At 42.7% G+C, this 540,013-nt stretch overlaps 9 protein-coding genes, 4 long non-coding RNA genes, 3 other non-coding genes and 5 pseudogenes across 66 annotated transcripts; 9 read left to right on the top strand and 12 right to left on the bottom strand.

Moving 5' to 3' along the window:
- Positions 1–6,861: 6,861 nt before the first annotated feature.
- TAF12 (TATA-box binding protein associated factor 12) lies at positions 6,862–39,969 on the bottom strand. Of its 2 annotated transcripts, XM_077898866.1 has the most exons (7): positions 39,810–39,930; positions 24,699–24,783; positions 23,718–23,969; positions 21,927–22,004; positions 14,683–14,797; positions 8,832–8,920; positions 6,862–7,339 (listed from the first exon to the last, which is right to left on the bottom strand). In XM_077898866.1, exons 2-7 carry the CDS (start codon positions 24,768–24,770, stop codon positions 7,304–7,306), a joined length of 642 nt encoding a protein of 213 aa, XP_077754992.1. In that variant the 5' UTR covers positions 24,771–24,783; positions 39,810–39,930; the 3' UTR covers positions 6,862–7,303. The 2 variants fall into 2 exon arrangements, with proteins under 2 accessions (XP_077754992.1, XP_077754993.1); XM_077898867.1 differs by lacking the exon at positions 24,699–24,783 and having other exon boundaries at positions 39,810–39,969.
- On the bottom strand, positions 31,564–31,670 carry LOC144315046 (U4 spliceosomal RNA; annotated as a pseudogene).
- A 5-nt stretch (positions 39,970–39,974) lies between the features above and the next one.
- On the top strand, positions 39,975–43,833 carry LOC144314569 (uncharacterized). Its single transcript, XR_013380456.1, has 2 exons — positions 39,975–40,525; positions 43,327–43,833. It is a non-coding gene; the product is annotated as an uncharacterized LOC144314569 (long non-coding RNA).
- On the bottom strand, positions 42,950–62,785 carry LOC144314568 (uncharacterized). The gene is made up of 2 exons (XR_013380455.1): positions 62,607–62,785; positions 42,950–43,824 (listed from the first exon to the last, which is right to left on the bottom strand). It is a non-coding gene; the product is annotated as an uncharacterized LOC144314568 (long non-coding RNA).
- On the top strand, positions 43,693–43,826 carry LOC144315026 (U11 spliceosomal RNA). Its single transcript, XR_013380843.1, has one exon. It is a non-coding gene; the product is annotated as a U11 spliceosomal RNA (small nuclear RNA).
- On the top strand, positions 62,667–100,159 carry GMEB1 (glucocorticoid modulatory element binding protein 1). Of its 7 annotated transcripts, none has more exons than XM_077898856.1 (10): positions 62,667–62,814; positions 70,755–70,911; positions 77,462–77,574; positions 78,476–78,600; positions 79,583–79,686; positions 83,970–84,127; positions 87,089–87,220; positions 89,135–89,272; positions 93,930–94,052; positions 96,842–100,159. In XM_077898856.1, exons 2-10 carry the CDS (start codon positions 70,784–70,786, stop codon positions 97,540–97,542), a joined length of 1,722 nt encoding a protein of 573 aa, XP_077754982.1. In that variant the 5' UTR covers positions 62,667–62,814; positions 70,755–70,783; the 3' UTR covers positions 97,543–100,159. The 7 variants fall into 7 exon arrangements, with proteins under 7 accessions (XP_077754982.1, XP_077754983.1, XP_077754986.1 ...); XM_077898857.1 differs by having other exon boundaries at positions 62,700–62,814; positions 70,758–70,911; XM_077898860.1 differs by lacking the exon at positions 62,667–62,814 and adding an exon at positions 63,381–63,551 and having other exon boundaries at positions 70,758–70,911.
- TRNAG-CCC (transfer RNA glycine (anticodon CCC)) lies at positions 68,153–68,225 on the bottom strand. Its single transcript has one exon. It is a non-coding gene; the product is annotated as a tRNA-Gly (tRNA).
- A 10,328-nt stretch (positions 100,160–110,487) lies between the features above and the next one.
- LOC144313517 (small ribosomal subunit protein eS21 pseudogene) lies at positions 110,488–110,985 on the top strand (annotated as a pseudogene).
- Positions 110,986–113,181: 2,196 nt separating this feature from the next.
- Positions 113,182–146,351, top strand: YTHDF2 (YTH N6-methyladenosine RNA binding protein F2). Its single transcript, XM_077898854.1, has 5 exons — positions 113,182–113,483; positions 113,982–114,006; positions 114,590–114,669; positions 118,015–119,601; positions 145,506–146,351. Exons 1-5 carry the CDS (start codon positions 113,457–113,459, stop codon positions 145,527–145,529), a joined length of 1,743 nt encoding a protein of 580 aa, XP_077754980.1. The 5' UTR covers positions 113,182–113,456; the 3' UTR covers positions 145,530–146,351.
- Positions 146,352–164,120: 17,769 nt separating this feature from the next.
- LOC144314557 (uncharacterized) lies at positions 164,121–170,732 on the bottom strand. The gene is made up of 5 exons (XR_013380446.1): positions 170,603–170,732; positions 168,630–168,743; positions 168,363–168,431; positions 164,514–164,564; positions 164,121–164,329 (listed from the first exon to the last, which is right to left on the bottom strand). It is a non-coding gene; the product is annotated as an uncharacterized LOC144314557 (long non-coding RNA).
- A 13,969-nt stretch (positions 170,733–184,701) lies between these two features.
- On the top strand, positions 184,702–217,433 carry OPRD1 (opioid receptor delta 1). The gene is made up of 3 exons (XM_077898853.1): positions 184,702–184,943; positions 214,122–214,471; positions 216,892–217,433. The coding sequence occupies exons 1-3, from the start codon at positions 184,717–184,719 to the stop codon at positions 217,431–217,433; spliced, it is 1,119 nt and encodes a 372-aa protein (XP_077754979.1). The 5' UTR covers positions 184,702–184,716.
- A 15,521-nt stretch (positions 217,434–232,954) lies between these two features.
- Positions 232,955–430,789, top strand: EPB41 (erythrocyte membrane protein band 4.1). 39 transcript variants are annotated; one of them, XM_077898847.1, is made up of 23 exons: positions 232,955–233,171; positions 321,427–321,887; positions 328,213–328,425; positions 330,874–330,978; positions 343,222–343,264; positions 350,902–350,977; positions 353,868–354,086; positions 361,184–361,271; positions 364,170–364,322; positions 368,125–368,222; positions 371,473–371,645; positions 381,017–381,222; positions 384,391–384,447; positions 384,603–384,644; positions 385,611–385,673; positions 390,788–390,964; positions 391,967–392,041; positions 392,821–392,871; positions 416,167–416,295; positions 424,836–424,937; positions 426,092–426,172; positions 429,066–429,170; positions 429,825–430,789. In XM_077898847.1, exons 3-22 carry the CDS (start codon positions 328,372–328,374, stop codon positions 429,162–429,164), a joined length of 2,091 nt encoding a protein of 696 aa, XP_077754973.1. In that variant the 5' UTR covers positions 232,955–233,171; positions 321,427–321,887; positions 328,213–328,371; the 3' UTR covers positions 429,165–429,170; positions 429,825–430,789. The 39 variants fall into 39 exon arrangements, 28 of the variants coding, with proteins under 28 accessions (XP_077754973.1, XP_077754953.1, XP_077754952.1 ...); XM_077898827.1 differs by having other exon boundaries at positions 233,056–233,171; positions 321,410–321,887; XM_077898826.1 differs by lacking the exon at positions 232,955–233,171 and adding an exon at positions 252,785–253,010 and having other exon boundaries at positions 321,410–321,887.
- On the bottom strand, positions 334,467–335,090 carry LOC144313275 (uncharacterized; annotated as a pseudogene).
- Positions 366,208–367,996, top strand: LOC144313516 (chromobox protein homolog 3 pseudogene; annotated as a pseudogene).
- Positions 430,790–432,238: 1,449 nt separating the features above from the next.
- TMEM200B (transmembrane protein 200B) lies at positions 432,239–437,221 on the bottom strand. Of its 3 annotated transcripts, XM_077898851.1 has the most exons (3): positions 436,569–436,632; positions 435,233–435,318; positions 432,239–434,680 (listed from the first exon to the last, which is right to left on the bottom strand). In XM_077898851.1, exon 3 carries the CDS (start codon positions 434,658–434,660, stop codon positions 433,737–433,739), a length of 924 nt encoding a protein of 307 aa, XP_077754977.1. In that variant the 5' UTR covers positions 434,661–434,680; positions 435,233–435,318; positions 436,569–436,632; the 3' UTR covers positions 432,239–433,736. The 3 variants fall into 3 exon arrangements, with proteins under 3 accessions (XP_077754977.1, XP_077754978.1, XP_077754976.1); XM_077898852.1 differs by lacking the exons at positions 435,233–435,318; positions 436,569–436,632 and adding an exon at positions 437,065–437,221; XM_077898850.1 differs by lacking the exon at positions 435,233–435,318 and having other exon boundaries at positions 436,569–436,640.
- Positions 437,222–444,421: 7,200 nt separating this feature from the next.
- LOC144314550 (uncharacterized) lies at positions 444,422–447,115 on the bottom strand. Its single transcript, XR_013380433.1, has 3 exons — positions 446,777–447,115; positions 446,156–446,318; positions 444,422–445,593 (listed from the first exon to the last, which is right to left on the bottom strand). It is a non-coding gene; the product is annotated as an uncharacterized LOC144314550 (long non-coding RNA).
- A 3,999-nt stretch (positions 447,116–451,114) lies between these two features.
- Positions 451,115–452,261, top strand: LOC144313578 (DNA helicase MCM8 pseudogene; annotated as a pseudogene).
- A 5,675-nt stretch (positions 452,262–457,936) lies between these two features.
- LOC144314549 (malignant T-cell-amplified sequence 1-like) lies at positions 457,937–458,725 on the bottom strand. The gene has a single exon (XM_077898820.1). The coding sequence runs from the start codon at positions 458,610–458,612 to the stop codon at positions 458,067–458,069; it is 546 nt and encodes a 181-aa protein (XP_077754946.1). The 5' UTR covers positions 458,613–458,725; the 3' UTR covers positions 457,937–458,066.
- A 14,324-nt stretch (positions 458,726–473,049) lies between these two features.
- Positions 473,050–499,569, bottom strand: SRSF4 (serine and arginine rich splicing factor 4). The gene is made up of 6 exons (XM_077898815.1): positions 499,373–499,569; positions 482,765–482,907; positions 481,750–481,862; positions 478,031–478,245; positions 474,773–474,862; positions 473,050–474,544 (listed from the first exon to the last, which is right to left on the bottom strand). The coding sequence occupies exons 1-6, from the start codon at positions 499,477–499,479 to the stop codon at positions 473,716–473,718; spliced, it is 1,497 nt and encodes a 498-aa protein (XP_077754941.1). The 5' UTR covers positions 499,480–499,569; the 3' UTR covers positions 473,050–473,715.
- Positions 499,570–506,407: 6,838 nt separating this feature from the next.
- On the bottom strand, positions 506,408–537,122 carry MECR (mitochondrial trans-2-enoyl-CoA reductase). 4 transcript variants are annotated; one of them, XM_077898816.1, is made up of 10 exons: positions 536,928–537,121; positions 523,774–523,871; positions 523,186–523,317; positions 515,778–515,921; positions 513,036–513,138; positions 511,880–511,982; positions 510,838–510,911; positions 508,441–508,501; positions 508,214–508,286; positions 506,408–506,765 (listed from the first exon to the last, which is right to left on the bottom strand). In XM_077898816.1, the coding sequence occupies exons 1-10, from the start codon at positions 537,080–537,082 to the stop codon at positions 506,605–506,607; spliced, it is 1,104 nt and encodes a 367-aa protein (XP_077754942.1). In that variant the 5' UTR covers positions 537,083–537,121; the 3' UTR covers positions 506,408–506,604. The 4 variants fall into 4 exon arrangements, with proteins under 4 accessions (XP_077754942.1, XP_077754944.1, XP_077754945.1 ...); XM_077898818.1 differs by lacking the exon at positions 536,928–537,121 and adding an exon at positions 529,438–529,584; XM_077898819.1 differs by lacking the exon at positions 536,928–537,121 and adding an exon at positions 529,262–529,376.
- LOC144314981 (U6 spliceosomal RNA) lies at positions 534,665–534,769 on the bottom strand. The gene has a single exon (XR_013380808.1). It is a non-coding gene; the product is annotated as a U6 spliceosomal RNA (small nuclear RNA).
- Positions 537,123–540,013: the final 2,891 nt, after the last annotated feature.

The following is a 540,013-nucleotide window of genomic DNA, read 5'->3' as shown; positions in this document are numbered from 1 at the left end:
CAGCGAACATGACAGAAAAGCTCTCCTGGGGGATCCCTGGGTGGCTCAGTGGTTTGGCACCTGCCTTCAGCCCAGGGTGTGATCCTGGAGTCCCGGCATCGAGTCCCTCGTCGGGCTTCCTGCATGGAGCCTGCTTCTCCCTCTGCCTGTGTCTCTGCCTCTCTCTCTCTCTCTCTCTCTGAATAAATAAATAAATCTTTAAAAATATATATATATAAGAATAAAGAAAAAAAGAAAAGAAAAGCTCCCCTGGGGTTGACATTCTAGTGGGAGAGAGAAAAAAAATGAGTAAATAAGTGAACTAAATTCCAGTTGTAAAAGTGCCAGAGGCCCACAGATCTTGGAGACAGGTGTGAGAGATGGGACAGGAGGGCCTCCCTGAGCTGAGAGCTGGGGGAGGGAAGAGAGGGGCCAAGCTAAGAGGCAGGTCTGGGCATGAGGAGCAGTGGCCAACATGGAGGACTTATGTCCATGTGAGGTAGGTACTACTATTCCATTTTACTGATGTGCAGACTAAGGCCCAGTGAGGTTAACTGAAGCCAGTAAGCAGAGGGAGAAGTCCCAAGGCAAGGGACAGGTAAAGAGCTGGGCTCTTTCTAGTAATTTACTGGAGATCTGAGCTACTTTAAATGAACAAGCAGGGAGTGACCTTCAGCTTGGTCTGTGGTTTCTCATCTCTGAGCTTCCCTGATAGGAGTACAGTGTAAACCAGAGCTTGTTTGGGAGATGAGCAGCTGGTCCTGAGGATGGAGGTGAGGAGTTTGCTGTCAGGTGTTCAGAACCGACCCAAATCCCTAAAGAGAGGAAGAAAAAACTGACTTTTCCCCTGTCCAAATCCTATCTGGCCACCAGAGGACAAGCCTGAAGCCCAGGCCCACCCAAGACTGGGTCCCTCTCCAAGAAGATGTTGCCCACTGTCCCCAGATGCCTCCCCTGGAAGACTGTTCAGCAGGCTGCAGTCACATCTCTAAGGCTCCTCAGCCTCAGTTTTCCATCTGTTAAATGGGGAGAACAGTAGTTTCGATCTCACAGGGGTGTTGTGAGGATTAAATGAGGCATTATGTGAATTCCTACTACACACACGAGCTCATGCATTGTGGGCTCTTTCTATGGCTTATTAACCCCTGTGAGGTGGGGCTGAGCCGTCCATTTCATAGACATGGACCTTAAAGTCCATGATGGCAAACTGATGTGGCTCAGCTGCTAAAACCAGGCCAACTGAGTGTTCCAACAGCCTTGTCCACTGCCTCGGGCCAGGCCCAGAAGGTCCTACCTTGTGTCTCAGGGCCCTGGTCCCAACCTCACAAACCCCTCTCAGTGTCGCAAAACCTCTGGAGACTGCAAGTGGCTTCGATGGGTAGAATTCTGGTAGCAGAAGGAAGCAGCCCTGCCCAGCCCAGTGGCTAGAGGAAGAGCAGAGAAGAGCAGTGGCGGGGCAGACCCACCTGGCAGCCCTGACTCTCCTCCCAGTGCAGCTCAGAAGCAGCCTCCATGCTGGGTGCCACTGCTGTCACAGGTCAGGCCCTGCAGTCTCTGGTGTAGGCTGGGCCACCTCCCTCGAGGCCTGTAGGGTAGCCCCTGTTGATTCAGCACCCGCAGTGCCCCAGAGGGAAGTTTTTAAAGTACATTTGACATGGGTGCTCCCCTTCCCAGTTTCCTTCCCTGGCTCCGTATCACCGCAGAGTATAACTCAAATCCTCTCCCCATAGTCCTGGCCCTCCCAGAGCTGGTGGGTGCTGCCTCCCCACACCACCTCAACCCTCCACTTTGCCCTGACAAATTCCCAACCACCTGCAGCCCCGGGCTTTGCGCGGTTCCCTTCCACTGGATGGCCCCCAGCCCTCTCCCTTCTACCTGGGGTGACGGGATTGGCCTCAGATAAGTATCACTTCTTAACCACAGCATCCCAGCTGCCTGAACTAGGGTGGGCTTTGCAGTCAAGCCTGGTCTAACTCCCAGCTCCACTATGTGTAACTGTGGGACCCGGGGAACTCACTTCATCTCTGCAAGCCTCAGTGGACTTCTCTGGAAAATGAGTCTGGTAATACCTAACTCACAGGCTTTTAGAAAGGTTTAGGTGAGAAATGAAAGGTAGTGCTGGTCACACAGTAGGAATCCACAAAATGGAAGTCCTCTTCTTCCCCTCAGGGTTTTATTGATCACTGTAAAGGAACAGAGTAAAAACACTGTGGGGAAATAACAAGGGCTCCATGCTCTAACGAAGTTCTTGAAGATCGTGACCCCCCCTCTGGAGATGTGAACTGGGCTCTGCTTCCATACTAAGGATGAAGTTCCAGAATCATTCCCTTTGGGTCTATCCCTAGTAGTCTGAGCAAGCAAAACTCAGTCTCCAAAGCCGCACCCTGACTAAACCCTCCAGCCACAGCGACTTGGACAAGGTCAGGCTCTCAGGCCTGGGTCCATGCCTTTTGCCCTTTTGAAGAGACAGTCGGCCACCCATGGGACCCTTTCCAAAGACCCTACCCATACTGGGAGCCACTGAAACCTAGTGGGTGGAGAGTGAAGACACATTCTACCCTCCACACATAGGCTGGAACTAAAGATGTCTGGGTGGGAACCCAGCCTCTGTCCTCTACCTCTGAGCCTTGGTCTTCATGGTAAAACAAGAACAATTCCAACCTTGAAGCTTTATTGGAGGACTAAATAGGACAACGTATGTGAAGTGCACAATAATGTTAAGTTCCTTCTGCTAATAAACTCCCTTTGGGTCTTTCTCGTGTCAGACCCTGCACTAGAATGTCCTTCCTCCATCTCTGTCAAAACTCTGGTTCATCCTTCAAGGCTTGGCCTAACCAAATGTATCAATACCTTCTCTGAGTCTTCAGGACAACTGGAGATTTCAGGCTCTGTTATCTCTTATTTTGCTCCACTAGACAGTAGCGTTTCAAGGCCAGGGCTCCCATGAGAAGGATGGACAACGGACCAAGAGCATAGGTCTGGGTTGGGGCCTGCTCAGGGACCTCAGACAGGTCATAATGACCTCTCCAGACCTTCATGTTTTTACCTGTAAAATGCGGGGCTGCAGTGGGTGACACCAGGGCCTAATTTCTTTCCTAACTACAGGCAATTGTAAGGCTTCGGTCCAGTTCAGCTGCCTCCTTCCCGCTTCACCTCATGCAGGTACAGGGGACTTTCCAGGATGGCTTTCTGGTCCCAATGGCAACTTCTGTATCCTCAAAACTCACCTGTGTTGTTGCAACCAGCCTCTACCTCTATCTTTTGGTTAATACTTTCTCAGGAAAACCTCGCACGCCATATTCTTTTACTCCTAGCCCAAAATAACTCCAGCAACTTCCTGGCTGGTCCCTCTCCCACCTGCTTCCTACTCCATTCTCTACACTGGCAGCCAGAGCAAGGCTTTTAACATGTCAACACAATGACATTAGTCCTCCACCAAAAACCCCACCGGTCCCTAGCACCTGCATGGTTTTCAACCTGTTTATATGCCTGTTTTTAGCATCAGAATCCTTTTATCAGATGGGAGTCTTTCTATTCGGCCTAAAATGTCCAACAATTATGAAAGGTATTGCTCAGGGTCACCTGGGTGGCTCAGTCAGTTGAGTGTCTGACTCTTGATTTCGGCTCAGGTCATGATCTCAGAGATCAAATCCCGCACTGGGCTCTATACTGAGTTTCCTCTCTCTCCTTCTGCTCCCTGCCCTCACTCTCTCCTCTCTCTCAAATAAAGAAATAAATAAATCTTTAAAAAAAGAAAAAAAAAAAAAAGGGATGCCTGGGTGGCTCACTGGTTGAGCCTTTGGCTCAGGTTGTGACCTGGGTGGCTCACTGACCTGACCTTTGGCTCAGGTCGTGACCTCAGAGTCCTGGGATCGAGTCCCTCGTCAGACTCTCCACAGGGAGCCTGCTTCTCCCTCTGCCTATGTCTGTGTCTCTCATGAATAAATAAATAAAATCTTAAAAAAAAAAATAAAAGGTATTACTCAGGCAGAAGAGGGATGGGAAGCCCAAAGCCAGTCTGCTGGGCTGCCTACACTACACCCACCCCTGCAAGACGGACAGACACACTGCACACACACCACACACACACACACACACACACACACATGCACATGCAAGCCTCTGAAGCCCGGGTGCTGGACCTTGCCACTATACCTGCAAGCTGCTCGCCTCTTGAGCTTACTTCCTGTTCATCTCTGGCCGTCCTCTCCCAGTGTTAGACCTTGTGCTTGAGCCATCTTGATGCACTGACCTTTACGCCTCTGGTTCTTTGCATATGCTGTTCTCGGTCACCCCCATTTTGTCTCCATAGGACTAAGGGGGAGTTAAGGCAGAGTTAAGAGTGCAGGCTCCGGAGTCAGATGGACTTGGCTAAAGCCTTGGCACTGAAGCAAGCTGTGTGACCTGAGTAAGTTCCTTAAACTCCTTAAGTCTTGCCCCCACCCTCCACCCAGAAACCTGGGATTACATGATACTACAATTAAAGTGAGTGACATATACCAAGCACATTCTTATTTCAGACTTGTGGGAAAAACACAATGTGATTATCCATGGAAGGTGTTTAGCAGAGCACATGGCACCTGGAGGCATTCTACAAGGACCCTCTGCAAGGACACTGGAGCACAGGAGTCCATTGGCCCTAATGCCCTATCTTCCACATCATGCTGGGCTCTGGGACTCAGTCAAGTGGGTGTGGTTACTTAGCCTCGTGCCCAGGGTGGGGCTGAGCTGCAGCAGGGATGGTCACACCAAGTCAGAGGAGACCTTACAGATCACATGGTGATGCCCTGTCCTGTATCCCTACACACAGCCACCAAAGATCATGAACCACACAACCATCTTTCAGATTTCCCCTGCCCTCCACTTCACTACCACCACCTCTATCAGGCAGCAGCCTTCTAAAGGATCTGTCGCTTCCACACTTGTCTTCTTCCCCTCCCAGCTATTCGTTCTCCACTGCCTGGCCAGAGTGACCTTTTCTCCACACACAAATCTGATTAAGGGCCTGCAGTTGCTCCCGCTACCTTCTGGGTAAAGCCCACTCTTGCTGGGGCCTGCAAGGCCCTGCATGACCTGATCCACCTCACAGCACTGCTTGAGATGGCTTCCAGGCAGGTCTCTCTCCCTCAGAGATCTCCACGCCTTCACCTGAGTCACTCAACTCAGCTGGTCAGACTCCCTCTCTCACCCTGTCGACCTCTCCTTTGTAGCCCTAGGCACAGAGGTAGGTTCTTTTGTTTTTGCTTTTAAAGATTTTATTTATTTGAGAGCGAGTGAGCAAGAGAGACAGAGAGAGTGCAGGAACGGAGGGAGGCACAGAGGGAGAAGCTGACTCCCCGCTGAGCAGGGAGCCTGATTCAGAGGTTGATCCTGGAACTTCGAGATCATGACCTGAGATGAAGGCAGACACCTAAATGACGAGCCACCCTGGCACACAGAGGCAGGTTTTTTGCTTTGTTTTTGTTTTTAAGATGTATCTATTTATTCCAGAGAGAGAAAGAGAAAGCACACAGGACAGAGGAAAAGAAAAATCTCAAGCAGACTTCATGCTGAGCCCAAGCCCCATGCAGGGTCGATCCCAGGAGCCTGAGATCACAAGCTGAGCCAAAAATCAAATCAGATGCTTAATTGACTGAGCCCCCCAAGCGCCCCAGGCAAGTCCAGTTTTACACTCACCCTATCGCAGGACTGCTCCCTGTGCTTTTATTCATCAGTGTAGCCCATTGCCCAGCACAGGCCCAAGCCCAGGCCCAGCTTATAAATATTTGCTGAATGCATAAGCCTCTCTACATACAAGTAGGACAACTCATGATAGATGAAGCCACTTACCTGTCACACAGCTGATCAAGAATTGAGAACTTTGGGCTCTACCCCAGCTCTCTTCATTAAATTGCCCCAATTCCTTTGTCCCTTTCTGTCCTCAATGGAGGATTCAAAACTAACTCTTGATTCCTTCTTGGCTGTCAAGATCAGTGACTTGCTCCTGATCTGGGAACACAGCAGGAGGCCTTTTGCTGTTTGAGATCACCAACAGAACATCCTTTGAGAGAGTCGCTCAGTGGCACTGGGAGGTTCAGGAAAAAGTGAAACCCTTCAACATCCACTTCCCGGTTGGAGGCCACAAAAGAGACCTGGTGCCTGGGCAACAGGTGATGCTGGAGGAAGGGGAGAAGCTGGCTGCCTCTCTGCATGCTATGTTGAGACCGTGACCAAGAGCAACAGGACCATCAGCACAGCCTCAAGAGATCTACCGGGCTTGAAGAGAGGGGTTCTGGGGTCAAATTCTGAGTGGGAGGGAGTGAAAAGCAGGGCAAGGAGGATGTGCCCGTGCTGGTAACCCCTGGATAAAACAGCCATGCCCTCTGAAGCCCAAGGAACCCTGACAATTCACAAGGGCTATGCTGGGCTCAGGACAGGATGATGCCGGGTGTTACAGAAGGTCAGGAGGCCTTAGGGGCCTGGCTTCCTCTGCAGGATGGTGAAAATACCAAGATCAGGGGTATCAGCAACTAGAACAGACAATGCACCTGCGCAGACTGGCTTGGCTTTTCCCCAGGTCACTGCCGTCCTTTCTTAGGACCAACGATGAATGCCAGGAGATCCAGAAGAGAGGGTCAGAAAAGGCTTTGCCAAAACCAGGATGCCTCTTCAGCTTGGCGTTCACGAGGACAGGTCACTCTGCCCCATTCTTATGGCAGAGAGACCGGACTCAAACTCCTACTGATGGTGTGGCCTTCTTTGGAGTAAAATAGAAAAATTCCTGGGTTTTCGGCCTCACAGAAATGAGTAATGGTGCTGCCACCTGCTGACAGAGCTACATCCAGCCTTGCTTGTCCTCAACTCCCTCTGGCCTTTCAAAGGCTGGAAGCCATGTACCCTGTCTTTCGATTAATAACTTCTTTATTCTGGAAAAGCAAATGAAAGTCATATTCATATAAACACTGACATTACAAAGTACAGGGAAAAGGGGAAGGGAGAAGGAAACACAAACCTCTACAAATCCTGCTAATACTGTCTCACCAAACAAGACCATAATGCTTCGTCCAATATTCAATCACTTATATAATAAACCACAAATAAAATCTTCTCTGGAAGATACATTGCTCTTCTTTGAGACGTCAGGGAAAAGGGACTGGAAGTTGGGGTAGGAGGCTTTATTCTTTTGGCAGATCCTCTCAGTCATTATAGATATTGCTGCACTGTTAATAAAAAATATATGCTTCTCTGTAAAGCATTAAAAAAAAAATCCAAGGATGAGATGGCTGAGGTCTCAGCTCAAGTATCTCCAAATACACTGTTGTCCATCCCCTGACCTTTCCGTGTGTTATTTCTTGGTTGTTTTCCGGATCAATGCCATTCTCTGAAAGGAGAGCAAAATAACCAATTACATAGCTTAGAGTCAGGAACTTGCACCTAGTCACCCATGTAGGGTGCGGTCTATACCACAGACTGGAGCTCTCAGGAACCCACATGCACAGAGAAGCCTGGCAGGCTCCTCTGAGCCTGAGAACAGTCTTCAGGGCCCCAAGGGATGTTTAGACAGGCCAGGAGATCCATTTTGTTGACCAAAAGACCCAAATTGTGCCATAGGTTAGCAGGATAGCAAAAAAGTTAAAAACAGAAGATGACAGTTCTTGCCTTTTGGGGACTTAGGGACAGGCCATCAAAACATGTTTTCTAGGCTCCCCCACCCTAATCTCTCTGAGGATGAAGAAAACAGGGAAGGGGTCTGTTTCAAACCTGCTGCCACACATAAAGAGAGCTGATATTTCACACTTGGTGACCTACAATGAAGGAAATGTACACTGACAATTTCCACCACGACCCATCAGGAAAATATTCAGGTCATGGGTTTCAAATTTTACTAATACCAGCTACTGGCCAAATTACTAATTTGCTCTGCTATACTCTTTTGACTGTTCTGCTTATACTCTTTTGACCAAGAGCTTGTCCTAATATTATGACACTTGCTGAGACAGAGATAGAGAGATAGATAAATAGATACATAGATAGAGCTGCAAAGTGGATAATTGGAAAACAGAGCCATCCGTTGTCTGGAGGGACTCCCTTCTGAAGAATACTGTGGTCCCCTTTGATTCAGGCTATTGGTGGCTTTCCTGTAGGGCTTCCTCTGTGAGGTTTGTAAACATACACACTCCAGAGATCCCAGGCTATGGACAAGCAAGAGACACTCAGCCAGAACCACCCAAATGTGCCCATCACACTTGGAAAAATAGCTCATTTTTCAAATCAGAGCAGCCAGTTAAAATAAGACTTTATCAAAAGGAAGTCATCTTTGCCATCAGACTGACCAATGGCAGGGGCAACCTGTTCCACAGCAGAAGTGGAGTTAGGTTCTCTTACTGACCCGTTAGGTCTGTAGTCAGAGGGACAGAGGCTAAAATGCCTGGCACAGCAGTTTAGCTGCTACCCTCCAGCACAAGGACGGCATAGCTCTCCTTCCTTTAAACTGCCCTATTGTCAGAGGGCCACTTACAACATTCAAATCAGCCATAATGCAGGAAGATTTCATTAGGGACAAGATGTAGAAGGGGCAAGTTCTGGCCATATTAGAAGAACCTACAATCAACAGCTTTAAGTGACATCCATCAGGGTTGAGAAAAAAACCTGAGTGAGACCTCATGTAGGAACAGCAGAGTACCAGAGAAATAACTGACTGCTCTTCCCATGGAGTCCTACTGCCTCTTGCCCTCTCTGATCTTTGGTCCAGGGAGCGGAGCTTACTGTGTGGAGGATATGACAACTGCAGGGACAGGAGCTATGTGCACTCTCTCAGAGACACAGCTCAAGGGATCAGCTGGGGCTGCCCTGCGGTTCTGACAACTCCTCACCTGTTTGTGGGCCTCTGTGGTGCAAGCCTTTTTGTAGGGTCGGATTTCTTCAGAGCCAAATCCTGGGATCCACATGTTCCACTGGCGTTCTGCAAGGAAGAGGCCAGCACAGAGATGAGAGACCAGGGAAGACAGTATCCAGGTGCAGTGTGACCCTCAGACAAGGGTCAGGGAGGACTAATATGAGTGACCAACTACAGTAATTAACAGTAGCCCTGCAGACGGGTTCTGTGGAATACAAATGGGTGAATCACATGTGGTGCCTCCAAGGTTTTAAATGACATCATTCGACCTTCTTGCAAAGTCAAAGGAATAGTCTAGGCTCTAAGCGCTGGGCCCTATGGTTTCCATGCAGCTCCACAAAAGAGGAAAGTCCTTTGTTCCTCTTTTTTTTTTTTTTTTTTTTAAAGTAGGCTCCACGCCCAACGTGGGGCTTGAACTCACGACACCAAGATCGAGTCGCATACTCTACCTGAATCAGCCAGACTCCCCTTCAGTTGCCTTACTCCTATGTTCAAAGTCAATTCTCTCAAACCCAAAGGAAGATGAGGAGCAGAAAGGCATTCCTAGCATTCGGGATTTAAGAGCTGAGTCCCAACTTTGCTGTTTCACTGTGGAGCTGGATGGTGCCAGGTCTCAGTTTCTCAGTTTCTTTATCTTTTACATGGTAGTAACAACTGTAATAACAGCCTCACAGGAGGGTTGAGGGCATTCAAGGGCATAAGGCAATCTCAGAGCCTGGGATATATTCACGGAGATATGGATATAGACATAGGTATGTCCATGCCACAGCCCTGTGTCCTGGTGCCACTGGATATGATCATCCTTGTCAGAGTGCCACCAGAAGTCCCAAGAGGGCAGAGATTTTTATTTACTTGACTATGTCAGTAATTGGCATAGCTACTAAGTGTGCTGCACTTTAAGTATACCCAATATAAAAAATTAGACTTATGCAAGATTATTTAGGGATTAAGTCTACTTTACCATACTCCCCAAAAGCACTGAAAAATTTGCTTTGCAAATCTGTTTTGCCCCAGGCACAGCACTTACTTAAATCGAATTGAATATTAGTGGTTTTACGGTAATACTTTGTGTCTAATGTACAGTAACTATTGGGTGAATGAGTGATTCATGTTTGGTTCTAGAATAATTTTACATACAGCTCTCCTCAAATATTTCTTGAAAATAAAAATGTCTGAAGCTTTCTGCTAATATCATCTGTTGTCAGTACTTGAAAGTGACACTGAAAGGGGTGCCTGGGTGGTTCAGTCAGTTAATCGTCTGCCTTCAACTCAGGTCATGATCACAGGGTTGACCTCCCAATTGGGTTCCCTGCTAGACAGGGAGCACGCTTCTCCCTTTCCCTCTGCCACTTCCCCTGCTTGTGTGTGCACTCTCTCTCTAATAAAGAAAAAAAAAGACAGTGACACTGAGATATTCTTTGAGAATTAAATTACAATCAACACTCAGTGGGTCAGGATATGGATCTGCAAAGTCTCTTTTTTTTTTTTTTTTTAAAGATTTTATTTATTCATGATAGTCACACAGAGAGAGAGAGAGGCAGAGACACAGGCAGAGGGAGAAGCAGGCTCCATGCACCGGGAGCCCGATGTGGGATTCGATCCCGGGTCCCCAGGATCGCGCCCTGGGCCAAAGGCAGGCGCCAAACCGCTGCGCCACCCAGGGATCCCTGCAAAGTCTCTTTAAAGGAAGAGAGTAGAAGGGTGCCTGGCTGGCTAAGTTGGTGGAGCATGTGACTCCATCTCAGGGTTGTGAGTCTGAGCTCCACATTGGGTATAGAGATTCCATAAAAATATAAAATCTTGGGGATCCCTGGGTGGCGCAGTGGTTTGGCGCCTGCCTTTGGCCCAGGGTGCGATCTTGGAGACCCAGGATTGAATCCCACATAGGGCTCCCGGTGCATGGAGCCTGCTTCTCCCTCTGCCTGTGTCTCTGCCTCTCTCTCTCTCTCTGTGTGACTATCATAAAAAAAAATAATAATAATTAAAAAAATATATAAAATCTTAGGGGAACCTGAATGTCACAGTCGGTTGAGTGACTGACTCTTGGCTTTAGCTCAAGTCATGATCTTGAGGTCGTGGGACTGAGCCCCACTTTGGGTTCTACACTCAGTGCTTAAGACTTTTTCTCCCATAAATAAATCCAGGTGCCTGGGTAGCTCAGGTGGTTAGGCATCCAATTCCTGGTTTCAGCTCAGGTCATGATCTCAGGGTTGTGGAATCAAGTCTGCATCCAGCTCCTCACTCAGTGCAAGTCTGCTTGAGATTCTCTTTCCTTCTTCCTCTCCCCATTCATTCTCTCTCCAAAATAAATAAAATATTTTTTAAAAAATTAAAATAAGGGGATCCCTGGGTGGCTCAGCGGTTTAGTGCCTGCCTTTGGCCCAGCGTGTGATCCTGGAGTCCTGGGATTGAGTCCCACATTGGGTTTCCTGCATGGAGCCTGCTCCTCCCTCTGCCTGTGTCTCTGCCTCTCTTTCTCTCTGTCTCTCTCATGAATAAATAAAATCTTTAAAAAAATTTAAATATATATATATAAATCTTTAAAAAAATAAAGATAAATCAAAAACATTTAAATCTTAAAAAAATAAAAAAGTAGCTACCAGGCAAGAATGTACACACATTATGTGTGTGTGGCAAAATATTTAAATATGTATGCATTTATATTTTATGTAATATTAATGTAATAGCAATAACAATCATTTAGTGATTAAAAGGTATAGTAAAATGTGTGGCATATAGCAGCATTATACAAAGCATTCTATGTACATTATGTCATTGAACTTCTAAACTTCTTAAGACTGTACATCAGAAGGGAATATTAGTTACACAAGCATAGGAAATCCGGTTAGAAGCAAACCCGGTTGTACCCATCCCAGTCTGTTACGAGAGAGGTGGTGTCCAGAATTTACAGCCCCACCGGCAAGCCTATCTTTGTTGGGGGGGGGGGGTGTTCAGCAGATCTAGGTGGTTCCCTAATTCCCCACATTACAATCCCATGCCCCACTAAGCAATCTTCTGATTATGATTCAGTCTCTATTAGGCCTGCTACAGAAGCTCCTCTGGCCATGCAGATTTGTGAGTATTCTTGTCACTGTGGTAAGTACTTCTCATCCTTAAAGAACAAACAACATTCCAATTTTATTTTCAATAATTAAAATACAAAAAATTTTAAAAATAGGAATGCTAAACTCTCAAAGTAATATAATCTGTTGTATGTGGGATTTTTATGGCAAAATATACATAAAATTTACCATTTTAACCATTTTCAAGTATACAGTTTAGTGGCATTCTGCATATTCACATTGTTGTGCAACCATTACTACCACTATCCACCTCCAAAGTGCTTTCATCATCTTAAACTGAAACTCTGTACACATTAAATAAGCCCCCATTTCCCCTCCTGCAACCCGTTGTTGCCACCATTCTACTTTCTGTCTCTGTCAATTTGCATTGTGATGGTTTTAAAACATGTCTGCCTGCAAATTCCTTTACGTGCCTCCCATCATGAAGTGGAGCTTGTGTTCCCTCCCCTTGAATCTGGACAAATCTTTTTGATAGCCTCAAAGAACAGAATTCAGGGGTCACCTGATCTCAGGGTTGTGAGATCGAGCCCTGAATCACTGGAGAGTCTGCTTCTCTCCTTCTTCCTCTGCCCCTCCCCCTGGTTCTGTGCCCCCTCCCAATCAACCAATCAATCAATCTATCTATCTTTAGGGGTAAAAAAAGAATGGAATTCAGTAGGAATGATGCTGTGTGACTTCAGATACTGGGTTAGTAAAGGCTGTGTAATTTCTGTCAGGTGGTTATGGGACATTCATCTTGGGAGCCTTTGGCTACTAGGTAAGAAGTCCAGGTCTCCTCAGACTGCACAGTCAAGAGACTACAAAGAGAGGGAGACCTTTGGAGTCCCAAGTTTATTGTTGTTGTTTTATGGGTTTACTTATTTTAGAGAGAGAGAGAGAGCAAGAGAAAAGGAGCGAGAATGAGTGAGAGGGGCAGAAGGAAATGGAGAGTGAGAGAGAATCCCAAGTGGACTCCTCATTGAGCCTGACTTGGGGCTTGATCTCACAACCATGAGATCATAACCTTAGCAGGAACAAAGAATCAGATGCTTAACATACTGCACCACCCAGGTGCCCCCGGTGTCCCAGATTTTTGAGAGTTTCTAGCACCGGTATCAGACTTGGACATGATGAAACTGTTATGGGTTGAACTGTGTCCTTCAAAAAAACATGTTTAAGTCCTAACCCCCAGTACCTTAGAATATACTGGAAATAAGGTTATTGCAGATACAATTAATTAAGACAAAGTTGTACGGGTATAGGGTGGGCCCTTAATCCAGTATGGCTGGCATCCTACAAGAGGAGAAGAGACAGTGAGAGGGACACACACAGGGGAGAAGGCCATAGATGGAGTGATGCAGCTATACACAGAGAATGCCAAGGACTGCTAGCCACCTCCAGCAGCTAGGAAAAGGAAGGATTCTTTGTAGAAGCATTGGACAAATCATGGTTCTGCTGATAACTCGATTTTAGATTTTTGGCCTCTAGAAATGTGAGAGAATACTTTTTTTTAAGATGTTATTTAATTATTCATGAAAGACACACAGAAAGAGAGGAAGAGGCACAGGCAGAGGGAGAAGCAGGCTCCATGCAGGAAGCCTGACGTGGGACTGGATCCCAGGACTACAGAATCACACCCTAAGCCAAAGGCAGATGTCCAACGGCTGAGCCACCCAGACGTCCCTACATTTTGTTGTTTGAAGATACCTAGTTTGTGGCACTTTGTTACAGCAGCCCTAGGAGACTAATACATCTTCTTTCAAGACAATCTCAGCCCCAGCTACCACTTGTCTTTAATTTTATGAGAGACCCTCAGCAAAGCCGCCTAGCTAAGCCAGTCAACCCTCAGACATATGAACAGAATAAACGATTGCTACTGTATTAAGCCACTATTACCGTTTTAAGATTGTTACCTAATAATAGATAATTGGAATGTCTGTCATCTGTTACTAATGCCTGCAGCAATGCTAACCAGAAATGTGTTATTCTACCAAGACTACCAGCTCCTCCCCAAGCCACATCTTCCTGACACTGGGAAGAAAGCCTTTCAGTAATGACTCATGAGCTGATCTATACTGAATCTCTTAATATCTTCTGCCTCATTCAGTTGACCTGATTATCTTTGGTTTTGTTTTGTTTTGTTTTTTGACCTGATTATCTTTGTACTCACAAGATTGTTCACTTTCTTTTGAGCACATTGTAATCAATGCAGAGAGGAGCTTATTCATTTCCCAAGTGGTTATGGTTATCAATGTTAGACAAGCATCTATCAGAAAAACCCAAGCTTGAATTAATTATATGTATATTATGCTTATAATTTGGGGAAGGAGAATGCATAAATAGGCTAAAAACTAGGAAAGAAATACCATTATTTAAATGGTGGAGACATAATAGCTACATTTACAAAACTCTTACTTTGTGCCAGGCCCCAAGCTGGTCACCTAAAACATAACCCATAATTTTCACTATCACTCTATAAGGATATTATGATCTCTGCTTTACAAATGAGGAAAGAGGCTCTAAGAGAAAGTAAGTAGGAAAGACAAGGTGATAACAGACAGAAAGTGGCAAACCCAATGCGTACAGGCTCATTCTCCAGACCATCGATGGATTTCTCTTCTCTGTGTAATGCTACTACTGAATGAATACATCTACCCCAGAGCCCCAAAGTCTAATCCTGACAGGAAAGTTCCTCTCACTACACTTTCCTGGTAGTCCTGAAGGAGGAAGGGTGTGGATGCCTTAGGGAGAAACAAGACCCCATACCTAGATGCAGCTGGACATCTTTCACCTCCAGGGTGCTGGACTTGCGATGCCGAGCAAGCTGGCAGGCTGCTGTCACCACACTCTCAATAAAATCATCAGCAATCTGCAGCAGCATCTGGGGAAGACAAAAGTGGGGGAGAGTAACCATGACATTGGCAGAGTAAGCTCCTGTTGCTGAGACAACTGTCTGCTTGAATCACGTATTTTGTTAGGCTTTCTATTAGAAGGCCTGGAATCAGCATTTGGGCTAAGGTGAGGATGAGGAGGAGTGAGGACAACACTAGAAACACATCAACTCATTAAGCAGGTAGACTGCAACTCACACCATTCTGAGGACTCTCATACTTTCTACCTAGAGGCTTCAACCAGCCCTCACCCTCACTCTCATGTTTTCTTCAGAATTATGTGGGAAAACAAAGTGAATCATTATACTTCCTCACTCTTAGTTTCTAAAGTCCTTATAATAATCCTGTGGAAAAAAATGGGGCATGGATTTTATCTTCCTTCTACAGAAGGGTGCTAACTCATGGACATGCAACTGTTAAAGAGTGAAATCACGATTTGACTTCGAGGTTCCATATCCAAAACTTGGGTTCTTTCTACTTCATTATCAATTATCCTGGACTATGTGAAGAGTAAAGTCAGAATTGCGAAGCTAAAAATCTATGTGAAAAAACTGGAATTTTCATCAGTTAATACAATCCCCATGGCTTCCTCTACTGACCAAAAATAAAATTAAAACCACAGAAGACATTCCTTATTTTGCTAGGCCACTATCACATTGTCATCTTCCTATGAAATCAAATGGATGCCATCTAATGGAGAGATTCCTTCCTTCCTTTCGCTTTTTTTTTTTTTTTTTAAGTTAGCTCTATGCCCAACATGGGGCTTGAATTCACCACCCCAAGACCAAGAGTCACATGCTATACTGACCTAGTCATCCAAGTACCCCCGACGGAGAGATTTATGATTAAACATGGCAGACCAATTTCAAAAATAACCTCCTCTCTTTCCCTAAATGCACTAAAATAACAGTAAAGGAAAAAAAAAGACATATAAATCCACAAAGATAATAAGAACAGGAGAGAAAAACTTAAGAGATCCCAATAAACTTTTTAAAAAAATTTATTCATGAGAGACACAGAGAGAGGCAGAGACATAGGCAGAGGGAGAAGCAGGCTCCCTGCAGGGAGCCCAATGTGGGACTCAATCCTGGGACTCCGGGATCATACCCTGAGCCAAAGGCAGACCTCAACCACTGAGCCATCCAGGCACCTGATCCCAATAAACTTTCAAAGTAAATTTTTGCCAAAGAGGTAACAGGAAAATTGGGATCTGACTTAGCACACAGAAGGTACAACATAAGTGCCCATAGAGGGGACCCCAGTGAGAATTGAACTGATTTGCCCCCTGACATCCCTAAAAGATCCAGGATCTGGAAATGTCATCTATCAAGGAAAATTGGGCTGAGGCATGGAACTAAAAACTGGGAAATTATAGGTCTATATACAGACTGGACCCCATGCCCCCATTCTCCAAAAACAAACAAGTTACTCCTCCCCACACACATCTGACCTAGAACACAGGTTTATTCTCTAGAGAACTGAATAGGCATGGCTCTGGATTAGAACAACCAGACACAGCAGAGGTAGGGGACAGACACAGCCTTTCTCTCTTGTCTTGCTCCCAGAATATCAGAAGCTAGAGATAAACCCTCCAGATAGGAGCCTAGAGGACTTTTCTCTGGAGATGCTAAATGACTCCAGAGAAAAGACTTACAGATACCAACATGTAGAGAATCAGTTTTTTAGTGGCTTAGTCATTAAAAACAGATAGTCAAGAATACCAAACGTGAAGAAAATCTCCAACACTAAAAAGAAAATAAACCAAAGGAGAAAAAAACGGACACAGAGGACACTAAGATAATACAGGGAAAAGAAGAAAATGTCAAAAAATCTAATTCCTCAGAGAGAAGGGTAAGAGAAGATATTACAATCATAAAATAAGAACAAAGTGGCTTGGGGATAAAAAAGATCAATTAGGGGCACCTGGCTGGGTCAGTCAATACAGCGTGCAACTCTTGATCTTGGGGTTGTGAGTTCAAGACCCATTTTGGGTGTAGAGATTACTTATAAAACAGAATCTTAAAAAAAAAAAAAAAAAAAAGACCAATTAGTCAATAAGAAAACCTCATGGGAATTAAAATTTTTATGTCAAAAAACCCCCAGACATCTGGGTGGCTCAACAGTTGAGCATCTGCCTTCGGCTCAGGGCGTGATCCTGGCACGGGGATAGAGTCCTGCACTGAGCTCCCTGAGAGGAGCCTACTTCTCCCTCTGTCTCTGCCTCTCTCTCTGTCTCTCGTGAATAAATAAAATCTTTCCCAAAAACCCCACAAACAAACCCCCCCAAAACAAAAAAACTTAAAAAGGTTTAACAGATAAACTAAGGGAAATCTTCCTATCAAGTAGAACTCAGAATTTTAAAGAAATGAAAAATAAGAGAGCAAAGACAAAAAATCCCTGAGAATTAATGCCGAAGATTCAATATACAACCGTTACTACGGAAGAAAGAGATGGGGCGCCTGGGTGGCTCAGTCAGTTAAGCATCCTACTCTTGGATTCAGCTCAGGTCTTGATTTCATGGCTCAGGAGATCAAGCTCTGCCTCAAGCTCCATGCTCAATGGGAGTCTGCTTAGATATTCTCTCCCTCACTCTCTCTCTCTCAAATAAGTAAATAAATCTTAAAAAAAAAAAAAAAAAAGAATGAAAGAGCAAAAGCAGAGAAGAAATTATCAAAAAACTAATGTAAGAAAATAGAAATCTCACACACTACTGGTGGGAATCTAAAAGGATGCAGCATTTTTGAGAAACAGTTTATAAAAACATAGTTATCACGTGACTCCACGATTCCACTCTGCAGTATATTACCAAGAAAAATGAAAACGTATTTCTACACAAACGCCTATATATTAATATAGAAAAAAAAAAAGAAAAAACAAAAATTTGTTTAAAACCTGCACATGAGGGACACCTGGGTGGCTCAGCGTTTGAGCGTCTGCCTTTGGCTCAGGGTGTGATCCCAGAGTCCCAGGATTGAGTCCCACACTGGGCTCCCTGCATGGAGCCTGCTTCTCCTTCTGCCTGTGTCTCTGCTTCTCTCTATATATGTCTCTCATGAATAAAAAAAAAATTTTTTTTTAAAGATTTTATTTATTTATTCATAGAGACAGAGAGAGAGAGAGGCAGAGACACAGGCAGAAGGAGAAGCAGGCTCCATGCAGGGAGCCTGACGTGGGACTCGATCCAGGGTCTCCAGGATCATGCCCTGGGCTGCAGGTGGTGCTAAACTGCTGTGCCACTGGGGCTGCCCTCTCATGAACAAATAAATAAAATCTTTAAAAAAATAAAAATAAAATCTGCACATGAATGTTTATGCAACATTATTCATAGTAACCAAAAGGTGGGCACAATCTATCAACTGATGACTGGGATAAACAAAATACATATGTCCATACAATGGAAGAGTATTGGGGCAGCCCCGGGTGGCCCAGCAGTTTAACGCCACCTTCAGCCCAGGTCATGATCCTGGAGACCCTGGATCGAGTTACATGTTGGGCTCCCTGCTTGGAGCCTGCTTCTCCCTCTGCCTGTGTCTCTGCCTCTCTCTCTCTCTCTCTCTCTCTCTGTGTCTCTCATGAATAAATAAATAAAATCTTTAAAAAACAAACAAACAAAAAAAACAATGGAAGAGTATTCAGCCATAAAAAGAAATAAGGTACTCATACCTGCTACAACATGAACTTTAAAAACATTATACTAAATAAACGAAGCCAGTCACAAACACCACATATCATATGACTCCATTTATCTGAAATGTCCAGAGTAGGCCAATCTACAGAGACAGAAAGTAGATTAGCAGTTAGTTGCTTAAGGGCTGTAGGGGGGGATCCCTGGGTGGCTCAGCAGTTTAGTGCCTGCCTTTGGCCCAGGGCCCGATCCTGGAGTCCTGGGATCGAGTCCCACATTGGGCTCCCGGCATGGAGCCTGCTTCTCCCTCTGCCTGTGTCTCTGCCTGCCTCTCTCTCTCTCTCTCTCTCTCTCTGCCTATCATAAATAAATAAATAAATCTTAAAAAAAAAGGGGGGGGGCTGTAGGGGTTGGGAAAAAATGGGAGTGACTGCCAACAGGTAGGTATAAGTTTTCTTAAGGAGTGAAGAAAATGTTCTAAAAATGATTGTGTTGAGAGTTGCACAATTCAGTGAAAAGACTTAGAACAACTGAACTGTAATTTCAAATGAGTGAATTTTATGGTATATGAATTATACTTCAATAAAACTGCTACCCCACCCCCACCCTCACCCCACCCCCACACATACACACAAAGAGAGCAAATATTTTCCCTCTGGTAAAAAAATGAAAATAGGGATCCCTGGGTGGCTCAGCAGTATAGCGCCTGCCTTTGGCCCAGGGCATGATCCCGGAGTCCTGGGATCAAGTCCCACATCGGGCTCCCTGCATGGAGCCTGCTTCTCCCTCTGCCTATGTCTCCCATGAATAAATAAATAAAACCTTTTTTAAAAAATGAAAATAAAAATGAAGTCATACTGTTTTTGTAACCTGTATTTCTTTTTTTCTTTTCCCTGTCACTACATATTCCTCAGCAAAGGCAAAAAAAAAAAAAAAAAAAAAAAAAAAAAAAAAAAAAAAACCCACACACAAAAAAAGAAACTCTAAACCCCAAAATAAATAAGATCATCACATGGGTGCCTAGGTGGCTCAATTAAGCCTCTGCCTTCAGCTTGGGTCACAATCTCAGAGTCCTGGCATCAAGCCCCATGTCAGGCTCCCTGCTCAGTGGGGAGTCTACTTCTCTCTCTCCCTCTGCCCCTCGCCCTGCTTGTGCTCTAATAAATAAATAAAATCTGAAAAAAAAAAAAAAATCCTGGAGATAAGGCACTCAAATTCCCAAAGTAAAAGAAGGATTCAGGAGCCCAGCACAATAAATGAAAAAAGATACATACTAAGGCTCGTATGAAATTTCAGAATAAAAAAAAGGAAGACTAAAAAAATCAGAATCAGAATAACATAAGATTTCAGGATGCCTGGATGGCTCAGGGTTGAGCGTCTGCCTGCAGCTCAGGGCGTGATCCCACGGTCCAGCAAGTGAGTACCGCATCAGGCTCCCTGTGAGGGGCCTGCTTCTCCCTCTGCCTGTGTCTCTGCCTCTATCTCTCTGTGTCTTTCATGAATAAATAAATAAATAAATAAAAAAAAAAAGAATAACATAAGATTTCTTTCTTTTGGGGTGCCTGGGTGGCTCAGCAGTTAAGCACCTATCTGCCTTTGGCTCAGAGCGTGATCTGGGTCCCAGAATCGAGTCCCACATCGGGCTCTCTGCGAGAAGCCTACTCTTCTCCCTCTCCGTCTCTACTTCTCTCTCTGTGTCTCTCATGAATAAATAGACAGAATATATTTTTTTTTAAAGTTAAAAAAAGATTTCTTTTTTTAAGCAGGCTCCTTGCTGAACTCATGACCCTAAGGTCAAGAGTTACATGCTCTATGGAGTGAGTCAGCCAGGCGCCCTGCATGATCTCTTAATAGATTTTTGAAAACAATGGAGTTTATGCCTTCATGATTGAAAGGAAAAAAATACTTTCATAATCTAATTCTAAATCCATTCAAGTTAAAAATTAAGTGTGAGGTAAGAATGTAGATATTTTCAAACATTTGCCTCTCATCCATCCTTTTGTAGGCAGTAACAACAACAACAACAAAAAAGTGCTCTAACAAAAAAAGGGAGTAAAGAAGAGGATGTGGGATCTAGGAAATAAGAGAGCCAAAGAGAAAAAAAAAATAGCAAAAGGAAGACGCAGGAGGGGTTTGTTCAAGTGGCCTAAAATTAATCAGACCAGAACATTGGAGGTTTCTGAGAGTGAAATCTAAGGGAGGGGAGGACCCAAATCTGTGATTATTTTTCCATTTGGAAAACAATGTTGATAGGTGTATACTGGTGTATACTGGAGCTGATAGCAAAGGAGAACAAAAATGGCACAAACTAAATAAAAATAAGTCAATCAAGGGGGTGGCCTGACTAGTTCAGTCTGTATAGTGTGCGACTCTTGATCTCAGGGTTGTAAGTTTGAGCCCCATATTGGGTACAGAGATTACTTAAAAAAATAAAATATGGGACTCCTGGGTGGTTCAGTTGGTTAAGAGTCTGCCTTTGGCTCAGGTCACGATCCCAGGGTCCTGGGCTCAAGCCCTGCATCGGGCTTCCTGCTTGGCGAGGAATCTGCTTCTCTCTCTCGATCTCTCCCTCATGCGTTCTCTCACTCTTTTTTTTTTCTCTCTCTCAAATAAATAAAAATCTTTATTTTTTTAAAAGATTTTATTTATTTATTCATGAGACACAGAGAGAGAGAGAGAGAGAAAGGCAGAGACACAGGCAGAGGGAGAAGCATGCAAGGAGCCCGATGTGGGACTCGATCCCAGGTCTCCAGGATCACACCCCAGGCCGCAGGCGGCGCTAAACCACTGCGCCACTGGGGCTGCCCTAAATAAAAATCTTTAATAAAAAATTTAAAAATAAAAAAATAATATCTTTAAATTTTAAAAAGTCAATTATCAACTTTTATATGTAGTACAAAGCAGGACTTGGTTCAGTGGTGAACAATATGTACTTGGTCAGAATAATTTAAATACTGATTTCTGAGTTATCCAAAAGCTGAGATCAAACTATATTGGAAAAATGAGGGAAAGGAAAGCATGGATGGACATGTGCGAGTGGCTTAACAAAATTCTCATCTACCAGAAGTCAGTAGACAGAAATCAAAGAGTATCTGTTTCAGCGTATTACTTAGAAATATGGAGGAATATTATAGAAACAACCAAAATTGTTGAAAGTGAATGCCTATGAGCAGCAAACTAAATCCTTTTTGCCAAGCAAAAGTAGCGGCAGCTGCTAGGTATAAAGTGCTAGGCATTCTCCTAGATGACTGCTTTACAGTGATTCCATGGGACTCTCAGGATAACCCTATCGGTAAATAGTACCATACTCCACCAACACAAAAGTAAATAGAGTCTCAGAAAGCTTAAGTGACTTGTCCACGGCTACAAAGTTGGGAAGCGGCAGATCCAAGATCCAAATTCAGATCTGTCTGCCTGTAAAGTGTGTGCTCTTAATCACTGTCCTGTTTTGGCTCTCAGGGACATGGACTATGGGGTGTCCAACCCCACCTTACCTCCTCCACATCTTCATCCAATTGCTCATTAGGATCCACTTCTCTTACTAAGTCTTGTAATTTCTTCTTGGTCAATACCTACAGTTAATTGGGAGAAGATTGTTCAGCCAAGTATTAAGGAAACAGAACACCGTGTTACCCTCTAACGAAGAAATGCTGTCTATGTATTGGGTTTAGTTTCTACTTTCCAGAAGTTAACAGTGTGGCTGACCCAGTAGAATGCTATAAGACTATACTCTCATGACAGAAGTAGCCCAGGGAAAGGCAGAAAGAGCAGTGTGCAAGAGAGGCCAACATCTGTCAGTTTATTTCTGCCTCTTTTGCTCACTGTGCCTTACCTTCTATTTGCAATTTTCTGACCACAACTTGTACCGTGCCTCTGTTGCCTTTGGACATGCTCTTCCATCCTTCCTCCTATCTGCTCAGTCCATGGTGCCTTCTTTCTGCTTTTCCTAGCCCACCCAGGTAAAAGGAATCACTCCTTGGCCTCCACTGTATCCAGTGCACCCTTCTGTCACTGCCTATATTTATAAGCTTGCCTGTTTCTGACTCAATAGGCTGAAAGCTCCCTGAGGGCAGGGAACATTTGTTCATCTCTGTCTAATATTTGTGTGTGTACAACTATGATCTCTCTTTCATAAAGGAAATGTCATGTCACATACACTTGCCATTAAACAATATACATCAAAATGCTAATCATAGTTATTTTGGCTTGGCAGTAGAATTATGGGCTCTTTATTCTTCTGTATAAGTTTCTGTGATAAGCATGTATTATCTTGAAAATAAAGAACAAAATTTTTAGATGAATATTTGTTAATTATGTGTCAGATTTATCCATTCTAGTATTACCCCTTAGTGCAAGTCTTCATTCTATGTTTTGATTTACTGTGAAAGTTTTAGACTTTGTCTTCTCTCAGTCTGCCATGGTTCCTACGTTTCTTGTCCACATACTGCCAAGTTAGTCCTCCTAAGACATGACTTTTTTTTATTGTTACTCTTATTCCTCTATTAAATATTTGCAAAGACTGTCTAATGATCAAAAGTTTCAGAGGAGACTAACTAGTATCTGCCCAGTATATTCTCCCATGACCCTCCTATACGATTTTACCTCCCTCCTGTTCCAACAGACTCCACATTAAACACACGTTAGCTTCCTATCTGCCCAACCCTCCCTACTTATCTTTGCTAGTCCCTCCCACCATTTTCTTGAAATGTCTCTCCCTCCTATTCTATCCCGCCTACAAGGCCCAAGACAAGAGACTATACTTATTTCTTGCCTCTTGTGGCTCTGGAGGGCAGAATCAGAATCATGGGCAGAAAGGAGTGGGGGTGGGGTGCTGATTTTAGAACCAGTGTAGAAAGTTAATAATGGCAGCAGCTGGACGAACGAGAAGGAGAAAAGACTAGAAGCAATGGTATTTTTATTACAGGGATAATGAATAATGAATCCATTAGTTATTTTACTATTTTATTTAAGAATTATATAGCATATAAGAAGCATATATATATTTTTTCTATATACATATATAAAAACCTGTCATAGGCAATACGTTGTTTGTGTGTAACTGTATGTACATATACATACATACACATAAACACTGCAGAGTAAACACTGATCAATGTTGTACATGATCATTTGATAAAGAACTTTAGAAGTCCAAAGGGAAAAAAAAGGCTTTCTTTTCCAGCTGAGAGGAAGAGGTAGCATCTGAGATCAACAACTCTCAAAGCATTACTGGTTCAAATCACAGATAAGAGATGCCTAGGAGAGCGAAAAGGAAGAGATGATACCTGATTGTTCTCAGGGCTGAGACGCCCTCCTGTCCCAGGAGTGCCTGGTATCTTTACCACTGTAGTGCTATTGGCCATGGAGCCTTGTGGAGGGGTGCTGGCTGGTTCCGGTTTTATGGATGAGAAATTGGAGAGGTTGATTAGGGCTGAGGGGCCAAACTGGTTCATAATCTGCCGAGCTTTGGACTTCAGCTCATAGAGCTTATCAAGATCCTGTTTCTTTTTGGAGCTGTGAGGACCAAGGCCAATCAACTGTAGAAGGAAAACAAGAGAACTAGCTCCAGAAACACCTTTAATAAAGGATAAGGTGTGAAAGTAAAATTATAGAAGGTCTGTCAGACTGGAAGGGTCTCCAGGGTAGCTGGGACAGTCACCATTTGGTACCTGTACATTAAAAATGGAGGGAATGAAGAATGTTCATTGCTCTCACCTCATATTTAGAAACCATCTCTTCTCCAAAAGTGAAATGAAATAGTCCACAAAATTAAATAAGGAAGAAAGTAAATGAAACGAGAAATCTATGTACAAAAATAAACTAGAATGAGTAAGACATTTTTGAAGACTTTGTAAAAATAGAATACTTGGTTAGGTACTACATGCATTATTTTTGAACAGCAAATAATGTTAAATTCAAATAAGTCATGGCACAATAACATACTTAAAACCCAGTCACAAAACTTAAGAAAACAGATTAGTTCATTTTGGCACTTCAAAACATGCTTAAATCTATGTCAGGTCTATGTCTAATAAACACAATTTTTAGCAACCGTTAAAAGTAAGCTGTTCTTTGTCATCAAGAGCAAATTTTCTCTGAGTGTTAGCACTCTTTTAAGTACATGCAGAGTCCCTAGCCTGGAGTAGCCAATACTCCTAAATTTTAAAGCCATGAAGTGGACTCTGTGGACAGCAGCTTTGGTGTCATCAAGATCAGAAGCACATTTACTGAGTTCTGCCAACAGTGGCCTCAACGAGCTTACTTACAGCTATCTGAGTGTCTAGATCTTTAATTACATCAGCAACGGCTGTGAGCCCGGTGAAATGAGAGGCAGCCATTTTCAAAAGCTACCTGTAAATGAACAACTGGCATCAACCACCACCCTTGCCACAGGACTATTTCAGTTGCGTGGCCTGGCACAACTTCACTGACCAGGATCCTAGCAAACTGGATGTGGCAAAACACATCCTTGTTCTTGTCTCCTATTCATACTGGACAGTGAGGAAAACATCTCCATCTCTTTCACACACAACTTTTGAAATTAATGATGATTATAGTGATATAGATTCTCTTCCAATAAAACAATGTTCTATTGTTAGGAGTAAGCTAGCAGCATATGAAAACTTGCCAAAATGGTGAAACGAACCTGCAGGAATCATGGCAGTGGTTTTCAGAACTTGTTGAAGCTTAGCAACCTGAACGAATATATCTATACCCATCAACTCTTGCCCCCTATTGCTGAGTTCCTCCCCAGCAAACTAACTCTCTGAGAAATCACCTTTCCTGGTTTGCCCTTAATAAAAGCAACTAACTATGCACTGGTTAAGTGATCAACAGAAACTTGTCCAAGAGTCAGCTGAGGGGGACAGCAGAACATTGGGTCACCTGTTTGTTTTTTAACCATATGCTTTCTTTTTCCTTACCCATAAATGTTATTAATGGAAGAATCAGGATAGGGAAATATTGTTAACATGGTAATAATTCTGTAATGCTATAAAGCCAAACTATTTCCCCACAGCAAGCTATGAAAGAGCTTTATTAAAGATTATCAGTATGTTTACCATATTGAACATATTATACCTTTCAAATAACAGTCCCACAACCTTCAAGGGGCTTCCCAAATAGAACTGAGTATTGCTCAAAATAAGACTTTTTTTAAACAGGGATTTCCATATAATAGAGTTTCTATACTAAGACCTGTAGACAAAAAATAGCCTATCTTCTCAGCACCAAATATGAATAATCATTTATTAAATTAGGAATTAACCTGAGATGCCTGGGTGCCTCAGTGTATGAGTGTCTACCCTTGGCTCAGGGCCTGATCCTAAGACCCTGGGATCGAGTTCCACATCAGGCTACCTGTGGGAAGCCTGCTTCTCCCTCTGCCTGTGTCTCTGCCTCTCTCTCACTCTCTCATGAATAAATAAAATCTTTTAAAAAATAAAAATAAAAATTTAGGAATTAACCTTAAAGAATCGCTCCAATGGCTGGCTATTAAGGAAATACAACGAATCCGTGCAATGTAAGAAAAATCTGAGTTTCTCCCTCAGAAACTAGCACTTTACTACACTGTTTTGCTGAAGAGCGAACAACAATACTTCTGCATTTTCAGTAATTCTGTATAAGCGAGCTACTTCTTTCATTAAAACAAAACAAAACGTGGGATCCCTGGGTGGCGCAGCGGTTTGGCGCCTGCCTTTGACCCAGGGCGCGATCCTGGAGACCCGGGATCGAATCCCACGTCAGGCTCCCAGTGCATGGAGCCTGCTTCTCCCTCTGCCTGTGTCTCTGCCTCTCCCTCTCTCTCTCTCTCTCTGTGACTATCATAAATAAATAAAAATTAAAAATAAATAAATAAAACAAAACAAAACGAAACAGATAATAACCAGACACTCATTACCAGACTGACACTGCCCTTAGTTTCCTAGACCATTCCTTTATTGGGTTGGATTTAAAATACTACATTCATTTTTTTAAAAAGATTTATTTATTTATTCGTGATAGACATAGAGAGAGAGAGACAGAGAGGCAAAGACACAGGAGGAGGGAGAAGCAGGTTCCATGCCAGGAGCCTGACGTGGGACTCGATCCCAGGACTCCAGGATCGCGCCCTGGGCCAAAGGCAGGCGCTAAACCACTGGGCCACCCAGGGATCTCCTAAAATACTACATTCAGATGGGTGATGATTACATGGGCTTATGTCAAATACATCACACTGAATATTTAAGATCCGTGCATTTTACTGTATATAAATCATACCACAATTAAGGACGATAAATCAAATCTCCCACCCCTCACCGAAATAAGTAAAGGATTATACTCTCAGGTAATTATCCCAGAAAAATGAATACTTGTGCTCCCACGCAAACCTATATACTAATGTTCATTCCATTTAGCAGAGGGAAAATATAGATCATTGAATAAATTATGGTATATGAGTACATCTGGAAAACATCTGGTTCATGTTTAAAATTTAAATATTTGATCCACCTGGAATGAGAGGGGACTATATATTCCTCCCTTCATACTCTCCTCTATATTTGTTGGATCAAATATTTAAACCTTAAATATAAAATAATATGCTAGAATATAGGAGATTTTTTTAAAATTCTGAAATCTAAACCTCTCATTTTGTACAAAAACTAATTCAAAATGGATCATAGACTTTATTATTTTTTTAAAGATTTTATTTTATTTTTTAAAAATTTTTATTTATTTATGATAGTCACAGAGAGAGAGAGAGAGAGAGAGAGGCAGAGACACAGGCAGATGGAGAAACAGGCTCCATGCACCGGGAGCCCGATGTGGGATTCGATCCCAGGTCTCCAGGATCGCGCCCTGGGCCAAAGACAGGCGCCAAACCGCTGCGCCACCCAGGGATCCCATAGACTTTATTATTATTATTATTTTAAGATTCTGTTTATTTGAGAGAGAGGGAGAGAGATAGAGAGAGCACAAGCATGGGGGAGAGGGAGAAGCAAGTTCCCTGCTGAGCCAGGAACCTGATGTGGGGCTCGATTCCAGGACCCTGAGACCACAACCTGAGCCAAAAGCAGACACTTAATCAACTGAGCCATCAAGGCACCCCGGATCATAAACTTTATTTTTTTTAAATTTTTATTTATTTATGATAGTCACAGAGAGAGAGAGAGAGAGAGAGAGAGGCAGAGACATAGGCAGAGGGAGAAGCAGGCTCCATGCACCGGGAGCCCGATGTGGGATTTGATCCCGGGTCTCCAGGATCGCGCCCTGGGCCAAAGGCAGGCGCCAAACCACTGCGCTACCCAGGGATCCCCGGGATCATAAACTTTAAAGTAAAATGTACAACTAATAAAACTTTTAGAAAAAAACAGGAAAAAAATCTTTGGGCTCTAGCTAGGCAAGGTTCTTAGACTTGACACCAAATGCACAATCAATAAAAGGAAATGCTGGAAAATTGGCCCTCATCAAAATAAAAGTTTCTTCTGTGAAAGCCCCATGTGGAAAGGATAAAAAGACAAGATATAGACTATGAGAAAATATTTACAAAGTACATATCAAACAAAAGACTTGTAACCAGAATGCGTAAAGAACTCTCAAAACTCAACGGTTTTTTTTTTAAGTAATTCAGTCACAAAACGGAGAGAAGATACGAACAGACATTTCACCAAAGATACACAGATGGCAAATGAAGTACAGGAAAAGATGTTCAACATCTTCAGTTACTAAGGAAAGGGCAAATTAACCCTGCAATGAGGTGGCTCATCCGCCTAAGTGTCTGCATTAGGCTGGGGTCATGATCCCAGGGTTCTGGGATCAGGCCCAACATGGGGCTCCCTGCCTGCTTCTCCTCCTCCCTCTGCTTGTGCGCTCTCTCTAATAAATGAATAAATAAAATCTTTAAAAAAAAGATCTGCAGTGAGATAAAACCACACATCTATCAGTATGACTAAAATAAAAAATAGTGATAGCACCAATGTTGACAAGGATGAAGAGAAACTGGATCACTGGTACATTGCCAGTGGGAATGGAAACAGTATAGCCACTCTGTAAAAATAGTTTGCAGTTTCTTAAAAAATTTAAGTATGTACTATCACAGAGGAGCCAAAAGAGACATGAAGACAAATGGAAAAACTAAGATCTGAATAAATCATGGACTTCAGTTAATAATACCGAACCGATGATACTGAACCAATAATACTGAACCAATACATCAATATTGGTTCATTACTTGGAACAAATGTGCCCTACTAATGTAAGATGTTATTATGGAGAAACTCGGTGCAGAGTGTACAGAAACTGTATTATCTTTCCAATTTTTCTATAAAGCTAAAACTGTTCTAAGAAATAGTTCATTTTAAAAAGAAAAAGGGAGGGGGGCCCCAGTGGCTCAGCGGTTTAGCGCCGCCTTCAGCCTGGGGTGTGATCCTGGTGACCCGGGATCGAGTCCCATTTCGGGCTCCCTGCATGGAGCCCGCTTCTCCCTCTGCCTGTGTTTCTGCCTCTCTCTCCCTGTGTCTCTCATGAATAAATAAATAAAATATTAAAAATAAATAAATAAATAAATGAAAAAGGGAGGAGCATCTGGCTGGCTTAGTCAATAGGGCATGCAACTCTTTTTTTAAAGATTTATTTTAGAGAGAGGCAGATTAGTGAGGCTGTCAGGGACTGGGTGGCAGGGAACCAGATGTGGTTATAAAAGGGCAATAGGAGGACCTTTGTGATGGAATCATCATCTGTAATGATGGATTAAAGAATCTACAAAAAAAATACTCTGGTTTCTTTTCAGATTGAATAAATCTTTTGCCTTTTGCTAAAAAAAAATAATAATCTACAAAAATGACTAAATTGTATAGACTTAATCCATATACACCCACAAATGAATACAAGTAAAACTAGGTAAATCTGAGTAAGACTGGTGAATTATACCAATGTTGATATCCTGATTGTCACAGTAGACAACAATCTTTCAAAACGTTACCATTGGGGAAAACTGAGCAAAGTTCACAAGGGAATTCTCTGTATTATTTCTTTTTTTTTTTTTTTTAATTTTTTAAGGTATTTATTTATTTATTTATGATAGTCACAGAGAGAGAGAGAGGCAGAGACACAGGCAGAGGGAGAAGCAGGCTCCATGCACCGGGAGCCCGACGTGGGATTCGATCCCGGGTCCCCAGGATCGCGCCCCGGGCCAAAGGCAGGCGCCAAACCGCTGCGCCATCCAGGGATCCCTCTGTATTATTTCTTATTGACTGTGCATAGATCTACAATTGTCTCAACTTTTAAAAACAGGAAAAAATATTCTCAGCAGTAAATGAAAAGCACTTCTCACAGGCGCCTGGGTGTGTCAGTTAAGCTGCCAACTCTTGAGTTTCGCCCAGGTCATGAGCTCGGGATTGTGGGATCATGTCCTGCATCAGGCTCGTGGAGTCCATTTGGGATTCTCTTTCTCCTTCTTGCACGCCCTGACCCCTGCTCGTGTTCCCACTCACTTGGCCTCTTTCTCTCTCTCTAAATAAATCAAATCTTTAAAAAGAGAGAGAGAGAGACAGAGAGAGAGAAGCCCTCCTAAAGATGATGCAAAGCCCAGGAGCCATAAAAGACTGACATGTTCAATCATATAAAAAAAAATGCTTGAAAAATAAATAAATAGGGATGCCTGGGTGGCTCAGTGGTTGTGCATCTGCCTTCGGCATGGGTCATGATCCCGGAGTCCCCAGATTGAGTCCCACATCGGGCTCCCTGCATGGAGCCTGCTTCTCCCTCTGCCTATGTCTTTGCCACCACCCCTCCTTAATAAATAAATAAATCTTTTTAAAAAAGAAAAATGAAAAGAAAGAAAAACAAATTTTATATAAAAATTAAAATGTCTGCATGGCAACAAACATAATAAAGTTAAAGGACAAAAGACAAACTAGCAAAAATATATGGAATGTATCAAAGACAAAGGACTAATTTCTGTTACATATAAAAAATACCTAAACTTCAATAAGCACCCAAACACCCAAAGAAAAATTGCAAAACAAACCAAAAAAACAAACAAAAAACCCCAACAGTACAATAAATTAAAATAGTCCTTAAAGGTACGAAATAATCCTTATTCTCATTCATAATAAAAATACAAATTAGAACCATTCTTCCGGGCAGCCCTGGTGGCTCAGCAGTTTAGCACTGCCTTCAGCCCAGGGCCTGATCCCGGAGACCCAGGATCGAGTCCCGCATCGGGCTCCCTGCATAGAGTCTGCTTCTCCCTCTGCCTGTGTCTCTGCTTCTCTCTCTCTCTCTCTTTCTGTGTCTCTCATGAATAAATAAATAAAATCTTTAAAAAAAAAAAAATCTTCCTTTGGCAATGATGAAAAAGTTGTATACATATTGTTTGAAAGTTTTATAAAGAAATAGTCATTTCACACATTGTTGGACAGGAGGGGGAGGATATTAAATTTGTTGGTCTCTACAAACAGCTACTTGGCAGTACTACCATAATTAGAAAAGATGTATTAGGGTATCTAGGTGGCTCAGTCAGTTGAGTGTCTGATTCTTGATTTGGCTCATGTCATGATTCAAAGTCATGAGATCAAGCCCCAAGTTGGGCTCCATGCTGTGCATGGAGCCTGCTTAAGATTCTCTCCCTCAAAAAAAAAAAAAAAAAAAAAAAAAAATTCTCTCACTCTGGCATTCCCTCACCCTGCTCACACGTGTTCTCTCTTAAAAAAAAAAAAAAAAAAAAAAAAAAGCAAAACATATTGTTTTGATCCCATAGTTCCATCTTTATTTTTAAAGATTTTATTTATTTATTCATGAGAGACAGAAAGAGAGACAGAGAGAGAGGCAGAGACACAAGCAGGCTCCACGCAGGGAGCCTGATGTGGGACTCGATCCTGGGTCTCCAGGATCACGCCCTGGGATGAAGGCAGGCGCTAAACCGCTGAGCCACCCAGGCTGCCCCCATAGTTCCATCTTTAGCAATTTATATTATAGTTGGACTTTTTAAAAAATATTTTATTTATTCATGAGAGAATAACACACACACACAGCGGCAGAGACACAGGCAGAGAGAGGGAGAAGCAGGCTCCACGCAGGGAGCCTGACGTGGGACTTGATCCTGGGTCTCCAAGATCACGACTTGGACTGAAGGCAGCGCTAAACTGCTGAGCCACCCGGGGCTGTCCTATAGTTGGGCTTCTATGTAAAGGTTTCAATTAGCAATAATCGGCCTCCGATAAACGTCATTGGCTATGATACTTCCACTGTGCCAAGCTTGGACTTCTATGTAAACAGAATACTATACATGTGAGGAATATCAACCTAAATGTCCATCAAACGTGATGTAGCTGGGGATCCCTGGGTGGCGCAGCGGTTTGGTGCCTGCCTTTGGCCCAGGGCGCGATCCTGGAGATCTGGGATCGAATCCCACGTCGGGCTCCCGGTGCATGGAGCCTGCTTCTCCCTCTAACTCTCTCTCTCTGTGTGACTATCATAAATTTTTAAAAATTAAAAAAAAAAAGTGATGTAGCTAAATAGGGGTGCCTGCGTGGCTCAGTCACTTAAGCGTCTGCCTCTGGCTTAGGTCATGATCCTGGAGTTCTGGGCTCAGAGGGGACTCTGATTCTACCTCTTCCTCTGCCCCTCTCCCCATTCGTGTTCTCAGGCTCACTCATTCACACTCTCAAATAAATAAATAAAATCTTTAAAAAAAAACTGATCTAGTTAAATAAATTAAGGTATAACCACATAGTGAAATATATTGAAAAGTGTAAGACTCATGGAAATATTAAGCTGAATGAAAGAATCCAGGACTGCCTGGCTGGCTCAGTCAGAAGAGCACACGACTCTTGATCTCGGTCGTGAGTTCAAGCCCCATGTTGGGTGTAGAGTTACTTAAATAAAATTTTAAAAATTAAAAAAAATAATAAATGAAAGAATTCAGTCAAAAAGACCACATGTTAAAAAAAAAAGGACCACATGTATGATTCCATTTATATGAAATGTCCAGAATAGACAAATCTACACACACAGAAAGTAGATTAGTGGTTGCCAGGGCGGAGGGGGGTAGGAGAGGGATAGGGATTGACTGCTGATAATAGAGGATTTTAGGGGGGATAAAAATAATCTGAAATTAGATTATGATGATAACTGCACAACCCTGAATATCCAAAAATGCCACTGAACCGTACATCTGATAATTGTGAATTGTATGATATGTGAATAGCATCTCAATAAAACTGCTTTGGAAAAACAAGGAAGCTCATGAAGTGACCTTTAAGATACACTGTTCATTGAAAATGCAAGGTATAGGGATCCCTGGGTGGCGCAGCGGTTTAGCGCCTGCCTTTGGACCAGGGTGCGATCCTGGAGACCCGGGATCAAATCCCACGTCAAGCTCCCGGCATGGAGCCTGCTTCTCCCTCTGCCTATGTCTCTGACTCTCTCTCTCTCTCTGTGACTATCATAAATAAATAAATAAATAAATAAATAAATAAATAAATAAGAAAATGCAAGGTATGGAAGAGTATAATTTGTTGTCATTTATTAAAAGACAAAAAAAGACATATAATTGTAAATGCATAAATTATTCCTGGAAAGATACATAAACTGATAACAGCAATTATCTTGGTGGGGAGGGGAACGGTAGTATCTGGGTGGCCTATGAGACCAAAGGGGAATATTTACTTTTCATTATACACCTCAAATTCTGCATATGTTATCTATGAAAAAAGAATTAGCATACTATTGGATTTGTTTCCTCTGAAAAAATAGGTAATTCTGACAACTGTTTTTAAAAATATAACAAAAAATCGGGGCGCCTGGATGGCTCAGTTAGTCGAGTGATCGACTCTTCATTTCAGCTCAGGTTATGATTTCAGGGTCAAGGGATCACACTCTGTTGGGCTCCGTGCTCAGCAGGGAGTCTGTTTGAGATTCTCTCTCCCGTCCCTCTGCCTTTCCCCTACATTGCACATGTCTAAGATTAAAAAAAAAAATCTTAAAAATAACAAAAAAATATATCAGTAACAACAAAAATGAACATTGATTTATATCTCACACCTTATACAAAAACAAACTCAAAAGTGATCACAGACTTAAAAATAGAAAACTATAAAACTTTTACAAGAAAGCACAGGGAAGGGATGCCTGGGTGGCTCAGCGGTTTGAGTGTCTGCCTTTGGCTCAGGGTGTGGTCCCAGAGTCTCAGGATCGAGTCCCACCCACATCAGGTTCCTTGCATGGAGCCTGCTTCTCCCTCTGCCTGTCTCTCTCTCTCTCTCTCTCATGAATAAATGAATAAAATATTTTTTTTTGAATAAAATCTTTTAAAAAGACAAAAGACTAAGTCTTTTGACTTAGTCATATGTCAAATGACTTTATGACTTATGACTTTAGTCATAGACTAAAAGAAAATATTTACAAATTACATATCTGACAAACAACTTGTATCCAGGATATGTAAAGAACTCTCAAAATTAAACAATAAGAAAACAAACAGCCCAATTAAAAAATGGGCAAAAATTCTGAACAGATCCCTCACCTAAGAAGATATACAGATGGCAAATAAACACATGAAAAGATACTCAATATCATTAGTCATCTGGGAAATGCAATTAGGCAAATGAGTAACCACTAAATACTATTAGAATAATAAAATTTTTGTTAAATAGACAAGTGCTGGAGAAGTAATTGAATAACTGAAAACGTCATATATTTCTGTGTGAATGTAAAATGGTACAATCTCTTTGGAAAACTTTGGAAGTTTTTTTTTTTTTTTCTCGAGATCTTATATATTTATCTGAGAGACAGGGAGAAAGAGTGACATACCACAAGTGGGGTAGAGGGGCAAAGGGAGAAGCTGACTCCCTGACAAGCAGAGAGCCTGACTCAGGGCTGGATCTTAGGACCTGGGGATCATGACCTGAGTGGAAGGCAGATGCCTGACCAACTGAGCTATCTAAGCACCCCGGTTTGGCAGTTTTTCTTTTTCCTTTTTTTTTTTTTTTTTTTTAAGATTTTATTCATCCATTCATGAGAGACACAGAGAAAGAGAGAGGCAGAGACATAGGCAGAGGGAGAGGGAGAAGCAGGCTCCACGCAGGGAGCCCAATGTGGGACTTGATCCCGGGACTCCAGGACCAAGCCCTGGGCTGAAGGCAGACGCTCAACCACTGAGCCACCCAGGCATCCCGGCAGTTTCTTATAAAGTTAAATATATAGGGTTGCCTGGGTGGCTTAAGCGTCCTGCCTTCAGCTCAGGTCATGATCCCAGGACCTTGGGGATCAAGCCTCACATCGGGCTCCTTGCTCAGTGGGGAGCCTGCTTCTTCCTCCCCTTCTGCCTGCCTCTCCCCCTCCTTGTGCTCTGTCAAATAAATAAAATCTTTAAAAAAATGTTAAATATATACTTATATGATCCAGTAATCCCACTCTTTGGTATTTACCCTAAAGAAATAAAAACTTATATTCAACAAAAATTGGTATGTGAATGTTTATAGCAACATTATTTATAACTGTCAAAAGCTGGAAACAATCCAGTATCCTTCAATGGGTGAACTATGACTATATATCCATACAATGGAATACTACTTAGCAATAGTAAGAACTACTGATATGTGCAACAACATGGATAATCTCAAATGCATATGCTAAGTGGAAGAGGCAAGACTCAAAAGGCTACTAACTGTATGATTCCATTTATATGACACTCTGGAAAAGGCAAAACTATATGGATGGAGAGAACAGATTAGTAGTTGCCAGTGGCTTGGGGTAGGCTAGGATTGGACTACAAAGGAGCAGCATAAAGGAAATTTTGGGGGTGGTGGAACTTTTAGGTAAGAGTGTTATGGTGCTTATGTGACAGTATGCATTTGTCACAACTCATAGAACTGTACCCTCATAAGGGTGGATTTTTGGTACGGAAATTTAAAAATAAAACATCACAACAATTCTGAAATGGTCAGTGCCTCCACTTCCAAATTACCTGTTTACTGACAACTTTCATCAAGTCAAATTATGGATGATGCTGACCAAGCACAATGGAATGAAGTGACTGTAAATAACCTGAATTCTATTATGTAATATACCATGGTTGCCTTTGGGCTACTCAAATTTCTAATGCTCACTTACTTGGAATGCCAAGAAATAGGGAAGTAGTACAGTGTAAAAACAAAGACATTAACTGTGGGACAGTTAACAATTATAATAGTAAATTAGCATTTACTATGTGGAAATCACACGCTATGGGATTTACAAAATAAGTCCAGAAAGTCCATGCCCCAGTTATCAAGAGTAAAAATTATTTAGTAATTTTATCAAAACAAGATTATGTGGCTGGGAGTTCAATTAAATACTGGGTCTAGGGATCCCTGGGTGGCGCAGCGGTTTGGCGCCTGCCTTTGGCCCAGGGAGCGATCCTGGAGACCCGGGATTGAATCCCACATCGGGCTCCTGGTGCATGGAGCCTGCTTCTCCCTCTGCCTGTGTCTCTGCCTCTCTCTCTCTCTCTCTCTGTGACTATCATAAAAAACAAACAAACAAACAAACAAACAAATAAATAAATAAATACTGGGTCTATCCACCCTCCCCTTTACCAGCTGCATTTAAACTATGGTTGACAGGCTCAGGACAACAAGCCCTAACTGCTTTTCCTTCTAACAGCTTGTACCTCAAACAAAAACCGAGTTATAACTCTATTACTGTATAAAGAGGATCTGATTTTTCAGAGGGTAAGAGATGTGGGGATGGCTTGTATTAGTTATAAGACCATACCTTTTAGAGACATCTGTTCCATTAACAGATTTTTTTTTTAAGATTTTATTTCTAAGTTTACACCCAATATTGGGGGCTTGAACTTAAAATCTTGAGATCAAAAATTGCATGCTCCTCCATCTGAGCCAGCCAAGCACCCTACAGATTCCCTCCCTTTAAAATATATATATTTTTTTAAGTGAAGAGAGTAAGGGAGTAGAAGACCAGATTGTCTTTAAAACCCTTTAACTTCTGAAATGTTTAGGAGTTATTTAAACAAATGCTGGGGTGAAGGAGACTACCAGGATGATAGCATAAAAGCCCTATCATTGTGGTGACTGACTTAACTTAATGACTGGGTTTTCTACCTGTTTCTCTCCTCACTGCTTCTAGATGTATCTAAATGAACTCCTATTTCCCAGCCTAAAAAAAAAAAAAAAAATCAACTAATTGCATTCTGTAAGACTTGAGAGCAACAGAAACATGGAATTTTTTTCCCACTAGTTCTTTGACTAGTTTGGTCCCATTTAGGTAGTTTTGATTTAACAGAAAGGCAGTAGAGTGATCAAGGGCATGGACTCTGGTGGCAGTGTCTGGGTTCAAGTACCAACTCTGCCACTTATTAATTAGCTTTATGTCCCTGAGCAAGTTATCTAATCTCTTTATGCCTAAATAATTTCCTCATTTGAAAAATTTAGTCATAAAGTATATCTCATGGGATTATTGTGACAATATATTGAGATTCTGTATATAAAGCACCTTGAAGAGTGCCCGGCACATGGAAAGTACAAATAAATGTTTGCTAATATTATATAATATACATGCTCTTCTTTTCTAGATCTTAGTTCTAAAAAATCAGCATATTAAAACTAAAAGGTTTTCCCATTGTAGTATGTGATGTGGCCTCCTATAACCATTTTTTTGACTATAGACATTAAAAAAAAAAACAACAGTGACTAAAAAATAAAATGGTAGTGGTAAATAGTCAACAAGAGGCTGATGAGGGGTACTATGGCATAGGGAAGACTGAAGTCAAGAGGGTTGGGTATCATCCTACTTCTGCCACTGTGTTATGTAAGCTTCCTTTGACCAGAGTTTCTACATCTATAATTGAGTAGGATCAGACAAATTTTAAAATCCCTTCTGGCTTTAAGAATTAATGTAAGATTTTCAGATTAAGTTCATATGTACCAATTTCAGTTTGTCTTCTGCACCCAGCGCACCTGTACTGCACGTACAGTACAATCTAAACACTGCTGGAATCTTATCTCCAAAGTATCTGGGGGCTTTCCATGAAGACTGCAGGTCAAAAGTAATATGTTCTATATTCATATCTGCTCTAACAATGATTTTCTGATCAGGTCCTTTGAAATACTATTATAATAACTCAATGCTAGAGCCACAAATGAGTGAAATAAGTACATTTTGCAAATGTAAATGAGGATATTAACTCAGGAATAAGTTACCATTAATTAAACCATCAAGTACTTTGAAATGGTGGCATGGGCATGCTTTACTTCATAATTTGGTGTAAGTTTTTATCACTTGCATACAGTAGAGGCATTTGCAAATAGTCTAACCCTTTGGGAGAAAACAATAGTTTCAGCTAAGTTAGCCCAATTTCCCTGATCATCTACTTCATGTTACAATTAATTGTAAAGTTAATCCAACTTAAGTTCTTGTTCTTCAATTTGGTCTTTCTTGGCCTCTTCAATTTAAAATTAAATATATCTTACTCTATTGTGAAAAAAGCTCTATTCAGGTCCCATTTTTCTATCTTGACTGCCTTATGCTTATTTAAAAACACAGTAATTTAGTTCTCCTCAAATACTACACTAGACAAGGACCCTAACAAGTTATAGTACTTGACATTAAGAGACATCTTAAAGAGGAGGAGAGTGCTTTCATTCAATGATATGTTCTGTATAACTCTTATTTCTATTTTGTTGATGGGCAAACTGATATATGGAGAAGAATTCAATTAGAAAAGTTGAAAAAAAGTTAGTCAAACACATAACTGGGTTTGACTGGGGCTGGGTCACTTAGTACCATGTGTTTTCAGGCAGGGTGACTTAATCTCTCGGAATCAATTTCCGTATCTGTATGATGGGACTCCCAACATCTAACCCGTGGGGCTGTGATAATTAAATGATACAACATTTGGAAGTGCTTATGATGGTGCCTAATTGGTCTGAGTAGGTTTCAGTAAAAGATATTATTGAAGGGAAGTGACTGGCCCAAGTATCCCTGACATTTTTACCTAAAAGCAGCCACCTCCAGTAAATGCTTATACTAAAAATACAGGATACAACTTACTTAACTTCAACTTTCCAAACAGCTTACTGTATTTCTTTGGGTGGACGGATGGGTTTAAAGGTTCTCTCAACTGGTTAAGTGAGATTCATGGTATCGAGGTCAATATAGTGACAAGCCTCAAAGTACTCAATTTGTAAAAATTTCCCTCTTGAGTCTGACGTTAAAGCAAAGATTCCAGAAGCATGTTTTCAAGGATATTAGCCAAGGTTCTCCTACTTCCTGGGCACAGCAGGGTACTATTATCAAAATTATGATCTAATCAATCATTGCCTCACCTCCATCCTGTGCCTTCTTTGGACCTTAGCCTCTTTACATATAAAACAGGAGTTTAAAAAAGATTATCTTTCTGGGCCATCCTGTCCTCCCGTCTAACATTCTTTGGTTTGATATGCAGAGATCTGTGCTCCATCAGGGTCGAGTGGAATGGTATTTAAAGCACTTATCGAGCATAGAACTGAGTTCAAACGGCTTCGACTTCACATCAGAGCTTCGTTAAGAATGAAGCAGAAAACGGAGATGCTTGCATGTGGGCTTTCCTAGATAAAGTATCTGACACAAGAAAAGCCTGCCAAACGCCGAGCAGGCAGCGCGAAGGAAGGGTCTTCTTCCCCTGAATACATCCTTTACCACTCAGGATTCAGAGAATGTGATGGGGAAAGAAAAAAAAAAAAAGAAAAGAAAAAAGAAAAAAGAAAAAAACGGATCCCTAGATCTTTTCCAAACTCTCTCCCTTTCCCTTGGAGGCTGATCTCCTCGCAGCCATGACCCCTTACACTCCCCGCTTTGGGGGAGCTCGGGTCCTCACTGCCCGGTTCCCTCAGGTACTTCGGAGTCTCCAAGCCCTGATCCCGTCCCCAGAGAAGCCCATCTTCACTGCCCGCTGCGGTTCCTTCCAAACCCAAGTGTTCTCTGAGTCCTCGCTGCCCTGTTTCTGAATCCTTAGGAGCGTGGATCTTCACTGTCCCGCTTCTGTCTCTTAGGAGCCCAAGTCCTCGCGGCTCCGCTCTTACCCTTCGGAAGCCCGTGTCTTCACGCCCCTTTCCGTTCCGACCCTCTCCTCTCGAGGAGCACGGGTCCTCACAATCCTGTCCCTCGCACCCCGCTTTCCATCAGGTGCCGGGGAACTCACATCCATCCCCGTTCCCTAAGTCCCGTCTCCAGCCCGGGTCCCCACAGCCGCGTCTTCTCCGAGCCCCGAGCCCCTTAGTCCCGTCCCAACAGCCTGATTCCTCGCACAACCCGGTCTCCTCCACAACCTGGTTCTTCAAACACTGACCCACTGTGGGTCTGGGTCCTGACTCCCTCCTCCCGCTCTTCTTCCTCAACTGCCAGGGCCCAAGACTCACAGGCAGCAGCGTCTATCTCCCCATGATATGCGGAGACTGCCCCAGTGAAGCGTTCGTCTCAGCAGCCGGTCCGACTGCTCGGCCCTCCCCGAGTACTTCCGGCACCGCTCCCCGCCTCCAACCCGGAAACGCGCGGCTCTTCCGGCCGGCGGGCGCGCGCCTGGCTTGCGCAGGCGCAGACTGCCCTCTGACACGTGGTCGCGGTCCTGGGCAGTTACTGCGCTCCGGCCGCGGTGCTTTTTCCTGCTGGTGGTTGACTGGCAGCGTGGGCGAGCCCTTCGCCCTCTAGCCAGGTGTTAGGAACCGTGCCCTGGCTGCTTCTTGCCGTCTCTGCCTGTCGTATTATCGCAAGCACTACCGGTAATTGACGCCTTCCGAGGGTCGAGAGGTCGCCATTTTTAGTTGGTGCCTTTATCTTGATTTCGGGACAGAGATACCACCTGGGACCGCATCACCCCGTACGTAATCCTGTTGCACCTTAACAAGGGAATTGGCAACGCAACAACCTGGAGACGAGACACCGTTTGTACCTGTGGATTGGCGGCGACTCATAATATCAATGGAGTGTTTGCTGTCATCCAGGAATTTTGCTCAGCCCTTCCGATGTATCTATCATTTATTTAATCTTTTAAAGAAAACCCGTGAGAGATTAAGGTTCTAGCTGTGCAGTCTCAACCTGAACTCAGAAGTCTCCCTGTAAAGCCCGATTCTGTCGTGTATGTAACCATTGAACTGATGGTTTTGGTTTTTCTAGCAAGCGCTTTGGGATAATTTTATTTTTAACCCTATGTCAGGTGATAGGCACGTAAGACCCAGTCCTAGCCGATGTGGCATTTACCCTAAGATGAAGAAGAACCCACAAACGTAAAAGAATGTACAAAGGGTTGTGACAGCCCAAAGTGAGCCATGGTAACTGTCCACAGTAATCAGAAGAGATGTCTCCCGCCTGTATGTATCAGTGCAGTAACCTGCCCTTCTTGTCTCTCTCTCTCTCTCTTTTTTTTTTTTTTTTTGTAATGTCTATATCCCACATAGGGTTCAAACCCAACCCTGAAAGTCTCACACTCTTCTGAGCCAGCCAGGTGCCCCAGTGCCCTCTTTGTCTTTTTATCTTAAAATCCCACCAAACTCCCATTCCAGTCACCATCTACACTGCCACCAGATCCGAATTCTTAGATTCAAGTCCCCTTCACCATTAAGTTTTAAGCAGTCTTCCTTAGTCTAATTTCCCTGATACTACTCTCTTCACTCCTAAGGATCTGGGCACACACATACACTCCCCACAACTCCCATCTTTCTTTTCCTTTTTTTTTTCTTTTAATTTTTTTTTTCTCCCATCTTTTTAAAACCAGTTTAAATGTACATTCAGGGCAGCCCCGGTGGCTCAGCGGTTTAGCGCCGCCTTCAGCCCAGGGCCTGATCCTGGATACCGGGAATTGAGTCCCACATCAGGCTCCCTGCATGGGGCCTGCTTCTCCCTCTGCCTGTGTCTCTGCCTCTCTCTCTCTCTCCTCTCTGTGTATTCTCATGAATAAATAAATAAAATCTTTTTAAAAATAGTAAATGTACATTCATTCATTCAATAGAGTGTTCATTATGTGCCAAGCTATTTGCTAAATGCTGAGTCTGTTCTAGTAGATACCACAGACAATAAATATCCTTGTCCTTAGTTTACAATCTACAGTAGGAAAATAGACCATCAAAAAGTACACAAAAGTGTAAGAAGGGAGAATACAAGAATAAACCAGATTTATCTAACTGGGTGATGGGCGAGCCCTGAGCTAGGAAAGCATCTTTAAGGACCAAGATGGCCAAGGTGGCTGGACCTTCATAGGTTATGAGAGTGGCAGGTAAAGAGTTTGGAGAAGCAGGCAGGATTCAGCTCAGGCAGGACCTATAGGCTATGGTAGGAACTCGGGGTTTATTTATAAGGGGAAGGCACTGGAGTGGTGAATAGAGGAGTGAAATAATGATTTGTTTTGAAGAGATATGCTTCTCCCTCTGCCTGTGTCTCTGCGTCTCTCTCACTGTGTCTCTCATGAATAAATAAATAAAATCTGTTTTTGAAGAGATGAGTGGTGGATTATAGGAGGAGGCCCCAACAAACAGCTGACTGCCCATATCTAGGCTTTCCACGTTTATAGTACAAGTCAGCTTCCTATTATAGTGTAAGAGCTGTTTATGTGAATCCCTTCTCTTACAGCTTCTTTGTAGAGGCCAGTTACCTCTGTATGATATTAAAGTGCCTGTCTATAAAAATCTACATATATGTACACAGGAAACAGTATGGCAAGAGAAAGACTAAACTTTTAGTAGTAGTTTGGGGAAAACATTCTCACATTTCTGTATTCTTTCAATTTTTTTTTACAATTAGCACATATTGATTTTATATTAAAAATGAAGTCTATGTGAGTAGTTCCATTTTTATGCCATTCTGGAAAAGGCAAAACTACAGGGCCAGAGGAGCACTGATTACCAGGATTGGGCCTAGGGGGTGTGGGGGTTGGCTAGAAAAGGAGACAAAGGACCTTTTGTGGGTGATAGAAATGTTTGATATTTTGATTTGATTGTGGTAAAAGGTACATGTCTATATTAGTTGAACCATATGATTTAAAAAAGGTGAAATTAATATATATAAATTACATATCAACAAGCTGGACTTTAAAAAATGAAATATAGGGAGGCACCTGATTGGCTTAGTCTGGAGAGCATGTGACCCCCCACCTTTTTTTTTAAAAGATTTTATTTATTTATGCATGAGAGACACAGAGAGAGGCAGAGACACAGGCAGAGGGAGAAGCAGGCTCCATGCAGGGAGCCTGACATGGGACTGGATCCCAGGTCTCCACAATCAGGCCTTGGGCTGAAGGCGGCACTAAACCGCTGAGCCACCCGGGCTGCCCCCATTTTGCTTTTTAAAATAATTATAGGGGCGCACCTGGGTGGCTTAGTGGGTTAAATGTCTGCCGTCAGCTCAGGTTATGATTTCAGGGTCCTGGGATCCAGCCCCGCATCCCTGCTGAGCAGGGAGCCGGCTTCTCCCTCTCCTCCCCGTTCTGCTCTCTCTCGCTCTCTGTCTCTCAAATCTTTTTTTTTTTTTAAAGGTTAAAGTATGTGGCATTAGAAAATATACAGCACTGTTTTATGTAATATGCTCTTTATTAATGATATGTGAGCCTATTCAACCACTTTTATATCTGTTGATAAAGATCTACTTTAACCAATCCAAATTTAGCATTGCTTTTGTTCCCCTTCACCTTAATGGTCATCACGCTGTACCTGATTCTGCAACTCAGTACTCAGTGGTGTTTGGTGTCTAATTCACTTCTTGGCAGCGCAGCAGATACCATTCATTCCATTTGAAGAACACACTACGTTCTGCTAATCCATTGGTCTTTCTCTCCCTGTGTCTCCAATGTTTCTATGGTGGGGCCGCTGCAGGGTAGATAGATGGCTAGGGGTGGCCCAAGTTTGTGCATTTTCAATTTTAATAGGATGGGATTCATGTCTTCCCCAGATAGGTACCCACGGCGCCAAGAAGCGGGTATCGTGCGCAGCGTACAACAGGTGCGAGCCGGCGTGCACTGCAGCTGGCGACAGCTTCCCGGCTCGCCGACTCCCTCCGCGCTCGCCAGCTCCTTCCCAGCAAGCACCGCGCACATTTGCATATCAGTTACGTCCTTGCCTTTACTTGCATATAAAAAATCGAAAGGACAAATCACAAAAGTCTCCCTGTGAAGATTGCCCTACGGCTCAGCATGTCTTGCAGTTCCCCACTTCAACCTGAGGAAGAGGAATTAGGAAATTGCTTGCACTTTGTTTTCACCTTTATCGAAAGAGGGTTTCGCCAGCACTGCCACCCTGTTTATGGGCCCGGCAAGGCAAAAAGGGCTTCTGTCGTGAGTGGCACACGTAGGGCAGCTCCATTGCTCTTCGTGCGGAATCGACATCAAGAGATTTCGGAAGCATAATTTTTTGGTACCTGGGCAGCTGGTGATCGTTGGTCCCGGCGCCCCTGTCAGAAGTTAACTAATGTAAGAACTTTTGCGTTGCTCTGATGCTTACGCCTAAGAAGTTATAGGGAGTAGCTGAAGTCTCCAACGCGTAAGAAGCTCGACAACGTGCTGGTTAGATTAGCTAAGTCAACTATTTACGAGAAGCATCAAAGGACTGTGGTTACACACTGTGGTTTTTCACAGTAAAGCGGGTGATGGCTGACGTAGGAAAAGCGGCTGTTTTTCCATTTCACAGGTTAGGGAATGGAGGTTTGAGCAAAGTAAAGTTACATGTTTATTCAAGGGCACTCTGGAGTCCAGAGAGACTATCCAGACTAAGTGTCTGCTTGCAGGGGTGATTGAATCAGCAAACATAACTGATTTTATAAAAATTCTTCCCCTCAACCAGGCGTATACATCCCTTTCTAAAGCTGTGTTAAAAAAATAAATAAATAAAAATAAAATGAAGCTGTGTTAATGTTCTTTCGATAGCTTTTGGCCTTTAAAAACAGAAGCAATAGGGATCCCCGGCTGGCTCAGCGGTTTAGCGCCTGCCTTTGGCCCAAGGCGCGATCCTGGAGTCCCGGGATCGAGTCCCACGTCGGGCTCCCCACGTCGGGCTCCCCACGTCGGGCTCCCCACGTCGGGCTCCCCACGTCGGGCTCCCTGCATGGAGCCTGCTTCTCCCTCTGCCTGTGTCTCCGCCTCTCTCTCTATCATGAATATATAAATAAATCTTCAAACAAACAAAAAAAAAAACAGAAGCAATAGTTTAAAGTATCAGTTTAGCACTTTCTTACTGCTGGCTACCAACAACCTTTCTGGATAACTATTCAACAAAGAGGTAAGAATCTAAAACCTTCAAAAAAAAAAAAAAATCTCTCAGAGCACTTGGGTGGCTCAGCCGCTTGGGTGGGTGACAATCTGCCTTTGGCTCAGGTTGTGATCCTGGGGTCCTTGGATTGAGTCCCGCATCCAGCTCCCTGCAGGGAGCCTGCTTCTCTCTTTGCCTGCCTCTCTGACCCTCTCTCTGTGTCTCTCATGAATAAATAAAATTAAAAAAAAATCATCTCTCAAGAATGTATCCTCATATGTAAAACTATGTTTAAAAGGAGATTTAGGGACACCTGGCTGGCTCAGCCAGAAGAGCATGGGATTCTGGATATCCCTGTGGTGAGCTGGACCTCCACCTTGGGTGTGGAGATTATGGGGGGTGGGGGGAGGGAGCAACTAAAAAACTAAAAAAAAAAAAAAAAAAGATTTAGCAAGGGGTTCATCCATTGTAACAACAAGTGTATACTAGTGATTCAATATACAGTTGACCCTTGAACAACATGGGTTTGAACTGCACAGTCCACTCTCATCGTAATATAAATGTATTTTTTCTCCTTTGTCTTTTTTTTTTTTTTAAAGTAAGCTCTATGCCCAAGGTGGGTCTTGAACTTATACTTCTTCAAGAGTTGCATGCTCCACTGACTGAGCCAGCCAGGTGCCCTTCCCTTAGAATTTTATTAATAGCATTTTCTTTTTTCTAGTTTTTTATTATAAGGCTGCAGCATATAATACACATAATACAAAAACATGTCTTAATCCACTGTTTATGTTATCAGTAAGACTTCTAGTCAACAGAATGCAGCTTTAGGGGAGTCAAAAGTTATACTGGGTGGGGAGTTATACTCGGATTTTTAAAAAAAGACATTTCTTTTAGAAAGAGGGGGTAAATGTGAGCAAGAGCAGGGTGAGGAACAGAGGGGGAGGGAGAGGCATAAGCAGAATCTTCGCTGTGTGTGGAGCTTGGTTGAGGCTTGATGTGGGGCTCTATCCCATGACCCAGAGACCATGTCCTGAGCTGAAATCAGGAGCTGGATGCTCAACTGACTGAGCCACCCAGTTGCCCCTATAGTGGTATATTTTACAGTAGGGAGAGTGGGCAGGGGTTGGCGCACCCCTAACCTATGCATTGTTCAAGGGTCAAGTGTAGTAGTGATCCATCAAGTGTCTAACTTCACAAGGCTTAGTGAGGGGAGAGAGAGCAAACTGAGTACTATGCTGAGTTTGGCTGGGAAGGGGAGTTTCTGGGAAAGCTTTCCTAAAGCAAAGAATTTGAAGCTGAAACCAAAAGAAGAAATAGAAGACCACCAAACAAAGTTGTTGGGAGAAGGGCTGTTTATGTAGAGGCAAACCATTGAGGGTGGATCCAATGTACTACACAGTCCCAGAGCTGAAAGACCAGAATGGCCAGAATGAAACCAGCCAGGTGGCAGGACATAGGGAAGCCTGAAGAGACCAGCCCCTGAGACCTAGTCTCACAGGCCTTGGATGTTCCTTGCAGTATTTTTTATGAAGCATAAGAAATGAAGAATTATCTACACAATGTATCAGCAAACTTTCTGTAAAGAGGCTAGATGGTGTGTATTTTGGGTTTTGTGATCATACGGTCTCTGATAGCCACTCAACTCTGTTGTTGCAAAGCAGTAACAGACAATATATAAACAAGTGGGTGTAACTGTGTTCCAATAAGATTTTATTTATAGACCCTGACATTTGAATTTCATATAATTTTTGTATGTCATGAAATAGTATTATTTTGATTTTTAAAAAAATCCTACCAGCCATTTAAAAATGTGAAAACCAGGAATACTTTGGTGGCTCAGTGGTTGAGTGTCTACTTTTGGCTCAGGTCATGATCCCAGGGTCCTGGGATCCATTCCTGCATCAGGCTGCCTGCGGGGAGCCTGCTTCTCCCTCTGCCTATGTTTCTGCCTTCTCTCTGTGTCTCTCATGAATAAATAAAATCCTTTAAAAAATTAAATTAAAAACTTTTTAAAAATGTGAAAACCATTCTTAGACTCCCAAGCAATAGCCAGGGAGCATAGTTAACTGGCCCCTGGCCTACATATTCAAGAGCAATGGTCAAACCAACTAAGGGATAGCCACAAATGGGATACAACGTACTCATTAAAATGTTGCATAGAAGCTAGTGCAGCCACTCTGGAAAACAATATAGAGTTTCCTCAAAAAATTGAAAATAGAGGTAACCTATGACCCAGCAATTGCACTACTAAGTATTTACCCCCAAAGATACAAATGTAGTGATCCAACGGGGCACCTGCACCTCAATGTTTATAGCAGGAATGTCCACAATAGCTAAACTATGGAAATAACCCAGATGTCCATCGACAGATGAATGGATAGAGAAGATGTGGTATATATACACAATGGAATATTACTCAGCCACCAAAAAGAATGAAATCTTGGGGCACCTGGGTGGCTCAGGGGTTGAGCATCTGCCTTTGGCTCAGGTCATGATCCCGGGGTCCTGAATTGAGTCCTGCATCAGGCTCCTGCAGGGAGCCTGCTTCTCCTTCTGCCTATATCTCTACCTCTCTCTCTGTCTCTCATGAATAAATAAAATAAAATCTTAGAAAAAAAGAATGAAATCTTGCCATTTGCAATGATGTGAATGTAACTAGAGGGTATTAGGCCAAGCAAAATAAGTCAATCAGAGAAAGACAATTATAATATGATCTCACTCATGTGGAATTTCAGAAACAAAACAGAGGATCATAGAGGAAGGGAGGGAAAAATAAAACAAGACAAAATCAGAGAGGGACTCTTAACTATAGGAAACAAACCGAGGGGTGCTGGAGGGGAGGAGGTTGGGGAGATGGGGTAACTGGGTAATGGACATTAAGGAGGGTGTGTGATATAATGAGCACTGGGTATTACGTAAGACTGATGAATCACCGGACTCTACCTCTGAAACTAACAGTAAATACACTATATGTTAATTAATTGAATTTAAATTTAAAAAATAATACAAAATGTTGCATAGAGGAGCACCTGGCTGGCTTAGTCTGTAAAGCATGGGACCCTTCATCTAGGGGCCATGAGTTCAAGCCCCATATTGGACACAGAGCTTACTATAAATAAATAAATTAATTAATTAATTAATTAAAATGTTGCATAGGAAAATTTATGGTAATGGCTCACCTCTGTGGAGCACTTATCAAGTGCCAGGCCCTTTATTGAGCACTTAGTATGCATTAGCTCCTATTACTCATCACATAAATCAATGAGGTAGGTAGTATTATTTTGCTCACTTTACAGAATAGAACACAGAAATTCCAAGAGGCCCAGATCACACAGCTAGAATATAGCAGAGTCAAGAGGTGAGCTCAGGTCTTCTGACAGGAATCAGGTGCTCTGACTGCACAGAATGCTCCAGGAGAATGTCAACTACAGCAGAATCTGTTAGGAAAGATTTGTCGGGTGGACGCCTGGGTGGCTCATCAGTTGAGCATCTGCCTTCTGCTCAGGGCATGATCCCAGAGTGCAGGAATCTAGTCCCACATCGGGCTCCCTGAATGGAGCCTACTTCTCCCTCTGCCTGTGTCTCTGCCTCTCTCTCTCTCTCTCATGAATAAATAAATAAAATCTTTAAAATTAAAAAAAAAGGAAAGATTTATTGGGAAAGTGAAGCTTTTTTTTCTTTTGTTTACCCATATTTTCCTATTTCCTTTTTTAAAAAGCTTTATTTATTTAACTAATCTCTATACCCATCATGGGACTCAAACTCACAACCCTGATATCAAGATTAGTACATTCTTCCAACGGAGCCAATCTGGCGCCACCATATTTTCCTATTTTCTATGAAAGTACAGAGTGCACGAAAAGGTTAGAGAAATAATGGAGACACAGAGTCACTGAAAGGCAACTGATGACAAAACAAAACCACAAAGTAGCCAGTCACAGAAGACCAACTATTATATGATTTCTTTTATACAAAGTGCCCAGAAAGGGCAAATACAGAGAGACAGAAAAAAGATTAGTGGCTGCCTGTGGGGTGAGGCTTAACTACAATGGGCATGGGGGGTTTAGGGGAGGTGAAGGAAATGTCTGAAAACTACATTATGGTCAGAGGTGCCCATCTCTATAAATTTATTAAAAATTTTGAATCATACACTTAAAATGGACGGGTTTTGCTCTTGGAGTAAGATGTGGTGGCAGCTACAGCAGAGCCTTGGATGCCCTGCTCCTGCTCCTGCCTCACTGCCATTCACTCTCCCTGGGGAACAAGTCAGGCAGAAAGCCACACCGGGAGGACACCGGCGGAACCAGAGGTGGCAATTCACTGAAGTAGAATTACTCTCACCAGCTGCAGCATAAAATCTTTGGAAGAAGTATGTGTTGACTTGATCAGAGGCACAAAGAGAATCTCAATGTAAAACAACCAGTTCAGATGCCTACCAAGACTCTGAGAATCACTACAAGAAAAACTCCTGTGGTGAAGGTTCTAAAACTTGGGATAGTTTTCAGATGAGGATCCGAAAGCAACTGATTTGCACAGTTCTTCTGAGATAGTTAAAAGCAGATTACTTCCATCAGTATTGAGAAAGGAGTTGAGGTTGAAGTCCCCATTGCAGATGCTTAAACCGACCTTTTTAACAAATTATCAGTTGTTAAAAAAAAGAGGTTTTGTGGTATGACAATTTTACTTGAATAAAGACATTTAAAAAAAAAGTTCAAGGGCTAGAAGGAGAGTATACTCAGCTAGGAGCCTGAGAATCTGTAATCAGTTTATGGAATAAGTTCTCTAATTTATAAACTTGACCTTAGTGAATTTCCTGCATGCTGAGCTCCTGTGTGTTAGCGGATTATGTCACTGCCCCCCTCTCCCGCCTCCTCCCTCATTTAAGATCCTTCAGTGGCGCCTAACTAGTTTGGGTTAACATCCTGTAAGTCTCCATGACTCACCACCCTCTTTGTTCTCAGGGTTCCAGCCACACTGGTCTCTGTATATCTCTGAAGCCACTACTCTCTCCTCGCCCCAGGGCCTCCAAAAAATTTATCTTCTAGCTGAAAATGTTCTTTTTCAATAGGTCCTCCTCCTCCCCTCCTTTCCCATCATGGCTAACTTCTCCTTATTCTTCATATCTCAACTCATATGATATCACTTCCTCAGAAAGGCCTTCCTTGATTCCCCACCCTTTACTAGGTTAGCTCCCCCACTCTGTTACACTCTTTCATGGCACCATGTACTTCTCACCGGAACATTATCATAATTGTTATTAATGCATTTACAAGTAATGTAAAGTTAGTTGCTCAATATTTATGTTCCCCAGCCAGAATGTCTCTTATGTGAAGGTGTGGAACCTGTGTCTTGTATACTACTTACATCCTTGGTGTTTGTAGTATCTGATTCAATATGTATTTAGTACACAATATGTACTTAGTACTCATTCAATATGTATTTATACAATCTTCATAATCCATAAGGTACTTATGTATATATGAGTACATTCACTGCTATTTATTAAGCACCTACTATGTCATAGGATATAGGTATAAACAAGACAGATTGCTTCTGTCCATTCTCCTAGGTAGGACAAGAACAGTCTTCCCATTTATTTATTTATTTATTTTTTTTTTTATTTATTTATTTATTTATTTATGATAGTCACAGAGAGAGAGAGAGAGAGGCAGAGACACAGGCAGAGGGAGAAGCAGGCTCCATGCACCGGGAGCCCGATGTGGGATTCGATCCTGGGTCTCCAGGATCGCGCCCTGGGCCAAAGGCAGGCGCTAAACCACTGCGCCACCCAGGGATCCCCAGTCTTCCCATTTAACCGGTAGTCTAAGCCTACACCACCTGTAAGGAAGTTGCAGGACCTTCTGTAACTAGAATGGAACTCCTTCTAATCAGGTCATAGATTCCTAATAGGATGGATTTACTCCAGGTGGGTGAGGGCAAGGGATGTGGTTCAGGGAGATGGATTTTTTTTTTCTTTTTTTAGTTTTTCTTTATTTGAGGGAAAAAGAGAGTGCAGGGGCCAGGAAGGGAGGGAAAGAGAATCTCACACTCCTTGCTGAACACAGAGCCCAATGGAGGGCTCCATCCCATGGCCCCAAGATCATGACCTGAGTAGAAAACAAGAGTCAGGGACACCTGGGTAGCTTAGCGGTTGAGCATCTGCTTTCAGCTCAGGTCATCATTCCGCTGTCCTAGGATCAAGTCCCATATCAGGCTCCCTGCATGGATCCTGCTTCTTCCTCTGCCTATATCTCTGCCTCTCTCTGTATGTCTCTCATGAGTAAATTAATAAGATTTTTTTTTTAAAGATTTTATTTATTTATTCATGATAGTCACACAGAGAGAGAGAGACAGAGAGGCAGAGACACAGGCAGAGGGAGAAGCAGGCTCCATGCAGGGAGCCCGACGTGGGATTCGATCCCGGGTCTCCAGGATCGTGCCCTGGGCCAAAGGCAGGCGCCAAACCGCTGCGCCACCCAGGGATCCCAATTAATAAGATCTTTAAAAGAAAAGAAGAGTCAGATGCCCAACCAACTGAGCCACCCAGACACCTCCAGAAAGATGCATTTTGAGAGGCTGTCAAGCTTTGGCATTTTAAGGAGAGAGGAAGAGAGTGTCAATTTGTCAGAGGGGAAGAGGGCATTTCTAACCTTCAGGTAGACAGAGATGCAAGCATGGCTCCTCTTAAAATCAACCAAACCTAGGGGCACCTGGTTGGCTCAGTTGGTAGAGCATGCCACTCTTGATCTCAAGGTCATGAGTTCAAGCCCCATGTTAGGTATAGAGCTTACTTAAGAAAACAAAAACCTGGTCCCTGTGCTCCCCTATTGGTCCATATCTACGATATTGGGATAAGTGACCGCTGATAAGATGGTCACACAAAAATTGTTTCTATACACTAACAATCCAAAAAGGAAATTAAGAAAACAATTCCATTTACAATAACATCAAAAAGAATAAAATACTCAGGAATAAGTTTAACAAGGAGGTAAAACTTAACCGAGGAGGAGTGTAAATTGTACATAAAAACTACAAAATGATGGGGCACCTGGGTGGCTCAGTAGTTGAGCATCTGTCTTTGGCTCAGGTCGTGATCCCGGGATTCAATGCAATTTCTATAAAAATCCCAACTTCTTTTTTCAGAAATAGAAAAACCCACCCTAAAATTCAGATGGAATCTCAAGAGACCCCAAATAGCCAAAATACTCTTATAAAAGAAACAAAGTTGGAAGATTACACTTCCTGATTTCAAAACTTCCTACAAAGCTACAATAAGTAAAACAGTGTGGTTTTGATATAAAGACAGACATATAGATCAATGTAATAGAATAGAAAGTCCTGGTATCAAATGATTTTTTTTCTTTAAAAAATTTATTTATTCATTCATGAGACACACACACACACACACACACACACAGAGGCAGAGACACAGGCAGAGGGAGAAGCAGGCCCCATGCAGGGAACCCGATGTGGGACTCGATCCCTTGTCTCCAGGATCAGGCCCTGAGCCGAAGGTGGCGCCAAACCCCTGAGCCACCCGGGCTGCCCTCAAATGACTTCTGATAAGAGTGCCACAACTATTTTCCACTCCGTAGGGGAGAAACAGTCTTCAAGCAAATGGTTGCAGGGAAAACTGGGTATTCACATGTAACAGAGTGAATTTTTTTTTTCTTTTTAAAGATTCTATTTATTTATTTATTCATGAGAGACATAGAGAGGGAGAGAGAGAGGCACAGAGACACAGGCAGAGGGAGAAGCAGGCTCCATGCAGAGAGCTTGACATGGGACTCAATCCAGGGTCTCCAGGATCACTACCTGGGCTGAAGGCAGCACTAAACCTCTGAGCTACCCGGGCTGCCCAATAGAATGGGCAATAGAATGAATTTGAACTCTTACCTTATATCACATCCAAAAAATATCTCAAAGTGTATAAAAAGTTTCAATGTAAGAGCTAAAACTATAAAACTCTTAGAAGAAAACGGGGAAAGCTTCATGATATGGGATTTGGTAATTTCTTAAATATGATACCAAAAGCACAGGAAACAACAAGAAAAAAATAAGTAAATTGGAATTCATCAAAATTTGAGACTTTTATGCATTGAAGGCCAATAGGAAGATAGTGAAAAAGCAACTCCTAGAATGGAAGAAAATCTTTGTGAATTACATATCTGATAACAGCTGCCATCCAGACTCTATAAGGAACTCCTATAACTCAACAGTAAAAAAGGAAACTCAATTCAACAATGGGCAAAGGACTTAAATAGAGATCTCTCTAAAGATATAGGAATGGCCAATAAGCACATGAAAAGATGCTCAACATTAGTCATTAGGGTAATGCAAATCAAAATCACAATGTGTGGGCATCTGGGTGGCTCAGTCAGTTAAGCGTCTGCCTTTGGCTCAGGTCATGATCTCGGGGTCCTGGGATCGAGCCCCAGGTCAGGCTCCCTGCTCAGCAAGGAATCTATTTCTCCCTCTTCCTCTCCTTCTCTGTCTTCCCCCTGCTCATCCTCTCTCTCTGGCTTGCTCTAAGTAAATAAATAAAATCTTTAAAAGCGAAAAAAAAAAAACAAAAACAAACCCCAAATCACAATGAAATACCACTTCACACCTATCAGGATGGCTTCTATTAAAAATAAACAGGGGAGGGCAGCCCCAGTGGCCCAGTGGTTTGGCGCTGCCTTCAGCCAGGGGGTGTGACCCTGGAGACTGGGGATCAAGTCCCACGTCAGGCTCCCTGCATGGAGCCTGCTTCTCTCTTTCTCCCTCTGCCTGTGTCTCTGCCTCTATCTCCGTGTCTCTCATGAATAAATATATAAAATCTTAAAAAAAAATGAACAAACAAAAAACAAATGTTGGCAGGACACTTGTTTAGCTCAGGAAGAGTGTGCAACTCTTGATCCCAGGGTTGTAAATTCAAGCCCCAAATTGGGTGTAGAGATTACTTAAATAAATAAATAAACTTAAAAAAAAGTGTTGGCAAGGATGTCGAGGAATTGGAACTATTGAGAACTGCTGGTGGGAATGTGAAATGATACAGCAGCTGTGAAAAACAGTATGGCAATCCTCACAAAATTGCAAGTAGAATTGCCAGATGATCTAGCAATTCCATTTCTGGAAATTTCTGGGTATATACCCAAAAGAGCTGAAAGGAGAGTCTCAGAGATATATTTGTACACCCATATTCATGGCAGCATGATTCACAATTGTCAAAAAGTAGAAACAATCCCAATGTCCATCAAAGGGTAAATGGATAGACAAAATAAATAAATATCCACATAACAGAATATTATTTGGTCTTAAAAAAGAATGAAGTACTGGTAACCACTACAACATGGATGAACCCTGAAGACATTATGCTAAGTGAAATAAGCCAGACTCACATGAACAAGTATCATGTGTGATTCCACTTACTTGAGGTACCTTAAACGGTCAAATTCATAAAGGCAGAAAGTAGGACAATGGTTCCTATGGGCTAAAGTGGGGGATATGAGAAGTTATTGTTTAATGGGCACAGAGTTTCAGCTGAGGATGATGAGAAAGTACTGGAGATGGATGGTGCTGAAATGTGAATGTACTTAATGTCATTGAAGTGTACACTTAGAAATGGTTCAATGCTAAGTTTTATGTTATGGATATTTTACCACAATCTTTAAAAATTAAAACTGAATACATCAAAATGAAAAATTTTAAAGGAAAATAAACGATGGTAAAGAACAAGGTTTTGGTTGTGCCTAAGATGTCTCCAGCATCAGGGTGCCTTGGCTGGCTCAGTCGGTAGAGGGTGTGACTCTTGATCTCAGGGTTGTGGGTGCCAGGCCCACATTGGGTGTAGAGATTACTTAAAAATAAAATCTTTTTTTAAAAAAAGTCTCCATCACTGGGGCTGGAAGCTGGCACCAGCTCAGGGAGCAAAAGAGTGTGTAAGCCAAGTGCCTGACATGGAGCATGTACTCATGAAATGTAGCTACTAATGGGCCCCATCATAGATAAGGAGACTGAGGCCCAGAGAGGTCCTGTATCCAATAGAGGCCCCAGCTGACTGGGCTCTGAGTTCTGTAAGGCAGGTGGGTGTTGCCAGTTGGAGTATTAATAGTAATACCAGCTGGTATTTCTTGAGTTCTTAATACATTCCAGACATTATTCTCCGTCTTTTTAACCCCATTTATTCTTCACAACTCCTCTGTAAATGAGGTACCTTTACCATCTTCTTTTTACAGATGAGGAAACGGAGGCTGAGACAGAGACAGATCCAAGTTCAAGGAGTCAGCATGACTTAAATCTTGGCCTCTCCAAAACCAGAAATTAAGCTTTTTGATTTGGTCATGGTGGTGGACAGTGGGTGGTGGGTCTGGGATGGGGGGAGTAGGTGACTCACTTGACAAAATCTAGATTCAACCCAGATTTTTTTTTTTTTTTCACTCACTGGCAGAACTTCCTCCTTTTTTCTCTCCACCTCTTTTTCTGATTCACTCTCCATCTGTTAGTGGGTTCTGGCTTCTGAAGATGTGATGCAGAGGGTAGGGTAAGCTGTGGGAGTGGGTAAGTAGCCACAAAAGCGTAGGCAGTCCTTAATAAATGTTTTTTGGGAACTCCCCTCGTACCAGGCAATGTTCTGGAGGTTGAATAAAACAGACTGTGTCCCTGCCTTCAAGGGGATTCCATTACAGGGTATATAGGCATGTCAGTGGCAGGTTAGGGGAAGAGAAGGGGATGGACTAGAAAGGGAAGTGGGGGAGGGGGAGGGAAGTTGATACAGACAAGGAAGATGTGGCCAGTGTCTATAAGGGCTATAAAGGAGATGTGAGAGAGAGTGACTGGGGAGCAAGGCGACTGGAGACAGTGAGGACAGGGCAGGCCTGGCTCAGGAACTGAGGTGAGACCTGGAGCATGGAAAGGAGCCAGCTGAAGGTGTGGGGGGAAGAACATTCCAGGATTCTTTGGGGAACAGCACAGGGGAAAGTCATGCAATCCATGTGTTGGAGGAACTTGGGAGGTCAGTGAGGCTAGAGCAGGGTGACAAAAAGGAGTCAAGAGAAAAAAAAATTAAAACAAAACAAGAGTCAAGAGGAGATGCCAGAGCCAGCTCATGAAAGGTCTTGTAGACCATGATGAGGAGTTCAAGGTTAATTGTAAGAGGAAGAGAAGACATTGGAGGAAGTAACAGTGAAGCCTGGGAGGCAGCTCACGGTGGGAGCCCAGGTGGCTCAAGCAGTTTAGCACTGATTCTGGAGACCCAGGATCGAGTCCCACGTCAGGCTCCTTGCATGGCGCCTGCTTCTTCCTCTGCCTGTGTCTCTGCTTCTCTCTCTCCTCTCTGTGTATTCTCAGAAATAAATAAATAAAATCTTAAAAAAAAAAAAGGAGGTTCTGGCTCAGAAGCAGGTGATGATGGTCGTGTGGACTAGGTGGGATTCAGAGAGGAGGCAGTTGGGAGGTGACTGAGTGATGGAGGTACCATTCTCTGAGGTACAGGAGACAAGAGGTGGGGGAAGGGGGGTATCTAAGGTGAAGTGGGGATAGAAATCATGAATTCAGTGTGGACATGTTGACTTTGCAGAATTCGTGGCTGGTCAGGCAGCTGGAAGTAGATGCCTGGGAAGAGAAACCAGACCCTGCCACCTGGGACCCATAGGCCACACCTCTTCACAGATGGGCAAGGTAGAGTCCAGAGTCCCTGCTTGAAATTTCGAATTGTTTTCGTTTTTTTGAAATTGGTTATTGACACAAATCCACAGATATCAAATAAAACTCCGGATTTCTACTTCCTCTTCCAAATTGAATGCTCTAGCCACACTGGACCCACATTCTGGTTCCATGGCAGACTGTGGCCCCTCAAAATAGGGCACAAACTCTCCAGCTGGTCTAACCCTAGTAGGTCTGCTCAATGCTTGGTCCTGGTGGTACTGATTTCAACCTCTGGCATGGGCAGGAGGTGATATCATAGAAGCGGAAAAAGTTGTCCTGAGACAGAGCCTAGACTTTGGATGGACCCATGCAAGTGGCAGTTCAGCTGCTTCTCAATCTTGCAACCCAGAGTGTACCACTTAACTTCACTGAGTCTGTCTTGTTTTTTCTGGAAAATGAGGATAACAATCCCTATGTGGAATTTCATCTATGGGAAAGCTCCTAACACAGTAGCAGACACGGAAAAGGGGCTCAAGCAGTGTTTATTTCTTTCCCTTTCAATCTGATGAGCACCTAGTCTCAGGAAATCAGAATGGTTAGGCCATAGCAGAGGCTGAGGTAAAGAGTTCAGATTCTGGCTCTACCACTTGCTAACTATTGCAACCTCAGTTTTCCTATCTGAGGATGGGAACATCTATCATACCAAACTTGTGGGAATTAAATAAGTTAATACGAAGTGTTTAAAATGGCATGGCACTGGGGGATTCCTGGGCAGTGGTTTAGTGCCTGCCTTTGGCCCGGGGCGTGATCCTGGAGTCCTGGGATTGAGTCCCGCGTCGGGCTCCTGGCATGGAGCCTGCTTCTCCATCCTCCTGTGTCTCTGCTTCTCTCTATCATAAATAAATAAATAAATCTTTAAAAAAAATAAATAAAATAAAATTGCATGGCACTGAGTAAGGATTAGATTGGCCCTTGCACGTGGCTGGCCATTAGAGTCTTCTAAGGACATTTTATTTATTTTGTAAAAAGATTTATTTATTTATTTTAGAGAGAGAAAGAGAGCACCAGCTAGAGGGTGGGAGGGAGAGAGAGAAAAGCCAAAAGAGTACACAGTGAGTACTGAGCCTGAGGCAGGGCTTGACACAGGGCTTGATCCCATGACCCTGAGATCAGGACCTGAGCCAAAACCAAGTCTGACTATTAACCAACTGTGCCACTTAGGCATCCTTTCTCTATCCTCAGAGATCTTCTCCAAATTCATCTGGGGTGGAGCCCTGGTATAGGTATTTTATAAAATCTCAAGTAATTCTATGTACAGCCAGGAATAGGAGCTCCACAATAGAGAGATAGAGTATGGGCTCTGGAACACAACTGCCTGTGTCCAAATCCAACTGAGCCAATAAATAGATGTGTGAACGTGGGTAAGTTCTTAACCTTTCCTGTTAAATTGGGTTAATAATAGGACCTAGGAGATTGTGTATTTTTCAGATGCTTACAGCAGTGTGGCAGCTAGCGGGGCCTTGGCAGACCTGGGCATCAGCATCCCTCAGTTCCCCTATTTCTTTTTTTTTTTAAATTAATTAACATATAGTGTATTATTAGTCTCAGAGGTAGTTTAGTGATTCATCAGTTGCAGATAACACCCAATGTTTTCATTACATCAAGTGCTCTCCTTAATGCCCATCATCCAGTTACCCCAACCCTCCACACACTTCCTGATCCCCTGCTATTTCCAAACTGACTGTAACCACTGTAGGCCTGCATCCAGTTCACACTCACGATCTCCCCACAGGGGCCTGGATGCCTTGAACATCCCTCTCCTAACTGCTAGCTGTCCCTTAAAGTTGTTGATCCTTCTATTATTCAGCTTTTTTTTTTTTTTTTTAAAGATTTTATTTATTTACTCATGAGACACACAGAGAGAGAGGCAGAGACACAGGCAGAGAGAGAAGCAGGCTCCATGCAGGGAGCCTGACATGGGACGCGATCCTGGATCACCAGGATCAGGCCCTGGGCTCAAGGCGGCGCTAAACCACTGAGCTGCTGGGGCTGCCCTGCACTCTACAATTTTCTTTCTTTTTTTTTTTTTTTTAAGATTTATTTTATTTTTATTTATGATAGACATAGAGAGAGGCAGAGACACAGGAGGAGGGAGAAGCAGGCTCCATGCCGGGAGCCCGATGCGGGACTCGATCCCGGGACTCCAGGATCGTGCCCTGGGCCAAAGGCAGGCGCCAAATCGCTAAGCCACCCAGGGATCCCTCAATTTTCTATAGTGAGTAAGTAATTCACAGGGAAAACAAGTGAAAAAAAGGAAAGCCTTCACATGACTTTATTTCCTCTTAATCATCTTACTGCTTTGTGCCTTAGTCTCTCGTTTCTATCAAAAACATTTCTTTAAATTTTTACTTATTTTATTTAAAGATTTTATTATTGGGATGCCTGGGTGGCTCAGTGGTTGGGCATCTGCTTTCGGCTCAGGGTATGATCCTGGAGTCCCAGGATCGGGTCCCACGTTGGGCTCTCCATGGGGAGCCTGCTTCTCCCTCTACCTGTGTCTCTGCCTCTCTGTGTCTCTCATGAATGGATAAATAAAACTTTAAAAAATAATATTTTATTATTTTTTAGTTTTTAATTTTTAAGTAATCTCTACACCCAAAACAGGGCTTGAATTTATAACCCTGAGGTCAAGAGTCACATGCTCTTACCAAATGGGCCAGCCAAGTACCCCTCTATAGAAATGATTAATTAATTAATTAATTAGAGAGAGAGAGAGAGGGTCTTAAGCACACTCCACACCGTGTGGAGCCTGACTTGGGGCTTGATCTCACGGCCCTGAGATCATGACCTGAGATAAAACCAAGAGTTGGATACTTAAACCAACTATACCACCCAGACACCCTTATAGAAAAATTTAAAAAACTGTCTCCACTGATTGGTACTGTTACTTCCCCTCCCATTTACTACTTGATCCACTACAATCTGGCCTCCTTCCCAACCTCAGAGGTGACCCCACCCTGGAAGGATCAACAGTGAAGTCTTAGTTGCCAAATTCAGTGTCTTCTCCTTTTTCCTTGTCAGAGCTTTCTGCAGTATCAGACATGGTTGGTGCTTTCCTCTTTCTGTAAGCTTCCTGCCTGTTCTCTGGGCTTCCTTTCTCCCCTTTGTCCAGGGACCTAACTTTTCTGACCATTTCTGGTTGGTCCCTGCAGGTTCCTCTCAGCTTAATGTTCCCTAGCTTTGGGCAGCTAGCCCCTCCCTCTCTGCATACTCTTGAGTGGCCTTACCCACTCTTGGCCTGTATGATCACATCCACATGCCAGCTCCTAGATCCCAGCCCTGGCCTCTTGTATGGGACAAGTCAATCCAACTTCCTTTTGAACACCTTCATTTGGATGTACCTCAAACACTTTACACCCAAAGGTCCAAACTGACTCATCATTTCTACTTTCTCTCAACCCCCACCAACTTTTCCTCCTTTGTTTCTTCCCTGGGAAGTCATCATTGTCTCAATCTTTCTCTCACCCCCCACATGCAAGTGGTCACTAACACCTATTGGTTCCAATTTGAAACTGTCTGGAGCACATCAGCTCCCTGAGGATTTGTTCTGGCCCTGCTCTGCAGGAGCCTCCCCACCTGGACGATCATAGCAGTCTCTCTGACATAGCATCCTCTTCCTGGTCTTTCTCCTCCCCGTCCATACCTTAACATTTTTCTGATTTTTCATTCCTTCAATCAACAAACATTTGCCACGCACAAACTCTGCTCCAAATACTATGAGGAGTGGGACGCCTGGGTGGCTCAGTGGTTGAGTGCCTGCCTTTGCTTCAGGGCATGATCCTGGAGTCTCAGGATCGAGTCCCACATCAGGCTCCCTGTATGGGGCCTGCTTCTCCCTCTGCCTATGTCTCTGCCTCTCTGTGTCTCTCATGAATAAATTAAAAAAAAATACCATGAGGAATAAACAATACAGATTGACCCCAAATAGGTATGTAAATAATCTAGGGGATTTTAAATTGTGGGGATTGCTATCAAAGTAAGCAGGGAGATTGAGAGAAAGTAGGGCATGGGGAGGAGGGGTTTTCTCAGAGGTGGTCTTTGCCCTGGAATAGTCCCCCAGATGAACATAATAGTTGCCCTGATGGAATTGGGGGCAGTGATGATAGTAAAGAATGTGCCTGGGGACCCCACTTTAGGTTGGGAGCCAGGAAAGGCCTGTTAGGAATGAAGGATGAGAATGAGCTCGGAAGACCTGAAGGAGATGCTTTCCAGGTAGAGGGAAGAGTTAGTGATAAGGCCCCACAGGGTTCCTGGCACACAAAGGAGTCCAGGATGTCTGGAGCACAGTGAGTGAGGGGCAGAAAGAGGAGGGCAGGAAGATCATGCCTGGTAGCCCTGATGGTGGTGGTAAGGCTAGGTTTTATTCTGAATGCCATGGGAGGCTACTAACGAGTTTTTAGAGGCACCTGGGTGGCTCAGTTTGTTGGGTATCTGCCTTCAGTTGGGGTTGTGATCCCAGAAGCCTGAGATCAAGCCCTGAGTCAGGCTCCCTGCTCAGTGGGGAGGAGCCTGCTTCTCTCTCTCCCTCTGCTGCTCCCCTGCTTATGCTCTCTCTGTGTCAAATAGATAAATAAAATCTTCTTAAAAATTAAAAAGTAAAGTTTTTAAAGAAGTCACATTTGACTTTATCTCTTCAATAGATTACTCCCTCCAGGTGCATAGGTTGAACATCTGAGGGTGAGGTGGATAGTGTGTCTGAATGCTAGGAAATTATTGCAGTGGTCAGGCAAGTCCTGTGGGTTGGGCTGGGAGTTAGCAGTGTAATTGGAGAGGACCTAACCCTTCCTTGGGTCCCCAAGTCCTGCTTGCTAGCTCCATACTCCTTGGGACGACCATTTGGTTCTAGCTTCCCTCTTCAGCCCATCTCCCATCATTTCTTCTTTGTATTTGCACATGATGTACTTTCTGCAATGCTCTTCCCCACTTTCCCTTTGATTTATCCCTGAGACCAGGCTCAAATACCCCCTCCTTCCTAAAGCTTTTCAGGAATTCTCCAGGGAGGGCCCTTTGAACTTTTTTAGGGCTTAGGTTATATCTCTAGGATAATATCTATCAAAAGATATACATGGTCCCACTATGGAATAATTCATATAGGTCAAGAGTCCAGTCTTGACCAGCCTGTTATATTCAAAATCACCTGATAATGTGTAAGTCCTTGATCATACGAACAGATACTAATGTGGGTAGTACATCTCATTTGATCCTGGAAACAGCCCCTCAGGGAGTAGTCGCAGTAGGAAAATCATCCCTATTTTACAGATGAGTGAATCAAGGCTTAAGTTAGATGAAACTTGGCCAACATCTCATCCCAAATTCAGTTCCATTGTTGACTCCTGGGTCTCCTCACCTGTCCTCAAATCAAGAACTTTTAAGACTTCCTGGTCACCTCTTCATGGTGGAGGAGACATCCAACAGAGAGATGACTCACAGGAGGAGGCAAGGTGGGGAAGCAATTCTCCTTCCCCCTCAAAAAAGTGCCCCCCACCTCATTTGTTCCTACTAAGGAGAGCAACCATCTCAGCGATTAGACCCTTAGACTCTGCAGAAAGAGTGCCTGAAGTGAAAGCCTGCCCATCTCCACTATTTACAGGTTATATGACTTCTAGGAATTAGTTAACTTCCTTGGCCTCCCTAGTTCTTTGTTTTTATTTTGTTTGTTTTTGATCCATAAAACGGCAGTCAAAAGAAGTTACTTAGGTAGGACTGCCGGGAATATTTACTATAGGAGACAAAGCATCTTCCCCAACGCTTACCTTATAGAAAGGTCTTAATACTTGCTAATTAGTATTACTGGCCCCAGGAATCTTCTTCAGCATTTTTCAACTATCACCTCTTTTAACACTCACAACAACCTATGCCTTCGGCGACATACAGGCTTGCAGCTGTTAATAACGCCCCCCCCCCCAGAAGTCAAGACTTGAACCCATAACCTCATGACCAGCCAAGGCTTGGCAAACACGCGTGGCTCAGAGAATGCAAGCAGCTTGCTCAAGGACTCGTGACCGGTTACTGACTCTATACTCAACCAGATCTTTGATTCCGAATTGATAGTTGGGCATAACTTCTGAAGGTCTGCAACACGTAAGCTCCATAAAACTGGATTTGGGGAAAAGGAATGGGCAGTCCTCCAGAGGAGTCGAGAGACCGGCTTCTGCCCCTGATTGTGGATGAGGCGAATCTTTAGCTTAGACCTCTTTTTCCTCACCGTCAATTGGGGGAAGAAGAGTCACTAGGGTCCCCAGAGCCCTTCCCAATACTGACTCTACAGAACAGAAGACCCCGGCTCAGGTAAAGGCTCACTCAAATCCCTCCGGCTGAGGTTCATCCTCCGCGGAGCCCGCAATAGGGACGCGTCCCCTTTAAGGCGCCAGCTCGCCGGCGGCGGCGGCCGGAAGTGTTGAAGCCCGGCCTGGCGGCGGCGGTGGCAGTAGCGGCCGTGGCGGCCTCTGCGCATGCTCCGTCGCCCGCCCGCCCTGGCCGCTCGCCGCCCGCCCGCCCGACGGAGACGGTGAGGAGGGGGAGGGGTGGGCGCGCGGGCGCGGGCGCGGGGTGGGGTGGGGGCGGGGGGGCGGGCGCGGGGGCCGCGCGGCGGCCGGCGAGGGCGGGCGGGCGCGCAGGGGGCGGGGGGCTGCTGCCTCCGCGGGCGCCTCCCCACGCCCTGTGCGTGCCGCCGCCGCCGCCGGGGAGCGAGCGGACGTCGCGGCGCCGCGGGGGGGTGGGGGGACGCTGCCGCTGGGTCCGCCCGAGCAGCCGGGCCGCCCCCAGCGCGGCCGGCCGCGCCGCCCGGGCTCGGCCCCTGGCCGAGGGCGGCGGGCGCGGGCGAGCGGGGCGCCGGGGGGCCCCGCGCCCCCGCACCGGGGGCCCCGGAAGTCCTAGTCTGAGGGGCCCGGAGGGGCCGGAGTGACTCCGGACTGAGAGGCCCGGACGCCCAGGACCCCGGCGAGGGGTCCGGGGATCCCTGGGTATCCCCAGAGGCGGGGCCCGGGAGCAGTAGGCCCTTAGACGCCGAGCTGGGGAGGGGCCTGGGACGCGCTTGGTTGGGGGCGGGGGGGCGGGCGGCGGCTGGAGAGGGAGGGTGGGACGAAAGGTGAGGGAAGCCCGAATGCCCGCCGGGAAGGAGACCCTCAGGAAGCGTGGCGGGAGAGCGGGAGCAGAGAGTGCGTTCTGCTGAGGGAAGGAGGCCCGGGCTTCACCCGAGGGGCGCGTTAGAGGCCTCGGCCGTTCAGTCCGGGGGAAAAGAAGCAGGTGCTGTTCGGAAGGCGTGGCGACAGGGTGGGTGGTGGGAGCAGGGGACGAGGAAGAAGAAGAGCTCCAGAGCCCCTGCCTCCCCAGGGGTGAGGGGGCGGTAGGAAGGCGCCTCAGAGCCTCCTCAAGTAGGACTGGGAAGGGTCCAAACCTGTGAGGGAGCGAGTACTTTCTGATGCATGGGTAGAGAACCAGGCAGCCTGGTGTGTCGGGATGGGAAAGCCCATGTGTTTTAAGTACCAGGGAGAAGATCGTTTGAGTGACCCCTACTTTCTGAAGTGGCAGGGGAATTGGCCAAGTGTACCCTGAGAGGCAGGGACGATGACAGAATCTTTCCTGAGGGTCCTGGAGAGTGACCCACCAGACTAACGCCTGTCAAGCCTTGACCCGGGGATCGGGGGAAGGCTCCACCATCCAAGGAACAGGAGAAGGTCTGAATTCTCTTAAGATGAGAGAAATCTCAGAAGGACTTCCTACCAGACACAGAAGGGGCCTTGTTTGGGGTCTTATCTAGGAGAACCAAGAAATGGGATTCCTCCTTAACCTGGAGGATTGGGGAAACAGAGGGGTCAGATCGTTCTAGACTCACGGAGTGATCCTTTTCTCCTTTGCCTCTGCTAATGGTTACCAAAGTGCTTTGGGGGGACTTTTTCGTTAAATGGCCCCTAATTTATGAGCCTTTAACAATTCAGAATATTTAATATCTACTGACTTGATAACTTTTTCATTAGTCATTAGTCAACCATTTATTCACATTTACTTCAACAAACATATATTAAATAGCTAATTTGTATTCAACTTCATTGGGTTACCTTGAGCCCCAAATTGGTCTTGTCCTAAGCAGAAGTCCTCTAGATTCCAGTGTGATGACCCTTCAAAGAACCCTTTCATCCGGTTACTTCCCCAAACACTTACACAGTAGTCTCCAATATATGACTTTTCCCACACTTCATTTGTTTTGGCTGTGTCCCTCACAGTGGTCCTGTGTAGCTTTCTTGTTGGCTTTATTACATCTTATAGTGGTGCCCTGGATCACTTACTGAATGTATGGGAAGGGATGAAAGAGACAAAAAAAAATCCAGGAGTTTTGGCCTCAAGTAATAATAAAGTTTTAACTTGGAAATTTCTTAAGAATAGATTCTACAGTTGGGGTACCTGGATGGCTCAGTCCATTAAGTGTCTGACTTCAGCTCAGGCTCCCTTTCAATGGGGAGCCTGCTTGTCCCTCTTTCTGCCCCTAGCTTCACTTATGTATGCTCTCTCAAATAAAATCTTTATTTTTTATTTTTATTTTTTTGTAAATGGATGTTTTTATTTTTAAAGATTTTATTTATTTATTTATTTATTTATTTATTTATTTATTTATTTATGAGATGCACAAGCAGAGGGAGAAGCAGGCTCCATGCAAGGAGCCTGACATGGGACCTGATCCCCCGTCTCCAGGATCAGGCCCTGAGCTGAAGGCGGCGCTAAACCGCTGAGCTGCCCAGGCTGCCCTCAAATAAAAATCTTTAAAAAGAAAAAAGAATAGGTAACATAATCTACACATTACAATACAATGTGGAATAAATAAATGCATTTTGGGGTTAGAAATTTTCAGGATATGTGCTATTTCTTTTATTCCTTTTCAACTACCAATTCTGATGTCCCTCCAGTCATGTGACACTCATGTTCCTGCCATGTTTTATTTTTATTTTTATTTTTTAAGATTTTATTTATTTATTCATGACAGACACACAGAGGCAGAGACACAGACCGAGAAGCAGGCTCTCCACAAGGAGCCCAATGTGGGACTTGATCCTGGATCCTGGGATCACGCCCTGGGCCAAAGGCAGACGCTCAACTGCTGAGCCACCCAGGCGTCCCTCCTGCCACGTTTTATTTTTATTTTTATTTTTTTCTGCCACGTTTTAAATATCAGTGTTCAGGGGTGCCTGGCTGCCTTAGTCAATGGAGTGTGGGACTCGACTTGGGGTCATGAGTTTGAGCCTCATGTTGGGCATAGAGATTACTTAAAAAAAAAAAAAAAACAAACAGCAAAAAAGAAACATTAGTTTTCAGAATGTAAGTCATGAATTTAATCCAGAGTAGGTCAGATGTCATTTGTTTTTTAGTAGCTTATGTGAGTCGTCACGTGCCTACTTTCAAGATGTCTTTTTTGGCTTTGAAAATAACTACACAATTTTTAAAAATATTTTATTTATTTATTCATGAGAGACAGAGAGGCAGAGGCAGAGGGAGAAGCAGGCTCCATGCAGGGAGCCGGACGTGGGAATCGATCGCTGATCCCCAGGATCAGGCCCTGAGCTGAAGGCGGTGCTAAACCTCTGAGCCACCCGGGCTGCCCAAAAATAATTATTTTCACATAAATTTGACATCTTTCCCTTATGTGTCTTCCCCTAGAATTACAGGGTGTTGTGTGATTACACAATGAATACTCTAAGGTCCCATCCCTGAAATACCCAAAGGAACAACTCGGTCATCTTGCCTCAGGAGTTTTTGTTGCTATAAACAAGAGCTACTTTTCAGTTTATACTCACCTCAAAAAGATGACCTTGCATTTAGCCAGTGTAGTCTGTAGAGCTGGTTTCGGGTTACTTGTTAGGAATGTGGTATTTAGGGTAATAGATATTCAACCTACACTTGCTTCTCTAAAGAATGTAAGAATTGCCATGTTGGATCAGACTTGTGTCTCTTACTGACACTAAGAGACATATTGTGGATGATTATAATTACCTTCTCAGGTAAACTCAGAAGGTTAGAGAACATTCCTCTTGGGTTCCAAGGTGTGGAAGGGCTAAGGAGTAAAATATGAGTTCCCATTGAGGAAAGTATTAATCAAGTAGTTAGTCAACCACTTATTCAGAGTGTTGTAGAGAGGACTCAACCTTAGAGTAGAAGGTTAAAACTAGAAGCATCCTTCTAATTCTCCTCTTCTAATCCATTAATTTACTTAAGCTATTTTTAAAACTGTAAACCACTGTTTTAAAATAATAAATTCCATAAGTTTGTTACATGCTAAAGTTTGTACCTTTTAAATTCATTAAGTATGTAATAGTAGTGCTTGACTAGTGTCTTACAAATATTAGCTGTGATTATTTTCATTCAAGCTACATTTTTATGGTTCAAACTTTGAAAGATATCCATTGGTTCAGTTATTCTAGGATTTGATAGCATTTGTATGCTTTGTCATATCCTTTTTTGTCTTTTTCTATACTCCAAGATCCTAATTGTTTTGGTTCTGCTGGCATCCAGCTGAACCAGTCCATTTATTCTCTTTTTTATCGCTAGTTTTATTTTTTTATTTTTTAAAGATTTATGTATTTATTTATGATAGACATAGAGAGAGAGAGAGAGAGAGAGGCAGAGACACAGGAGGAGGGAGAAGCAGGCTCCATGCCGGGAGCCTGACGTGGGACTCCATCCCGGGACTCCAGGATCATGCCCTGGGCCAAAGGCAGGTGCTAAACAGCTGAGCCACCCAGGGATCCCCCCTAGTTTTATTTTTTTTAAAGGTTTATTTATTAGAGAGGGGGGAGGGGCAGAGGGAGAGAGTATTCTGAAGCAGACTCCCCCATGAGCTCAGAGTGCTGCAGGGCCTGATCCCAGGGCCCTGATATCATGACCTGAGCCAAAATCCAGAGTCGTCTGCTTAATTGACTGAGCTGCCTAGGTGCTCCCCATCCCCTAGTTTTAAACCTTTAATTTACAGAAGTTCAGATAGTGTACTGTAATATCTTACAGTTAATTTTTTTCTCTAGTATGTAACAATGTCATGCATATCTTTCCCTTCTTTAGTTCTGTAAGAGCAGATCTTGTCCTGTCCCTTTTCATATCCATCAAGCCCAATAACTGTGCCTGACGTGTAATAGAAACTACACGTAGTAAATATTGTGTAGTAGTAAATATTTGTTGAACTGGCCATAATGACAGGCAATAAGTTTAGCCTAACTTAACAAATTTATATCCCTTAATTTAGAAAAGTGGAAAATTCTGGAAGTCTTTGAGGGCAAGACCAGTAATTCACTGCACAAAAATTTATTACATGCTGTTATGTGCATGTAACAGATTTCCTTAGAAAGTTTTAGGTGGAGAGTTTTGTAAATTAAACTCTGATATTTAAAAATTTTATTTACTTCTGTGTCCTGGGTACTGAGCTAGGCATGAAGAAGAAAAGCAATCTTTGCTGTCCCAGGGTGTACTCTGCGTGGGGAGAGGCTGACAAAGTGGGGTAATGGTTATGAGAGGAGTGCTGCAGCAGGTTCCAAGGGAGCAAGAAGAACACAAGGTTAACATCTAGTCAAGGAAGTCACAGGCCTCCCTGTGAATGAACATTGTGTGTGTGTGTGTGTGTGTGTGTGTGTGTGTGTGTGTTTGGTATGTATTTTTAAAGATTTTATTTATTTATTTGACAGAGGGGATAAGCAGGGGGAGTGGCAGAGGGAGAGGGAGAGGGAGAGACAGGCTCCCCACTGATCAGGGAGCTCAATGTGGGGCTCCATCCCAGGATCCCAGGATCATGACCTGAGCTGAAGGCAGATGCTCAATTGAGTCAGCCACCCAGACACCCCGCCACACCACCACTTTTTAAGTAAACTCTATGCCCAACATGGGGCTTGAACTCATGACCCTGAGATTGGGAGTTGCATGTTCTACCAACTGAGCCAGCCAGGCATCCCAGGAAGTGATGTTTTAAATAAGTTATAGAAGTTTAGCAGTGACTAGCCAAAGAGGAAGAGAATTCTAGGTAGAGGAAACAACTGTGAAGGCTCAGGTGAGGAAATATTGAGAAACTGAAAACAATTCAGTGACAGGAGCCCACAGTGTGAGAGGAAGAACTATGAGAAATCAAGCTAGCACGGTGGACGGGGGATAGTTTTGGAGGATTCTGTAAGCACTGTTAAATGCTTACACTTTAATAGCAAAGAGAGTCCACTGAAGGATTCTGAAATGGGGAAATGGCCCATTTTAGTGGCCTTTAGTAAGATGACTTTGTCGATTCTGTAGATAATGGAGTGGAAAACAAGACCAGATATTAGGATATAGATGAGAAGCAGCTGGAAAAATTCAAGTAACAGTGTGTCATCTTAGGATATGGTGGTAGCAGCACAGATGGAAAATGGGGGGTGGTTAAAAGAGAAATATAGATGATAGAATGGATAGGATTAAAAAAAAATGAATGGATAGGATTTGGTAGTGGATTGGATTTAGAAAGAAAAGAATGAAAATGAAAGAATGAAACTCCCAAGTTTCTTGGGGTTTCTCAAGTCTTTAGTTTCTGACTTGAGAAAATGGGTAGAGGATAGTGCCATTTACAGAGGCAGGAAGCAGCAGGTTTATGAGAGAAAATGAGTTTAAGGTGCCTACAAAATAAATGTTAAGAGGCTTTTGGGTGCAGGAGGTATAGCATATAGCAGGAGGTATAACAAAGTTTGAATGTGAGAATCATAAAAGGCAGAAGCATACCTCTGATATGAGGAATTTAGTCAAAAACAAAAGTTGATTGAATCAATGTGTCAGTACCATGATAAACAGTGCTGTGGGAGACAAGCTTTTTAAAGAAGCAGCGCCTGCCCTTATAGAATTAAAAATGCCCCAAAAATTAAAAAACAAAAAAAGAAAAGCACCTCATGGAGAGTATAGTGCAGTTATGGAGATAGAGGTCTGTTCAGTCAACTATAATACAAAGCACAGTGTGATAATCATTAGAGGAGAGCTACAAACCAAATGTTAGGGGACTGAAGACAAGAAAATGGTTTGGCAGGGGCTTTGTGGAGGAGTGAGCTTTGAACTGAGCCTTGAAGGGAGAAGGAGACAAGAAGAGAGTTTGGGCTTAAGGAATAACAAAGGTATAGAAACCTGAATGTACATATTGTATGTGCAGAGTACAGGGGGAGGCTGGTATGGCTGGCAATTAAGATTCTTGGGGAATTACAGTTGTAGATGAAACTGGAAAACTATTTGGGGGCTAGATGAGGGAGTTTTGAGGACTGTGCTTAAGTATGCATATTATAGGAAAACAAATGCTGTGGCAGAGCTGAGATGTGGATTCAGTTGTTTGACTACCAATCACATACTCAAACATGCATCCACCAGGTGCCTACTCTGTTCAACATGTCCTAATCATCTCATGTATCTAAGTAAACACAGTGGCTCCTACCTATACTCTCTTAAGTGACTCCTTTCTTTGCAACCGTGAGGACTAACTGCAGCAGAATGTCCTGGGTCCCTCTGAGTTTTCATTAAAATTAGGATAATGCTTTGAATTACATTAGAGTCAAGGAGCATATGGTGCTGGACACTGGTATCCCCAACAAGTCTGCAAGGGAGATGTCAGGCAAAATCATCCCTCCATTCAGTCTGAGGCAAAGAGGTAGTAAGAAGTTCCTAGAGGTCGTGCAATTGGATTCAGTATTTATTAAACAATCATGTAATGCAAGTCATTCTTCTTCCTACACAGTTTATTTCAGTTAGCAGGTACTTATTAAGTAATTCACAAAGGACAGAGCACTTAATGAGGTGTAATGGCTGGTTGCATAGAAAATAGATGATTCCTACTTTCTTGGGGTTTATTTGGGATGGAACTAGTAGTGTGCTGTAAATCAGTTTTCCAGAAAACAACAACAACAACAATCTTGATTTGTAGTGCTTGCCAATTTCTGTGGTGTATAAACTCCCAGCATCACTGATTTCAAGCTACTAATTCGATGTCCCCAAACTTGGAGTTGGGAAGAGATGTGCACTATTGGTTCTCAAGAGCAGGCTCCAGGGTGCCTGGGTGGCTCTTTCAGTTAAGTAACTGCTTTTGGCTCTAGTCATGATCTCAGGGTCCTGGGATTGAGTCCCACATTGGGCTCTCTGCTCAGTGGGGAGTCTGCTTTTCCCTTTCCCTTTGTGGTCTCCCTCTCTCTTTCAAATAAATAAATGAAATCTTAAAAAAAAAAAAAAAAAAGAGAGAGAGAGAAAGAGAGCAAGCTCCAGTACAGCACTGGGTGAATCATATATACTAAGAAGCCCTAAATCAACAAGTGAGTACTAAGGCATTTCTGGAGAGATCAGAGCCTAGGTCAGCTGCTTCTCACAGTTCCCATCCTTTCAAAGGACCACGATCTTGGAATTGGTAGTCATAATTATCTTGGTGTTGCTTTCCTATGGTAGCCATCTTTTCATACCAAAGTCATTGATGCTTCTTGTTTCTGACAGCAGTCCAGCTATCTGACTTCATGTGAAAAATGGCTAATGCAGAAGTGAGTGTTCCAGTGGGGGATGTGGTTGTGGTACCCACTGAAGGAAATGAAGGAGAGAACCCTGAAGACACTAAAACCCAAGTGATCCTGCAGTTACAGCCTGTGCAGCAAGGGTAAGTTACTAGAGATTTGGAATTTGTGAAAAATTTGGGAGGTTTAAAGAGTGGGGAAATTATAACTGTATGATTGCTTAGCATGAGGGAACATTCAACATCAGTCTCTCAGAGCTGGCTAACATATTTATTAAGTATTATGTGCTATATTTGTCATTGTAATACGACAGTGAATCATGTCCTTGTCTCTCTCCCTCTTGTCTACTGTAAGCTCTTTGAGGATAAGTTACATGGTTCCTTCCTCTTATTTATCTACACTGTCTAGCACAGGGTCTTGGTACATGTTTACCAAAAGACAGTGTAGTTAGTCAGAGGAGGTTAGGCAAGGCAATTACAAAAGTTTTCCTATCAGAAGCAGTCTGGACTCTAAGAGATGGGCAAATTTTTTTTTAAGATTTTATTTATTTATTTATTTATTTATTCATTCATTCATTCATTCATTCATTCATTCGTGAGAGACACACAGAGAGAGAGGTAGAGACACAGGCAGAGGGGAGAAGCAGGCTCCATGCAGGGAGCCTAACGCGGGACTCGATCCTGGGTCCCCAGGATCCCGCCCTGGGCTGAAGGCGGCGCCAAACTGCCAAGCCACCAGGGCTGCCCGAGATGGGCAAATTAATCAAGCTTAGCTTATCAAAAAATATATATTAATGACCCTACTATTATCTAGGGTATTACAAAGCATTGGAAGAAATATAAATATAGCACATGGTTCCCACAATCATGGAGCCTGCAGTCTAGTTGTGCAAACCAAAATACATATATAAATTTTTTTTTAAAAAGATTTTATTTATTTATTCATGATAGTCACAGAGAGAGAGAGAGAGAGAGAGAGGCAGAGACACAGGCAGAGGGAGAAGCAGGCTCCATGCAGGGAGCCCGACGTGGGATTCGATCCTGGGTCTCCAGGATTGCTCCCCGGGCCAAAGGCAGGCGCTAAACCACTGCGCCACCCAGGGATCCCCCAAAATACATATATATAAATAAAGAGGTCACTTACTTGGCAAAAATCTAAAAAGTGCCAAGTATTATGGTTAGCAAGTAGCTTGAATTCAGAGGATCATTATGAATTTGAAAGAAGAGATAGGATCTTTTATTTATTTAGTTATTTTAAGATTTTATTTTTTTTATTTTTATTTTTTTATTTTTATTTTTTTATTTTTATTTATTTATGATAGTCACAGAGAGAGAAAGAGAGAGAGGCAGAGACACAGGCAGAGGGAGAAGCAGGCTCCATGCACCGGAAGCCCGATGTGGGATTCGATCCTGGGTCTCCAGGATCGCGCCCTGGGCCAAAGGCAGGCGCCAAACCGCTGCGCCACCCAGGGATCCCTATTTTAAGATTTTATTTACTTATTCATGAGAGACACAGAGAGAGGCAGAGAGAGAGAGAGAGACAGGAGAAGCAGGCTCAACGCAAGGAGCCCAATATGGGACTCCATCCCAGGACTCCGGGATCACGCCCTGAGCCTAAGGCAGAGGCTCATCCGCTGAGCCTCCCAGGCATCCCGAGATAGGATCTTTTAAATGGTATTGAAGTTTAAATAAGAATTAGATCTACAGGGCAGCCTGGATGGCTCAGCTGTCGTGATCCTGGAGACCCGGGATCGAGTCCCACGGTGGGCTCCCTGTGTAGAGCCTGCTTCTCCCTTTGCCTGTGTCTCTGCCTCTCTCTCTCTGTGTGTCTCTCATGAATAAATAAATAAAATCTTAAAAAAAAAAAAAGAATTAGATCTACAGAGAGGAGGGAGGGATATTTTATCTTCAATGTATGAAAGATTCTTTATACAGTTAGAAATGATCTTGGGGTTCCTGGCTGGCTCAGCCAGTAGAGCATGTGACTCTTGATCCTGGGGTTGTGAGTTTGAGCCCCGTGTTGGGTATAGAGATTACTTAAAGAAAGAAAGAAGAGGGGTGCCTGGGTGACTCAGTTGGCTAAGCATCCGGAGTCTTGATTTCAGCTCAGGTCTTGATCTCAGGGTTATGAGTTCAAGCCCTACATTGGGCTCCATTCCCAGTGTGGAGCTTACTTTAAACAAACAAACAAAAAAAAACAAAAGAGAGAGAGAGAGAGAAAATGTCCTTGGGCAAACACACAATTCAATCTCAATCTACTAAGTAACATACCTTGTTTTTTTGTTTGTTTGTTTGTTTGTTTTTAGTATAGGAAATTTGAAATATACCCTAAAATTTAAAAGATACTATAATGAACCCTTGTGTATACACCCATCACCCAACTTCAACAGTTATCAACACATGGCCAGTCTTATTTCATCTCTACATCTGCCTACCCCTAAGTTTTTTGAAGCAAATCCTAGACATTAGTATGTGTCTTGTAAAAGTAAGGATTTTTTAGTTTTTAAAATATAACCATAGTTTGCTGACATTTCTGAATATAGAAGGAAATATTCTAAGATCTGTAAGGGAAAGTTGACTTAAGTACTGATGGGGTGCCTGGCTGGCTCATTTGGACTGTACAATGCTTGATCTCAGGGTTGTGAATTCAAGCCCTACATTGGGTGGAGAGATGGCTTAAAAAAAATAGAATCTTAAGAAAAAATAATTACTGACATATAGTGGATACAGTGTTTAGAATTTTTATTGGCACCTAAAGATTATGCATGCTTATTTAAATTCACTTGTTTGGGAATTTCATTTGTTACCTACACACATATTCATAGTTGTTACCCTTTGAGAAAGGGTAATGAGGAAGAATTAGCAGAAGATTCTTTTGTGCATGGCAGCTTTATTTTCTCTTGGAGTCATTGTTTCTTCTATTTTTCCTAAAGTGCTCTAATTGTCACTTAATCCTAGTCCTCCTAGAGACAGAAAACACTTAGAGACTTAATTATTTTGAAGATCAGTTCCACTTGTTTTGTGTGTCTTTTTTATTTTCCAAATAATACTGCTTTTTTTTGGAAAAGTCTCATTGCTTGATTAGATTATAGGCATCTTTGTACAATACGTTGACTCCCCAATCTACTGTTTACTCTAAATTTGCCGTATGAGCTAATGAATACATTTTCAGGTCCTGAATTTTGAGATGGCTGCCAATCAATGCTCAGCTGATTTCTCTAGTTATATTTTATTTTGTTTTACTTATTTACTTATTTATTTATCTATTTAATTTATTTTAAGATTTTATTTATTCATGAGGGATACAGAGAGGGAGAGAGTAGAGACACAGGCAGAGGGAGAAACAGGCTCCATGCAGGGAGCCTGATGTGGGACTTGATCCTGGGACTCCAGGATCATGCCCTGGGCCAAAGGCAGGTGCTAAACCGCTGAGCTACCCAGGGATCCCCCATACTTATTTATTTTTTTGAGAGAGAGAACATGTGTGTGTACTTGCCCATGCAGGTGTGTGTTCAAGGCGGGGGGGGGGGGGGGGTGGCACAGAGAGAAAGAGAGAGAGAATCCCAAGCAGGCTGCACACTGAGTGTGGAGCCTGATACGGGGCTCAATCTTGAGACCCTGAGATCATGACCTGAGCTGAAATCATGAGTCAGACACTTAACTAACTGAGCCACCCAGGCACCCCAGGAAATTTTTTCTTGATAAAACCCTGTTTACTTACAAAAATATAGACTGTACCCCACTTCCCACCACAAGTGCAATTTACTGGCTGTTGAAATTATATATAAATAAGAATTTCTTCTTTTAAAGGATTTGCACATATTGGTCAATTTATTTTTTCTATTTTTTAAAGATTTTATTTATTTCTTCATGAGACACACAGAGAGAGGCAGAGACATAGGCAGAGGGAGAAGCGGACTCCTTGTAGGGAACCCACTGTGGGACTCTATCCCAGGACCCCGGGATCACGCCTTGAGCCAAAGGCAGATGCTCAACTGCTGAGCCACCCAGGCGTCCCCATATTGGTCAATTTAGAATGAGTTTACAGAACTTACTTAAAGCAGCGATTTCTCATGTTTATCATAACACTCATTCACTGACTAGCCCTTATTGGGTGCTTTGCTATGTTTTAGTTATATTCGATACACTAAACATACAAAATTGAGTAAATAAATAAGACATAATCTCTGCTCTCAGGGGCCTCTCAGACTATATCCAAGGGGAGGCAGACAGCTAAACAAACATATAATATTAAGTGTTATATGTGTTGTGACAAAGTGTAAAGTACAATTGGATCACAAAGGAGGATGTAGGTGATTATACTGGTGGAATATCAGGAAGGAAAAGTATCATAGAGGCTACTCATTAAAAAATAAATAGAGGGGCACCTGCTTGGCTCAGTCAGTAGAGCATGCAACTCTTTGTGGTTATAAGTTCAAGGCCCACATTAGGTGTAAAGATGACTTAAAAATAAAATCTTAAGAACAAACAAACAGGAAAGGATGTTCTGGGGAAAGCAGGAAGTGAGATCAAAGATAGAAGGTGTAAAAGAGGGATCCCTGGGTGGCGCAGCGGTTTGGCGCCTGCCTTTGGCCCAGGGCGCGATCCTGGAGACCCGGGATCGAATCCCACATCAGGCTCCCGGTGCATGGAGCCTGCTTCTCCCTCTGCCTATGTCTCTGCCTCTCTCTCTCTGTCTCTCTGTGACTATCATAAATAAATAAAAATTAAAAAAAAAATTTAAAAAAAGAAGGTGTAAAAGAAGATAATAATTCTGGGAGCCACAGATAATTTGGTATGACTGGGGCTTGGATTATAAAGTGAGGTTTAGGGAGAGTTGAAACCAGGGGCCAGATCTTGGAGCAACTTAAATATCTTATTAAGGATTTGGGGCTTTATTGTTACAGCAAGTAGAGGGTTCTTGGAAGGTTTTAAGGAGGGATTTATGTGATCACTCTGGTAGGAATACAGAAGATCCGTAGATGCAAGGAGACTAGTTCAGACTAGAGATGATGCAGCCTGAATTAAGGCAGTAGCAGTGGAAAAAGAGACAAGGAGGCTGGCTGGTGTTAAGGAGATACATCTGGTAGGATTTGGTGGCTGAGTATGTGGGAGTTGAGGAGGAGGAAGAGGGAGAAGTCTGATGTAATTCCCAGGCTTCTGTCTTAGGCTGTAAAGTACTGGTGGTGCCACTAACAAGCATAGGAAATAGAAGAATGGTTTAGGAGAGGGAAGAGAACTTGGTCATTTTATTTTAATTTTTAATTTTTTAAAGATTTTAATTATTCATGAGAGACACACAGAGAGAGGCAGACATAGGCAGAAGGAGAAGCAGGCTCCCTGTGGGGAGCCTGAGGTGGGACTCAATCCAGGGACCCTGAGCCAAGAAAGACACTCATCCACTGAGCCACCCAGGCATCCTGAGAACTTGGTCATTTTAGACATAATGAATTCAGCAAAGTCCTTTGGGACATCCAAATGCATTTATTTATTTAGCAGTTAACTGTATCCTGGTGTGAAATTCAGAGAAGAGGTCTGTGCTAGGGATGTCACCATGGGAGTGAGTGATCACTGATATAAGAGATATTTATTCAGGCAGTGCTTTCAAATAACAAGATGCAATGGTTAATACATTAACTTTATTATAGAAATTAAACATAGGTTGTTAGTGTATTAGGTTATCTGAGCCCATTTCTTAGAAGGTAGAAATATTTATTTATTTATTTATTTATTTATTTATTTATTTATTTATTTATAGAGGGATAGATGGGGATGAGGAGAGGGAAAGTAAGAAAATCTTAAGCAGGCTCCATGCCCAGTGCAGAGACTGATGTGGGGCTTATCTCACGACTCTGATATCATGACCTGAGTTAACAGTCAAGAGTCTGACGCTTAACCAACTGAGCCACCCAAGCACCACAGAAGATAGAAACATTTTAGAGAGACTTTCCCTAAGTGATATTTATTTATTTATTTATTTATTTATTTATTTATTTATAAAGATTTTATTTTATTTATTCATGAGAGACAAGAGAGAGACTGGCAGAGACATTGACAGAGGGAAAAGCAGGCTCCATGCATGGAGCCGGACGTGGAACCCGATCCCAGGACTCCAGGATCAGGACCTGGGCCAAAGGCAGGCACTAAACCACTGAGCCACCCAGGGATCTCCACTCTCTCTCTTTTCAACTAGGCTTTGCTCATGTCAATAGTTTGGTTATGATGCTTTGAAAAATACTAAAGTGCTAAAAAAGACTAAAGTGTCTAGATTCCAACAAAGGACATCAGCTTCTATGGCCAGTGGGTTCTTCCTGTCTTGAAGTATCCAACAGTATTACTTTTAAGTCTTGTTTGGTTAATTCTATAATATAACTTAATCTTATACTTGAAGCAACATTTTATGTCACAAGCATTTAAAGTTATGAAGGCAAAAGTCTGTTGTAAACAGTAACAAGTGGTGATGTAAAGACAGTAGCAAGAGGAACTTTCCTTTGAAATTAGGAAAGTTGTTGGATTCATGTCCATGGCATAGCTGCTAAGCAGTCCTGGGCAGTTTGGAGTTTAAATACAATGGGGAATTAGTCAAAGCACTAACATAGTTGTAAAGTATATTTATTTTATTCCTTTTGAGATAGATTATAACAAATTTCTTAACCCCATGCTGTGAATATTAATTTTTTCATGATTTATGTAGTTTGTTTATCGATGGACACTTTTACAACAGGATTTATGAACCTGGGTCCGAGAACAACACGGCAGTTGTAGCAGTAGAAACTCACACAATTCACAAAATTGAGGAAGGGATTGGTAAGTCTTTTTGTTACTCCAGTATCTTTGACCTTAGCTTTCTTACTTGAGATTTCATCCCTTTTGTGCCTTACAGTTTTTCCCCCTAACCCATATGCCCTACCAATAATAATGCAGCCATCAATTTGACGGTAGTGCATCTAGAGACACTACTAAGATGCTAGAGCTGTCAGTTGATTGTTTAACATCAGTTTGCTAGGGTGCTGAAAAGATCTTCATCTACAAAAATTCCACAAAGAAATTGGAACCTCAAGGTTGATCCTGTCATTAGGGAAGTTGTTGATGAGAACTTAGGATGTGTTGATTGGAAAGCAGTCAGTGTAAAGAAACTGAAAAAAAAAAAACAACTTTGAAATTAGACAAACCTGGGTTTATTTATTTATTTTTTTAAAGATGTATTTATTCACAGAGAGAGAGAGGTACAGAGACACAGGCAGAGGGAGAAGCAGGCTTCATGTAGGGAGCCTGATGTGGGACTCCATCCCCAGTCTCCAGGATCACACCCTGGGCTGAAGGTGGCGCTAAACCGCTGAGCCTCTGGGGCTGCCCTACAAACCTGAGTTTAAATCCTACTTTCTCACTTCTTAGTTGTGTGTCCTTGGGAAAGTCACTTCACCTTTCTGAGTCCCACCTATATACGTTGAAAACAGTCATTGCCTCACAGGATTGTTGTAAAAACAAAATAAAATTAAGCATGTAAAAGTACATAGGACTGTGTCTGGCACATAGTGTGAGCTTCGTAAGAGAGTTGTTTTGTCACATTTTTCCATAAGATTCCAAAACATTCTCAGCCAATGTAAACTGTTAGCTCCTCAGAGGAACCAAGAGATAAGACATTTTGAATTAAGCTTTTGAGGAAAAGTGTTCAATAAATAACTAAAAATTTTTTTTCTATTTTCAGATGCAAGCACTATAGAAGCAAATGAGGATATGGAAATTGCTTACCCCATAACTTGTGGGGAGAGCAAAGCCATTCTCCTCTGGAAGAAGTTTGTATGTCCAGGAATAAATGTGAAATGTGTCAAGGTAATTGTCTTTTCTCCTTATTGGGGTATATTTGGGGGCTCCTTATTTTCAAAGAGTATAGTTTCACTGCCTCTTCTCTCTTATATATCATATCAATGTTTTCAGTTTTGTGGCTATAATCCCATGGTGTCACAGAAAAACATAAGGACTTTGGAGTGAAATTGACCTGGGTTCAAGTCCCATGCAGAATACAGGTTTTTTGAGAGCTGAGAACTTGTTTGTCTTGCTCACTGCCATATCCCCAGCACTTAGAATGATGCTTGGCATATTTATCAATAAATGTTTGTTGAATGAATAAATGGAGTCCCATCTGTATGACTGGGTGACCTTGAACAAGATAATATTTCAGAGGCTCATGTTAAAATATGCATAGTCACATACACTGTAAGGTTGCTAGCAGATGAAATGAGATAACATATGTAAAATGCCTAATAGAAGTGTACATTATAGTAGAGTTTATTGAAAATTATTACTAATAAAAACAAATTTTCATGAGAGCACAAAGTAGAAATAATTGCTTATTCTGTCTCTGTTGGTAGCCACTGTACCATCAGTGGCATCATCCTAGAATCTTTAAGAATTATAGAGTTTTGAGGCTCTGCATTGATAGTGGTGTCTATGGTACTTATTCTTTCCACCACATCTTGTCATCAGGGCTGGGTAGATTACTTCAGTTTATTTAAACAGCCTCTGCAATGTTGGACCCAAGTGCCTGATTTAGGGCATAAATGGATTCAGATGCTAATCAGTGTATTAATCTCTGATCTTCCTCCTGTCATATGTAGCTTTGTACCAGGACAGGGCACTGTGCCCAGAGAAGGATCATCTTCTCTGGCACAGCAGGGCAGGAGGCTGGAAGATACAAGGCTATGACTTAAGATGTCATCTGGGTATTTTTTGTACGTAACAAGTAGAGTTACCTTTCTTTCCCTCTTGGCCTAAGTTGACCCTGGGTTAATTTGGACTTTTCTTTTTACCTTAGTTCAATGATCAGTTGATCAGTCCCAAGCATTTTGTTCATCTGGCTGGCAAGTCCACCCTAAAGGACTGGAAGAGAGCCATTCGTCTGGGTGGAATCATGCTCAGGTGAGCTTTAGTAACAAGCACTTACCAGGGTGCCTGCCTGGTTCAGTCGGAAGAGTATGCAACTCTTGATCTCAGAGCCCCACATTGAGTGTAGAGTTTGCCAAAAATAAATAAATTTAAAAAACAACAAGCACATACCTTTTCTGTTTTTCGTTTTTTTAAAAGATTTACTTGTTTTAGAAGGGAGAGCGTGGGGTGGGGAGAGAAAAAGAATCTTTTTTTCTTTATTAAGATTTATTTATTTTATTTTATTTTATTTAAAAGATTTTATATGTTTATTCATGAGAGAGACAGAGAGAGAGGCAGAGACACAGGCAGAGGGAGAAGCAGGCTCTCTGTGGGAAGTCTGATATGGGACTCAATCCCCATACTCGGGGTCACTCCCTGAGCCAAAGGCAGATGCTCAACTACTGAGCCACCAGGCATCCCTTATTTGTTTATTTTAGAGAAAGAGAGCACAGGAGCAGGATGGACAGAGGGAGAAAAAAAATCTCAAGCAGACTCCATGCTGAGTGGAGCTGGTCCCAGGGCTTGATCTCATGATCAACGACCTGAGTTTAAACCAAGAGTCAGATGCTTTTGCCACCCAGGCACTCCTGGAAAGAGTCTTAAGTAGACTCTGCGGGGAGCATGGAGCCAGATGCAGGGTTCGATATCACTACCCTGAGATCTCCACCTGAGCCGAAACCAAGCTGAAACCAAGAGTCAAATGCTTAACCAACTGCACCACCCAGGTGCCCCTCAGCATATACCTTTCAACTAACTTTGGGGGACTTAGTCATGGTAGAATACAAATAATTCCATATTTTTTCTTTAATTTGAAAATTTTATTGCCTCTGAAGAATTGGCTTGGCAATCTGTCTATTGACCTTCATCAACTAGTTCTTAAAATTCTTTTTATTTTTTATTTATTTTTTTTAGTTCTTAAAATTCTTATTAGAAAAGGAAGATTGAATTAAATTAACTCTTCCCAGCACGTAGGGCAAATTTTTCTGATGTCAGGATGTTAGGATCCTTTCTTGGTGGAGAAGTTCAGGAATAGATGACAGTCCTACTTGAGATCACCAAGCATAGGCAGGGCTAAACCTGCTGCTGAGTAAGTGTGCCAACCATGAAGTGTGGGCTGACCGACAAGTTCTGTGATAATCTGGTAAAATAGAGAGTGCTATTGATAAGTAACTCATACTCAGTGAATGCAATCCTTGCCTTCATTGTACCACAGAAATAAACTTCAGAATGTGTAATACCCTCATCCCCATCTCTTTATGCAACAAGCTTATTGTAACTTTACCCCCTCTGGTGAAGATTAACATTAATTAGTATTCTTTGAGCACTCACCTATTGATAGAAATTTTTAAATGTGGCCAGGAATGGAAAGTTGCCCACAGAACATGTATCAACAGCCATAAGAGCATCCTACCCTTTGTCTTTAATTCTTTTTAAGGAATCTCCTAAGAAAAATCTGTAGTGCTTATAGAGATTCAGATACAGAGGTGTTCATGCAGGGGTGCCTGGGTGGCCCAGTTGTTAAGCACTTGGCCTTCAACTCAGGTCATGAACCCAGGGTCCTGGGATTGGGTCCTGGGATGGAGCCCCATATTAGGCTCCCTGCTCAGCTGGTTGTCTACTTCTCCCTCTGCTCCTCACTCCGCTCCTGCTCTCTCTCTCAAATAAATAAATAAAATCTTAAAAAAAAAAAAAAAAAAAAAAAAGATGTTCATTGCAACATTGTTGAAAATTATGGTCTGCTTTAGGGACACCTGAGTGGCTAAATCAGTTAAGCATCTGCCTTTGGCATAGGTTGTGATGCCAGGGTAACCGTAGGGAGCCTGCTTCTACCTCTCCCTCCGTCCCTCCCCCTATTTGTGCTTGATTTTTTTTCTCTCTCTCTCAGATAAATAAAATATTTTAGAAAAAGAAAAGATAGGGGTGCCTGGGTGGCTCAGTCAGTTAAGTGTCTGCCTTTGGCTAAGGTCACGATCCTAAGGCCCTGGGATCAAGCCCCATCAGGCTTCCTGCTTGGTAAAATGCCCACTTCTACCTCTCCATCTGCTGCTCCCCCTGCTTGTGGGTGTGCGCTTTCTCTCTCTTACTCTCTTTGTCAAATAAAATCTTTCAAAAAAATAAATTTATGGCTTATCTAAATATATATGATGTCATTTCTAAAGAGATTTTACATGGAAAAATGCTTATGATGTAAAGAAAGAAAGAAAAAAATATAAAATTGGGGGTGCCTGGTGGCTTCGTAGAGCATGCAACTCTTAATTTGGGGTTTGTGAGTTCAACCCCTCCCCATGCTGGGTGTAGAACTCACTTATATAGTTATATATATATATATATATATATATATATATATAAAATCTTAAAAAAAAAGGGGGGGGGGCAGCCCCTGTGACACAGCAGTTTAGCACCGCCTGCAGCCCAGGGCGTGTTCCTGGAGACCCTGGATCGAGTCCCACGTTGGGCTCTCTATAAGGTGCCTGCTTCTTCCTCTGCCTGTGTCTCTGCTTCTCTCTCTCTCTATGAATAAATAAATAAAAAATCTTAAAATATATATATATATATACACACACACACACATATATGCACACACAGATATCCAAAGGGGCACCTGGATGGCTCCATTGGTTAAGTGTCTGACTCCTACTTTCAGCTTGGGTCTTGATCTCAGGGTCGTGAGTTTACGTGAGTTCAAAATATATAATATTTGTATATATTATATATTACATATATACTGTATATATATATTACAGTATAATTTTATCTTATTTTATTTTATTATTATTATTTTTAAAAGATTTTATTTATTTATTCACAAAGAGACACAGAGAGAGAGAGGCAGAGACACAGGCAGAGGGAGAAGCAGACTCCATGCAGGGAGCCCGACATGGAACTTGATCCCAGGACTCCAGGATCATGCCCTGGGACAAAGGCAGGCTCTAAACTGCTGAGCTACCCAGGGATCCCCTACAGTGTGATTTTAGACTGTAGACACACATATATGTACTTAAAATTTAATGGAAGAAAATACGCCAAAATATTAATGTTATCTCTGTGTTGGATTTTTTTAAAGGGCAGCAGTTTTCTTTATAGTTTTCTGTATTTTTCACAGAAACCATTAATTTTTCTTCACATATTATTTTATTTTATTTTTATTTTATTTTATTTTTTTTTAATTTTTTTTTTTAATTTTTATTTATTTATGATAGTCACAGAGAGAGAGAGAGAGGCAGAGACACAGGCAGAGGGAGAAGCAGGCTCCATGCACCAGGAGCCCGATGTGGGATTCGATCCCGGATCTCCAGGATCGCGCCCTGGGCCAAAGGCAGGCGCCAAACCGCTGCGCCACCCAGGGATCCCTTCACATATTATTTTAATAGACACATTAAAAATTATTTTAGATGACTTGTATGTAGAAATCAGTAGTTGAATAAGATTGGTAAGGAGTACTTTTAACTTTCATTGTTGTTATTCTTGGCCTGTTCTTTTTCCCAGAAAAACAAGCACATGCCAACTTTCCCCAAATGTAAGAAGGAATCAATGCCTGAAAGGTCTTTAGTGAAAGCCAAGTAACATAACATAGAGTTTACTATAATGAAAATACCCCAAGGTTTTGCTCATGGCCTATAATAACAATGTCTTGTGAATCTAGTTATAAGGGCATTTTATAGTGGGGGTATAGTATAATCAACTTGCTATGTATTTATAGAGTTGTTTTATATTTTTTTATTTTTATTATTTTATTTTATTTTATTTTATTTTATTTTATTTTATTTTATTTTATTTTATTTTATTTTTTTAATTAAGGAAAGGAATGTGCTCAAGTTTTATGTCTTCAGTAGCAGCAACAGATATTGCTGGTCTAGGAATACTAATACATCAGAATCCCATCATAAAATTCTTATTCCCGTGTAGCATTTCTCAGTTGTGCTGGGATATATGAATTAGTCTTTTCCCATTTGGGTTTGGTTTCAGTGAGATTCTACAGGGACACTCAGATATTGTCAGGAGTGTGTCCCTAACTAAAGCTTGGTGATAATGGGAAATGAGAGAATACTCATTATGAACACACTAGGGAGGATAGAGGAATACATGTAAATGTGGGCAGGATCAAAATTTTATAATCCCGATTAGAATTTTTGCGACCTAATGACTTTTAATGACATTAGGTTTCACTCATCTATGGAGTAGATGCAGTAACTTTGTTTCTATTTGTCCTAGAGGCCTAGTTCCATCTAGATGTAGTGCAGGCTGAACTAGTACTTTTTGTCTCCTTTACACAGGAAAATGATGGACTCTGGACAGATTGACTTTTACCAACATGACAAGGTTTGCTCCAATACCTGCAGAAGCACCAAATTTGACCTTCTGATCAGCAGTGCAAGAGCTCCAGTGCCAGGACAGCAGACAAGTGTGGTGCAGACACCCACTTCGGCCGATGGTAGGGGGTAGGAAACCACCTGAAACCCGAGTGTTTTTTAGTAACACATTTCCCCTTCTCCTTTGTGTTTCTTAATTTTAATTCTCATGAGCACTGATGTCCCTGTAAGGTATGCTAATCTTGGGTGCAATTCCGTACTTTAGAAACAGATCTCTTTGTTTTCTCCCAGATGATTCCTATTGGCCATACTTCCTTACTTGTTTCTTTCTAACTATGCATGATAAACATAAGAAAGATGGTTCAGAGATGCTTGGGTGGCTCAGTCAGTTAAGCGTCCGACTCTTGATTTTAGCTCAGGTCATAATCTCAGGGTTGTGAGATCAACCTCCATGTCAGGCCCTGTGCTGGGTGTGGAGGCTGCTTAAGATTCTCTCTCTCTCTCTCTCTCTCTTTCTTTCTCTTTCTTTCTCTTTCTCCTGCCCCTTCCCTGTGTGTGTGTGTGTGTGTGTGTGTACATGCATTCTCTCTGTCTCTCAAAAGAAAGAAAGATGGTTCTGTGGTTATTTTTTTTTATTATTATTATTTTTATTTATTTATGATAGTCACACAGAGAGAGAGAGAGAGAGAGAGGCAGAGACATAGGTAGAGGGAGAAGCAGGCTCCATGCACCGGGAGCCTGACGTGGAATTCGATCCTGGGTCTCCAGGATCACGCCCTGGGCCAAAGGCAGGCGCTAAACCGCTGCGCCACCCAGGGATCCCTGGTTCTGTGGTTATTATGTTTATTCAGTGATCTCATTTTGGTGCTACTTGGCATACCTTTGAAATTAGATTGTTTTGAAAATCCTTTGTTCTGGGATCCCTGGGTGGCTCAGCGGTTTAGTGCCTGCCTTTGGCCCAGGGCGTGATCCTGGACTCCCCAGGATCGAGTCCCACATCGGGCTCTCTGCATGGAGCTTGCTTCTCCCTCTGTTTGTATCTCTCTCTCTCTCTCTCTCTCATAAATAAATAAATAAAATCTTAAAAAAAAAAAGAAAATCCTTTGTTCTGCTGGTGGTCAAGGCAGGAGGGTAGATTAGAATGGTGAATGGTTTTCAACTGTTGAGCTGAGATGTATCAAAGATAATGTATGGCTGGCTGGACTAGCTTCTGGAGACTGCGGTAAGGCTCAAAGAGCTCTGCTTGGAAGGGATCCATATATCCAAGTTGAGGCTTCCTCACAAATGAGGCAGGATGGGCATACGCTTAATTTCAGTATTGTTGACCTTGGGACTAAGCTCTCTGCCCTGCTCTAGGAAAGATGGAGCTACATGGGATAATTATTAAGGATTCAGTTAGTCCAGGGGCACCAGTTGGCTCAATTGGAAGAATGTGCAACTCTTGATCTCAAGGTCATGAGTTCAAGTCCCATATTGGGTGTAGAGGTTACATAAATAAGTAAATAAACTTTAAATAAAGATTCAGTTAAAAAAAAAAAAAAAAGATTCAGTTAGTCCAGCTGAAGACTTAACACAGTTAAGATTCTTATCTCAACTACTTCCAGAAGGCTTATAACTATGCCTGATGGTCACAAGGATACTAACAGATGTATGGGAAATAACATGTTTTAAAAATGACGTCTCGGGATCCCTGGGTGGCGCAGCGGTTTGGCGCCTGCCTTTGGCCCAGGGCGCGATCCTGGAGACCCGGGATCGAATCCCACGTCGGGCTCCCGGTGCATGGAGCCTGCTTCTCCCTCTGCCTCTCTCTCTCTCTCTCTGTGACTATCATAAATAAATAAAAATTAAAAAAAATAATAAAATAAAAATAAAAATAAAAATGACGTCTCAAGGTTTCTTTTGGTCAGCCCTAATATTCTATAAGTAACCACTGGGTGAGCAGAAGCCTAATCTCCTGGAACCTAAGTTCCCTTCAGGAGAGTATTAAATATCTAGCAGATTGAATTTTTGTGAGTCTTTCACTTAAAAAGTAAGAAATGCTATGAAATTTTTTACTTCTTTTATTTGCTGAAACTCCTTTAGTTGATTATCAGTATTATTTTTTTGCTTGATTATTAATATCCTCCAGAATGTGGAGTCCACACTCATCTATATATCTATCTGGATCAGTTTGATATGTCTCAATTCTCTTTGTTTAAAATCTTAATGTATGAGGGGTGCCTGGCTGGCTCAGTCAAAAGAGCACATGACTTCTGATCTCAGGGTCATGAGTTTGAGCCTCATGTTGAGTGGAAAGATTACTTAAGAAAATAATAAACTAAAATCTTAATACACTTTTTAAAAAAGATTTTATTTATTCGTGAGAGACACAGAGAGAGGCAGAGACATAGACAGAGGGAGAAGCAGGCTCCCTGTGGGGAGCCTGATGTGGGACTTGATCTGGGGACCCCAGGATGGCGCCCTGAGCCAAAGGCAGACAGACACTCAACCACTGAACTACCCAGGCATCCCAATACACAATATTAATAGGAAAAGTTCTTTTCTTCTGTGAATCTATTATTCTTGGGTCTCTTATATGATTTTTTTAGGTCTCATTTCTCTTGCTTTCTCTTACATAGCCTGATAAATAAGCTATATAGCAACTTCTGATAGTCTAGATGGTTAGTATCAAATATGCTTGTAGTAGGGCTGTTGGCTAAGCTCCATACTTTTCTCTTAAATTATTTCAGGCCCTCTTCATCCTCACTAAGTCTGGGCAGATAGCCTGGCAATCATGCTCACCTTCAGTTTTTTTTAAAAAAAACGCTTGCTCAGGAAGCAGATTGCTCTTTTGTGATTTTATAAGTTATCTTTCACTTTCTTTTAAGAGTAAGAAGAAAGCATTTTCTTTTGAAAGAAGGTTTTCTTTAGAAAATCTGATATTCGTCCTGGCTTACCAAAGATTCTAGTTTTTACTATATGGACCTCAAGGCAAGAAGGCCAGAATGTTAAAATAATAGGGTCTCTTTAGCTGTATGAGAAAAAGGATCGCTATGACTTTTTCATGAAATTCACTGGCTTTACCTCTGATGGACTGCTTTTAGGTAGTATCACACAGATTGCCATCTCGGAAGAGAGCATGGAAGAGGCAGGGCTGGAATGGAACTCCGCTCTCACTGCTGCTGTCACCATGGCTACAGAGGAGGGTGTGAAGAAAGACTCAGAGGAAATTTCAGGTACTTTTCTATGTGGCTCAGATATCTTGCAGGGTTTTGTTACTCTTCTCACCATTATGATTAGGGACACAATAGGTCTCTTAATTACTTTTGCTGATTTTTCTCATGCATATTGATTTAATTGTAGCTACAAACATTTTATTATAATCCATGCCACAACAGCCATGCACAGTCACATTTTACATAGGAAAAAAATTGAGATTCGAAACGGTTCAGCAGCTTGCCTAAGACCAGTCACCCAACCAATAGTATCAGAGCCAAATTCAGCTGTTTGACTCTGTAGTCAGTGCTTTTCATCCTGTTTAACTGCCTCCAACTTTGGAACATTTCTTAGATAAACCAAGCTGCAAGATGTTAAAAGAAAAAAATTAGGTAGCAGGTGGTGTAGAGGATGGTGATTCATGATGATTCACTTAGAGGGGACCAGGAAAGGTTTCACATTATCCTCCATTCATTAATTCACTTGAAAAATATTTATTGTTGCCTATTTTTAGTTGGCACTGTTGTCAACATAGATGAAAAGACAGCCTCTGCCCTTAGGGAGCTTATAATCCCACCTATTCAACTGTTTTACTTTATCTTGTAAGTATAAGACTAGAGAGAGTATGGTTGATCCTTGAACAATGTGATGGTTTGGGGCACCAACCTCCTGTACAGTTGAAAATCCGAGTGTGGGACGCTAGGGTGGTTCAGCAATTGAGCATCTGCCTTTGGCTCAGGTTGTGATCCCGTGGTCCTAGGATTGAGTCCCACCAAATCGGGTTCCCTGCATGGAGCCTGCTTCCCCCTCTGCCTATGTCTCTGTCTCTGTCTCTCTCTCTCTCTCTCTGTGTCTCTCATGAATAAATAAATAAAATCTTAAAAAAAAAAAAGGAAAAAAGAAAATCCGAGTGTAACTTGACCCCCCTGCCCCCCCCAAAACTTAAGTACAAGCCTTATCGATAACATAGTCGATTAACATACTTTGTATGTTATATGTATTATATACTGTAGTCTTACAATAAATTAAACTAGAGAAAAGAAAATGTTAATAAGAAAGTCGTAAGATATGGGCAGCCCAGGTGGCTCAGCGGTTTAGTGCCGCCTTCAGCCCGGCGTGATCCTGGAGACCTGGGATCGAGTCCCACGTCGGGTTCCCTGCATGGAGCCTGCTTCTCCCTCTGCCTGTGTCTCTGGCTTCTCTCTTTGTGTTTCTCATGAATAAATAAGTAAAATCTTTAAAAAAAAAAAAAAAGAAAAAAGAAAGTCATAAGATAAATTTACATCACTAGACTGTATTTATTGAAAAAAATCTGTATATAAGTGGACCTTCACAGTTCACACTATGTTGTACAAGGCTTACCTGTATATCTCTAACTTAATGTATTTATTATTTAACTTTTAAGATATTAAATACTATTAAATTTTAAATTAAATGATTTAAATAAATAATACTTAGTATTTATTTAATATATTTTTTAAAGATTTTATTTATTTATTCATGAGAGACACACATAGAGAGAGAGGCAGAGACACAGGCAGAGGGAGAAGCAGGCTCCATGCAGGGAACCCGACATGAGACTTGATCCCAGGTCTTCAGGATCAGGCCCTAGGCCAAAGGCAGCACTAAACCGCTGAACCACGCAGGCTGCCCTTATTTAATATCTTTATTGGAGGAAGATAACCCACTCCCTGTAGCCAAAGCCATGACAAATTTAGGCAATTACCTCAAGTCCCTATGATGCTGAAGAGGCCAAATAATTGGGTACCAACTTAGAGGGGCAGCTAGTATTCCAAAAGCTTCTTCCTTTTTCCCAGAAATGGCTCAACAAGAAATCATTTCAGATTAAAATAATTTCAAGTTTAACTTGTAGAGATGTGCCTAAGTACCGTAGCATCTCTTATTTACCTTCTGTCTTATCTCTCTTGTGTCAGAGGACACTTTGATGTTCTGGAAAGGAATAGCTGATGTAGGGCTGATGGAAGAGGTTGTCTGCAATATACAGAAGGAAATAGAGGAGCTACTCAGGGGAGTTCAGCAGCGGCTCATTCAGGCTCCCTTCCAGGTAACAGGTAAGTGCCCTAATTCTAACAACAGTGGTCATTATTGAACACTAACAACTGTAAGCAGATCCTGTTAGCCTCATGAAAACACTGGGGTATTATTATCCCCATTTTAGAGATTAGGAAACGAAGGTTCGTACAAGTTGTTTTTTTTTTTAGTGTTATGTGCTGCCGAAGCGAGCACAGGTTCGTACAAGTTAAGTTACTTGTTCAGAGTTCATAAGAAGGTTTTGAACTCAAGTCTGGTCATACTTTTTCCACAGGTAATTTTTACTTTTATAAATGGTGCCAGAAAGGAGGCTTTCTCTCTCTGTTACATATATATAGATAGAGTCTGAAAATTGGAGAAAGCTACCTGGTTTTAGACAAGCCTCATATTCTGTCAGTTTAGGGTTTCCAGAACTATTATTTGCACTTACAGCTGTGTCTGAATACCCTTTGGGTACTTCCTGCTATGCATAATGTAAAAGGATATTCTAATCATCTGATACAAAAGGGTCATGATAATGGGGCGCCTGGTTGGCTCAGTTGGTGGAGCATGTGACTCTTAATCTTGGGGTCATGAGTTTGAGCCCCACATTGGGGGTAGAGTGTATTTAAAAAAAAAAGTCATAATAATATCTCATAAGGGGGATCCCTGGGTGGCGCAGTGGTTTAGCGCCTGCCTTTGGCCCAGGGCGCGATCCTGGAGACCCGGGATCGAATCCCACGTCGGGCTCCCGGTGCATGGAGCCTGCTTCTCCCTCTGCCTGTGTCTCTGCCTCTCTCTCTCTCTCTCTCTCTGTGACTATCATAAATAAATAAAAATTAAAAAAAAAAAAATAATAATATCTCATAAGCTTGTGTGTCAGTGAGTTCCTAGATTTGTTACTTGTGTCTTATTACCTCTTTATAATTCCTACATTATATAAATACACTTAAACTTTACAGTAAAGTCTTTTTTTTTTATGTGCTTGGTGGAATAAAAAAAGCAAGTAACATAGAAAGCAGGGATGACTCTTTTAGATAGGGTGGTCAAGGAAGGCCTCTCTAAAGGTGGCATTTGAACTGAAGAAGCTAGCCATATGATGAACTGGGAGAAGGAACATTTCAGGGAGAAGGAACAAAGACCTTGAAGTTGCAATGGGCCTGATGGGTTCAAAGAATTAGAGAAGCATGGAGGCAGCCACAGTATAATAGGGTATGGGAGAGTGATAGGTGATGAGGTTGAAGGGCAATAAAGAGGATATTTTAGATAAGCTTTGGTTAGAATTTTTTTTTAAGATTTTATTTCTAGGGATCCCTGGGTGGCGCAGCGGTTTGGCGCCTGCCTTTGGCCCAGGGCGCGATCCTGGAGACCCGGGATCGAATCCCACATCGGGCTCCCGGTGCATGGAGCCTGCTTCTCCCTCTGACTGTGTCTCTGCCTCTCTCTCTCTCTCTCTGTGACTATCATAAATAAATAAAAATTAAAAAAAAAAAAAAGATTTTATTTCTATTCATGAGAGGCACACAGAGAGAGGGCAGAGATACAGGTAGAGGGAGAAGCAGGCTCCATGCAAGGAGCCCATGTGGGACTTGATCCCAAGACTCCGGGATCATGCCCTGTGCCAAAGGCAGATGCTCAATCGCTGAGCCACCCAGGTGTCCCTAAACTTTGGTTTTATTTTAAGGTGATGGTAAGCTATCATAGTGCTTTTGAGCAGGGGAGTAAAGTGATAACATTTATTTATATTTTTATATTTTCTATATAATTATATATTTTTTATATTTTTAAAAGATCACTTTGGTTGCTCTATGGAGAATATACTGTATGGGGCAAGAAATCAGTTGGGAGGGGTGCCTGGCTAGCTCATTTGGTGGAGAGTGCAACTCTTGCTCTCAGGGTTGTGAGTTTGAGCCCGACATTGGGCCTGGAGCCTACTTAAAAAAAAAGACACGGGATCCCTGGGTGGCGCAGCGGTTTGGCGCTTGCCTTTGGCTCAGGGCGCGATCCTGGAGACCCGGGATCGAGTCCCACGTCGGGCTCCCGGTGCATGGAGTCTGCTTCTCTCTCTGCCTGTGTCTCTGCCTCTCTCTCTCTCTCTCTCTGTGTGACTATCATAAATAAATAAAAAAAAAACTTAAAAAAAAAAAAAAAAAAGTCAGGAGGGCAGCCCTGGTGGCTCAGTGGTTTAGCACTGCCTTCAGCCCAGGGTGTGATCCTGGAGACCCAGGATCCAGTCCCATGTCGGGCTCCCTGCGTGGAGCCAGCCTGCTTCTCCCTCTGCCTGTGTCTCTGCCTCTCTCTCTCTCTCTCTCTTTCTATGTGTGTGTGTGTGTGTCTCTCATGAATAAATAAATAAAATCTTAAAAGAAAAAAAAAAAAAGAAATGAGAAGAAATCAGGAGACTCTTGAAAGAATTACTCCAGACAAGAGTTGATGGTGTCATGGCTTAGAGGTGATAGAGGTAAAACCTGGGAAGAAGTTATCATATTGGGGATATAACTTGAATGTGAAACTGATAAGTCCTACTGATGGATTGGATGTAGAGTAAAAGAGAAAGACAGAAATCCAGGGTAACTCCTACATTTTTGGTCTGAGCCATGAATAGTGACACCGTTTCCTGAGATGAAGATCACTGGGAGAGGACATCAAAGTTAGTAGTTGGATTTTTATTTTTTTGTTTAAAATATTTTATTTATTTATTCATGAGAGACACACAAAGAGAGGCAGAGACATAGGCAGAGGGAGAAGCAGGCTCCATGCAGGGATCCTGATACGGACTCAATCCCAGGACCAGAATCACACCCTGAGCCGAAGGCAGACACTCAACCACTGAGCCACCCAGGCATCCCAGTAGTTAGATTTTTGTTGTTTTTAAAGTAGGCTCCAGGGCAGCCCCGGTGGCACAGCAGTTTATCGCTGCCTTCAGCCCGGGGTGTGATCCTGGAGACCCAGGACCAAGTCTCACGTCAGGCTCCCTGCATGGAGCCTGCGCCTCCCTCTGCCTGTGTCTCTGCCTGTCTCTCTCTCTGTCATGAATAAATAAATAACTAAATAAATCTTTAAAAAAAATAAAAATAAAAAAAATAATAAAGTAGGCTCTGTAGCCAGTATATAGGGCTTAAACTCATGACCCTGAGATCAAGAGACACACACTCTTCTGACTGAGCCCACCAGGCACCCCTCAAAGTTAGTTTGGACTTGGGGCACCTGGCCGGCTCAGTGGGTGGAGCATGTGATTTGTGATCTCAGGGTTGTGAGTTCAAGCCCCACGTTAGGTGTAGAGCTTACTTTAAAAAAAAAAAAAAAAGGAAAGAAAAAAAAGAAAATAATTCGTTTTGACTTGCTAAATGCTTATGCGGCTTTCAAATGGAGGTGTCACTCAGCTAGATGGAAGTATGAGTCTGGCACACAGGAAAGAGGTTAGGGTTGGAGATCTGCATGTGGGAGTTCTCAGCATGAACATGTTATTTAAAAGCATGAGACTGGGATCCCTGGGTGGCTCAGTGGTTTGGCACCTGCCTTCGGCCCAGGGCTTGATCCTGGAGTCCCACTCATTGAGTCCCACATCAGGCTCTCTGCATGGAGCCTGCTTCTCCCTCTGCCTTGTCTCTGCCTCTTCCTCTCTCTCTCTCTCTCTCTGTGTCTCTCATAATAAATAAATAACATCTTTAAAAAAAAATGGGCAGCCCCGGTGGCACAGCGGTTTGGCACCGCCTGCAGCCTGGGGTGTGATCCTGGAGACCTGGGATCGAGTCCCATGTCAGGCTCCCTGCATGGAGCCTGCTTCTCCCTCTGCCTGTGTCTCTGCCTCTCAGTCTCTCTCTGTCTCTGAATAAAATAAATAAATCTTTAAAAAAAATTAAAAATAAAAGCATGGAACTAGATGAGATGACTAGGGAAGAGAGTTATGGGTGGAGAAGTGGTCTGAGTTAAGGAAGTAATGACCACAACTACTGACAATGCTTTCAAAAAGTTTTGTATAAAGAGGAACAGAGATAATGCTATGAATAACATTGCATACCAGTTCTCATGTCTGACACTTAAAATATGATACTTTCTTAAAAAAATATTATATTTATTTATTTGAGAGAGAGAGAGTGAGCAGGGGGAAGAATAGAGAAAGAGGGACAAGCAGACTTTTTGCTGAGTGCAGAGCCCAATGTGGAGCTTGATCTCACAACCCTGAGAGCATGACCTGAGCCAAAATTAAGGGTTGGACACTTAACCAACTGAGCCACTCAGGTGCCTCTAAAATATGTTACTTCTAATCTTCATATCTGTCTTGCCAAGTAAGTATTATTAGGCCCTTTTTTTCAGATGAGAGAACTGAGGAGTGAAATGACTTAACTAAGTTTACAAAGATAGGAAACCATAAAACCGAGATTCAAACTTAGCTCTATCTGGCACAATGACCATGTTTTCTAAATCAGAAGTCAGAACTTATAATCAGATGCAAGATTTTTTTATTTTTGTATTTATTTATATCGAAAGATGTATAAAGTTGTAACGATTAAAAAAAAGTTATAACAATTAAATCAAAGTTAATTATACATGTGGTACATCTTTGCCAAAATTTCTAAAAATGCAATTGAATAATACTGTCATTTCTGAGTTGTTTCATATTTAATAAGCAGCACAACACAGGGCTGGGGGAACACTTCTGTTTTAACTTGACAGGCATATCTTTGTTTTAAATAGACGCTGCTGTTCTCAACAATGTAGCACATACATTTGGCCTAATGGACACGGTGAAGAAGGTTTTGGACAACAGAAGGAACCAAGTAGAACAGGGAGAAGAGCAGTTTCTCTATACTCTGACAGGTGTGTATAACTTCTGTTTCTTCCTGGGTGATATTATAGTAATATCCTTGAGTCTTGCCATTTCTTTGTGGACTTGATTCTTCCCTCTCTAACTTCCTTCCTTCCTCATTATGGTTCTCCTTCTGTATCTTTTAGAAGGTTAAGATGTCTACTCAGTTGCTCCATTAATACAGTAATATCAGTGGCAGAAGAAACAAATTGGCCCTTGTCTTTGTTACATTACATTGTTATCTTTTGATAAATTTAGCACCTTCTCCATTATTTGTGATAATCAGAAATTATGAGCATATGAACAATTTAACTCCTTTTATCAAGTACTTAATTTGCACTGTCTCCAAACTAGGTTGTAGAAATATAATGTTGACTAAGATAGCCTCACTCTCTACATGGTCTTTAAGGAGCTCAAGAGAAAGCAGACATAGAAATAAGTGCAAAAAGTAGTCAGTTTTGTAACTGGGGCATATAGTGGGTATGGATAGTGGAAGAACAAAAGAAGTTGTCACTTACATCCAAAGAGAATCAAGAAAAGGTTTTGGGTAAAGCAGGTCAAAGAAAACAACTCAGATTATCATCTTTGAATAATGTAGAATATATTATAGTTAGTCATGAAGGCAAAAGACAAGATTATTTGGTTAAGGGAAAAATAAGTTATGTTGTCTTAAACTCATTTTTATACTCAATATATATTTTAAAGTCGTTTTACAGAGTACTCTGAGACCCTTTTTATTTAATCCTCCTAAGAATGTTATAGGCTATTATCCCTCTTTTATAGATGACCCAGTAGAGGGACAAGGAGGATAAATGATTTGCCTTGGGGCCACATCAGTACTTGGCAATGAAGCCTAGAATAGAATTTGGCTTTCTTACTCCTAATCCAGTGCTTTCACCTTGAAACTTCACACCATCCAAAAAATGGTTTTTCTTAAGAATCTGGGCTTCTGGTTCTTTGTATTTTTTTTTAAAGATAGGTTTAATCATAGTATACGTAAAGATTTGTTTTCTGCTTTTTTCACTGTGACATATTAATACTTTCCCAAGTTGCTACACAGTACTTTACCTAGACATTCTTCTAGGGATGATATTTAAATTTTCAGACTTTTCTTCAGTAGTTTATTTTGTTGCAGTGAACTTGTATAACTTTTTCTTTTTATATCCTTTTAAACTACTTCCCAGAACTAAGTTTCAGGTTAAATGGTACTAAATAATTGTTTTATGGATTTTTATGACATGTTGCCAAATTTCCAAGATTATGTCACCATTTTGAACACACCAGCATTAAATGTTGTTATTTATAATATTCTCTGGTTTAAATTTTTTAAAAATTAGAGATGTAATTGTTAATCCTCTTGAGGTTCACATTTCTTTGGTTACTACTGAAAATGGAAAAAAATGTAGTATTTTATAACTTATGAGGCAGTATTTAAAATTTTTTAATGAAAAAAATATTTTTTAATTTTTTATATTTTTAAAAGATTTTATTTATTCATGAGAGAGAGAGAGAGAGGCAGAGACACAGGCAGAGGGAGAAGCAGGCCCCATGCAGGGAGCCTGATGTGGGACTCTATCCCAGGTCTCCAGGATCACGCCCTGGGCCAAAGGTGGTGCTAAACCACTGAGCCACCGGGGCTGCCCACCAAAAATATTTTTTAAAATATGTTCTTGATCCCTACCTACTCCTTTTATTCCAGGCAAGGAATTGACTCACTCATGGTATTCCATAGGAGCAAAGAGCTCCACAGATGTAACGGATTATTTATTGACTGTTCCTCAGGTATTAAGCAATAAAGGAGTTAAAGTGTAGAACCAGACTCATCAGTGGTCACCAGGGTTGGATTATACACTGGGAGAGGGATACTGATAGATGTAATACGGTGGAAAAGCCACGAAGTTGGCCATCAGAATTTTGTCCAAGCTCTGAGACTTTAAGTTACTTTACCTCTCTGGATCCCAGTTAAAATGAATGTATTAGAACTCTAAGACCTCTTTTAGTTCTCTAATTATTCTTAGGGACTTCCTGTATAACTTTCTGTAGACTTCTCTGGGTGGTAATGGTAGACTAAGGCCATTTGGTAGACTAAGGTCACCAGCAAGGTGATCATGCCTTAAAGGACAGTTTGGGAATCACTGTTTTTTGGAGCAGCCATTGTAGGTCTTCTGTAGGTCCATATTAGTTCCAAAGGGATTGTGCTTATATACCTTATTTTCATCTGTAGATCCAGGCAAGGCATCTGTAAGCTTCAAGATCAACTGCAGGCTTTGTTGGTTTGCATTTTGGTGACAGGTGACAAAATGCCACAGGAGCTTCTAGGGTTGTGCTATAGTAGGATCACGGCCTGAAAAAGATCCTTAATTTTTGCCCTGCCTATAATCACATAATGGAATGTAATTGCTGGAGGGATTTTTTTTTTTTTTTTTTTTTCTGGAGGGATTTTTAAGATCATCCAGTTTGGTTTCTTGTTTTGAAAACAATGAAGCGGGCAGCCCAGGTGGCTCAGCGGTTTAGCGCTGCCTTTAGCCCAGGGCGTGATCCTGGAGACCTGGAATCGAGTCCCATGTCAGCCTCCCTGCATGGAGCCTGCTTCTCCTTCTGCTTGTGTTTCTGCCTCTCTCTGTGTCTCTCATGAATAAATAAATAAAATCTTAAAAAAAAAAAAAAAAAAAAGAAAAGAAAAGAAAACAATGAAGCTATATAATAGCAAAATCAGGACAAGATCTCAGGTTTCCTGACTCCGTTTACTGTTGGCAAGAATATGCTTCTCTCCACACAAAGTCTGTCTTTTTTTCCACAGAGTTGGAACGCCAGTTGGAAGAGCAGAAGAAGCAAGCTCAGGATCACAGGCTGAAATCCCAGACGGTTCAAAATGTGGTACTGATGCCTGTGAGCACTCCTAAGCCTCCAAAAAGGCCCCGGCTCCAGCGGCCAGCTTCTACCACAGTCCTGAGCCCTTCTCCTCCCGTCCAGCAGCCTCAATTCACAGTCATCTCACCCATCACCATCACCCCAGTGGGCCAGTCATTTTCCATGGGCAATATTCCGGTGGCCACCCTCAGCCAGGGCTCCAGTCCTGTGACTGTTCATACACTGCCTTCTGGCCCTCAGCTCTTCCGCTATGCCACAGTGGTCTCCTCTGCCAAGAGCAGCTCACCAGACACAGTGACCATCCACCCTTCATCTAGCTTGGCACTGCTAAGCTCTACTGCCATGCAGGATGGGAGTACCCTGGGCAACATGACCACCATGGTAAGCCCCGTGGAGCTGGTGGCCATGGAGTCTGGCCTGACCTCGGCTATCCAAGCTGTTGAAAGCACCTCGGAGGATGGGCAAACCATCATTGAGATTGACCCAGCCCCAGACCCAGAGGCTGAGGATACTGAGGGCAAAGCAGTCATTTTGGAGACAGAACTGAGGACTGAGGAGAAAGTTGTGGCTGAGATGGAAGACCACCAGCATCAAGTCCACAATGTGGAGATTGTGGTCTTAGAGGATTAACTGGGAATCTTGGGGCCAGGAGATATGTTTTGGTTTGGAATTTTAATTATTTGTTTATTTTTATCATTGTCCCACTCATTTCCACATAGGATCCTTTTTTTAAACAAAATTTCATTGTTGTAACTGAAAATGTTGGGTTCCTCCCACCCCCTCACTGAAAAATGGACAAAAACAAGTTGTCCTTCCAGAAGTTGAGAGTAGGTCACTCAATGTCCTAATCCTTTTGCACCAAGAAAGTTATTTCCTTTAGAGGAGGCATCAAAGATAATCAGAAACCCTGTTCAGAAAGCCCTTTCCAGGCTAGTCTGTCTATGTATGCATGTGGTTTTATTTTTGTAAAGATGCATTGACCAAACTTTGGAATATAGATCTGACACTGGAAGGCAACCCACCCACACATGGATGCAGAAGGATACTTTATTTTGTATCCTGGAAAGGGCCCTCAGAGGCAGGTGCAAAACTCTGAAATGAGAGAAGGTTGAACTATGCTTGGAGGGAAGGTGGCATACCAGCAGCAGCTTAAAAAGGGAAATGCTTTGGCCAGGATGGGGCAAGGAAATTATCTTTGTTCCAGAAGTGCAACTGATGCCTCTTGACATCTCTAAGGGTTATTACCATGGGTGCCATTTTGAGAAGAGGCCAGTAATAAGTGGAAGGGTACATCTCCATGGACCAAGTGGCATCAGGAGCCTAGGGGCCTGTGGCTTGGCAAAAATAGAAATCCTGGTTGTCACAGCTGTGCTTTGTGATTCAAGCTCACCTTCCCTCCCTTCCCCAACTTTGTCAAAGCACTTAACCCTCTTAAACTAGGAACAGTCTATTCATTTGCAAACTCTGTGATGTGGTGTGAATTTTTCTGGTTCTTGGACTGTGGCTGTCATGGGGGTGGGGCTCCAAGGCCATCATTTTTATTGCATGACTCCAGGTGCAGGGGAGTTCCTCATCCAGACCAGCTGCCCTTTTTGGTGGGGCCCTTTTTTGGCTTTGGAACCAAAAGCAGCCACTCATTTGGTGCTTCCTCTTGTTCTGCCCTCCATCCCTCAACTGTTAATAGCATCTGTCTCCTGGATCCCACGCTCTTCAGCTTTTTGGCTGATTTGGAGAACAGTGACAGGTGCCTGCCTGCCATCATCCTCTTTTAGATTCATTTATACCATTTATACCACAGATGTTTCTGTGAGATATTAAGCTCATAAAAAAAAAAACAAAAAAAACAAAAACAAAAAAAAACAAAAAAAAAAAAACCTTATGCTTGGCAGGGAAGACTCAACAGCCCCAGCCTATCCTGAGGCACCGAGTAGATGTCTCCTCCTGAGCGAGCTGGACTCCCTGGGAAAGAAGCATTGTCTGCAACATTATATTATATAGGAAATGTACCAGGAATGTCAATAATAATATCTTGGGGGGAGGGTTGGGTTTTTTTTGTTGTTGTTTTGTTTTGTTTTTTTTATGTTGTATGTATATTTAGAGCTGGGCTATTTTCTGTGCTGTGATTCCTGCTCTTTGAACATCTTCAGTGTTTGGGGCAAGAATGGGCCCTGGTTTTTATTTCTTTGATTACATTGTTTACTGCACTAGGACAAATATAGGGAAATTGCAGACAATTTAAAGGAAAAAGAGGTCAAAAAAGAAAGCACACAACCTTAGGAGTGGGAGGTTTTTGGTTTTGGTTTTTTTGTTTTTTGTTTTTTTTTTTTTAATTAAAAGCAAAACTTTGACCTGTAGTTTCCTTTTTTTTTTTTTTTTTTTTAAAGAAGGCACCCACCTGAAGCCATGTTTCTTCCAACAGATGTTGGAAACCCTGTTGTCAAGGAAGTGAAAACTACGTTCTGCCATCCCTCAGATGGCTTTAATAGCTAGAGAAGCCCTCAACTTGGGAGGGTCAATCTTAAAAGCCTTAAGGGTGAGATTTCTGAACCCCATATAGTGGCTTTGAGCTTTAAAATTGTCTGGGGTTTTACTTTTCTCTTCAAAATGTTTAATAGATGTAGCAATCAGCTTAGAACAAACCTTTGGCCCTTTAGTGAGGGAATTGGCTTTCATTATTGCTTCTTTAGGTTTTCTGATGGTACATAAGCAAAACAAAATTTCTATCTCAGCCTGAAACTGAAACTCGAACCTAAAATGGCACATGTTATGTGCCTATGGTGGTTTTTAGGGACACTATTCTCTTTCCCAGAGATGGGAGGTCCAATTCAGGACAGAGGAGGAGCTCTGGAGAACACCCACACACTAGCTCAGGTTCCTTTCTTTCCTCCTCCAGCTGTCTGTAGTGTTTTAAGGCAGTGTGACCATCATGCTTCCAAAGTCAAGAGGTCTCCTCCTGAAGACAGAACCTGTTTACTTTCACTCTCTGAATAGTCTGGCTGGTGGAAATACATGAGCTTTGTTGTTTTTCTGGTCTTCCAATAGCCTGTTGTTATTGCTAGCTGCTGTGGTACCCGTTGTTGAGTGGGGGTTTCCTCAGAGCCCTGGTCTAAATGATCTCAGACAGCGTGAGAAATATGCAAGCCGTCGGTATGTGCACAAGCAGTTGCAATGAATCATTCCTCAGGCTGACTTGGCAGTAGCCATCTATATTTGTGTTCATTCATTAAATAAACATTTATAAGTACCATCTTTGTGCCAGGCTTTGTGCTAGGCACCGCCAGTACAGAGATGAAGACAGAGTTCTGCACTCAAGGACTTCATACTTCAGAGGTTGTCTAGAGTGAAGAACTATATTTCAATATAATTGGTTTCTTTTGTTATCCTATGTATTTTATTTTGTGCATTGAAAAACATTCTGAAAATTGGTCTATAGGTTTCAGCAGACTACAAAAGTCATAAAAAAAAAAGTTAAGCCTTTTCTAGTGAAATATTGAAATATCGTCATACTGGGGCAAGTGCAGTGATGGAGCTGCTGCCTGGGAGCAGAGGAACAAGGCATCAGGCACCTAACTTGGCTTGGGGAGGGGGTGTGTGTGTCAGCAAATAGAGGAGTACTTCCTGGAGAAGGTGTATACTTGAGCTAATTTAGGAGAGATCACTTTTGGCTAGTTTTTTGTACTCCATTTTCAAGTAGTGGGGCTCATTTATGTAAGAGCAGGGAAAATCCTTAGTCTTTCTGCTTCTGACTGGAGCAAGGCAAAGTCAGCAGCATGGGCAGTCTCTGGAGAGTACCCTCCTGGAAAAAGCCGAGTTATGCGTCAGCTTCTCTGAGTTTCCATTAGAGAACTCCAGTGCCTGATGAGAGTTTAGCTGGTAGAAGGTAAATGCCCCAACCATCCTGTCATGTGGTTTCCACAAAAGCCTTGGAGTCAACTGTACAACCGTCTCACCTTGATTATGTCCCTGCCTTGTTCTTTTCCTCCTTTCAATTTCCAGGCTCCTTCTGTGATCCCACCCCCAAAACAAAACAACTCACAGTTATTCTAAAGTAAAAAATGAACAATATACATGAATATTCAAGATTCAAAGCCACTTCACGTGAAGTTTCTCTCATGCCTCTCCACAGTAGGGAAGGAAGACCAATGTTAATACGAATGCCTTAGAAATTGATATTCAGCTCAGATGGTCTGACACTCTTTAGAGGTGGTGTTTTACCCCATTTCATGAAAGGTACTAAGGTAAGTCTATGTGGTGGAAAATACTGAAATACTGGTATTGGTAATACCTGAGTATAAAGATCATATAATCAAGCATGAAATACGTAATTACTAGTTCACTGAATTATAACTGGTCCAGGTTTTAGTACTATTAGGCGGAAGAGATAAACAAAAGGTTGAATTCTGAAAATAGGCAAAAGGTTTTGATTCACTTTGGACAATGCTCCTGAGGAGTCATCTCTGAGAAGAAAGTCACAAACTAGTCCAGGCCTTGCATTTTCAGACAATTTAACTAGCACCGTTGCTCACAGATTCCCTCACCCCTAGGATACCTCTCGGGGAAATTCTTACATGGTCTAAGGTATTATAATAATACCAAGGTTGTTGCACTAGACAAGCTGTCACTTCTGTTAGATTTAGACTCTTTGCCCTGGAATTTCTCTTAAGCAGCCCTAATTGAGTCCTTTTGAGGATTCCTTCCCAATCCAGGAACAACTTTCTTTGTCCTGATGTATATATACAGTTTGACTTTCTCTAGAAAGTTATACTTTCCTCTAACTTCCTTATCCATATTCCTACTTCCTTAGCCCTTGTTCTTAGGAGGCAAAGTTGATTTGGTTCCTAAAGTCTGCCGTGTCAGTGATTCTACGTCAGTAACTCTTGAGACCATCATTTTTCTCAGGTACCCCAAGACCCAAACCTCAGCATACATGCATAGTCTGCAGTGTTCACTACTTAAAAAGTTTGCCCAACTCTATCAATCACCTGAATTGAAGGACCTTGGGGATGTGCTTGTGCAATGACTATCTAAAACCTGTCAGGGCTGTGGGGAGGGGGCGCCTGGGTGGTTCAGCTGGTTAAGCAGCTGCCTTCAGCTCAGGTCATGTTCCTAGGGTCCTGGGATTGAGTCCCACATCAGGCCCCCCCTACTCAGTGGGGAGCCTGCTTCTCCCTCTCCCTCTCCCTCTGCCTGCTGCTCCCCCTGCTCATTCTCTTTCTCTCTCAAATACATAAAATATTTTTTAATAAGATTTTTATTTTTAAGTAATCTCTATATCCATCTTGGTCCTGAACCCACAACCCCGAGATCAAGAGTTGCATGCTCCACTGACTAAGCCAACCAACCAGGTGCCCCTAAAATCTATCTTTTATATCCAATTGATTCTCTACCCATGGCCCATGGCCCATGGTCCAGGCTAAGAGATGCCTGTTTCCTGGGTAGATTATTTCAGCCCGGTGTGATTCCTACCGCCTCTTCACAATTACCTGAAATTTCTGTTGTTTTTTGAGCCTCTCAGCCTATAGTACACTACAACCTACTTGAAATTGCCTCTGGGTTCTCCTCTTGCATCTATGCTTTCTAATTATGTGCTTTTACTGATAGTTATGGCAAGTACTATGGTATATAGGGATTTATTTTTCTAGTTTGAGAACACGAATGAAAAATAGTATTGGATCACATGTAAGGGTAAATGGAGGCTCATAATGACCCAGAAGGAAAGACAAGTTCCTCAATAGACTTTGTAGAGGCTTCTAAAGAAAGCATACACAGAGAGGGCTTATTTGCATTCTGAAGTATAAATTTATTTTTTAAAAATTCTGTTTTCAAAAAAAAAAAATTCTGTTTTCTCTAAAGATGTCTATCTATGCATGTTAGAGCAAACTAGAAGCCCAGAGCCTTGATCCTCCTGAGACTTTGGTCCACATTTTTGTCTTAACTTTTTACGAAATATAAATGCATACAGGCGAGTGCACAAATGACTGTACAGTTTGGTAAAGTTAAACTGAACACACTCATTAAATCAGCTACCAGATCAAGAAAAAAAAAATTAGCACTTTACCCAACCAGGATAACCACTATCTAGCTAACACCATACAGCTCAGTTATACCTGTTTTTCTTTTTTTTTTTTAAGATTTTATTTATTAGAACACAAGCAGGGGGAGCAATAGAGGGAGAAGGAGATGCAAACTCTGCTGAGCAGCGAGCATGATACAGGGCTTCATCTCAGGACCTTGAGATCATGACCCAAACCAAAATCAAGGGTCCAACACTTAACTGACTGAGCCACCTAGGCGCCCCTAGCATTATCTCATTCAACATTATGATGTGAGATTCACCCATGATGTTGTGTGAAGTTGTAGTTGGCTTCTTCTCACTGCAGTGCAGAAACTAACTGTGCCATAGCCGATCCATCCTAATGATGGTGCTTAGGTAATTTCCAGTTTGGGGCTATTAGAAATTGTGTGTCTGCACATTCTTGTACAGGCTTCTGATGTGCGTATATATGCATTTATGCCCACACAGACTTTCAAACTTAGGACAGTTCACATTAAAAATTCAAGGTACAGTTTTTCTTAAGAAACAAAAACAGTCTAGAAGATCTGACAACACTGGGTGCACATTCCCTCATAGCAACCCTTGAATGGAACTGAGGCCTATCTCTGGTGGGGAGCATGGTTTCTATATCACGTGACCCTGTCACTCCCTGTTACAGACCTAGACTTTCTTATTTGGTAGCCTGTTTTTTTGACTCCGTGATCTCTTAGGACACTCTTCCCCCAGATAACTGCAAAGCTTATTTCCTCACTTCCTTCAAGTCTCTGGTCACATGTTGCCTTATCAGAGTTATCAGAGAAGACTTCCCTGACCACCAACACTATAAAAAATGGCAACTTCCTCTGCACAATGCTTTCTAGTTGTCTTTACCCTGTTTGGTTTTCCTCCATTTTATGCAGGTGACATATTTTTTTTTTCTTCCCCAAACTAGAATGGAAGCTCCATGAGAACAGAGCATATTTGTCTCTCTGTCACTGCTGTTTCTAGGCCCAGGTGGCTTGTAGTAGAAACTGAACAGGTATTTGATATATGAATACTAAATAGCCAATACTCTTTGAAGGGGAACTATGTATCAAACACTGTTCTAAGCACTTTACATATGTTAACCCATTTGATCCTCACAACAATCCTATGTGGTGGATAACATTACTTGCTTCATTTTACAATGAAGAAAAATTTATATTCTACCATAAACAATAGATACATTTGAATCATTTAACTCATCAAATTTATTAAAGAGAGTCTTTAAACTACCAGAGAAGCCTAATACCTTTTAAAAGGAGCCCTTCAATGGATCATCATACAATAATGGTGTTTTATTTGACAATGTGTTTAGTTACCACTTAAGTTAAAATTTTCAGTTGTGGGATTGGGCCTTGATCAGCTGCAGCTTAGATAGGATTGTGAAGATCTGGAGCAGTGGTATAGTAGCTGATAAAATTTTGTGATCTATGCTGGGCAGCAAGTCCAGTTCCCCATCTCTCCAGAGTTCCGGAGGAGTACTGGATGAGGGAAAAGTTCACTTACTGGATGAAGGATTTTATTTTATTTTATTTTAAAGATTTATTTATTTGAGGTAGAGTGCCCAGAAGAGTGAGAACAAGGGGCAGGGTGCCAGGAGGAGGAAAAAGCAGGCTCTCTGCTAAGCAGAGAGCCCGATGTGGGTCTCCATCCCAGGACCTTGGGATCATGACCTGAGCCCAAGGCAGATGCTTAACCAACTGAGCCACACAGGCACCCCTGGATTAAGGATTTATTTATTTATTTTTAAAAATTTTATTTAGTAATTCATGAAAGACACAGAGTCAGAGACACAGACAGAGGGAGAAGCAGGCTCCCTGCAGGGGTCCCATGTGGGACTCAGTCCCAGGACCCCAGATCACACCCTGAGCTGAAGGCAGATGCTCAACCACTGAGCCACCCAGGCGCCCCTGGATGAAGGATTTTAGAACCTAGATCATCTATCATAGGAAGTACCTATTTATTTATTTATTTTTTTTACTTTTAATTTTTTGTGAGTAATCTCTATACTCAATATGGGGCTCAAACTCACGATCCCAAGATCAAATTGTACACTCTACTGACTGAGCCAACCAAGTGCTCCCGACTTATTGCTTTGTTAATAGCCCTGTTTGAAATGATGCTGGTGTCAGGGTCTTTGCTTAGAACTCCTTCATTTCTATGTTAAGAACCTACTGTGCAGAACCCAACTCCATGTGCTAGTTGCTACATGGAGACCCTACTCCATAGAACATTAATAGAACTATAAAACCTTTACTAACTGAAAAAGCCAATATTCCCTTGCTCCAGGAACTACTGGAACTACTCTGGTACAGAAATGCTAGGTTCACACTGCTATTGACTGAAACACTCTAGTTAGCCTTTCTGAGCTGATTGGACCCAATTTTTTTTGGTAAATATTTTATTTATTTATTCATGAGAGACACAGAGAGATGTAGAGACATGGGCAGAGGGGGAAGCAGGCTCCCTGCAGGGAGCCTGATGTGGGACTCAATCCCAGGACCCTGGGACCATGACCTGAGCCAAAGGCAGACGCTCAACCACTGAGCAACCCAGGTGTCCCTGGACCCAACTTCTTACATACTTGTCTTGTTTGAGTTCTCTGTAGTTTCTAGCCAAGGACCAGGGAAGGATTTATTTGTAAAACATTGTCACAAATCGTTCAGACACACATTTATTGGTTTCATTATTCTTTCTTAGCACACTTTTAAAATTGAACCAGCCCTTCTAGGAGATCCATGGCTTCATTTCCCTTTGGCCTTATCTCCAGAAATCTTGTTTGCCCTCCATTTTTCTCTGTCTGTCTTAGATTGAGACTATAAGTTGATCCCTAGCACACTGCTACTTGGACTTCTAGCTTCTATGTATCAATAAAAGATAAAAAAAAAAAAAAAAAGAGTCTTTGGAGCCAACATGGGGTTCCAGACATATTTTACCAAATAAGGATGTTTTAAAAATGGCCACTCTTACTGTCATCATTTGAAAAGAAAGGGCATTTTACATAAAAAAGATAGGAGATAAATAATCTCATATTGATTAATTAATTATGTTATTTTATTTTTAAAAAAGATTTTATTTATTTATTCATGAGACACACACACACACAGAGGCAGAGACACAGACAGAGAGAGAAGCAGGCTCTATGCAGGGAGCCTGATGTGGGACTCCATTCTGGGACTCAAGGATTACGCCCCGGGCCCAAGGCAGGTGCTAAACTGCTGAGCCGCCCAAGGATCCCCTCATATTATTAATTTAATAATAATAATAAAAAAGCCCTGTACATTAAATACATTTAGCTTTATGAAAACTCATTACATTATCATTATCGTTCTTACTTCCTGGAGGACTAGTGAAAATTTCTACTCTTAACCTCTAGACTCTAAGTTGAATCTTCAAGACTCTTTTACTGCTGGTCCTTTCTTGGTGCTGTTCTTCTCTGCCCTCAATATCTCTAACAGCTGCCTTTGGATTTGCACAGCTGTGAATTACTAGAGTCTAAAGGTCACCTGGCTCAGCTGCAGGTCTTTTCTTCCTTTAGCCTCGTTCTCATATTGCTCTTTTTATGCTTCCATTCAACCCATCATGAAATACACCTGCACATTACAAAGCCAATCACCCACTTACCTTGAGATTTCTACAGAGCCTTTCTTTTTAACATTCAATTAAACTAGTTAAGTCTCTGCACATTTAACTTTTTTTAAAGTTTATATTTTTAGTAATCTCTACACCCAATGTGGGGCTTGAACTCATGATATAGAGATCAAGAATCACATGTTCTTCTGATTGAGCCAGCCAGGTGCTCTGCACATTTAGCTTTTTTTTTTTTTTAAAGATCTTATTTATTTTATAGGGCACAAGCAGGTGGAGCAACAGAGGGAGAGGGAGAAACAGGCTCCCGGCTGAGCAGGGAGCCTGATGCGGGGCTGGATCCCAAGACCCTGGGATCATGATCTAAGCTGAAGGCAGATGTTTAACTGACTGAGCCACCCAGCCACCCCTTACATTTAACTTTTTAACATATATGTTGGCCCCACCAGATTTTCATTACTAAAATGAGAATTGACATTACTAGGGAGAATTTTGAAATGAATGAGATAAATTAATTCAACAAATATTTACTTAGCTTTGGAATATAAAGATCAATAATAAAAATGTTCCTTATTCTTTTTCTTAAAATTTTTTAAGTTTATTCATGAGAGACATACAGAGAGAGGCAGAGACACAGGCAGAGGGAGAAGCAGGCTCCATGCAGGGAGCCCGATGTGGGACTTGATCCTGGGTCTCCAGGATCACGCGCTGGGCTGAAGGCAGATACTTTAACTGCTGAGCCACCCAGGCGTCCCTCCTTATTCTTTTTAAAGATTTTTATTTATTTATTCATGAGAGAGAGACACACACACACAGAGGCAGAGACACAGGCAGAGAAAGAAGCAGGCTCCATGCAGGGAGGGCAATGCGGTACTTGATCCTGGGACTCCAGGGTCACGCCCTGGGTTGAAGGCAGGCACTCAACTGCTGAGCCACCTGGGTGTCCCGATAAATGTACCTTGTTCTATTGGCAGTCCTAGACTTACTGGAGAAGCAATATGTAAGCCCAAGGCTTGGTTCTTTTAACCTGGGGTCCATGGGATAGATGGGCTTGGGAAGGGACTGCTCAATGCGATTGCTGGCAAAAATTTTGATGCATGTACCTTTTTCTAAGGAGAAAATTAATTTCTCCCATTAGATTATCAACAAAATGCAAAACTTCCAAAAGAAAAATGAACACTGATGTAAACAGAGAATTTTAATACAGTTAATGTTACAATAAGGAAATATGACTAACATTATGAATGAACAAAGAATAAAGCACGTTTCTGCTTGGGGGAAGAAATAAGGCATCATTTGATGAGGGTCTCAAAGACAGATAGGAGCTGGGCAGGTGAAATGACCAGGCATTTGACGCAGAAGGAATTGCATGTGCATTACTTCAGGTTCCAGAAAAAATGTGTGTGGAGGGAAAAGTTCAGTGTGACTGGGGCATAAGTACATGGTGAGAAATACACAGGACCAGAGAGAGTGGCAAGCTTTTGTACATTGTGTAGACTACAGAGAACCAGCAGAAATCTTTAAAAATAGGGTTTTACACTGTCAGTTGTGTGAAGGATATAAATATTTCTCTATTCCTACCTTACTAAGGGAATGACTTGGGCCATGAGGTCTATTACTTCTGAAGGCTGGAAAACTTTGAGAACTAGAGCTTGAGGACCCACCCCTGGCCTATGACATTCTCTCTCCCTATCTTTTTTTTATTGGTGTTCAATTTGCCAACATATAGAATAACACCCAGTGCTCATCCCATCAAGTGCCCCTCTCAGTGCCCGTCACCCAGTCACCCCCACCCCCCGCCCACCTCCCCTTCTACCACCCCGGCCTATGACATTCTAAAGAGTATATGAAATCTGTCCTCTTTGCTACTTCTTCTCTCTCTCAGCCCTACTCCTCACTTCATGTATCTCTAAGGACTGCTTTGGTTTCTACCTTCCAGAGGTCTAAAACGATGGAACCAGAATGGACTTTAGAATTTATTTTGGTCCAACTTCCTAATTTTACAGCTTTGGGAATAGATTCTGAGGGAATGATTTACTCTTCTTGTCTCCCCTTCTGTCTCTCTGGTTTGCTGTGGGGTCTTTTGCTCTTCTCCCTCTCTTCTGAGTGAATTGTAAGGATGCCTTTCACTTCCACCAATTTCTTTATACCAAAGGCTCCAAGATTTGTAGTCCCAGCTATGTTTTTCTCTCTCTGTCCCCCGCCCTTTGTTTATAGAACATTTCTATCTGATGCTTTATGTTTTCCTGAGACCCAGCATGTCCAAAGATAAATGTATGGCCTTTTTCCATTATCTCCCCACATTAAAACATGCCACCTCACCAACTCAATTGCTCAAATCAAATCAGGTATCATCTTTGATAACTCTTCCTTTAGAACCCTTCTCCCAGTCTAATCCATCACCAAGACCTCTTATCTTACCTCCCAAAATGTTCGTTTTGTCCATTTCTAACTGTCTTCACTGCCACTACGTTAGACCATTATCTTTTGCCTAGATTTATTACATGTCTCTTCTAACTCCTAATCAACTCTCTTCTTCCTAGGTAGGTCTACTTCCCACACTGCAACCAAAAGGAACTTCTTAAAACATAAACCTGAGAATGCTATACTCCCATTAACTCCCTACTAGTTGATCATCATTTGCAGCTAATGACTAACGTCCCTGTTTTTCTTCTTTCTCCAGTCTCGTCTGGTGCCACCCTCTCTCTCATTATGCGCCCGTCATGCTGGCCTTCTTTCCATTCCTTATCAGTCAGTGCCAAGCTCCTTCCCCACATAGGGCCTTTGCACATATTGTTTCCGTACTTCCCTTCTCTCCTTGTCTGGTTAATTTCTGGTCATCCTTCAGGTTTTATTTTTTATTTTAATTTATTTTATTTTAATTTTTTTTTTATCCTTCAGGTTTTAGCTGAAGCTTATGACCTCAGGGAAAGCTTCCTTGCCCCCCTGATTAGGTTAGATCCATCTGTGCTTTTTCATTGCACTTTGCACAACTGTAATTGAATAACTATTTACTTACTGTCATTTTCCCTGACTAGTCTATAAGCTTCATGAGTAAGTGAACTCTTAAAATTTTCTCTCTAGCACATTGCCTGACCCTCAATAAATCCCTGTTAGAAGGGGTATTGAGTGCTTTATCCACCCAGAAGCAGAGCTGAAACTAGAACCCAAGCCTATTTCTAGTACATTATTCCTTTCTTAAATCGTGAGGGGTCTATCCTGGTAATATGATACTCCACACTCCAGACTTCCTCTCCCTTTTCCCAGTGGTAAGTGATCTGTCTTGTGTATTCTATTCAGGGGTCTGTTACAGCTGATCTGGAGAATTAATAGGGGTTTAGAGATTACCCTTACTTCAAGGATATTTGCATTTTAACTCCTGGGAACTCCTGGAGGGCAGAAAGGAACCCCAAAGAAACTACAGTAGTCCCATTTTATCTACAAGGCATATGTTTCAAGATCTCCCAGTGGACACTTGAAACTGCAGATAGTACTGAACCTTATATATACTGTTTTTTTTTCTATATGTACCTACCTAAAATAAAGTTTAATTTATAAATTAGGTACAAAAAAAGGTTAACAACAATAATAAAACAATTATAATGATATACTGGAATAAAGGTTATATGAATGGGGTCTATCAAAAATATCTTTAAAAAAAATTTTTTTTTTTAAAGATTTTATTTATTTATTCACAAGAGACACAGAGAGAGGCAGAGACACAGGCAGAGGGAGAAGCAGGCTCCAAGCAGGGAGCCCAATGTGGGACTTGATCCCAGGACTCCAGGATCACGCCCTGGGCCAGAGGCAGGTGCTAAACGGCTGAGCCACCCAGGGATCCCTATCAAAAATATCTTATTGTAGCTTTCTGTACTCGTCCTTGTGGTGGTGGCAGCAGGCACACCCTGGACATGCAATAGGATGCCAGCAAGTTTGTGGACCTGTACCTGTTGCAGAAATGCTCTGCCAGCTACTGCAACATGGGTGCTAAGGACCACACACGCCCATCCAGATGAATATGGCCAAGGTTGACAAGGTGACAGGTGGTTTCAAATGGCCAGTTTAAAATCTATGCTATCTGTGGGGGCCATTCATAGGTTAGGTGAGTCAGAGGATAGAATCCTCTGACTGACCAAGGCTGACAGCATCATTTCAAAGAACTTCTGACAGGAGAGGATTGCGGATGTGGGATATTTGTCATAAATAAATAGCAACCCCCCAAAATATTGTAATATACTCACTCTTCTTGTGATGATGTGAGATGATAAAATGCCTACATGATGCAATGATGTGAAATGAACGGCATAGGCATTATAACCAAGCACAAAGCTACCGTTGATTTTTCTGACCACACGTCGGAAGAATCATCTGGTCTGGACCACAGTTGACCATGGGTAACTGAAACCATGGAAAATAAAAACTCAGGGATCCCTGGGTGGTGCAGCGGTTTAGCGCCTGCCTTTGGCTCAGGGCGTGATCCTGGAGATCTGGGATTGAATCCCACGTAGGGCTCCCGGTGCATGGAGCCTGCTTCTCCCTCTCCCTCTGCCTATGTCTCTGCCTCTTCTCTCTCTCTCTGTGTGACTATTGTAAATAAATAAAATTAAAAAAAAAAAAAGGAAAATAAAACCTCAGATAAGGGAGAACTATTGTAAGAAAACTTTCAGGCCCTGCAAATGTCATTGGAAGGAGGGAATTTTCACTATTATCCCTTAATGGGATTATAGGAAAGGAATCTGCAATGTACCAGACTGCTTCTGTGTTGTTTTTTTAACCTTTATCTTCACAACAAACCTGTTAGGTAAATATTATTATTCCGTTTTTCAAATGAGTGAATCTCTGAAAGGTCTAGTAAATTACCTGTTACAAATCTGGTGATGAGGCCAATATTTAGTCCCTCCCCTCCGCAGGACATGACTCTTGGTCAATCCTTTTCTTATCAAATTATGTTGCTTTCAAGGGTAAGTGTAAGCAACTGTTTATACAAAAATCAGGGTTATGGAGTTAACTGGCTAAGTATCTTTAAAAAAAAAAAAAAGGCTTACTAGGTTTCTTTCATTCCCTTGTTGGGATCTACGCTCTGAGACTTGACATTTTACTGTCTCTACAGAAGTCCATCACACATTGGTGTCTGACCTTATTCATTCCAAACATAAATGTGATTATGGGCAGATAAAAATGCCTTGAGCACTCTGAGCAAAATTATAATGCAAAATCCAAGATGCTATGTTGTCACTTATTTTACCACTGAGTCCACCAAACCTGTTTCCAGAGAGTGGATGGTATCAGGTTGACAACTTAACAGTGCATTATTTATCTGTTTACTACTATTTGCAATAACAGAAGCTAATAGGAGATAGGCTGTCCTTGGGTTTGCTGCTGATTAAAAATGGTTTTGCACATATTATGGATCTCATCTAGATTTTGATTCCTGAATACAGGATATTTTTTGGGGGGTGGAGGGTCACTATTATATTTCTCCTAGAAATATGTTAGCTATACACATGACTATTTAATAGACTTGTGACTTTGGGGACATCGCTTAGTCTGTTTCCCCAGTTGTAAAACAGAGACTGAAGATTATTTGGAAGATGCTGCTAGCTTTTAAATGTTTGAAAGCACCTATCAACAAAACCTAACCCACAGCAGGTGTTCAAATAGAGTTAATTTCTCTCCTTTCACAGGTAAGGATATTCTCTCTTGAGGTCCATAGATTTATAGATTCTCGGGACTTGTCAAAAGTACATGGGATATTTTGTGTAGATGTGTAAGGTGTGTTTTTCTTGGAAATAAAGGCCACAGTTTAACAGATTATCATAGTGGCCAACAACTTCTCTCAGTGGTTGAGCATCTGCCTTTGGCTCAGGGCATGATCCCAGGATCCAAGATCGAGTCCCACATCCGGCTCCTTGCATGGAGACTGCTTCGCCCTCTGCCTGTGTCTCTGCCTCTGTCTCTATGTCTCTCATGAATAAATCAATAAATAATCTTATAAAAAAATTTCCCCCCTAAAACAGAGCTGTCGATTGTCCTCCCTGCAGTGCCAAATCCCTCTTGCAGGGGACCTGCAAGATTTTTTTGTGGATGATTCTGTTCTCTGGGCGGTCTTTTTGCAGCCCAACAGAGGACTATAACCAGGTCCCCGGTGGTAGTGATGATGCTGTGTATGTCTCCGGGCAGTGCCCCCATGAACTTTCCCTGGGGGCTGTGACCCCTCTCAGGGTGCCCTCCCGGATGGGGGTGGGGTGGGGTGCCATTTGCAGCTGGGAGGCAGGTTTATTTTGCGGTCTCTCGCGCTCCGGCGGGGGAGGGGGGGGTCAATTCTTCCTTGAGAAACTCTGGCTTTTGTGGGTTTTCTTAAGCCAAAGCTACTCTCGTGAGGTGTTCGTCAAAACCTCGTGGCGCGACCCTGACCGCCCCCACCTTCCTACAGGCCCCAATCCCGAGGCGGTGGGGGCGGGGAGGCCGCGCTCGCCGCTTCCGCTCCTCCAGCCCACCAGAGGGCCCTGCGGCCTCGCCTCTTCCTTCCCGGAGTGCTTCGCGCCGGGCCCCTTCCGCGTGGGTGAGTGAATGTGAGAGTCAGCGTCGCGCCGCGCGCGCCGTCCGCCTCCGCCGCTCGGCGCCCTTATTTCGGCTGCGAGGGGCGGGCGCGCGCGTAAAGGCATAGAGACGGGCGTTGAGCTCTCGGGCTAGAGCGTCGCCGAGTCGGAGCCGGAGCCCGAGCCGCGCGCTGTGTCTCTGCTGCGTCCGCCGAGGCCCCCGAGTGTCAGGGACAAAAGCCGCCGCCGCGCCGCCTGCTCCCGCCGCCAGGGCTCATCCGCCGCCGCCGCCGCCCTGACGAGAGTCCGCCGCCGTCGCCACCCGTGAGGATCCGAGAGCCATGTCGGCCAGCAGCCTCTTGGAGCAGGTACAGGCCCGGCCCGCATGCCTCGGCCATTGTGTGAGGCGAGAGGGAGCCCGACTAGGCCCGGGCCCGCCGCCCCCGGTCGGGCCGGGCCGAGGCGGCGCCTCTCGCGGGCCGGGTTTCGGGCCTCTCAGGCCGGCCGCGCCCAGCGCCTCGCCCTCAGCCCGCTCTCCCGCTTCGCCCCGGGCCTCGGAGCCCACGGGCCGCGCTGCGCGCCCTCCTCTCAGCCGGCCTCGTTTTCTTCCTTGTTTCCTTCCCCTTCCTTGAAGCCCTGGTCGGCTGGCGGGGTTGCTGGCGCGTCCCCCGCTTTTTCTCCGCGGGCCCCGCCGGCCTGCGCCTTTCCCCGCCTCCCATTTTCAGCCTCCCCCTCACCACCATTCCTGACGCCTCCCGTCAGGCCTGCTCCTTTATTCCCTGCTCGGGCCCGGCTTTAATTCGTCTTTCCTTTTCCTTTCTCCCTCGGACGGCTTGCTGCTCGGCGACGTTTTTCTTCGCCCGCAGAGACCAAAAGGTCAAGGAAACAAAGGTGAGCCCAGCTCCGCCGGTGGCCCCGGGCCGGGAGGGGGACGCCGAGTGGTGGGGGCGGGGTCTCCGGGAAGCGCCCCGGGGAGAGGACCTTTCGGAAGCCGCTTAGTTCGCAGGTGCCTCACACTTAAGTGTTTGACCCTTTCGGTGTGTTCCTGCAGCTGGCGAGCAGCTTTCCAGTGAACAAGGAGTAATTCATCAGGGGTGGGGGTGGATTCGGTTTTGAAATGTCCCAGGTCCTTAGTTTCCTGTAGGTCTTAGGAGGCCTTTGTTTTTCATCCTCGTGGATCACACTCTGGAAGTACTCACATGTGATGGGGGGTGGGGGGAGGGGAAGCGGGAGGGAATTGAAATCTAGAGGAGCCAATAAAATGACCTTTTTTAGATCAACTTGCTCCGGGTAGAGGGAGACATTTTCATTGACGAACGTTGCTCAGCGTTCACTTGCCTCTTAATCCGTTTGAAATTCAAACTTATTTGCTTTGTTGAGTAAGGTCCCCGTGGCTAGAATGTATTTTGCTTACTTTGGGAGGTAGATGGTACAATTAAGGCGCTGCTAATTTATTTGAATTTTTTCCCTTCAGTACAAAATGGATCTGTACATCAAAAGGATGGATTAAATGATGATGATTTTGAACCTTACTTGAGTCCACAGGCAAGGCCCGTGAGTAGTTAACCATTTACATGCCTGATCAAAGGGTGTAGGATACCGTATTTTTTTTCTCTGTCCTATCAATAAATCTCATTATCAGGGGGTGACTTAATACCCGTCCATGTGTTGTAACAGGAGTTACTACAAATGGTACAGGCTGTTAAGACTCCCATCTCTGTTGACAGCAAACATATTCTGAGATGAGAGGTGATAGCATTTTATAGTATACTAACCGCATGTGTTAGTAATTCTCCTTACCAAGAATGTAGCAGTGCAAAACTGAAGAATACTTTTTAGCTTCAGTATTGTTTTTACTCCACAACCCTTTTTCTTTTAGGAAAACTGGATGCAAATGTGATGGGTAGAAAAGTAATAAAAAAAATCACCTGAACTTTATTCAGTGCTGCAGAACTGGAATCTTCCTTTTCATCTGGTCACTAGTTAGTGGTTTCTTAGGTTACCCTAAATTTTGGACTTAGGTATTCCTTTTTCAAGCTGAGCTGTATCTGTAGGCACCAACTTTGTACACTTTGGGCTCCTCACTTACGGGAGCTATAGGATTCATAAAATGGAGTTAAAGGAAGATAAAATACTGTTTAGCACAAACGAAGCTCAAGAATGATTGAGGTTTTTGCCATGTAACCTATTCTAATTTCTTCTAGCTCTGCAGCCTCATATGTTAACATGATCTGTGCATGTAGAAACTACTTTGATTTGTCAGTTCTTTTGCATTAATATCTTGGGTCCCAAACACATAACACTCAGGGTCGTAGCTAATAAAAATCCACAGGTTAATAAACAAAAAGAAAAACTTACAGTAACTCAAGATATCCTAAAAAATGAAAAAGCAGGGCAGCCCAGGTAGCTCAGCAGTTTAGCGCCACCTTTGGCCCAGGGCGTGATCCTGGAGACCCCAGATGGAGTCCCACGTCAGGCTCCCTGCATGGAGCCTGCTTCTCCCTCTGCCTGTGTCTCTGCCCCCCCCCCCCCCCCCCCCCCCGTCTCTTGTGGATAAATAAATAAATAAAATCTTAAAAAAAAAAAAAGAAAAAGCTTATGAAACATTTAAACGTGAACAGATGCCATGCGATAGATAATATAGTTTTAAAACTTGACATATTGGTGCATGCTCATATTTGGACCTAATTCTTGCATAAAATTTTTAGATCCCTCATGAAATTTTCTCCATTGAGAGTGTAGAAACCACTTAAGCAAGTGATTGGGAAAAGTTTTCAGAGAAGTCAACCAGTTAATCAGGAAAAGTAGGAAGGAAGTAGAGGAATGAACTATTAATAGGTTCCTGCTATTGAAGTAGTTTGCTTACATAATCATTATAACAGGGAGAGTGGGAGCTTTTAGAAACATAATTCTAGGTAGTTCTTGTGAAACATTGTGTAATTCAGATTTTTGAGCTCAGGGGCATGTGGGAACCTGCCAGTTCAGGTGTAGGCATTCAGCTATATAATGGCATAACCTCTGATATTAAGTCCATGTTTTTTACTTCTCAAATGAGCTAAAGCTTAAATACCTTAAAAATTTGGAAGTTTGGGGAGTAGAAATCTTGGTTGAATAGATGGGTAACTTGAGAATCTTTGTTCTTTGTAGTTTGTCAAGGGTAATTCACCTACTTTTTAACCATTATTCATCGCCCTATGTTGGTATAATCCTTCAGGGTTAATCCATTGATTCTAGACTAAATTTCTTATTCATAATGGATTTGAATCTGTTAAAGTTTTAACACTATCTTCAAGAAATAGACTTCTTTTAAACTTGAGGGTATGTGTGAAAGGACTTAGCTTTTTTTTTTTTTTTGGTAAGGAAATTTTGGCAGGGAAAAGCACCATTTTATCAAACCACATTAGTTGAAACATTTAATTTTCAAGAGCTGTGTTTGGCAAGGGAGAAGTACTGTTCGCTTTGGTAAAACAAACTTCTGGCCTGACATTCTTATGCACATCCAAGTTTCTTAAAATTCTTTATTCACTAGTTAATGGATTTTTACGTACCAGAGCTATTATTTTAATTCCAGTGTACTTAATACACAGTTATATTAGTTTCAGGGGTACAGTGTAGTAGTGATTCAACAATTTCATGTGTCCCTCTATGCCCATCAAGAAAATTTACTCTTGTACCAGAGCTATTTTGAAGATAGGGTAAAGTACTCTATTTTGACTTGAGCCATATCTGTACTTATACAGACCAACTTTTTATATCTCCAGCTTCTTATTGAAGGGACTATTCTGTGAGTTAGTTACAGCATTTATAAAAAAGTTCAAATACAAAAAAAAAAGTTCAAATACTGTTCACAAACTAAGGTCAAGAATGATTGAGGTTTTTGCAATGGAATCTGTTTCCTAATGTGTAGACTAGTTGAGTGTAAGTATATATTTTTGGTTATTCTTTAGGATAATTCTTTTTTTTTTTTTTTTTTAATTTTTTTATTTACTTATGATAGAGAGAGAGAGAGAGAGGCAGAGACACAGGCAGAGGGAGAAGCAGGCTCCATGCACCGGGAGCCCGACGTGGGACTCGATCCCGGGTCTCCAGGATCGCGCCCTGGGCCAAAGGCAGGCGCCAAACCGCTGCGCCACCCAGGGATCCCTCTTTAGGATAATTCTTAAAGATACAGAGTTTACAGTGTTTTTGGAATTCTTTTTTTTTTTTGAATTCTTTTAATGGAAAAATCAGGTGTGCATTTGAACCTACAGCCATTAATTTTGTAATTAAAATTATAGGTAAAGTAGAACAGGTAGCAACGTTTTTCTAGTTTTAAACTCTGGGAGCTATTGTGCCATTTCCTTCCAGGTTATAATTAAATAGTGGCATCTATTGATGTTCCCAGGTGGTTGGCCAAGAGGCTAATGATGTAAACGAGGTGTAGTGATTTATGGTTGAGGAACGGCTGCACAGATTTTGGGGCTAGAACTTGAAATACTCAGTTTTTTAGTTTTGTTTTATCTATCATAGTATGGTTTTGATAGGAAGCTTTTAGGAACACTCCTCCAATCTGCCAAAATTTGCACTCCTTAAATCCAGGGAGAACTGGTTTTAATAAAAGCATCATCTCAACACTTCTATAGAGATGCTGGGTTTTCCCTTTTCTGAATTATAGTGCTAAGGTTAAGGCATATATCATTATATGTCAGTTTAATTAGAAATGTTTAAATATTGCAATTATGAAACCAAAATCTCTTGTAAGAATTGTAGCAGGTTTATGGAAAGAGACCACTTGAAATGGTCACTTGCTTTTTTAATTGGATTTGAATTGAGTGAATAGTTGGGGGAGGAAATGTCCTGATTGTTATTTTATTAATTTTTGTGTTTAGTTTTGATTTGTCTTTTTTTTCTTTTCCACAGAATAATGCATATACTGCCATGTCAGATTCCTACTTACCCAGTTACTACAGTCCCTCCATTGGCTTCTCCTATTCTTTGGGTGAAGCTGCTTGGTCTACTGGGGGTGATACAGCCATGCCCTATCTAACTTCTTATGGACAGCTGAGCAACGGAGAGCCTCATTTCCTACCAGATGCAATGTTTGGACAACCAGGAGCCCTAGGTAGCACTCCATTTCTTGGTCAGCATGGTTTTAATTTCTTTCCCAGTGGGATTGACTTCTCAGCTTGGGGAAATAACAGTTCTCAGGGACAGTCTACTCAGAGCTCTGGATATAGTAGCAATTATGCTTATGCACCTAGCTCCTTAGGTGGAGCCATGATCGATGGACAGTCAGCTTTTGCCAGTGAGACCCTCAATAAGGCTCCTGGCATGAATACAATAGACCAAGGGATGGCAGCACTGAAGTTGGGTAGCACAGAAGTTGCAAGCAATGTTCCAAAAGTTGTAGGTTCTGCAGTTGGTAGTGGGTCCATTACTGGTAACATCGTGGCTTCCAATAGTTTGCCTCCAGCTACTATTGCTCCTCCAAAACCAGCATCTTGGGCTGATATTGCTAGCAAGCCTGCGAAACAGCAACCTAAGTTGAAGACCAAGAATGGCATTGCAGGGTCAAGTCTTCCACCACCCCCAATAAAGCATAATATGGATATTGGAACTTGGGATAACAAGGGTCCTGTTGCAAAAGCCCCCTCACAGGCTTTGGTTCAGAATATAGGTCAGCAGCCAACCCAGGGGTCTCCCCAGCCTGTAGGTCAGCAGGCCAACAATAGCCCACCAGTGGCTCAGGCATCAGTGGGGCAACAGACACAGCCATTGCCCCCACCTCCACCACAGCCTGCGCAGCTCTCAGTCCAGCAACAGGCAACTCAGCCAACCCGCTGGGTAGCACCTCGGAACCGTGGCAGTGGGTTCGGTCATAATGGGGTGGATGGTAATGGAGTAGGACAGTCTCAGGCTGGATCTGGATCTACTCCTTCAGAACCTCACCCAGTGTTGGAGAAGCTGCGGTCCATTAATAACTATAACCCCAAGGATTTTGACTGGAATCTGAAACATGGCCGGGTTTTCATCATTAAGAGCTACTCTGAGGACGATATCCACCGTTCCATTAAGTATAATATCTGGTGCAGCACAGAGCATGGTAACAAGAGACTGGATGCTGCTTATCGCTCCATGAACGGGAAAGGCCCCGTTTACTTACTTTTCAGTGTCAACGGCAGTGGACACTTCTGTGGCGTTGCAGAAATGAAATCTGCTGTGGACTACAACACATGTGCAGGTGTGTGGTCCCAGGACAAATGGAAGGGTCGTTTTGATGTCAGGTGGATTTTTGTGAAGGACGTTCCCAATAGCCAACTGCGACACATTCGCCTAGAGAACAACGAGAATAAACCAGTGACCAACTCCAGGGACACTCAGGAAGTGCCTCTGGAAAAGGCTAAGCAGGTGTTGAAAATCATAGCCAGCTACAAGCACACCACTTCGATTTTTGATGACTTCTCACACTATGAGAAACGCCAAGAGGAAGAAGAAAGTGTTAAAAAGGTAATCAGTTTACCATTCTTAAAGACTTTTAGGGAAGGAGAAGGAATTAGAACAGGAGAGGTATTCTGAATGGTTAGTAAAAGCTCTGTAAATAACATATCACTTAACAGTTCAAGCCTTTATGGAAGTATAATTGGTGTTACTGTTTGACTTCGTGTGTAGAAATGTGGGCTTAAATTAACGGAAAGCAGAAACTGTAGAGAAACTGAATTTAAGTGATGCAACAGAGGTGAAGAACAAGGCCAGAAGAAATGCAAAGGGAGTAATTGAAGTGATAGAACCATAGAAATTCAAGTAAGAAAAAGTTGAGACTGTAATATGGCAGAGAAAAGGTAAAAGTTCTCTTATAATGAACTTTTGGCCTAAGTCGGGTATGGTGGTTGAGTCAGGAGTTGGTGTGTCACCAAGGCCTGACATCGCTTTCTGCCTGCCTTTGACAATTGGCAGTATTTGGTATTTTTCAGAACTTTTTTCTTCCTATTCTTAGTTACTTTTTCTAAAACTCTTTTGTCATTTGAAAAGGTAACATTTATTACATAAAACTTGCAAAACAGATAATCAGAAAAAGCTTAATCTCTTGCTCTTAGAATGTTGTTGTATTCCTGAAGAGTAACTGTATCTTGTTTCCTCTTTGTCACAAGTGACGATGGAGAATTAGGTCCAAATGAAAGAATTGGAATTTATTGGAAAGTGTTGGGAATGCTTGGTCTGTGTGTGTTGAGTGAATGTAAACTTTTATGGCCATAGAGAATGGTAAAATACTGATTGGGGGGCAGAGCATGTATTATCTAGGACTTAGACATTTAAATGTAGGAAGTAGGTGAAGAGATTATTATGGGCAAGGAGACCTTTTTTTTTTTTTTTAAAGATTACATATTAGTGATAGAATCGTAAGTGGTTAGCTTCAAATGTAAAATAGCCTATTAAGTTCATATAAATATTTGTCATGAATTCATAGATTTTATATATTTGATCTAGGAGTGCCTCTAAGAGGCACTTGTTAAAAGAAGCCTCTGTAAAAGCTTATTTTTTGAGCAGTGGAAGGAGGGCTCTTTGGTTAGACTCTCCATCTCCATAACATAGAATTAGAGGTGCATAGTTGTCCAACTAAATTAGGATGGTTGCCATCTTACCTTCTAGTGTGTGCAGATGAATAAAAATGGAGATCTGCTTGTCAGTGATGCTAAAAGTACAGAGCCACATTACTGAAAAAGTTCAGTCAAAAAATCCTTTTTTAAAAAAAAAATCCTCCTTTTCTTGTCCTTTAAATTCCCTTTAATTTCCTTTAAGTTTAATTTAAAATCTGCCATAATCTTGAAGAAATAGTTTATTGATTATTTGAAAGGCTCTAAAGATGTTTTAACAGGCTCCTATATTTAGAGAAACTCAAGGAAAGGACTTTTTAAGCATCATGTATGAAATCAGTTTCATAGCAGATTATTAATGTGTGAGGGGCATCCAGGTGCTTAGTTTAACCACTTGAAACATTCATAAAATCAATCCCATGTTGTGAATTTGCTTGTTTTCATCTGCAAAGTTGTCTTAACACTTTGTGATTAAAAATAGGAAGGCGAAAAAAATAAAAATAGGAAGGCAAAGACAGAATTACATTTTTAGGAATGTACAGCATAAATGATAAGATCAATTTGTATTTGTTAGAACTAGTGGGGAAACCTGGATTTAAAAAGGCAGTAGTAGCAAATTTGAGGGCTGTTAATTTATATAGACTTGTAATCAGATTTGCTTTTCACTTGAGTGGTTCAGTGAATAATAATTCAATTTCATAAAGGAGGTGTAAGATTCACATTTTGGAATTGACCAGCTTTGTGGTGTTTTAATACTGAGTAATAATAATCAAAGTTTAGGGTCTTTATTAAGAGAGCTAACGGATCTTTCTTAAAACCATTCCATAAAGACTTTTGATGAATGAGTATACCGATTGTTCTCAGGCTGGTGAACAAACCACCAAAAATAAAAAAAATAAAAGCTTTGATTATACTTGTGTCAGATTACTTTTCAGTTTATCTTTTGTGAGAAGAGATAGCTGCGGTTTTTCAGGAAGGTCCCTATGATTGCTTCTAAACCCAGTTACCTTTTCAGTTAGTATTGCCTTACTTGCCCACTGTTATCCTTAACATCCTTACATAACTGTAAAGCCAGTCCTTTTTTTTTTTTTTTTTAATTTTATTTATTCATTGGAGAGACCTAGAGAGAAAGAGGGGCAGAGACATCGGCAGAGGGAGAAGTAGGCTCCCCTTAAGGATATGTGGGACTTGATCCCAGACCCTAGGACTTGATCAGACTCCCAAAGAAAACAAGTTTCATGAGAGTTGAGCTGATAATTCATTGAGGCAGCATACCCTTTTAGGTCGGGTGTTCATTTACAAGATTATAAAATCGTGCCAAATGGGCATGGTAACTCAGTAAGTAGGGAAATACTTAAGCTTCATCCTGGAAATGATGTCACAGCTATTCTAAAATTCCATGATTGGGCACGTATCTTGGCAGAACACAGTAAGCAGAACTATAGCCATTTTTGCCTACTATTACTGACTTGCTCTTTTCCATGATGTAATTCAGTATCATAGAACTTCAAGCATTGGATCTATGTGGCTTGAAACTTCAACGAACTTTAGGGTCGTTTTCCATATGTGGTTTTCTCTGTTGTATACTTCAGATACTATTTTGTAACCTGCTTTCTGCATTTATTTAGAACCTTTCCCTAATTGTTAAATATTCTTCTATGACATCACTTTTGATTGCTTCATAGTATTCTATCATAGATTAATTATAATTTACCAATCTTAGATTTGTCAGCTTTTTAAATTTTTTTATTTTTATTTATTTTTGTCAGCTTCTTTATATTTTTTTACAGCTAAAATGACACTCCAGTGAACATCCGTTGATAAAAATACTGATTCACACCTGTCCTTCAATGTTATTGCTGCCTGAAAGGGTATAGGCTTTTTGAAGGTTTTGGCTGTGCTGTATATTGCCATATGGGACTTTTTCTTTCTGAAAGATTTTTTTGAAAGAATTATTGTCAAAAGAAGTGAGTTAACCTCTTTTGTTTAAACTTTAGAGTAGTATGGCGTAAAGGGAGAGTTATTCCCTGCATAAATGATGTGCTATGTTTTTCATAAACTTCGTTAATAGTTGGTTTAATTTTTGTCTTACGTTTCCAGCCTTTTAACTATAGGTAAAAGTAAAAATAGTAGAGGGGACCAGGGACTGCATAATTTTCTTAAAGCCTATCCCAGTGTTAGATTCAGTCAGGGACTTGGGTCACTGATTTTTCTGAATAACTGGAAAGCTAATGGGAAAGAGACAGCTAGAGAAGATGTGACTATTGTGACAATGGCTTGAGGTGTATATTTTTAAAAATTTAATTGCTATTAAGGGAAAATATCAGGATTTCTTAAATACCTCTAAAAGTACTCTTCAAGCAGAAGACCTAAAAATAGTGATGACTTGGAGTGTGCTTGGATATACATAAGATTTATTATGCTGCTTGAGAATTGTAATGAAGCTATATATCTGTTCTTTGCTGTGTGCTAGGTACTACAGAGAAAGCTGGAGTGTATTGTCAGGTATTGTCACTTACACTAGCGACAGGTAGGCATACAAAAGAGAAAGTATTTTCTCAAGATAAGCACAGGGTACCAATTTGGAAGTGAGAACTTCCATGCTTGGAGTGTGGGTGGATTGGTCACAGAAGAAATCCTGGAGGAGGACATGAACTTTGTGATGAGCCTTTAAAGATGTATAGAAGGTAGCCAGAGGTGTTTGGGGAAGACTGAACCTAGGTTCAGGACAGCCCACGTCTGTGACACCATATAGATGATAATTTGGAACTAGAAGTCCTGTACAGTTTAAGAGCAAGTCTAATTGGTATTTGTAGAATGGATTTCTCCACAATGGAAGCTTGTTGGAGATTAGAATAGGAGAATTGAAAGAAACGTTTATGCGGTTAGTTTGAGATACAAGGAAACTGAGAAAGGCACAGTTGGTTTAAAAAAATTCTAGAGTTTAAAAGAAAGCATTAAGGTCTAATTTGAATCAGGATAGAGGAGCTACTTGATGTTAACTTTTTCTTAATAAGTTTTTATTTTAATTGTAGTTAACATACACTGTTATATTTGCTTATGTATATAACATACTAGTTTAATTCCACTTAACATATAGTGTTTTTTTTTAATTTTTTTTTTAAGTTTTATTTATTTATGATAGTCACAGAGAGAGAGAGAGAGGGGCAGAGACACAGGCAGAGGGAGAAGCAGACTCCATGCACCGGGAGCCCCATGTGGGATTCGATCCCGGGTCTCCAAGATCGCGCCCTGGGCCAAAGGCAGGCGCCAAACCGCTGCACCACCCAGGGATCCCAACATATAGTGTTATATTAGTTTTAGTACATACATTGTACATTATAGTAGTGATTCAACAATTCCATAAATCAGGTGGTGTTCTCTTTGTTGTTACCTTTGCATGGAAGGCAATGGGAAGCTTGTAGAAGTAAAAGTGAACCCCATTATATGGTAATAATAGATACCATTACTGAATACCTGTCAGCTCACTTCTTCCAGTGATGTGTGTGTGTTTAAAGATTTTATGTATATATTCATGAGAGAGACACAGAGAAACGGGCAGAGGCAGAGACATAGGCAGAGGAAGAAGCAAGCTCCCCCTGGGGAGCCCAATGCGGGACTCAATCCCAGGACCCCGTGATCGTGACCTGAGCCAAAGGCAGATGCTCAACCACTGAGCCATCCAGGTGCCCACCAGTGTTGTGTTTGATACCCATTACTTGTTTTTCCTCTTACGCCTTAGTGTATATCAGAGTGTTTAGAAGAGATGATTTAGAAGAGGCATAGGATAGCTGTTATCAAATGCCTTTAAGAGTGGTAGGTTTAGGGGCACCTGACTAGCTCAGTCAGTAGAGCATGTGATTCTAGATCTCAGGGTCTGAGTTCAAGTTTCATGTTGGGTGTAGAGTTCACTTAAAAAAAAAAAAAAAAAAAAAAAGACTGGTGGGTTTATTCTCCATGCCAAAAGACAGCACCAGAACCAAAGGATAGAGGTTATAGGGAGGAAGATTTTAAAAGGGAGAACTTTTTAAAGTTCTTAGTCACAGGAGGGTTTCAAGAAGAGACCAAAACAACTTTTATTAGATACGTTGTAGGGAAGATTTATAGGTGGAATAGTCTAGTAGATCAGAGAGACAAAGGATAAAAGAGTTATCCAGTGCAAGATAACATTTGAAATTCTTGGAGAGGAATTGATGTTACTTAACAGAGCTTTATAAGAAGGTTATTTCTGTTTTATATTTTTTGACCTAATTATTTACATATAAAGGACTTGAGGCTAGAAGGATATGGATAACAGAAAGGATTGGTAGATTCCCAGCAAATCTTAGTACAGATAAGGTATATGGATAGTTATTTTTAAAACATTTACTACATTAGTATTAATGAAAAATTTGTTATCTGAAACATACCTGGGTGGCTCAGGTATTAATTTTTCATTAATTCTAATGTAGTAGGCAGGTGCCTTTGGCTCAGGTCATGATTGAGGTATCCTGGGATCCAGCCCCACATTGGGCTCCCTGCTCAGCACGGTGGGGTGTGGGTGGTGGTGTCTATTTCTCTTCTCTTTGCTCCTTCCCCAGCTTGCATGTGTGTGCTTTCTCAAACACAATTTTAAAAAATTTAAAAACTTATTAAAGGATCATAGAAATCATTATTTAAGAAAAATATTTCCTTTTTCTTTAAATCCAGTTTGCCTATGGTGTTGGTGCAAGTAATATTTCAGTCTCTTTCTCTCTCTCTCTTTTTTTTAAAGAAAGCAGGGGAGGGAGAGGCAGAGGGAAAGATCATGGCGCCTGATCTCACGACCCTGAAATCCTGACCTGAGCAGAAATCAAGAGTTAGACAATTGACTGAGTCACCCAGGCGCCCTAGTGTTTCTCTTTATAAGGAAGTTTGGGGGTTTTTTTTGTTTGTTTGTTTAAAAAAAAATTTTTTTTTTGGTCCATCTTCCTCCTAACCCTTTGATTTGTGCATTTAATCTTTTGTTGGGAAATACTTGAAGCAATCAACACTGGCTCCATTTTCTTTTCTTTCTTCCTTTCTTTTTAAGTACTGTGCCAGTGTGGGGCTTTTGCTCATGAGCCCAAGATCAAGAGTCACATGCTCCACTGACTGAGCCAGCCAGGTGCCCTCATTCTATTTTCAACTTTAGAAAAAAATTAAAAATATCCAAGTAAAGTTTGTGATACAAAAGTTAGAAAGCATCACTTTAAAAGCCAAATAATGTTTTCTTATTAAGTCCTTAGGGAATAAATAACTATGGGATATTGTTCCTTTCCATTTGGTATTTCTCCTTCCGCCGGTTTAAATTGCCTCTTCAGAACTAATGGAATGCTGGTACTCTGTTTTAAGATTTTATTTATTCATGAGAGACACAGGCAGAGACATAGGCTGAGGGAGAAGCAGGATCCCCACATGGAGCCTGATGTGGGACTCAATCCCCAGACCCAGGGATCAAGCCCTGAGCCAAAGGCAGGCAGACGCTCAACTGCTGAGGCACCAGGTGTCCTTGGCTATCCTGTTTTTTTTTTTTGTTGTTGTTGTTATTGTTTATTTATTCAGAGAGACACACAGAGAGAGGCAGACACACAAGGAGAGGGAGAAGCAGGCTCCTCACAGGGAGCCTGAAGTGGGAGTTCATCCCCAGACTGAGATCACACCCTGAGCCAAAGGCAGACACCCAACCACTGAGCCACCTAGGTGTCCCCCTGGGTATCCTGTTTTAATTGGGATGGCAAATCTGGACTTTTTTTTTTTAAATTCTAAGGCTGTTTATGTCTACTTCTGTCTTGAAGATAAGATTACTTGTCTCTCTGCCAAAAGGGTTGAGGAAATTCTACTTGTGTTACTCATCATTTTCCTTCATGGATAGATAAAATGCCTTTCTGCAGCCTCCTTAGAAGAGGACTAGAAGAGAATAGATGAAACTCAATTTGCATCTCTTTTAGCCATGCCTTTTGTATCCATCTTTGAACAAGTGTTTGTTAATTGATAAGGTACAAAATGATAAAATACAGGATAAGAACTGTAATAGAGGAATGAAGAAATGGTTTTCTTTTCTTTTTTTTTTTTTTTTTTTAAAGATTTTATTTATTCATGAGAGAGAGAGAGAGAGAGAGGCAGAGACAGATGGAGAAGCAGGCTCCATGCAAGGAGCCTGATGTGGGACTCGATCCTGGGTCTCCAGGATCATGCCCTGGGCGGAAGGCAGGCGCTAAACCGCTGAGCCACCCCGGGATCCCTTTTTTTTTTTTTTTTTTTTTTAAGATTTTATTTATTCACGAGAGACACAGTGAGGCAGAGACCCAGGGAGAGGGAGAAGCAGGTTCCATGTGGGACTTGATCCCTGGACTCCGGGATTACACCCTGAGCCAAAGGTTCAACCGCTGAGCCACCCAGGTGTCCCAAGAAATGGTTTTCTGAAGAAGAGTGATAAATTTGGGGAAATTAAGGAAGGCTTTGTGGAAGAAATAACATTTGAACCATGTCAAATAGAATTAGTAGTAAGCACTCAGATAGTAGCATAGTGCCTGGCACATAGTGTACACAAAAGTTCAGTATATTCTCATTTTAGATGAGGAAGCAGGCCCAAAGAGGTTATTTGTATAAGGACTCATTGCTTAATAAGTGGTAGAATTGGTATTTCAGTTAAGTCAATGATGTGAAGCTGGCTAATTGTTAGCTGTTGAGCTTTTAAGAATTTTAGCAAGCTGGCTGTTAAACATTATTTTAAAAAGTCATTATTAAGTGACAAAATTAGGGCAGCCCTGGTGGCGCAGTAGTTTAGCGCCGCCTGCAGCCGGGTGTGATCCTGGAGACCCAGGATAGAGTCCCATGTCAGGCTTCCTGTATGGAGCCTGCTTCTCCCTCTGCCTGTGTCTCTGCCCCTCTCTCCCTCTGTCTCTATGAATAAATAAAATCTTAAAAAAAAAAAAAAGACAAAATTAAATACATTGTATTAAGAGCTGTTTTAAATGCTTTTGTATTTACATTAAATTCATTATAAACTAGTTTATAATAAAAATTACAGTTAAACAACATAAACTTAGAATACCACTATTACTTTTCAACCATAATATTTTAGTGTATGTGCTGCCGAAGCGAGCACTCAACCATAATAAATACTCAAATTTATCACTCTTGAAGTTATTTATTTACATCTGTTGTATCAATATATACCGTGCCATTGCACATCTCTCCTCAATCCCACTTTCAGTGGTGTCACATTGGTAGTTTGAAATATGCCATGTTATTTACACCATGAAAATAGGCAAATGCTATGTATACATGTCAGGACTTGGTTTTTGTTCATTGTCTAGCCTTAAAGTGATAGAGAAAATATTACTGTAAAGTGTGTCATGTCTGTAGCTCTACATATTTTGAATAGCACAAAATTTGAGGAAATAGTCTTCCAGAATTTTAAAATTACTATCCAGTTTAGCAAAGAAGTTGTTCAAATCATTGATAAACTAGTGAAGTTCTGACAGTGGATTCGTTTCACTTTTGTCTTGATAAACGAAAAGATGTTGGAACTACATCTGAATTAAACACAGAAATCTGGCGCCAAAGCCCATGGACCATTATATGATATATGGAATTTGTAAGATAGAAAAGTAGGGAGAAGGGCATTCTAGGAGGAGAGAGCATGTGCATAAACATGATCTCATGAATGCTTAGGTTTTGTTTTCAGAGTAATGAGAAGTTTAAGGTGGAAAAGAATGGTAAGGGATAAAGCTGCAGAGGTTGGGTAGGCCCAGCAGTATGTATGAAGGGCTCCCCCCGCCCCCCTTTTTAAAGTAGGCTCCACACCCCTTCCCAACCCTGAGATCATGACCTGAGTGGAAATCAAGAGTCAGATACTTAACTGACTGAGCCAACCAGGTGCTCTGGGGCTTTGCTTTTTTTTTTTTTTTTTTTAAGATTTTATTTGAGAGAGCTCGAGCATCAGCAGGGAGAGGGGCAACAGGAGAGGGAGAAAAGCAGGCTCTCTGCTGAACAGGGTTCTCCGCTGTGCCTGTTCTCTCCCAGAACGCTGGGATCATTCCCTGAGCAAACACAGATGCTTAACCGACTGAGCCACCCAGCACCCTGGGCTTTGCATTTATATTCTATACTAATGTTTTTAGTTGGATTGTAAGGGATGGTAGTTAATGTGGAATGACAGTTTTGGAGGATGGGAAGGGTAAAATACTGAAGCACTGGCTTTGTTAACCACTTCCATAATCTTCCTTTAATCTCCATATTAACCCTGGGAGGCAGATAGGAAAATGGAAACTGAGGTTAGCAGTTTACCTAAACTCATCTATTAAATGATGGATACAGGTGGCTCAAAGACCAAATCAGAAGCTTTAATGAGTTTGGAAAAAAAGACAGACCTGAACCAAAACATTGATGGGAAAGGTAGATTTGAAGAAGGTAGATAAATTTCCTAACCAGTTACTATTAAAAAACAAACAAACAAACAAGAACATGGGACGAACAGCAGATTAAGGTTAGGGGGTTTGGAGGTGTGTTGGCTTTTGGAAATAGTGTACCTGTAGGGGACAGTAAGGTGATAGGGTCTGGAGCTCAGGAAAGAGATCTGTTGATAGAAATAAGAGTGTCTTTTAGACTTCAGTATAGGCAAAGGCATGAAAGAGTATAAGATTAGTCAAGAATATTGGTAATAAAAATAATGGCTGAAGTTATTAAACACTGTATATAGTGTCTAGCACACATCTGTCCTGAATATTTTACATATTTATAAATTTTCATCTAATTCTTACATTATTATGATGTAGATTGAACTAATTCTATATATAAAGACCCTGAAGCACAAAAAAAATAGTATTGTAAAGTCACATAAGCTGAGAAAGCGGAGCTGGTGTACCTCTTTTCTATGGTAGGGTTCTAGAGTTAACCCACAGTAAGAGAAGAGGGCCAAAAAAAAAGAACCCCCATAACACAATTTAAAGAATGGGTTAGGGATGCCTGGGTGGCTCTGTGGTTGAGCGTCTGCCTTCGGCTCAGGGCATGATCCTAGGGTCCAGGATCAAGTCCCACAGTGGGCTACTTATGGGAGCCTGCTTCTCCCTCTGCCTGTGTCTCTGCCTCTCTCTCTGTCTCTGTCTCTCATGAGTAAATAAATCTTAAAAAAAGGCGGGGGGGAATGGGTTAAAGAGGGGGCGGTGAAGTTATAATCAACTTGTACAGAGAGGTAGCTGATAATGGGAAATGGCAATGGCTATCTGTTGAGTAAAAGTAACATGAGGGGGCTTTGTTGTTAGGTATTTGAAGGTTTTGGTGTCCATACATTATTCAACAGACTTTGCATTTGTTTGTTTGTTTGTTTGTTTTTTTTATTTTGTTCCAGTACCTCCTCACCCACAAGGTGTTCCAAGCCTTAAAGAGATTTAGTGAAGTTTGAACTGCTGGAAGTAAGACCAGTTATTATCTAGTTAGTATGGGTTGTTTTGGTAATGTAGACCATATAAAAAATGTCTGAAATACGAGTATTAAGAAATGGCAGTATTGTGTGTGTGTATATATATGTATATGTGTGTGGATACACACATACACGGCTAAAGATTGATAGAGAGGGGACTGCTATGTTTCCAAAAAATCCCCATTTTGGGATAAGGATAGTTAGTAACTCTAGAACCATTTACTATTAGTATCTATTCTGAATAGTTGAAACTGAGAATTACTCAGATGGGAGCCTTTGTGCTTACCAGAAGTAAAGATTAGTCCCATAACCATTTTCAAACTTTTTAGCAGTGAATTCTTTTTCTCTCAAACAAAACCTTACTCAGAACCCCGTGAATTGCTAACCTTAGGTACTCAGCACCCTCCAACCCCCACTCGGAGGTCTCCAAAGCATCTCCCCTGTGAAAGGATAATTTGGACCCCATTGGATGATACAAATTTTTTTAAATGAAAGAATGGTACAGGGAAGTTCTATTGTGGTGGATCTATGTTGTAACTAAAGAAATGTAAGGTTCTGCAGCTTCATTTCATCTAAGTGTGTTAGTTTATTTAGTCTGTGGGGAAGAGGGGTTGTGAGGAAGACCACACCTATCATAAGAGGTGGGGAGGGAGGCTACAGCATTGGTTTTGACTGTCCTCAAATGACAAAGGACTGTTAGCTATAGCTGTTCAGGAGTTTCATGTAGTGGAGGAAATAGCTTTATTCCCTGAATTAGGGCAAACAAAAGTGATCTCCTTCTTCCTCATTGAATCCTGCAAGTCTACAAATGAGCAAGGAGAAAAGCTCAGAACATGGTAACTTATATCATCCCTTCTGCCTTTCTCCTCCACAGAAGCAAATAATTCAGTTTAAATTTGCATGCTGTCACCTTCTCTGGACCAAATTCTTCTAGATACAACAACTAGCTCATTAAATAGTGCCCTAATAGTTTTCATCTCCTGCCGAATAACAATTCCTGATTGAACTGATTTAACTCCAATTAATCATAGGGAGAAGGTATCATAAATGAAAGTACAGGACAGTGTATTTTAAAATGCTAATTTTATAGTATGAGACCAAGTGTAAAAGAAAAGAATAGTAAGACCAGTTAGGGTTAGAGTCAAGACAATGGAAGACTGTATTTGAGTTGACTCTGGAAGGATGGATAGGAAAAATAGTGGAAAGATGAAGAAAATGACTAAACTGGCCAAGTTTGAGCTGTTGGGTATAGAGGAGGAGGGGAAGGAAGAAGCAGGCAGTTAATCTTTCCAACTCTTTTGCGCTATTAAAAGATCTGGTAGTTCTTATGAGATACTTAGTACTTTCCTATATTTGTCAACATTAAAAATTTGGCCATATCACTTATGTAATATACAAAGCCATTTAGAAAGGTAGATTTATATAAGCTTTTGACTTTATGTGAACTTTTTTTGGTAATCAGGGTGTGGGTAGTGTATAGAATTTTAAAGTGTTTGTGAAAAATTTCCAGTGTGCAAATTTTATAGTAGTATTTTGCAAATTTTGCCTTTGATTTTATCTTTTATTGTGAAATCAAATTATAAAAAGTATAGAAAATGAAAAATCACACCTGATTTCTTTGACAAACCACTCATCATTTTGGCATGTTTGCTTGTCTTTACTTAACACAAGTGGTTTATATGGTAATAATCATATTTTTTAAAAAGATTTATTTATTCACAAGAGAGAGAGGGGGGCAGAGAGAGAAGCAGGCTCCCCACATACAGAGGATCCTGATCCTGGATCCTGAGATCCAGGATCACGCCCTGGGCTGAAGACAGACGCTCAACCACTGAGCCACCCAGGGGTCCCTAATCATATTCTACATAGTATTTTGATCTTTTTTTTTCTCTTAGTACTTTAGGTGTATATCCATATTTAGCCATTTTGGGGGGCATCTATGTATTAGATACTTTTCATGCCTTGTTTCTGATCCCTTTTAATATTCTTTATAAGATTATCTTCAGTTTACAGTTAGGGAACTGTGATTTGGAAGGTATAACTTCCTCAAGATCACTAGCTAAATTGTAGATGAGCTGGAATTTTGTTTTGCCCCAAAGCTTTTTTTTTTTGTTCTTAATGCTTTGCTGCATCTTCACATTTATCTTTTTTTTTTTTTTTTTAAGATTTTATCTTTAAGTAATCTCTATACCCAATGTGGGCTCCAGCTCATAACTCTGAGATTGAGTCACATGCTTTACTGACTGAGCCAGCCAGGCGCCCCCACATTTATCATTCAAAACAGTTTTAACAACAGTGTTCGGTTATCTGCAGATGCCATTCACCTCTTTGAGGGTATATGAGGAGAGCGTAATTAATTGAAATTTAAACCTTTAACTACTCAGGTTATATACTCCCCTCATCACCAGCATCAAAATGGAGCTAATTGGATCTACTTTACCTAACCTTGTGAAAGTTGCTGCCTAATGACAGGCAGCAGGAATAAGGGGGAACACAAATGGCTCTAGATATAATGTACTCTGAAAAGGATATAAAATTGAATGGAAAGGTTTTAGTGTATCCCACTCTCATTTGTACACAAAGTTGCAAGTTTACTTTTGTTTAGTGGCAGAGCCAGAACTAGAACCCAGACAAGTTCTTGGGTAACTGATATTATTTATGGCAAATGTTACTTTACTTGGAATCCATAAGCCTGCAGACGGATGGGGAGGGGAACAGGGTGGACCTAGGTGAGTGTTTTAGAATATAAACAGAAAGATGGTAACAATGATATAAAATAAACTTTGAGTCATCTGAAAAGTATTTACAGAAATACTGGTAACTAGGTTCTATACTCAGACTTATTAAAGAAGAAAGTTAATTTAGGAAACTCCCCAGGTATTTTTATGGGATTAGAAATTGATGAGAAGTTTCTCAGTTTACATAAATTACCATCTCTGAGTATTTAAACTGCAGATTCTATTCTCTCACCTACTGAAGGAGCATCTTTGGAGACAGTCTTGGAATCTGCATTTTATCAGCTCTTTATCTATAGGTGACTCTTGTATTTTTCAAGTTTGAGAATTCTTGGATTATGTAGATCATTAGTGTTTTGTATGCCTTTTACCTCAAATTCTTCATGCTTATTTTTCCTGCAAATTTGGTTTCTAAAGTTTCTTTCTTTGTAATATAGTCCTACCCTCCCCCCACAAAAAAAGTCTCTATTACCTGTTCGTCTCAAGACTTCACCTTTAAAAGCAGTGTTAGAATTCACATATATCTGATAAACCTGGCTGTACTTTTTAGTACTGTGGTATTTTAAGCAGTTAGTCCGTTTTTAATCAGCTACTAATATTATGAGTCTCTAGTGTGTTGCCAATAATTTTTGTCTATTAAAAGCTGACAGTCTCTTTGGCTTAATATCCTACAATTGTAACTTGATGTTACTTGTTTTATTTTTTATTTTTATTTTTTTTAGTGAGGGGGAGAGAGAGAGAATCTTTTTTTTAAAAAATATTTTATTTATTCATTCATGAGAGATAGAGAGGGGCAGAGACACAGGCAGAGGGAGAAGCAGGCCCCCTGCGGGGAGCCAGACGTGGGACTCTCCCAGGACCCCAGAATCATGACCTGAGCCGAAGGCAGATGCTCAACCACTAAGTCACCTAGGTGTCCGGAGAGAGAGAATCTTAAGCAGGCTCCATGCCCAGTGTCGAACCCAACATGGGGCCGGATCTCACAACCCTGAGATCATGACCTCAGCCAAAATCAAGAGTTGGACGCTTAATTGACCAAGCCACCCAGGCACCCCTGTAACTTGATGTTATAATATACTTTTTAGAGGCATTATGGCTGTTTCTAAGAGACATTAATGGTTTTCAGTTTTACATTATTTGAAGATTTATTTATCTTAGAGCACACGAATGGAAGAGGGAGAGGAAGAGAGCTCAAGCAGGCTCCTTGCTCAACAGAGCCCTACTCAGTGCTCGATCCCAGAACCTTGAGATCATGACTTGAGCTGAAACTGAGAGTCAGATGCTTAAGCACCTGCACCACCCAGGCACCCCTAAGTTTTGCATTATTTAGTGTTCCTTTTATTGTATCTCTCCTTTTGTGAGCAGGTTAATTTTGTTTAGAAAGTTGTTAATCTTAAACTATAATATTTAGTGCTCACTAGCCATTTTGAAGTTGCCCAAACTAAGATATTTAAACGCTGATCTTTAAAGGTAACCCGTTTTTTTGGATGGAGAGGATTCAATAAAATATGTTAATTAAATGGGCCTTAATTTATTTAGGTATGTATAATGGTTGATATTATTTATAGAGAGCATTAATTTTAGATTCTGTGGTCTTGTTAACATATATTTATAGTAGCAGAAAGGCTAAAGGCTCTAGAAGACCTGATACCATATCTACCACTATGACTGATTGGAGCAAGTAAACTTCTCTGAGCTTTAGTATATTTTTAAAAATCAGAAAAATACCTTATTGTGCTGTTAGGATTAAATTTTATAGAAGTTCTTTGCATACAGGTCTTTTATGAATGATTGTTATCTATAATATTAGGCATACACAAATACACACTTGTTTATTTTGTTTTTTGTTTTTTTTTTTTTTTAATTTTTTATTTATTTATGATAGTCACACAGAGAGAGACAGAGAGGCAGAGACACAGGCAGAGGGAGAAGCAGGCAGGCTCCATGCACCGGGAGCCCGACGTGGGATTCGATCCTGGAGTGCCCTGGGCCAAAGGCAGGCGCTAAACCGCTGCGCCACCCAGGGATCCCCGCTTGTTTATTTTGAATCATTCATTAAATTCTTCGGTAACCTTTGGCATGGTAATTAATAGTGTTGCTGAGTTTCCATTTTGAGGTCCAACCCTTGGAATACACTGAAGAGGGCATAAGAATAAAAGATCATTTAAGAGTCTGGCAAATTCCAGATGAGAGATAGTAGTAGCTTGGACTAGAGAGGTATTAATGATTCTACTGGAAAGTTTTGGAGGTAGAGCTGGAGAGTATCATCAGATAATTGGAAAGCATATTCTAATGATTTCTTCATTCTGAATTTATCTGTCAAAAGCAAAATAATGCTTATACTGGGAATGGGGGGGATTTGAGAAGCTGTTAAAACCTTATTTGTTGGGACGCCCGGCTGGCTCAGCTGTTGAGTGTCTGCCTTCAGCTCAGGCCATGAATCCCGGTTCTGGGGATCGAGTACCGCATTGGGCTCCCTGTGAGGAACCTGCTTCTCCCTCTGCCTGTGTCTCTGCCTCTCTCTCTCTCTCTCTCTCTCTCATGAATAAATAAAAACAAACCCAAAAACAAACCTTATTTGCTAAATTGTATTCTGAAGTGTTTTGAGAAATTGATTTTATTGTGAAGTCAGGTTTGGTTCAAATGCAGTTTTTATTGGAAAGCCAGGGAATGATTTAGTCAATAGTTAAGCCTGTCAGACCATTTCATTTGATTTAGAGCTAGTGTTTCCTCATTTTACTTTTAGTTAAGCTAAAAAATGTTAATGTATAAATTATCTTACCCTTTGTTAATATATAAATTATCTTACCCTTTGTTCTGTCGCTAGTCAGATTTCTTATTCAGGTACTGAAAATAGTGGCTTATTCAGGCTTTTTACTTCTAACCCGTTTGGCAAAATGTGTATAGGAGTTCAGCTTCTAATTAGTAATTTTGGAAAATAACTGGTAGTATGAAATGTTACTAGTTAATGCATTAGCTTCATTTTGTTGTTCCTACTTTAATTCCCAGAAATTCATTCTAACTAAATGTCCATTTCTGCACCTGGAAAAGCTTAAAAGGGGATGAGAAGGTAGAAGATTTTTTTTAAAGATTTGAGAGAGAGCTAGCATGAGTGGGGGGAGGGGCAGAGGGATAGAGACAAGCAGACTCCCTGCTGAGTGAAGGTCCTGTGACAGGGCTCAGTCTCAGGACCCTGAGATCATGATGTGAGCCTAAGTCAGACGCTTAACCAGTCAAGCCACCCAGGTGCCCCCCGCAGAATAGATATGTTTTAAGATATATTTACTTTAGAAAGGAAGTGGGAAAGAGAGGGAGAGAGGGTCTTAAGCAGATTCTGTGCTTAGCAGGAAGTCCCACACAGGGCTCATTCCCATGACCCTGAGACCATGACTAGAGTCAAAATCAAGAGTCAGACATCCAGCCGACTGAGCCAACCAGGTGCCTAAGTACAACATAGTGATTTGACAGGACAAGTCTATATGTTATACTCTGCTCACCACAAATGTAGCTACCATCTGCTACCATACAAGGCTATGTCACCATATGATACCATTGACTATATTCCCTTTGCTTTTATGTTTTTTTAAAATTTTTATTTATTTATGATAGTCACACAGAGAGAGAGCGAGAGAGGCAGAGACATAGGCAGAGGGAGAAGCAGGCTCCATGCACCAGGAGCCCGACGTGGGATTCGATCCCGGGTCTCCAGGATCGTGCCCTGGGCCAAAGGCAGGCGCTAAACCACTGCGCCATCCAGGGATCCCTGCTTTTATGTTTTATCTTCTTACTCATTCCATACCTGGAAGACTATCTCCCACCCTCCTTCACTGATTTCAACTCCCCTCTTCCCTCTCCTCCCTAGTTTGTTCTCTGTATTTATGGGTCTGTTACTGCTTTTTGTTTGTTCATCTGGGTTTTTTTTTTTTAATTTCACGTATAAATGAAATCATATGGTATTTGTCTCTGAAAGTGATTTTAGTATGATCATGTTTTTTTTTTTTTTTTTTTTTTTTTTCATGCTTAGCCCATCTTAGCATTCTCTTTCAGCCAGGGACAGCGAAATTTCTGTTCTTTCTCTCAAGGCCCATGGGGACATAGGAAAAATTAGTTGAGGGCTATGTAAATAAATTTAATTTGGGGGTGAATATCTGTTTTTATGGTTAAGTTATAGCCGGCAAATAAATATATGCCTCACTTGTGTTTTATGGCTTCTTAAAAGTGGAGGGAGTGGTATGCTAGTAGAAACAAGAGGATGTTAAGCTAAATAGAGGAAAAATAAATCCGTACGTAGAGAGTTCTATATGTATTACAGGAAGAGGTTTCAGATGTCCACATTTTTTTTTTTTTAAAGATTTTATTTATTCATGAGAGACACAGAGGCAGAGACATAGGCAGAGAGAGAAGCAGGCTCCATGCAGGGAGCCTGATGTGGGACTGGATCCCAGGACTCCAGGATCACGCCCTAAGCCAAAGGCAGACACTCAACCACTGAGCCACTCAGGCGTCCCTAGATGTGCACATTTTAAGTAACATTGCCACCTTGTGGTTTTTAGGATATTTTCTAGAGATGAAGTTTTGTATTTTATAATCATAGATGTAAAGTGGGGAGGGGCTCAGGGTGGGATGCATGATTAGTATGGGTATTACCTCTAGTTATTTAAGTGGCAGAACAGATGCTGAGGGCTAGAAATTTTTTCCCTTTTTACGCTTTCTTACTGTCTTTAAATTATCTTTATTTCTTTTTTTTTTAAATTTTATTTATTCATGAGAGATGCAGAGAGAAAGAGACAGGCAGAGGGAGAAGCAGGCTCCATGTAGGGAGGCTGACGTGTGGGACTCGATCCCAGGTCTCCAGGATCACACCCTGGGCTGAAGGCTGCGCTAAATCGCTGAGCCACTGGGGTTGCCCTATCTTTATTTCTAAGATTGTTTCTTTAGTCTTGCTGTTTTTGTTGAGATTGTGAATTGATTGAAGATAGGATGAATGTGTCCTAATTAGAATTTTGAGGAAGGGGTGTGAATTCAGTAAGATCTTGGCTCTGTGATCTTCTATCTTCTATCAGTACAATATTCTTAAGCTCTAGAAATGCATGCATCTTCTCTAACTTCTAGTGTTGGGTTGTTTTCTGGTTAACTGGGACTTTATGATTAATTTTGTGTTTGTGCTTGAGGATCTTACGTTTACCTTTCTGCAGACAGTAAATCATGGCAAAAGCTTAACCTTGACTGACCATTTCAGCCTATTCTTACCACAGATCTCATTGTAACTGTCCAGACTGTGGCTCTAGAAGTACTAAGTTAAAAAAAAAAGGGGGGGGGGGTTGGTAGATCAGTTCCACATGACAGTACCATGGGGAGAAACAACTTGACATACCACTTGCACTGCTATGATGAGTCAGTAGTGTCTTCATGTATAATAAAAGCTGGAGTGTCCAGTGGCTCAGTGGTTGAGCCTTTGGCTCAGGTTGTGATCCTGGGATCAAGTCCCGCATTGGGCTCCCTGCAGGGAGTCTGCTTCACTGTGTCTCTGCCTCTCTGTGTCTCATGAATAAATAAATCTTAAAAAAAAGCTGGCATGTCCAACGAAACATAGATGTATGTTTTGCTCATGGCAATTCTGATTGGGACTTGGACCCATTGGAAATCCAAATTTGCTTTTATATGCTCTTCTCTCCTCCCTTTATTATATATCCATCATCATTCTTCTGGTTCCCCCATCTCCTTTTTATTTATTAAATATTACTAGGGTAGGACTGGTTGATTAGGAATGTCAGCAGATACAGCCAACCTACAAGCAAAACCCTTTGGCCATAAGTTGTCAAAGCATTTAGTGAAATTGTTCTCAGTGGTAATAGGAGATAGTCACAAAAGTGAAAGAAAGCTGCTGTAAGAGAAGTCATCTATAGAAACCTAAAAGGTTGGGCAGCCCCGGTGGCGCAGCGGTTTAGCGCCGCCTGCAGCCCAGGGTGTGATCCTGGAGACCCTGGATCAAGTCCCACGTTGGGCTCTCAGCATGGAGCCTGCTTCTCCCTCTGCCTGTGTCTCTGCCTCTCTCTCTCTCTCTGTGTCTCTATGAATAAGTAAATAAAATCTTTAAAAAAAGAAAAAAAAAAAAAGAAACCTAAAAGGTAAAAAAAAAAAAAGAAAAAAGATACCTAAAAAGTTTAGGGACGCCTGGGTGGCTCAGCATGTGATCCCTGGGCCCCAGGATGGAGTCCCACATTGAGTCTCTGCCTCTCTCTATTTCTCATGAATAAATACATAAAATCTTTAAAAAAAATTAAAAGGTTTTAATGTCCATAAGTGTCTAAAAATAATGGTCCTTGTCTTAGAACATTCTCTGTCCTCTTTTCTCATTCTAAAAGACTTGTAAAAAGCTGCTAAGTAGACTTTTTCTTTTTTTTTCTTTTTTTACACTTAATCAGAATTTAAAAAAATTTATTGAAGTAATGTACATCCAGTGTGGGGTTGGAACTTACAACCCAGAGATCAAGAGTTGCATACTCCGCCAACTCAGCTAGCCAGGGGCTCCTGTTTTCTTTTTTTACTAAAATACTGTGTTTAGGGACTTTTAGTGTAGGTCTGAGGAAATAAACTCATTTCATTATTTTATTTATTTATTTTTCTTAGGGCGGAGGGGTAGAGGGAGGGAGAGAATCTCCAGCAGACTCCCTGCTGAGCATGAGGCTCAACTCTGAGATCAAGACCTGAGCCAAAATCGAGTCAGATACTTAAACTGAGCCACCCAGGTGCTCCAGAAATAAACTTAATTCAGAGTTTTATGAATTGTTGTACATGACTTTTAGTGTAACCAGTATTTGCAGAAGAGTTAAATGAACATTCACTTTCTCCCCATTTATTTATTTTGAAATAATTTCAAACTTCAAGAAATTTCAAGAATAGTACATGAATGCCTATATACTTCTCACCCAGATTTGTCAGTGTACCGTTCTGGCTCATTTACTTTATTCTTTTTGATATGTGTGTGTAATTTTCTGACCATTTAAAAGTAAGTTTCAGATAGGTCCTTTCTCCTCAATATTTTGCTGTTAATTCCTGAAAATAAGAACATTGGCTTATAACCACAGTGTATTTACCAACATCAGGAAATTTAACTTTGACATACAACACTATTATCTATAGATCTTATTTATATTTTACAGTAAGTCTTAATGTCCTTGATAGCCATTTTTTAATAATCCAGGTTCTAGTCCAGGATCTTTTAGTTTTCATGTCTTTTTTTTTTTCTCTTAATCTGCAGCGATTACATATGAATACCATACCCCACCCACTCAGCTGTTTTATGACCTTGCCTTTCTGAAGAGTATATGGTGTTTGTTTTTGTAGAATGCCCCTCAGTTTGTCTAAGGTTTCCTCATCATGTACATTGTGATTATGTTTCTCTAGCAGGAATACCACATAAGTGACTGTGTCTTCAGTGCTTCACATTAGGAGGCTGTTTTATGTCATTATTGGGAATGTTATTTTGATCACTTAAAGTGTTCACCAAATTCTCCATTGTAAAGCTATTTTCCTTTCAATAAGTGGGAAAATAGTTTGAGACTGTAAAAATACCTTGTTCCTTACCAAATTTTCACCTTTTAGTTTTTGCATGCATTGTTTTCTTGCCTTAATTCAGATAACACTATATAATAATTCTTTTTTTTTTAAATTATTTATTTGACAGCCAGAGAGCATAAACATGGGGAACAACAGAGGGAGAGGGAGACACAGGCTTCCCACTCAGCAGGCAGCCTAATGTGGGGCCCATCCCAGGACCCTGAGATCATGACCTGAGCCAAAAGGCAGATGCTTAACTGAGCTACCCAGACACCCCGTGATAATGGTTTACTTACTGCGGTTATGTAATGCTTAAGTTGTCACAGATTTGAGCAGTGGGAGGACCTTCAAGCAAGATCCTACTGATTCCTGTTTCCAACCTATAATTTTTTTTTTAAGATTTTTTTACTTATTTATTTATTCATAGAGACAAAGAAGAGGCAGAGAGACACAGGCAGAGGGAGAAGCAGGCTCCATGCAGGGAGCCCGACGTGGGACTCAATCCCAGGTCTCCAGGATCACACCCCGGGCTGCAGGCGGCGCTAAACCTTTGTGCCACCGGGACTGTCCTATATTTTTTTTTAATGAAAATTAGATGTTACTTATTCATGAGAGAGGCAGAGACAATAGGCAGAGGAAGAAGCAGGCTCTCTGTGGAAAGCCTGATGCAGGACTCGATCCCAGGAGCCTGGGATCATGACCTGAGCCAGCTAGGTGCCCCTTAATTTTTATTTTTTTTTTTTTTTTTTTTTTTTTTTTATTAAACATTTATTTTTATTTATTTATGATAGTCACAGAGAGAGAGAGAGAGAGAGAGAGAGAGAGGCAGAGACATAGGCAGAGGGAGAAGCAGGCTCCATGCACCGAGAGCCCGATGTGGGATTCGATCCCGGGTCTCCAGGATCGCGCCCTGGGCCAAAGGCAGGCGCTAAACCGCTGCGCCACCCAGGGATCCCATATTTTTTAAAATAAATTTTAAGTAATCTTTACATCCACTGTGTGGCTCAAAACTCACAACTCCAAGATCAAGAGTTGCATGCTCTATGGACTGAGCCAGCCAGGCACCCTGATGAAAATATTTTAAAAATTCAATCTAGTATGTAAAATCTTGCTTGGGGGCACCTGGGGGTGGCTCAGTCAGTTAAGTCCATCTGAATTTTTATCTCAGCTTGGGTTCTGATCTTGGGGTTGTGAGTTCAGGCCTTTGTTGGTCTCCATGCTGGGCAGAGCCCACTTTAAAAAAAAAACAAAAAAAAACAACAAGGGGATCCCTGGGTGCCTCAGCAGTTTGGCCCCTGCCTTTGGCCCAGGGCATGATCTTGGAGTCCTGGGATCGAGTCCCGCATTAGCCTCCTTGCATGCAGCCTGCTTCTCCCTCTGCCTCTGCCTCTCATGAATGAATAAATAAAATCTTTTAAAAACAAAACAAGGGACGCCTGGGTGACTCAGCGGTTGAGCATCTGCCTTTGGCTCAGAGCGTGATCCTGGGGTCCTGGAATCGAGTCCCACATCCGGCTCCCTGCATGGAGCCTGCTTCTTCCTCTGCCTGTGTCTCTGCCTCTTTCTATGTGTCTCTCATGAATAAATATATAAAATCTTTTAAAAGAACAGCCTTGTGAATATTTTCTATAATCTCTGAGAAGATGGAGGTTCTCCTTATTTATAATTTTATAAATTTATTTTTGTATACACATCAAAACTATTTGGAAATAGGACAGCAGTTAATTGAGCTTGCTGAATTGTGTATGATGTTTTCTTGATGTAGATCAGGAGATTAAGATTGTGAATGCCGGGCAGCCCCGGTGGTGCAGCGGTTTGGCGCCGCCTGCAGCCCAGGGCGTGATCCTGGAGACCCTGGATCGAGTCCCACGTCAGGCTCTCTGTATGCCTGCGTCTCCCTCTGCCTGTGTCTCTGCCTCTGTCTCTATGAATAAATAAATAAATCTTAAAAAAAGATTTAAGATTGTGAATGCTATTTATTTGTATGTAATTTGCATAATTTAAGATAAACCTGTGGGGTGCCTGGCTGGTTCAGCTGGAAGAGCATTTGACTGAATTTCGGGGTGGTGAGTTTGAGACCCACCATAGGTGTAGAAATTACTTAAAAATAAAATCTTAGGGATGCCTGGGTAGCTCAACGGTTGAGTGTCTGCCTTCGGCTCAGGACATGATCCTGGAGTCCTGGATCGAGTCCCACATCCGGCTCCCTGATGGGGAGCCTGCTTCTCCCTCTGCCTGTATTTCTCTCTGCCACTGTCTCTGTGTCTCCCATGAGAAAATAAAATCTTTTTTGTTGTTGTTGTTTTGAAAAAATAAAATCTTAAATAAAAATCTTAAACCTTCTGGCATATAGGTTTAAGTTAGGACACAGGTTGTATACTTGCCTTCTTGGCATCATTGTGTAGTGAAGATTCAAGAATAGCTTTATGTTTGGGGCAAAATTTGAACAGGTATTTGTGGAACTTAGCACATTATAAAGAGGAATTTGGTGTTTTAAAAGTCAGATGATGCAGTACAATTGCAAAATGCTGGTTAGTTTCTTTTTTTTTATTATTTTTTTAATAATAAATTTATTTTTTATTGGTGTTCAATTTACCAACATAAAGAATAACACCCAGTGCTCATCCCATCAAGTGCCCCCCTCAGTGGGTTAGTTTCTTTTGAATTAAAAATGCTGTTATTGGGACGCCTGGGTGGCACAGTGGTTGAGTGTTTGCTTTCAGCCCAGGGCGTGGTCCTGGGATCCCGGGATCGAGTCCCACGTCGGGCTCCCTGCATGGAGCCTCCTTCTCCCTCTGCCTGTGTCTCTGCCTCTCTCCCACTCTCTGTGTCTTTCTTGAATAAATAAATAAAATTTTAGAAAAAGATAACTGCTCAGGGTGCCTGGATGGCTCTGTTGGTTGAGTGTCCCAACTCTTCATTTTGGCTCAGGTTGTGATCGCAGGGTCATGGGATTGAGCTGTGGGATTGAGCCCTGTGTGGGGCTCTGTGCTTATCAGAGTATGCTGGTCCCTCTCTGTCTCTTCCCCCTGCCCCTTCCCCCACTCGTGAGGGCCTTCACACTCTCAAATGAATAAAATCTTTTAAAAAGAAAAAAGATGACTTCTTTCTTTTTTTTTTTTTTTTTTTTTTAAGGGAAAGCATTTATTTTATTTTATTATTTTATGATAGAGCGAGAGAGGCAGAGACATAGGCAGAGGGAGAAGCAGGCTCCATGCACCGGGAGCCCGACGTGGGATTCGATCCTGGGTCTCCAGGATCGCGCCCTGGGCCAAAGACAGGCACCAAACCGCTGCGCCACCCAAGGATCCCAACTTCTTTCTGAATACTGTTTTTATACCTATGGATTAATTTAGTAGTAAGGGTAGTTCATCACAAAGCTTCAGTTTGTTGACTTTCACATAAGTATTTGTAATAACTGGTGTTCAGAAAGAGCGTATATAGTATGTGACCTTACGTTTGAATCTTGGTTATTAGGTAATGCTAGTCAAGTAGCTTTTTTGAGCTTTAGTTTTCCTATCTCAGAAGTAATACAGTCCCTGTAGCATAGTTATGAAGATCATTATTATATATGGTGTCTGGAACACGGAAACCCGTAAGTAGTAGTTGCTATTCCTTTTAGTAGGAGTCCTATTTTACTTCAGAATCATAGTTACCATGGGGTAAATGGTAGCAGATGACTCTACTCAAGCAGATTGATGAATCAAGTATAAGTTCAGGCCTGTGTGCTCCTAACTACTTAATGTTTTTGCTTTTAAAAGGAACGTGGGGGGATCCCTGGGTGGCTCAGCGGTTTAGCGCCTGCCTTTGGCCCAGGGTATGATCCTGGAGTCCCGGGATCGAGTCCCACATCAGGCTCCCGGCATGGAGTCTGCTTCTCCCTCCTCCTGTGTCTCTGCCTCTCTCTCTCTCTCTCATATAAATAAATAAATCTTAAAAATAAATAATAAATAAATGAATGAATGAATGAATGAATGAAACGTGGATTTGAGGGGTGCCTGGGTAGCTCAGTTGGTTAAACAGCTGACTCTTGATTTTAGTCCGGGTCATGATCTCAGGGTCATCAGACAGAGCCCTGCATGGGGTCTGTGCTGGGCTTGGAGCCTGCTAAAGACGCTCTCCTTCTCCCTCTGCCCCTCCTTCTCTTAAAAAAAAAAAAAAAAAAAAAAGAGAGAGAGAGAGAAAGAAAAAGAAAGAAAGAGAAAGAGAGAGAGACAGAGAGAGAGAGAAAGAGAAAGAGAGAGAGACAGAGAAAGAGAAAGAAAGAAAGAAAGAAAGAAAGAAAGAAAGAAAGAAAGAAAGAGAACATGGATTGAGTCATAGTTTAAAAGATTCCAGTACATGAGGTAGTGTGTGAAATGGAAGGCTGTTTAGGATAAACTTCTAAAAGGCACACGAAGAATGAGTTTTACTAAGAAATGAGCATTTAGATTTATTTCAGGGAAAACTTAAGTATTGAGGTCAGTTTTCAAAATCCATCTCTAAGTGGATTTTAAACTGTCCCTAGGGAAAAGGGTAATTTTCTTTTTGGCTATGGATAAAGAGCTTTCTATATGTCAGCCCATTAATTCTCACACAACCCTGTGAGATATATATCCTCACTTTAAAAAAAAAAAAAAAAAAAAGGAAATTGAGGCCTGTGAATATGCCTAAGGCCTTAGGACTAGTATGGGATGACTCTAGTAGTGTTAGGTTTTTGTTTTTGTTTAGTATACTTTATGCTGCTTCCCTTCTTTAGGCTTTTGATGTATGTTTGAGTTACTTCCATTATTTGGGGGGACTGATAAGTATTAGCCTAAACCAACTGTAATTGGAAAACAGATCTGTTTAAGTCATGTAAGAAATTTTATTATTTTTTATTTTTTTATTTTTTTTCATGTAAGAAATTTTAAAGTCAAAGGAAAATAATTTTGTATTAATTGGGATGATTGAGTGTTTATTACTACTTTGGTTTAAATATAGGAAGTAAATATTTGTGAGGAATATTCTACTTAGCACAAATAACGAAGTTTCTGTTGAGTTGTAAAATTTTAATTCTTATGCATGTTCAGATAAGTTTTAACTAACCATTTCAAATTTTTTTTTTTTTAACTTCTATAGGAACGTCAAGGTCGTGGCAAATAAAAGGCAGTTCTGCACAGACTGCAGCAACGGTTGCATCTGCATATCCTAAGGAAAAAAATGACCTTCAAGAGAATTAGGACTTTTTTCTTAATTTCATTGACTTCAGAGACGATTGCAGACTTGCAGTTTAAGTATTGGAATTTCACAAAAGACATAGGACTTAACTGGAAAATGAAAAAAAAAAGAAAAAGAAAAAACTAAACAAAAAATCCCTCTAGGTAGTTTAGGTGAAAAATGTCCCTTTTATTTTGGCTTTGGTTGTGATTTCAGAGCATAATGCTTTGTTTTTTTGTCTTTTTACTATGTTTTTCGGATTTTAAAGTCCGTAAGTGCATACAGTTTTCTCTAATTTTTAAACCCTTTCCTCTCCCCATTTTGACATTTGCACTTGGAGAACACTTGAGTTTCGAAGATTTTGGGCCTCCACCCCAGAAAGTGGGAATTTGGTTTTTCCCTTCCGAACTGGAAGAACATTTTTATGAAGAATTTTTGTCTTGGAGAATTTAACAGTGTTACCCAAGGTTGTGTCTTTAAGGGTGGTTCATTTTCTCTGACCCTTTGTTACTCAAAGTAAAGTACTAGGAGTCCTAAGAAATTTTCTGTTCTTGTACATTATACTGATTAAGTCAGGATTAATTTGATTTCAAAGCTAAGAACAGTGGTAAAAACTTGTTTACAGAAATGCATTTTGGAAGAGAAAAATATTGTAAAACGTGTAGTGAATGTTTCTTCAGTTTATTGTTCAGCCAATGAGGAGAGGGCATTGCCTTTCTTTTTACCATTAATCACTTCTCAATAAACGTGAGATCCTGTTGAGCATCACTTCTAGTACCATTTATTAGTATGATTTGTGTCTTCTGTGTTTTATTAAAGATTTGGAGTGTAAGGAGTTGTATGAGGTGAGATGGCAACTGTTTTTAGAAAGCTTGCTGAAATGAAATAGTTCAGGTTTGCTTTTGTATCCAGGGCCAGATAACCATGACCTCCATAAAGAAAAAGGTGGGTCAGAATTCATAAAGTCAAGCCATTGCTAAATCATTTCAGCAAATATTTTATTATGACTGCTTACTAGGTGCCAGGCACTGTGCTGACCCTTTAGAAACTGGCGAGATAGTGCATAATTTTATTTGCAAAGTAGGAAGAGCCCAATATCAACGATGTTAAGTGTTTAATTTGAAATACCACTTATCTAGAGAGTATTCCCTATGGGTGCAGGTCAAACAATAAATTCCAGTGGGGCTTGGGTTTTTGTTAACCATATAACCATAATGGTATTTGATTTACCTTTGCTTTTCAGGGTTTGGGGCTTCTCTGCCTTAATGATTTTTTGTCTTTGGGGTGCCTGGCTGGCTTAGTTGGTAGAGCATGGACTCTTTTTTTTTTTTTTTTTTAATGTGGGGTTGGGGGAGGGGAGAGGGAGAGGGACTCTTAAGCAGGCTCCACACCCAGTAAGGAGCCCAAGGTGAGACTCAGTCAAAACCCTGAGATCATGACCTGAGCTACCCAGGTATCCCAAGTATGGGACTCTTGATCTCAAGGTGGTGTTTGAGCCCCATGTTGGGTATAGGGATTACTTTAAAAAAAAATAAGGTGATGGGACACCTGGGTGGCTCAGTGGTTGAGTGTCTGCCTTAGGCTCTGGAACTCCAGGGTCGAATCCCACATCAGACTCCTGCATGGAGCCTGCTTCTCCTGTCTGCCTTTCTCTGTGTCTCTCATGAATAAATAAATAAAATCTTTTTTAAAAATAAGGTGAATAAGTTTAAAAAGATTGTTATTCTTTTTTCCTTAAGATTCTATTATTTTATTTGAGAGAGAGAATGAGCAGGGCGGGGAGAAAGAGAGAGGAACAGACTCCCCACTGAGCAGGAAGCCCAAAGGTGGGGCTCGATCCCACGACCCTGGGATCATGATCTGAGCCACCCAGGTGCCCCAGGAGATATTTAGTTCTGAAGATGTCACAATTTTATAGAGTTAAATCTGTGAAAACTTTTTAAAGAAAGGGTTCTGAAAATGGATTTTAATGATATTTTGTCCTCAATTGACTTTATTTGGCTATTTGACATAGCCCAGGCTACTGAATCAAATAATTCTGATTTGTAGTTGAGTGGAGAACTTTTCTCTGCCTGAGGCACGGTACAATATACCTAGATATTCCTATTTCCCAAGCTCATTTTGAATTACATCCCTCCCCACCCCCAATTGGGATTCCTTTGCACTTTAATCAGTTTGAAGATGCTCATCTACATTCACTGTTTTCAGTTTTAGTCAAACTTCTCTGACTTGTAGAGAACTCCCGTGAACTTAATTTGTCCAGTATTTCACCTTCAAAAGGGAAAATATCCTGAGCAAAGCAAATTCAAAAGCAATTTTTCCTAGATTTTTCTACCTTGTATTCAAGTTGGATAGAAGATTATTCAAGATGCTTGTTTTGCAATTTGGAATGTTAGTTTAAAGCCAGTGCTTGCCAGTTTTTCTTTTCACGTCACAGAAAATACTGGTATAGCTTTGGGAGCAAACAGAATTTAGAACCCCTAACAAGGCTGTTCACTTAGCTCTCCCTTGAGGGGGAGATTGAGGGTGTCAGGATGTTGAATTTCTTTGTTAAAAATACACGCACAGAGAGGTATTTTTGTAGTATTAAAAATTAGGCTATGTTCTCCCTAAGTTTTTGGTTCGAAAGTTGGTTTGGTGATCTCCCAGAGCAGCTAAAACTAGTTCTCTTGGGGACGCCTGGGTGGCTCAGTGGTTGAGCGCCTGCCTTTGGCCCATGACGTCATCCTGGAGTCTTGGGGTTGGGTCCCGCATGGGCTTCCTGCATGGAGCCTGCTTCTCTCTCTGCCTATGTCTCTGCTTCTCTCTCTCTCTCTCTCTCTCTCTCTCTCTCTCCCTCTCTCTCTCTGGCTCTCATGAATGAATGAATAAAAAAACTAGTTCTCTTATTTGCCAGTGACTGCTTTGCCAGTGGAAACTGCTGACTTGATTATTTGTCCTCTGTACTTTTGTTTTGTTCTTTACTTTGTGAATGTAAGACTTTGGATAGCCATGTTTGTTTACTTTTCTCTTCTGTTGAGGGGAAACTGAACAACAATATTACCACATATCATCATTGTCAATTCAAAGCATTCTAAACCTTTAAGATTTGAACAAAATGTGTAAGTCACTCAATTTAATCTTAGTCGCATTTGATGGGCTATTTTCCCCTAACGTTTTTATTTTTACATGTTCTGTTTTTTAAAAATTTACTTTAGAATAATTTACTTTTGTGAAAATAGTATAGAGTTCTCTCATACACTGTTCACTTCCCTTTCCCCAAATGTCAACATTTATGTAACCATAGTACAATTATCAAAAACACTAAATACTAATTCAGTACTACTAACTAATCTATGAATTGTGCCAATTGTTCAAGGAATATCCTTTTGTTTCTCTGTCTCTGCATCCAATCTAGGATCCCATATTGCATTTTGGTTTTTTTAGGCTTCTAGCCTATGAGTTCTTCAGTCTTCACTTTTTATGATTGACACTTTTGGAGAAGTATTGGCCAAGTATTTTATAGAATGTTCCTTGAATTGGATTTGTCTCAAATTTTTCACTGTTAGATTGAGGTTATTTTTTGGCAAGACTACCACAAGAGTCCTGTACACTTCTCACTGCATTACATCATGATACATGGTGTCCATATGTCTTAACTGGTGGTGATGTTGACTTTGGTCACTTGGTGTTTAGGTAGTGTCTGCCAGATTTCTCCACTGTATAGTTACTGATTTTCCCTTTATAGTAAGTAACTCGTGGAGGGGTATACTTAAAAACTTCAATCTTTGGTTCACTAATTTTGACATCTGGATTGTTATTGCCTACAACAAGTATTACTGTGGTGTTTGCCAAATGTTTATTTGTAGGTCTATTCTATATTTACACAAATTAGAATCCTGTAAGGAGGAACTGTGCCTTCTCCCGTTTTTAAAAAAATTGTACCAGTGTGGACTCAGGGATATATAATTCCATGGGTCAGTGCATCATTTATTTTCTTGCTCAGATTGTCCCAGACTTGGCAATTGGGAGCTGCTTCTTTAAGTTGGCTTTTGTGTCTTTTTGGCATGTCCTCAATGGTTTTTGGAGCCCTTCCTTACTTTCTGGTACAATATACTTAGATCCCAGTTAATCTTGTATTTTCTCTGCCCCAGCCCCATTTCCCCAAGGAATAAAGATTCCTTTTATTGGAGAGTATTTAGAAACCATCCCTTGATTTTTTTTTAAAGCAATTCTTTAAATTGCACAAGATTATTAGAGTTTTTATTACTGATGTAGGTCGAGAATTAGCCCATCCAACACCTAACCACTTCATTTCTTTTACTCTTCACTTCTAGCCCTGTCATATGAATCTTGTGGAGTTGTGGAGAGGACTTCCACTTGGCATAATGCTTCACCTAGAGTGAGGCCCAGTGAATGTGGGTTGGTTTGTGCCCTTCCAGAATTTCTACTTTTAGTTTTATAAATAAGACCCAAAATGTTGGAAGACCTGGCTTTCACCCCATCTGAACTTTTAGGGATTGAGAGGTTTTTCAACCTGCAAGAAAACAAATGGTCATATGCTAAAGTTTTCAGTTTTTCATTAGAATTAATGTGATATTTGGGTATTGCTGATTATTTTTGACTTTTATTTGAAAAATGATTTCACAGTCCCTGATTTATGATGTTTTGATCTAAGATTTTTCAACTTCATGCTGGTGTGCAAGTGATATGCATTCAGTAGAAACTGAACTTTGTATTTTGATCATTTTCCCAGGCTAGCTGTATGCCCAAAGATATTTTCTCATGACATAGCAAGACTACTGCAACTGCAATCATTTAGTGCTACACAACCATTTCGTTTTTCACTTTCAGTGAAAATTTTGTTTTTCTTATTTTTCAGTGAGTATTTTATTATAAAATAGGCTTGATGTTAGATAATATTGCCCAACTGTAGTTTAATGTAAATGTTCTGAGCACTTTTAAGGTAGGCAAGTCAAAACTATGATGTTTGGTAGATTATGTGTGATACATCTTTAAAGATTTTTTTTTTTTTGTAATCTGTCTTAACCCAATGTAGGGCTTGAACTCACAACCCTGAAATCAAGAGTTGCATATTCTACAGCCTGAGCCAGCCAGATGTCCCCCCGTTATGTGTATTGAATGCATTTTCAACTTAAGGATATTTTTAACTTCATGGGTTTATCAGGACCCAACCCCATCAGGTTTTTAAAATTTTACTTATTCACGAGAGACCGGCAGAGACGTAGGCAGAGAGAGAAGCAGGCTCCGCATGGAGACCCTGATGTGGGACTTGATCCCAGGATCACTACCTGAGTCAAAAGCAGATGATCAACTGCTGAGCCACCCAGGCGTCCTAGGACCCAAACCCATCTTTTTTTTTTTTTTTTTTTTTTTAAGATTTTATTAATTTATTTGACACAGAGAGCATGTGCACAAGCAGGGGCAGTGGGAGAGGGAGAAGCAGGCTTCCTGACAAGCAGGGAGTCCGATGTGGGGCTCAATTCCAGAACCTGGTGATCGTGACCTGAGCCAAAGGCAGACACTCAACCAACTGAGGCACCCAGGCACCCCTGACAATTTTTTTTTTTTTTTTTTTTTTTTTTTATGATAGAGAGGCAGAGACACAGGCAGAGGGAGAAGCAGGCTTCATGCACTGGGAGCCCGACGTGGGATTCGATCCCGGGTCTCCAGGATCGTGCCCTGGGCCAAAGGCAGGCGCCAAACCGCTGCGCCACCCAGGGATCCCCCAAACCCATCTTAAGTTGAAGGATATGTGCATTTGAAATGCGGCTTGTGTCATGAATGAAGGACCCTTCTGATAAAGAGTAATCATGTATGTAGGATTCAGCTCTGATAGTTTGCAATTGATTCCCTTTTGCCCCCGCCTCCCTGGAAGTCATGCCACAGATGACTGTGTGTCACTTCTCGCTAGTGGCTTCTGGGCAGCTGGTGAGGCTCCTTACTTTCGAGAAGTCTTTCTTTAGAATGGTAATATTTATTATAGGTAGGCTTGCATGTGGAAACCTGACATGATTGTGGGGTAAAACATCCACAGCAAGATTAAGTGGGTTGGAGAAGTTCTCACAAAGCCTTCATGGCTCTGCATCAAGGATTCTGAGAATGGCTCTGCAATCTGGCCTGCCTGGGGAGCTTAGGGCAGGTCCTCCCACTCTGCCCCATCCGGCCGCTGGGTTAGGACACTGAATGGTGCGTGCTCAGCGCTGGCCCCCAGCTTCATGGCCTGCGGGAGGGACAACTTCTGTTATAACCTGAATCCATATTCCTGTGACCTTGCTGGCTCTAGCTCACTGCAACAACATGAGGGGCCGCTCTGCATACCCTCGTTTTTGTAGACGCTTCTTCCTGACCGAAGAGCTTCAGGAACTGGGTTTGAAATGAGTTCTGTTTCCCTGAGCTAAACCCCTTACCTTCAAAGGTGAGCAAGGTAGCCTGGGGGTTGAGGGAAAAGGGATTTCACTCAACAGTGCAAACGGTGCAGATGACTTTAGTGTCATGCATGGTTTTATTGTTTTCTTTTACCTTTTAAAATAATGCTCAGAAGCAGCCCCGGTGGCGCAGCTGTTTAGCGCCGCCTGCAGCCCAGGGCGTGATCCTGGAGACCCTGGAGTCCCACGTCAGGCTCTCTGTATGATGCCTGCTTCTCCCTCTGCCTGTGTCTCTGCCTCTCTCTCTGTCTCTATGAATAAGTAAGTAAGTAAATAAATAAATATCTTTAAAAAAAATAAAATAATGCTCAAATGTGTGGCTGCCAACTGACGGTTGGAAACTATTACTTCAGACCCACCTACTGGCCATAGGCTCTGTTCCCCTGTTTGAAAAAGAAAAAAGTTACTTAATTGCCCTCCACCCCCCAAAAAAGAATTGCCCTTTAAGGGGAAGTTCCTTGAAGACACTCAATTTAGCTGCTTTGTCCAGTTTTTCATGTGAGTGTACTCCTCTCTTTTTTTCCATGTCTTCAGCCTATATTTTCTGAGCGCCTCTGGGGTGCTATTGTTGGGCAAGGGGGAAAGGGAAAGAACAAGATTCTTGTCCTCTCAGAATTCAGTTTAAGATTACATTATAATACTGTTTGGAGTTGTGAGAGATATAGGTTGCTTGGAGAAGAGAAGAGGGGAGACTGCCCTTTCTTTTCTTTTCTTTTCTTTTTAAAGATTTATTTATTTATGATAGAGAGAGAGAGAGAAAGAGAGAGAGGCAGAGACACAGGAGGAGGGAGAAGCAGGCTCCATGCTGGGAGCCTGATGCGGGACTCCAGGATCGCGCGCTGGGCCAAAGGCAGGCGCCAAACTGCTGAGCTACCCAGGGATCCCCAAGACTGCCCTTTCTGTACTGGATTTTCCTTCCTTTTTCTTAGTGGAAACCACATGAGCCCCTGCCTTTTCATCTTGTTTCACAGCAGCAGCTCTCACTCAGTGGGCACTCTGCTCCAGTATCAGTGAGCTGTGTGATGTCAAGCAAATCAGTGAATTGCTCAGCGCACATTTTCTCGTTGAAAAGAGGAAATGTCAGGGATCCCTGGGTGGCGCAGCGGTTTAGCGCCTGCCTTTGGCCCAGGGGCGATCCTGGAGACCCGGGATCAAATCCCATGTCAGGCTCCCGGTGCATGGAGCCTGCTTCTCCCTCTGCCTGTGTGTGTCTCTGCCTCTCTCTCTCTGTGACTATCATAAATAAATAAAAATTAAAAAAAAAAAAGAGGAAATGTCTTCTGAAGCTAATAGATGTATGATTTTTGCAGGGATTTAAATTCATTTTAACTAGTAGTGCTTTTCTGATGAAAGAAGTGAAATAACCAGTTCAGTTACATATATAAAATAAAAAGATGTAGATCTTGATATAGCAGTTTGCTATTTACCCTTCTAAACTTTAAAAAAATTTTGCTTTATGACATAAAAATGTGTGTCTGTGTGTGGCATATATATGGCATGTATGTATTCCTAAATATATATATTCCTAAATATATATATATGTATACATATATATATATATACACACACACATATATGACATGTATGTATTCCTAAATATATATATATTCCCCATAATTTTAAGTTGTTTTATAAAAATAGAATAATACCAAACCATATGCAGGATTCTCCTTTGCTCTCCCTCCCCCAGTCACAATTCCATGAATTTTTTATTTTGGTCTGCTAAAGGACACAGGTCTTCTATGACAATCTAATAAAGATGGCCTTCTAGCATCCTGGGGTGACTAGCACTCCAAGGGCCTACGTCTCTGTCACCAAAAGCAACTTGGCAGAAGCCTGTCCTCCTAAACTTGCTCCTCTGAAGCATTGGAATTCAAACTTTTCCAGATTTCTTCTTCCCCAAAGCCTTTCAACTTGAAGAGTTAGGCATTCCATTTTTAAATGAATGACATTCCAAATCAAAGGAAGAATAGGACATACTCTGGTCAGGTGGGTGAAGAGTAAACTGGCCAGGGTTGGATAGGGAGGGTAGTATGGGGAGGACTATTCTATGTCAGGCAGAGTGCTACGCACTTGGGGCAACAGCAGAAAACGAAAAGCTCCTGCCTTCAACGGGACTTTAAATTCTGCTGGAGAGAGAAATTTGTCAGGTGATGAATGCTTCAGAGAAAATAACACAAACATCTGATGCTGGAAGAGACATGTCAGCAGAAGTCCAATGAAGTGAGAGGGAAAAACAAGTTGGGTAAGACTTTGAGAAGAAAGTACCCACTTTTGACAAAAGTATATCCACTTTGCATTTTACCTCACCATGCCTCACATCTTTCCTTTCCCAGCTTACATTCCATGGTTGACCATAATCCCCCTCCCACCTTGTATTCACCATCAACTTCCTTGCCCCTTTCTTTCACTTCATTGACTTTAACTGACAAACCATAATCTGGGTTACATACAACGTTGCACCTGTGCCATTCAGAGTGGTTGGAGAGAAATGTGTAACTAGAGTCCTATTTTAAATTCATGATCTTCAGTCTTAGGAGGGGAATCACCAACATTTCCCCTTCTATTCATTTGCCTACTCAGAAGATGAACCATTTCATGCCTTCGCCCTTTCTTCAAATCTCCAGCACCTCAGATGCCACTTTTTTTTTTTAGATGCCACATTTACATCAGTTAAGATTTCCTACTTAACTGAGGAAGCCGAAGCAATCAGAATGAAACATCACAGCCTCCCTCCACTTCATGTACTCATACATCATCATACATCAGTGTTTCTTGAAGCCTGATCTCAGGCCAGCAGCATCAGGACCTATGGAAGCTTGTCAGAAAGGCAAATTATTGGGTCCCACCTCAGACCTACTGAATTACAAATTCGGGAGATGGGGCCCAGTAAGCTGTGCTTTAATATGTGCTCCAGGTGATTCTGATGAACCTTCTAGTCTGAGAACCAATGCTCTTGGACTATGCATGTTTCTACCCAGAAAATCCCTCCAGCTATGCACCAGACCTTTGTCTCTCACCAACTCAAGAACATGGGTCCATCAAATCACTCCCTTTTCACATCCCAATTTGAATTCTATTGAATCATTCCTGTCAGCATACAAACATGCTGTTGTTTCTCCTGTTTCTTCTGTCGGTTACCATCCATTTCTCTATTCTTTACAGCAAAACCCCCAAGAGGAAGCTGTTACTCCCTGGCTTCACTTCTCCTTCCATTCTCTCTAATCCACTCCAATCAGGCTTTCATCCTCTTCATCCCAGTAGACTAGTCTTGTCAAGGTCATGACCTATAAATAGCATGTGATGTTGTTTCCTCCTTGATACACTTCCTTCACTTGCAGTTTAGCACAGCATACCTCCTCTGATTTTCCTCCTGTTTCAATGGGTGTTCCTACATAGTCTTCTTGGCTGGTTCCTCCTCTGCTTTTTTGTCCTCTCCACACCAAAGTAACCCAGGACTCCGTCCTTGAGCCTCTATACTCACTAGATTTCATGTAGTCCTGTCTCTGAACACCATCCATGTGCCAACAACTCCCAACTAGAACCAGTTCAAATGTATCTCCTTGAACTCTGGTGTATTAGACTGCCAGCTCAGCCTCTCCACGGGATGCCTCAGCAGCAGTTCAAACTCAACACTTTCAAACCCAAACCCCTTCCTTCCTCATCTGCCCCATCACATTTAATAACAAATTCATCTCTTTTGTTTCTCAGGCCAAATCCTGGGAGTAATGTTTGACTCCCTTTCTCACATTCTGTATCATATTTGTCAGCACATCTTATTGGTTGATCACTTCTTGCCACATCTATGGGCCAAGTCACTATCCTCTCACCTTAATTGCCACAATCTTGTCGCAGGTCTCGCTTCCACTTCTGCTTCCTATAGTCTGTCCTCCACATGGCAGCACAGAGCTCCTGTGAACATGCACATCAGATCATGCCATTTCTCAGCTTACACCCTCTCCTGGCTCCCATGTCATTCAGAGTAAAGGCCAAAGCCTTCTGAGGCTCACGAAGCCTATGCCATCTGACCTCCATTCCCACATTCATCTCACAGTTCTCTGGGCTTACATCTGCTCTGTTCTCATTTGTTCTACTTACCTTGGCTTCCCTGAGACCCTTCAAACATGCCAGGCTCCTGTCAGAGGAGCTTCGCCCAACTGTGTCTTCCACCTGGAATACCTTTCTTCATATATTTGCTAGACCCATTCCTTCACCTCCTTTGGGTTTTTCAGCAGGGTTATCTTATCAGTGAGGTCTCTCCTGACTACCCTGTTTATATTCGGTATCCCCATCTCCTACACTGCCTGTCTCAGAAAGAAAGAAAGAAAGAAAGAAAGAAAGAAAAGAAAGAAAGAAAGAAAGAAAGAAAGAAAGAAAGAAAGAAAGAAAGAAAGAAATCAAGCAAGCAAGCTAATAAAAAGTTGTCAAAGCAGTTTTAAAAATTGAATGTATCAGTAGTTGCTGGTTAACAGAATTTTAAAAATGTAATTTCTATGCTTAAATTCCAGCTCCTGCTTTCCTAGAGCGCTGACCAGGGAGCCAGAAATCTTGAAATCTAGGCCTGGACTTGTCACTCTGAGACAGGAGCTCTGTGACCTGTGGCAAGGCAGGCAGTAGGCTAAGTCTGTTTGGGAAGGGAAGACACTGGCCCCAGTGACTTAGAAGGCTCCCCCCACCCATCTCCAATCCCAAGAACTCTCCTGCCAGCACTGTCAGCATTTCCCATCCTCTGCAGCCACCTCCCTGTCTCCATGCTGTTGCTTTGCTCTTCCCCGGATGGTGCCTCAGCCTCCTTACTGATCTTCCCTGTTCACTCTTGCCCTCTAATCCACCTTTCACGTAGCTGCCTAAGTGAAATGTTCTTCCAAATATAAATTCCCATTTCTCTCTTGAGCCCTCCATTGGCTTCCTGTTGCACTTGGAATCCCACCCGCCCCTGCTCCTTGCTCTGGCTTACAAGGCTCTCCCCGCCTCTGGTTCTGTGCTTCCTCTAGCCAGTTGCAGCCACAGTGGTTTGCAGCCACGTCAATAAGCCCAGCTCACTCCTGCCTTGACAGTCCTCTGTTTTGTGTGCCTGTTCTTGCTCCTCCCTTGTATTTCCCTGGTGGATCCCCTCTTATGTTTTAGGACTCTGCTTCCATGTCTTTTCCTCAGTGAGAATTTCCTTTCCTGACTATCTTATCTAATGCCAGATCTCCCTTGTTACTTTAAAATTCAGCTCACTGCTTATTTTCTGTTTGCATCTTAACGTTTATCACAATGTAACATTATTTTCACTCATGCAATACTCACACGGTGGGATACCATACCACTGTAAAAAAGATGGAAATCTATGTATTGATATTGAATGATGTCTTAAGATAAATTGCTAAATGAAAAAAAAGCCCAAGGTGCAGTACAGAGAGTCTATAGAATACCATCATTTGTATAATAAGGGTGAGGGGAGAATATATTTGCTTGTCCACACATATGTTATCTCTGGATGGGTGCAGAAAAAATTTAACGTTGCTTACCTCAGTGGAGGGAACTAGGAGGCTAGGGGAGGAGTGGGAGGCTTTTCACTGTGCATCTTTTTGTATTTTGAATCACATACATTACTACCTATTAAAAATAAGTGAATATTTAGGGCAGCCCGGTGGCTCAGCGGTTTAGCACCTCCTTTGGCCCAGGGTGTGATCCTGGGGTCCCCGGATTGAGCTCCACGTTGGGCTCCCTGCAGGGACCCTGCTTCTCCCTCTGCCTGTGTCTCTGCCTCTCTCTCTCTCTCTCTCTCTCTGTGTGTCTCTCATGAATAAATAAATAAATAAATCTTGAAAAAAAAATAAGTGAATATTTAAAAGTTGTGTACTTGCTCTGTTTCCTATCTCCCTAAGGAGAATATAAACGTCATGAGAGTGTATACCATGATCTTTCACGTTCACTATTATGTCCACAGCACTAAAACGATACCTGGCACTTACTTGTACTCAGTATTTACAGAATGAACGAACGAATGAATGAATGAATGAAGATCTCTTCCAGCTCTAACATTGTGGTTCCAATCTTAGGGCTTCAAGAATATAAGACATGGATTCCAGGACCCAGCCATTCAGAGGCACTGAGAGAGACACTGGTTTGTGGTGCGGTGTACTGTTTTTCTTCATTTTGATCAATAAGGTTAATAATAATAATAATAATAATAATAATAATAATAATAATAAAGTAACCGAGAGAATATGGAGGGTGGGATGTGGAGGACCTGCCTGGCACAGATGTGCTTTCCAGGTGAGAGCCCAGGTAGCCATGAGAGGGCAATATCCTGCTCAGATCATGCCCCAGTCATGGCCTCTGGGATTGGCAGCTGCGGTTGTGAGACTGTCTTCTGCACTGGATTCTAAACTCCATGAGCTCAGGAACTGACTTTGTCTTGCTTGCCAGTATACTATACTCAGAGCCTGGCACAGAATGGACAAAAGATGAATGAATGACAGAATAGAAGTTGAGAGGATTCCCAAGAACTAGGAGAGAAAGCCTGGAATCAGGAGCTATCATACCTCATGTAGCCAGCAGGTGGCACTAAAGGAGTGTTTTTTTTTAAACAGCCTGAGTTTCTTTTCTTTTCTTCCTTTTTTAAAAAAGATTTTATTTATTTATTCATGAGAAACAGAGAGAGAGACAGAGAGACAGAGACACAGAGAGACAGAGACACAGAGAGATAGAGAGAGAGGCAGAGACACAGGCAGAGGGAGAAGCCGGCTCCATGCAGAGAGCCCAACGTGGAATTCAATTCTGGGTCTCCAGGATCAGGCCCTGGGGCTGAAGGCGGTGCTAAACCGCTGAGCCACCCAGGCTGCCCTCTTCTTTTTCTTTCTTTCTTTCCTTTTTTTTTTAAGATTTTATTTATTTATTCATAGAGACAAGAGGCAGAGATACAGGCAGAGGGAGAAGCAGGCTCCACGCAGAGAGCCTGACATGGGACTCATCCAGGGTCTCCAGGATCACGCCCTGGGCTGCAGGCGGCGCTAAACTGCTGCGCCGCTGGGGCTGCCTTTCTTTCTTTCTTTCTTTCTTTCTTTCTTTCTTTCTTTCTTTCTTTCTTTCTTTCTTTCTTTCTTTCTTTCTCTTTCTTTTCTTTCTTTCTTTCTTTCTTTCTTTCTTTCTTTCTTTCTTTCTTTCTTTCTTTCTTTCTTTCTTTCTTCTTTCTCTTTCTTTTCTTTCTTTCTTTCTTTCTTTCTTTCTTTCTTTCTTTCTTTCTTTTCTTTTTTTCTTCTCTCTTTTTCTTTCTTTTCCTTTCCTTTCCTTTCCTCTTTCCTTTCTTTTTCTTCTCTTTCTTTCATTTTTAAATTGGGGTGGGGGGGAGACGAAAGAGGGAGCACCTAGCGAGGGAGCGGGGAGGGACAGAGGAAGGAGAGCGAGAATCCCAAGGAGGCTCCACCCTTAGCACAGAGCCCGATGCGGGGCTCTATGTACAACCCAGAAGTCACCACCCTAGCTGAAACCAAGAGTTGGACACTTAACTGAGCCACCCAGGTGCCCCAGCCTGAGCCTTTCAGTGTGGAACACGCAACCTTGTTTTGACCAAGGGAGGGGGTAGCTGATTTTTGACAAATTTCCGAAGTGCTCCAGTAGGAACCAGGGATTGTAAAAAGAGGTACAGCTGGAACAGAGAGATAGAGGCTCCACACAGAAATCAATGCTACATAGGAAGACAAGTACTATTCTGACCCTTATGAGCCCTGAGAAGGACATTTAAAATTTTTTTGAGTCATTTGGGGAAGGTTCACAGAGGAAGTGACATCTAAACTGAGTCTTGAAAGTGAGGAGTATTGGGGCACCTGGGGGGTTCAGTAGGTTACATGTCCAACTCTTGGTTTCAGCTCAGGTCATGATCTCAGGGTTGTGAAACTGAGCCCTGCGATGGGCTCTGCACAGAGTCTGCTTGAGATTCTCTGCCTCTGCCCCTCACCCCTCACCACACTCACATGCTCTCTCAAATAAATACATAAAAAATATATATTTTTTTAAAGAAAGGATTTATGCAGTTGGAGGACATTCTAGGTATAGACTCATGGGGAATAGACTCATGGGGAATTGGGAGAATGGCAAATTGACAAGGATGGCTGGGTTTTCCCAGTTTGCTGGGACATAAAAGGGTAAAGAAAAAAATTCTGGGGCAGCCCCAGTGGCTCAGCAGTTTAGTACTGCCTTCAGCCCAGGGCCTGATCCTGGAGACCCCGGATCGAGTCCCACATTGGGCTCCCTGCATGGAGCCTGCTTCTCCCTCTGCCTGTGTCTCTGCCTCTCTCTCTCTCTCTCTCTCTGTGTGTCTCTCATGAATAAATAAAATCTTTTAAAAAATGACATGAGATTAACTAAAACAACACATACAATAAAGGCTCAATAAATAGTCAATGGATTGAGGTTTATGTGTCTGGTAAATAGTAGAGGCTCAATAAACATGTTGAGTGAATGAATCATGGAACTTTGGGTGGTTTCTTTGCTAAATCACATCTTCTTACTGATCCTTTAAAGGATCAGCTTGTTTTCCAAGATTGTCTCCCTCTGTGTCCAATGCTCTTCATGGCAGCTTTTCTTTCTTCCAAAGATAAGAAATCCTGACCCCAAGGGAATCAGTAAAAGGGCTGCAATGAGCTCTCAATGCCTGTGAGCTCTCTGGCATCCATAGCCTTATAAAAGATTCCCAAGACCTGTCCCTAGATCATAGTCTCCTTCCTTCAGACTAGATGACAGTAATCACCAGTTATATTTTTATAGCTGATGTATCCATCACTTCCATGTTGCTAAGTCAACTAGAAACATTTCCACCCTCATTTTTACTTAATTCAGAGGACTGCTTCTTTCTCCAGACATTCTCCTTCCTACCTGTGTGACCCTGTGCTCTTCAGTCTGCCACTTGCCTCCCTCCTCGTCTTGGTTTCATCTGCCAGCTTCTCTGGCTCCTCTCTCTAGCATTAAAAGTTGAGTTCTGGGCCCTAGCCTTCTCTGCTTTATCCTCTCCCTGGATGAGCTCATTCTTCCCAAGGTTTCAATTACCATCTAGATGTCAACAGTCCTCAGAGCTCCTTCCCGAGCCCTCTCTCTGAACAACAGCCCACACATCCAACAGTCGACTTGACTTTTTCACTTGGGTGTTTCTTAGACATCTTAATCTCAACTGTATAAAAACCCCTCATCTTCCCACCTGCTCCCTCTCTGGGGTCCCTCTCATGGTGCACGGCCGCATCATGCAGCCCATCCCTGCAGCCAGGAGCCTGTGTGAGTCACCCTTGACTCAAATCCTGATCATCCTACCCCCGCAATATCTCCCATCCTTCCACCCTGTTCCATCCCTACCACTGCCATTATCTGGAGCTGCCCCTTCTGGGGGCCATTCTCTCCTCAGTAGCCAAGGCGACTTTTTAGAAATGCAAATAAGATCATGTTATATATCAAAGTTCTTCAAATACCCTCCAATTTCCTTTATATTAAATCCAAGACCTTTAACCATGACCTTCCAGATCCTGCATAATCTGGGTGACACCCACCTCTCAGGCTCCATCTCATGTTGCTGTTTTCTCCACTCTACTTCAACCAGTTTGAATTTCATTTAAGCATTCATTCATTCATTCATTCAGGCAACCAGGTTTTATAGAGTGCCTCATTTGTGCCAGGTATGGTTCTTGGATGTGGACAAGGTGAATACCTTTGTCCTCATGAAGCATCTGTGTTTTCTTTTCCTGTTTTAGGCTCTTCTCCCATGTGGCTCCCTCTGCCCAAACTTCCTTCTCTAACATACACACTTTACTCCCCTTAACAACTTCTAGCTCCAGTTCATCATTCAGGCCAAAATTGAATGTCGTTTCTTCTCTGAAGCTTACCCTGACCTCTCTGGCTCAGTTAGGAATCCCTGTTGTAGATTCCCATGGTCCTGAACTTGTTCTTCATTACTCATGTCTGTTTTCCCTGCAGGACCAGAGGCTCCAGGAGACAGAAAGCCAGGCCACATTCACCGGTGCCTGGCAGTATGCTGGGCTCATACCATAAACTTGGTACATACTCCTTGAATGAAAGCACATGTCCGGGTGCCCATGCCTGGGTGGCCCAGTGGTTGAGAATCTGCCTTTGGCTCAGGTTGTGATCCTAGGGTCCTAGGATTGAGTCCCACATTGGGCTCCCGGCATGGAGCCTGCTTCTCCCTCTGCCTGTGTCTCTGTCTCTCTCTCTGTGTCTCTCATGAATAAATACATAAAAGCTTTTAAAAAAAAAAAAAAGCACATGTCCTTTTCATTTGGATCTGCTTTTTCCAAATTTTTGAGGATGACATCTTATTTTTTTTAAAGATTTATTTATTTATTTATGAGAGAGAGAGAGAGAGAGAGAGAGGCAGAGACACAGGAGGAGGGAGAAGCAGGCTCCATGCTGGGAGCCCGACGCGGGACTCGATCCTGGGACTCGATCCTGGGACTCGATCCTGGGACTCCAGGATCATGCCCTAGGCCAAAGGCAGGCACCAAACCACTGAACCACCCAGGGATCCTGAGGATGACATCTTAAATATTGCCACAGACACAGCCCCCCTACTCAGCCTTGTATAGTCAAGTGTGCCATGTTCCAAATGCTGTGCTTTGAAGTAGATGACTGATCCCAGCGTCCCCCTGGGTCACGAAAGCGAACTCCCAGACCACACAGAGATTTACTGCTAAAGCCCTTTCACTCTGTCAGCTTGTCCCGCAGAAAGGCGGCTCATGGAGGTCAAAGGACACAGGCCTCCCCTTGAGAGGGATTCTTGTATCCAGCCTTGGCCACTTGCTAGTTATAGGAACAGGTCATTCAATGTTTCTTGTTTTTTGTTTTTTAAGATTTTATTTATTTATTCATGAGAGACACACAGAGAGAGGCAGAGACACAGGCAGAGGGAGAAGCAGGCTCCCTGCAGGGAGCCCAGCAGGAACCCGATCCCAGGACCCCAAGATCATGCCCCAGCCAAAGGCAGGCGCCAATCCGCTGAGCCACCAAGGGATCCCCTCATTCAGCGTTTCTGTTCCTCAGCCTTCCTCCTTGTGAAGACCGGCATCATGATCCGTGCATTGCAAGGCTGATGGGAGGGGTTTGTGAGGTGTCACGAATTGCATGTGGACCATTCTTGTTAGCTTTTCTCCTACCCATGAGTGCAAGTTTGTGGTTAGCAGTCTGGGTACTGGTCAGATTCACCAGGGTCTGGGTTTTGGCTCTGTCACTTCTTAGTAAGCTGGCCATGGGGGAAATAATGTTACATCCGAGCCTCAGTTTCCTAATGTAGAACATGGGGATAGTCATACCTGCAGATAGGGTTGTGGTGGGCACTAATATGAAGTTAGTGTGTATAAAGGACTCAGCCCAGAGCCTGGCACATGGTAAATACCCAATATATGTGCATGTTATCATGGCAGAGATGGTAGGGGACACAGAGAAATGAGGCCCATGGTTCTGGTCTTCATTGGTAAATTCATTTGGGAACTATTTATCATCTAATTTGTGGAGGCTGCTGAGAGAGGTGTCATCTGACACTAGACACTCCCAAGTCTGGTAGAGGAGAGAAAACACGTCTATAAGCAAGGAAGATTTCATGTGCAAAGTGATAAATTTTAATAAAAAAAAAAAAGCCAGAAGACTCAAAAACTTATTGAATGAAAGGAGCTAGAAGTAAGAGAGTATATATAACATGATTCCATTTTTATGAAGTTTTGGAACTGGCAAAACAATCTATGGTGGTAAAGGTCAGAAGAAGGGTTCCTACTAGGGTACTGGCTGGGAGGAAGCATGAAGGAACTTTCTGGAAATGTTCTGTGTCTTCAACTGGGTAGTGGAACCCTGGGCATACACAAAATATGTAAAAATTCAACCACAGGTACACTTAAGATTTGTGCACTTTACTGTATGTAAATGATATTTGAAAAAAATTGTGCCAGAGGAGTTTAGAAAAGGGAGTGATTTTTCTTTCTTTCTTTCTTTCTTTCTTTCTTTCTTTCTTTCTTTCTTTCTTTCTTCTTTCTTTCTTTCTTTCTTTCTTTCTTTCTTCTTTCTTTCTGTCTTCTTTCTTTCTTCTTTCTTTCTTTCTTTCTTTCTTTCTTTCTTTCTTTCTTTCCTTTCTTTCTTTCTTTCTTTCTTTCTCTCTCTCTCTTTCTCTCTCTCTCTCTTTCTTTCTTTCTTTCTTTTTTTTTTAGATGTATTTATTTATTTTAGAGAGAGCACGAGCAATCAGGGGGAGAGGCAGAGGGAGAGGAAGAATCCTGGAGCAAACTCTTGAACAGGGAGTCCAATGTGGGGCTTGATCCCAGGACCCGGAGATCATGACCTGAGCTGAAATCAAGAGTCGGCTGCTCAACTGCCTGAGCCGCCCAGGCACCCCGGGAGTGATGTCTTCCAGCTTAAGTGGACAGTGAAGGCCTCGTGGCCCGGAGAAGGAACTGCAGGGGGGAAATGGTCCCTTTGTCTCTCTTGGTGGCTCAGTAACACAGGATCTAAACAAAGCACTTAAACTTACCTTAATGGAGTCAGGAATCATCATTAAGTGGTTTTGGAGATTATTTGCTATCTGTTTACAATGCAAAAAAAAAAAAAGTTTAGGATTATATAATTGCAAAAGTCATATTCAGGGAGGTAATTATCAAGTGTAACATGAGTGTTCTATTTTCGGGCTTCATTGCTAGCTCTTCTGGCCCTTCATTCCCTTTCGGTAATGTGATTGCGAGTTGTTTTTCTGGTTCTCTTCTGTCGGAGGCAGCTGGATGATGGGAGGCTATGGATGGGGAATACAGAGTGGAATGATAAATCACATTTCTTTCTGTTGGGCTTTGCTTTTCACAAAGCACCTGTGTACACAGCATCTCACTCGATAGCAATCCAGGAGGGAGACAGGGTTATCAGTCATGATTATTGATTGCAAGCAACAGAAACCAATACTGAATAGCTTAAGCAGAGAAGGAATGTATTAGGAGGTTATCAAATGGCTCAGAGAATTAAAAACAACAACAACAACTGGAGAACGAGGGTGAGAAAACAGACAGGAATCAGGCAGAGCTTACTCAAGCCCCTGTTATTTTAGGGAGCTTTTGTTTCAGCAGCTTAGCTGTTTCAGTTAAATTTGGGAATGATCAAGACAGATTTTCCAGAAAGCAGTAGCATGGACAGGGATGACAGAAAGTGATTTGACCTGTAGAGAAAGGAGATTCCAGGAGGGAATCACGGCATGTCAAAGACAGGGAGGTAGGAAAGGATGGTGAGGGTGGGCTTGGGGTTTTGCAATTTGGGTGAGGCAATGGGAAGAGGTAAAGCTGGGAGAGTAGGTTGAGGGCTGGTGGAGAGCTTTGCATGCCTGGGTGATGAGTTTGTACTTAGACCAGTGGGTCCTTTTGCCTTTTGTTTTTGAGCAAAGGGATGAGATTTTTCTATTTGTCCTTTAGGAATAATAAGCTGGTACCCGAGAGAGGACTGTGTGGAGCAGGAAACCTGGACCACAGCCAGCTGACATAGTGAGCACCAGTGTCAACTGCTCCTGACAGACTGAGAAGGAGGGCCAAGAAAGGGCTTTGGGCCTGCGTCACTTGACAGCCATGAAGAAAGCAGTTTCCAGAGCATGCTGAGGCCGGGCGGGTTTTCAGAGAGCTAGGGGCTCAGTAGGCGCCGAGGACATGGAGTTTCAGGTAGATGAGAACAAGGGACTCCAGTCCAAGCTCTCCACCTCCTGCCCTGGCCTGTCATTGCCCTCAGCTGCTTCCAGGTTCCCCATCCCCTTCCTCAGCTACACCTGCCTCAGAGCTGAGCTTTCTCTCTGGAACGCTCTCCTCCCTTCTGTTCCCTCAGCAGGACATAGAATCTTAGTATCTGAGGAGACCTTAGATGGAAAAGTGGAGGCTTGGGGAGGGGCAGGGGCTTGCCAAGGACACAGCCAGGGGGAGGCAGAGCCAGTAGCCAAAGTCCATCTCATCTCGGTCCAGGGCTCTTCTCCCACCCTGTCTCTTCTGAGAAGCTGTCCCTGACTGAGCCCTTTCACTGGTTTATTCTGTGGTTTGCATGCATCCAGTTTGTAGGGCATATTCCATGGGGCATTTAAAATTCCTCATTTGGTGCTGTCTTCCAATGAGACCTATTGCCTTGTCCTTGGTGTGTCTTCCAGAACCTAGTCCAGAGCTCGGCATGAGGCTGCACCATGTAGGTCAGGAGCCCAGGGCTCTCCACCTGGCTCTGCCTCTTGACCTGCAGAGAGTGCCAAGTGCAGTCCATCCCCCAAGGCAGTGCAGGCAGGAAAGCACGAAAATAAGGAGGACCCAGACAGAAGGCAATGAGCCAGTTTTTACTCCTTGCAAGTCCCCCTCGGGATCCCTTCACCTCTGAGGAGATTTCAAGCACTGCCCCCAGGCTACACAGGCCTGGCTTGAACTCGGAGTTTCTCTGGACCAGGCTTGTGGTCCAGGTCACATGTTATGTTAACTCTTTAGTTGGATTCATTCCATGTGAGTAGTGTAAAATCCAACTCCAAATCTGATCTTGGATTATAAATTCCCCGGGACATATCCACCCTCCCACTCCAACTCAGGCTGAGACATGCAAGTTTCCTTGTTTCCCTGTGTGGGAGGAGAGAGTTTACTCATCGGCTCTTTTACTGAGGGTATAGTCCTTTGAGGGTCCCGGTTTATATGAAGGTTTCAGTTCTATCTCCTTACCCTATCTGCTAGAACCTGGACTGACCACCCCTTTGCCATCTCCCCTCCCTGAGAATCTTCCCCTGCTATTCTTTTCTCTTCTTTTCTTTTCTTTTTTTTTTTTTAATTTTTATTTATTTATGATAGTCACAGAGAGAGAGAGAGAGGCAGAGACATAGGCAGAGGGAAAAGCAGGCTCCATGCACCGGGAGCCTGATGTGGGATTCGATCCCGGATCTCCAGGATCGCGCCCTGGGCCAAAGGCAGGCGCCAAACCGCTGCGCCACCCAGGGATCCCTCTTCTTTTCTTTTTAAGAGTAAGCTCTATGCCCAATGTAGGGCTTGAGCTCAGGACCCTGAGATCAAGAGTCACATGCTCTACTGACTGAGCCAGCCAGGCTCCCCTCTGGTCCCTCACACCCTCTGCTATTCTTCACCCTTACACTGGATGAATCTTAGTAAAGTGTGGCTCTGATCATGCTCAAGAACTTTCAGTGGCTCCCTATGATTAAAAATGTAGCATTTCAGGCCTTGACAGCAGGGCTTCAACCCAACTTTGCAGTCTCCTTACTGGTCACTCTGAGTAGTGAGGCCACTGGGCAGGCAGGCAGTGACTCAGGGGAGCCCAGGGGGAAGTGTATGTCACCTACTGGGCACTTGGGGCCACTTGCCTGGCCAAAGGATAACCCTTCCCCACCTAGTCGTTCATGTTCTCAGATTTCATTTGCCCATTTTATTCATAACATTGTAGGGAAGAAGAAAAATGCTATTTTTAAAATTAATTAATTAATTAATTTTGAAGTAGGCTCCATGCCCAGCATGGAGCCCAATTGGGGAACTGAACCCACCACAGTGAAACCAAGACCTGAGCAGAAATCAAGAGTCGGCTGTCCAACCCACTGAGCCACTCAAGCTCCCTGAAAAATGCTATTTTAAAAAGCTGCCTGGAATGGTAAATTTTATGTTATGTATATTTAACTACAAAAAAAACCCCCCCACACATACACAAAACTGCTTGGCAGCATTTTCTAGAGTAAGCCAGGCATCTTGGTGGAAGATTGCCTGTTTTGGGACAACATACCTACTTGGCCTTTCAGTTATGCAAAGCAGGGTTTGGAATGAATGTGGTGGGAGAAGCTGAGCTCTGTGCACCCTTGGGTGGGGTGGTTAGGTTTTGCTTCTGTTTGGTCATAAATGCTGTTTTTGTTTCCATCCTCCAAGGACCCAGGAAATGGGTTTGGAACCAAGATGAAAGGGCAGGGACAGACGACTTTAATCTGAGCTGGGATGGGCCCCGCTAATGTGGCAAGGAGTTGGGGTAAGAGGAGGGGACTTAAGATGTCTTTTTTTTTTTTTTCTTTGAGTAAGCTGTATGCCCAACCTAGGGCTTGAACTCATGAACCCAACATGAAGAGTTGCATGCTCAGGCGCCTGGATGGCTCAGTTGGTTAAGTGTCAGACTTTGGCTCGGTGTCCTGGGGTTGAGCCCCAAGTCAGGCTCCCTGCTCAGTGGGGAGTCTGCTCCTCTCCCTCTCTCTCTGCCCTTCCCCCTGCTCATGCCTCTCTCAAATAAATAAGTAAAATCTTGAGAGAGAGAGAGAGAGAGAGAGAGAGAGAGAGAGAGAGATGCATGCTCTATCGACTGAGCCAGCCAGGGGTTCCCCCAAATGCCCTTTGTAACCAAATTTTACCTGGACCATAATTTGAGAAGGAGGCTGGTCCTGTGGAAGCAGGTGAGGAGAAATCTTATGTAACCTGGGCTGTGGAAGAAAAGGAGTCCCCGTGAGGGAGGCAGAAGGTCCTAGGCCTGGCTGCTTCTGAGGCCTCTGGCCCCCTCTGACATCAGAAGCTATCAGCAGCAAAGTTCTGGGAGGTTTCAGGAAGGTGCTGGAGGTTTTCCCTGGAACCCAGGTCTGGCTATGGAGCTGGGAGAAAAAAGAGTAGAAATGAACTCCTACCTTGTTACCTTGCCTGGCCTTGAGGGCTAAGGGGAAGGCTTGGCCTGGCAGCCAAATACCAGGGGTTAGCTGTCTGGAGATAAGAGCAGGCCAGTTGGGTTCCTTTCATCCTCACTGAGGAAAGAGAAGAGAGAGAGAGAGAGAAGCAATTTGCAAGTCTCCCTCGAAGCTCTTTTCACTTTCATAGAACCCTCAAGAGTGGGATGAGCCATGTTTCCAAATGCAGTGGAGGAAGGAGACCCAGCCTCCCTCCAGGTCCCCTCCTGGTGAGGAGAGACCCCCTGTCTTGTCCACTTGGGCAGGATTGGCAGCAGGAGGAGATTTATTAATTTGTAAAAAAAAAAAATAAGTGAAGATAGCTTTGGATATTTTCTACTTATTATAAAAGGTTTAGACAGTTGCACATATATAACAAAGTCATGTCATTCCATCATCCAGAGGTAGACCCTGTTGGCATCTGGCGTCAAGCTTCCCATGCTTTGTTTTCTTTCTTTTTTTCTTTTTTAAAGATTTTATTCATTTATTCATGAGAAACACAGAAAGAGGCAGAGACATAGGCAGAGGGAGAAGCAAGCTCTCCGCTGGGAAGCCTGATGTGGGACTCACTCCCGGGACCCCAGGATCACTCCTTGAGCCGAAGGCAGACATTCAACCACTGAGTCACCCAGGTGCCCTATGTTTTGTTTTCTTATGTATCCTTATGAATCCATGACCCAGAAGTCAGCTGGGCTCTTAAGATTAAGTTAAGATGGGTTTGAACTCTTTATTCTGTACCCAGTGGAAATTCCACTCTCTCCTCAAAAATGAGCTTCTCCGAGGGCGTAAGTAGGTACAGTCCCCTTTGGCTCCTATTTGCCAACCACTGAATTCTTAGTTTCTGCATCCTTTTGGCTGTCTGGTGCCTAAGTCCTGGGGCAATATGGCCTGGGAGTAGCTAAGACCAGAATCTTAGCTCTTTTCTTCCATTTCCAGAAAAATCCCATTCACAAGAAGCCATGTGTGAATTTAAACATTCTTAAGGTCAAAAGGACAAAGAGTGAGGTTATGTCACAGGAATAAAAACTTTTTAAAATTGAGGTTGAAGGGCTTCTCTTCATCAGAGAAGAGTTGGTTAAGTGGCTCAGTTGGCTAAGTGTCTGCCTTTGGCTCAAGTCATGAGCCCATCAAGCCCTGAGTCGGGCTCTGTGTTCAGTGGTGAGTCTACTTCTCCCTCTCCCTATCGCTCCTCTCCCTCTACTTTCTCTCACTCTCTCTTTCAAAAGATAAAAATTTTTTAAAAAGATTTTATTTATTTATTCATGAGAGACAGAGAGAGACAGAGACACAGGCAGAGGGAGAAGCAGGCTCCACGTAGGGAGCCTGACACGGGACTCGATCCTGGGACCCCAGGATCAGGCCCTGGGCTGAAGGTGGCGCTAAACTGCCAAGCGACCTGGGCTGCCCAAATAAATAAATTCTTAAAAAAAGAAACAGATAAAATTGAGATTGACTTGGGATGCCTGGCTGGCTCAGTCAATGGAGCCTGTGACTCTTGGGTTTGTGAGTTTGAGCTCCACGTTGGGTGTAGAGATTACTTAAATAAATAAAACTACATTAAAAAAAATGAACCTGCTATTGGGAAAAGGCCTTGGGTCCTCTGTCAGGGCCCGTGCCACCATCCTCCTTCCTTGTAGCTCCCACCCGAGTGCAAGTGTACCTGTCTTCTAGGCTGGTCTGAGAGCCATGCCCTTGGGTACATAGCACTATCCCCTCGAGTGGTTTATCAAAGCATAATCCTATAGAGAGACAACTCTTTCTCTAAGGAGCCTGCTGCCATCTGCTAAGGCGACAATTCTTTCTATCCTGCTAGACATGTAGTTTTTTTTTTTTTTAAACAAAAATGAGCTCATTCTAAACATTCTCTATGACAACAGAGCTGATCTTCTTTCCTCCATTTTACAAAAGAGGATCTGAAATGAAGCCTTGGCTCTTGCCTGAAAGCAGCTCTGCCCAGATCTTTATCCAGCTATGCCTTCCGGCCAGTCAGATCTGTGCCCTGGGGTTCCACACACTCGCAAACACCTCTCAATGGCATGTTTAATGTTGTGTGTGTTACTTATTTATTGTTTACTCTTCCCACTAGAATGTAAATTCAGTGAGGTCATAGACAGGGTCCGTTCTGTTCACTGTTCTGTCTTCAGAATTAATCACTTAGTAGACTGTAATATTCAGGGTTCTCCAAAGAAACAGAGTCATTGGGATGTGTATATATATAGAGAAAGACTCATTTTAAGGAATTAACTCATGTGATTATGGAGGTTGGCAGTTCAGAGTCTACAGGGTGGGCTGGCAGGCTAGACACTCAGGGAAGAGGTGACGTTGTGGTTCAAGTCTGAAGGTTGTCAAGCTGGAGAATCCCCTCTTGCTTGTGGGAGGTCAAGTCTTTTGTTCTATGTGAGCCTTTAACTGATTAGATGGGGGCCACCCACATTTTGGAGTGCAATCTGCTTTACCCTAAGTCTAACAATGAATTAATTAATTGAAAGATTTTATTTATTTATTTGAGAGAGAGAGAGGGAGTGAGAGCACAAGCAGGCAGAGGGGCAGAGGAATAGGGAGAAACAGACTCCTTGCTAAGCAGGGAGTCTGACGCAGGGCTCAATCCCAGGACCCTGGGATCATGACCTGAGCCGAAGACAGCTGCTTACCTGACTGAGCCACCCAGACGCCCCCAAAGTCCAGCAGTTTAAGTATTAATTCATCTAAAACACCCGCAAGGAAATGTCTGGAATAATGTTTGACCAAATATCTTGGCAGTGTGGCCCAGCCAAGTTGACACATAAAATCAACCATCACAATAGGAACGTGATAACTATTCATTGAATGAGTGGCGGAGTGAATAAATAAATGAACGAATGAACTTAAGGAGGGTGAGAGTCCTGCCCCAGTCACACAGCTGGCAAAATGAAGGTGCAGGTTTTCTATACTTGAGGCAGGCCGCTGTTCTCGCCACCCCTCCACAAGGCTTCTCTGAACAGTGACCAGAGCCAGCCTTGTGTGGTGCCCGGGGCTGTTGCCAGAGCACAGACTTTCTCCTGCAAGCTCTTGACATCCCACAAAGGTTTATGCTCATGTCTGGCATCATTACAAAACACTCCTGTCTAGAATTCTCACCAAGGAGGCCTTTCGATAGAAGTGTTCACCTGTGTTACCTGAAGCAACTAAAAAATTATTATCTTACAAAAAGGAGAGCCTCACCTAAAATCTCCAGCAGGAGTGAATAAGCAAAGAGCTAGGCACTGTGGTGTGGAGATCTGGCCCTAACCTACTAACCCATTCAGCAAATTTTTGCCCACTTCCCTTGGTGCTCCTTGCCTTCTGGCCAAATTAAGCTACTTCCGGTTTCCTGGGCAGACCCTGCAATTAATTCTCCCCGTTTCCCCTGGTGCTGCTACCATACCTGGAATGCACCTCCCCCTACATTTCATCCATTTATTTATTTATTCAATAAATATTTCTCACGCATCTAAAGGGGGCAGGTGCTCTCCTTGCATTGGGCACAGAGTGATGAGCAAGGCAGGTAAGGTGCCTGCCCCTCTGGAGCTCACATTCTAGTATTGGGAAAACAGACACAATTCAAGCCAGTAAATGAACAAGATGATTCCAGGTGGCGATTAGCGCTGGGAAGAAAGCCAGGAAGTAATAGCAGGTTGCGACAAGCTGATGTGGAAGATAGTGCCAGGGTGGGGGAGAGATGTCTTGTAAATTGGAGCTCAGGGTTGATGTTAAAGGAGAGCCCCCAGCCACCTGGGGCCTGGGGGAAGAACGTTTTAGGTAGAGGCAAGTGCCAAGGCATAGGGTTGAGCAAGCTTGATGGGTTAGAAGAACAGAGAAAGCAAATACACAAATTTGTGTTAGGAATGTATGTGCCTGTAAGGATCAATAGGACATTGTCTTTTCTCCGCAGAGTTCATTATTTAGGTGGCAAGGCAGAAATTATAGCTGGCATCTTTTGGGGGATGTACCTGGACCATAAGTCAATGACTCCACCTGCTCCTTTCCCCATCGAGGGCTGCTGGTCCCTGGCAGTCATGTTTGTGGCATGCAAGCCAATCCTGCGGCCAACTGGACCAGGAACCACCTGATTTCAACAGGCCCAATCAGGTTTCCTTCTCCCAGGACCCCCGAATGGGGCTTCAGGTGCTACCTCTGCTTGTGGTTGGCGCTAGAACATTTATTAACTCAATAAAACTGCCTCTGGCAGCTGTGGTCAGGGTGACAAACCATGCCGATTTTCCAGGACTGAGAGGCTTCTGCGGTAAAACTAGGAGAGTCCCAGGCAAACCAGGATGGTTGGTCATGCTGTCTGCTGTGTGCCAGGCTGAGTGTTAAAACTGAGAATTTAGGAACTGCGGGGTGGTCACAACCTGTCCCTGTGGCTGGAGCAGCAGAGGAAGCCAGTGTGCAGAGAGAGAAGAATGGAGGAGAAACACAGAGTGAGTCCCGGATTCCTATTTTTTTTAAATTTAAATTTAATTTTTAAAAAAGATTGGTTGATTGATTGATTGATTGATTGATTCATGAGAGAGGGAGAGACAGAGGCAGAGGGAGAAGCAGGCTCCCTGCAGAGAGCCTGATGTGGGACTCGATCTGGGGATCCGAGATCATGCTGTGACCTGAAGACAGACGCTCAACCACTGAGCCACCCAGGCGTCCCAATTTAAATTTAATGTTTAAAAAATATTTTACTTATTTATTCATGAGAGACACACAGAGAGAGGTAGAGACATAGGCAGAGGGAGACACAGGCTCCCCACAGGGAGACCGAGTCAGGACTCGATCCCAGGACCCCAAGATCATGATCTGAGGCAAAGGCAGACACTCAACCACTGAGCCACCCAGATGCTCCCGGATTCTATTCTTGGTCCCATGGTCTTCCCAGAGGCAGTCAACATCCCTGACCATGAATTCCCAGACACCCCTGTTCCCTTAAAATGAATCTCCTTTGTTGGCTCAGCTGCGGGGGTCTACTGATGGTCTCTCTCAACTTTATTTGACCCTCTTTCATACACTTACCCCCACCCCCTTCCTTACATGTTACCTTCTAGATTGTAAAAATTCCCGTATGATTCATCTTTGCATTTCTCCCCAAACATAGTGTCAACCCTGTCTTTTGTATAAGAAAGTGCTTGGTTCAATTCTTATGTGCAAATCAGGGGTTCTAATACGGCCAGGGGAGTGTGAATATTCTTACTGAGGGACCATCTCTTGCACTTGTGTGGTGCTGCAATCTATAAAGCATTTTCAAGTTCATTATCTGATGGGCATCCAACTCTTCAAAATTTGGATATTAGTAATAACAATAGCAGCTGCGATTTATCTTGAGTACATTGTGTGTGCTAAGTGACGAAAAAATACCTTGAAGCTCAGAGAGAGGAAGTGATTGGCCCAGGATCCTTGAATTTATATGTCACAGTTTGCACCACAGAACCTTGTTTTCAGGCTGCAGACCCATTTTCTCTCTGCTCAGCCAGGATCTCAGGCTGCTCAGCCCCTCCCTTTGGGGCTCTGCCCTGACCCCCTTGGGTACTATAGGCCTCAGGTCACTCAGTTTGCTAGTCTGGCCAAATCTGGTGAATTCGGTTCTCAGGAGCCTCTGTGGTTGCCATGGCACCTTCCCCAGGCTCCTCTCAGCGTAAACCTGGGGGCGAGCTGCTTTGAAGCAAATGGGGAAAACAGAGAAATTTTCCCACTAATGCGGGCAACTAGCAAACAGTCTGCCTCTCCTCAAAATTTCTTTCAGTGCCTCACAGGTGGGTCCGGGGGCCATGGAGCCCAATTGCTCCATTTCACAGGTGAGGAAACTGAGGCCCAGAGTGTTCAGAGTTTCACTGAGAAATTTTGTGCCTTGGCCATGAGGGTCTATGGACTCAGAGAGGCCTGGGTTCCAGTCCAGCCCCTATACGACATTGAGCAAGCAAGCTCCTGAACTGTTCTGAGCCCTGAATTCCTCATCTGTAAACTAGATATCGTGACCCCCCACCCCTGGAGAGAGTTATGTGAAGGGTTAAATCAAATAATATACATAAAAGTGCTTCACAAAGGGCCTGGCCTATGAATGATGCAGTTGCCCAAGGTTCCCCCTCCCAAGGTGGGCGAAAGTAGATTGTTACTGGATGTAGGAGATGTGGATTCTGATCTTGACTCTGCTACTCACTTGCTGTCAGTCCCTTTACACCGCTTTGGATCTCAGCATCTTTCTCTATAAACCCAAGGAGGGTTGGACTAGATGATGCCTAAGCTTTATTTTTTTTTCCCAGTTCTACAATTCTGTACATCTGGTCCCAGGGCCCCTAAAGCTGTCTGTTTCAGCACACCACCCTGCCTGGCTACCAGAATGGCTCTGGGGCCTGGCCAGGAGGCAGCACCCCATGCCGGAGGGCCCTTTAAGGAGACAGAGATGCCTCTGAGGGTAGGACTTTCGATGAGGGCTGGGGCTGTGGGCACTCATCTGGTTCCCCTGCACCCCTCACTGGTTCAGGGTTTTGTTCAGGCTTTGTGGGGAGAGGCCAGAGAGGCCAGGGAGGTCAGGGATGGATGGGAGAAGGGGGGGAAGGATATTGTGGAAGAAGGAGACTAGGACTTGCCAGTAGGGAGTAGTGATCTGCAAGGTCACCCGGAAGCAGTTATTAATACTCTCAGCATCGGAGCGTGCAGATGAGACATGGGCAGCCTCCACGCTCCCGAGGGTGATGCTGCGGGTGGCGGAGGAGGACGGAAGGCAGAGGTGGCATTAGGGATTCCAGTAGCAGGGAATGGGAACTCCAGATGGAGGTAGGAGGAGGCTTGGGATGGGGCAGGAAGCTGAAGGGAATGAGCAGAGGAAAAAAAAAAAGTAGAGAAAGGCAAGGCAAGGGTTGATTTGTTGTCTAAGGAAATGACAGCTTGGTAGAAAAAACAGGAGACAGGCAACCTGTCTGTTCTGCTGTCCTGTGCTTCCCTCACTGTCCCCCAGGAGGCAGGCCACGGAGGCACCGTGCATGTTCAACAAGTAGAAGTCTCCAAAAGAGCAGCCTGGGTGGCTCAGTGCTTTAGCACCTGCCTTTGGTCCAGGGCATGATCCTGGGGACCTGGGATCGGGTCCCATGTTGGGTGCCCTGCATGGGGCCTGCTTCTCCTTCTGCCTGTGTCTCTGCCCCACCTTTGTCTCTCATGAATAAATAAATAAAATTAAAAAATAGTTTAAAAATTTTTTATTTATTTATTCACAAGAATACACAGAGGGGAGAGAGAGAGAGGCAGAGACACAGGCAGAGGGAGAAGTAGGCTCCATGCAGGGAGCCCGACGTGGGACCCGATCCCCAGTCCCCAGGCTCACTCCCTGGGCTGAAAGCAGCTCCAAACCGCTGAGCCACCCGGGCTGCCCAAAAAAATAAATATAAAGAGGTCTCCAGAAGGCCTTTCTCCCCACCAGATCACACTTGACCGCCTGGGTTGCCGGAGCCCCACACCTCAGAGGCCCGTCGTCCTCCGCCTGCAACACCCCAGCCTCGATTCACGCAGCTCTTGTTGGCTCTGGGCTGGGAACTCAGCCTGTCTCACTGTCCTCCCAGCCACTGTCCCTTCCCTGCTGCTCTCACACAAGGTCCCTTCTACCTCACTCCCCAGCAAATCCTGCAGTGTGACGCTTGCGAATCAACTCCAGGCAGGACCCAGCCCACTCTTCAGTACGTGTACCTGACGTTGGCCAAATCCCAGGGATGGCTCTGTCTCAGTCTGGGGTCCCTCCGCTTCACACTGAGAAGGGAAGGTTGATGTGAACACGGTTATTGTGATAACAGTACTCCCTAGGATGGGAGCTTAGCAAACGTTTCCAATGTGTCAGGCACTGCAACAAGCTCCGTATTTGCCTTGCCCCACTTATCTTCTTCATAATCCTGTAAAATATGATATTATCAATTCCTCTTAATAGACGAGGAATGGAGGCTTGGTGAAGTTGGTAAACTTATCCAGAGTCCCATAACTCACACGTAGCAGACTCAGTGTTCAAATGCAAAGTCCCTGCTCTCAATCACAGATTTCTACCTCCCAGACTCAAAACAAATATGTATTCATGCCAGTAGGCCATGTTCATTTATTTCTGTGTCTCTCTTCTTGGGGTGTTCCCCACACATGGGTGCATCCTCTAGGAATGCTTTAATCTCTAAGTAACAAAAAGACATGGCTGGGAGTCTTGATGCAGGCAGGCCAGAGCTGGTGTACTTAGAGTTCAACAACATCACCAAAGATGCAGGCTCGTTCTGTCTTTCCACTGACAATCTCACCCATACTGGCTTTTCATGGTCATGTTTACTGCTTCATGATTGCAGGATGGCTGCTACAGCTCCAGGCATCATATCGACATTCCAAAGGGCTTTGGGCAAACAGTTTTCTCCTGATGGGCTTTTGATTTTTAATTCTGGAAAAAGAAAGTCTATCGGCAGATTTGTTTTTACATCTCATTGGTTACACATCCACCCCTAGGATGCAGGATGATGTAGGGAAGTATGTATTATGATGGCTCCTGCTTAACAAATCAGCCCCAAACCTAGTGGCTTGAAACCGCAATCATTTATTATCCATCAGCCGTCTGTGGGTAGCTGAGGAGTTCTGTGATCTGAGTCAGCCCCCCAACCTGATCTTGGCTGGTCTTGTTATTGTGCCTGTGGTCCACTGAAGGGTCAGTTGGGGGATCCCTGGGTGGCGCAGTGGTTTGGCGCCTGCCTTTGGCCCAGGGCGCGATCCTGGGGACCCGGGATCGAGTCCCATGTCGGGCTCCCAGTGCATGGAGCCTGCTTCTCCCTCTGCCTATGTCTCTGCCTCTCTCTCTCACTGTGTGCCTATCATAAATTAAAAAAAAATTTTTTAAAGGGTCAGTTGGGGGTTGCCTGGTCTAGGATGGTCTCACTCACATGCCTAGTGTTGGCTGGTTGTCAAAGGGGGTGATGGGGTGATGAGTCCCTCATCCAGCAAGCTAGCCCAAGCTTGTTTCCATGGCAGCGGTAGAGTTCCAAGAGATCAGATGGAAGAATGCAAGGCCTCTTGAGATCCCAGACTCTGAGCTGGCATGTTGTCATTTCCATCCCATTTTTTGGGCAGAGCAAGTCACAAGCCGGCCCAAGTACAGGAGTAGGAAACGGATCCACTGCTTGATGGGAAGAGCTGTAAAGTCACATGGCCAAGGGTATAGACACAAAAAGGGCTGAAGTATCATGACCGTTTTTGCAGCCTACCACAGATTACAATTTATTTAGGTCAGTTCACCCCCTGAGGTGGGGCAGGCATTCCCTTTCCCCCAGATCAAGGGAACACACCTACCCTGATCAGAGCTCAGCTGCACAATAAGCAGAAGACACGGATGCCGGGCAGGTGGCCCGCAGTGTCTGCACAGGGGTCTGATCCCTGGTGCAAGGAGGGGCGGGAGATTCTGCAGCTTTACTCTCTCTGTCACCTTCCTTCTTCCGAAGACTGTGATTTTCATCTGACCTTTGTCGTGATGTTTCCTCCAACAGGTATACGCTTTTCATCCTTGACATTCAGTGCTTCAAAAATGCTTTTAAAAATAGATAAGAGGCTCCTGGGTGGCTCAGTCAGATAAGCGTCTGACCACCGCTCAGGTCATGGTCTTGGGAGTCCTGGGATCAGGACCCGCATCTGGCTTTGTGCTCAGAGGGGAGGCTGCTTCTCCCTCTCCTTCTGCCCCTCCCTCCGCTCGTGCTCCCTCTATTTCTCTCAAATAAATAAAATCATTAAAATAAATAAATACATACATACATAAATAAAAGAAACTCCACCCCCACCCCTGCCACCACCCACCAGGGTTGTGGGAAAATCCGGTGTCGGACAGGAGCGGTCCTGTAGGTGGATAGTTTAGGCCTTGAGGTTTGCAGGATCCAGGAAACAGGAGGCAAAGCCCTTTGGCATTCTGTCCATCTGGATCACCTCTGAGGTGGGCTTTGTCCAAGATCCAGGCATCCATGTGAAAGCAGGAGCCTTTAGCTCTGCTGCCTTGACTCTGAACTTATGGCAGAAATTTTCCAGGCTTTTACTTACCACCCATCAAAGCCCTTACTCAGGGAACCTACAACCTCCTCCGTCCTCTCCTTCTCAGGGGGTCCAGCCCTCTCCTGCTGTGGCCACCCTCCCTCTTCCACTCCTTTCCCTCTTCCTCTGGACACACCCAGGACTCTCCAGCAACGTCTGGGTGGGGTAGTCGTCTAGGAACCCAGGACCTGACTGTGCTTCCAGGAGGGAGATGTGCCTCTGGGGAACAGACAACGTGTGATATAAACTGATCTGGGGGAGCCAGGAAGGGAACGACATCTCGGCTGAGACATGATGGGGGTGTAGGAGTGGGTTAGGTGACAAAGGGGCTGGGGAGCCTGCTGTAGAGTGTTCCAGGCAGAGGAACCGTCATCACAGCAGTAGCTAACACATATTGAGCACTGCCTACATGCTGGGTGCTGTAAAGCAGGTGCTTCTGTTGTCCCCATTTTATGAAGCGTATGGAAGAAGTTAAATGACTTACCCAAGGTCGTACAACTAGTAAGTGGCTGAGCTGGGATTTCAACCAGTCTGACCCCAAATGGCAGCCCTCGTCCCCCTTCACTACTTAGATGAACCTGGAGGTGGGAGAAGCAGGTTATTTGAAGAACCACCAGTAGCTTCTGTTGGCTGAAGGATGGCATGTGAAGGGGAAGGTGGTACAAGGGTCTGGTGAGATAGAGGTGAAAGCATGGGGTGCCTACAGCCATGGTACTGCTCAGAGGTGGCAAGCCTGGATACAGGGAGGCCGTTTCAGGAGCCATTTCAGTAGTTTCGGTGACATGTCCGGCTGGGAAGATGCTAGTAAGAATGAAGAACAAAGGCAGGCTCCATGGGTTATCTAGAAGAATGGACTTGGTGATTGCTTAGAGGTGGGGTTTATAGGGAAAGAGAGAGAGGAATCAGGATTCACAGCTTTCTGGCTTGGGCAACTGGATGGATGGTGCCAATTCTGTTTCCTTCACTGGTCTGCTGCGTATCCTTGGGTATCTAACCCAGGTTCTCTAGATGTCTGTCTTCCTAGCAGAAATGGAAGATAATGAAACCTGACCTCCCCCTTGTAATTGGATGGTGTCAAGATTAAGATGAAGTCATCAATCTGGAAGTGCTTTGGAAAGTCAGAAGTGCTTTGCAAATGCAAGTGGTTATTATTTTATGGTTATGGTTAAGGTCATCGCCCTCCTGGGGCTTGCAGATGAAGCCGAGCTGAAAGGCAGCCCAGGGGAGCTGCCCGCTTATTCGCTCACTCGCTCACTCGCTCACTCACAGTATTTTCCATCAGGCAGATCTGTCTCTTTGGCAGGTGGGAGCCACATTCCCACATACTAAATTGTTAATAGCTTCCCCAGGGAGTTCCTTTCTGCTCTGACTCCTTCAATGGTTTCTGTTTCTCCACTGCTGACGCCTGCTGATGCCCTAGATTGGCTCAGGATTTCCCATCCATTTTTTTTTTTTTTCCCCATAAGGTCAAGGATGGGAACAAGCCCCAAGCAGAGCCAAACCCTTGGGTAACCCAAGCATGGAAGGCTGTGTCTACTCTGCTCCGAGAGCAGGGTCGGATTCAAGAGTTTACTGAGCTCCGAGTGACTCATCACCCTCCACGGTGGGGAAATTCTGCTGAGAAGAGACAGGAGTGATGGGTTCTTGCGGGATTTTTTTTTTGGGGGGGGCGGTTTCTAGTTTTCACTCTGAGAGGTAGTGTGGTGTGGTGGTCAGGGGTCTGGCTTTTGAAGTCACACGGATCTGGCTGAAGTCACATGGATGGCATCCCAGCTCTGACCTGGGTGGCTAACCTAGTCTCTGGCAAATGGAACACTAATAGTAGAACCTCACACCTAGAGGGTTGTTGAAGATTAAATGAGATACTCCTCAAAGCACTTGGCCCACTGCCCGGCACATAGTAAGCTCTCTATAAATGGTAGCCGATAGGAGTATTTATGAATTGAGGCCACAGAAATGAGACTGCCTTTTAAAGATAGACTATAATGCTCACATCCAATTAAGAGTGATCTCTTCAAAGTATTCACCTTGGGAAGCCATTGGGGACACCCTTTTAGCTGTTTTTCAAGTTTCCGTGCATTCTTTCAATGTCCTCAATGGGGGCAATTCATGTGCACCTGGCATGTATCTTAGATTGAGCTGTTCAGACAGAGTGGCTTATAAACAACAGGAATTTATTTCTCAGAGTTCTGGAGGCTGGAAGTCGGAGATCAGGATGTCACCATGGTTGGGTTCTGGTGAGAACCCTCTCCTGGGTTTCAGACTGCTGACTTGTATTCTCACATGAGAGAGCAGAGACAGCAAGCAAACTCTTAAAAGGGGCAGTCTGTAACAGCACACGTTTTCCTAGCAATTATTTTGCTCATGTACTTGGTCATTTACATATCTTTCCAGCTTCTTGGTTGTGAGCTCCTTTAAGAGAGCAATGGTCTTACTCATCTCCTTATGGCAACTCATGCTCACGTAGCCTTTCTCAATTGGCAGAGCATCTGCTGTTTCACCAAACCCTCACCCCAATCCTATATCTCTATAGATGAGAGAACTAAGGCTCAGAGAGGTTAAAAGGACTCTTTTTTTCCCCTAAGATCTATGTTTTTGAGAAAGAGAGAGAGCATGAACAGGAGCAGGGGAGGGGCAGAGGGAGAGAGAGAGAGAGAGAGAGAGAGAAAACCCCAACCAGACTCCCCACTGAGTGGAAAGCCTGACACAGGGCTCAATCCCAGGACCCTGAGATCACGACCTGAGCCAAAACCGAGTCGGACATTCAACCGACCATGCCATCCAGGAGCCCCAGGGGACTCTCTCTGTTTCTCTGTCTTTTGCCTCCACCATAGCATTTCTGTACCGGGGAGGAACTCAAAAAACATTGTGGAATGCAGATTTTAAAAATTCCCTTCAGCCCAGTATGGGCTAGGGTGGGGATAGGGATGAAGTCAGAATAGGGCAGCAGTAAATCCTGGTTGAGACCAGACTTGGTTGGGGGCGGGGGGGGGGGGGCAAGTGTAATGCCAAGGAGTTAGGTAGAGTTGCTTGGTGATAGCCAAAAGCCAAGGGGAGGTGGGGTGGAGGAGCTGGCAACTAGTATTTCAGTTCCAAATCGGATGTGGTTACAGAATGTATGCAAAGGGTTTCATTGCTTAAAAGGATCCTAGGTCCTATGTTCAGCAATATCTATTTGCCTCATCAAAATGGGAGTTCATCAAAGTTGAGACTTGGACTTCTATTCAATTACTCATCGAATAGTGATAATGATAATAATGATAATAATCATCGAGTAACGATGATCACCAGGGACTGTACTAAGGTGGGGTACAAAAGCACACAAGACCTGTTGTAAAGGTGTAACACAAAAATCCAATGATCACACAAATAAGTATGTGGATATTCTATAAAGAAGAGGTACATGATGCCACAAGAACAAATAACAGGGGCACCGACTCTAGTCGATGGGGGCTAGTCAGTGAAGGTTTCACGAGGGAAGTAATATTTAAGCTGAAACTTGAGGGTTGGATAGCATTTAGCCTGGAGAATTGGCTGAGCCTTCCAAGTGAAAGAAATAGAGTGTGCAAAAGTCCTGAGGTAGGAAAAAATTTGGCTTGTTGGCGAGGTAGAAAGGGGGACACTAATAAAGTGGCCCTCTTCCTTCTCGTCCCAATTTCTGCCTGTTGGCACCAGAGTTCCATGCCCTTTGGGACAAGGGAGAGTTTTGGCAACCCTTGTGAACAAAACACAGAACAAAAATTGCCTATCTGGGGGCACCTGCCTGGCTTAGTCTGTAGAGCATGAGACTCTTAATCTTGAGGTCAAGGCTTCAAGCCCCATGTTGGTGTAGAGTTTACTTAAAAAAAAAAAAAAGTAACCTTAAAAAAATGGCCTATCTGATGAGTCCTTAGATGGCTGAGTGGGAAAGCCTTGGGGATGGGAGTCTGCTGTAGCTGGTAGAAGGGCTTGGACAGCAGCTGGGAGAGGCAAAGAGAACAAAGAGGAGGGTGAACTTAGGAATCCTGGCTTTGTTCTTTCTCAGAAAGGGAAAGAGCCCCCTGCACATAGTTGAGTGACTCAAGCTGGAGAGTGATATGAGTGAAAGGCCACTCACAGGGCCAAGAGCATCTCCCCAGAGTCTAGAGCTTGGGAACCCCAATACTGTCCCATTCTATTCCCCCTTGGGACTTTTATTCATTTAGTCAGTATTTCCTGAACATCCATTGTGATCCCAGCCCTCTACTGGTGTAGGGATCGATCAGGCCTGGTTTTCCCAAGGAGGAAACAGCTCAGATAGAAATAATTACCATAGGGGCACCAGGTGGCTCAGTTGGTTGGGCATCTATCTCCAGCTTAGGTCATGATCCCAGGGTCCTAGGACAGAGTCTTGTATTGGGCTCCCTGGTCAGCAGGGTGCCTGCTTCTCCCCCTCCCTCTATGGTCTCTCTCTCTTATTTTTTTTTTAAAGATTTTATTTATTTATTTATTTATTCATGAGAGACACACAGAGAGGCAGAGACACAAGTGAAGGGAGAAGCAGGCTCTATGCAGGGAGCCGGATGGATCACACCCTCAGCTGAAGGTAGAAGCTCAACTGCTGAGCCACCCAGGCATCTGTCTTTCTTTCTCTCACTCTCTTACTCTCATAAGTAAGTAAGTAAGTAAGTAAATAAATAAATAAATAAATAAATATTATTTTTAAAAAATAAATAATTACCATAGGGGATAAAATAGTACCCAGCGTAGTCTTCTCATCTGTAAAATGGGCATACTAATAATAGAATCTACTCCAAAGGGTTGATGCATGAATAAAGTGCTTATCACAGTGCCTGGAACAGAATAATAGTTGGTGAAGAGAATATTCTAGGAGGGGCAGAAGCCCCAGAAAGGAGGATGGCTCTGGGTCTGGGCTGGTCAGGAAGTGCACCCCCCCCCCCCCCCCCCCCCGTGCTCCTGTAGCAGCCAGAGTGATCCTTAAGGTAGTCCTTGAGACCCTGCCTGCTACATCATCCCACTCTCTTCACGCTTGCTCCCTGCTTTCTCTTCTTCCTGGCCTCCTTTTAGTTCCTCCGACCACAGGGTCTTTGCACACGTGGTGTCCTTTAGTTGTTTTTTTTCCCTAAGTTAGTTCCTCCCCAAACTTCCCATGGTGACCTCTGGCTTTTGCGGCCCTGCCACAGGAACGCCTTGCTTTCCTTTACTTTGTCTTCAGCAGTGTGATCTTAAGATTGATTCCCTCCTGGGCTGTAAACCCCAGATACATCTGGGCTGTCTGCCCCAGATACATCTGGTCTCGTGCACTAACGAATGGATCCCCAGTAGTACCGGCTCTTATTTTATTTGCCCCCTCCCAAATAGCTGTTGAGCGAATGAATGTGGCACCAGAAAATCATGGCTAATAATGCCATTTATGGAGCACGTACTGTGTGCCTGGCACTGAGCTGAGTTCTTTACGCGGGTCATCTTAATGTCCACGACACCCCTCTGAGCGAGGTGGTGCAATGATGCCCCTTTTACAGTCGAGGAAAATGAGGCTGAGAGAGCTTAAGTGACTCGCCCAAGGTCACTTTCTTCCGCGTTAGGATGGGTGGCGAGACTCGAATTCACATCCAGGTCCTTCTGACTCCAAAGGGTGCGGAGGGGGAGCCCGCCGGGGTCCGGGGTCCGGGGGCGCCCGAGCCCGGGGAGCGGCCCCGGGAGCAGTGGGGAGCCTCCCCGGCCCGGCTGGGCCCGGCTCCCAGCCGGTGGTGCAGCGCCCGCCCCGGTCGCGGGCGCAGACTGGCGGCCGCCTCCGGGCCACGTGGTGCGCGCGGCGGGCGCGTCCGAGGAGCCGGCAGCGGCTCGGGCTCAGAGCGCTCGGGGCGCGAGGGCGGGAGGGCGGGAGGGCGGCCGGGCGCGGGGGGCGGGCGGAGGGCGCGGGGCCGGCGGGGCGGCCGGGGCGCTGCAGCCCGCGGCGTCGGGGCCGCCGCCTCGGGCCTCGCGCGCCTCGCACGGGGGTCTGCGCCCAGGGCGCACGGCGGGAGGGACGCGGCGCCCGGCCGCCATGGAGCCCGCCCCCTCCGCCCGCGCCGAGCTGCAGCCCCCGCTCCTCGCCAACGCCTCGGACGCGCTCCCCGGCGCCTTCCCCAGCGCCGGCGCCAATGCGTCGGGGCCGCCGGGCGCCCGGAGCGCCTCGTCCCTCGCCCTGGCCGTGGCCATCACCGCGCTCTACTCGGCCGTGTGCGCCGTGGGGCTGCTGGGCAACGTGCTCGTCATGTTCGGCATCGTCCGGTGAGTCGGCGGCGGCCGGGCCCTCGGGGTGAGGCGCGCCCCGCCGCCCCGGGCGCCCCGCGCCTCCGCCTCCCGCAGGGGAGCCCGCCCCGAGCGGACCGCGAGAAGGACGCTGCACCTGCGTGTGGAGCGAGTGTGTGTGAGTGTGTGTGTGGCACCGAATAACATTTGATCGTTTGTTCGCGTCCCCTGGCTTCTGCACTAGGCGATGTGGGATACTTTGGCGACAGTTAGGGTGTCTGCCACAGTTTGCCAGCGGGGGATTCTGTGTTTGTGACAGTACAGATGTATTGAAGGTTTGGACCCCCAAAACCCTCCTGGGAGTGGGCGCCGGGGGACACAGCCGTCTGGGCAGGTGTGGGGGCAGGGGAGTGCTTGGGTGTCTGCACGCTGCTGTGGGGGCGCTTGCCAAGTCCCATTTGATGGCCACCCCTTGGGGTTCCTGTGCTGTGCTTGTCCCGCACCATCAGTGGGCGATTCTCTCTGGATGAGACTGTGACTATGTGAGCGTGTTGTTTCTTGTCAAATCCCTGAAATCCAGGGGGAGCAGAGCACACTGGGGGCGTGGGGGGCGGTGGCTTTGGAGCCTTGGGCTTGGGCGCCTGCGTGTGTGTCCATTGATGGAGAGCCCGTGGTTCCTGGGTCCGCTGGGCAACGGCTGTGGGCCGCCGGTCAGTTCTCTGCTTCCCTCCTCAGTGGCCATCTGGTCTCCAGCCCTGGATGTGATTCAGCGAAGCCTCAGCGCCTCACAAGTGCCCCGTGTCACTCTCTCCTCTTCTCTCACAGGCTTTTCTTTCTGCTCCAGGCAGCACTGGTTGGTTGGGGCGGGAGTGGAGTTTGTGCCTCCAGCTCAGGAAGCGAAATTCTCTTCTCGGTATCTATGTAGACTGCTGGGACTTTCTCAGATCCCAAAACATCATCGGCTTGCCTGGAAGCAGCCTCCTGACCCAGTTCTGCTAGCTCAGACGTGGGCAAAAGGGATCGAAAGGAAACTCCTATCCTTCTAACAACAAAGATGCCCTTGTATTTACTGATAGTTGGAGATGGGTCATCCGTGCTGGTTGACCAAGGGCACAGCCCTAAACCTCTCTGGGCTGTAGTGCCACCCAGCAGGAGAGATGTGGACTCAGAGGCTGGCGATAGGAACTGTGGTCTCAGCCCAGTCACCAATGCCCATCTCAGTGGGCACCCAAGTCGTCCTGTCCCACCTTCTGCCCCATGTGTCTCAGTTTCCTTGTCTGAAGGATAGAGACCCCATCTCCTCAGTTGGCAGTCTGAATTCCAGAGTCTAGGCTCTCTGCAGGACAGAGTGTTGGGCGTTGGATTGGATGGGTGTGTGGGTGTTGAGGGAGCTTTGGCATCTTTGCTCCCCCAGGAAGAGTGGAGGGCACAAGAATTTCCTGTGCTCTCAGTGACTCATTACCAGCTACAGTGGGAGAATTTCTCCAGGCACAGGCAGAATTGATCTTTGCTGTGCGTTTTGCCAGTGATTCTTCCCACTTCGTTGTTGGAGGTGGTAAAGGCTTTAGAGTGGGGCCGACCTGAGTATGAATCCCAGCTCTGCCATGAACTGGCTCTGTGGCTTGGGTATGTCACGTGGCCTCTTTGAGCCTCACTTTCTTCATCTATAAAATGGGGTAATAATAGAACCTTCTTCAACACAGTTTTTGTAAAGTATCAGTGAACAAACATATAGAATGTAGCTGGCCTAGTGCCTGGACCCAGGAAATGGAAGCTGTCTGTGTCATGAAGAGGAGAAAATTTCCAGATCCCTTAGCATCTAGTGCCTTTTAAAGAAGGGAGGGTGAAAGAGGCACTTGTCCTGAGGTGAGCCTGAGGGTAGATTAGATTCTGAGTTCCAGGTTCCATGCACATACCCTCTCGGGGGAGCTCTAGGTGCTGAAGTAATCCCATTCCCAGTCTCTTCTCCAGAGACTCTGGCTGTTGGGCTGATGAGCACAGCCCCCCACTCCCAGTGAGCCAGGAGAAGGCCCCTCACTTCTGAGGGTCTGCTCAGGGAATGCTCTAGGCTTAGTTTGCTAAGGCTTCTCCCCACCAACCTTCCCCAGATCCCATTGTCAGATGCATCTTGCAAGCAGCATAGCTGTCCCCCATAGGTCCCTATGTTGCTAAGACATTTCTTGGGCCAATCATCTATGTGATAACTGTCTCTCTGGGTCTGAGTGATTTAATTCTCACCTACAAACCTGTGGGATAGGCATTAGAATCCTCAATATGATCCCCTCCATCTTGCAGATGTGCAGTCTGTGGTTTAGAGAGAGGTGGGGTGATTTGTTCTCCGAAGGTCCCACAGCCAGCTGCAGACGTGGAGCTAAAACCCTGGTCTTGTGACTCCAAGTCTCGAACTTTTTCCAGAGCTGCCGGGGGTAGGGGATAGTCAAAGAATTGCATGGAAGGAAAAAGGGGCAAAATTCTGTCCCTCTTTGTGTCCCAGATCATCAGAGAACAATGGAGACAAAAGGATTGTGAACCTACACATTTTCTGGCCCAGGTATTTTAGGCTGCTGTCCAGGGGGGCGGGAGGGGTAATGATGGGGCTGGTGCTTAATTCTTCCCCACTGACAGGGAGGCTGAGGAGAGGGCCGCTGCCTGGTGCTCTACTTCTGCTGCCAGAGCCCCAAGAGCAGTGGACAGAGGGGAGCCCAGGATGGAGAGAAGCCCCCGATCTGTCTGGTTTCCTGGTACCTCATGCAGGCCTTGGCACAACCAATAAATGAGTCAGTTGATTGGGTGAATGAATGAATGGTTGAAGGAACAAATTCTGCTTGTCAGTCCTGAGCTCGGGCACTTGGAGGTGGGTGCAGGTTTCCAAAGGAAGATCCTGAGAAATCCTTGGGGTGGGAAGGGGGTTGGGAAGCAAGGGCAGAGGTGGGGCTCTGAAGCCAACCATGTCTAAGTTCAAACCCTGAGTTCAAAGCCACTTCCTTGCTGTGTATTTGGGTTAGCAGCTTTACCTCCCTGAAGCTCATTTCTTCCCCTGTAAGGAGGGAATAGCAGCGATGTGTCAGGGGCTGCTGTGAGTGTTGTAGCTGAGCCATCTACCCGCTTTGAGAAAAGGGATTGTCTCTATGTGAAGGAATGAAAAGAATTAACTCATTCAGGAAAATTCTATGGATACACTGTGCTAGATGCTGAGATACAATGGTGAGGAAAAAAACCACACCGTCTCTGCCCTCATGGTGGGAGGAATGACGATCATCAGCTAGTCATCTAACAATCGAATTTGTAGCAGTGCTGAGGGCGATGGGAGAGCAGGTGGGGACTTTGGGAGCCCATGGTGGGTGTGTGGGGGTCTCACCTGGTCAGAAAGTTCAGAGAAGACCTCTGAGGAGCTGAAGGATGAGGAGTGGGTAACGAGGTAAGAAGCTGAGGGAAGAACCTCTGACCAGAAGCCTGACAGGGATGAGGAGCTAAGAACAAAGAACCTCAGAATCATGAAGCAGCCTCCATTCCCGCCTCCCCCACACTCTGGCCCTCTCCCTACTTCAGGGACCCGCTTGAGAAGCCCACTCTTCCTTCTGGATGCACGAGAGGGGCCTCTGGGAATTGTGCTCTTAGCAAACAAAAAATTGTGTTCTGTGGTTCCTGATGCTTCTGTGAAGTATGAGCAGGATTTGGGGGGGGACATTGGGTCCCCAGGCAGCGCATCATCTAGTCCCTCAGTGTGAGTTCAGCCACCGTGGTAACCCTGTGGGTGCTCAGAGCAGATGCCCGACAACCCCTCTTGCTGGCGGTCAGGTCAGTGCCCTGAGCGGGGCTGGCATCTCAGAGTTCCCACTGGTGGCCCGCTGGGTAGGACAGGGTGTGAAGGGCTTAGCACACCCCCATCTCTGACAGGTGACCCCCTATATCTTCCCTCTGCATGGCCCAGGACTTCCTAGTTTGCCTGCCCCAGAATCCAGGCAGGAGAGTGGAGTCGATGCTTTTCCACGTGGCCACCTGTCTGTTCCCTAGCCTGCCCCGTCTCCCTGCCTGCCGTCTCCCACTCGTGCCCTGCTGTGTCTCTTACCACCCCTCTCTCCACCCCCCTCCACCCCCCTCCACCCCTGCATATAACCAGCCTCAGCCTGCCTCGTCATGACTGTTTCCGGCGGTGCTTCTCTGCCCCTTGGTCTCTCCCTTGGTCCCTAAATCTTCTGACTTTTCCTCCTATCTGGTGCAGGCTCTGCCGTTTACTAAGCTGTTTAATGAGTTGGATTGTGACCCTGCACCCGAGTTTCTTCATTTATAGAGTGTGGATCATAGTACCTGACTCATGAAAACCTTTGCCCTAAAGATGACAAAACAACATTGGTCAAGCAGGATGTTTTCCCTCCCATCCCGAGCGCCTGCAGTGCAGAGCAGAGCTGGGAAGGGAGCTTGGCCCCGGGCCGCATGGATGGGGACAGGGTCATGACAGATGAATGAGGAGTTCTGGCTGCCGGTCTTTCTACTGCCAAGGTGCCAGAGGCTGCTGGGACTTTGCAGGATTGGGAGCTCTGAGTCCCCACCTTGGTTTTTGGAGGCCCAGAATGAGCCCCTTGCCTTCTTGTCTCCCTCCCGTCTCTAACCTGGGTTGGGGTCTGTGGACCCAGGGTGAGATCCAGTGAGGTGACACAGTGCAGTGAGTGGTAGAGGTCATGGCTGGGGATCAGGAAGTGCCAGGTCTTAATCTCAGCTGGACCATGTCCTGGTGGTGTGGCTTTGGGCAAACAGCTCCCTGAACCTCATTTCTACATCTGCAAAATTGGTGTGATCAGGGGAGCTTTGGGGGAGGATCCAACGAGCTCATGGATATAAAGGCTGCAGCACAGCACCTGGCACACAGTAGGCCCTCAGCGTGTGCTGGGTGCTGTGATTAACTAGCACACCCCGGCTGCTGCTCCAGGTGGGCCGAGCGCGGCTGGGGGACCTGTTTACACTTTCCATCTTTGGCCCTTCCCTGCTTCCTGAATAATCCACACATCTACTTATTCAACAAGCATTTGCTGATGCCGACCCCTGCCAGGCCTGCCCAGCCTCAACCCCCATGGCTCAGACTCTCAGCTGAAGCTCCAGCAAGGCCTCTGGCCTCCAGAGCTGTGGGAGGCCAGCACAAGCACCTGACCCAGCCAGAGGAGGTACCGCCTGTGCTGAGTCGTGAAGGGGCAGGAGCAGTTGGCTACTTGGAGAGGGGCGGAACATTCCCAGCAGAGGGAACAGCATGAACAAAGAGAGGTTCCCAGGATCACTGAGAGCTGCAGAGGGCGGGGAATTTTACCGTGGTGGAGCTGAGTAAGTGCCAGGGGCTGGGTGGCTTTGAAGGTGGAAAGGCTGCAGGGACAAAAGCCCGATCTGCCTCGCAAGTAGGTGTCCTCCTCAGCCTGGCAGGGTTGTCAGGAGCATCCGCTGTGCACTGAGCTTTGGCTGGACTGCGCTGGTGGGGAGGAGGAATGGTGGAGAGATGGAGGAGAGACCTGGAGACAGGCCGGCATGGTTATGTCAGGGGCCAAAGGCTACACTGAGGCAGGAGTTGCGGGTCTAGGCAGTGGAAGCTGAGGCTGGACTGGCTCTCGGGTCCCACGGTAAGGTGGGAAATGAGGGAGCTGGGAGCCACAGGCCTTGGGGAAGAGGACTTTAGAGCAATGTGGGTGGAATGGTGTTCAAGAGGATGAATTGGGTATGGGTGGGCATGGGGTGGGAAGGAGGAGGAGGGCCGCAGTGCAGGGAAAACAGGCTGGCTCAAGGGCGATGGAAGAGAGCTGTGCCACTTTGGATGGGTCACCAAAACCCTGGTGTCAGTTGTCCCCTTTCTAAAATGGAGTGCTGGGGCACCTTGGAGGCTCAGTGGTTAAGCGTCCGACTCTTGATTTTGGCTCAGGTCATGATCTCAGGGTCATGAGATTGAGCCCCGCGTTGGGCTCCACTCTGGGCATGAAGCCTGCTTCGGATTCTCTGTCTCCCTCTCCCTTTACAAAAATGCTTAGGATTCTCTGTCTCCCTCATCCTCCCTCTCTAAAAACAAACAAACCAAAAATGTCCTCTTAAAAAAAATAAGAGTGTGTCAGACCTTCAAGAAGGCAGGAGGCTGAGCCATTTGACCCCCGGTGAGGCTCAGCAGGGAGAGCAAGCAGTAGCCCTGATTGGTGTCTCCGTGGCACCTCCTGGCCTTGGCCCCTGGCCTGCCACTTCCCAGTTCTCCGGGCCGTTCCCTGGGGAGTGTGTGTGACTCACAGACCCACTGGGGTGAGCCCCGAGTCACCAAGGGCACCAAGAAGCCTCTCCTGAGCCTCCGCCACATGCCAGAGGCTTTTCCGGCTGCATGACAGCCCTGCAATGGGGGCTGTAGATTCTTATTTATAGATGAGGATGGGAAGGCTCAGAGGAGCGGCCGCCTCTCACAGTCCAAAAGGTGCAAACTCAGGTCTTTCTGACTCCAGACCCACTCCATGTCCGCTCTGGCACTGTTGTCCACAGGATAGCTGGGGCGAGAGCTAGTGACACATAGTTAGAGGAAGGGAGGAGCGGGCTCTGCTGTCTGCAAACCTCCAAGGCCTCTGCGTGGGCTGACATGCGATCGGGACCCAGCTGTGCTGTTACTAAGAGAGCGAGCCTCGGCAATACACAGCCTCAGTTTTCTCATCTGTGAAATGGGAGTAGCGTTAGAGCTTCACAGGGTGGTTTTGAGAAGTTCATGGGGCCTGATGTGAAGGACTTCAGCACCCAAGCAGGCATTTGGCAAGTTTACAGTAAACATTTTCTATCATGTCTCTCTCTCTTTCTTTCTTTCTTTCTTTCTTTCTTTCATTCTTTTTTTTCTTAATTTTTATTTATTTATGATAGTCACAGAGAGAGAGAGAGAGAGAGAGAGAGAGAGAGAGGCAGAGACACAGGCAGAGGGAGAAGCAGGCTCCACGCAGGGAGTCTGACGTGGGACTCGATCCCGGGTCTCCAGGATCGCGCCCTGGGCCAAAGGCAGGCGCCAAACCGCTGCGCCACCCAGGGATCCCATCTTTCTTTCCTTTTTAAGATTTTATTTGTTTATTAATGAGAGAAACAGAGAGAGAGGCAATGATATAGGCAGAGGGAGAAGCAGGTTCCATGCAGGGAGCCCGATGTGGGACTCAATCCTGGGGACTCCAGGATCACGCCCTGAGCCAAAGGCAGACGCTCAACCGCTGAGCCACCCAGGGATCCCTTTCGTGTCTGTTTCAAAGGCTTGCTTTTCATTCATTCAACTGGCATTTATTTTTTTTAAGATATTTTATTTATTTAAGAGAGAGAGCACCAGCTGGGGGCGAGGTGGGGGGAGAGCAGAGGGAGAGGGAGAAGCAGACTCCCTGTTGATCAGGGAACCTGACAGGACATGGGCTTGATCCCAGGAACCTGAGATCATGACCTGAGCCGAAGGCAGACGCTTAATCAACTGAGCCACCCAGGTGCCCCATTGATCAGTATTTATTGAGCCCCAGAGGAACTGGAATTATTGGGTAGATTGTATAGGGAAGTTTTATTAGCTCAATATTAGAAATTTTCTTTTGCTGTAAAGGTAACACAGTTATTTCAGAAAATATGGAGAAGTTTAAGTAGAGACATATATATTACCCATAATCTCACTACAAAGAAAAAAGCTTCATCATTTTGGTGTATTTCCTTTCCATCTCTCTCTCTCTCTCTCTCTGCCTGTGTGTGTGTGTGTGTGTGTGTGTACTTTAATGATAGCAGGATCACAGTATTGGAACAGTGATCATGTTATATATAATACCTTGTAAGTAGACTTTTCACTTGATATTATATCATGAGTGTGTTGTCATGTTATCAAACATTCTTTGAAAACATGATTGTTTGATGGCTGCATTGTATGAATGTGTTCTATTTGTTGGGGGGGCTTATGTTATTTCCAGTATTATGGCAATCTAAACAGTGCATCTGTGAACATTCTTGGACCCTTATATTTGTCACACCTATTTTTACTTCTACAAGAAATTTTCCAACAGTTAAAGCTCTCCAGGGGCGCCTGGGTGGTACAGTTGGTTGGGCATCTATCTCTCTTGGTTTCAGTTCAGGTTGTGATCTCAGGGTTGTAAGATCAGGCCCCACATTGGGCTCCATGCTCAGCATGGAGTCTGCTTAAGTTTTCCTCTCTCTCTCCCTCTGTACTCCTCCCACTGTACTCTCACACATGCACGTTCTCCCTCTAACATAAACACATAAATCTTTAAAAAAAAGAAACTCCAAGAAGGTATGAGCTGCTGTGTAATGTAGGGAGCTTCCCATCTCTGAAGGTATGCAAGAGGACACTGGAAAACCACTGGGTGGAGGCACAGCATTGGAGATTTGGGTGCAGAAAAAGAGAAACATAACTGTAGGCTCCTCTCCCCAACACTGAGATTCAGAGATGCTGTGATCTCAGATCCCCCTTCTACCCTTCCTGGCAGATGATGCCTGTCTGGAGGCTGCGCAAAGGGCAAGGCATGATTTCATTAACCTCAGAGTCCTGGGACCTCTAAATCCAATTGGCTACCCAGAACATCATAACATGCACAGGAAGAGGGATAATCGTGGGCTTGAGCAGAAAGCCCGGCTTAAATTAGCAATTTACCATCATTGGCTGCAGCGGTCCTATTACCAGCTGGGGGATATGGGGTGGGATGGGGTGTCTGGATTGGATTCTATTGATTTATAGCTCCCTGTGCAGCTGCAGAAATCAACAGCTTTGTCTCTGGCCAGGGTGGGTGTGTACGGAAAAGAATCTCGTCTTCTGTAGCTTTCTGAGTCTTGATGAATCGAAAGAACTCAAACTTCAAAGTCCTGTGAGGTCAAAGAGCCCCTTTCAACGCACACAGCATAGGGAGAGGCGGAAATGGCCTCCGTCTTCCCCCCGCTGCCGAGGTGACCTTTTCACCGAGGTGGAGAGCTTTGAATCATGGACGATGATTCTCTTTACTGAACACTTATTTTGTGCCAGGCAGTCGGCCTAGAGAGATATGGATACTACCCCTTTAATTCTCACAGACCCACATGAGGTGAGTTTTTGCTTCCATTTATAAGTGAAGAAGCTTGAGGCACAGAGTTCTGTTACACGAGCAAAGTCCTGGAGTCAGACTGAAATCAGGTCACTCTGATCTCAGGGCCCACACTCTTAACCACTGGCCTGTCCTCTGCCACTCATATGCCAGGTTCAGTCCCTCTAATTTAAAAATGGAACTGAAGCTTGGAGAGGTTGTGTCTCTTGAGTTAGTGGCCATGGCAGCACTGGAACTTGCCTTTCCTAACCCCTTGTTGCCTCTTGCATCTCTTTCTACTCTTGGGATTACCTGGGCTAAGGGAGAGCCAAAGGGTAGCTAAAAATAGTCATACCCAGGAGCATGCAGAGTGGGTACCTGTACAGGGCAGCCTGGCCTGGGAGCCACTGACATCCCAAAGGCCCAAAGAAGTCCAAGCGTCCTGGGGCAGAGCCAGCAGCTGGCAAGGCAGCCACATCCTTCAGATGCAGAGAGATCGGGGTTCAAACACAGATCTGCTTCTTGCTGGCCTTCATCCTTGGGCTCACCTCACCAAGCCTGTTTTCTCATTTGTAAGATGGGGATGATAGAAAATCACCTGCATTGCAGGGTTGTGGCAAACACATTCAGCAGCTCCTCCTAATACCAGGCATGGTTCTGGGGGCTATGCACGTAACAGTGATCAAGACACAGTCCCTGGGTGCCTGGGTGGCTCTGTCAGTTAAGCGTCTGCCTTTGGCTCAGGTCATGATCCTGGGGTTCTGGGATTGATCTCTTACTGGGCTCCCTGCTCAGTCGGGAGTCTGCTTCCCTCTCTACCCTTCCTCCCTGCTTACGACCTCTCTGTCTTTCAAACAAATAAAATCTTAAAAAAAAAAAGAAAAAAAAGGCATAGTCCCTGCCCTCATGAAGCTAACATTCCAGTGGGGGAAAAGATAGACAATAAATAAGTAGATGTAAGGCCAAGGCTATAGGCCAAGAGGTCAACTAAAAGAGGCCTGGAGAGAGAGAGAATGGTGGGGTTGCAGTTGTACATGGTGAGGTTGGGGAGAGGGAACAGTGAAGGTGAATGGAGATGATGTATGGTCCCAGCTCAGGGCCTGGCCTGGAACAGGAAGTTGTTGGTGATAATGATGCCTTCTGGCTGGTTTCCCGGCACTGGGGAACCAGGGACAGGATTAAGCCAAGGGAGGAAAACTGCTTCTTCCGGCCAGCCCAGATGCCTCTGCAGGACGGATAGAGATAATCTGTTTCCCTTGGTTACGAAAACTCATCCTCCTGAAGTGCTGGGAAATGCCCCCCTTCTAGTGATTTTCCGTTCCTCCCTGGGAGAGTTGGGGCAGGGAAGTGGAGCCCAGCCTGTGGCCAGAGGGCTGCCCGCCAGGAGGGGCAGGTAGCCCCTGAGACACTCCCTTCACCTGCGCAAGCCTTGTCATCCCAGCAAAGCGTGACATATTGACTCCACAGGACTTGATGCTGAAAATAGTGCTGCTGACCTTTCTTGAGTGCTGACAAGGTGGCCAGCTCTGTGCTGAGCACCTCTCGAGTATTATCTCACTCAATTCCCCTGACTCTCTGAGGCTGGGACCATATTTCTCTCCATTTGACAGATGAGGACAACTGAGGCTCAGAAAAGCGAAATCACTTGCCCAGGGCCACAGTTGGTAAGTAGCAGTCAGCCAGTGAACTGAGGCCCCCCTGACTCCCAGAGCCTGTGTGTGCAAAGAGACTGTGACAGCCTTTGATTCCAACGTGAAAAATGACCTTTTTTTTTTTTTTTAATAGCACCCGGGATTAGGAGATGCCGTGGAACAGGGTGGATTGAGTTATAAAGTTATTAAAATAATAAATTGTTAATAAATAAAACAAAAGTGAAACTCTTGTGTGTCTGGCAGACAGATATATGATAAGTAAGGCACAGCATGCCCAAAGGCCTAGAGGTGAGAAACCTGGGTTTTTTGGAACATCTGACTTTGCATCCTGGTTCTGTTCACACCGTACTCCTAGACAAGTGCCTCTGCCCTGTGGGTCGGGTTCCTTCTGTGAACAAAATGGGAATACATAGCTCTCCACTTCCCACGGTGGGTGTGAGTCGAAGGAGAGGATGGATGTGATGTGCCCTGCACAGGGCCTGCCTTGCCCCTTGTCCTCAAAGAGTGTCCCTTGGGGGCTGAAGACAGGTTGTTTCATCCCTGTATCACCCACACTGTGGTCGCTAAGAATGACAAATTTGCACGCAGTATTTTTACATGGAATTGTGGGACATTTACGTGGTGATGGTAAGGAATCAGAATAATCAAGAACTCATCAAATCCGACTTGGCAAAAATGAGCCCGTGCTTTGGTAATATCACAAGGCTTCAAACAGGGGACCTTGCTTGTAAAAATCTCAGGCTCTACAGCACTTCCATGGGGGCTGGTGTTATTTCTGGTGAGGAGAGTGTGTGGCTCCCTGGGATCCACCTCAGCCTAGAGCATGGGCCCTCAGGTCTGTATCAGATAGGGTCCTAGCAGAAAAACAAAAACAAAAAAACAGAAGGAGTTGGCTTATGCAGTTGTGGGGTCTGGCCAGGCTTGCTGCGGCCGGAAACTCTCGGGCAACAGCTGATGCCACAGTCAACAGAAGAGTTTCTTCTTCCCCTGGGAAGCCTCAGTTTTGCCCTTAAGGTTGACCCTCATTACCAAGGGTAACTTCCTTAAAGTCAACTGATTGCAGATAGCAACCACATCTACAAAATCCCTTCATGGCAACACCGAGATTGGTGTTTGATTATATAACTGGGTACTGGAGCCCGGCCAGGTTGATGCAGAAAACTAATCATCACAGGATCGGCCAGACTCGGACTTGGGTTCCAGTACTAGAGCTTATAGGCTATGTGACCTTGGGCAAGTATCTCTGCCTCTCTGAGCCTCAGTCCCCTCATCTGCCAAATGCAATGATCGTTCTTACCACAGTCATTTATTGGGAGGATGAAGTGCAATGATGTAAATCAAGTGCCTTTGCCCGCACCTCTCATAGAACGAGGGGAGCCATACACAAGTAGATGGTCATGAATCAGTGTTTTCTAGTTGTAATGCCATTGCTCATTTGAGTGTTTGCCTTCCCTTTTACACTGGTTGCTCCTGCAGGGTGGTATCTGTGTCCCCTTCATCTTCTCTACTATTTCCTAGCTCCATCCCTGACCCTACGGAGACATCACTAAGTATTTCCTAAATATCTAGCTGACACTTTGTCAATGAGATTCTCTCTATGGAGTACTTGGGATCTATAATCAAAATCCCCTAACCACAAGACAAGAGGGAAGATGTGCGGGAACCTCAGGCCTCTCTTCTCTCTAGAGTAACCCTTTGCTTCTCTGCTTAGTAAATCTCTCCTCTGGGGAGCCTTCTCTGATGCCCCCAGGCCAACAGACACCCCCACCGCCCCCCTCCCCCACGTTCCTACCCTGTCCTATGTGTCCCTCCCCCACCATTCCATACATACTTTTCCAAGCACTTGATTGCTCATCTCCCTCTCTCTTCAGGGGAGCAGGTGTGGGCTGAGAGGAGTGGCCTTTGTTCACAGCTAGAGCCACAGCCGAGGGTCTGACACTCAGGCAGCAGGTCAGTAGGTGTGTGTCAGAGGGACTTGTCCTATTTCCAGAGACCCATGGCTGGCTGACTATGCTACACTGGAGGAACTCTGCTTTCGGGGGGCCTCTGCTGTGTCTGGCTGCTCCGTTGCCTGGTCCAGCCACCCTTAAGCCAGAAGCAGAGCCAGCTTCTCATCGAGAAGCTTGTCTCCATCCCCCTGGCTTCCACGGGCATGTTGTCATTCTTGAACTGAACTGCATAGGCCTCTGCCCTGTTCATTGCTGAGCATGGCCTGGCCACCCCAGCCCCCTCTCATGTCCAACTCAGGTCCCTTTAGTTCTGTGTTCCAGGCTTTAATCTTCTCCTGTGACATGCCTTGTTATAATTAACCACTTTCCTTCCTTGGGCTTTGCCAAAACTGAGACAGCTAATTAATTTCTGGCGACTTGCCACCCCTGTTAAATGGAGGGCAGGGACAGAGCCTGCAGCCCAGGCTTGTTTTGCCAGTGGGAAGAGCAACCACCCTTTGTCTACAAATAGAGGGAGCCCCGATTAGACCCTGTTGGCTGGCATGCAGATGCTTTGTTTAAGCTGTTTATTCCCCCACCATGGGCAGGACCTTTGTGATCACTGCTGTAGCTGTGCCTCGGCATCCTCCTTTTGTAAAACAAAGTGATTGAACTTGATATATAGGGAGAAGATGATGGGGTAGAGGTTAGGCTAGTGAGTTCTGGAGTCTGAAGGACCCAAGGCCCAACCCCGCCACTCCTCGCTGTGGGACTTTCAATGAGTTACTTCACCCCTCTGAGCCTCAACATTCCTCACCCGTAGAATGGGGCTAATACTCCCCTCCTGTGCAGATTCCTTGGGATACAAATACACCTGTGGCACTCATTTAGCAGTACAACTGGCACAGAGTAAGTGTTCAGCAAATATGCTCACCTGCCACCTCTCCTTTCAGTGCTAGCATTTTATATTCCTGATGCAAAAAAAAAAAAAAAAAAAAAAGTCCTTTTGTTGGGAGAACTGGGGAGTGGAGCACTTTGAACCGACAGGGATTCTTCTGTGTTTGAGGCCATGGCTGGCAAGATGCTTAACTCCTCTGTATCCACGTCTTAGGGCTGCCGTTACAAATGACCATAAGCTGGGTGGCTTATAACAACAAGAATGTATTCTTCCCCGTTGGGGTGGCCATAAATGTGACATCAAGCATGGCGTGCTCCCTGCGAAGGTTCTTGGGAAGACTCCTTCCCCGTCTGGCCTCTGGTGCTGGCTGGCAGTGCCTGGCATCCCTCGGGTGTGCGATTGCATCCTTTCCGATTGTCGTCCGTTTTCCCATGGGTTCCCTCCATGTGTGTCTCTGTGTTTCTTCTTATAGGGACACCGTCATAGGGGAGTTAGGGCCCACCCTCATCTAGTGCGATCTTAATTATATCATCTTAATTATATCTGTAAAGACCCTATTTTCAGGTAAGATCGCATTGGAGATTCTACGTTGACATGAATTTGGGGGGCACCTATTTAACCCAGAACACTCCCCAAGTCTCACTGCCCTCCTCTGTATAAGGATGATAATAATAGGGGCACCTGGGTGGCTCAGTTGGTTAGGTGTCTGCCTTCAGCTCAGGTTGTGATCCCAGGCTGCTGGGATCCAGCTCCACATTGGGCTCCTTGCTGGGTAGGGAGCCTGCTTCTCCCTCTCCCTCTGCCCTCCCTCCCCCGCTTATGCACTTGCTCTCTCTTTCACTCTCTCTCAAATAAATAAAATCTTTTTTTAAAAACAAGATGATAATAATAGTAGCAACTTCATAGGGTTGCTGGAGTAATTAAATGAGCTAATCTATGTAAATGCCACAGTAGAATTCAATAGAAGACGTCAGGCCCGTGTAAGCACTGAGTCAGTGGAGCTGCTGTGATGGAGACCATGAAGATGATGAAGGTGAGGGGGACAGATCCATCTGTAACATTGGCTACTCCCTGGACACAGGGACCTAGAATGTAGCCATCTCCTAAGAGCCCAGGCCCTCATCAGGAGTTCTGAAACTTTATTTTTTTATTTATTTATTTTTTTAATTTTTTTAATTTTTTTTTTTAATTTTTATTTATGATAGTCATAGAGAGAGAGAGAGAATGAGACAGAGACACAGGCAGAGGGAGAAGCAGGCTCCATGCACCGGGAGCCCGATGTGGGATTCGATCCCGGGTCTCCAGGATCGCGCCCTGGGCCAAAGGCAGGCGCCAAACCGCTGCGCCACCCAGGGATCCCGAGTTCTGAAACTTTAGATAGGAGCTCCCCCCCTTTCCCTTTGGCCTCAGCCCCCTTGAGCCCTCCTCTCAGAGGAGCTCCTAGGAGGACAGCTTGGAAGAGAAAAAAGAACATGGCCTCTCAGGAGTCAGGGAACTGACACCCTGTGTAACCTCCTGAAACTGTCCTTCCTTCTCTGGGCCTCAGCTTTCCAATCTGTAAAGTGGGAGAGGAGGTTGGAACTCCGTGTTACAGGTCAGAGCCTCTTCCGGCACACAGTTCCAGCACAGGGCTCTGGGTCTCACCCCAATGGTGGCAGGTTACCAAAGGCCATCACAGGGTCAGGCCAGGACTCCCAGGACGGCTCAGCAGGTGTCATGCTGGGGCCTTTTTCCTCATTTAGACAAGAGAAGCCCCTACAATATAAGCAGCATGCTAGGGACATCGTAGGTATGAACTCATGTGGTACTTGCTCCACCTTCATGTAATAAGATCATCATACCCAGTTCTCAGAGGAGCAGACTGAGGCTCGGGGAAGTTAGAGCTTGCCTACGTTTGTACAGATAGAGACAGAGCTGGGGCTTAAATCTAGGTGTATCTGGTGCTCAAGGTTGCGTTTCCATCTGTCTTTCCATCTTGTACCAGTTTCCTAGGGCTGCCCTAACAGATTCACATGAGCTTAAAATAACAGAAATGTATTCTGTTACAGTTCTGGAGGCCAGGAGTGCACAGAGTGTCTGGAGGGCCTCACTCCCTCTGAAGGTGCCTGGGAAGAGTCCTTCCCTGACTCCTCCTACTTCTGGTGGCTCCACACCTGTCACCTGTCGTGCCGTGGGGCTGCACCACTCAAGTCTGTGTCTCTGTCTTCACCTGGCGTCTCCTCTTCTGCCCGGGTGGCTTTTCAGAGTCAGAACCCCACCCAGGCAGTCCAGGATGGTCTCATCTCAAGATCCTTAACTTAAATAAGCCTGCTAAGACTCTTTTTCCAAGTAAAGTCAGTACATTCACAGGTACCAGGGCTTAGGACGTGGACTCTGCCTTTCTCAGGGCCACTTTTTTTTTTTTTTTTAAGATTTTACTTATTTATTCATGAGAGACACAGAGAGAGAGAGAGAGAGGCAGAGACACAGGCAGAGGGAGAAGCAGGCTCCATGCAGGGAGCCTGACATGGGACTCGATCCCGGGTCTCCAGGATCACGCCCTGGACTGAAGGTGGCGCTAAACTGCTGAGCCACCTGGGCTGCCCCATGGGGCCACCCTTTAACCTGCTAAGGTTATCAAAGGCTCGGTGGTGACTGCATCTGCTGAATCCCTGGCCCGCAGTGTCTGGGGCGGGGTGGGGGCGGGGCATTTCTGGAGCAGTTTACAAGGAGAAGGAGATGAACACCGCTGGGAGCTGAGGAGGCCAGCCTGGGGGCATGTGTGATGGGGGTGTGGGGGCTTTGGGAGGGTGCAGCTATGATTTGCACCAGCAGTGAGGGGGAAGTCAGAAACACAGAACCACATCTGGATCCAGGCAGATATGGTCAGCCATGGGGCACAAACCTGGACACCTGTCCACAGAGGCCAGCCCTGCTGGCTGGGGCACAGGTCCTCATGAATGGATTTGAGATTCTTGATCCCACAGAAGATAGATTTGGCATCACTTACTTGCCCAGAGAGGTAGGAGAAGGCCAGGCTTGAGCACTGTCTGTATGCCTGCCATGTGGTTTACCTGCATCATCTTTGTCCCTCCATTGGCCCAAGAGGGTGGTATCCTCTTTCCTTGGACAATCACACTCAGGAGTGTGCCAGAACAAACCAAGATGAGGGTGCCAAGGAATGGCCATGGGGTGCTGCGAAGACAGCTAACCAAGCAGCCCTACCAGCCAGCATGCACCGAGCACTTCTTCCTTGTCTTCACTCTGGTCTCACCACAGCCAGATGAGGCGTGGACTGTTAACACCTTTTCCAACACGTGGAAGGGAGAAGGGTTAGTTTTAGACTCTATGATTTCATGAGCAGAACCAGGAAAAACTGTGCTAGGTAGAAAAAGGCAGCCCTTGGCTCGAAAGCAGAGAGAACTTGCTTACTCTGTGAGCAGTCCCCACAATGGGATGGATTGTGCCCGCAGGTGGTGAGTTCTCTGTCTCCAGACATACTCAAGCAGAAACTGCACAGCCGTTTGCCTGGAGTGCTTTAGGGGGAATGCCCTCACTGTGAAGTCGCTTTCTAGCTCTGAGATTCCAGGAATTTTTCCCAAGGACACCAACAGATGGCTGCGTGCGCAAAGGTGTTTATCAATAGTGTTATTTATGATAACGGAAAGATGGAAACAACCTGCATGTCCTGCAGTAGGGGGTTTGTTAAGTAATTTCATGCAGGAACTTCAGTGTGCATGAGTGAGACTAGATCTGGCCTGCAGTCTGTTGTCGTGTGGTCCTTGAGCTAAAAATAGTTTTTTATACTTTGAAAGGGTTGTAAAAGAGAAAACAAGAATATGCAACAGAGATCCTCGGTGGCCTGAGGCCTAAGATGTTTATCTCTGGCACTTTGCAGAAAAAGTCCGTTGACTTCTGGATTAGGATCACAGGTAGGGACCAAAAATTGTCTTAATTTGTATCTATGGATAGAGAGAGATGGTCACAGCATATTTTTTGAGAGAGAGAGAGAAAACAGGTTATATAACAGTATTGGAGCAAGGTCACATTTGTATAAAACAGGGTCCAAGTGTTTGCGTGTTATCTGCAGCAGTGGTCTGTAATATTAATAGTGGTTTTACATTTTCTTTACTAAATGATTTTATGTTCTTTGAACATATCATAGGGAATAGCTATTATTTTTGAGATCTCAAAAAGCATTTGGAACAGAGCTAATTCTCAGTATGCCAGCAATCCATGCTATTTGGAACCAAATGAGTTTTGATCTTGGCTGAAGCCATTTTGTTCAATTTGTCCCTGAGGTGGCACAAGGTCAGTGACCGAGGGCTGGTGCTCTTACCTTGTTGCTGTTATTGGATTTGTTTTCAGGTCTCTTGCCCCTGCTTAGATCCCCCATAGGCTGTGGTGTCTTAAGTGGAAAAAATACCGCTCAGTTTAGTTAGAAACAAATTAGCTACTTTGGAGAAATGATCTGACATTTCCTTTCGCCACGGCTGAACTGAGTCACTTCGGAGGCAGGGCAAACAGGGTCCGGCTCAGGTGTCCTTCAGGGGACCTGTGTCGTTCTGGGTTGAGGAAAGAAGGGAGGAAGGGAGTGGGGAGAAGAATTGTTCCAGCCAGAGCTCTTCAGTCAAGGATCAGGCACTTGGGGACGCCTGGGTGGCTTAGCGGTAGAGTGTCTGCCTTTAGCTCAGGTCATGATCCCGGGGTCCTGAGATCGAGTCCCTCACTGGGCTCCCTGTGGGGAGCCTGCTTCTCCCTCTGCCTGTGTCTCTACTTCTCTCTGTGTCTCTCATGAATAAATAAATAAAATCTTTAAGAAAAAGAATCAGGCACCTGGACACCTCTGTCCTACTGGGCATCCTCCAGTAAACCCTGTGTCCTCTCTGTGCTGATCCTGGGATACAGGATGGAGGGGACACGGTTCCTGCCTGAAGGATGTCACTCTAGTGTGGAAGACACACACCAGCACTTACTCCTCGGGCAAATGTGTTTTGAGCACAGTGTTATCTGTGCTGTGGGTTCTTGGTGCCTAGTAGGGAGCGAGACAAATGCCATGCCTTTGGGGAGCTTATATTTTAACTCTCAAAGAGAGTGTGTGAAGGGTGCACGGAGTATTTTGGGACCACAGGGGGAGAAGCTTCTCCCCCTGTGGACCCAAAGTCAGGATGGAAGGTCCTGGGGTTCCGGGGGGAAAATTACTCAGTTTCAATCTCCACTCAGCCTCTTTCTGACTTGGCAACCTTGGGCAAGTGCCTCTACTGCTCTCTGTTGATTAGGAACAATGAATACTCTCTATACCCTGTGCGGGTGCTGGGAGGAGTAAAAGAAGGACAATGCTTTCCCTCTGCTGGGCACATCTTCAGTGCCCAAAAAATTTTATTTTACTTTATTTATTTTTAAGATTTATTTTATTTATTTGAGAGAGACAGAGAGAGAGTGTACGTGCACACACAAGCAGGAGGAAGGGCAGAGGGAGAGGCAGGCTCCCCGCTGAGCAGGGAGCCCAACACCAGGACTCCATCCCAGGACCCTGAGGTCATGAACTGAGCCAAAGGCGGACTCTTAACCGACTGAGTCACCCAGGCACCCCCAAGTACTTATTATTTATTTAAATAAACAAAACGTAGGTGCAAGAAGTACATGAAACCATGCCTGAGAAAGACCTGGCCATGGTTATTGTCCATAAGTACTGGTTGCCACCCCCTTGTGACCAGAGGTGTACGTTTTGTTCTGAATCCACCTCTTTCCCTCATGCCTTATCATTGTGTCTGTGGCAGTTTTCTGATGTTTGTAGGTCGGCCTCTCCCCAGCCCCACCTGGGCCCGATTGTCTCCAAACCCCCAGACCATATCCAGGCAGAGGAATGTGTGAAAAACAAGGCTGTGGAGTCGGCACACGTCCAGACATTTACTGCACTTGGTCTTGGCCTCCAGACTGGGCCCCTTCCCGTGGCCACTGTCTGAGGAGCCAGTGCAGGTGGCAGGGAGGCTGGGGGCCAGGAAGCAGCGAGGCACAGCGTGGGCTCTGCACACCAGATCTAAGTTTGTGTCCCGTCACTGGCATTTCCTAGCTGCACGTCTTTGGGTGAGGCATCTATCTTAGCTCCTCCGTGGGATGAGGACGGTATTAGCGCTCAGGGTTGCAGTGGGGAGGAAATGAAATCGTGCATTCACTGTTTTTGGCAAAGTGCCTGGCCCATGGAAGAAAAGGCAGAGAATGTTGCTTAAAGAAAACAAACAACGCACCGAAAGCTGTCGGACTGGTCTCAGGCAGGCCTTGCACGGAAGGAGGGAATATTTTAGCCTCCTGAGCACCTGCCACTCATCAACCACTCTAACCAAGTGCCCTGGGGAGAAACTTCTTACAAGGGGCTCACCTGTCAGCTGAAAAGCGCAGCTCTCCGGGAGCCCGGAACTTGTGTGGACATACCGTGCTTTGGGCCCAGAGCATACCCTGTCTCCATCAGATCGAGGTGGGGATGAACTTCTCTGCCAGTGGGGCTTGTCTGACAGATGATGGGATGGGTTTAAAGCTGTAAATGAACATGGCTCGCCACTCGGTGCTTCATATAAAGGAGGCCTTGCTGAGGACTGAGACGTGTGGCTGCGAGCACGTTCCCTGGCAGTCCGCATAATTCAAGATGACCCCTAATGGAAGATTTTAACTTAGGAAAAAAGCAAAGGATTTGCCAAGGCATCTATTGCCAAGGTCAATAGAGATGCACCAGTCTTACTATCCTCACCCCAAGGGTTGGACCCAATGGTAAGGTTGGACCTTATGAAAAAAAAAAAAGCAGGACAATAGGGGCACCTGGGTGGCTTTGGCACAAGTCATGACTCTAGGGTCCTGGGATCAAGTCCCACATTGCGCTCCCATGGGGAGCCTGCCTCTCCCTCTGCCTATGTCTCTGCCTCTTTTTCTGTGTCTCTCATGAATAAATAAATCTTTTTTAAAAAAGAATTTCTTTCCTCTTTTTTTTTATTTCTTTCCTCTTTAAGGCTGAATAATGTTCTGTTGTATATATAGACTGCATCATGTTTATTCATTCATTTGTCAGTAGACACTTGGGTTGCTACTACCTTTTGGCCATTATGAAAAGTGCTAGTTTGGGACGCCTGGGTGGCTCAGCGGTTGAGGGTGTGGTCCCGGGGTTCTGGGGTTGAGTCCCTCATCGGGATTCCTGCATGGAGCCTGCTTCTCCCTCTGCCTATGTCTCTGCCTTCTCTCTGTGTCTCTCATGAATAAATAAGTAAAATCTTTTTTTAAAAAATGCTAGTTTGAATGTATACAGATACCTCTTTGAGACCTTCCTCTTCATGCTTTTGGGTATGTATCTGGAAGTGGAATTGCTGGATGATATGGCATTCTGTTTTCATTTTTTTGAGGAATTTCCATGCTGTTTTCCACAGTGACTATACCATTTCATATTCCCATCAACAGTGCGCCAATTTCTCCACATCCTTGTCAACACTTGTTATTTTCTTTTTTTAAAGATAGATAGATTGATTGATTTATGATAGAGAACATGCTTGTGCTAGCATGAGAGCATGGAGGGAGGGGCAGAGAGAGAGAGAGGGAGAATCCCAAGCAGACTCCCCACTGAGCATGGAGCCCAGTGCAGGACTTGATCCTAGGGTCCTAAGATCATGACCTCAGCTGAAATTCAGAGTCAGACATTTAATTGACTGAGCCACCCAGGTGCCCCTCTGTTATTTGGGTAGTAGTCATCCTAATAGAGATGTCAGTGGTGTCTCATTGTGGTTTTGATTTTCCTGATGATAATGATGTTGGGCATCTTTTCATGTGCCTACTGGCCATTTTTATATCTTCAGAGAGAGTGATCAAGTCCTTTGTCCATTTTTAATCCAGTTGTTTGCTTTTTTTAATGTTGCGTTGTAGAAGTTCTTTGTATATGCTGCATATTAACCTCTTATTGGGTATGTGATTTGCAGATATTTTCTCCCATTCTGTGTGTGTCCTTTCACTCTGTCAATAGTGTCCTTTGATGCACTAAATTTTTAAAACTTTTTAAAAGATTTATTTATTTATTTGAAGGAGGGCAAGAGGAGCAGAGGGAGATAATTCTGAAGCAGGCTCCACTGAGTGTAGAGCCTGACACGGGGCTTGATCCCAGGATCCCAAAATCATGACCTGAGATGAAATCAAGAGTTGGCCATTCAACCAACTGAGCCACCTAGGTGCCACAACAAATTGTTTAATTTTGATATAGTCCAGCTTATCTGTTTTTCTTTTTATGCCTGGGTTTTTGGTGTCATATCCAAGAAATCATTGCCAAATGATTGTATCATGTAACTTTTCCTCCTCTGTTTTCTTCTATGAGCTATAAGTTATACCTTTTACTTTTTGGTCTTTTATCCATTTTGAGTTAATTTTTTATATGTTATAAGGCAAAGATCTAATGTCATATCTACAACTTTTGGAAATAGAAAAAAAAATTAGAGAACAACCGTAGGGGTGGGGCAGTACATGAAATATCCTTCTAGAAAGTTCAGTCTCTTACCCAATCTTTTCTTTCCTTTAGCTTCCACACAGCAGTCAAAGTGATCTTCTAAGAAACACATATAAATCAAACTGCATCACTCCCTTGCTTGAAATCTCCAGTGACTTCCTGCTGCACTCAGAATAAAATCCAGACTTCTTGCTGTGCATGATTTGACCCCTGCTGACTTCTCCCTGGTGCATCTTGCTTCTTCTCAGGCTTATTGCCATTTAATCACACTTAATTTCTGACCATTCCTGCAGTTCATTGAGCTCTTTTCTGTCACAGGGTCTTTGCACATTCTGTTCTTTCTGCCTGAAACAACCTACCTCCTTATCGTCACATGGCTAGCTCCTTCTCATTCCTTCTAACTTGGTAGAGATATCACCTTGTCTTAGCTCAAACTACCATAACAAAATACCATACATTGGGTGGTTTAAACAACAGAAATTTATTTTCTCACAGTTTTGGAGGCTAGAAATAGAAGATCGAGGTCCCAGCATGGTCAGTTTCTGATGAGGGAGCTCTCTTTCTGGCTTCTAGATGGCCACTTTCTTGCTGTGTCCTCACTTGGCAAGAAGGGAGGGGAGAGGGAGAAGGTGAGAGAAGCAAGCTCTTAGATGTCTCTTCTTCTAATTCAGTTCATAGCACACATCCTCAGAGAAGCCATTGATGACCTTCCAATCTAAGCCAGATTCCTTCCATAAACCACCGCCGCACTCTGGCTTGGTAGTGTCCATCACTATACCCTATTCGTATCCTTCATGGTAGAGCAGTAATGGTGAATAACTGTACATTAATTAGTGTAGCAATTTGTTCAATGTCTGATCCCTCCCTAAGAGCATAAATTTCAAGAAACTGGGCTATCATCTTCACTCCCATATTCCTTATTCAGTGCCTGGCATATACCAGATGCTGATTAATGCCTGTTAGAAGGGTGAACAAATATCAGCCTATAGTAAATTTACATTCCTTGACTTTTTCACTAACTGTGGGGCAGGAAGGGTGGGGACAGGAAGGAAGGTAACATGCACTGAGGGGCAGTATAGCAAAGTCATTACCACATGTCAGCACTAGATAGCCTGAATTAAATACCCTCTCTGCTACTTACTGGTCATGTGACCTTGGACAGTTTACTTCTTCTGTTGTGCCTCAGTTTATGTTCCTTAAGAGATGTCAACATAGTTTTGGATGATGAAAAGCAATTTGAAGGGGAGTAACAAGCTGAGCAGGAGTGAGGTGTGGGGCTGGAAACAGGGGCAGGGAATGGCCTATCTATAGAGGGAGCATTGAGACCCTTAGCCCTCCTCCCCCCTTGTACACTGCACAGTCAGGTGACTACCCTCCACTCTGCATGAGGTTAAGGGTTTTTCCCTTGAGAAGTTAACCTGGGAGAATTCTGAATTTGGGACCAGCAGACACAGAAAGGGTCAGAGTGAGATACCAAAAGAAAAGTGGGGGAGGGGGGGAGTCCACTGACTCCTCCTCCAGGTCTGCTTTTATAATCCTGAAAGCCAGATGTATGCTCCCCAAGCAGGAGACTGGAGGATTCTTTTCTTAAAGCCCCCAGAGAAATGACATACTGACACTGATATTTAGATATTCCCCACTATAAAAGCTTGATTTTTCCCAGTTCCCCTATAAGGCAGTTGGCAGGACCCCCACACTGATGCGTGCATGCACACACGCACACACACACACACACACAGGGCTGCTAATTAGTTATTTAGTGCCGTACTCAAAAATCAACCTTTAGTCATATATCACTAGATATTTGAAGGAAGCCTCCAGGATAAAAGGGGAAGCTCAAGGAGACAAATAAACAGAAATGTTTGAAGTAAATAGACAATGCGGTGACTGGAAGAAAATACAAAGCAAAAATTATTAGTATCCTCAGAGAAATAAGAGAAGATATTGTATCCATGAAATAAGATGCTATAAATTCTATATAAAAAAGAAATAATAAAAGAAAAAGAAATGACACTGGGAAAATAAGACATGAGAGCCAAAATAAAATAAAAAAGTCAATAGAAAGGTTGAGAGGTAATGAAATGGAAATTTCCCAGAGGATGTACCAAAAAGACAAAGAGATGGAAAATAGAAAAGATAGAAAATTAAAGGATCAATCAAGAGGCCCAATATCTGACTGACAATTTTCTAGGGATTCCAGAGGAAGCAGAGGGGAGTTAACTACCAAATAAATGAAGTGAGGATATTTCACACTGAAGAACATGAATCTTCAGAATGAGAGAGCCCAATACAAATGAAAAAGAACCACACTAAGGTATATCATCACAAAATGTCAGAATACCAGGGATAAAGAGAAGATCCTAAAAGTTTTGGTTGTGGGGGAGGGAGAACAGATTGTATATACATCATCAGGTATCAGAATGGTTCCAGCTTCTATTGGAAGCTAGAAGATGAGAGACCCATGCCTTCAAAATTCTGGTGGAAAATTATTTCCAACCAACTATTCCATATACAGTTAAAGAAATTAGAAGGGAGGATAGAATAAAGACATTCTCAGATATGCAAGGATATAAAAATTTTACTTCCTATGTACCCTTTCTTAGGAAGTGACTAGAGGATGTGTTTCACCAAAATGAGGGCATAGACCAAGATAGAAAAGACTTGCAAACCAGAAAGCAGGTTCATCAACATAGGAGGACAGGTATGTAGCTGGTCTAGAAAGCAGCCAGTCCCAAATTAAAGGGAAAAGGAAGGCTCCAGGAGGTGGATCACTAGGAAAACAAAAGGATCTGATAGCCTAGGTGACTGTATGGAAAAAGCATTTTACATATCTGCTGGAATGCTCAAGGAGATTTAGCAATATGTACATAGAACTAAGCAAATGAGGAAAAAAAGAGGCAATTATTAACTCCAGAAAAAAAATATGTACAGAAAATACATGTAATTATAGGATGCCATTTGGTTCAGCAATGGACAATATGTATAAAGTCATAAGAATGTAAACCCTAGGGACGCCCGGGTGGCTCAGCGGTTGAGCGTCTGCCTTCGGCTCAGGGCGTGATCCCGGAGTCCCAGGATTGAGTCTCACATTGCGCTCTCTGCATGGAGCCTGCTTCTCCCTCTGCCTGTGTCTCTGCCTCTTTCTCTGTGTCTCTCATGAATAAATAAATAAAATCTTAAAAAAAAAGAATGTAAACCCTAAACAAAGAATGTAAACCCCAAATACTAATTAAAAGATTTAGAAGTTGTGATAAAACTATATTGAAAGGGTGGAGAAAAGAAGTGGAGCTAGGTAGTGTAAGAGTTAATACTTGTCTAGTGTATTAGGGGTTGTGGAGGACATTGCTAGTGTTCACTAAAATCAGGTGCTCCTTGCTTCTGGGCACATGGAAGACTATACTTCTTGTATAGTCTGCACCCTTGTAGTTGGGTGGGGCCACATGACCAGTCTGGTCACTCAGCTCCAGGTGGAAATGCTATGTTGCCACTAGAATGAAGCTTAGATGACCCTGTAGCTGTCTCTTCTCCCTCAGCAGTGATCAAGGAAGCTGTGGGTTAAGATGGCAGAGCCACAAGATTGAAACAGGCTGGAATTGCCTCATGGAATATAATTGTCCTACAGATACTCTATAGGCTGCAAGGATGAGAAATAAACCTTTATTTTGTGAAGCCACTGAGATTTTGGGATTATTTACTTCTGTGTAGCGTGGCTTAACTGATACAAACTTCAGCATGTACTGTGTAAAACTGATAAATGAGGATATAGCCATTTAAGCATGTTATTTAGAATTATGGAGATAATCGCTAGAAGAATAACTAAAAATATTAAAAGTGGTTGCCTCTGGGGAGCAGGAAAGAGGAGTGAGGAACCTGTTTTCATTATAGTACTATATGGCTTTTTTACACAGTGTAATTGTATTACATTGGCAGAAATAAAATTTTATAAAAAGCCGTGTGTGTGTGTGTGTGTGTGTGTATGTGTTTGTGTGTGTGGTGCGTAAAGGATTCCCCCCCAACCATTACAATGGCTGTCCTTAGCAGGGCAGGCATGCTAGATTGGACATCTGAGGAACTACAGATGTGGCTGGACATGGAAGGCACTGTGGGAAAGGAGGCTACCCCGATGGAATGTCAGTCTGAGGAGTTTAATTTTCATCCAGATGACAATGGGGAGCCATGGAAGAATTGTCAGCAGTAAGAGTATCCTGAGCAAATCTACTTTTGTAGTGAGCACCCTTACTTACCTGGATGGTGAACTGTGGGGGAGAGTGGGGGCTCTGTGGTCTCCATGAGGCCTGGACTAGGACCTGCATACAAGTGTCTCTCAAGGGCCTGCTATTTGCTGGGTCCAATTGGTATGCCCAGCCATAGAGCAAGGAATAGGATGGACAAAGTCCTCTACCTTCGGGGAGCATACATGGGTGAAAGAGGCAAATAGAGAGAAAAAAAGTGTAAGTTATGTGCTGGTTCATGCTATAAAGAAAATTGAAGCAAACGTAAGGAGATAGATTGTGGGGAGAGAGGTAGTTTAGATAGGGTGGCCAGGTGTGGCCTCTCTACAGAGGTAACATTTGAATAGAGTCCTGAATTAAGGGAAGGAACAAACCATGCAAAATGTGGGGTTCCAGGCAGAAGGAACAGCAGTCCGGAGGACCTGAGGTGGGAATGGGCTCAATACGTCCAAGGAACAGCAAAGAAACCATGGGGGGAGGGTTTGAGGGCACATCCGTCAAGGGGAAAGTTTGAGGACCAGTTCATGGAATCTGGAGAGAACCTCAGGGAGCCACTAGTGGGTTGAGAACAGGAGAGCAGCATGATTTGTCTGAGGAGGCCAGTAGGGCCAGGCTTGGCAGCCTCAATAGCTGGGGAGGAGGTGGGCGGGCTGGTTAGGATGGGAGCCTCTCGGGCTCTGCCCAGCAGTCAGTGTGGTGCCTCTCAGCCCGCCTGGACCAGCTACAGCAGCTTCATCACCCACTTCCCAGCATCCCAGCCCCCTCTGGGAATTGAAGGATCCTCACAAATCAAAATAGCAAGAAAAGAACAGCCTCTAATTGTTCTGCGTAAAAGAAGCGAAATTAGACGAGTCAGCTGTGGGGTTGAGACCGCCTCCTACACAGCTGTGATCCCGCACCCTGCTGAAGACAGACTTCCCGAGACTTGAAATTCTGCTGTCTCCGAGCAAAACTTTTGCTTCTCCAGCCCCAGGGCAAATGACAGCTATTTGGGGAAGGAATGGGACTGATGCTGACCCTGGAGGACAATGAGTGACTCAAATCAAAACAGTCCTTTCATGAAGAGAGAGCCTTAGCTGGTATGAGTTCACTCGGTCATTCAAAACACATTGAGGGCACTCAGAGCGCATTCGTCAGCTCTCACGGCACCACCGTAGCATCCTGGTCGCCAGGGTTGGGTGTGGTAGCGGGGGGTTTCTAGAGGGGTAGAGGCATGCAGTGTGGTTCAACCCTTGGGGCAGAGTGGAGAGAGAGCACTGGTCTGGGAGTCAGGAAGGAGGTCTAAGTTCTTGCCTTGGCTCTGCCGCTGTCACTGTGTAACCTTGGGTGAGTCATGCCACCTCCCTGGGCTTCAGTTTCCCTGTCTTCTCATCTGGGCTTTAGGCCACATCATGTTTCTCAAACTTTAGAGCCCATAAGAATCACTTGGGGGTAGTGCTTGTTAAAGATGAAGATTTCTGGGGCACCTGGCTGGCTCACTTGGTAGAACATATGACTCTTGATATTAGGGTGGTGAGTTCAAGCTCCACGTTGGGCCTAGAGCCTACTTAAAAAAAAAAAAAAAGGTGAAAATTTCCAGGCCTGGTTGCCAAAGATTAAGATTTAATAGATCTGGCGTGGGGTCAATGAATCTGCTCTTCCAGGAATTCTGAAGGGAGTCCCTGGACCACACTTCCATCTAATCACTTTCCCTCTCTCAGAGCTCTTCCTGTTTTGAAATTTGGGGAGTTGCTCATGCCACCCTTCTCTGGATTTCTCAGATCATTGTAGGGGCATGAAAGGAGTCCTTATCCCTGCTTCGGTGTACCTGTGTGTTTCTGTGATGATCTCACTGCACTAGGACAGTGTATCTCAGTGTATGTAGCCTGGTAGGGTGTCCTTGGCCCAGCACAGGTCCTGGTACAGAGGGGGCCAGGGCAGAAATGTTGGCCAAAGAAGGGGCCAGCTGTGACACAGGCTGTTGCACAGTGGTGTAGAGCATGGAGGAATGTTTCAGGTGCAGGGGGGCTTAGTTGGCTCATCCCTGGCTTGGATACCTGGGCTCATCCCTGGATTGGATGTATGGGAGAGTGCAGTTGAGTGGGATAAGGAGGTCTAGATGAGACTACAGGAAGGACTGAGAACCCTGGTCCACCACAGAGGGCACCCCAGGAGGTCTAAGGCCCCAGCCAGTCTGCTAGGCAGAGGCAGGGTCCCTTCCTCAGAGCTGGCCAATCATATTTCCAAAAGGTCAGTGGCAGAAGCTAGAGAGTCAGGTCACTCTGGTCTAGTCTCCAGCCTTCCTAGATGAAGAATAATACCCTCATATACTGAGCATTTGCAATGCTTTGGGCTCAGGACTAAGTGCAGTATCATCCCATTACATTTCACAACGACCCTATGAGGTTGGTAAAAGCATCATCTCCCCTGCTCCACCCCGCATTTTTTTTTTTTTTTTTTTTTACAGCTAACAGACACTGAGGCTTAGAGACTTCAACTTACTAGCCCAGAGTCCCTCAGTTAATAAATAGAAGCAGGGTTAGAACCTAGACCTGTTTTTGTCTGAGCTCAGTTTTATTATTTTTTAAAAAATTTTATTTATTTATTTATTTATTTATTTATTTATTTATTTATTTAGAGAGGCAGAGACATAGGCAGAGGCAGAAACAGGCTCCTTCTAGGGAGCCCGATGTGGGACTTGATCCCCAGAACCTGGGATCATGCCCTGAGCTGAAGGCAGATGCTCAACTGCTGAGCCACCCAGGTGTCCCCGGAGCCCAGTTTTATTTTTAACTGTGTTGCTTAGTACCCCTCAGAAGATGAAGGGTTTTTCCTAAAATGCCTTCTGCCAAAGTCAGCCACAGCCAGAGAAATCCTTTTGCATCCAGTAAAGTGAAAAGATGTGATGCTGAGTTAGGTGGGTCAGGATTCCAGTCCCACCTCTGCCCCCAGACTTTTTGCGTGACCTCAGGCAAATCATTTCCCCTCTCTGAGTCTCATGTGAAACTGAAATCGGTGGAATGGGAACAATAACCTACACACTTCTTTTTAAGGTACACTAAGATGAAGACAGCCACCAACATCTACATCTTCAACCTGGCCTTGGCAGATGCACTGGCCACCAGCACACTACCCTTCCAGAGTGCCAAGTACCTGATGGAGACGTGGCCCTTTGGGGAACTGCTCTGCAAGGCTGTGCTCTCCATTGACTACTACAATATGTTCACCAGCATCTTCACCCTCACCATGATGAGCGTCGACCGCTATATTGCTGTCTGCCACCCTGTCAAGGCTCTGGATTTCCGCACACCGGCCAAGGCCAAGCTGATCAACATCTGCATCTGGGTCCTGGCCTCGGGTGTGGGTGTACCCATCATGGTCATGGCTGTGACCCGCCCCCGGGGTGAGCGAGTGGCTGAGCTGTGGTACAGGCCACTGACCACAGGAGGCAGCATGTGGGCCCTTGTGGGTTTGCAGGACATTTATTAGAGTGGGCGGAGGTGGCTCTATACCGGTAGAGGTGTGGATTACTGATCAATGAAAGTGTGGATGGCTGACCAGTGAGAGTGTAGGGAGTCAACCAATGGAATGTGAATGGTTGACTGTTGTGAGGATGAATGACTGGTCAGTGGTCAGATGGGTTGCTGGTCAAAGGAAACTTATGAATGGGATTGTGGAGGGGGCAGGGTGTGGAGCAGCTGGCCAGGAGTGTGTGGATGACTGACTAAAGGGAGATGGATGGATGGCCAATGGGGTGAGGGTGTCACTGACAAGTGAGCAGTGGAGGCCATAAAATCTGCAATCTCATCCCAAATCCCCTTCCACCTCAGTGGGAAAACCACTGGCCCAGATGACCAAGGCAAGGCCTAGAGAATAGCCTTCAGAAAATTATAGGTGCATTTCCTCAGAATAAGAATGGTAATTAATATAGTAGCTACCTGTATCCAGGTAGCAGCTGTAACAGGCAATCTCCAAAGTTCAATGCTGAACAGTATAGAGGTTTATTTATCACTCATGTCACAGTCTAACGTGAGTCAGGGGAGGGCGAGCTCTATTCCACAGTTCTTCAGGGACCCAGGCTCCAGATGATGGTTTTGGAATCCTCCACTGCTGGCAAGCGGATAAATATGGAGAAGGAGTGATGAGAGAGCATGACCAGCTTTTAAATGTTCTGGCCTGTCTCTTCCTAGGGATAGCTGGTTACATGGCTCCCACCTTGACATAAGGAAATGGGACAAGTAGTTTAGCAGGGGACCAACCACACCGGTCACTAACCTATCTGAGCCACACTGTATCGTGGAGTGTTGAGAAGTTTAAAGGAGGCTAGATGTGTAAAATACTTAGGACAAGGCAGGGACTCTGACCTCTATTTGACCGAAAGAACATCTAGAATCAGAGATGTCAGTGGTTTACTTATGGTCACACGGCAGGCATTTGGTGGAATTTGACCTAGAACCTGAGGCTTCTGCCCTTATATCTGTTACTGGTATTGCCCCCTGGCGTGGAGGTTTGCAGAGGGTTGGTGCTGTGGGTGGAAAGGGAATAGGCTTGGTGGGAGGACTTTTGACTTCCCCTTTCCCCCAACGACGAGGCCCTGGTGCCCTCATACAGCTTCTGTGCAGTTGGTCTTGACTCAGCAGCTGGGCCCCATTCCTCACTGTCAGCCTTCAGTTTATGGGCCATTAACTGCATCCCAGCTGGGTGCCAGACCAGATGGGCCTCCTCACTCCACACTCTATCCCCTACACACACTCCCCCACTCAGTGCTTGTTGCTTCTGTATGTAACTTGCTGTGTGAGCTTGGATGAGTGCTGTTCCTCTCTGAGCCTTGTTCTGCCATCTGCACAGTGGAATCCCTGGCCTCAGTCATCCTGGCGGTTCTGCCTTCCTGCTGTGGGGTGGACCCACTCTGTAGATCCCCAGCACCCTTCCTACCCGTCTCAGGCTCCAAGTCCACTGCCTGGCTCCTCAAAACCCAGAGTTCCAAGAGCTCTTGGGCGGACGGACAGTGGGCCAGTGTTAGGCCTGTATCCCAAACATCCCTAAGGTGCTCCTCCAGCCCACGCCCACACTCCGGGAATAGGGAGCTCATTCCACTATGGGGACACCTCTGGACAAATCTGGCAGTCCGAAAGTTCTTGTTATTAAGCTGAGATCTGTCTCCCTGCCCCTATCCCTGACTTCTGGACTTCTATATGTACCTGCCCCTCTGCCCTGTGAGTGCATGAAGAGCTTGAACCCCCCTGTGCTAAATGTTCCACATGCTTTAGCTCATAGAATGCTCACGTTAGTCTCACTTTATGGAGGCTTAGCCCATTGATTCCTCATATTAGTCCCACCTTATGGAAGCTCTCCTGGAGGCTGAATAATTTGCCCAGAGTCACACCACACATTAGTAGGGGCCGAGTTCTGCTCTTAACTCATCAGTGCTCTTTAGATCAGTCTGAGCAGGGTTGTCCTCATTGGAGCTAGTCTGGAAATGGGTAGAGTGTTTTGAGTTCTCACAGTGACTGGCATTCGGTGGGTCTGGGCTAAATTAGATCATTACTGCCGTCCATTCATGTAGAGGCTTCTAAAGGGACCAGGAGAAAATACAGAAAAGGAGACCTCCCAGATTAGGGCCAATCCCACTGGGGTCTTTAAGGGTGAGCAGGAGTTCACCAGCTTTGGAAGTGTTGGGGGACATTCCAGGCGGAAGAATCCCTGTGAACAGGGGCCGCGGGGAGGTGTGGGCCCCCACCGAGCCAAGAAGGGTGGCGCGCAGGCGGGGCCGCCGGGGCCCACTCGCCCCTCACCTGCTGTCTTTCCCTGTTTCCCCCGCAGACGGGGCAGTGGTGTGCATGCTCCAGTTCCCCAGCCCCAGCTGGTACTGGGACACGGTGACCAAGATCTGCGTGTTCCTCTTCGCCTTCGTCGTGCCCATCCTCATCATCACCGTGTGCTACGGCCTGATGCTGCTGCGCCTGCGCAGCGTGCGCCTGCTGTCGGGCTCCAAGGAGAAGGACCGCAGCCTGCGGCGCATCACGCGCATGGTGCTGGTGGTGGTGGGCGCCTTCGTGGTGTGCTGGGCGCCCATCCACATCTTCGTCATCGTCTGGACGCTGGTGGACATCGACCGCCGCGACCCGCTCGTGGTGGCCGCGCTGCACCTGTGCATCGCGCTCGGCTACGCCAACAGCAGCCTCAACCCCGTGCTCTACGCCTTCCTCGACGAGAACTTCAAGCGCTGCTTCCGCCAGCTCTGCCGCTCGCCCTGCGGCCGCCCCGAGCCCGGCGGCTTCAGCCGCGCCCGCGAGACCACGGCCCGCGAGCGGGTCACCGCCTGCACCCCGTCCGACGGGCCCGGCGGGGGCGCCGCCGCCTAAGCCGCGCCAGCCCCGCCGGCCCCGCCCGCCGCGCCCCTGCGGGCCCACCCGGCCGCCACCCCGGGCCCGGGCCCCGGAGGAAGGGGGTCGCGCTGGAGCCGAGGGGCGGGGGGCGGGGGCGGGGCTCCGGGCGGAGGGCGCGGTCCACGGCTTTGGGTTGGAGGCTGGGGGCGGGGAGCGCGACTGGGGGAGTGGGGGCTGTGGCTCTGGGACCGGGCTGCTGAATGGGACCTCCGCGGTGGCCGGCCTCAACCTTGGGACAACCTCGGGTTCTAGCCAGAGGCGGCCTTGTTGGCCTGGGACCTGAAGATCCGGACCCAGGACCCAGGGGGCAGGGGGGGACCCTGAGAACAGGGCTGCGAGCCTGGGTGTCTGTTGTGTGGTGGGGAGGGACCCCTTCGGGGGGCCAGAGGGTAGGACAGGTCAGTGAGTCGGCCCGCAGCTCACATTAGGCCACAAGATAGGGTAGGGCCTGTGGCCTCAGCCTTGGGGTAGAGTCCCAGCCCCGAGTTCTAGCAAGAGATGGGGCTTGCGGAGGTCCAGGGAATAGGCTTGGTGTCGTTATAAATAAACAGAAAATAGGGAGAGAGAAACAATATACCTTTTCTATCCTTGACAGTCATTTTCTTGGATGGAATGGCCTCAAGCATCGACGTAGTGTCCCCAGCACTTTGTGCCAGTGGGGCTTGGGACATACCAGTGATACAGGGCCATCGGCTTCAGGCTAGGGGTAGGTCCCCGGCCCTTCTGTGGGGCTCAGGAGAAGCGAGGTCCTGGAGCTCCAAAACCAGAGCTGCAAGTCGGCCTCTGTGTCCAGGGTGGTGGGAGGGCAGAGGCAGAGGCAAGCCTGGGGAACTTCTGCTATGACATCAGGTCCTCAAGCTGGAAGACAGACACTTTTGGGGTCCCCAGGGGTCTGACTTCTCTGCCCAGCTATTGGAGGACAGAGGACCGTGCTAGTCAGAGCTCCAAGGATGGTAAGTGGCCACCGGGACTGGGTGGGGGCCTCTGAAGCACCAGTGTAGACTTTTCCTCCTGCCCATCTTGTGCCTCTGATAAGAAGAACCCCTGGGAAATCCTCTTCCGTCTCCCAATACCTGGCTGCACCAGTGTGTCCAGTGTTTCCAGGGAACTGGAACTGCCCACACAGGGGCCTGTCTCTGAAGTAAGTGGGAGGAAGATGGCTTTTATGGCTACAGTGTGAGCATCTGTGTGCCCCTCCATTGCCCCCGCCCCCACCCGGCCCCAGCTGCCCCCTTCAGGCTGCTGAGGGCAGGTCCACCCAGAGCGAGGCATAGAAGTTTTTCTCTTCATGTGTTTGGCATTTTATTCAGGCATTCCTAGGTCTTTGCTTTCCTATCAGGGACTGTCCTTGTTCCCTATGCCTCCCCCGTGCTTCACCTCCTCGCCCCGCCCCCTCCCCTCACAGACACTGCTTCAGTCCCGCACCCCTGCCTCCCTATTGAAGCAGTGAGCTGACATCCTTGTAGAAACAAATTAATTTTTTCTTCCCTTTTTGGGACAGATGGAAAGAAACTGACGTCTTTGTCTCAAACCAAAAAAAAAAAAAAAAAAAAAAAAAAAAAGGAAAGAAGATACCTCTTCTCCCTTTTGACAGTCATTTCCTTGGAACAAAAGCCTCTCCCTTGTCTGGGAGACTGTCACTCCAGCAGGGGAAGAACTACCATTCAGGAGGTTGGGGGTTTAGGCACCAGGATGGGCTTTGGGTACATTAGGGGTAGGGATGCCCTTTAGTAGACAAAGCACAGCCCCATCTCAGGGTGCAGACCCCAAGAAGCTCCAGATCTGAGAATTTTCTTCCTCCAGGAAATGGCTTCAGTAGCACTTTGGAAGATGTAAGGCAGTGCTCAGTGCCCATAGAGACTTCTGTGTTTGAATGCTTGAGGGGGTGGGGTATCAGCAAGGCGGGGGTCCCTCCTGGACACTCTTCATTGTGTGGGACCCTTCCTGCTAATGCCTTGGAGAGATGTCAGAGACAGGGGACAATTTAGGGATGGGGGAAGACTTCTGAAGAAGGTGACCTTGGATCCAGGGCTGTTGATTCTCCCTGCAAGGGCTGTGTCCCCTTCAACCCTCTCTTAAGCTTGCCCTGGACCTGCTCACTGCCATTTCCAAAGGCTGTAACAGACCTGGCTGCTTTTTACTACTTTTCATACATAAATCTGTCCTGGAGTCAGCAGAGGCTGGGTCCAGACCATGCACATTTAAGGTAAAGCCAGCTTGTACTGAAATCTGCTTGGTACCAGGCTGTGTACCCCAGGCATTGGAACTCAGAAATAAGTCAGAGATAGCCCTGCCCTCAGGAAATTCAAGCCCAGCCTGGGACACGAGGCATCAACAGATCATTGCATCTCAGTGCGAGGCATGCAGTGACAGGAAGCCCTGGGGAGGATGGCACGGGAAAGTATCTTTTCTAGCTTTTTACTAAAACCCATTTGTAGCAATTCTAGAAGACATGGGAAATAGAGGGCTTTAAAGGATGTGTAGGAGTTGGCCACCAAGAAGAGGGGACAGCATGTGCAAAAGCATGGAAATGTTAAGGTGCTTGGCGAACCTGAGAAAAGCCATGTGCATCTCAAGTATGGAGCTTAACTGAGCACTTTCGAGTGCCAGGCTCTGTGCCAAGTGCTTTATGCACATTTTCCCATCCAAGCCTCATGACAGCCAAGTGGAAGTACTATTACCCTCATTGTAGACAACAGGTTCAGAGGTCAAGCCACTCACCCCTAGTCACAGAGCCTCAGGTCAGTAGAACTCCAGCATCCGAGTTTCTGGTGAATTCCAGGCATCATCAATATAGAAGAACCTTAGTTGCTGAAACCCCGGAATGCGGATTTTTGAAGACTTAAAACCAAATGGAAAAATCTGAAGGAAAAGGGCAATTTTCCCTGAACTTTTGTTCCTCCTGAAGCTCTCCAAATCTTCACATTTCAGAATGTACTGTGCATGATGCACTTTAAAGCTCCAAATTGACAGTGTAATTCTAGATCATCACAGGGCTCTCAAAACCATGAAGTAGGTCTGATCCCCCCCACCAGGTTTCCACTCCCCTCTCTTCAGGAGGTGGAGGCAAGTTTTTGCCTCTGGTTTCAAAACGTCCTACGATTTCCTATCTTTTCTTGTGGTAATAGAAGTAGTGGTTAAAGCTAGAGTCAGATTTTGGCTTTCCCTCTCTGCCTCAGTTTCCTCATCTGTAGAACGGACTTTCTTCATGGGGACGTTGTGAGGATTTAATAAGCTAATGTGCAAACACAGGGTCCCAAATACAGGTAAGCTCTTAGCACAGGGCAAGTGGCTGTTGTTACTTAGAAGCGGTCCTGCAGCTCAAGGTCAGAGCTGGAGGCCTAGAGGGAAGACTAGATGAGCTTTCAGGGGCAGCAATGCAGAGAGAAGACACCGGGGACCTGGCCTGGGGATCCCACCACCTTCTAGGCTCAGGAACCACAGCGGAGAGTGAGAAGCTGCCGGAGAAGCAGGAGGAGGATGGGGATAATATGCTGCCATAGAAACTGGAGGAGGAAGGCGTTCCCAGGGGGAGGAAGTGATGGATAATGTCAAGTGTCATATAAGAGAGGTTGGGGGTGGGGAGGGCAGGAGAGGAATAAACCAGAGCCTTCAAGTTCAGTTTCCTACATGGCTTGGGAAACCCTAAATCTGAATTCCAGTCTCCGCTGTGAAGCTAACTGGCTGTGTGACCGACGCAAGGGAGGAGTTGCCCTCTCGGAGCATCTGTTGTCTCTTAGACCTAAAACAAGGGAATGGGTCAGTCTCTGATGTTTCATCTCTAAAAAGAGTCCCAATTTTGCTGGGTTCTTGGCCGGTTGCTAGCAGTGTAATCTTAGGCAGGTCACTTCACCTCCTAGAGTCCCGTTGGAAGGCTAGAGATCCGGCAAGTGAGGCGCCTACCTAAGTGCCTGGCACACAGTAGGTCCCTGACACAGAATCATTCTGCGACAATAGTGGGGAGCCAGAGGCAGCTAAGGAGGCTTGCCTAGCTCGGAATTTGAAACGCTCCTCAAGGTGGAGGAAGCCACCAGCGTCTGGGGAGGACTTAGAGGAGCCACAGTCCAGGCTAGGCTCCCCCACTAGGCCTCTGCCCAAAGACCAGCCCCTCCGTTTTCAGCAGCAGATCCTTAACCCCTGGCCTCTGGCTGCCTTCTCCGCCTGGACCTAAGGCAGATCCAGGCTGGGAACCAGCTCAGAGGCTCCAGAGCCCCTAGGAAGTAACCCCTGCACCTACCCCCCCCCCCCCCCACTTCCAGGTCCTGGTCCTGGTCCCATTGCACCCATACAAAACACTACACACAGCTCTCCCTTATTTATTTACTCGTTATTATGCATTCCTTTATTTCATCCCTGGGCACCCTGGGGAGTGGCCCCCAGCTCTGAGCCTACCCAGGCTGGAGCCCGGAGGAGGCCGCAGACGGCACGGCCCACCCTGCGGTTCTGGTGGCAGGTGGCCTGTGGCTTGGGACTTCAGACCCGGGCCAGGGGCTGCGGAGAGAGCCTTTGCCGATCCCGACAGACTAGAGCCCCGGGCCGGGTGTGGCCCATGTTCCAGCCCCATCACTAGCCTGGCCGGGAGCCCACCTGGCTCGGGGTGCTCTCCTGCACCCCCCCCCCCGGGAGAGGCCATGTAGTAATGCCAGCAGGTGATGCTCGGCCCCGCCTCGGTCCTCAGCTGCTTTCCACGGGTAGTTCACTTCATCTTCAGCCTGACTGCGAGGCAGGCGCTATTAGGATTCCTGCCCCGACCTCCCAGATGAGGAAGCTGAGGCCCCGAGAGGGACGGGCCTGCCCCTGGCCACCCGGCTCGTCCGTGGCTGTGCCGGTGGGGACCCCGCCTTAGCTCTGTCAGGTCCACTTCTAATGCCTTCCTCCTCCTGCTTCCCCCGAGGAAACCAATTACACGGAGGGTACCGGGGAGACCCCTGTGCCCCCCATAGACCCGGACGGAACCTTCCTGGGGCTCGGGTCTGTGCCTCCTCACCTTGGCTGCAGAAGCGCGGGGCCAGCCTCCCAAGAAGCTGCCGTGACCTTGGCCGGGCCCTCTCCCCATCCCCTCCCTCCCTGCCTTGGAAGACTTGCTTGTTCCAAGAATTTTTCAGCTCCCCGCTATGACTTTGCTGTGTGACCCTGGGTAAGTCACTTCACCCTCGGAGCCCCCCTTTCCCGGTCGCCGGTGACCACACACACAAGGAGTTGTGAAGATTTACAAAAAGGTTTGTCTGTTTTGGTCACACAAGTGTTCCCAGCAAATGGCACTGCAGCCGGCACGCGGTAGTGATCCCACCGAGTGGATGGATGAGTGGAGGGCCTTGTGCAGAGGAAGTGTGCAAAAAGTGGAGCTTTTAACGTGACCTAACGTTTTCGGTTGTACCTGCCCTGACCCACATCTCTTAACACTGTAGGTGGGTCAGGGGCAAAGGACTTTGCCTTGTAACTATCTTGACTTTCAGAAGATGGGACAGTGTGCACTGGAAACACTGGAGGAGTTTTCAAGAGGACGTCTTCTCTCCAAGTACTTTATGCATAGCCGTCCCCTTTTGTCCTCACCAAGCCTGCCCTCCCTGGTATCCAAGAGAGGGAAAGAACGATCCCTGGGTGGCACTGGCCTGGGCCTTCTGGCCAGAACATTTGAGTCAAGGGGACGGAGTCCCTTGGCAGGTGTCGATGCAGGTGACACCCACCTGATGGCGCTCATCTCCCAGAGTTTCCCGTTGGACTAAGTCCAAAGCTAGGAGATGGAATATGGGTTTGACTCTGTCTCTACTTCCTTGCTGTGTGACTTTGGGCAGGTCTCTGCCCCTCTCTGGGCCTCTGCACAATGCAGGGACAGAGGTAAGAGTTGATGGGTTCTGAGGGCTTTGCCATCCTGGGAGAGAACAGAGAACTTTCCCTCATGTTCTTTGATCCCAAAAACAGACATCAACTGGTAAGATCCACTGGGCATTTGCCTTGAGGCAGAGGAAAGGGTACCTGGGGGGGTCTGGTATTTGTATTTGTAGCTGCCCTACTTTGGGGGGTGAGGGGGACAAGCATGTCAAAATGAAGCTTGACTCAAACACCTGGCTTTTTGCCTACCCTACGTCCTAACTTGGTACCAAGGACCAACCTTCCATTTTCCCAATAAAGAAAAGCACTATTCCTGGTGTCCACATTGCTGGCTGTTTCTTTTGCTTACCTTCCACGGTCTCCTCAGGAGGGAGGGCCCTAGTCTGGGGGGGTGACACAGAGCTGACTGCTCACGCTGGGCGGATAGTGTAGCCCTACCCTTGGGACCGGCTCAGAGGGAGATGCAACACCGTCCAAAGAACCCTACCTGGGGCACCTGCCTGGCTCAGTCGGTAGAGCGTGCGACTCTGGATCGCAGGGTGTAGAGGTTACTTACAAATAAAATCCTAAAAAGGAAAAACGAACCCATTTGATGGGAGACATACACAAGGCAGCTGCAGCCACTTCTTAAAGCATGCCCCAAAGCAAAGCTGGCTTCCAGAAGCCCCCTCTCTCCCCAACCCTTCTGAATTGGCTCCCCCTTCTCTGCAGCCTACCTCCAATCTCAGTCCCTCATCCTCCAGAGCCTTGCCCACCCCACGTGCCTCCTGGGCCTCCCACTAACTCCGCCTGCTTTTTTCCCCTCCACCCAACCCCACTTCCGTCCCATGCTCCTGCCCTACAGTGGCCCTTCTTTTGGCCATAGAAGCCCCAAAGTTCCTCTGGGTGCACTCAGGGAAGCCCTGGGTGTGGGGTTTGATGCCCCAAGAGACCTCCCCCCCTTTCTGGTGGCTGCTTCTCATGGTTAATAAGTAATTCTCTGGAAGGGAAATTCCTGACTCAGGAGCTACCTCCCCCCAGGTTTTTAAGAGGGCATCAGGGCATGGAGCCTCTCTTCCTTTGTGAGGTAACCTCCCTTCTGAGACCCTTAGCCTCGGCTGGGGCTGCCCTGCCCACCCCAGGCAGGCCTGCTGTGTCAAGGTAACTAGCGCCAGCGCAGGTGGGCTGCCCTGACCCAACCGGGATCTCAGCCCCCCTCAGCTGCAGACGGTTTGGGCGGGGTGGGGGGCATGGGCGGGGCTGCAGACCGCCTGGCCTCACCTTACTCACACGGAGGGACTCAGGTGAGGACGACTTCACAGAGGTCTGGCTGTGCCCAGAGCTTAACTCCCATGGGGCTGGGAAGAACGGCTCTGAAGGGCGTGTGTGTGTGTGTGTGTGTGTGTGTGTGTGTGTGTGATCGCACAGCACATGTGAGAGCACCTCGGTGTTTCTGTGACTGCGCACAGTGCAGAACTTTTATTCGGCTTTGTGTATGCCCTGAAAAGCATATCCTCATGGCCACTCTGGGCATCACTTTCTCTTTTGTAAAGCGTGGTATTTTTATTTTTTATTTTTATTTTTTATTTTTTTTTTAAACGTGGTATTTTTATAGCTAACTTACCAGGACTCCCCTAGAGGACCCGATGAGGCAACATCTGTATGTGGTAAGCAGGGCACAGTGTCATTGATGGGGAAACGCAGTCTGCCCCTAAGCCCCTTTCCATAGCTCCCAGTTGCTTGAAAACTCCAGATGACCTCTCCTGCCCTTTCCCAATGGGGGATTCCAGGAGTCGAAGTCCCATCTTGCCTGCGTGTGACCTCCAACTCCCTCAGAGGCAGGCAAGGATGCACTTCAGGAAGAGGACTGCCGAGGCCCAGCCCAAGGGCAGGCAGTGCTCCGAGCGGTGCAGCAGCAGGGCCGACCACAGTCATGAGCCAACTTCGCCGCCCTTCCGGGTCAGCTCCACTCCCTCTGCCTCCAGGAAGCCTTCTCTGATTGCTCTGGACTGACCCTTCGCCCTGTTTAGACCCCCGACAGCTGCTATCTGGGCACCCACAGCATTGTCATATGTGAACCCTGCCCCTCCCTAAGGGGAAAGGAGAAGCCCATGAAAAGGGACACAGGTGTTTTCCCAATAATGTTTATGGTTATTACAGAATGCTCATCATAAAAACCAGATAAGTTTGGAAAGAACAGGCAAAAACATCAGTCATGGTTCCCCATTCTGTTAACATGTGAGTGTTCTTCTCTACCCCGGGGGGAGGGGGGTACAGGTGATTCCAGAGCTCTCTGAGATGGGGTATGTGCTGTGTGTCACTGTGTGCCTGGCTGCAGGACTCACTGCATGTTCCAGGGGGCCAGGACCAAAAAAGTCAAGAGATGCTTCACTGAGTGTGTGTGTGTGTGTGTCCATACATGTGACACAGTCACATGCATATAGACCCACAGACTGGGAGGCCACATGTACACACCTGACCGCACAAACATCCTCCCCGTGCACACACACCTTCTCTTACACAGACTCCTTCCTGGCACTTGTATACGTATTGCTCACAATCACGTGCACACGTGCGTTCATACCACAGGCACGCACACACTCCTCTCCTACCGGGGCACCCACTTTTATACACCTAGGTTTGTACACTGGAAGACAGCCCACCATCTGGTCCCGGGAGAAAGGCGGCAGGGCGGGCTCATTTCGCAGACGCTGCTGCCGCCTACCGGCCACACGTGGCATCGGCACCCTTATTAGTTCACCCGTTTTCCGGGACTGCGGGGTGGGGCTCGTCCGCCTCCCGGGCCCCACCGCATCCCTGCAAGCTGGGGGCTGAGCTGGTTCCTGAAGGGGGCCCTGGAGCGAGGGAAGCATTCTGTTGGAAGACACTGGGTGAGTGTGGGCTGGCCGGGAACGATCACTGGCCACCCAAAGTCATAATAACGATTTCAAGTAAATAATTCTAAACACGAAAGTATTTTTATTAGGGGAGGCTGTTTATAATTTTTAAATTATTTATTTATTTATTCTTGAGAGACAGAGAGATAGAGAGGCAGAGACACGGGCAGTGGGAGAAGCAGGCTCCTGGGACCCCAGGACCACGCCCTGGGCTGAAGGCAGGCGCCAAACTGCTGAGCCACCCAGGGATTCCCTAAAAGATTTTTGTTTATTTATTAATGAGAGACACACAGAGAGAGGCAGAGACATAGGCAGAGGGAGAAGCAGGGTCCCTTCTGGGACTCCATCCCAGAACCCCAGGATCACGACCTGAGCCAAAGGCACTCAACCACTGAGCCACCCAGGTGCCCCAGGGAAGGCTGTATAATGCAAGGTGGGTATTTTTAACAAATGAGATGGAGGCTCAGGGCAAATAACTTGCCCAAAGTCACACAAGAGCTTCCTCTGTTGCTCTGAAGAGAAAGTGAAGATACAGCAAAGCTGAAAATCTTTATAAGCTGGAGAGACCCAGTGCAGATCTCACCCCCAGGGGGACCAGGAGAAATGCCCAGAGGTGGAGGAGGTTGACCTGGAGGGATGGTTTCTCTACCTCAGAAGGTTCCCCTACCCTGAACCATTGCCTCAAATTCATTCAATTCAACTAATATTTATTTACAGTGTGGCAGGCTCTGGGCTCAGACTGAAGGTGAGCAGTGCACGAGCAGAGGAAAGTCTAGTCTCTGCCCTCATCCCGGTGTGGCAGCTCCAAAAGGGCCCCTTCCTTGCTCTCCCACCCCCAGGGGAGGGGCTGGGACCCCTCTGAACTTCTCTTTGCTGGCTGTGCTAAGTGGATGGGGGACCTGGAGTGACAGAAGGGAGATGGGGTGGGGGGGTAGTTCGCCCAGCCGTCCAGTGTTGAGATTGAGCCAAGAGCCTCCGACCTGCAGTCAGGCAGACCTACGTCTGCATCAAGCCTCAGCTGTGAACTAGAACTAGTCCAATCTCTTAGTCTCAGGTCAGCTAAAGCAAAGGTCTTGACCTTCCAACAGTGGTTCCGACTCATGGTTCCTCAGAAGGGAGCCCAAGCAGAGGGCGCCCCACACATCCCCTCCCGCCCAGCCCCCCTTCTCTGTTTCCCACTTTAGGATTATGAGATGAAGCAAGTTCGATAGCCCCTTGGAGCACTTGACCTCTAAATTATCCTCAGGCCTCAAAGTTGTAAGACTCAGTCCGTGTCTTACCAGATTCTCAGACGATGAGGTAGAGGAGGGCTGGGACCAGGTCTGAGTCCTCTCACCAGGCCCCCAATCCCGCAGGCCCGGCTGTAAGAGGAGGGGCTCAGGATGTGTCCATCCGAGATCACACATGTGGGTGACACCAGGCTCACAGCACTGCAGGGACTCAGCCAACAGCTCTGAACTCAGCCAACAGCTCTTTAGAACTGACTAAAGACCGCTGTGCACACCTAGTGCCCGCACTGCCCGAGGAGGTAAGGGCACCTGGGAAGGCTGCCCGGGGGCTTATGGGGTTGGACCTCCGTGCCTAGAAAGCAAAGAAGGGTTCAGCTGGGTGGAACAGAGGCCCCCTGAGCAGTCCTGGCTGGAGCAACCCAACTGTTAGGATGTGGCCACAGAGAAAGTGGAGTGAGTATGGACTCACTTTCAGATAGAAGTTCTGGAAGATCTGGGTGAAAGTCCTGCCTGGGATGGTATGGGATGGTATGGCGTGGGAGGGAGACAACCCAGATCCTTCCCTGGCTTCAGAATCTCCAAATCTCCCGTGGGGGGACCCCATACCTGACTCACTGTGAGTCCTAGGCAGTGATCAAGACTTCACACTAGCATGGGCCCTAGAGGAATCCTGACTTTGTGTTCACAAGGTCATGTATTTCTGTAAAATTTGCAAAAATAAAATATATTAAGTTGCATTGGCTAAGATCTTTCCACTCTGACTTCCTTTCCTTCCCATATGTGTCCTACAGCCCATGGCTGTAGCCATGCCATATGGCTACAGGCATTTTGTATCCTTAACCTTTCGTTCTTTTCTTCCTTTTTTTTTTTTTTTTTTAATAGGCTCCATGCCCCATGTGGGGCTTGAACTCACAACCCCGAGATTGAGAGTTGCATGCTCTACGGGCTGAGCCAGCCAGGGGTCCCTTCATTTTTTTTTCTTAAAGAGGCTCCCAGATAAGCTTTAGGCCCCTACAATCCCGGATCCACTGGGTCCTCCCTTTTCCCAGTCGCAAAGACAGGGCAAGGCTGTGAAAGGTCTCCACAGGAGTCCAGATGATCTCCTTGAGTCCTCTTGAAGGCACTGAGAATTGAGGAGCAAGAAGAGACTTGCCTGGGGTCTCACAATCCAGGTCAGACCCACCTGGGCGCCCTCCCTTTCACTGACTCCTGCAGACCCCTTGCACCGAGAGGGGGCTACCCGCTCAGGAAGCCGGGAGAGCTGGGCTCTGTGGCTCCAGGACCACGAGGTGGCAGCAGACACCGTGTTTCCTTCTCCCCGGAGCCGGTTCCTCCACCGTTCTGGGGCCTCACGGAGCCTGAATCTCGGCCGCCTTTGCCAAACAGTTCCTTCAACTCTTTCCTGCCATCTCAGGAAACAGGGAGTCCCCGCCTCCGGCTTACTGGCTGAATGATGGTGAGCAGAACACTTTGCTTCTCGAAACTTCGTTTTACTCATCCATAGAATAGGGATATCTTAGCGAAGCACTGGCAGATATATGATAAGCTCACCATTAGCAACCACTGCTCATTCAATGGGGGCTTCTGGAGATGGTGCCTTCCCTGAGGAGTTCTCCCAATGGGATTGGCCCCTTCCCTACACTGGAGCAAACCCAGAGGAACTCCTAGGCGGCCAGGCCTTCCAGAGCCTTTCAATGTTCATTGGTGGGCAGGCACCCTCTGCACCCATGCCTGGGTCCCTCCCCGGACTAGGGCATCTGACTTGGCTTTTCCTCCATCCTTCTCTTAGAGGGAGCTCTGTAGCCTCGTGCCCACCTCAATGTCATCCTGGGGATCCGCCCCAGGCTTCAGATGGATTGTCCTGGGGTGGGTGTGGGGGTCCTTGAACCAACGCCTGCCAATTCTCCCTCTCCTCCAGACCCTCCTGGAAAGACTGCCACACCCCTGCCAGGACACGGCTGTCTTTACCTCAAAGACCTCTTGGTTATCCCCAAGTCTTCTACCCTCACCCCACCTGGCCCTGTCTAAACCCGACATTCACTCTGTGCCAGACATACCAAAGTGGTTTTTGTTCCCAGCACACAACCTCACCATCCAGGCCTTTATCCAGGCTGTTCCTCCACCTGGAGCACCCTCTTCCATTTCCATAAAGTAAATCCATCCCTTAAAAATCTAGCTGGTAGGCCACCTCCTCCAGGCAGCCTTCCCTAATCCCTCAGTTGGGACCCTTTTTCCTCTCTGGGCTCTGGGTATGTTTCTTTAAGGCCCTTCTCATAGGAGGCCATGAATCACAACGGGACTGTCCATTATGTTTGGAGAGCAACCTTGTTTACCAATGGCTTTCCCTTTTAGTGTCTTGGACTCAGGAAAGGCAGGCAGGGTAGTGCCATTACCTCATTTGACTGACACAGAGACAGGCTAGGAGAGAAATATGACTGGCCAGGTCCCACACTCTCCCTTAAATGGTGGTCAGGACTGTGAGCACAACAGATCCCAGACACTCCCCCTGCTTCAAGCCTGAGCTTGCCGGTCTCCACCATTCCTTGTGGCTTGGTCTTGTGACTCTCTTCCCCTCTTTGACAGAGCAGGGTGCCAGCCTGTTTTGAATGACGTGCTCAGTAAAGTTTTGTTGAAGCAACAGATGCTCCCACATTGGCCCTGGCCCCTCTGCTTAGCCCCCAGCCCGTCCCCTGGCCTCTTTATCACCCAACTCAAGACCCAATCACCCAATCCAAGCTGGTAGCAGTGCTCAGGCTCTGGCAGGATAAGGAGCTGGCTGGAGGCCCAGGAAACTCAGCAGAGGAGGGGGGACACAAACAGGTGCCTTCCCCTGCCCCAGAAGCTTATCAGCGTCCCACAGGCTCCAGGCAGACTAGGTGCTCGGTTTAGGGAGATGTGCCCTCTGCTTGTCACCTTCACGCCCTCCACTGGTCTTGAGCTGCATGACCTTGGGTTGTCACCTCCACTCTCAAGTCTCAGTCTTTAGAACTTAAGGCCATAAACATTCGGTGAGATCCAATGAGAGTGCATGTTAAAATAACAGCAGCCTCTAAACGGGAGTTGTCTCCTCTGGAGGTCTTCCCGACAGGGAGCAGCTCAGGTAAGGAACTACAGTCTGGGAAGGGAGGTAGAGGCTTCATAGGCACAGGTACTGGGGGCAGGGGGGCCTGAAGTCCAGGCAGCGACAGCACCACAACCCCCTCCTCCCTCCGCAGTGGCCAACAGGGTCAGGTTCACCCACCCAAGTGCAGACGTCACCTCAACAAGAAACGCACAGAGGCTGCCTAGGCAGAGAGGCCGTGGGGCCCAGCAGAGCTGTCTCGGTCTCCAGGGCCTGGGGGAGGTGGGAGGGGGAGGGGGAGGACCTGTTTATAAGACACAGAGAGTCACACCGAGTCACACCCTTTATGCAAACTCACCAACAGGGACACGCCGTGACACACATGCCCCCCCCCCCCGCCCCTCCACACACACACACAAGTACAGAGAGAAGAGAGCCACACACACGATCAAGATCACAAACACAACCCCGCTTGCACGCCCCACGCACAGACTCGGAAACCCGGAGCCCTCCCCGGCCACCCCAGCACACGTTCACCGGCACACACTTATCAGGCCGGGGCAGGCGCTGGCGCTGCTGAGTCACCCGCGCGGCAGCTCGGCCCGGGAGCCGGAGCCGCGAGCCCGCCCCGGCCGGGGAGGGGCGGAGCCTCGGAAGGGCCTCCCGCGGCTCTGCGGGATTCTCCTCGCCCCGCCCCCCCGCCCCCCGGCCCGGGCGGAGCCTCGGGGCGCCGGCCGGGAGAGGAAACCCCTCTGCAGAGACCGAATCTGGGCGTTCACAGCCTGCTCCCTCCTGGGTTGCCTGAATACATGTGGGAGCAATTAAAAAATAATACTGGATGCATTACTCGGTATTTGCATATGTATTTTTATCCTCTCATTTAATATTTGCAACAGCTCTATATAAAGTTTGGGCGATTATTAATCCCATTTCACCCCCGAGGGAAAGTAACTTGCCCAAAGGCCACACAGCGGTAAAAAACGCAGGGCCCTGACTCAACTGCTTCCAAAGCCCAAGCTCTTAACCACTGGGCATTACTACCTGTGGGCAGGGGAAACTGTAAGCACGTGAAAGGTGTGTCAATATCCTTAGGAGCCTGTATGTGTGTGTTAGCTTTCCCCGTGCGGTCGACAGGGCTAGGGACCCCTGAAAGGGTTCTCAAGTGTCCAGATTTCTGGCTAAAGGAACTAAAGCTTCTCTGGTGCTTTGGAGGCCGCCCACCTACATCAGAAAGTATCCGCTAGGCTAGATGGAGGGGCTCAGTCAGACCCTCTGCTAGACTGTGAGCTTCTTGAAGGCAGGGACCAGGGCCCTGAAGCCTAAAACAAGACCTGGCTTGGACCCCGCAGTGAATTTGGTGGGGGCAATACCTTAACTTATGACCTTGATATAAAATTAACATCAATAATCATAATAAGTGCTAACACTTTTTGGATGCTCGTGAAACTGGCACTGTTCTTAATACTTTATATGGATCATTTCATTTAATTCTCACAACAACCCTTGAGGAAAATACTTTTTAAAAAAATATTTTATTTATTTATTTATTTGAGAGAAAGAGAGAGAGAAAGAGCATGCGCCCACCCTGGGGGTGGAGACAGGTGGAAGGCGAGCGAGAGAATCTTAAATGGACTATCTTTGAGCTCAAAGCCCCACACAGAGATCCTCAATCCCAGGACTCTGAGACCACAACCTAAGCGGAAACCTGGGGCCAGATACTCAACCCACTGAGCCATCGAGGGGCCTTGGGGAAAATAACCTTTGCTAACCCCATTTTACCGCGGAGGAAGCTGGCTTGGAGAGGGTTGTCCAAGTCCAGGGCAGCGCTGGGGATGGAGACTCAGGCAGTTTGATTGCAGGGCCCATCTAATAGGAAGACCACTGAACTCCCAGGAAGTCACTTGCCCCCAATGGGCCTGAGTTTTCCCCATCTGCCAAAAATGAGGTAGTGAGGGGAGTGACTTGGACCAGTGGTTATGTAAGCCCATCCAGTGCTGATGGGATGGACCATAAGGAGGCGGAAAGTCTCCGACAAGAGTGGCAAGATGGGGATGAAAGGAACAAGAGACCATATTTACTGGACGCTATTGATTGTGTGCCAAACCTGTGCTTCGCACTTAACACATTATCATTAATTCTCAGAAAAGTACTGTAAGATTTATAGTTTCAGAGAAGTGACTTGCTCAAGGTCACACAGGACTAAATGGGGGGACAGGTGATCCAGGTGAGTCTCACCAGGGTCACTTCCTCAGGTTCCCTACAGCCGATTCCCTTCCTACCACCCTTCCAGCCCTTAGGTTAGAGGGCAGCACCACGTGGCAAATTGCATCATACTTTTGCCGTGTGACGTCAGACACCACACCACCCAATCCAGGAGCTGCTTACCCAATCCTCCCCTGACCCTCGGGTCAACCCGGGGCCGTTCGGAGCTCGGCGTCCGCGTCAGACCGCACCTGCAGCCCCAGCCCTTTCCCGGTTGCGACGCTCGCACTTCTCGGCCCGGTCCTCCTCGCCGCCCCGCCGATTGGCAGTTGCCTGCGCCAATCAGGAGGCCTCCCGGGCCGGGGGCGGGGCCTCACTCCGGAGTTGCCCTGTCAGTGCAGGTGGAGGCCCCCGGCGGGGCAAAGTGGCAGGAACCTCTTAAAGGGCGAGAGCGGCGGAGAGCGAGAACGCGGCCCGGCCCGGCCCGGCCAGGTCCCCGCCCCGTCCGGCCCAGGTGAGCCTGGACCGTCTGGGGACGATCCCGGGTCCCCGGGAGGGACGGGGTGAGGGACAGACGGACCCACTCCCGAGGGCCCGCGCCGTCCCGGTAGGGGCGGGACCTGGGTCTAAGGGTCAGGGGAAGGGGCTCTCGGGGTCCCGGCTTCCAGGGTCCGAACTGGGGTCCGCAGGGGAGACGTCTCGAAGTTCAGGGTGCAGGGAGGGGCGCGGGCGAGAAGAGAGGGGTCCGGGAGCTCGGGGTCCGGGGCTGGCGCTTGCCGCTGGAGGTCCCAGGAGGTCGCGGCCCGTCTGGGGCGGGGGTCCCGGGCCAGGTGCCCGCGGGCGGCTCCCTGCGGAGTGCTGCGGCCCCAGGTGCCCCCCCAGCCCCGCCCTGCCCGGCCCGCCTGCCCCCGCCGGGCCCGCCGCAGCGCTGGCCGGAGTGGGAGGGCGGGCGGCGCGCGGCGGGAGGGGGGCCCCGGGGCCTGGAACCCCGCACCCGGCCCGGCCCGGCCCTTACGTAACTGACTTTGAGTTTCCGGACTGAGGGACCCGTGAGCCGGGGTGCCAGCTGCGCCCGCCAGGGTGGCCCTCCTGTCGCCGCCCCGGCCCCGCACGCTCCCTGCCAGGCTGGGTCTCGGTCTCGGCGACTTTCCTGTGGGTCTCAGTCTCCGGCTTGCTCTCACCCCCCCATCCCCGGTGTCCCTCATCTGTCCTCTCGCTCTCTCTGCGGTCCTGTCCTTATCCTTAGTCTTTCTCATCCTAGCCCACACTTTCCCGCAGACCCCCACCTCTTTGGGGTAGAACAAAAGTTCTCCCCCTTGGCAGATTGGAGGCAGGATTTGTACAGACAGACCCCAGCCCAAGATTGCCCCCGAAGGGGGGAGGGTAGAACTATTCCTGAAGGGTTGGGGGAGGTTATTTCAAGGCCCACGGCTTCCCCCCGGGTGTGAGAGCTGCTGAATGTGACCCCTCAAGTCCCCAGACTAGGGCAGAAGGCGGTTCCTTCTCTGCTTCTGGAGCCCTTTTCTCCAGAAGGAGGAGGCTTGGGGAATGCCTGGTCAGGCCTGGTGCTCAGGGCAGCTGGGAGTCCCTGAGAGCGCTGCCTGGTGTCAGGTCTGGGGCAGATCCTCAGCTACTGAAGGGGAGAGGGAGGGGCCAGAGCACTGGCACGGAGCCCCTGAGGTTTCGGCAAGCTCCCTACCTTCACCCCAGTTACAGGCCTGGGCAGGAGGCTGGGCGTGGGGAGGGGATCAACAAGAGGAGGTCAGAGGACTTTTGCATGGGGATAGGGGGAGGGTGGAGATAGAGGTGACAGACTGGCAGGTCTGAGGAGCATGTGCTGGGGTCACCCCCTGCCTTCAAGGCCCTTCTGAGTGCCAATGAGACAGACACCTCAGAAATAACTCCTGTACTCTACCGCTTTTGGGTGTGTGTAGACAAGCTGTTATAGCAGCCACGAGGTGGGAATGATTAATTCTGACTGGGACTGTGGAAGGAGACAGGTGGAAGGTTTGGGAAGAGGGGGATCCAGAAGCTTTAGGGAGCAGAGAGGCGGGGGAAAGGAGACATCTGGTTCCCTGCAGGCTTCACATGCAACAGAACTGGGTTTAAATCTTGGCCCTGCCACTTTGCTGTGTGACCTTGCACGAGTCACTTCACCTCTCTGAGTCCCAGAGTTCTTCCTCAGTCAATAATCCAGACCTCACAGGCATTAGCAGAATCAAATGAGATAATAGTGTGCAGTGACCAGAATGAGAGCTGGTCTGGGAGGAGGCCAGTGGAGGGTGTTTTAAGAAGGAAAATGGAGTGAGGAGGCTCTGGGGTTTCTCTGCGTATTAGGAGTCAGGCAGGGCCTGCCAGGTCCCAGCAATGTGTGGTGTAGCTGGAGCACTTGCATGTGGGGGCGATCCTTAGGGAGGTGAAGAGGTGCCACACCCGTCGGTCTCCTGATCAGCCCATCCCTTCACTGCTTAGACTAGGCTGACCTCCCTCCGGGAGGTGCAGGTGCCAGTAGAAGCTCCCAGGGCTCCCAGGCTGCCGCACCCGCTAGGCCAGTGGGGGTGGGGCCCCTGGTAGGGCAGGGCCGGCACCCCCTCTGCAGAGTGGACCCTGGCCAGGATGGGCAGGCTGTGCTGGCTGTGCTGGGCAGGAATATCCCAGCCTGGCTGGGAAGATGCTGACGCTGTATAGGCCTCTGGAGGCCCAGAGCTCAGCTGCCTGGGGTTGTGCCCAGGGGATGGGACCCAGACTGCAGGGTGAGACAGAGGCCAGGGTGGAAGTGAGGAAGGGAGATGCAGGGAGACACCTCTGGAGGGGGAGGCTGAGCAGAGCTTCTCTGCAGAGCCAGAGAGCAACTGCAAGGGTTGGTCCCTAAGCCCTTCCTGAGCACCACATATGGGTCTGCTAGCCGCAGAGCTAAATAGGGTACCCACAAAGGGCTCACCATAAAGGTCATGGTGGCCTTTGTTGGGGCTTGCAGAATAGATCTTTGTGATAGTTCCCCAGTGGGGGTGGGGCATTCAGATTTTTCTTGGGGCCTGGGATTCTGATGTTTAGTAAAGAGGGCAGGATTCTACTCCCATATAGTCTATGGGCCCATTGCTTTTCTCCCTGGGTCTTAATTTCTCTTTCTGTGAAATGAGAAGGGAAGATGAGCCTACAGCCTCACAGGGTCTTTCAGCACCCATTATTATAGCTTCCAGGACATGGTTTGGGGCTTTGTACACCTCTTACAGTCCACCACCCCCATGAAGGGTGTGGGGGGAGGAAGGATGGGGCCAGGGTAAGGTAGCATGTGTGCTGGGCCCTCATGTCCTATTCTTGGCCTGTATTCTCTAATCATAATTAGAGCCACACTTACTGTACACTGTGCTCTGTGCTAAGCCTTTAAAATGCTGCATTAACTAATACCTAACAACCCCACGAGGGAGTAGATATTATTCCTATTTCTCAGGAGTTTAGGGTGGTGAATCTACTTGACCAGAGTCACACAGCTGGGGAGTGGCTGGGCTGGGATTTGAACCAAGTTCTGTCTGACCCCAAACCCCAGACTCAACTAGAGGGGAAAGTAACCACCTGGTATGTACCGGCTCCCATAATGCATAGCCTTTACTTCCGGAACCTGCCTGACCCTTACTGGGTGAGCTCAGAGCTCTGGGTTATTTATTCTGGGGAGCTGAGGGATAGGATGCGCAGGTGCTCACCAGGCCCATTGTGGGGGGAGAACAGCAGAGGGAGAAACCTTTGGATCAAGGTCCTACTGGGGGTTTCCTCAGAGGGCAGCCCCACCTGATTACTGCCCAGGTAAAAGAGTTGGGCACTGAAAACCTACCTTGGATGATGGACCTACCTGTGGATCTCACTTTTTCCATTTATAAAGCTTGGATTTTAGTAGTTGAGTGTACACATTCCTTGGTCTATGGGTTGGTGGCTGAAGTTGGTAATGGGGTAAAAGTTTAGAGAGAGGGGTAAGGTAGCAGTGGCTGAGCCTGTGGAAGAAGAGTTTGGTTCAGGAACAGCTCGGATCCTGAGCTGACCATTTGATAAGTATTTCAGATGAAGGGGTGATGCTGGAGAGATTCAGAGTCTTGTCTGGGGCTGTGCAGCTAGAATTACAGACACAAGGGAAGACCTAGAGAACAAAATCCAGGCAGATGCCTTTTGGGATCCTGGCTTGAGCATTTCACTAGGCTTGAAGAGATGAAGTAACACACCTAAGAGCCCACAGAGCGGAGTCCTTGCACTTCATTGTCCTCATCTGTAAAATGGGAATAGTCATCACTTTGCCTTGTCTACTTCCTGGGTCATTGTGAAGGTCAAAGGAGATGAGATATTTGTAACATCAAGTGAGAATGCTGGTTATTTTTCAGTCCAAAGTTGCAATTCTGGGTGTTTGTGGGGAAAGGGCACTTCTGACAGCCCATCTGCTGAGGGACTGTACCCTAGGGATGCACTAACAGAGAACAGCCCTAAGAATGCCACCACCATGTATTGACTGGTTACCAACGTGCCAGGCACTGGGCCCAGAGCTTCACCTCCTTTGTCTCTCTTAATCCCTACCTTGTCAGGCAGGTGATGGCCTGATCCACACTTTCAAAATCTATGCCTACAGCTCCCTGTAATGATAGTAGCTACCAGTTATGAACAGTTTACAGGGTGCCAAGCATTGTGCAGAATGTTTTATACATATTAACTCATTTAATGCCCACAGCAACCCTGGAGGTGGGTCCTAATGCTATCCCCATTTTACAGATGACTAATTGAGGCACAGAGAAGTTAAGAAGACAGGCCCCACGTCACAAAGCTAGTGAGTGCTAGCCAGGGTTTGAACCAGGGTTCATAAGTTTCCTTCTTGAGACAGCTCATCACAGTTGTAATTCATTTCTAAGTTACATGGTTGCCTCCTCACTGCCCTGGATGCCCCATAAGGGCAGGGGCCATGGCTGTCTTCTTCATACCGTATCCCCAACACCCAGCACACCGCAGGTGCTCAGTTAATATTTGTCTACAGGGATCCTGCTGCCTGCAAGGGGCTGGGTCTGGGAGGAGCTCTGGGTGTCATATCAGGTGATCAGATTGCCCACTATAGGGACCCTAGCAGGGCCCCAGAGGCAGAGCATTGATCTATGGGTTTGATTTAGGATTTTCCCCCTGCCCAGGAAGGATTTTTCCCCTTGCCCAAGAACAAGCAGGGCCCCAAAGAGCCTCTCTGTTGGTTGTGCTTATGTCTCACTGCTGTTCTTTGCTTCCATGTGTCCCTGTGATGGCTCCACGGCTTCTTCCTGATGGGCTGTGTGACCCCAACGGCTGCTGCTGGGTGAGTACTGGTTTGGCTAAATGACTGCCTCTTGGGCTTGATTCTAATACCTGTCCTGTAGCTCGGAGGCCACTGGGAGGTGTCAAGGGAGCCTAGTGGTAGGGGTGGAAGAACTGAAGGAGGGAGTTCTGTGACGTTTAGATCCTACCACAACCAGCTGACTTCTCTCCAATGCTTAACACACTGGGTGGTGATTTTTGAGACATGTGACACAATGCAAAGGTCTTTGGGGCCAGACTGGTCAGGAATCCTTATTCTGCCCCTTGGAGCTGGGCAACTCTTTGCATATCTGTTTCGAATCTCAACATTTACCTGACTCGGATGTTTGTTCTTTTCTTCACATAAGCCCCACTAGGGCAGAGATTCTTGTGTATCTGTTCACTGCTGTATCCCCAGCATCTAGGACACAGTGGCACATAGTAGGTACTCAGTGAATATTTCTGAATGAATGAACTTATTTATTCATTCCCTGTCACTATGCCTCATCAATGTGCTTTGTGTTGGGTTAAAGGGCTGATTGCTGTAAAGAGACCAGCATCACAGGGGCTCAGTGAACATGAGTTCTCTCTTTGCTTACTAGACTGGGAGGTCCTTAGGTGAGGTCTCTGCTAAGTGAGCTCTGGGTCCTCTGAACTAAGGGTGGGGCCGAGGACCACACCCATCAATCAGCAGAGAGAGGACCTAAGCAACCAGACTCAAGGCTCTGCTTAGAACTGGGGAGGGAGCCTCTAGGTTTCACCAGGGCAGCTGGGGAGGTCTGGGGCTGAAGGTGGGAGGGGTGGAGAGGGACTCTGCCTCCCAGTACTGCCACTTTCCTCACTGTGTGACCTTGGACAAGTCATTGACTTCTTTGTCTTGGAGACTTCATCTGCAACATGCATATCACAATGCCTCCCCCACATGGGTGTGGGAAGGAGCCAGTGAGAAGTGCTCAGTACTGGGACCTGCTTGGTAATTGTTGGTTTCTTCCCAGTCCTGAGCTCATTCTGGCAGGGGGCCAAGTAAAGGTGTCCCTCTTTTTGGCTGCCTTCTCCTGTTTTAACTTCCTACCCAGCTGGACTAGAATCCAGGAGCCCCAGACTCTCTAGCAGTCTGGCCAGGGCTCTGGGCTGAGGGCTGGGCTCTACCCAGTGTAGAAGTAGTTCAGTGGAGGTCCCAGTCTTTTGGTGGGGGACTTGATTCAGTAACCTACCTTCTCTGGGCCTCAGATGCCTCACCGACAAAATAGAGTTACTAAAGGACGCTTCCCTTGAAGAATTATTTAATGAGCAAATGGGTGGGTCAGGCATTATTATCACTATTACTTTTGGGTCTGGCTAAGGAGGCTCCAAGGGAGGGCCCTGGAGAATCACATCCTTTCTTGGCCTCGGGATCCTGGGAGTCTAGTCATCGTATGTATTATTGCCATCGGATGTTTCTTATATGCTGGGTGGGTTGTTATATGCTATTTTGGATGCATTATCTCATCTAGCCTTCCTGGAAATACAGGCATTATGGTCCCTGCTTTACAGGTGTGGGAACCGGTACCAAGTAAATCAAATGAGTTACCCAGAGTCACATAGTTACTTAGGGGTAGACCTGGAGCTCAGACTCAAGTCTGCTTATCCCAAGGCCCTAATTCTTAGTATAAAACTTTCTTACCTCCCCCAAGGGGCCAGAGACTGTGCCTGAGTCTGTGCTACCTCTACTGCTCAGCACGGGGCCTGGTGAGGGCTACAGGACTGCTTCCTGAACACACACACACACACACACACACACACACACACACTGTACCCCCACTCAGGCCGGTGCTCTAAGAGTTTTGAAGACAGGGGACAACAGAAAGCAGGAGAAGGCCTGGCTCTGAATTCCCCATCTCTTGTTTACTAGATGTGTGACCTTCAGCAAGACATTTAACCTCTTAGAATCCTAGCTTCCTTATCTATAAAATAGGGATAATAAAAGAACCTATGTACCTCCTAGAGTTCTTATGAGGATTAAGCAATGCAATGAGGTACATGGTGAGTGCCCGATGACAGTAATTATTGTTGTTATTATATCGTTATGAGTGTTATTTTAGGATTACAAAGATAGCCCTCTTGGGACAGTAGAGACCAGGTCTGGGAGGGGCCTGCTGGGGACAGGCAGGTAGCAAGCTAGTCTGACAGGTTCCAAAAGGCACCAGTAGGGTGAAAGGATGGAGGAAGCCTCTCAGAAATAAGAACACAGCACCCTTTCCTAGCCATCTGCTTTCCCTCACATCTACTCTGTGCCAGGCCCTGTGCTGGGCATGGGGCACCGAGATGAATCTGTGTGGTGTCTGCCTCCTTACTGCGACCAGCTCAGAGTCAAGCTGGGGGGAAGGACACAGAACTACCACCTCCACCTTTGATCGATGCACTGAAGTGTAAACTGAATATCTTCTCAGGCAAAGACCCGGAAAAAGGGCATTCCTAGTGGAGGGAACTGTTTTGCCAAGGTACAGAGTCATGACCTGCACTTGGGGGAATGCAGCTAGAGAAACAGGCTCAGGAGAGTTAGGAGGACTTGTCCCGGTGGTGATGGGGAGCCATCAGACATGAAACAGGGGAAGGACATGGTCAGGTTTATATTTTGGGAGGATCGCCTGGTGTGGAGGACAAATGGGAGGGGGAGGCAGGGGCAGTTCTGCTGGTGAGGGATGCTGAGATGCAGCTTGGGACTGAGCCATGGGATGGGGAACAGTGGGTGGATGTGAGGTTTACTTAGGACCCGAGCCAGCAGGATGTGATCAGGCGCTGCAGTGGGTGGACAAGAGAGGAAAGGGGTTAGAGTATGGGGTGATGGGGCCTGCTGGGGTCTCTGGCTGAGGGACATGTCCAAGAAGAGGAACCAGAGCTGGATTGGGGGGATGGTAAAAGCCAAACCTCAGGCCACCAGGGCCCATGCCCTCCACTCCTGCCTTGAGGGTCGCTTGTGGTGACCCTGGATGGCCTTACAGGGATAAGAGAGCTCTTTGGGGTGGGGGCCAGGCAGGGGTGTGTGTGGTGCAGAGAAGGCTTGGCTTCTAGCTCTACCAGTGTCACTGAATGTTTGCCTGACCTCTAGAAGTCGCTCCCGCTCTCTTGCCCGCCTTTTCTGCGCCTTGATAGAGAGGACAAGAAAACCTGTTTTGCCTGCCTCACAGATTGGGTGATAAAATGCAATGTCTAGAGACAACAAATATTTATTGAGCACTGACTGTGCTGGATTCTGAGGGGCACAAAGATGACTCAGATGGGGTTCCTGTTGCACAGGAAGCAAGGAGTGCTTCTGAGCTAGCCCTAGCTGAGTGGGTGGTTAACTCTTTCTAGGCATTGGGTATTTTTTTTTTAATATTTAATTTATTCATTCAAGAGAGACACAGAGAGAGAGAGAGAGACAGAGACAGAGACATAGGCAGAGGGAGAAGCAGGCTCCATGCAGGGAGCCCGATGTGGGACTCGATCCCGGGTCTCCAGGATCATGCCCTGGGCTGAAGGCAGGGCCCAAACCGCTGAGCCACCTGGGGATCCCTGGCATTGGGTATTTGAACTGGGATTTGAAGGATGAATGAGAGCTCTCTAGGCAGGCGGTAGAGGGAACAACCTTGGTTTTTTTTGTTTGTTTGTTTGTTTGTTTTAAATTATTTATTTATTTATTTATTTATGATAGTCACAGAGAGAGAGAGAGGCAGAGACATAGGCAGAGGGAGAAGCAGGCTCCATGCACCAGGAGCCTGATGTGGGATTCGATCCCGGGTCTCCAGGATCGCGCCCTGGGCCAAAGGCAGGCACCAAACTGCTGCGCCACCCAGGCAGGCGATAGAGGGAACAACTTTGTAAGCACAGGGAACAGGATGTGTGAAGGCTTGAATCAGCATAATGTGCTCAGGGCTCTTATGTACATATGTGCGTACATACCTACATACACCAGAACAGAGAGGGAGAGGTGATGTGGTGATGGGAGGGGAGGCTGGATCCAGATCATGCAGGGCTTTGGGGACAGTCACTTTGGAGGTGGTCACCCTTATAACTGCCTGCTCTCTTGAGACTGCTGGGGCCCTTTCCACCTTGTTCCCCTCTATCTCCCCATCCCTCACCCCCACCCCAGTCAGTCCCAGTGGCTGCCTCTCTGGGGAGTCAACAACCTGGCTAGCTAGCTAGCTATGCTGCTTATGAGCTGTGTGGTCGGCCTTCATCACCTGCCCTCTCTGCACCACTGTTCACCTTAGTAAAATGGGGACAGCAGGTCCTCCTCATGGGGAGGGGCGGCAGCTATGGCCAGATAATCCCCACCCATGGCCTTGCACAGTGTCTCCATGTCATGGGCACCCCTAAGGGGCTCCAGTTCAGTCATCAGTATTTGGATTTTCAATCTCTTTGCTCCCCCCTGCTTGCTTCCCCCGCCCGCCTCTCCTGGCAGCTGGCTCTGGCCAACAAAAGGAGGAAAGGATTAAGAAACAAGCCCAAATCTCCAGAGGGGTCCTGGCCCACTGCCCAGCTCGCCCCCATCTGCCCCTTGCCCCCCTTGGCCTCAGGCCCAAGGACTCTCAGTCTTGAGGCCTGGGCTCCCCCCAACTCCCCACCCCAGGGGCCCCTTCCTGGCTGGAGGCCAAAGCCAGCAGCCTTGAAACAGGGACAAATATTTTGAAAATCTGTGGCTTTATTTTTTTCCCCTGGAAGCTGATAACCAGGCCCTTTTTTTTCTGGGTGATGGGGAGAAGAGTTAAGTGTGATGCCCTGTATCTGCGGGAGGCCCCACAGTCTGGGCAGAGCTGGGTCCTGGAGCCCCCTGGATTTTACAGTAGGGGCTCCTGACCACGTCCCTTATAGTACAGATGCAGGAACCTCATATCAGAGCAGGGGGCTGATGGTGCAAGGGTCATGCAGCAGGGACCCAGGTCTCCAGACCCTGTTTGCACTACACTATGAATGGGTGTGATACAGTGACCTTGGCTGTCACTTCACTTTTTTGAGCCTCAGTTTCCTCTGCTGTAAAATGGGGCTGATTTTACTGCGAAGATTGGCAATGATGCAGATAAAGCACTTAGTCCAGTGTTGAGCATTCTGAGGCTTCAGTGGTTGGGACCCTGGGATCATGACCTGAGCTGAAGGTAGACACTCAGCCGACTGAGCCACCCAGGCACCCTGATACAGTTTCTTGTTGAACAAATGACACTCAATGAACCAGTGTCAAAGCCAGAGGCTCAGCATCTTTTACCCTCCTCCCCTTCTCCCCCACTTCTGGTTGGCTGGAACACTCTAGCCTCACCCTCGGCCTGGCTTTGGCTCCTGCCCCCGGTCCATCCTGCCCTCCTGGCACCTAGCCTGCACTGTTTCTCTTCCAGGAGCCACATGAGGACGGTTTCCCTTTTGCCGTTGCCTCTGGTTAATGCCACTGCAAGCACTTTGGGAAGGCAGTCAGAAGGGTCTTGAATTACCCAGGCCTAGGCTGAGGAGGCAGGGGTGGAGCGTGAGCTTCCTGGAACTGTCCTCTGGGAGCTGGGACAACACGAAGCCTTCTGGAGGTGGGGGAAATGGGCAGGCATAGAAGAGAAAACCTAGTCCACAGCCCCCATGTGGTGGAGTAGAAGGGATGCCAGACTGGGGGCTGGTGGGCCTCATCCCTCCCTTAGCTCTTCACCTGCCCTTGCTGAGCCTGTTCTCTGGTTTATAAAGGGAAGGGGATGGATTGATGTCAGAGGTTTCTACTAATATTATAGGATTAAAAAAAAGGATTTCGGAGTCGACAGACCTAGGTTTAAATCCCAGCTTCACCACTTACCAACTGTGGGACCTCTAGTGAGTTCTACCTCAATGAGCTTTAGTTTTCTCACAAGTAAAATGGGGAAAATATTAGCACCTTCTCTTAAGATTACCTGAGGTGGGGGGGGAGGCGCTAAATTCAGGTTAAAATATTCAGTTCGGAGCTGACACATTGGAATTATTGTTGTTGTTATTCCATGATTAGTAGAGACAAGAAGACCGGTCTGCAAACAGTTCATTGGGAGAGCAGGGCTTGAGAAATTTATTTGTTCATTCATTAATTCACTCGACGGATACTTGGGATTTGCATGGGCAGGACATAGAGAAGAGAAGCAGGGAGGCACTAGCAGCCTGGGTCAAATAGACCTGCTCATTCTAGCTGTGTGCTGTGGATCAATTACTTCTCTTCTTTGGATCTCACTCCCTCATCTGGGAAATGGTGAGATGGTGAGCATAATCTTTACCTCCAGAGTTGCCCTAGGCTTAAGAGAGTTCAAGTACAAGTGGGTGATCAGTCTGTATGTGATTCCTTTCCTCTCTCCGCTCTGTCAATGACTAAATCTATGATCACAGGCAAGTCTTTGAATATACTCAGCACACTTCCACCCCAGGGCCCTTTCACTTGCTGTGCACTAGCCCTGGAACTCTCTGCCCCCAAATACTTTCATGACTTGCTCTCTCATGTCCTTAATTTTTTTGTTTAAATGTCACCTTCTCAGTAAGGCCCTTCCATCTTATTTAAAATGGTAACACTCTTTGCTGCCACAACAGGAACATTCCCTATCTTCCCTTTAGGCCTATTTTTTTTTTCCTCTCCATAGCATTTTATCATTCTTTGACTTACTGTATTTTATTGAACACTTGTTTATTGTTTGTCCCCCCCCCCCCCATTGGAATGGTCAGCTCAGTGACGATGGTGATTTTTGTCTGTCTTGTTCAGTGTTATATTCTCTGTACTTAGAAGAGTGTTTGGCTCATGGTAGGTGCTAAATAAATAATTGTGGAGTGAATTTTTTTTAAGATTTTATTTATTCATTTGACAGACAGAAAGAGCACAAGCAAGGGGAGCAGTAGGCAGAGGGAGAGGGAGAAGCAGGCCCCTTGCGGAGCAGGGAGCCCGATGTAGGGCTCAGTACCAGGACCCTGGGATCATGACCTGAGCCAAAGGCAGATGCTTAACCAACTGAGCCACCCAGGCGCCTCTTGTGGAGCTATTTAATGAAAAAAAATGAAGCCTCTTCTCTCTGGGTCTGGCACTATTCTGTGCAGATAAATAATTCTCAATAAGTAATTGTACGAGTGGCCGACATGCTCTTCATTTGTCAGATAACACTTTTGGCTGGGTCAACCCTAAAGCCCTTTTGCTTCTGACATTTTCTGCTAGAGCATCAGTTTCGGTTGGAGTGCTCAAATCTTTTGTTCCTGAGACTGAGCTATGCAGAATTTCTAGTTGGGGCTGTTTGGCTGTTGGGCCCACAATGGTTATTATGTCATTATTGGTAATTAGCACGTAGGCCCAGAGGATTGAGCTTTTTGTTTTTCAGCAGAAATCACAGCAGAGAGCTGTGCCAGCCAGGGAAGCCCAGGCCTCATGCAGCTTCCTCTGTAACGACCCCCCCTTCCCAGCTATGGGTACATGGCATAGGCAGGCCAAGACACAGGTGTTTAAAGCTCTGGGCACCTGGAGAACCCAGGCAGTATCCTGGAAAGTTTCTCTTCCACACCCCCAGCTCTCTATGCTACAAGGGGGGGGGGGGTTTCTCCAATTCCCCTGGGAGACCTAGGTATAAGGTTTCCAGATACTCAGGAGGCAGGGCATTTTCTGATGCTTAGGATTCAGTAATAATATTGAAGGAACCCTAGGGAAGGAACCCTGGATTCAAGTCCCTGCTTAGCTGCTTTGTTGTTGGGTCACCATAGAGATATCACTACCTCTTGCTAGGCCTCAGGTTTCTCATCTGTCAGAGAGAGAGAGACACCTACTTGGCCTCACTGGAAAGAGAGGCAGGATAGTGTAGTGGGCTCATAGCGAGTGCACTATATATCTTTGCTGGTATCAGTACAATGACCATTGTGAAAATGCAGGCAATCTGTAAACTATAAGAAGAGTAATAGCAATAAAGCCAGGAAGATGTAGATTTGTATCCAGACTTGGACACTTATTAGCTGGGTGATCTTGGATAAGTGTTTTACTTCCTCACCTGTAAAATCGGAATTACAGTCATGTCTTTCTCAAGGGACTATAGTGAAGGTTCATTAACATACTGTATATAAGAAGTACTTGGGGGCAGCCCCGGTGGTGCAAGTCCCACGTTGGCTCCCTGCATGGAGCCTGCTTCTCCCTCTGCCTGTGTCTCTGCCTCTCTCTCTCTGTGTCTCTATGAATAAATACATAAATAAAATCTTTAAAAAAAAAAGAAGTACTTGGTATACAGCTTTTCTGCATAGATGAGGAAGAGAGGAGAATTGATTTGCTTAGACTCACATATCATCTCAGTGGTGGAATTGTGATTTGAACCCGGGTCTGCCTGCCTCAAAAGTCCACATTTCTTTTACCTCTTTTTGCCATTACCCATTTATGGGATGATAATAATGGCAATTTTTAAAAAAGATTTTATTTACTTATTTGACAGAGAGAGAGAGAGAGAGAGAATGAGAGAGAGAGAACACCCAACCAGGGGGAATGGCAGGCAGGGGGAATGGCAGGCAGAGGGAGAGGGAGAAGCAGGCTCCCTGCTGAGCAAGGAGTCCAATGCATGGCTGGATCCCAGGACCCTGGGATCATGACATGAGCTGAAGGCAGACGCCTAACCAACTGAACCACCTAACCAACTGAGCCACCCAGGCACCCAGTGTTGGTTGCTCTTAATGTATGGGACTCGTTCATTCCGTGATCCTCAGTGCCTATAGGAAGGAGATGCTCAGTCCTGCCTGCTTCCCAGTGGCCCCTCCTCTGCCATCTCCTAGGTGAGGGTTGGGCCAGGCTGATTTTAGCAGTTTTAGAAGGGGCTCAGCTAGTTGGTGGCACCGAGTCTCTCCCCTTCTTTCTTGGGTAACCCTCTAGAGGATACCTGGGGCCCTGGGGAGAGAGAATTAATGGTTTAAGCTTGAGTGAGCTGGAGGCTTTGCTGGATCAGGGTCATTAGGCTCACTCCAGCTGTCGAGAGAAGGGGGTTAGGGAGGGTCACAGGAGGCCAGATCCTTGAGTCCCTCCTTGAATGTCCCAGGGCTATAGTCAGAAGCAGCCACAACAGCCTTTCCCTGGGGGTGTTGGGACAGATGCTGGTATTGCTCATTCATATCATTTCCAAACTGCTTTTCTGAGAGTGATATGAAAGCAGTGTGGAACAGTGGACAGTAGTATCAGACAGAGCTAGTTTAAGCTGTGTGATGTTGGGTAAATCACCTCATGTCTCTGGGCTGTAGTTTTTCTTTCTTTTAAAGATTTTATTGGGACGCCTGGGTGGCTCAGAGGTTGAGCCTCTGCCTTTGGCCCAGGGCATGATCCTGGAGTCCTGGGATCAGGTCCTACATTGGGCTCCCTGCATGGAGCCTGCTTCTCTCTCTGCCTATGTCTCTGACTCTCTTTGTGTGTCTCTCATGAATAAATAAATAAAATCTTTATTTTTTTTAAAGATTTTATTTATTTATTTGAGAGGGAGAGAGAGAGAGAGAGAAGGTGGGGGAGAGAGAGAGAGAGAATGAACAGAGGGGAGAGGCAGAGGGAGAGGGAGAAGCAGGATCCTTGCTAAGCAAGAAGCGCAATGCAGGACTTGATCCCAGGACCCTGGGATCATGACCTGAGCCAAAGGTAGCCACTTAAGTGACTGAGCCACGCAGGTGCCCTGGGCTGTAGTTTTTCGACTGCAATTGAAAGTAATATTACTTTGTAGGATTGCTATGAGGTGTAATGCAATAAATGCATATAAAATACTTAGTATGTACCCTGTACTTAGTAAATACCTAATAAATGCAGTTGTCATTATTCTTATTAATAAGTTATATCTAAGGGCCCTTCCAGCTCAGACATTCCTAGGTTTTTATAGCTGTAGAATTCAGCTTGGCCTGTAGCTTTTTTTTTTTTTTTTTTTTTTAAGATTTTATTTATTTATTCATGAGAGACACACACAGAGAGAGAGAGAGGCAGAGACACAGGCAGAGGGAGAAGCAGGCTCCATGCAAGGGGCCCGATGCAGGACCTGATCCTGAACTCCAGGATCATGCCCTGGGCCAAAGGCAGGCGCTAAACCGCTGAGCCACCCAGTGATCCCTGGCATGTAGCTTTGGAAGGGAAATTTAGGTGGACTCAGAAGGCAGAGAACAGAATCCTGCAGTAGGGATCAGAAGGCTTGTGTTCAAGTTTGGGCTCTGCCACTCTCTGCTGTGTGACCTTGGACAAGTCCCTTCCAGTTTCTGTACCCATTTCCCCATCTGTTTAAAAGCTAGCAGCTGGAGCTTGAGGACCTCTAGGGGCATATCCAGTTCTAACATTTTGGGAATCTAGAGGCCTAGAGGAAGTGTCTTAGCTACCATCTTTTACATTTTCAACTCCCTTCCCTTCTGCCCCTGTTTCTTCTTGGCAGAAAGGACATAACTTGCTAACTCCAATGGATGTATTTCAATCACATTAAAATTTTTTAAATTTAGGGGATCCCTGGGTGGCTCAGCGGTTTAGCTCCTGCCTTCGGCTCAGGGCATGATCCTGGAGTCCTGGGATTGAGTCCCACATCGGGCTCCTTGCATGGAGCCTGCTTCTCACTCTGCCTATGTCTCTGCCTTTCTCTCTCTCTCTCTCTCTGTGTGTGTGTGTGTGTCTCATGAATAAATAAATACAATCTTTAAAAAAAATAAAAAATTTTAAATTTAATTATTCATGAGAGACACACAGAGAGAAGCGGGCTCTATGCAAGAAGCCCGATATGTGACTGGATCCTGGGACTCCAGTATCATGCCCTGAGCTGAAGGCAGATGCTCAACCACTGAACCACCCAGGCATCCCTAAATCACACTTTTTGTTCTTACTGTGCTTTAGAACCAAGCTTAATGCATTTTTTTTCCAAGCAAAGTGCATTGTGTCAAAGAGGTCAAAGCATGCTCTGTGTTTTCAAATGCAAAAGACAAGATATTGTATAAAATTCCTACATATGCCAATTACCTTTACCTTTATCTCAAAAATGACCAGAACGGGCAGGCTTATGTGTAATACTTCAGAAAAAAAAAAAAAAAGTGCTGCAGTCAATGCATCCTAAAAAAATAATCATAGGTATGATTAGATAAAAGGATGTTTGTTGAATAAAAGAAATAAAAATGGGAAATAACCTAGCTGTTCAGTGTTTAGTATTAACTAAATTATGGTATATCTATTTGAGGGCAGTATTAAAAATGGTGATGCAAATGTCAAATTATTAGGTTCCAATTAGTTCCAAACTCAGTTCCAAACAGTATGATTTAAGTTTGAAAAAAGCATTAAGTTGAACTATTCCTTCCTTTCTAAGATTTTATTTTTAAGCAATCTCTACACCCAACCTGGGGCTCGAACTCGCAACCGTGAGACCAAGGGTTGCACACTCCACTGCCTGAGCCAGCCAGGTGCCCTGTATTAACTATATTTTTTATGAACAATTCAAGTACTACTACTAAAAATAATTGCCCAGGAAAGGCATACTACTGTATGAACAGTAATTTTTCTGCCTGATCATAGCCTGTTTATCATTTGTATTTAAAAGGTCTAAAATGACTGCAATTTTATGACCATGGGCAAGATGGAAAGATAACTCTACTCTTTTGTACTTTTTTTTTTTTTTTTTTTTTACCAGGATTGGTTTTTATTCAGTAGTGACTGTTTAGAACACTTTGCTGGTGGGCCCAGCTTTTCAAAGCCCTCTTCATCTCTTGCCACTCTCCGACAACAGACAAATGTTTTCCACGAGCCCTATCACAGGGCCGTAAGGCCAGCTGTGTCCCTAATCCGCCCATGTCCCAGATTTGGGAATGGCTCAGACTCCAACTGTTTCCCCCACTCTACCCCCACTGTCTCCCAACCTCATCTCTTCCAGGTCATCGGAGGCCCCAGCTACCCTCCCTGTCCTTCCCCACTGATCACCACCTAATTTCGACACCTAATTTCACCCTCTTCTGTGCAGCTGGTGTTTGAGCTCAGTTTGCAATGGGAAAGGATTAGGACCCTTTCATGCTGTCTTTTTTCTTTTTGTTTTGTTTTTTCCTCAGTGCCCTTGACCGTTCTAGGGGCTGACAGGCAGCTAGCAGGGCCTGTATTCCCTAGGAAGGAACAGGAGGGGTGGTGGAGGAGGCAGTGGTGGGCTCAGCTGGCAGGCGGGATAGAAATGGCCCCTAGAGACCCCAACCTGGGTCTTGGAGCATGGCACAACCGCCACCCAGATGTGAGCATGAAGCAGGCAGGCAGGTTGCTGAATTTCTGCTTAGAAAATTAGCCTCAGGGATGGTGCTTGGGACTTTTACCCTTGGGACCCAGTGGCTGCCTCTGCGGGGTGAACTGGAACTGGATGTCTGAATTGCAGAGACACATGGGCACATGACTGTGGGTAGTGTGGGTAGCTTCTCTTCCTTCAGACTGGGCATTACTTATCCCCTCACTCTCTACTATGTGGTGGGCCTAGCTAACTCAGGGATTGAGGACTTTGCCTAATAGGTGATGGTGTATAACCTAATTAATAACAAAATCAGTCATGCATGCATAGTACTTTCTAGTTTACAAAGCCCTTTCATCTCCAGGCTAAGAATTGAAAGTGAAAACTGGAATTCAGGTCTTTGTGATTCTAAAGCCAGTGCCAGCAGTTTTTGGTGTGGTGTTGCAGAGCACTCTCAATATGAGAGTGATTTATACTAAAGTGCCTTAGTCCAGCTATTTTTTCCTAGCCTGAGACTCCTACTTTTTTTCAGGGTGGTGATTGCTAAGTACTACACACTCCATCCAAACAGGCCTTTTGAAATATGTTATGTTATTGGCTAGCACTTCATGGGATAGAGACTATTGGTTTTTATGAATCTGAATTTGCTGGATTAGTGGTCATGGTGGTCATGGTAAGCCACCTGGTGATTGATCTTCAGGATTTATCCTCCATGGTACCAGATTTTCAGGTCTGATAAGGAGGAAGCCTCTGAGGCACAAACATGGTAGGGTGAGAGTTCCCTGAATCAAAAGTATGGCTTAACCTGAGAACCCGAGATAGGGGACCAGAATATTCAAGAATAGGTGCTTTACCTCTGGTACACAGAATGACCCTGGCCAAGTCACCTGACCTTACTAAGCTTCAGCTTCCTTATATATAAAATGGGGATAATTTGTTCACTTGTTCACTTATTGAATCTGCACTATTCCGGGAGATGAATAAGAGGGGGCAAAATCCCTGTCCTCTTGAAGCTTGCCATTTAGTGGATCTAAACTGCCACAATTTATGGAGAGGTGCAACAAATAATTAAATATAAAGAAAGTCAGGTAGAAGTAAGGGCTATGAAGCAAATTAAAGTGAGACAAGGTAAAAATAAAATCTTTAAAAAGGGGAGTGTAGAGCATGCAACTCTTGGTCTTGTGGTTGTGAGTTCGAGCCCCATGTTGGCTGTAGAGATTACTTAAAAATAAAATCTTAAAAAAAAAAGCAGGGCAAGGGTACTGTGGAGTATATTTTAGATAGGGTAGTCAGGTAGTGCTCAAGTGATTCACTTAGGATGTTTCAAACAGGTAATTCATGCCATGTGCTCAGCTCAGTGCTGACAATTGAGAGCTTAACAAACATTATGTCAGGCTGCGCTACATCTCTCCATATTTCAGTCTCTGAATAGCAGTAACAGTGAACACTTAGGTAGATCTTACTATGAGCTAGGCACTATTCTAAGCCCTTTACATATTTTAACTGACTTAATTCTTACAGTAGCTCTTACGAGGTTGAACTATCATTATTTCCCTTTATGGGGTTAGAGACAGACAGAAGTCCAAAGCATGAGGGAGGACTGAACCCAGGTGTCTGTGTCTAGGGCTGAGCTGCAGATGGGAGGGGCTGTGATCAGATACCAGGAGAGCCAGAAGCTGGCATAAGGCAGGTTCTGGTTAGATGGCCTGGCTTCTTATCCTGACAGGTCTAAGCCTCTCTGCCTCAGTGTCTTCATCTCTAAAATGGGAATACCAGAACCTATCTTACGTTAGAGGGACTGTGCTTTCATAGAAAATATAGTTAATACAGGGCACCTGGCTGGCTCGGGCAGTGGAGTATGCAACTCTTGGTCTCAGCCTTTTCAGAGACCAGCCTGGCAGGGAGTGTGACGAGTCAAGGGGCCTCCGAAACTCCTTTTCAGGAGTCCATAAAGGCACATCAGGCAACTTGTCAGAGCAAGCCTAAGTTCAGCTGGCGTGCAGACCTCGGAAGCTAGGTCTTTATGATTTTGAGGGTGCCCGGAGTGGAATCAGGAGACCCTTCCATGCAAAAAAGACAGGTGAAATCTTGGCTTGGCCACAGCATTCAGCTTCCGCGTCGGGCCTGGCACGGCCGCCAGGAGCGGTAAAGCCTCCACGAATGTCAGGGTGGGAATGGCGCCTAGACACCACCGAGTTGGTAGGTGGGGAAACTGAGGCCCGGAAAAGCTAAGTGATTTAGAGAAGAAGGTCACGAGGTGCACGGGTGGGCGGTCGGCTGGCAGCAGCCTCGGCTTTGCTTGAGGCTTCCAAATCCCGGCGGGAAGGGCCTCCCCTCGGTCCGGGGAGGTCCGGGGAGCGAGCGGCCTCGTTCCCCACGTGGGTGCTGCGGGGGCCGGGAACACCCGGCCTGCGGAGCGAGTTGGACGTGCGCTTGCGCACTCGCGCCCAGCCCCTCGCCTTCTCGCCTCTTTCCCTCCCCTCCGCGGCGCTGACCGGCCTCGCGGAGGGGGACACTAGAGGAGCGCCCAACTCGGCCTCAGCCAATGGGCAGGCGGGCCGCGGGCCCGGCCCCCTCCCTCCCTCGGGCGCCGCCCAATAGAAATCTACTACAATGTTGTGGCGCACGGAGGGGGAGGGGCGCGCGCGGGCTGGCTGGCTGCGGGCCGGCGGCCTCGCCTCGCGGAGGGAAGGCGGGAGGGCGCGCGCGGGGCCGCCTGCTCGCTCGCTCGCTCGCTCCCTCCCTCCGCCGGTGGGTTAGTCAGTCAGTCAGTCAGTCAGTCCGCCAGCAGCCGGCGGGCCGGCGAGCCGCAGAGGGCCCGAGTGTCGGCGCCGGCGCCTTCTCCTGCCATTGTTCCTCGGGCGGCTGCAGCGGCGGGCTCGGGAGCCCGGGCCCCGGGGCCACCGGTGAGGCGAGGCGGCGGCGGCGGCGGCGGCGCGGGGCGGGGCGGGGTGGGGGCGCGGAGCTGTCCCCGAGGGGACGGTCCTGGCGGCCGCGGCGGCGCCGCCGCAGCCCCTTTGTCTGCAGCCCGCCCCCCCCTCAGGCCCCGGGCCGGGGGCGCGGAGGCTGCGGGGCTGCAGGCGGGACGCGGCCGGCCTGAGCCGAGGGAGGCGGGCGGGCGGCGGGGGGGCGGCCGCGCCGAGGGAGAGCCCCGCAAAGTTGGGCTCGGGGTCTTCGACGAGGTCCGCCCATCACGGCCCGCGGGCAGGAGCCTTGGAAGGAGACCAAATGGGGGAGGATTGCGGGTTCCGGGTGGCGAAGGTGTTGCGTGCAGCCGCAGAGCAGTTTCTTCGTGACGAGGTGGCCGGGCTGCCGGGAGACGTCTGGCGCGGTCGGAGGGCTGGAGGGAGCCTGCCCGCCGGAGACCCCCGCCCGGCGGGAGGACCCCCCCGCGACCCTCCCGCGACCCCCCCGCGACCCCGAGCCCTGCCGCGCGCCCCCCGGGCTTCGCGGTGCCCAGGGACCAAAGGGTTAAATCTATTCTCTCAGCATCGTGACCTCCTTTTTCAGTTCCTGCATCTGTCGGCTTGGAAAGATTTCCTCCTGCTCGCGGGGCTGCTTCTACCTGTGGGGAGGCTGGCTTAGGCTCGGCCTCCCGGAGCCTCCCCTCCCCCCGCGATGGTTCCGGGGGCGCGCGGGGGGGGCCGCCGGGGCCCGGTGCATCCGCCTCAGGATCGCGGGTTCTCTGGAGAGACGCTGATCTCACGTGCGACGAATTGCTGACAGACCGGTTTCTGGCCACATGATAGCCACTGTCATCCTGTTGTTCCTCTCCCCCGTGCCCTACCATAAATGCCTAGTCTGGGGGGACTTCTGTTTTTTGTGGTTTTTTTTTTTTTTTTTTTTGGCATGAACTGATGATTAGGAGATGGGTGTTCTGTTTTTTGTTTTTAAGTAGTCTGGGTGATTTCACAGTTGCTATTTTGTTCTTTCTGTTTTTAAGGAAAATCACAAGAAATGGTTGTGTCTTGGATATTATAGTGGATTTATGCTCCGTTGAGGACATCCTGTATACGCTGTTGCTCACTACTGTTTTCTGTCTTCTCACTCCTGGCAGAAATTTTAGTTGGTTTTATGCTTTTAATCGAGCAGGTGATCTATATATTATATTTCCACCTTACTCTTTGTGGAAACTTGATGTACTCTTTTATTTCCTTTTTTCCTGTGAGTTGGAAACATCCTGAGTTCTTTGCCAGTTGTATAGTTTTTGGTTTTGTGGATAGTTTCTTGGGGGTTTTCTTGATATAATCCGTGTAGAGTATGTGGCAGGGTGTCTGGCACACAGTCAGCACTCAATAAATGACATAAAAAGTGGCTATAACTGAATGTCAGATTGCCTTGGAATCATGGTGCTAATTCAGAGTGCTTTCTACAAGAGGTTATAATTAAGATAAAGACAAGAGTTATTCATATCTCTGGGTATATCTGAAGTAGGGTATATCTTTGCCACTATTAAAAGTGAACTCAAAAAAAAATGAAAATAAATAAAAGTGAACTCACTGGGAGTGTGCTAATAACCTTCTGATATCTTTTTCTGGTAGTAACCCGACAACACTTTTCTCCCTTATTTATATAGCTGAATTCAGGCTTGGAAATAAATGTTTTAAATTTTTAGGCCTCGCCAAAATTCTCCCAGCATTTATACCAGTGTTTTAATGCCAAATGTCTTATACATAAGTCCCCAAACTACCTTTCCACCGCTATTCTCATTACTTGTGTTTTTCAACCAAGAAGAGCTTGGCTATCGGTCTCTTTGGCTGTGCTGTTCTGGATATGTTCTTCCTGACTGTTTTTGGATCTTTCACCTTAAAAATGCTCCACATATTAGGAATTTGAAGTATGGGGAAAATTTCCATGTGTGGAAGGAACGTGATGGAGTTTTTTTGTTTTGTTTTGAATTTTCTTAGAGATTCATTTGTATGGCTAGCTAGTTCAGTTTTCTTTAACGGGTGTTTGTTAAAAGGGTTTAGGTCCTAAGTGTCTCATGGATATGGGTAGCCCTTAGTAATAGATGATGGCTGATGGTGGATTAAGAAAACTACTTAGGCTTCCATTCTACACAGAGCTAAGAACTCTACCAGTTGGCAAGTTTAAGTTTAATGCTTGGAAATTCTGACTGTCAGCAAATAGACTAAGCTAATAGAAATAGACTAAGCTAATCCAAGCTAGGAGACTCATCTTTTAGGTGTCTCTGCTTGCTTTATGCATCTTTTCTCTTTCTTGGTGGTCTAAGGGTCAACATTTCCTTAATGTTTGTTAAACTCTCAAATGATATTTGTTGTGTTCAAATAGTAGATATGTTGAACAAACCTGTTTTAAACTAGGCTTATCCTCAATATAAAATAACAAGATAGAATAATATTAGCAAAGTAATATAACAACATTAGCAAAGGAATACACAGTTTTGCATATTTAAACATGCTCTCATTTTATCCCTTCTCCTTTTCCTCTGAAACACTTCTAAGCTAATATCAAAATTAACAAATGATTTTATTATTTTGTTTTTTGAAGATATTTATTTATTTGGGAGTGCACGAGTAGGGGCAGAGGGAGAAAGAGAGGGAGAATTTTAAGCAGACTCTGTGTGCTGAGTGCAGAGCCCCACATGGGGCTCAGCTCTCAGACCCTGACATCATGACCTGAGCTGAAATCAAGAGTTGGACACTTAACTGAGTCACCCAGGCACCTCTAAACTGACAAATGATTTTAAATGATTCCTGTCTCCTCTGGAAAAAAAAAAAAAAAAGAAAAAAGGTTGTGGCATTTGTTGAGGTATGACCTATATATTTTTTCCTGTTCTTCTTTCTTGTCAGGTTTGTGCCCTACATTTAAAGTTCACCAGTGTGATGTTTTCTTGTCTGCAGCTTAAGTTTAACATTTTTGGAAATTACAGAGCTAGACTTCCATCTCGTTTTTCAGTTTTTATGGTCTTAATTTTAAACAAATTCATATTATGGGAGATAGTGTGCTTACAGTATTATTTGGTTTCCTTCCTACTTTTGCTAAGAATGCTTCAGAGTTCAGTCTGTCAGCAGTGTTGCCTAAACATCACAGGGTTATTGAATTCTCTGCAGGTGCTTCGATACGCATATCCATAGATTGTGATTTAAAATATATGGTCTTAGGGCACCTGGGTGGTTCAGCGGTTAAGCATCTGCCTTTGGCTCAGGTCATGATGCCGAGTGAGGGATTGAGCCTGCATGGGGCTCCCTCTTCAGCGGGGGAGTCTGCTTCTACTTCTGCTCCTCACCCTGCTCATGCTCTCTCTCTCTCTCTCAAATAAATAATGTCTTTAAAAAATAAATAAATGCTTTTTAGTATTGCCTCTTTTTGAGATCTATTTCTGAAGAGTAAAGTCAGCCTTAATAGGAGGCAAAAACCAAAAAAAATATATGATCTATAATTTGTGATATGAGTGATAGAGCTTGCATATAGTGTCTTCTGAATGTTCAAATCCAGTTTATTTATTTTTTTTAATTTTTATTTATTTATGATAGTCACACAGAGAGAGAGAGAGAGAGAGAGAGGCAGAGACACAGGCAGAGGGAGAAGCAGGCTCCATGCACCGGGAGCCCGACGTGGGATTCGATCCCGAGTCTCCAGGATCGCGCCCTGGGCCAAAGGCAGGCGCTAAACCGCTGAGCCACCCAGGGATCCCTCAAATCCAGTTTAATATTAGTGATCTGATTTTATGACTTTAACATATCAGTGTCTCCGGCGGGGGGCGGGGGGGGGGACTGAATTTGGTTCTGAAATCAAGAGGAGCACATGTTTAGACTACAGTCTGTTTTCTTGTTATCTGAGGAGCTGGCCAGAACCAAGTGCTGCCGGTGTATTTTTCCAAGAGTCTTATCAAATCCGTGATTGGTTACATGGCATGTTCAGATGCAGATTCATCCCTACCTTTGAAGAACTTGTTTTTTCCTCTATTTCTTGAGAATGGAATAATTTTATTTTATTTGTGAGCTAAGCAATGATAATTTTAAGAACTTTTTTTTTTTTTTTATGAATGGCTTTTTTCTCTAATACTCCCAATGTTGAAACTTAAAAACTTTTAAAAAAGGCCTCTGAATTTATCAGTTGTGGGCCTTATTTATGTAGAGGATGTAGACTTTTTGGAAGGTAATTGAGTTATTGCATTTATAATAGCTTTAAGTTAGAGAAGAGCCAGATTCTAAATATATATGTTAATTTTTACTTTTTATTTAAGTTTGTTGGAATGTCATTGGTGGCTTACTGTGTGTCCTTTTTATGAGTAGCTTCATAGTATGTTCAGTAAAATGCAGTGTAACAAATACTCTGGTATACACACTGGGTTAAATGAGTATTTCAGTCTACTCTGCTGCTATTTAATGAATACACAGAGAGAAGGATTAAAGAAGCTATAAGCAACAAACAGTATTCAGAAACTGAAGGTGTTAGGAAAACTTTGATATTTTATTTTGAGTGCAGATCTTATTTAGAATTAACTGCCTCACTGACACCACTTCACATGTTGGTTTTAGGAAAGTTTAGCGAGAGAATCTGATTATGATGAAAGTCTGTTTGCACTTATTTTTCTTAATTATTTTTATTTAAATGAGATTGTATCAGCCTTGAAGTATTTGAAAATAAATTGGCTAGCCCTTTGGACTTTAAAGAAAAACAAAATACCAACACTGGATGTGGTCAATACAATTCAAGGAATAACTTGAAGAGACTTGGAGAGTAATATGCTCTACTCCCTAATCTTTATCAGCTTCCTCCAAAGTCACCCTAAATAAATATGCTACCCCTAAAAGTCCTTTGTATATAGAAATTCTGGCATCATGTTTATTTTATTATCTATTATTTTGTTATCGCACTTATTAAGACCAGTTCTCATACTGCAGTTATCTCTTGATTATCTCCAAGATAAATCCATATGGATTAAACTGTGATTCTCTATTGCTGTCTCCCTGTCATGGCTGAGGGTTCTTTGGGTCACTACCACAAAACTGAGTTAGGCCCTCTCAACTTTCAAGGGAATCTCTATTTGGAGAAATTAAAATTGTTTCTGAGCTATGTGGAGTGGAGCCTTGAGGAGGGTTAGAGTAATCTTGGCAGAGTGGGTAGGAAGAGGCAAGATTGATGGAATAGATAGGAAGTATGACTAAATGTTTATATTGATATGTAAGATTGGAAGAAGCAGTAGATGCTCTATTAATCTTATCTAATTATTTTTCTATCTGTATTTAATGTATATGTGTAATTCTGTTATATATTAATATTAATAGGGATGGGAACACCTCAATTTCTTTTTGGAAATAGGTGCAAATAATAAGATAAAATAAAATAGGGTATAATATATACTCCTGAAGTTAATTTTGATTTATAAATGCAGCCTGCTTGCTTCTCTACAAAAGAAGGCTTCTCTGCAGCCTTCTGTTCTCTACAAAAATTGTCCTAATCCAAACCAACTTTTGGTAGGCACTCTATATGTCTGAATTGTAGCACTGCATACAACATAGACTGAGGCTTAAATATTTTCTATATTAATATATATATTTTAAAGTTTTTATTTACTTATTCATGAGACACACACACACACACACAGAGAGAGAGAGAGAGAGAGAGAGAGAGAGGCAGGCAGAGACACAGGCAGAGGGAGAAGCAGGCTCCATGCAGGGAGCCCAATACGGGACTCGATTCTGGGACTCCAGGATCATGCCCCGGGCTGAAGGTAGGCGCTGAACCGCTGAGCCATCCAGGGATCCCCTCTATATTAATTTTCATTCAGAAAACTTTTGATAATATCTTCATTAAGTCATAAAAAGTTATGTTATAAAAGTTTTGAAATATTCTCAGTGATTTAGGAACATTAAACCACGGAGTTATTTTGAATTGGTTAAATTAAACCTGTGACCCACAAGTGAAATAGAAATGTATACTTTTGGTAATTTATGAATGTATAATACTATGTCCAGATTGGGTTGTGATTGCTATTCAGTTATTACTTAATGCTTTTACAAATAACCCTATTAGAATTGTTTTAACACAATGAGATCTTAACAGTGTATCTTTGAATACATCATTTTATAAAGAATTGATGTTTTCATTTATATGTCAAGTATTTTGACTTACCAATTTGAAGTTCTACATATATTCAAGTGAGAAGTGTTTCACTTTGATAATATACTTGGCACAGGTTATTGAAATTCATGTTTCTCTCTAGTTTTGACCAAATAGATATAGGTAGAACTGTCAAGAGCTCCAAGGATTTAAGCCTTCAAATTTTATTCATATATTTATTTTAGATTTTTGTTCATTTATTTTTAAGAGATTTTATTTTTAAGTAATCTTTGCACCAACATGGGGCTCAGACCCACAACCCTTGAGATCAAGAGTTGCATTCTGCACTGACTGAGCCAGCCGAATTTTATCTGTCAATCATTTCAAGGGGATAGTGACTCAAGGTAGGGATCTTAAAGTGATTTTTTTTTTTTTTTTGCTACCACCCACTTGCTATTTCTTGCCCTTTTATCTTTTTTAATGATTCAGAGAATTGGCATTGTTGCTAACTTACTACCTGTGAGTCCTTCTAATCTTGATGGTATTATGTAATTATATAAACCTTTTGCATGGTGTCATATGATGTTGTATATATGTCCTCCCACACATGTGTCTTTAGAGTAATTTCTTTCCATCTGGTGTTGGAAATGAGCTCTTTGTGAAGTTATTTTTAAATCTTCAAGCTTTCTGGCATCCTCAACTCTTGAAATAACATAGCTGCTTTTGAAGGCAAAAAAATCCACATAGTATATTTAGTGTTTTTTTCCAGTGAAAATGTAAATAGTATTTTATTTTAAAAATCATATCCTGTGTTCTAAACAGGCAAAACATGTATTTTATTTTTAGATAGTCTCTAGATAATTTTGTTAAAAGGTAGGAAATAATCAGTCGGTTGTTGCCAAGTAGATAAAGTAAAGGAGAAGTACTTAAGGGAAAGGATGCCAAGAATAAGAAACCTGTTAGAGGAAAGAGCTTTCAAAGATATTTATTCTCTGAAGGTTTATTGGTATCCTTTTCTGAACTCTTGCAGCATTTATTTGTTATATATCAGATTCGTTGTTTATTGTTTTATATTGTATATAAAACTGCTGTTCCCCAATGAGATTGCCAGCTTCTGGAGGGCAGAGGGTCAATATCATGTCTTTCATTTCATCCTCATCCCCTAAACACAGATATTGTATAGTACAATAACTAGATACATAACATAGGGGACACACTAGACATGTAGGGGTATAGTGAGAATATGATTTCCCAGGATAATTAAGATTTGGGATCTGAGTTGTAATTCTGACTGCTTCTGATTGCCTCTCTGTATATGTGTGTATCATAATTTCTTGGAAAGTAAGTCACAGATGTTATGACACTTTATACCTAAAACACTTTGGTATGCATGTCCTACAAACAAAGACGTTATCCTACATAATTATAGTACCACCATTATACTTAAGAAAATTAACTATTTCCATAATATAAACCAATATCCAATCCATCTATATATAGACACACACACATATATGGATTATGCATATATATATATATGGATTAGATATTGGTTGATATTGTATGTACTGATATGTAATTACATAACATAGTGTGTGTGTGTGTGTATATATATAGTATATACTGGTTGATTGTGTGTGTGTGTGTATGTGTATATACATATATATATGGCATGGAGCCCTGTATATGTGTATGTGTATATATGTGTGTGTGTGTGTGTATAGCATGGAGTCTAATGTGGGGCTTGAACTCATGAGCCTGAAATCCAGACCTGAGCTGAGATCAAGTGTTGGTTGCTTAACCAACAAAGCCACCCAGGTGCCCCAATATCCAACCCATATTTTAAGAGATTATTGTCATCTACTTAGCAAGATTCATCCAATAATTCCTTTTTTCCAGATGCTATTTTTGCTGACTTATTCTTGCTAGTTGTTTGTCTCTAATATGACTGTTAATGAACGCTGATATATTGTAGGACTGAAAAGATTAGGATTAGGGTGAATGATTGCATAATGATCATAGCATCATCTATAAATAAATATTCTAAAGAATATATCAGGTGGCCAAAGGGCAAAGTGTTTCTGTTTTGTTTGGTTTTTAGACTTTTATAATGCCTACAATGGTAGGCAACCTTTAAGATGGTCCCCAGTGATTCTTGCCTCTTAATATTCATGCTCTGTGTAATCTCTTCCCCTTGAGTGTGGCCTGGACCTAGTAACTAACTTCTAATGAATAGAATACAGCACAAGTGGTGGGATGTCATTTCCAAGATTAGGTTACAAAAGGCTGTGGCTTTTGTCTTGGTCCCTCTCATCTTGGGCACTTTCTAGCTCTCTTCCTACCATTCGGATCACCAGCTGCCATAGCCTAAGAATGTACAGGCAGCCTATAAAGAGGCCCACATGTTGAGAAACCAAGTCTGTCAGCAGCAATGTAAGTGAGCTTGGAAACAGATCTTTTGAGGCCTGATAACAGCCATGTGAGTGAGCTTGGAAGTAGATCCTTCAGGCAGAGTTGAGCCTTGAGATGAATGCAAATGTGGTTGACACTTGACTGCAACATCATGAGACACCCTGAGCCAAAGGCACCCAGCTAAGTCGTGCTTGAATTCTAGATCCACAGAAATTGAAATAATGAATATTTGTTGTTTTAAGGCACCAAGTTTTGGGGGTAGTTTTTTTGAGATTTTATTTTTAAGTAACTACTACACCTAGTGTTGGGCTTGAACTTACAACCTGAAGATCTACAGCCTCATGTTCCACTGACTGAATCAGCTAAGTGCCCCGTTTTGGGGGTAATTTTGTTGTATGACAATAGATAGATAACTAACATATCTACCATTTATTAATTTAATAAATATTGGTCATCTGCTATTTTTAAAAAAGATTCATTTATTTTAGAGAGAGAGAGTAGGGGGAGGTGGAAAGAGAGAAGAGAGAAAGCATCTTCAAGCAGACTCCCACTGAGTGCAGAACCTGACGTGAGGCTTAATCCCAGGACCCTGAGATCATGACCTGAGGCAAAATCAAGAGTTAGCCACCTAACTGAGCCACCCAGGTGCCCTGATCATCTGCTATTTACCAAGCATTGGGACATACAGTGAATAAAGTAGAATAGAAAAAATGTCTGTTCTTCTGAAGCTTATATTTTAGTGATAGAGAACAGATAATAAACAAGTACACAAATCAGGGGTAAAGTAAAAGATTTCTGTAGGATCAGGGAAAGCAGGAAAAGGGGACAAAGAGTGAGGGAAGTGGGGTGGATACTTTAGATAGTAGATAGAGTGGTCAGAGATGACCTCTTGTACAAGGTGACTGTTGAGCAGAGTCCTGAGTGCTATCTAGAGTAGAGCACTCCAGGCAGAAAAACAATTGGCATAAAGGTTAAGCGTATTTGGTGTATTTGAGAAACATTAAGTAAGCCAATGTGGTGGGATCAAAATGATCTAGGGGAAAATGGTACGAGTGGAGTTCAGAAAAGTTGAGGTAGGAGAATGAGTGGTTCAAGTAGTGCCTCTTTGGCTATGCTATAGACTGTGTTTTTTTCTGACACAGGAATTCTTGGGAGGATTTTGAGCAGAGGAATGGCATATTCATTCATTTCATGCATATTAATTGATTATGCAGAATGAGCAGGACCTTGTGGGTGTATGTGATCACAAGAATACAGAAGACACCCTCTGACCTAAGGAAGTTTAATCATCTAGTATTAGAAGAAATGTCTGGGCATGCACAAAAAATTTAAGAATAGAGGCACTGTGTCATGGAAGCACATGTAGTTATGGGGAAAAGCACGAGTAAAACCGGGATTAAAATTCTGGCTCTTGTACTTGGTTTAATACATTTCGGTGACTGTTTACTGGGTGGTATAATATGCAAGATAAAATAATAATGCTAGTATTTATTGCTGACTTATTACGAGCTGAGCTCTGTGGTGTGTGCTTTATAGATATGACACAGGTGTTGAAGAGCATGAGCTCCAGGGCTAGAATGCCAAAGTAGAACATTGGCACCAGACAGATGTTAGCCATTATTTTTTGCATTTAAACCCCACCACAACCCTTACACAGCAGATGTGATTAATCCTATTTTACATTTCAAGTAGTAGGTTAAAAAGTTAAGTAACGTGTACAAAGTTGTACAACTAGCAAGTGAAAATTGTCTTCAAAGCCACCTTCTTTACTGTTGTACCTTTGCTTTCTCAGTATGTCTATGAGCAGGTGGGGAAGGAGGGATCTGGATACAGGCCTTTTGTTAAAGCTAATTATTTCTTAATAATTGTGCTCTTATGAAAGTACTTTCCATGCCTTAGTTTTCCTCATTTGTAAAATGAAGATCATACCTACATTACACAGAATACATAGTGATGACAAAGAAAAACAAACCTGATAGTGTGCCTGTTACCTGCAGATACTCAATTAAGTGTTAGGTCCATTTCCCTCTTGGTAAAATATGGCCTCATGGAGATGGGAAATAATTTATGGTTAAGAAGGATAATTTTTACATCTTGACCCATATATTTTTTCTTCTTAAATTGTGCATCTACGTGTCTGATTGTTATATGTAAATAAATGTAATATAGCTATACAGAAATATATGTGGTTTTGTCTAGTGGTATTCTTTGGATTTGATTCAGACTTACACTGTAACATTTCTAAGCCTGTGTGTGAGTTTTCTAAAGACCCATTTCACAGCAACTCTGGTTTTGTAGCTTCCTTTCTGGGTTGGTAGGACACGATCATGTGGTTGATGTCCTCATTGTTGCTTTTATCTTTTGCAGCAGATGTGAAAGTAAACATACGAGGTTGAAAAACAGGAAGGGGTTTGGCTGATGTTCGTTGGAAGGGTATTTTTGCACGGGAGCTTGTACATAAGCCACCTGAAATCTGAAGTGCCTTAAATCTTTGTGATTTTTAGCAGATACGGAAAGAAATACCTTATTGTCATAAAGTAATAAAAAAAAAGCAAATGAAAAAAAAGCAAATGATTGTACAGTTTAATGAATTCATGAATTTGCATATATTTTATTTCTGCTTTTAAACATATTGAGAAGTGAGAGAGTGTGTTCCTGTTTTTGTTTGCACAGCAAACTGATGTATAACTTTATAATCACCCCAATTCTGGGTTCTTTTTACTTATGGAATGATTTTACAGTAAAGAAACAGAGAGTTTTTTTGTTTTTGTTGGATATATGTTCTAATATCATTACACTTGAACTTCTTCAAAAGCCAAAACTTAAGACAGCATTTTTCTAGTTGGCTCTTGTCTTTGTTCCTAAGGGAGGGAATTAACACATATCAAATGCTAGCTATATATCAGGTACTATTCTTCATATATACTAAATATGTGCATATACTAAATGTAAATATTTCCATCTTTGACATTCAATTCACAATGAGTTTTTATTGCTTTGGTGAAATCTCTTCCTCTTTTTATTTCTCCTTCTCTCTCCTACCCTCCCTTTCTTCCTTCCTCCTCCTTAAATGATTCTCTCCCCTACTCTTGCTGAACAGTTTTCTATTAATAGTATTTCGGAGGCAGTATAATGTAGCAGCCAATAAAGAGGAATTTTGGAACCAGATAGACCTGGGTTTACAGTAAGGTTGTTTTTGATAGGGAAAAAACTTCTTTCTATTTTAATAAATAAAAGCTAGGAACCTCCAAAGTTGACTTTAGGAGATTCTGCACAGGTGTTGGAATGATCCGAGCTCACGGCAAGGACTTTTGTTCTTAAAGATTCACCTCCTGAGGAATGCCTTGGCTGAGCTCAGGGGGTATTGCTTTCTCTTCAATTTTCTGTCCTGAAGAGGAGTCTTCTCTTAATACTCCTGAAGTACATAGCTGAGACCAGACTGGAACATTTAGTACTTTACTAAAGGATGGGAGATACAAAAGGGAAATAAACACAAGTTACTTAGGTGCTTTATTATAATCTCACTAGTAAGATAAAACTCCTTTTCAATTTGTGCCCTTTTATTGAGGTACCTCCCTTTTTGACTTTTTTTTTTTTTTTAAGATTTTATCTATTTATTCATGAGAGGCACACACAAAGAGAGAGACAGAGACACAGGCAGAGGGAGAAGCAGGCTCCCTGCAGGGAGCCCGATTGGGACTCCATCTTGGGGCTCGATCTTGGGGCTCCAGGATCACGCCCTGGGCAGAAGGCGGCGCTAAACTGCTGAGCCACCCAGGGATCCCCAGTTTGCTGTAATTTTATTTCACAGTTTTGCTTGAGAAGATTCTAGTACTTAATGAGGTCCAAAGTTTGGCTGAGAACAATGGTGACAAACAGCTTAGTGTGATGAGGATGGAATACCTGGTGCCCTGAGCAGGCTGAGTTTAAATGTTTGTATCACAGACTGTTAATTCTGAAAGGGGATATGGAACAAGGTTCCTGGGTTTATTTCTAAGATAATCAAAGAGTATTAGGGTCAAAGACCTTTGGAATCACAGACCTGGTTTAGAATCGTGGCTCTGGGAATGCCTATGTGGCTCAGTTGGGTGTCTGCCTTTGGCTCAGGTCATGATCCTGGGATTGAGTCCTGCATCAGGCTCCCTGCTCTGTTTCCCCCTCTGCCTCTCTCTCTGTTTCTCATGAATAAATATATAAAATCTTAGAAAAGAAAAGAAAAGAATAGAATAGAATTCTGGCTCTGATACTGGTTAGCTGTGTGTAATTAGGCAAGTTATCATTTCTGTTTCTCAGTTTCTTCATCTGTTAAATGTATACAACGTTTAACATTATAAACCTATTTTTTAGAACTACTGAAAAGATTAGAAATAGTTGACCCTTGAGCAACTTGTGGGTGAGGGACACTGACCCCATATACAGTCAAAAGTCCATGTATAACTTTTGACTTCCCAAAACTTAACTACTAATGGCTTACTATTGACCAAAAGCCTTAGTGATACATAGATTTTGTATGTTATATGTATTATAAATGAATTCTTAAAGTAAGCTAGAGAAAAGAAAATGTTATTAAGAAAATCCTAAGAAAAGGGATGCCTGGGTGGCTCAGCGGTTTGGCATCTGCCTTTGGCCCAGGGCATGATCCTGGAGTCCTGGGATCGAGTTCTGCATCAGGCACCCTGCAGGGAGCCTGCTTTTCCCTCTGCCTATGTCTCTGCCTCTCTCTCTGTCTCTCTCATGAATAAATAAAATAAAATCTTAAAAATAAAAAAGATTTTATCACCACCTTTAAGAAAAAAAATCATAAGGAAAAATAAACATCATCAAAAAAATTAAGAAAATCCACGTATAAGTGGATTTATCAAAAAAATTCACATATAAGTAGACCTGTATAGTTCAAACCCATGTTGTTCAAGAGTCAACATAAAATATAATAGGCTTAACATAGTACCTAGCACATAGTGGGCACTTTACAAGTAGAAACTAATTATTATTATTTTAAATGACATTCCTTTAAAATCTAGCTTATACTTTAACTTACATATGTTCTGGTTTTGGCTTTTATTTATTTATTTTGACAGGTTTATTGAGGTATAATTAACATACTGTACAATTTACCCATTTACAGTATATGATTCAGTGTTTTCTAGTATGTTCAAGGGTTTTGTAGCCATCATCTCGATCTAATTTTAGAACAGAGTGTTTCCCCAAAACCCATTAGCAGTTAATCTCCATTCCCTACTCTGCAACCCTAGCACTAGGCAACCACTAACTACTTTATATGTCTATTGATTGGCCTATTCTGGACATTTTATATAAATAGAATCATACAATATGTGGCTTTTTCTGACTGGCTTCTTTGACTTAGTATAGAATTTTCAGGATTTATCCACATGGTAGCATGTTATCAATAGCTCATTCTTTTTTTTTTTTGCTGAATAATATTATATTGTATGGATATACCACATTTTATTTTTATTTATTCAGTTTAAAAAATTGAAATTCTATATAATTAACATACAATGTTATATTAGTTTTGGGTATGCAACATATTAATTCAACAAGTCTATGTAATATTCAGTGCTCACCATGATAAGTGTAATTGCCATTTGTCATCATACAATGTTATTGTAATATTATTGATTCTGTATGCTGTACCTTTCATTTCCATGGCTTACTTATTTTAAAACTGGAAGTTTGTGCTTCCAGTCATAATCTATCTATTTCATTCCCTCTCCCCCCATTTTACTTATTTATTCATTCATCAGCTGATAGACATTTGTGTGGCTTTCACTTTTTGACTATTATGAATAATGCTGCGTGAACATATGTCATTTTTCCTGAGTATATGCCTAGGAGTGAAATTGCTGGTCATATTGTAGTTCTATGTTAACATTTTGAAGCACTGCCCTAGGCTGTTTTTTTAACCACTCTTTTCTCTTTGATTTCATGGTCTCCTGTTTTCTGTCAGCCTTCTTCACTGTTAGTTACCAGTAGCTTGCTGAACTATTTTTTTTTATCACATTCTTACTGTTTAGCTGTATCCCATCTTGCTTAAAGAAATAATGTCATTGCAAATGAATCTTTTTTTCTGTTCATATATCACCTATCCATGAGATGTTCTTTTCTATTTCATCACCTTTTTTTTACCTCTTATTTCTCACTGGCTGAAAATGGTTTTAAGAAATAAAAGTTCTAAATAAAATTCCATTGAAATTTGATCCAGGGCTTGGTATATTACACCTGGTGATAAAAACCCCAAATCTTTGAAAGGTGAGATGTCTTCAAACAGGTCTTTCAATAAACAGGTCTTTTATTACATACCAAAAATATGAGGCAGGCTAAATTATTTTAAGAAAAAGAATACAAAATTAGAGATGAAAAATACTTAGAATGAGAAAATAAGTCACAACAAATTACATATTTTTAAAAGTTGAAAAATAACACAAATGTCACAAAATTCAGAAGAGTAGCATAACATTTTAAATTAATTTTCTCCTATTTTTTTTGCTTCATGTTCCTCTAGAGATTTTCTTTTTAAAGATTTTTATTTATTTATGATAGTCACAGAGAGAGAGAGAGAGAGAGGCAGAGACATAGGCAGAGGGAGAAGCAGGCTCCATGCACCGGGAGCCTGATGCGGGACTCGATCCCGGGTCTCCAGGATCGCGCCCTGGGCTAAAGGCAGGCGCCAAACCGCTGCGCCACCCAGGGATCCCTCTAGAGATTTTCATATTATGGCTTTGTAATATCACTTGGCCTTGGCAGGGACCAGTTTAAATGAGGGCTCTGAAGCTTAAGCTTCTTTAGCTCTGCATAGTAAGTAATCTTAAGATACTAACCAAGAGGTTGAAATATGCCTTTTCTGTGTTCTAATAATTGGTTGCAGTTGTTTATTATAAATTACTTCTGTGAATCATTACTTTTTTGGATTTAATATTCAATTATACATTTATTTTGTACATTTCTATATCTTTCTATCAGGAGTGTTCAGTACTAATTAGTCATCTTTGATTGCAAAAAAGCTTTTTCTTTTTTAAACACCAACCCCCTATCCCAAATGCAGGTATCTTTCTTTCCCAAATAGTTAGATAATATTAGTGTGGGGATAAAAAACAAGCCATGCCCGAGTTTGATACAGCCATGTGTTTTCAGCTTAAGATGTCTCTTCTGTTCAGTTTCAGACTAAACAGGCTATTTTTTCAAGCCCTCGGTACATTTACCTCTTTCACATCAACTTTAATCCTGTTTATCTCTTCTTTTGGTATTAGTGCAGATCAAGTATAGTATTAAAGACTCTATGCTCTACAAGTCACTTAGAACTAAACTTGCTCCGTGGCAGTATAACCTTATTATCATTAATATTATTGGTCATTTAGGTTTTTGGAGTGGCTTTCGGGAGGGAGGTCAGTGATTTACACAAATAGCACAGAAAAATATGAGAAGTTAGTACAGTAGAACTAATGCTTTTTTCCCAAGGCATACACTCTTGTTTTATACATAAAAATTGAAACATTTTATTAGATTTTTAAAAGCTCAATTGACAGTTTAAATATGAAGAGCAGGTAGAGTATATGGCCAATAATATTGTAATAACTTTGTATGGTGATAGATAGTAACTAGACTTATTATGATGATTTTATAGTGTATACAAATATCGAATCCAGGGATCCCTGGGTGGCTCAGCGGTTTGGCTCCTGCCTTTGGCCCAGGGCATGGTCCTGGAGTCCCGGGATCGAGTCCCACGTCAGGCTCCTGGCGTGGAGCCTGCTTCTCCCTCTGCCTATGTCTCTGCCTCTCTCTCTCTCTCTCTGTGTGACTATCATAAATAAATAAAAATAAAAAAAAAACTAAAAAAAAAAACTAAAAAAAATCGAATCCTTGTGTTGCGCACCTGAAACTAATAGAATATTGTATATCAATTATAATTCAATAAAAATATTGAGAGCATAATAGACTTCTAAAAGGTTTTTTTTTTTTTAAGATTTTATTTATTTATTCATGAGAGACACACAGAGAGAGGCAGAGACATAGAAGGAGAAGCAGTCTCCCTGCAAGGAGCTCAATGTGGGACTCAGTCCTGGACCCTGGGATCATGGCCTGAGCCAAAGGCAGATGCCTAACCACTGAGCCACTGAGGCGTCCCATAAAGTATAATAGTGATTTCAGGAGTAGAATTTAGTGATTTATCACTTACGTGTAAAACCCAATGATCATTACAAGTATACTCCTTAATACCGATCACCCATTTAGCCCATTTGCCACCCACCTCCCCTCCAGCAACCCTCATTTTGTTCTCTATAGTTGAGTCTCATAAGATTTGCTTCTCTCTTTTCTCCCCTTCCCCTATGTTCATCTGTTTTGTTTCTTAAATTCACATATGAGTGAAATCATATGGCATTTGTCATTCTCTGAATGACTTATTTCACTTAGCATACAGTTAGATTTTGAGCTGAGAATATTTTGTATAGTTTGTATATGTTGTGTATTTATTTAAGTTTTGAAGCACCACTACATCTTTTAATCCAAATTTAATTATAGGTCTGGTAATTTTCTTCTTAGTGCGTTATTTTGTATGTAATATACTATATTTTAAAAATTCATTTTAATATTTCAAAAAATAAAATGATTTCCAAAGCCCATTGAAAATGTCTGATAATGTGTCCCAGGGAATATTTGAACTTTGTTTTGTCTTTCATATATATTTTTTTACATTTGAGCTTGAATCAATAAAAAGCAACATTAGGAAAGCATTTGGGATCAAAACATTTGCTCTATTCATTGTGTTTTGATGTTGAATAGGTGGCAACATTTGTCTTTGAGTCTATCTTGTTCTGTTCAAAAAGCAGAAAGGAGACGGAAAGAAATAACGTTTATTGGGTAAAGGAGAGGGAAAGAAATAGCATTTATTGGGTATTCTTGTGCTAAGTACTTCACTTAGTATTCTTACAGCTGTCCCATGAATCAGGTGATGGTATTTTCCTTTTATAAATGAGTAAACTGAGGTGAGGGGAGGTGAAGAAACTTGTCTAAAGTTCATACAATTAATAACTGGTGCCAAGACTTAAATCCAGGTTTAGCTGATTCAAAACTGGTGTATAAAATTTTGATTAGGTATGGTAGTCCCTTCTGTTATGGGTGGGCAGTGGCAGACTTTCATTTGATTCTACTCAGAATTTCACAAATCCTAATTTATTGTAATCTAAATTATTGAACTTATACTGTGATGTTCTTATGCAACATTTTTGGAGTGAAATCATACTAAATTAATTATTCTCTATTTCAGTATTTCTTAAATCTTAATGTGACATAAATCATCTGAGGAGCTTGTTAAAATGTAGATTCTGATGCAGTAGCTATGTGGGATCAGTCTTGGGATTTTTGCCATCTAACATGTGCTAGAAGACACCTGTTCGGCTGGTCTGGGTTACACTTTGAGCATTAAGGCCTGGTTAAATGAGAGAACAGTTGTCTCCATTTCAAGGTGATATAAAGCAAGGGTGAGAGTCTAGGTAGACAATAGATAAGACATCTTGTGTTTTCCTAATTTTGTTAAGGATGACACTGAAAGTCTATTGATAGCTTTGCTCTGGTCTAGCTAGGTATTGATACTTTATGTTATTATGTATGCTTGAGAAGTAGGTGCAATCTTACTGTAGTTAAAGAAGAATCAAGAGCCAAGGTAATTGCTTTGAATAGTTTTCTTTGAGTTTCCATTAATTATTTACTTTTGAGGATAAATAAAAATTTCATAGTCAGTTTTATCCTAGTTATGAAATACTTAATATAGAACTTGACTCCTACATGAATTAGTATCTCTTCTTGGTAAAATATTTGACTCACTTAAGTGTCTATGTGCATTCTTTTACCTGTTTTTGAAGAAATCGTTTCAATTACGTAGTAATTTAGTTATCAAAACTGTGTGTATTGTGGGTAGGGGGAAGGGAAACACTTATGATCGGATTTTTACAGTTATCTAATTTTGAGGTATAAATTACATACAGTGAAATGCACAAATCTCAAAGTGAACAATGAGTTTTGACAAGTGCATATATTTGTGTAGCCCACATCCTTATCAAGATATAGGACATGGGGATGTCTGACTGGCTTAGTGGGTAGAGCATGCAACTCTTGATCTTGGTGTGGTGAGTTTGAACCCCACTTTGGGTGTAGAGATTACTTAAAAAAAAGACACAGGACATGGTATAGAACAGTGGTTGTCAGATTTGAGTTTGCATTAGAATCACTGGTACTTACAAAGGTAGTATAGAGTTCTCATACTTATTACCCAGCTTCCTATAATGTTAACATCTTTCATAACCTTGGTACCTTTATCAAAAGTAAGAAATTAATATTGGTATAATACTATTGACAACTATAGACTTTACTTCAGTTTTTCACCAGTTTTTCCACTGTTGACTTTTCTTCTGTTCCAGGAGCCAATCTACGATACTGCACTACATTTAATGGTCATGGCTTCCTTATGTGATAGTCTTTCCGTCTCTGCCTTTCATGCCTTGATACCTTTTTTTTTTTTTTTAATATTTTATTTATTTTTTTAGTAAACTCTACATTCAACACAGGGCTTGAACTTATGACCCCAAAATCAAGAGTTGCATGCTCTACTGACTGAGTCCTTGGCCTAGATACTTTTAAAGAGTACTAGCCAGGTATCTTATAGAATGCCTCACAATTTGAATTTGTCTGATTTTTTTCTTCCCTTCTTTCTTCCTCCCTTTCTTCCTTTTTCTTTCTTTTGTTTGTTCATTCATTTGTTCTTTCATTCTTTCGTTTGTTCTTTTGTCCTTTTTTTTGCCTTGACATAAGAGCAGTTTATTTAAAAGGGTACATATATTAAAATCAAAATCAAAATAATACATAAACAAAATGCCATATTAGTAAAATAAACAATTTGTCACTTTTGAGGAAGAGAACTCACTTTATTTTAACAAATCTTTTATTAGCTTTGACTCAAGATGAGTTGCCAGTAGAGTATAATTCAAAATTTACTACCATAAAAAATGGTCCAGATTAGAGGACATTCAGGGTCCAATTCTATTACTCTTGAAAATGAATAACTATCTTCTAAATACCTTAAAAATGGGTGAAAAATGGAAGGAAATTCTAACATTAGTCTGTTATTGAGATAAAATAGGTTATTTCTAAAGAAATGCTGGGGGAAAATTAATAAGTTGGTTTTAAGGTTGTTTCTAATATTCATTTTTCCTGTGATACCAGTATGTTGCTCTTTGCTTAGTTTAAAAACTATAGGCTTTTATCTTTAGGTGGAAACTATAGGCGTTTATCTTTAGGTGGACACAAGTGCTATATTTTGTCACTTTATATGTGCTAAAGTACAGTCTGTAACTTGGGAATACACTTTAAATTCATAATGTGTGCACATTGATCAAAGTATGAGAAATCTTTCAAACTTTGATATTATTGTTAATATCTGTTGCTTTGAGAGCATCATAAATTCTTCAAAGTTTGCAAACGTTGCCATTTGGCATTTATAAGGTAAGGGTGGGGCAAACTTGTCTAAGACAAATGCACAGCAGATGGGAAATAACGGGTTATAAAAACTGGAAAGCTTCCTATATGTAGTAGGCACTTAATAAAGTTTGGCTGAATCACCATCTCTTAAAAAATGGCTGACTTATTCTCAAACCTTAATCTCAACTCTAGTTGAGTGATTAGGTCATGCTATTAGTACAAAGGAAAAATGAGGTATAAGAAATGAGCTAAAGAAAAAGAAGTTGGGCTGTTTTGGGGTCAAGGCAGAAAAACAGAAGCCACAAGTGTGGTGATGGGAGGTTAGCAAGATGCTGATCCAGGTGGGCCAGGGTGGGACTCCCAAAGAGAGTAGAACAAGAGCAGGAGGTTGGACATGGGGGCCTCATGACCATCTACCAGGCCCAGGCATGTTTCCAGTGACAGCAGGCTCACCTTGTCTGATTTTTTTCACAATTAGGTAGGCTGTGCATTTTTGGGAAGAATAACACAGAGGTGGTGTGCCCTCATCATATGTCGGGATGTATGATATCAACAATTATTATTATTGGTTATGTCAATTGTTACTGGTTAAGGTGGTATCTGCCAGTATTCTCTACTATAAAGTTTCTTTCTTTTTTCTTTTTTTGCTTTCCATATTCTAAGAAGCAGGTCACTAAGTTCAGCCTACAATTAAGGGAATCAAACCCTCTCCCTGGAGGGGAGAGTATGTAAGAATTTATGGATATATATTAAAACCACTAGTAATTAATTAATATTTGGGGGGAAATACTTGGAAGCTATACAGATTTCATGTTTCTCCTTAAAGTTTCTACATATTGATTTTTCTCTTTGGTGTTTTTTTCCCCCAGTAGATTGATTTTTATCTTTGTCAGGGATCTTGCCTGCAGTAGTTATACTGTGGTGTTCTAATAATGATTCTCAATTTTTGGAGGGCTTTTTAAAACCAATTACTGGGGAGCCCCTGGGTGTCTGAGTCAGTTAAGCATCCGGCTCTTGATTTTGGCTCAGGTCTTCATCTCAGGTCCTGGGATTGAGCGCCATGTGGGGCTCTGCACTCAGTGTGGAGTAGGCTTGGGATTCTTTCTCTCTCCCTCAGGTCTTTCCCCTGCTCCCAGAAGCACACAGGCGCTCTCTCTCAAATAAATACATAAATCTTAAAAAAAAAAAAATAAAATAAACCAAACCAATTACTAGGTCTTATCCCTAGAGTTTCTAATTTAGTGGATTGTAAGTGGGGCCTGAGAATTTGCATTTCTAACAAGTCCTGGGTGATGCTAATGATACTGGTCTGGGGATTTGGGAACCACTGATTAGAACATTATCTTAATCTCAGGGAGTTTCCTCACATCCTTTCCCAGTTAATTCCTGCCTACTCAACCTTTACAAGCAACCACTATTCTGATTTTTATGTAATTACATTTTAAACATACTGAATCTATTTAGGAAAGTTCAATTTATGAAAATACAAAATTTAAAAAAGATAAATATAGGGAGAATTGATTCTTGGCAAAAAAGTATTCCTTTTTGGAAAACAAGGAGGGGAGGGCTAAGGGAAGATATTCAGTAGGCCTTTTTAAGGCCAACCTCACTTTTCTAGTTTTTCCTGTTTCACTGGTTTTTATAATGGTGATGGTAGTCTTCTGTTTCCCAGACTTAATATTTTACTTTTTTAAATATCTTCATCCATCATACTCTCTTGGTCATCAAGTTGTTATGTCTTTCATTTTAATATGTCTTAGGTTTGTCCTTTCATTTTCATTCTTACTGATAGAGCATTAACCCAGATCAGGGCTAAATTGTGCATTAATTTCTTTTTATATATAAGCTTTTATTTTAGAATTTTAGATTTACAGGATTATTGTGAAGATTGTACAGTGTTCCTGTCTACCCCATACCCAGTTTCCTTATTATTAATAGCATGGCACATTTGTTAAAATTATTAAACCAATATTGATTGATACATTAATGTTTTTTAAGATTTTATTTATTTTAGAGTGAGAAAGAGCAAGAGAGGGAGGGAGAGGAAGGGGGAAAGAATTTCAAGCAGATTCTGCTTTGAATGTAGAGCCCAAAGCGGGGTTTGATCTCACAACCCTGAGATCACAAGTTGAGCTGAAATCAAGAGTCAATTGCTTAACTGACTGAGCTACCCAGGTGCTCCCAATTTTTCTTTGAAGATTGATTTAGTTATTATTTTAGAAAGAGCGAGCATGCATGTGCAGGGGAGAGGGAGAAGGAGTGGGAGAGAGAGAATCTCAAACAGACTCTGTGTTGAGTATGGAGCTGAACGCAGGGCTCAGTATCACGAGGCTAAGATCATGACCTGAGCTGAAATCAACAGTCACCACTAAACCCAATGGGCTGTCCAGGTGCCCTGATACATTATAATTAACTAAAGTCCAGACTTTATTCAGATTTCTTTAGTTTTTTTCTGAAATATCCTTCTTTCTGTTTTAGGATCCCATCCAAGATACCTCATTGCATTTAGTAGCCAGCCATGTCTACTTAGGCTCCTCCTCTTGGTTGTGACAATTTCTCAGACTTTCCTTAATTTGATGACCTTGACAGTTCTGAGGAATGGTCAGATATTTTGTGGAATGTACCTCTATTGGGATTTGTCTATGTTTTTCTCAGAGTTGGACTTGGATAATGTGGTTTTTAGAGGAAACCACAAAGGTAAGGTGCCTTCTCATTGCATCCTAATAAGGGTGCGTACTATCACATGACTTTTCTCTGTTCATGTTAAACTTGATTTTGACTTGAGGTAGTTTCTCTGGTTTCTCCACTATAAAATTTCTCTTTCTTTCCCCTTTCCATATTGCAGTGTTTGAAAGAAGGTCACTATGCACAGCTTACACTTAGGGAGTGAAAAGTTATGCTCTTCCTCTTTGAGGGCAAAGTATCCACCTCAGTTACTTGAGATTCTGCAACAGAGATCTGTCCATTCTCTAGTTATCTATTTAGTCATTTATTTATATCAACATATATTTGTAGTGATATGAGTATTTATTTTATATTTTGGGTTATAATTCACTATTACTTTATTTTGTTGCTTAAATTATTCTAGCTTTGGCCATTGAGAGTTGTTTCCGTTAGCCTCTAGGTTTCTCTGTCATACTCGTAGGGAGTGGAGGGCAAGTGAAAGAGAGGGAGGAGGAGAGAGAACAAGCAAGTTTTAACACCTTACTTTCTGGCATTACACAGGGTCTTCCATGTTTACCTTGCATATTTCCTGCCCCAGTTTTATTTATTTTTATTTTTATTATTATTTTTTTTTCTGCCCCAGTTTTAGAATCAGTCATGTCTTCATGACTGGCCCTGGTTCTTTTTACTAGAGAGTAGTATTAGAAGCAAGATCTGCACATTAACTATGTTTAGTTGGTCTTCTTGCCTAAATTTAGTCTTTTTCCTTTCCAATTTGTTCTGCCATATTCATTGTCCTTTCATAGTACAGGTAATTTCTCTCCTTAAGAGTTGACTATAGCTAAGTACTGCTTATCTGATCAGATATCCTTAGTTTATCTTTTGTGGCCATACCTAATTTCTCTCATTGTTAATTGTGTATCACTTATTTCCTTCTTAAGCTGTTCTAACCTTGGCATGATTTACTTTTCTTCTTTAACACTCCAAGTCAATTTACACTTTCCTTATTCTTGTCCTTGGGTTCTCTAGGTTTATGAATGCTTAGACTTGTATGCTTATTATATTTGATAATATTTTTAAAGATTTTATTTATTCATGAGAGACAGAGAAAGAGGCAGAGACACAGGCAGAGGGAGGAGAAACAGGCTCCATGCTGGGAGCCCCATGCGGGGACTTGATCCCGAGACCCCGAGATCACACCCTGAGCCAAAGGCAGACACTCAACCGCTGAGCCAGCCAGGCATCCCTCATATTTGATAATTAATAGTCAAAATTAGAAGTCAAATCTCCAGAAGAAACTCCAGACATCATTTGGCCCATCTCTTCATTTAGAGATAAGACAAGTGTGGCCCCCAATCCTGGAGTGACTTGAGCATTTCATGGCAGAGACAGAACTCTGTCCTTGGCTTTCTCTCACTTTGTACAGTATTTTTTTCACCATGTGTAACTGGCCCTCCCATCTCTTTATCCTGTTTTAAAAAACTGAGATAAAACTTGCATGCATAAAACTTACCACTTAAAAATGTATAAATCAAGGGATGCCTGAGTGGCTCAGCAGTTGAGCATCTGCCTTCGGCTCAGGGCATGATCCCGGAGTCCCAGGATTGAGTCCCACATGGGGTTCCCTGCATGGAGCCTGCTTCTCCCTCTGGCTGTGTCTCTGCCTCTGTCTGTTTCTCTCATGAATAAATAAAGAAAATATTTAAAAAATGTATAATTCAAAAAAATGTATAATTTAATGAATTTTAGTATTCATATCAATATTATTTAATTCCAGAACATTTTCATTACCCTAACAAGAAAACTCTTACACATTAATAGTTACTCCCGGAAATACAAATCAAAACCACAATGAGATACCACCTCACACCAGTGAGAATGGGGCAAATTAACAAGGCAGGAAACAACAAATGTTGGAGAGGATGCGGAGAAAAGGGAACCCTCTTAACACTGTTGGTGGGAATGTGAACTGGTACAGCCACTCTGGAAAACTGTGTGGAGGTTCCTCAAAGAGTTAAAAATATACCTGCCCTACGACCCAGCAATTGCACTGTTGGGGATTTACCCCAAAGATACAAATGCAATGAAACGCCAGGACACCTGCACCCCGATGTTTATAGCAGCAATGGCCATGATAGCCAAACTGTGGAAGGAGCCTCGGTGTCCATCGAAAGATGAGTGGATAAAGAAGATGTGGTTTATGTATACAATGGAATATTACTCAGCTATTAGAAATGACAAATACCCACCATTTGCTTCAACGTGGATGGAACTGGAGGGTATTATGCTGAGTGAAGTAAGTCAGTCGGAGAAGGACAAACATTATATGTTCTCATTCATTTGGGGAATATAAATAATAGTGAAAGGGAATATAAGGGAAGGGAGAAGAAATGTGTGGGAAATATCAGAAAGGGAGACAGAACGTAAAGACTGCTAACTCTGGGAAACGAACTAGGGGTGGTAGAAGGGGAGGAGGGCGGGGGTGGGAGTGAATGGGTGATGGGCACTGGGGGTTATTCTGTATGTTAGTAAATTGAACACCAATAAAAAATAAATTAAAAAAAATAAAAATCCAGTTAGTGAAAAAAAAAAAGTTACTCCCTATATCCCTCAACCCCCAGGCTTTGGCAACCATTATTTTACTTAAAAAAAAATATTTTATTTATTTATTCATGAGAAATAGAGACATAGGTAGAGGGAGAAGCAGGCTCCATGCTGGAAGCCTGATACGGGACTTGATCCCAGGACTCTGGGATCATGCCCCGAGCCAAAGGCAGACGCAACCACTGAGCCACTCAGGTGTTCCCCCCCACCCCTTTTTAAAAATATTTTATTAGCCATTATTTTACTTTCTGTCTCTTTGGATTTGCATATTCTGGATGCCTTGTGGGATCATGTAATATATGGCTTTTGTGTCTGGTTTCTTTTACTTAGCATAATGTTTTCGGGGTTCATTCATGTAGTAAGTAGCTAGCATGTATCAGTACTTCATTGCTTTTTATTGCTGAGTAATATTCCACCATATGGACATACCACATTTTGTTTTTCCATTTGTTAGTTGATGAATATTGTCTTGTTTGTACTTTCTGACTTATGAATAATACTGATATGAAGATTGGTGTAAAAGTTTCTGTTTGAATGCATGTTTTCAGTTCTCTTGGGTATATATACCTAGGAGTGAGATTACTGGGTCATATGGTAATTCTGTTTAATTTTTTGAAGAAATGATACACTGTTTCCCACAGTTGCTGTACCATTTTACATTTATTTTTTTTTAAGATTTTATTTATTTATTGACACAGAGAGAGAGGCAGAGACACAGGCAGAGGGAGAGGGAGAAGCAGGCTCCATGCAGGCAGCCCGATGTGGGACTTGATCCCGGGTCTCCAGGATCACACCCCAGGCTGCAGGCAGCGCCAAACCGCTGCGCCACTGGGGCTGCCCACCATTTTACATTTCTACCAGCAACCTGTGATGGTAGGACGATATCAATTTCTTTACACCCACAGTTGTTATTTTCCTTCTAAAAAAATTAAAGCCATCTAGTGGGTGTGAAGTAATATATCATTGTGGTTTTGATTTGCATTTTCCTAATGACTAGTGATGTTGAACATCTTCTAGTGTACTTAACTAGCTATTTGTATAACTTCTCTGTTGAAATGTCTTTTCAAGTCCTTTGTCTATTTTTTAATTGGATTGTCTTTTTATTATCGAGTTATAAAAGTTCTTTATATATTCTATAGACAAGACCATTATCAGATATATGATTTGCAAATATTTTCTAATCTGTGAGTTGTCTTTTCACTTACTTGATGATGTCCTAGGAAGCACAATTTTGGTGAAGTTCAGTTTATAAAAAAATTTTAGGTTGTTTGTGCTTTTGGTGACATATCTAAGAAATGGTTGCTTAATCCAAGGTCATGAATATTTATTCTAATGATTTCTTTTTTAAAATATTTTTTAAAAACTTATTTATTCACAAGAGACACACAGAGAGAGAGGCAGAGACATAGGCAGAGGAAGGAGAAGCAGGCTCCATGCAGAGAACCTAATGTGGGACTCGATCCTGGGACTCCAGGATCATGCCCTGAGCCAAAGGCAGACATTTAACTGCTGAGCCACCCAGGTGTCCTTCTAATGATTTCTTCTAAGAGCTTTATAGTCTTAGCTCTAATATTCATATCTTTGATCCATTTTGAGTCAATTTTTTGTATGGTATGAGGCAGGGGTCCAAATTCATTCTTTTGCATGTGGCTAGACAATTGTCCCAGCATCATTTTTTGTTTTTTTGTTTTTTTCCAGCATCATTTTTTGAAAAGACTTTCCTTCACTGAATTGTCTTGGCACCCTTGTTGAAAACCAATTTGGCATAGGTGCATGGGTTTATTAATGGACCCTTCATTCTATTGATCTACAAGTGTGTCCTTATGCCAGTACCATAGTATTTTGATTACTGTAACTTTGTAGTAGGCTATGAGTGCTCCAACTGTGGTCTTACTTTTCAAGATTGTTTTTGCTATTCCTTGCATTTCCATGTGAATTTTAGGATCAGCTTGTCCATTTCTACAAAAAAGGCAGTTGGGATTTTGAAAGGCAGCAACTGCATTGAACCTGTAGATTGTTTTAGGGAATATTGGCATCTTAATACTGTTTATTAAGTCTTGGAATCCATGAATGTGGGAAGCTTTTCCATTTATTTAGGTCTCTGATTCTTCCATTGATGTTTTATAGTTTTTAGTATAAGTCTTAGACTTTTTTTGTTAAATTTATTCCTATTTCATTATTTTTGATGCTATTATAAATGGAATTATTTTCCTAATTTAATTTTCAGATTGTTTATTGCTGATGTATAGAAACACAATTGAATTTTTTTAAAGTAAGCTCTATACTCAATGGGAGACTTGAACTCATGACCCCAAGATCAAGAGTCTCATGTTCTACTGACTAAGCCAGCCACCCAATACAATTGATTTTTTTAAAGTTTTTTTTTTTTTTAAAGATTTTGTTTATTTATTCATGAGAGACACAGAGAGAGGCAAATACACAGGCAGAGGGAGAACCAGGCTCCCTGCAGGGAACCCCACGTGAGACTTGATCCCAGGACCCCAGGATCATGCCCTGAGCCAAAGGCAGACACTCAATCATTGAGCCGCTCAGGCATCTCTACAACTGATTAAAAAAACCCTACAACTGATTAAAAAAAAAAAAAAACAACCAATTTATTTGTTTATTTGTTTATTTTAGAGAAAGAACGAGCACGAAAGCACATAAACAGGGGGAGGAGCAAAGAGAGAGGGAGAGAAGCAGACTCCCTGCTGAACACAGAGCTTGATGTGGGGCTGGATCTCATCCGTGTGAGATCATGACCCAAGCTGAAATCAAGAGTCAGAAGCATAACTGACTGAGCCATCCAGGCGCCTTAATATGATTAGATTTTGAATGTTAAACTTGTATGTCGTAACCTTGCTAACTTATTAGTTGTAGTCTTTTGTGGGTTCCTTAGGATTTTCTATATATAAGATCATGTTGTCTGAAAAATGAGATAATTTTACTTCTTCCCTTTATTCAAGATACTTTTTATTTTTTTTCTTGCCTTACTTTGCTGTCTAGAACCTCCAAAACAGTGTTGAATAAAAGTGGTAAGAGCAGGCATCCAATTTTTTCCTGATCTTAGAGGGAAAACTTACAATTTTTTTTCTCTGTGTTAGGATATATTGATGTTAGTTGTTTTTTCATAGGTTCTGTTTATCAGGTTGAGGAAATTCCTTCTATTACTCATTTGTTGAGTTTTTATCATGAAAGGGTGTTGGATTTTATTAAATGCTTTTCTACATCATGAAGAATCTGTTTTTTACCCTATTGGTGGTGTATTACATTGATGGACTTTTCTATGTTGATCCAACCTTGCATTCTTGGGATAAATTCCACTTCGTTGTGGTGAATAGTCCTTTTTATGTTACTGGATTTGGTTTGCTGGTGTTTTGTTGAGGATTTTTGTGTCTATATCTGTAAAGGGATATTGTCCTGTTTTTTTTTTTCCTTCTTCTTCTTGAGGAAGTGTTTTTATTTGGATTGGGTATTAGAGTAATACTAGTATTATAGAATGAGTTAGGAAATGTTCCTTTCTCTTGTTTATTTATTTATTTTGAGGCAGGGAGAGGTTGTGAAGGATTGGAGTTAATTTTTTAAACATTTGGAAGAATTCTCTAGTGAAGCCATTTACTCCTAGACTTTTCTTTGTGAGAAGATTTATTTATTTATTTATTCATGAGACAGAGAGAGAGAGAGAGGCAGAGACACAGGCAGAGGGAGAAGCAGGCTCCATGCAGGGAGCCTGATGTGGGACTGGATCCTGGGACTCCAGGATTGCCCTGGGCCGAAGTCAGGTGCTAAACCGCTGAGCCACCCAGGATCCCCTAAAATTTTTTTCTATTTGGGGGCACCTGGGTGGCTCAGTGGTTGAGCGTGTGCCTTTGGCTCAGGTCGTGATCTTGGGGTCCTGGGATTGAGTCCTGCATCCCTCTGCCTATGTCTCTGCCTCTCTCTCTGTCTCTCATGAATAAATAAATAAGATCTGTAAATTTTTTTTTTAATTTAAAAATCTTCTATCTCACTTATTTCCACTTTTGTCTTTTTTTTTCTCTTCTTTATGTTTATTTTGCTCTTTTTTTAGTTTCTTAAGGTGGAAGTTTAGCCTGTCGATTTGATATCTTTCTTCTTTTTTATTGTAGATACTTAAAGCTATAAATTTCCCTCTGAGCTTTGTTTTCTCCTCACCCATAAGTGTGTTTTATTTTTATTTCCAGTCATCTGAAAATATTTCTAAGTTCTCTTGTGATTTCTTATTGGATCCATTTGTTTTTTAGGGATGTATTGTTTAATTTTCACATGTTTATGAATTCCTCAATTTTCCTTCTATTACTGATTTCTAATTTCATTCCCTTATGATTAGAGAACCAACTTTATATGGTTTTTATAATTTAAAATTTATTGAGGCTTGTTTTATGGTCTAGTTTATGGTTTAGGAGACTATTCTATGTGTGCTGGAGAAAAATAGGAATTTTTTTGTTGTTGGATGGCATTTTCTGTAAGATGTCTGTGAGATATAGTTGATGTATTCTGGTGGTGTTTTTGTTTCTGTTTTTGTTTTAGAGAGGAGAGAGATTATAGATGTGAGGGGCAGGGCAGAGGTAAAGAGTGATAGAGAATCTAAGCAGGCTCCATGCCCAGTGCATGATCCTGATATCATGACCTGAGTCGAAATGAAGAGTCAGTCACTTAACAGACTGAGTCACTCAGGCACCCCAGTTTATTCGGTTTTTAACGTCTTCTGTTTCTGTGCTGATCTTCCATCTACTTGTTCTATCTATTATTGAAAGTAAAGTCTGAAGTCTCCAGTTATTAATGTTGAATTGTCTATTTCTCCCTCCAGTTCTCAGTTTTTTTTCTCATATATTTTGGTGCTCTCTTATTTGGTGCAGATATGTTATAATTATTTTATCTTCTTGATGGATTGGCTCTTTATTATGAAATATCTTTGTTTTTATTTATTTATTTTAAAAAATATTTTATTTATTTATTCATGAGAGATACAGAGAGAGAGAGAGGCAGAGACACAGGCAGAGGGAGAAGTAGGCTCCATGCAGGGAGCTGGATGTGGGACTCGATCCCAGGACTCCAGGATCACTCCCTGGGCCGAAGGCAGGTGCTAAACCGCTGAGCCACCCAGGCGTCCCCTATCTTTGTTTTTCATACAGTTATTGGCTTAAAGTCTCTTCTGTCTGATATTTACTGTTTATTGATATTTAGTGTTTGCATGATATGTCTATTTCTATCCTTTTACTTTCAATCAATTTGAGCAGATTCTCTGAATCTCAAGTTAGTCTTCTGGACAATGGATAATTGGCTCTTCCTTTTGAATCCATTCTGTCAATCTCTGCTTTTAATTGGGGGAATTTAAATCTATTTATATTTAGTATATTTAATCATAAGGTAAGCTCTACACCTTTCCATTTTTCTATTTGTTTTCTCTATATCTTATGCCTCTTTTATTCCTTTATTATGTACCTTCTTTTGTGTGCTTTTCCCCCCTGCTCTCTTTCCCTCAATAATCCATTTCCATGTAGCGGCTCCTGTGATTTGTTCCTCTAATAGACTTTATTTATTTATTTATTTATTTATTTACTCATTTATTTATTTATTGACCTTATTTATTTTTTTAAGCAGTTTTAGGTTTACAGCAAAATTGAGAAGATAGAGGTATTTCCCATATGTTCCCTGCCCCCACATTTAAATAGCCTCCCCCATTATCACTATTCTCCACCAGAATGGCACATATTTTTATAATTAGTGAACTTGCATTAACACATCATTGTCACCCAAAGTCCATACTTTACATTAGAATTCACTTTTGGTGTTGTATATTTTATGTGTTTCGATGAATGTAGAATGACATATATCCACTATCATAGTATCCTATAGAGTAGTTTCATTCCCTAAAAATCCTGTGTGCTCCACCTATTTATCCTTCTTTTTTGCCTAACACCTGGCATTCACTGATTCTTTTTTAAAGATTTAGTTTATTTATTTTAGAGAGAGAGCGCATGTGAACAGGGAGAGGAACAGAGGGAGAGGGATAGGGATGGGGGAAAGAATCTTAAGCAGATTGAGCTAACCGCAGAGCCTGACATGGGGCTGGATCTAACAATCTTGAGATCATGACCTGAGCTGAAACCAAGAGTTGGTTGCTCAACTGACTGAGTCACCCAGACGCTCCATGGCATTCACTGATTCTTTTACTATTTCCATAGTTTTGCCTTTTCTAGAATGTCATATAATTGGAATCATGTGGTATGTAGCCTTTTTAGGTTAACTTCTTACACTTGATAATATATATTTAAGTTTCTTCTATGTCTTTTCAGAGATTGATAACTCATTTCTTTTTAATAATATTTCATTGTCAGATATATCATAATTTGCTTTATCCATTTACCTACTGAAGGACATCTAGGTTGCTTCCAAGTTTTGGCAATTATGAATGAAGTTGTTATAAGCATCCATGTAGATGTTTTGTGTGAAAATAAGTTTTAAGTTATTTGCATAAAGACCAAAGAGCATGATTGCTGGATCAAATGGTAAAAGCATCTTTAGTTTTAGAAGAAACCACCAAACTATCTTCCAGAGAGACTGTGCAGTTTCTCATTACCACCAGAAATGAATGAGAGTTCCTGTTGCTCCACATTCTCCCCAGCATTTAGTACCATTAGTGTTCTGGATTTTGGCCATTCTAATAGGTAGGTAGTGGCATCTCATTATTGTTTTTTTTTTTTTTAATATTGATTGATTGATTGATTGATTTATGAGAGAGAGAGAGAGAGAGAGAAGGGCAGAGACACAGGAGGAGGGAGAAGCAGGCTCCACGCCGGGAGCCCGACGTGGGACTTGATCCCAGGACTCCAGGATTGCGCCCTGGGCCAAAGGCAGGCGCTAAACCCCTGAGCCACCCAGGGATCCCCCTCATTATTGTTTTAATTTGTATTTGCCTGCTGACATGATGTGGAACATCTTCTCATTTGGTTATTTACCATCTACATATCTTCTTTGGTTAAGTTATCTATTAGGGTCTTCTGCTTGCTTATCTATCTATCTATCTATCTATCTATCTATCTATCTATCTATCTATCTTTAAAAGTAAGCTCTATGGTTGAATTTACTACCTGGAGATCAAGAGTCACATGCTCTACAGCCTGAGCCAGGCAGGTGCCCCTCTTTTGCTTATGTTTTAATTGGATTGTTTGTTATTGAGTTTTCAGTTCTTTGTGTATTTTGGATAATCGTCCTTTATTAGATAGGTCTTTTGCAGATATTTTCTCCCAACCTGTGTCTTGTCTTCATTTCTTTTTTTTTTTAAAGATTTTATTTATTTATTTATGAGAGAGAGAGAGAGACAGGCAGACAGAGAGAGACAGAGACAGGCAGAGGGAGAAGCAGACTGCATGTAAGGATCCTGATGTGGAACTCGATCCCAGGACTCTGGGATCACTCCCTGAGCCAAAGGCAGGCGCTCAACCGCTGAGCCACTCAGGCATCCCATGTCTTCATTTCTTGACAGTGTTTTCAATCGAGCAGAAAATTTTAATTTTAATGGAATCTAGCTTATCTGTTCTTTCTTTCAGGGACTGTGCTGTAAATGCTTTTCAAGACTTAAATATTTTTCTTTTTTTTTTTTTTTTTTAAATATTTTTCTTATATTTTGAATCAAAAGTCCTCATATCAGTTATCTGTTGTTACACAATTAATTGCCTCAAAAGCTAGTGACTTAGAATAATAACTGTTTTACTGTTCATGACTCTGCGGGACAGGAATTTGGGCAAGACTCTGTGACAATGACTTGTTTCTGTTCCACATGGTATGGACCAGTGCAGCTTTTCTCTACTTCATGTGGTTTAAGTTACCATGGCTGGGCCAGAGGATAAAGGTGGCCTTACTTTCATGTCTGGTGGTACAACTGGAATAGTTCAGTCATTCAGAAGTTGGCTGGAAAGACTGGGCCTCATTTTGTGACTAACATTTTATCTTTTATTTTTTAAATGATTTTTAAAATTTATTTAATCATGAGAGACAGAGAGAGGCAGAGACATAGGCAGAAGGAGAAGTAGGCTTCTTGTGGGGAGCCTGATGTGGGACTCAATCCCAGGAACTCAGGATCATGACCTGAGCCACTCAGGTGCCCTGTGACTAACATTTTATGGGAAGAGTTATTAGTGGCTATCTTTGTAGCCCAATTACCATAGCTCTTAAACAAATGTTAAATTAGGTAGAGAACTATAAAATCTTAAATTTAAACTACTGTTTTTTTTTTTTTTTTATGATAGTCACACACAGAGAGAGAGAGGGAGGCAGAGACATAGGCAGAGGGAGAAGCAGGCTCCATACACTGGGAGCCCAATGTGGGATTCGATCCCGGGTCTCCAGGATCGCGCCCTGGGCCAAAGGCAGGCGCCAAACCGCTGCGCCACCCAGGGATCCCTGTTTTCTGTTTTTGATGTTACTTTTAGAATAATTATTGGAAGCACCCTGATGAAACTTAGGCAACTGACATTAAAATATATCATCTGGGAAATGATTAAAATAAACAGTTTTGATGTTATGTTTGGTTGGTTCAAAGATTACTGTTTTTTGGAAAATCACATCTATTGGGGAAACTGTTCTAGTCTGGTTACAATTATGTTTGATTTTGAGATGAGTTATTCTAGTCTGAAGTAGGGAAACCAAAATATCCAGAGATTGGCTGCATGTTGTATAACCAAAAGAAAATGTTTACAACTGTCTGACATGTGTTACACCAGGAAATGTGTATTAGGATATTCAGTGTGTTGCTTGATAAGAAAATGAAAGCATGACTTTTACTTTTCTTACTGAGGACTTTTCATGTCTGCAGGTCTTAATCAAATACCCATTACCCTGAGGAATGGGATATGAAAAGCACATAGAAAATCACTAGTTGGTGATTTTGGCTTTCAGAACATATTTTGCAGTATTTGACCAGATTATCATAATATTTAGTGTGGAGTCAAATAATGAGGAAGAATGAGTTGTCAGCAGTTATAGGCAGGTTTTTTTAGAGGAGTGTTCTTTGGAGAAGCTGTTTTTTTTTTTTTTTTTAAGATTTTATTTATTTATTTATTTATTTATTTATTTATTTATTTATTTATTCATGAGAGACAGCGAGAGAGAGGCAGAGACACAGGCAGAGGGAGAAGCAGGCACCATGAAGGGAGCCTGATGTAGAACTCGATCCCTGGACTCCAGGGGTCATGCCCTGGGTGGAAGGCAGGCGCTAAACCGCTGAGCCACCCAGGGATCCTGGAGGAGCTGTTTTTAATGAGTCCATACTGAGTTATAAGAAATACTTAATAAATATAATAATATAATTTATAATAAATAAATAATAAATATAATTTATAATAAATGACTTAAAATGCTTTTTCCTCCTGATTTTAAAAGTAATAATTGTGGAGTTTTAGAAACTTGGGAAAGTATAAAGACAACACTAAAAATTACCCATAATATTACTAAGCAATGAGAATATTATAAACATTTTGTTAGATTTCTCTTTGACCTTTTATATTTTTCATTTGATGAGGTAATATGAAAATTTATCAATTTCATAGCTCCAACCCCTCCCTCTGATTTTATTGGGAAATCTTACTTTGTTCTAGTTCTCATAGGAACTAGACAACAGGAAGCTCAGTTTATTGGAAGAAAAGAGAAAAGAAAAACCTCCTTTCTACTTATATACTGGGAATGTGGGTTTTAACTGGTCATTGGAACAAACAAATGAAATCCAATGTTAGTTTGGCAAAAGCTTTTGACATAAGTTTCTTTGAGTCTAAGAAAATCAAGATTTCAAAACTAATTTGAAAAACCAGTTTTATTTATAAATCTATAAATTTTGAGGTAATAAAAATAGTTCATTAGTGATGATATGAATTAAATTGGGTCTGATTTAATTGACTCTGATTGACTTAATTGACCACACTGTCCCTCTACTTATTTGGTAAGTTATCTTGTGATAATCATATTCAGACAATTTTTGGATAATATGAGTTCCTGAAGAGAACTGCACCTGGGACATAAGACATCTTTTTTAAGTTTAAAAACTTATTTTAAAATCATATTGATAAAGATGGATTGTATGTCTCTATGTGCCTGTCACGTGATAGGCGTTTGGTTAATATATGTGTATTATAATGAATGTTTGACGTTTAGAATTTTTAAACTGATAACTTTTAAAGGGACTATATATATCTCCAACCTAACATACTAGTTAATGAGAGTAGATCTAAGAAGGTATCTTTTACAGTGTAACATTCCATTACTCTAAAGGAAAAAAAGGACTTTTGTAACTCTGAAAGAAGGTATTGTGGACCAGTAGAATGTATGAAGTATAGATATTTAGTATTCCTTTTTTTCTTTTATTTTCTTTAAGCTAGAAAATGAGCTAAAGCTATTGGATTGATGTGCACTGTTATCATTAGAACACTACACTATATATTAACAGCAAAATATCACCCATTTTAATAATTGTTTTAGTGGGGTTCCTTAAGTAGATTTGGCAACAAAATTAGAAAATAAATTTACTTTCAGTGATACAAATCTTGTTAGGCTGGCTGAGTTAGATTGACAACTAAAATTAGTCAAGATTTGCCAGAAATACTATAGTAGTGCTACTTAATGTAATCTAATTTTGCAAGATTGCCTCAGGCTGCTGTTATACTTGTGAATCAGTCAGAATGTCCTGACTGTGGCAGGAGAATGGACATTGTATGATGTCTGGAAAGTCTATCTTTGAAAAAGATGAGTTTATGTCTTTCAAATAGATACTGCGAATGAATGTAAGGATAAATATGGCAGACACAGATTTGGGTTGTTGATAATGGGTAATACCTTTTTCCTTTAGTAAATATTTGTTGTTTTTTACTAATAGAGATAATACTTTCATGATTGAAAATAATCTTAAAATTTACCTATTTCAGCTTCTTATTCAAAACAGCAATCTCCTCTATTCTCTCACCTATTCATAGCCAGCGGAAGTGGAACTTGGCAAAATGTGCCCTTAAACAATTCAGGATAACTAGGCATGATGTGAAAATTTTGGATATTTGATATTTTAGAGCCCACTTTTATTTTGATTTGTTGATTTCTAGTAGATGAAATTTTGAGATTTGTATAATGTGTAAGTAATGCTCAACTTGACCAGTAAATACTTGATTAGAATTTTACTTGCAGTAGTGACTCCTTTTCATTTTATTAAGGTAGCAACTGCATTGTCTTTCATGCCTATACTCCCTCCTCTCTCCAATATTCATAACTTTGACCAATAAAAATCAAGTCATGAAGAAGATGGCTAGCTGTTTAAATCTCTGGCAGTCCTAGGTTCCCTGGCCTACTTCATGCTCTTTGGTATGTTAAAGATGTTTATAAGGGCAAACAGAGTGTAGTGATTACTTCAAGTATTTTATGTTTTTAATGTGGAATAATTAGTAAACTCACAAAGGAGAGGTGGAGAAGCCTACATCACTGTTGGAAGATCCTGTATATGGAGAGAATATGCAGAGTATTGTACGACAACAAAATGTGAGACAAGGGAGAGTGCATAATTATTCAGGAATGAGAATGGAGCAGCTGTGGGTATGTACAAATGGGAAGGCCAGATTAATGGGTGAGTGTAACTTTAAATTCTTTGCTTAATTATGAATCTTAAATAGACCTCTTAATCCCTCAAGGATGAATGGATTTCTTTTTGTTAGATGCTGCTAGGGACTCTTCCAGGGTTTGGATGCCATTAAAATATGGTTATTTTAGATATGCCATGGAATAGGTAGAGCATCTTAATATTTAATTATAGGGTGTTTCATATTAATTTTAATTGGCTAAATTCTTTCAATTATGTTAGCCCACTGATGAGAATGCAGCTTGATTTGCTACAAATTGAAGTTATTTAGTAATTACATATGCAGTTTTCATGTTTTCTTAAAATATCCCTTTGAATTGTTATAAAAATAGTTGTGGAAATGACCACGTCTTGGTCTTTATACTATTCATGCTGTAGAAATTTTATTTTATATATCTCAAATCATGTGGAAAATTTGTTTCTTTAAGAGAAATTTGACACGTAATCTGAGAGAAAACAAAGCAAATCAGGAGTTCTTGGAAAACTGCTAGAGAGTACTTACTATATTCTACTTGTGCTAGGCGGTGAGATTGGTTACTGCAACTCTGAAGCTACATTATTTAAGTGCAGCAAGAATGGAATGTCTTTTAATGATTTAAATCAACTCTTGGTAACCTTTCACACTCTTTTTATATACTTATCATGTGGCATTTGATATATTAAAAGAATATATGAAACATAAAATATAATATAGGTAATATCTATAACTGTTACCCAACTTAAAAACTAGAACATTACTGGTAGTATTAAATATAACAGTGTTCCCCTTATTCTTTCTCTTGCCTTCCCTCAAAGATAACTGCTACTATGTATCTTGTATTTTACATTCATTTAAAATATATGGGTGTATATATACATATCTTCTTAAAATACAGTATTTACTTTTGTTTTTGAACCTTATGAAAATGGCATATTTTGAATTCTTCTGCTATTTGCTTTTTCCATTCTACATTTTTAAGAGGTTCATTTGTTACTTTATGTAGTTGTTGCATATGTAGTTATGTAGTTACTTTCTTTTACTGGTGTATAATATTCCATCGAGTGACTATTCCACAATTACCTTGTGGTAATTTTCCTAGTCATAGATTTTGTAATGCTGCAGTGAACATTCTTGTACATGTCTACTTATATGTATGTGTGTGTTAGATGTGTAGGCATGTATAATCACCTCAAAGTTTTTCTAGGGTAGATATTTAAGAGAGGATTGCTGGGTTCATGTTCAACCTTATAAGAGAATACCAGGGATGGTACTAGGCATTAGTATTTAATAATCAGAACAACTCACAATTATCAACAGTTTAATAAAGAAACTGGTTTAGAGGTGCCTAAGAAACCAGATAGGTATCAAGTGGCTGAACACGTTCAGACCCATGATTATCTAACTTTTGAACCAGACTCTTAATCAGTAGTGTTTGCTGCTCTCTGGTAAGTGTTCCTAACCATGCTTTAGATATAGTGTAACTGAGGTACTTTTTAGTGTAAATATTTAAGATCTATTTTAGAGGATAAAATCTATGTTTATATTAGTAAACAAAAACCTTCTTGGTCCCATGAAGTTGGGACTTTGTTTCCTTCTAAATTTATGCTTACTCAACCTTAACATATGGCTTTTCTTCTGAAAGTCATGAGATGGCTGCCTATCCCCCATTCAGCCATCTGTGTTCTAGGCAAGAAGGCAGAGTAGGGGGAAGGATAGAAGGCCAAAGGGCAATGACTTCCATTTATATCTTACTGGCTGCCTCTATCTGTAAGGAGATGTGGGAAATGTAGCCTTTTAGTTGGGCACATTCTGTCCTTAAGTATATGGGAATTTTCTTAATAAGAAAAAGAGAAAGATCTGGGACAGGCACCTAGCAGTTTCTGCACAGGTATATCAAGGCCAAGTGAAGAGATACAACCCTCTTTCATTTACTAAGGATGGTATAGTTGTTGGTTTTCAATTATTGAGGAAATGTATTTATGAATATCTACCTTGACATGTGATTAATAATTAGGCTGAATGTTGGGTTGAACCATGTGTAAATTTACCTTTTTTTTTTTTTTTTTTTACATTATCTTGATGTGTTGGTGTTTGGAAGTAGGGCAGGGATTGAGCAAAAAAAGATATTAAAAAATGAAGTGATTTGTTTTATGTTGGAGGAAATAAAGCAGGAGACTGAAAGGAGTATAATAATAGAGCAAAAACAAATCAGTTAGAAAAGACTGAAATAAGGGGATAGTTACTAAGGGAATTCGGCCTACGCAGACAAGTTATTTAGGAAAAAGATACTAGTTTATGAATATTTCTTGAAATCAGGAGATATTATTCTTAAGAAACTAGAGCATGGCTTGATCAGTGTTAGCTATCCTTTGAAGTCAACCTATAGAGCAACAAACAGAGGTGACTTTGTCTCTTCACTCCTGAAGAGGATTGAAAAAAGATGTCTACTTCATATTGGGGATACAAGCAAGGATAATACCAGAAGAAAAAAAAATATAGCCTATATTAAGTTGGGCCAAATTGCATTGTGTAATGGGACTTATACTTTACTATATCATGTGGTAAAATAAATTTTCTTGTGTCCCTAGAGTGGAGAAATACTTTTTTTTCCCAGTTATTGCAAGTGATACATGCTCAATGTAGTAATTCTGGAAAATACAGAAAAGAAGAAAGGAAACCATCCCTCCACAGGAAGATAACCACAGTTATCTTTGGTATATTTCTTCAATAGTGTATTTCTAAACACATTGTATCCATAATGATGGTGTTAGACTATCAGTTACATATATTATGTAAATTTTGGAAGATAAATATTTCCAGATGAGGGCTGCTAATCTAGAAGTTTTTCTCTTCTTTTTTTAAAAATTAATTAATTAATTAATTTTTTTGTAAATTTCTTGTATACATTAGGATGAAGATAAAGATTTAACTTGTCTTTTCTGGAAACTGTGACAGATTTCATGTAGAACCTCAGCTGTGGTTTCTCCATTACCCTATTTAGGTAGAAGTTGATAGAATGGCCAGAGGGAAGAATGAGCATATGTATACACACTGTAACCATTTAATAATGCCTTGGGCAGCTGAGGTCATCAACATAATTATCTGTATGGATCTGGATACTGGGATGGTAAAATACTTCTCTGTCATATAGTCATTTTCCTAGAGAATTAAAAAAAATTAGGAAAGCTGAGAAGCTTACAAGAATGTACTTAAGAGGTCTCTTTCCTTAAATTGCCAAGTACAGTGTTTAGATTTGTGTATTTAAGCTCTAAAAGTCCTAAATAGACTTATTTTGAATCTTTTCCTGATGTCAGTATTTCAAGTAACACATGGGACAAATGTTGGTGTCATAGCTTTGCCAATCTCTCTTTTCTTTGCCAATCTTTTTAAACTTCATTTAAGACTAAAAAATTTTGGATAATTTTAAACATATATAATAGAATAGTTGACAGTATAGTATAATGAACCCAGGTACCCATCACCCATCTTCGGCAGTTATCCAAGCAGGGCCACTCTTGTTTCATCTCTATCATCTACCTGCTTTTCTTCCTACTGTGTTATTCTGAAGCAAATGCAAAACATACCATTTTATCTGTGATAATTTGATAATTTCTTTAAAGAGGAATCCACTTGAAAAAATAACCATACTATTTTTATACCTAAAAGGTGAGCAATAATTATTTAGTATCAAATATCCACTTAGTGTTCAAATTTCCCATTGTCTGAAATATAATTTTTTTGTAATTTGTTTGAGTTAGAATCCATTACAGGGAGTTGATATGTCTCTTAAATTTTTTTCAATCTGTAGTTCTTCCTTATCCCTCTCTCTTTCTTATGATTTTTTTTTTCTTTTTAAGAGATTAGAAGATTTATCCTGTAGAATTTCTTTTCTTCTTCTTTAGTCTGTAGAATTTGTCCTCAGTCCGGTTTTGCCAATTTCAATTCCATGGTAGGGCTTAACAGGTTTCTTTGTTTTTTATATTTCCTATAAACTGATAGTTAAATCTAGACATCAGTTACTCTTGAAATCAAGAAAGACAAGTCATGTAGGGTCTGCTCCTCCCCCCACTCAAATGTTGCAATTAATCAGCCGACTTGAGAAACTCCTGCTGCCTGGGAAACAGATGAATAGACCAAATGGCATGGTAATTTAGGAGCTCTTGTCTAATGCTGGGTGCATTTGTGTTTAAAAATGAAGCCTGACCCAAGAACTTGATGAATTAAACCTTTTTCAATATAGGTCGCATTAGTGTTAATTTAATTATCCGTAAAGACAAAACTAAAAATGTTTTTCAATTAGAAAAAAATGCCTTAAGTATATTTGTATTAATTAAATCTCATTTTCGTCTTAAAGAGTTAGTGAAGAATGGATGGACACCATAGTCTAAAGCAAAGATTCTTAAACTTTAGCACACATCACAATCACTTGGGAGTGTTGTGAAAACAGATTGCTGGGCATCATCCCCAGAGTTTCTGATTCAGTATGTCAGGGTGAAGTGGGAGGATTGCATTTCTAACAAGTTACTAGGTGATGATACTCCTGGTCAGGGGACCACACTTTGAGAACCTCTTAGGTGCTTATGTTTAACCGAGGGTCTGCATTAGAACCACCTTTGGAACTTTAAAAACAAACAAAATACTCTTGAAGGTGCTAGGCTGGAGACTGGGCATCTATACTTTTTAAATATTTCACAACAATTCTGATGTGTACCCCAGATTGAGAACCACTGCTATAATCATTTATAGTTTATACCTCCATATTTTCTATTGTTTTCCAAGAAATGTGCAATCATCTTACATTCTAAAATGTTACAAACTTGATATTGTTATAAATGAGGTGAATGTTTCATACAGTGCTGCTATTGTAGAAGGCAAAGTACTAACCAACAAAGAGCTGTAGGCACCTGTCCTCAATAAATCAATATTAATGCTCTAGCTTGCTGCAAAACATATCTATGCTCTTTCAAGATTATTAATATTTCCCAAAGGGAGATTGAAAATAGCTTGGTCTGAGGGACCTCAAAGTAGGAAACCCCTTTGTTTAGCATTAGATCCTGAACTTTTCATTAACCAATGTGTTGTGTGAGCCAATGAGGAGTGATGACATTTCAACCACATTTATAGTAGAATCTTACAGATTAGACATGCCAGTTAGTGTGGTAAGAAGTTTTTAGTTCTTGAGTAACATTTTTAAAGGAAAATTTCTTACTTCATGCAATATATTAATATTTTTACTTTATACTTCACAAATCTCCCAGTTGAACGGTTTAAAAATGTTTTACCAGTTTGTAAAAAACATGCAGAAAGCTGATTCAGAGTCCCCATGTTTAAGCACCTGTATTAAATAACTCGTGTGTGTCCCTGGCAACAACTCTACATTATATGCATCTCCAGTTCAAGGAGTGCAGCCTTATAAAGTGATTTTCAACCTTAGAAGTTAAGATTTTCAGCCTTCATTTTCAATGTCAGGATCACGCCCTGAGCTGAAGGCAGCCACTTAACCACTGAGCCACCCAGGCATCCCAATCAGTAAATCTTTTAAATATATTTTTGATTTTATTAATCATAACAATATCTCTATATTGAAATGGTAGTATATATTGAAAGCCATTATTTACTCTTTAGGTGATATTGGTGCTTATAGCTTTTTGAACCCCTTGTTATAAGGGCCACCCAGGTGCCTCCCTAAATTAATCAGTTTGACTGAAACTGTGACTTTACAGAAAAGTCACAGTAAACTGTTAATCTAACAAACACCACAACTGTTGTAGTATTTGAGAAAAATATTTCCTTGACAATTGTGTTTTACCTGCTAAGGTTTGCTTTAGGACTTGTATTCATGATTTTACTCAGTCTCTGAGTGTTTCCCTTCTTGAAATTAGGTGCGTGTGGAGTCAGAGAGAAAGGGATGAATCAAGCTGCAGTGTTATGAGTCAGTTTCAGCTGCCATGTAAAGTGCTCCCATTTAGCTGTTGAAGGCTTGCGTGTGTAAAATATTTCTAATTTGTTAGGAACACACATGGCTGTGTGTGTATACATGTCATTGTGCTGTAGGCTGTTCTTTATTAGAAAAGTATAGATCCCTGTGGGGTACTAATTACAGCTTTGGCTAGCAAGCTGCAGAAAGGCAAATAACAAAGGCAAGAGAAAAAAAAGAGGAGAGAGGGAGAGATCTGGGCTTTGCTATTTTACACCTCTCGCATAAATGAGACATGGTGTGAGTAAACACAGCTGTATGGAAAAATTAGTTTTGAAGAACTGAAAGTAAATAACTGCTGGTTCATTCAGAAGATCTATACTACAAGTCTCTGAGAACAAGAACCTCTTCGTGAAACTAGAGAACTATCACAGATTAAGCTATTGGTTTCTCGGAAAGTTGCTTGACAAAATAGTCCTTGTGTTGGGTTGCAGTCAGTATTACCAATATTGTCTTTAGGTAATACATAACTACAAATAAACTTTAGGAATTCCATGATTAGAGAATTATGTTTAAAAGTTTATTATTAACATTACAAGGGGAACCTGGGTGGCTCAGTGGTCACCCATCTGTCTTTGGCTCAGGTCATGATCCCAGGGTCCTGGGATCGAGTCCCACATCAGGCACCCTACAGGGATCCTGCTTCTCCCTCTGCCTATGTCCCTGCCTCTCTCTATGTCTCTTGTGAATAAATAAAATATAACCCCCCCCAAAAAAACAAAGCAAAAAAAAAAAACCCCTTTACTTTAAGATACTTCACAAATAGTAAGAATCGTCTAAAAATATTTTTATTGAGCTCCTACTATTCAGTTACTCTGAATTGGTATTGTAGGATATAAGCCTTGCCTTCAAGGAGCTCACAGTCAAGTAGTATATGTGAAATAATAGAAGACAAAGAATTTAATGAAATACTGGACAATGTATAAACAAATTCTCTAAATTCCAAGGAGGAGAAGAGAGATTATTAAGGGCTTGAGTAAAGGAACAAAGGCTGCAACTTGAGCTTGGCCTTGAAATAGCAGTAAGAATTCTATAGGCAAGACGTGAAGAAAGCATTGCTTAAAAAGACTAGATTGTATGTAATATGAAGAATGGATAGGGATGCAGTTGAATTTGAACTAAATCAGCCCTGTACAGAGGCTTTTGCTTTAAAGCTTTGGTTGGTATAAGCAGTGTATCCTCTAGGTATGGCTTACATCTGTCATCTGATTTTGACAAGATAGAACCACACAATATAGTAAAAGGCTTTTCTATGAGGGATACTATATAGGGGAAGTTAGAGCACATTTGAAATGGTTTTTAGACATCTTCATGGATATGAACATTGATTTTGCTAATGACTGATTGCTCCTGACTAACCATTTTCCCTCCCCTATATGGAGGGACTATCAACATAAAAAGAAAGAAAGAAAAAAAAAGAATGCTCATTCTGCCTGACAGAAACATGGCAAGAACATTTTTATAACCAGCCACTGTTTTAAAGAATGAGTCTTTAAAATGGCCCATTTGCAAAATGAGGAAATAAGAATCAATTTCAGTGAGTGTTTACAGTTAGCAGAACTTGTGCTGCTTCCTCAGTTCCTCAGACCCTCTTTATGTACCTCTAATTTGATTCTCTTCACCTTTTACTTAGTTGAAGCCACTATTCTAGCAAATACTTTTCTGTACTGTTTGAATTTCCTAATCACGAGAATGTATTACCTTTTTTTTTTAAGCTTATGTATTTATTTATGTATGTAATTTCTGCACCCAGTGTGGGGCTGGAACTCATGACCCAAAGATTAAGAGCCATACACTCAAAAAAAAAAAAAACAAAAAAACCATGCACTCTTCCTATGGAGTCAGGTAGATGCCCTGAGCATGTATTACTTTTATTTATTTATTTATTTATTTATTAAAGTGGCATCAGGGGGAACCTGGGTGGCTAACTTGGTTAAACGGTCTGCTCAGGTCCTGATCCCAGGGTCCTGGGATCAAGCTGCGCACCGCAGGTAGCACATTGGGCTCCACTCAGCGTGGAGCCTGCTCCTCCCTTTTCCTCTGCCCCTCCCCCGGCTTGTACTCGCTCTCTTACTCTCAAATAAATAGAATTTTTTTTTAAAGAAAGTGTCAATAGGTATTAACTGATCAGTGGGATTATAGGATTAACTTTATATTCTTTACATTAAAGAAATTAATGCTTTAAAAAATTGTACACCTTTGAGTAAAACCTGTGGCATTTCTATAGTGGAATATTGTACAAGTATTAAAAATAATGAGCTGGATATTTTTGGAAAAATATCCAATATATCTTAAGTAAATAAATATACTTAGATGGAGGGATTCATTCTGACTGGAAGGGTTAGAGAACTTTTTCTGGAAAACATGGTATTGACACTGAGCCTTGAAGAAAGGTTAGAATTTCAGTAGGTAGGGGATGCAGGGTTAGCCATTACAGAAAGCAGAGAGGCAGAATCAGGGAAGTGCAGGCTGTTTTAGGAAACAGCAAGTGGTTCCAAGTGGGACCAGTGGGAAAAGGGGCTGTAGAGGCTGCTTTTGGGCAACAAGGTTGAGTGATAGAAACTTGAGTAAGCTAAAAGGGCCCACAGCTTTCCACTGAGCTGAATGCAAATACGCTTATTAAGGGACCCACCTGGAAATAGCCATAGGCCCTAACTAACCAATGGGCTCCTTACAATCAGGGGCAGTTACCAAAAGGAAAATCCATATGTCCCCATTTATACATTCTCACTCTGCCCTAGAGCTGTGGCTCCTCACCATTGCCTCCTTGCAGACAGTCTCTCTTTTGAAGTCCTTCCTGCCTCTCCCTTGTCGTGTATTCAATGAACTTCTATCTCTTTTGTTCTGCCTTGGGTGAACTCTTTCACCACCCATGGTGCTGGCCTCCACCCGATCAGAACGTCCCACATTTGGTGCCCGCACCTTCCAGTGGACACCCCACAGAGACTAGAATGGTAGGAAGAGGATAAATCGTAGCCAGGCTCAGGTGCTGTGGAAAAGGAGTTTGGATTTTGTATTGTAACAACTATAGAGCCTTTATAAGTTGATCTTTCAATAAGTATTTAACTGAATGAATTAGAGTGACATAACTAAATATTTTAGGAATTTAACTTTTGTAGCAGGAGCAGGAGGGACTGGAAACAGTGACACGTTATTTGTAGTATCCTTCAGTACATCAGAGCAGAGGAAGTAAATTGGAAACATGTATATATAGTTGGACTCAGGATCAGTAGGATTTGGCAGCTGATTGGATTTAAGTAATTAGAAACAAAAAGGGGAGTAGAAGAATTCAAGGTTCTGAGTTTGAGAAAACAGGAACTGCCTTCTTGAATAAAGTATATGGAATTGGGTCATTCTTTTGTTGGTGCTTGTGTATTATTATGAACAATAATAAGGACCTTGAATGATGTAGGTTTTATTAGCCCTACAATAAATGGTCAAGATTGCTATACCTTTGGATTTTTGTGTTTCCTTCTACTTTACTTTCAGTATGTATATCCAGTAGAATCAGGACTGCTTCTACTTTATCTGTTAAATTAGGGCAAACAAACTTGTTAGAATTAGGCTTACAACAAAGGTAGATGGACTCTTGAGTGCCCAAAAGGAGCTTGCCTATGTGATAAGTGTGTGTTTTATAATGTTTATTTTTTTTAAAGATTTATTTATTTTGAGAGAGCATGAGCATGAGCGGCAGAGGCAGGGAGAATCCCAAGCACACTCTCTACTGCTTGGAGCCTAACGTGGGGCTCTATCCCATAGCCCTGAGATCATGACCTGAACCGAAACCAAGAGTTGGATGTTCAACCAACTGAGCCACCCAGGTGCCCTTAGAGTGCTGGTTTTTTTTTTTTTTTTTTCTTAACTCCTGTGACATTTAAGGTTTTAGGATCAGTAGTCTTAGATGAATAAGATGTTTTATTCCTAATGTGTATTTTATTTTCTATAGTTTCAGAGTATCTTGGTTATAAATATATACTATAATAAAAATTAGGGCAGCCCAGGTGGCTCAGTGGTTTAGCGCCACCTTCAGCCTAGCGGATGATCCTGGAGACCCAGGATTGAGTCCCATGTTGAGCTCCCTGCATGGAGCCTACTTCTCCCTGTGCCTCTGTCTCTGCCTCTGTTTCTGTGTCTCTCATGAATAAATAAATAAAATATTTAATAAGACTGTAACTTGGAGATCGGTTTGTTTTTCCTTAAAAAATATAGTGTTTGAGGAAACACTTGTTGAATGAAAGAGAAAATAGCACACTAAAACGAGAGAACTTTTTTTAAGATTTTATTTATTTATTCGTGAGAGACACACAGAGAGAGGCAGAGACATAGGCAGAGGGGGAAGCAGGCTCTCTGTGGGGAGCCCAATGTGGGACTCCATTCCAGGTCCCAGGATCATGCCCTGAGCCGAAGGCAGATAGATGCTCAACTGCCACCCAGATGCCCCTAGAGAACTTTAATTTAATGAAAATAAAACAGACTGGGAGTCAGAATACCCAGTTCAGAGAGTCTTAGCTCAACCATCGTAGGACCTTGAATAGATCATGTTACCACTCTGACATTATCTTTTTTTGATAAAATGGAGATAATATCTGTTCTATCTACTTCACAGAGATAAAGTGAGATAATGTTGTTGACCAAATTGTGTTCCTTCTGTGTATTCATTAATATGTAATACATTTCTCAAGAATATGTATTAATATACTGTTAATATACATATTAATATATACTTATTTCAGACTCTCATATTCTCACAAAACTAAAAAATTGAATTTTAATGCATTTTACTGTCAAAACTCAAGTTTGATTCTCTCCTTCCACCAGTCTGTCATTGTTGAACCCCAAATACAAATGTTATGCTATGTTTGTTAGTAGAATTGGTAAAGTCTTGAAACTATCTCTTTTGATCTGATACTAAGGGTATTTTTATATTATTTTGATATCTGCTTAATCTGTTCATGGTAGTCTATATTAAGATATACTCAATTCTGAAGCAGTATATTTTTAGGAGAAAATATACTGTTGGGGATCCCTGGGTGGCGCAGCAGTTTGGCGCCTGCCTTTGGCCCAGGGTGTGATCCTGGGGACCCGGGATCGAGTCCCATATCGGGCTCCCAGTGCATGGAGCCTGCTTCTCCTTCTGCCTGTGTCTCTGCCTCTCTCTCTCTCACTGTGTGCCTATCATAAATAAATAAAAATTAAAAAAAAAAAAGAAAATATACTGTTGTCATCACCATAAGACCTATTTAATTTAGTTATATTAAGATATGTGTATAGTAGATAAAATAGTATAGATATAGAAAGAGATTCCACTTTAATGAAGCAGAATAAACTTATTAGCTAATACAGTACACTGGTCATTTATGTAATTTACAAATGTAATATTAAAACTAAATTTAATTTTTCTGTCAGAGTGATAGCTGAAATTTATTTGTATTTTCTCATTTAATCCTAACAAAAAAATCCTTTGAAATACATGACTGCTTTTCAAATGAAAAGACAAAGGTTTAGAAAAGTTAAATAATTTACCCAAGTTTCCAGTTTAGAAGAAGCAGAGCTAGGATTAGACCTCAGGTCTGTCAGAATCCAAAGCCTATTGCTCCTTAGTTGAGATCCTTAGAACATTTTGTTTATGTATCTGTTAGAGCATATATTGCAGGGGTGCCTGGGTGGCTCAGTCAGTTGAACGTATACCTTAGGCTCAGGTCATGATCCTGGGGTCCTGGGATTGAGCCCTGCATCAGGCTCCCTGCTTAGCAGGGAATCTGCTTCTCCCTTTTCCTCTGCTGCTCCCATGCTTGTACTCTTTCTTTCTCTAATAAATAAATAAATAAATTCTTTTTAAAAAAAACATATTGCACAGTCTATTTTGAATTATCAGTAGTTGGGTATGGGTCTCTCACCAGAGTCTTTGTTTTTTACTTAGGCATTTAAAATAAGTCGGCACAAAGGTGTTCTCTATTTCTTTGTTTAAACTTTCAGACATTTATTTGTTTTACTTGATGGATGACCTTGGGATTCTTAGATATATTTTGCATCTTTATGGCCTTGTATGTGGTATGTGGCAGTAGTACTTATTTAATTAAATTGTAATAGCATTCTTTATATTTAAAGAAACTTGTTCCCATTACGAAGATAAGTTTTTAAAAAGTAAAGTACCTTTAAAAAAAAAAAAAAAAAAGAGAAGAACCAAAAACAAAGAAAAGACTTTACAACCAATGCGTCTTATTTTGAATGCCAATTCTGTTTTTGTAAATGGGACACAATTGACTTTTGGAAAATGCCACTGGATCAAGAAAGCCTGATGACGGCTCTGAGCTGCCTTCAGTCTGAATCCTGTGCGTGTGTGTGTGTGTGTGTGAGATTTTTCACCTTGCATGATTGACTAAATGTAGATTTGAAAGAATCATTTCAAGTTGCTGGTAATAGTGGAGAAAAAACATAAATTGAAAGCCTGGGTTTTGATTTTGGCTTTGCTTCTAATTAGCAGTAACTCAGCCTAATTATATCTCAGTGCCTCTTTTTTAAAATATTTATTTATTTATTTATTTATTTGACACAGAAAGAGAAAGAGAGAGAGCATGCGAACAAGCAGGAAGAGAAGCAGAGGGAGAGGGAGAGGCAGGCTCTCTGCTGAGCAGGGAGCCTGATGCGGGACTTGACCCGAGGACCCTGGGATCATGACCTGAGCTAAAGGAAGATGCTTAACCGACTGAGCCATCCAGGCACCTCATCTCTCAGTGCCTTTTGAGGGGGATGGATCAGGGAGTTTTCAACCCATTGTTGCAAATTTTGTTTTTGAAGATTTCTGAGGAGAAGGTCTATAGTTTTCATCAGATTCTTGGATGGTTCATGACAACAAAAAGATGAAGAACCATTCAACTAGATAATTTATGAGTTTTTTTAAAAGATTTTTATTTTATTTATTCAGAGAGGCCCAGAGAGAGAGAGGCAGAGGGAGAAGCAGGCTCCATGCAGGGAGCCCGATGTGGGACTCGATCCTGGGTCTCCAGGATCAGGCTCCGGGCTGAAGGCGGCGCTAAACTGCTGGGCCACCAGGGCTGCCCAATAATTTATGAGTTCTGATTGAGGTGTAACATTCTCTGATGCTTTATTATAACTCTGATTAGATGAGTTTACACACACAGGGTTATGTAAACCTTTTGTGTTTACACTCTACATTGTTTTTGAGAACTCAGAATGATTTCTAGCACCTTTAAACTATTTTGGGTATCCTCTAGACTCCTGAATATGTCAAAAACCAAAATAATCACCTTCCACTTTAAACCTATTTATTTTATTTTATTTTTTAAAAATTTTTTATGATAGTCACACACAGAGAGAGAGAGAGGGGCAGAGACATAGGCAGAGGGAGAAGCAGGCTCCATGCACCGGGAGCCCGAAGTGGGATTCAATCCCGGGTCTCCAGGATCGCACCCTGGGCCAAAGGCAGGCACTAAACCGCTGTGCCACCCAGGGATCCCTAAACCTATTTCTTTTAAATTTACATTTACCCACTTATGACTTTAGTGAAAACCGGCATGTCAATCTTGATTTCTTTTCTCTCATGACTTATATTCAATGAGTAGGGCCTGGTCACTTTACCTTATGAATAATAATTGCTACCATAAAATGAGTATTTATCAAGTGTCAATTACTGACCTAAGTAATTTACATTTTCTCATTTAATCCTTCAAAACCCTGGGAAATAGGGAAAATTTTACATATGGAGAAACTGAGGCTTAGAAAAGTTAAGGTATTGCCAAAAGTCCTACCTACTAAGTGGTTTTTCTTATGCTGAAGCTGGCATTGTAACCTACTCTGTTATACTGTCTCTCCTCAGTATCTTTTGAATCCAGTTATTTTTTTTGGTCTCAACGACGGTGGTTCAGACTCCAGTGGTCTTTCTTCAAGCCTGTTATGAGTCTCTTTGTTTCCATATCCTCCCTCCTCTTACACCTACTTGCCAAAGAAAATTCTCTGAAAAGCAGATTTTGCTGTGGCAATTCCATATTTAAAAATCTTTTAATGGCTCCCTGTTTTACAGAGCGTAGGGTATAAATTCTTGAATGTTGCAAAGGAAGGCCTTCCTTAATCTACCTCTACCTAGTCCTAAGCCTGCCTCATCCTTTATTATTTTTCTGTCATCCTATTATTATACTCTGTATATATGTAGGGACTGGCTTGCTCTTTCCCATTTAGGTGTTCATACTCCTTCTTACTGCTCATCCAGGTGACTATGCTATGCTCTTTGCTTCATCTAAACTCACTTCTGGGGTACCTGGCTGACTCAGTCCGTAAAGCATGCGACTCTTGATTTCAGGGTCATGAGTTCAAGCCTCACATTGGGCATAGAGCCTACTTTTAAAAAAATAATAAAAATTAAAAAATAATAAACTCACTCCTACTTATCTTTTAAAATTTAGCTCAGGTTGTCTCTAAAAGGATTTTCCTTTTTCTTTGTGCTCTGCTTACTTTCTGCATAGAGGTTAGGCAGGAATGAGTAGGCTAGCTTCTCTCTGGACTCAGACTCCTGGGAGCTGACCCAGAACTGTATACTCTTAGGGAATCTGAGGTCATTGTCACTTGTGTTGATGTTCATTCCTTTTAATGCTATCTTTGTTAGAGACTATCTGGACTACACCAGAAAATATTTGGAATAAACTTGAGCATTTTCAAGGACTTGGCATTTTAATTTCCTTTGCTGGTAGGCAACACAATAATTTCGCTAATTGCTTTGTAATTAAATTGCAAAAGCATTCTTCTATGAGTGAATGTTTTCTTTAAAATAGTATTTACTGTGGGGTGCCTTGGTGACATAGTTAAGCATTGACTCTTGGTTTTTGCTCAGGTCATGATCTCAGGGTCATAAGATTGAGGTGTTTTAGACTCTGTGCTCAGTGGGGAGTCTGCTTGAGGATTCTCTCTCCCTTTCCCTCAGCCTCATTTCCCATCCTGTCTCAAATAAATAATCTTTTAAAAAAATAAAATAATATTTACTGTGTAAAATTTAAAAAGTTTTTAGAAGAGTAATACAAAGTTTCTGATATTGATTATTGTCCATCATCAATTTATTCTAAAAGGAATCAACCTCACCACATCTGGAGTATTTGAATACATTGGATATGTAAATAAATCATTTGTATTCCTCTTGAAGATGTCTGGAGTCTTTTCATTTCATTACTCTTCACCAAATGACTTAAGTACATATTTTATCATGAGGAAAATAGTTTTTGGCTTTTGTGTGTATCAAGATCAGTTTCTTTCATTTATTCACTCATTTATTTGTTCAACTGCTATATATTAGTGCAGACTTACAAGTACTAGGGATGCAGCAATGAACAAAACGGGTAATATCCTTTATTCCAATGGAGTTTACATTCTAGTAGGGGTAGAGAGACAATAAACAGAATAAGTAAAAATTACACATATGTCAGTAAAGAATAATCAGTGCTACAGAGAAAACTACAGCAGGAAAAGAAAAGAAGTGGAGCAGTGGGGGCTCCAATTTCAGGTAGGGTGGCTAAGGAAAGCCTCACTGAGATAGCGATATTTGAGTAAAGACCGAAAGGGAGCAAGCCTTGTTTCTATCTGGGAACCACTTTTCAGGCAGAGGAGGCAGCAGATATGAAGGCCCAGATAGTGTGCTTATTATTAGCATGTTTAAAGAACAGTGAGGAGAGGGGTGCCTGGGTGGCTCATTTGGTAGAGAAACCAACTCTTGATCTCAGGGTCGTGAATTTAGGATTCTTATTAGGCCTGGAGTCTACATAATAAAAAATTTTAAAAACCCCACAGATTTCACAGATTTTATTATAAACAAAATAAAAATACATTTTAGCAGGATCATTCTAGCTCCTTTATTGGAGTTTGCTATTCAGTTTTCAATTCAGCATCAGGTTATAAAAGGATTCATATTAGAACTTTACTCATTTCAGTCATTTAGGATAATGTGTTTAATTCTGAGTACCACATTAGAAAGAAAAATACTTGTACTCTGGAAACTGGAAGAATTTGGCCAGGATAATGAGGAACTAAATACCCCCAGATATAGATAGAAGGAACAGTTTAATGATCTTGGGATATTTAGCCTTAGAAAAGATCAAAGCAGAGAGGAGCAGTGTAAGGGGCAAAAAATGATGTATTAGGTTGAACTATATGAAATTGCTGTTTGTTTTTTAAGGTAAAAAAGTTGAATATTGACAATTTCATCTGGTTCAAACTAATTATCTTCAAAGATTTGAAAAACTGGAATGGAATCAGGCTTATTTTAGATGATGTAGTGGCTCAAATTAGAACTAGTGTGTGCAAATTATAGAGAGGCAGATTTGGGTTCAATGTAAGGGAAGATCTTTCTAGAGTGAATTACCTAACAATGGAGTATGTAAAGTCAGTGTCCCTGCCATCAGAATTGTTTAAAAGAGTACTAGATTGCTTGCCTCTGGTTAGCAATAGGTCAGAAAGGATTCCTACACTGAATGAAAAGTTAGGGTAGGTAACTTATTAAAGTCCTTTCGGTGTTCTATAATCTTCATGTAATATAAACAAAAATAAAGCTTTTACTGGTGATTACGAAAAGGATTGAGACTTTTTAACTCAAAGATATATATATATATTTTTTTCTTCACTGAAGGAGTAATTGTTTTGGAGAGTTGTTCCTCCCCCATCTTGCTATAAATTGAAGATACAGGGCAGCCCCGGTTGGGCAGCGGTTTAGTGCCGCCTGCAGCCCAGGGCGTGATCCTGAGACCCTGGATCGAGTCCCACGTCAGGCTCTCTGTATGTATGATGCCTGCTTCTCCGTCTGCCTGTGTCTCTGCCTCTCTCTCTCTCTGTCTCAATGAATAAATAAATAAAATCTTTAAAAAAAATAAATTGAAGATATAGTGAATATTTGGTATAAAAATTATTTAGCTATTTCTTTTACTTTTTTTAAGATTTATTTATTTATTATAGACATAGAGAGAGAGAGAGAGAGGCAGAGACACAGGAGGAGGGAGAAGCAGGCTCCATGCAGGGAGCCGGGTGTGGGACTCCATTCCAGGACCCTAGGATCACGACCTGAGCTGAAGGCAGACGTTCAACCACTGAGACACCCAGGCGCCCTTTCTTTTACTTCCTTAGAGAACTGTTCCAGTTATTGTAGGAAAATTATTTTAAACACGAATGCTTTTGTTTCTGTTTATAGACAGTTTAAAAATGATTTGAACCCGGTTTTCTTTTTTAAGATTTTATTTATTATGGGAAACACAAAGAGAGAGGCAGGCTCTCTGTGGGGAACCTGATGTGGGACTGGATCCTAGGACCCTGGGACCACACCCTGAGGCAGATGCTCAACCACTGAGCCACCCAGGCATTCTTGAACCTGATGTTTATAGTATGTGATGTATGTTTATAGTATGTGATCTTTACTCGCACAATAAACTCTTTTATCAGGTGATTGAATTACATTTATAGACAATTTCAGATCTTTTGTTTTCAAGTCTGTGTTTCTCATACCACATTATCTATTGTTTCCCACTTCTCTTATTTCTATACTTGAAAACTGTGTTTTCTCATATTTTTAATATAAGCAGTATTAGTTTCTATATTCCTCCCTCATGATATCTACTAGACAAATACTATGTCATTATGTTGGTCTGGGATTTCATGGTACTGTGCTAGAAAACAGTTTGTGCAGGAAGAATTGTGTTTAAAAGACATAGAAAAAAAAGGAATGAAGATATTTTTTTGCCCCTCCTCTAAAAGGAACAAGAGTTTTTTTGACATGCTGATATCGGGGGTCATGTTTTATTTCCTAGTTGTTTAGTGTGGACTCAGGGTGATCTTCATTTTTAGAAATAAACTCAATAATTTCTATTTAACCCATTTTCCATGATGTGGGAAGTATGGACTTACTATGTATTTCTAGAACAAGGATTAAGTCATCTATTTCTATTTATACAAACTGATTTGGAGACATCAGTATGGAAAATTGTGTCTGGGCAATATAATGAATACACTGGGAAGTGATGAATAGAGAATATAACCATGTCAAATGAAACCTGTCATGACTAAGGGATATAATTGAGAGAACTCAGAATAGATTTTTCTAACTTACTCTCATATTTTAGAACTATAAAGATTCTATGAAAGTCATTTAAATAGTTCCTATTTTTCTATGATGGGGAACCCTTATGGAGTCCTGTAAGTTGCTTGGAAGAAAGCAAGTTCCAGTAATTTCGAACACTCATTGCTGGAGTGAGTCTTTACATCTTCAGCTTTTTAGTGTTGCCAGGTTCCTACGTACTACTTCACTGGGAGGGGAGAAAGAAAGCTGTTTGGAGATCATGTTGAAATATTGGTCAGATTATGTGTGTGTTTGCACATGTGCATATGTATGTATGCTTCATGGAAAATGCTTAAGTTTCTGGGATTCTAAGTTCTTAGGATTAGAGCTGATTTATATGATGCCAACTGTCAGGATGTTAGACTAGAGTGTTATAAATATCTTATTACAGATACGTACGCCCACTCGCAATTTTCCTTTCAAATATAGACAATTATGTATTAAAAGCTTTCAGTTCAGCAGAGTAAGTAGCAGAGGACAATTGTTACATATGGGGTGCCTGGCAGCCAAACTATGGCTATAATAACTGGATGGTGCTTGGAGAATTGTATTAGTGGGACGTTTAAAAGGATAGAAACTATGGCTAGGATTTCCCATTTCATTTGGATAGACTGGCTTTTGAATTAGAAGCATCTTTTAGGGCATTTGGTATTTGCTTGAGATCACTTTAGCTAAAAGGAGACTCATCTTCCTTAACTCTGTGCACTGTCACCCCAGTTCTGGGGGAACTCTGACTTGGTCCATATGATGTTGTAATGGAAATAGCAATGGCCTGAGGATCATAATGCCTGTGTTCCTACCAGCTGGCTTAGTTATTAGCTAAAGTAATAGTTCTTAAGTTGAGAGTTATTAAGATCACTATTAGCTTAGTGATCTTAGGTAAATAACTGTACTTATCTACTCTTAGTGACTTCATATTTATTTTTTGTTTTTTTTCCATGTAACTGAGTTTTATTTTTATTTATTTATTTATTTATTTTATTTATTTATTTATTTATTTTATTTTTATTGGAGTTCAGTTTGCCAACATATAGCATATCACCCAGTGCTCATCACGTCAAGTGCCCCCCCTCAGTGCCCGTCACTCAGTCACCCCAATCCCCTGCGCACCTCTCTTTCCACTACCCCTTGTTTGTTTCCCAGAGTTAGGTGAGTGACTTCGTATTTGAATGAATTAGATAGTTAATAGTTAAGGGCTTTTTTCAGTTGTAGATTTATATGATTTTAACAGTGATATCTGCCTTAGCATAATATCCTCACTTAGCATAATGTTTTTAAGATTCATCCATGTTATAGTACATATCAGAATTTCATTCTTTTTTAAGGCTGACTATATTCCATTGCATATATATATGCACCACATTTTACCTATTCATCTTACTCTTGCTTTTGTATTTAGACAACTGTATGGTTTCTCCCTTTATTCTTATTATCTTTCTTCTATCCTTATTATTCTCACTTCTTTTGATGGATTATCTGAAGTCATGGTATCTAGGCTGGATTCCTATCATTTTGGTCATTGAATACACTCTGTTTTGTTAATGTCCTGCTTAAAATGTAGTGCTCAGAACAAAACAATATTCTGTGGTTAACTAGAAAGAATACAGTGGCTCGTTTATTTCCTATAATCTGGATACCACACTTCTATTAAGATTATGTTAACTTTTTTAGAAACCACATTGTATTTTTGGCTCACATGAATCTTTAAAAGTAATATTACCAAGTTAAATTTTCCTTATGATATAATTATGTATTTCTTTAAAATTATAAAATACTTAAAGAACAGAAAAAGATAAACATTACCCAATTTAGAAAATTGAACATTACTGATATAGCTGAGAGTCCTTCTGGTACCTCTCCAATCTCATTTCCCTCCGTCTCTCGAGGTAACCACTATTCTAAATTTTGATATTATGCATTTCTTTGTACTTTTCATTACATATGTATTTCTAATTAGAGTCTAAGTCTAATTAGTTTTTCTATTTCTAATTATATAATTGTATTGCTTGTTTTTCAATTTTATATAAACAGTATTACATGAAATATGTAATACTTTTTAGTCAGCTCTTCAAACATGAGATTCATCTATGTTGATGCATGTAGTTTTAGGTCATTTTCACTGCTGTAGTTTCCATCCTATTCATAGTTAATTTATTCATATTTTCTGATTGATGAACATTTATTTCTACTTTTTTTCTTTGTAGTTATTTCTCAAACTTCAATGCAGAAACCTTACATTTCTTTAAAATGCCACCTTGTTGGTTTTAGTCCGTCTTTCCAGCTTGAGTTAGTTTTGAATGATGATCCAATCATATAGCTGCAAATTTGGTATGGACCCATGATTTATTAGTGAATCTGAAATCAAATTTGCAAATTACTTTGAACTTTGAAATACAGTTTTTCTAGGACTGGAGAACGAAACACATTTTAGTGTATAAGGTTACTATACTAGCCTCAACTGTCTTTGACTGTAAATTCTTCTTTTATATCGTTTGGTTTTGAAGAACATAGGTAATTTTGTCTTTGACACATGTTAACACTATTTAGTTTTTTTCTCAAGCTGTAGTTTGGATTTGACTTTCCTTTCTCCCTCCTTCCCACTCTTTCTTGCCATTTTTAGAAGGTTTTCTTTTTCTTTCTTTTTTTTTTTTTTTTTTAAGCTCTGTCCTTTAGTGGCCTTAACCTTTTGGCTATTATTTTTATAAGAATTCTTTTGCTATACTGTCTTTAAAAACTTCATTATTGTACAGATATCCCCATAATTTCCCTGCTGTTCATGACTGTGTCTTTAATACTTTCTTCATATCTTCCAAAAATTTCTGATTGTATAAAGACAATTTCACTGTCATATCCCAAGGCCTAGAAAAGAACCTGGCATTTACTACAGTAAATGAACATCTCTTTCTAGAATTGTCTGTCCTTATATGTTCTGTAATTTTGTAGAATCCTTGGCCATGTAATCATGCTTTTTCTTTCATGTGTTTTAAAATTTGTTTATAATAAACTTACACGTTTGACTGACCTACTTTTCTCAATATAAAAACTTTGTGAGGGGCACCTGGGTGGCGCTTTCAGTTAAGCATCCAGCTCTTGCTTTTTGGCTTAGGTAGTGATCTCAGGGTCGTGAGATCGAGCCCCATATTGGACTCTGCTCAGTGTGGAGTCTGCTTAAGATTCTTTCTCCCTTTGCCCCTACCCCACATGTTCTCTCTCCCTCTCTCTCAAATAAATAAATAAATCTTAAAAAAAAAACCTTTGTGAAATTGTTATTTTCTGCCAAGTTTCCTGATATGATCATGTTACGAACAAATTGTTTTTTATTGCTCAGAATTAAGTACACAGTAATAGGATCCTTCCCTTTTAAGAGAGGGAAAAAGAGAGGGAAATGTGATCAAACTTAATACTTTTATTGAATTCTTTTAGCAAATAGTGGGTTATCCGACATGTTCTACTGTTATTATTTTTAAGGATGAAAGGATTTTTTTGACTTTTATTTGTTATTATGAAAACTTATACTTTTCTGTATGTTGTTTGGACAGAAGACATTTATTCTTCATTGGACAACAAATCATAACCTCCTTGGATTTACGGATGTAGAATATTTATTATTTTTATTTTTTGATTAAAAATGTTTTTAAGTTTTATTTTAGTTCCAGTTGGTTAACATATGGTGTAATATTGGTTTCGGGTGTATAATATAGTGGTTTCAGTACTTCATACATCACCTGGTGCTTATTGCAACAAGTGCACTCTTTAATCCTCATCACCTATTTCACTCATCCCTCCACCCACCTCCCTGATATACTCCACTGTTATTAAATCTTGTCTCTGTGACAGTGTTAAAACTGTGAAAGGAAGCATTTTACCTTCTGGTAGTCTGTGGTATATTTTTCACATTATCTGTTGTGGTGGTGGGAGACAACCATAGTATCTGTTCCAATCTTAGAATGTTTGCTAAAACAAGCCATGATCTAGTGCAAGTTTCTGATTCATACTTGTACACAAATCAGATGACATTTGATGTTCAATTAATTTACTGTAGTCTTCTGGTCAAAGTGAAATTTTACCCATCTAAAAAATCTTAGAGAATTTCTTGAGTTTAGAAGTTAGTTAAGTATCGCTAGACTGAATTGGCTCTAAGATAATAAAATGAAAATAAGAGTGTAAGAAAAGATCCATAAGTCTTAGGTAAAATTGTTTTGCAGCTAGAAATTTTCAGGTTTAGTCTGCATTTACCTGGAGATTTTTGAACTTTTAGGAAGTTCTTCCTTTCTGTTATTCCTTCAGACTAAACTATTTGTTTTTTTGCTATCTAGAAGAGTTTACATGGATACAATACCTGATATAAATAACAACGTTAAAGATTTTTGGTCTCTACCTCTAAAGAAAGATGATAGTCTTTATATTGGTGTAGTTTATTCACAGCCTCTACTAGTAAGTAGTCTAGTCACAATGTAATGGGAATCTCATAGCAGGCCAGTCTGGTATTTGAAGGCCAAAATACCTCATAAGATACATGTGTTGAAGTTATTCCAGTAATACAAAGCATTAGTCTTACTTTTCTGTAGCACTTATTCTTATTTTTGACACAATTTAATACACTTGGCTATTTAGTTTCCTAGTCAATGTAGATTAGCAAATAGCAGATTAGAAGAGATTTTGGAAACTACTTGTTGACAGGCCATGTGGACATCTGCAAGAAATCTGGATTAATTCTGCAAATAAGTGGATAGGAAAACTATTAAAGGAAGATACAAAAAATAAAAAAAAAACACAATCCTTTATGTATTCCTGTGATAGAGCTTACTGTCCCCACAGACTTTAGAAGCCCTTAAGGACATAAGCACTGCATAGTAATTGAAGTTCATGATGATGATGACTAAATCAGTAAAAGTTTAATTATGTTCTGTAGGGTATTTAGATGAAATGAGGAAACACATCCACTTTATAAAGATTCCCATTCAGAATGGCTAACTGGACACATTTTTGACACCCAAAGGGAGTAAAACTCAGTTCTTTGGAAAATGAATTTTTTGGTTTCACTAGTTCCTCAGTGATGCCTAGTAATCATGGGGATAATGTATCCTTCTGGGAGGGCCCAGAAGGCTTTGAGAATATGTGTATATGTGTAGACATCGTCTAAGTATGAGCTTGAATTCTATGGAGAAGTGAAGAACATTTCTTTAGTCTTAGAAGGAGATGAGTAAATTTGTTTATTTGAAAATATCTTTGAATGAACTGATTCAACGGTATTAGTCATCATAGAAATGTCTTAAATTAAAAATTAAGTTGTTGAAAACAGCATGTTCATGCCAAGTGACATTTCTGACTCACTCATTATGGCAAATATTCTTTACAAGTCTACCTAAGGAGTAGTTTAAGGTCAGAATAATTGCAGAAGGTTGGAGGGAGAACCACAAAGAAACTTTTTTGTGTATTTTAAATTACCATTTTTATCTGAAAACCACATAGGTGGTCACTCCTATTTTTCTAGAAGTATAAATTAGTACACTTAAATGAGTTATCAGGGAAAGATGCTTTCCTGTGGTTTTGAGGGGATTGATTTTTTTTTAAAGATTTTATTTATTTATTCATGACAGACACACACACACACACACACACACAGAGGGAGAGGGAGAGAGAGAGAGAGAGAAAGGCAGAGACACAGGCAGAGGGAGAAGCAGGTTCCATGCAGGGAGCCCGACATGGGACTTGATCCCTGGTCTCCAGGATCACACCCTGGACTGAAGGCAGCGCTAAACCGCTGGGCCACGCGGGCTGCCTGAGGGGATTGATTTTATTGGGAAACTATTTTCTGCATATTTTTTTGAAACTTCAATACTTGAACATTTTTTCTTTCCATTTGAAAGAAGGCCATTGGATTCCATTGTCTGATTAAAGAAGCAGATGGGCCTTTTATCCTTTTTCTGTTTTTTCCCCTTCTAACCCAATTGGTAATTCTGACTTTATAATATAGTCTTTTAAAAATAATCCAATTACATCACTATTCTAATTTCCCTTTTGTTTTCTTTCTTACCTTCCTTCCTATCTGTAAAATCTTAGCATTGGGTGGAACCTTAGAGGTCAGTTAATGTAAGGACCCACTTGATGGAAGAACTTTTTCTCTGACATCCATAATAGATGGTCATTCATCTTCTCATGGGGTGTTTCCAGTGATAATAAGCTCACTATTCCTAAGCAACTCATTTAACTATTGATATCTCTAATTATTATGAATTTATTCTTTTTACTTTATTGAGATGAGCACTTTGTAATTTCCACAGATTAATCTGAATTCTGCCCTTAGAAGTCACATAGAATTTGGCAGCTCTTGAAATTTGTGAGAACAATAATCATTTCCTTGCTTTCTATTTTCTTTATCTAGATTAAGTATCCCAATATCTTCTTTCTTTTTTTTTTTTTTTTTTAAGAAAAGTAAACTCTATGCCCAATGTGGGGCTTTAACTCATGACCCCAAGATCAAGAGTTATATGTTCTACCAACTGAGCCAACCAGGCGTCCTAACTATCCCAACATCTTCAATTATTTACCTGATGACATGGTTTCAAATTCCATCATTATCTTCTTTCTCTTCTTCAGACAAATTCTGGTTTGAGCTACTAGATGGTAGGATTGTGCTCTTTACTGGGATAGGAAAAAGAGAATCAAGAGTTTAATTTTGGATGTGTTGTATTGAGATGCTCATGAGATAGCCACCTCTCTTTCTTTCTTCTGTTTTGGTTATTTTGCTATACCTCTTTTATTAAGCCATTTATCAGAGTGGATCTAGGAACGTGTATTATAAAAATGCCTCAGACTGAGACAGGAGACTGTCTGGGTTAATGAGAAGCAGGCTAGTGAAATCAGCTAGAAAAACTAAGGGGGATGGTTGTTCTTAAGCTTTGGTTGCTGGGCTTTTCAAATTTCTCGTCCCATACTGGTTTCAGCTTCCCTAGGGATCCCCATTGTGAATTTTTTCACTGATAACCTGAATTTACCCAATCATGTGTTGAATTTCTTTCTGCCTCTAGCCTCTCCTGCCTCTACTTTGTTTACCTACTTCCCTGCTTTAAAAACCTGCAGTAGCTCTCCACTGCCTTCAGGATAAAGTCTGAACTATGTATTTTTAAAGATTTTTTTTTTTTTATTTGACAGAGAGAGACTTGATGTTGAGATGAGAAGTCTAGTTCCTGGGAAGGAGCTTGGTGGTGCCATCCTATCGCTGCTCAGGATGTGCGCTGTCTGTAATGGCTTGCTGCAAAACAAATGTTGAGGGCACCTGGGTGGCTCAGTTGGTTAAGTGTCTTGATTCTCGATCTCAGCTCAGGCCTTAATCTCAGGGTGGTGAATTCAAGCCCCATGTTGGGCTCACGCTAGATATGGAGCCTACTTAAAAAAAAAATTAATAGCCCACCTTCTCCAAGAAAAAAAAGAAAAAGAAAAAAGAAAAGAAAAAAAAAGCACAAACAAACAAATGCTAAATGCCATTTTCGCTTTTCATTTTTTTGGTAAAAGTGCAAATCCTTTTCAGATTTCTTTGAGTTAATGAAAACAGGCATAGATGGTCCCCACTTTATAATGGCTTGATTTATAATTTTTCTGACTCTACAACACTGCAAAAGCTATTATGGATTCAGTAGAAACTATGCTTTGAATTTTGATATATTCCTGGGCTAGTGATATGTAATACTATACCCTCTTGTGATGCTGAGAAGCCATGCAGTCATGAGGGTAAACAACCAATATTCTTAGAACCATTCTGCAACAAGTTTTTTCACTTTCAGTACAGTATTCAATAAATTACGTGAGATATTTAACACTTTATAATGCAGTAGGCTTTATATTAGATGATGTTATCTAACTGTAGGCTAATGTAAGTGTTCTGAGCACATGTAAGGTGGGCTAGGCTAAGTAAGCTATGATGTTCTATGGGCTAAGTGTATTAAGTGCACTCTCAACTTGAAATATTTTCAATTTACTATGGGCTTATCAGGACGTAACTGCATCATACATAAGTGGTGGAAGATCTCTACTAAGTAGGTCTTTCTTAAATAAGCAAAGCGGCATAACTCAAACTTTTGAAAAGCAGGGGATACCTGTATGTCTTGTTTCCCTAAGAATTGTGTATTACTCTTTTTTTGGGTCCCTTTTCAATTGCTAAACCCAAGCCTTATACATGATTAGTACTCAGTAAACCTTGATAGATGTTCACAGAGCTAATTTAAAGAGTATTACTAATACCTAAATCATTACATTTCATCCATTAATGGTGATTATAAGGAATTTTCTTAGTGGTGCCAGGCTGTAGTGTTTTTATAAAGTTTTCCACCAAAGAAGCATTAATGGAGTACTGACTGTACTAATGTTAGAGAGAGATACAAAAAAGATGAAAGATACCATTTGGTCCTTACAAATTTGCTCAGTATCATATTTTTAAAGATTCGAGTTGCCTGAAGTCAACAGGTGCACACTGTTAAAACAAGTGTATCTTGTTTTATACCAGATAGGGTGTAATTCCAAGGGTTTGGAAGATTAGGATTGAAATGGAATGGGAACTCATTGCTTTGTCTAAAGTGCTGTTGTTTGTGTTTTGTTTTTTTTAATCAAAAGACTTCTTTTTAACATTAAGTAAAAAGATACCTCCTTTTGGATTTTGTATCCAGAAGGAAAGGAATATCATTTACTGCAAACAGGAAGGGCCTGTTTGTAGAGCATTTATCCTGTCTTTGCTGCCTTTTTTTTTTTTTTTTTTTTTTTTTGTATCTTTTCCTCTGGTTACCCATCCTGTCATTTGTAAAGCTAAGAACTTGGCTGCACTTGGCTGCACGTATAACAGGTTAATCAGGGTGAGTTTATTTGAGCTTTTAGTAAATGGTCCACAGGATATTTTCTTTCTGCTATTTAGTTTTTAATTCTGATCAGCCTCAGAGCTAACTGGAGATACTTGCCTGGTTTATTGTTTGCATTTAATATTCTCTCTACTTACATTCTCCTTTGCTTTTGTGGCAATTACTAATAGTGTTGCTACCCATGTGTGCATGGCTAGAAGGAACATGCATGAAAACTGTCCTTAATAATAATTTATTTTTCCTTGCATAAATTGTAGCATCTCTGTTGAGTATTAATTACATTGTCTGATTTCCTGATTGTTTTCTTGCATTTAATATATGATACTCCCTAAAGTTGGTTTCACTATGTTCCTGTAGAATTCTCTTGCCCTTCTGCTTGTATGCGTGTTCCTTGTATTGTGCTCTTATCTGTTCTTTACTTATGTCCAATTATGTGGCAAAATGTCTCCATTTTGCATTGATAAATGTTATTCTCTAATTCTTTACTCCTTTTTTATTTAAAAATATTTATTAAAGGGTGCCTGGATGGTTCAGTGGCTGAGTGTCTGCCTTTGGCTCAGGTCAGTGATCCCGGGGTCCTGGGGTCAAGTCCCACATCAGGCTCCCCAGAAAGAGCCTGCTTCTCTCTCTGCCTGTGTCTCTGCCTTTCCTTCTGTGTCTCTCATGAATAAAATCTTTAAAAAAATTTATTGGGCACTTCTTATTTATCAAACACTTCTGCGTATTTGTGAGTTTCTGTTAAATAAGACAGAGACACTGCCGTCATGTGTCATACATTCTATTGTGGAGGGAAGACAATTCAAAACCAGGAAAAGAGAAAAGTAAATAAGATAATTTTAGACAGCAAGTGCTATGCAGAGAGTTAAAATACGGCGATTTGATAGTGTGTTGGTAGCTAATTTTTAAAAATTTGAATAGAGTTAACATACAGTGTTATATAATAATAATTCTACTATTGAGTGTTTATCCAAAGGAAATGAAAATACTAATTTGAAAAGATATATGCACTCCTATGTTCCTATGTTTATTGCAGTATTATTTACAATAACCAAGATATGGAAGCAACCTAAATGTCCATCAATAGAGAAATGGATAAGGAAGATGTGGTAAATATATATAATGGAATATTATGTAGCCATAAAAAGGATGACCTTGTGCCATTTGAGATAACATGGATGGATTGAGAGGGTATTATGCTCAGTGAAATAAGTCAAATTGAGAAAGGCAAATACAATGTGATTTCACTCATAAGTGGACTCCAAAACAATAATAAAACAACAATGAATGAATAAACAAACAAAAAGCAGAATCAAACCTATAAATACAGAGAATAATCTAATGGTTGCCAGAGGGGAGGAGTTCAGAGGGTTGGGCAAAATGAGTGAAGGGGGGAGTGGGAGATAACAGGCCTCCAGTTATGGAATAAAAAAAATCATGGGATTAAAAGACACAGCATAAGGGATACAGTCAATGATATTGTAAAGGTTATGCATAGCTAACCTGTGTGAACGTAGTACAATGTATAAACTTGTTGAATCACTTTATTCATATACCTTGATCATTCATTCGTAAATGTGTCAAAGAGATCATCATACCAGTGGACATACCAAGAATACTAACTCTGGGCAAGTGTCATGACTACTTGGTCAATTTGGAATTGCCATAGCTCTATAGTTAAAATTTTCAATTAACTTTTGATTAGGCAACAAAAGGAATTCTAAAAAATGTTAATGGTTTAGCTTCCATGTTTAACAACATGTTGCATTCTTTGCTTCATTCATTAATTCAGCAGGCATTGTTGAGCATTTATTGTGTCAAGTATTTTTCACTGTTCATATTCTATTTTCTAAAAGTAGCTTTCTGCCATCTTTATATCAGGCATTTTGAGTATGTTCCAAAAGTAATAGTGTTTTTTTATGTCTTGCTACTCAAAGAGTGGTCATTGGGCCAGCAGCATTGGCAACCTCTGGGAGCTTGTAAGAAATGCAAAATCTCAGGCTACCTTCCAGGCTTGCTGAATCAGAATCCGTATTTTAAAAAGATTGCTAGGTGATTCAATGCACATTAAAATTTAACAAGTACATATATAGCATATGGATTGTTACCATCTGTGTGTGTTTTTAAACAATTGAGTACTTTTACTCATTCAGCTACTTTGAGATTCCCTTTCATGTGAAAGCAATTATAGTAATATCCTTAGACAATCTTTTCTATTTTTAAAACTATATGAAAAAAATTATAAAACACAAGAGTAAGTAAATACTCTTATTTACAGAAGGATACAAGTAAAAGACTGTTAGAAGTGGAGCTTAAGTGGTTTTCGTATCTGCTAAAACTTTCACAAAAATTGTAATTAAAAAAAAACAGATTACGAGAGACCTTGCTGCAAAATTTGTTGAGTGGAAAGGTTTTATTTATTTATTTTTTTTAATATTTATTTAAAGATTTTATTTATTCATGAGAGACACAGAAAGAAAGAGAGAGGCAGAGAGAGAGAGAGAGAGAGAGGCAGAGACATAGGCAGAGGGAGAAGCAGGCTCCATGCAGGGAGCCTGACATGGGACTCCATGCCTGGTCTCCAGGATCATGGGCCAAAGGCAGGCGCTAAACCGCTGAGTCATCCAGGTGTCCCGGGAAGGTTTTAACACAGAGGTCCTTTCAGTACCTTTTCCATAGGGTGAATAATAAAGGCATATCTGAAACCCATGGAAAATAATGCTAAGTTATCATCCTGTCCTTTATTTTTACAGAGGAATATGAAGTAAACTAATGTTCTCAAATCATTACTCTTCTAGAAAAAGTAGTTTGATATCCAGGTTTTCTTTCTGGTTGTTTGATTACTTAGAGACTAAAGAAAAAGAATTTTTGGAAAATCAATTGTCTACTCCTAATATGACGAGGAACGGAAGACAATTTTATTTCTTTTATTTAAGTACAAGTGTACCTCACTCAAGGGTAACAAATTAAGAATGTAGATTGATCAGTAAATGTTTTAAGTAGTATTTATAAAGACTGAATTGTATATTTTATTAGCACAGAGTAATTTTTATGATGTAGTAAATGAGAATAGAAAATGTGCTTCGGCAAATTTTTTATTGCTTAAAATATTTTAATATTTTTATTGCTTAAAAAAAAATTGCCAGAGAAATACATCATAGGTAGAACAGTAAGTGAGAAGGGCCTGAGAAGAGAATGAGCTAAATATATACTTCTTTAATTTGGATTGTGAACATTCAAAAAAATTACTTCATCTAAACAGTGTGAAGCAGATGTTGAACACAATGTAAATGCTGCTTTTTGAGTGGAGGGCTTTTACGTATAGCAGTGAAAGTGTGAGATCATCCATAGTCAACTTTATTTCCTGGTGTCACAAAAGTTCCCTTGTGTGTTGGTTTGTTTGTTTGTTTGTTTGTTTGTTTTAAGATTTTATTTATCTATTTTAGAGAGAGAAAGGAGCATAAACAGGGGAAGGAGCAGAGGGAGAGGGACAAGCAGACTCTATGCTGAGCATAGAGCCCAACTTGAGGCTTGATCCCAGGACCATCATGACCTGAGCTGAAGTCAGACACTTAACCACCTGAGCCATCTAGATATCCCTGGTTATTCTTTAGTAAACTAGATGTGACAATGTTCTTTGGCTATTACTGTGAGAACTGATTGATAATACTGGGATTTTGTGATCAAGAGGCTAGAAACTGACAAGTGTGAAGTATTTGAGATCTACAGCCTGCCTTCTTTGTTTTTGCTCTCAGCATTTGCTTTATGAATCTGCCTTCTATATTTTGTTCCTTAATTTTCTTGTTATTTTTCAATTTTTTTCTCTATTGTAATAGCTTTGCTGTCTACTCCTAAAAATGCTGAGCATTCAAAATCATATTTTTTAGAAGGAAAAAAGGTCTTGAATTTAGAGCAGGGTACCCGCTTTAAAGGTAAGCAGGGTAAAGCAGGGTATTATGAGATTATACTATTATAACATGAAATTTAAGGATTTTTTAGTGCTTATTTTAATCATATATTTCTTATTGGTGTCTGATGAATGGTCACAATTTTGTATTTGCTGTTCTTAATAGAGAAGTCTATGCATTCTAAGACATAAGGAAAAAGAACAATAAAGAGTTGCGGATCTTTGAATCTCATCATTTCTTGGGGTGTAGAGAAGTTTGCAAAGCATAATCCTTGCAAACTTTGCACTTTTATTAGATTGATACCCTCAAAGCATGGTACACAAATAAGATCTTTTTTAGGAAGGATAAAATGGTATTTGCTATATACAGTTCAGAGCATTGAATTTAAAATATACATTTCTCTAAGTTGGCCTCAGGGGTAAGGTAATTTCTCCATGTGCATATATTTAGCAAGTCAAAGCATTAAGAATTTATTCAGGATGTATATAGGTAAGATATTTTTGTACTTTAATGGAAAGTCTCATGCTTAATGGACTGGGGTACTGTCGGTGATTAAATACCTAAATATATTAATTTTGGCACACTTGACATAATTTAGGGTTTTGTCCACAGAAATCGGTTTTGATTATAAGAGCTCCCCTTTTCTGTCTTTTTAATAGCAACATCATGACAACAGAGAAGAGTTTAGTGGCTGAGGCTGAAAATTCACAGCACCAACAACAGAAGGAAGAAGGTGAGGGAGTCACAAATTCAGGTCAACAAGAAACTCAGCTGGAAGAGCTTTCTCAAGAGGCAGCTGAGGGAGATAATCATTGTGAGCAGAAGCTGAAAACATCTAATGGAGATACCCCTACACATGAAGACTTAACCAAGAACAAGGAGCGGACATCAGAAAACAGGGGTCTGTCACGGCTGTTCTCATCATTTCTCAAAAGACCAAAGTCTCAGGTTTCTGAGGAAGAAGGCAAGGACGTAGAGTCAGCTAAAGAGAAATGTGAAGGAGGTCAGAAAGAGATAGAACTTGGAACCAGTCTTGATGAAGAGATCATTTTAAAAGCCCCAATTGCAGCTCCTGAACCTGAACTCAAAACAGACCCATCCTTGGATCTTCATTCATTAAGCAGTGCAGAAACTCAGGTAAGGATGTGCAAATGTGTGAGACATGTGTAATAAAGACAAGTTATACACCTTATTTTTCAGTTAATAACCTTTGGTGTTATTTCTTACTAACCAGTTAATTTAGGCATTGATTGATAGGAATAAGTAACATTAAGCTTTGGAATTTCTGTTGTAAAGAAATTGATGTAGTCAATGGAAACTTGACTTTTTAAAAGATATTCTCTGTACTTTTATATTTACATTTTATAAATCAAATAAAACAAAATGAAAGAAAAGTATTTATCAAATGAGTTTATTTACCTATATATCAGCTGTGATGATAGAACAAGTCCAAGATTTTTAATGAGAGAGGGGAAAAAGTGAGGTGGTTTAAAGTTCATTTTGTTGGAATTATTAGGCATGGGACAGTTTATCTGCAAACATGGCCCTTTTTATGAAAATCCTCATAGAAGCCATGTAATAGATTCAAGCCATCCAGAAAGAATTATGTGCTAGGTTAGAGCCATGCCTGCCTTATCTTTATTGTTTTCTCCAACTAGATGATATAATAGAGTGTAAGTTATGGATAAGGAAGGCTAGTTCTTTATATCACCTTTGTAATAAACAATAGTTTGGGGCCTTAACTGTGTCACAGTTATGCCTTGCTACTCAAAGAGTGGTCCTACGGTCAGCTGCATTGGCAACCTCTGGGAGCTTGTTGGAAATGCAGAGTGTCAGGCTCCGCTGCAAACTTGCTAAATCAGAATCTGCTTTAACCAAGATTGCTGGGTAATTTGATGCACATTAAAATTTAACAAGTACGTATATAGCATGTACTAAACATGAGTTGTGAATTTATTTATCTGTCAAAAAAACATCGAAAGTATTAGTACTATAACTCCAACTATTTTCTAGGAATCCCATTTGCTTCTAGCCTTACTGTCTATAAATTAAAAACTATTTTAAAGGTGTTTTTATTTATTTATTTTTTATTTATTTATTTTTTAAAGGTGTTTTTATTTCTGAAGCATGTGAGCATTATTTGCATTGTTAAAAATATAAATCCTAGGGCAGCCCTGGTGGCGCAGCGGTTTGGCGCAGCGGTTTAGCGCCGCCTGCAGCACGGGGTGTGATCCTGGAGACCCTGGATTGAGTCCCACCTTGGGTTCCCTGCATGGAGCCTGCTTCTCTCTCTGCCTGTGTCTCTGCCTCTCTCTCTCTCTTTCTCTCTCTCTCTCTGTCTCTATGAATAAATAAATAAATAAAATCTTTAAAAAATATATATATATGGGCTACATCGTTTTATTAGAGTTTTCTAAAAATATTACATGTATCTCTAGAAATATTACTTGTATATTAAAAGTGCAGGTAGTAAAATTTAGGTTAAAGTTGTAATTTTACATACTTGCTATTTGTGAAATGTTGAAAAGAAGATTTACTATATAGTATAGTTGTTAAAAATGCAGGCTATGAAATCAGTCTAGAAAATCATAGCTGAGTGACACTTTTGCTTTATTAGTTTCTTCCTCTGTGCAATAAAGATAAAATTCACCTCCTTTGGCTATTATGAGGATTAAACAAGATAAACATGGAATGCTCTTAAGATATTGCTTGCCACTCATTAAATTTTAGTTATTATTACTCAGTTCATCAACATGAACAGTAAAGGCAAAGAAACCCTATGTATTTTAATACCATGAATTTAATTTTATTTTAGAAATACCAAGAGTTAAATTTACATTATCTTTCAGGAAACCTTGTACTTTGAGGAGGTTTTTAACTGCCATTTTTCTCCTCTGCTTTATGTAGGGAAAAATTTATATTTTGTTTTAGTTAGCATTTGAATCAGGGCTAGTCTATTTTATCTAAAAATCATAGCATTTGTACTGAAGTTAAAACAGATGATGGACAAAGTTAATTTTAAATTTAACTAAAGTCTCATTCATTGAAACTTTATTAAATCAGAATAATGATAAATTATATGCAAGTGTTTATATATAAAGAAAAAGAAAATTAGTAATAATAAATTTCAAGGAGGTATTGCTTAAAGAAGAAAACTCTTTTGGGCTTTTTAGAAGCTAGTATTTATAATCAAAACCTCGTGGATCAGAACCTTATAGGTAAACGTTTATTTGTTTAACCATATTTCTGTATGTGTGGTAGAGTTTCACTTAAGTGGTCCTTTTCCATCCAGATTTTTTAAAAGTAAGTTTGCATTATAGGACTGTACCAGTCTTCATGTAGGGTACCTTGGGTTTTTTGGAAGCCATGTATCTGGTTTTTTTTTTTTTTTAATTTTTATTTATTTATGATAGTCCCACACAGAGAGAGAGAGAGAGAGAGGCAGAGACACAGGCAGAGGGAGAAGCAGGCTCCATGCACTGGGAGCCCGATGTGGGATTCGATCCCGGATCTCCAGGATCGCGCCCTGGGCCAAAGGCAGGCCCCAAACCGCTGCGCCACCCAGGGATCCCTGTATCTGTTTTTAATGTTATTTATTCATTCAACAAATACTTCCTGAAAACCTACTATGTATGCCAGGCCCCAAGCTGGATATCATTAGTAAATAAAAAGTACAATATGACAGAGAGGTTTAAGATCATGAATTCTGGAGCCAAACTGGTATGTAACTTATTAACTGAATGATGCTGTATGAGTTACTTTAACTTCTCAGGCTTCAGTTTCTTTCCTTTCCTTTCCTTTTTCCTTTCCTTTCCTTTTTCCTTTCCTTTCCTTTTTCCTTTCCTTTCCTTTCCTTTCCTTTCCTTTTTCCTTTCCTTTCCTTTCCTTTCCTTTCCTTTTTTCTTTCCATTCCTTTTTCCTTTCCTTTCCTTTCCTTTTTCCTTTCCTTTCCTTTTTTTCTTTAATGCAGTATAGTTACAATACAGTGCTATATCAGTTTCAGATATAGTGAGTTGACAGTTCCGTACATTACTCAGTGCTCATTATCAAAAGTGTTATTGATCCCCTTCACCTTTTTTTTTTTTTGGTAATTGAGTTATTTTTTAATTTTATTTTTTTCATATCATAAACTTATTTTCTTTTTTATAAATTTTATTTTAATTCCAGTATAGTTAACATCAGTGTTATATTAGTTTGAGGTATATAATATAATGATTCAGCAATTCCATATGTTAGTGCTCATCAAAATAAGTGTGCTCTTAATCCACCTTCCCCTATTTCCCCCATTCTCCATCCCCATGAACCATCTGTCTATAGACCATAAAAGTCTATTTTTTGGTTTGTCTCTCTTTTTCTTTTCCCTTTGTTTTGTTTCTTAAATTCCACATATGCGTGAAATCATATGGTATTTGTTTTTCTCTGACTGACTTACTTAACACTGTATTCTCTAGATCTGTCCATGTTGTTGCAAATGCCAGGGTTTCATTTCATTCTTTTTTATGACTAAATAATATTCCATTGTAGATATATACCACATCTTCTTTATCCATGGACACTTGGGCTGCTTCCATAATTTGGCTATTGTAGATAATGCTACAGTAAATATAGGGGTTCATACAGTAAATATAGGGGTTTGGGTAAATACCCAGTAGTGCAATTACTGGATCATAGTGTAATTTTAACTTTTTGAGAAACCTCCATACTGTTTTCTGCAGTGGCTGCACTGGTTTGCATTCCCACCATCACTGCATGAAGGTTCCTTTTTCTCCACATCCTCATCAATGCTTTTTGTTTCTTGTGTTTTTTATTTTAAAGATTTAATTTTAAGTAATCCCTATACCCAATGTGGAGCTTGAACTCACAACCCACAGATTAAGAGTCATATGCTTCACCAACTGAGCCAGCCAAGGTACCCATGTTTTTTTAGCCATTCTGATAGGTGTGAAGTGATACCACATTGTGGTTTTGATTTACATTTCCTTGATGAGTGATGTTGAGCATCTTTTCATGTGTCTTTTGGCCATCTAGAGGTCTTCTTTGGAGAAATGTCTGATCATGTTTTCTGACCATTTTTATTTTTTTTAAGATTTATTTATTTATTCATTCAGGGAGAGTGAAGAGAGAGGCAGAGACACAGGCAGAGGGAGAAGCAGGCTCCATGCAGGAAGCCCGATTGGCTATTATTGTGAGAACTGATTGATAATACTGGGATTTTGTGATCAAGAGGCTAGAAACTGACAAGTGTGAAGTATGTGAGATCTACAGCCTACCTTCTTTGTTTTTGCTCTCAGCATTTGCTTTATGAATCTGCCTTCTATATTTTGTTAAAGGTCTTTGTTAAAGACCCTGGAGATCTGGGTCTCCAGGATCACACCCCGGGCTGCAGGTGGCACTAAACTGCTGTGCCACCAGGGCTGCCCTCTGACCATTTTTAAAGTGGATTATTTGTGGGTTTTGGTGTTATGTAAAATTTTAATGCTAACCTTTAATCGGATATGTCATTTGCAAAAATCTTCCTCCATTCAGTAGTTTATGTTTTAGTTTTGTTGATTTTTTTTTCCCTTGACTGTGCAGAAGGTTTTTATTTTGATGTAGTCCCAATAGTTATTTTTGCTTTTGTTTCCTTTGCCTCAGAAGATATATCTAGAAAAATTTGCTACAGCTCTGGCCTCTGTTTCTTTTCTGTCAAATGGGGATAATATTAGTCTCCTCCCCACAGGCTTATTATGAGGATAGAGTGAGTTCATATAAATAATGCTTTTAGAATAATAACTGGTCCATTTTAATTGTTATACAGTATTGTTGTTGTTATAAAAGAAACCTAATCCTTACTCTTGATGACTTTATAGTCTAAGGGAAGAGACAGAAAAGTAGTAAATATAAAATAATTATTCATTTTAAATGTTATGAAGGCAATAAACAGGGTACTGACATGAATAGCAGAGTGAGGATAGGATAGATAGGATAACCAATTGAAGGCCTCTCTAAAGAGGTCACATTTAAAAGGATCATGAAAGATGAGAAGGAACCTTTTAGACCACCTCCAATATCTAAGGCAGGAGCCAAATAATTAAGTCCTTTTTCCTTTATGTCAACCATGTATTCTGAAAGAAAGAATTAGTGAGGTTTAGTTAAGAATCTTTCAGCAGTTTTATTATATTGGAAGTAAGAAAGTATGTACCACAATATTTCATTTACCTCTATAACTTTGGGGTGACTTCATGAGAACCCTAGGAAACTCAGATTTCAATGTCTCTTGCTTCTTTGAATCTACTTCACATTGAGCATGATTGATAAGTGTTAGAAAGGAGTTAACTGGCAGTTACAGTTATTAGCCTAGTTTATATGTTGCTTTATGCTCTAAATTGGTCCCAGGAATCCCTCTTATCCATTCACAAGATTTAGAATATGTGATAAACCACAATTCATTTGCACCTCATAAAGCTACCTTGCTAAAATTGAAGAGCATGGGGCAGAGGTGGTAAGGTTTTGATAAACTTTAATAATATATAATCGTTGGGATACCTGGGTGGCTCAGCGGTTGAGCGTCAGCCTTTAGCTCAGGGCCTGATCCTGGATTCTCAGGATCGAGTCCTACATCGGGCTCCCTGCATGGAGCCTGCTTCTCCTTCCTCTGCCTGTGTCTCTGCCTCTCTCTCTATGTATCTCATGAAGGAATAAATAAAATCTTTAAAAAATAATAATAATATATAATCACATAGTCAGGAAGAATATATAATGCTGAGAGTAATAGATTGGTGTCTTCTAGTTGACCTGAAACCTTCATTTATTGATTTGAAAGATAGGTTTCTACCTGAGAAATTTCAAGGATAGCATAGAATATAGATGGAGATCATAATATCTTTTATAGATAAATAATTTATTTAATCTTAATATCACTTTTTTTTTTTTAAGATTTTATTTATTTGAGAGTGAGAGAGTGAGAGAATGAGCAAGGCCCTGGTGGGAAGGGGAGGGGAGTATAGAAGAGAAGCAAACTCCTTGCTGAGCAGGGAGCGAGTGGCAGTGCTGGGCTAGGTCATGACCTGAGCCAAAGGCAGATGCTTAACCACCCAAGTGCCCTTCACTTATAATTTGTTTTTAACAGTTTTTCTTCTTCACTGCGTTTATTGGTAGAATTATTATGGTTATTAAAAATGTATACAGCAGGGGGCACCTGGGTGGCTCAGTGGTTGAGCTTCTGACTTCAGCTTAGGTTGTCTAGGGATCGAGTCCCACATTGGGCTCTCTGCATGGAGCCTGCTTCTCCTTCTGCCTGTGTCTCTGCCTCTCTCTGTGTGTGTGTGTCTCTCATGAATAAATAAATGAAATCTAAAATAAATAAATAATAAATAAATAAATAAATAAATAAATAAATAAATAAAAAAAATCTTTTTAAAAAATGTATATAGCATATTTTGTGAAATGTCCTTATTCCTGACTTGATGTCATGGATATGTAGCCTGCTCAGGAAGAACACAGAGAAGATCCAGATTTTGAAACTAAGGAAGGAGGGGGACTTGAAGAGTGCTCTAAAATAGAAGTAAAAGAAGAAAGTCCTGAGTCAAAAGCAGAAAGAGAATTAAAAGCTTCCCAGAAATCAATCAGAAGACACAGAAACATGCACTGCAAGGTTTCTTTGTTGGATGATACAGTTTATGAATGTGTTGTGGAGGTGAGTGCATTTTAATTTCTGTAGTCAAAACTCTTACAAATTGCTTTATGTAAGGTTGAGTAAGTAGTGTCAGTGACTATTTCTGTGGAAATGTTAATAGTGATTTTCTGGAAGCAGAGGTCTGGAAGGATGATGAATGAGTCCTATTTTCTTCTCCAGTTTTTTCTGTATCTACCAAATCTTGTGAATGGAGCATGTGTTACTTTTATAATCCAAAACAATTTTGTTTAAACACAACTTGGTTTGTTATTTATAGAGTGACCTGCCAGGCAGCCTCAATTTCTGATACTAGTTCTAGCTATCCCCATAATCATATCTGTCAAGAAATGTGGTAATTTCTGCTGTCCCAGATCTAAACCTGAGTAAGCCTTGGTTTGTTCAATGTATTTCTTTAGCCCTATGAAGTAGTATGTAAAAAATTTAAAGCAAATAATGCCATTTCTTAAAATACTCTATTATTTTCTGAAAAAATAAGTAACCAAGTCAGGATTGAAGAAAAATGTCAGTTACTTGGTTATCCTTTTGCTGCTTCAAGGCAACTTAAAATCCTTAAAAATCTACTAACCATTTTCTTAACTAGAGCAGTAATTATCAATTATGATATGCTTGATATAAAGCAATTATTGTTATTATAACTAATTGTAGCCTTCATTGTAAAATATATAATTCACATATACTTGTATTTTAGGTATATAATTATGAATTGAATTATTTATATGCAAATGCAAATATATCAAAGCACTAATAGTCGAAAATATCACACTATATCTATTAATAGACATTCCCTCTCCAAGTTTTAAACAAGAAGTCAAGAAAAATACACTATTGCACTTTGAAAATAGCTGCTATACCTGGTAACTAGAGACTTCTGGTCTACTCTTTCTGCTTCTCACCACTAGCTAGTTGAGAGAAGGGAAAAGCTATTCTACACATTCTTCCCATTCAGACCAAGATCCAGATATGGGTTCTTTGTACCTGAAACATTTGGAGGCAGATATGTTTCAGAATTCAGAATATTTTGGATTTTAGAAAGGCAGTAAGTACTTATGCTGCATATTTCATAACACACCCGGTGGGGTATGTGGCAGTACCAAGATTCATTTTTTTTTTCTTAGAGACTTTATTTATTTGAGAGAGAGAGAGCACGAATAGGAATGAGGGGCAGAGGGAGAAGGAGACTGCTGAGCAAGGAGCCCTGCTCAGGGCTTGATCCTAGGACCCTGAGATTATGACTGAGCCCAAGGCAGACGCTTAACCAACTGAGCCACCGAGGTGCCCTCAAGATTCATTCTAAGATGGGTACATAAAGATCATATATAGCCTCATAACACTTAAGAACTTTGGAAACGTTCCCGCCCCCCCCCCCGGAAAAAAAAGCCCAAAATTTTACTTTTTAGAGCTTCTGGATTTTGGAATTATAAATAAGGGAGTAGGGACCTTTATGAAGAATTCTCAAATCATTTCTGTCATTTGGAGTGAAAACATAAAAGAGAATAAATGAAAAAAATGATTACTAAAGATGGGTTAAGTGTGGAAATAAATTAACATCTATATGAATTACTAACAGTCATTAAAAATAACTGCTCATTGAGAAGACATGTTGTATATCAAAAAATTATTTCTAATTTTTTGAAGCATTTAAAAAATATATTTCTCATTAGTATGTTTGAGTTTTTTCAGTAATTCCAGTGCATAGTTAGGGTAGATATAAATATTCTTACCATTTTACATATGAGAAAGCTAATGTTCAGAATTATTAAACAAAATGACCTAGTTTGTTTAGCTTGTAAATGGAGGAGCTAGGACTTTTTGACTATACATCTTAGCTTTTAAGTTAGGCTAACTAGGAATATTAATACCCAAATTTGGCAGTGGTTTGCTTTTCTAGGTAAAGAAACATTAAGAAAATGATTTGTAACACAACTGAAAAAGCTACTGCAATAGGTAACATCTGTAGGGCATCTAAACTTTGTGTATTTTTCAGCAGGGAGTTGAGACATTGCTCATCCTCTTGGAACATTTGATCTGAGAACGGTAGAAAGTCTAATGACTTCCATTGTTGCTATTAACCGACAATGTTGACATTAGATTCAGTGAACTTAGGTGGTCATGATGACAACAGCCCATAGCAAACTTCAGGAAATACTGCACAAAAAAATAAAGAATATGATGTTTAAGATGGAAGTAGGGAAGGGTTGATGAAGAGAAGGTAAAATTTTGCTTTGAATTCTAGCACTATTTCTAAACCACTGTGTGTTGCATATTTAAACTGACAAATTAAGAAACAGGATTTTTTTTATAACCCACATTGTTCTACTTATGCTATATAAACCATCTGAAGGTGGTGGTAACAAAGGATAAAAGAAGAAATAGGGAAGTGATGTTTTATCTTATTTGGTGATAAATACAGAAATAAGAGGTAACCTCAAAATATTTATGTCTTTGCAGAAACATGCTAAGGGACAAGATTTGCTTAAACGAGTGTGTGAGCATCTCAATCTTTTGGAAGAGGACTACTTTGGTCTAGCCATTTGGGATAATGGAGCCTCTAAGGTGAGGAGACTGCTTGTCAAAATACTTGTTTTGGGGATCCCTGGGTGGCTCAGCGGTTTGGTGCCTGCCTTTGGCCCAGGGTGTGATCTTGGAGTCCCAAGATCAAGTCTCACACCAGGCTCCCTGCATGGAGCCTGCTTCTCCCTCTGCCTGTGTCTCTGCCTCTCTCTCTCTCTTTCTCTCTATGTCTATCATGAATAAATAAATAAAACCCCACAAAATACTTGTTTTGATTCTTTTTTTGTCGTTAAGAGTGTATTTATGCCTGCCTCTCCAAGGCACAGTGTACTTAAGAGTTATTCTTGCTTATTCTTGTTTCTCAGATTTTCCTCTAGAGCAAACATTTTAAAGAAAAGACCATTTCTGTTCTTTCATCATTGAGAGAAAAAATGTACTGTACTATCTTTTTAAAGGATAGGGGATGTACAGAGCTATGATGTCCTGATTAGCAAGTAGATACCAATAACTTCATATATTATGCAATTAGTATTGTATCTAATAGATTCATAATAGATATTTGTTGAATGGATGATCTATCAATATTATAATTATAGGTTAATTATATATATTTAAAATTTGAGAGTAATATTATAAAGGAGAATAAAGTTCCAATATTATTGAAAAGTCCTACAATGAATCTGACATTTTCTTCCAGCCCAAAAGGAAGCTAGTAGTTAACTTTTGAAAGAAGTAAAAGAAAATATGAGAACATGGAGGAGGAAGGAAAGGTTAAAAGTCAGGTATTTACTTCAGGGAACTTGAATTATTTCCTAGGCCACTTTACTGAAAATTATAGACAGTTAGCTTAAAATCTAATGATGAAAAAAAGCTTCAGTCCAGTTCCATAAGTCTTTGCGAGTGCTATCCTAGATGATAGAGAAAGGGCTGTGAATAAGATAGACATGGTCCCTGCCTTCTAGAACTTATGGTTTAGTGTGACGAGTGTTATGCAAAAGGAAATACAAGATGCAATGACAGGGTATGGCCAGGGAAGTCTTCTCTGGGAAGGTGACGCCTGAGCCAAGAACTGAAAGATTAAATGGGCAAGTGAAGCAGAAAGATAATGACTTGTATAAGGGCCCAGAATTGAGAGAGTGGCATTGGAGGAACTAGGAGCCTGGTTAAACATAGGTAGTGAGGAACAGAATGAGAAATAAACCTGGAGAGCTACACAGGGACCACATCATGGAGAGAGAGTTTTGTATACAATGTATTTAAAGCCGTTTTTGTTGGTTCTTTCTTTCTTCAGGGTAATTTATACTTATTAAGAAAAGTTGAGGGACAGCAGCCTTTAACAACTGCAGGCTCTATAGATTGGATTATTGGAGCTAGATAATGCAAGCTAGAAGACATGGACTTGCTCTTTGCCTAAATAGAATCTATTTGTAAAATGTACTAGTAGTTACCTAGTAGTTTGCAACAGTTTGTCCTCCTGTGTGAGTGATTGTTGTTTCAAGCAGAAGAGCTATGTCTACCAGCACTAAGTCAGTATTGTTCTTTAAGGACTCTTTGTTCTTAAAAGCTCAAACCAACTTGCACTGAAGCATCTAAGTTTCATTAATAAGGGAAGATATAAAGTAATTAAAAAACTAAATACCCCCCCCCCCCCGAATTATAGTGAAAAACATTCAGCAGCTGTGAGCTAGGAAAATTCTTCCATGGATCAAGGAAAATACTCTGAAAAGTATTTTATGTTATACAAGCTCAGTGAGATAAAGTTCAATGTTTTAACATTGTGGGTCCAAAAAAAAAAAAGAAAAGAAAGAAGGAAAAAGAAAAAAAAAATCCAAATCTGATTTGAGGATGTTTGAGAATGCTTGAATTTGGCATATCAGTAAAGTCACTGAATACTTCCTTATTTAATATAACTGGAAATAATTTTTCAATGAACCATGTATAGTTAAATTTCAAGAAGTTAGCTCATCTAAAGACATTCAGCAGAGGAAATTCCTTTCCATTTGCAGTTGAGCTTCTAGGGCCTACATTGCTACAAAAACTTTTAACCATTCTTGGTGTCATCCATACTTGTCCTGTCAGCAGGTTTTATTTCCTTTATAATACTTTTTAAAATATTAAAAAGCAAATGTTAAATTGTTTTATTTACATTCATTTATATATTTATGTGTAAAGTGATATCAAAAATGGCTAATATAAAAGCTGAATAGCAAAGTACTAACCCAGCTGTATAAAAGAAGTCATTATTATCCCTCTTAGATAAAAATATTTCTGAGAGAAAAAGCTGTTGTTTCAGAATCATAATCTAGTTTCAATTTCCCTGAGAGTTTATAAGAGTCCCTTTTGGGGAAGTCAGTGGGCAAGTGAATTCTGGGAAACATAGGGCTTATCATATTCAGGGCATTTGACAGGTCTGTAGTAGGGTCCACGTTCATATAGGATATCCAACAGGAACATGGTCAGAGGCAATGAGGTGTTCGATATTTTTTGCTTCTAAATTCACTGTGACCAATCTAGCTCTCAGAAATAGGTCAAAGCAGACTTTTTCTTTGGGTTAAAATTGAGGGTCTTTAAGCTGATCCAGGAAGTAGGGCATAGAAGGGAAAACAGTAACTTGCCAAGCAAATCTTGTACAAAAATGAATTTTGGGAAGACTTACCTTAGCATTGTCAAGTTAAAGGGCCAATACAGTAGCAAAAGTCATCTTGGTGATGACAGTCCTTCTTCAATTTGCTATCTCTTGAGTCATATTTGTTCAGTATGGATGGATTGTCTCTTTGTCGCCATCCCTGGTATTTACCATCATCCTCATCCTAGGGATTTGATTTGCCTCGTTTCTGTGATGTTTCTCCTATTTCCTTTGTCCTAGCTTTTCCTTGTGCTTTGATAGAGTGCTGCTGCTTCTGAGAAATGGCACATGAGATGTAATCTTTTTGAGACATTAGATGTCTGAAAAATGTCTTTCTCCTACCCTCACATTTGGTTGTTAGTTTGGTTGGTTGGGTATAGAATTTTACACTTGAAATTATTTGCCACTGTAATTTTGATGGTATTGTTCCATTGTCTTCTGGCTTCCAATGTTGCTCTTTTTTTTTTTTTTTTTCCAATGTTGCTCTTGAGAAGGCCAAAGCCATTCTGATTCGTGATCTTTTGTATGACCTTCCCATTGTAGAATTAAGCTAGTAGAATCATATTGTCTTTCTCCCTTTTTTCTTTTCTGGCCAAAATGGATGTACCAATTTAACTTAATAAGGAGAGACCCTGTTTCCCCACACTCCTCACCAAACCACAATGATAGCAGACTTTTTAGTTTTACCATATGAATGAGACAGAAAAACCAGAGTTGGGACTTGCTTTGGAATCACAGCCCCAAGTCCATGGTTTGGGGCCCAGTGCTAACTCTCTGTGGGCGACATCTTTCCCTCTCCAAAACAAATGAGGAAAGAGTTCCTCAGCCTTGTAAGTTTGAGCCCAGTGTGGAGCCAGTCTCCTTCTAGTTATCTGGAAGAGCCCATCTTAGACATGCCACCTGTTTATTGACCCAGGCTGGTGGCAGAGGGGAGTGTGAGCCAAAGGGAGGTCTCACTCTGCTTGCCATGACTGTCAGCTTGGTGCTGGCTGCTTTGGTGAAGAAGCAGGACTCGCCTTTGGTCAGAGGCCTATTTGCCACTTGGAGAAGGGATAGCAGGCTGTGGTTTGGCTGCCTGGTGCCATGGGGGGTTGTGACATAGGCTTTGTGCAGCCAATTTAGAGAGGAGTGACAAAGCCTTGAGGCAGTATGAGCAAGGTTTGGGGTGGGCATTGGTGGCATGGTGTGAGTGGCCGTGGGTTGCAAGCTTGGAGGGGTAGCAGAAGGCCTTGAGGCAATCAGGGCACAGATAGGGGTGGGCACTGCCATGTGCCAGCCAGTACATGGCCAGCTTGGACCTGTAAGAAAAGACGTTGTCACAGTCCCAGCAGCGGTGTGGGTGCTGGAGTGGGGCTGCTGGCGGGGCCAGGAAGCCCCTGCCCAAGAAGTCTGTAGGCCCTAGAACCAACTGGCTGGGTTTCTGAGGTAAACCCTGGTGGGGACCACCAACCTAAGTTACTGGTTCCTTGCCAGTGGAACTAGGATCTGTGTCTCTAGCCATGGACTCTGCATCTCGTTCCAATATCATACTGGCCCAGAAACCCAGAGGGAGGTAGGCAACACTGGTGATTATCAGGCTGATGGGGATAGGGCTGTAGGGTCTGGGTCTTGGTTTAATCTCAGTCCACTGATGCTATGTGAACTGCTTCCTTCTTGTTGCTAAATTTTATCCCTGGTATGGAGTGTAGAGGGGACACCTGTGGAAGGCCCCTCCTGCAGTGGCTTCTGCAGCTGCTGAGCTGCCCTCAGACAGACACGGTGGACTTGTTCCACCTGTCATGCTACTCAATTTTATTTTAGTTACCATTACCTATGCATATCTACTGTCAGTAAGCCAGATTTCCAGATACTCTCTTTAGTAGTATACGAGATATATGAAATGATTAAATGTGTAAAGCCATTAAAGTTTGTTAATCATTTATTCAAATTTTCTGTCATTCTGAAAACACAAAGGACACTAGAGCTACAAAATCTCCTGGGGCTCAATTCCCTCGTTTTAGAGCTGAGAAAACTAAAGCATATAAAGGCAAAGTGGCTTCCTCCCAGCTACACAGTTCTTTCCCTCCTAAAATTCCTTGCCTCCTGCTCCTCCTAAATGATTTTCTTCTGCAGCTTTTTATTCCTCCTTCCTTGATTTTTATGTTTTATCTTTGTCTCTTGGTTTTTGTTTCCTGCCTATAGAATTAGTTCCTATAAATTTTAAGTATCTAATTGGCCTTAATAATTAATCATTTCATGAATTGGGCAGCGTTCCACCTAGCAAGTTAGGGGGGAGCTCTGAAGGACTACAGGAAAGGAAAGGTTTTTTAAGGTAGAGAGGGAATGGAAAAGAAATTCTTAGCAAAGAATCCACTGTTTTAGGCAAGGTCACCCTCTAAGGGGAACTGAAAGGGTCTATTAGTAAATTTCTTAGTGCTGACCAGGAAATTCCCATGTTGACTTGTTACATTTCTGAGTGGTTGAAACTGTAGTTAGGTTTCAACCACCTAAGTGGGGCCTTCACCTAAGTGACGCCATTTCAGGCTTATGGTTTTCTTTTTAACATTCCTCAAATTGTGGGAAAAATGTGAACTGTAATAGAAACAGAGATGACTACCCTCTTAACATCCTCTGTTGTCTTTGTGTGTGTGTGTGTGTGTGTGTGTAAAGATTTGTCCTTTGTATATGTAAGTGCTCTCATGAGCTTCTGGATCTTTGCATTTTGTTTGTAGACAATCAGGTATTTTTAGCAGAGAGGAAAGTTAATTGAATTGACTTTTTCCTCAAATGGAATGGATTGCTTGCTCTCTTTTCCTACTGACTGCATAATAACAGACCTGTTGCCAGAGTGAGTCTGGCTAGAGAAGAGGAAAAGCAGTCAGAAGCAAACTTCTATAGCCCTATGAGACTTTTATTACCACTATGAATCAAAGTTATATGAGTTAAATAGTTGTTCCCTATGTTTTATTCTTGCTTAGCTGTTTATGAATGAGTCAAGGATTTTTTTCCTTGAAGAAAAGTCACCCACATTAATTCCTACCCCCTCTCCAAATTCCCTCCCTAGACAAATCTTGAGCTATTTTGGTACATAATGAGAATTTTAAATGAGGAGTTCATTCAATTCAATGGTATATGGTTTTCTTTCTTCTTCCATTTTCTGTGTTGATGAATTTTCTTACCTTAGGAGTCAAATTTTCAACTCCAAATAGACAATGAGTCCTAGCCAGGAGGGTCTTTCTTTCACCTGGCAAAAGGCAAATAGCAAACACCACTGGAGTGAGTATTAAGTCAATAGTGTGAGGCATTTAACTTATAGTCATCTGAAGGGATGCATGGTTTTAAATTGATTCATGAGTAGCTTTGAAGGCAAGTACTGGTAATGATTGTGTCTTTATTGTCTGATAAATCAGAAAGACTGAATGAATTTTGTAAACATACTTACAGGATAAGAGGCTGTATTTGGAATCTTGTCTTTTGCTCTGAAGATTTGGTTTGACATCGCTAGTGGATTTATTTATTTATTTATTTATTTATTTTTAAAGATTTTATTTATTTATTCATGAGAACACACAGAGAGGATTGAGAGAGAGAGGCAGAGACACAGGCAGAGGGAGAAGCAGGCCTCCATGCAGGGAGCCCGACGTGGGACTCGATCTCCGGTCTCCAGAATCACAACCTGGGCTGAAGGTGGCGCTAAGCCGCTGAGCCACCCGGGCTGCCCCGCTAGTGGATTTAAATGTAGCTTTTTAACACTTAAAGAGTCAGACCTAGAATTACTTTGCTACAGAGTCTCTATAAACATCTTGGAGCAGTGATTTGAAGTCGGTGTACTAATAGAAGCATAAACAGTGGTTAAGGAAGAGAGAGACTTGTAGAGCTTCTAGATAAGTTTTTTACCTCAAAATTCAAGGGTTTATATAGGTTACTTATATGTATGTGCAGAGTTTTAGGACCTCCAGATAAAGGTAGCTGATGGCCAACTCAGGGCATGTTCTTTCTTAAGAGTTTTTTCTTAAAACTTTATGACCTAAGGTTATAATTGCTGCAAAAGATATGAAAAGTTCCTATTCATTTTACTTACTTAAATGACATTGCCTTAGTTGAAACTTCATTATCTGCATACTGGTTTATTTCAGTAGCATTTTTCATTGTTTTTTTATTCATTTATTTGTCAAATGTTTTTTTTTTTTTTTTTATTTGTCAAATGTTTATTGAGTAGACAGCATGTGCCTTGTGCTAGGCAGAACTATAAAAGACATAGTGTCTTTGCTCAGGGAGCTCCCAGACTGATGAGGGGACAGCAGCAAGATAGGCACCCACATAGAAAGGGTTTTCTGCAGAAGGTAATATAAGGTCTGAATTATAAGAGATAGTCAGGAACCTTCCAGATGAACAAATTGGGATAGAGTTTTCCAAGTGAAAGGGTTGACAACATGTGAGACGGTGTTTAAAGCAGGAGAGTGCATGCAAGACCTGTAATTCTTCAGGTGAATGAATAGAGAGCTACATCAGGCTATTACTGTTGTTCATTTCTTTCATTTGAAACTTTTTTTAAGCTCAAGAAGGAATGTGAGACTTTTAAAATCACAAACTTAAATTCTGTTTAAAGTGTTAATTTATTAAATAAATAAAATGTTATCGAAGTTAAGTCAATAAGATATGATTGGAAAATGGACCCTTAAGAAATAATCCTTAATTAAAAAAAAAAAAAAGAATCCTTAAAAACAATAAAGGAAATCCTTGCAACTGAAAGGGAAGTTATCCAGAATTGCTGTTTTGGGGGCATCTTAAGATCCCTAATAAGAAATAGTTCTATAACTTTTGTCCTCTCAGTAGTTTGTTGTTTTATAAGTTAATTCCTGTCTCTTTCTTCTAGCTATAACCTTCTCTTCCACCTCTCCTTCAAAAGTGTTCTCTTGGGACGCCTGAGTGGCTCAGTGGTTTAGAGCCTGCCTTTGACTGGGGGCATGATCCTGGGGGCCCGGGATCGAGTCCCACATCCAGCTTCCTGCCTGGAGCTTGCTTCTCCCTCTAGCTGTGTCTCTCATGAATAAATAAATAAAATCTTTATTTTTTATTTTTTAAATTTTGAAAAAAGATTTTATTTATTTATTCATGAGAGAGAACGGCAGAGACACAAGGCAGAGGGAGAAGCAGGCTCCATGAAGGGAGCCTTATGTGGGACTCAATCCTGGGTCTCCAGGATCATGCCCTGGGCCGAAGGCAGGCATTAAACCCCTGAGCCACCCAGAAATCCCCTTTAAAAAAAAAATTCTCTTGAGAAATTAGTTTACATATAACTGTCTCTAGTTCTTCACTGCCTATTAGTCTAACATTGGAAAATATGTAAATCATACGTGCATATTTCAAAGAATTTTATAAAGTGAACACATCTGTGTAAATACTCCCAAGATTAAGAAAATAAACATTACCAGGACTTCAGAATCCCCTTTTGGGTCGCCTTCCAGTCACTACCTCCATCCCCAAACAGTCATTACTCCCATCCCACCCTTTAAAACTAACAGATATGTTCCTGACATCTATCACCATCAGTTAGCTTTGCCTGTTTTTAAACTATGTTGTAAAAATGAAATCATATATATATGTTCTCTTAGATCTAGCTTTTATTTTGTTCAGTATTTTTGAGATTCATCCATGTTGTGAGTAGCAGTAGTTCATTCATTCTCGTTTCTGTATTAAAAGTTTATTGTTTGACTATACCATAATTTATGTATTCTACTGTTGATGGATGTTTGGCTTGTATATAGTTTGGGCTTTTAAGAATACTGCTGTTAAGGAACATTCTGGTACATGTCTTTTAATGCACATCTTTTTTCTCTTTAGAGAGAGAGAGTGGGAGAGGGGAAGGCAGAGGCGAGGGAAAGAGAATCCCAAGCAGGCTCCATGCTCAGTGCGAATCCTGAGATCATGACCTGAGCCAAGAGCAGGAGTCTGACACCTAATCAAATTGAGCCATGCATGGGCCCCTGATGCACATCTTGTCATATACATTTGTGTTGGATGTGTTCCTAAAGGGAATTGCTGGGTTATAGAGAACACATTTATTCAGCTTTAGAGGATAGTATCAGACAGTTTTCCACAGTGGTGTTACTAAGTTGACACTCCGCCAGTACTGGATGAGAGTTCAGCTGTGCCACATCTGCGCTTAGAATGACCCACTGCATTTTGATTTCTACCCTTATCACTCTAATGATCTACTCTTGGCAAGAAGAATCTGAGTTTTTAATCCTTATTTTACTTGTCCGTTTTGCAGCAATGATGATCTTGTCTACCCATCCTTGAAGCTTTCTGTTCTTGAGATACTAGGATACCAGAGTCTCTCCTGTTTTCCTCCTACTGTGTTGGTCATTCCATCTCAGTTTACTGCTCAGTTCTCCATCGTTTCCCCATGCCTTGAATGCAAGTGTTCCCCCGAAGGTCTATCTTGAGTTTCTTTCTTTTCACTCTACTGTATGTTCACTGTGATTTTTATTTTTATTTTTCATGGTTTCATCTATCATCTATATGGGGCAGATTGGGGATGATCCTTTGCCTTTATACCTTACCAACTCTTGTCATCCTTCCCGTGTATTCCATCTACTCAGGCATCCTAGCTTCTAAATATCTTTCTTCTCTGTCCCATAGACTTCATTTTTTCAAGCCCTTTTTATCATCAGTATTAGCACAATTAATTGAGTGCTGGTTATGTGCATCTTATATACATCAAATAATCCATAAAAACTCTATCAGGAAAGTAGGTTAAAAAAAAAAGATTCATTTATTTATTTTAGAGAGAAAAAGAGTGGAGGGAGGGACAGAGGAAGAAAGAGAATCCTCAAGCCGACTCCATGCTGAGCAGGGAACTCGGCATGGGACTTGATTCCAAGACCCCAAGATCATGACCTGAGCTGAAACCAAGAGTCAGATGCTTAACTGACTGAGCCATCCAGGCACCCTGAGGAGGGTAGTTTTATCCCAATTTTATATATGAGAAAATTGAGATTTTGATGATCTTCTATAAGGTTACACAGCTAGTAAATGGTAGAGAGATTGAGACAGGATTCGAACTCAAGACTGACTTCAAAGTCTATACCCATAACCATTATTCTCTTCCTGCACTACAGGTATTCTCAACAACCTCCCATTTGGTCTCCCTTTCTATAGTCCTGCTTCCTTTAATTCATGTCACTCCTTTATTTTAAATCCTTCAATGGCTTCCCCCTTGCCTGAAACCTGATACAGTCCAAGTTTCTTACTGTGAAATAGTGTCTTCCATGATCTCTTACCATTCTCTTCCATTCTGTATCTCCCCTTCTCACCTATGTGTTCCAGATATGCTCACCTATATATAGCAACTGTGATGTGTCATGTTCTCTTATACCCTGTGACTTCCTCTTCTATTTGCCTGGTTAACTCTTGTTTGTCCACGAAGACACAGTTCTTTTGAGAACATTTCCTAACTGCCTCTTATCCCCAGTCCATTCTGGTGCACCTCCCCTGTGCTACTAGAACACCCTGTGTTCATACCCTGTGTTCTCTCACACATTGCTATCATCATTTTCACACCTAGAACAAACAAATCAATTGTTCACTATTTACCTCTTTCATTAGACCGACAGCTCCTTGAAGACAAGTGCTATTTTTAAATCCTTTTTTGAAACTATAGTGCTTAGCACATGGGGGCATTCCTCAAATATTTGTTGGCTAAATAAAATGCTGTGAATTGAATCATTTAAATTGAGCGTAAAAATACCTATTCTTGTATACATTGATTTTTATCTTTTACACATTGTTTTTTATTTGGATTTGGAGGTCTAGATACAGAAGCAATAATAATTTGTTCTGTAAGGTCACTTATACCCTGGAGTCACATGTGATTGACACAAATCTGGGTTTGCTCTCTTTATGTCAAATTAGTGGTAATTCTTGCTCCAGAGTCATAGAATGGCTTAAGAATCCCTTTAAGAAACTTGAAAGCTTCAGGTTACCTTGGGAGCTTTGTCTAAAAAATAGTGGAAAATATAGAGTTGCCTCATTATGGTGAGAAATGTTTTATTCCAAAGTGGTAAGAAGTAGCCTTTGTTAAGAGTTTTGGATTGCATGGTATAAACGATGATTATCGTTGCAAAAACTTGTGTCAGAGGTTACATGAAACTTATTAATTGGTGCTTTTGAAGTCTTCCTTTGCCTTTGGGCCTACAGCAACTTAAAGTTCTTTAATCATAATGAGAAATGAGGGTTATTGGCTTTCTGACAAGGGTTAAACGAGTGTGTGTTTAGTTTTTATTCTAAGGAACAATTTTATATTAAGTTGTATATTTTAACACATATTTGTTACTCTTTTGTGTTAATTGTGGGGAAAGGGGAGAGAAAAGGAAATTAATCCTCACTCCTGTGCTTATTGTCTATTGTGTTGACTACTTTTATACAACAGTTTAAGTAGTATATAATCAAATATAAGACTGTGGTGTTCAAATTCATTTCTTGGGCAGGGCAAATAGGATGGTAACCTTGTACCTTTTGTCTTTGTTTATAGAGGAAGGTATTTTCTAAAGAACACTAAAATCCAGTTTTAAACCTTTTGGAGGAGGGAATGGAGAGGGATTGGAAGGAAGTAGGAGAGGGGCTCCTGGATGCTGATAATGTTAAACTTATGTGTTCACTTTGATAAGTTATTGATCTATACACTTATATTTTAGGTACTTTTCTGTCTGTCCTTATATGAATGACAATACTTTAAACAAGGGTGCCTCGGTGGCTCAACAGTTGAGTGTGTCTGCCTTTAGCTCAGGGCATCATCCCAGGGTTCTGGGATGGAGTTCCGCGTCAGGCTCTCCCCACAGGGAGCCTGCTTCTCCCTCTGCTTATGTCTCTGCCTCTCTCTCTGTGTCTCTCATGAATAAATAAATAAAATATTTAAAGAAATACTTTAAACAATTTAGAAATTTCTGTCTTTAAACATTTCCCAGGGAGCCTACAGAAGATGTTAATAGTGAGGCTCTTTTTAAGTGCCATTATTTTGCATGGTCCACCGTGAGTTGAGGAACCCTGCCCTAATGATGTGTAACTCTAAGTGGAGTTGGAGAATGGTAAAAGGAGAGATTAGTGTGGGAAAGAGTAGTCAGGGAAAACAACTTAATCATTCATCCGGTAAATATTAACTGAGCATGAAACATGTACCTGATGCTGTGTTGACATAGAAAACTTAAATGAGATTGAAGGTCAGAGTTAGAGGCGAAAATAAGATCGGGGTGATGTTTATTAATCTTGGTTATATCTCTACTGTTCTTTATAGAATGATAAAAATAGCAAATGCTTATTTAGCATTTTTTGTTTACTAAATGCTTTACATGTATGAACTCATTTATAATCTTGACAATAAGTCTGTGAGATAAGCCCTACTACTGGTATCGCAATTTAATTTCCTTTGGTAGATGAGAAAACTGAGAAACAGAGATGCCTACAATCACTCAGCTAGGAAGTAGTGGAGCTAGGATTCAAGCCTATCTGGCCCCCTACTTCTCTGCTCAGATTTACTATGCTTTGTGAAGTTAATGCAGAGAATATCGGAAATGTAGTTTGACCTGGAGGCTCTTATTCGAAGATGGTCAGTAATTCTGCTCTGGTACTCTGTGGTTTGTGTGTTTTGGAGCTCTAAATGCTTTTTCTTCTTTTTACAGACGTGGCTGGATTCTGCCAAAGAAATAAAAAAGCAGGTTCGTGGTAAGTGAATATAGCCCTTTTTATAGTTCTTTCTTTCTTTTAGTAGGTGAGAGGATTTTCACCTGTTTTCTGGCTATGAGTCACTTTAGAATCCTGGCTATGGCAGGTGGCTCTGAAAGTGAGATAAAGCCTTCCCTTGGAAGGAGGAGATTCCATGATAGAAAGATACAGCAGAGGTGGACACAATTGAGATGTAGGTCAGAGCTTGATTTTTTTTTCTTCACCACTAGGCAAAATTGGGGAAGATTGGAATGGTTGAGAAAAACAAGTTAGAGAAGAACAAAGATGAGAAGAGAAAAAAGATATGGGAGTCAATTCTCAAAGGAGTTTGCTGCCTGGTCCTGTTCCTTTTAAACTGTTTTGGACTATTGCATTCTAACCTTCTTCATGTTTTCCTCTCTGTAGTTCTTTTTGTCCATTTTCAAGTCTTCTTCCAAACAGTTCTTCTTTTGCCAATGGCCCTCTGACATTGTGGTTTTTCTCCTGCTCCAAGCTTTCTAGTATATATTACTGTTGTACCCTCCTGCTCAGACTGCTGTCCTGAGATAAATATTTCTAGGTTGAATAAAGTATAGAATAGTATTTTGTAGCTCCAGGCCCAAATGGCTAGCTAAGCGGTGGAGACTCTTTTTCTCCTATTTATAACTAAATGTCCTTTTAGTTTAGTTTATTTTTAAGGAAACTTCTAGGAACTGCAATAGAGATTATTCATCATGGTTAGTAAGTTTTAACTCTATTACCTGAAAACAAATTTTATTTTTCATTTGTTCCTTAAAAGAAAACAATCTTGCTGTTGTGAAATGTTTTCCTTTAGACACTATTTATAATTTATATTCCTTGAGATAGGGAAACAAAATACTCCTATGTATTAGCAACTCTCCATATTTGTTCTTTGCCTATAAAATGTTATTTTAAAATGCAAAGCAAAAAAAAAAAAAGAGGAAGAAAGAAAGAAAGAATAAAATGGAAGTCAGAACAATAAATTTTCGGAATATTTGAGGCATAACAAGAAAAACATTAACACCAAGTCCCTTTCAATGAAAATTCTTTTAATACTCAATATTACTCAGGAGCGAATGATTATACAAGAAGATTGATTAGGAGGAAAAGTTAAAACAGAATATATAATGAGTGGAGAAGGGTATCTGGTAGATTATCCCTCTGGCTATGGAAAAAAATCTTGCTAAGAAAAAACTTGTGTCATAAAAAAAATTTCAAAAATCATAAAAACCTTCCTTTAACATATGAAAGGAAAACCTTGTCTATAGCACAAACTTAAACAGGGAGTGAAAATGTAAACATTAAGCCAAAGGGAAGTTTGACACTTATGTATTGCAAAGATTTTGGTTTTTTTTTTTAATATTTTTCATCACACTCATAATATATACCCATTGTGAAAGATTTAAACATTATGGAAAAATATCATGGAGAAAGTAAAAGTCCCCTAAATTCTGTCCTCTAGATACAATCACTGTTAAGTTAACATAAGCTACAAGATTTTTTCTAGGTATATATGTTTTGGCTTTCAAAAATAGAATTATGCTAAACAGTATTCTTGTCCCCCACCATGTCCACAGGAGATACATTCCAGGTTTCCCTTTAGATGCCTGAAATTGCAGATAGAATTAAACCCTATATATATTGTTTTTTCCTATACATATGTATCTTGATAAAGTTTAATTTATAAATTAGGCACAGTAAGAGATTAACGACAATAATAAAAATAGAACAACTATAACAAAATACTGTAATAAAATTATATGAATGTGGTTACTCTCTCAAAATATTGTATTGTACTGTACTCACCCTTCCTATGATAATGTAGTGTGATAAAATGCCTCTGTGATAAGGGATGCCTGGGTGGCTCAGCAGTTGAGCGTCTGCCTTCGGCTCAGGGTGTGATCCCGGGGTCCAGGGATTGAGTCCCTCTTTGGGCTCCCTGCATAGAGCCTGCTTCTCCCTCTGCCTATGTCTCTGCCTCTCTCTCTCTCTCTTTGTGTCTCTCATGAATAAATAAATAAAATCTTTTAAAAAAAATGCCTGTGTGATGAGATGAAGCGAGGTGAATGATGCAGGCATTGTGACCTAGTCTTAGGCTACTATTGATCTTCTGACTATATATCAGCAGGATCATCTGCTTCCAGATCATGGTTTACCATGGAAAGGGGGGACTACTGTACATTGTTATATATTATATATTGCATTATATTATATATGCAGTATGTATTATGGTATATATAGTTAAAAGTTTCTTTAAATAGGTGATATATATACATGGAATAAAATTAAAAGATATAGATGAATCAGATGCAAGGTAAATCACCCTTTTACCCCATCCTTTAATTCCTTGTGTTCTTTCCAGAGATGTTCTGAGTGTACGTAGATATACACATTAATTTAATATAAATATGCATTTAATACATATTTGTTTTATATGCATATTATACCTTACTATGCATATTTTATATAAATATGTATTTAATAGGTATATTTTATATGTATTTAATAAAAAATGTAACCAATATTTTAAATTTAACATAATTTAAATATTTTTAATTTAACATAGTTTAACATAACATAATTTTAATTTAACATAATGGAGTATTCTTCATTCCAACATATATAAATATATTTTGTTTAAGAATTTTTGTAATGATTACATAGTTGTAGCACAATATATATATAAGCAGTCCTTTTGATGGACATTTTGGGTTATTCTCAATAGTTTGCTATTACAAACAAGGTTGCAGTGAACATTTATATAAGTTTGAGTTCACTTATATAACTTATATAAGTGCATGCATATATATGTTCCTGTGGGTAAGTTCGTAGAAAGAGAATTAAAAAAATGAATATCTAAAATTGAAATAAGACACAGACTTTATTTTTTATTTTTTATTTTTTAATTTTTTTTTAATTTATTTATGAGTCAGAGAGAGAGAGAGAGAGAGAGAGAGAGGCAGAGACACAGGCAGAGGAAGAAGCAGGCTCCATGCACCGGGAGCCTGACGTGGGATTCGATCCCGGGTCTCCAGGATCACGCCCTGGGCCAAAGGCAGGCGCTAAACCGCTGCGCCACCCAGGGATCCCTAGACACAGACTTTAAGAAAAGAAATGTGCAACTGATATACAAATAAGCATACAGACTATATAAAGAATATTTCAATTAAAAAAAACAAAGCACTGCAAAACATTAAAAAATAAATAAAATTGAAATAGATATTCACTAGAAAGATGTTTCCATATTAAAAGCATATAATAAAATATGGAGACTAAGTTTTGTCTTTTTTGTTTTCCTCCTAGTCATATCTTCCTTTCTCCCTGGCCATAGAGATCTATTTTCATAAGTTTGGGGTGATTTAGTCCATGTTTTTATGTTTTTTTCTTATATATCCATACCTATATACTGTAGATAATATTGCTGTGTCTGTTTTTCTGAAATTTCCCTCAGACCCATCCATCCATTTGAGTCTTTTTTGGAGGTTTGTCAGTATCTCTCTCTCCTCCCAGCTTAATTCCCTGGTTCTGAATAAGAGAGAGCTCCCCTACTCAGTGTGGCTGTCCCCCTCTGTGCCTTTCTGGAATAGTGCAGAGCAAAAACAAGTCCTTATACCTTCAAAAAAAGGAAAGAAAGAAAAAAAGAGAGAGAAATCCTTATACCTTCTATGTATTCTGAAAAATACAGATAAATAACTTACATAAATTAGTTTTTAAAAATTCTATAGGTATACCCCTTATAAATGCATCTTCTCTCCTTTCCCTGCAAGAGGTCACAACTGTTCCAAATTTTGTTTTAATGCTTTCACTGTATTTTTTAAATAGTTTTTATTACCTATGAATATATACCTAAAAATGTTGCTTTACCTTTTGAACATATGAATTTAATTACAGAATAGCTAACTTGTGACTTGCTTTTCTTACTCAATATGATTTTTGAAATTCATCTCAGTTGAAAAGAAAATTTCACAAAACAATTCTTAGTCTTTACTATGAAGGACATGCTCTGATCTATTTGTATTCTACTTCATTTTTTTAAATGCTGTTTTTGACCTACTAAACTGATTTCACAATGGATCATGATCCACAGTTTAAAAAATACTTGATTAAGGATGTATACTGAAAAGTGGAATTGCTAGATTATAGGGTATGTTTTACCAGACATTACCAAACTGCCATCCTTCACACTGATCGTAACAGTTTGCCAGTAACAGTAAATGAGAGTTCTTAGTTTCCTGTGTCCTTAGAAGGCAGGACTTTTTTTCAATTATTAATTTAAAATATTTTTGACATAATTTCAGACTTAATAGAAAGTTGAAAGACTGCGACAAAGAATTCCTGAATGTCCTTTACTAAGATTCCTCAAATGTTAATATTTTTACATTTGCTTTGTCGTCTTTTCTGTTTATCTATCCAATTACTTATATATATATATATATATAGATGTTTTTTTCTGAACCATTTTAAAGTTGCATCGCAGCAACACTATTCACAATAGACAAAAGGGAGAAACAACCCAATGTCCATCAATGGATAATGAGTAAGCAAAATGTGGTATCTACATAGAGTGGAATATTCCTTATCCTTAATAAGGAAATACTTATACATGCTACTGTATAGATGAACAGTGAAAATATTATATTAAGTGAAAGTAGCCAAATCTTAAAGGTCATACATGATTCCATTTATTGAAGTATCCAGAATATGTAGATCTACAGAGACAAAACAGATTAGTGGTTGCCAAAAGTTGGGGTGTAGGGCGATAAGGGAGTGACTGCTCTGGATATAGAGTCTCCTGTGGGAATGATGAAAAGGTTTTGAAACTAGATGGAGATGATGTACAACATTGTCAACGTATTAAATGCCACTGAATTGTACATTAAATATACTGAATTGTATACTTTAAAATGGTTAATATTACATGAATTTCACCTATTTCACCAATAATAAGTTGCAGTCATGATACCTCTCTACCCCAAAAATATTCTAAAAACTAGGAATTTTCTTATATAGCTATAATATAGTTATTAAAAGCAGGAAATTAACATTGAAATAATACTATAACCTATAGACCTTATCAGTTGTCCCAGTAATATTCTTTATAGCAAAAGAAAGTCTATGGTGATATTTTGCATTTAGTTGGCACATCTCTTTAGTTTTTTTGACCTGGAACTTTCCCAGATCTTTAAAGTATTTTATAACATTGATAGTTTTGAAGAATCCAGACATTTGCTTCTAAGTGGTCACTTTGAGCCTGTCTGATTTTTCTTCCATGGCACATGAATCTTCAGGTTATGCACTTTGCTGGGAATGCCACTGAAGTGTTGCTGAGTTAGAAGGCAGAAATTTTAATGTTAAGATTTTTTAAAGCTTTTCCAGCCACCTTTTTATCCACTAAACATTCTCCATAAGATATTACTAATTAGGGATCCCTGGGTGGCGCAGCGGTTTAGCGCCTGCCTTTGGCGCAGGGCGTGATCCTGGGGACCCGGGATCGAATCCCACGTCGGGCTCCCGGTGCATGGAACCTGCTTCTCCCTCTGCCTATGTCTCTGCCTCTCTCTCTCTCTCTCTCTGACTATCATAAAAAAAAAAGATATTACTAATTATATGTATCCTATTCTAGAAACAGTCACTGACAAAGGCTTAACTTTAATATTTTTTTAATTCCAAGTGATTACCTTTTTTAGTTTCTTTATTGCATTGAACCCTGAGCTAGTTTGCAGTGAACCTGAATATCTTCATTAGCAACTTGAATATCTAAACTTGAATCTCTTACATGGAAAAGAATGGGAACTGAAAATTTGGGTTCCTCTCCTTATGATTAACTGTTAACAAAATAAAAGAGTTAATAATTGGGACATTTCTGTTTAGATATGGTTATTTCTAAGACAGTTAAACTTCCTTATTTTGGGTTAAATGGAGAGAAAAATTCAGTCAGAATGCAGAAGTTTTGTGTGTGTTTTTCTTTTCATTTGATTTGTTCTAGTAACATAAGGTTATCGGTGGATCTGGATTAATAGATAATTTAATATATTAATAACTTTTTTTTCCTGGAGCTGTAGCATCCTCATATGACCTTCATAACAATGCTGTGAGACCTGTTACTTTATTTTACTCATTCACTCAACAAATATTTCTTGAGCATCTATGATCTACCAAGCACTGTTTGGACACTAGGGATACACACCAAATAAAACAGAAAAAAGTTCTTATGCTTAGTAATTCGCATTTTAGTGGGAGGAGACAAAGGTTATCCTTTAGAAAAGTTAAATGTTTATATTTAACAAGTAGTACCCCTACAAAATTCAAATGGTATAAAAGAGTATACAGTGAAAATAAGTCTCCATCCTATTTTCCCCATCTTCTCCATTTTCCTTCCTAAAAGTTCCCCTTCCTAGTTTCCCAACTCCTATAACTGGTTTAGTATATATTCTTATAGAGATTGTCTATGCATATATAAATGTACCCTAATATATACTTCTTTCTACCCCCCAATGTTCATGGTTGCTTTTTTTAATTTAAATTTTACTTTTTGAAAGATTTTTATTTATTAGAGAGAGCAAGGGGGGAGAGGCACAGAGAGAGGCATACTCTGTGCTGAGCAAGGAGCCTGATGCGGGGCTTGATCTCACAGCCCTGAGATCATGACCTGAGCAAAATCAAGAGTTGGATGCTTAACCAGCTGAGCCATCCAGGTGCCCCTTATGGTTGTTTTCTATATGTACTGCTCTTGACCTCAAAATTTTTTCACCTAACAGTGTATCTTGGAAATATATCTTCTCTTGCTAAATAAATATATGTTTAGATTATCTCCAGATATTTGCTGTTACAACCAATATCTTATAAATATATCATTCTGACCACACTTAAACATACATATATATTTATGGAAATAGAATTGGGAGGTGTTTACGCAATATGACTACTACTCAACCATCAAAAGAAAAAATGAAACCTTGCCATTTGCAATGATGTGGATGGGCCCACAGGGTATTAGGCTAAGCAAAATAAGTCAATCAGAGAGACAATTATATGATCTTACTCATATGTGGAGTTTAAGAAACAAAACAGGATCAAAGGGAAGTGAGGAAAAAATAAAGACAAAATCAAGAGATGGAGAGAAACCATAAGGGCACTCTTACTCATAGGAAACAAACTGAGGGTTGCTGGAGGGGGGCCGGGGTGAGGTAACTGGATGTTGGACATTAAGGACGTCATGTGATGTAATGAGCACTGAGCATTATATAAGACTGTTGAGGGATCCCCGGGTGGCGCAGCGGTTTGGCGCCTGCCTTTGGCCCGGGGCGTGATCCTGGAGACCCGGGATCGAATCCCACGTCGGGCTCCCGGTGCATGGAGCCTGCTTCTCCCTCTGCCTGTGTCTCTGCCTCTCTCTCTCTCTCTCTGTGTGACTATCATAAATAAATAAAAATTAAAAAAAAAAAAAAAAAAAGACTGTTGAATCACTAGACCCTACCTCTGAAACTAATAATATACTACATCTTAATTAATTGAATATAAATAAAATTTAAAAATAAAAAACCACAGGAAAAAGAAAACTTTGAATATATTAGGCACTCCTAATAATCACAAACTTAGGTATAAGCATACAATTCTTTTTCTGTTTACTCTTACAGGTGTCCCCTGGAATTTCACATTTAATGTAAAGTTTTATCCACCTGATCCAGCACAGTTGACAGAAGATATAACAAGGTAAATAATTTATTAATAGTTAAATATATAATAAGTAATTCTGATTATCATAAGCTCTGGGAATTTTTCTGTTTAGAACTGAAGAGAATTAAACATAGGATGGAAAGTATCTGGTCACTTCAAGGCAGGTTTGCAAATAAGTGAGCCTAAAAGCCTCATATATCTGTGATGTGCTGGAAAGAAATTGGCAGGGGAATTAACCTTGCTTATCATGGCTACTATATCATGCTGTGTATAAGGCACCTATAAACCACATGCCATCCAAAGGGCAAGACAAAAATATAAGTGGTATAATAGCTTTGCTACTTTCTCTTTTCAATACTCTTTCCCTGTGTTTTCTGTTATAGGGATCAAAAAAGCTGAAGTCTGAATTATTATTATTATTTTTAATATTTTATTTATTCATGAGAGACAGAGAGTGAGGCAGAGGTATAGGCAGAGGGAGAAGCAGGCTCCCTGCAGGGGACTCGCTCCCAGGACCCTGGGATCACACTCTAAGCCAAAGGCAGAGATGCTCAACCACTGAGCCACCCAGGCATCCCTGAATTATTATTATTTCATGTGTGTGTTATTATTTCTTCTCATTTCCCTTTTAAAGTGTATAATTAGGTACATAATCCTCATAAATTGAATCTTCCTCAGTAATTTTTGAGCTCAATTTATAAAATAAATCTTGTACTCTTTGAAAAAAACTTCCTGATATTAGGAAAATGACCTTAATTGGATTCTATGTAAATATTAATTAAAAAAAATAAAATGGAAGAGCAGTATATTATAAAGAATACTACTTTACATATTTATATCCATAACACCTTATGTGGATCCTTATACATAGTAGGTGCTTGGCAAATGTTTGTTCAGTGGAACTGTTGGTTGCTATGAGAAACTGCATTCTAATTCTCATTTTGCTATCCACTATCTGTCTTCAGACAAATATACAGTCTCTGTACCTCAGTTTTCAGATTTCTCAAATAAGGGAATAGCCTAAGTAAACTCTAAGTCTGATAAGTACAGTGAAATTTTTTTTGTTTCATTTATTTTATTTATTCATTCATTCATTCATGAGAGACAGAGAGAGAGAGAGAGAGAGAGAGAGAGGCAGAGACACAGGCAGAGGGAGAAGCAGGCTCCATGCAGGGAGCCTGACATGGGACTCGATACTGGGTCTAGGATCAGACCCTGGGCTGAAGGCGGCGCTAAACCACTGAGCCACCCGGGCTGCCCCAGTACAGTGAAATTTAAAAAAAATTATTCTGGGCAGCCCCGGTGGTGCAGCGGTTTAGCGCCACCTGCAACCTAGGGTGTGATCCTGGAGACCCTGGATCAAGTCCGACGTCAGGCTCCCTGCATGGAGCCTGCTTCTCCCTCTGCCTGTGTCTCTGCCTCTCTCTCTCTCTCTCTCTGAATAAGTAAATTATCTTTAAAAAAATAAAAAATAAATAAAAAGATTATTCTTTGTCTAGTTAATCCTTAGCACATTCTTGAAGTTGAGATGCCATCTCTGCCTGAAAAAATTGTTTTGGTGATTTCTTTTTCTCAAGCAATACTTGTCTCTTCTTATTCATCTTTCTTCATTGAGGTTATGTATAAAACAGAACAAATCCCTAAAATTCTTTGCTAATTACCTACATTTTAGAGGAGTTTAAGATCCTTGTGATTTGGTTGGCATTCTTCTTTTTTAGAAAAACATGTATGTAGTGACTAATCATAGAGAGCAAAAGCGATTGTTGATGCCTACATTATTCAACATCTTATTATGGTCAAAACAAGAAGATAATTCTAATTAGTACAGGAATTTACAATTTCATCATATCTCCCAGCTTTTCTGTTTGGTGAAACAGTCTGTATTAGCTCAGCTAGAAAGAGTGACTAAGGAGGTCAGGATCATAGGTGTAAACATGATACTGACAGAGATGAATGTCTAACATATGTAGGGGCACTCAGTTGGTTTGTTCTCCTGAACAGTGTTGACCCCAGTCTGAATGCCCAGCAATTTAGCACACAGGTGGAATTAATCTTACAAGATGATAGAGTGTAGAAGGCTGCATACAACTTAGCCCATCTTGAGGGGAAGAGAACTGTAACTGTTCATACCCTAGTAAAAATGTGTCAATAATGTCATCTTTATATATGAAGGACAATATCTACACATTTGGCAAAGCAGTATGATAGAGGAAGTCCAGTTTTGGAGCCAAACAGCCTTTATTACTATATGACATTGAGCAAACTTAGTTTTTGAGGCTGCCTCCCTCCCCATCTGTAATCTGGTAATGATACCCACCTCTTAAGTTTTTTCGTGAAAATTAGATGAGATAATCTATATGTATTTGGTACTTAATGTACTCGGTTAAATATTAATTTCTTTTCCTCTGTCAGACTTTTCCCAACTTTACCTCTTCTTTTTCTTCCTTTTTTGTTATTGAGATATAAATGACATACGCCATTGTATTAATTTCAAGCATACAGCATAATGATTCAATATTTGCACATATTATGAAATGATCACCACAATAAGTCTAGTTCACAACCATCACCATACATAATTACAAAAATGTTTTTCCTGGTGATGAGAATTTTGAAGATCTACTCTCTTAGCAACTTCCTCTTTCTTTTTAAATTGCCTTCCAAACATGAGTCCAACATAGTTACAGGATTGTTTGTTTAACTTTTTACATGGAAAAAATTTAAACACAAAAAAGAAAAAATAATAGTATGATGAACAATCATATACCCACCACCTAGATTGAACAATTATTAATATTATCTCATATTTATTTAATATCTCTTGTTTTTCTTCTGCTTCCCTCCCTCTCTGCTTTTCTTCCTCTTTCTCTGTATTTTGTTTTTGTTGTTGCTGACATGGTAACATTTTTTTCTCTTTTGGCTCTAGATATTATTTATGCCTTCAGCTCCGACAGGACATAGTTTCAGGACGTCTGCCCTGTTCCTTTGCAACCTTAGCATTATTAGGTTCTTACACCATCCAGTCTGAGCTGGGAGACTATGACCCAGAACTTCATGGTGCAGAATATGTTAGTGATTTTAAACTGGCCCCAAATCAGACCAAGGAACTTGAAGAGAAGGTCATGGAACTGCATAAGTCATACAGGTAAATGTCTCCAGGGTTTTTTCTGTATTTGTTTTGGCAATAAGTTTAAACCGTGGCCTGGTTTTGAATCAGTGTTTGCCGTAGAGGGGATGTGGTGCCGTAGTGTCAGCTCAGGCCCCTTCACTGTTTGACTTTGAGCAAGTCATTTAAGCCCTCTGAACCTCAGTTTTCTCATCAGAGTAACAGGTGTTGTGTTGCAGGATGAAAATTAAATGAGGTAATAGGTGTAAAGCACTAAGCACTGTGTCTGACACATAGCAGTTGCTCAATAAATGTTAGCTATTGTTGCTTTACCTCCTCACCACCCCCCAGATTTTTTTTTCCCCCAGATTTTAAACTTATTATTCTATGTTAGGTACTTTGAGACTGTTAAAGCAGGGGTTCTTAGGACTTGTGTACATGGATAGACTTCAGAGAACTGATGGAATCCCTGAAGGTATTTTGAAAAATCTTTTTTAATTTGTTGCTTTTTTCCATGGAAATTATTGATGATGTTGAGAGATGTCATAACAAAATGATCAAAAGGAAGAGCATAGGTCAGGCTGAGCTGGGTTGAGATCTTGGCTCTGTTTGGTTCTGGCCTTGTGACCTCGAGTTATTCACTTAACCTCTCAGAGCCTCAGGTTCCTTATATGTATGATGGAGCATATCATTTCAGAGGAAATAGGGTGACAGATAGGATTAGAAAAGGTAGAAAAACTTAATACAGTGTCTTACACTTTGTCAAAATTCAGTAAGTGTTAGCTAATATTCAAGTGCCAACATAATTTGTGTTTCTTCCTACTAGACATCCCATGGTTATTTGAGGGACTTGCCAATGCTAAATTTTACAGGCTGCCTTAGCTTATTAACATGATGTCTGATGTTGCCTTGAGTTAGTAGTACCCTGAGTTATGTTAGTCTGAATTAGGAGAATCCAGGTTTCTTCTAAACCAGATATTTAAAAAATTTGTAAATATGTGAAACAATGTCACTTTTTTTTACTACATTTTGGGAAAATATTGTTACTTTTCATATAAAAAAGTTACAAATGTTAAAATATGAGCTTATTACTATTTTTTAAAGATTTAATAAGTCATTTTTAAATTTTCTTAGTTTTAATTTCTAATGTAGTAAGTATTGATAGATATAACCCACATAAAGAAAAGCTCTTTGGAGTCCTCTATAATTGTTAAGAAAGTGAAGGGATCCTAAGGTCAAAAAGTTTGAGAACCACTGAACTAGACTGTGAGATAGAAGCATGGGCTCTGGAATCAGCCTGTCATACTTGAGTTCAGATTCTATTCCTTTTTTTTTTTTTTTTAAGATCTTATTTATTTATTCATGAGAGACACAGAGAGGGAGAAGCAGAGACACAGGAAGAGGGAGAAGCAGGCTCCATGCAAGCAGCCTGATGTGGGGCTCGAACCCAGGAATCTGGGATCACGCTCTGAGGCAAAGGCCTCAGCTGCTGAGCCACTCAGGTGTCCCAGATTCTATTCCTTATTAACTTTAAGACTCTTAGTAAATTATTTAAGCTCTCTAAGCTTTAGTTTTCTTATCTGAAAAATAAGGGTAATATTATGAATTTTGTGATTGTTAAAAATGTGATGTACTTCGCAGAGTGACTAGCATATAGTGAGAGTATTTGCTAGAATAGTAATTCTTTTTTTTTAAAAGATTTTATTTATTTATTCATAGAGATGCAGAGAGAGAGAGAGAGAGGCAGAGACACAGGCAGAGGGAGAAGCAGGCTCCATGCAGAGAGCCTGACGTGGGACTCGATTCCGGGACTCCAGGATCATGCCCTGGGCTGCAGGCGGCGCTAAACCGCTGCGCCACCGGGGCTGCCCTAGAATAGTAATTCTTAAACCCATTTTACAAGTGATGGATGTGAATCTGGGTTTACAGAACTACTTTTTGGAACTTAACAAAATTTAAACCCAAATAAGTGAAATGACCTCAAAGGGGACAGGTAGATGTGGTCCAATTGATATTCTGTTAGGTATATGGATAGAAATTAAGCAATAATGGATCTCCATGACTAGAAAATTTAGTTGTCTGATATCTTGGAATTTACTTGATCCTTTTTGGAAAGATTAGCACTTTTTAGAAACAAAGCTAAATGGAAAATTTAATTATGTTCAACAACATGGCATTTTTACTAATCCAGAGAAACTTCTACTGAGGCAGAAGCATTTTACTATGCATTGAAAAGTACAAGCAAATACCATCCTGTTCTCAGATAAATAGAGGACCGCCTACGTACATGGAACACTTAGTTAGTGGCCCTTTGCCCAGATAGAGACTTTGAAGTTATAATTAACACTATAAATTTATACTAACAAATCAAGCTTTAAAATTAATTGCCCTCCATTTATGGGTAGTAGGAAAGTATGTAAACTTGTCAGTTGTCTCCCACTTAATTATTTGAAATCTCAGTCCTTAATTAGGAGATGTAACAAACATTATTAAAAGGTTGTCACATAACATTGGAACTTACTGAATGGCTCTGTATCCGGACCCCACTTGCTGAAAATAAATACAGAGAAACTTTGTTTTAATTTCTCTTTTTAATGAGCAAGAGTTTTAACCAGTGCCAGAGCTTCCTAGTTAGATACTTTTGTAAGCTTTCAAGTGGTAAATTATTAGGTGGCACTGAATAAATTCTTAATGGCTTAGAGGTATATAACCTCTTCTCAGCTAGTTTATTATACTTCAAGAGTTTTGGAAGATCTAGGAGAAACCATGATCTTTAAAATTTTAAGTTGAAAATAATTTAAATTTAATTTGTGGTGTTAGATTTATAAAATATATGTGTTGTATTTGCATGTACAGTTCTGTGGGTAGTGGGATTATGAGATTTTCTTTCCTCCTCCATGTTCTTATACAATGAATTTATATGATTTTTATAATTAGAAAAAGCTTCCTGAACCATTTGTTTTGCCATTAGGCAGGGTAGAGCAAGATAGTCATCCATGCAGAGAAGCAGTCTGACCGAGATATTGGGGTCCCAGCAGAGTGGAGAGAGTAGAATATTCATGGGTAGGGGGCCAGCCTGGCATGAGAAATCAGAGCTCAAACAGTATTAAGAGAATAGTCATGTGCAGGCATATGGTGGTAGTTATCAGAGGCAGAGCATATTGAGAAGGGCATCCATATGGTGGTAAAGCCTATATGGGGTGGAGGCCATCCACATAGGGAGGTACCTGATACAGGGTATTAAAACCTGGGCAGGATGAAGCTGTCCATGAAAGGGGTAACCTAACACCAGGAGTTAGAACCTGAATGAGGTAAGGAGGGCATCCCTGTGTGGGGAGCACTCCCACATGGGAGGGTTCAGAGTCCAGTCAAGGTGAAGAGGGCATGCATGTAAGGGAGGAGTCAGTTGCAGCAATGAGAGATTGGTTATAAACAAGGTGTTGATCAGATTAGTCAATATATTAATGATAATGGGAGTCAGGTGTTTTACTATCAGTGAAGGGAGATACATATTATGAAGAGGTAGAAACTGTAGTATTGTGTTAAAACTGGAGGTTTCAATGCTAACTCATGATGTCTTATAGATAGATGTATAAGTAGGCACACATACATACACACATACATATTAATATACTCTAACTCTACATTGTTGGGGAAAGGAGATGCTCAAAAAAATGACAGCAATGATCAGAAGGATACAGAATCCAACTTGGAGAGGTTCCCACTGACCAAATCTGGCCAATTTAAGCACTAAAATAAATAAGGAAAATAATTTATTATATTGCATTGAATAAAGTGAGAATGTATGAATCCATACTGATAAAATGAATAAATTGAAAGTTTCATAAGGAATTGGATATTCAAAAGATTCCCACAAAATAGTTATTAATTACAAAGAGATAAATAGGAATTCACAGAGGAGAAGCCTGGCAGACATCAGTGATCAAAATGAACATTGTCCATGAAGGGACGAATTGAAGTTGTATACCTGCTACCTGATAGGATACAGTGAGAACATGGAGCCACGTCTGTGCTATTCCTATCAAAGATGCAAAACCTGAATCAACTCATGGAGAAACATCAGACCCAAATTGAGGGACATTCTATAGAATAACTATCTTGGATTCCTCAAAAGATCAAGATTATGAAAGTCAAAGAAAGATTAAGGAACTGTTTCAGACTAAAGAAGAAGACCAGAGACATGAACTAAATGAAACTCATGAATGCTAACTAAACTGGGCCTTTTCTACTGTATAGAACATTTTTTTTAAATAACTGGCTAGACTTGAATGGGGTCTGAGGATTAGATAGTAGTAATGTATTAATATTTATTCCCTGCTTTGGATGGTTGCATTGAGGTTATATAGGAGAATGTCTTTGTTTATAGGAATTACACCCTATAAACAACAGTTTTCCCAAAAATAGTAGAGGAAAAAATTATTTGCAGTGTAGGTAACTTTTAAGTTTAAGCATGTTTCAAACATCAGCCAAACTTTAAATATAAGTATTATTTTCAACTAACAAGGAAATTCATAGTTTTAAATAAGTTAACTCTTCTACTACCTGCCCTTAATACAATTTGATTGATTGATTAACAATATCTAGTTATTTAAGTAATCTCCACCCTACATGGAGCTTGAACTCATAACCCTGAGATCAAGAGTCACATGTTCTTAACTGAGCCAGTCAGGTCCTCCTGCCCTTAATATAATTTTAGGATATGCTTACTTAGAGAAACATTTAAATACATGGTTTGAAACTTAAATCTGTATTTAAATTGACCCAATTAACGTCCCTTAGAGTTGGAGGAGTAAGTATAGAGAAGATTTTATCATGATTGCCTCATTTAATATTTTAAAATCTGTCTTCAAGTTTAAGTGATAAATTTTTCTCTTCTATGAATTGTGTATAGATGTTCCATTGTACTATCATCAGAAACCTAAAGTTGCATCAGTTGAGTGGCTGACCCTTGATTTTGGCTCAGGTCATGATCTCAGGATCTTGGAATCAATCCCCATGTTGGCTATGTGCTCAGTAGTGACTCTGCTATGGATTCTCTCCTTTCCTTGTCCTTCTGCCTCTCCATTTCTGCTCACACACACACACACACATGCACACACTCTCTCTCTTAAATAAATAAATAAATCTTAAAAAAACTTTTTTTAAAAGGAACCTAAAGTTGCAATAATAAACATTTATATTTGCAGAGCAGTTTCACAACCATTTATCTCATTTTATCCTACTAGTCACTTTCATTCATTCAGCAAAGATAAAAAAGTCATTGCCTAACCTAGTCTCTGGAATTAGATATTATTATGGATCTTACTTTATAGTTAAGAGATTGAGGGGAGACACCAGGTCACCACTCTAAAGTGCAGGAGACATGATTCCAGCATGAGTAATGTGACTTAAAGTGCTGACTAAAGCTTGCTGCCTTAAACTTGAGAGTCACAACTTGCCCATGATTATGTGATCCCTCAGGGCCTATTTGTCAGCAAAATCAAAGTGCTGTAATATTCAAGCTCCGTTCCACCTTCAGAATCATAAAATTGAAGCCATTGATAATAGTAACAACAACAAAAATTATAAAATGATTGGGAGTAATCTTAACTAGAAAAGTATGTAACTTTACATGGGGGGAAAAAAACTATAAAAACTTCCTGAGGTTTTTTTTTTCCTGTGGTTTTTAAAAGATTTTTATTTATTTGAGAGAGAAGGGGCAGAGTGAGAATCTCAAACTGACTCCACACTGAGCTCAGAACCTATCCTGGGGCTTGATCCCATGACTGTGAGACCATGACCTGTTTAGAAACCAAGAGTCAGTCGCTCAACCGACTGAGCCACCTGGGTGCCTGGTTCCTGGGGTGTTTTTAGGGACTTGAATACACAGACTTGCATATGTGTTCATTTTCCCATTCTCCTTTTGTGTGTATGTGTGTTCAATTTTAGATCTAGTAGCAAATAGAACTCAGGTGTAATGATTTAGTACTTGTGTGTGTGTGGGGGGAGGGGGTGGGTTATTTGGGGAGGCTAAGTCATTAACAAATCTGCAGACTGCCTCCTGAGATTTTGGTTGTTGTTCCAAGGAACCTTTGTTCTTTTTAATGAGGGTAAAAGACAGATGGGTTTAGAAGAGACTTTCTTCTGTTAAATGAAAAGGCCACTGCTGCTTTGTATAGTTTAAGGCGGTCCTCTGGGAAACAGCCATTTACACGGTTTTTCTTTAGGGGTGTGGCGGCATTATTGTTAGTATGAAGTTATATTTTATTGGCCTGAATTGTGTAGCACTAGGAGTGGTATCTTTTTCTCTAGAGCTCAATATAGCTCATGAGCACTTCTCAAAAGAGGGAAAAGTTATAAAGGAGAAGGTAAGACCATCACAGTGAGCATTTAGATAGTGAGACTGATTGTTTTCAAACAAATCAAATTCATTATATGCGTAGTAATGAAGACATCTTAATAACAGAGAAAGCAGCCCCATTATCTACATGCTTCTATTAACCAATTTATTTTGTTTAGATTAGTGGGCAGGACACCATCTGTTACCAGAAAATTTCTTTTCATCAAGCCTGCCCCTATTAAGAGTCGCCAGTTAAGTAACTTCAGCTGCCCTCCTGTTTAATTTCCATAATAATTCAGGAGTATGGAAAGAAAAAAGCAGCTAAGAGGATATTGTAAATTGTACCATGCCCTCAGAGGATTTAATTTGGTCACCTCCTTGGCAAGAAAAATTAGTGGGAGGAGTTTGTGTGTGTTAGAGAAAAAAGCTGAGGAGAGGGAGGGGTAGTAGAAATGATGATGGTGAGGCAGCTTTTAAGGAATTGTTTAGCAGGATACTTTTTAAAACTTTTCTTTTAATAGTTTTTTGGTGACTTTGTTTTTCTCCAAGATCTCTTTTTACTGAGGCATATTTCAATGATTTAGACACAGGTAGTGGTAAAAATCCTTTTCCCTAATATTTTATTTTCAGCACTATGAAATATATCCGTATAGGTATTGGTGTGTGTGTTTGTGTGTATATATAAATATATATATTTATATTTATTTGTGTATGTAAAGTGCAGCTAATATATAAATGTTATTATTGTAAACGTTGGTACTGTGATGCTGAATTTTCAATTTTTATTCTACCAAAGGTCCATGACTCCAGCTCAAGCTGACCTGGAATTTCTTGAGAATGCCAAAAAGTTGTCTATGTATGGTGTTGACCTTCATAAAGCAAAGGTAATGAATGATATATTTGGCCTTTATTAATATACGTGTATCAGACCTGGGTCATATAATACTTGTTGCCAACTTTTATCTGGAGTATTATAAAAACATTCAAAAGAGATGGTTCTTGTTAGAATTTTGTTTAATCTTTTTTTAAGATTTTATTTATTTGAGAGCAAGAGCGAGAATGAAAGAGAGAGAGAGAGAGAGAGAGCTAGCAGGGGGAGACACAGAGGGAGAGGAAGAAGCAGGCTCCCCACTGAGCAGAAAACCCTGCGTGGGGCTTGATCCCAGCACCATAGGATCATGACCTGAGCTGAAGGCAGATGCTTAACTGACTGAGCCACCCCGTGCCCCTTAAGTGTATAATTTGAATTGCCCCTTTGTGATTCCACTATCAGAATGAAGTTTCACATCAAGGCCCCTATAAGGATCAAAGATATAGCAGTGAGAGCAGAAGTGATATTTTCCTAAAATGCAGATGCATTTGAAAATAAAGAGTGGCAGCAAGGCATGTTTCACAACCAACATCACCTACATCAAAGTCACCTTACTTATTTAGTAAGTATGCAGATTCTCAGGGTCCTCCCAGATTTACTGAATTGCTTCGGACAAATTCTAGAACTCCCAAGTTGAATGAACATCTTAGATTACTCTTTTACACCTGAATCTGAGAACCATTGGCCTGAGGTAGTGGTTTTCAAAGTGTGGTCTTCCAGCATTTAGCATCATCCAGAACTTGTTAGAAATGCACATTTCAGGTCCCATCCCAGACTTAATCAGAAATGCTGCAGGTGGAGCCAAGAAATCTGATTTTACCAGCTCTCCAGGTGATTCTAATGCACATGGGATGAACCACAGTGGTTCATTTGGAAACTGCTGGGTTAGGGCATTGGAAACTTGAGCTTTTTTTTTTTTTTTTTTTAAACTTGAGCTTTAATCCTAGTTCTGCCTAATACAACCTAAGAGGATAAACTTAAAGGAAGTTGCTTGACTTCTCTCATCTTCAGTTACTGAAATGGCCAGGGGTGGCAAGGGAGTGTGAGGAGTTTGTGAGGGAATGGGCTCAAGGAATGATGTGAGGTTCATTTAGAGAAACTTAACTAGGGTGCATGATGAGGGGACTCAAAACCATGTCTAGTGGGAAAGCAAAGAAATGTATACTTAGCTCATAGAAGAGAAGGTTTAGGGAAGACATAATACCTATCTTTGTGTATTGATGGATTGCTGTGTGAAGTAGAGATTTTACTATGGCTCCAGATACAAAGCTAGAGCTAGTAAAATGGAAATTACAGGGAAATACTATTCAACATAATTTGACAAATTACCTAACAGAGCTTTTCTAAGATGGAAATGGGCCCCCAGCTACCATAGTAATTATTTAGTGCCTAAAACATGAAAGGTCCTGTTAGTCCAATCACACACCAGATGTTTGTCCTTTTTTCTAAATTTCTACAAAGCAGTTATTCTAACCTATCCTGGAATAGCTCCAGTGACAGAATGCTCACTACAGGGGATCCTGGGTGGCTCAGCAGCGTGATCCTGGAGTCCCGGGATCAAGTCCCACGTCGGGCTCCCTGCACGGAGCCTGCTTCTCCCTCTGCCTGTGTCTCTGCCTCTCTCTCTCTCTCTTTCTCTCTCTCTCTGTGTGTCTCTCATGAATAAATAAATAAAATCTTAAAAAAAAAAGAAAGGAATGCTCACTACCTTCTATTCTAGGGTAGGTAGAATAATTGGTAGGAATTTAGAAAGAAGGACATTCAAACATCTGATGTGTGATTGAACTAACAGGACCTTTTATGTTTCTCTCGCCCTGAATAGCTGATACCTGAAGATTCTTCCTTCTTTAGATTCTATTAAATCTAATAAAAGTTTATTTTATGTTAGTGGTTTTCCTTAAAATGTTGCTCTGGATTGTTTTGGCCTGGGTGCTTCTGTGAATCTCTAAAGTAGATGGTAGAAAGATCAGAACTGAAATTGCTTAGTTTCGCTTCTCAATTCGTGCTGTAGGCTGATGTCGATGAGGTAATTATCAGGAGTAATGAGGAAGTCAGGCAGCATGTTCCTTTCCCAAATGTTGTAACGCAAATTGTTTCTCCAAAACATATAATTAGGAGAGAGATATAGTTGTACCCACAGGCTTTAAGACGGATCTTCTGGGAAATTCTCAGTTATAGAGTCATTGAGTTAGAGTTTATTATTTTTACTTCTCACTTGTGATTGTACATAACACATATAGGCACTAATGTGTTTCTCTATACTCAATTTGGGAAAAGGAGTAGTCAAGAAACATTTAACTCTGGGTTTTGATTACCTATTTAAATAGTCATCAGAGATTTACTCAGTTGAAATTTATTTTCCTATTTGAAAACACATGATTATTATTGTACATTTAATTTTTTAAAATTACTAAAGAGGCACGGAAATGTGACTTTATCTTGCTGTTCCTTCTTGACTTTGGGTTTTTATAATTTAATATACTTAACATCAATAATTAAGAGTCTGAGATTCTCTCATACTGACTTTATAGAGGAATACAGTCAACTCCTTTAACTATGATTTTTGAATGAATGACCACATTATCATAAAAAAAGTTGTGACATTTCATGGTGGTTTTGAGGGATGGCGGTGATGGCTACATTACTTCTAGGAGTTCCTTCAGTGGTAAGACGTGTGCATGTCCGTGTTTCTTGGACAAGAGAAGAGCAGATGTTCACTTCACAGTGATATAGTAACATTTTTACATGGACTCAAAGTTCCATGGATTATGATTGTTAGATTAAGCTTTGCTTTTTAATGTATACTCTTGTAAGGGTTTTTGGTTATTGATATCTTCAGATTATCAAATAATATTCAACAGTGTGTTGAGCACTTTGCTGAAACTGAACTGCTAATACTATACTTTTTCAGGACTTGGAGGGAGTGGATATCATCCTAGGTGTCTGCTCTAGTGGCCTTCTGGTTTATAAAGATAAGCTGAGAATCAACCGCTTCCCTTGGCCCAAAGTTCTGAAGATTTCTTACAAACGTAGCAGCTTTTTCATCAAGATCCGTCCTGGAGAGGTACAGAATTCATGCTTCTTTCCTCCTGAATCAAATATGGACCATGTTGAAAACATCTCTTCATTCTTATTTTTCTTATGTCATCTAAGACATCTCTCTAGCTATTCAGGAGCTGGTAATTATGTTTTCTAAATTAATCAGCCCCATAATGCTTCTTATTTTCCTTACCACTAATCTGCTGGACATTTCTCGTTACATAAGCAAATATACCATGGCCAAAAGTGAATCTTGGATTAATAAAACTTGTTCCTTGTTTACTGTAGGTAAAGTCTTGATGGAAAAATATTTATAAATATTTATAAATAAAGTAGCAAGAGATTTTAAAATCATGGGGTTAAGATACTCATGTTTTGTACCACTGACACCTTACCTCGTGCAATTAAGATTTATTTGTATGTGGAGCTTCTAGTAGTTACTAAGAATGTATTCTAGGTCAAGTTCTAGATTTTTAATAGAGATAACTGTTCAACTTCATACCAGACAACTCAGTTATTAATTGGTATTTAAGATTTGGGATATACTAATGCTGACCAAACTTAACTTTTACATTAAAGAGCTATGGCACAATAGAAAATTATTTAAGTAGGAATTTAAAAAGTTCTAGCTCCTACTCTGCCTCAGTCACTAGTAAACAAAATACCCAGGACAAATATAGGGCTCAGCTTCCTTATCATTTGAGTGGGATAATACCTTCTCTGTCACAGTTGATTTGAAGATCAAATGAGATGACAGCTATAAAGCTCTAAACAAGAAAGTAATGCACTAATGTAATGTGGCTTTTTTTGTGTCTGTATCACCATCTGCTGGTGGAAAATGGCTCATTATTTTAGCTTGGAAATTATTGAATGTGCAGCCTTAAAATTTTTGGATAAACTCAATGAAGCATTTACTTAATACCATCATTATTTACCTGTGCTTAGTAAAAAGGAATCAGTGTCTTCCCTCAAAAGTTTCAAATCTGAGAGGCATTCATTCACCAAATATTTATTGATTGAGGGCTTTCTTTGTACTAGGGACTATTCTAGGGTAGGACTATAATAGTGAATAAAAGAGTTCATCCGTTAACCAATCTTAGATTTTAATGTGGAAAGGCAGGACATTTACACACAGACATGCAAATAAATATGTTATTTAAGAAAGCGATTAGGAACAATGACTGGACTTTCAGAAGTGGAGTGTTAACGTCTATAGAGGATGATATAGCAGTAGTGTAGTATAGTAGAAACCATGAAAGTCTGCAACTTGATAGCTATGAGAGTGAACAGATAACTTCTCTGATCTTAGTTTCTTCATGTGTAAAAATATGATACCATCTAATCATAGCATTACTGACAATAATAGGCACTAAATATTAAATGTCAGTTTCTTTCTACCTTATAAAGTATGCTTAAGGTAGAAACAAAGAGGCAAAAGACTAGCAGTATAGTGTTTCTCAAATCCTTGGCAGGTTATGATTTGCTTCAGTCAAAGAGGTCTCCAGATAAATTAGTGGTCAATCAAAGGAAAAAAAAAAAAACACTGAATGATTTAGGAATCTGGTTTGAGCCAAAGTCTTTATTAGCTCCTCTTACTTAAAACAATTGCATAATAATGATTAATTGGAGGAATCATGCTGTCCCATTCCCTGATTATATAGTAGTCACATATCCCAGATGTACACAGTGACTAAGGAAGAGTGATGTCTGGACAGTCAAAAGGTCACTTAAGTATGTCTCAGAAAAGTGTACAGTGTGTGTGTGTGTGTGTGTGTGTGTGTGTGTGTGTGTATGGTGTATCTGTAGAGGGAGTGAATTCTGAAAAAATAAGATGCATAAATAATATAAGATGCATTCCCTGGCTTTTCTGCTGTGGAAAAGTCACCTCAAGTGAGTAGATTTCTTTTGGTAAGTAAATTTCAAGTGAAAATTTTCAATTTCAATTGAAAAATTTCGATTTCTTGGAGATGCCACAGACCCGGGACCCAGAGCAGCTTGGAGGCAGTGAATAATAGCTCTTCAAGTCTGCAAAAAAAAAAAAAAAAATGGCGTCCAATAAAACTACATTGCAAAAAATGGGAAAGAAACAGAATGAAAAGTGTAAAAAAGTAGAAGAGGCGGAGCCTGAAGAATTTGTGGTGAAAAAGTACTGGATTGCCATATAGTGAATGGGAAGGTGGAGTATTTCTCAAGTGGAAGGGATTTACAAATGCTGACAATACTTGGGAACCTGAAGAAAATCTAGATTGTCCAGAGTTAATTGAAGCATTTGTTAATTCTCAAAAAGCTGGTAAAGAAAAAGATGGTACAAAAAGAAAATCTTTATCTGATAGCTAATCTGATGATAGTAAATCAAAGAAGAAAAGAGATGCTGCTGCTAAACCAAGAGGCTTTGCCAGAGGTCTTGATCCTGAACGAATTAATTGGTGCCACAGACAGCAGTGGAGAACTAATGTTTCTCATGAAATGGAAAGATTCAGATGAGGCAGACTTGGTGCTGGCAAAAGAGGCAAATATGAAGTGTCCTCAAATTGTAATTGCATTTTATGAAGAGAGACTAACTTGGCATTCTTGTCCAGAAGATGAAGCTCAATAATTGATTGTGTTGCTTTTTGTGTGTGTGTGTGTGTGTGTGTGTGTGTGTACACATACACATAAAATCTGGGTCTTTGTTTTTTGATGTATTAGTGTGAGAAAATAACATTCTAATGAAAATCAAGTTTGATATGTTTGTTGTGAAGTGGTATTGGGGGAGTTGTTGGGGTTTTTTGCATCTATAGCACTGGTTACTTTGAACAAATAAAAGCTTTCTGTAGTTGTTTCCTTTATCAGAAAAGAATATTTGAGACCGTGGTATATTATCCCCCTGCATTAGAGAACACCTTTTTTAAATGTTGGGGGAAATCTTCATAGTTGTTACTCAGTTAGAATTTGTGTTTATCTCCTATATGCCTAGGGATCATTTTGGGTTTTTTTTTGTTTGTTTATTTAGCACTTTTTTGTGTATATACTTAAAAAATACATACATAAGTGGTTTTCTTTTTGTTATTTTGAAACATTCACCAAAACAAAAACAGCATTTTATAACCATGGATAAGCCCATGTTTCTGGGATGCTATCATTTTCAGCAACGTAAGAATAAATCACTTAAAGTTACATTGAAATTTTTCCTGAAGCCTTAACCTTTCAAATTTTGTAATTAATTGGACAATTTAATTGTAATGTAAACAGTTTAAATTGAACAATTTAAAGGCAGCCATATTAGAATCCATATCCATAGTTCCAGTCATATAAATGCAAGTTTATTTGCAAGATCCCTGAAAAGAAAATTTTATCACCACCAACAAACTCATCCAAAGGACATTGACATGATTCATGGAGTGTCTAAGACTTTGTTCATGGAAACCTAATCATAACCAGATGGTTAGAAATGTTGGCAATTTAGCACCTGCTGGAATAAATGGGTGGACAGACTTCTATAATCCAAATTCTTGACCTGCATGTTTTTTCTTCACCCCAACTCATTCCTAACATGTAGGCTCAGTCCTCAGTATTTGAGTTACTGGTTCAGCAGAAACCAGGAAAAACAATAACTTTGTAGTCAGAATGTTATCCAACTGTATATTGTTTACTTTATTGTAAATACTAGTAAACAGTGGTCAATAAATAGTTTTATATTAAAAAAAAGAAAAAGAAAAATTTCAATTTCTTAAACTAGTAACATTCTTTTTTTATTCACAATGTACTCTTCTGTAACATCATATTCCTCTGGTACTGCATCACTTCTGTCAACTAATCATGTTTCATGTTCATTCCTGTTTTTATAGCAAGAACAATATGAGAGTACCATTGGATTCAAACTTCCCAGTTACCGAGCAGCTAAGAAATTATGGAAAGTTTGTGTAGAGCATCACACGTTTTTTAGGTATTGTTCTCGCTTAAGTATTTTTCAAGGATAAATTATTTATGCATGTTTCTATTTTAAACCTGCTATTGAAATTCCCTTCTTTGTATGGCTGGGATTCTTTTATTTAGCTCAGGTGAGATCATCTTAAGCAAGACAAAATAAATCCAGTTCTCCTCCCTTGGGTTGAAAAATATGCTTCAGCATTCCCAGAGCACCTTTCTGTGTGTGGTAAAGGAAAATAGAAGGGAGGAAAAGAAATCTGTGTTTACTAGGGGCTCTGTAATCATCCTAACTGGAACTAAAATTGGTCTGTGACTAATTTTTAACCCTGATTTACCTCCACATGGAATTTCTTTAAGCAGTGCTTAACTGCTTTCTGTGGGACTATTAGAACATGACAGGTAGGAAGTTGATCCATAATCTTGGCTCTAATCAACTCCAGAAAATAGGCACCTAGAACCCTCTTTGAAGCCCAGTTGTATCAGATAATCAGAAGATAAGAGAAAGTTTCATCTGCTCTGCTTTTTGAAAGACCACATTGTTAACCCCTTGTATTCATTTACCAAATGTTTTCTTTGTGCTTACCCTTTGTGTAGGCACTCTAGTAGGCACCGAGAGTATACCACAAGATAGTTCTAGTCCTTGTTCTGAGAGAGCAATCAATCTAGCAGAGAAGACAGACTTTAGACAAATAATCACCTGAACTGAGAGGAGAGCAAGCTAGTTGCTGTCAGCTTGTCTTCGGAAGAAAATTTTATTATTGTAAAATGCATCCATGGTAATAGTAAAAAAAAGTGGTATAATGAACTATCCTTGTACCTACTCTTGTATCTGTCACCCAGCATCAATATTATCACCCAAAGGCCAATCTTGTTTCATCTATATCCTTACCCATTCCTTCTTACTCCCTCCCAGAGTATTGTTTTTTAAAGATTTTATTTATTTATTCATGAGAGAGACAGACAGAGAGAGAGGCAGAGACACAGGCAGAGGGAGAAGCAGGCTCTGTGCAGGGAGCCCGATGTCAGACTCGATCCCGGGTCTTCGGGATCAGGCTGAAGGCGGCGTTAAACCGCTGAGCCACTCGGCTGCCCCCTTCCCAGAGTATTTTGAAGCAAATCCCAGATCTTATGTCATGTCATTGTAATAAAACTTGGCCTTTTTTTTTTTTTTAAGATTTTTATTTATTTATTCATGAGAGACACAAAAAGAGAGGCAGAGACATAGGCAGGACTCAATCCCAGGATCTTGGGATCACAACCTGAGCCAAAGGCAGATGCTCAACCACTGAGTCACACAGATGCCCCAAACTTGGCTCTTTATGAATAGCTCTCAAGAGAGATAACTATGATATCCTTTAATTCTTTTTTTTAAAGATTTTATTTATTTATTTGACAGAGAAAGAGAGATAGAGAGAACAAGCAGGGGGAGCAGCAGGCAGAGGGAGAGAGAGAAGCAGGCTCCTCGCATAACAGGGAGCCTGATGTGGGACTCGGTCTCAAGACCCTGGGATCATGGCCCGAGCTGAAGGCAGATGCTTAACCAACTGAGCTCTCCAGGTGCCCCTGATGCCCTTTACTTCTGTTTGTATTTTCATATCATACTTAGCAGTATAGCAGAGTAGACATGAAGACAAGTCAGGGAAAAGAACATTTTAATTTTCATTTCAGGATAAACATGAAGGTACACTTCATAACCAATTAAGGAATCTTAATTATTGGCATTGAGATATTTCTTATTTATTGTCCTCTTCTTTAAAATCAAACCAAGAGGGGTTACCTGGGTGGCTCAGTTGGTTAAGTGTCCGACTCTTGGTTTCACTCAGGTCATGATCAGAGGGTCATGAAATCGAGCCCTGCATTGGGCTTCCTGCTCGATGTGCAGCCTACTTCTCCCTCTCCACTTGTGCTCTCATGCATTCTCTCTCTCAAATAAATAAAATTTTTAAAGAAAAATAATAAAATCAAACCAAGAAAATAGAGTTTTAAAAAAGGGGTGGAGCACCTGGGGGGCTCAGTTGGTTGAGTGTCCAACTCTTGATTTTGGCTCAGGTCATGATCTCATAGGTTTTGGGAATGAGCCATATGGTGGGCTCCATTCTCAGCAGGGGGTGTTCTCAAGATTTTCTTCCTCTACCCCTCTCCCCTACTCAGGCTTGCTTATGCACTTTCTCTCTCAAATAAATAAATAAATAAATCTTTAAAAAAAGTAAAAGCGGGGGATGCCTGGCTGGCTCAGTTGGTAGAATGTGTGACTCTGGGTCTCAGAGTTGTGAGTGTGAGCCCTATGTTGGGTGTAGAGATGACTTAAGAAAAGTAAAAGGGTATGGATGAGATAGAGTTTTTTGAATGTTTAATATCTGTGGTATAGATTTCAACCACAGCCAAGGTATTTATTGTAGGACAGTTTGTTTAAATGTTTTATCAAAATAAGAGAATACATTAACATGTGGCGCTTCATCACTCAAAAGAAAGTAAATATTTGCTGAATTAAAATAAACTATCCCAAAGGGGAAAAGTGCTCTCTTTTTGAAAGTATTTGATGTAGCAGTTTATGTATTTATTCAGCAAACATTTATTGAGTGGTAAATTCATGCTAGTCACTATGCCAGAAGTGAAAACAGAGGTAAATAAATCATAGTCTTTATCCTTTACCCGTAGAGAGCCCATAGCCTTGTAATGGAGACCAGCACATAGATTGTTTCAGGTTAGTGCAATAAATGCCTTGGAGGAAGAGATTATAGAGTATAGCCCAAAAAGAAGATGGGGTTCCTAACTGCGGTAAATACACCAAATGACCTATTAAATAGGTTAACAGGTACTAGTTAAGTTTGGAGTGCTTTGGACAAAATTATTATCTTAATAGAGTAGAAGAAGTGCTCTGGGCTTGGATCCTGTTATTGCCCAACCTCTTACCAGCTGTGTGATCTTAAAGCGGTATCTTATTTTTGGAAGCTCAGTTTCTTATATCTATGAAATGATGAACATATTACATGGATGTAATGAATATATTACAGTGCTATAAAAGCATTTTGATGACCATAAGGCCCTATCTATAGGGATATATGATGATATTATTAATATAGATCACAATTATATTATACATGTTGTTTTGGGAAATGACGTAGAATTAAAATAATGATTGCTTAATTGGAATGTTGTCTTAGTAACTATAAGGAAACTATGAGACTAATTCATGATTTTTGTCTTTAATCTCACACTCTCAATAGAGTAAAATAATATATATAATTATGTTTTCTTCTCCCTAGACTGACATCAACAGATACCCTTCCTAAAAGCAAATTTCTTGCACTGGGATCCAAATTTCGATACAGTGGCCGGACTCAGGCTCAGACCAGGCAAGCTAGTGCTCTGATTGACAGGCCTGCCCCACACTTCGAGCGTACAGCAAGCAAACGGGCATCCCGGAGCCTTGATGGAGGTTTGTATTGAATATTAATGATTTCTTGTGATTCTAACTCATTAGGGAGAGATAAAAGAAGTTCAGTTGTCTACATGGGAGCCAAATTAAAGAATCTCAGTGGTAAATGAAATGGGTCTTACTAATTGTCTGTTTCAGTAGAATCATCTTATGAAAAGTAGAACTGAATTTCAGAGAGAGTAGTAACTAGATAAGGTTCTGCTGCTAGGTAGTAGTGGGTGAACACTGTTAGAATTTGAATTCAAAATCTCTGACATAGCATGAAAACCTTATGTTGTATACTGAATGAAAAATTACTCTTGATTTAAATAGTTGTTTTTTTCAAGTAGGAAAGAGGAGAAGGGGTCTGACTCTCTAGAGCATTCATTTAAAAAGTTTAGATCAGGGCAGCCTGGGTGGCTTAGCGGTTTAGCACTGCCTTCAGCCCAGCGCGGGATCCTGGAGACCTGGAACCTGGAATTGAGTCCCACGACAGGCTCCCTGCATGGAGCCTGCTTCTCCCTCTGCCTGTGTCTCTGCCTCTCTCTCTCTGTCTCTCATGAATAAATGAATAAAATCTTTAAAAAAAAAGTTTAGATCATTTGACCTGTGGCAATTAGAGACAGAAAAAGCAATAGTATTATTGGAGTCTCTAAATTTTGTTTAAATAAAATAGGGAATAAATAGATAAGTTTTATGATTGTATACACAATCATATACCAACATCTTCTGTATACCAACAGAAGATCTTTCAGAATTTTTCCTAGTCTCAAGGATTTGAGAGTATTCCTGAAACGAAGTAATAAGCCATATTCATTTCTTTATGCCACGTAAAAAAAAATGGCTAATAAATAAAATTTCAGAAGGCAGTAAACAAATAGAGTAGTGTTGATTATATTTATTAGGGTCTCACCAGGGCCCAGCTCTATAAAACAATCCCTGTAAGTTTCCCTAATATGCCATCTCTAGCTTAGAGGCATATATATATAAAGAGGTGGGGGCAACCCAGGTGCCTCAGCGGTTTAGTGCTTCCTTTGGCCCAGGTTGTAATCCTGGAGACTCGGGATCAAGTCCCACATCAGGCTCTCTGTGTGGAGCCTGGTTATGTCTCTGTCTCTGTCTCCCTCTCTCATAAATAAATAAAATCTTTAAAAAAAAAAAAAAAGAGGGGGGCCTAACAGGGAAAAGTCTCTCTCTTAAGATGAATCGAGAAGGATCTAGGAAAAGGAGGGAAAAACAATTTCCATACACTTGTTTCTAATTTTCATACTGAGAAGACAGCACACAGAGAAAAGAAGACATTTGGAAACAAAACTAAAAAAAATTGAGAGTCAGGATGTGATTTCTGAAAGCAATACAGATCTCTCTATAGGTAGGTAAAGCTTTCTAATTTGTTCAAGATACCAAAGCTCATTAACACTTGAATCTTTGGTTATTTTTGCTATTAGAAAGAAAGGATACATCAGGTATAATATCTAAATAATGAAGAATTTCTATTTAGTGGAAAATGCCATGGGATATGGTATCAGACAAAAATAGGTCTAGCTTTGCAGTTTATTCTCTGTGAGATTGAACAAGTCACTTAAACTTTCCAACCTCAGGTTCTCACTGAAGATTGGCAGTAAAAACAATAAAAAAAAAAAAAAATAGCTACCCAAACCCAAGGTAAACTGAAAGTAAGACACTTTACTGGATAAGGAAGGAGATGCCTGATGATGTTACATAATAGTGGTAGACATGAGGATCAAGTGATCATATCTAAAATTTACCTTGTCCGAAACAAGTTTTGATTTTCCACGTCCCCAGCTGTGCTTTTCTCTGACTTTCCCATCAAGCCTAGGATTAAACCTTGATTTTTTTTCCCTTACCATTTCTAATGCTTAAATTAATCAGTAATTTTGTCTAGCCTACCTCCAAGTGTATCTCTGACCACTTTTCTCTGTCTTCATTGCCAATACTCAAGTCCCAGCTGTCATCACCATTCACCCAGATCCAGCAACAGCCTTCACCATGCTTCTGCTTTACTCCCCCTTTGACCCAATAGTCAGAGTGGTCTTTTAAAAATGGAAATCAGGGACACCTGGGTGACCCAGCCACTGTCTTTGACACAGGGCGTGATCCCAGGATCCAGGATCGAGTGCCACATCAGGCTCCCTGTGGGGAGTCTGCTTCTCCCTCTGCCTATGTCTTGGCCTCTCTGTGTCTCTCATGAATAAATAAATAAATCTTTAAAAAATAAATAAATAAAAAATAAAAATGGAAATCAGATAATATCAATCCCTCTAACAGCTTCCCACTGCAACCACAATAGGATCTAGATTCTTTAGATGGCCTGCAAGGCCTTACACAATCTGGCCCCTCCTACTTCTCTGACCTCACTTATTATTATTATTATTTTTTTTTACTTTTTTTTTTTTTTACTCCTTTCTGCTCATTCACTAGGATCTAGATCTGTGCTGCCCAATATGGGAGCTACCCACCACATATGGCTTTTAAAATTTAAATTGAATTAAAATTCAGTCCCTTAGTTACATAGCCACACTTCAAGTTCATATTTGGCCACATGTGGCCACAGGCTACTAAACTGGATATCACCAGATTTCCATCAGAACACAAAGGTCTACGGGATGACACTGATTTAGACCCATGCCGAACTCATTCCACCTCTAGGTCATCGTCCTTGCTACTCCCTCTTTGAGAATGTTCTTTCCCTGGATTTTGGGATGGCTGACTCCTTCTCATAACTCAGGTCTCATTTCAAACAAAGCTCCTTGAAGGACCTTCTTTTTTTTTAAAGATTTTATTTATTCATGAGAGAGACAGAGAGAGAAGCGGAAGGAGAAGCAGGCTCCATGCAGGGAGCCTGATGTGGGACTCGATCCTGGGACTCCAGGATCACGCCCTGGGCTGAAGGCAGGTGCCAAACCGCTGAGCCACCCAGGGATTCCCCCCTTGAGGGACCTTCTAAATTTAGATATAGACCACTCAATCACAAACAGCTACCTGGCCCCCCGCATCCCCAGACACTCTTTGTCCATTTTATTTTCTTCATAGTACTTATTGCTGTCTGAAACTGTTTTGTTTGGTATCTGTTTACCCATAGACAGTAAGCCGTATGAGGGCAGAGACCAAGTTTGTATGTTTACAGCTGTATCTCCAGTGACTAGAACAATATCTGACATGTAGGAAAAGGTAAAGAACATTGTTGAACAAAGGAATAAGTGAATAAATATCTGAAAGAACATGGGTTTTGGAGTTAAACCAACCTGTTCTCCAATCCACTTATCAGCTATCCAATCTTAAAAAAAGTTATTTAATCTTTGAGCCAAATTCCTAGTGTCTTCATGATTGAATAAGACAAAGCCCGTAATCTGTCTTGTACTGTTACTATTAAAGCAGCCCCTTCGAACTCAGGACAGCAGAGAAACATGAGAAAGAAGCATGGCTTGTATGGAAGCACAAAAGTCTTACTCCTTGGGTAATCTCTTTTCCAAGTGTGGCTGACTCAGATTCTGATTCCTCTTAAACTGAGCAAGATGTCTCTCATATATATGCTCCCATAATGGAACCAAAGTATGGCAGCATAATTCTGTATGATACAAAATAAAATAACAATGCTGTGGCCAGAATATTAACAATAGTTTAATGATAGCTAATGTTTTGGTGTGACTTACTAAATGTCAGCCATTGTGCTAAGTACCATATATATATCATCTGATTTATTCCTCATGAAAACTCTCTGAGGTATTATTATATTATTACCGTGCCCATTTTATAAATGAGAAAGCTGAGGCACAGAGATTGAGTAACTTGCCCCAGAAGACAGATCCTAAATGCAGGGGTTGAGCTTGGAACAAGGTCTATCTGAGGGTAGAACCCAAACCTTTAACTTCTATAACTGCACCTAGGGATCTTTTTCGTGGGAGAGTTCCTTATTTTTAGATTCAGTGTCTTTATTAGATAAAGGGCTATTACAGTGTTCAAGTTCTTATTTCGATTTTGGTTATTGTGTTTTTCCAGGAAATTTCTCTTCCATCTAAAATTTTTTTAAAGATCTACCTATTTATTTTAGAGAGCAAGTGCAGGGGGAGGGGCAGAGGGAGAGAGAGTCCTAAGCAGACTCTACATCAGAGCTGACTTGGGCTCCATCTCACAACCCAAGCTGAAACCAAGAGTCAGATGCTTAACTGGCTGCACCACCGAGGTGCATATCCACCTAATTTTTAAATTTATTTACATAAAGTTGGGTATCTTTTTTAATATCTCTATGAGCTATAGCAGTGTCCCCTTTTATGTTCCTGATTTTGGTAAGCTGTGCTCCTTTTTTTTTCTTGTTACAAATCTATTAATTTTATTAATTGCTTCAAAAAACCAACTTTTGGGTTTTTTTCATATTATATATATTTAATTTATACCAGCTAATATCTCCATTATTTTCTTTCTACTTTCACTGAACTATTGTTTTTCATTTCTCGAAGTGGATCCCCTTGCTGTTTATTACTTCTTATAACCTAATCTTAGAATTTAAGTGGCTTTCCTAAGGTCACATAGCAACAAAACTAGAAGTGGAGTCTAGGACTGTTCTCCCAGACTCATGTTTTTTACTCTTCACCATGATGACTTTTTTTTTCCAAGAAGAGGAAGAATAAAAAAAAATTTTTTTTAAGATTTTATTCATTTACTCATAAGAGACATAGATAAGAGAGTGAGGCAGAGACACAGGCAGAGGGAGAAGCAGGCTCCATGCTGGTTGCCCAATGTGGGACTCGATCCCGGGTCTCCAGGATCATGCCCTGGGCTGAAGGCAGGCGCTAAACTGCTGAGCCACCCAGGGATCCCAGAATAAAAAATATTAATATTCATTGAGCACTTAGTATATGCAGGCACTGTTCTAAATATTTTACATGTGGGTACTCTTAAGCCTCTAAACTGAATAGGACTAATTTTGTCTTTAGTTTTGTTTCCAAATGTCTTCCTTTTCTGTGTGCTGTCTTCTCAGTACAAGAATTAGAAACAGGTATATGGAAACTGTTTTTCCTTCCTTTTCCTAGATCCTTCTCTATTCATCTTAAGAGAGAGACTTTGCTGGGCAGCCCGGGTGGCTCAGCGGTTTAGCACCACCTTCAGCCCAGGGCGTGATCTTGGAGACCTGGGATCGAGTCCCACGTCAGGCTCCCTGCATAGAGCCTGCTTCTCCCTTTGCCTGTGTCTCTGCCTCTCTCTCTCTCTCTCTCTCTCTCTGTCTCTCATGAAAAAGTAAATAATATCTTAAAAAAAGAGAGACTTTTCCCTATTAGACCCCCCCAGATGTGTGTGTATATGTATATACACATATGTGTGTATATATATATATATACACACACACACACACATACATACACACATATATATGTCTCTAAGCTAGAGATGGCACGTTAGGGAAACTTTTACAAGAATTGTTTTACAAAGGCCCTCACTTTAATGATTCAAATGAACACTCCTCCGTTTTCAGTTCTATCTGGTGCTCAGAGCATCTGCTTCACCAGCTGAGAAGCTAAAACTGGTTCAGATCCCAGTTTATACGCTAGAGTAGTAAGTCACAAGGATAGCTAATAATGATGACAAAAATTTTTCAGCTTATATTTTTGTTGCACTTTTTGCATTTCAAATCATTTCCATATATTCCTATTTAGTACCAACAACCTAAAGAATAAGAAGCATTTAGGAATTCTTGGTTTAAAAAAAAAAAAGGAATTCTTGGTTTAGGGGCGGGCACCTGGGTGGCTCAGTCGGTTAAGCATCTACCTTTGGCTCAGGTCATGATTCCAGGGTCATGAGATCAAGTCCCAAATCAGGCACCCTTCTCAGTGGGGAGCCTGCTTCTCCCTCTCCTCCCCACTTATGCTGTCTGTTGCCATCTGTCTCTCTCTCTCTCTCTCTCAAATAAATACTTTTAAAAAAAGTAAATAAATAAAAGAAATTCTTGGTTTAATCATGAGGAGACTGGGGCACAAACTATATAACTTGTTAGGGTCACACAATTTGTTCATCCACTCGGTGAGTAGTAGTTGCAGTGATTCTTGCTAAGGGAGTACACCCATATCATCTTCAGAACTTTAAAACAAAACAAGTATCCAAGCTTCACTTTTAGATACTTCATCTGTCTGTGGTGGACCTGAGTATCAGCTGGGTTTTTTTTGTTTGTTTTTCAAAATCTGCAACAATTCATGTGGGCCCTCTGGTAGTAGAACCATTGATATACCTATTGTACCTGTACCATACTAGCAGAAATTGTGCTAGTAAGTAACAGGACCTAAAATTTAAGTCTCCTTTTACTTAATATGATGGTTGTTTTACTCCTCACTGCCGTAATATGTAACTGTCTCAAAGTTTCTGTTGTTTTTAGACAAGAGCAATATAATACTGGAATTAATGGGTCCAGAAGATTATCACAACACTTCTTTGTCTAGACATTCAGAAATGGGAAATAATCGAAGTTTTAAAGTTAATCATTCTCTGTATATGCACCTAAATATTAAAATAGCTAACAAATTCACAAAATTAAAGAGCCAAGACATCTTAAAAAGCAATCACTACATCCAATAAATATACTGAAAAACATTGGCTCATACAATCTAAATGAGTGAATTATATGGTATGTGAATTAAATCTCAATAAAGATGTTTAAAAAACAACAACCAGAGTCACTGCCATGATTCTCTATTATGATCTGTACTTTGTAATCTTCTTATTGAGAAAAGGACGGGATACCTGGGTGACTGAGTCAGTTCAGCAACTGCCTTCAGCTCAGGTCATGATCTCTGGGTCCTGGCATTGAGCCCCACATTGGGCTCTCTGCTCAATGAGGAGTCTGCTTCTCCCTCTGTGTGCACACTTTCTCTCTCTCTCAAATAAATAAATAAAATCTTTTTAAAAAGAAAAAGGAAAGAAATTTGCTTCTCTCCAGGGCTTCCAGGTAAAATCTTTCACTTGAATTGCGTATCAGTGTGTGCATAGTTAATTTTTTCCCAACATACTGTTGAAATGATACTGACCCATGACAAAAAAAGTATGAGGACTTAGAGGTATGACATTAAAAGTTACTAATATTTAGTGTTTATGAAGTATTTTTATATCCATTGAATATGCTTCCCTAACTATTCTATAGAGTTAATATCTTCTACATTTTACAAATGATGAAACTTTATGCCTCCGTTTCTAACTGCCAGTTTCCACACTTATACCTACTTTTCCACAGACAGTGCAGATTGCCAGGGCTAGGAATACTACTGAAGGCATAAATCATTTGGCTCTGCAGTATTAGTATTGGATTAAAACCAAATGCAAGTGGCAAAATAACACATGGTGAAGCATGGGCTATGTTTCTATGATGCCAGGCAGAGTTGAATTAATTCTTTGAGAGGAGGTGTGAATACACATGTATAATGATAGTTTAACACAACTGTGAGCAAAATATTTTGTCACATTCCCCTGTGTTGTTAGATTTGGTCTGCCATCTGCCATTCTTGCATTGAGTAGCTTAGAGCACCCATGAGTATCAAGGACTTGTAAGAGGCCAGAGTTTTCATGGGAAGATAGATGATTCTTGTGTTTCTGCTGTTTTTCCTAAGTATGCTTTCTTTCACTGGAGATCACTACAGAGTCACAAGCATTTTTTTCTTGAAGTTTTATGTATGAAGAAGTTGTAAATTCCAAATTTTTATGTGTTTTGATGAATGGAATTCCTTTGTTTTAGCTAGTATTTACTCCTTATACATCAAAATGTGTCAAGATAAATTAAATTCGGGGCATTGGGGTGGCTCAGTTAATTAAGTGTCAGAGTATTAATTTTGGCTCAGGTCATGATTTCAGAGTTATGAAATGGAGTACCAAGTTGGCTCCACACTCCACATGGATTCTGCTTGAGATTCTTTCTCTCCTTCTCCCTCTGCCCCTCCTCCTGCTTTGGCATGTTCTCTCTCTCTCTCTCAAAAAAAAAAATCTTTTTTTAAAAAAAGGTAAATTCAGTATACTCAGTTTAAGAAAGCAGGAAAGCATATACTAAAAATTCTAAGGATTTCCATGCAAAATAATTAAAAATTTAAAAATTCCTAGATGAAAGGATAATGATCTGTTATCAGAAATATTAAATTACTTGGAGGGGTACATGGGTGGCTCAGTTGGTTAAGCATTGGACTAGAGCTCAGCTCAGGTCTTGACCTCAAGGTCATGAGTTCAAGCCCTGAGTTGGACTCCACGCGCAGTGTGGAAACTATGTAAAAATAAATAAATCATGTGGAGACATACAGCATTCCTAGGCACTGCCAGATAAGTAAGGTTTTACTACAAAGTATGTGTAGGTTTTTTTTAATCCCTGAAAGGATGAAGATAAGGCATAAAGAGTATGAATAGGTGGTTTTGAAGTAAGCAAAATGAAACTTAGATGCCTAATAGTCCAAGCCAAAACAACTATTAACTCTGAAAAGATTAAACTTTTGTCATAAACCTATATTGCATATTATCTCTAAAACAGTCTGTAGAGAGCCTTTTCCCTAAGTCAGGGTTTCTTAATCTCAGCATCCTTGGCCTGTATACAGTAGATGTCAGTACCTCCTACTTCTCTTCCCAGCTGTGACAATCAAAAATGTCTCCAGACATTCCCAAATAACCCCTGATTGAGAACCACTGCCCTAGATACATTAGAGAAGAGGAACTGTAATACAAATTGATAAGATTCTGAGAGATGGTAGGACAGAACTCAGAAGGTTTTTTTTTTTTTTTTTTTTTGGGACTAAAGGCCATGGTTATGAATTCATATTATTTTAATCAAATGACTTATTAAAAAGGAAAATAACTGGTTCAAAGATTTGCCCTTTAACAAGCATCAGAAGAGTGCATATCTTACCAGAAGACCAATTTATCAAGTTATTTTGTAATCACTATAAGCAGGCTTCACAGAAGAAGTCAGACTTGATCCTTTCTCCCTAGAACATATTTTTTAGGATCCTAAAATCACCTATAAATAAATGGATCTATATTTCAATATGGCTTCATGAAAGAAATCAGACTTAACTAACCTCTGTATTTTTCTTTATAGACAACATTGGAAGTTCTTGAAACAGAGTATGAAGTTGAACAATCTTGCTAACTTTTTAAAGAAAAGAGTTTTTAATTTCTATTCTTATTTTGATCCCTTCTGCCCACTTCTGGAACATGATAGCACAGTTCAGCTTTTCTTTGTAGCTTTTTTTATTGCCATGAATTACCTGGCAGAGCACTAATGATTTTTTTTTCATCTTCTGTATGATAGCCCACTGGACACTGTGTCCTGGATTCACAACTATTTTACCTGATGATTTTGAAGTAGTACAGTGGCTCTTACCTTCACTTATTCTTTTCCCTTTCTCACGTAGCAGCAGCTGTTGATTCAGACCGAAGTCCTCGACCCACCTCCGCACCAGCCATTGCTCAGAGTCAGGATGCAGAAGGCACCGTTCCAGGTGCACCTGTCAAAAAAACAGTCGTTTCTAAAGCACAGAAGGAAACAGTGAAGGATGAAGAGAAAAAGGAAGAAGGGCCACCTGACCAAGCTGAGCCAGAGCCCACAGAAGTGTGGAAGGTATGCTATAAGTCTACATATCTGGCTAGTTCACTTTCCGATTTAGATATATTAACTCCTTGGCCAGGAAGGTTTTCAAAGCATTGATTCTTGTAGAATTCTAACAAAGTTATTTATTCTTCACTCTTTCTAAAAGAAAGACTATGAATAACCCCATGAACCTACAAAATACTTTTATAGAATTATGTCATGAAGACTAAGTCATCCAGGTTTTCAGGTGGCCTACCTAAACTATTACCTAACTTACATCTTTTTATAAAAAGGTAAAGCACATCAGCACTGTGATCATCTGCTTTTAAAAATAATTTGGACTCATCCAGAAGGAATCTTTTTTTTTAAGACTAAGCTCTGCTAATAGGATTAAAATATAATTTGATTTCCTAAGATGAGTATACTTGCAACATACCCAGAGAATATCCCAGTTAGTATTACATAAGACACATTGATGTGGTTGTTCAACTCAAATTGTTTACAAAAAGGGGAAAATCCTTATGTAGGAGATTTTATGCCACTGAGTTGCTTACAATTCTAAGTTGATTATATCCACAGTCCCTGACCTTGTTGAAAAAAATCACCAATTAGCAGATTTCCCAGGACTAACAGTAACAGGACTGATCTTTTATATGTTGATAAGCTTTTTAAACAAATTTAAGCAGTGATGGAGTTGAGGTGTTCAGATTTACTGACATAAATATAAGTATCACTGTTGACAGCAGGAGTTAATAGAGGCAGTTTTTAAAAGAAAAATTATATTTTTATATGTCTGCTAAGAAATTTAAAACTGGAAAAAAAATTTTTTTAAATGATGTAAGACCTTAGTAAGTGCTCTCACCTTGCCACATGGATTAATCCTATTCTTTTGGACCCGGTTCAATATCTAGTTTATCTGTAGAGCAGTGGCCAATTTGGCTGTTTTGACTATATTTTAAAAAAAAAAAACTGTTCAACATGACATGCCATTTTTACTGTCCTTTGAGGCCAGCTTGAGTCCAAAGAGAGAAAAAAATTGAACAAATGGTGGATATTTGTCCTTTAAAAATTTTTTTTTTACCTAGGCAGATGTGCATGACATTGGCCGTCAGCTTCAGTATCAACAGCGCCTTTTTAAGGTTGACTACCTCAGTTTTTAATGTTAGGGTATCTCCTCTAGCACTTTTGGCTATCCCTCTATTTGCTGTATTAACTAGAAAGTGTTGGATTACTGGAGTTGTCAAAGGAATCTTTTTTAAGTGGCTAAGATTTCTTTGGTGTTCTGCTAGCATATTTGTAGCCTATAAGTCAGACACAGGTGTCTTCAAGAATAAGTTCCTGTTGCTCTTGGGACCTTGGCAGAATGAAGAGATCACTTCCTGGTATGTGCTTCCCATTTAAGTGCCAGTAGGTGGTTTCCTTGCCGGTTAATTCTGTGTAAGTATATGTTTTGAGATACTCGTGTAGAGATCAGCCTGAAAACTACCTCTGAAAACCTTCCATTACTGTAATAGTAGTGACAGAATTAAGGGTGACTCTGAGTTGATTTTATTTGTAGCAATAGAAAATAATTATGGAATTTACCTGAAGCAATAGGTATTATATAAAGCAAGAGTAGTAATAAAATAACCTTGTAACTTTGTAAATTTCATTATCTAACATGAATTTGGTGCCAGATAGAGGTAGCTTTTTGACATCTTGAGTCATTTAACAAGACCTGTTTTGCAGGTGTGGAATAATATTCTTCCCCTGTGTACACCATTATCTCATTTAATGTTCTCTGAAGAGGCATGACTACTTTTACTACTTGACCTCCACTCTTAGACTGAATTAGAGGCTCTCAATTTCTTGCTGATAGAAAAAAGCAAAAGGTCATTATTCACTGAAACAAGTAATTATTTTAAACTACCATTTGCTAAACATTCACAACTCTATGGATATATTATCTTCACTTTATCAATAACTAACTTAAACTCAGAGAGGTGAAATAACTTGCTAATGACCACACAGCTAATGTTAACAGGATTCATAGAGGAAATGACCCAAATTGTCAGTTATCCTGGTTGTTAAAAGTACTATCGCTGGATGTGCTTATGATTTAACAGTATTGCAAAGTTTGGTGTTATGTTCTCTACATTCTGTCCTGGGGAAAACAGCGCAGTGATATTGTACTCCAAGGTAATGCTGCCAAGTGTGATTAAAAAGAATGTGTCAAAACCACAGATTGGTTAGGTTCTATAAAGAAGTTAATGATACAAAGTGGTTGATTTGATCCTTAATCAAAAGTTTTCTAATTTTGAAATACCTACTGCTTTAGGCATTGCTGACTCTAAAATGCTTCCTCTTAATGGTCTGTTTGGGTTTTTTAAATTTATACTTACTCTATTTTGGGTATATAAAATGACTATTACTAAAGGTATTTTGAAGCTAGACAGGAGGCCTTAGTTTTTCTCTTCCTACTATTAAGGACAAATCTTGTTCATCCACCAAACACATGGGCTCCAGCTCCCTGGAGAGGAGATGACAGAGTGTTGAATGTTGCAGCTGAGCCCTATGTGTGCTTATTTATAAATCAGCCTTGGAAGTAATTGCATGCATCAGTAACAATTTGGATTGAGTTTATTTTGATGTTTTGTTGTCTAATAAACTCAAGAGTTAAATTGCCTCCTTAAATATATTGATCAACTAACAAATTTTTTTTGTATTTACCTGCTTTATGTCATATGTGGTTTATTATATCTGTGCTTTAACTGTAAAGATTTTGTTTCTGTCATGTATGTCATACCTTGATATCTTCATTTGTAAATTTGTTTTTAAATGTTAAAGTACTTCCAGATCATAAAAAAAGCCAAAGCAAAAACACATGCCTTATTTAAGCCCAAATTATTCTTTGTATAAGTACTTTTTTATGAATAAGTATAAATATGTTTTCTTCATCAGTAGAATAATTATCTTAATTTTCTTTTATAATAATTTGGCTGTCTATATTACCTCTTCAGCCTTGAAAATACGATGGTGAACTAACAGATTACTGTTGAGAGTAACGTCCTTTCCTGTAATACCCCCCTAAGACTGCATCATGTTGATTACATATCAGCTCATTTTGCCAGCTTAAAGATGTGGCTTACTTGGAAATAATACTATTCATAGAAATCTACTAATCTAAAATGTTTTTGCCACTCTATTTCTTAAATGTAGGTGGAAAAAACCCACATCGAGGTCACAGTACCTACCTCAAATGGTGACCAAACACAGGTTTGTGCCAACAGGCCACTTGTTCCTTTTCTCCTCCCTCTCAATTTTTTCTTCTCCCCAATTCCCTTTCCTTAAAAAATATTATAAAATAAAGGTTCAATGAGCCAATATTTTATCATTTTTCTTTTTTTTTTTTTTAAATAATGGCAAAACAGAAGCTTGCAGAAAAAACTGAAGATCTGATAAGAATGAGGAAGGTCAGCCATTTTTCACTTTCACAAAACCACATTACTGTCACCCATGCTGACTTCAACAGTGCATTAAAAAGACAGTGATCCATTCTTTTCATTGATTTCTCTTAATCAGAAATTACTTTCAAATAATAGATATATATTTCTGTATATATATATTTGCATATGTATACCAAAAGAAATTATAATCCTATACTATTTGTTGAAAGTTTTCATTAAAATAAACTTCCCAGTAGGAAAATATCTTTTCAAACACAATGAAATTGGTGAAGACCAAACCAATCCTTCATATTTAAACTTTATAAGAAATATTTCAGTGGCACAATATTCTTGGAATCACTGACAATATTTGAAAAATACTTACTATGGAAACCATCATAGCAGCAACTCCTGGTATTGTTCATAACTATGTGTTTTGTTGCTCTGTGCCTGTTCTTCCCAACTGTAGAGTGGGCTATATCAGTTCTTACTGAAGAGAATGTTGACTCTACTCATGTATAACGTACCATACCTTAGATCTTTCTTATGAAAGGTATTAGAGATACACCTACTGTGTTATTACTAAGTATGAAATATGTTTCAAAAAGGTAAATGTTTTAAAGCACTTCTCTGTGCCATGAAACATGGAATTTCAAAGCTTCTTAAAGTATTGTATTTTAAGGTAACCCCCAAACAGCTCAATTTCAAAAATGAAATAAGATAGCTTATTACGTAAAGAAGCCAATGAAGCCGGGAGCACTGTCTATTTAAATAAGATCATCACTTTCCTCCATCATTCATAAACAGGGTCATCCGTTTTCTAGTGGTAATGTGTTTTGTGTGTGTCCTTGTAGTTTTGTGACCATTTCATGTTGGCATATGCTGCGCTGTGGACATTTAATTTTTTTAGTTTGCCAATTTGCAGTTTTTTCCCGCAAGAACAACATTTTAATTTTTTATGCTTTTCTGTTTTTCCCTCTTTCATTTTCACAGAAAAAGAGAGAGAGACTAGATGGTGAAAACATTTATATCAGACATAGCAATTTAATGTTGGAGGTTTGTATGAACTTGAAGCTTATTTCAGTTGGTTGCCTATAACCTTCTGCATTCTTTGCTGATTGCCCTTTCTTTATGCTGCGTTTGGTTTTGCATGCCATTGCATGAGAGAATTTTAGGTTCAAAATGCTTTTGCATGTTGGTAAATATGAAGATACGCAACCATCTCTCCTTCTGACTCTTTAGTTTCCATCTGTCATACTTATCTAAAAAATATATGATTGGAACTATCCCCTGCCTTTTGTGGTTCCATTGTTTATCACTTGGAGAAAATTCTACATCACTGTTTAAAATCCGTGAATTTTCCAAGAGTATAAACTCCTATTATATGTCCCAAGCATCAAATTTGTACCATTTTTTTCATCTTTTGAACTGATAAAGTGTGGAAAAGTAGGAGAAATGATCACAATCAAAATGGACTTAAAATATTGGGGATACTAGAAAATGACAGGATGGTCAGGAAAAAAAAAAGATACAGGAAGGAAAGAGGCGACCTGATATTTAATCAGTAGTTAATATGATATAAGATAGTTTAATACGAAAATAGGTCTGTGGGCATAAGATTATTATTTTAAAGACAAGAAAATTGAGCCTTAGAGAAAATTAATTTCCTTTTGGTCACAAAGCCAGTAAATTAGTAAAGCTAGGATTTCAGTTAAGGTCTATCTACCTCTATTAAACTATACTTATTCCATTCAGAAATAGCAACATACTGTCTACTATTGGAATTGTGAGGTCATTTTCTCACTACTCAACAGTGATGAGAATTTTACCAGGCTTATATTAGTATACTTATCTAGTTTGGAGCTCCACATTGGATGGGGAAATATAAAACTAATTAGAAGACTCGGGGAACTCTATAAGGAAAAAAAATGAAGAACACGGAGTTATCTGTGTGGAAAACACTGAGGCTACATTAGTTTACACCTCACAAAGACTCTTTTTTCTTTAATTTTTTAAATTTTTATTTATTTATGATAGTCACACACACACAGAGAGAGAGAGAGAGAGAGAGAGAGAGAGAGAGGCAGAGACATAGGCAGAGGGAGAAGCAGGCTCCATGCACCGGGAGCCCGACATGGGATTCGATCCTGGGTCTCCAGGATGGCGCCCTGGGCCAAAGGCAGGCGCTAAACCGCTGCGCCACCCAGGGATCCCCCTCACAAAGACTCTTATATAAAAGTTGACCAAATTATCTTACTTTTGCTCAAGACAGAGCCAAAAGAAATGAGTATAACTCTGATTCTGGGGATTTAACTAAAATTTGAAGGAAATATAAATGTAGAGGAAGATGATAAACATTGTTTTTGCCTTCAGGAAACTTAACAATGTGTAAAAGTAGGGAGGAGAAAAAAACAAATAGCAATAAATGATTTCAGGTTCTTTTAGAAGGTAAGAAGGAAATAAACTGTATGCTGTGCTTTAAGAAAGATCTATTCTGAATAAGATGGACAGGGAAATTCTTTCTGGAGAGATAGCATATTAGCTGAGACCTGAAAGATGAACATATAAGAAATGTGCTAAATATTATTAAACTGGAAATTTGAAGAAACTTTTAGGTAGATCTCTGGTTTAATATAATCGCCTCTAATGGTTACTTAACCTTGTCTTATTTTTTGTCAAAACACATATTTTGAAAAAAAAAACACATATTCTGAATGCTTGCTATACATAAGGTACTTTAATAAAAGTAACAGAATTTATGGCCAGCCTTTATGAATCATATACTGTGCAATGGGCACAATACCAAATGCCTTATATACAGTTACCTCACACAACATGAGGGTTTTTGGTTGTTTTTTTGTTTTGTTTTGTTTTTAGATTTTATTTATTCATGAGAGAGAGGCAGAGACATAGACAGAGGGGGAAGCAGGCTCCTTGCAGGAATCCCGATATGGGACTTGATCCCCGGACCCTGGGATCACGTCCTAAGCTAAAGGCAGACACTCAACCGCTGAGCCACCCAGGTGTCCCAACATGAGGATTTTTTAAGGCTGGACTCTAGGATATTTCAAACTCAGCAACTAGATCTCTGCTTTAGCCCATAACTGAAACTAGACATAAATGATTCTGCTTCTGGTATTCAGAAGAATTATGGATGTCAGTTGATGTCTTCCTTGGCAATGTAACATCTCCCAAACCCAAACATGCCTTTTTCTTCACTGGTCCATCTTTAGTGCTTCCTCTTGACTGGAACCTGCAGTACCAATCATATATTTGTCATTTGTTCAATGAGGTGTGTTATGGCTTCTGAGACTCACAGAGTCCCTGTGTGTGATGTGTTTTTTCTCCCAGCATTTCACTGATAGCCACAAGAGGAGATTTCTAAATAAGTGTGTGCTTGAAAATTAAAACTACTAACTACATTTTGAGAACATTTTATATTTAATGGTTTGGTTTGGCTGCTGCTAAAATTATAAGATGATAAACATTAAAAAGTATCTACCCTAAAAACAGCCAAAGTAATTTGGCTAGCCATCATTCTCTAGTTATGGTAAAAAAAAAAAAAAAAAAAAAAAAAAAAAAAAAAAAATTCTCCCCTCTTCCCCCTCAAAGGATGTTCTCCCAAATTATCTGTCACTCTAGCGGGTTTTTTTTTTTTTTTTTTTAAAGTATCTCTCCTACCCCACCCCCACTAATGCTTTGTTCTGGCCAAATAAGGTCGAGTTCATTTTTAGATCTACCGCCTCCTCCTCCATCTCCCAGAGAGAACCTGTAGCAAGTGTCTATGACAAATTCTATTTGGAACAGGTCCCTTTGAGATCTTAATTTTACTCTGTGCCCCCACAGGTTTCTAACAGAGCCAGCTAAGAAGGATGGAGAAAGCTCCTTCAGAAGCTATTGATTTTATTGAAATGTTTATTTTCTCAGGTTCCAAGCCAATCAAAAGCTAGGCCAGAAAAGTAACAAATTACTACTCTCATATTAAGAGGCTAACCCAGAGAGTTATGGATTTGCCATAGCATCTCTTGTTCATTTTTGTTTTGCACCATTCATATTTGTAACTCTCCCAAATGTGTTAAATTGTTCTTGGACCAAACAGATTTAATTTCCAATTAGGAGCTGGGTCGTGGAGCCTTACATGCCTTGTGGGTCTCAGTTGTTCAGCTTACACTGAGTCTTTTACCAAGCTTGTTCACGCTTTTTTAAAGCTAATAAACATGCTTTTCTTGCTTTCAGCTAGAATAAAAGTGCACACTGTTGTTTCCCCATGGTAAAGCCCATATTCATGGGCTATACTCACATTTCACCCCAACAAGCAAGAGATACTTTTATGTGGAAGCTACAGGATTGCCCTTTTTGGGTTAGTTTTTTCTTTGATCTCAAAGCAAATATACATGGTTTAGTCTTGTAAAAATAAAAATAATGGACTAATAAATGAATTTTCTGAATGAATATTTCCAGAATCAAAATTATGTCATGTGTCTCACTAATACTTTTTCCTATGCCATTTCCCTTTGACATTGATTTTGAAAAAAAATTTTATTTACTTGAAGCATACTTTGCTCCAGAAAAATTTTTCAAACAAATTTTTATTTAAATGAGTTCCAGGTTTTTTTTTTCCCAAAATGTGGTGGTTTCCCACAGAGAAAGAAAAGAAAAGAAAGACTAATCCCAAAATTTACACAGCATATTAAAAGATATGTTTAATATTGTGCTTTTCTTGGATACAGAGCTGCCATGATATATAATAAACACAGAATTTTTAGCAGTCATCAAGTGACAGGCTCCCACATATTTTGATTTCAAGCACAGATATTCTGAGCTTTTTTGGAGAAGTATGTTGGACAAAGAACATTTCAGTTTTTGTCTTTAAATTGTATTTCCTATTTATTTCTGGCCAGATCTACCTTTTGAAAGTTTTATATGTCTACTGTTATATAAACCTGAATATTATTTCTAGCTTTATTAACCTTAGTTTTGATCCTTTCTCCCTGGAATATCCCGTTTAAGAGCTTGAACCTAGTTGTCCAGTATCCAAATCCGCTGGAACAGTTGAAATTATAAATTGTCCAAGAGATATATAAAGTGATGAATTCTTGTTAAATCGCTTCCAATCCATTGAAAGTTACTGGAAGAAGATCCCTATTTTGAATTATACTAAGGGATGAAGTAAAGCTGTCAGAAGCTGTTGGAAGGCATAAGGCTTTTATTTGTTTTTAAAGATTTTATTTATTTACTTGAAAGAGATTGAGCATAGAGGGAGAGGGAGAGGCAGACCCACACTGAGCGGGGAGCCTCAGGGCTCAATGCTAGCTGGATCTAGGACCCTGGGATCTCGTGACCTGAGCCCAAGGCAGACACTTAACCACCTGAGAGCTACCTAGAAGTCCCAGAAGGCATAAGGCTTTTAGTTTGCATTAGTAGTATTGGTAAAGGAAAAAAAAAAACATTATATTGCATATCGGAGTCATTTTTCATAGGTAGTAACAATTTGCTCTCAAGGCTTGAGCCAGGAATTCTAGTAATAAATTCTTACAACAAGAAAGGGCTATTCCTGTTTATCAAAACCAGTAATAGCCACCTAATAATAGGGAAGCAAAACTATCTCCAAGTAGAAATAGAGAGATGCTGTATGATTGCAACTCACCAAAGCAAAGCAGCCAGTGGTGGCAGTTGCATCTTTTATCACGTCCTTTGTTGAACAGTTGCTCCTTATCTATTGCTGTCTCCATCCTGCCTGAGCTGAGCCTCAATCAGTTCATATTAAGCTGAGACTAATTGAGCTGTGAGATTACCCTCTTGGGATGAGGAGTTTGAGATCTAGCACTGTCATAATGAGAAGAAAAGTTGGAAAATTAGGGAGTGAGGTTGATGGGTTACATAACCACTAAGGGCTGTGGGGTTAGATGCCTCACTGCTTCCAAGAAAAGCACTTCATTAAAAAAGAAAAGAAAGAAAAGAAAAGAAAAGAAAGAAAAAAAGAAAAGAAAAGAAAAGAAAAGCAAATATGCCATGTCGTATATTTAAAATTTGAATGCAATTTATGGATTAGTAACATCTGCCCTGGATGTGGTGTGTTTTCTACCAGTGCCCATAGTCTGGTGGCCTTCTCTTGATGTGTTTTTTCTCTGAGTATTTATTATTCTGCATTTTTGTCCTTTCAACTATAGGATTTAGACAAAAGTCAAGAAGAGATAAAAAAGCATCATGCCAGCATCAGTGAGCTGAAAAAGAACTTCATGGAATCTGTACCAGAACCACGGCCTAGTGAGTGGGATAAACGCTTATCCACTCACTCCCCATTCCGAACACTTAACATCAATGGGCAGCTTCCCACAGGAGAAGGAGTGAGTACTTTGTCCATGTGACCACTTGTGAGAATGAATGAAAGAGGTGTTACTGTATATTAATGTTCTGTATATAAGTAAAATAAGGAAGTTTAGAGCTGAAATTTAGCTTTGGTTCCTCACCAGTTCATTGCAACTTTAAGGCATTCATAATCAAACACTTGTTTTTTTAAGTCATGTGGGCTACCCAGTCAAATTAGAGGAGCCATTTAGAGCTACCATTAGATGACTGAGCTCTTGAGAACTGCCTCCTTCTGGCTAATGTGTGTTTACAAATTGACCATAAGCCAGCAGAACTTTATGTTCAAACTGTGCCTCCAAGGACCAGAGAGTTTACTAAATTTAGTAAGGTCAAAACAGGAACAGGATAAACATTTTTTTTTAACTTTATTTGAACATTTGCACAACTTAGAAATGTCTGGAATGGTTTACCACAGTTATATAATAAACTAAGAAGGCCTCTAAGTCAGAGAGTGCAAACTATCACATATTAATGATTTCATTTCAATTTTAGAAAAATCGTTGACGACTCATCTTTATGAGTAGCATCAAACTTTTAACATGTTGTTTTGTAAGGTAGTCACAATTAGAAGAATTCGGAGATACCTTTCAGAGGCTGCTCTTTCTGTATTGTTGTCATTACCTATTGTAGAAATCCTACCTTTGACTAAATGAATCTGTGTGATGGAATATTTTTAAAGTTACCTTAAGCAGATATCTAAAAATTCTTTACTTAATCTTTAGCTTATACAGGTTAATATTTATATGAGTAGTCATAATGATTTAATGAGTGATTATAATATTTTTAAAAATTATATGCCTGGTTTTTACCAATAGCAATTGCAATTCTAATTAAGAAGGGTAGTATTGTCTTAATAACTTAAACTTGTTTTTATATTCAGAATTCATGGTATATTATCCAACTTTGTTTAGTTTCTGGAACTGGAGAAGATGATAAAAGTTGTCTCACAAAGGGTACTTTTTCTATTTTTCAAAATGCAGTTGAAAATGGCTAAGAATTCTCCCAGTACAATCGAACCAGTTTCACCAAGTAAGACTGGAGAATTCCTGAATGCTGTAGGTTATCTTTTAGTTTTGTTGACTGTTCATTTTGCTGTACAGAAGCTTTTTTATCTTGATTAAGCCCCAATAGTTCATTTTTGCTAGTTACCACAGGTAATAGGATGCAATCTTATTCACTGTCCTGTCAGCCTCCATTCCCTGAGGTAAATGGACATCACTTTTGTATTCTAAATATAGATAATATACCCTAAACTGAGACAGTGACTTTGCTTTCTGTAAATCTAAACTCCAGGAGAAATGCCTTGTTGCTGTCTTGCCTGGTTAACCCTCTCTGTAAACCGTAACTGCATATTTTCTAGAAGTTTTCTTTTTGACTCTGTGGAAGTAATAAAAGGTGCTCTATTACTTTGAAAAAGTAACTTAATACTCTCTTGGATGAAGTTTGGTAAATTTGAGTCAGTCTCCATTTCCAGAAAAATATCTTATATCTTAATAGAAACCTTCCAAAAATCATCTCAAGGCTGGTTGGAAATGGGTATGTCATCCTGTAGACTTTGAAGAAAGGACTTTTTATAAATTAGATTAGTGGGGAATATTTGAGCTACTTTAGCTCTATGCTTATGTATATTACTCCTCTAAGTGAATAACAGAATGAATAAGAACTATACTCTGATAACCATTTATATAGGATAACTCCACTTTCTGGCATATCTTACTTTTTCTTTAATAATTAGGGCAATATTTCTGTTCCCTGGGGATACCTCTTCCGTCTTTGGCAGCATTGTTGTTGTATTGCAAGGCTACTGAATTTTATATAATTTGTGTATGACCAGGTGAAGAAAACCTCTGTCCTTCCCTCGGAAAGAAAGGTTGGTGGGCCAGAGGTAAAGCTGCCATTATGACTTGTGCTTCTCAATCTAAATTTGCTCCTGTCATGGCACTAAGCAGATAATCCCCCAGAACTGAACAGCAGCTGCTGTGTAATTTTTTTTTCTTTTGGCTCTACTAGTAAATTCACACCCCACTGCCTTTTGACCTAACACATAACATTTCCACTGCTGCAGCTTTTGCAGCTTTCAATTTGCTTATTTCGGCGCATGGCTGGTTGAAAAGCTGCATGAAGATGTAAATATGTATTCAGAGAGAAAATGAATTTAATTGTACCCTATTCTTTTTATGTTGTCTTTCTTCTCCCTCTTTATATTCTTTTAAAAATCATTATAATTTTGCATCCTTTCTTTTCCTTTTTTCTTTTTTGCTGACCAGTCCCCCAGCTACTTTCTCCCTGATACATATCACTTAGGGGTGTGCAAAGAACCTGTATTGAAATACCAAACTGACCAGAGAAGGCTGGCCCAACTGAGAGAACTTAGAGCCAAGTTTTTCCTTTCATAGATAACATCTGTCCTGACTAAATGGCAGAGCATGGAAATTGGGGGAGGGGGAACACTTAAAAGTGTTAAAAGTACTTGCTTTAATGTGATATATAAGCCTTCATGATGGTTGTTAACTGCTATTATTTTTAATCATGATTCTGCAAGAGGGAGGGAGTTTACAGTTGTTGAGATGGGGGTGGGCTTTGTTTTTGATAGACCTTGGAGGCACATATAAACTTTTATACTCTTGTTTTTCTTTTGCAAACTTTAAAATGTATGGGATCAAGATTTTTATTCCCTTGAGCAAAAGCTAATTGCCGTACTGAATGAACTGTTGAAGTTTTTTAAGTCTATGTGAAAGGATATGAGGATAATGTTTTATATTCTGCCTTCTATTTGTAATAAAATAACTTTTCTGATGGTGAGAAGAATGCTTCATTATTGGTTTTGCCCAAGTGATCTAAGAAAAATTGGCAGCACTAAAACAATGAAAAATGACCTAAAATTAATCTGTGAGTCTCCTTGAAGGAAGAACAAATACTATAACTAAGGAAGTCAAGTAATTTCTTGAACTTTCAGGACTTCTAATGTTCATTCACTCAAAAAATTATCTATTGAATACCCTACTGTGTTATAGAAACTTCGCTGGGATAAATTGCCAAAGTAAAGTAAGATAAAGAGTGTCCAAAAAAAAAAAAAAAAGTGTCCAAAAAGATCTTCCCAAATCCTTTGCACATCCCCAAGTATCATTTTTGAGCATTTTTCCATCTGTCATTTTGTTCATCTTTCTCTGTCTTTCTTGATCTTCTACCATGAAAGCAGACACAGGAACGTGCTCTGTTAGTGCAGGATGAAGAGAAAATTAAAAGGAAAGAGAGATCTGCTGAGAGAGCCTTGCCCCAGCAAGACAATGAAGAAATTCCTCCCAAGGTTTCTATTCCAATCCCCGAGGATCACAAGTCTCTCAAAAAGTGCCACCTCTACTCTAGTACTTTTCCATCTCCTCGTATTCCTTTTATGATGTCTTTTCTCGTGATTCTTGTGTTGGCTGTTTGGTGGTTGGTCTTTCTGTGATTGGAAAACAGGGTGCTCATCTGAAATGTCAAGATTAAAACCATTGAACTTTTGTCATTTACTTCTGCTGTGTTATCTCCTGTATGATACCCTCTGATCTTGATAGTTCACTGTCCTAGGGGAGCTCTTTGTGTTCATTTTTCTGTCAATAAAATGTTACTCTTTGTAGAATATGTATTGTGGGGTACAAAGGAGTAGGGATGGATTGCCCAAGCCAGCTTTCCTCACTGACATTTAGCAAGTTGAGGCAAATCAGATTTAAGTGTACGACAGTTAGTACTTTCCCCAAAAGCTTTAACTCTTTTTATCCTGCATGTTCTTATTGTTTACTCTTGTTGTGTCCTTCTCTCCAGTTTTAACATACAAAGCAGGATACTCTGTAGAAAACATTTGATGAAATATTTCGTAATCTATAGTCATTTGTGTGGTATAGGCTCTGTAGTTTAAGAAAAAAAAATTCAACTTGCTAATTTTTCAAAAGCCTTAAAATGTTACATTTTAATCTATGAATCCATAAACACTCCTTTTCTTGAGATATCAAATTAGTATATATACAAAGGCCTTTTTTGGAAAAGGGCTTTTGACTTCTGTGGCCTTCTTATGTGTATTTCTGAGATGTACATGGAAAAACACCTTTATCCTGCCTGGTGTATAGAAGGGGACCTGCAAAGGTTAAACTCCAACTTTTCATAAGTAGAATGTTGTTGGTTTAAGGAAAATGGTGCTGGTGCCCCCTTAGTCTCTAGCCAGGGCTGAATTCCCAGACCACTGTACCCATCTTTAAAAGTCCTGAAATACAAATTAATTTAAGATCTGTACATAAATATACCCTTCTCTGAAGTAATACTGTGTTACTTCTTTATGACTTAAGTAATTATATTGCTAGAAGCAATATTTAGCCATTATCATAAGCTTAAAATATATATCGATATATTCTGTTTTCCTGATTGACTTCATACCTGTTTATTCTTACATTTGTGTTGAAATCAATTGTTTTTCATTGATAGCCTTGTTGACCTAAAGTTCTGTTGTGACAAGTATGTGTCCCTGTGTTTGCATGTTGATTTTTAAGGCTTCCCTGAAGTACATATGAGTGTGCTCTGTCTTCACAACACAACTCAGATGCCTAACCTGTTATTATTTACCTCGGTATTAATCACATCTTGCATGTAGCTTACTTTCTGTGGCACTTGAATGTACCAATATGGATGATTTGGTTAATGTTGTCTCAAATATTTGTTTTGAAATCTGAGTCCATGAGGTTATCAAACAGATTTTTGCACTCTGTTTTACTTCTCAACACTTTTTAGTTGATGAAACTTTAAGACTTTTTTTTTTAAGATGATGGCTTCTTACAGCAAAAAAAAGAAAAAAAGAGAGAGAGAGAGAACACTAATGCCAAGAATCTTTTGTCCTTCAACGCCCACCACTATTCTATTTTTCTCTGGAGACATGTAGAAATAATTATCTGGTATTTCCTGAAAACTGCTATTCTGTCATTATAGGCTTTCCCCCAAAATGGGAAAAAAAGTAAGGAGTGGGTTAAATTTTAAAATCTGTTATGGGTGTGTATCTTTCATGTCTCAGGCTATGTCTGTTTATAACAAATATTTTGTAACTAAGCGTATTTCTTGATTTACTCATAATAAGAAGAGAGAGACCTCAATCAGCCTGACACGTTGCAAAGCTGTCCTCTGATACAGAGAGTGATCATCATAAGTACTCCCCTTTATCTTTGAAATAGAAATGCAAGAGCTTTCCTTATGGAATAACAAAACTATAATATTGTTTAGGGTTTTAAAATTTTTTCAAGGAACTGAAAAGGAAATAATCAGAATTTTATTGATACTTTTATAACTGTTTATGATTATATTTCCAGTTTTCATCCTGGTAACAGCTTTTTATTAATTATTGTAAATTTCACCTTAGATTTTGTTCTGCTTTGTATTAGAGTTATTCTGAGTCCGTTAAAAGTCTACAATAAGCCAATAATATTTTTCAGTTTTTGGAAGTAGAGCAGGAATCCTCAGAGATCCTTACTGATGTAAGTTAAAGAAGAGGCCCTTTGTTTTATTTAGGGTAAGAATGGTTGAGAGCAGAAGGGCCAAGTCTTTGTATTGGGTTAATCTGATCAGCGCAGGTTCAAAAGATATACCCATCACAACTATCAGAGGAAAAATAGTAGACATTATAGCTTTGTATTAACTAACATTAATACTGCTGATATTTGTAACAAAGCTGTAAATTGTCTTAGTTTTCTTCTCACATCTCATTCCATTCTGAACACCAGAGACAGATCCAAATAACTGTGTGTTGGTTTTATCCTGGTTCAGCTTCTGAATGGCCAGTGGATAAGTAAAAAAACAATTTCGACTAAAGGTATCAATACAGACCAGTAAAAAGTCTTGGGGTTTTTTTTGCCTTGGTTTTGCTATTAATCATTTCTAGGGTGACTCTAAGAAGTTCACTTAACTACTTGGTGCCCAGATTTTCACCTAGGAACATAGAGACAAACCTACCTCATGAGAATAAATCTATAAGGTATTCCAGGAATCAGAAGCTTTGGTTGTTCGTTTCTTGGTCTTTTGGGGACTGGGAAGACAAACACTTAAAAACAGACATTAATTTCTTGGAATTTTTCATATGAAAGCAAGCTGTGAAATAGTTGTATTGATTTGCATCTACTTGTTACTGGTATTTGACCAGGCACTTAAAACTACTGAAGGTCAAAATGTCTTTCCAAATTCATCATACTCTTAAAACTCATCTTATCCTTTTGGTAGTCTTCCAGTGGACCAAGCTTGAAAATAAACCCAGCATCAATCTTTCAGACCTATCTTAGCCATTTCCTTATGCTAACAGAATATGAAGGAGATTCAGTTCACATGGGTCAGGTTTACAACTTGTTTACATCTCTGATACAAGTTTTGAAAGAGGAAGATACTGACTGTTGAGTAACATTAGACTGGGGATTTTCTGTGGTTTAGATTTCCACTTGTCATCCAAGTTCCTAGTACATTTCTTTCTAGTAAATGTTGTAAATTTTTCTCTGAATTTTCTGTGGATATAAGCCAGTTTACTGTCTCCTACATTCCTAAGTTACTTTCGTCATATTTCCTACAGATAGGCATGGAGAATATACTAGGCATTAGAGGTTTGGTTACTTTTTTAGAAGGCATTAGCAAGCAAAATTTATACTTGGGCTCTACCTAATGATCACATATTAACAAAAGGAAGACAGAAAATTAAAAAATAATATGAGACACTTTCTCATTGTTGCCGATTTTGTTGCGATTTTTTTGCCAAGAGTATTGAGTATAGTGAAGATATATAGAACTTCTCTATAATTTCCTTCCCTTGTATTCTTCACAGAAATTATAAAATCCCAAACTTCTTTACAGCATTCTCTACCACACTGAGAAAGAAATTTTGCTTGTTTTCATTGCACTTAAACTAACTCTGTTGTTTGTAATTTTGGTACTAGAAATGGAGACGAATCCTTGTTCTTATTCTCCATTATGCATGGCATGTGGGATAACTGTATCGGCCTCCTCCACATTGTAGTGGATAGTAGATCAATGAGTCTGCTCTCATTTCTGTTTCTGTTACCCCTCATGCCTTAGGATCTCCTTCTTTACTGCAGCAGAGCATGATACAAACAAACACTGGTGTGGACCCGGGATTGGGCACCGGCAACACTTAAGAAGAAGGTATGGCTGTTAGAGCAAGGAAACCATGTAAGGTTAGACCAGAAAGAAATCAGAGGTGACTGTTATCAACAATTACAAATTCAAGGAATATTTTACTTCATAAATGGAATTCTTCTACTAGAACTTGAAAGACAAAAAGAAGAAAAAAGTAGTTTATTATTCCCACAGATCAGAAATATAGGCTAAAAGCTAAATAACTTCAATCATAGCCTAACTAAATATGTGGGTGACAGATTATTAAGGAAGTGTATGCTTTAGGAATGCATTTCTAATCTTTTGTGATTGATATCTTAGAGGGTAGCTTTCCCGTTTATCATAGTCAGAATCCTGTTTGCAGTAAATAATAGAATATATCCAACATTTCAAAGATTAGAGGGCAGGAGAAACATGTGTTCCAATGATCTCTTCAGGTCCCTCCACCCCAGATCATTAAACAGTACAGTTTAGTCTCTCATTTTCTCTTCTATTGTCTCCTTAAAGAAGAGTCTTCATATGGACAGGATCCCATCTCAATAAAACACAGAGAATAAGAATGAAGGGGAAACCATGTTTACTACTATGCATTCATTCATTGCCCATTAGGGCAATGTATTGCAGAGATGCAAAAAGGTAGCATTATCAAAAAAAAAAAAAAAAAAAAGGTAGCATTATCAGCATTTTAGGGTTGGGTAAGCCCCCAATCCAACTCTTCTTCACTTCGCTTAACTTCTCTATACAGTATCATTTTGTGATTTAAAACCATTTATAGGACATTTATAGGTCTCTGGCCTCCCAAGATACAGCCTACTACATCTTTGGACAGCTCTGATTTTTGCCTATAAATCATTCTTATATTAACTCAAAATCTGTTTCCCTATAGTTTTCATTTCTTGTTCCTGAATGGAGGCCTTCTGAAGAATTTTCTGTCTTCTATATTATAAGCTCTTCACATAGTTAAATGTAACTCTCATATTACATTAGTCATAATTCTTACCCTCAGATAACATACCATCTGATATCCAGATCTGCCCTAGTCTTCCTCCTAGCATGTTATCCTGATTTCTTCTTTCTTTTTCTAGCTGTCTTTGTTTTATCAGCTCTTTTTCTTTCTGGCTCTGTTGCCCATAGGTTGCTTGCCAATGATTTATTCATCTTATGTTTTTACCCATTGGCTTGCCCTCTCTCTTAAAAAAAGAACATTTTGAAATTCCTGGAAATCCTCAAGCCTCTTCATAAATGACACAGGCAAGTGGGTTTTTTTTTTTTTTTTTTTTAGATAAAAGAGTGGAGGTGGGATAGTTTTGTAGCTTTGGAAACTTCTTGTAGCCCAGAATCTGTTGACAAGACAGACTCACTATTCTATTTTGAAGAAGCATACCGCCAAGAGCCTGCATTCTAAGTTTGCTTGCCTTCTCTGACTGAGTAATCTTTACATACTTTAGCACCCTCATGTGATTTAATTTATATCATTGTGATATGATAAACTTATGGAAGCTTACTTTCTGTTTAACATTCTGATTATGGCTTAGATCCCCACCAGCAAAAGTGGTTTTAAAGATTTGAAATGTTGTTAATCCATCTCTTTTAGCTTGTACCTGTCTCCTCAAAAGTATGAGATTCTCAAAGGTGAGGGGCTTTGTTTTATTCATCTTTGTTTGCCAGTCTATCACCTTTGTATCTCAGATATATAACAGATAATTAAAATTTGTTAAATTGGATGAAATGATCAGTCACAGATGGTAATGGATAAACTAACTTTTCATATAGAATCTCTCGTATTGTTGGGACACAAATTTGTGCCAAATTAATCACTATATGCCTAATCAGTATTTGCAAGTAGCCCAAAAAGCCCATATATGGCCCAGAAGCCACTATCTCTATTATTAATCCTGTAATGTGGTCCGTGGTTTATTTAAAGAATTTACTATGGTAGATGTTAGTCTCTCTTATTAATGTCTTATAATTTGAATCAGTTAAAAGCTCTTATCCATTTACTAAAGGTAACAATCAACTATTTTCCATATAGAAGATATTATTGAGACTGGGTGCTTGTTTGTATGTATAAATTCATTTTGGATGAATTATTTTATTCTGATACCATAAAGGGAACCTGATATTTGACAATTTGTACTTACCTAAAATACATTGCAGAGAAGAGTTTGATCATTTTTTTCTTGTGTTTCATATGGTATAAAGACACCAAATGTATCAAACTCTTATGATATCAAGATTTTGGTATATCAGACAGACCAGGAGTTAGGAAACTTTTTCTATAAAGGTCCAGATAATATTTTAGGCTTTGCAGGCCATATGGTCACAGTCATAACCACTCAACTTTGCCTTTATATAGTGAAAGCAGCATAGACAATAAACAAACAAATGAACATGAACGTATTCCAATCACACTTTATTTATGGACACTGAAATTTGAATTTCATATAATTTATATGTGTCACTAAATATCATTCTATGTTTCCCAAACCATTTAAAAATGTAAAACCATTCTTAGCTCATAGCAATACAAAAACAAGGAGAGGGCTGGATTTGGACTGTTGGCTATAGTTTGCTGACCCCTGATATAGGTCTAGAGAACCAGAGAACTGGTTAATTTACCCTTTCTGCCTTTGTATTGTTTGAAAAGCTGTAGATGTGACCTTAGCATCTTTATTCAGTGTTGAAGTATTTTTGGTCTTGTTTATGACTAGAAACGGAAAACAAAACACAAGGCATTTATTTCTATTTATTTAGCAGTTGGGGTGCACCAGAACTGTAATCTAACATACCTGTAATCACCACAACACCCCTGCCTTTGTCAGTTTTCCAGATTGTTCAATGTTAACTGTGCTTTTAACATATTTGGTGATGAATTCAGTGAGGCCCTTTGGTTGGTTTTCAAGGGTCTGCCTCCATTTCCCCCTAAGGAATAAAGAAACAATTCTCCAGTTCCCCTTTTCTTTAGACAGGTTTTAGAGATATCTAACAAACATGGTAAAGAAAGTGAAATGATTTTTCACTCGGAAGCTTTAGTATACCTTACTCTTTCAAGCAATTGTATAAATTTAAGGTTGGGAATCTAAGGAAAACATTTTAGAAGGGTTCTTCTTTGTAAATAAAGAGATTTCCCTAAGAGGAATTCCTCCAATTCAGGGCCTATTGGGGCAGTATTTACCAATAAGTCAGAATAAAATAAATTTATATTCTTTCAGAAGTGTCTTTGCTTCCTAGTTGACATGGACATGATTGTGTTCTGAAGGAGTCCTTGGTCTGTGTTTAGCTTTGGGAGGTGCTTTCTAATAAATCCATAAACTTATGTTCCTTTCCTTTCCCTGGTCCAAGATGCTTTAGCTCCGATACTAGGCTGAATAAATTGTTTATCCCTTAGCAGTTCAGCAAGATATTTAAGCCTGAAGAAATCTGCTAAGAACTTCTCTTTTGGAACGTTTTCTTTGATATTTTTCTCACGTTATTTGCTGTTAATATGTAAATTTATCACGAATAAATCTTATTGAAAATCTGATTCTGGTTGATAGTAGTCATTAAGGAAATAGGAGCCAGCAATGTGGTACATACTCATTACAAAACAAAACAAAACAAAACAAACAAACAAACAAAAAAAACGAAAAGAAACCTCTGCTTCAGAGGATCAGTAAGAAATAATGACAGCCAGAGTTTCTAGAAGAGTTCCCTTATTTTTCCACATTTTCATTCTTCTCTGTGTCCCAGTAATTGTCTTTTGCTCAGTCCTAAAGCAGAGATACCCTTGACATGTAATCAGTTCTTAGAAGAATATTAATGTTTTAAAATCAACTTGGAACTCATTTGACTTATTTATACCAAGTTTTAAAAATAACTTTTTTCTAACCATCTTAATCAGTCACTACAACAACAGTAATTGTTGCATCTGTTAGAAGCATTTTTAATATGCTGAGTTTGTCATTTGTTTTTTTGAAAAGCACTTTACAAATTAGTGGTTATTAACCATCCAGTATTGCCACCGTGATAATAGTGAAGAGTGAAGAATGGAGTGGGTGTGGATATGTGGGTGTGAGGAGAGCGTGCTCCTGTAATGTGGAATTAACGGAAGGTATATACCACTTTATCTTTCACTTTACCTTGGGTAAACCTTATCTCTAATGTTACTCTCAGAGTTCTAGATTCTATTGTATTACCCAGGTAACTACTTAAAACCAACACTCAACATTTTGAAGTGGTTTGTTTATTAGTTCAAAGTATGTACTTTGTGGCCATGTCTGAGTAGTATAAAAATTTTGAAGAGTTTCTTCAAAGCCATGTTCTTTTTAGGAACTTCTTGAAAATGTTAACATGGAAAGCCATTTTAAATATAGGATTTTTCAGGAAGAGAAGACATAGCTACTTAATATCTAATAATAGTTTCCTGTTGTACTTAGTTTTGTGGAATCAAGATGTTATTTTCTAGATATTAAATTGGGGCATAATCTTTTTTTAAGTACTTATTATGTCTTTAATCATTTTTGGAATTGGAACTTCTGAGAAATCCTGCCAAATATACTTGTGTTCCCTACTAAATGATCATAGTTTTTGTACTGGTTATAATTCCTTCCTTTCCATCTTCATTTCTCTATCTCAGCCCTTCTTAGTATCTTGAAACAAAATTGACCAACCAAAGACTTCTGGTCTTCTAGACATGTTTAGTATAACTTTTAATATTTGCTGAAAACTTTGACTTCTATAGCTCTATTCAGGTTTGAGAACACTCATTTGAGCTGTGGAGTCCTTGCTGGTGAGTGCAGTGTTAAGGCAAAATTTTCTATTACCTAATAGTTAAAATTTTGCATCAGGCACTGATTTCGAAGCTGTTTGCTTTTACAGTCACCTTTTCTGGGGATAATCTAATAACAGCACTATTAAGGAAATTATAACTATGTTTGAAGGATAACTGTCATTGGCAAATTTCATTTGCTGGAATTTGTGAGAGGCTGCGTAATGGAGTGATTTTCTTATAATAAGCAGTTTTACCAACTGTAATTTGATAAAGACCAACATCTCCTAAGTAAGCTCCTTTATTCAGATGTAATCTCTCTATACCAGAGAATAGCAGTGAACCATGAAAATGACTCAAGTTTTGTGGAGAAGCTAGTGAGCATTACAAGGATGTATTTCTAGCTAGGACCAATAGCATACAAACTTTATTTTTAAAAAAAAGCGGGGGTGGATATAGCTAAGAGAAAATTTAGAATGAAGAGAAATGTATTGCAAGATAGAGAATGGCACACTAGAGAGGAAAGAGAATTTTTAAATCATCTTTTGCTAGCCACATGGTTACTCTGTTGTTAGTTTATCCCCATCCTGAGTGCTTGTGATTCTAATGTCCTTTCTCAAACTGTCACTTGGCCTGAGTTTTCTACAGAAAGTGTACCAAAACTATTATTTATAAGGCTTTTGGGGGCTCGGTGGGGGACCAGGGAATGATTTTCTTTTTAGTGATTTTTGTTCTTTCTTCATTCGTTTCCTTTTTTGGCTGAAGAATGGGCTATTGCTGCTTGACTTGTCATCTTTATGTGCTGTTTATACATGGCTTTTACAAAAGAAGCTCTTACCACATCTGATTTATCTTTTATTGCAAGTGCCCATATAAAAGCATTTGTTTTACCAAATTTTTTTTAAATCACCAGGTTGATGTTCCTACTGATTATTATACAACCATAGGAAACACCAGTATAATTAATTTTCAAAATAGGAATAAGATTACAGATATTGATATTAAATTAACGTATAAAGACATACGTGTTGGTTTTTTAAGAGCTTTTCCCCAAGGCATTTAAGCCGTTCTTTGCTGAAACATAAACCTGCCATGTTTTGCTAAAGAGAAGAATGTAGAAACAGAGCACTCGCAATTAACTGATCTAATCAGGATTGTATTCTACATTTTTTAGTTTGCATGTTGCAGACCATTTGGGGGTATTATTTAAATAGATTGTTGATAAGTTAAGTGACTGTAATATTTATTGTTTACTTTAGTAAAGAACCAGGAGCTGGACACTACTGCTGGGTATCTTCCTTCTGTGCTTAGCAAGATAACCTCGATTCCTGCTGGTTCTGTGGGCATTTGCGGTGCAAAACATTTCTTACTGGGTTTGCAAAGCAAGGGTAATGTGCTCTGTGGGTGTATGTGTGTCTGTGCACAACCCTATCCCTCAGTCCCATTGCCACCTTCTGCTCACTTCCTTTTTCTTATCAAATTCATTTTTAAATTATATAAATCTCATTAAAAAGTCTAATGAATACCTAAATCCCCTTTTTGTGACATACAAAAACATTGATAACAGTTTAGTGTATTGACTTTCCTTGAGGTATTTGTATTTGAACAACCCACAAAGTCATTGCAAAGATGGTAACATAGAACTGATCATATCAGTAAGTAGTATGTGCAGGGCCAGTCGTAGGTCTCTGGTAAAATAGAGGAACGCCTGACTGGGTTGGAGGTGGAGCATGTGTCTCTTGATTTCAGGGTTGTGAGTTTGAGCCCTATGTTGGGTGTAGAGATTACCTTTAAAAAAAAATGAATAGTAAAATAGAATGAAGAGAATTTGAAAACCAGTGGTAGTTTAATAGATGTGGTAGATTTAGGGTTCCATTGTGGAAAGTGACTATAGAGGTAGTATGCTAAATCTTAGATTCCTTTTACTGAAAATTCAATGATTTCAGGAAAAAAATATCTACGAGTATAACATAGATATGATTTATGCTTAGAAACAGCAGTAAATCTATTAAGCTTTAAAATGGTTGTAAATTTTATGGCTAATCAGAAATATTTTACTTTCTTAACAAACAGTACATATCTCAAAGCTATTAAAAATGGCCCATCCAGTGTTTTTCATGAGGATCTTGGCTCAGCAATATTTATTAAATATTCTTATAGTATGCCTATTTTAACTCTTAGATTCTGTAACAATTTCTTTCTTCAAATTTCAGTCAGGTGATGTTCTCTAAAATATAAGGAGAACTGGCTGAGAACTTGTTAAACTGAAAGGAGGACCAGCCTTAGTTAAATCTATAGGGTTGGCCCACTTTGAGTGCTCAGAAACACTTCCAAGTAGGGACTAGGTGTCTTTCTTGCTCTGGTTCATGTTTCTTTGCAAAAAGTAATATTTTCAGAAATAGAGTACAAAGACAAATAGTATCTAGTATTTGCCGGTCACTTCACGGTGAACACCTAAGTAGTGAACCCTCATAAAAACCATAGCAGTGATGTTCTTGCTTCATATGATAAAACTGAGTCTCAGAGGTTGAAAGGCCTGCCAAAGAATAATCAGTTTTTAAGTGAAAGAACTGGAACTAGAACCCAGGTCTTTTGATGTTTCAGTCCGGTTACATTCTGTAATGCCACAGCTGTCTCCTAAGTTACTCAGTCTCCAAATGAAAATGTGGTAAAAATTACAGAGTGTGAATTAAAGAGAAGGTTAGAATTTGAGACCCTAATGACTTATAAAACTGGGTATTAAAAATGGCTCTCGAAATGAAAATGGTTCTCTAAGATCCTGAAGCTACTGATGAATTGATTAATGCTGGACTCCTTTATCTTAAGTTAAATTCCCCAAGTTGAGTCCTGCACAATGTCCCAGAACCTGAAATAGGATCTCTTTCACTGTGTAGGAACCAGAAGATAAGGATGAGGAATGAGGCCTTTCCTGCCTTTGAAACAGGGATCTCAGGGATTTTGTCTGGTATAAAGGTCATTCAATAGGGGTGCCTGGGCAGTTCAATTGGTTAAGCGTCCGACTCTTGATCTCAGCTCAGGTCTTGATCTCAGGGTTGTGAGTTCAAGCCCCGTGTTTATACATCTTACATATATTTACATATATAAATATATAAAGTATTAATATTTAAAAAAATAAAAATAAATCAATAAAAGGAATTGAACTTTTTAGAAGAAAATAATTAGTAGTTTCCTAATAGTAGTTTATTGGGGATATTTAGATCAATAGATTAAATTCCCATTAATTAGATCAAACCTTACACACAACGTCAAAAGAAACCTAGATTGGTATCCAGAAGCAAACAAACCAAAAACATATTGTCAAACCAATGACATTTTGTATCTCTAATAATTATTCATGCTTCATCAAAAAAATTATTTTGGGTGGCTCAGAGGTTGAGCATCTGTCTTTGGCCCAGGTTGTGATCCTGGGGTCCTGGGATCAAGTCCCATGTCAGACTTCCTGCGTGGAGCCTGCTTCTCCCTCTGCTCCCTCTGGACATATATGAAGCCAATTTTTTCACAGGTATTCTAAAGGAAACATTGAATACAATATTAGGGAAAAGCATCTTTTTCACAGACTTAAAATTCAACATATATTGATTCCAGGACTCTTGTTAGAGGTTAGCTTTATAATTGACATGATTATTGTCTTCTTTCTTCCAAAATTGTTCTGTCAGCTGTCTAATTCTGCTTGTGTGGACTCAATAACATTACTGACTGGTTTATTTTGGTGCCTAGTGTAACATTATATATAATATATATAAATATATATAAATACCTGAGAATGCACCAACAAATTAAAAGTAAGTTAATCTTGAGACCAGCTCTGATAAAAATTGCCTTCTCCCCTAAGGTCCTACCATTGCCACCACCATAAGACAAATTTGTCTAGTGTAAATATATTTAACTGCCATCTCTACATATCATTTTCAATATCTTCAGCCAAATCTAAGTTCCCTAGGGGTTGAATCACTTATTTCTTTCATGTATTCCCAAATCGCACCAAAGATGTTTTTCTCTTCTGAGATGGCAATTAAACAACCGTTTATTGAATTTGTTTAGTCATTCTGTCATACTTGATTTCAATACAATAAGATTTAAGCCTGAGGTGCATGCAGGACACTCAATCAAAAAAATAAAAATATAAATCATTCTGATTGAAGTGTGATAGTGTTGATTTGTAGTATATATCACTAATCCAGAGTTACTGTTCAGATCAAGTTTTAGGATTCTTTGATATTTAATATTTTCTTTTTTTAAGAAGTTTTCTTTTTATATCTTTCTTTAAAGATATTTATTTATTCATGAAAGAGAGAGAGAGAGAGAGAGAGGCAGAGACACAGGCAGAGGGAGAAGCAGGCTCCATGCAAGGAGCCCGATGTGGGACTTGATCCAGGGTCTCCAGGATCAGGCCTTGGGCTGAAGGCGGCGCTAAACCGCTGAGCCACCCGGGCTGCCCAATCTTTAATATTTTATATTGCCAGTTGCTATCATGACTGGCAAGACAATAGTAATTTTCTTTGTGTGTCTTTACTGATTTCAGAGGCGGGTTATCTGATGAAAAAATCTACTGAGGGGTTAAATCACTGATAGAACCATATTTTCACTCACCCTGCATCTTTAAATCAGAAAACATTAAAATAGAATGAAGTTACACCTTAACGTTGAGCTATTTCTTTTCCACTCAGATACAGTAAGTCTATAATCACTGACTTTCACTTTTAAAATCCACTTGCTAAGTTACTAAGGTTTTATATTATATTCTTATAAAACAATGTTTATGTAAGTTACCAATTGCTTACATTACTTATCATTTTTTCTATTAACTATTTTTTCTTTTAGGAAACTATTGTTTCTTTTTCCTTTCTTTTTTAAAGATTTTATTTATTTGGCAGAGAGGGAAGAGAGCACAAATGAGACGAGTAGCAGGCAGAGGGAGAGAGAAGCAAGAGCTTATCCAGCAGAGAGCCCGACATGGGGCTTGATTCCAGGACCTGAGCTGAAGGCAGACGCTTAACCAACTGAACCACCCAGGCACCCCTGTTTTCATTTTTTTTTTAAGATTTTATTTTTTTATTTGAGAGAGAGTGAGAGAGAGCATGAGTGGGGAGGAAAGGGGGAGAAGCAGGTTCCCTGAGAGCAGGGAGCTCAACTTGGTCTCCATCCCAGGACCCCAGGATCATGACCTGAGCCGAAGGTAGATGCTTAACTGACTGAGCCACCCAGGTGCCCTTATTTTTAACTGTTTTTAAATGGTTGGAGGACATTGAGGATTTATCAGCACTTTATTTTTTTTTAAAGATTTTATTTATTTATTCATGAGAGACACAGAGAGAGAGGCAGAGACACAGGCAGAAGGAGAAGCAGGTTCCCTGCAGGGAGCCCGACGTGGGACTCGATCCCTGGTCACCAGGATCACACCCTGGGCTGCAGGCAACACTAAACCGCTGTGCCACCGGGGCTGCCCTGATGAGCACTTTATAAATTGTTTACCAGACTCTTCAAGTTTTGTAGATCAGTCATTTACTTATGAAACCAGATACAAAAGCTTGCATGAGAAAATAATTAAATAACATTTTTATTTTTTTATTTTTTAAATAACATTTTTAATAACAAAAGTAATGCATATTATTTTAGAAAAGTTAGGAAATACAGAAAAACACAAAGAAAGAAATTAAATTATTTGCAATTCTTGGGGCCCCCATGGCTGCTCAGTCGGTAGAACTTTCAACTCTTGAGCTCGGGGTCATGAGTTCGAGCCCCACATTAGGCATAGAACTTACTTTAAAAAATTATTTGCAATTCTACTACTACTACTGATATTTTAGTATGCCTTGAAGTCTTATCATGTGTGTAGTAATACACATAGGAAAATAAAAATTTTAAATGGATAAGAAAGAAAACATAGCATGTTACCAGGGAGAAGGTTTAGTCTTTGAAGTTAGCTTTTTCTTTTCCTTTTTCCCTCATGCCAACATTTTAATTATGGTCCTGAGGTGAAAGTAGTTCCCTGAAGTCACATGGCAAGTTGGGAGTGATAATGCTGTTCTTCTCTTGATCCTTATCTGTGTACCCAGGATTTTATTTTATTTTATTTTATTTTATTTTTGTTTTTTGTTTTTTGTTTTTTTATTTTTTATTGGTGTTCAATTTACTAACATACAGAATAACCCCCAGTGCCCGTCACCCATTCACTCCCACCCCCCGCCCTACCCAGGATTTTAATACATAGAAAGATAAAGTGAGACAACAGCAGGTTTTTTTCTTCCTTCTAATACAGACAGGAATTGCTTTTCTTTTGCCACCCAGAGGTAAAATCAGTCTTCACTAAAGAAGGAAATAGGCAATCAAATGTGTGTGGGAAAAATTACTACCTGGCCCCTCCAGGAAAAAAAAAAAAAAAAATTGTATGTTTTTTTTCTTATGTGGCAAAATTTTAGGAAGGTTTTCAGGATTTATTTTCTTTGTCATGCTTATTGGATAAGATAGTCTTGTAAACATAACTATGGTTCTTTCATTGGTCTAATGTATAAATACCTTGCTTCAAAAATAACCTGAACAGAAAAAGATTGTGGATTGCATTTAATGTAGAGGCAACAAAATAAAGCAGCCACTTCCTGCCCTTAATGATGTCTGGAATCTTTAAATCAAGGGAGCAGTAATTTATAACTCACGGGAGCACATACCTGCACAGGGTTTGGTGATCCTGAGACATAATCCTTCTATGATAAATACTTTTCAAAAGAAAACCTCTAATTTAGAAAACAACAACAACAACAACAAAAACCTTTGTTTTTTTTTTTACCCCAAAGATAATAGTGAATTACCATACTTAGCAGGAACCATTCACTTTTTAAATAAAACTGAAATTTTTCCAATAGTGTTCTCAATTAAATATTTGTCTAACATTCTTGCTTCTCCTGTACTTGAAACCAACTAGATAGCCTGGCTGGACTTCGTACAGGCAGCTGGTCTTATTCTTGTAGCATCTTTCTTCTAAATCCCCCATCAGTCTAGATAAGCAATGGCTGAATTAACACCTTTGAATCACATTAAGTTTCAATTTTGTCAGTTACTGTGGAGGTTCAGACACAGTCCTATATTTGTTCATACACTGAGAAGATTCCTTCAAAGTTTCCAGGCCAATTTGGTATATGCTGTTGTGCAGAATCTTATATAATCCACTAGCCCTTGCTGATGGTCATAGCTAAAGGCACAACACTGTCAGTTAACATTCCTCACTTACGTTGTATGCCAAAGTTTGGTAGTCATGTCATGGAAGTTTTATATCTTCTTTTTGCTTCAATCTTTTCTTCTGGCTTTTCAGCCTTCTCCTTATTTTTAAAAGTATAGTGTTGGACACTGAAATCAGACTCTGCTAAGAGGACTTTGGGCAGTTTGGTACTTCTCAATTCAGACTCTAAGAGGACTTTGGACAGTCTTGGTACTTCTCAAAAGTATAGTCATGTTTGGTGTACCTTCTTTTGAACATAATAGGACATGTCCTCTGGTCTTACTTGAAATATTTTGTTGTCATGGAAGAAATAGATTTTAGAACTAGAAACCAACTTAGTTTTACACCCTATCTACATCACTTAGCTAGGTCTGAGTTGCTTAATCTCTGTTTCTTCATCTATAAAATACAGAGTGACTACTTCATAGTGAGATTGTGAAAAATTAAGTGAGAAAACACATTAAAGCGACTAGTGTACTACCTGGCATGTTGTGAACACGAATAACATCAGTTTTCCTCTTATTTTGCTGATGTAGGAAATAGAATGCTGGACGAGACCGTGGGTCTGATCAAGTGGGACACTTTCTATGTACTTTCTTTTTTTTTTTTTTTTTTTTAGAGAATGTGTGGGAAAGGCAGCAGGAGAGGGAGAGAATCTTTTTTTGTTGTTTGTTTTTTGTTTTTATTGAAGTTCAATTTGCCAAAAAATAGTGTAACACCCAGTGCTCATCCCATTAGGTGCCCTCCTCAGTGCCCATCACCCAGTTACCCTAACCCCCCTGCCCATCTCTCCTTACACAACTCTTTGTTCGTTTCCCAGAGTTAGGAGTCTCTCATGGTTTCAGAGAGGGAGAGAATCTTAAGCAGGCGCCACACCTAGCCCAAAGTGTGGCTCGAACTCACAACCCAATGATCATGACCTGAGCCAAAATCCAGAGTCAGATGCTTAACCGACTGAACCATCCAGGCACTCCCACGTTTTAGGTTCTGTCTAAGCATGCCTTTTCAGTTTTTGAATAGCACAAGATCAAGCAGAAGTTCTCAAGTTACCTGGATTTATTGAATATACTTTCAGCAAGTTTTTACTGAACATCTATTATGTGCCAAAAACTGTACTAGAGAGATACAGAGCTAACTAACATAGGAAGTCCTTATCTCCACCCCGCCCCATCCTCCAAGGAACTCACAGTCTAATAAGAAAGACAGATTACTAAATCAGCAGTGACAAGGTGCAATAGGAACTAAAGAGGAATAGCATCTGCATACTTTAGGCAGTTAGGGGAAAACTTCCAGAACTGACACTTGAGCTGAGGATGGACTTCCAGGCAAAAGAAACAATGTTGACAATATTTACAAAGGTGGGGGGGGGGGTTTGCAAAGAGATCTATGCTCTGTTCTAGGAACTGCAAATAGTCTTGAATTAATGGAAAGAAGGGTGTCTGTGGAGGTATGACAGGGTGAAGCTGGAGAGATAGGAGTCAGATTTTAAAGTATTTTCTTTTTTTTTTTTTTTAAGTATTTTCTATGTCTTACTAAAGGGTCTGAACTTTAACCAGAGGCAGTGAAGAACCACTGAAGGGTTTTAAGCTGCAAAATGAAGTTCACAGTGTTTCATTTTAGAAATACAAATTCTTTAGCAGCAGAGTAGAGGATGTGTTCAAAGAAGGTTTGAGATGAGAAAGAAGGAAAGAAAGAAGCAAGAAAGAAAAACTGTTTAGGGCATTAGTAGTAAGCTAAGTGAGGCATTACAATAGCCTAAATGAAGACAGTAAAGGTGGGAATAGAAACAAACACAGATAGGGGCACTTGGGTGACTCAGTCAGTGGAGTGTCTGCTTTAAGCACAGGTCATGATCCTGGGTTCCTGGGATCCAGCCCTGAATCGGCTCCCTGCTCAGTGAGGAGTCTGCTTCTCCCTCTCTGTCTCCTCCCCTCTGCTCGTGCTCTGTCTCTCAAACGAATAACTAAAATTAAAAAAAAAAAAAAGAAAGAAAGAAAAAATGGAATAGAATGGAAATGACTTGATGCAGTTTACGGGGGTTGGTGGGTGACTATAAGGAAGGCATTGAAGATGATTTCAGGATTCTGGCATGGAAGACTGGATGGATAATGGTGCCACTTACCAATATAACAGAAATGATGGAGGAAGTTGGGGTGGCAGGTCTAGGCAGCCACAGAGATGAGTTTAGTGTGGGGCATATTGCATTCCATATGGCTGGGAAGATGTCCAGTAAGTAGTTGGCTTTGTCCAGATCTGGACAACAGAGCCAACTGGGGAGGTTCATTTGACCATATGTGAGAATGCTCTAAGTGGTAATCTAACCCAGCTGTTATTAATTTTCCTTTTATTGCCAATGACTAACACATTTTAACTGATCAGTAAATATTTGTTGAATTGATATTACTCTGGCTGCAGCTTTTATCTGTGGTCTCCACCATACATGCTTTGGAAAAAAAAAAAAAAAGATTGCTCGATCTAATTTTACTCAACAGTAGGCAATTTTGGGCCAGGTGTTGCTGGCCTAAGCAATGTTCAGTTCACAAATGGCTTCTTGATGACAGACCACCATGTATCACTTGAGCAGACTGGTCTAAAATTGGCTCGAACTGGATTGTCTTAGGTATTTTCCTGGTTATAAATCAGCCTTCTCAATTGTGACAAAATTGTTTGGAAAAGCTGTGAAGTTTTTCTCCATGTGAGTGGGTTTGGATATGCTATTCACAGTGCTAGAGCTAGCATATAGCAATTTGAAAAAGTCTATTTGTTTATTACCAGCTAATCTATTTTTGGACAGCTCTAACAGCTTGTCTGACTCAAAAGAAATGGTGAGAAAAGTGCCCTAGAAAGTAATAGTGTGTAAATAATAACAACTAATTTATTCTAGTAAGTAAGGCCCTGGCATATTATAGGTGCTCAGAATGTTGGTTGAATTAAGTGACTCTATATGGTACTTGAGAATTTACAAAGTGCTTTCACATGTATTATTATATTTGATCTTCAGAACCCCATGAGTCAAACCAGGTATTATTCTCATTTTAAATATGAGGAAATTCATATACCCTTAGCAAGAATATTTTATGTACCTCTGATTCGTCTGCATACAGAAACAGTTTCTGTTGTCCTCTCAATTGCATTTTTCATGCAGTATGTAATATTCATATTCAGTCCTGCCTGGTCTGAATTCAGCTTGTACCACTCTGAGATGCTCTTGAGTTGACAGCTTCAAGATGGCTTAGAAGTAAAGTTGGCCTGAAGTTCTTGAGTGCAGTGCGTCTTTTCTCACCTTAATAGGTCACTGGTTTATATTTATCACCATGTAGGTTGGTTTACAAGTTAAAGAGAAGCAGTGATTTTTAAAAAAAATAGAATGCATAGAATGTGATTTGAGTACTAACGTGTGTGAGCTGATCCAGGCATGTGTCACTGGTTCCAGGAATCCCTTTTTAAAAGAGCCCTTTCCTAGGTGCTATGTACTATGGGAAGTTGATATTTACCAAAATTCCAGGCCTACATGGCTTTCTGGTGAGCACAGGTACATGGTTACTTTTCCTGACATTTGGCTTCAGTCAGACTGTGAGTTTTTCATATGGCTCATATTCTTTTTTTACTCACATGAATTCCTTCTCTTCTACCTATAGTATCTCCCCCTTTAAACTTTAAGATTACATACATCCATGGTGATGTTATCTTGTCATCCACAATCTCTTGGAAGTCCTGTTTTTCCTATGGTGTGAGGCACTTGGCCTAGGACGGAACTGTTTCTAGGACTTACTTCTTAGGGGTCAGACATAGGTCATTCATCTATGAAGAAATCTATCTCAGCTGCTGGGTCACTTTTATTATATACCTCAGTACTTTTGATATTTAATTGCATGACAATGACTGGATTAAGTCTTTTCTGGAAGTATTCAGTATTTTAATCCCTACCATCCAAAGTCAAGATTTAAGTTCTCCATTAGAGGCTAGTGTGATGATATTTATGGCTTGGAGATATGAAACGTTTTTCATCCTGATCAGGCTCCCAGTGAATATGTTTTGATTGGCTGATAAATTGCATTGTTCCCTGTGCATAGTAATGAGTTAGGTATTTAGGAATGGCAAAGTAACTCTTTTAAGTATGAAGAATATGTGTTATCCAGGGAAGATCATAGTAACACAAAGTGCTTGGTATTGTGTGAGGCTTATCAAAATTATTTCTCAAGTTAACAGGGTTATAGAAATATGACCAAAATGAGGTTGGAACTGCTTAAGCACTAATATAGTGAACAGCAGTTCTTCCTTTCAACTACCTTAGGAGCTAAGTTTCTTGGTTTATATTAGTACTAATATTTTTGAGACCTCTTAAAAATCATTGTTGATTCTCAGAGTTTACTATACTCCCCACTTATTCCTAATCTTCTTGCTTTTGTATGTGTTCATTCATTTGTAGAATATGAATGGCATTCTCACAGAGGAGGTGGCTGCCGTGACAAAGGGGCCATCTACCAACCCTGACTCTGAATGGGATGGTCCCAAGCATTCAGTAATCTCTAGTAAGAGCCAAATAACCACCCTGTCGGAGTCTCCACAAAGCTTTGAGTTTGGCTCCCTCTCCATAAGCAGCAAGGAGACAGAAGAGAAGGAGCAGGGGGCAGCTGGCTATCTTGATATTAAGGAAATGCCAAGAGGCTCAAGTGGGGAATGTATAGGAGTGGAGGAACAGGCCAGTGCCTTAAAGTTCTCAGTATCACCAGCTTCCTCTCAGCGACAACTTGGTGAAAAAAAGGCAGAGAGTAGTGAAGAACATGTTACACCAGGAGAGCCACTTGGAAAGCAAAATGGATCATTTCTTGACTCTCATGTGGGTAACCAGTTCCCCACCCTCATTCGAAGTTTCCAGGTAGTAACCGATTCAATGATGCAGGTCTAATGATTCACTTTGGGAGAGGGCCAGAATCCGCTCTGTGGAGGAGGTGGTGGTGGTGGTGAAGGCAGTGGCCTCTCTGCTTTTTTCAGAATCAAAAGTCGAAGCCCTTGATTACTACAAATAAATTTATTCAGAGGAATTAACTCCATGGCTAGAAATGTTTTCTCCCCTGATGACTTAAAACTCTTGAGGGTAAATTCCAGCTATTTATCTCTATGAAGCTGGTTTAAGTGGGTTTCTCTTTTCCTTGCTCAAGTATGAGCTATATAAAGAAGCGAGTTTCTGAGACTCTTGTGATGAACAGCCATTAGTGTTCTGAGGCCATGCCAAAAAAATTCAAATACTCTTCATTAAAAGAGGGACTGATTGAAAACTGATTTCTTTTTTGAGATTTCAGACCCCAAATAATTATTTATGTATTGCCGCCACATAGTACAGCCCACCACTCCCACTGACCCCACTCATAAGGGCGTCCATGCTCACAGGCACTAATCTATGCTAAGGTGGATGGCCACTTTATCACAATCAAATGGTAGTATTAGGGTGATCTGTAGTCTTTGGCAAGGTGAACTGATGGACAAGAAGTCTTTGATACTCCACTAATGTTCATTCTTCTGAAATTCTGAGATTAATCAGCAGGTGGTGGTAGAAATGATGATTTTCTTTCCAGTTTTCCAAATATTGTTCCTTCTCAATAAATTCAAAGTGAATGTCTGACATTGATTTGAAAGAAGTTAATAAATTCCAGGATAAAGCAATCCAATGCTATTGCTGTTTCATGTACTACCATTTGTAGTTAGTGGAGGAAATGTGACTAATTTTCTTAATTATAATGGCACAGTCACAAGGACAAACAAAAGTGACTGTTATTTGGCAAACAATTTTATATTCAAATACTGAAGGTCAGTCTAAAGTGTTTTGTATATTACAGCTTTCCATTAAGCATATGAAAATGATTACAGTAATGCTGTTTTTTAATATCCCTCATGATTTGACACTTTGTCAAGGCTACTTTGGAATAGTGTCCAAGTCTTGGGCAGAGGTTGAGCTAGCTCTTTGCTTGACTAGAGCTATCACTTTGATCAGATCAATGTCAGAAGATTAGTTCTCCACAGCCTTCAGGAGACTCTGGTAACTTTGTTTCTTTACTGCTTCACAGCCTCCCCTGGTGAAGACTCAAACCGTCACCATCTCAGATACTGCCAACTCGGTGAAGAGTGAAATCCCAACCAAAGATGTCCCTATTGTTCACACTGAAACCAAGACCATCACTTATGAGGCTGCCCAGGTGGGACATGATATGATGTTTCAGAAGCAAAGACTGGAGTAAACACAATAAAGAACCTTCTTTCTCAATCATTTGCTACAGATAATGCCAGGCTTTTCTGGGTTAATTCCTTTTAGAAGAGATTACTGATCTTAGATATCATATACCCTAAGGATGATCTAAGGATGTCCCAAAGTACTTCATTAAAAGAAAAGTTGTCTTGCATCTGATTTCTTATATCCACCCAATTCAGTTAGGGAAGGCAGTCTAGTGTAATGGTCAGCACATGGGCTTTGGGTCACACAAACCTGAGTTCAGGTTCTGGCTCCTCCACTTAGTCCAATTACTACAAGTAACTGAACGTCTCTGAGCTTTGATTGCCTGCCACCCCCCTCCACTCCCCACCCATGATGTTATTATCTGCCTCATGATTTTATTTTTTATTTCTTAAAAGATTTTATTAGAGAGCATGAGCTGGGGGAGGGGCAGAGGGAGAGGGAGAAGCAGACTTCCCGCTGAGCAGAGAGCCTGACACCAGGCTCCATCCTAGGACCCTAGGGTCATGACCTGAGCCTGAGCTGAAGGCAGACACTTTGACTGACTGAGCCACCCAGGCACCCATGCCTCATTATTTTATTTTGAAGATTATGTAAGATATGACACTGTATGGACTTGAATTAAGCATCATGTGTGAAAGTATAAATAAATAAATAACAGCTGCAATATAATTTATGGGGCACCTGGAGGACTCTGTCAGAGGAACATGCAACTCTTGATCTTGGGATTGTGAGATCAAGCCCCACATTGGGTGTAGAGATTACTTAAAAATCAAATCTTTAAAATATTATTATTATTATTTGTTACAATTAAATTTAAAATCACACAAGAGGGGCGCCTGAGTGGGTTAGTTGGTTAAGCATCTGCCTTCAGCTCAGGTCATGATCACAAGGCCCTGGGATCAAGTCCTGCATCCGGCTCTTTGCTCAGCAGGGAGTCTGCTTCTCCCTCTGCCCCTCCCTCCTGCTCGTGCTCTCTCTCTCAAATAAGTAAATAAAATCTTAAAAAAAAAAAAAATCACACAAGGGGCACCTGGCTGGCTCAGTTGGTTAAGTATCTGCCTTCGGCTTGGGTCATGATCTCAGGGTCCTGGGATTAAGCCCCCATATTGGCTCCCTGCTGCTCAGCAGAGAATATGCTTCTCCCTTTGCCCCTCCCCCTGCTTATGTACACGCTCTCTCTCTGTCTCAAAATATATAAATAGATCTTTTAAAAAAATAAAAAAAACTCACACAAGAATTTAAGTATTTAAATTTTTGTTTAAATAAAAATTTTGTTTACTTTTAGTAAAATTTCTCCATTGTTGGTAATTTGGATGAGCTGAGTTGCTTTATGTTGAATTTTTTTTCCTTTTTTTATTCACAGAAGCCAAAAGGTAGAAAAAGTTTTCCTTCTATTAACTGATAAACAAATATAAACAGATATTTGTTGAGCATTTATGTATTAGGCCAAAGCAATGTACAAAGTAGACAGAGGCCCTAGTCACTGGAACTTACGTTATAGTTAGGAGAAACAGATAAAACATATAAACAAGTTACAAATTTCAGACATGATAAGTGCTATAAAGAAATTAAATAGGATAAAGAGTTAGAGAATATGAGATTATATGAAAGGTTGTTCCTCTGAGGCTGGCATAGTCAGGAAAATCCTCTGAGGAGGCCACATTTTGGCTGAAGCCTGCATGACAGGAACAAGGTGGCCATGTGAAGCTCTGACTGAGTGATTTCACCTAAATCTTTGCAGCTAATCCTCACACCATGAACTGGAGGAGATATCCCTTTCAGGAAACAGTGTCACTTGCCAATTAAAAGCACGTGCTTTGCAATTAGACAGATGGAAATTGTATCCTAGCTCAACTACATGCTAGTTGGATAACTTTAAACAAATCGCTAATCTCTCCCTCTCTCTGTTTCTTTGGCTGTCAGATGGGGCTAGTCTCACCTTCCATTGCAAGATTTGGAGGAGGATTAAATGAAACGATGTCTGTACAGTGTTTGGTGTGTTCGTGGATGCTCAGTCACTGTTAGTATGCATCCGTCTTGCTTGTGTCTATAGTGTGGAATTGGGTAAATAATGAGAGATTGTTTAAAGTGTTTTAGCAGAGGTGATAAAGCAGCATCATTGAAGCAGTGATTTTTGGAAGATGATTACTAAGGCTGTGTGCTAAATATTTTAAAGTAGGGGGATGCCTGGAGACAGGGATATGACTAGAGCAGGTCTGGAGAGATGCTTATAAAGAACTGAAGTGTAGCTGGAGGAAATGAGAAGAAAGAGCTGTGTCAAGAGAGCCAGAAATGAATGAATAGGACTTGACAGTACAGGGGGTTGAAGGAAGGAAGGAATAGGAAATTACTTTAAGATTGTGCACATCATTAACCAGAGGATGTAAGAATTACTTTCATAAGGTAGAAAACTCTTTAAATTGTGACTGCCATGGAAACAACCTAACTAGCCATCAGTAGGGAACAGGTTAAAGAAATTATAGTATATCCAATTAATATAATTCTGTGCAGCTATTTATTTATTTTTTTTTAATTTTTATTTATTTATGATAGTCACACACACACAGAGAGAGAGAGGCAGAGACATAGGCAGAAGGAGAAGCAGGCTCCATGCACTGGGAGCCCGACGTGGGATTCGATCCCGGGTCTCCAGGATCGCGCCCTGGGCCAAAGGCAGGCGCCAAACCGCTGCGCCACCCAGGGATCCCTCTGTGCAGCTATTTAAAAACACTTCTGAGGCAGCCTGGGTGGCTCAGCAGTTGAGCGCTGTCTTCGGCCCATGGCGTGATCCTGGAGACCCGGGATTGAGTCCCACATTGGCTCCCTGCATGGAGCCTGCTTCTCCCTCTGCCTGTGTCTCTGCCTCTCTCTGTGTGTCTCCCATGAATAAATAATCTTTAAAAAATAAATAAATAGGGCAGCCTGGGTGGCTCAGTGGTTTAGCACTGCCTTCAGCCCAGAGCATGATCCTGGAGACCCAGGATCGAGTCCCACATTGGGCTCCCTGCATGGAACCTGCTTCTGCCTCTGCCTGTGTCTCTGCCTCTGTGTGTGTGTGTGTGTGTCTCATGAATAAATAAATAAAATATTTTTAAAATAAATAAAAACACTTCTGATAGGAATAACCTATGTGATAAATTAATAGATAAAAAAAGCATGGTGGGTGGCACCTGCGTGGCACAGTAGGTTAAGCATCCAACTGTTGGTTCCAGCTCAGGTTGTGATCTCAGGGTGTGAAATTGAGCCCCGTGTCAGGCTCTGTACTCAGTGGGGAGTCTGCTTGAGATTTTTTCCCTCTCCCTCTACCCCTTCCCCACCTACCCTCTTTAAAATAATAAATCTTTAAAAAAAATCCATGGTGGAATATGGTATAAATCATATGCTGTTTATAGGAGGGAAAGAAGAGGGTTTTATATGAATATATTATCCCTGAATGGGTACTCAAAAAATCCCAAAACAAAACAAAAAGCAGGGGTGGCCTCTAATGAAGGGGACTGGGACTACAGGACTGTGGTTAGGAGTGGGAGACTGACATTTCACCGTATTCCGTTTTGAAGCGAATTTTGTAGCATACGCATGAAAATTGTTAGGTCCAGCCTGCCCACAAAAGCCCACATGGTTTGAGTGTAGTCCCTATAAGAACAGGAAAAGGAGGCAGCTATTTTAAAATATACTCATGTGTAAGAGAAGTGTAGAGCCAGCATGATGTGCTAGATAAAGCATGTGGGCTTTGGAGTTAGACTTGGATCTTAATTCCAACACTTGCTAGTTTTGTGACCCTTGGCAAATTACTTATACTTTTCAAGCCTTAGCTTTCTCTTCTAAAAAATGCCTTTATAAGTTTATTCAGATCAAGGTAATGATAGCTATATTATATTGTTACATTTCTATCTTTATTTAATTTTAACCAGGCTTAAGATAGTCATTCAAAATACAAATACTTATTCATGCTAAACAGTGGAGTATAGTGGGGAAAGTACTGACTTTGGAATCAAATTTCTTAGGTTCACACCTGCTACATCACTTATGTATGTAGTCAAGTTACTCAATCACTGCGTGCCTCATTTTCCTCATTTGTAAAATGGGGCTAGTAATAGTTCCACCTCATAGGGTTATTGCAAGGAATAAATTAATGTGCATTTCAAATTAAGTTGTCACTACCATGGAAACAACCTAAATGGCCATCAATAGGAAACAGGTTAAATAAATTGTGGTACATCCAATTAAGGTAATTCTATATGGCTATTAAAAGCCTCTGAAGGAGGGGATCCCTGGGTGGCGCAGCGGTTTAGTGCCTGCCTTTGGCCCAGGGCACGATCCTGGAGACCCGGGATCGAATCCCACGTCGGGCTCCCAGTGCATGGAGCCTGCTTCTCCCTCTGCCTGTGTGTCTGCCTCTCTCTCTCTCTCTCTCTCTCTCTGTGTGACTATCATAAATAAACAAAAAGAATTAAAAGCCTCTGAAGGGAATGATGTACATGATAAACGGGCAAATGAAAAAGCATAGTGCAAAGAAAAAAAAAAGCATAGTGTAATATGGTGTAAATAATATGTAGAAAATGTGCCTGGCAAATAATAAACACCAGGTAATTATTTGCTATTGTTGTTATTTATGTACTATATTTTTGCTTTAGTTTTTATTATCTTGCCAAACAAGTTAGCCCAGGATTTAATTGGAGAAAAAAAAAAACTTTTAATTATTCTACAATTCCCACACTTTGGGGAACATGGTGAGAAGAGAGCCAGAACAGGATTTTACTGCTTATGTATATGTGCATGTGTGCATGCTTGAGGCAAAGCCTGTCTGTATACAGGGATGGGCACAGATTTTAAGTATTCAATTTGATTTTGACAAATGTATATACCTGTGTAATCAAGACACATTTGAGATATAGAACGTTTCCATTGCTCCTGAAACTTTCTTCATAGACTATTCTAGTTGCTCCTAGCCCCTCTAGGCAGCCACTGCTTTGATTTCTGTAACCATAGCTTAGTTTTGCCTCTTTTTGGACTCCATATAAAGAGAAGTGCACAGTAGTACACTTTTGTGTCTGAACATGTTTTTTTAGGTTCATCAAAGTTGTAAAAATCTGTAGTTTCCTGTTTTTTATTGTTGAGTAGTATCCTATGAGTGTACCACAATTTGTTTATCCTTTCCTTTGTTGATGGACATTTAAGTTGATTCCAGTTTGGAGCATATGTGAATAAAGCTGCTGTGAACAGTCATGTGCAAGTCATTGTGTAGACATATGTTTTCACTTATCTTGGGTAAACACCTAAGAGTGGAATTGCTGGATCATAGGATAAATGGATGTTTAACTTTATAAACAACTGTCAAAGCCACAGCACCATTTTGAGGAAACATTGGTTACAAGGTCAGTGAAAAGAGTCCACATGTGGGAAGAGTATAAGTCAGAAATCATAACAATGTCTCCTCCATCTTTCGCTTCTTCAGAGACAGAAAGCAGGGAATAAGGGAGTCGGTGGGAGGTAAGAAAATATGATAGTGTCACTGATTTATTAGAGTGGAGCTTTTTTTTTTTAAGATTTTATTTATTTATTTATTTATTTATTTATTTATTTATTTATTTATTTATTTATTTTTAAGATTTTATTTATTTATTCATGAGAGACACAAAGAGAGAGAGGCAGAGACACAGGCAGAGGGAGAAGCAGGCTCTATGCAGGGAGCCCAATGTGGGGCTCGATCCTGAGTCTCCAGGATCAGGCCCTGGGCTGAAGGCGGCGCTAAACAGCTGAGCCACTGGGGTTGCCCTTATTTATTTATTCATGAGAGACAGAGAGAGAAGCAGAGAGAGAAGCAGGCTCCATGTAGGAAGCCCAGTGTGGGACTTGAACACGGGAATCCGGGATCGTACCCCCAGCCAAAGGCAGGTGCTCAACCACTGAGCCACTCTGGCTTCCTGAGGTAGAGCTCTTCAAAAAGGTTTAGCCCTCCTGGCATGCAAATTTTTATTCTTATGATAATGTAGAAAGTAATTTTACTTCTACAATCTCTTTAGATCTTCACAACAATGCCATGGTAGGGCTGTATTAACAGTATTGCCTGTTACAAATGAGAAAACTAAAGCTCAGAGAAGTCAGGATGACTTGCCCAAGATCCCATTGCTAGTTATGTCTGAGCTGGGACCCAGACCTCAGTCTTCAGACAAGAAGTTTCTTGTCCTAAGTTCTAGTCCAAACACTGATTAGCCATAGAACCTTGACAAATTGTTTAACTTCTCTGGACCAACGGAACTGCGAAGATAATAATAGTACCCACTTGAGATATTAAGAGGTGGAATTGAGGTAACAGTTGCATCCTGTGCTTGGCACATAGTAGGAGTACATTAAACATTCATCAAGTTTGAATCTACGGTAGATAAGTGGGTCTGGGCTGAAGTGTTAGTGAACTAGCCAATAATCTAGCTCGCATGATGATGGCATGTATGTAAGATTTAGGTATTACAGTTATGTCCCCTCTCTTCATTTGGTCTAGATTCTTACCTGGAAGGGAACTCAGCCAGAGACTCTTCTTCCTAATTCTCTTCTCCTCCTCCTATCTTCCACCCCCCATATCAATGTTTTGCCTCAGTGAATGTGGTCCTGCTCAGAAACAGGTTGGAGGCCTCTGCTTATAATACAAATGACATATAAAGAGGGGGGGGAAAGGATAGTAATGTAACACCTTGTTTACATCAGAGTTCCTTTTTTTTTTTTTTAAGATTTTATTTATTTACCAATGAGAAACACAGAAAGAGAGGGAGAGGGAGAGATAACAGAGACACAGGCAGAGGGAGAAGTAGGCTCCATGCAGGGAGCCTAATGTGGGACTTGATCCCGGGACTCCAGGATCACGCCCTGGGCTGAAGGTGGCACTAAACTGCTGAGCCACCCAGGCTGCCCACTGCAGAGTTCTTTTTGAAAATAATTGCAATTCTCTAAATTTCCTCTGAGCCTGTGTATAATACCAGGACCAACTGGTCATTATTTTCAGGACAACATGGGCTCTGGGCAGCCCCTAGCACCCAGCCTACTCATCTTGTCTGTTTCCATCCCGGTCAGAGGACTGTTGGCAGCTCTGAGTCCTGCTACCAGCCCCAGGGGCACTGATAGCCATCTCTCTTCCTTTTCGCTAGTGTCATTTCTCAGTCTGATCATAATACATTTGTTTTGGTCATAATATGGTGAGCTTTAGAAAAACAAGAAGTAGCCGCAGCCCTCATTCTCTGTATGGATTAGTTGCATAGCCCAGCATTCTAAATACTTTTAAGCCCTTTCTAATAAGGATGGTCCATTTCAAAAATAGTTTTTTTTCTGTCAGAAATGTCATTGAGATTTCCTATAGGTTTCCTCCCATGGTGTCTTTTTTTTTTTTTTTTTTTAAGATTTTTTATATATAGGGATGCCTTGGTGACTCAGTTGAGCATCTGCCTTTGGCTCAGGGTGTGATCCTAGAATCCTGGGATCGAGCCCCACATCGGGCTCTCTGCAGGAAGCTTGCTTCTCCTCCCTCTGCTTATGTCTCTACCTCTCTCTCCGTGTGTCTCTTGTGAATAAATAAATAAGATCTTTAAAAAATAATAAAAACTTAATTTTAATTTAAAAAAAGATTTTTTATTCATTTATTTGAGAGAGAGCATGCACGTGCACACACAAGAGAGCACAAGCAGGGGGAGTGGTGGAGGGAGAGGGAGAAGTAGACACCCTGCTGAACAGGGAGTCCAACACAGGGGCTTGATCCCAGGACTAAGAGACCAAAGATAGACGCTTAACCAGCTGAGCCACCCAGATGTCCCTCTCCCATGGTATCATAACGGGACATTTCCTACATTGTTTGCTCCAGGCTCCCATCTCAGTCTTCCAAGAAGACAGCCTGACATTCTCTGGCTCCTTAAACCCTGGCAGGGACCTTTCCTGGTCCTTTCTGGAAAGTTCTGCCCCATGATTCAGGACCTACCCCTGGCTTAGCACACAAGACTTTATACTTTTCCTGCCTTGGGTGGTGTGTTAAAGAGCTTCAGGTTTGTAGAGAGGACAACTTCCACTTACAAGTTTTGAGTCCTTGAGCAAAAAAATCATCTACCTTCTCTGGACCTGACTTGTCTTACCTAGGAGTGCTAATCAGCCTCTGTCCTTAGTATTTATTTCACAGGACTTGTGTGGACATCCAAAAAGACAATGTTTTGGAAGCCATTTGTGAACTCTGGCACGTTGCATACACATGTGCAGTCACTGTCACTCTTACTGAGCCTGTGGCTGTAATCTTGCCTTTTTCTGATCCATTCCTTTCACTGACCCAGCACCGAGTAAACTGACCCATCTAACATTCTTAGAAGGAGCCTTGTCACCAGGGGATTGTTTTCTTTATGAAGTCATTACCGTAAGGGAATCAGGTTTTTGCTTGAGAACATACAGCTGAAGGACAAAGCTGCCTCCTGCCACATTTGCCCACAAAGCTTTCCTGAGAGACATAATGATGAGTTGTGTTTTTTTCTGCAGACCGACGACAGCAATGGGGACTTAGACCCAGGAGTATTGCTGACAGCTCAGACCATCACATCTGAGACCACAAGCAGTACAACCACAACTCAGATTACTAAGGTAACAGGCCAGTTAGAACTTCCTTCTGGAATCCAGTGGCATGCATGCTAAGCTTGCTGCCTCTCTGCAAGAAGGACCCTGGTCTGGAAGCAAGGGTTTCCAGGTCCGTCCCTTCTGAGCCCAATGATTCCAAGGGTCACAGGTGCAAAGGCCCTGCTGCTTCCCCAGCAGTAAAACCAAGGGGACCCTGAGGGCACCCTTGCCTCCCTAGTTAGTAGGCTCCTAAAGTCACCCATGGTTGTCTTTACACATCTGCCCATCTCTCTAGTCATCTGGCTGTGGAGGTAAGTTTAAAAAGTCTATTTAAGGACAGGTGTCATTGGCATTATTATGCAGCCATATTTTCCAAGTTAAAATTCAAAACTCAGGACCCAACAAAGAGTTTCTCTATCATGTCCAGCGCCCAGGCCATGAGAACTATAGTTTGCATGCTGAAATATTGGAATTATTAGAACATTTTTTTATGGGGGCAAGCAGGAAAAATTACCTAAAATTGAAACTACTCCCTGAAAATCAGAGACACAAGTCCATGTTTGCTGCAGCACTAAAGGAAAATATATTTTCTTGTCCATAAAAAATCTAGATTTCTAACGGAACTCTGTTATCAATGCACAGAGGACTGGAAGCTAGTTATTTAATGTGTCTAGACCTTGGTTTTCCTCATCTGTCAATTAGGGAAACCTACCCACCCTGAGAGGATTATTTGAGGATCCTTTGATACCAGTGATACAAAAATGCTTGAAAATAAAGAGCCTAATTTCAAGCTGCATGACATTTTTGTTCATAGTCTTCTGAGTTTTCCTCTTGAAAATAATCGAAACATACAGGAAAAGAGCAAAAAGAAACACCTGTCGGTTTTGTTTACTCACTGAATTTCTGTGATTTTTGAGAGGAAAAGGAAAAAAATAAGTAGAGACTTGTGACTTTCCATTTTGCTTATTAAAGATTTTAGCAATCCAAGGGAATAGAGGTGTGCTCATTTTAGCAGGTGCAGCTAAGAGTTTGAACAAGTGGATAAGAAAGCTAATCTAAAACGGTACCCAGCAGCAGATTAAAATTTGGAGTAGAGCTTTCAGAATAATCTTTTTACTGTTTCTCCCTCCCCTCCCCTTCTTTCCTTTCTTTCTCATGTAACGATCTTTCTTTGGTTTCAGACTGTAAAAGGTGGGATTTCAGAGACCCGGATTGAGAAGAGAATTGTGATCACAGGAGATGCCGATATTGACCATGATCAGGTGGGGATGCTGAAGGGATTCTGGGCATGGAAGAGGTCCCAGGGTGGGAAGATGGATGGAGACAGGAGTTAGCTTTCAGAATATGCCTCTGCCAGCTTCATCCCCAGGAACTCTCTGGGCTATTCTAGTGCTTAAATGAGAAGGGTGAAGGGAATCAGACCACAGAGGTCTGTGGGAGGGGGGCTGCAGGTCGGGGGAGCATGAAGTGTAATAGAACACAGGCCTTAGACTCAAAAGCTTGGGTTCAAATCCTAGGTCTCCCCATATTCTAGCTCTTAACTTCCTAGGCCTCAGTTTCCCCATCTTTAAGATGGACGTTATGGCACCTTCCCCTCAAGGCTGTTGTGAGAATCGTGGGATGTTGGACTGTGGGGTGAGGTACATGGTGGGCTCTGGGTGGGTGGAGCTGTTGCTATTCAGGGATATCCTGTACTGAACCTGTGCTGAGAGAGAGGAAGGTAGCAAGACAAAAGGAAGAGGTAATCCCTGCCCTCAGAGGGTGGAAGTGGCGGAGGAGATGAGGGAAAGCAGAGCCAGATGGACTTCGACTTCAAGTCTGTCCTAGATCTGTCACTAACTTACTGTGTGACCTTGGACAAACCACACTACCTCTGATTCCTTTTTGTCTCCTAAAAAGAGAGCAGGTTGATCTAGATAATTTCTAGGCCCTTCTGAGCACTAAAATTCTATGTTTCTGTATTAATTAGGTGCTAATTGTGTGCTGCAAGCAATTAGCAAATAATAAGGTCAGGATTAATGCTTCCCATTCTCTGCTGGGTGAGGTTAGAACAGTAAAGCTGCAGAGAAGAGGGGGAGGAAGGGACTGCATGCAAATGCTTCTGGAATCACTGACAGCAGTGTTAGAGCAGTAATTCCATGGCCTTTATGCTGATGTGCCTAAAAAAAAAAAAAAAAAAAAAAAAACGAAAAAGAAAACCTGAGCTGCACTGCTGGCAGTTCCCTTGGTAGCAGGGTTGAGACTCCCAGCTGAGAATGCCAGGCTCGGGGTCCCAGCAACAAGGCTGCAAAGCCCAAGTAGGAGGCCTTGCAAGCCTCTTGCCCCAGCTCAGGAGATCCTGCTGTGCTACCAGCTTCTGCACCCACCCATGTGGTCTGATTAATTGAGCCCCTGCCATGTGCTCAGTCAGTGCCAGACAGCAAGAGCAGTGGGACCGGAAGGTGTTTGGGTTTGGAGTGAGACAACCTTGGGTTGACTCTTGATTCTGCAACGTACTGGTTGTGTGCCCTTGAGCAAGTTATTTTACTTCTCTAAGCTGTAGTTTTACCACCTGTAAAATTAAGATAATCATAGATTTCTTTCTGGGTTGTTGTGATACACACACTTGATAGCTCAGATAGATGCTATGTCCCTCAGTTCTCCTGGGCACGAGGGATATGTGGTGAGGCTAAGACATGGTGTACTCTGGGCAGGCGGGGAGGCACTTAAAGCAAGAAGTAGTAGGTGCAGGCTTTCATGGAGAGATAGCTGTAGGCCAGGGTAAGCATAGAGGGGGCTTGGGCTGAGCTTTGACACATGAGCATGTGGGTTGGGCAAAAAGGATCAAGGAAAATGACCAGGGGCCTATAAAAGCATTCCAAAAATGGCTTTCATGGAGTCAACTGGGAACTTCCCTTCATCCCTTGTTCCTCCTAGAGATAGTTCTTTTCTTTTTTTTTTTTTTTTTTTAAGATTTTATTTATTTATTCACAAGAGACAGAGAGAGAGAGAGAAAGATATGCAGGCTCCATGCAGGGAGCACGACATGGGACTCGATCCTGGGTTTCCAGGATCACGCCCTGGGCTGAAGGCAGGCACTAAACCGCTGAGCCATCCAGGGATCCCCTCTTAGAGATAGTTCTTAAGAACCAGTGTCCACAGTCAGGTGGTCAGATCTAGCTAGAGTCCTCTTTGATGGAAGGCATGTCTCTTGAGAATCCCCACGTCATCATTCCCCAAAGCTCTTCCACCTTGGGTGCTGTGAGCTTGAGGCTCAGAGACTTGCTGTCCAGCGAGAGAGTAGGGCTGTCATTGCTCTGACTTTCCCTCTGCTTCATTCAGCTTTTCAAAAATGATCAAAACTCCTCCAGATGCCAAAACAGGGTCTCTCAAAACTCAAGGACAGTGTAGTAAAGAAGAAAGCCTTATAGATTTAAGTTAAAATCCCTGCTGCATCACTTACTAGCTGTGAAACATTAACCACTTTATTTACCCACTGAACCTCAGTTTCCTTGTCTACAAAATGGAAACAGTGAGAGGTGCCTGGCTGGTCAGTGAGTGGAGCCTGCAACTCTTGCTCTTGGAGTCATGAGTTTGAGCCCCATGTTGGGTGTAGAGCTTACTTTTTAAAAACAAGTGGAAACAATGTTACTGCTCTAATTCATTGAGTTCTGAAGATTAAGTATAATGATGATGATGATGATGGTGGTGGTGGTGGTGGTGGTGATGATGTGCTTAGGCCAGTGCATGGCATGTAATAAGCTGTCCCATCTTACTTCCCTCTTTGTTAGCCAGAGATCTTTTCTTTTTATAGCATGCTTCTTTATTTCTCTCTTCCCTTCTGAACTTCTCGGTTACCCTACACTGAACAGAGATTTTGCTTTGTCCTTCCGACTCACTTCTTGAGTGAATCCTCCCAGACCTGCCCAGCAGGTACAGCTGTCACCCCTGAAGTCCCTCTTGCCTTGCCTGTTTCTGTGCTTCCAGTCTAGGACCCTCCCTCTGCAGGATGGGGGTTATGGGGGAGAAGGCTGTCAGCAACTTGCCCCACCTCAATGCTCCTTGGTACTGCAGATGGAAAGATTCAGTTTGCCAGAGAAATGGTGTCCTGAGACCCCTACCTTCCTTCACCAGTCAGGCTTTCTGCCTGATGGGCATGGTTTCTGTCTCTCTCAGGTCCTCGTACAGGCCATCAAGGAGGCAAAGGAGCAGCACCCAGACATGTCAGTGACCAAGGTGGTCGTCCATCAGGAGACTGAAATCTCTGAGGAATGAGCTCAGGTATGAGCTGTTCTTGGTGGGGTGGATGGTATTCACTGTGCCCGCCTCAGAGAACTCTGAACAGGGACATTACCCAGAGGCATCCACACTGGTGAGGGAGACAGAAGTTACCAAGCATTTGGCTCCAACAAAAGCAACAAGGTCTCCTTATATCATCCTGCCCTTAGCAGTGTTGGCAGTGGTGGTCCAGAGGACGTCCCCAGGCATGGCTGGAAACCTCCCCACTTCCTGAATCTTCCTGTTCCCTGCCTGCTTCTTCACCTAGCCTTCCCTTCTCTCTGTGCTCTACCTGTCACGGGTATCTTTGAGTCTAACCATGGGAGTGCCAGAGGAGGAGAACAAAACCAAGACAAGCTGGGCCTGGCTGTCCATAAATGAGGGCTTGGGGATCAGGGGAGAGATGGCTGACGCTCGGAGCCCAGACCAGAGAATTGGAAACAGCATAGCTGCTTTTGGGGAGCCGGGGATCCAGATAAAATTATGCCTAAAAGTAGTCTACAAACGACTTCAAGAAGCCATAAATCACCAGGGAGGACTTGTCTCTGTAAAGCTGCTCCGACCCTGCTTGGCACTTGGGACCCACAGAGCTTGGCACTGGGACTGAGTGGCTGTCTTCCTTTGCAGGATTTAAAAAGTTTGCTTTCTTTCCTCTAGGAACTGTCCTACCCCAAATCCCTGCCTGTCTCCCATCCGAGAGAAAAACCAGCAAAATGATAAAGAAGCTTACCTGCAATAGTCAGACATCAGGCTTTCAAAATTACTCTAAACCACCAGAAAATTAATTTCATTTTCTATTTGGAGTTTATACCAAGAGAGTCTTCTAGACATTACTGATTCTTTTAATACCTTTTTCTATATTGTGATACCAGAAATTGTTCAACTTTTCACTCGATGGACTGTTTTTAAAGAGCTTTTTGGTTTGTTTGTTTTTTTATGGGGTGGTTTGTAACCCTTTCAACCTAGCTTCTCCCCATTTATTTCCAACCCAGATACTGACAGGTCTACAGAATTCTTGGGGAAATCCTCCAAAGACTCTGTCAGCTGTGTTGGGGGCCAAAGCCAGCTTAGTGGGGCTTCCTGCTCCTCCTCTAGTTTTATACCCTTTCGATATCAGCAGAAACTTCATTAACCAGCCCTTTCTCAGAGCCAATGATGGGACTTTACCATGTGAGGCAGGGCAGCTGTCCTGATCCACAGACCCCAGGAACACATCCCTGTCCTTTTGTTGAGGGTGATTTTGATGAGGCAGAGATCTCTGCTAAGAATATAGTATTGTTTTTCCTTCTTTCCTCCTATTCTTTCTTTTTTGGAGCTTCTTTAGATCAAAGACGTAAGAAGTTGTTTCAGATATATCTGATACTGTGAATGTTTAAACATATCTGTGGCCTTCGCCTTCCTGCCCTCCCTCCCCTTTTACCTCATCAGAAGCAGTGGCTCTGCTAAGTGCTCCCCCTACCTCCCATCTCAGGAGACCAAAATTCACAGAAAAATAGGCACTTTTGGCCAGAAGCTCTAATGGCACATTTTTAGTGGTGATTTGGGCAAGGAAAATTGATGAGGTTTAAAAAAAAAAAAAAAAGCTTTCTAGTTCTGGGAATGTTCTGGGAATGTGCACTTCACACAGGGGAGTGGTGGGGTTTACCTCAGACAGATCCTGCTAAGAAGTATTTCCAGGTGACCAACCCTGGGCCTTTCTCTTTAATCCTGGGATGATAGGAAGTGTGACTCAGAGAGGAGGTGGTGTTCCTTGACCTTTCTTCTCCTGCCTGGTACCTGCCTGCAGACACCCTTCTGGAGCGAGGGAACGGACCTTTATGGGCCATCCTTCCCACAAAACCCCACACGACCGGGGACACACACACCAGCCCTGCTCATTCCCACTCACCATCTGAGGCCTGTCAGGTTTCATGGGCTTGATTTTTGTGGTGGGTTGTGGGTTTATTTTACTTCTAATTTTTTTGTGGTTGTTCTTTGGTTGGTTTTAAAAATGTGCTGACTGATGGGCCCAATTCCACCGTTCCTGGTAGATCTGGGGGCATTTTTACTCAACAGTGCTTCTGTAATCTTCCAGCTGGCTTCCCACAAACATATCTGCCTGGAAGTTCTTAAGAGTCTTACAGTGGGACAGAAGTGAACTTCATGAGAGAGACAGCGGAGCACAGTCTCTGGGAGTTCAAGTGCAGTGAGCGAGGGAGAGAAGTCGGAAACCTCTGCTCCCCATGATGGGAGCCAGCTGCGTGTGGCCAAAGCCTCTACTGGCTGAGCCTCGCTTTAGACAAACTCAGTTGGTTCGAACAGACTTCGGATGTGTGCATTTTTCGTTTAGTACTTACGTGAGACTATTGCTAAGAGGCAGCTCTCTCTGGAGAGTGACAGGAAGACCTCGGGCAGAAGGACTGTCCTGTCTCAGTGTGTGGGCACAGGGTTTGAAATGATGGTGCTTGCTTGTTGGTGTCTACGCCTGGGCCCTGTGGCCCGGAGCGGTGGGGAGGTTAGGAACCCAGCTCCCATCAAACAGCACAGTACCGTGAGCTCGCTTCGCGGTGGCCAGCTGTCCTGCCGAGAGCTCCCAGCTCCCAAGGCTGACAGCTGGAGTGAAGAGGGTGCGGCTAAGGAAGAGGGCACAGCGTAGCATCAGAAACCTGGCCACACTGGTGCCACAGCTTTCACAGCGCAGGCCCGCTAACGGGGGCCTACACGTCCCCTCAGCTCTGTCACCAGCTCATAGAGCTTCTCTCTGCTTCCTTGACTGTAAATTGGACCAGAAGATCTCAAATGCCCTTCCAGCACTGAGAAGCCATGATTTGGACGAGCTAGGGAGAGGGTGTCCTTCCAAGCCTCTTTCCTATCCTCCTTCTCTGGTAACAGATCTGGGGGTTTGACAATTGTTTGGATTTTTTTCTTCCTGCAGTTGTGTGTGTGTGTTTGTGTGTGGGGGTGTGTGTGTGTGTGAAAAAAAACAGATTCTGTCCAGGTGGAAATGGTAAGGAGGGGAGGAGAGAGCTTCATTTCCAGGGTCAGAGACTTGGCAGCAGTTTTCCCGAAGTGACTCAGACACACCACAGTAACATCTTTCACTGCAATTTTATTTTTATTTCACTTGAGAAGTAAAGACTTCCTCCAAGCCACACGAGGTCCCTGCCACCCACCCACCCACCCACCCACATAGTGGGACCTAAATTTCTGAGCTTAGGGCCCAGAGAACCTGGCTGCAGGGACCTTTTGGGGGCCTCTTCACCCTCCTGCCCAGCCCCCCACCCTTGCATGTCCTGCAGGGCAGCCGAGGTGGAGGGGACAGGCGGAGGGGACGGCCGTCTGCCCTGGGAAAGGAACCAGAGCTCCCGCCTGACCGCCACCAAGGAATTCTCGTGGGAAATATCTGCCCAGGATCTCAGCCCCAGGCTGGTTGTTTTTACAAATCTCTCTCAAATGTATTATTTTGATGACAAAAATGAAGGAGCTTTGTAAATTTTTTTTAAAATTATGAATCATATCAAGTAGTTGTTTACATTTCTTGACAAATTAGGAATTATGCCAGCAGAATCAAATTGGCAAAATCCTTAGATTAAAAAGGCAATAATTAGGTCTGCTGTTTTGGCCTTTTGTAGTAAGAGACGTGGTGTAGTGTTTAGATACGTGTTTGGTCTTGCTTCTTGTATTGCATTTTTCAATAAACTTAAAAAAAAAAAAAAAGTCTGTGAGAATTGATCAACTTTGAAAGTTCTCTTCTCCTACCAGCAACCTGGGAAAAACGAAACATGGGGAAGGGAGACCCCTATTCAAGCCCTTTTCTAAAGTAAGCTACCCACATTGGCCAAAATGCAGCTTCAACGCTGTGTAAAAGGAGAACTGGCAAATGCTTCTTGCCAGCCGGGCGGGGGGCGGGGTGGAGATTTTGCAGCACAGGCTGTGACAAAGGAGAGAAGGGGGTTCCTCGGACCTGTTCAGGGAGGGGCCCGACCCTCAGTAGGAAGGCTTTGGCAGTAGTGTAGCCCTAGTGGGGTGGACCCTGCAGGGCTGAGGGGAGAGAAGGGCTGAGGTGGTGGGAGGTAAAGCCTCAGTCCCTGTCCCAGATGGCAGTGGAGGGTCTCAATTCAGCCCCGTTGCCCATCTTCCCCAACCCCACAACCGGTGCCACCGTGGAGGGAGCCCGGCCCAGCCTGTGACATCCCAGCCAACCTACCTTCCAAGTCTTAGGGGTCGTTGCCCACCACTTCGGGTTTGCTGAGACGCCAGCTGCATCTCCCAGCGACCCTGACCTGGACCTCCAGCCCCCTCAGGTACCTGTCCAAGGCTAAGGTCACTTTTGGAGGCTTAACGAGCTCCCGAGGCCGAGTCATGCTGGTCTCCAGGCTCCGCTTTAAAACACACTCTCTCCAGCTTTTTGAACCCTTGTGCAGTTGGCATTTCTCTGCCGACATGCAAGTCAGGAAGCCTTAGCAGCTGCTGCGGCCAGAGCATCCATCTCGTCTGGGACGTGGCTGATGCATCTACTGGGCATTGGGACTTCTGGTCCTGTTAGCACGGTCCATGCTGCAGCCTCCTAGCAGGCTGTCCCCCTGCTCTTCAAACCCGGGCTCCCAAGTCCCCTCCTCCTCCCAACTTGGCATAGCCCCCCAGACTGAGGCGGTCCAGCCGTGGCCAGCTCCGGTGAGCACAGTCCCGAGCTGCTGGGGCCCCAAGCAGGAGCTCCCCAAGGCCCAGATCCAGAGACTTGGAATGTTCGATGCAGGAACCAGAGGGCTGCACGGTGATAATCACATGGCCAGTCTGGGTGCGTGGACCCCAGGGTGGGGGCAGCCCCCGGCCCTTCAGCGGGTAACTGTTGAGCAGGGCAGGTAACCCCAAGCGAGGATTAGCAGGCTCTGAACGCAGGCTCCGCACTGACGGGACAGGTGACGTGCCCCGACGCGGGGACAGGTCCCAACTTTCCGGCTCCGTGCAGCCGATGGCTCGGGGAGTCCTGGGTCCGGGGCTGGGGAGCAGGGCGCAGTCCCAGCCGGGGCCGTCAGGGGGCCGGAGCGCCTGGGCCCGCAGCACCCCCTGGCGCAGCCGTCGCGTCTCCAGGTCGCGGTTCTCGTAGAGCAGCGTGTTGGCGCAGATGAAAACGAACAGGCCGACGCCCATGACCACGGGTCCAAGGAGCCGCAGCCGCTCGTGCGGGCCGTGGGCCCGGCCGGCGCCGCGACCCTCGCGTCGCAGCTCGCTCGGGGGGGGCGCGCTGGCATTGGCGGCGCGCGGCCCCGGGGCCCCGGCGCGGTGCGGCCAGTAGCCGGCCACGGCGATGCCCATGCCCACCAGCACCACGAGCGCCCCCAGCGCCGCGAACGCCCCCGACGGCGAGCGCAGCCGCAGCCGCGCCCGCACCCGCAGAGGCTCGGGCGGGGAGCGCGGGCGCCGGCGGCGGCCCAGGCGGCGGCCCAGGCGAGAGACGCGGCCCTCGGGGCTCCTCCGCACCTCCCCGCGGTCTCCGGGGCTCCCAGCCGTCATCTCGCCGTCGTCTGGGCGCTCTGCGGAGAGAGGGGAGGCGGGGGCTGAACCGACGGGCCTGGGGCCGCAGCGCCAGCTCGGGGGCCCGGCCCGGGGGGCGAGATCGGGCTGCCTCGCCCAGGCCGCTTGGAGATCCCTGGCGGCCACCCCCGGATTTTCCCGGGGCCGCGAGGCGGGGAGCCGCCCCCGCTCGGGTTTTCCGCAGCGCAGCTCGGAGCCAGGGACGCGCGGCTGAAGCCGGAGTTGGCCGGGCCCGCCGGCGGCGAGGAGGGAGGGGGCGCGGGCTGCTGCTACCTGGCGCGTCCTCGGCTGCGGGGCTGCGGGGCTGCGGGGCTGCGGGGCTGCGGGGCTGCGGGGCTCCGGCGCCGGCTCCCTCTTCGCCAGCCCCGCGGCCCGGGGCCTCGGGAGTGTGCGGGCCCCCGCGGCGGCGTCTCCAGGGTAAGTCCCGCCCGGGATCGCCCTCACCCCCGCACGTGGCTGCACCGTAGTAAGGGAGGGAGGGGGCGCTCGGCCCGCCCGGGCCGCCGGGGTCGCTCGCGGGCCCCACCTCCCCCCTACTGCGCGCTACATACCGCAGCGTGGGAAGGAGGGGGTGTCACCGACTCCAGCCTCTGCCTGCCCGCCCCCTCCTTTCAGACCTCCTCAGCCTGCACGGAAGCTGCAGCAGGAGAGACTTGAGCTAGACTCCGGGAAGACCGTTCTGACCAAGGCCAGCGGCCGACTTCGCCCAGGATTGCTTCCCGCTCCGCGCAGAAGAGGCCTCCCCTCCTCCAGCGGCCGGGTCGCGGCCCGGACGGGGCGCGGGGAGCGGGGGCGCTGCAGGTGCTGGGCGCGGGGCCCCGCCGGGAGAGCTTCCCCGCTCCCCGACTCTCCCGTCGGCCCGGGCAAGGCTGTTCCCGGGTTGCAGCGTTTCCAATTCGAGCTCCTCGGGATGAATCATCCCCCTTTCCCGCCGCCTGTCCTCCTTTCCGGCCTCCTCCACCCGAGGCCTCGGTGGCCCGCGTCCCGGACGGAGCAGCGCCGCCCCAGCACCTCGGGCCGCCCCATCTGGCCGCCCGGTTCGGCCCTTCCCGGCCTGTGGCCTGAGGACTGAAGGGCCGGGTGAGGAGCAGCTGCGCCGTGTGCCGTGTGGCCCCCACGAAGGGAGGGCGTGGGGGGAGCGGGGCCCCCGCCAGGCGCCCTGGGTCGCAGGGGAGGGGGGCCGGGACCTCGCTGTCCAGGGGCGCGTGCTCCCTGCCCCCCAGTCCGGGTTCTAAGCCGCTCCGCCGCTGGCACCCGTAGCGAGGCTCGGGGGAGGAGGCCTCGCCGCCCCGCTCAGTCCCCATCCGCACCCCCGAAGCCCGGCACGACACCCCATCCCTGCCGCCGAGCGGGGTGCGGAAGGCCCGGGGCCTAGCACGGAGCCGCAGTCGGCCGCGTCCAGAGCCTGATCTCGCAGCTGCAGGCGGCGGCCCAGAGCGGCCGGGGGGCCCGCCGGGGTCCCCCGAGGAGGGGGCGCCCCGGGACCCGACGCCGGGCCTCGGGACCCCCGCCGACGCCGTGCGCCTCCCCGCACAGCCCCGGGGCCCCCGGGAGGCGGCGACGGCCGTTCCCCGGTCGTCCCGGAGTGTGGAGCCGACTCCGGAGGGCTCCCCGCGGGGACAGGGGCGGGGCGTGCGGGGAGACCCCGACTGCGGCGGGCGCGGAGCCCTGGCCGGGGACCCCCGCCGACCGCCCCGGGGAGGCCCTGGTCTCGGGCCGGTAAGTTGCCGCGGGCCGCGTCCCTCGCGCTCGGGTCCCGCCTCCGCCCGCGTCCGCACTCCGCGGGGGGGGGACCGGGCTCCCGCCCCAGGGCCTTCCCGGACGGACGGGCCGAACGAAAAGTTGAGCAAAGTGGAGCGCGAGCCCCGGGGCCCTCGTCCTGCTCACCTGGCGCCGCCGCGCCCCGGCGGGTCCGGGTCCGAGTCCGCGCGCCGCGGCTCCCGGCTCTGCCGCCGGCTCCACCGCGGCCCGGCCCCGCCCCCGGCCCCGCCCCTCCCGGCCCCGCCCCCGGGCCCCGCCCCCGGCACCCCGCGGGCCCCGCCGCTGGAGGCCGCAGCCGCCCAGGTCGCAGGGCCGCAGGTAAGCGCGTGTGCGCGCCCGTGGCTCGGAGCGTCGCTCGCACAGGCCCGGGACGGCCGCGCCTTCCCACGTGGGGAAACTGAGCCCGGGAGCCGAGAGCCCTGCCCGGCTCCGCAGCGAGCGCGCGGCCCCAGGACTTCCGAAGCCCGCGCGCCCGCCCGCGCCCCCCATGCCAGCGCCCCCCATGCCAGCGCCGGGAGCGGGCTCGCGGGGGCGCCGTCCGGGGAGCTCCCCGGAGGAGGCGGCCCGGTTCCCGCCCCGCCCCCCGCCAGCCTGCCCCCTCCGTGGACCTCACCGCCTTCACCTGGAAAATGGGCTTAGTGGGGTCCGCCCCGCAAGACGCGGAGAGGCGAGAATCAGCGTTGCGGGCGGGCACGCGACACGGGGGCAGCCCCCGGGGACCCCGCGAGCGCCCAGTGACAGGAGCCCGGGGCGGGGGCGGGCCGCTGAGCGCGTCCACCGGAGAGTCACGGGCAACCCCCCGGGAAGACGCGCCCCGTCCGGAGCGGGGAGGCGCCGCGGCCCCCAATCGCGAGGCTCCGGGGCGCCCCCGCCGCGGGCTGTCGGGGCCGCCCAGCTCCCGAGCCCCGCCCGCCCCCGCGGCAGGAATGCGGAGCGGAGCGAGGGGGTCGGCCGGCGGCCCAGTTTCCATGATGCGGGGGGCGGGCTCGGGAGGAGGAGGGGCGGCCGGGCGGCCCGCCAGGCTCCGAGCCCGCCCCCGCCCCCGCCCCCGCCCCCGCCCCGCAGCCCGGCCGGGCCCCTCGGGAGGAATTTCCGGCCTGGGATTGATTAGGAGGCGCCCCTCCCCCGGCCGCAGAGACCCCCCGGGGCGCGGGGGGGGCGGGGCGGTAACGAGACCCGGCTGCGCCCTGGCGCGAGGGGGGCGCGAGGGGGGCGCGAGGAAGTCTCGGGCCCGGGCCGCCCCGCGGAGGCCACCGCGCGCAGCGAGGCTCGAACCCTGCTCGGCGGGAGCCTGGGGTGGCCTCGGCGCCCAGCCCGCGGGGACACACCCCGGGAGCGACCCGGCGGGGCGCGGGGCGCGGGGGCCCAGCCGGGTTCGGAGGTCGGAGGGTCGGGGACCTGCCACCGCGTGGGACCGAGGGCTCCGCGACCGGACCCCCGAAGAGCCCCCCCCGCCGTCCCGCACACGGACCCCCTCGGCCCGCGCCGCGCTCCCGAGCCTGGCTGGACGCCCCCGCCCCAGCGCTGTCCGCGTTCCTGTCGCCCCTGGCTGCTTTTCCTGGGGACACCAGCTCGAGGCAAAGCTCCTTGTGGTTGCTGCCCCACCTGCCCTGGCATTTGCCACTGGCTCGTCCAGCCCGCCCCTCCTGACCTTTCTTCCTCGGGGCCTCCAGCCTGGGCCCAGCCTCACTTTCAGCAACCAGACACCTCCCAGAATTGTCCCTGTTTGCAGTGATCCTGACCCATTCCTACCCCTCCTCTTGTCCCCTCTGTAAAGGGCCCCACTGCCCACCAGAGGATCATCTCCACCAGGGGTCACCTTGGTCTCACCCCCGCCCCAAACCTTCAAGTCCTGTGGACCCTCCTCTCTGGATCCCCCATCAGCTACCTTCTCCCTGCCCGGGGCCAGGGCTCTGCACAGGGCCACCAACCATCTTCCCACCCTGGACCTAAACCAATCGCTCTGCTTAAAACCCTCAGTGACTCCCCTGCATTGTCTGGAGTTTAAAATCCCTGCTCACCTCCAGAGTGGCTCCTGCCCCCTCACCCTCCTCCCTCACCCTCCTCCCTTCCTTGTAGCTGAACTCATCCCCATCCCCATATCTGTGCTCTGGCCTTGGGGTTGGCCCCTGCCTTGAGTCTTGCCAGGAACTCCCGCTCTGGATCATCCCTTTGGCTCCTTCCCGTCCTTCAGACTTTCTCTGCACCTCCTGTGGGTCCCCAGAGCTCGTCAGCCTCGCCCCTCCCCACTCCCCCCTCCCCCCCTCCCCCCCTGCTTACACACCCTCACCGGAGCCTCCCCTTAGCAGCACCGCACACAGAACGAAAATCAGTGTTTGGGATTTGAGCCTCTGTCCTGTGTCCCCCTGCTGGTGAGCTCTGAGGGGAGGACTGGGCCTGTCCCGTCCCTCCCTGAGCCCTGGGCTCCTACTGGCCTGTGTGTCCCCCACCCTGAGGTCCCTGCTAATCTGTACCCCCGGGGCTCCAGCCTGAACAGGAAAGGACTCAGCCCCGAGTCTCAGTTTCTCCATCTGCACAAAAAGGGGGAAAATACTTACCTCCCAGTGTTGTTTAGAAGCTTAAGAGCACACATCACATATGGTCAGCACCTGGCATAAAGTGGATGCCCACCAGACAGTTGGCCCTTCCTCTGACGCTGAGGTTTGGGGCACAGAAGACGGTATTTAGGAGTTGTAGAAACCTCCCCTGGGGTCATTTGGGGGTAGCAATGAGAAAAGGATCCTCTCCCTCAATATAACCCCACTTGATTGTCTTGAGAACTGGGAAGCTAGTGATAGGCCCAGTTTACCGAAGAGGACGCTGGCTCAGGGAGGCCAAGACCCGCTGGCAGACACACAGCCAGACTGGTAAGTGCTGGCGCCTCCCCGGAGGGAGGGCCCGGGGCCTGCTTGGTTTGGCCCTTGTGGGCAGCCAGTGGCCTGGATCTGTCTCTGTGTGGCCCCGACTCCTTCATTCCTGAACCAGGAGGGGCCTGGAAGAGAGATGTTCCCCGGGGCCACTGTGGTGGACATTTCTCCCCCAAGCTTCTCTGGGGAGGCAGGGAACCGGACACAGGCACTCTGAGGTCCTGCCTACCTGAGGCTCCATGTCTTCTCCAAAAGCCATGATGGGGAGGGAGTAGCTGTCATCTGTGTGTCACAGCCCCACCCGGGGCCACAGAAGAGCAAGCCCTGGGAATTGATGTTTGGGAACAGCCCCACTGGCTGGCTGGGTCCGGGCTGCCCCGGATTTCCTGTCTGAGCCCCAGGGCTTTCTAAAACCATCCTTGTCTCTGGGCCGCCCCAGAAGCACTTGGAGGACACAGCTGAGTGCCCGTGTGGCCCCAGCCCAGCAAGACCACAGCCTCAGCTAAGAATCCCGAACCCCGTGCAGAGGAGAGAGCGTGGCTCTGAGACCCAGTTTTGTTTCTTCTGCTCGTTCACTGGGTGACTTTGGGCATGTCACAGGATTCCCTCAGCGCTCCCTGTGGGGCCTTCACAGGAAGAACGGGTGGGTCAACTTGATAAGAAATGATAATGATTGGCAGGTGGAATCCAGAACCCCAGTCCCAATGTCCCATTTTGTAGGGACAGAAACTAATGCCAGAGAGGTACACAGTGACTTGAGTGACCCCACCAGTGAATGGCAGAGCTGACCCTCGGGCAGTTACAGGTCCCCATGCGGACTCAGGCTTCAGGGGTTGCTGGGATGTGAACCCCAAGCCCCTCGCCCCACCCACAGAAGCTCTGAGCTGGGCAGTGGGCTTCCCTGGTGGCTCCGTGCCACTGGCAAAGCTCTTGGGAAGAGTGAGCTCACGTCTCCACTGCTCTCCAAAGCCCAGAGAAGAGAAGGAGCAGAGCCGGGGTGAACCTGGGAAGGCCAAGGAGGTGAGACGCCCCTGGGGCCAGGGCAAGGCCAGCCTCCTGCCTGAGCCCTTAGGGATGACGGTAGGAAGTCACCAACTTGCCAAGCTCCCCCGGGGTTCCAGCCCCTTCATACCTGTTACCTTCTTAAGTATGCAAGAGCCTTGAGAAGGAGGTGACACTGTCACCCTTTGTCCTACATGCTACATGTAGTACATGCTACACTACTTCCCGCTAGCCCTGTGACCGTGGTCAAGTCAGCTCACCCCTTACGTCTCTGTTTCCTCCTCTGCAAGACAGGACAATGGTAGCAACATGTGCGAAGGCCTGTAATGAGGACGGAACTCCAGGGGAAACGTGGTGGCACTAGAGCTCTACTGGCCTGTGTGTCCCCTACCCCGAGGTCCCTGCTAATCTGTACCCCTGAGGCTCCAGCCTGAACATGCGCAGTTTGCTCTCCTATAAAATGTGAAAGTGAGGCTAGTGATTGTGTCTTCAGCCACCTCCTCTGGGGACGCGAGAGGAGCCAGCCCTGGGTCCCATCCAGATGCCCATCCAGGGGGTGAAGTGAACAGACCATCCACCAAAAGCTGAGGAGACAACAGCTGACTCCATGTGGGGGGCAGACAGCAGGGAGGACTTCATGGAGGAGGGGGCATTCCTGCTGGGTCTCAGGGTCAGAAGAGTTACCCAGGCTGCAGCGGGGAGGATATTCCAGGCTGCAGGAACAGCTTGCAGACAGCCTGGAAGCCTGGGCAGGGGGTCAGGTGCTGGAGAGGGAGTGGGGAACAGGATGCAGGGGCCAGGGCCTGATTGCAGAGCTCCTCCGGCACCAGGCTCGGGGTGTAGGGCTCAGCCCTGTGGCGCCGGGAGCCATGGGAGGTTACAAAGCAGGGGAGTAGCCTGCCTCATAGGTACCTGGGGAAAGACTACAAACTGTTAACGTGGCACCTGTCACGGTTTCTCCAAGAGCACCGAGGGAAGGGCCTGACAGGGCCCCAGGCCCAGCCAGGAGCCTGCGGAGCGGCATGAGGCACCTGGTGGCCTCCCAGGTCCTCTGGTTCTGTCCCTGAAGCCAGCTGCTGGGCCCCTCCCACCCCAACCCTTCCCCGCTCCCCTGCTTTGCCCCGTCCCCACCCCCTGGGACCCTCGTGGCGGGAACGAAGGAAGTGATTCAGAGAAGAGCCCAGGTCTAGGAGTCTAGTGGCCTGGCCACTTCCTGGCTGTGTGACTCAGTGAGGATCGTTTGTCTCCCTGAGCCTTTTCATGCCCTGGAGAACGGAGAGGTGCCGAGCCCCCCACTCCAGGAAGCGTTGGGAACATGAAGTGGGGGTACGCACGAGGGGGCCCAGCGCAGACTCTGGGGACCCGCCTGAGGCTGGTCCTGCCCCAGGGAGGCTGATCTGCACGGAAGAGGGGGCGCCAATGTGTCCGGGCCGAGTGCTGGGGGCCCAGGGCACCGCGGACGAGGGACAGGGAGGCTCCCCGGAAGAGGGGGCCAGTTGAGCGAGGGCTTGGAAAGAATGTCGGGGAGAAGCTACTGCGGGGCAGGGCCCGGAGGGGCGCAGGGAGGAATTAGGGGCCTCCTAGGGGAGGGCAGTGGGGACAGCAGGGGGTGGGGCAGGAGAGGACTGAACACCCGGTTGGAGGGGTTAATCCCAAAGGAGCCACGTACCCGGATAACCTGGGGACAGTCACCTCGCCTGTGAGCCTCCGTGTCTTCATCTGACCACATGCCAGTGGCCCGTGTCACAGGGTCGCGAGGCTCCCGAGCTTGCCCGGCCCAGAGCCTGCGCGCAAGTGCCCGGCAAACCCCGGCCGCCCCTGCTGTCTGTTATCCACACTGCTCTGAACTTAGCTCTGATGTTTTGCTTCATCTCTGTGTTCTTTTTCAATTTCTTGAACATTCTGATTGGCTCAGCTGGGCCCAGGTGGCTCTGCCTGGCCCAGCAGCTGGGGGGAGCCAGAGGGAGAAGCCGCTGTCAGGCGGTCCAAAGGGGAAGGGCCCGAAATGCGGATTCTCTGATGCCTGGGAGACAGCGACAGGTCCCTACAAGTGACTGCCACCCCTGGGGGTGGGGTAGGACCTGGGGAGTTGGGTGATCTACCAGGAGCTTAGAGTAGGGCTGCTGGCCAGGAATGTGCCACCCACACCTCAGCCACGACACGTGGGTGCAGCGGGAGCCTGAAGCTGGGGTTTACCCATGAAGATCTGCTCCCCCCTCCTCGGGAAGTGCTCGCAGCAGGAACCACAGCGGCAGAGACACCTCAGCTGAGACGCTTCAATACCCGTGCCCCCCACCCCTGGAAGTTAGGAAAGCAGTGCGAGGGTGCAGGGGGATGGGCCTCAGGCCCCAGCAGGGCAGCGGCGGCAGGTAACACCTGCAAGACATGCACAGTGTAGGTTGAGGTTGGAGCGGTTTGTCATGCAGCATAGGCCGCCCAGGGGAGCGCCCAGCATGCAGTGAGCACCTGCTACACGGGGGCTAAGCACAGGACTGTCCAGGGACAGAACATGGCCCTGGCTGACGTTGCCACAGGAGAATTTCAGAACCGCAAGTGACCGTGAGGCAAGCTAGAAATGCATTTCTCCTTCACCTTCTGGGTGGAGCATTAGCTGCCTAGCGTCAGCAGGGAGGCCGCCGGTGTTAAGGACCCAGGCTCCTTCCATCTTGTTGCTCTGCCGTCCCCGAGGTGTGGCACCCGCCTCGTCTTCGTGGCTGAAGATGCTCACTAGCCCTCCTCCCTGAGTCTGGGGACTGGACTCCCTGGCTGGGAAAGGGGACTGTGCTCCCCTCTCCTTGTATTTAATTACTTTTTTTAAAAGATTATTTATTTATTTATTCATAGAGACACAGAGAGAGAGAGAGGCAGAGACACAGGCAGAGGGAGAAGCAGGCTTCATGCAGGGAGCCCGATGCGGGATTCGATCCCAGGACCCCGGGATCACGACCTGAGTCAAAGGCAGATGCTCAACCACTGAGCCACCCAGGCGTTCCCCCCCCACCTTTAAAGGCAGGACACCTGATGCACACATGGGGATGCTCCCTTCTCATTCCAACAAGGCTGTGGGCCACCCCTAGCCACGAGGGAGGCTGGGAAATGCATCCTGGGAGACAGGAGTCCTTGCTGGGTACCACCGGGATGTGGCTCCTCCACTTGGCAAATCACCGTGCTGATGATGCTCCCCCAGGGGGAGCCGAGGCCGGCCCCTCTGGAGCCTGGCACTCTCGGGGAGAGTCCTCCAGGGCAGGTTCCTGGGGCCGAGGGCGCCCTGGGGTTGGCAGCATGCGGGCCAGCCGTCTCCCGCGCTTTGTGCCCAGAGAAGCCTGGTGGGGTGGGGGCGTGTGGGGCTCGGCGTCCACCCACCAGCCACCGGCGCTGCAGAGAGCAGCCCCCAGGCCCTGAGACCTCGCTTCTGTCTCCCCCGCACTGCACCCCTGGGCTGGTCCCAGTTCTGTCGGTGTCTTGGAGTCCAGGGCCAGCTTCCAGATCTCGCATTCAGTGCTGTGTAGACGGGGTGAGTGGCAAGCCCACAGCTCCCGGCTTGACGAGGTGTGGAGGCGGGACTGCAGCTCCGGGGCTTGGTCCCCGGGCCGCGGGCGGGTCGGGGGCGGGAAAGCCGAGGCCCAGCGGCGGAGCTGGGCGCCTGGGCGGGGCGGGGGGCGTTGGCGCCACCTGGTGGCGAGGCCCTGCACCTGCGCCCGCGCCCCTGCCCCGCGCACAGCGCCCGCCGGTCGCGGTCGCGGCGATCCTGGGAGCGCGCGTGTGCTCCGCGGGGCGTCACCCGGGATCACGGCCTCGGACCTCAAGGATGAGCTTCCTTGCAAACCGTGGTTGCCTCCGAACAGAAACGACTCGGCCTGGGAGGTCGGGCTGAGCGGGGAGGGAGGACACGGAACGGGATGCAAGCCGGGGAGGGGTGCGGATGGAGGCAGATTTACCCCGTGGGAGCCCCTTCGAGGCGCCGCTGGGACACGGGCTCCCGTATCTGCAGCACAGGACACCGAGGCACAGAAACCCCAAGTGGTAAGTGACAGAGCCGGGCTGCGCCCCAGGACCGCTCGATCTAAACCCAGACTCGGGCCCTGGATTACTTGCCCCGCGCCCTGCAGTGCCCACCCCACCCCACGCTTGCCCGCCCAGCCCCTAGCTCGGGATCCAGCCCAGGCCTGTGGAAGTTTGTATCAGGCCACACCTCTGGGATGTTTGCGATGACCTTCACCGCTGCAGAGGGGCCGAGGGGACCAGAGGCCCAGGGAGCTCCCACACTTACAAGTGTCCCCTCCGCCCTCCACTTGGAATGCTGGAGATGCAGGGGACAGCCAGAGCGGTGGCATCCACATCAGCTCATATTAGGGACCAGGAGACCCAGGAGGTGGCCGGGCTGCAGTGGCCCCAGCAGGTGCCTCCCTCCTGGTGTCAGGGCTCCAGGCCTGGAGGGGTGGGGCTGGGGGAGGCAGCCCAGGGAGGAGCAGGTGTGAGGTGAGCTTTGAAGGAGCAGGAAGGCACTTGGGGCCGGGAAGCCCTCAGTAACTGAGCGCTCACTCTGAGCCAGGTGCGGGTGAGGCAGGTACTGAGCTATTTCCTGTTTCCAGATTTCAGGGGCTGAAAGGACCCCCCACCCCTGAAATCACAGAGTATGGGGCAGCATCAGGACTCCAGGCCAGGACTCCACACGGAACTGGGAAACAGGGATATGAATTATTATCCTTATTTTACAAATGGGAAACTATGACCCAGAGCGAAGTAACCTGTGCAAGGTCACACAGCAAGAAGGTAGTGAGTCTCCTGTCCTGCCCAGAACCTCTCCTGTCCTCCTCTAAGATTGGGACAGCATGCTGACGTCCCCAGGGTGTTGTGAGGACCGAGTAACCTGACAGGTGTAAGCCGCCTCCACCGGGCCAGGTGTGGAGTCGGTGCTGGCTCCGTATCAGTCGCTTGGCCTCCTACTGACATTTTACAGGAATCTCCTGTCTTATTCCGGTACGAAGAGATATTCCAGTAAGAAGAGGTAGCCAAAAGGACAAGGAGAAAATGTCCTGGATGGTCACAGGTGCCGGCAAGTCCTTTATAGGGACCCCAGCGCCTCCAGTCACTAAGCCGAGGTGGCCCTGGGGACCGCCAGGCACCGGCCTCGCCGTTGGCTCCAGCACAGAGTTCTGGCTCGAAGAACCACTGACGATGCTCCAGGAGGCTCCTCAGGTCTCTTGCCAAGAGATGCCCGAGAGGGAACATTAGGATGACGGAGGATCGTTGAAAGCGTCTCCAGTCAGCTCTCATGGCAGCTAAAGGACAAAAACAGTACGACGTTATGTGGTCACCGGTGTGGGGTCGTGAATGTTTCATTTCTTTTCCAGTAACTGCAGTCTCCCCAGTGAAGGGGATTCAGTAAATGATCTTTACTATCTAAGCCTTTGTAGGATGTTTCAGGGAACTAAATGCAGGAATGGGGGGGGAGGGTGGCTGCAAGTGGCCCAGGGACGTCACAGCCTGGCTTAGGGAGCCTCCGTGTGGTGCGGGCAGCCCCGGCGGTACCCGTCCCTGTGTGCTTGGGGCCCGTCCCTGTATTTGCGTTGGGGCCTCTCGAGGGGGCTGCCCAGCAAGCGGGCGTCCAAGCCCTGCAGCCCCGACTTCCCCCTCCTCTCTGGGGCTTTCGGCTGCAGGTCCGGCTGTAACCCTAACCTGTGCGGAGCTCCAGTTTGCATTTCTTTAGGCTCTAAGGGACACCAGGGGTTCCTGGGACTTAAGGATCCAGTATCCCATCTCGGGAAGAAAGGGGTCTGATAGGATCTGATTAAATCTCCACCTGCCTTCTGGGGAGACCCTTGCACCGCGAGTATAACGCACCTCCAGGAAAGCAGGGGCCGCCTGCACCCGGCTCGGTCAACTTGCCGGAGGCGGCGTCCCACGGCGCGGCCACCAGTCAAGAAGCAGGCCCCGGGCGCCTCTGCCTTTGGCCGGAAGCACACGCCACCGCTCGTGCTATGGGACAGCGGCGCTGAGGTTGGGCCTGTTTGAAAAGTTTGTGTGGAATAACGGTCAGTGCTGCTGTGTCGGGCTCTGTGCCTGCGCGGTCTGCCCGCGCTGCTGGGGGACCCTGATCTGGGGGCCGGGGCCTGGGGTTCTGGGGGCTGGGGGCCTGGACGCTGGGGGGCTGGGGGACCTGGAGGCTAGGGGGTCGGGGGTCCAGGGGGCATGGGGGCTTGGGGAGCCTGGGGGCCCAGGGAGCCAGGGCCTGGGGGCCTGGAGGCTGGGGGGCTGGGAGGCTGGGGGCCTGGTGGCCCAGACGCTTGGGGTCCGGGGGGCCTGGGGGCCTGGGGGCTTGGGGAGCCTGGCGGTCTGGGAGCCGGGTCGTGCCACGGCTCCTCCACTCCACTGTAGGGTGGACTTTGGGGGGCCTCTACTTTGGGGCTGTTACAGACACAGCTGTGAGGGGCATTCCTGTGGCGCCCTGTGGGACCTGCTCACTTTGGCCGTCTACACCCGGAGGCCTGGGCTTCTCCTTGGCTGGCCTTCTGTCCTGTGGTGCTTGGAACATTCTGCGTTCACACCTGGCCATTTTGCCTCGCAGTTTCCTCTGTGTTCCTCTTCCAAGCTGGGGCCGATTTCAGTTTATCTGGAGGCTAGATTGACAGTGAAGCTCTGCACCGAGCTGAAGCTTCTCGAAGACTATTCCACGTGTGGCTCATCTTTACATCCTCCTCCAGATGGGCCACCACGTTCGGCGTCTCCGGGGAGGGAGCCCTGTGCCCCCTCGCTGAGGCTCCCAGCCCGCTGGGACCTGCTGCCCGGCCCTCCCGAGGCGCCTGGATCCTGCCCCCCACCCCCCCTCCAGCTGCCCCTGGGACGGAAAGGAAGTCCCCACCGCTCGTGGGGCCCAGAAGCTCAGGGTTCAGGGCACAATGAGCGCAGCTGCAGCTTTTTACCCAGACCCGCCCGCTTGCCCCTGGTGCCCTGACTCCCGCAGGGAGCTGCTGGGGGCGACGGGGGTGCCCTGAGCTGTCCAGGCGGCCCCCTGGGCTCTGTCCTCGGACCGTCCCCGGGGCCTCTCCCCGACAGGGCCGCCGGGCTCCAGCGCCTGATTCCACGCTTGCTGCAAGGACACGGTTTTGCGGCGCCGGTGTGGACAGACATCCCCTTGGTGAGCACTGCGGGTGTGATGGCACCTGAGCCTTTCCTTCCTCTCATCTGGCTTGGGGCGCTCCTGATTTCCGCCTCCCCCTGAGCGGCCTGTAAGGGGGGGCTTTGGTTCTCTTAACCTCCTTTTCTTAAGAAAACGCTGATGAGGAAGCCGTTTGGTTCAGGTGGTGAGGCCCCGCCGTGGGCAGAGCGCGCTGGGCTTCGGGCGGTTTGCTGCTGCTGCAACTTTTGGTATCTTTGGATGAAACCAGCTGCGTTCTAATTGGAACCTGGCAAGTGACGATTTGATTCCCAAATGCAGCCCTTAGGCCTCTGTTCTCCAAAACCGGGCATTTGCTTTTTGCAGCACTGCTTGGCCATGATATTCATTAGACTCTGGAGGAAAATGACCAATGAATGGATCCATAAATTATAATGCGTGTGTTAACTCGGAGTTTAAGATTGTGTTTGCATCTGGTTTGTGGTGTCCACGCATGATGTAAAATGTGAGTGAGCTGTCTTCTCTGCCTCTGGATGGTGTTGCTAAAATTAACTTGTAAAAGAGCTCTATGCAGTGGCTTGTAAGAATTGGGCATTCTAAAACTCAAGTTCACGTGATCTGGGAAAATATTTGACATTAAAGCTAATTTAAGGTCGTTGGTTTAATGAAAATGAACATGTTTTTAGAGTTGTCAGCATTAGATGTAGAACATCTGTTCCACTGTGTTTACTGCAAGTTGGGCAGGTTCCGGTCATCTCTGTTGCAAAATTTCTTAGGAAAGGGGAAAAAAAAAACTTACAACTTCGTCTAATGCTTCATAGTTTTATGGGCAATCTACACGTAGTTGCTGAGAACAAATAAACGGATGTAAACAATTACTAAGTCTAGGTTTATCTGCTTTGGACTCCTATTAAAACTGGTACAACAGCTCATAATTATTACTTTTCAGTAGAAACTCAGCATTTTTAGAGCTAAGAATAAATGTAATCACGACTACTAGAAATAATGAGAAACAACTGTATGCCAGGAAAGTGAGATCGGTTATTTAAAGACAGAAATTGAGGGCACCTGGGTGGCTCCGTCGGGTCGTCGGTTAAGTGTTTGCTTTTGGCTCAGGTCAGGACCCTGGAATCGAGTCCCCTGTCGGGGTCCCTGAGTCTACTTCTCCCTCTCCCTCTGTCCTTCCTCCCCAATGATGCTCTCTCTCTCTTTCAAATAAATAAATAAATAAATATAATCTTTAAACAAACAAATGGGGCTCCTGGGTGGCTCAGTTGGTTGAGCATCCGACCTTGATTTTGGCTCAGGTTGTGAGATCAAGCCCCGCGTTGGACTCTATGCTGGACATGGAGACAGCTAGGGATTCTCTCTCTCCCTCTCCCACTGCCAAAACCCCAAAATCCAAATAAACAAAAATTCATCCCTATGGAATAAAGTGAGTTTTAATATCAGAAGTACACCAGTATAAGATTGGAATTTGGTTTTTCTGTTAAAATGATAGTTTGGGGTGCTTAGCTGGTTCAGTTGGTGGAGCATGAGACTTTTGATCTTGGGGTTGTGAGTTCGAGCCCCACATTGGGTGTAGAGATTACTTAGAAATAAAATATTTTTTAAAAAGGTTGGTAGGGACGCCTGGGAGGTTCAGCAGTTGAGCGACTGCCTTTGGCCCAGGGCGTGATCCTAGAATCCCAGGATTGAGTCCCACATCAGGCTCCTTGCATGGAGCCTGCTTCTCCCTCTGCCCGTGTCTGTCTCTTGTGAGTAAATAAATAAAATCTAAAAAAAAAAAAAAAAAAGTTGGTTTTCTTAGTTATCGGTTTACCCTTAATAAGAAATTGTAAACAAAGGTTTCCCTTTATCTTTAATATTCATAGAAAAAGTTTCCATGTTGTGCCCTTACTAGGTCTTTGATTAAAGTTGAATCTTCTCAATATTGAAAGAGCTAAGTTTTGCTAACAACTACATAACTCTGTGTGTTTGCCTTTTTTTTTTTTTAAAGATTTTAAAAATTTTATTTGTTAATGAGAGACACACACACACAGAGAGGCAGAGACACAGGCAGAGGGAGAAGCAGGCTCCATGCAGGGAGCCGGATGTGGGACTCGATCTGGGACTCCAGGATCACGCCCTGGGCCAAAGGCAAACACTCCACCGCTGAGTCACCCAGGTGTCCCTGTGTTTGCCTTTAGAATCTGTTATTGCCACTTTAGCAAAATAGATCATTAGGTTTTGTAATGATCTGTAATCCTATTTAGTCATGTGTTTAAAATGTTCTGGTATTTCTGACAAACTTCCCAAAATTCAACTTCTAAATAAAGTGTTTTGTTACTAGTTGGGCTTACTTGGTATGTCCAAGTACATGGGAAACATTGAAATAAGTGATGATAAACCTTCAGAGAGGATATTGCGTGGGTGGATGCTGCAACCGTTGCAGAATCCCTAAGGTTTTTTGATATGTCCTGGTATAATGTCATCACTTATAATTCTAATTATTAAAGTGTTAATGTGTCATAGAAATAACCAAATTTCCTTGTTGATTGCATTGTAATGATCTCTAAACCAGATCTTTAACCACAGCTGCTTTTGAGTTTTTTTGTCCTTTGCAGTTGTTGTTTTAATTTGACACTCTTGAAAACCTGTTCCAGTTTTAAGAAGATTCGTGGAGAGGACTTTGACAAATACGGGGCTCTAATAATTTCTGGAACTAATAGGAAGACTGCATTCAAACAGAATAAGAATCGATTGCATGGGACTAAGATGAATTGGGGAAGATGAGTTGGGGAAGATGAGTTGTCAAAGTCTCAAGGTTTGACAAGTACATGTTCTGTGTGTACACTGGAGATTTTGTTAGCAAGAGCAAAAGAAAACAAAGGCTTCTGAGGATGGGTGTAAGCATGGAGGGTTGGTGGGGTTCTTTAAAGACCTTATACTATCCCAGAGATTGAAGCTGAAGCTGAACACCTGCTTAAACTCATTGTCAACCTGCTTTTGCCCTGTCACTTTTGCTCATGGACTTTTTTTTTTTTGAAGTTGTATTTATTTAAATAATCTCTACACCCAATGTGGGGCTCAAACTCACAACCCCAAGATCAAGAGTCGCATGCGCTTCTGACTGAGCCAGCCAGGTGCCCTTGCTCATGAACTTGTCAGAGCAGGTTTGGCAGTAGCACTCTTTGGGGGAAGCCAAAAATACGCAGATGACAGAAAGAGAATTCTGACTTGAGGAGACCCACGTGTCCTTGTCGTTGGAGATGCAGGCTTGGGAAAGAGTCCGACGCCACAGGCAGTATGCAGCATTGCTCCGTGTGGAGTGTGTTTGTGGTGAGACCACACCTCTGGTTTGACTGTAACTCTTTCAAAAGCTAGTTCTTCCCAGGACGCCTGGGTGGCTCAGTGGTTGAGCATCTGCCTTTGGCTCAGGACGTGATCCTGGGGTCCTGGGATCGAGTCTCGTATCAGGCTTCCCACAGGGAGCCTGCATCTCCCTCTGCCTATGTCTCTGCCTCTCTCTTTGTGTGTCTCTCATGAATAAAGAAATAAAATCTTAAAAAAAAAAAAAAAACAAAACTAGTTCTTCTGGAGATTTTGCTTTGGAAGCCGGTGTCCTGCTACTTGGTGATCAAAGTATTTGTGGAATAGATGAATTTGATAAGATGGGTAATCAACATGAAGCCTTGTTAGAAGTAATGCAGCAGCAAAGCATTGAGGCTGGTATGGTTTGTAGCTTCCCTGCGAGAACTTCCAGTGTTGCTGCTGCAAGTGCAGTTGGAGGACACAGCAATAGACAAACAGCTTGGGGTGCCTGGCTGGCTCAGTCGGTAAAGCATGCAACTCCTGGTGTCAGGGTCATGAGTTCAAGCCCCACATTAGATACAGAGTTTACTCAAAAATTAAAGACAAACAGCTTCTGAGGATTTAAAAAGGGGGAGCGCCTTGCTGTCCAGGTTTAACTTGGTCTTTATCCTGGTACGCTCCGAATGAGAAACAGGACCACTTACTGCCTGAACATGTGATTGCATTAAGAGCTAGAAACCTGAGAACCATGGCAGTTCATATGGATCATCAAGATTCAAATATTTCTGTACTTGAAGTAGTTTCTGATAAAACATCATGAGAAAGATTAAAGGTAGTTTCTGGAGAAACCCTAGATCCAATCCCCACCAGCTATTGAGAAAGTAAGTACACTGGTCATGCTGTATGTCCATCCAAGACCATCCACGGAAGCTGCTCAAATTCCTCAAGAATTTTTCCTTGACCTCTGGAATCGGAGCCAATGATTCAATGGCCCACCAGTCACTACTGGGTAGCTGGGATCTGTGATTTGTCTAACAGAGGCACGAACAAGGTTAGAATGGAAAGAGGAAACAACCAAAAATGATGCTGAGGATTTCAATCTCATCACCTTCCGCAGATTGCTGAAGAGTGATAAACATTTCAGGTTCCTGATGTTGAAAATTTTATCCGATCACTAAAAGACCAAGGCTACTTCTCAGAAAAAGGCCCACGGGTGCCCGGGTGGTTTAGCAGTTGAGCATCTGCCTTCGGCTCAGGATGTGATCCCAGGGTCCCGGGATTGAGTTCCACATCAGGCTTCCTATACGGAGCTTGCCTTTCCCTCTGCCTATGTCTCTGCCTCTCTCTGTGTGTGTCTCTCATGAATAAATAAATAAAATCTTTAAAAGGCCCAAAGATTTACCACCTTCAAACTGGTAAACGATGTAGTAGGACTGCCTGGGACCTCCTAGGATTATTAAAGAGTATGGAAAAAAACAAAAAACCCCAAAACTTCTGGAAGACAATATCCCAAAAGTAGTAATAGGAAAGGTATTGATTATATATATGTATATCTTATGATTCTTGCTTGAAATACACTGCTGGTTCTCTGATGTTTGCTCTTTCAGATTTAAGAAAATTCTTTCTTTTAAACTATCTATGACTTAAAGAAATTTGGTGAAATATTCCTTTGTAAACAAATATAAAACACTTCTCTTTTCTCCTTACTGCATCCTTCCAAAATTCAGAGACTCTCAGTGAGTATTCTTATATTCTTATGGCAGTGTATGTATTTATGTAAGTTCAGTAAGAATCTGCTCCCCTTCTCACAAGACACATTTGGAAACATTGTGTGACCAAGCCTTTGACTGGAATGTCCTATTTGATAGAGACATGCATAGACTCAGATATGAGCAGATGACTTTAAGGAACTGAGGTTGACTTTATGAAACCAACGAGCCCCTTGGAAAATTGGCCTGGTAGCTTGCTAACAGGTTCCCAGCAGCCTTACCACGTGAATAAAGAAAGTCATTTCCTGGCGGGTGCCAGAACCTCAGGATACTTTGGGGACTTTTGAAGGGAGGAATTTACTCAAAACTATAGGCATTGCAGGCAAAATCTGATGGCAAGTAGTTGGCTTGGCTGCTTCGCCTGGAGAAGTTATTAAAAGTTCTGAATTTCCTTCTGAAAAGCTCCAGCAAAGCAGATTAAAACAAAATACAAAAAACAAATTAAACAAACCCCAAACTCTATATGGCCACATTCTTGCCGTGCTTATGTAAATAATTATGGCGACTTTGCTAAAACTGGACAAAATAAATTAGTCTTAATATGGATATCTTTGGAAATGAGCATGATTTTAGAGAAATTATGTTTCAGGGACACACCTTTTACATGTTAGATCAAATGAGTTTGTGTTGTTTGCCTCTAAAACTGGGCTGGATTCTGGATTCTGGTTTCCTTGAATATCTGGCTATGACTCTCCAAACTAAGGTTTCCAATCTTCCATCCTCTTGACTTGGCATTACTGAGAAATAAAACTTCCCTTTTTCCTGAAGCTCTGCAGACTGAAGCTGGACAACTTGAGGTAGGCATGCAGAGAAATTGGCACTACGGCCCATGTTGAGACCATATTGGCGCCCGCTGCTCCGTGGGCCACTCAGGAAGATCACCAGAGCCCTTCAAATTGCAAACTGAGGAAATCTACCCGATTGCTACTGTCTGCCCTCACTCCATCTGAAGAGTCGGATCTCTAGAACAAAACAGAGGCTGGGGAAGACTTTACCATGGTGCCAAAGACAGCTGTAATTTTTCGATATTTGCTCGTTCCTGTAGATACCTTTATGGGTTGAGTTGAAACTTTTCCATGGATTCAGGGAAGGCCTCAGAAGTTGTCAAAACACTTTAAAATGAAATAATTCATGCAGTCCCGGTGGCCCAGCAGTTTAGTGCCACTTCAGCCCAGGGCGTGATCCTGGAGACCCGGGATCGAGTCCCATGTCGGGCTCCCTGCATGGAGCCTGCTTCTCCCTCTGCCTGTGTCTCTGCCTCTCTCTCTGTGTGTGTATGTCTCTCATGAATAAATAAATAAAATATTATAAATAAATAAATAAATAAATAATAAATAAAATGAGATAATTTCTACATTTGGATTCTCGCTAACAATTCAGAATGACAAGGCAGTGGCATTTGTGCTGAAAGTCACATGAAGTGCCCAGTGCCTTGGGCATTCGCTGGAAATTACATGCTTCCTGGAAAAATGAACCATCTATGTAAAAGAACACTGGCAAAAGTTTTCCAAGAAACCAAGTTGGGAAAAAGCCTTGCTGGTTACCCTGCTTTGGGTAAGAGTGGCCTCTAGAAGTAGGCATGGTTTAAGCCCCTGTGAACTATTATATGGAGGACACTTTCTATCCCCATTCATGATTTAGGAGTTCCTGATGGGACTCATGGAACTGGATACTATGAGGTACATCCAGTCTTTGGGGAATACTCTTAAGTTTGCTCCTGGCAGGTTGATGTACACCACAGATGTGCCCTTACACGGCCTGAACGCTGGAGATATGGTGTCACCAGGCCCTGGAAGAGCAGGTATCTGGAGAACCAACTCCAGCCTCACTCCACAGAACCTCCTACCCATTCTTCGGTGAAACCAAAGAGAATTAAGTGGCAGATTCACCACCACTTTGAGCTGGTTCCACAAGAATCCTCAGGTTCCTGGCATTCTGTCAAGGAGAACATCAAAAAGAATCCTACTGGGGATCCCTGGGTGGCTCAGCTGTTTAGCACCTGCCTTCATCCCAGGGTTTGACCCTGGAGTCCCAGGATCGAGTCCCATGTTGGGCTCCCTGCATGGAGCCTGCTTCTCCCTCTGCCTGTGTCTCTTCTCTCCTGTGTGTCACGAATAAATAAATAAAATCTTAAAACAAAATCCTACTCTTCTCTCTCTCCCTCTGTCCCTCCCTACTGCTAGCACGCTCGCTCGCTCTCTCTTTCAGAAATAAATAAATAAATAAAAGGAATCCTGCTCGGACTAGCGAGCCTCTGATGGACCTGAAACTATTTTGGAGAGCTGGTCCCAAGAAATCAAAGAATATTTCTCTTTTTTAAAAAGTTTGTTTATTTATTTATTTATTTATTTATTTATTTATTTATTTATTTGAGAGAGAGAGTTCACACAAACAGGGGAAGGGGCAAAGGGAGAGGGAGACGCAGACTCCTCGAGGAGCAGGGAGTCCAATGTGGAGCTCCATCCCAGGATCCCGGGATCATGACCTGAGCTGAAACCAAATGTTCAGCTAACTGAGCCGCCCAGGCGCCCCTCAAAGAGTATTTCTAAATACATAAAGTTTCCATTCCTCCAACCCCATTTCCCCAGGAAGTAACTAGAGTGGCCAATGTCCCAATTCCCTCACTAGTGAGGAATGATCAGGAGACAGTGGGGATAGAAACTGGTAACCAACAGGACTAGAAGCACAGCTGCAATTTTTAACCCAGGCCTTTTCTGTTGGCCTTAAATATCCCTCACTCCACTCCAGGGAGGCGGATTTGAACCTTGCCTCCTGTATTCTTGTTGCGCTGCTTCTTGAATGAACCCTCTCCTTGCTGTACACCTGATGTCTCAGTGATTGGCTTTGCTGTGTGTTGGGCAAATGAACTTGGGTTCAGTTACACTAGGGACATAATGATTGTCCTGTAGCTTGATAATAGGTGGCCTGCTGGGTCCTTTTAAAGCATCAGCTTCATCGAGGTATTATTTATGTCCTTAAAATTTACCCATGAAGGAGAAAAGAATAAGGTAAGCCAAGGTCTTCTGACTAGTTATAAAAAAAAATAGAATCATATCTATATTTATGCCTGTTTTTACTTTTTAAATAGATCATGTATTCATATATATGTGTTTGTGTATATATATATGTGTGTGTATATATATATGTGTGTGTGTATATATATATATATATATATAGTTTTTTTTAAGATTTATTTATTTGAGAGGGGGGAGGAGCAGAGGGAGAGAGAATCTTCAAGCAGACTCCCTGCTGAACAAGGAGCCCAAGGTGGTCCTTGATCCTGGGACCCTGAGATCATGACCTGAGCTGAAATCAAGAGCTGGCTATTTAACCAAGCTACCCAGGTGCCCCTCCATTTATATATATATATATATTTTTTTTTTTTTTAAAGATTTTATTTATTTGACAGAACACAAGGGGAGCAGCAGAGCAGACTCCCCACTGAGTCGGGGAGCCCGATGTGGGGGCTCTATCACAGGACCCTGAGATCATGACCCGAGCTGAAGGCAGATGCTTAACTGACTGAGCCGCCTAGGTGCCCCCATTCATATACTTTCAATAGTTCTCTTTCTCTTTTTCCTCATTATCATATGTAGGCTGTGGTTAAATTTACCATTTAGTATGGGGGTCAGCAAACTTTCTGTAAGGAGACACACAGAAGTATAAATATCCTGTCCCACCTCCCCCCTGCCACACACACACCAAAATGAGCCACACAGTAAACATTTTAGAATTTGAGAACTAGTCAATGTTCCATAAATGAACATGGCTGGGCACTGAGGGTGGGCACTGTAGCTCATATTTGTATAACTTACATGTATCATGAAATATTTTTTTCAACCATTTAAAAATACAAGATTTATTCTTAGCTCATGGGCCATGTGAAAATAGGCAGCAGGCTGGAGTTAGGTACAGGCTGGTTTTCGCTGACCTTATTTTAGTCCATAGGCTGCAGAAGATGACGAGTAACTGAAAGGCCCAGAAGTATGTGTGCATGTGTTCCAGCTGCTGCACCAGTACTGACGCAGTACTCTTAGCTGACACCCGTCCTTCACATTCGGGTTCTCTATGTTGTGCGTTCGATGGGCTTGGACAAGTGCATGATGTCATACTTGCACCAGTGCAGTCTCCTGCACAATAGTTTCTCTGCCCTAAAAATGCTCTGTGCCCCCACATAGTCTCCCCCTCCCTTTTCCTGAGCCCCTGATAACCACTGATCTTTGCACTGTCTCCACAGTTTTGCCTTTTCCAGAATGTCCTCTAGTTGGGATCTCAGAGTATGTGGATTTTCTGATCAGCTTCTTTCACTTAGTGACAACATTCGAGGTTCCTCCATGTCTTGTAGTGGCTTCATAGCTCATTTGTAATCACTGAGTAACATTCTGTTGTATGGTTGTACCACAGTTGATCTGGTCTTTCACCTATGGAGATATCGGATATCTTGATTGCTTCCAGGTTTTTAAAAAAATTTATCTTTAATTAATTAATTAATTTTTAAAAGTAGGCTCCACACCCAACATGGGGCTGAAACTCACAATCCAGTCACATGCTCTACCGACTGAGCCAGCCAGGTGCCCCTAATTGCTTCTAGTTTTGACTGTTATGAATAGAGCTGCTATAAACACTCATGGGCAGGTTTTCATGTGGACATACTTTTTCAGCTAATGAGGATAAATACCAAGGAGCATGACTGCTGGCTGGTAAGGGTGTTTCCCTTTGTGGGAAACTGCCAAAGTGGCTGTCCCATTTTGCATTCCCTCCATCAATGAGTTTCCTATTGTTCCACGTCCTTGTCAGCATTTGGTGTTGTCAGTGTTTTGGATCTTGGCCATTCTAATAGGTGTGTAGTGGTCTCTCATTACTGTTTTACTTTGCATTTTCCCTGGTGACATATGAGGTGGAGCATCCTTTCATCTACTTCTTTGCCATCTCTAGGTCTTCTTTCATGAGGTGCCTGTTCAGATCTTTTGCTTATTTTTTTTAATTTTTTATTTATTTATGATAGTCACAGAGAGAGAGAGAGAGAGAGAGAGAGAGGCAGAGACACAGGCAGAGGGAGAAGCAGGCTCCATGCACCGGGAGCCCAACGTGGGACTCGATCCCGGGTCTCCAGGATCGCACCCTGGGCCAAAGGCAGGCGCCAAACCGCTGCGCCACCCAGGGATCCCCTTTTGCTTATTTTTTAATTGAGTGTTTGTTTTCTTACTGTTTTAAGAGTTGTGTGTTTTGGATACAAGTCCTGTGTTGGATATGTGTGCATTTTGCAAATATTTAATTCCAATTTGTCACTTGTCTTTTCACTCTTTCAGCAAAGCCTTTCAGCTGAAAAGTCCAGCTTGCTATTTTTTTTTTCATGGATTGTGCTATTGGTTTTATATCTAAAAAGTCATTGCCATGCTGCACATGGCTGGCTCAGTCAGAAGAGCATAAGACTCCTGATTTTTTTTTTTTTTTTTTAGCATCTGTTGAATTTATTCAGCATAACCAGAGGTATTGTCTTCATGCTGTCACCCACAGACACAAACACAGATACAGCACAATATCCGTATTTAGCCAAGTGCATTCCTTCCGAGGCTCATTTATATGTCTTCATATGCCACAGCCCATCATTTAAATAATGGATATTTTCAATGCCAATTCCTTTGTTGACTTTCTCAATATCTTCTGCAGACATCTTCATGACTCCAACACACAGAGCATGCTGTTTTCCTTCTGCCATAATTGCAACAATTGTATCTACTGCAGCAGGGTAAAGTTTAGCTCCAGGAGAAGTTAAGCCTGGACACATGATATTTGCTCCACTGAGTACAAATTTGATGGCTCCTTTATCAACTTGCTGGTGTGGCAGGATAAAAGGATATTTGTGAAGTAACCTTAGGGTTGGATAAAAAGGCCCTTCTCTTTGTCTAAAAAATAGTAATCCTCCATTTACTGTAAGGATTTCTATATGTTCATGGCATCGCACTATTTTGACAGGATCTTTCTTAGGCATGATTTGATTAAGCCATGGTTCAATACCTGGAAATTGTTCTATCAATTGGTTCTTAATACCTTTTATAACTGAGGTTTTCAACTGGATGCAGTTGGACACATTTTCTTTTTCATCAAATTTCTTGAACATGATCCAAAGTGAAGGGGGTGACGATAGGGAAAGGCTCGGAATGGGGAAAAATTGAATTAGTAAGGGGCCAGCAGATCTCTAACACGAGGAAGGCCGGCACTGACAGTCGGAGCTGTGAGAGACTCTTGATCTTGGGGCAGTGAGTTTGAGCCCCACGTAGGATGTAGAGATTATTTAAATAAAAATAAACAAAAAGTCATTGCCAAATGGAAGGTCACCTAGGTTTTTTTCCTATCTTGTAGCAGTTTTGTGTTTTATGTTTAGGTCTGTAATCCATTCTGAGGGTGTGTGTGTGTGTGTGTGTGTGTGTATGTGTGTGTGTGAGAAAGGTATAAAGATCTTTGTCTAGATTCATTTTTGTCCATGTAGTTGCCCATTTGTTCCAGCACCATCTGTTGAAAAGCTGTCCTTTCTGTATTGAATTGCCTTTGCTCCTTTGCCAAATATCAGTTGGCTATATTTGTGTGGGTCTATTTCTAGGCTTTCTATTCTGTTCCATTGATCAATTTTATTTGTCTTTTTGTTTTGTTTTGTTTAGCCAATACAACTCTGTCTTGATTACTGAAGTTTATAGTCAGACTTGAAATTAGGTAGGCTTGGTCTTCTTACTTTATTCTTCTCCCTCAATGTTGTGTTGGCTATTCTTGTTTTTTCTCCCCCCTTTCCATATACATTTTAAAATCAGTTTGTTGATAGCTACAAAATAACTTGCTAGGAGTTTGATTGGGTTTACATGGAATCTGCAGTTATTCTAACAATATTGATTTTTTTCTATCCATGAACATGGAATATCTCTCCATTTATTTAGATATTTGATTTTTTTTCCCTCCAGAGATCTTGTACATATCCTGTTAGATTTATACATGAAGTATTCCATTTTAGAGGGGTGCTAATGTAAATGATATTTACATTAAATGGTATTAAATATTCAATTGCAATAGAATATTTTTAATTTTTTAATTTTTATTTAAAAAAATTTTTTTTATTAATGAGAGAGAGAGAGAGAGAGAGAGGCAGAGACACAGGCAGAGGGAGAAACAGGCTCCATGCAGGGAGCCCAATGTGGGACTTGATCCTGGGACTCCAAGATCACGCCCTGGGCCAAAGTCAGGCATCAAACTGCTGAGCTACCCAGGGATCCCTGAATATTTTTTTAAAAGATGCATTTATTTTTTTTCAGATGGGGGGATGGGCAGAGGGAGAGAGTCTTAAGCAGACTCTGCACTGAGCATGGAGTCTATAGCAGGGCTGGATCTCAGGGCTTGAGTGAAACCAAGAGTCAGATGCCTCCCACCTAGGCACCCCTGCAATTGACTTTTGTTTTTTTTGCTTTTTTAAAAAACAATTTTTTTTTTGTTTTAAGGGAAAGAGAGAGTGTGCACATAAGTGGGGTGAGGGGCAGAGGGAGAGGGAGAAGCAGACTCTTCACTGAGCAGGGAGCCTGATATGGGATTCATCCTGGGACCCAAAGATCATGACCTGAGCCAAACGCAGGGACTTAACTGATTGAGCCACCCAAGGACCCCTGCAATTGACTTTTGTATATTAATCTTGTATCCTGAAAACAACTTGCTTTAGTGGCAGGGGTTCTTCTGTCAGTTCTTCAGGATTTTCTACAAAGATGATGATATCATTTGTATATGTTTGTCTATATTTGTGAATAGACAGCTTTATTTTTTCTTCTCAATCTGTATCTTTTATTTCTTTTTTTTGTCTTATTGCATTCCTTAGGACTTTTATATTAATGTTAACTAGGAGTGGTGAGCGGGATTATCCTTGCCTTGTTGCTGATTTTAGGGGGAAAGCATCTAGTTTCTCACCATTAAGTACAATGTCAGCCAGAGTTCTTTTAAAGATTTATCAAGTCTATCCCTATCCTAGTTTGCTGTGAGTTTTTGTCATGAATTAGTATTAGATTTTCTTAAATGCTTTTTCTGTACCTATTGGTATGCTCATGTCATTTTTCTTCTTTAGCCTGTCATGTGATGGATTGCTTTAATTGGATTTTGAATATTGAATTAGTTGTGCATACATGGAATATCTGATTGTGGTATATAATGTTTATTTATTATAGAACTTTTATTTTTTAATTATTTTTTTTGTTTTGGTAGTTTGTGGTTTTCCAGAAATGTGTCCATTTCTTCTAGATTGCCTAATTTGTTGGCATACAGCTGTTCATAATATGTTTTTAAAATCGTTTGCATTTCCTTGGTATTGGTTGTGATTTCTACTTTTTCATTTGTGATTTTATTAGAGTCTTTTCTCTTTTGTTTTTAATAAGCCTGGCTAATGGTTTATCTATCTTATTAATTCTTTCAAAGAACTAACTCCTGGTTTTGTTAATCTGTTCTACAGTTCTTCTGGTCTCTATTTCATTGAGATCTGCTTGAATCTTTATTAACCCTCTTCTGATTGGTGCAGGTTTTATTTGCTGTTCTTTCTCCAGTTCCTTTAGGTGCAAGTTAGCTTGTGTATTTGAGTTTTTTCCAATTTTCTGAGGGATGCTTGTATTGCAATGTATTTCCCTCTCAGGACTGTTTTTGCTGTATCCCAAAGATTTTGAATGGTTGTATCTTCATTCTCATTAGTTTCCATGAATTTTTTCATTCTCTAATTTCCTGGTTGACCCTTTCATCTTTTAGTGGGATGCTCTTTAACTTCCATGTGTTTGAATTTCTTTTGTTTGGATTTCTTCCAAATTTCCTCTTGTGATTGAGTGCAAGTTTAAAGCATTATGGTCTGAACATATGCAGGGGACAATCCCAATCTTTTGGTATTGGTTAAGACTTGATTTGTGACCCAGTATGTGGTCTATTCTGGAGAAAGTTCCATGTGCACTTGAGAAGAATGTGTATTCAGTTGCGTTTGGATGTAAAGTTCTGTAGATATCTGTGAAATCCATCTGGTCCAGTGTATCATTTAAAGCTCTTGTTTCTTTGGAGATGTTGTGCTTAGAATATCTGTCATTTGTAGAAAGCGCCATGTTGAAGTCTCCCAGTACTAGTGCATTATTATCTAACTATGTTTTTACTTTGGTTTTTAATTGATTGATATACTTGGAAGCTCCCACGTTAGGGTCATAAATATTCATGATTGTTAGGTCCTCTTGTTGGATAGATCCTTTAAGTATGATATAGTGTCCCTCTTTATCTCTTACTACAGTCTTTGCGATAAATTTTAATTTATCTGATATGAGGATTGCTACCCCTGCTTTCTTTTGAGGACCATTTGAATGGCAAATGGTTCTCCAACCTTTCATTTTCAGGCTGTAGGTGTCCTTAGGTCTAAAATGCGTCTCTTGTAGACAGCAAATAGATGGGTCTTGCTTTTTATCCAGTCTGAAACTCTGCGTCTTTTGATGGGATCATTAAGCCTATTCACGTTCAGAGTTACTATTGAAAGATATGAATTTAGTGTCATCGTAATACCTATTCAGTCCCTGTTTTTGTGATTATTGCTTTGGGCGTCCTCTTTCTTTTACAGAGTCCCCCTTAATATTTCTTGCAGAGCTGGTTTGGTGGTCACATATTCTTTCAGTTTCTGCCTATTTTGGAAGCTCTTTATCTCTCCTATTTTGAATGAAAGACTTGCTGGATAAAGCATTCTTGGCTGCATGGTCTTCTCATTTAGTACCCTGAATGTATCATGCCAGCCCTTTCTGGCCTGCCAGGTCTCTGTGGAGAGGTCTACTGTTAATCTAATATTTCTCCCCATATAAGTTAGGGATCTCTTGTCTCTTGCTGCTTTAAGGATTTTCTCTTTATCTTTGGAATTTGTAAGTTTCACTATTAAATGTCGAGGTGTTGAACGGTTTTTATTGATTTTAGGGGGGAGATCTATCTCCTGGATCTGAATGCCTGTTTCCCTCCCCAAATTAGGGAAGTTCTCAGCTATGATTTGTTCAAATATGCTTTCTGGTCCTCTGTCCCTCTCGGCGCCCTCTGGAACCCCAATTAAATGTAGATTTTTTCCTTCTGAGGCTGTCATTTATTTCCCTTAACCTTTCCTCATGGTCTTTTGTTTTTCTCTTTTTTCCTCAGCTTCCTTCCTTGCTATCAACTTGTCTTCTATGTCATTCACTTTCTTCTACCTCATTAATCCTCATCGTTAGGACCTCCAGTTTAGATTGCATCTCATTTAATTGATTTTTAATTTCGGCCTGATTAGATCTAAATTCTGCAGTCATGAAGTCTCTTGAATCCTTTATGCTTTATTCCAGAGCCACCAGTAGCTTTATAATTGTGCTTCTGAATTAGCTTTCTGAAATCAAACTGTAATCCAAATTCTGTGTGGCAGAGAGTACTGTTTCTGATTCTTTCTTTTGTGGTGAGTTCTTCTTTCTAGTCATTTTGCTCAGTGCAGAGTGGTTAAAAAAGAGTTGTACTTGTTAGAAATGCAAACTCTTCTCTCTCTGTAGCATTCCAGCTGTTCTCTCTCTTTAAATCTCAGGTTGAATTTGTAGGTTTTCAGGATGATTTGAAAGTTATCTAGGTAAGTTGGTGGGGACAGGTGACTTGGGGACCCTACTCCGCTGCCATTTTTGCATAAAACTTTTAATACAACATTAGATTCTATTTGCTACTATTTGTTGAGGATTTTTGTATCTATGTTCATGAATATTGGTCTATAGTTTTCTTGTAATGTTTTTGTCTGGTTTTAGTATTGGGATAATGCTAGTCTCATAAAATGTGTTAGGAAGCATTTCCTCAGTATCTATTTTCTGAAAGAGATTGAGAATTGGTATGATTTCTTTCTTAAATTTTTGATAGAATCCCCCAGTGAAACATATGGGCCTGGTGCTCTCTATTTTGGAAGGTTATTAATTTTTGATTCAATTTTTTTAATTGACATAGGCCTATTCAGATAATTTCTATGTCAGTTTTGGTAGATTGTTTTTCTAGATAATCAGCTTTGTGGAGTTGTTCATAATATTCTTTTAATATCCTTTTAATGTCCACAGGATTAGTAGTGATGGCCTCTTTTACTTCTGACATTAATGATTTGTGTCTTTTTTTATTGCTTAGCTCAGCTAGAAGTTTATTAATTTAAAAAAATCATTCTTTGATTTCATTGACTTTTTTTCCTACTGATTTATTTTCAATTTCACTGATTTCTGCTCTAATTTTTATTATTTCTTGCCATCTGCTTACTTTGGATTACTTTGCTCTTTTTCTAGTTTCCTAAGACAGAAGCTTAGATTATTAATTTCAGATCTTTTTCTTTTTTTTTTTTAATTTTTATTTATCTATGACAGTCACACAGAGAGAGAGAGAGAGAGAGAGGCAGAGACATAGGCAGAGGGAGAAGCAGGCTCCATGCACCGGGAGCCCGACGTGGGATTCCATCCCGGGTCTCCAGGATCGCGCCCTGGGCCAAAGGCAGGCACCAAACCACTGCGCCACCCAGGGATCCCCTCAGATCTTTTTCTTTTTCGCAGTAGGTCTATGGCCAATGTGGGGCTTGAACTTACAACCCTGAGATCAATGGTTGTATACTCCACCAACCAAGCCAGCTAGGTACCCCTTTCTTTTCTGTAGATACATTTGATGCTATATGTTTTCCTCTAAGGACTGCTTTTGCTGCATCCCACAAATTTTATTTTATTATTTTATTTTTAAAAAATATTTTATTTATTCATGACAGACACACAGAGAGAGAGAGGCAGAGACACAAGGCAGAGGGAGAAGCAGGCTCCATGCAGGGAACCTGATCCCGGGTCTCCAGGATCATACCCTGGGCTGAAGGTGGTGCTAAACTGCTGAGCCACCTGGGCTGCCCGCATCCCACAAATTTTAGATTATATTTTCATTTACTTCAAAATATTTCTCTTGAGATTTCTTTGACTTGTGTTGTTTAGAATTGTGTTGCTTAATCTCCAAGTATTTGGGGGAATTTTCCAGCTATCTGTTGTTGATTTCTAGTTTAATTCTATGTGATCTGAGAGCATACTTAACATGATTTTATTCTTTTAAATTTGTTAAGGTTTGTTTTATGGCTCAGAATGTGGTCTATTTTGGTGAACGGTCCATGTAGGCTTGAGAAGAATGTGTATTCTCATTAGGTGAAGTATTTTATAACTGTCAATTTGATTTAGTTCATTGATGACACTGTGATTTGCTGCTTGCTGGATCTGTCACCTACCAAGAGAGATGTTGAAGTCTTCAACTGTGATAGTGGATTTGTGTTTTTCTCTTTGCAGTTCTAGTTTTTACCCCATGTACTTGATACTTTTTAGGTGCTTATACATGAAGGATTTTTACATCATCTTAGAGAAGTCATCTCTTTATCATTATGTAATGTCCCTCTTTATCCCTGATAATTTTCCTTGCTCTGAAGTCTGCTTTGTCTGAAATGAACTAACTTGATTGAGCTTTCTTGTGATTTACCATGATATATCTTTCTCCATTCTTTTACTTTTTAAAATTTTAGGGATCCCTGGGTGGCGCAGCGGTTTGGCGCCTGCCTTTGGCCCAGGGCGCGATCCTGGAGACCTGGGATCGAATCCCACATCGGGCTCCCGGTGCATGGAGCCTGCTTCTCCCTCTGCCTATGTCTCTGCCTCTCTCTATTTCTCTCTCTGTGACTATCATAAATAAATAAAAATTAAAAAAAAAAATAAATAAAATTTTATTTATTTTTAAAAAAGATTCTATTTATTTACTCATGAGAAATGCAGAGAGTGAGAGGCAGAGACACAGACAGAGGGAGAAGCAGGCTCCACGCAGGGAGCTTGACGTGGGACTTGATCCCGGGAGGAAGGCAGGTGCTAAACTGCTGAGCCACCCGGGCTTCCCTTACTTAAAAAAAAAAAAAAAAAAAAAAAGGTTTTATTTATTCATGAGACACACACACACACACACACACACACAGAGGCAGAGACACAGGCAGAGGGAGAAATAGGCTTACTGCAGGAAGCCCAATGTAGGACTTGATTCCAGGACCCCAGCATCAGGACCTGAGCTGAAGTCAGACACTCAACCACTGAGCCACCCAAGTGACCCTATTTTACTTTTTTTTTTTTTTTTTAATATTTATTTTAGGGAGAGAGAGAGCCTGTGAGCAGGAGTTGAGGAATAGAAAGAGACTCTCCACCAAGCATGGAGCCCAATGTGGGTCTTTTTTTTTTTTTTTTTTTTTTTTTAAAGATTTATTTATTTATTTATGATAGTCACAGAGAGAGAGAGAGAGAGAGGCAGAGACACAGGCAGAGGGAGAAGCAGGCTCCATGCACCGGGAGCCCGACGTGGGATTCGATCCCGGGTCTCCAGGATCGCGCCCTGGGCCAAAGGCAGGCGCCAAACCGCTGCGCCACCCAGGGATCCCCCAATGTGGGTCTTGATCCCAGCACCCCAAGATCATGACCTGAGCTGAAATCAAGAATCAGCCATTTAAATGAGTCACCCAAGTGCCCTTATCTTTTTACTTTTAATGTTTCTCTGTATTTAAAATGGTTTTCTTGTACAAAATATATACTTGGGTCTTATTTTTTTAATCCACTCAGTCTGTTTTTATCTTAATCATTGATATTTGAAGTGATTTTTAGTTTTTTCAGTATGGGGGTGTTGTTTTTTTAAAAATCATTTTATTTTTCATCATGATAAGTGTACTCTTTAATCCTCTTCCGGTTTTTCCATTTCTCCGACCCTCCCACCCCTGGTAAATATTAGTTGGTTCTCTATAGTTAAGAGTCTGTTTCTTGATTTGTCTTTTTTGTTTCTTAAATCCCACCTATGAGTGAGATCATTTATTTCTCATTCTCTGATTTATCTTGCTTAGCATTATACTCTCTAGCTCTATTTATGTTGTTGCTAATGGCAAGATTTGTTTTTTTCAAGATTTTTATTTATTTGACAGAGAACAAGCAGGGGGAGCATAAGAGGGAGAAGTAGGCTCCCTGCTCAGCGGGGCTAGATCCCAGAACTTTGGGATCACAACCTGAGCTAAATAAAGCACGTTTAACTGACTGAGCCACCTAGGTGTCCTGATTTAATTCTTTTCTTTATGGCTGAATAATATTCCAGTGTGTATACACACACTGCATCTTTATCCATTCATCTATTGATGGATACTTGGGCTGCTGCCATAATTTGGCTATTGTAAATAATGCTACGATAAATATAAGGGTGCATGTATTCCTTTGAATTAGTGTTTTTGTAATTTTTTTTTTTTTTTTGGTAAATATCCAGTAGTGCAATTACAGGATCACAGGATAGGTCTATTTTTATTTTTTTGAGCAAACTCCATACTGTTTTCCACAGTGGCCACCCCAGTTTGCATCCCCACCAACAGTGCACAAGGGCTCCTTTTTCTCCACATCCTCATCAACACTTGTGTTTTTGATTTCAGCTATTCTGACAGGTATGAGATGATATCTCATTGTGGTTTTGATTTGCATTTCCCTGATAATGAGTGATGTTGAGCATCTTTTCATGTCTATTGCCCATCTGTATGTCTTATTTGGAGAAATGTCTGCTCATATCTTCTGCCTGTTTTTAAATTGGATCATTTAGGTGTTTTTTTGGGTATTGAATTGTATCAGTTCTTTATATATTTCGGATACTAATTCTTTATCAGATATGTCATTTACAAACACCTTCTCACATTCAGCAAGTTGCCTTTTGTTGATAATTTCCTTTGCTATACAGAAACTTTTATTTTATATGTAGTCCCAATAGCTTATTTTGCTTTGATTTCCCTTGCCTCAGGAGACATATGTAGAAAAATGTTGCTTTGGTTAATGTCAGATGAATTATTGCCTTGAGCTCTCTTCTAGGATTTTTATGGTTTCGGGTGTCACATTTAGGTCTTTAATCCATTTTGAGTGTATTTTTGTGTATGGTGAAATAAAGTGGTCCAATTTCATTCATTTACATGTGGCTGTCCGGTTCCCCCAATATCATTTGTTGAAAAGCCTGATCATACAATTGTGGATTTATTTCTGGGCTTTGTGTTCTATTTTATTGATCGATTTGTCTATTTTTATGCCAGTACCATGCTATTTTAATTAGTACTGCTTTGTAATATAACTTGAAATCTGGACTTGTGATAACTCCAATTGTTTTTAGTTTTCAAGTTGCTTTGGCTATCTGAGGTCTTCCGTGGTTCCATACAATTTTTTTTTAAGATGATAGATTTATTTATATTTATTCATGAGAGACAGAGAGAGCACAGCAGAGACATAGGCAGAGGGAGAAGTAGGCTCCTCGCAGGGAGCCCGATGTGGGACTCAATCCCGGACCCCAGGATCACAACCTGAGCCAAAAGGCAGATGCTCAACCTGAGCCACCCAGGCATCCTGGATCCATACAAATTTTAAGATCGTTTGTTCTAGTTCTGTTGAAAAATGCTGTTGGCTATTCTGATAGGGATGGGATTAAATCTGTAGATTGCTTTCTAATAGACACTTTGAAAATATGTTCTTCCAACCCATATACATGGGATGTCTTTTCATTTCTTTGCCATTATCTTCAATTTCTTTCATCAGTGTTTCATAGTTTTCAGAGTATAAGCCCTTCACCCCTTTGGTTTAATTCCTGGATATCTTGTTTTTGGTGCAACTGTAAATGGGATTTTTTCTTAATTTCACTTTCTGCTGCTTCAGTATTAGTGTACGGGATGCAACAGATTTCTGTACATCAATTTTTGTTTCCTGTGATTTTACTAAATTCATTTATCAGTTCTAGCAGCTTTTTGGGTAGTTTTTAGGGTTTTCTCTGTATACTATCATGTCATCTGTAAGTAGCAAGTTTTACCCTTTCCTTACCAATCGATGCCATTTTATGTATATATGTATTTTTTATTTTATTTTGTATGTACGTATTTATGATCGATTACACATAGGGAGAGCAGAGACAATAAGTAGAGGGAGCAGCAGGCTCCCAGGAGGGAGCCCAATGGGAAACTCGATCCCAGGATCTGGGATCATGCCCGGACGCTCAACCACTAAGCCGAGTGGATGCCTTTTATTTATGTTGTCTAATTGCTGTGGCTAGGACTTCCAATACTATGTAGAATAAAAGTAGTGAGAGTGGACATTTTTATTTCTTACCTTAGAGAAAAAGCTCTGGCTTTCCACATGAGAATGATGTTGGCTGTGATTTGTTTTTATTTTTGGTTTTGGGTTTTTCATATAAGGCCTTTATTATGTTTGAGGTGTATTCCCTCTGGACCTACTGTGCAGGTTTTTTTTTTTTTTTTTTTAATCATGAATGGATGTTGTACTTTGTCAAATGCTTTTCTGGATCTATTGAAATCATCATATGGCTTTTGTCCCTTTTTGATAAACAATCACAAGTGATTTGCAAATACTGAACCGGTTGCATCCTGGGAATAAATCCCACATAATGGTGGTATGATTTTTAAAAATGTATTGTTGGATTCTGTTTGGTAGTATTTTGTTGAGGATTTTTGCATCAATGTTCATATTGGCCAATGGTTCCCTTTTTTTTGGCATTTATCTGATTTTGGTATCAGGGTGATACTGGCCTTATAAAATGGATTTGGAAGTTTTCCTTCTTGCATTTTTTGAAATAGTTTGAGGAAAAATAGGTATTTACTTTTTAAAAGTTTGGTAGAATTCGGCGTGCCTGGGTGGCTCAGTTGTTTAAGTATCTGCCTTCAGATCCAGTCATGATCCTGGGGTCCTGGGATCAAACCCCCCATCAGGCTCCCTGCTCAGTGGGGAGCTTGCTTCTCCCTCTACCTCTGCCACACCCCGTTTGTGGTCTCTTATTTACTCTCTCAAATAAATTAAAATCTTAAAAAATATGTTTGATAAAATCTGCCTGTGATGATTATCGATAGTTTATTATTATCTACCACATTTGTGAAAAATTTTTTTTAAAGAAATTTACTTATGAGAGACACAGGCAGAGAGACAAGCAGGGAGCCCGATGCGGGACTCAATTCCGGGACTCCAGGATCACTGGGCTGAAGGCATGTACTCAACCGCTAAGCCACCCAGGCATCCCTGTTTTCTGTTTCTTATCCTTTTTGTTGGTTCTTCTTCTTTTCTTTTGGATGGATGAGGGGCAACAGGAGATTAAGTGTGGAAAAGGACATGTGTGGATTTTGAGTACCCAAAGAGGTTATAGAGGAGCTTTCTATTTCTTTGTCTCCTACTTTGGGGAAATTCCCAATTGAGTGCATTTTTGTGGACGTCAATACACTTCCCACTGAGAAGCTAAAATGAGCTGTCCTCCTTCTCTTTACTCCTTGGCATGTGAAATTTGGGATGACAACCTAGGCTTGGACAAATGGGCACTCCCAGGCAGGACTTTGAGTCTTGATCAAATGATGCAGCCTTTAAAATTTATTCACAGCGGTGGGCTGGTGTACGTTGTTATGCAGGAACTTAGAAATATACTGTTCTAGGAAAGATTCAGTCTTGTAGAAACCCTGACTTGAACCTGAGTTCAAATCCCAGCTGTTGTAACTTTAAGTATCTTCCTGCAGTTATCGCCAAGTGATGAAATTTTTTCTCTGGCAGTAGAGCCAGAGAAATTGAAAAATTAATCCTAGCTTTGTCACTAGCTGTGGTACATTGAGAAAATCACTTCACCTCTCTGAACTTTTGTCTTTGCATTTTATTTTTTAAAGATTGTATTTATTTATTCCTAAGAGACACAGAGAGAGGCAGAGACACAGAGGGAGAAGCAGGCTCCATGCAGGAGCCTGACGTGGGACTCGATCCTGGAACTCCAGGATCATGTCCTGAGCCCAAGGTGGCAGATGCTCAACCGCTGAGTCACCCAGGCGTCCCTGTCTTTGCCTTTTAAAAAGGGATTAGGTCCTGATGTACATAAAAGCACCTAGCTCATAGTAGATACAGGTAGGCAAATGAATCAAATTTAGACTTCCTCTTCAGCTTTCCAAGGTCTTTCTTCCCTTAGGTCATGGGAGGCAGAGGAAGAGGCAGTACCCAACTTTATCCTCAAACATTATTGCTGTATCCTAGCCCAATGAGGTGTCTAGAAGAAATGGTACAGCCTAGAACAAGCACTGCATTTCACCTTTTCTAAGGGCTGGCAAGAGTGCCCTACAGTGATTTGCCTGACTGGTCCAGTATCTGGCCCACAGAAGGCACTTAGTACTGATGCCATGAGGCAAGCCTGGTCATCTCAGTCCATAAGCAACATGTATGTTCCACGAGAAGAGGGGCCTTCTCTGTCTTTTCATACAGTATTCCCAGTGCCTCAGACTAGTGCTTGGCACTTGGCATACAACATGCACACACTCAAATATGAACCTAACATCGCTGGGGATGGGTGGGTGGTTGGCGTGTGTGCTGTAGTCTCTTCACCTTTAACTCAACTGTGAGAAGAAGATGAAAATGGATGTGAAAGTACCGGTCTCAAAAGTACCGGTCTCTGGTGCATGCCTGGAACTCAATAGATGAGTTTCCATCTTTCTCTTCATCTTTTAACATTTTATTTGGAATCTAACATTAATGAATTTAACACTGTTGGGGGAAAAATGATTGCCAGTCTCTTCTACATACACATGGAATTTTTGTCTTTTATACTCTTTGCATGTGCTAATAAATTCATTTGGTTAGAGCTTATGTGCCTTTAACATTTAAGTGAGAACTTCCCAATGCTCACGTAGTTAAATGACAAAGTTAGACAAACAAGATGGAACTATGTTTAGAATATGGATGAACAGGAGAAAGCTTGGTAGGCAATCTGGAAAGAACTTCCATTAGAGATAGTAAAATGAAGTAGAAGTTTTAAAAATTGGGCTTTAAAAAATTTAAACTTGTGAAAGAAAAAAAGTATGTGCAAAGAAATGTCCCCATCCTTGTAATAAAATTAGGGAATGTTGGATTCTCATCAGATCTCAAGCTGTGGGAATTCTACTGGTTCGAGCCATCATCCTATCATGACGGAGGGCAAGCTCCAGGGAGGGAGGAATTTGTGCTAGGTTCTTTCTAGTCCCTGAAATCCCTTATTTCCAAAACTGAACTCACCTTTGTCTTCACCATCCTCAGGCTTCATGAACATCTTGGATCACCTCTGCTAGCTCCTTTCCCCAGGTCACCTCCTGAACCCTCTTTTGTTCCCTCCTGTCACTGCCTTTGCCCCACATCACCTGCAATTACAGCTGACCCTTAACATAGGAATTAGGGGCACCAGCCCCCTTCTAGTCAAAAATCCACATAGAGCTTGACTCTCTCCAAACTTGACTAATAGCCTACTATTGACTGGAGTCACTGAACACATTGTGCACGTTATACATACCATATACTGCGTTCTTATAATAAAGCAGGCTAGAGAAAATAAATGTCAAGAAAATCATAAGGAAAAAACTTACAGTACTGTATCAGAAAACAAGTATCCATGGACCTGCATGGTTCACACCCGTGTCGTTCAGGGGTCAAGTGTACTGTGTTCCCCGGACTGCTGTGCTAGGTGCACTACCGTCAGATCGACCTTGCAGCGCCTAGCTCTACAACCCTTACCCACCTGTTTAAATATTTTCTATGTTCCCGATGCTGACAGGACAAAGGCCAAATTCCTCCTGGCATTCAGCGCACTGGGACCCGATCCATCTGCCCAACTTGCCTCCTATTCCCGATTATCACACTCCATGTTCCTGGGCATCTTGCCCCACTCTTTCCCAACTCAGTCTTTGTGCATGGATGTTTTTCTAAAGGAATGTCTTCCACCCCCACATCTCTAGAGGTTCAGCCTAAATACTGTCTCCTCAAGATGTCTCTGAATGCCGAGGAAGTTACACCTCCCTCCCCTGAATGCCCACTTTTTACCCTAGTGACACTTACCATTTGCAACCAGACCACAAACCCCAGGAGGGCAAGAAACACTGATTTTTGTTTTCCCATATGAGATACAGTCTACAGGTGAGAGAACATTATGTGACTCTCTCTCCTCCCAAGCTTGCCATAGGACAAAAGGCAGGCCCTCCAGCTTCCTTGCTGCTCTTGCTATACCTCTCAACAGTCTCTCAGGGGTGGAGTCCAGATCGGAACCACCGTACCTCTGGTCCCTTCTTTAGAGCCAGGCCAGACAAGTAACACAGAGAACCAGTGGACTGAAGGTAATCCAACATCATTTTTCTTCCTGGTTTTTGGCTAGTCCAAATCCTACTATGCTACTTTGACTTCATGGAAAGAAGTGGAACAGCACAGAGAAAAGAGCTCTCTGTCCATAAGTTCATAAAAAACTCATCTGGTGATGCTCTGAATTCCACAAATGATTCATTTCTCATCAGCTTGGCCAGAAGCTTCTGGAGAGGAAGGACTGTAAATTCCTAAGAAATCTGCCTTTATTCTGTTGGGTGGGAAAAACCCTTTAGGAATAAAGGCTGGCTCCCTCCCCACTCCTGGGTGACCTCCAGGAACACGACATGCTGAACTTTTTATGCTCAGAAAAGGAGTATCTAGATCAGGAGATGCAACTTGGATTCAAACACCGTGAAATTTTGTCAAGCAAAAATAGTCTTTATTCAAATTTAATGGAAACAGGGGTCACTATACTTTGCAAGACGGGGAAAAATAAAATTAAAAAAAATTCTTTTCTTTTCTTTTTTAATATAAAACAATATAATCACAATACCAGAATATGGAACTCTACAGTTTATTTCCTATGGGTTACTGCAGGTATCAATTTTCCTCGACTGTGCTATTCACAACTTTGTTAAGTCCAAAAGTATGAAACCAAAGTGGTAGGAAACTTAAGACTTCGCACTTTCACTAAATGGCAAACATCAAAGGGCATCAATTCGAGGGCAAACATGGCTGAACTCACCGTACCTACCTATGTCAGCATTCCAGCCTGAAAGCCGTCCAGGTACTGAGCTCCCTGTAGGAAAGGCCAGGCGGAGGGCCGCGGCGGTTTGGATATTCTACTGTGGGCCAGGAGTAGAGGGGGTTTTCAAAGAGAAGATTGTTTTCAGTCGAGCAGGAAGGCCTGGCGCCAGGAGGCTTTACGGAGAGGAAGCACTTAGATTTAACAATTGTAGACACACCATTAGGGGAGTTAAAAATGTACAGCAGTGACATATGTTCTACTTGGATCACTTGTGCTACGGCTACCAAACATGTACAAAAGACTTCTCGGGGAGTTCCAGCTGTGGTTGTAGCCAGTTAGGACCTCGAGTGGGACCTGGATCTAGACCGAGACGGCGATCTGGAGGCAGACCTGGATCTGGACTTGGACCGAGACCGGGTTTTTGAAGCAGACTTTGATCTGGAGCGTGATTCTGACGGAGGGTTGGGTTTGGATTTGGAATTGGACCTTGACCTGGACCGGGTCTCCTGATGGGTGCCGGCATCCGCACTCTCCCCTCGGCCTTCCCTCTGGCTGGGCTCGGCCTTGGCATGCTCACGCTCCTTGGAGGCGGAGCGGGACCGTGACCTGGACTGCGAGCGCTCGGCGTCCTCCTTCTTCTTTTTCTTGCTGCTGCCCGACTTGCTGTCTCGTTTGCCGCCCCGCTTTCTGCTCCTCTCACTCTTGCTGCGGCTGCGACTGCGGCTGCGGCTTCGGCTCTCTTCCCTGCTTCTCTTCCTTCCCTTCCGCTTGTCTTTGCTGCGGCTGCGACTGCGGCTGCCTCCTTTGCTACGGCTGCGGCTGCGGCTCTTGTGCGGACCCTTCTCCTGGCTCCGGCTCTTTTCCTTGCTTCTGCTCCTGCTCACGCTCGCTCGCTTCTCCTCCACTCGCCTCTCCTGACTCCTGCTTCGACTTTTGCTCTTGCTTTTATGCCGACTAGGACTCCGGCTCTTGGATTTGCCAGTGTTGTCGCTATTCTGGATCTTCTCTTCAGCTTGGTCCTTGCTCTTGCTGCGGCGCTTGTCGGCGCTGCGGCTGCGGCTGCGGCTCTTGTCATCCTTGCTGGGGCTGCGGCTCTTCTCCTTCTTGCTGCGGCTGCGGCTCTGGCTGCGGCTGCGGCTCTTGCTCCGGGAGTGGGAGCCTGACCTGAGGAGACATGGGCACTGGGGTCATGCACGGCCTCGCACCACTGAAGAGGCCAGAAGACTGGAGGGAAATACGTGGCTGGTACTGGCCCCAGACGGCTTTCGACACCCTGATCCCAATCCAAAAAACCTGGGATGAGGGAAGACTGGTAACATGATTAAAACCAAAGCAGGACACGGTACAGGTATGCTCTGCGGACCTTCTGTCCTTACACCAAGGCAGACCCACCTGGACCGAGATCTGCTCTTAGAATGGCTGCTTTTGCTGCTGCCACTTCGGCTTCTGCTCTTCCGAGAATGTCTGCTCCGGGAACGAGACCTAAGGAGAGACAGGACTGTTTAATACTTGCTGACAAAAAGGCTAGATGAATAGTAAGACATTTTTCAACTGAAAAATCCATCTGGCACTGGCTGTGTCCAGGCTCCAAGTTGAAAGAGAGTCCTCTCTGGTGTTCTAGGTCCAAGGTTCCAGGACCTGCAATGTGCTACCGGTAGGGCTTCCCTGTAACTCAGCCCCTCCAATCTGAACCCACTTCCCCCCGCCCAGACCCACTCTTTGTGCTGGGTTCCTTCCTTCTTTCCACCTACTACTTCTGCTACTGTTATTTACCCAGTTCCCCATACCAGAAACCTTAACCACTCTAGACTCTTTTCTCTCCCCATTTCTTCTTATATCTGATGAGCCTGCCTCTTTATCGCCAGTTCCCCATCTCTGCTGCTGCCCCTGACCAAGCCACCACCATCTCTTTTGGTTCTTCAACAGACTCCTTACTAGCCTTGTGAACACTTTTTGCTCCTTACCTACTGATTCACTGTGACCAGAGAGCTGTTTTATAAACACACCCAAGCTTTAAAAAAAAAATCTTTAAAAGGCCGAGACTGTGAACTCTACTTATTTCCTACCACAGTAACCAGGGCTCCTGAGGAAACAACTGAGTCCAAGAGTAGGGCAGGGAATGCACAAGATGGGCCTAGAACATCTCATCAGGGCAGAGAGGGTGAAATGCTCTAAGACAGCCAGGCGCCACCACCTATGAGAGGACTTTCGCTGAAAACATTTAACCTGTATCTCAATCTAGACCTAACTTTCAGTTTTAGGGAAGCAGGGGAATAAAGCACAAGTTCAACGATGCCAAGAGAGAACAGATAAATTCAGAATGTGGGATACTACTAAAAAAAGAAAAAAAAGAAAAAAAGTCAATGTTGTTGGAGGGGGAAAGGAAAATGGGGCTGCTTCAGACCAAAGAGACCTCTTGCAATGCAAGGCTGGCATGGATCCTGGTCAGGAAAAAATGAAAGACCTCCATGGAATCACTGGAGAAATCTGAAAATGGCCTGAACAGATGACTTTATGGAATCACTGTTGAGATTCTTAGGTAAGAAAACCTAAGTGTGGTCATCCTTATCCAGAGACAGATGCTCAAGTATTCAGGGTGAAGCATGAAGTCTTCGACTTCCCTTAAAATGCTACAGCAAAGTAAATGTACAGGGTGTGTGCATAAGTATACACAGAGACAGGGACAGAAGGTGGCAAAATGCTAACAACTGAAGCTAGAAGAAGGGTCTACAGGTGTTCATGAACCATTCTTTCAACTTTTATGTTCAAAAATGACTGAAATAAAAAATTTGAGAAAATATTTAGTGAAGCATATTCATATGAAAACAAAACCAAACCAAGATACCGAAGACTCAGGAGGTAACTTTAAGGGCTCTCAAGGACCAAAGAAAGAACAATCTGAGCATAAAAAATTCAGACCGCAGTGCATGTAATGTTAAATACACATAAACATCTGTGAATTCATTCAAAATGATAATAATACTAAACGAGCATTTTCATCATTGCCTTGGGAGGAACCCTATGGCACATTTAAAGTTCTAAAAGTTGGTAGATAAAGGTGTCAAACTTTTATTTTGCATTTCCTATAAAAATTTGAGAGCAACAAGTGGAAATCATCATTGATAGAATTGCAGCCTTTAAAGGCAAAAAGAATGAGGAAGTTAGAAAGTCATCACTTGGCAGCAATGACTGGATGGTCGTAGGGAGTGAGAATCCAGACGCTAAGACTATCAGGTGGACTGGCTTAGGTTCACAATCCCGGATACACTGATGCATGCTCACCCCCATCATTTGCAGTGGGACATCCAGACACCACGTGAGTGATGCAATAGGAAGTATAAAGTACTACTTATGAAGTACACCTGCTAAAGCATTGGTCTTACTGTAAGTGCCTCAAGATCTAACTATGAGTTTATATGGAAGGTACTATAAAGGAACATGATAAATATCACAAGAGGCAATCAGAAAAATCTCCACTATGAGAGAATCTTCACAGCAGACAACTGTTTCTTCAACTAAATGCATGGAAAACAAAAAGAGGACAAAGGAGGATGTACCAGTGATTAAAAAAAAAATCAAGAGACACGCCATCTAATGGCAATGTGCAGACCTACTTGGGATCCTAATATGAACAAATCAACTGCAAAAATACATGAGACAACTGCGGAAATGTGAACACAAATTTGCTAGCTGTAATATGGCATCATGATTTTGGATTTTAATAAGAGGCACACACTGAAAGAATTACAGGTAAAATGACAGGATGCTCAGACTTGCCTTAAAATGAGGCAGTGGGAGGGGTGGGGAGACAAGACTCGCAAAATAACAAGACAGCTGGATGGGTGACAGGCCTAAGGGATTCGGGGTCATTAAACTATGTCCTCCAAAATACTTTATGTATTTGACATTTTCCTTAAAAAATTAAAAAACAAAGCCAAACCTGAAACCTTAGAAATCTCTACTGACTTTCCACTGCTCTTAAATCCTTGCTCTGGCCCGTGGCTCAGCAGAATCTGGACCTTCTCTGTCTCATCTCAAGCCACTCTCCTCCTGCCACACTCAGCTGGAAGGGCACTTATCCCCTCTCTGCCAGCCACCTCCAACTCCTCCTTTAGAGCTCAGCGCCTAGGACATGTCCTTAGAGAAGCCTCTGCCAGTTCTCCACACTAGTGCTATGTATATTTCCTTTGACATACACTTATCACAACGGTCATTATTTGCTCAATGCCCATTTTCTCCATGAGGCTGTTTCATGAGGGCACAGACAGTATTTATCTCATTCACAAGTGTCTGGCCTAGTGCAGAGCAGCTGCTGAATAAGAAAGTCTCCACTCTTAAGTAGTGGAGTGTTTGGGAAAGTAGCCAAGGGACTAGTGGTCCTGTTTGTCTCCAATAAGAGTAATAGCTGGGGTACCAAAGAAAGAAAGTGAAAAGAGGTCACATATCTCTCTCAGAGAAAAAAACTTCAATTTGTACTCATGATATAAGAATTCAAGAGTTTTACAAATAAATGTTCAGCTCAAAGTTCGGAGTTACTGAACCAGACAGACCATGTACTAAGAATTCAAGAGGAAAATGGAAATGGATTATCCAGCTATGCACTCAAAAATGAATTTACAGCAAACACTGACACACAGACACTAGCAGTACCTTGAGTGGCTCCGGCTCCTGGAATAGGACCGGCGTCGGCGAGAACCGGGCTTGTCTTCAACTAATCTGATTTTTCTGCCATTGACTTCGGTTCCATCTAACTTTTCCAAAGCTCTTTTCATATCAGAATAAGACACAAATTCAATCACCCCTTCATTTTTGCGTCCCTTGTGAGCATCTGCATAGGTCACTTCTCCCGCCTGACGCATATAATCCTTAAAAAAAAAAAAAAAAAAAATCACTCAACAGATTAGGATACATTTTGTTAGAATGTAATGCAATTATCATGATGAAAGTTTTCCCTTTCCTTTGGGAAGAAAAATTAGTTTTCTTCAGGATGAAATTTACTCTTTAAAATATTTCCATCTACATACCACCCACTTACTAAGGTTTATTTTTTAAAGCATCAGGTGAGTAGTAGAGACGCTATTCCCTTAAATAGTTATGAATATGAAAAATTTTAACTATCATCTTCTAAATTTTACAGTGGCAAGTTTTTTTGTTTACAGCAGTTTTAGACACTCATGTTACCACATGAATAAAAGTAAAAGTTAGAGATCTTTTACAGTTCATTATAAATCCTTGTTTGAAAACATGTATAAATATTGACAAATATCTAAGGATAACATATATAAAAAAATCCATAAAGGGACTACAAGATTAGCACCTCAGTTTTATTTAAAATTGCTAGTAGGGGCATCTGGCTGGCTCATTTGGTGGAGCATGTGACTCTTGATCTCAGGGTGTGAGTTTGAGCCCCACGTTGGGTGCAGAGATTACTTAAATAAAACTTAAAAAAATAAAATAAAATTACTGCTATATCATTTCTTCAAAACAAAGAGAACGGCAACAAAACAGTACTGTGAAGTTCTGGCTTCAAAGGTTCCATGACTACGCATGTCCCTTCACACTGTAAGCCTCTATGCTCATTCTCTTTGAGGAGTTAATATAATCCAATGAGAGAATACAATTAACTGCTAGATAAACACTAAAGTGACATATGAGAGGCACTTGGCTGGCTCCATTGGAAGAGCACTGACTCTTGATTTTGGGGTTGTGAGTTTGAGTCCCATCTGGGGTGTAGATTAATAAATAAAAAACCAAACCAAAAAATAAAAAAACTAAAAGTGGGAGTGCCTGGGTGGTTCAGTTGGTTAAGTGCTGGACTCTTGATTTCACCTCAGGTCATGATCTCAGGGTTGTGATATCGAGCCCTAATGTCAGGCTCCACATTCAGCTGGGAGGTTGCCTGAAATTCTCTCTCCCTCTCCTTCTGCCTGTTGCCCTGCTCACTCTCTCTCTCAAGTAAATAAGTAAATCTTAACAGTGATGTATAAATAAGATGAGCTCAGATTAGTGTTCGAAAACACCGTGAAATTAAGGTAAATTTAAAACTTAAGGCTTTATGGCTAATTTTCCCATATTTCTTTGTGTGTGGTATATACTTAATAAATATTTGTGGAATGTATAAATATTGAACCAGAATTTATTTTTGTTATTGGTTTCTTCTCTGTATTTTACAAAGTTATAAACACTGAACACATGCCATTCAATACCTTCTTTGCTCACTGCATCATAAAATGTTTACATGTCTTAACATACACCTTCATAACTACTGTGCCCAATACTATTTCTGAGGATGTCTCAATTGTTGGGAATTTCAGATTAAATAGTCTCTTGCTGTTACTCATAATCCAGCAAGGGACATCTTTGCGGAAAATCCCTTCAACTGAATTATTTGGAGTGAGGTTCTGGGTAAAAAACAGGGCGTCTATATCATTTATCACCTGAATTTGGACACCTCTGAGGTGGAACAAGGATGCTATTAAGTTATGCCAAGACCGAGACACTGTCTTGGACAGGTTGAGATATAAGTTAACTCTAGTAAAAGGGTTTGAAGAATGTCACTACTTTTGTTTTCTATTTCCAAATTACTAATAACAGGAGCTAACTATTAAATGTTTATTGTATGGACAGGCATGATTTAATTGAAGTCCTAACATGAGATAGATACAATTATTTCCTTCATTTTGCAGAACAGAAAAGGAGATTATACTGACTTCAAGGAGCTGGAATTCAGAACCTGAAATAATACTATCAACTCCACACGACAGGTCAAAGTACCAATTCTCAATGCCTCTGGAGGTACACTACTGTTTAAATTTTATCTCGACATCATCATTGGATGCAACTTTATACATTTTAAAAACAATAGCCTTTAAATTTATTTTTGCATTTCCTCAATTAACAGCTAGCATTAATTGTGCTAGGAATTGTTCTTGGGTTTTTAATATTGAATTGCATTCAATTCTCACAATAACTTTGAGTAAAAATGAATATGGATCCCATTATTTTAGTTGAAAAATATGAGGCACAAGAGGAAAGTAACTTGCTCAAGTAAAATAACTGCTAGGTGGCAGACCTGGGATTCATTCCAGATAGGTGGGCTCCAGAACCCTGTTCTCAGGTCTGCTTTGACTTACAAGGAAATCTGCTCTATTACTCTCTTTCCCAAAGAGTGAAACTACCAAAGGTACAGAAGTACAAAACCAACTGAAGACACTGGCTAAGCTCCATTTTAACCAAAAGTCTGAAAGCCTTTCTCAGTTTCTACCCCAACCATTCAACCTTTAACTCTCAGAAACACTGGAGCCACTTCTCCAGTGAGCACAGGCCTGCCAGTAGACATTCCATGAGGGCCTCCTCCACTGCTGCCAACCAGCACAACTTGCTGGAAGAAACACCAGCTTAGGTCCTAGTCCTGGTTCTTGTGCTAAGACCTTTGTGTGTGTGAACCTTTTCTGGATCTCATCTTTGTTATCTGAAGACTGTTGGGGACAAATTTAAAAAGGGGAGAAAAGGATATGATATTGCTTTGCCTAGTTAAAAATTACATGAATGTAAGATTCCTAACTACTTTATGCCGAACCTAAACATACTCACTCGTTTTGCTAGAGAGGACCTGTTTAATGATGGACTAAAAGTGAGAAGTGAGAGGGGGAAAAGGGTGACTGTCCTTCTACCATCCAGGTTAAGATACTACTCAAGTCTTTCTTCCCTGAACTTAAGAACACTGTTGTCAAAAAACAGGCTGGGATCAGTGCACTAGATGGTCAACACAGCTAGTAGACCTCAATCTTTGACCTTTGAACATTCCATGGAAAAAAACCCCAAAACACCTTATCAAAGAACATGATTTTATATAATCCTTTTTACCAAAGAAGAGCTACACTGGAAGCTGACACAAACCTACATACTACAGCTGACACAAACCACCTGCAATTGGTGGTTGCAGCCTTTTCTTTTGTTGGTGAGAAACTACAATACCCTCTGCACAGAAGAAAATTTCATTTAACATACATTGTCTTTACAGTGATGGTCCCCTAATGTACAGTAACAGTGAGATTCTGATATCTTTTGTATTCCTATAGAAACTCTAAAAATAATTTTTTTTTTCTTTTAAAAAAGACTATTTTTAAGCAATCTCTGCACCCAACATAGGGCTTGAATCTATAACCCTGAGGTCAAGAGTTGCAGGCTCGACCAACTGAGCCTGCCAGGAGCCCCTGGAACCTTTAAGAGAATTTCCACACATTGGGAAAGTTTTCAAACATAGAATACCATTACATTCTGTGTTTGCCTGGGCCTACATAGAATTACCTCCTTCCCAAGGTCAACAACTGCCTGACCTTATCCCACAAGGTTAAGGAGGCCCAAACCTTTAGGTCTTGCCAGCTGCACCGACTTGACAAGTTCTCCACAATAAGTCTGTATTCTGTGCGGGTAGGAGGGCCATATTTATCTCGGCCACTTCTTCTATAACCATATCCACCTTTGGAAGGTTCAAATAGATAACATTACTTCAGTGGAGGAAAAGGAAAAAGTGACACAGCACATACTCCCCTTAAGTTTACCACTTACCCCCACCCCACACAGCACAGATATTTTAGTTCTAGCCCCGCCCCTTAATTCTAAACTAGATTTCTTTTTTAAAAAAGCAATCAACTAAACATGAAATTTAATTTAATTTACGAAGTGGTAAGTATATATATATTCATTAATATTATATTTAAAATTAACATGCATAAATTAAAACTATTAACAATTTAACAATTTAGAAATAAGTAACCAAATTACTAAATCAGTTACTGGTGTTACTCACAGTGATTAAAGTTTTTGTGAATATTTTATACGAAAAAAAGATTTTCAGGCACCTATTTCAGTTTAATCTCATCTGTGTCTAACCCTTGGGATCCTCACCACCCAGGTCTAATGGGGAAAGGTTGCGGTCGTCACATGGCTTCCTGTTTTGGTCAGCCAAGGGCCACAATGGTTCAAAGAGCCACGCATGGAAAGGTAACCCAAGGTCAGCAAATGGAACAGGCAGTCATCTTAGCCTCAAAGGATTCTTTTAATTAAAACATTGAGGTCTTTGTTAAATCTATGTTAAACAATTGCATTACAGAGAAAAAAAAACAACAACACAAACACACATCATTAAACATATTTATAAAGTATTAAAACAAGAACTTTATGTCATTAATTAAATTAAAATTAAACAGTATCAAAGATGTTTATTTGCAATTTTACATTTAAAAAGATACATAATTTATAAAACAAATAGCTTAAATAGCAATACATTTCAGTATAATATTAATTAATTACTTAAAAGAATTAACATTTAACAACAAAGGCATGTATGTCATTGATACAAATGCCCTTTTAAATGCTTACTGCGTCCAGAACCGTAACTGCCATCTCGACGTGGGCCGCGGGCATGCTCAACAATTACTCGCTCACCACAAAGGTCTTTGCCATTTAGTTCATAAACAGCATCATCTGCATCACGCAGATCATCAAACTCCACAAACCCATATCTAGAAGAGAGCAAACAAAATCCTGGTTGGCACCATTTTGACATCCAGTTTCACTACCATTAAAGAGAAAGCAATGAGGGTCATGCTTAGCAAAGGTTAGGTGGGTTTTGCAAACTAAGGATTGGCTTTCTCTTCCCTTTGGCTGAAACCACTTTGCTTTGTGCCAACAGGCACTGCAAGAGGATAGGGAGACTTCTCAAGGTAGAACGTATTTCTAGTAGGTGGCTGGCTAAATACACGGAGACCATTTCTTTTGTTCCTCAAGTAGCTGGTGGCAACTGCAGACACCTTCAGAGGGATACTTGGTATGAAGGATCAAAATATGTAACTCTGTAACACTGAGTATTTGCCCTCTCAAATCACATAAAAACTCATCCTTTTTTTTTTTTTTTTTTTTTTTTTAGCTTTAGCCCAAAATTAGAGCTTAGAGAACAACTAGACTTATCTCTAGGTACCGTGTCTTAACTGTTAAGTCATGTCTGGAATAACATACCAAGTAAAAAACTCACAGTACCTCAAATCTCAGTGAAAGGAAAAAAAAAAACAAAAACTTTTCTTCTACCTAAACAAATGAATCACAACTGAATTAACTGTTCTAGAAATTATCAGTGGAAAAAAAATCAGATCTGTTCACTTCCTCGTGGTTTTGCAAATTCATTTCCTGAAAGTTTTAGGTAGGCTGGAATTCTCTAATATTTGTATGTGACTTTGCAAGCTTCTCTACACAGTATTGCTAGGAATATCCCAACAAAGAGGTCTGCTGGTTTAACACATACCCAAAAGAAAGCATCTCCCTCCAATTCCTATTAACACCTGTTAAAGAACACAACTTATAAAACTAAACAGCAAAATGTGTAAGGTATTTGTAAGTAAGGTTAAACAAATGGTCTGACAACACAGCTGTGCAGTCTAGCTCTGTGACCACTGCCTATACTTCAAAACCATCTTAATGATCACACCTGATCACAAAGGAAAGTTAAGCTGTGTACACAGGCAAACACTGACCAGTGTTCTGCTGTGTCTTAACATTCTGGAACTAACAGCATGTTACAAGGCCTGCCAGGAGTTCATCCAGTCTGATCGGAATGATTCCAGTTTCCTTAGCACGTAATGGTGCACTCAGCAACATGTTAAGTGAGAGGAACTTGGAATTGCAGGATTTTCCCTTTACTGAAGAGTCCTTTCGAACCAGTCTCCAGAGGTGACAGTGTATGGCTGACAACTTTGGAGGGTTCTTCACGATGAAATGTCTATGAGTGGCATTCAAACTTCAAGTCAATGAATCTTAACTCCATTTAAAAAGGAAAAAAAAGAAAAAAAAAAAAAGGAACACAGACACATCCGGTTGGTCATGGGAAATGTTTTGGAAATGTTCTGCAGTAACACAATTCAGAAGCAACCTGGCTTAATTTGTGGGCTGTAAAGTCTAATACATGGTTTGATGCTTCCAGAAGGCTGAACTGCTGTGCAGGGTAGTAAGACTGATTCTGAACACGATGTCATATTTGACAAAGCAAGTGAAGCTTCTCCCAATCATTGACTTACTATGTTAAAAAGTGCTTTACAGTCACTGAAAATCTATCATTGATAATATACTGCAGCTGCTTTTTCCTTTCCTGAGCAGAGCGAGATAGCAGGAAAGCTATACTATCATTTTCAGAGACAAAATTAAAAAAAAAGTCAAATCTACTTTCTTAGGTTTATTTCTTGACAGATCATAAAATACTCTCATGCCCCCAAAAGTACCTTCCTTAATTTAGTTGTCAAGACTGGTCATAGGTCTGCTTTGCCCACAGCATCACTGCTCTTGGCATCATATGGGCAAGAGCCTGATGTCAAGTAAAGAGCAATGAGAGAAAACATTCACCCTGGGTGTGATGAAATGGCCCCATGCCCCTCTAAGAGTGGCATGCTGGTGTGGCCCCATTTGCTGACCCTGACTCATCTAACGTGCTGTCAGGACAACACTGACTTCCAAAGACTGAACAAATCGTAGATATACCCCAACGATTTTCTTCAAAATAATCAGGGTTTACAACTATTTGAGGGTCAGAGAATGCAAGACCCTAAGCTCTGCCAATCGTCTGAAATTGTAAGCCCAGCTTCTGTTACTAACAGGTGATGCTTCTGTCAGATCTATGTGGTAATGCATTCTCCCCGACTCAAAGATTACCCTGTGTATGCTCACTCTGTTCCAAGGCTTACATGCAGAATCCATTCTGACCTTGGAAGGAAAGTAATGACAATCTGTTAAATGGAGACACAATTATCTAAAAACAAAACAATTAATGCTCAGACCAAGCTTTCTTACAGCTGAGGCTGACTAGAATTCTTCCCGGAGAGGAAAATAACCCTTACAGTCAGTCCTTCCTTAATACTTACTTCTAAAGAGCTACCTTGAGATCAAATTTGCTTTACAGGAAAAAAAAAAATTGGCTACTCTGTGAAAAGCCACAAGCTCTATTTGGGAAACTGTATTTTAATTATTTTTTTTTTAGTAAACTCTATGCCCAATGTGGGGCTCGAAATCATGACCTTGAGATCAAGAGTGGCATACTCCACTGAATGAGCAACCTGAGGACCCCTATTTGGGAAATTTTTATGTTAAAGTACAGTCCAAGGATCAAATCAGGCACGTGATTGTCATCTCTCTTGACCACAGGCAATGGTAGGTGGGTTTGGAAGATCAAACCAAATATCCTCTTGTATCACAAACCATACCTGATAGGGACTCCTGTCCTGAGAGCAGTGTAAAGACCAGATCAGTGTGGTTGCTTCTACCACATTACTGTTTATTTAGATCTGCTTTACTAAACAATGCTTTTGTTTTATTCAAAAGGCAGTGAGTGGGTTCCCCAAATTAGGCAGGAAGACTACATAGTAACAATAAGGTATTACTTAATGTTTATGAAGTAATCTTTATATACTACACAATGTTATCTTATATTTACAATACCCAAGAGCCAGGAACTACTATCCCCATTTTACAGATGAGGAAACTGAAACACAGTGTTAAGTAACTTGCATGATAAAACAGCAGAGCTGGCATTAAAAATCTGTAGTACGACTCCAGAAGGCAAACTCCTAACTAGTAAGACTGGAGCAGTAAGAACTGGCCTGGGTTCTAGTCCTGGTTATGCTATCAAGCAACTATGACAAGCAGATTTAAATCATCTTATTTTCCTAGGTCTTGGTTTATCCATGAAATAAAGGAGCTATACTACATATCTTTAAAGTTTTTCCTAACATCAAAAGTATGATAGGTAAATGTTGAAATGGGAGAATTTAAATATGGTAGCATCAGAGGAACACCACATGACATATGGACAGGATAAATTTAGTTTTTATCATCTAAAGTACCTTTTAAAACTACTGTATGGGTCCCAATTTTAGTTTTAAATGTTAACTGTTTCTGAATGAAATTTAGTGCCTTCAATAAAATAATGCTCTCCTTGGTAACTAACATCAGAGGGTCTTTCTAGATTGATCTTAACATCCCTTCGTGCTTTGCAGTAAATACATGAAACTAAAATCCCGAAAAGTAATCTCCTTTGAACTCTTTGTCAAAATAAGGAGGGATATAAAATACATGCATGTATGCATACACACTATGTATTGGCATGTGTGTATATATGCATACACATCTCTGGTGTGACCTGTGAATAAGCTTCACAAACACAACAGATTTCTTTCTAGCTACAGACACCCTTCTTCTACTGTTAAAACCCACCATCTTTCAGTAATTCCAGTATAAGAATAAAGAAGATGAAGGAATTCAGGAGAATGAATCTAAGACAAATATAAAATTCCCTCAATAGCAGGGCTTGGTAAAAATAAAACAAAAACCTCCCGATTTGCCTCTTCTTGCTTTTTTTACTCCTAGATGTCATGTCTTTTGCCCCTGTCCCATGCCTATGCCAAAGGACAAACAGCATGGCCTATTATGTGTACATAATTCTTTTTTTTTTTTTTTAAGATTTTATTTATTTATTCCTGATAGTCACACACAGAGAGAGAGAGAGAGAGGCAGAGACATAGGCAGAGGGAGAAGCAGGCTCCATGCACCAGGAGCCCGATGTGGAATTCGATCCTGGGTCTCCAGGATCGCGCCCTGGGCCAAAGGCAGGCGCTAAACCGCTGCGCCACCCAGGGATCCCCATGTACACAATTTTTCAATTAAAAGAAAAATTTCTTTCTTCAACATTTCTCTGCTACTGCCTTTCCCCTAACTCTTTTCCTCTGGGTAACATTTTATCCTGACAGATTTAGCCAAAAAACAAACAAAACAGGAGGGGAGGGCCTGTTATTTCCTCCTTAAAAAAGTGGGGACTGTGATTCTTACCAAGTACAGACAGGTATCTGGACACCACAGACAAAGCCACACGAATTATGCGGGCTGCTCTAGACTTTAGTCCAAGCTCCTACCCCTGCCAGTGCTCTGGTGTCCCTCATTCAACAGTTGCCGTACTGTTCAGGCTGTCAGTCACAACTCTGAAATGCTGGAACTGGAATGACATGGTTTTGAAACTACTCTAAGACTTCCATTTTTAGAAAAGTTAATCATACTTTTTCACCCAAGAATTATCATCTGGGCCTGTACTGTTGCTGAATGGGCTTTCCCTGATCCTAATAATCTCCATCGATGGTCCCAAATACCACTCTGCATGTCCTATTTACTGAAGAGGATGTGCCACTTATCCCACCTCTTTGGGAACGACTTAGGGTCATTTCTGTTTTCCAAACATCGTCACTGAAGAGGGAGACTGGAGAAAAGTCCCTTCCAAAAACTGATAAGCGTGACTTGCTCTGGAGGTATGCTGACCAAGCTAACCGGACAGGGCATGACTAAGGGGGTGCTCGACACTGGCTAACCAATGGGGAATGGACATGAGGAGCAAGGGAAAGCAAGCCTCCATGCGTGTGCCTGCGATCACCCACCAACACTGCTTACCGAGGGGCATGCCTTGGTTGTTCTCTCTATAAGAAAAATTTGCCCCTTTCCACAGTAGATCTCTGCTCACCTTTGTCCTACAACTGTGCCACATGCTTTTCTTTGTATGTGGACATGACAGTCCTCAGCCAACCATCAGCAGGATGTGAGTTTTGTTTTCCCAATGTGGTGAGTCATTCCCACATTCACTCATTTTCCTTGTAAGAACCGAACCTCTCCATGGCTGGTCAGGATTAGGGATGTTGCTGTAGCCAAGGAAAAATTTTGATCTGTTGAAGTTAACCCATGGGGTGGCTTGAACCCTAAAACTAGGGTCAATAGCACTGTTCTTTAACGGCAGAGCCCTTAAATCTACCCTGAAAGAAATGGCATTCAGTGAACAGGAATCAAACAGCTTTCTTTCAAAGTACTTAGTGTTGGTCCTACGCTTCGGTCAACATGGTCCTATGAGGTGAAAAAAGTTAGGGCACATTGACAGGGTAGTAATAACAGCAGTAATCCCTGCTGTCTGCATAAAGTGCTTGGAAAACTGCAGAAAACCACTTCTGCAACTGTTCTCTACCGCTCAGGTGAGGCCTGCTCAGAGAAAAGCCTGCAAATGAGAACGGTCACTGCCCCAGTTCCAGAGGTTTGCAACATTCCAGGGGAGCAGTGGTTAGGCCCTCAAAGCAGAATTAATCAGTGTCACATTCACTGCTCTGGGTCACTGAATATGGTTGCAATTTGACTTTTCCGTCACTGAGGGTTGTTTATGACCCACAAATGGGAGTTCCTACCACATGAAGTAGGTTCCTGAGATCCTTTCCTATCCTGAGACAGGTAGGAGGCTGCTCTGGGCATTCTGGCCTCCCTTTCTTTAGCCTCAGAGGAGGGATGGCCATCAAGGCCGCCCGGAGAAGGTGGATGACTTACCCGTGCTCACTGAGTGGCAGAGCTGGGGTGCGACTTCAAGGCTCACCAGTACCCAGTCTGGGGCTCTTTTCACGTCGGCAAACTGGCAGTTCCCGCACACCAAGGGCTCTCTGATTAGAGCTAGTGTGGATTCCTGGTCTGTAAGCGCTGGCCACAGCTCAGTCTGCACTTGATCTTTCCCCACCTTCAAAGAAGAAAACCTACCTCATGATATCTCTTGCTTGGAGCCCCTGACCACTAATCTCCCAGCACTCGGCATCACCCCTGACGACTCCTCTCTGGCTGACTGTTCAGCCTGTTGCCTGGCCCTAGTTCTCTCACCTGCTGGGCCCCCTGAGGCTTCTTCTTCCTGTCTGATTGGTTTACTTATTCCAGGATATGGCTATTCTCACTTAGTAAACTTGTCTCTTTACGTGTAGCAGGAAAGCCAGCTCCTAGATCATTCTTTTGCTCAGAGGTCTATAATGACTCCTAAATATCTCTGTTTCAATTGTTTTCCAAACCCGAGTGCCTTGATTACACAAGGTGAAGCAAAAACAATCTTCTTCCATAGACTTGAGAATTCTCTCTTTTATGAAGTCTCACACACTCGCCTGACTAATCATCTGAGCACCTTCTTTAGCTTTGGAACTTCTACTCCATTTTGTGTTTTACATGACAATGTTTCTATGGCCTTTCAAGGCTTTGCTCTTTTTTCTTTGTGTTGATCCTCTCATTTGATTATGTGATCTTTAATAACAAAGACTAATATTTAGTGTGGTGCCTGGCACACGGTAAATAATTTATCCATAATATTCCATTCATTCCTCATATTGTATGTGAAGAATGTACTACTATTAAGATTATTTCAATTTCACAAATAAGAAGGCTGAGGCTTGGAGAGACTAAGCTACTGTTCATTGTCAAGGAACTCATAAGTGGTGTGGCTGGATCTGAACCTAGATCCATCTGACTCCAGGCTCAAGCTCTAAACGACTAGGTTACACTGTACACTGTCTTTGTAAAGGCAGATGCTTCTTCTCTCCCACAGTCCTGAGTACAACCCTTTTCATTTAACAAATGCTGCTGCTTGACTTGATAATCTAACCTCAGATAAGCCAGGTTATATTCAAGTTTTTTGATAAGTGGGGTAAAGTCTCCAGAGAAAAAAAAGAAATTGATCTTGGGGCAAGGTGAGGCACCTCTAAGCTTGGGGTATGTGACAACCAGGTTACTTTCACTCTTGTCTTTTGGTTCCCATTAGCCAGTGTCAGCCATCTGGTCCTTCCGAAAACATGTGTGGGTTCAGAACATAACAGACTAGAAGAATAGAGGAAAAATAAGATTATTCTGTGCAATCCCCATTCTGGAGGTCCCACAACAACCCCTGGAATCTGTCTTTGGTTTTAAGGCTCAGCAAAAATTAGACCAGCATAGAGATGACAGAGAGTCAGGCCTAGAGGTGGTAGATGTGAATGGATATTGACAAAATTATATATTTAAGAATGCATTTGATTAGTTTTATAAGGAATGGTGACTGGGACCAAAAAATATAAGCATGAATGGTATGGAAAAAAAATGGACCAGAAATCAAAGAATACTATAAGGTTTACAGACGTCCAACTATACCAGGATTATAGCAGCAACTAGGAAAGTACTTTGAAGATGATAGGCATCTAAGATCTGACATAATTTTAATTCCAAACAACTATTAATATGACTACTCCAGCCCACCAGAATCCTTTCCTTCTTCCAACTCCTTTGTAATAATTTTCACAACTCTGAGGTTTACTGTTAGCTCACAGATGAAGACACTAAGACTCAGAGCAGGGAAGAACTTGCCAAGGCTAACCAACACCTGGAATCCTTCCTAGCCTAAAGTCAACACTCATCATCATGAGCTACTGTCTCCCAAATACTAACAGAAAGATGTGGTCCAAAGAGCAGTTTGAGAAATGCAAGCTCTAGAAGCACAGAAAATCAGTTTTATCAAATTATGTGCTGTAGAAGAGAAATGCCCATATGAATATTAGCATCTTATGACAAATACTAAATGGTAAGAAATACCATTTCTGCATCTGATAGGTACTGAGACCAGTAAGTTGTGAACACTTATTCTCTAAGCTACTAGTGGAACCAAACCTATCAAAATTACCAAATTTTATAGTTCATCAAAAATTTTCACACCAGTCTAGGAAAACAGAGAAAGGTGACATCATTAAAGGAATGCCAGCCCATCTCTAAAGGAATGTTCACATACTGGGGTGAAGAAAATATTATAGAAACAATCAATATCCTAAATACTAAGCAATAAAAACAAAACTCCTCCGGAACAGGAGGTAGAGAGGAACCTGCATCAAGTTCATATTTAGTCTACTTTATAACTATTCTGTCGGCCTATCTGCCAATTGAAACTGTTTCAAAATGAACGTAAGGTTGCTAAGCCATTTCTCTTTCATTAGGCTGCCACCATATTTCCACCCTATAAAATGGGGCTACTCTCAGAAAGCAGCATACTCCTGAAGTTTGTGGATCACCATTCTAACCGTAACCCCCTGTAACAACAAAATGTATTTCACTGACATTTTAAAGTCAACATGGCTGCTTTCTTCATGGGGGGTAAGAGGCAAACAATCACACCTGAGTGCTTTTCAATTTTCTGACATTTATCAACACTAAGAGGCTATGAAAAGATCCCACAAGAAAAGGGGCCAACTATTCCCTGACAACACACTACAATTCATGAAGACAATCACAGATTTAAAAAATATATGTATTAAAAAAAACCTCTCAAGAGATGAACATTATATTACCAATTTAGAAAAAAAAACAAAAAAACCCAAAAACCTCTTGAGACATAAGATAGGAATACTGTATCTGTTACTCATACCTAAATGAAATAAAGGTTTACACTCAACAGACAGCACTACTTGATTCCACACAAAAGCCACAAACAAAACCAGTTCATACTTACCTCTAAAATGGCACTATGAGTGGGTAACAGGTGTTAAAGCCTCTTAGAAGTTATACCTCTGGGACCATCTTGGCTGTTCCCATCTCCCTCATAACCACTCCACAGTCCCTGGGTTGCAGTCAGTTTCTTTTCCTTTTAGGTTAAAGATTCCACTTCCTATGCTATTTCTCGGGGGATGCCCTTCCCTTGAAATCATTTATTTCATTTAGTATTTTAACAACATTTTCAAATTCTTTTCACATTAATGAATCAATAGCTTCTTTTCATCCACATGAAATAACTTTTCTCAAAGTCAGTGCTTCTGGTCTGTGGTTCCTGACTCCCATGCCTCAGTCTCCTCCTCACCTTTCCATTCCTGAAGGGCGGATTCAGACCTCCCTCCTTTGGTCTCCCCGCTTTTTCTAGGTCTTGGAAGTCTGTTTATGAATGCCCCCCATTCTGGCATCCAGGCCTAAAGATGTGGCTGAGGGACTTGATGGAAGGATAACAAGTGTCCTTTGGGTGCGTCTTCAGGTATCATTTGCAGCTCCGAGACCTCCAGACTTTCATCTCAACACGCAGGAAAGGTCATGTAGGGCATTTCCTCAACATATGGGCATGCAAATCCAGAGCACAGCCTGATCCTTTGCTTTCAGGTTACTCCAAGACCAGACACCCCTCGCAATAATGGGACAGAGATCACTTAACTGCATGTGCTTGCACAAATCCTACCCCAGTCAGCCGTGACAAAGCTGACACCATCTTACAGGTCTTCAAAGAGTACCCTGAAGGAGTATCACTAGAGTTTTCTTCTGTCTAGAGCCAACATCACAGAAACAACCACTTGCCTCATTGTTGGCAGTAACTTTTTAGCTTGTTGAAGACTGTAGAAAGACTAAATAGACCAAACAGGCTGTGGAACCTAACTACCTTCTCATCCTTGGAGGTAAATGGCAGAACAACAGAACTGAACCATCTGGAATGAAAGAGCCCGAGAGAAGCTGTGACTGCCACTGCTCATGCTGTATCTGGTATGGGAATAAGAAAGGGCTTCAGCTTCCAGAGCTGTCAATAACTCACTCTGTAACCTTGAGCCAGGTACTTAATTAGCCCATGACTTAGTTTCCCCATCAGTACAAACTAGAGACAGCACCTGGTAGTAAAGTGCTTTGGTGTACGCAGTTGAAAAAGAAACCACACAAGTGCATGCTGTTAATACTTTTTTTTTTTCAAGTTTTGAAATTTCAGTGTTAGCATACAAATTTATAAAGACCATCCCCAATTGTATTCATCTACTCACATACTAGGAGCACCTTTCTTAGAGAAGCTCAAAGTACAACTTTCTGTTTAATACCTGGAAGCATCCAGAAATACTGGGAACCCAAACCACATTTTTATCTAGTCTACATCCTATGCTTATCTTTTAAAAAGGGACAAATACTTCACATGACCCTTTTATTCATATGATACCTCAATGAGGAAGGGAGGAGAAAGACATTAAACTAAGGAACAGGGGTTTAAAATGACTTGGCTGAATAATTACAGACAATGTTTATTCTCATCACAAACTGGGAAACCAGAACCATGGAGTGGAAGTCTCAAGCCAGGGAATTTACGCTAGCAACATTTGGTCAAAATTTCAGTACGGTATTGTCTCTTGGCACTGATTTTTCAAAATGACAGAAATTTAAAAATTACCCAAGTCTTAGGAAGAAAAGTAACACATAAATTTTGGATGTAGGCTAACTTCAAGAGACTGCAATACAAAACCAACTTGGTCACATTTGTCATGGTTATACTACCAATAAAGAATGGTACTCAATCCGTAGCCCTATTTCTCATTATTTCTTACTCATTTAAAAAAAAACTTCTTGGTTAAGACACTTGAGACCACTTGCACCTGTGAAATTAGCAAAGATTTTAAACAACATGTATGCCCGATGCTGGTGAGGCTGTTGTGACAGGAGCCATACACTGTTGGGACAAGAGTAACTGGTACACAGCTTTTCTGAAAATTATTCGGCATTATATGCAATGAGAGCCTTGAAAATGTTCTTTTCCTGCTGTGACACATGAATTTTACTTCACGGAATCTGTCTTAAGGAATGATAAAAATACAAAATTTTATGCATATGATACCCAGCATAGCGTTATTTTAACAAACAGAATTTAGAGATGACCTAAGAGGAATGGTTGGGTAAATCATGATTCAGCCATACAATGATTTTTCTGCAGCCGTTAAAATGATGTAAGATTTTTATGTAACAGCAAAAATACACAAGATAAATTAGGTAGAGAAAGTGGGACATACAACTGCACATAAGACCTTATTTTAAAAGGATTTTAATATTTATTTTCTAATCAAACAGTTCTTTAAAATAAAAAAGTTCCTGAATCTGTTATGCTTGGTAAGCTAAATGGCTGAGCCTTAAAGGCTGCAAGATAATTTCCTCATACACAATTTTAAACATTCTAATTTAAAAATCACAATATTAAAAAATTATGATGAAGGCTATTGGAGAGTTCAGAAAAGCAGGAACTCTTAAACATTACAGGTGAAAATATACTCTTTGCCTAGAGAGTAATGGAAACCAGTAAGTTGAAAAAGCCTTAAAGATGTGTATATACTTTAACTCCAAGAAGTTCCACAGTGCTATAAAAGCATAAGTTAGCAAAAAACCAAAGACAACTCCAATGTCTTGCAACATGGTTTTAATTATGTACATTAGATAACACTGATAGGTGGGAACCCATTAAGAATCAAGTTGTAGAATACTTATTGACAAAGGTAAAGGATCAGGCTCATAGGTAGAAACAAAAGGTTTACAAAACAAGACATACAGTATGACCCCAAGTTTGTAGAAAAGATGGGGAGGCATAAGACGTGCATGGATACATGAAAAAAAGAGTCTCAAAGGGCAGACAGTGTCATATTTGGATGATTTTTTTCTGTCCTCTGTATTTTAAATTTTTAAAAAATACCTACGTAAAAATTTTATAATCAGAAATAAATACATGCTATTTTGGAACATTATAGGAATTAAGAATGGGTCTTTAATTTTAACTACGTGTAAACAAAGTCGTTCAAGAGCTCCTTTAAACAAAACTGTTTTAGGGACGCCTGGGTGGCTCAGCAGTTGAGCGTCTGCCTTCGGCTCAGGGCTTGATCCTAGGTCTGGGATAGAGTCTGCATGAGGCTCCCTGCAGGAAGCCTGCCTCTCCCTCTGTGTCTCTGCCTCTCTCTTTCTCTCATGAATAAATAAAATCTTAAAAAAAAAAAAAAAACAACTTTTAATCTCATCTTAGATAATCATAAAATCAAAACCTTGGACAACGAGGATTCAAGTGTCATTATCTTTGAGGGCAGAACTGCCTGTGGACAAAACGTGGTGAGGTCTTCTTAAATAGAGTAATTGCCTTTTGTCATTCCTGGCACTCATTAGTTGTACCATTTTCATAAAAATGATAAAACATTTATCTGCTATTTGTTGGTGGGTGAAGATAATCTCCCATAGTTCAATAATCAGAAACCAATAACCTGGAACACTAAACTAATTATATTTCCGTTATGGCATCTTTTAAAAGAAAAGACAAGAAACTAAATAAGACAAGCTCCCATCAAAGACTCAGAGAAAATCCCCGTGTAGGGTCTGGGGTTGGAAGGGATTCATCTCAATATCTAAAATCTAACAATGCTCTCTATTGATCAGGGACAAAAACAATGATTTGATTCACTGAGCGAGTCTTAACACATTAAAAAAATTTAAGGTACCTTCTACTTGAAGGAATTTTCAAGGAGGGTGAAAACAAACACTTCCTGCTAATATTTAAGTAGTGAACCAATTAAACAAACCAGGACATCCCCTGACAATTCCGGCTATTCACATTTTCACTGTAATATGAAGCACAGGTGTGAAAATTCAGCCAAGTTTCTCTGGAGAGTTTTAATTCATGCCGTTAGCCAACTTAAAACAAAACAAAAAACCCTCAATAATTTGGAGGTTTAGCTGTCCAGCTACTAGGCAAGTAAAATAAGCTTAGGGTGTAATAAGTTAAATCTATTAATTAAGATAATGGAAAAAGTAAGATATAAAGATCTATGTCTGTAACCACAAGATTTTGTGGCAAGAGAAACTACTGTATTAAAAACCTTCTACACTTCACATGAAGTGATTTATTTGTAAAAAAGAAAGCCCACAAAATCCACAAATAATCAAAGGCAGCAAAAGTTACCAGAGTTGGAAGGCTATAGACAGGTACAGCTAATGCTATTGTTTCCTTGACTTCTGATCTCATAGTGGCTCTTGCTGGAGTTAGTGTGGCAGGATCTGAAGCAGTCTATATGGTCCAAGATCTACATCATGTGGTGGTCCCAACTGAACTGCTTTTTAGGAATTCTTTAAAATTAAGGCAACCTAGATTAGAGTTGCCTATAATAATAAAATGGCAGGCAATGAACTACTGCATACACAACTTTTTAAAATGCCAAGAGGATCCATAACATCCTCTCCTGGACACTAAATGAGAGCTCATCTGCTTCCTCATTTGGTGAACTCTCAGTTATACCAGTACATTTTGCCTATCTAATTAATTCCAAACATATCTACGGTCTACTGATGTATCTCAATTCTCCAACTTTGAACTCTTCAGCACTTCATCGAAATTCTATCCATCCAAAATCTGCTTTAGTGCTTCGATTACTAATAACAACCCAAGTATGTTAAAAAAAAAAAAAAAAAAAAGCTTCTCAAGGAGACCTACGATCCTTAGTGTCCAGCACCATAAGCTTACACGTGTTGCTAAATTATGCCATCTTTTCCTTTTGTATGTACTCTTTCCTTTCAGACTCCTCTGCACTTCTGCAATCTAGTCCAGTCAATTCTTGCTTGAAAGCCATCTATACTATATTGGTTCTTTGCTCAGCACTTTCCTCTGCAGTGATTCCTGAATTCTGCCAGGTGTGCCAGTTTGTCATATCTGACGTGGAATCTCTGAAATAACTTCCCAATTCCTCATTTCAACCTACACTTTCAATCACAGACTTTACACGTATCATGGTTTTGCAGCAGAACTGTTAAGAATAAATAGTTCCCCCAAAGAGACCCAGGAATTTAGGGTTCTGCAAGGATCTGTCCTATCTTGTATCTCACCATTTCCCAGATAGCTCAATTATTCCCTCCAGAGCCTTTGAATTCCTATCCATGATTTTGGTTGCTCAGTGTAAAATCTTACAGTTGAATTTTCTGGCTTATGTCATTCAATTTCTAAATCCTTCATAAGACTCAATCCAAGCTTGATTGCTCATTATTTCTCAAAAGCACTCCTTCTTGGACCACCTCCTCATCACTGGTTATGACATACATTATTCCCAGACACTTTACTTTAATCCCCACTCAATTCATTCTTCAAAGCTCATTTCAAACAAATCTCTTCAAACAAATCATTCCAAGTTTTACTTGAGTTAAAAGTGAGAGTAAGCATTTCTTGACTCAAAGTGTACATGCTGTCACTGTCAACAATTTACTCAAGAGCAGAATTGTTTTTTTCTTTCCAACCCACTTAGCACAGTAGCAGGCATCTTGTTGGTGGGTTATCAACATATTGTTCCATTAACTACTCTACCATTAACATCAACATCACTTCCTGCTCACTATCACTTGAGTAACTTTAGAAAACAGACCTCAGGAAGTAAGCTTCATGTTAATCAAACACTGAAGCTGTCTCCTAATGATCACAGTCAAAACCATTTGATTACAGCTACCATTTACAGCTATGAGCCAAACGCCTTACAATTGTCTATAATGTTCCTTTTTCTGCAGATGAGAAAAGTTAGTCCTAGAACTAACCTGCCCACAGATAGTAAGTGGTGAAGACAGGATTTGACCTGAGCCTGCCTGGCTTCAAAAACCACACTTTTCCCACAAAAGTTAGTCATCCTGTCAACTTTGTTGTCCTCTGAAGAAAATTGGGAGTTCTCACTTCATCTTTCATATAATGTATCACAGCAACAACAAAAACTTTACCTAGTAAATTCCTCAGGAACTAAAAGCTCTATTGTACCAAATGAGTAATTTCCTAACCCTTTTACTCTAAATTAGCATTCACAGTAAATGGTTTAAAAAAAAAAAAAAGATTTTATTATTATTTTTTTAAACTAACCTCTACACTCAACGTGGGCTCAAACTTAAAACCAGGGTATCAAGAGTTGCATGCTCCACCTACTGAGCCAGCCCGGTGGGTGCCCCGCAATAAACACTTTTATGGAGGACATCTTCCTTAGTAAGACAGTGGTTCTTCCTAACAATCACTTTAAAATGACTTTTAAACCGATCAACAATGTTGAGTATACGGAATCTATCAATTTGTCTCAAATGTGCAACTGCTACTTAGGGGTTTTTCAGAACTTCTCAAGTGTTAGTTGCTACTATTACAATGGAGAGTAACCTGTACCATAGCAAACCTGTTGCAAATGTCTTTTTCTTTTTTTCCGTCTTTCCCAAATAAGCCAAAGAGTTCCTCTAACACTCAAGGTTTAGTACCCCTAAAATGTTCCCTCTATTCCTTTTAATATTTATATCCAAGTCTTTGAAGTCCTACCTAACGTTTCCTGCCTGGTTCTCATAGTTTTCCCCGTTGAGTACCTTCTCCAAGCCAGACTCCTCGCTTTCCCCTGAAACGTGTAGCCCCCTGCGGGCCCTGCTTTGCCAAAATACATCCAGGGATACAAGTAACGCACCAAAGCCGGGGAGGCAGAAGTTAACAATTTCGAGCTAGGACTCTCCGCCTCATTACCTAGTTGCCGCAGATACTAGCCAGGGTGGTCACGATTCTCTAACAAATTCTACAACAAAGCAAAAATAAAATAAAATAAAAAAAAATAAAAAAATAAAAAAATAAAAAAAAATAAAAAAAAAGTTTTCTTTTCTTTCTTTTTCTTTGGCAAGTTGCAGAACGGAAACCACAGCATGGAAAACTCTGTACGGAGTTTTAAAGATAACGAATCAAGACTTTAAATTACTCTGGTAGAGGGGCACGGTCGAGGCTTTCAGCACGGCAGGCAAGACGATACTTTCGAAACTGTCACCAGGCTACTTACTCACTCAAACCCGAGACTCCCGCCCAAAAAAAAAAAAAAAATAAGTGTGACACATGCAAGTCAAAGGAAAAAAAAAAAGGGCCTCCCTCCAGAGCTCCTGTCCTCGGGAGATGCGTGGTGACCGTCTGATCCGTCAGACTGGGCAAGAGGTGAAAAGGGAGCAGGAAATCCTGTTTGTTTATTCCCAGCAGCCCCGAGGGCGGGAAAGGTCGGTCCCTAACCCGAGGCGAGCCGGGCCCCGGGAGGCAGGCGCCCCGGCGCCCGGAGCCGCGCCCCCCCGCCCCCCCGCCCTCCCGCCCGGCCCCCGGCCCCAGGCCCCACTCGCGGGCTCCTTCGCCCCGTCCCACTCGGAGCCTCACCGTCGCTCCCATTATCCCTCCACCACCCCCGCCCGCGCAGGCGCAGTGGGAGCCACGGCCTACCCGCGCCCCCGAGGCGCCGCGACTATGGCGGAGCCGGAGCAGGCCGGCGGCAGCTCCGCGCCGGGCAGGCGTCCGTCTGCAGGCCCCGCGCCCTCCCCACCGCTGCCGGCGCCCCGGCCCCGCCCGGCAGGCCCCTCTCCTGCCCTCCTCACCCGTTCTTCAGATCCACCTCCAGGATCTTCCCGTAGCCCTTAAAGAAGCGCTCCACATCGCGCTCCCGGGCCTGGTAGCTCAGGCGGCCGATGTACACCCGCGGCATCCCGGCAGCGGCGACGGCGGCGGCGGCTTGGCCCGGCCCCAGCCCCCCTTAGGCGGCGGCCGGCGAAGCGAGAGCGCGGCGGCGGCGGCGGCGGCGGCGGCGGCGGCGGCGGCGGCGGCAACGGGCGAGCGGCGGGACGGACGCAGCCGAACCCCAGCGACGTACGCGAGCACGCAGCACGCGAGCGCGCGCCTCCCGCCTTCCCCGCCCTCCCCGCAGGCGGAGGGTAACGGGAGGGAGCGCGCGTTCGCTTCCCGCCCGGCCAGGGGTGGGGGCGGGGCCGGACCGGGGGCGCGCCGGCGTGGGGGCGGGGCCGGGTGATGGACAGGCGGCGCCGGCGGCGCGGGGGCCGGCCCTCGCGCACATCCTCTCGCGAGCTCTCCGTGGCTGGGCCTGCGCCGCCTTCGGAGCCCGGCGGCTCCGCCCCCCCCCCGGAAGTGCTGCCCCCGCCCGCGCCCCCGCCCGCGCCCCGCGAGCGCTCCTGCTTTTGTCCTTTGAACCGGGAGTGGTTTCGACTTGTGAGCGGCTTTGGAGTTAAGTCTGGCTTCTAACCGTCTTTGTGTCTGTGACCTTGGGCCCGTTGCGCGCCACCTCCGCCTCTCTTAGCCTCTCTAAGTCTCGTTTGTCTTCTCTGTGTAAAGGGGATTGCAATTCCACCTTCCGGAGTCGACTAGGGAATTAGGAGACGAGCGGCGCCGGGCACTTAGCACGGTCCCAGCGCATCGCAAGTGCCCGAGGAATACCAGCGGCTTTAAAGACGGCACATGCGGCTTCGGTAGAAGCAGTGCGGACGGTGGAGAAGGCTGGAGTTTTGGAGCTAGATTAGTTAGGCTTGACACGGACTAGATTACTTGGCCAGTTTATTTTCTATTGTAAAATTAGAATGATTTATCCCATTTTAATGGACTAGCTGGGTAAGCTAAATTGGGGTAGTATATATGGAAGGATACACTGCTTGGAATGGTATCTGGAACGTGGTAGGAATTCAAATATTTGTTCCCTTCTCACTGGATTTACCTAGAACCACAAAGGAGTTTTGTTTGCTCTTTTTATTTATATTACCTTTTAATAAATATTTTTATTTGAAAGAAAGAGGGAGGGAGGCGCAAACGGGGGCAGGAGGGGAAGAGGGAGGAGGAGCAGCGACTCCCCGCCGAGCAGGGCTGGGTCCCAGGATCCAGAGATCACGACCTGAAGCCCAAGGCAGATGCTTAACCGACTGAGCCACCTAGGCACCCCCTTAAAATTATATTTTGAAAGCATAATTCATTAACTGGCTCAAATACAGTGAAAAGTCTTCCTATCTCTGTCCTCTAGCCACCTAGTTTCCGTCCCCAGAGGCCAGCAATGCAATCAGCTCCCCAAAGGTCCTTTGGGAGGTATTTAACACAAATAAAGCAATAGTAGTGTACTATATGTACAGTTTTGTGCATACTGTATTTTGAAAGTCATTCCATTAGTACAAAAAGAACTTCCTCAGGACCACTATTCTGGCTTACAAAATACCATTATACACTCAGGTTATTTAATCAGTGCCCTAGTGAAGGATATTGAGATAGGTTCAAACCATTTGTTAGAACTGCTGCAATGAATAATTCTGTGTGTATATATATGTGTGTGTGTGTGTGTAGGATCTATTCCTTAGAAGTAGGATAGTTGGGTCAAAGGGTGTGGGCAAATATAGTTTTGAGAGATATTGCTCAATTCTCTTCCATAAGTACCGGTTTCCATCTCATCATCAACACGTTATCAAATTCTATGATCTTTGTCAGTCTGATAACCGGAAAACACTACCTGGGGGTAGTTTAAGTTGCATTTATCTTATTTGGAATGAGCCTCATTTCATTTAAGAGACATTTATACTTTCCTTTCGGTGTCTGCTTATATCGTTTGCTCTTTTTAAAAAAATTTTTTTGAAAAAGATTTGAGAGTGAGCGAGCACTCAAGAGTGTTGGGGGGGGAGGGGTGCAGCGAGCAGAGGGAGAGAGGCTCCTCAGGTTACCTGCTAAGCGCAGAACTTGGGCTCAATTCCAAGACCCTGAGATCATGACCCTGAGCCAAAATCCAGAATCAGCCACTCAACTGATGGATCGACCCAGGCAACCCCCTCCTTTTTGAAAAAAGATTAATTTATTTGAGATAGAATGCAAAAGCTGGGGTGGGGGGCAGCGGGAGGAAATCTCAAGCAGGTGCCCCATTGAGCGCAGAGCCCAATGCAGGGCTCAGCTTGATCTCACTATTCGAGATTATGACCTGAGCTGAAACCAAGACTACCTAACTGACTGAGCCACCCAGGTGCCTCCTTTGCCTGTTTTATTGATTCATAGGAGCTCCCTGTATATTAGGGAAATCAGTTCTTTGTTAGATGAATTGCACCTATTTTTCCCCTAGTTTGTTAACTTGACTTTGGCCAGTGTTTTCTGCCCTGCAAAAACCTAAGATATTGATGGGGTCAAATTTATCCATCCTTTATTTTTCTTTGATTCTGGATTTTGTGTTGTAGTTTTTCTCACTTTGAGGAAAAGAAAAGACAAAATACAGCTCCCATGGTTGATTCTATTTTTAGGACCTACTTTTATAATGCAATCTTTGATCCATTTAAAATTTAGTAGTAGGAGGATCATAATATTAAGAACTGGTGCTAACCTTGGTTGTCCTATAGTCTGATCAACCTATTATACAGATGGGAATGAGAGCACCATGCCAGGGAAACGTCAGTCTCTAAATCCTCCTCCTCCTCCAGAGTTTCCTAATTCAGGGAGTGGCACCTTCCATCCAGCAAAGTACTCAAGTTCAACCTTCAACTGCCACATCTAGTCTGTCCTGTTGATTCTTCCTTCTAAATGTTACTGAATGCATCCACTCCACTCCCACTTACTAAGCTAGAGTAAGCTTTGTCATATTGTTCATACATCAGGACTTTTAACTGTGCTGTTCCCACTGTCTGCAGTATGGTTGGCTCCTTATTCAGGGCTCAGACCTTCCTTGCCCACCTCAGCTCAAGTATCTTGTCACTGTGATACCACTGTATTCTTTTTTTTCACAACATCTACCACACTTTGTAATTGCCTGGTTTATTTCTTCACTTGTTCATGGTCTCTTCCGCTAGAATGTAAGCTCCCTGGTATCAGGAGCTGTATTTTTTGTCTCCTGTCTAATCCCTAACATCTGTGACAGTGCTTTTCACATAGTGGGTGTTCAAAATGTTTATTAAGTGAACAAACAAATGATATCTTACCTGAATTACTTCAGTGGCCTCCTGATTCTCCTTTTTCCTGCCTTCCCATGAGACAGACTCAGGGAAATTTGAACTCTCTTCTGATTGACATGCTAATTATCACTGAACAAAATCAAGGAGTGCACAGAAAAGAGGGAGCACAAGGCCAATTGTGGGGCCAAAAAAATCAGGATTGACTGGTATGGTGACCAGAGAGGGTCAGGGGACTCAGCTTCTGGTGCCAAATCTGCAGCCTGCTGTATAACCTTGAACAACTCAATTCACCTCTCTTGGCATCTTCCTCTTCTGAAAAGCTATGATATTAATTAAAATCTCAATCATACAGGAAAGTTGTAAAAAATCAAATGGAGATGTTTGGTGAAAGGGTCACTGCAAGGGGTTAGGGGCATAAATAGGGAAATAGAGAAAGCTTGCTTTTTTCAGAATGCGAACATTTCCTTACCTTTAGGTCAGCTCTGCTGTCTTCCCAGGATTTTCCTGCCAGCAAATGCAGGCAGATACTGTGCCAGGCCTCAGTCTCTCTTCTTTACCATTTCCAGCTGCCCTGGGTAGGCCCAGTGTCCTATTCAGGGCACGATGCCTACCAACAAACATGAGGCTGGTAGGTGCAGCCAAGAGCTTCCAGGTGCCAGGACAGGCATGCATGCTGCACATAAAAATGAACCTTTCCTTCTGGGCCTCAAGTCTTTCCCTGAGGAAAGCGGGCTTATTTATCTCATCTCCGAAGACACAAAATCTCATTATGGTAGTAGCTACAGGTAGTTGCAGAGTGGATGCTCCCAGAAGACAATAAGCTGAGAGCACCAGAGTCATGAAGCCTCCGGGCATCAGGTGTGCCTGAGCTTTGGTTTAGGAGGAATGCCTCTTTGTCTTCTTTTAGTCTCTTGGAGCCAAAGGTTCCTTCTCCATCCATTTGAGAAGGATTTTGTTTACTTAGTGGGCCAGAAGAGCTGTCCTGACTCCACAGAGATTATTCAGCCTGAAAATGAAAAAGCCTCTCCTAAAGTGTGGAAGAGATGATCCATGTTAAGTCCCATTCTCTTTTGCTATGGCCTTGTCACAGTCTCCTCTCTCTGCTGGCCTCTGAAATGTTGGCAGTCCCCATGTTGGTCTTTGAAGTTTCAGGGGATTTTACTTATTCGATATTCAAAAGCCTGGGAATTTCTGATACTATCTCTTCTTTTCGTGCTTCCCTTCTCCCACTGTCCCCAACCTGCTACCAGAGGAATTTTTCCCCCAAAGCACAGTTCTCATCTTCCGGCTCAGAAATCTTTTGTTCCCTACTGCCAAAAGGATAAAGTTCAAATTCCTTAGTGGGGAATCACAAACTGTCACAGTTCACTTTTTCAGCTTCAGCTTGATTTGATTTCAATGTAAATTAAATCAGAGAATATGTGTATCAGTTATAATTAGCTTCAGAGAAGGCCCAAATACCAGGCACTTAAATAACATAGAAGCTTGTTTCTCATGTAAAACAAATCCTGAGGTGGGCAGATGGGGCTTCTGGGTGCCAGGGACCCAGGCTTCTTGGATCTTGTCACTGACCCATTCTTGACATGGCCAAAGATGGCTGTGCAAATTCCAGGAATAGGGTCTGCGTACCAGCCAGAAGGAAAGTGGAAAGGGAAGAAAAAGGTACAGGATGGATGCCAGCTATATTTTAAAGACCTTCTTGAGAAATGGACACCTACCGCCTCTGTTTGCATCACAAGGGACAGACCGCATCTGCTGCAAGGAAGGCAGGAAAGCGGTTTAGTCCAGCCTACCACGTGACCCTTGAATACTGTCAGCTTTCTCAGGAAGAAAATGGATGTCTCTGGGGAAATGAGAAGATTCTAACATAAATGTCCTTCCTCTCTAACTTTGCTTAATCTGGTCCCCTAGTTTATAACGCTTGTCTCCCTTCCCTGAGAAAACTATAATCATCCTTTAGAGCACAGCCCAGTTATCATCTCCAGACCCCTGGAGGTACTGTTCTTAGGACATTTTGCACGAGGTCTCTAATCATAGTGTCATGAAACTTCCTCCTTCCTGTCTGCCTCCTCGGGAGTTTGTATCAGGGGTTGCTGCTCCCTCTCTCCATGGCTGCAGCTCACCACTCCCCCAGAAGAACCTAATCTTAACTTTTCACTCCTGTAGCCTTTGGGCAGACTCCCCACCCTCTCAGGCTCTTTTGCCCACACTGACCATTCTGTACAAGGCAGCTGCCCCACAAACCTCCAGGGTAGAGGACAAGGGGCAGGAGGGACTTGGGCAGATTGGGGCTGATCCTGAGCCTAGGTGCATGAGGTAGCAACACGTATCCAGAGGATACCTGTAGACCTACCCTAGCCCTGGGCTGAAGCTAAGTCCTTTCCTCCAGAGGAAACAGAAAATGCTCCCAAAGGCAAGAGCAGTATGCCAGGGGCCTGTATACATGTTTGTATGTAACCAAGCCTGAGGGCACTCTGGCCTTCTGAGCCAGTTTTCCCATATCACTTTGCTGCTGAAAGTCCTTCTGTGTCTTCCCAGCTCTGAAGGGTTAGTGCTGCCTTCTTGAACCTTTCTGTTCTGAGCTCTGCTCACACACAGTTCCTACCTCTGTCCTCACACTCTCCTGTCTTAGGTGGCAGAGCCAGGCTCACAGCCCTCCAGATTCTCATATGTACTGTTGGTTTTGCTTGGTACACGTTTTCCTGCTTGGCCTTCAAGATTTGGTGTGGATGATACCTCTTTCATGAAGCCTTCCTCTGAACACCTGTGTCAGTGGCCTCATTAGCCTACTGGGAGGGTCTGTCCCCTGCTCTAGGCTAAGCAACTAGAGGGCCAGCTCCCTCTCCCCTCTCCAGCATCCCTAGCCTCAGGCACATACTAGGTATCCAGTAAATACATTCCAAAGTCTAATTTTTTGCTCTGGGTGAGTAGATCATAAGGCAAACACGAAAGAGTCACATAATTCAAACTCTTTCCCTTGTCTGAATAAAGCTATTCATTTTCAGAGCTCACTTTCAAGCTTCACGTCAGGAAGGCTCCCCTGACCACAGGCCTAGGACAAGACCTCAGTGATGTTCTCATAGCACTTCACACACGTTTAACGAATCACGATGGCAGTTATTGTGTCAATAATGCTGGATTTAATGCTGAGTTTCTCAACAGCAGCACTATGGATATTCCGGGCTAGATAATTCTTTGTTGAGGAAGGCTTTCTGTGTACCACAGGATATTTGAGCAGCATCACTGACCTTTGCCCACTAGATGCCAATAGCACCCTCTCAATTATGACTTAAAATGTCTCCAGACACTATTGAATGTCCCCTGGGGGTAAAATGACTTCAGGTTGAGAAGCACTGGTGTAACAGCCATCTCCCCAGGCATTCCATAGGGTGGTCCAGCCACCTTGGCTCCTCAGCTTGGCATTGACTCTCCTGTGTAGTTGATCCTCCTCCTGCCACAGGCTGAGCCACACACCACCACCCAGAATGAGTCAAAGCTTCCTTTTTGTTCCTCTGTGGAGAGCCTGAGGGTGGAGATTGCATCCTACTGGCTCTTTTATCTGCCAGTGCCCACCCTTCCTTTGCTTTCAGGGTGGTCAGGAAACCATCACCGGGGTACAAGTGGAGGACAGGCAAGGGGCCTTTTTAGGGCTGGGAAATGGCAGGTGCACAGTGAGGGTCCTTCTTGACAGGGATAACTTCTATTGGTTTATATGTGTTTGTTTTTAGGAAGTTCAGACTTTATTAGATACCCTGGGGCTGGCCCTGGGGGAAGCCTTGGCTAGTTTCACAACCCTCCCAGTCGGAAGTGACAATGAGGAAAGGTCAGCCTGGGGAAGGCTGAGAGCCCTAAGGGGCCGGAAACCAGTCCTGCTGATCCATGTCCCCTCCCAACTCACTCCAGCTCCTCTGCAATTAGCACATGGTGAGAATCTGCTTCGAAGACACGAAGGGCTGCATTGAGGCTTCCAAGGCACGCTCGTAATCCTGCAGTGGGACCTCGGAGCAGGCGGGCGCTGTGAGCTGGCCTCGGCCGATGAGACCGCACAGCGTGAGGATCAGCTCCTTGAACTGGGCTGTGGGAAGGTGGAGGAAGTCAGACAGGAGTGTGGCGGCAGGGCACGGCAAGACGACCATGGGCCACCCCAGGTAGTGGGGGTTGGTGCTAAGCTCTAGGAACGCCTTGAGAGCCCAGGTTTGACCAGGGATAGGGAGGCTGTGGAGGCAGCCTGGTCCCTGGTGGGGTAGGACAGAGAAGCATGGGGAGCAGCCCCAGGAGCTGTTGGAAAGGCCTGGAAAACCAGGCCTGTGTGCACACCTGCCTTCCCCACCAGCTTACCAGTTGTGAGGGCTCAGACCCACAGAACCTGACTGGCGTGGAACCCAGAGTCCTGAATGGTAGGAGGGGCAGGATTACTTTGAGGCAGGGCAGACCGGAGAGGCACAGGGAGGGGGTGGGTGTGCCTGGCATGTCAGCTGATGTGGAACAGATGAGCTTGCTCAGGGAAAGGAGCTTTCCTTAAGCACCCAGGACTCCCTTAGAACCCCATAAGTTGAGGTACCCAGTATCCCCTCCCAGGGTCGGCCTCCTCTGTGGTCCAGGAGATGAGAAATGAAGGCCTTGGCTGAGAAATGTTTTTTCGTAAACATAATTTTTTGCAACATTCAAATCTAATCAGAGGATACTAATCTAAACAGAGGATACTCTGTTCAGAATGCTTTGGTGGCTCTTCACTTGCCTTTAAGATAGAGTCTGAGCTCCTTAAGAAGGGTTGTAAAACCTTTCATAATCTGGTCACAAACTCTCTGTCTAGGTCCCCAATCTCTGTGATGGGCTTTTGCATAAGTTACTTTTTTGGCTTCAGACATGCCACTGATACCACCACTTTCCTTCCCTTCACTTGGCTACTTCCATGTGATTCTTCAGTCTCAGCTTGTGGGGGTCACACTCTGGACAGCCAGTCCTTCAGGAGAGGAAGGATAGTGTCCTGGCTCAAGTTATGGAGTCAGAGACTAGTTCATATCCTGGCTGTACCACTCCCTAGGTGGGGTGACTGGGCAAGCTACCTAACCACTCTGAACCTCAGTTTCCTGCTCTATCAAAGGCTAACAATATCTAGACAGCTATGATATTTAAACTGAGACAGAAGTTATATAACTTGTCCAGGTCCCATGGCTAGGCTGGGTTGGAACCTGTCACCAGTGACGGTAGGAGCAAGAGCGCTGGCTCTAGAGTCTTTTCTCTTTACATGGCTGTCTTCTGTGGCAGCCTTCCCCACTGGCAGCTGCTTAGGATGGGGACAGTGTCCACCTTGTTCACTGCTGCCACCCCTCTACCCCAGGACTAGCCCCATGTACCTAGTACCTATTTGCTAACTGCAGCTGTGGCTAGGAGCTATTTTTCTTTAACCTGTCGTGGCACTGGGGAGCCAATCCCCTCTCTAGGCCTCAAGGTGCTGGTCACTTCTGCAGTAGGCGCTGCCCTCTTGTGTGACCCTTGGTGATGGGGCCATCATCCACTCACCTGGACTGTGATCCTTCTTCCACTGGGACAACCAAAAGCCTCGAAGTTTGAGATCCTTAAAAATGAGCTGGCTCTGTGGACACAAGAAGGATGAACTGGGGCTCTGAGGGCAAGTGCTTCAGGTGCTGCTTGAGGTACAGGTTCCCCCCCAGGGACACAAGCACCATGTGGGTCTGGGCAACTGGCGTCCAGGCCTGTGTGCACACCTGCCTTCCCCACCAGCTTACCACAGAAGCTATGACGGGCTGCTTGGCCATTCCCCCGTAGGTCACCATGGTTCCCCCAGGCCTAAAGAGTCCAGAGAGAACAGAGTGGGTGTAGGCAGAGACAGAGCCCTTTTCAAATCTGCCAAAACACTTCTGTTCCAACCCTGGTTCCTGAACCTTGCTCTCAGAATCCTTGGGAAGGTTTCAAAAACTGCAGACTCCGAGGCCTGGCCCAGACCTAATGAATCAGGAAGGATCTCTATTCAAGTCATCTGACAACCCCCCTCCTGCACCCCCTACCAGATGACATGGGATATTTAGCCAGAGTTGGGAACCCACTGATCTAATCACCCAGTCGGGCTTGGATGAAGTGTGGCAAAGAAGTGTGCTCTACTAAGGAAAACTCAAGACCTGAGTTTAGTCTTGGCTCCCTTCCACTCCTGGATGTGCAGCCTTGGGCAGGGCACAGACATTGGCGCAGACCTCTGCTCTCATCTGCCCATGCTCATTTGAAGGATCAGTGAGATGAGGTAGCAGCTATACACTTAAGGAATGGTGTGGATGGGGTAGAGGACAGTGGGTGACTGCCGTGTAGGAGGGGCCTCACCAGGACCTGCTTTCTGACACCCATATCCACCCCCATGGTCAAACAAGAGAGGCTCAGATAGTTTTTAAAAAATGAATAAACTAGGACTTCCCAGGCTCGACTTAACCTGTATTCCTCTCCCCACTCCCTGGTTCTTTAGGAGTTTGCTGATCCAGGATGATGGCAGGTGTGTGCGGGGTGCTGTGCTTTGTGAACAACAAAATGGAAGAAGCTGCCATGTGAGGCAGGTGACTCTTTGTCTGTGAGGCTGGTGGGTAGTTTGGTCTTAAGTTCCCTTCAGCTAATAGCTGTTCTAGAAAGTAGCTTCTGGGGGGATCAAGCCCCCCATCCCATACCCCTGTACTTATTCTAATCAGAAATGTTCACTGGGTGTTTTCTGGGTGCCAGGCACAGGTCTGAGCACTTCCATGTGCAGTGGCTTGGTGAAGCCTCAGTGTAACCCCAGGGCGGGGGGACTACTTTTATCACTCTCACTTTATAATGAAAAAACCTAAGGCCACTTCTTAACCTGTGTAGCAATTTGTGCCTTACCTCGGTGTCCCTGGACTAACCTTCTGAGGCAGAAAGGGTTTATATCCTCCATGTCTTATACACAAGGAGACTGAGGTCTAGACTATTTTTCACGTATTGCCTAACTTTCCACAGGCCCACAGCTAATAAGTAGCAGAGCTGGGACTTTGGGACTCCAGTGCCTCTGCTTAGCACTCTAGGTCAAGGCTTCCTCCTATAGTGAGTGCTGTGGGTATGGCAGGCTGCCACAGAGCATGTCCGACTTGGGTGGAAGAGGTGTTCTCAGGAGTCACAATAACTTGGGGGTAAAGCCTGGCCCTCCACCTTCCCAGACCTTGGGGCAAGGTAATTACCCTTTTGGGGCCTTCTGTTAATGGGGATGCAAATAGTATCCCTCGCCTGGGGTCGTCAGGGGTTAACACAAGCACTCTGCAGAGTCTGGTGCAGGGGTAAATGCTCAGTGATTGCTATTACAGCTCTCTGACTACATGACCCATCTTCCCATCTAGCCTGTGAATTCTAGAGAGCCTCCTCAGCGTCTCAGCCATCTCTGTACTCCATAGCTGTTGAGTGCTAGCAAGTATGTATCAACTGATGTTGAGGGAATTCCTGCTTTAGTTGGGAGGCATCCTTTCAGGTACTCTTCAGCTCAAGAAGTTTATGTTAACAGAAAAAACAGTGGAAGGACAGGCACTGTTAATATTGTCAACAATGCTCATCCACACACACCCCCCCGCCCCCGGTTGGGGGATGATAGGTAACCTTTGTGCTTAATTTTTCCTTTGTATTTTTTTTAAAGATTTTATTTCTTAAGTAATCTCCACACCCCATGTGGGGCTCAAACTTACAACCCTGAGATCAAGAGTTACATGCTCCACTGACTGAGCCAGCCAGGTACCCCATCCTTTGTACTTTTACATGCTTTCAAAATGTTTTGTAACAGCATAATTTTACCTTTAAAATTAGAACCCATTTTTAAAAGCTAATAAAAAAATTTAAAAGCTGACAAGCTATGACTAAGTGACTTTTTAAGATGCCCCTAAGTTATGAATCCTTTACCTATATCCCTATCACAAAAACCTTATCTATCTACTTTTGGGGTCCCTAGGAAAAACAAAGCAGATGGATCTCTCGATCATCTATAAAGGAGGAGGCTGAGAAGGGAAGTGCCTGATAACTGGGACAGGACTGGGGTCCCAGTTTCCTACTCAGGGTTATGCTGACTTGGTCACTTGACAGTCCTCCTAGCTAAAGGTGTGGAGAGCTCTGGCCAGCTGGGCCTGCAGGGCCGAGGGACTTACGCTAAGTGTCGCAGCAGCTCTGTGGAGCTTTTCCCGCCAACACAGTTGAGAGCAAGCCGAGGCTGGGGCATATCCTGGAAAATAAGGAACCTGCAATGAGGGAGCTACCACTGTACACATGGGGTTTAAAGCTTGCCACAAGCCAGCACTTCCTGGGCCCAAGTGTTGTGTCACAGGGAACGAGGGGAGAAAATGGGATGCCTTCAAACTTGGCCCAAAGAGGACCTTTGCTTTATCAACTTAATTCTGTTATCTGTTTTAGAATTTTGTTCAAAACTCATCTCTGGGAAGGAACAGATGGAGGGCATCTACTTTCCTTTTTGAAGGACTTCAGTTCCCCCGAGGGCACCTCTTCTCTGCACTTACAACTCAGTTAAAGTTGGAGGTGTTGATCTCTTGCTTCAGAACCCTTCTTAAGAGGCACGTGTTCTCAAGTGAGTGTGTGTGTTCGGTCACCCAGGGTTCAGAGGAAAGAGGCTGAGATACGGTCTGGTCACCTATTGGGTGTGCTGGGGGTGGAGGTTCTGGAAGGTTAAGAGATTGTGACTTCAGAGAGCCCTGACGCCACCACTTCTGTCTTCTGCCCTTGGTGAAATCCTTGATCTCTTCTGAGTCTTGGTTTTCTCATCAAAAAGAGATAGCACCTACTTTGTAGAGCTTTTGAGGGGATTATCAGATACAGTATAAGAAGGATGTTTGGAGATGCTTTCCTTTCTCTTCCTTTGCTGTGCTTCAGGTCCCCGGGGTCCTCCCAGCTCGGAGATTCACACCGGCTGCGAGGACTGAGGGGGAGCACTACATATATTCAAACCTACACATCATCCAGAGTTTTTTGAACTTTGTCTCTCCTGCCTCCCTCATAGCACCTGGGCCCTTAATGCATGCTGTCACCTGGCTGAGGGAAGGGGCTTTATCTTCCACATGGAGACAAAGGGAGGATTTGGAGAGGAGCAGTGGGGCCAGTCCCAGCTTATCTAGCAGGTCAGCTTTCTCCAGGGAGATGAGCATGGAATGAAGGCACAATGCCCGTCATCCTAGGTACCTTAAAGAAGTTTTTCATCTCATGCTTTCTTAACTCCTCTTCTGTGAGAACATGCTCGGCCCCCAGACTCTTCAGTCTATCAGTCAGCTCCTGGAGGTCAGGTCTAGAAACCAAACACAATCCATGGCCTTTGGTCACACCTGCTGGCTCTACCACAGGCTCCTAGGACCCCTATGCCACAGCTGTGAGAACACGAGTTTCTCTTTGTGGGAAGCTGGGATTGAGTGTAAGCCAGGCCTCACACAGGGGCTGGCTACCTGATTTCATCACACTCCAACCCCTCTGAGCCTCAGTTTCATCACTGGCATTACAGGGTGATTTCTACAGCCCTTGCCAGCTCAAAGGTACAAGAAACTATCTGGCCCAGGGAAAAGTCATTTCACTTCCTGACTTTTTTGTCTACTGAAACAACAAACTTCATTTCCTTTCGCCCACACTTTTCAAGGAGCTCTTCAGGGTGTTGTACAAACATACTCCAGCCCAGGCGTGGCTCTGGGTCTCTTTGGCCAAGGCAAACAGGGTAATTTTTGTTAACACAACTGAGGGGATAGGGAAGGGAGGAGAATGTCAATTCTCTTCCTAAGACTGGACTTCCATGACAGATGTAGCCACGTTCATTGACAGTGAGGCTTAAGGCAACTGGATAGTATGGTGGAAAGAGGACGAGCCAGGGAGCTAAGTCTGTCACTGACTTGCTATGTCTTTTTTTCTCTGAAACTTGTTTTCTCACTGTGAAACAGAAATGACAAGCCTGCCCCATCTCCTTCACATCATAGTGCAGTTCAAAGTGCCACACAGATGCAGGGGGAGAAAGGGCCCTGGGTTAGACAGTTCACAGTAGGAATAACACAGCTTTGGATGTTCCTAAATACGAACTGTGGCTTTGAAACCATGGGTTATCACAAGTCTCACAAAGTCTTCAGCAAGGGTCAGATCCACCTCCTTCCTGCCCTCCCTTTACATTTGGGATGTTCATCACCCTACAGCCAGAGGCCTCCTGGGCCTTTCTTGCAGCTGACATCTGTCAGCAATCTGTGTCACTGCGGAGGAGGACTGCTTATGCACATGCGCCACCTGGTGGAGATGGGGGCGCCTGTGGGGATGCCGTGTGGAAAGGCTCAACCTGCGTGCACTGGGATCAGGTCTCCCCACGCACCTGTCTCGGACTACATTGATGGTCCTTAGGCCTAGGGCTGCGGCGATCTGGATGACTGCTTGCCCTACTCCACTGTTGGATGCATTCTGGATGACCCAGTCTCCTGTGGAGCCAGGAAGAGACCCAAGTCAAGCCCTGGAGACCTGTAACAGGTCAAGTGCTTCCTACCTGGGGTTCTATTATAGAGCAAGAGACAGGTGTCCTCAGGCTTGAAATGACCCACGACCTGGCTGTTGAGCCTTCTCAGATCTTGGGAGTGTTGCTTATTCTTCTCCCAATGCCCTTTCAACCCCAAATTCCACAACATCCATGGTGCCTCCCATGACTTGGCAACTCAGAGTCCATGCTGTAAGTAATTTAGATCCACTGTGTAAATCATTTTATATCTTTCATCATCTTCTTGATTTTTATGTCCTCAAATCTCTGCTTAGGTTATTTTCCATAGTTTGCAACATTTCCCTCTTTCTTCCTTCGTTTTGAAGTCCTATATACCCTTTGAAGTACAGCTCAGGCGTGGCTTCCTTCCCATCTCCCCTGTGTGTTCCCCAGTGCTCTGCAGGTGGTGTGTCCTATCTTGTACTTGGTTTTGGATAGGTCCATTTCTAGCAAAAGCCTGAAGCTGGCAGCTTCCTGAGGGCATGGCCATGTCTTATTCCCCCTTTGTGCTGCTTCCTACAGGCACATTGCCTTGAAATGAGATTAGAACTGTGCTAGAGAAACCTGCAGCCCCAGAAACAGGGTCCTACAGGTAGTCTGTGGTCAAAGCCCGGGCCTGGCTTTGGAAGTAACCAATGGGGAGGCAGCATTGCATGCTGGGGAAATGTGGGCTCTGAAATAAGATGGACCTCATGTGAGTACCAGCTGCCTGACTGTAACATGGGACAGGTCATGACCTCAGTTTCCTTCTCATAAGACAGGAATCCTGGGAGCACCAATCAGAATGCTCCTCATTAGTCAAATGCCATTGTGTTCAGGAAGGTGCTGTCATTTCTGAAATGCTGTCTGAAATGCAGGGATCTGGTGCTACAGACAGGGGAGTTCCTAGAAGAAGAACACCCATTCTCTGTATCCAGGCATCAGCACACAGATTGTCACCCATTAGTAGGTTATGAAATCAACCTAGTGGGTTGCAAACAGAATCTTTTTTAAGTTAAAATTCCAGAAAATAGAATTAAAAAGAACATGGTGCAGCACACATAGTAAGGATAAATACTGCTCTGTGAAACTTTGGTTTCCATTACACGTATATATACACATACACATATACATACATACATATACACACACTCATATGTACTTATGTATTGGATTATAAGGTAGACTATAATTCTCATTATGGGTCAGTATGACAACTTAGTATAACACTGATCTAGCCCAGGCCACACCTGCCCCAAGGCAGGCAAGTGGAGAGATACACCATGAGTACCTGAGGTGGGGTGGTGTCAGAATGCCCTGATTCCAACTGCAGCCCAAATCAGACGTGGCCTGAGCGAATGAGGAGCAGGTGATCAAAATGCCTCCTGCACCAGGACTTGGGCAAGGGTCTCTGGTCACCTGCTGGCTTTTTCCACCAAAGGCTCCAAAGACCGCTTTGGCACAGCTGTGAGGACCTACATTTCTCTTCATAGGAAGCTGGGACTGGTTTTTAGCCTGCCTCGAGCAGTAGTGGCTACCTAAGCTTATTGTGCTCCAACATCTCCGCTTTAGTTTTGTCATCCGCATGGCAAACCTCCAACAATGGGGATGAACCCAGCCTCCTGTCCGTGGGAGGTTAATTGTGAGGTGGGTTCCATGAGGGTCTTTAGAGGCCCCCTCCTAGGAAGACTGAGCCTTGCTAGCCCACAGTAGTAACCAGCCTTCCTTGGCTTTTCCGTCTTCTGTCTTGCTGTGCCCGTCCCCTCACTACTTCCTAGGATCACCTTCCCTGTGAACCATCCACCTTCAGTCCTAGTCTCAGGCTCTGCTTTCAGAGTCCCCTGAATAGAACACCGGGTTTTGTCATTTCCTTGCTAAGTGATCTCACGTAAACAATTTCCTTCTCTGGACCTCAGTTTCTCCATTTCTGAACAGGAAGAGTGATAAAGTAGCTGCTAGTTACTGTGCTGTATGCCAGGTGCTTGCTGAGTGTCACGCTGCAGGTTCTCTGTTAACTCTCACAACCCTTACTCTCCATCTGATGGGTGACAGATCTGATAATCTGAGACAGGTCAGTTCCCAGTGAGAGGTGAAGCCGGGATTTAGACCTAGGTTGTCTGCCTGGGGCCTGAGCTCTCAACCAATGATAACACCCTCACTGCACTGCTTTGAAGGTTTGATGCAGTTGCTGGGGTAATGCACGTAAAGGCACTTATGTGAACTAGAAAGTGTCATATGAATGCTGAGTGGAATTACGAAGTTCAGCATTTTACTGAAAACACAGGCACTGTGTCTATCTTGTCTGGCTTTGTATTTCAGAGCTTAGCACAACTCCACACGTTTTTGCTGAATAACAGAATTCCATCCCAAGCTCTAGGGAATGCAGTCCTCCAGCGGTTATCCAGAGTGTTCTCCCCATGAGGTTTCAGCATGTTTTCTAGGAACCAAGCTAACAAAGCAAAAGCAACAACCACACACTCACCCAGGTTAGCAGCCCATCTTCCTCTCAGCTCCTTCCTGGTAAGTTCCTATGGTCTCAGGATCTGGATTTGGGTCACGTCCCAGCCAGGAAATCCCGGCCTGCTCCCAGTACCTGTGGTTTCCTACCTGGCTGTAGCTGCTCAAAATCCATCAACATCCTGTAGGCTGTGCAGGGATTGACACCCAGGGTGGCAGCACTCTGAAGAGGGATGTCACTTGGAACTCCGATCAGTGCTTCCTCACTGAACACAGCCTCGGTCCGCCAGGTTCCTGAGTCAGGGGATGAGTCCAGGCTAGTGAGAAAAGATCCCTCTCCACACCTGGCCCCAGATCACCTTCCTCAGTAAACTGGCACCAAAGACATCAGCCTTCAAGTAATACTTGGAGAAAAAATAATATCTTGAAATCCTTTTGAATCTCTGTGAGTCCTCATGATAGTTCTATAAAGTAGATTTTGTTATTCTCACATTAGTTACCATTAGATGTAGCTTATGTTACCCAGCAGGTGGCAAAGGATCTGAAACTATTGGACTCTGAGGAACATCATGACATGGGCAAGAGAAGCTGTGAAAGCCCCCATTTTCCTACTCGGTCCTCCTTTTCCTCATTGAGGGCAGGTTGACTTGGGTGGTATTGTGGGAAAAAGCATGAAAGTAGAAGTCAAAGGCCTAAGTTTGGGACCTGATTTTGCTGTTCTGCTAGTTGAGCAAATTCCTAAGTCACTGAGTTTTGGTTACCCTAATATATGAGTGACACTGGCAAGAAGAACCTGACTGGCCTCCTCCAAGAGTGCTACACAAACCAAATGACAGAAGGTAAATGACAAATGCCTATAAACTGGAGAGAAATGACCATTAACCTCCAGCCCACATTCTAGTGGCAGACAAAATTGTAAAATGTGAGTGTGAGAAGGCTCTTAGAGCACTGAACACTGAGTTTAACCTCCTCATTCAACAGGGCAGGAAACCAAGAGAGTGACTTGCCCAAAGTCACCTGGCCAATCTGGGCTGCCCCTTCCATCTATAGATACTTAGCCAGGCACTTGAATAGCACAGATGCATTCCTGCCTTTTGCAGAGCTTTGTTCCAGTGGAGAACAGGTGAAAAACAGACAAGCAGGTACAGTAACTACAAATTATAAAGGCAGAAAGTAATACTGGGGAGAATTACTTGAGATGGGGGTCAGGGACAGCATCTCTGAGGAGATGCAGGCTAAGAGTTAAAGGATACAGATGCCAACCATTCAAAGACTACATCAAGAACATTCTAGGGAAAGGAAAAAGCATATGCAGAGGCTCTGAGGCAGGACAGAGGATGGACCTGGAGGATACACACTGCTGGGCAGAATGATGGGAAGACACACCTGGGCTATGGCTAAAGTGGCTTGGGCTAGAGGAGCATCACTCAAACTTTCAGGATCTTGACCCACAGTAACCATGAGTTTTGATACATTCACATATATAAATATGTTAACATACACATACATATACATAAAACAGAAACGAAAGCTTTAGGGAACAATATTTACCCTACTATGTATAATGCAAGATTCTATTTTGACTGATTTTAGTAAACAACAACAAAAAATGCTGTTTGTAGCCCCCTAGATCAATTTTGCTAATGGGTTACAACTGGCAGTCTGACAGGTGCTCACCCATGCAGGTGGGATCCTGTATAAAGCAGAGGTGAGGAGGACAGACTTGGGGGTCAGACAGACACAGATTTAAGCCTTGGTTCCACCATATACTCACTAGGTCACCTTAAAGAAACTGTTTGGAACCTTGCTGGCTCAGTGTCAGGGCTCCTTGGCCTATGCCTCCAAAGCTCTGGAGTGTGTGCACCTACCTAGTTGCTGGGATTCTAACAGTACCCTGGCACCACATGGTCAGGCATGGGGAGTAGGAGATAGCCTTGATGACTACTAACTGTGCTGTAGGAGGGGAGAGACGATGTGGGCTTTAGAAGGACCAGGTAGTGGAAACAGGAGGCAGGGACACACTGTTAAGGGCTGCATCAATCCCAGAGTAGATCTGTGGCTGAGAAAACAAGACACTGAAAAATTGAAGGGTTCCTTTGGAATCTAGGAGGTACCTGGGCATTCTCTGGGCTCCACCTAGCCTAGTTTTCAAATCCTCATTGTCATCTTCATAATCATAGCCCCCATTCATTTTAGCCAAATATGTGCCATGTATCTATTCTGCACCAAACACCTAGTGTAGGGCTTTCTATGCATGCAATTAGGGGTGTTTTCTAATTCCCCTTAATGGCAGGACAATGGAAATCCAGCCTTTGACATGAATTTCTGGGGCTTGGCAGTCCTTAATCCTCTTCTCAAGAGAACCTGGGATGGGGGCAGTACCCATGGTCAGCCCCAAGAACTTTCAGGGTTTTAAAGTAGAAATCCTTAGACTTCAGAATGGGGGACCTGCTTAAAAACCCCGGCTCTGCCAGTCATGATTTGTGTGACTTAGAATTATCACTTCACCTTTTTTGGCACTCATGTCATAGTGTGAAGATTACAGCCTTTATACAGACTATCATTGTGCCTAGTACATAGTAGATGCATAATGTCCCTTGGTTTCCTTTATTGACCCTAATTCCCATGCCATAGTTGTCAGGACTCCCGTTCCTCACCCCTGTGCAACTGACCCTTAATCATTTCTACCACCAAATACAGGGTTCGGCAAACTACGGCCAGGCCAAACCTGGCTCACCACTTGTTTTTGTAAACCAAGTTTTATTGGAACACAGTCATGCTCACTTCTTATGTATTGTCCATGGCTGTTTATGATGGCAAAGTTGAATAGAGGCAGTATGGCCTGCAGAGCCTAAAATATTTACAGGTTGGCTCTTTAAGATAGAGTTTGCTTCTCCCTCTGTGTGTCTGCCTCTCTCTGGGTCTCTCATGAATAAATAAAATCTTAAAAAAAAAAAAAAAAAAAAAAAAGTTTGCTGACCCTGATCTAATGCATACCGAAATTTAGTTTGTCAAAATTGTTGTATGTCTTCCCTCAGTTGAGCTGCATGAGTGAGTTGGGATGTGCCAGGCAATGACTTAGCTGCCCTGCAGAGATAAGGAAATAGACTTGAAGTAGCTGTGGCTTCAACAAGCTCACCCACGGGGGTGGAGTGAGATTCCCAGGCTGCTGCTCCTGCTCCTGCCCCATGCTGCCTCGGGAGGGTTTTGAGTTTTTCCAATGAGAAAGTCAGTCCATACATTCTCTGGTCCAGTCTCCCTGGGGACTGGACGCATGTAGGGAAAAGCTGGCTCTGGGCACAGCTTGAGCTTCATGGCTCAGTACCACGAAGGATGACCAAGGTCTTGCCAGTTGAGGACTGATGTGTTTAATGACGGTCACTCTTACAAAACTGCAGCCCTTACCAGAAGAAAGACCATATCTGTTCACTGCTGCCTTCCAGAGCCCTGCACACAGCAGACTCATGAAATCCTTGCTGAATAAATGGAGTCGATTATAGTCCTGGCCATTATAAAATCCTCATGCTCTTTGGCAACTGGTAGGAAAGACTTACCTTTTGTCCAGGGAGAAATCCCTGTTCTGGCTGACACCACCACCTCCACCCATGCAATTACCTGCTCCCCTGGCAGATGCCCCTCATTCTTCTCTTCAAATCTAGTGATTTGGCTTCTGTTCCTCTGTTCCTGTCTTCTTGGGTCCTATGGCACTGCCTTGTTCAGACCCTTCTCGTGTGAAGCCCAACTGTTTAGCCACCTCCTTACTGGCTTCCTGCCTCCACCCTCTGCCTTTCCAAAGCATTCTTTGCACTGCTAAAGTCTGGTCCACTCATTCTTCTTAATTCTTCCTTGGGCTCTCTCTGACCATAGATGTGAGCCCTCCATGACTGGATCCCCTCCTACCTCTACAGCCTCATCTCGCGTCTCCCTCAGGCCAGCTGGGACCTAGCCAAACCCCACTACTGCAGTTCTGACAGTGCCATGCCTTCTCCACCACTGCACCTTTGTACATGCTGCATTTCCTGCCTGGAAGCCCTTCCTCACCTAGCCCATTGGCTGTGCTTCTACTCAGTCTTCCAGACTGAGTTCAAGCACCACTTCTTTGGGAAGCCCCTCCTAATGCTTCCCAAGATGGGGGCTCTTGCCTTTGTGTCCACCTTTTCCCATAGCCCTTACTAGAGTGTATTGTGTTAAGCGTTGTCTTTTTATTCCTGGGTTCCCCATCCCCAGCCAGCTTGGAGGACAGAGACTGTCTGCCAGAGGCTGGCTCAGAGCACCAGTCCCTATCAATATGGTGACTCCTGCTGCTCTTGGGTCTGTTCAAATGTCTAGGCTCTTTCACTGCCAGGTAGGGCTGCAGGACAGAGTGGATCTATCCTTGGCAGCTTTTCTTTTCTTTTTTGGTGGGGGGAGGGGAAGAGAGAGAGAGTGAGAATCCCAAGCAGGCTCCATGCCCAGCATGAAGCCCGACACACAGGACTTGTTCTCACCACCCTGAAATGATCTGAGCCAAAATCAAAGAGTCAGATGCTTAATCGATTGAGCCACCCTGGTGCCCTCTTGGCAGCTTTTCTGATCTCAGAGAAGAAAAGACCTTCTTTTTTTTTTTAAATTTTATTTATTTATGATAGGCACACAGTGAGTGAGAGAGAGAGAGAGAGGCAGAGACACAGGCAGAGGGAGAAGCAGGCTCCATGCACCGGGAGCCCGATGTGGGATTCGATCCTGGGTCTCCAGGATCACGCCCTGGGCCAAAGGCAGACGCTAAACCACTGCGCCACCCAGGGATCCCAAGAAAAGAGCTTCTAATAAACTTCTCTTACTATTTTTTCCTATCTGGTACCTTTTTCTTTCTAGAACTGCTCCTTCCTAACCACTGAGGTGGTTAACTGCCAGCTCCCATCCTCTAAACCATAGGGGTGGGCAAGACACTCAACTAGGACAAATGGAATGGCCTAGCCCCACGCTCCTGGTGGTTCTAAGCCATAAACATCTTTGCCGCAAGCATTTCTGCCATATAACTCATTAACCATAAGGTAATTTTGCCGTAAAAAGTTAAAAAAATATAACTGGTTGACAGTTTGGTGTGACAGTTTGTTGATTTCATCTACTGGTTGACAGTTTGGTTTCATTTCTCCATTGACACAATCCTCTCATTTTATACTATATAAACTGTAGCCCTCATAACGGTCTATACAGTAGGACAGTTTTGAGCCCACATTTCCCAGAGAACTTTAGAACCTATATCAACAGAAATGTGACAATATGCCAAAACCAGACAATGGTGCAAAGGCTTTCACAACACAATACAAAGCCCAGTTATAAATGTGCATCCTAGTATTTGGAAACTGATACTTCTCTTAAGGAAGAAATTTTAGCAAAAAAAAAAGCATGATACTGATTCAGGAGACAAATCAACAAGCACAAAAAATTTTATGATACTAGGAACAAAAGACTTTGAAAATAAATGCTTAGGTACATTTTGTGGATTCATGAAATAAAATCTGTATTTGTGCAGTATTGCCAGACATCTACACATTTTGAATTTTCTCCAACATTTTTATTTGCAATAAGGTCTTTTTAATTTTGTTACTAATTTTTCATGTTTCATGATGTCCTTTTTAATGAACATTCCTCTTTTATTTTTCATGATTTTATCTTTTACAGCAAAGTTGCCTTATGGCCAATAGTTATGCTGCGAAAATGCTTGCAGTGAAAATGCTTATGGTGACAGTGCTGGACATAACGGCTCAGGAATGAACAAGGACTCAGGCAGGGTCAGTCAGTCTTCCTACCAAATGGATATGGCTGTGCTGGACAGATTGTGTTCATTCGTTTGTTCTTAAGATGATGCAAACCTCAGGTTGGTGGTGGCCATTTATGAAAGGTCAGTTTGAATCTCAGCTCTACCATTTATTGGCTGGGTGACCTTGGGCAAGTTGCTTAATATTTTACACTTGCCTCATATCTACTTCTTGTGGGAATGACTGAGTTAATATATACAAAGTGCTTAGAACAGTGCCTGATGCAAAGGGAGTAGACAGTAAATATTTGTTGATGCTATTACATCACTATATGGGGAGATTCCATCTGAGAACTAGTGAGAACAACAAAATGAGCCTGATATCACTGGTTCCTGGATCCAGCTGTGCCTGAAGCCTTCCAGTTGTTGTACTTCCCAGAAACCAATTAACTTTTTTTATAAACCAAGTTTGAGTCAACTATCTGTAAATTATAACCCAAAGGATCCTAATACTGTAGTGTAGCAGGAAAAATAGTGGCAAAAGATTTTGATGGGCTCTTTTTCAGTTTGCTGTTTGAATTTGGGCAAAGGCTTTTTCCCAAGCTTCAGTTCCTTATACATCTAAAGGGTTGGATATTGTCTTCCCTGCTTCCCTCTCGTGGTTGCTCTCAGGATCCTTTGTATAATGTTTGTGCCTCAAAAACTGAAATGCTAAGGAATAAAACTCACCAATGACTCCTTACTATATATCAAAGAGGATCCTAACTCCTTAGCTTGGCTTTTGCAGAGCTACCCCATCTGGCCCCACTACCTCTATAACCTTTAATCACTTAAGTGGTCCTCTCCCATGTACAAATTCTCTGCTGAGGCTACACTGGATTTCTCATTTTCCAAACTCACTTTTGTGTCTTTGCTCATTTTGTTTCCTACAAATGCAGATTTCTGGCTCATCTCCATCTAACATAATTCATCCATTGAAGGTCCATGCCAAATAAGTCTCCTCCACAAACCCCTCATCCTTCCTTAAGACTGTCTATCTCTCTCACATTTGCATTCACACACAGAGGAGCCAGAAGTGTCCTCTGCTTCCTGTGAACTTGTAATAAATCCTTTATTGAGATTGCTAGCTTGGAGATTTCTTCAATTATATATATATTTTTAAAGATTTTATTTACTGGGACGCCTGGGTGGCTCAGCGGTTGAGCCTTCGGCCCAGGGTGTGATCCTGGAGTCCTGGGATCGAGTCCCATGTCGGGTTCCCTGCATGGAGCCCGCTTCTCCCCGCTGCCTGTGTCTTTGCCTCTCTCTCTCTCGTGTGTCTCTCATGAATAAATAAATAAATCTTAATTCATGAGAGACACATAGAGAGGCAGAGAGACAGGCACAGCGGGGAGCCTGATGTGGGACTGGGGCTTGATCCCAGGACTCTGGAATCACGACCTGAGCCAAAGGCAGATACTCAACCACTGAGCCACTCAGATGCCCCTCTTCTATTAGATTTTAACCTTCTGGAGAGCAAGGGCTATCTTTTTTGGGTTTCCCACTGTATCTTACAGCAGGGATGTAGGGATTCAGAGAATCACAGCTCTGATCAAAATGCGCCCAAAAAGATGAGATAGCAGGTCCACCACCTCCAAAGTGGAAAAAACACAATTTCTGCTCTCCTGTTCTGCTCTTGTTCCTACTGGTGGTGGGTATATGAACTCAATAATAAACCCTGCATTGCTTAGTTACACTGAGCCAAAGAGCAAACATTTCCAGTGTGAGTGAAATACAATCTGGAATAATGAGAGGCTGCAGATACCTGGAGCAACTTACCCAAACCGGCATTTGCTGGAATCACCCAGTCTCCTGGCTTCACCCCAGTCACACTGCCGCCCACTGCTACCACCTGTCCAACGCCTTCATTCCCTCCAACAGCAGGCAGCTTGGGAAGGAGGCCATAATTTCCTAAGGGAGAAGAGCACAGTGTCACCTAGTGAAGCTTGAGCAGTGAAAGAGCAGGAACTTTGGAGTCAGATCTAAGCCCAATCTGGGCTCTGCCTTTGACTTGCTGTGTAACTAACCAGACTCTCTGTGCCTTAGCTTCTTCATCTGTAAAGGGGATAATATTTTTTTTAGCGTTCATGGTTATTATGGGGATTAGATAATGTATGAAATGAGCCCAGCACATCACAGGCACTCACAGTGGTTGGTTTACTCCCCACTGCAATTTTCCTAACTCTCAAAAAGCCTCACATTCCAGAGAGGGGAGGCCAGAGAGGGCTCATAGTCTGCAGATGGCTCATCTGGAGAGCAGCTGCTGCTAATCACAGGAATTTCACACCCACACCTGAGGAAAGATGAAAACGAGGTGGCAGCTAAGCAAAAAAGCCAATTAACATAAGCCACAGAAACCAAGGTTACCTTGGATCATATTTATGTCAGATGGATTGATAGGGGCCGCCAGCATCTTCACATGGACGTCTGATCCGCCCACAGCAGCCAGCTCCAGGTTCTTCAGCCTAACACAAAGCCAAAGAGAGATGTTAATGTCACCCAGGCTAGACAGGGTGTCTTTTGCTCAAATCATCTCCCCAAAGTAGGTCAGGCAGCAACATTTTTGAGCTGCCATTGTGTCCAGGAATTGGGGTTGTTAGAAGAGAGAAAGGTGCTACAGGGAATTAGCACAGGTTATGGGTTAACTGTCTCATTAACTGCACGTGGAACATCTCTAGTGCCTTCACAATCCCACTGCCCACTCTATGACAGAAACTAGTGAACCTTCTGCTGGCCAGGATTAGCCTTGTGTTCTCCAAAACTTGCTTATCCCAGTCACCTGGTGTGCTTACTAATAATGCAGATTCTCAGGCCCCAGCTCTGACCTACTGAGCCAGAATCTCAAGATAAGGAAGGGGCAGCCCAAGTAGTTCTTTTTTTTTTTTATTATTTTTATTTTTTTATTTTTTTTTTCCAAGTAGTTCTTATAGACAGCTGTAACTGGGACACTCTGGGCTAGCCTATCTGTTCTCTGCTTTTTATTTTATTTACATATCTGTTAGTTATAGAGTGGGTGAGGGAAATAGAGAGATGCCCAAGTAGTTCAGAAATAACTCCCTGGGTGTCTCTGATTTGCCCCCTGGGTGAGAATCCTGGTCTGTCAGAAGGGATGTTGGATGGACAGCTGAGTCTTAGGTATGCAGCCCCATGACACGATGGCTGTGTTGCAATAGGCAAGTTTCTTCCCAGCTCTAGGCCTTTCTCCATTTGTAGAATGGTGGGAGGCGATGGTCGTTTGGGCTTGCTCACTGCCAACAGCTTCTCCTGTTTCAGGTGGGATTTCTATGTGGTAAGGCTCTGCTCACAGTGGGCCCTAAACACCATGGAATTAATGTACACTAGAACTTTGGTTAATTGGTTAAACCTGCTGAAGGGCTTTTGTGGAGCCCTGGTGACAAGGTCCATGTGTTGTTTTTGTTTTGTTTTGTTTTTTATAAAAGGAGACCTTCCAACCAGAAAATACTTATTGGTATTTCAGACCAGCAGTCCTTGTGACTTTTTAATGACCAGAGAGACTTTCTTTCTCCATACCAAGACTTCACATTTGCACTGTTTCCCTATGCCCAAATGTACTGGTTAAGTAATAACTCTCCTCATTTTTAGTTAGCAACAGCACATGTAAGTGCCACACAGAGGTTTTTAGCATCAGGCCACAGTGTCAGTGAACTAGGCTGATGTAATTCTATCCACTTCTGGCAGAAATCTGACCTTTTAATTATACCTGAGGCTCCATTTGGGGTAAAAGTGTGATTTTCAAGAAATGTCTTGTACTAATAGTAGTGACAATGGCGGCAGGTATTTATGAGGTATTTGTCATACATCAGGTCCTGCACTAAGGGCTTTAAATACACCATCTGATCTAAGCTATAACTCTCTTGTGAGGAAAGTACTGGTATTCTCATCCTGTCGAGTAGGAAATAGAGGCTCCTAGAGATTATGAAACTTGCACAGGATAAGGTAAGTGGTCAGTGGCAGAGCTTCCTTCCCTACTTTCAAAGTCAGCACTCTGATTGTGCTCTGCATGAGAGCCTGAAATTAGCCTGAAATTTCCAGTCCTGAAATTAGTCTGGGAATCCCCCGACTGTCTACAAGGACCCCTGGGGATCTAAGGACCCCAATCTAGGAATCCCTGTACTGGATCATGACCAAAGTAAGGGAGGCCATGCCTCGCCACGACTGAGAGCTGCAAAAAAACCTGAAATAGAAACACTCTGTACAGTAAATAGTTAACTAGGAACGAGTTATGACCAAGGCAGAATAAAGAAAGGTCTCTTCTTGTTTAAGTAACTGTTAAGAAATGTATGCATTTATACACAGTTGGAGGAGGGGAGTCCTTGTAATAATAATAATCATAATAACTACTGTTTGAGCGCTTACCACTGAGGCACTCTGCTAAAGTACTTTCCATGCCAGCTTTCTGCCATTATTCTGATCTTATGGGTGAGGAACAAAGGCACAAAAGAGGCAAATAGCTTGTTCAAGGCCATCAGAAGTAGTAAGTGGCTGATCTGATTTGAACCTGGCAGTCTGACACTAGAGAAGCCAGCTGGTAAGGGGCTAAGCGGACCAGGCAGAGGGTGGTAAGATGAGCACCAGCCTGGAGTGGTGTGTGGGTGTGATCCTTGCTGGACCTGCCTGGGGAGATGGAGAGGGGTGAACGGCTCCCCAGTCTCCCCAGCAGGTGGGATAGGGAGCCATCAACGCGACAGTGATGTTTCTCTGTGAACACATTGAAGTCTGCATCCTAAAGAAAAATCTGCCCAGAGCAAATGGACTGAAGACTAGCTGCCCCTTTATATTATCTGTACTGCTTTTCTCTTACATTTTGACAAGTAATCAGTTTTTCTACAAGCTGACAAAGTCCATGTGCTTAAGCTACTGAAAGACATTTTATTTCTGCACATTTTCTGCATTCTCTCCCCTCAGCCCAGAATTTCTTTTCTATAGCTTCTCCACAAAGCGAGAAATTCAATTCACCCTTTAAGACATCATCTAACCCTCTTGGTCCTGAAAAAAATCTCTTGCTCCATCCTCAGTACTCTTGTTACACAGAAGGGGTGACTATACCATTTAAGACTAACTTATATGAATTTTTTGCTGTTTATGAACTCTTTTCATACATTCCTTTCAATTGATCACAAAAGGCCTAAGTTCACATTCCTTTTCCAAAACTCTGCAGGTGAGATGTACATCAAGAGTTCAGAACCATGTATTATCTACAACCCCCTATGGGGGTTGGGGCAGCCCTCTGTGATCAGACCCATTGTTTTTGCAGCAAAATGTATGAATATTCACACTGAGGGGGATGAATAATGACCACATAAAAACTTCACAGTAGATCAGGCTTTCCCTCCAAATGAGTTGTGAAACAAAAGAAATCAAAGTAGAACTGTCAGTTTACAGAACTTTCTGGATTTTGGAGTTGCAGATTCCAACTTGGATTTGGATCCAGGTCTTTTCAGACTCCGTTCAGGGCCCTTTTCACCTCCCTGTGTCTTATAGCCACAATGTGCATGTGTGTTGGCTCCCCAACTTGGCTATGAGCTCCTGAAGGGCAGAGAACTCTTAGTTGTACCTCAGTGTTTTGCAGTGCCTGGGACCAAAGCAGCGCTCAAGAATGCTTCCTGATGAAATTACCCAACTTTCCTCCCTACTGAGAAAACGTGGCATAAAGTGCCAGCCAGGGCAGCCCTGGTGGCGCAGTGGTTTGGCTCCGCCTGCAGCCTTGGGTGTGATCCTGGAGACTCAGGATCAAGTCCCACATCGGGCTCCCTGCATGGAGCCTGCTTCCCCCTCTCCCTGTGTCTCTGCCTCTTTCTCTCTGTGTCTATGAATAAATAAATAAAATCTTTAAAAAAAAAAAAAAGTGCCAGCCATTTTAAGGGGGTGGGGGCAGGGAGAGGCTCGAGCCATAGGGAATTAGCTGTTGAGGCTTATACTCTTCTTCCTGGTTCCGGGCTGTTTAGGAAAAGAACTTTGAAGGATGGGTACAAATAGAAATGGAGATTGTCTTTAAGAGAGTTTGGTCTAAGGAAAAACCCATGGCTCTTTTCCTCACAGGAAAGTGCGGATCAGTTTTGCGGTAAATCAGTTTAAAAATCTAGATGATAGGGCAGCCCTGGTGGCTCAGTGGTTTAGTGCCGCCTTCAGCCCAGGCCTGATCCTGGAGATCCCGGATTGAGTCCCATGTCAGGCTCCCTGCATGGAGCCTGCCTCTCCCTCTGCCTGTGTCTCTCTCTCTCTCTCTCATGAATAATAAATAAAATATTAAAAAAAATAAAAATAAAAATCTAGATGATAAAAAAAAATAAAAAAAATAAAAATCTAGATGACCATGGTCAAGATGGGAATACTGGTGTAGGAGCATGGGTTTGAATCCTGCCTTGGTCATTTACCAATTAGATAAACCTCAAAATACTCATCTGTGAAAGGGGAAGAACACGAGAACCCGGCTCTCAGAATTGAATGAGTTAATGTACATAAAGCACCTGATACACAATAGATGCTGAAGAGATGTAAGCTGTTAACAGTGGCAAGAATGTCCAAGGAATCCTTTGGAACAATTAGCTGGCTATCCCTTTGAAAAGAATCACTGTATCACAGAAAGGAAGACAGTACCTTTTTGTAAAACTCAACGAATATTTTACTGACAGTCGTACTCAGTGTCAAGTACCCTGCCAAGGGGTTTAAAGATAAAATCTGCGTGGGAGCTTGACTTAGGTGGTCACTGCGAGAGGCACCCCCCGAGGCAGGCTTGGGGTGCTATCCCTGACTGTTTAAGTGGCTGGAGGGAGAAAATGCTGGATTAACAACTGGGCTTGAATGAATGGTACCTTCATTCAATGAAGAATGGTACCTTCATTGGGGCTTGAAGGATAAGCAATTTACTGGGTGGACTGAAGGAGGAAGGCAGGCTTTCTTGCTAGAGGGAATGGCAAAGAATCTGACTTGATAACTGGCCAGGCAGTAGGTGCAGTTTGGACAGGAGCCATGGGAATGGAAGGGATTTTATAACCTGGAGTCTCTTAAACAAGAAATGGCATTGATGTCACTTGGTGACAAACTCCGTGTAGGGGGAGGGGGAAGTCTTTGATGGCTCCTGGGTTTCTGGTGGAGGCAACTAGATGTTGACACAGGGAGGAAGGAACAGTGGCTTGGAGTGGGGCGGAAGGTGTTATATTTGGAGCTTGAAGTCCTGCAGTATGGTATGGGGCAGAGGGCACTCCAGGCTGTGAGTCAGCTGTGTGTGGCTGGAGTCTGGGCAAGCAGATCATCTTACTCTGGCTGAACAATTAAACGACAACTCATGCTGACAGTTTACTAAGCTCCAGGCGTTGTGCTTAACATTTTATGTATATATATGATGCTGTTTAGTCCTCAAAACACCTATCAGGAGGTGTTATCATCCCAATTTACAGACAGGAAACTGAAGCTCAGAGGAGTAATGTGTCTTAGGTAAGACTCTTAGTAAGTGGCAAAACGGGATTTTAAGCTTGACTCTGAAGCACAGACTGTTGAATGGCTAAGCTGGCCTCCTTTGCACTGTTTGCCCAATTCCCATCCTGAGAGATAGTATCAGGTATTCTCTGCGGCAAAATCCGTTTGAGAAATGCTGCCTACTAATCGCCCTTTCTAAGATTCAGGCTGTGCTGCCTACTAATCGCCCTTTCTAAGATTCAGGCTGTGCATCAGAGTCACAAAGGCTGGGAGAAGTCATCCAGGGAAAAAGCCCATGTAGTTCTGTGTAATTCAGAGCTTCTAGAGTTAACTAAGCTGGGAACACTATTTTCATAGCACACTAAACAAACGCCTGCCCCCAGGCAGCAGTTTGAGAAACCCAGCACTGGGCTACAACCTGCTCCCAGTTCTCTTCTCTGTCTTCTGGATAGCCTAGCTTCTCTGTGCTGCCTGAAATTCACAGCAGTGGGAGGGAAGGAGAGTCGAGCAGGGATGAGGGTCTAGGAGATGGAGAGTTGAAGCTGCGAACACAGGTGGGCGAGGGCAGGGGTGGCCCTGACACATGCTGCTTGCCTGGCAGGAGGTATGTTGGTCCAGCTGCATCTCACCAGGGAGACCGGCCCCAGCCTGCCCCGTGGAATGCCATTAACACCACAGACACTGCTGTTCTGCGCACAGTTCTAACAGCGTCGTCAAGGATACCATTCTGCCGAGACAGGAAGGAAAACGGGGGCCAAGTCTGAATTCCAGGAGTTGGACCTTTGGTGTAATGATAGCAATTTCTTCATTTTTTTTTTTTTTTTTTTTTAATTCACCAAAGGAACTGGTGGCTGGGTTCTGGAGTGCAAATGAGGCACCCAAACACAGTCTGGCTAGATCTCAAGTCACTTCCCTGGGACTGTTCACGGACTTCCCCTGTGAATGTAATGGCGCCACGCAACTCGGAGGGACGCCACTGTCTTCACTCAACAGATCCCAGACTGGATAAGGTCACAATGAATCCTTTGAGGCCAAGGCTGTACACCTGTGATGGCATATGAACTACAAGGGAGACAAAAGCGGGCAGAAGAAAGAACCTTTTGAGATGGGGGAAAAAGAGGCCAGTACTCTGGGGACTGGCTCGATTCTATTTGCTGTGTAAGGCAGGCACTAGCCAGCTCTGTGAAGATCTCTTTCCCACCTTTGGCATTTAATTAGCCACCATTTGTACTTCTCTTGCATCTTCCACTCCATCACCTCAAACTGATTAATATCATCTTGAGAGGGAAGAATAGGCGGGGAGAGACTGTCATGGGCCACACAGACTTTTTCACCTACTCACTATAGACAGCCAAGAATGTGTGTCCAGCATAGGGCATTGGGTGAAGGTAACTACATCTTATGTGGCTTTCTCCACGGTTTTTGGTCCCCATGGTCACAGACAAGCTGCCTTCTGTGGTTTGGTGAAATGCTTGGTGTGCTGGGTACACTGTCTGGAGATCTGATTAATAATTAATAATTCATAAGCAGGGCATACTGGGAATTGTGTAAGAATGAAATTCTTTGGTTCGCAGCTTTGTAACAGCTCACCCCTCAGCCGAGGTGGTTGGTGGCCTTGGTTGGTGGGGTTCTAAAGGAGTCCTGGGCTCTTAGGGAAAGTTCCTTTCCCTGAGCCAAGCTCATACACTCAATGTCTCTTGGTGTGCTTTGCACACCCACTTGCCTCCCTGTGCCTTTTCTGCCTCAAAGTAATCTTGCCCTCCCACCATTCAGGACTACTGGCACTTCAGTACAATCATTTTGAATGGGAAGGAATTAGAGACTTAGAGGAACTTCTGGAAGTTTCTACCTGGGGTTGGCAAAGAAACCCTCTCTCTAGCTTCTCAATCCCTTACTTTCTCTCCATTAAGATTACCAGTAAGCCTGTAAATCCCATAATATTCTACAGCTGCTGACAGCAGGAAACTTGCCTGAAGGGAGCTGCAGTCTGCTGCTTCGTTTGCTGAGGTCTAACCTTGTTGATCCAGAGAACAAGACTGGGCCACAGCAGGGGGACTGAGTCCCTGTCTGCAGCTGCTTTTGTCATTTTGACAGGTACAAAGATGACCATGCATCCCCTGCCTGGCAGGCTACTGATTATGATACCAACTAGGAGTAAAGGGGGCCCTTGGTGAAATTTTGTACCCAGGGCCCCTGATTTCTAGCTGCAGCACTGCTTCCTGGAGTTTGCTAGAAACACCACTGGCGAGCAGGCAGTTCAGTGTCTACTCAGTTTCACAGCTGTCAGGCCTGCACAACTCCTGGATCAAAGAGCACTCAGTCTTCTATCCATTCCCATGGTTGCAGGATTATGTGGAGAAGGACGCTAAAACCTCACCTTATCTCAGCAGGAAAAAGTGCTGCTTGGGGAGAATGGGGCAAAGAGATGTATAGGTTTTGAAGTATATAGAAAACGGAGCTGTGACAGTTTATTACTGGCAAAGAAGATGGGACTGGGTGGTGGTGGCGGGAAGAGACAGCATGTGTGCTCATCTTTACCACTGCTGACTTTGGTCAACCTCTTCATTTTATCAAGAATAACTGAAAAGACTGGAGACTGGAATGAGATTTCCTCATTTGAACAATGAGTGGCAGAGCAGGGACCAGAACCCAGACCGGTGCTCTTGGGGGTGGGTCCCAGTGACACATCTTGAACCACATATTAACCTCATGGCAGCTCTGCTTTTCTTTCTCTAAAATGACCCTTCCACCTGCTCCAGAGTGGTAAGGGCCTGGAAGCACACTAGAGAACTGCAGCAGCTGCCTGAAGGGCCAGACAAGCATAGTAACTTGGGGCTGCTCTGGTGGGGGATGGAGGCAGCTCTCCTCCCACACACTCCGAACATAGGGGGAACTCCAGTGTGCTGTACGATATTTCCGAGCTCTGCCTGCCACGTTTCACCCTCAGCGTTTTGGCCCTCAACTCCACAGCCTAGGGTGAAGTCCAGAGGGAAGGTAATGTACAAGTGTGACAGGATGTGGACTCCAGCTTGAGTTTGAGTCCTCAGTGATCTAAAGCTAGTCCCCTCGGAGACTGATGGAGCGGACACCTCCCTCAAGGATCACATATTGAGTGTATGGTAGGCACATAATAAATATCTGCTAATCAGACACACCAGGTTTTCTCTTCCCTCTAGGCTTTTACACATGTACCCCCCAAAAGGGGTACCTAACCCCCTCAGAGTAGTCAGAGAATGCTTTCTCTGAAGGCATTCAGAGGTCTAGGTCGAGTCCCCCAGGAGATAAGGTGGACAATATGTGAGGAAAAGCATAGAAATACTCCAAGCAGAGGTACCCCTTTTCTGGGTGCCCACAGCAGTCTAAACATATCCTGATATGGCATTTTCCCCACAGGGCTATGGTCACCCATCTCCTGGACTCGGGTGTGAGTTCCTTAAGGGCAAAGACCACAGACTATTCGTCTCTGCCTTGCATGTAGAAGGCCCTCGAAGAATAACTCCTGGCTAACTTACTAAACCAATGAATTCTGTTCCCTCCTCTTTCATTCATGACCACAATAAAGGGCTCTAAGAGATCAATGAACAAAATCCAGTTCTCAACAGAGTGCCAAACCTTTTTTTTTCTTCAAAGTATTGTAATTCTGGTTTAAAAACCACATCACCTGCATAGTTTTGGTTATAAACACTGACATCAACTAACTGTAAAAACAAGTCCCCTGAGAGTGAACAGTGTCCTAAAGTGAGGCCTTACTACCCATACAGCTTGGGTCCTCACTACCTGCTCCCCCAAATTCCATTTGCTTAAGACAGAATGGGTTTGTTTAAGAGTTTCATAGCTTCATTTCATTTTGTGCTGGCAGCAGGCAGGTGAGAAAGCTGTGATGATCAGGATGTCATTTTATGAAAGCTTCAGGATCTTGAAAAAGGAGACCAGACAGAGAATAACATTCCTACCATCTTCCCTAAGGTGGGGCTGCCCTTTCTATGAAGGGTAAAGACTTGGGGTCACCTGAATGGCTTATAATTTCACCTTCTCTTCTGGCCTATCTTCTCCATTTTATATGCCATCTCATTCTCAAAAAACATGAGATGATTGTCATTGTTTCTTTAGGTCTCTATCAAGGACTGTTATAAAGAAGGGTCCTAGTTGTATGCTCTTGGGCAAGTAACTGTCAAGCTTAAGCCTTAGTTCCCTTATCTGTAAAATGGGGAAAATAATGACCGAATTGGATTTTTGTGATTTTTAAGTTCCATAATATATTTGGGGAACTTAGCCCAATGCCTGCATAGTAAACCAAAGCTGTTTTTACCATAATACCCAGAGAATGGCAAAGTTCTGAAAGGGGACTTTCAGGAACAGAAGGAAAAGGGGACATTGGAGTTTCTATGAACTGATAGAGAACCCAGAACTCTGCACAAGGAGTATGGCCATGGGGACCTCTGAAATTTCCCGAGTTTATAATTCTTCCAAGTTTATCATTTTCTCCTGCAGTCTCACTACACTTAGATCAGTAGTTTGATCCTTTAAATGAAAAAGGCCCAAGTGCTTATTTAGGGGAGTTCACTTGGGAGGGGGAGAAAACAACTCTAGGGGAACGGGGAACACGGCTTAGTAGAGAGACCAGCTGGAATGTTTGGGGGCCAATTGGAATGAAGAGGACATTCAGAGATCCCTGGATGTCTTATTCTGAGTTCTGTACCCCTCACACCTGAGCAGATCGTTCCTCATTTCCTCCCTGCTGCTCAGTGAACACCATAAGCTACGCTGGTTTGGGGAACACTCTGCTCAGACTCTGGGCGGTTCCACGACCCTGCCTGGTGTAACCTGACCCACACACCCAGTCACTGGCATACTTAAAGGACACCTGATTCTGTGACAGTGTGGTTACCCTAAACCTCCAAAGACTTGACTACAAAGAAGAGAATCCCGGCCTCTGGCTTCAGTCCCTACACGAACAAGTCAAGTTGCCTGAATCTGGGTCAGAAGGGAAAGCCACTCTTCTGCAGTAGAGGGAGAATTACTGCCTGCCTAATAGTCTGTATTCACAAGGGCAATGGTTTCCAACCCTGGGCAGGGCATCAGAACCACTTGGGGAGTTTAAAAAACAGGTATGTTCAGGACCATCCTAGGCCTACTAACTGCCTCGGGGAAGTGCCCGGGAATATGGAGCAAGTGCCACAAGTCATGGGGATGTGAAGCCAGGGTTGAGGAATGTTGCATGAAAGTATCATGTTTTGAACTTCTGGGAAAGAACTAGGGTTCCAAACAAGGAGACCAGAGCGCTCTCTTTTTTTCCCTAAATGGCATTTGCTACCAGATCAGATTTGTTTTGGATTCCTTGGCTCTCCAAGAGGAGGGAATCAATCAGGAGGCAAGTGTACTCAGCTGCCTAACCTTCCCAGGCCTTTCCAAAGGGTCCCATCCTCATCACCACAGAGTTCAATTAAAAAAAAATTTCTTAGAGAAATTAGATTCATAACTACCATTTTTGGAACACTTGTTTTGTGGCAGTTCCTGTACCAGCCAGAGAAACTAGAAGCCTGTGAGAGAGGCACCACATCATTCCCATTTGGGATGCATTCCTGGAAAATGGTATTCATCAGAGCTTTACCAACCCATTACAGCAGTCCTCAGGGATAGGTCTTCCCAACACGGTGATCAGTACCAATGATTAACATACAATTTGAGGAGTACTGACTGATGTGTCTTCTCAGTATTCTAATGGTGGCTGTGGATAGGCTGAGTGCAAGACCCTGAATTTAACTGAAGCTTATCTCTTCCAGCTGTCAAAACATCTGGCTTGAATTTCTTTTTTTTAAGTAAAAATATGGAATGCATCATGAATTCGCGTGCCATCCCTGAGCAGGGACCATGCTAATTTTCTCTGTACTGTTCTACTTTTAGCATACGTGTTGCTGAAGAGCGCACTCTGCCCTGTATTTTAACCATAAAAATAATTCCATGTTTGCCTATCCTTTGGAAAACAATCAGACCATTTGCTGGGAATCAGAGAGTTGTAATCAAGGGACTGTAGGAGAGTACACAGGCACTTTCAGTGGACAGCATTAGATTGATCTCAGCTATTTAGCACTATTAGCTATACGTGTACTGTTGCCATGTTTAAAGATGATGTAACTGAGGCTCAGAGAACTTCAGTAACCTGCCAAACACACAGAGCTAGGATGAAGTAAGGACTGGTCTCCAGGTCTGATTCCCAGACCAGTGCTTCTGACTTAGCTCCACTACAGTGACCCCAGTAGCTCTTCTGAATGGTTACAGTCATTTATGAGATTTATAATGGTTGACAATTCACATACTGTTTTTATCAGCCACATGCAAAAATCATGGGTTAAGATCTAACAGAATTTTAGGAGAACATAATCGTAAAAGTAATGAGGGCTCAGAGAGGCTGAATAACTTGTGTAAGATCAAACAGCTACTACTGGGTGGAGTCCGTATTTGATCTTAAGGTCTGTAAAGCTCCCAAACAGGAGCTTTTATTAACTGGCTAAATGCACATATACAGTGTGATAGAGAGAAAGTCATATGAGATAGGATTAGAAGCTATGGGTCCCTGTCCCTGTCCTGATCTTTATTAGCTCTATCACTTTGGACAAGTCCCTTCTTGTCTCCTGCAAACTGAAAACAATGATCTCCCACCTACTTTCTGGGAAGTCCATTCAAATGGACATAAAAGCATTCAGAATATAGTCTCTCTCTCTCTCTCTCTCCCTCTCACACACACACACACACACACACACACACAAACACAAAATAGAGCCTAGGAACTCAGGCAAATCAGTAAGACCTAGGTTTAAATGTTGACTCTGCCACTTACTGGCTGTGCGACCTTGGGCAAGTGATTTTTACCTCTCTTACAACTCAGCTCTGTCACTGACAAAATGGGGTTAAATCAAGTACCTACCCTAAACGTGAGGATTAATTGAGAGGATCCATTTGGACACACCCATTGTGTGCCTGACACATAACACCCGGTCAGTCAAAGTCATTGAGGGATAAATGGATAAAATAAATGTGGTTTACACATGTAAATGGGAGGCATATATATAAAGTAGTGAAATAATGTACATCATAATGTTACATATTAGATATATAAAATAATGGAATATTATTCAGTCATACAAAAGAATGAAATCTTGCCACTAGAGACAACATGGATGGACGCTGAAGGCATTCTGCTGCATTAAATAAGTCAGAGAAAGACCAATACTGAATGATGGCACTGCCAAGTGTATTCTAAATAAACAAAAACCGGGGCACCCGGGTGTCTCAGTGGTTGAGCAGCTTCCTTCCGCTCAGGGCGTGATCCCGGACTTCCGGGATCCCGTCCCGCATCCGGCTCCCTGTAGGGCACCTGCTTCTCTCTCTCTGCCTTTATCTCTGTCTCTCACGAGTAAATTTTTAAAAATATATAAACAAATGCTTTAAGAAAAAAAAAAAAACAAATAAAAACCAATCTCAGATACAGAGAACAAACAGACTGGGGTGTGTGTGTGTTGCACAGGGCCAAATGGGTGAAGGGAGGCAAAAGGTACAAACTTCCTGTCACAAAATCAGCAAGTCATGGGGACCTTACCTACGGCTTGGTAATTACAGTTCGTAATACTACACTGCATGTCTGAGAGATGCTAAGCGAGCAGACCTTGAAAGTTCTTCTCCTCAGGGGAAAAAAAAAAAAAAAAAAAAGAAAATCATGTATGCTGACAGAGAATTAACTGGACTTACTGTGGCAACCATTCTGCAATATTTACACATATCGAGTCATCATGCGGTACACCTAAATCGAATATAATATCGTATGTCAATTGTACCTCAAAAAAAAAAAAAAAGTTAGCTACACTATTACCGTCACGACTGTGCCTCTCCGGCCTTCAACTACCTGGAAGCACCGACTTTCCGAGCTTCCCAACGCGCCGGGGGTTCCGTCGGGGTCCCGTTACTCTCCGCCTTCTTCGTCCCCCCCCCCCCCCGCCCCGGTCCCTCCTTCGTCAGTCCCCCCTTCTCCACAGCGCGTCCTAACCCCCTCCAGCAACCCCTGGCCCCGTTTAGGCGCCGCCTCTTACTCGACGACCTTGGCTGGGTCCCCATGGTGCCCGTAGATCAGCGCCCGGACCCGGGAGGGCTCGGCAGGTGCGGAGCAGGGAGCGGCGGCAGACCAGCCGCGGCCCCAAGCGAGGGACCGGGTTCGCGTCCCCAACAGCGCGCCGCGGCCCCACATGCTTCCGGCAGAATCTCGGAGCCCGACAACGCGCTGACGTCATCCGCCTGCGCCCGCGCGCGCCTGCGCCTGCGCCTGCGCCCCGCCCCGTCGCGTGACCACGCCCCTCGCTCCTTTTAAAAGGTCGCCCTCTTCCTCGGTGGCCCGCGCTGTGGCGCCTGCGGAGGCCGCGCGGGGGTGCGGGGGCGCGAGGTCGAAGGTGGAGGTACCCGAGGGAGTTGCGGAGCCTCGGCGCCGGTCAAAGTTGTTCTCCCAGATAGGAGCGTCTGAGAGCGGCCCAGCGCTGTGTCTGCAGGCTGCGATTCGGTGTTCGATTTGCGGGAAGTCATTTACCCTTCCCTCCCAGCGCTCACCTGTGCCAGACCTTTTAGGGCATCACCTCGCTGAATCCCTGCTGCCCTGGAACAGCACAGGGAGGCAAAGTTCACCTCCTTTACCAATGAATAGCGTCCGTGTAACTTGGTGTGGAGATGAGAGTACTCAGGCTCGGAGCTAGAAGATTTAGGTTCATCTCCTCGTCCTAAAGCTTTCTAGTTTGGCCACCTTGGGCTAGTGCCTGAAGCTCCCAGGCTATTTCCCCATGGGTCTGCAGGAGAAAGGTGCTCTGGAAGGAGCCCAGGGTGGAGATGGGGCTCTTGCAGGAAGTGCTGTTGGAGCCTGTCCTACTCAAAATCTTCAGTGTGCATAAAAATCGCCTGAGGCCACATCTCGAGCCTACTGAATTAGAATTTTGGCGACAGGTCCTGGAATCTACAATTCCTACAAGCTTTCAAGAACATTCTGATGCAGGTGGCCCAGGAAACAGGCTTAGGCAAACACTGATCCAGGGCTCTGAAGGATAAGGAAGAGTTCCTTTCTCTAGATTTTATTGATCCAAAACTTGCCAGCTCCAAGCCTTTTCTCTGAGGAAGAGAAGAAAGCAAAGTGCTCTCCCGAAAGCTGCCGGTTGTTGGATTCTGGCAAAACTGTCTTTGAGTCTTGGCTCTGCCATTTTCCAGCCATTGGATTTTGGACAAGTCACTTGGCCTCTCTGTGTCTCCATTTCCCTATCCTTAAAATGAAGGAAATAGTATTTGTTTCAAGGCTGTTGTGAAGATCAAGTGAGCTATTATTCACTGGAAGCATTTAGCACAATTCTTGGCACATGAAAGCATTTGATAAATGTTATTAAGTTATTGTGAAGATTAGATGGGAAATAACATATATAAAGCACTCAGTGTTTTAGGGTCTGGCTCATACTATGTGCTCAAAAAATGTTTGTACCTGTTTTTATTAATAGAGAAAGTAGATGTCCCATGTTGGAGGAAAGACTTGGTGTTACACTTGTATGTGTGCATGTGCCTGACCATGCACGCACGCGCGTGCGCACGCACATACCCACAATGCCTAGTTTTGCTTACCTTCTGTTTTCACTGTGACACACACACAGATCTGTTGAAGATTCTCTAGGTGACACTGAACTGTTGACATTATCTTCTGTACCAAATTGGATCCTCTGAATTCCCTGGACAGCCTTGCTGGAAAGCCTGGAGAATCATCCAGCAGGTCTTCCTCCTGGAGGCTGGACTTAGTCACCACCTCATTCATCCCAGTAGCCCCCACTTTTCAGTCCAGGACACCAATTTTTATTTGAACTGTGTCAGGAGCCTTCTTCCTAACTTAAATCCTCTCCCCCTACTTTCCTTCTTTTTTCCTTTCCCAGGCTTCCAGAATGATTTTTTAAAAAATATTTTTAAGTAATCTCTACACTCAATGTGGGGCTGGAACTTATAAACTTGAGCTCAAGAGTCACATGCTCTACGTACTAAGCCAGCCAGCCACCTCCAGAATGATTTTTTTTTAAACAGAAAGATCCAATTTTGTGTTTTCCTTGCTTAAAGTTCTTCTGTGACTCCCCAGTACTTAGACCCAGAAGCCACAGTTCTTGGTAGGACACCATGAACTACTGACATGTTAGATTTAAAACTGTAAGAAAACAAAACAAAACAAAACAAAATGAAACCGCAATTCTACGCTATACCATTCTCTTGTACAACTGACATGTGCTAAAGTCTTCAGAAAAGTGACGGAGGAAAAGCACCTTCAAAAAAGAAGATTCTATTCAGTAGTTAAGTACCTTCTTGCAAGTTAGAAAGAGATGGCTATAGTTTTAATTTAGTGGCTGAACCCCTCAGCTTAGCTTGAGGAGCACCTGGTTTCCCCAGGACTTTTGCTGGAGAACTACTGATTGAGGGGTTCAAGTCTCGTTTTCATGGCCTTGTATCCAATACCCTCTACCTTCCGAGTCACACACTGTTTTTATCTCCTGCTATAAGACCTGTGCATAGCCCATGATCCGACAGCACCTGATACCCACCTTTCCTAGCAATTCCATGTCTCATGCCTTTATTTGGGTTGCTGCTTCAGCCTGAAATGCTCTTCCTGCCTTGCCTACCTGGGAAACTCCAGGCTCAGATATCATTTCTTTGATGTTGTTTTCCAACTTGCTAGGTAGAGTCAACCTTTTCTGCCTTTGTGTTTTCTCTGAACTGGTGTTATGGCCTTTAGGGCACAGTCCCTTATTTATTTACGTGTCCACTCCCCCCTCTGGGCAAGAGTGGGTTGTGTTTGGTGCATCTCCATGACACCAGCACCCAATATGGGGCCTGGTCCAGGGTAGGCGTCATAAATATTCCATGAGTTGAAAGTAATTGAATTTCCTCATGGCCTGGCCCTATCTGCGGTGCTGTCTCCTTTTCCCCTAGATTTGGGCAGGTCACTCCAGGCCACTCAAAGATTCTAGAAGTCTGTTATCTTTTTCAAGTGAAGCAGAACATTCTTTGTTCATCTGTTCACCTGTTGCTTGTGTTCTCCTTCTCTCTCCCTGACAGTCTCTGCCCTGCAGTCTTCTATATAAAGAGTGAGAGGAGATGTGGAATCCATCAGGTCTAA

Source organism: Canis aureus, chromosome 5 (genome assembly GCF_053574225.1).
Source record: "Canis aureus isolate CA01 chromosome 5, VMU_Caureus_v.1.0, whole genome shotgun sequence".
Lineage (NCBI taxonomy): Eukaryota > Metazoa > Chordata > Mammalia > Carnivora > Canidae > Canis > Canis aureus.
Note: the sequence above shows the minus strand (reverse complement) of the source record. Positions and strands in the feature narration are given on the sequence as shown.

What these genes read in the sequence shown, in the direction of transcription:
- TAF12 (XM_077898866.1), bottom strand. Translation starts at nt 24,770, where the DNA reads ATGGCTGCCTCTCATTTCACCGGGCTCACAGCCGTTGCTGATGTAATT. An exon ending in AGATGTCCAGCTGCATCTAG is followed by an intron (nt 8,921 to 14,682) that starts GTATGGGGTCTT and finishes TCTTCCTTGCAG; the next exon opens with AACGCCAGTGGAACATGTGG. An exon ending in CCACAGAGGCCCACAAACAG is followed by an intron (nt 7,340 to 8,831) that starts GTGAGGAGTTGT and finishes CTCTCCTTTCAG; the next exon opens with AGAATGGCATTGATCCGGAA.
- GMEB1 (XM_077898856.1), top strand. Translation starts at nt 70,784, where the DNA reads ATGGCTAATGCAGAAGTGAGTGTTCCAGTGGGGGATGTGGTTGTGGTA. An exon ending in GGCTCCCTTCCAGGTAACAG is followed by an intron (nt 89,273 to 93,929) that starts GTAAGTGCCCTA and finishes TGTTTTAAATAG; the next exon opens with ACGCTGCTGTTCTCAACAAT. An exon ending in GTTTCTCTATACTCTGACAG is followed by an intron (nt 94,053 to 96,841) that starts GTGTGTATAACT and finishes TTTTTTCCACAG; the next exon opens with AGTTGGAACGCCAGTTGGAA.
- YTHDF2 (XM_077898854.1), top strand. Translation starts at nt 113,457, where the DNA reads ATGTCGGCCAGCAGCCTCTTGGAGCAG. An exon ending in CCAGCAGCCTCTTGGAGCAG is followed by an intron (nt 113,484 to 113,981) that starts GTACAGGCCCGG and finishes CTTCGCCCGCAG; the next exon opens with AGACCAAAAGGTCAAGGAAA. An exon ending in AAGAAGAAAGTGTTAAAAAG is followed by an intron (nt 119,602 to 145,505) that starts GTAATCAGTTTA and finishes TAACTTCTATAG; the next exon opens with GAACGTCAAGGTCGTGGCAA.
- OPRD1 (XM_077898853.1), top strand. Translation starts at nt 184,717, where the DNA reads ATGGAGCCCGCCCCCTCCGCCCGCGCCGAGCTGCAGCCCCCGCTCCTC. An exon ending in GTCATGTTCGGCATCGTCCG is followed by an intron (nt 184,944 to 214,121) that starts GTGAGTCGGCGG and finishes CTTCTTTTTAAG; the next exon opens with GTACACTAAGATGAAGACAG. An exon ending in GGCTGTGACCCGCCCCCGGG is followed by an intron (nt 214,472 to 216,891) that starts GTGAGCGAGTGG and finishes TTTCCCCCGCAG; the next exon opens with ACGGGGCAGTGGTGTGCATG.
- EPB41 (XM_077898827.1), top strand. Translation starts at nt 321,417, where the DNA reads ATGACAACAGAGAAGAGTTTAGTGGCTGAGGCTGAAAATTCACAGCAC. An exon ending in ATAGCAATTTAATGTTGGAG is followed by an intron (nt 385,674 to 390,787) that starts GTTTGTATGAAC and finishes TTTCAACTATAG; the next exon opens with GATTTAGACAAAAGTCAAGA. An exon ending in TCACTTATGAGGCTGCCCAG is followed by an intron (nt 416,296 to 424,835) that starts GTGGGACATGAT and finishes TTTTTTCTGCAG; the next exon opens with ACCGACGACAGCAATGGGGA.
- TMEM200B (XM_077898852.1), bottom strand. Translation starts at nt 434,660, where the DNA reads ATGACGGCTGGGAGCCCCGGAGACCGCGGGGAGGTGCGGAGGAGCCCC.
- LOC144314549 (XM_077898820.1), bottom strand. Translation starts at nt 458,612, where the DNA reads ATGTTCAAGAAATTTGATGAAAAAGAAAATGTGTCCAACTGCATCCAG.
- SRSF4 (XM_077898815.1), bottom strand. Translation starts at nt 499,479, where the DNA reads ATGCCGCGGGTGTACATCGGCCGCCTGAGCTACCAGGCCCGGGAGCGC. An exon ending in CAGTTACGGTTCTGGACGCA is followed by an intron (nt 481,863 to 482,764) that starts GTAAGCATTTAA and finishes AACCTTCCAAAG; the next exon opens with GTGGATATGGTTATAGAAGA. An exon ending in GCAGCTGGCAAGACCTAAAG is followed by an intron (nt 478,246 to 481,749) that starts GTTTGGGCCTCC and finishes TTTTTTTTTAAG; the next exon opens with GATTATATGCGTCAGGCGGG.
- MECR (XM_077898816.1), bottom strand. Translation starts at nt 537,082, where the DNA reads ATGTGGGGCCGCGGCGCGCTGTTGGGGACGCGAACCCGGTCCCTCGCT. An exon ending in TGACATAAATATGATCCAAG is followed by an intron (nt 523,318 to 523,773) that starts GTAACCTTGGTT and finishes CTTCTCCCTTAG; the next exon opens with GAAATTATGGCCTCCTTCCC. An exon ending in TCCAGCAAATGCCGGTTTGG is followed by an intron (nt 515,922 to 523,185) that starts GTAAGTTGCTCC and finishes CCCCTGACTCAG; the next exon opens with GAACCTGGCGGACCGAGGCT.